Genomic DNA, 487,587 nt, shown 5'->3' with positions numbered 1-487,587 from the left:
TTCTTCTCCATTTTGCCTTCCTGGGAATTTCTTTGGAGTTCGGCTCTTCATGTAAAAAATTTAAAAAAAATATTTTGTGTGGCATTTATATGAGTTTTATAACAGGAAAGTTAGTCTGTCATAGTCTGGGAAATTAAAATTGTTATTCACGTTATTTTTAAATGGCTTTAAAATCAAACAATGATGAATTTGGACTATTTTTCAAAACCCTTCCTAAAGATTCTCATACCTACTTTGTTATGTTGAGAATCACTACTTTATGGGAACACAGAAGAAGAGGTGACTAGTTTTGACATGGTTGCTAACGAAGTCATCAAAAAGGTGACATTTAAGTCAGATCTTGGAGGATGAGAAGTTTAGTACATTTATTTACCACCAACCATAATTCTTCAAAGTATTACACACAATGAAATTTAGAGTTAGTCTTTGTCCAATTGATTTATTGCATTTTATATATTAATAGATATATATTTAAATACACATAATATCATCAAAACTATTATTAACCCCTGATTTCTAAGTCCCAGGCAAGGAAACAGGTGCTTAATCAAGAAAACGGAGACTCAGAGAGGTTAAATAACATTTTCACTTACGTAACATGTGGCATCTATGAAATGTGCCCTTCAGGGAGCTGAACTGACCAAGGGCCCCAGCAGTTGTGCTCTGAAATCCATTGCCATGTTTGCATTGAACAGCATTTCCCACTGGGCTGCCCCCAGCCAGTTACTAAATACGGCAGGGATACAGCAGGAATACTAAGGCAGGCTTGTTTCTAGGAGACCCAGGACTCTTCTGGTAGCTGACTTAGGTTCACGGACCTTCTGATGGCCTCGCTGAACCTTCCTTGGACTGAAAGGCAGCCTACAACAAGGTTTCTACCTGACCTTCCTTTTCCTCTCTTCACTCAGGTCAGACTTGCATTGTGTTCTGATTGTTTTCCCAGCATTTTCTCTCACAGTCATTTCCCTAATAAAATCCTTGCACCTTTAATTCAATCTTGCTGTCTGTTTTTCAGAAGACCCAGACTGTCACACTGAGTTTGATCTCAAAACCCATGCTTTTACGAAAATAACTAAATACGGATTAAGTATCTAAATGTAAGAATGACAACTATAAAACTTAGAAGAAAACACAGGCATAAATCTTCACGACCTTGGATTAGGCAACGGCTCCTTAGATATGACACTAAAAGCACAAACAACAAAAGAAAAAAACAGATTCATTAGACTTTGTCAAAATTAAAAACTTTTGTGTTTCAAAGGACAGGTTCAAGAAAGTGTAATGTTAACCCACAGAATGGAGAAAATATTTGTAAATCATATATCTGATAAGTGACTCCTATCTAGAATATATAAAGAATTCATAACTCAATAGTAAAAAGAGAAACGACAATTTAAAAATGGACAAAAATCTGAATAGACATTTCTCCCAAGAAGATGTCCAAATGGCCATTATGTACATGAAAAGATGCTTAACATCATTAGTCATCAGAGAAATGCAAATTAAAACCACAAGGAGATACCACTTCACACCATCTAGGATATCTGTAATCAAAAAGTTGGAAAATGACAAGTGTTAGCAAGGAGGTGGAGAAATTGGAACCCTTTTACACTGCTGGTGGGACTGTAAGATGGTGTAGCTATCAATACTTTGGAAAACAGTTGGTAGTTTATAAAAAAATTTAAACATAGAGTTATCAAATAACCCAGCAATTCTACTTCTTGGCATATGCCCAAGAGAAACCAAAACATGCGGCCACACAAAAACTTGTACATGAACGTTTAGAGAAGCATTATTCATAATAACCAAAAAGTGGAAACAACCCAAGGCCCTATCAACTGATGAATGATATACAAAATATGGTATAGCCATACAGTGGCATGTTATTTGTCCATAAAAAGGAATGAAGTACTGATACATGCTGCAACATGGATGAACCTTGAAAACATTCTGCCAAGTGAGAGAAGCCACACACAAAGGACCACACCTTGTATGATCTCATTTATATGAAATGTCCAGAACAGTCAAATTTATAGAGACAGAAAGTAGATTAGTGGTTGCCAGGGCTTGGGGGCATGCGAGGTTAGGGGGATAACTGCGACACGGCATGGGGTTTCCTTTTTGGAGGGATTAAAATGTTCCAAAATTAATGTGGTGATGGTTGTACAACTCTGAATATACTAAAAAACACTGAACTATACAGCCTAAGCGGGTGGATTGTATGGTATATGAATGATATCTTAAGAAATTTGTTACCAAAAAATCCATGCTCTTTGAATACATTAATCCCTCATTTGGCATTTACCATATATTGTCTTATAGTTTTTTTCCTGATCAAAATGTTGTTTCACACCTCCCAAATAGTGATGATGATCTCTGAAGTGTAGGGTTTCTTCCAGATTAGTTTTCTTCATTATATTTTTCAGATTTTTTCCAATAGGCATTACTTTTATATATGAAAACTAGACTATACAGAAATGAAAATTCTGTGTGTCCCTTTGTGGATTCTTCTGATGCTAGTACAATCTCTTACACATAGTAGGTGCTTAACAATGATTTGTAAATATTATTGATAATGACGCTAGGTTTGAACTCTATTATGGATTTAAGTCTTTAGGTCTTCAGTAACATGTGAATTTGTTATTGGTAGCAGAGTTCAGGAAAAGCAGATGTCACCTTGTGACTATAAACCTTAAAACACTTAAAAAGTACTGAAAGAAAAAAATATGCTTTAGTACGAATGCCAATTTTGATAGCAGATACTTCAGAGATATGGTGGATTTAACTTTTATACTTGTTTTCAAATGAATGCAGATATGTCATTTGGGTCAGCGGGCTTCCCCTACTCCTAGTCACTTCAGGCAGTGGAATCGGCCCAAAGTGGCATCTCGTGTCAGTGTGCTGCATCATTTTGTGAACTATTTTACTTTACCATGTTTCTTCATGGAGACAAGGTCATCTTCTGACTATATTTTACTAACCCTTTTCCTCTGCTTGCCTTCTTCACTCTTCTTTATAACTTCTCCTCCCTCTCATCCTTTCTGGAAGGCAGGACGGGAGGGAAGCTCAGCTGGCTTGTCCTGAGCAGTAATTATAGGCCAGGCCCAGTTTTGGTCCTTTCACATTCAGAACTCCTGTTTGCTCCTCACAGTGATTTGCTGAAATGTTGCCATTTCAACCTCATTTGAGATGAGGAAACTGAGGCACATACAGTAAGCAGCAGAGTCTGGCCTGGGACTAGTAAGGCAGCTTGGTGTGCGGTTAAGAGCAGATCTGGCGCCAGGCTGTCTGGGCTTGAATCAGGGTTTCACTGCTCACCAGCTGTGTGACACCCCTCTCAGTCCCCTGGTGTTTTCATAGGGATGGTAATAGTGTATCTTACAGGGTTGAAATAGGGAATAAGTTAGTCAATTATTTGTAATGCACTTAAAACAGTGCCTGGCACAATTCAAGTGCCATGTAAGTGTTTTAAAAGTAAATAAACTAAAGCCTGTCTGACTCCAAAGCCAGTAATAGTGGAATTTCAGGCCTGCTTTTTGTTCCATTCTCCCATTATAGCAGCAGAATTAGACAAAGGCTAAACTTGGACCCTGAACAGGAAAGAGACTTAGCTGCTGAGGCACCCATGGACTTCTCGCCCTGCCCACTGTGGTCTGGCACCCCCCATCTCGCCTGTCTCTCCCATGCTATCATTCCCACCTGATTCTTTGCTCACCACACTCCAGTAACGCTGGCTTTCTGTGGGTTCCATGAGCCCTACCAAGCTTACTTCTACCTCGAGGCCTTTGCACCCATCTGGAAATGTTTCTCCAGATTTTTGCATGATTAACATCTTCCTCATTCATGTCACCTCGTCACGTCATCTTGTCAGGAAAACCTTCCTTGATCATCATTTGGGCTCTCAGGCAAAACAGCAGGCGTGCTCACATAAAGGTGGCTGAGAAGAGTTTATTAAGAGACCGTTAGCAGGGAGTGGGCAGGCCAGAAACCAGAATAGGATGGGGAAGGCTTTACCCCCACTGGGCCTGGGGAAGTGGGGTGGCACAAGAGGAGACCGGGAACCTTCAGAGAACCCAAGGAGAGGCCCCAGACAGAGTGGCAGCCTTGGCGGAGTGGTGCCGCCAATCCCCGCAGCCTTTTGCAGAAGAGGCAGCAAAAATACCCCCACTTCCCTCTCCTCCAGCCTGCTGACCTCCTGCCTCCCTCCCATCACCAGAACCTGGACTCACAGGCCAGTCTCCCAGGTGAAGGTGGAGAGGCAGTCCGAAGTTAGCCAATACTCTCTTCCCAGGTCATAGTCGGTTTTTTCTCCTCTTTTATCTTCTTAGCATATATCACTCTCCACCATTACCTTCTTTTGTTTTACCCCATTCCCTCTAGAATGTAATTATTTTGAGGGCTGGATCTTCCAGTTCTTCCCTCCCCTTCCCTTCCCTTTTTTCATCTCTGTGTCCCCAGCGCATAGTAGGTGCACAATAAAGATGAGTTAAATCAATCAACAGACTGGGACACAGGTAGCTTGCCCTCAGAGAAAAAAGTTTATAAGGGTCGTTTATCTTTTTTTTTTTCTTACAAAAAGATCAGGTGACTGAACATCCCTGGCATCGGGTCAGAGGGCTGCGCCTCTTGCCCCCCACTTCTGCGGCCGTGAGTGGGGGACAGTAGGTGCGGGCGCCCACTGCTAGCCTGCGGCAGCGCGGGCTCCCCCGGGACGCGTGCGCCCGGCTCGCCGCGCGTCTCCCAGGTGCGGCCCGACCCGCTCGACCCTCCGCAGCCGGCGCGCCGCGGGGACGTGCGGGGCGGCTGCCCGAGTCCCTCTCCCAGTCGCGTCGTGGGCAGGGAGGGAGACACCCAGTGCTCACTCTCGGTTATTTTTAGTTGGTGGCTGACACCCCAGCCCCGGAGGGGGTGGGTGGAGCGGGCAGAGGAGGTGGGGAGGAGGGAGCTCCTGGCGCCTCGGCGCTCGCTCCCGCGGGGACTCACGGCGCGGCCGAGCCGGGCGGCGCTGGGAACAGCTGCGGCGGCGTCCTCGGCGGCAGCGCGGCTCTCCTCCGGGACCTGCTCCGCGCGGGGGAGGGGCGGGCAGGGGAGGAGAGCGGGCGGGCGGGAAGGGGCGGGGAGCGCGCTCCTGCGGCGTCGGCGGCGGCGGCGTCGGCGGCGGCCGTCCTCATCCCGGCGGCCCAGCGCTTGAGTGGACGCGGGGCTTCGCAAATGGCTTGTGCGGCTCTCGGTCTGGAAGCTCTTCAGCCCCTGCAGCCTGAGCCGCCCCCCGAGCCCGCCTTCTCCGAGGCGCAGAAGTGGATCGAGGTAGGTGCCCGCGGCTGGCGGGGGGCTTTGCAGGGGCAGCCCGGAGCCACCGACCCGCACACACACTGACGACAGGTCCGGCCTCGCCTCCCCCCACTTTCTTTTGCCAGCTGCTCCGGCACCCGTCAGGGCCTCGAGCGAGCTGCGACCCCCTGACGCTTTGGCACTGGCGTCTCGGGTGAGGGTGGGCGCGAAGGGGGGACACTGCGGTCTAGCTGTGCGTGTGGGGGGCAGGAAGCGGTCCCCTGAGCCTCCATCCCTCCTGCCCGCCAGCCGCGCAAATCTCAGCTCCTGCCGCTTCCAGGCGCTGCCAAAGGAAGCGCAGTGCGAGCAGAAGCGCCGCAAAGCCTCATTATGCGCGAGCCCCCAGAGTCCTTGCCGACGCAGCATGTCGGGGGTCCTGCTCCCAGTCCTACCTCCGCCGGTTGGCTCCCCCTCCCCGCCCTTCCGGAGCGGAGTTGTGCGTGTCTCCACGGAAGCGCATACCCACCGGAGCCTCTGGCTGTATTCCTGGCACCGGGTCAGGTGTGAGGCTGGCACAGCGCAGAGGGCCGGGGAGCCTGCAAGACCCACCTGCGAATGCGCCATCCGCAGAGACGTTGCCCAGCCATTGGCAGCTCCCACTCCATCGCAGAGGCCGTGGGACGGGCTCCCAGGTGCTGGGTACCCGGCCCCGTTGGCATATTTCACTTCTTAAATGACTCGGTGGCAGGCCAGGGAAATCACTGGAGCTCTCGGCTCAGTCCAGGAAGCGCTCGCTGGGCGATCCTGATTCTCGATGTTTATCTGTAGATGCAGCTTGGTGGCCCTGCGCTCCCGAAATGAAGTGTCTGCGGGGGTCAGGATGCTAGAAGGGTGTGAGCGGGGAAAGGTGACCCATTATGATACGTGCAGTGAGCCTCTGTTTTGCGGCTGGCGGCCTTTCTTGAGGCTTACTGGAAGGCGAATTTGACCCTCTTTTCCTCAGGGACAGGCAGCTCTCCCTCCCTGGTAGTTCAAAGGAAGAAATGTACCGCTAAGTCATGATCCAGCAATGGTGAAGCCTGTTAGTACTCAGACTGTCACTTAGTGACACCCTTGATGCTGCTGGGGTAACAGAGCTACGATGGTACAGATTTAAATCTGCTGAGATGCCTGGGGAAGCCACCCTCACTTAATGCTGCTCTAATGCTCCAGCTACAGGCCTGCACCTTACAGGGTTAACCTGCTTCATACAAGCAAGAGTGTCAGGCAGAGTTTAGAAAGATCTATTTAAAAATAGTGTTAAAGAAACAGAAGAATAAACTCGAGGCTCTATTGCTAAAAGCCCCAGTCGTGTCTCTCATAATTTGATGGCTAATGAGCAGATGAGAAAAAGACCTTGGCTTTTTATTTGTGAGATGTGGCTGGCACGCCTTGGGCTGTGACAGGTGCTTTCTCTGTGCTGCATACTTGGGCTCACAGGACATACAGGAAGCATTTGTAGTCACTGGCTTGGTTGAGAGTTGGAGAGCTGTGTTTTTCAAGTTCTTGAACTTTAAAATTCTCAGGAGAGATTTTGGATGTGGATGGTGATGAGGGGAGGGTATAAGAGCAGAGCACTTTGCGGTTCTTGAAGGCAAGCGGTTTATTCCCCATTTCCTTAATTGTAAGTAACACGGGCATACATACTATACTTTAAAAAAAATGTATTGTGGGATAAGTTACACACAGGAAAGTGCACACATCTTAAGTGCACACCTCCATGAATTTTCACCTAGGTATATAGTACTCTAGCCTCCACTTAGATTATGATCTAAAACATCTTCTTCAGCCCAGGTCACAGTCTGTTTTTAAGTGGTGGTATATTTCAAGCTAAATATTATGCAGTGCAGAATATCAGCTTTTGTCCTGGTTCCACAGGTTTAAAAACAAGAAGGGCTTCCTTAAGAAAACAGAGCCCCATTGGGCCCTATAGACAGTTGGGCATTGTTCTTGATGCTTTACCAGATCTACCAATTTGAGAATGTGAAAGCCGTAACGGGCAGTGCGTGGCTATAGGACGAAGCAGTCGTGGCGCTGTGCGTGTGCATTATTGAAGGGGCCTATCTCCTTTCAATCGCGGAGTTGGGTTTCACGGAAAGGAGAGCTTCCCCCTCCTAGGCTGTATAAAAAGGTGTTTGCTCCGGGGAGAGACAGAGACCGTCCCTCTTGCTTCCCGGAGATTCCTCTTGAAATGTAAATGCCGCGTCTGCAAACCAGGGGAACCCAGGAGCAGTAACAGATGGTTCTGCGCGCAGTTGCCCAGTGAACAAAGATTCCTCGGCTAATATAGCAATAATGTAGTACTTAGTGCGAGCCGAGTTCCCAGGGGGACTGTTATCTCAAGGCAATTGCATCTCCTTTAGGGGCCCCGTTGTCTTCGGCAACATCCTCATTGGTAGGGCTTTGTTTTTCACTTTTGTTCAGTTGGTGATTAAATTTCCCACAGACTTTTTTTTTTTTTCCTTTTTCTTTTGAGTAGTCAGGAATTTCACCCTTTCAGAAAAATGTTCCCTTGGGTGCAGCAGGTTAATAAACAAACTTTGCAGTTTTTCTCTCCTCTTCAGTCCCTGGTCTTCCTTGAGTCGTGGATTGGTGAGAAAACTGTTCATTCTTAATAAAGGCTCAGGGAACAAGCTCCAGGAGATAACTTGTTAGTGAGGAGTTTCTCTCGGCCTGCAGTCTTGGCTATTTGAGGGCTGTGTTACTGGGCAGGAAACGGTGGCCTGGGAACCGTGCCCCCATCTCACCCCACCCCCAGCTTCTGCCTTGGCTGGCAGAGGTGAAAGCCCTGACGGAGGTCACAGGCCAGGTGGGAACAGTTCCATAACACTTCCAGTGACTTTTTATAGCCGTCCGAGCAGGCTACGTGTCTTAATGTGGCTTTGGGGAGACTCCTGAAGGAAACAGCAAACTTCGTGTATTAACTCTGGCTACCAGCAGGCAGGGGCCTAATTTCCTTCCACATTCCTTCTCTAGAAGGCCTTCCAAAGCAAAGGGGCAGTGAGTGCAGCACAGCGGTTAGAGGTCAGGCTTTGGGGCTGGGCAGCCTGGGTTGGAATCCCAGGTGTATTGCCTTCTAGCTGTGTGACATTGGACAGGCTGTGTTTCCTCTCCTTTTGGTTCTAAATAGTTTCTTTGAAAGCTACCTCTAGTCGTTAACAACAACAAAAATAACAAAGAGATATTGTTCAAAGCATCTGTAAAACAGGGGTACTAATAGTAGCTTACCTACCTCGAAGGAGTGCTGTGAGAATGAAATAAGTTAATACATTTAAGATGCTTAGAATAGTACGCAGCATTTAGGAAGTGCCGCTTAAGTAGTGGTCATTATTATTATTGCCATCATATTACTACTGCTATTAATATCACTACTACCATTACTACTATAGTACTGCTACTATTACCACTGCTATCTTTATTAATACTGTTATTGCTATTATTGTTGTTGTTTCTATTGTTGTTAATAACAACTACAGCTGATTTTGGAAGAAAATCTTCAGAACCCTGAATTTCTTAGTGTGAAAAATATAATTCAGTTGTCTACTGACCTAATTCTATTGTCTTACCTTATTAGCTCCAGATACCTGGAGTAGAAGTTAAGTAGGTGTTGTGTGTTATTCTGACTTGAGTTAAAAGAGATTTAGGCATCAGAGGAAAACCAGTAATACCAACTGATAAGATAGTCCATTAAGGTTTAGAAAATTATTCCTCAGTACCGTGTTGACTATTTAAGTTTAACGCATAGTCTTTGTTAACCAAACTCCAAGCAGAATGCTCAATTCCTCTCTTCTTGCAGACAATCCGACATTAAATCGTTAAACAAATGGTGGTTGTCTGAATATACAACTCCAGTGTAGCAGTGTTTTGTTCATTGACGTTGTGTCAACTCCCCCTAGAAGAAGAATAAGTCCCCCATTTATTTTCCTTCCTCCTTCTTCCCTTCTTTTTCCTCTTTCCCTCCCCTCCCCGCCCCCCTGTGATGGTAGTTATTGAGTTACAAGACTATGTTAGCAGGTAGATGATTCTAATTTTCTTGGTCTACCCCCTCCCCTTTGCTTCTCCACCCGCAAGAGTATTTATCTGTTCTAATCTGTAGTTCTTCTCTGCAATGCCAAACACTTTCTGGAGAAACAGATGTCGCTTCAACTCAGTTTCAGTTGTGATTTGGAGCAAGTTGCCAGGCCTTTAGGGAGGGGTTGGAAATTTCAACCCAACTCAGCCTTACTTCTCAACTTGAGACGTTTCTGGACTCCTTTAACTTTAATCATACCATGCCTGTGGGGCTTGGTGCTGCATATAATCTCATTTGTGACCTAATCCATATTTCACGTGAGTGGGAACTAGTACTGGGAGGGATCAGTTCATCATTTTGGGTCATCTCCCCCTGCTCACATAGAATTGTTTTCTTATTCAACTGGGACCTGCTTTTGAAGATTAAAAGCACCGAGGGTACCTTAGCTCTCCAAGACTGAAAGCTGTTGTATAGTTTGGCAGTTGGGAGACTTTATCTGTAGCCTTTGAGAGAATGTAGCATTTGGTGGCCAGTAACATACGACATTTGCGATGTAACGATGAATGAACATATGCCGTAAGTTATATAGTCATTCTAATTCTCCTTCTCTGTCAGGACTTGATGACTCTTACATCATTTTACTACAACAAAGATTTAACTTTGCATATGGTTCTCTACTCTGCATGGAGAGCTAGGGAAGAGGAAGAAAAACTTTTCTGGCTAGCTCAAGAAAGGAGTGGTGGTCTGAATAGATATGGAAATGAGAGCAGGCAGCATCATTCTCACAATGACATTTAAATAGTCTGGCTTGTTTGTATACAAGGGCTGCTATGACACAATGCTGTCACGTGGTAGGAGAACAGTGAGGTCCCACAGATTTGGGGAAAGGGGAAGTGGAGTGGGAGGTGGAGCTGGCTCTTCTGGCCCCAGCATCTCCCTGGAAACCAAGTTTGCATCAGGCAAGCTCCAAATGAGCAGACTGAGCTCTGGCCACCAAGAGGGGGGTAGAGTGGGGTGTGTGTCCCCAGCAACTGGATCTCTGGGTCCCCGGCTCTCTATTGATGGTTGACAATGGAGCCATGATGTGGACATCTGGCCGGTGATTCTGTGAGTGGCAGTTGGTGCTAGGTGGGACCAGGCAGCTCCTGGAAATTGGCCTGGAAACTTCTCTTTTTGCTTTGGACTATCCTGAAACTTAAAAGTGTCATAGCTAGGGGTAACATGGTAATGATAAGGATGGTGATGAAACCAATGCTCATGATGATAATAGCTGATATTTATTGAGTACTTACTATGTGTCAGGCACAGGGTGAAAAACTCATTAATCCCTTATAAGTAAGTAATGTTATTATCCCCATTTACAGGTGAGAAAATATCTTCCCCAAAGTCACAAGTAAGTGGCAAAACTAGGACTTTAATCGAAAGCATCCTTGCTTAACTTCTACAAATATATGTACCCAGATATCCAAAATTTATAGCTGAAGACATTGTGGCTTCCAGGAATTAGGAGACTTGCTCAGGGTCACCTAGTCAGGAAGTACTGGTTAGAGTCAGGATTCGAAACCCAGGCTGTCTAACTTGGAAGCCCTTGTTATCTTTTTTTTTTTTTTAATTTTTATTGAAATATAGTTTGATTTACAATGTTGTATTTGTTTCAGGTGTACAGTAAAGTGATTCAGTTATACATATATATATATAAACATATATATATATATTTTTTACATCCTCTTCCATTATAGGTTTTTACAAGATATTGAGTATAGTTCCCTGTGCTATACAGTAGGTCCTTGTTGGTTATCTATTTTAAACATAGTAGTGTGTATATTTTCATCCCAAACTCGTAATTTATCCCTCTCCCCCCTTCCCTTTTGGTAACCATAAGTTTGTTTTCTATGTCTGTGAGTCTATTTCTGTTTTATAAATAAGTTCATTTGTATCCTTTTATTAGATTCCACATATAAGCAATATCATATGATATTTGTCTTTCTCTGAGTTACTTCACTTAGTATGATAATCTCTAGGTCCATCCATGTTGCTGCAAATGGCATTATTTCATTCTTTTTTATGGCTGAGTAATACTCCATTGTATATATGCACCACATCTTCTTTATCTGTTCATCTGTTGATGGACATTTAGGCTGCTTCCATGTCTTGACTATCGTAAACAGTGCTTCTATGGACATTGGGGTGCATGTATCTTTTCGAATTATGTTTTTCTCCAGATATATATCCAGGAGTGGGATTGCAGGATCATATCCCTTATAGTGCTTCCTACATTTAGGACCATGTGTGAAAATTCCTGTAAGGACTGAGCTTTCTGTCCCTCTGTGCAGAGGTCCCCCCCACCCCTGCCTTTTTTCTGAGCCATGATGTGGCTTTCAGAAGCTATGGCTCCCTAGTTTGTTTTTCTTCACAGTTTGTACCTTTCTGCTGCCAGGACTGAGGGGCTGTCCTCCCTGGGACAGACCTTACATTGGGTGGGGGAGGGGCGGGACGCCAGGTAGGTGGTGCTCGCAAGGCCCTCAGGCAAGAGGAATCAGGCTCTGCGCCTTTGCTGGCTGCCTTCACACCTCACTTTGCTAAGGCGGAACTGGGCAATGGCATTGTCTGTAGTTCAGGGTTGCTAGAATCCGGTTTCTGTCTCCTGTTGTTACAGCTCCCAGTCACTCCATTGAAGTTTTATTAGGGCAAATGGCCAATGAGTAAGTAGTTAATTTAAAAAAGTTTTTAAAAGCTTGCTGATTCCTTAACATATGGTTACTTAAGAGGACAGATATTCTAGAATATTTTATGTTTATGATATTAGGGACTGTGGCTCTCTTGTTACAGTTTTACCTCCAGTGGCTGTTCCATATGGGGATGCATAATTGCATCGTCCATGTGTGCTTTAGCATTTTCTAATGGAGAAGTTGAGTAGGTGTATTATTCCATACTTTACCTTCCCCAGAGAGTTTGAGTAAAGACCTACTACCTGTGTGATCTGACTTGTGCTCCAAAACACAAAAGGCTGTGGGTGCAAAGGGCTATCTCTTCCCCATGCTGATGTGTTTAAGCGCTGTCGGCACATCTGTCTGAGGCCTTTACCACAGCTCCTTCACTCTTACCTGAGAGTTCTCCTGTTTGGACAGGAGCTCACCTGGGAACAGTTTTGTTGTTGAGTTCAGCCAAGAGGCAGGTCCTTCCAAGAGAGGAGATTGGCGGCCTCTCCTGCAGGTATCCCGGTCCCATCCTGACGAACTGAAGGGTCTAAACAAAGTAGCTCTGTGACTTCTGGGAATCTTGGCTGTGGTCAGCATCCCTGTCACCTACATTCCAGTCTAACCCTAGTCATTTCGGCCTTTATTTTCATGGTTAAGGACTGAATCGCTTAACACTGGTTGATTTTTTTTTTTTTAATGTGTAAAGCATCCAACAGTTTTCTACTTTAATAGTGATATCGAAACTTTTTTTTTTTAACATTGGTGGATTTTTGACTAAACTACTTGCATTGGAGCTAGATTTTTTTATTTTTTTGAAGCCCAGTTCACTCTTCTGTGATTTAGAAAACTGTGCAATACAATTGTATAGTATTTCCCCTCATTTGTTCCTAAGAATGTGTGTGTATTTACTTTTGAAGCAAAGGAAAGATATCAGATAGGATCTTTTTGTGCGGGGAGGGTAGAGTGGGAAAAAGGAGGACTTCAGTGCAGTCAAATGAGGAAAGGAAAGGATAATAGAACTTTATTTTTAAGTAATTGAGAAATATAAAAATAGCCTAAATTAGAGGGTTACTAGAAGATACAGGAAAAAAAAATAGTCCTTGAAAAAAAATAGTCCTTATAAAAAGAATGATGGAATATTGGAAAGACTTCTTCCTGGACACAGGGAGATGTTATATCTCTCTTTGCAAGGAAGAATGATGTCATGGAGTTCAGCTCTGTTGTGGTAAAATTCCATGTTTGCAGTGTTGAAAACAGTATTCCCAAAGAGATGTCCTCATGTAGCTAACCCTGATGGGGTGGCCATCGAATCTCAGGGAATTATCTTTGGCATAAGGGGAAAAAAACAAGGTGACGTAGTCATAAAACATGCACCTAAGGAATATCTTGGCTGACACCTTTTCTCACTAAACTTATGCTATCAGCAAAACTGTATCCTTTTATTTATGCTGGGACCTTAAGGATAGAATATTGGTTAGGCTGAGAAAGCTCCATGTTTCCACAGCTCTGCATCCTGACTGTGACAGTTACAGCCATTGTAGGAGGCAGCTCGGCTTCCTGGTCAACCTTAGAAGTTAGGGATATACCCCACCCTTCTATCCCTAAATAGCCCATTAGGAGACCATGTAAGAATAGACCTACACTTGTTTTTGTTTTTCATAAAGGTCAAGGGCAGAAGGGCTTTTTAAAATTTTTACATCCCAATACTGTTATAAAAATGTCCTCAGCCTTATTTTTTACCAAGTGGGGCACTAAGTGAGGAATTGAAGTTATTTATTGTGGAGTAGACGGCTCTCTTTTCCTCTCCTAAGAAATATTTTAAAAAATGATATTCAAACAATTATTTTATTATAATGGGAAACTGAATGAAGGCTAGGATAGGCTCAGTCAGATGGTTTAAGATATGAAAATAATTATTTGGGATGCTTGGCTGTCACTCACTTATAAGTTCACTTCAGTGTAAACACTAAAAATAAGCATTAATGGTGAAAATAAGCATTAATGTGTGAAAGTGTTTTAAACAAACTTTAAAATTCATTTCCTGTAAAGTGTTAACTAAGCTCCAACCATATACCAGGCATAGTGCTGGGAACCAAGGTTAGGTGGTGAACAAAATAAACATGATTCCTGCCCACAGGAAATGCACAATGTAGTCGTGGTGTGTGGGGGGTAGAGCTTAAACAATAAATTCATAATAACAAATTGGGATAGTTGCTATGATGGCAAAGAATGGGGGACTTAAGAGAAAAAGACTTTAGGCAGACAAGGACTCATAGTGAAAGTAATATTTAAGCTGAGATCAGCGAAGGGTGCTGAGCAAGGGAATTAGATTGATGCTAATTTATTGAGATAAGAGCTTGTGTGTACACACAACACATGCTTTTATGCTCTTACAGTTTTCCAGGTGTGTTGAAGGTGTGTATGTAGGGGAGGGGGCGGAGAAGGGAGCTGAGTCAGAAATTCTCAAATATTCTTGCCGGCCACTCAGAGTGGGGTTTGCATGATGGTCTACATACCGCTTAGGACCAAGACACAATAAATCAAGAGACCCTCTTCTAGGAGATATGGCAGAGAGGACTTTGGGATTTACATTTGAGCTTGGACTCTGGGATTAAAATTCTTGCACAGAATAGGGGCTGTAGACGCTGCACTCCACTCTGAAGTGAGAAGGGGCTGCAAGAAACCTGCCTACTTTTCAGTGAGTAAGCAGAGCAATTTTGTGTGAGACTTCAGGTGGTGACCCACAGATGTCCTCTGATTTGGGAACTTGTCTCCCAAATTCCTCTGAAAGAAGGTGCTTTATAAACTAATAAAGTCACATGTCATCTGGGAGCCCCAGAAATTGTAAACTCTGTGACTTAGGTTTCTTTTACCACTAGATCCCCTTCCTCATGGTCCAACATAGCTGCTAGAGATTCATCATCACGTCATCTTTCCAGGAAGCAAGATAGAGGAAGGGAAAATGAAGAGTGCATCTTTTCCTTATAAGACTTTTAGAAAAGTCTTCCTGACACTTCTGGTTCCATTTTACTGCCCAGAATTTCAGTAACATAGCCGCTCCTGATTGCAGGGGAGGGTGTAATGTTTCCAGGTAATAATCTGGGTTCTATTCCTTAGGAGAAAGGGGAGAATGGTGGTTGAGGTAGGGGCACCCTGGAGTGCCCCTTCTCCACTTCTCCAGGGACAAATCCTTCCAGACAGGGCTTAAATATGACTGCCTCTGAGGCAGACTCCCTGATTCCTTTAAGCCCACTAATCCTTCTCTGTGCACACCTGACATTTAGAATTCACCTCTATTAGAACATTGTCATATTTCATTGTAATGAATATATGGTTGCTTGGGATCTGCCTACTTTGATAAACCCCACAGCTCTTGTGGCCAAGGTCTGGGTTCTTAGTGATCGTCCCAGTCCTCTTCAGTTTATTCACTTTGCTCCCCATTAGGGCCTCAGAGCCATATTCCCCACTGCCCGAGAGATTTCTCAGTGAGCTTGTGCCCAGCTACGATTGCCTGATTGGCACTTGGACTCTGCTGTGGCAGAGAAAATAGACTCTGTTGCTGCCCTGACAGGAAGCAAATTTTTTTTTTTTTTTTAAAGACTGATTTAAAAAAGCAGTTTACCCAATAGTTGCCTGGAGACAGTCAGTGATTGGACACTTGGAAAGTGATTCCACTCTTGGCTCTTAGGTAGGTGATATCAGTTGAAGGAATTATTTAGGAGGCCACCCTTGCCCTCAGGTTGGACTGGTGCAGGGCTCACTGCACTTGGCATTTCTGTCTGCAGGGCTGGAGAGCAAACATCTCCTTTCTTTAAATAAACATGCTCCCCAGCATTCTGCCCCGGGACTCTCACCTCCTCTTTCTCTCCCCACCTCAACCAATCAGTCAGGCTCCTCTCTCTCCCCTGTTGTAGGATCTAGCTAAAGAAAAAGCACGTAGGAATTTTATCGTAGTGGTCATCTGTATGAGTTCTTATTAGATAGGTATTTTTAAAAGGACAATACCCCGTAAAAACTAATGACCAGCAGCTGGTATTAATAAAGGACTATGGCTATGACCATTCATTGTCATGACCCGATGGAAACACTGAGAAACGGCATCCTCTCTGCCTTTCCTACAGAAAATTAAAAAAGGAGCTTGTGGAGCTGAATGTTATCAACCAACAGATGTGGTTGCCGCCTGTTTCCTCAGGAACCTTGCAAGATGTCATAAATGGGAGGGGTCGGTGACAAGTGGAAGCCTGATTCATCATGTTGCAAGAGTTGACGGAATGTGATAATGTAGTGATAAGGTAGCTAGTTCAGTGGCAAATAAAAATAATAATAGTTAACACACTTCTAGAGCACTTATCGTGTGGCATTGCTAGTCTAGGTGCTTGAGTTACTATATAATGTAATGTAATGTAATAACCTAGCACTGTGCCCAGCAGATAAGGTGCTTCTGAGGTAAGCACCATTTTATGCCCATTTTATCAATACATGACGGGAAAACTGGAGTACAGAGATGTTAATTGATTTGCCTGAAGTCACATAGTTAATAAGTGGCAGAGCTGGGATTTGAATCCAGGCAGTTTTGTTCCAGAGCCTGAGCTTGGGCTGGTGACTGCTATGCTCTAGAAGTAAAAGCAAAACTTCTAAAAGGATCATGACCCCAACTATCTAAGCAAGCAGGTGACCTGCCCTCCCTCTGGCTTCCTCTTTCCCTCAGCAGCTGTTTAGTGGGCATCTTCTGTGTGCATGGTACTGTTAGTTGCTAGGAAACAGTTCCATCTCTGTGATTCCTGAGCACATTCTGTGAAACTGGAGCCCTTTCATTGCTTTTAAAAAGATAAATTTTGGCAGGCGAATGGTTACGACTATGCTGAAAAACCATTACAGGAGCAGAATAAACCATAGCCGATGGGTGGAACTATTTTTACTTCCTTTCTCTTCACCAATCTCTTTCCCTCTGGTTGAGACCTGGCTCCCCATCTGTGTTCAAGTAGTCCTGGAACAGAAATTATTCTTAACAGGAGGAAGAAAAGCATGTGTAGTTAGTGTGTGTTCCTGCTGGCTGCTCTACATTTGTCATCCTATTTAGTCCTTGTGTAACACATATCTGTTGCCCACCGAACCAGTTCAAGGGTCTTTACTGTGCCTGTTCCAGTAAGTTTTAGTCATGTTAAGACTGGCAGGCAAGTTGGTCAGGACTCTGATCCGATGTGGCTCCAGGGCCGTTAAAGGATGCCCCTCGCAATGGTACTTCTCTTGGCTCACACATCAGGTACCTCCTGGTCGCAGCTCCACTCTCAGACCCCTTACCCGGCATGGACCCCTGGTGTTCTGAGCAAATACAGTTGGCTGTGCTATAATTTATGTTTCCGTAGTGTGAATTATCGCATATGCAATTGAGAAGTAGGGTGCGATGCTTTTAAGATGCAAGTTGCAGTGGTTTGTGTGAGATTTTTCTTAGCACCTTAGTATTTTGCATCACCAGTTAGCAGTAATTGAAAGCAAAGGAGGCTGTGGAAGTGAATGGGGGTGGGGGCGATGGCACCTTGTTCTTACTCTGGGCTCCATTTGGCTTTGCACTTATTAAAAAGTCTGATTTTCCCAGATCTTTGTGTGTTTTATCTTATCTCCATAACGCAGCAGCTTCAGTCTTTCCTCACATGCTTTCCATACTGCACCCTTGCCCCACCCCACCTTTTGGGTAAAATTCCCACATTTATTCTATAATAGGATATAGAAGACATCTTTTTATCTGTGCTAGTAATTCTCAGTTTCTTATTGTTTTTGTTAGTGTTCTGGTTACAAAGTTGAATGGGATTTGAGCCTTCTGCCCCAACTTTAAATTTTCCATAAGCTCTGTTATATTTTAGTGTTTGATTTTGCAAAATATGAGGTTTTTGGTTGTTTGTCTTACTTTGGGACATTATTGATTCATTTTTAGGAATGTGCGTTGTTGTTTTATAGTAGAAATACTTGGATCTTAATGTCTTGTGCAGACTTACTGCCTCTCACTCACAGGCTCACACACACACAGATGTATAAAACAACAGCTGGAAGATTCCTGATGCTGCAATTGAGGATCTTGGGTCCTAAGGAAACATTTTTAGGAACTTCACATTTCCTATCTACTGTCAGATGACCTTGGACAACATTCCTCAGAGAAGCTCCTACTGATTTTGGAGAGGTAGTGCATTTTTCTTCCTGAGGCATTTTTCTTTAGGATTTTATGCCTTGGTAGTACTTAAAGCAGCGTCCTTCTCCCCAAGGGAACCTATGAAAATTATTTGTTGTGGGTGAGAAGCTCTTGGAGATGAGGCGAGTTGGAAGTGAGGAAACTGAGACTTGAGGGTAAGTGTAGGTGGTTTGTCCGGAGGGTTGTTGGCTTCTAGGCTGTGACTCGTGTGGCCTTCCTGAGCCAGTATATACATATTGGCAACCTGTCTCAGTTTGGGACATTATTCGTTCATTCATTATATATTTACTGAGCATATCCTAAGAACTCAGGAGTAGATGAGACAAACATGGTGCCTGCCCTTGTGAAGTTACACTCTTCCAGGAGAGACAGACCCTGAACACAGAGTTGTGTGTGTGTGTGATGCATGTTCAGAAAGGGAAGAGCAGGTTGTGTGGACATGGAGAGGGTTGGGCCTCCTTTGGTCTGTGGGGCCTCAGGCAGCCTCTCTGAAGAAGTGCTGTCTAAGCTGAGGCCCAAAGGATGAGCAGGGACTGGCCAGACAAAAGAGAGCAGGAAACGGTGGTCCAGGTGGAGGCTGAGGGATGTGTGAAGACTCCAAAGAAAGAGTTGGAGGAGCCCAGTGAGGTGGGTGTGTCAGGGCGAGGGAGGTGCGGGATGAAGCTGGAGGGCGGGGTGGAGGGAGGGCTGCTCAGCCTGGTGCAGGCGGTGAAGTCCTCAGGGCTGCCTGGCCCTAGCCTGGGGCCATGGCTGGCTCTCTCTTGGACGACAGGGATCAGATTTTCTCCACACTTCCTCAAATTATCATAGTTAATGATACTAATTTATGAGGGCTTGGGACTTCCCTGGTGGCGCAGCGGTTAAGAATCCGCCTGCCAATGCAGGGGACACGGGTTCGAGCCCCGGTCCGGGAAGATCCCACATGCTGCGGAGCAACTAAGCCCGTGCGCCACAACTACTGAGCCTGCGCTCTAGAGCCCGCGAGCCACAACTACTGAGCCCACGTGCCACAACAACTGAGGCCTGCGCGCCTAGAGCCCGTGCTCTGCAACATGAGAAGCCACCGCAATGAGAAGCCCACGCACCGCAATGAAGAGTAGCCCTGGCTCGCCGCAACTAGAGAAAGCCCGCGTGCAGCAACGAAGACCCAACGCAGCCAAAAATAAATAAATTAAATAAATAAATAAATAAATAAAAATAATTTATGAGGGCGTATCGCCTATGGCCCTATTCTAAGCATTTAACTTCTCAGCCATCGTGTGAGCTAGGTGCAAACTCTTATTACTCCCATTTTACAGAGAAATAAGTAAATAGTCAAAGGTCACACAGTCATTAGGTGGTGGAGCTGATCTTCAAACCCAGGCAGTCTGGCTGCTTTACCTCTGCTAGTAACCACCACGCTGTAGGATGTGATACAGGCTCGTCACCAAGGGCAACCTTGAAGGATATTGGTGAGGGGGGGCAGTAGTGAAGTGGTGGGATGGGGTGGAGATGGGGATGATGCCCCAGGATGCTGGAGGCCCGTGTTGGCTTTAGAAATGTTTTCAGTATTTTTAAAGAAACTCCCCAAATGAATCTCTTTACCCAATACACTGCTTGACAGTTGCTGCTACCTGGAAAGGAGAGTGATTTTATCCAGGTGAGACCCTAGGCATCTCTCTAACCCTACATTCTAATGCATATGTGGTCCTGGTTCCCAAGTGGCCTGATGGACCCTGGGGTTGCTCTGACATAATAAACCACTGAATTTTAACTTGCATCAAGAGTTGTGAATTGTATAATGTGTTAAAAAATTTTTTTTCCTATTCATTTGGCTTTTATTTGAGTGTGTTTAGTAATTCTTTTCATTCAAACATTCTTTTGTGTGTTTTAGTTAGTATTCTGATGGTTGCAACAAACAGAAATCCAACCTAAACTGGCTTTAGAAAAAAGATGGTGTATTGGCCTGTTGATAGTCTGGAGGTAGATTCCTACTTCAGATGAGGCTGACTCAGCAGCTCAGTGGTATCAGTAAGGACAAGGATTCTCTCAGCCTTTCAACTGTGCTGTACATTGCATGGCTTTATGCTCTGGCTTTATGTAATGTATCCATGTCTGCCCTACACCATTCCAGAAAGTCCAGGCTTTTCCATTTGAGGACTTGGCGGGACAAGAGCAATTCCAGTCCTCATATTCTCTTTACACCCTCTGGCCAGAGAAAGGAGACACAGCCCTCTTTCATGATCACCAGGGGAGTGGATGAGTGGGTTAGCTGAAGTCAATCGGGGTCCACCCTTGTCCATCCCTACCACTGGCTGCTACCCAACAGTGAAGTGGTGAATTCCCTAAAGGAAAACCTAGGGGAAGTAGATGATGATGAGATCACCAATAAATGTTACCAGTATTTTAATTAAAATGCGATAATATATAGGAATGCATACGTGGGTGGCAAGAATATAGAGAAAAACAAGGAAATAGTTAAAAAACTGAGAACACTGGCTATTTCTTGGAGGTGAGTTTGGGATTATAATCTAAGATTGGTTAAAAAAGGCATTAATAGATTGTTTCATTCCTATTTTTACTTTTTTTTTTTTTTTTTTAATTATTTGTTTTTATTTATTTATTTATGGCTGTGTTGGGTCTTCGTTTCTGTGCGAGGGCTCTCTCCAGCTGTGGCAAGCGGGGGCCACTCTTCATCGCGGTGCGCGGGCCTCTCACTATCACGGCCTCTCTTGTTGCGGAGCACGGGCTCCAGACGCGCAGGCTCAGCAATTGTGGCTCACGGGCCTAGCCGCTCCGCGGCATGCGGGATCCTCCCAGACCAGGACTTGAACCCGTGTCCCCCGCATCGGCAGGCAGACTCTCAACCACTGCGCCACCAGGGAAGCCCATCATTCCTATTTTTAGAAGATTAGAAAAGGGTCCGAGTGTCAGGTGCCCAACCCAGCACTTAAGTGGTTCTACTAGGTGTAAAAGTGTGATTGAGTGAATCAGATTGATTTTGAAGTGTTGATTAAAAAGTAATATAACTCACACAACTTAATAGCAAAACTACAAACAATCCGATTAAAAAATAGGCAGAGGAACTAAATAGACTTTTTTCCAAAGAGGACATACAGATGGCCAACAAGTACATGAAAAGGTGCTCAACATCACTAATCATCAGGGAAATGCAAATCAAAACCACAATGAGATATCACCTCACACTTGTTAGAATGGCTATCCTCAAAAAGACAATAAATAACAAGTGTTGGTGAGGACGTGTAGAAGAGGGAACCCTTATGCACTGTGGGTGAGCATGTAAATTGGTGCAGCAACTATGGAAAACAGTATGGTGGTTCCTCAAAAAATTAAAATAGAGCTACCATATGATTCAGCAATTCCACTTCTGGGTATTTTTCCAAAGAGAACAAAAACACTAATTCAAAAAGATATATTTATCTGTATGTTCATCACAGCATTATTTACAATAGCCAAGGTATGGAAACAACGTAAGTGTCCATCAACAGGTGAATGGATAAAGAAGATGCCATATATATACACACACACAGTTGAATGCTACTTAGCCATAAGAATGGAGATCTCACCATTTGTGACAACATGAATGGATCTTGAAGGCATTATGCTAAGTGAAATAAGTCAGACAGAGAAAGACAAATATTGTATGATCTCACTTATATGTGGAATCTTTAAAAAAAAGTTGAACTTGTGAAAACAGAGAGTAGAAAAGTGGTTGCCAGGAGGTGAGGGTGGGGGAAATAGGAGGAGGTTAGCAAAAGGGTACAAACTTTCAGGCATAAGATGAATAAAGTCTGAAGATCTAATGTATAACATGGTGACTGTAGTTGATAATACTGTGTAATTGAAATTTGCTAAGAGAGTAGAACTTAATGTTCTCACCAAAAAAAAAAAAAATCACATATATATGTGTGTATGTATATACACACATATATATAAAAACAAATATATAAATAAATATGTGAGGTAACGGAATGTGTTAACTAACTAGGTGGGAGGAATCCTTTCACAATATATATACATATATGTATCAAATCATCACAACATACATTTTAAATATCTTATAATTTTATTTTGTCAATTATATTTCAATAAAACTGAAAAAAATAACATAAAAAGGTCCAAACTGGGTACTTCAATTCTCCTTTTTTCTCAATATATATTGACCTTTTTACTGAATTATAAAAGAGCAGCTTTTAAAAAATGTTAGAAATGAAAGTATCCAATACCAGAATCTGATTTGTTTTCCCCAATAAATTTCGTATTCCTCAGGTAAGGATTATTTTGTGGAGCCTGAAGCCTAGAAATAGCAAAACCACACAGTTGCTGTTTGCTGGAGAATGCTCGGCCCTGTGCCTGTGCACTCCCCAGGCATGTGGGTCTTCTAAAAGTGGGTACGGCGGCTGTCGCCCACTGATCCTCTGGCTGAGTGGCCCAGATTGGCACAGCGCAGCTGGATCCTATGCAGAGCCTGTACGGCAAAGAGGAGGGTAAAAATAAAAACCGGTTGGACAGTTTAGGCGGAGTCAGGGTACTTGAAAGCTCACTGGTCGCTTTGCTAGTCCTTGGTCAGATTTTCACTTTTTATTTTAAGGGATAGTAGTGGTTACAGGCAGTTTCCTAAGTTTCTTAAATGGTAAAATAATTTCATATAGCACAGCAAAACACAGTCTAAGGTGCTTTTTTCTATATGTAGAAAATATGTTTTTTGAGTTTAGAATATTTTGCCTATAACATGAGTTTCTTATTTATCCCACTATTCAACATTCAAGTCTTTAATAAAACTTTTTTTCCAAAGGCATCTCTTTAATGGAATTACTCTCTGAAATAAGACCTCTCTCTCTTTGATAATAGAGTGAAATGAGCTTGTCATTATAGGGTTTTTTAAAAAATAGTTTTCTTTGTTATAAAAAGAAAGAGTAACAGTGTTTAAGTATGGTGTCAATTATCTAATGAGAATAGTTTTTCAATCCTGTCATTTTTTGGATTTTGAAATTTCTGTTTTAAAGTGCGGATTTGCTAATTTTTGAAGCTCTGGTCCTTATTAATGGAAATTTTGAGATTTTTATTTTTGGCATTTGACCAATATATTTTGTTAAAGTGCAAAAGCAAATTCTGTGTCACATTTTCCTCAGTTACTGATAGCTTTGAAGCATGTGACAATTTTTTTCCTCCTGAATGCTTTGTGTCTTTTAATGTAAGCATCTCTCTGTGATCTGTAGATTGAAAATTAAATCCCCAAATGGACTTTGCCTTGCAATAGCAATATAGAAGAATATTAAATATTGATATTTAAAATATATGGAGATATATGGAGAATGTGAGTATAAATTATTTTTAAAATAAAATTAAAAAAATATCTCAAAATACCCTGTTGGAGACACATTTCTGAAAAAACATCTTTTTAATGCAATGTTTATATCATTAATGCTAGTTTGGAATAAGAGTTCTAAGAATTTTCTTACATATCATTTATTAAGTTACTCATTATTTTAAAATCTACTAAGAGACTAATAATGCCTATGGATATCTTTTGGCAGTGATAGAAATATTCTAGAATTAGATAGTGGTGATGTTTGCCCATTTATTTATAGTACTTAGTGGAAATACTAAAATATTCTGAATTATACATCTAAAAGAGTGAGTTTTATGTTAAAAAATCTATTAAGAGCTCTTAATGTTATAACTATTCTCAAGATGTGTAAAAAACACATGAAATTAAGGTATATATTAATCAACTCTTGGTACAGCAGTGCAGTGTGACACACCACCCACCAAAACTCACAGTGGCAGATAGCAATCTTTTTTGGCTCATGGTTCCAAGGGTCTGCTGGAGCAGTTCTGCTTCAAGCTCTGGGTTGGCTGCACTTGGGTCAAGACTGTGGGTTGGGTTCAGATCTGCTTCATGTGTGTTTGTTCTCCTTGGACCAGAGGCTACCTGGGAGATGTCTTCATGGCAAATGAATGACAGGTGCACCAGAGCCCAGCCAAATCATGAAATGGATTTAAATTCTCCACTTGCATCACATCTACTCACATGCCACTGCCAAAGCAAGTGATGTGGCCAAGTCAGTGGGACAGGGAAAGACATTTTGCTCACAGTAGGAGGGGAGGGGAGTGAATATTCTTCAAACAATACTCCAGTCTATCACAAAGTGTTTGTGGTTCCTCCTAGCCACAAAGGGAGAAGAGAACATTTCTCCCTGGGTAGGGATCAGTATCTTTGAGGAGATGGGCATTGGGTTGAGTCTTGATAAATGAGCAAGTGTTGTCAGTTGGATGGGGAAGGTAAGGGTGAGGAGAGATGAGAGCAAGGGTTGGAGAAGGGCCTTCTAGATCATGAGAGCAGCTTGAGCAGAGAGATGGAGATTTGCAGGAGCAGGGTATGTTTAGGAAGCAGCAGGGCCAGAGTATAGCATTTGGAAAGGCCTGCTGGGAGAAAAGACTGGGTCCTATCAACGAAGACCTTGTGCACCATGCCTTAGGGTTTGGTGTTGGAACTTAAAGGGCTGGGCTCTGGAATCAGACAGCCTGAGTTCAAAACTTCTCCCTTCCATTTACTAGCTCTGTGACTGTGGGGAACTTACTTAGCATCTCTGTGCCTCAGTTCATCGTCTGTAAAATGGTAAGAGTATTCTCAGTGTCTGCCTCATGAACTGTTAGGATCAAAAAGTGAACACACAGAAGGCCCCTATAAAAGTACTTGACATATATCAAGTGCTTAATAGGTGTTGACAGCTATTAGTATTTTTATTTTTTAAAAATTTATTTTATTTATTTATTTTTGTTGCACCAGGTCTGAGTTGCTGCAGGCAGGCTCTTTAGTTTCGGCCGGTGGGCTCCTTAGTTGCAGCTCGCAGGCCTGTATGTCCCAGGAACCTTTTCTTATCCATCATACCTTCTCACTGTTATACAATCAATGTCTCCCCTCCTCCTCTCTCAAAGCCATCTAATACGTTCAAGTCTTTCCCATCTTCAAATACAGAACAAAACAAATCCTACTGAAACCTTATGTTCCTCTCTCCCTGCTATTTACAGCTGTCTCCTTTCGTTGCTGTCAAGCACCACGAAATAATAATCTACACTCCCTCTCCCAGCTTATACACCTCCCACCAAGCCTTAAATCACTGCAATCACTCAAAGCAATTCACACTGTCCTCTTTCAGCCAAAGGACCCTGCTTCTTAAACATTCCTGAGTGTCTCATAGGCTCCTCCAATAACACACTCAAACCTGAACTCATCCTCTTTCTCCTCACATCACTCCTCTTCCTATGTTCCCTATCTCAGGAAATCAAGCCACCCAGTTGATCAAGACATAAATTTGGGAGTCACTCTCAATTTCTCTGTTTCTCTGACCTCCCCCATCCATTCAGTCACTAAATCTCATCAATGTTATATCCTTAATGTCTCTCACATTCATTCCCACTTTGCTGCCATCATCACCTCTGGCTTCCCTGCTTCAGTACTGACCACCATAATCATTCTCTTCCTTGCCACCAAGGTCATCTTCCCAAACATAATGTAATTATGTCCCTTCCTTACTTTTGGTTATTCCTCATTGTTTAAAGATAAAATCTAAACTCCATTTAAAAATACTAGTAGCTGGGACTTCCCTGGTGGCGCAGTGGTTAAGAATCTGCCTTCCAATGCAGGGGACAGGGGTTTGATCCCTGGTCAGGGAACTAGATCCCACATGCATGCCACAACTAAGCGTTCTCATGCCACAACTAAGGAACCCACGAGCCACGACCAAGAAGCCACAGACTTCACAGGATTCCATGTCTGCCACATTGTATTCCTTAAGAATGGGTCACTAAGTATAACCCACACTCAAGAGGAGGAGAATTAGATTTCACTTTTCAAAAAAAATTTTTTTATTGGAGGACAGTTGGTTTACAATGTTGTGTTAGTTTCAGGTGTACAACAAAGTGAATCAGTTATACATATACATATATCCACTTTTTAAAGATTCTTTTCCCATGTAGGCCATTACAGAGTATTGAGTAGAGTTCCCTGTGCTATACAGCAGGTTCTTACTAGTTATCTATTTTATATATAGTAGTGTGTATATGTCAGTCCCACTTTTTGAAGGGAGGAGCATCAAAGAATTTTAAACCACCACAAGTGGCTACAGAATCAACAGAAAAGCAGATTACTTTTAACTGTAATTGATCATGTATCATGCTTTATATATAAGGGATTCAGTAGTAGATATTCTGACATACAATCATTTGTACTAATCTAGTCTATTTGGATAAACGGTGAATTTAAGATGTTCTCCTAGATGTATTTTCCAAAATGGATCTAGTCTTTTAAACTGTAAAAGTGTAAACAATAACAACAACAAATAATACAGGAATAAAATAGCCTCTGAGCCCAGAATCTCACCTGATACAGATAATCACTGGTAATATGGACCATTTATACCTAAACCCATGTTGCTCAAAATTTTGCTTGATTCTGGAGCTTTTTGTTCCAACAAAATCTTACAGAGATTTGGGGTTTTCTCAGATTTTATTTTTTTAAATAATTACTGCCTCCCTGTTAGTGGAGAGCTTGAGCTCAGCAGTTCTCAGCTCTGGCTGCACATTAGAATCACTTGGGAGCTTTTGATTTAAAATGATCTGGATCAGGGCCTGGGCACTGTTATTGCAAAAAAGTTTCCCCCGAGTGATTCCAACGTGCAGCCAGGGTGGAGAGCCCAGCAGATGACAAAACAAGCGAGAGTAAGTTGCACAGGGCAACATCGGCAGATGTAAGATTTAAAACACATTTTAATGATTATTTCTTTGGGGGGGTGTGAAGGGATGTGCTCCAGGGAATATAGTTTTAGTTTCTGCCAATAACATCATTCCTAGTTCATATAATGGAATAAAATATCAGTATTTCATGGTATTTCATGGATTCTAAAGAAGAGTATGAAATTCCAGATACCTGAGCACATTTGACAACAGTTTCTTTTTGGAGAATCTTCCTGTTTTCTGCATCGAATCACAGACATCCCAGAGTGTAAGCTCATATTGTAGTTACTGTCTTTTGTGTGAATACATTCATTTATTAAATAAAACATTCTTTTTTAAAAAAATGTATTTATTATTTATTTATTTATTTTTGGCTGTGTTGGGTCTTTGTTGCTGCACGCGGGCTTTCTCTAGTTGCAGCGAGCGGGGGCTGCTCTTCATTGCAATGCGCGGGCTTCTCATTGCGGTGCCTTCTCTTGTTGTGGAGCACGGGCTCTAGGCGCGCGGGCTTCAGTAGTTGTGGCACGCAGGCTCAGTAGTTGTGGCTCACGGGCTCTAGAGCGCAGGCTCAGTAGTTGTGGCGCACGGGCTTAGTTGCTCTGCGGCATGTGGGATCTTCCCGGACCAGGGCTCGAACCCGTGTCCCCTGCATTGGCAGGCGGATTCTTAACCACTGCGCCACCAGGGAAGTCCTAAATAAAACATTCTTGAACACCTACGACGTGCCAGGTACTGCCAGGCACTGAATGCCCAAGGAAGAATAAGACAGAGATTCTTGCTTCAAATGAGTGACTCTTCATCTCAGTGTAGGAGATAAGCAGGCATACAAATACGAGGAGGCAAAGGTAAGAAAAGTTTAAGAACTGTTATTAAAACAGCACAGCAGCAACCAGTCAGAATAACCCAGTTGCAGTGGCGCCAGCCACAGGTAGTCGGTTCAGTGCATACTGGCTGCCCTGAGTGTAGGTAACACAAAATATAATATTTTAAATACCCAAAGAGAAATGTAAACACAAAACACAATATATAATATTTTAAATACCCAAAGAGAAATGTAAACAAGGTAACACAAAATATAATATTTTAAATACCCAAAGAGAAACGTAAACAAGAGGGAGCAGAGAGAAAGGAACACTTTTATAATTCCAAATTCATGTTTCCCTCATAGAGGGAAGAGAATCAGTCTGGTTGGCTGCATCCATTCTTCATGCTGTGCAATACGCACCCTTTGCCAGGTGAATGCAGTCCTTCTTACCAAAAAGGTGGCGTCTGTTTCCTTACCCGTGGATCAGGGAAGGCCTTTTGACTTGCTTTGCCAAATAGAATGTGGCAGAAGTAATGATGTGCCAGTTCCAAGCTTAGGCTGTAAAATGCCTCGAGTAACTCTGCTTGTTCTTGCTCCTCTGCCATTGCTATGACGTGATGCCCAAGACAGCCTGCAGGAGGATGAGAGACCATGGACAGAGCCAAGTTGCCCCAGTTGTCCCAGACGCGGGCAGCCTAGACGCGGCCAGCCAGCCAACACCTATATCAGGGTTCCTCAACAGAGGCACTGTTGACCTTTGGAGCTGGGTAATTCTTTGCTCTGGGGATGTCCATTTTAGGGTGTTTAACATCTTCCTGGGCCTCTACCCACTAGATTCCAGTAGCACCCAATTCCCTCCAGTTGTGACAAGCAAAAAAGTCTCCAGACACGCCAAAGAGAAAACTGCCCCTGATTGAGAACCACTGCCCTAGACTTATGAGGTGGTCCAGCCAAGATCAGCAGAACTACCTAGATGCTGACCCCAGATGCATGAGCAATAAATGCTTATTGTTGTTTGCTGTTGAAGTTTGTGGCTGTTTGTTATGTAGCATTATTGTGGACTAGGTAGCTAATACAATGAGTGAAAACGTGGAAACGTGAAAATGGGAGGTTGAACTGGACAATAGCAAGTAGTCCAGTGTGGTGCAAGCGTGAAGAATGGGTTTGTAGGTAGAATGGGCTTAGTATGAGGTACAGACAAGACTGAAAAGCTAGGTTAGGGGCTGTATCCATGGAGACTTTAGGTGCCTTGGTATGAATTGTGAACATGATTATTCATGGGCAAGGGAGAACTGTCAGAAGTTTTATGTGTGTATTTACCATTTATTTATAGCAGAGAGAACAGTATAATCAGTCTGTACTTTAGGCAGCAATAGGGAGGGGGAATTGGAGGCGGAAGGGAAGGTTTTGCTGTAGTTCAAGTGATTGGCGCAGAAGACCTGAATTAGGGAATAATCGTAGGTTTGAAAAGGAGAGGATGGTTGCCAGAGACATTTGGGTGTAAAATCGATACAGTTTGGGAATCTCTACATTTCTGCCTTTGCACATTTGGTTTCCTCAATGTGAAATATCCCCTTTCCTCTGGGCATTCTCTACTCCAGCCGTCCTCAACCTTTTTGGTACCAGGGATGGGTTTCGTGGAAGACAATTCTTCCACGGACAGTGGCGGAGGGTGGGGGCGTGGGGGATGGTTCAGGCGGTGATGCGAGCGATGGGGTAGCGGCAGATGCAGCTGTGCTCGCTGGGCTGCTGCTCACCTCCCGCTGTGCGGCCTGGTTCCTAACAGGCCGCGGGCCGGTACCGGTCCATGGGCCCGGGGTTGGGGACCCTTGCTCTAATTAATCTTCAGAACTCAGCTCAACACTCAAGAAAGTCTTTCTGGTGACGTCTTCCGTGTCTCGTGAAGGTAGCGCCCTTACAGCTCTTACCACTGTTTTTTTCCCCTCCATAAGACTGTGTTAATCTTTTTAGCATTGAATTTTCCATCTTCTAACAAATCAGTTGTAAGTCTGTCTCTTGAATATTATCAACTGCTAATTCCCTTATTAAGCACCTACTCTGTGTTTGGCTTGGTGGTGTAGGTGCTTGGGAGACAGCTTGAACTGGAGAGGTGTATGCTTTCCTGGAGCTTATGGTCTGTCTAGGGGAACAACACAGATAAACAGGCAATCACAGTACATGCTATGATGAGGGGAGTAAGAGAGGGCATGGGCGGGGGGGAACCCTTAATCTGGAACAGACGGTGCTAATGAAGGCCTCTCGGAGGAAAGAAAGCAAAGGTAGGATTTGGTAATGAGGAGTGAAAGCCAGGAAATTGTGGGTTTTATGGCCCTGGATTGAGAGGAAACACAGCACATTTGAGAGACAGAAGAAAACTCAGAAAAGCTTGATTATGAAGGGCCTTGTAAATTATGATCAGAGCTGTGCTGGGGAAAATCACACTGATTGATTTTTCATCCTGGCTGCACATCAGAACCACCTAATGGAGCTTTTAATAATACAGATACCTGAGTCTCACTTCAAAGCTACTGAATCATCATGACCAGGGTATGTGGCTTGTATGTGTATGTATATATTTAAAGCTCCATGGGTAGTGCTGGTGTCTGGCCAGGCTTGAGAACTGTAGGCCTACAGTGGAGAGGAAGGACTGGAGGGAAGGGCAAGATTGGGTCAGGGACACCAGGGAGGCATCAAGTAATCTAGGTGGGTGATAATGGTTTGAGTGGGCTTGGAGAAAACGTGTGTAGAGTAAGAGATATTTAGGAGTTAAAATCAATAGAACTTAAGATTGATTGGTTGTAGGGGGATGGAGGAGTATGGTTCAAGGAAGACTCCCAGGTCTCTGACATGATCATGGAGAGGTAGGTAATATGCTTCACTGATTTAGGAAATGTTGGAGGAACAGGTTTCACGAAGATAAGGCTTATAGTTTTAGTTGCGTTTGAGATGCTCAGTGGAACCTCCACATAGGATTGTCCACTAGATATTGGTTATAAGAGTGTGGAGTTCAGGAGAAATTACTACCCTGGAGATAAAAGAACTGTAGATCATTACTGTGTGATGATCTACATCACTGGAGCCTATGACAGTGGGTGAAATTGACCAGGGAGTGTGTGAGAAGGAAAAAGGGAACTGGGAAGAACTACAACTTTTAAGAGATGAGTAGAAGAGGAACTTACTGAAAAACTAAGATCGGGAAGACAACTTAGTTGGTGGACAACTAAGAGAGTGGAGTCTTGGAAGCTAATGGAAGGTAAGTTTTTAAGAAGGAAGGGGTGAACACAATTGTCAAATTAATTGTCAAATGCTGCCAAGAAGGCAGACGATGAACTGAAAAGTGACGGCTGGCTTTGGCTACTGAAGGCTGTTGGCAATCTTAGCTGGAGCCGGTTCAGTGGAGTGGTGGGGTAGAAACCAGACTGTAGTGGGGTGAGCAGTGAGTAGGAGATGAGAAAGTGTGAACAGTGAAAGGGCATTCACATTAGGTTCCGCTTTCTCGGTTATCATGGAATCCTCTGCACTCAAATTTTAAATAGGTGAAAGAATGGGTAATGGTGAAGGAAGGAGCTAATAAGGTGGTGCAAATTTTTAACCTGGCTGATTAGGCCTATAGTAATGGCATTTGTTGAGATTTGCAGCAAAGCAGGAAGAACAGCCTGAGTTTGTTTTTGTGTTTTAGGTGTACAAGGGAGAAGATACTAGGTGGGATTTTGGACATGTTGAATTTGATGCTCTTTTTTTCTGATTATTCTATGAGTAGAACGTTGTCTTCAACATCCAGTCTAAATACAACCAGGTATAACTTGCAGATAACCAAAGCTAAGGTTTTCCCTTAACTTTATAAGCTGGGGAATGTAACAGAACTTACATAAAAAAGAATAAGAAATCTAGGAATTTAAGACAAAAGGAATGAAAAAATATATTTCTGGGTATGAGTGAACTAGAATTGATGGGGGGGCGGAACACATCCTCTTTGGATGAGCAGGTAGGACTACTTCTTTTATGGTAGTTTCAAATTGAAAATTTGATTTTTCAGTGTATTTAACTGTTCTTTGAAATTGGGAAAATTCAGTTGTACTCTGGACCAATGGATAATTGTGAGCTGGCTCTGTTCCACTTGGGCAAGCTCTGTTTCCTTAATAAATGCACTTCCTTCATCTGTTAGTGATAAGTAGGCAAGTGAAGAATTCTTATCTGCATATATGGATTGGACATCTGTTCTATTCTACTGTTTCAGCACAGACTTCTTTGCTAGGAAATTAATGCACATAAGTAAGCCCCCTCTTATGTAAAGGCACTTTAGATTGAGAATATTTGTTATCTGAGCACCTTATTTGGATTAAACTGATAATTCAGACTTTTTTTCTGATATTTTGAGTGATGCAGAAATCATTGTCATGGGTTCCCTAAATGTTGCAACAAGTTAAAAAAATGTAATTTTGCAGATGATGACTCCCAAGCGTATCCTGTGGGTGTTCAAATTTGTCAGAGTGCTGTAACACATTTTATTCTGCCTATAAACAATGTTCTAGAGAGGAGAGCAAAAAAATCACCATGGAAACTCGGTAGAATGCTCTTATTTGTTTTTCTGGAAGGAAAGTTCTAAAACTAGATAATGAGGTATAAAAGAGCAATGCAGATTGTGTAGCCAGCTATCCAGGAAGTGAGCTCAAAAAAGAATGGATTTGGTGCCCTGTGTGGCTCAGTGTTATTTATGATCTCATTTCCCTTTTCTCATGAAGAAGGGCTCTAAAAAGGTCCAGCAAATAGCCTGATGAGTTTTTCTCTGTAGTGCAACCTTTTTGGAGATACCTGTAAGTATCAGGGCCAAGGATGAATGGAGAGTGATGGGAGTTGGTAGGGGAAGGCCCTTGAGATTCCATTAGACATCATCTTGACCACTGGAATAGTGTTACTAGAGTGACTTGATTAGAACAATTTTGAGAAGGGGGAGATAAATATCAAAAAAGATATAATACATAGTCAATGAATCACTGCACTGATCAGTAAGAACTAAAAAGTGGAATCAAGTCCAGCACCATTTTTGTGGAGGGACTGTAGGCAAGCCAGTTGTCAACAGGACATCCAGTTGTAGCACCAAACTGGTCATCTAGAACTCAGTGTCTGACCTCCAAAAGGCTGCTACAGTAGGACTTCTGTGACCCCACTTGGAGAAGCACCATCAGACTTACAGGGACACCAGTACACGTATTCAGTAGGGGAGGGATGAAGCACTCAGGCAGAGAGCCTGACTGACCTGTTGGAATTCCAGCCACAGCATTAGTAGCTGGGAGAGCTTAGGAAGGTTGCTTAATCTCTTCAAACTTCCGTTTCCTTATCTATGAAGTGGTTATGATAATAGCACCTATCTCACAGGGCTGTTTTGAAGAATAAATGAGTTAATATATAAAAGGCATTAGAAGAAATTTCTGAAACATAGAAAGCACCAGTTATAAGCTCTGATTATTCAAGAATCTATGAGCAATGCTTTTTTGGCTGTGTCTTTTTCTGAACTGGATATGTTTACAACATGACCAGCCAAGCAATTACTTTTTGTTGTTGTTCTTTAGCAATTACTTTCGATGAGTTAAAATGGGATAAATATAAATGGGGAGGGGGGATACTGAAACCCAGTTTTCAGTCATGTGGCATCATGTGGAATACTGGGAGATAATTGACAAAACATTCTGGTCTCAAGCATTTAGGAACAGTGTGGCTGTTTAGCAAAGGTATATCAAAAGGACGGCCTGGATAACCATTAGATCACTTCAAGGGTGGGGTTTCTGATGTGCACCAAACTCAGGGGTGAGTTTTCTGGTGTGCACTGCAGGAAAGTAAATTGTATACTTAATTTTTTTAGCTAAAGGAGCCATTATATCTGTGTGCTGTGGTGGACGCTGCAGCTTTTGGTCCAAAGGAGACTTCTTGATTATCTGGGGTCTCCTTTTCTCACTCTGAAGAGTGATGAAGAATTGGCTACCATAAAGTGCAAAAAGAATAAAACAGTTTTACTTCTGAGACATAAATTGTTATCCATGATAATAATTAAGTAAATACTTGTGCATGTTGTATTTTTTTAAAAATTAAGCAAAACTTTCTTTCATTTGCTTTATTACAAAGATATGGAAATACCGAAAATCAGAAAATATAAGTACAAAGAAAAATGTTCATAAGTCGTTTTGTGTGGAATCTACTTATGTGAACATTTTCTAGGTACATAAACACATTTTTATTTAAAAGGGGATCATATGATTTCTATTTTAGAATATATTGTAAACACATTTCCTTTACAATGAATATACACCTACGATATCATTGAGCAACTTATTTAAAAAGACAGATTAATAAAAAAAGTAATTATTACTCTAATCAACATGTAAGGTTTTACAACTTTTGTAAACCTGTTGTTAAATAACCAGAACTGGCCATTTGCCAGCTGTGCATGACAATGAAGGTCCTTCAACTTAAAAAATTGTTTATTTTAACAGCCAAAGAAGCAGCTGCCCTCTGCATATGTACCACAGTAGGGACCATTTCTTGATGAAGGCATTTCATTTGATGAAAAATCCGTATCAGTTTTGTGCAGGAGGTATAGTAGTGTTCAGTGAGGACCTGAGTGATGAGCAAAGGAACACTAGGTAATTACCTTAGAAATCTACATTTGGCAACTGTTTCACAATTTTCACCAATTAAAACTTGATATTCAGTTTCTTAAAAACTTAACTTACTATAGACCCACCACTTCTACTCCTAGGAATCTATATAAGAGAATTGAAAACATATATTTACAAAAACTTGTGCATGAAGGTTCATAGCAGCATTATTCATAATAGCCAATAAGTGGAAACAGCCCAAGTGTCTATGAACAGGAGAATGGATAAACAAAAGGTGGTCTATCCATACAATGGAATACTGTGCTACTTAGAAATACAAAGGAATCAATTACTGCTATATCCTACAGCATGGGTGAACCTCAAGAGCATTATGCTAAGTGAAAGAAACCAGATGCCAAAGACTATGCATTGTATTATTCAGTTTGTATGAAATATCTAGAAAAGGCAGATCTATAGAGACAGAAATCAGATTGGTGGTTGTTTGGGGCTGGAGGTGAGAGTGGGCATGAACTGCAGGTAGGCATGTGGAGGCTTTTTGAGGTGATGGAAATGTTCTAAAACTGGTTTGTAGTGATGGCTGCACAACTCTATAAATTTACTAAAAATTATTGAATTGGATATTTACAGTGGGTGAATTTTATAGTGTGTAAATCATATATCCATAAAGCTATTTAAAACAAAAAACCTTGATGCTCAGTACTTGATTGTCAAAACTTGAAAAAGGAAACTAATATGACATCTGCAGCAGAATTTCCCAACCTGTCTGCTCATCAGAATCATTTGGGAAATTAAAAAAAAGAGTCCTTGATTATCATACTAAGTGAAGTAAGTCAGAGAAAGACAAATATCATATGATATTGCTTATATGTGAAATCTAAAAAAATGATGCAAATGAACTTATTTACAAAACAGAAACAGACTCACAGACTTAGAAAATAAGCTTATGGTTACCAGGTGGGAAGTGGGGGGAGACAGACTGAGAGTTTGAGATTGACACGTACACCCTGCTATATTTAAAATAGATAACCAACAAGGACCTACTGTATAGCATAGGGAACCCTGCTCAATATTGTGTAAAAACCCAAATGGGAAAAGAATTTGAAAAACAATAGATATATGTATATGTATAACTGAATCACTTTGCTGTACACCTGAAACTAACACAACATTGTTAATCAACAATACTCCATGAGCTGTTTCTATATTTTGGAGATTAATCCTTTGTCTGTGGCTTCATTTGCAAGTATTTTCTCCCATTCTGATGGTTGTCTTTTCATCTTGTTTATGGTTTCCTTAGCTGTGCAAAAGCTTTTAAGTTTAATTAGGTCCCATTTGTTTATTTTTGTTTTTATTTTCATTGCTTTAGGAGGTGGGTCCAAAAGATCTCACTGTGGTTTATGTCAGAGGGTTTTTCCTGTGTTTTCCTCTAAGAGTTTTATAGTGTCTGGTGTTACATTTATGTCTTCAATCCATCTTGAGTTTATTTTTGTGTATGGTGTTCTGTAGTGTTCTAATTTCATTCTTTTACATGTAGCTGTCCAGTTTTCCCAGCACCACTTATTGAAGAGGCTGTCTTTTCTCCATTGTATGTTCTTGCCTCCTTAGTCATAAATTAGGTGACCATATGTGCGTGGGTTTATCTCTGGGCTTTCTATCCTGTACCATTGATCTATATTTCTGTTTTTGTGCCAGTACCATACTGTCTTGATTACTGTAGCTTTGCAGTATAGTTTGAAGTTGGGGAGCCTGATTCCTCCAGCTCCGTTTTTCTTTCTCAAGATTGCTTTGGCTATTTGAGGTCTTTTGTGTTTCCATACAAATTGTGAAATTTTTTGTTCTAATTCTGTGAAGAATGCCATTGGTAATTTGATAGGGATTGCATTGAATCTGTAGATTGCCTTGGGTAGTATAGTCATTTTCACAATATTGATTCTTCCAATCCAAGAACATGGTATATTTCTCCATCTATTTATATCATCTTTGATTTCTCTCATCAGTGTTTTATAGTTTTCTGAGTACAGGTCTTTTGCCTCCTTAGGTAGGTTTATTCCTAGCTATTTTATTCTTTTTGTTATGATGGTAAATGGGATTGTTTCCTTAATTTCTCTTTCTGATTTTTCATTGTTAGTGTATAGGGACGAATTGGGAGATTAGGATCGACATATATACACTACCACGTGTAAAATAGATAGCTAGCGGAAACATGGTATAAAGCATAGGAAGCTGCTCGGTGCTCTGTGACAACCTAGGTGGGTGGGATGGGTGGGTGGTGGCGGGAGAGAGGTCCTAGAGGGAGGGGATATAGGTATACATATAGATGATTCACTTCATTGTACAGCAGAAACTAACACAACATTGTAAAGCAATTATACTCAAAAAAAAAAAAAGGTTACTCCTATATAAAGTAAAAATTAAAAAAAAAAAGAGTCTTGGGCCTGCCCACAGCCTTGGAGTACCTGCTTTCAATGACCTTCCTACGTGGTTGTCATGGCCAGCTGGGTTGGAAACCGCTGCTCTGTGGCTTTAGATCCTGAACTGTTCTATCAGTGAAAAATACAAAGATGTGCATGGTCAATGGGTGCTGGTTTCACCTTCCCTTCCCGTCTATGTTAAATAGGTGTCAAATCTCCCCTCCCCCAGCTCCCCATGGTTTGCCTTGAAGCCTTTCTTCTTGTACTTAAAGCTAGACTTGGTGCTTCTTTGCATTCACCATAGGGAATTGACACCACAGAAGCATCAGCACCATGGTTTTTTTTTTACTGGAAAGATGAAAAGAAGCATTAGCCGCAGAGCAAACAACATGCCTCTTTTCCTTAAATCTTGGGTGCCCTCTTTCTGTGACCCTTCTGCCAACTTCCTGCCGAATTCTTCTCCCTTTACTACTTTCCAAAGCTTGGGTGTGTTCTGCTCCACCTGCTTTTCTCAGAGAGGGGAGGGTCCTCACGCTGGGCAGCCTCTCTGCCTCCCTGGATTTCTGAGGAATACAGTTTTCTTCATTCTGTTGACTAGTTGTTGCTTGTTCCTTGTCTCTGCATACATGTCCTGCTTAGTTCAACTCAGGTCATCAAATAGCTGCAGAGGGAATGCTGTGTAGGAGGGTCTGCCACATCATGGTGTGTGATGTTACCGTGCCATCGATTATCAGATGGTATCAAGGTATCAAGGCTTTGGGGTCTGACTAGGATTGCCAGATACAGCAAGCAAAAATACAAGGTGGCCAGTTAGATTTGAGTTTTGAATAAAAAACAACATTTTTAGTATCTTTATGTCCCTTTGCCTGAAATTCAAATCTAACTTTGTATCCTGTGATTTACTGGGCAACCATGAAATTTCCGCCAGACTTGCCTTCACTTTTGGCTTCTCCATTTGACTAGTTAGGAATTCAGCAGGTGACTTAATATCTCTGAACCTTGTTTTTTTAATTTGAAAATTAGGGTAAATATTACCTGTAAGTGTGGGCTCCCCTCCTTCTCAGTAGACTCTAAGCTTGTGAGGGGCTGTGGTTAGCCTTATGGGCTGAGTTTAGAACTTCTGCTTACATGTTAATGTCTGAACTTTAATCCAATGGCCACACCTAGCTCCCAGGGTGGCTTGGATATGGTCTTTATTCTGACCATGTGCCTAAACTACAAATTGAGAGTTCTATTATATGGGAAGAATTTGGGGAAATTAATAGTCTTGGCCACACATTTTGTTTTCTCTCTACAGTACTGTTAAATAAATGCTATCGATGAAACACAGTTAATAAAACAAAGGGTGTTACCCAGTTGCAGCGATGTAGAAATTGTCTGGATCATTGCCACGGATATAGCAAGGAGGATTATTCTTGGATTCAACTCATTTGTTGTTTTATCCTGTCATATTGGGATAGTATTTTAATCCTTCCATGCTCTACTTTTTCCATTTGTGTGGTCATACTCTGCCAAAAAAAGAAGGGGTCTTTGTTGATTGGGTCCACAGAAATAATCCTCTTACGTGGCTGAGTACTGATCCCATTTTTGTGAGGCCATTTTATACACTTCATCTTCTCTTGGTGACTGAGTGCACGTGGAGGTGTGTTTCTGCAGGCGTTATGTTCTAAAGTCCGCACACAAAGCAAACATCATGTGTAGTTAAAAGTACTCCTGGGGCTTCCCTGGTGGCGCAGTGGTTGAGAGTCTGCCTGCCAATGCAGGGGACACGGGTTCGAGCCCTGGTCTGGGAAGATCCCACATGCCGCGGAGCGGCTGGGCCCGTGAGCCACAATTACTGAGCTTGCGCATCTGGAGCCTGTGCTCCGTAACAAGAGAGGCCGCGATAGTGAGAGGCCCGCGCACCGCGATGAAGAGTGGTCCCCGCTTGCCACAACTAGAGAAAGCCCTCGCACAGAAACGAAGACCCAACACAGCCATAAATAAATAAATAAATAAATAAAAATTAAAAAAAAAAATCACTCTCCTAAGTAAAGCTCTTAAAAAAAAAGTACTCCTGAGTGTGGGCTGACATAGTGACTCACTTCTAACAAATAGGGTATGGAAAGGGAAGTAGCTTTACAGTGGAGGAAACTGGCAGCACCACGTTTACCAAATATTCAAGGTTAATGTCAATAATAATAATAAAAACAATGATAATAAACCTTATATGTCTTCTGATACGATGCGATGAGAAGGACGCTTCATCCCTGCGTTATTCTTCTCCACAATCCGTACCCCAGATTAGTCATAGGAAAGCATCAGACAAACCCAAACTGAGGGACATTCTACAAAATATCTGACCAAGTACTTTTCAAAAGTGTCAAGATCATGAAAATCAAGGGACGATGAAGGAGCTGTCACTGGTTGGAGGAGACTAAGGGATCATGATGATGAAACACAATAACGACATTAGTGGAAAAACAGGAGAAATCTGAACAAACTGTAGTTTAGTTAACAGTATTGTACCAATGTTAATTTCTTAGTTTGAAAACATGCACATGGTTAGGTAAGATGCTTGCATTAGGGGAAGCTGTGTGAAGGGCACATGGGAACTCTCTTTGCAACTCTTCTTAAATCTAAAGTTATTTTTTTAATGTTCTTTTTTATTTTTTGGGGGGGATAAAGTGAGAGAGTGGCATGGACATATATATACTACCAAATGTAAAACCGAAAGCTAGTGGGAAGCAGCCACATAACACAGGGAGATCAGCTCGGTGCTTTGTGACCACCTAGAGGGGTGGGATAGGGAGGGTGGGAGGGAGGGAGATGCAAGAGGGAGGGGATATGGGGATATATGTATATGTATAGTTGATTCACTTTGTTAGAAAGCAGAAACTAACACACCATTGTAAAGCAATTATACTCCAATAAAGATGTTAAAAAAAAAATGTTCTTTTTTAAAAAGTACTTCTTAAATTCTCTTGAGAATGTCCCATGTTGTGAATGAGAATCATGTGCTACCTTGAAAGAAGATTAGCATGTCTGTTTTTCTTCCAGTATTAGAGCAGATTACTGTTTTATCAATAAATATTTAACATGGGTTTTTCTGGTGCTGGAGACACAGCAGTGAACAAAACAGTAAAAAAAATCTCTGCCCTGATGGAGCTTACGTTCTAGTAGGAGGAGATAACAAATAATGCAAAATGTATAGTATGTTAAATAGTGTTAAGTGATATTGGGGAAAGTAAAGCAGAGAAAAAAGAAATAATGTATTGGAGGGTTGATAAATGTTTAGATTGAAGGATCAAAGAAGACCTCAGTGAGAAGGTGACTTTAATGTAAATATATGAAGAAAGTGAGGAAATGAGCCATGTGGACCATATAGATATTTTGGGGGGAAAGCCTCCCAGACAGTGGAAGTAGCATGTGCAAGGGTCCTGAGATATCACATGCTTGTTGGTATATTTGAAAAACAGCATGGGATGCTGTTTGCTTGTTTGAGCCTCAGGGTAGCTAGCTTTCATTTGGGGTCATGTTCTAGGAGAAACATGTATCTTTAACTCCTGGAATTGCACTCAACTTGGAATGCTTATACTATGAGCAGCATATAGGAACTCAGCCTGATTGAAGGGCCAGGTCTTCTCCCATCTTATCCAGTGTCATATGCTTCTCCAGTCAAATGGCCATGCTATTCAAAATGTTATTTTTCTCTCTTTTATTTTTGGTCAAGCACATATGGTTTGTATTGAATTTATCCAAGGCAAGTTGGATGGGACTCCACGGTACATTCATGGTCGAGACATTGAGTGTTGCCGGAAAAGGATGACTTCCTCTTTGATGGCTGCCAGTCTTCTCTGGCTTTCCTCCTTTAGCCCACTCTCCTACCGGCTTGTGAGAGAACTGGCAGGAGGCGAGTGCTCTATGTTTATTCCCTTTGGTTGAGGACGAGAATGTGGCAGCTGCTGCAGGTAGTAAATTAGGATGATTCTGCTGTGATCTCTGTGAATGTCACTGTCACGGCAATAAAGTGCACGTTAGTAGAGTATGCGGGGTTGTTGCAACTGGTTTCGGCATGTGCTTTGATAAAGGATTCCTTTATTGTAGGGTCCTAAAAGACAGCCTGTCTAAACATACCCAGTGAGAAGGACTGGGCCCATTACACAGAAGTGTGTTCTAGTTACTCACTCATATGTAGCTAGATAGTCCTATGAGGGAGGCTGAATGCCTGAAAACTCTGCTGGACATAAAAGAAATACTCTCCTATGGAATAAAGAAACATAGTTTCATTTGGAACTTTAAAACTATGTAACAAAAGGAAAAACATTTTTATCTTGACCCCTTCAACCTATAAAAATGGATCCCTTTCTTAGTCATCTAGACTTGTAGGTATGAATATAAACTAAAATTGGAAAGACCTGAAGATGCTTGTACAAAAAGAAATAAACTTTTCTTTTATTCAAAATGTATTTTTATCATCTGGCTCAGGCTTTTTCATTTTTAGGAGATGTTTAAAATGGAACCCTTTCAATTGAATTATCTCAGCAACTATTTTTACTGTGTCATTAGGAAAAATAACAACGGTTTTGGAATAACATAAAATGTCCCCGGGTCTGAAATATATGGGCTTAAGTAGAAACTTTATATCTAAGGGCAGCTTTTTATCCTTGCTTTGGGGACTGAATTCTTTGTCTATGTAAACTTAGTTCATGTAGTTTTAAAGTAACTACATAAAGAATTTTCCCTCCATTTCCGAAGTGTGCTGTGCCAGAATTGGTTCTGTCTTATGTATTATCGGCAGTTTGTGATTGAGCCCCATCGGCATGGCCAGGAGAGGATTGTTGAATGCATTAAGGAATGAACACTTTCAATAGGACCCTAGTTGTGGCAGACTGATAGAATCAGAAGTTGGATTCTTGGGTTACGTTTAAGTCGTCCCAATGAAAAGGACTCTTTTTTATTATACTATGGAACAAGAATGAAATATTCATTTGCTCAGAACCTGTTAAATTCTTAAATTTCATATAGGAGGTACAGAATAAAGACTTATTGTGTACTAAACCTAATCTGAAAATCTCTATCATACTTCTCTGCAAGCTGGGAAAGCTGGGTGGCTGTACTCTTTGTCTTGGTATTTAAAACCTTTGGATTTCCTGAGATTGGTAGTGGATGGGAGTGGAAGTGAAAATGCCAAGGAAATTACTGCTCTTCTTGATCTGGGACTGTAGGGGCCTCTGTGACCTTTAATTCAAGATTTTTTATTGTGAGTCACCTTCATGTTCCCTGGAAATCACATGTGTCGCAGAGCACCTAAATAGCTTTCTCCTTGGTTCTGTAATTGGGAAGTATTTAGGGCAATGCAGACAATTCAGAGAGCATCTTTTGTGGCTGCAGGAATCTGTGTGCTTGGAGACCTGGCAGCATGTTGTGGCATTTATATGCATTGCTCAGGGCAAGGCACTGCCTAGATCCAGGTCTGATCAGAAACTAAGGATCTAGCGTGAGTTCTCTTTAAAATCTGTACAGTCATTAAATCTAAGTTAACAGCATCCCTTCCTCCTTTGGACAAAAGGACAAGACATACTGCTGGATGTCTGAGAAACTGAATTGCAAATGCGTTTAAAGATAGTATTTGATGCTGGCAGCATAAGACAGGGAGTATCAGGAATGTATTCTTTACAGTTCTAGGACCTTTGCCATTAAACTAGTTTCCCATAAAAAAAAAATGGGGAGAGGGAAGAGAAAAAGTTTGTCTATGCTGTATGATTGTTAGGCATCAGATGTTAATTTTAGAAAAATAATTTGATTTGACTCCTGGAAGCTTACTTTGGAAAAGAATAATTTGATATACTATCTTATACATTTTTTTTTTTTAGTATTTTATACTTATAAAATGGATTTTCTTTATCAGCTGGATAAGTAGAAGTGAATATACTCAGTAGTGACATAATTATTTTTATTTTTGTGTTCAAGAAAGAAAGAAAACTATACTACTCTATGAAAATACTTCTTGGTGGCTAGGTCTCAATTTATACTTTTATAAAAGTATTAAGTGTATTGTTTTCCTATTATGCTTTCATCTTATCCCCATTCATGCATTCAGCAAATGTTTTTTTGAGCACCTATTATGTGTCAGAAACTTTTCTAACTCCTGGGGATCCCTGCCTTCAGGAAACATATTCTAGAGAGTAAAGACAAAAAAGGGGTAAATATATATATCGGGTAGTGACAGGTGCTATGGGGAAAAATAAAGCAGGGTAATAATAGGAAATATTCAGCGGGAGAATATGCTGTGTATTTAAGGTGGTCAGAGGTGGTCTCACTGGGAAGATGACATCTGAGCAGAGACCTGAAAGGCACGAGGGAGGAGGCCGTAGGAACACCTGGGAAAAGAGCCCTTCTGGCAATGGGAACAAGAAGGAAGTGGCGGAGTGGAGGGAGAGAAGGGGACAGTAATAGGAGATTCCGTCAGAGAGGTCATGGGACCAGATCTGTAGGATCTGACAGGCCAAAGGAAAGAGTTTAGATTTTCTCCTGTGTGAGTTGTATCCTAAGGTGATTTAGCTCTTTTTCTGCTCAGCCTCTTTCATCTTCTTCCTGTACTAGCCCCCGTTGTTTTTTTTAAAAAACACAAAAAACCAAATCCAAAGAACAATGTGTTAAATGCAAACAATTGAAATCTAGGTGTCTATTTAAACACTTTTCTTTATATGTGTCATTTGCTGGGGAAAGCAACGCTTGCTACTGACCTATTTAAATTTTCTGAGCTCTGAGCCCTTCCTGGTCCAACAAAATGTACTTAACCCTCTCTAGGAGTAGAAGGTTGATATCCTGTTTGTTTCGTGATTGCATCGTGTGGTCTTTGGTTGTGCGTCTGGCTTTGTTGTTCACCAGCATCAGGGTATTTTTAGAAAGTAAGCTCTGGGAAGACAGTATGTTTTTGATATAATGGTTATTGTGCCCTGTCATCCAGGCCACCCACCATGGTCACTGTGGTTGACTCCCTATGTCCAGCCCCTTCTAGTGAGCTAGGTGTGGCTTTCATGGCTCTTTGCCAGAAATTGGACAAGGAATGGGCCGGTGACTCAGTCATGGCCAAAGTTGGGGGGACCATCAGTGAAGGGTTTCCTGACTTCTAAGGACAGGAAGAGAAGGTTGCCTTTCTTCCTCTGCTCTTGCTGTGTCTATAGGTGATGGCTGGAACCACTGCAGCCATCTTGCTACCAGCCTGAGAATTAAGTCAGTACTTGCTGAGCTGTGGAGTCATCCAGCTCTGGAGCTCACCTCCAGAGGTGGATGAGATAATATAATATCCTTATTATTTGAGGCAAGTTTGTTTGTTTATTTGTTTGTTTCATTTACAGCTGAAAGTATCCTAACCAATAGAGATTTGTTAATTCCCTTCCTACAGCCCTTCTCAGAATACATTATATGGATTTACACTTAGTGTTTTCCAGTAATATTTAGCCTAATGGACTCCCAAGTTACTGAAATGATTTAGAACATTAAAATAGAAATGTGGTTATATTAAATGTTCTTGTATTATATCTGCAGTTTTGCATACATGAAAGGACTGTGATAATTTTGTGTGTTTAAAGAGCTGGAAGGACCCTTTAGACAATATTAATTTATTCTAATGATCATACCCTGCTTTTTAAATTAGCAGCATCTGAACTGACAATAGTAGAAAAGAAAAGGTAATTTTAAGATACAAACCTATACTGACAAAGGAATAATCTCCAAAATTTACAAGCAGCTCAATATCAAAAAAACAAACAACCCAATCCAAAAATGGGCAGAAGACCTAAATAGACATTTCTCCAAAGAAGACATACAGATTGCCAACAAACACATGAAAGAATGCTCAACATCACTAATCATTAGAGAAATGCAAATCAAAACTGCAATGAGGTATCACCTTACACCAGTCAGAATGGCCATCATCAAAAAACCTACAAACATTAAATGCTGGAGAGGGTGTGGAGAAAAGGGAACCCTCTTGCACTGTTGGTGGGAATGTAAATTGATACAGCCACTATGGAGAACAGTATGGAGGTTCCTTAAAAAACTTAAAATAGAACTACCATATGACCCAGCAATCCACTACTGGGCATATACCCTGAGAAAACCATAATCCAAAAAGAGTCATGTACCAAAATGTTCATTGCAGCACTATTTACAATAGCCAGGACATGGAAGCAACCTAAGTGTCCATCGACAGATGAATGGATAAAGAAGATGTGGCACATATATACAATGGAATATTACTCAGCCATAAAAAGAAATGAAATCGAGTTATTTGTAGTGAGGTAGATGGACCTAGAGTCTGTCATACAGAGTGAAGTAAGTCAGAAAGAGAAAAACAAATACCGTATGCTAGCACGTTATATATGGAATCTAAAAAAAAAAAAAAAATGGTTCTGATGAACCTAGGGGCAGGGCAGGAATAAAGACACAGACGTAGAGAATGGACTTGAGGACACGGGGAGGGAGAAGAGTAAGCTGGGATGAAGTGAGAGAGTGGCATGGACTTATATACACTAATGTATATAAGTGAAATAGATAGCTAGTGGGAAGCACCCGCATAGCACAAGGAGATCAGCTCGGTGCTTTGTGACCACCTATAGGGGTGGGATAGGGAGGGTGGGAGGGAGACGCTAGAGGAAGGAGATATGGGGATATACATGTATGTATAGCTGATTCACTTTGTTATAAAGCAGAAACTAACACAGCACTGTAAAGCAATTATACTCCAATAAAGATGTTAAAAAAAAAAAGGATACAAACCTATGCCCACATGCCAGAGTCTTTGGAGACTACTCTTGCATGTACACCCAGATACTCTAAGAACTTAAAAAATATTGTCCAAGAACTTTGGTTATCCCTTTATTCCATTCATTTACTAGATTTATTCGTAATCACAGGTGATACTAGCAAATCGTGACACCCATATACAAGGGTTTCAAGGTGGCCAGAACTGAAGTCTCAGCACTTTCTGTACTTTTCCATCATCTGACTGAGTTTAATGAATTAGGAACGTTACTGCTTTATTTGAAGAAATATTTTTGGTGTTTTGTCCTAACTCACATCTCTCTCTTAGTAATTATATAAAAGTTTGCAGTGGAACCTTGCTTCTCAATGGGGAGGGAGCAAGTAAAATGAAAAGTCTGACCAAGACCCTGGGAAAATGCTAACAGTGAGTGTCTTTTCTCCATCTGAACTGAAATCTGAGCAGTTCAGAGGTTCTGCCCAAGGCAGCTCTGTGCATATTTCTCTCATTGTTGAGCCTGCAGTGAGCTACCCGACAGGCCTCTGATGCCAAAGGACAGTGTTCTCTTTCAAAATCTTGTAGTGGAAGGCGGGCAAAAAAGTGTGAAGTAAGTGCCCCCATCCTAAGCATCGCATCGCTGCAGGATACTGACAAAGACTTAAAAATACTCATCTTTCTTGCCTCCTTCACCCCGAATACAACCCAAATGTCTATCAGGAAGAGAGTTCTTTTTTATTATTTTGGCAAAATCTAGGAAATCCTTGTGTTATGATGTTTAGAAATGTAAAAGGAGGATTCTATGAAAAGATTTCAGCTAACTAACATTTACAGGGTGCCCATTGCTGTGCCACTGTGTGATGTGTTATGTAAGCTTTGTAGAGATAAATTAAAATTTGCCTTTGTCTTCTTGCCTGCTTAAAGGGGAAAGCAGAAACAGGAGGTGTTATTATAACGTAAGGAGGTTGATTTTCATGTGAGGCTTAGTACAAATCAGCCTCAGTACTTTGTCTCATTGTTTATTCTGAAAAACTGCTGTTTCACACAATACAGACTTCTTTATTTATTTGCTTGTTTCTTATATTAAGACTGCTCAGTGGGACAAATCAGAGGAAAAAAATCCTGTAAAAATATAAAAGATGAAGAAGGTGGGCGGAGAGGGAGGAACTTAGAAGGAAAAGAAATAACATATATTTGCCTGAAGGAGGCTGGAAAGTGAGGCAATGGAGGAAGTTGAGATTGCATTCAATTAAAATAAATGAGGGCAGTTCTTGGTTGAGAGAAGTAAAATTCCCTATTACAAGATCTTGCATGTAGCTGGTCAATTATGGCAGGTTCTAGACATACTTTTCAAGAGAAGAGGTAATTATAACAAGAACATTGGCTAATGGTTTATGTGTACTTATAATATATGTACTCATACTGGTGGGAAGTAAGACTTTTTGTATGTAATTCAACTAATTTTAGTCTTAACTCTCATATGAGGTGGGTACGATTTTCATTTCCATTTTCTTTTTGATGAGAGAATTGAAGCTTAGAGAGATTAACTTTCGTAAAGCCTCAACGGATAATAAAACCAAGATTTAGACAAAGGTTGTGCCCCTAATGGCTACCCTAGACTGCATTTGAATACTTGAGGAAATAAAATATACAACTGAAATCACTTTGTATTTTTTTCAAAAAAAGCAGTAGCAATAGAAGCATAGCATTTTACAGTTTAAATGGTCTTTAGAGGTCAGTTCATAGGAGAGAAAGCTGAAGTCCAGGGAGAGTGTCTTAAAGTTCTTAACTGGTCATGTGATACCTTGGAAGAATTTCCACCCTTGTATTTCAACTTGGCAAAAAGGATAAAATGCATATTCTATCCTGTGAATTTTTTCTCCAGCTTGTTGTTCACTATTAATGTCAGGGACGATATCTATTTAAAACTGGACCCTGTCATGAATAATGGTTGAAGAATTACATGTGCTTTGTAATTCATACTGAATACAAAATTGAAACATAGGAACATTTTCTATCTGTACTGTCTCATTACACGTAGAACTGGAAGAATAAAGCTCTAATGCAGTTTATTTAGGCAGTGTAGAATGTCAACAGTAATTAAACTTATTATTATGCTATAATGCCAAGGGCTCTAGAATATAGTTTAAACATTACTTGGTGTTTTCTAGATAGATCTTAAAATAGATATCAATATAAAACAATTCGAGGAACGTACAAATTGATCCTAGAATGTTAATTCTAGGACATATTTTGGTGAGAATGTGAGAAATTAGCCAAAAATTAAACTTAGCCCTTGGAAATTTGCAACAGAAATTTCAAAGCTAAATATGTTTAAGTGTTCTTTGAGCCCACTTTTCTTGTATTATTAAAGAAAGACCTATCCAAATGCTGAAAATGAAATGAGTAGGAATTCGATGAGGATGAAATATTTCATGTTGACCATTTTATATAGTTATCATGGCTTAAATATTTTCCAAGTCCAAAAAACTAATAAGCCTAGTGAATCAAATCTAGGAAGGGAGACCAAATGTTGTAAAAATGTCCCAGTTGTCTATTAGACATTTTATTACTAAATTTTCTCCTGGGGTGAGGGTGGGAGATGGAATTTCTTACTTGATTTATAACATGAAATTTAAACTGTAAGGAACTATGTTGCTCTTTCTATTTTAAGGGACCTACCAGAGTTTTTGTGTTTTGTTCTTCTCCACTAGTAACCCTGTAATTCCCACCTAGCTCCTGCATTGATCCTGTATATTTTTCAACTCAAAATATTTCATTTGACCTACTTGTATGTTGAATTCCCATGGCAGACTTCGTTAATCTCATTAATTCCATGCCGTTGTCAAGTGCTGAGAAGAAATGTTGGAATTGAGATGGATTCTGTTGGATGAAAAGATGAAATGGTGGAGACATTATTTCCTTTCCTTTCTTCCCTCCCTTCCTCCCTTCTTTCCTCCCTCCTTCCCTTCTCTTTCTTTTTCTGCCGAAATACTTTGCTTTAAAAGAATATTATAAAAACAAATTGATTTCAGATATTTGAGATGTAATGTGTTGGTGCAACTGAGGAGTGTTTGATATGGGGTAGGTACAGGGGAAATGGGAATGGTTTTTATATGCTTAATACTGTGTACCTGAGCCAGGGTGGCTAGATTATGCTTCAGTTACAAACAACTCAAGATCTCAGAGGTTGGCACAATGGAAGTTTTTTTTTTCATTCATGGTATGTGTCCAATATTGGTTGGTACCCAGACTGACAGAGGCTTCCTCCATGCTATCTATTACCACAGTCACCCTTACAATGGGAGGGGAAAGTAACTTTTTGCTGGGAAGTGATTCGCTGGCCAGAGCAAGTCCGACAGGATGCCTGACTGTAGAGGGGGCAGATAAGAGCCATCTAATCTTGTGTCTGAACAGGAAAGCCAGAAACCAATGACAGCTAGTACTATTCCATGCCTTTCCTTGAGAAAGAGTACTATCAATAAAGGTTAAGGTGGGTGCAGTGCCAACTACTTGAGTCTGATGCTGCCGCTCTGAGAGTGTCTTATTTTTTAAAAAAATCTATGAGCAGGGCTTCCCTGGTGGCTCAGTGGCTAAGAATCTGCCTGCCAATGCAGGGGACACAGGTTCGGGCCCTGGTCCGGGAAGATCCCACATACTGCGGAACAACTAAGCCCGTGTGCCACAACTACTGAGCCTGCACTCTAGAGCCCGCGAGCCACAACTACTGAAGCCCAGGCGCCTAAAGCCTGTGCTCCGCAACAAGAGAAGCCACCACAATGAGAAGCCCAGGCACCGCAAAAAGAAGCCCACGCACCGCAACAAGAGTAGCCCCCGCTCGCCGCAACTAGAGAAAAACCCGGGTGCAGCAACAAAGACCCAACACAGCCAAAAATAAAATAAATAAAGTAAAATAAATATTAAAAAATCTATGAACAGAATTCAATAAACCAATATTGCATTGCATATGGAAGCACTGGCCAAATAAGTGACCCTAGGGCATGTTTGTCTGTTCATTCTTTTCTTCATTCCTTTGTTCCTTCATCCCTTCAATAAATATTCATTGAACTATCGTATATCAAGTACAAAATGTAAGCCTTGATTTATTTATTGTCTTGATTTTTACTTTACTTGTATAATCTTTGGTGTTTTTTTTTTTGACACATTTTTATTGCTTTGTCAGTCTTTTGTATGTGTGTTTATTTTCAATCTATTATTTTTAACTTCCTTTGGGATATGGACCTGACCTATTTTCTTTACCAGACTACCCAGATGTGTTCTTACTAAATATTTGATAACCAGGGAGTAAGCATAGTGTATTTGCTGTATTTTTCTCAATATTTCTATAAAGCAGTTTCAGTTAAAAAACCTATCTTAGTTTATTAAAATTTTATTTAATATTTTAAAATTTCATCTATAATACATTGGGATAATTTTTCCCTTGTAGTTTTATTTGAAGAGTCAAATGACTATTACACGTCATTCAGGTGACTCAAAAAACCTCTGAATAATGAGTAAAATTATTCTAGGCAAGGAATCTCATTTAGACAACGAAACATAGTGTGGTCTTTGAGTATAGCTGAACATTTTTTTTCAGTAATCACTGTACCCTTGGTTCATCTTTGCTTTGTCTTTTACATTTCCATTGCACAGCCTAACTTGCAATGTCATTCTCTAATTTTGTCTTCCTCAGAACTGGTGAGCACAGGAAGTATCTTACTTATCTTTGTAGCCTACCATCCCTCAAGCCTCACACAATACCTTGTACATAACAGCTGTTCAATAAAAGCTTGTTAAACGGATTTGACTTTCCTCGTATATAGTGGTTGAACTTTTGAAGTCATGCAGTGCTAAGAACAGAACCATAATTATTTAATACAGAAGGCAGTCACAAAACTAAGTCTGCAGGGAGATGGGACAAGAGAGACCGCATTGAAGGTTCTCTATATGGAATGTTCTAGCCTGTTTATATTGTCTTGATGTGTTTCAAAGGGAACAGTTTGTTTCACTTTGCCTTTATACAATTAATGTTCCTGAAATTGAAAAAAAAAGTGAGCTTTCTGATGTAATGAAGCCTCCATCAATCACTTGTACAGGGACTTCCCTGGTGGCGCAGTGGTTAAGAATCTGCCTGCCAATGCAGGGGACACGGGTTTGATCACTGGTCCGGGAAGATGCCACATGCCGCAGAGCAACTAAGCCCGTGTACCACAACTACTGAGCCTGCGCTCTAGAGCCCACAAACCACAACTACTGAGCCCACACACCTAGAGCCCAAGCTCTACAACAAGAGAAGCCACAGCAATGAGAAGCCTGTGCACCGCAATGAAGAGTAGCTCCCGCTCGCCGCAACTAGAGAAAGCCCATGCGCAGCAATGAAGACCCAACGCAGCCAAAGATAAATAAATAAATAAAAATAAATAAATCACTTGTACTCTCTTTGTAACTTCAGTACCTTTGTTTCAGGAGGGTGGTTGAAGTAAATTCTTCTGGGGCCAGATCCAGTGTTTCTGCCTTGAAGAAACATAATTAACTGACATTTTAAAGGTACTTTATAGGCCTGTTCTGACCCTGGGCAAAGAATATTACTTGATTTATAGTTATGAAAAGTCTACTTTCAGAATTTGGGTGTGTTTTATGGTAGCTCTTTTAGTTGATTGCTTTCATTTTTTTTTTTTTTTTTTTTTTTTTTGCTTTCATTTTTATTCAGTAAATTATTTACAACAGCTGTATGATGTCATCAGAAGCTTGACTTTTACTTCTCTGTGTTTGGAAGGCTGAAGCACAGGGAAATATTTCACTGTGAATGGGAAGGCTCAGCATATGTGCACAAGGAGAAGGTTACTGGGGACGATAGCTATTGTTACTTGATTTCCCTTTTACTATGGAAGCCAAGGGTTTGGATACTATATTGAGACAAGAATATTGAAATGTCAAGGATTTTGTTTTGTGACTAGGATTTTCTGAAGACTTGCCCTAAAAGAGTCCAACAATGGATTACAGTGTCTAAAGATGCAAACAAGACTTTTGTCATTAAATTAAAAAAATATCGCAACAAAATACTGGATGATCGTATATTCCTTTGGTGTGTATGGTAATAATTTTTATTCAAGTGAACTGAGGCAGAATATATATTCATTATAAAAGATCCCAACAAGGATAAAATTTTAAGTTTCTATGAAAGGATTCTCCCAGAGTTACCATGCTTCAGGAAATACGATTAAGAGTTGGTGACAATTGTTCACAAGCCACAGGCATTCTTGGCAGTTTGAGAACATGGACGTGTGTGATCTCTACACTTCCAGGCGTATGTGACTATCAGTGCTGGGTGTTCTAAGGTTTTCTAAAGGTCTCACGTATCAGTTCAAGTCAATGTGCCTCATGGCTTTCGGCTGCTTCAGTGGAGCCCAGCCTCGCTTTCATGACAATGGCTTTCTCCAGTTTTCTAGTAAGAGGGTTTGCATTGATCCTCCTGTTGCTTCTTGGGCTTCAGGTAAAAGAAACTCCTCTGTGAGTCCAGACTCCACACTGGTTGCTTTCCGTCATCTTCATCCTCCCTGAATGGGGTCCCAGAGGCAGCGGTCAGTGTCCATTGGTGAGCGGCGTCAGTGCTGTCATTTGGCCTACCTGTACCTTCTGGGTACAGTGCTGGAGTAAGAAAAACAAGCAAACAAATAAACAAGAAAAACAAGACAAAACCAAACATACCAAGTCTAGACTTGAATATCTGAGTATTTGAAGCTGTTTGCCAATAGCTCTCTACCTTCCCAGTTTCTCTCGATTCAAAGTCCAGGCTAGAAGTGCTCTGGATATTTCAATTTGTTGCTCAACAGATCTACTAAGTTCACATTGCTGGGCTTAGTTTTTTTTTTTTTTAAATTAATTAATTATATTTATTTATTTTTTGGCTGTGTTGGGTCTTCGTTGCTGTGCGCGGGCTTCCTCTAGTTGCGGTGAGCAGAGGCTACTCTTCATTGCAATGTGCGGGCTTCTCATTGTCGTGGCTTCTCTTGTTGCGGAGCACGGGCTCTAGGCGTGCAGGCCTCAGTTGTTGTGGCACGTGGGCTCAGTAGTTGTGGCACGTGGGCTCAGTAGTTGTGGCTCGCGGGCTCTAGAGCTCAGACTCAGTAGTTGTGGCTCATGGGCTTAGTTGCTCCACGGCATGTGGGATCTTCCCGGGCCAGGGCTCGAACCTGTGTCCCTTGCATTGGCAGGCAGATTCTTAACCACTGCGCCACCAGGGAAGCCCTGCTGGGCTTAGTTTTGTGCGTGTCATTAGAAAGAGTTCCTGGAAGCAAAATACCCAGGAACTATTTACATATACAGTTATTGGCCTCGCCTTATTTCAGACCTCACCTTGCTCAGTGCCTCATCCATAACTGGTGCTCAAAATATCAGGTTGAAGGGGTGAGGAATGAGTACCAGGCAGGTGTGTTAATACAAGGCAGTGAAGTGAACGAGAGGCAAGTGGACAGTGGCATGAGGGCTTAAAGGAGTCAAGGAAAATTAAAGGCTCTCTGGGCTGCTGAGGTCAGAGAAGGGTTGAACAAAGATGGCTGGTTGCAGCACAGAAAGAAGAATATCTGATTTTCTTAAAGCTGTCAGTCTGTGAAATGTTCTTCGGAACACAGAAATGCTTGTGGAAAGGGTAGGGTTTGGAGTTAGAGTTGGGCTCTTGTCCAAGCTCTATCACATATTGGCTGTGACCTTGAGCTGGCCCTAATATGGCTTTGAGCCTTTGGTACAAGTTTAATAATTGGGATAATGTTATGTTTTGCTCAGTGTTATTTTGAGGATTAGTAATATCTGTGAAGGTGGCCAACAACTTGCGTGTATGTATATGCACGTATGTGTGTCTAAATTTCATGTTATGATTGATCGAGTGCTGCTTGGTACAAGGCAGTGTTCTCAGCCTGTTCCAAGTATTCATAGTAACTCATTTAGTCCTGACAGCAACACATTAGGTTAGTATTAGTGTTCTTGTTTTTCAGATGAGGAAACTCAGGCATTGGCCAGTAACATATCACACCCATAGTCCAGCTAGTGAGTAGTGGAGCTGGGCCGTGGACCCCCGTGGTCTAAGATGAACCGTACTCTAGGTGCTTACAGCCACAAGACCTGTCTTTCGAGTTCCTCCCATGCACATCAATGTTCGTTAGTCTCTGCAGTGAAAAGACCATAGATAGTCACTGAGTTACTTTCATTTGAGTCAAAGTTGCCATTTCTCCTACCCCTGACCCCTTTCAAAAATAGAGCAATTTTTGGACTTCCCTGGTGGTGCAGTGGTTGAGAATATGCCTGCCAATGCAGGGGACACGGGTTCGAGCCCTGGTCTGGGAAGATCCCACATGCCGCGGGGCAACTAGGCCCATGAGCCACAACTACTGAGCCTGCGCATCTGGAGCCTGTGTTCCACAAGAGAGGCCGCGATAGTGAGAGGCCCGCGCACCGCGATGAAGAGTGGCCCCCACTTGCCGCAACTAGAGAAAGCCCTCACACAGAAACGAAGACCCAACACAGCCAAAAATTAATTTAAAAAAATAGAATCTAGGCAATAAAATAAAGTCTAACCTTTAAAAAAAAAAAAAAAAAGAGCAATTTTAGGGGTTAAATTTTTAGTATTTACTAGCTATGTTACTACATAAGTCACTTGGCCCCTTATTTCTTCAACAATAAGATAGAAACGGTACGTATCTCTGCAGATTGCTGGAACATGCAAATGAGAGAATATATATATGAAAACAGTAAACTGTAAAGCATCATAGAAATGAAGGGCACTTGTCTCAGTATTTAATGTATTGACCTTGATCAAGTGCATCTTTATTTCCATAGTGACAGAATATAAAAATAATTACTTTGGCTAATATTTATTAAGCATCTATGATGTCCTCAAGCACCTATGATATTTTAAATTCACTTTCAAGTATCATCTTACACAGAGATTAAACTTAAAGTCAGTAAATAAGGTGAAAATGTATGTATGAAAATTATCCTTAAAAATACCTTAATGTCCTTAACTCTTCCTCAGTTGAGCTTTAGAATGTTAACTCCAAGGATTTTGCTGCTTTCCTTCACTGCTGTATCCCAGGGCCTGGAAGAGTGACCAGTACATATTTGTTGAATGAATTAATAGTTGATTTGCATTGAGGGGTCAATTTTGTGAAAAGGGGATACCTTTTAATACCAGCATCCTATTCAGTGCAGTAAAAGGCCCATCCTAAGATACCCTCATGAGAACTCCCTGTGTGGAATCTGTGTAGTTGGATTTCTCTGATTTACTGCAAATATAACATGACTACTGTGCGTGTTTTTGTGCTTGCAACAAGCTGCACAACACCTATTACTATCCCATTTCATAAATGAGGAAACTGAGGCTCAGAATAGTCAAGAACTTGTCCAAATTCTCACAGCCAGTACTTCCCTGCTGGCACTCAAAATATGCACATTCTCATGTTAAAATAGTTGGGTTTTCCAACTGTATAGTGTCTATTTGCCCTGAGCAAAAGTAGAGAATGGATGAGAAATAAAAACTAAGTAGGGTTGTTTCTTGTGTGATTTTATGGGATCAAAAATAGTGGTCGAATCAACAGGTGTTGCTTTCACCTGAAATAACATCTTCACTTTGTTTAGGCCTTTTTTAAACATCTGTGAGGGTTTGAACTTTTGAGAGTTCATTCGGACTATACTGAGGGTAAGCTTCCAAGATGGAACAATTATTGACCCCAACAATTATTGCTGTGGAATCTTCTAGCACTTAAATCGGTTCTGATGTTTCTGATAAATTCCAGGGATGATCAGCAGTTCAGTCTTGGAATTAAGGCTTTTCACTTTAGCTGCAGGAACCAATGACCCAGAATAATTTGTTGGCATCTGTATCCTGATTAAAAGTATTTTATGATATTTACTAGCCCTGACCTGGTCAGTGCACGGGTTGTATAGGTCAGTGTGGGACAGTGTGCTTGCTTCCTTTGGGGCACTTTTTTTTATTACTTAGGCTTGGAAACTTGCCTTGAGATTCTATGATATGACTGCTTATTCCTATAGTGATGCCAGGGCTTGGCTTCTTTTTCATGACAAATTTAAAAAAACATTGTTTGTAAGCAATAACATGTGACTCATTATTACCCATGAGCACTTGAAGTCAGTGGCTTGAATTTTGGGTCAGTTCATTAGGAAATATTCAGCAAACAACATTCCTTGAGGCTCCCCTGGGCCTAGAGCATCAGGGGGATTAATCCAACTAGTAGACTATTCCATTACGACATTTTAAATGTGAACAGTACACCATTTAGGTAAGTCAGAAAATGTATCCAGTGATCACCAGTAATAGCTTGGTATTGGGTAAATATTAACTGATTTGATTTTTTTTTTAATTTAGGTATCCTTGATATAATTAAAAAGCTGTCATTTGTACCTAAATGAGGAAGGGTAACGATTTGATAGCTGTAAACTGGTCCAGTCTTTATTCAGAAATTGTGTTGAAATTAACTTATGGGAGGTTCCTATACATGATGTCACAATACAGTAACACTGTGTTAATTCTTTAGAAGTCCATTCTTGGCTCTTTTACTCCAATAATGTTGCCAGATTTTACAGCTGCAGTGTAATTTGAAACAGTGTGAAAGTTGCCCTGTTTACTCATTCCAAGCAAAAGGGCTGGTGCTAAATTAGTTTTCTTGTTACAAGTTGATTGAGCTGAGTAATAGCCAACTTTATTCACTCTTTTCTGGTAGTGTTCTTTTACTATTCTGAACATTATCATGTTTGTGTGCAATTGTTTATCCTGAAATTCAACACGGCTTTATACTGGATTTTACTTACTTTTTTTTTTTTTTTCTTTTTAAAATATTGAGGTATAGTTGACTAGGGACTTACGTGGTGTTCCAGTGGCTAAGACTCCATGCTCCCAATGCAAGGGGCCCGGGTTTGACCCCTGGTCAGGGAACTAGATCCCACATGCCGCAACTAAGAGCCCGCATGTCACAACTAAAAGATCCCGCATGCTGCAACGAAGATCTTGCATGCCGCAACTAAGACCCGGTGCAGCCAAATAAATAAAAAATAAATAAATATTAAAAAAAAAAATTGAAGTATAGTTGACTTACAACATTATGTTGGCTTCAGGTGTACAGCAAGTGATTAGATATTTTTTATACATTTGAAATGATTACTACCAAATCTAGTTACCATCTGTCACCATACAAAGTTATTACAATATTATTGACTGTATTCCTCATGCTGTGCATTACATCCCCAGGACTTATTTATTTTTTAACTGGAAATTCTGGTCCTTTTAATTAAAGCCTTTCCTCAAGGCTTTAATGATTCCTTAAATCATTTTGATTTAAATTCTTTAAAAATGAAAGAGTAAGAAATCTTAAAGGTGTCTCTCTAATCTGCTTTAGAATAGCTAAGAAAGAGTATTGCATTAGGAATTCCTAAAAATGGAGTCACAGAAGGGCTTTATAGCTTATGCTACCAAAATCCTTTTATGTAAACAGGGAAAAAAATCCATCAGATTCTGAATGAAAGCACAGGAAAAAAAGTCAGAGCTGATTTTAGCCGTGTAGCCTCAGAGGATGGATGCATTTTGACTGTCTTGCCTTCCATAAACAAGGGAGGTAATGATTCAAGGCCCAGTTGTTACCTTATACTTTCCCGGGAGGCTGTGCTTAGCATTCCTCGGGCCTGTAGATTGCATCTTATACAATATTTGATTCCGCTCTCCTGTCTTGATTAACTCAGTCTTCACATTCTCACTGCAGCTTCTTCTGGTTCGGTTACAATATACAGTCATCTCAGTTCACTTCTACTCTTCCATTAGGGCCTGTGCTACTGGTGCTGCAGGAAGGAAAGATTTCTTCCTGTTCCCATTACTGTTGCTTTTATCAGTGGTCCTTCTTTGCCTTCCCCTGAAGAATCCACCCTCAAAACATTACGTCTCGACCTGGTTACGATAGCTCTGCTTGGGTGCACTTAAATAAAATGTGATGAAAAATAGAACTCCTTGTGTTCCCTGCCAAACAACACTCCTCCCCCATGTTGTCAATCATGGCCAGCAGCTCCCTCCCTCATTCTTGAGATTCAGTGAGAGGTACTTGGGCCCCAGACATTTGGGGGTTAAGTTATGTGCTTCTGTTTCTGCTACATGATTGGTTCATTAGCCTGATCCGGTGTTAGCTCATCCCTGGGTTAGTGAGCAGTTCTTCTGATTTTTTTCCCATACTTAGTGCAAAACTCAAGAGAATTACTATCATCTTTTTGTTGGATCACAAGCATTTTTAAAAAATCACTGTTGATTTCTCTGTGTTATATAGGACCCTTCTTATAGCCAAGGGCTCGTAACCTATTTTTGTGCTCTGGACCCCTTGATTGTCTGGTGAAGCCTATGGATCCTCTCTCAGAATAATGTTTTAAGTGTGTCAAATAAGATAGGTACATGGTACAAAGGAAGCCAGTTCTGTTGGAATAAATTGTGAAAATATTAAATTTATGATATAGTAATATATGTCTTTTTTAAAACTAAATGATAAGATTCAGTGGTGGCTCTAAGAAGTACCTTAATTTTAAAATATTGATGATAGTTAAAGATGTTTTTGATATCTTCAGTTATAATGTGACCAAAAAAAAAAAAAAAATCCCTGATTTCCTTTGGTCACAGATTCTGCTACTGCTGTGGTTTATTAATCAAAGGAAATGTTAAATATTAAATTTCAGAAATAAAGATGTAATTTTTCTTCTCCCAAGTTCACAGTCACCTTCGGTGTGATCTCTAGACTCCCATGGATGATATATGATGCCTGCTTGACTTTTTGTTCTAGTTGACTTCCCTGTACCACAGAGCTTGTCTACTTGGGTCAGTGGTACCACCTTGTCTTTCCATCTCACTTTCCTGGTCCTTGTGCCTCCCTGGCCTGACCCGGGGTCAGGCAAACTAACTCCATTCTGCAGTCTTGCCCATTGTGTTTGTAGATGTCTATACAGCCCAAGAAACTCTTCACCATCATCAGGTGTTGGTTTTTCCTTTCTGTTAGGCTCCATTTAAGACTCTCAGTCTTCTCAAACTCAACCCTGAGTAATAGCCTACATTTGTAAAGCATTTTAATGGTGTGCATTTTCACCTAGATGTCTCACTTGGACTTAAGAGGGAAGAAAGGTATCTCATCCTTTTATCCATCCATCCATCCATTCATCCATCCATCCACCCACCCAATATTTATTGAGAGTCAACTCGGTGCCAGGTACAGATCTAGGCACTTGGGACATGGTGGAGAAATGCCATGTGACTGTGCAGCATGGAGACCTAGTTAACCTTAGGGATCAGAGAGGGCCAGAGGCTGCAAGATTTAAAATAAGATCTGTAAGATCTGGTGAAAGAAGGTTGGGTGTGAGAAAATGGAGGGAATGTTCCAGGTAGAATAAACAGTAGGTATTTTTTTATAGATGAGAAAGGAAACCGTTCCTCAAAGTTAATGACTTGTCAAAGCCACACAGCCAGGAACCTGGGAATCCTTTTCTCTTTACTCTGTGCCATCTGAGGGTTAGAAATGACGTTATTCTCTGTAGTGTTCAGCTTCTATTGACTATTTCAGTTCATAGCTACATGTGGAAATAGCCAATCTGATGTGTCTGTTTCTCATCTTTCTCTCTCAAGTAGGATATTCATTGAGGAAATGTGTGTGTGTGTGTGTTTGTGTGTGTTTTAAACTCTGGTGTCAGTTAAAATTCTGTGAACTTGATTGGTACCCAGGAAAGGTTTTACATTACATAATAATGATAACGATGATGATATGAAATGGTAATACAGCATTAGCATGTAGACTTCCCTGTACCAGGCAGTCTTCTATATACTTTACACATATTCATTCGCTTAATCCTCAGAACACTCCTCTGATATAGAGAATATTATAGAAGTACACAAGGGTGGATTGGCCTGAACTTATAAATGTATTTAGAACATACTCAGGCTGAGATTTCAACCCAGGTAGTCTGGCTCCAGAGCCCATTTTCTTAAATTACTCAGTTTTATACTTGGGATAATAGAGGTATAAGAATTTGCACACAATCCTTTATATATATAACCCATTCCTTTGCTCGCATGGCATTTTAACTCATCATGGCCAAAGTTGTCATCAAAACTTCTCAGCCCAAAATTACTGTGTTGCTGTTTTACATTTTCTCAGTGAGTTTCCTGGAAGGTTTAAGAGATCTTCAGACCTCATGTTCTCCTCTCTCTCTGGTTTGGCCCTGATGCGATTCATTGCCTGGTTGACGCTTTCACCACCCGCTTCTTTGGTCCATCACTTGTCAATGCACTCAGCTCCTACAGAAAGAAAGGATAGCACTGACACAGGTCAAAAATGCCTGCTTAAAATCAATTGCAGAGAAAAAAAGCAAACTAAAACACAACAAAAATAAACAAAAAAAAAGATTGCAGAGAATGTACATTTTTAAAAACCAAATCCATACCCTCTTGCACTCTTGGTGGGAATGTAAATTGATACAGCCACTATGGAGAACAGTATGGAGGTTCCTTAAAAAACTAAAAATAGAACTACCATATGACCCAGCCATCCCACTACTGGGCATATACCCTGAGAAAACCATAATTCAAAAAGAGTCAGGTACCAAAATGTTCATTGCAGCTCTATTTACAATAGCCAGGACATGGAAGCAGTCTAAGTGTCCATCGACAGATGAATGGATAAAGAAGATGTGGCACATATATACAATGGAATATTACTCAGCCATAAAAAGGAACAAAACTGAGTTATTTGTAGTGAGGTGGATGGACCTAGAGTCTGTCATACAGAGTGAAGTAAGTCAGAAAGAGAAAAACAAATACCGTATGCTAACACATATATATGGAATCTAAAAAAAAATGGTTCTGATGAACCTAGGGGCAGGACAGGAATAAAGACGCAGACATAGAGAATGGACTTGAGGACACGGGGAAGGGGAAGGGTAAGCTGGGACGAAGTAAGAGAGTGTCATGGACATATATACACTACCAAATGTAAAATAGATAGCTAGTGGGTAGCAGCCACATAGCACAGGGAGATCAGCTCGGTGCTTTGCAACCACCTAGAAGGGTGGGATAGGGAGGGTGGGAGGGAGACGCAAGAGGGAGGGGATATGGGGATATATGGATATGTATAGCTGATTCACTGTGTTATACAGCAGAAACCAACACACCATTGTAAAGCAATTATACTCCAATAAAGAAGTTTAAAAAAAAAACAACTCCAGTAGCAGAGGCTATTAGCTATGTCCCACTATGTCTCATTTAAATTAAGTTCTTAAAAAAAATGTTTTCTTCCTTGAGGCTGCAATCCACAGCTCTCATCCTCACAGTCATGCATTGGAGTTGGCACAGTTGAGCAGTGATTTATTACGTACAAATTGAAGAATTTATATGCAGCTTCGTTTTCTCATGCCTCATGCAGCCAAATATTTTTGTGTCTAAGAAAGGGTCCAGTTGAAAGTTAGAAGATAATTAGTAAATGAAATATAATTATGTACTGAAGATATTTGATAGCTGTTGTTTTAGGTACTGAATTTCATATCTCAACTCATATTTTTCCTTCATTTTTCATATTTGAAGACTTTTAGATGGTCCCAGTATCTATAGAGGTTAATTAAGGATACTAAGTGACCTGATGTTTTATAGTCATAGCGGGAACTAGAGGTAAAATGGGAAACTCTAAAATATTAACATTTAGGGCAGTATTAAAAAAAGAATGTGGTAATTGGGTCAGTTTATATATGTATGCATGTATATGAGAAAGACACATGCATTGGAAAGGGAAGACTTTTTTTGCATTATATTCTAATACTGTCACATACTGGAATCGTGCTTTAGAGAGGAGGAATGAGCCTTAGAAGGTTAAACGGGTTGACCAAGAGGCTAGAGGGGTAAGGACAGAGCCAGGACTGAAACACATCATTCTGGCTTCAGGTACACTTGATCTTTGCCTTCTGGCCAAACAGATGGTGAGAAGGATCCACTATGTCAAGACAAAAATAATGGAAAGAGAAGGTGTTCATCTTGGGGGCCAGTATGGTATAGTTGACTCTGGATTTTAAAAAAAGGTTTAGTACAACTCTGGGCTTACCAGCTTTGCAACCTGAGTAAGTTACTGGACCTGGCTGGAGCCTCAAGTTTGGAGAGCCCCATACCTAACCTGAAAGGTGTTGGGGGGATGAGCTTACCTACCACCTCTGAAATTAACTGAAATCATGTACATAACAGTATCTGGTACTTGATAAATGTGAAATTCCCTTTTCCTTTCTTTATATACTGATCTGTAAGTTGTCTAAATTTTTCCTTATGACATTGTTTTCTGCTGAGTCTTCTTTCTCTTATAAAACCTCATAAAGAACCATTTTATATATGCAGCATGTAGACTTAATAAGTAAAAAAAAAAAAAGCAGAGCTTTTGTATGTTTAAGGGATCTTCCTGGAGGTTATTATCTGGCCAAATGGTTTGAAACTTCGCGGGGCCCGGAGGATGCCCTCTATGATTGAACTTTTAAGAAAATAGCAAAGATGTTAACATAAACACCAGGAGAAATGATGAGACACTAACATCTTACCCCATTTATCCTGTGGCTATGAATATTTATTTAGCATGGTTGTGATTTTTGTTGTGGAGTGGTTAATGTCCAGATCAGTTCCACATAATGGAAAGCTGACCTCAAGTAGGAGGAGGATAAATGTGTTAAAAAAAAAAAAAAGACTAGCAGAGGTTGCTGTGGTTTATAAAAAGGAAGTCGTCGGGGAGGAGATGGATGACTGAGGATTAATAGACCAGGGTAGCTGGTGCAGGATTTCGATGCAGACCTTGAGAGTAAGGGGTGGTGGAGCCTTGCCTCCATACTTCCTGGTAGAATGGGAAATATCATTAGAGGATAATAAATATATTTAGTTTAAACTTTAGTTCTTTATATTTATATGAGGAAGGATTAGATTACAGATTTATTATAACTCATTCCCCCAAATATCTGGGAGTGAATACAAAACTAAATAATGCTTTGTTATTCATATTAACGGGATCGGGGAGGCAGGAAGAGGGTGTGTGTGGATGATATAGAACAATGAATAAGATGATGGCTGACGATGATAAGACTCCCACAGAATCTTCTCCTCTGTCTTCTGCCTGACCTTCTTGGCTAGACAACATTGGACATAGCTGAATTCTTACCGTGAGGAAAGGAGATGGGGCGGAAGAGACAACTCACATCCTACTGACTGTTGATGATTTAAAATTTTAAAAAAATCACCCCAACATCCCCTCCCTAAAAGCTGTTTTCCTCTCAACTTCCCACACTCAGAGAAATACAGTTATAAGCCTCAAATGCCTGACTTGATCCTCACTGTAGTGATTAGAGTCAGATGTTTAGACACACTAGGCTAATGTGCTTTGACTTGGCCACAGCCAAGCCCATAATTCCATATGACAGATACTGGGTGACTGCCATTTTTGTTATGAACATAAATTATGTTGGACCTGGAACCTGATGTAAAATTGTGCATTATGTTGCTGTGTCAACTAATCATCACGGAAGCCTCTGTTTGATGTGGGTCCTGATTGTCTAATTTCCGGAGAATGAAATGCAATAAAAGGGGCCAATTTCAAATTCAGATGTCAGCCAGCCATGATGATAAAGTTTCCTAAATTTGTTCTTTAAAACAACATAAATCTCACAGGTGGTTCTTAATATCTAAAAAATAAAATCATTCAATGCTTTTAAAGAGTGTTGTGCACATATTATACTCAAAATATTCAAAAAAGCACGTGTTATTGATAGAATGGAAAGTAAGAGTAATAGAATGATTAGGAGCATGGGATTTGAAATCAAATCTTAGTTTGAGTCTTGGTCCTGCCACTTACTAGTTGTTTAATCTCTCTCAACCTCATTTCCCCCGTGTATACAATGGGGATAGTGTAATACCTGTTTCATAGAGATGTTGTGATGAATGAGATGATGAATATAAAGGCTTTAGCCTAGCATATTGTGAGTGCTCAAGAAAGGCTAGCTTCAGTTAATAATAATGAAGAAATAAATAATAAAGTTACCACTCTTAACATCTTGGATTTATAGTACCTTCCTCAAAATGGAGAGGGATTCATGCCTGTTGTTGTTACTGATGTTGTAGAACATATTTATTTTTGTCTTAGTGCCCTTTAAAGCAATGCAGAGATGCCAGTAGTATGTCTTCACAGTTTATTATTGGGAGGTGACGTGATAATGATTTTTTTTTTTTTTTAATAAATTTATTTATTTATTTATTTATTTTTGGCTGTGTTGGGTCTTCATTGCTGTGCGCGGGCTTCTCATTGCGGTGGCTTCTCTTGTTGCGGAGCACGGGCTCTAGGCGCACGGGCTTCAGTAGCTGTGGCTCGAAGGCTTTAGGGCACAGGCCCAGTAGTTGTGGCGCACGGGCTTAGTTGCTCCGCGGCATGTGGGATCTTCCTGGACCAGGGCTCGAACCCGTGTCTCCTGCATTGGCAGGCGGATTCTTAACCACTGCGCCACCAGGGAAGCCTGATAATGATTGTTTTTAAACATCCAATTAATTATTTAAGCTTTCCATCCCCTCTCTTGTCCCCTTCCCCCCCTTGAAGAGAACTTTGGTGGCAATAATGTGCATATGATTTTTTTGCTGGCATAAATGATCTAAATGCTTTGAGTGTATGAAATAGCATGTTGCAGTAGAAAAAGAACAGGACTGGAAGTCAGAAGTCTGAAACCACCCTTGCCCATGCATCTGTCTTCAGTTTTAGAGGACAGATTTTGGAATTATCACCAGCTCTTTTGCTACTTCTGTGGCTCTAGTTAGTCATTGCTTTCTTTGTCTACGTCTGGTATTGCTATTTGTGTACATGCCACTATTATGCTTGGAATACCATATGGTTATTTAAAAAAATAGTAGTTGCCTACCCATGAGACTCTGAGTTCTTTGAGGGTGTTTTATGTATTTTTATATTCCCAGTGCCCAGAAGAGAGCCTGGCGCCGAATACTGACTTAGTAAACACATGTCGAATGATTACATGGCAAGAATCAAGGCATGACTTCAGGCTTCCTTGCTGGGTGGTCTTGAGCCACTTACTCACTTTTTTAAATCTGCAATTTTCTTGTCTCTCAAATGAGCGTCACACCTGATTTGTCTCCTACAAATCATTGATGTGAGCTCAAATGAACGAATGTGAATATTTTACATACATTGGAAAATGTTGGGCAGCAGAAGAAAATAAAAAAGTCATAATATTGAAACGTAAGCTATAATCTTTATTGGGGTAGTTTATAATAGTGAGAATTATAAACTTTTATCACTAGGGCATTTGCTAAATAACTAATGCTATTATAACATTTAATACTGGGCAGCTGATAATAATGCTTATTGGCATTTTTGTCATGTGAGGTCCTATTCTAAACATTTAACAAATATCTCATTTAATCCTTACAACGTCCCTATCAAATCTGGATGCCATTATCCTCAATTTACAGATGAGGTAGAGTTACACTGACTAGCATAGAAAGAGGTACAGAACATTTTGGACATGGATGAAAAGCAGGTCAGAGAGCAGTATGCAGAGTGTTATATATATTTATTAAGCAGAGAAGAAACACCCCTGATAGGTCATCCACCAAAAATTAACAGTGGTTGTCTCTGGGGAATGAATTTATGGGGAGGCTTTTGCTCTCTGTAGCGTACTTTTCCATTTGGTTTGAAAAAAATTTTTTTTAAGTGAGCAAGTATTATTTTATAGTCAATAAAATAAAGCAGTAAAGGATAGTTTTCAACAAAAGAAACTTTTGTTTTCTTATTCAAAACAAAAGATACCCCAGATTTCTTCCTTTTTCCTCCCCCTGCCCACCATTTTCTTCGTCTCCTGGATCTCAGCAATTCACTCGCATTTGATTCTCATTTGCCATATTTGTGAGGGTGAGTGAAGCTTTAGCTAATAAATAATATAGTATGAAACCTCAGTGACTGTGAAAAAGAATACAACCTTCTAGCCAGCAAATGCTTCTTTTCCATTAGGGAGCAAAGTCTCTAACTTTCAAAAATTTAATATACCAAACGACTCTATGCTAGATCACAGGGAAGTTGTAAAAGTTAATTAAATCTGCCTTCTCCATTCACCCAGGTATGAGAAGGTCCTCAACCTGGGTGAGCCGCTATTTGAGCAGCTGGTGTAGGAATCCTCTGGTCGCCCCCGTGCTGGTGTAGACTATGAACCCGTGCAGGGCTGCTTGAGGAGTCCATCGCCAGGTGTGTATGTGCCAGTGAAGTCGCCCGGCTTCCCGGAGCCACACTGGGGCAGGGAGTCTGCAGTCCTGTCGCCTGGTTGGCAAGCCGCGTAGGCACCTGCCCCTTGTTGCCTGTGGGATTCCAACTCTCATTGTTGCCTCAGAGACTTTTGTTACCACAGAACTTTCTCACACTCACTGGCCCAGATGTTTGCTGAATTCCAGGGCTAGTGTGTGTGGTCGTGCAGCCAAATTCCAATTTTAGAATGCTGCTTGTGACTGTGAAACTGTGTTAACTCAGGCTTTTAGGGGGCTGACAGGGCATGTGTGTGTGTGTGTGTGTGTGTGTATGTGTGTGTGTGTGTGTTGGGGAAGGGACAGTAATGAAGAGCAATCAATAAGCAATTTCCAAGCAGAGAACAAACATGTATCTTCTTCTTCTGAGGTTTTGAATGTCAGCAGTGAGAAAACGAAGGTGTCTGAAAGGTCGAATGACCCTGGAATTTAAAGTCACCGACATGTCTCAAAAGACTGCACTAACGTTTTTTTTCAGAAAGACAGTGCTTAATTCACCTCTGAATCTCCAGTTACTTCACAACTTCCTTTAGTAGTGCATCTCAGAATTTGACATCATTTCTAAGCCACAGAGTTCTTTCTCTCTAATGTCTAAGAGAAGCCTTTATCCCTTTAAAACTTATGGAGGTATTTCCTTCCTCCCTCCTTCCCTCCCTCCCTCTCTCCCTCTCTCCCTCCCTCCCTTCCATCCTTCCTTCCTTCCTCCCCCTCTCCCTCCCTCCCTCCCTTCCATTCTTCCTTCCTTCCTTCTTCCCTCCCTCCCTTCCTCCCTTCCTTCCTTCCTTCCTCTCGTTCTTAGGTGCCTATTCTTTGACAGGCATTGTTATTGGCGTTGGAAATATACCACACTTTATTATTGGCATTGGAGCTCTGAACCAGACAGACAAGTTCATTTGCTCTCAGAAACTGACATTCTACTGGGGACAGACAATAAATAAATAAGAATTTCAGATAGTATTAAGCACTGTAAATGAAACTAAACAAGATCATGTGATGAAGAGGGGGCTGAGAAGTGGAGGGCGAACTGTTGCTTTCGAATGTGTGCTCTGGGAGTGCTTCTCTGTGGAGCTGACCTTTCAGTTGAGACCTGAATGATGAGAAGTTATGGGGGGGACTGTTGGCTAGACCTGGGCTCTTCATTTTTCCCCGGTGTAAATGGTGGCAGATGGGACAGGATGATACCTATCTGTTAAGTTGGTTGGGATTAACTGAAGTAACTTGCAAGAATGCCCGGCATAGTGCTTTGGGGCATAAAAGCCTTAAATTATACTAATAGTAGGGCTTCAAAAAAATCTCCCCCCGCACCACAATTTTGTGTGTCTGTTAGTTGAATTAATCATCATGTCATCTATATAAAAATCTGTTGGCAGTAGAGGCCAGAATAAAAGGTCTACTGGAGCCATGCTTTAGATTTACAGAGTAGGACTGAAAAGGATGATGCCAGAATCTAGGCTGGCTTCTTGAGATCACTGGAGGAGTCGATTTTCTTCCATTATTTGCCAGCTTTATTTCAAGAGTTGGCTACAACTTAGTTATCTGATAGTGAGTTGGGCATAGATAGGACTTCACCATAGGAGCCACACCTTAGTTTTACTTAACTTGATTCCACCTCCCCAAGGAAGCCTTGAAGGCAGGGTCAACACGCTCGCCTCAGGAGGCCCCTGAGATGGGCTCTGCTCAACTCTTGGCAGGTCCTCCACTGAAATTCCCAAGTTCTGCAGTGCAGAGCGTGGAAGAGATGGCTTTGGCTTGGGGAGATTTGACGGCAGGTGTTACCTTGTGTGTGCCAAGCGCTAGATGACAGAGATTCCTCAGCAAGAATGCTGTAGAAAACACATTTTACTGTACGTGGGCCAATTTGAATTTATTCTTACTAGACGTAATTGTTGTAGAGTTTATGTCACAAGCTGCATTCCAGGTTTGCTGAAGTAATACAAGAATAACTAATGCTCATATTTGTATAGCATTCACATTCACACCTTGACCTGGATCTTTGGGCCTTACAACAATGACCCTGGTGGTTCTTAGGGTCAGTCCAGGAATGGTACCCCCTGTAGTGTGGCAGAGCATCAATAAAGGCTATTGATGCTGTGATTCTGGACTTCCTGGGGTTGAATCCAGGTTCGATGATTAGCTGTGAGATGTTGGTTGACTTATTTAACTACTCTGGGACTTGTTTCCTCATTGTAAAGTGAGGCTGGTAGTACACATCTCTGAGGAGTGATGTGAGGATTAAGTTAATATCTATGAGGCCCTTTGAGTAGTGCCTGGGCCTGAACCAAGACTTTATGTGGGGAGAGATGGAGATCCAGACATCACCTTGCTGGCTTGAGTAAGCACATTTGCAGGCCTGGGACCCAACGTGAATCTCTTGATTCTATGTCTAGTAATCTTTCTACTTTTTCTTGTGCTGAACTGTTATTGGTTATGATTTTAAAACATAAACTCAGAAAGTAGCATATTAGGATATTTAAGGTTATTGTAATAAAATAACACATTAGTAGTCGTGCTGTTAACTCTGATTTACATATAGGGAAACTGAGGTTCATAGTGGTTATTTTGAAATGACTCCTGATGTTACTTTGTTGATTTTTTTTAGTATGCCACTGATCTTTTCGTATCTGCCTCCTAATTTCATAATGAGGGTGAAAAGCATAACACTGAAAATGATATTTCTAATATTACAGTCAAGTAAACTTTCCCTTGAGACAAAACTATAAAAGAATACAGTTAAAAAATGAACTAGAAATGTATACATCACATGAGCATTTTCCCTTTTGAAATGAGGTTATAGACTTTTCCTGGTGCCGTCATTCACAAATATACCTGAATTTCTCCTTGGAAACTGCCTGAACAATCAGCATTACGTTGTTTTAATATTAATTTTTAAAAACAAAAAATTTGAGGACACGTTTCTTAAAAAAAATGGAGAAAATCACTGGATAGTTTTTTCAGAAACAGAAAGTGGCTTCAAAAGTAAAACAAGACAATGGTAGATGAATCATCAATTTGGAGTTAAAAAGCCAAAGGTGTGGCAAGATTGTGATTTTTTTCCCATGTGGTCCCAGCAGATTGATGGAAAATTTCAAATGGCATTCCCTGTCACCCATGTCTGCCTCAATGCAAGAAGTGAATGCCCTCCTAGGCGACTGCTCTGAAGGCTAGCATTCATGGGGTGTGATAAACATCGTCAGAAACCCTCTGTGTGATATGAAGAAGTAGACTCGGCAAATTTATGAACTGGCTTGAAGTCATTACTTTTCTTTCCAAGGGTAATTGCTTAAGGGAAAGCCTCTTGGCTTTGACTACAGCCATCCACAAATGGAAACATGTGACTTTCATGCGGCCTGGGAGAGAGTTTTGGGTGGGACGCACACCAACACGATCAAGAGGCTGTTAAAATGAATTTTGCGAATGACTTGAAAAATGCTTTGTATTAAATACAAGTCTGTTGTCTTGGGGTAAGAAAAAAATCCCACAGAGCTCTGAGGAGAGCACTAGGGTATTGATTTGGGAGTGGAGGTGGGAGGAGATGTGAGAAATTACGGCGGTGGTCTGCTGGCAGAGGCGGAGGAATGGGTAAGTTGGGGGCTTCTGGAGAATTTCCTGAAGGAGAGAGGATGTAGTTAGCCAAGCGGGGGATGTCCCTAGGGTGCCCCCAGACCAGCTTGTTGTGATTTCCTGATTTGCTCTAGGCACACCATGGACACACATGGAGATAGGCGGTGTCTGCTTGGAGTTATAGACTGGAGAATAGTAAGCTCAGGCACGTCCCTGCTTCAGCAAAACCTCTACAAAACCACCGATTTTCATCAGCCATTCAGGACTGAAAGCGATCACTTCATTCACCTGAGGCAGGACACTGTGGATGTAACAAATGTCTTGGAATGTGACACTTGTACTTTCTCCTAAAACTTTTATATCAGACATATAAAAGTCAGACGTTTGTTTTACAGCTGATTGAATCTAGGATTTCCAATTGTAGCTGTTACACTGGTTGTTAACTTTCACAACTTATTTCGCTTATATTTTAAATTGAGTCTGAGGCAGTAATTTTTGCAAACATCAATTATGTGAACGCATGATCGTGTTCAGGAAATTTAAGCATTGGGAGATGATTTTAACTTGGTTTTAGATGAGAATAAGTTTCTGTTTCAAGGCTGACATCATCATGAAGGATACAAGCCAGGAAAATGTTACACAAGCATCTAAATTAAAAAGACCCTTCCAGATACCTGTTCTGCTTGGGAAGAGAATTCTTCCATCCAGGAAAAGAAACATGCGCATTATTCTTTCTCGTTTAGACTGAAGCCTTAGCTGGGAAAGGGAAAGGAAAGCCAACAAGTACCCAATCTCTCTAAGCTTCAGTTTCCTCATGTCAAAAATAAGGTTCATAATAGTGTCTATATTACTGGATTTTTCTGAGAATTAAATAGAACATATGTAGCGCCTGGCATGTAAGTATACAGTGAATGTAAAAAAAAAGTCATGTGAAGTGCTGCTGTCAGTCAGTAAGTGGCAGTCACTCTCTTTATGCTGGGGAGGGGATGAGTCATAGAGTTCAAGTCCTGTCCTCATGGCCACATATTCATGTCATGGTGGGGCTGGGATTCAAACTGAATTCCTTCGGACTGCAGAAGTTCCTATTCTTCCCACTGCACTTACTTTTTCTGATTAACCTATGCTGTATGAATGAGTGAATAGGAAATTCATTAATTCCATTAGCTTTTAATGAATATCATGCTCTGGGTCCACTGTGTCTTAGCTGAGTAAGCTTACACACATTATTTCACCTTTCTGGACCTCAGTTTCCTGATCTGTAAAATGGGAGTAAGACTGGTATCTATATATGGAATCATATGAGCATTCAATGATTTGGAGCACATAAAGCTCTGACCACAAGGCCTGGCACACAGAATATGCTCAGGAAATGCTGGTTATTATCAATTTTATTTTTGGCACTGTCAACATTATTGGTTTAGTGTTTGTTCATGGACTATGCTTTCAGTATCAGCTTCCAGCACTGTATTTGATTTCTGCTTTGGTGGAGACGGTGAGTCTAGCACTGCCTCTCCAGGCATCCCCCTTTTCTGATATCAGGCACCAGAATTGCAGACTGTTTGTTGAGAGCAGGCCAGCATATTCACTTGTGTAATGTAGGGTATATGTACTGTGTTAACTTTTTAATATCTGGAAAATTCTGAAATAGAAAATGTATCTGACCCCAAGGCTTTCAAATAAGGCCCTGTGTGGACCTGTTTATGGTAAGATTACTTTAAACAGTCAATAAGAATCTTTGAACCAGGACTCAGGATATTTTTTTGGACACAGTTGTTGAATTAAGTATAAAATAAAAACAATATTTCGTTGAGCAATGAGTAATCAAGTTTACTGGGACACTATCTCACTTTTACTTAAGTTCTTTTATTCATTCAACCAACATTTTAATTTAAAAATTTTTTTAAAAATTGAAGTATAGTTAATTTACAGTGTTTCAGGTGTACAGCAAAGTGATTCAGTTGTACATCTATATCCATATCTATTCTTTTTCCGGTTCTTTTCCGTTATCGGTTCTTACAAGATATTGAATATAGTTCTCTGTGCTATACCATAGGTCCTTGTTGTTTATCTACTTTATATATAGTAGTGTGTATCTGTTAATCAAAAATCCCCAATTTATCCCTCCCCCCACTTTCCCCTTTGGTAGCCATAAGTTTGTTTTCTAGGTCTGTGAGTCTATTTCTGTTTTGTCAGTAAGTTCATTTGTATCATTTTTTACATCTCACGTGTAACTGGTATCATATGATATTTGTTTCTCTGTCTGACTTACTTGACTTAGTATGATGATCTCTAGGTCTATCCATGTTGCTGCAAATGGCATCATTTCATTCTTTTTTAAGGCTGAGTAGTAAGTATTCCATTATGTATCTGTACTGCATCTTCTTTATCCATTCATCTGTTGATGGACATATAGTCAACCAACATTTTTTAAAGGCCCCACTATGTATCAGACACTATGTTAGACAAATAGGTCCAAAGTTCCTACCTTCTCAAAGCTTACAGCCTCTGTGTGTGTGTGTGTGTGTGTGTGTGTGTGTGTGTGTGTGTGTGTGTCTAGGTCTTATAAACAGATACAAATTTAATATATACTGGTCTTCGCTGTGATCAGCCCAAGCTGGGAGAAGTCTTAGTTGAAGGCTGAGAGCTGAGAAGTTAAGTTTTCAGCTGAAGTGAAGGCATGGAGTTTAGGGGAAAGGAGGCATGTGGCGGAGAGAAGGTGGAGGTGGTCGGGGAGGGACTGAAGGAGCACAGTGGTATTTCCAGTTGGCAGGACCAGTCTGTGGGCTACTCTTTCCCTGCAAGTGATGTTCTGCGCCTCAGAATCATCAGGTAAGATTCTGCCAATAGTGCTGTTCTTTCTCTCTTTCCCTCCCTCCCTCCCTCGATACCATCAACTAAGACATCTTCCTTGAATTTTTTTTCCGCTCACACCCAGCCCTATGCATATGACAGGGTTCCTTCCTCTCTCTCCTCCCTCCCTTCCCTCCTTCCTCCTTCCTTCCTCCCTCCCTCCCTCCCTTCCTTCCTTCTTTCCTTCCTTCTTCCTTCCTTCCTCCTATGAACATGGAACTCTGTTAATAATTTCTGTAGCTATAGTGATTCTCATTCCTGATCTTGTTTTACATACAAGGCGAAAATAAAATTGAGGCCTTTTGGAAATAAACGCACCAATACCTAGCCCAGTTTCAGGCACATAGTGAATGCTTTAAAAATGTTGGTTGAATGAAAGAATCTCGGTAAAAATTAAAAACTGTTTCAGAAATTCTTGTTGGCAGCCTAAAGTAATCTTGCCATGTACAGATCCACAGACACGTATCTGAAATTCTTGGGGCCAAATACCTTCATATTTCAGAATTTTTCAGATTTTAAGGAGTTAATATAGTGCCTATAACACATATTATGTAACATCTCCAGTAGCAGCGCCCTGTATTCATATAATATTATATGAATGTTCACACTGGTTAAAGTTAATACATAACTTCAAGTAAATTCACGTCAGGTTTTATCAGTAATTGAGTTTTTACCAAACTTATATATTTTTGGTTTTCAGAGCTTTCGGAATTTTGGAATTGTGGATAAGGAATTGTGCACCATAGCAGTTCTTTGCAACTACTTTTGCTTATGCTGCTGCCAGATGTTGTCTAGTCTGCCTTTAAAAAATTGTATTCCTCTGGGTCAGACAGCGCGGCCATCAGTATCATTCGTCTTCTGTTTCCTGCAGGAAATCTGTATTTCTTTTATGCCCCACAGCCAAAGAGAAAATCAGAGGAAACTTGGTCTTTGGTCTTCCCTCTGGGTGTTTGTGTTGGATCTGATTAGCTCTGTTTCTCGATTATACAAATATTCCTCTTGACCACCAAGTTTCTTAGTCCCTCTCCTGGTCCCTGCTTGAAGAATATGATGACATTGTTCACTGCTTTTAACAACCTGGGTTTGGCCTGGTACAATAGATTCTTAAACCGAGAAGAGCATATTTGTTTTTCTTCTGAACATTTAAAATTATTTTGAACATGCAACAGACTGTAAAGAGTAATTTACTTGTTTTAATACAGAGAGATAATGCTTTCTAATGGCTTCATGTCTGTAAAGGGTTGGGATGCCATGAACGGTTCCAGCTTCATCAGTTGTTGCCCTATTTCTCTTCCCATCAGCACAGTTTCCACCCTCACTTTTCAGTATTCTCGGGTTCTCTTTCCTACCACCTCATCTCTATTTCTGTTACCTGCTGTCTCTGCTACCTTCTACTTTTATACCAATTATATTGACTCTTAGTTCTTTATCCCTGCAGACTGGGTGTCTGTGGGCACTGGCTTGGACAACCACTTGCCATCTCTAAAAACAGTTACCTAACAAGCATACTGCCTCTTACTCACTCTTCATGTCAGAGGCTTTTCTGGGATTCTGCTCATGTATGCAGATGCTTTAATGTCTAGTTTCAGGACTGTTTCAGTGAACTGGGGTTTCTGGACAGTTGAGAGCTGGATGTCTGAGGTACTGCTGTTTTTAGAAACATTTATTAATATGCATGTGAAGAGTTTTGATCTGAAACTGAGGCTAACTATGAAATCTGAAAGAGTGAAAATATTCCTATAAAATTCCAGGTGAGTCTTAGTTTTTCTCACGGTATGTATATAAGAAGGGTTTTTCTACATTCTTCTTTATAATGCTGAAAGATTTATTCTGTATAGATGTTTCATAGGAGACTTTAGTGAAATTTATGAATCCTAACCATATTCTGGCAATTTTACTTTAGAAATATATGCTTAGAGTAATTCAGGTGACTCAGTCTTTTGAAGATTCTCTACATATTACTGCCTTTCACATTTGAGGAGAGGTTTGGAAAGGGTTGTTCTCTGGATGTAAAGAGTCTAATATGTACTGCAGTTGGTTCCACACAGAACTGTCATTTCCTAGCAGGGACTGTCCCCTTTAGACTAAGAGTTGGCGTGGAAACATTACTTAAAAAGAGCCACCCCGGGGCTTCCCTGGTGGCGCAGTGGTTAAGAATCCGCCTGCCAATGCAGGGGACACGGGTTCGTGCCCCGGTCCAGGAAGATCCCACATGCCGCGGAGCGGCTAGGCCTGTGAGCCACAACTACTGAGCCTGCGTGTCTGGAGCCTGTGCTCCGCAACAAGAGAGGCCGCGATAGTGAGAGGCCCGCGCACCGCGATGAAGAGTGGCCCCCGCTCGCCGCAACTGGAGAAAGCCCTCGCACAGAAACGAAGACCCAACACAGCCAAAAATAAATAAAAAATAAATAAATAAAAAAAAAAAAAAAAAAAAAGAGCCACCCCATTCCTGAGTGCAGGTCTTTGTTAAACACATTTCTTCAGCCTTGTTGAAATTAGGGAAGATCTCAGATCTCACATTTACATTTCAGTTATTGAGCAATTGTTGTTGGCTTCCCTTTCATCTAAAATAATCAGTACAGGTAAGATACTAGGTAAAAAATGCATTCATTTATACTCTTGGTACATAAAAGCGCGCCTGCTTGATGTTTTCTGCGAAATTCCAGTTAACCTGCAACACCCCGCAGATGAAGGTGTGGCGTCCAGTTCGCATCGGGGAGTCAGTGAATGAATGATCACTGGTACCTCCTGATGATCAGAGAAAGTGGCCAGACCTAAGTTATTTTACATCTGAGCATTTCTTGGGTAGTTTGGAGAGAGAGAGGTTTTGAAACTGATGCCTTGAGATAATATGAATTTTTGGAGAATTTCCATTGCTCCTCCTACCCCTTTCCTCTTTCTACCGTGAGCTGTCTGGGTCTTCCTGTACGCACTATTCATTTCTGCCGACTCAAGGGAAGGCCATGTAATGTGTGTTTTAAGTACCACGTGAACTTTTTCCTCAAAGTAAAGCTTCCTTTGCCAGCTCACAAATGATGGATTTTGTTTTCCTTCTGCCTGAGGGTCAAGAGAGTGGGCAGTTTTGTATTTATCAGTCTGCGTGGCCATTTCCTCCCTCCTATCCTCCTGCCCTCTGCATGTCTTATGCCAGAAATCAGTGGGTCCGGTGCAGTGACCTCCACAGGGTCACATACAATTCTGGAAGCCTTTGTGTGTTCATTTCCTTAAATCAGTGGAAGGTAAAATGTTTGAAAGCAGGGCAGCCGTGGGCTGTTCCAAAACATCAGTGTTGGTTGTTTGTTTCTCTGGATTTTAACAAAAGAGTTTTTGCCAGAAGACCTTTGCACTCCTGCTCATACAAACCTCCCCCCCACCCCGCCCCCAAGTTACAAAAATACATAACAAAAATAAAACAGAAGCCAGACTTAGGGTTATCTTACCAAAACAGGACTCCTTCCTCCTCTAGACTATAAACAAATGAGTTCCCCAGTTAAGTTTCAATCAATCATTCCTGATGAATTCAGTGAAGGTTTTGCTTTATCTTTAACTCATACCACATTGTCTAGTCCTTGGGGCTTCGTTCTGTTTCCTCACCTTGTTTACACACCAAATGGTTAGTCCATTTGGGAAAAAAAAATGTAGTTTACTTTTTTTTCCCCTCTCCATGTGTTCAGCAATTAGAAAAGAAATTGCTCCAAAATGTGTTCTGGGGAATAATAAGTAGTTTTCCTTGGGTGGTCTTAACAACTCAACGGCTAGATTGCTCTGGAATTGAGATTCTCAAAGGTGACTTCTTTTTTTTTTTTAATTAATTAATTAATTAATTTAGTTTTGGCTGTGTTGGGTCTTCGTTTCTGTGCGAGGGCTTTCTCTAGTTGCGGCGAGCGGGGGCCACTCTTCATCGCGGTGCGCGGGCCTCTCACTATCGCGGCCTCTCTTGTTGCGGAGCGCGGGCTCCAGACGCGCAGGCTCAGTAATTGTGGCTCACGGGCCCAGTTGCTCTGCGGCATGTGGGATCTTCCCAGACCAGGGCTCGAACCCGTGTCCCCTGCATTAGCAGGCAGATTCTCAACCACTGCGCCACCAGGGAAGCCCAAAGGTGACTTCTTGATGGGGCAGCGGGAGTATTGACTTTCTAATCTTTAGGAGACAAGGGGTGCAGCAATGGAGAGAGCAGCATGGAGTAGTAGTAAAGAACAGAATTCTGAGGCCAGTCTACTTGGTTTTTTTTTTTTTTTTGGCCACATTGTGCCCGGCATGTGGGATCTTAGTTCGCTGACCAGGGATAGAACCTGTGCCCCCTGCAGTAAAAGCATGGAGTCTTAACCACTGGACTGCCAGGGAAGTCCCAGTCTACTTGGTTTTGAATCCTGGCTCTGTCTCTTTCTAGCAGTGGACCTTGGGCAAGTCACTTAACCTCTCTGGGTCTAATCTGTACAACGGGGATAATAATAGGACTTACCCCATGTTATAGTGATTAAAGAACTTAATATTTCTAAGGTACTTAGAACAAAGCCTGACGCTTAATAACTGCTATATAAGTGTTTGTGAAATAAATTAAAAAGAACTAGAGGTGGGAAAATGCCAGGAGAGATTAGAGTGTCAAGAACTCCAAGGGAGGAGGTTGATTTCAAATGAGAAGAGATAATCAGCGGGGATAAAAGTGGCGGAGAAAGCAAGTAGGTGAGGATCAAAGGGTAGACAATAAGGCGACTATTTGGAGATCTTAAGTGGCTTCTAACTATTCAGATGTGCGACCTTAAGCAAGTCACTTAACCTCCCCACAGGTGGCAAATTCAGCTCGCTAGACATTCTTCTAGGTTTGTTCCAACTCCAGAAACCTATGGACCTAGCTTCCACTTTTAGGGACGTGCTAGGAGCAGAAGCTGGGCTGTGGTTCAGCTAGGATTAAGGAAGGATGATAGTGTTCACACCTGGTAACTCAGCCATTTCCTGAGTGTGAATGAGGAAAGAGCATCACTGGGGGCAAGGCTGAGGCTGAGAGGCGTGGGTTTGAATTGCTTCATGAAGATAGCGGCTCGCTGCGGCCTTAAGGCTTTCATGCGTTTCTTGCGTGTATCTTCCTCTTTGCCTCTCAAGCATTTGGTTCCATTTCTTATTTTTTGACCTTTTCCCTTTCTAAGTTGCACGTGAAAGGGCCTTGTTGTTTGAAATCTCTCTCCTTGGGAAGGAAGAAGGTGGTGAGCTTAAGACGTTAGCAGCGGCATAAAGATCAGGTGCCAGTAACTCCAGATGAGTTCCAGCACAGGGAACATGCTTAAGTGGCTGTGCTGAATTCTTTCTGCCTAACTTGACAGCATATTTTTGATATTACAGTCCATCTGCACACCATTTTCTTATGTGTATGTGTTTTTTTTTTGGTAGGGAGTTGCTTTATTGTTCTCATTTTCCCCTTGGGCTCTTTAAATATTCCTATTTTACAAAGCAGCATTTGTTTTTTATTTGTTTGTTTGTTTTTGTTTGCTTCTGGTGCTTTGACCCTGGGTTATTTGAATATAAATTTACTGTGTTTAGCCACTGAGCGAAGGGTACTCATTTCTGAGGAACAAACCTGTTATTCTGGCTTAGGATATGCAGACTCTTCTCTACAGATTTTAGTATCTTTGAGAGGTGATGCTGACCATAGTGGCCTTTGGCAGCATGATTTGAACATAGATTTACCTTGGTTGTATTCATGTTTGTATCAGGCTGTGTGGCAAGCACAGCGTTCCCGGATTTGAACCTAGAAAGAATTATGGAAAAAGGACGATGAGTTCAATGCAAATGGTCATTCCACCTATAGTCTTCAGGTTTTCCTTTCTTGGTTTTTCTTCACTGAAGTTTCATTCGGAATATTTTTTTATCAGTCAGGTTGTGATAGATTATGCTGTAGTAACAAATGACACTCCAATCTCGGCTGCTTAAAACAACAGAGTTTTCATTATTGTTTATGTTACCTGTCAATGGAGGGCTTGCTTCTGGTGGCATGTAGGCTGATGGAGTCTTCCCCACCTGGAATGTTGCCAGTTACCAAGGTGAAGGGAAGGAAACATGGTGAATCATGCGTGCGATTTGGCCTGGAGGTGATATTATTTCCACTCACATTTTATTGGCCAGTAAATGAAAGGCAAGTCAAGGCAAGTCAAATGGCCATGCCTAACTTCAGGTGGGCAGAAAAGCATAATCTTATCATGTTCTTAGAGGGAGGAGAATCAGAAATATTTGGTAAACAGCACTAAACGCCTACCACAGATTTTACATAAGCCAGATAACCGTAATGAATGCTATGGACACAAAAATGAACGGCGTGTGTCCTAGTCTTAGAGAAATTAAATTTTGGGGAAACAGTTCCATATAGGAATTTCAAAAATATAATGATGAAGCAGAGTTGGTTTAGAAACCATCTCTTGGGACTTCCCTGGTGGCGCAGTGGTTAAGAATCCGCCTGCCAATGCAGGGGACCCAGGTTCAAGCCCTGGTGCGGGAAGATCCCACATGCCGTGGAGCAACTAAGCCCGTGCACCACAACTACTGAGCCTGCGTGCCACAACTACTGAAGCCCAAGCGCCTAGAGCCCGTGCTCTGCAACAAGAGAAGCCACTGCAATGAGAAGCCCGTGTACTGCAACAAAGAGTAGCCCCCGCTCGCCGCAACTAGAGAAAGCCCGCGCGCAGCAACGAAGACCCAACGCAGCCAAAAATAAAAATAATAAATAAATAAGTTAAAGAAAAAAACAAACCATCTCTTTATTAAAAGAGCCTGGGAATGTTTCCTTTATCATCCTATTTCTCCAGTTTTTATAATTGTTTTCCATAAGCCACAAATAGCTATGAAATAATCTTCAGAACTTAAATCTGCTTAAGAAAAATTGGCTTTACTTAATTTCACATAATTTTTAGGTCCTCCTTTGAATCATTATGAAACACACAGTTTTTGTGTTTTTGCCATGCTTTAGCAGTCTAAAAATTGAATGTGCCTAAGGAGAATAACTTCTTTATTACATGCTGGCTAAAAACTCAGACAAAATTCCATTGAAAGCCAATTGGTTTTCTATTTTTTTCCTATGTGTCCTTCAGCACGGAGATTGGAAATAAACCAGCATTATGGCTTCATAACTGAAAGTGTAGCAATTCTGCACAATATACAATATACAAGCAAATTTGCCGTTTAAAATATCAGACGTCTGTCTGAAGTTGGTGCTGACCTTCTAAACTGCAACTGAATGTCCAGATTGTTATTTCTCCATCCTCCTCGGAGGAATTTTCAGTGCTGGTTCACAGCCCCACGCTTCTTGTCTGCTTCCTTGCTGGTTATGGGTTGTTTCCTAGAGTCTAGACATGAAATGAAAAATGATTGTGTAATCCATTTCCTGTTCATCTCTGCAACATTCAGAGAAGGTCTCAAAACTTTGAGACATACCACCTCCTCCTCCTTGGTAGAAAGAACAGACGCTTGGGTCCTGTGGACACAAGTGGAAATCTTGGCCGGCCTCTTGCTACCTGGACAACCTTGGGCAAGTTGCTTAATCTCTTTAAGGCTCAGTTTCCTTTCCCATAAAATGAGGAACATAAAAACTGTTTCAGAGGGTTGTTGTGAGAGTTCAGTATATGGTGTACATAAAATGCCAGCCATGTAATAAGCACCCAATAAATATTCCCTATTGGCACAATGCTTACTGGTTTTCAAAGGATTTCATCGGATTTTATCTCATGGGAATAAATCAAGGAGGTAAAAGGCATATAGCTGAATTGGATTTCCATTAACTTGCCAAAAAAAAAAAAAAAAAAGACTTTGAATTCTCTTGGGGTCACAGTCACAGCTGACTTAGCAAAGCTCTTATTCAATTATAATGTATGTCTGCTTTCTCTGTTCACGTTTCTCCTCACTCATCATCTTGTTAGATTCCATATACACTGAATCCCTCTAACTGCTTTTCTTAACTTATAAATCTTATCTGATGCTCTTTTGAGTTCTGAGTGATTACTATAGTGAGCAATGATTAAGGGCTAAGGGGCTGGGTGCCAATACTATAGGTAAGGAAAACAAAAACTGCAATACTTTTAATGATCATAACTAACACTAATTGAATCTGTGCCCAGCTAGTAATTAAATTTTTCTTTTCTCATCTAAAATCCTAGTTAATGTTCCCTCAACCCTGTAATGTAGCTATAGATGAAGAATTTCAGTCTAGGACGTTAAATAATTCGCCCTGGGCAACATACTTAGTAAATGCTAACAAGTGCTGTTCCTGGAATTTGAATCCAGATCCCTTGATTTCAGAATAGCTTGTTTTTCCCCTCTGAGCTCTATTGTACAGACAAGTTTGAGTTCAAAATAAGGAGGTTGCGTTCCTGGCTGACGAATGCTGTGTGAACACTGCTTGAGTAGATAAATCATGGCAACTAAAAATAACAGGGTGAATTGTGGCCTTTCTGTGCAATCTAAACCTGCTTGTCTGGGTGGCTTTAAAATATGTGTGGGGCTGCTCTTGATGCCTGAGAGGGAGTTTTGAGGCCTGGAATCCTGTTCTTGGTGTGACGCTCCATTTGTAACTTCAGATTTTGTGTACCCGGGGCCCCTGGTCTGCATCCATAATGGAAGGGTTAGGAATGAGAAGAAGAAAGGTACAGATAGAAACTAGAGAAAGCAAACAGCCCGTACCTTCCTGTCTAAATGACTCCCTCATTTCCCTCACCCCTGACAACTTTCTAAGCAAAGCGGTCTAGTAAGTGAATCCAGGGGCCCTATGTCCTTGTTTTTAATAATATCATTTGGGCATGGCTTTGTGGTCAGTTTTCCATTTAAAAACATTTCCTAAAGTAAGTGTTAAGGCCTAGGTGATGGCTATTGATTGGGACTTTTACTCTGAATTAAGGGGCTTACTTGGCTGGACACCGTTCTTAAATGATAGTGATCTCTCATGACTTAAAACCTGGTTGCTAAAATGCAGGACGCTTGGGAGCTCTTAAAAGGATCAAGTTTCTATTATAATTTTTTTTTTTTAAGTAGGCAGTGGAGGCTGGTGCATAATTTTCCGATCTAGTTTCATGGTCCTTTTGATCAGCCTCAAATAAGACTGAACGTGACAGCATCTCTCAAAGGGTTAATACCCTGGAATTTCACACTTAACAATTGGCATTATGTCCTCTGCATTCTTGAGGAATTTTCTCACTGATGTCAAAAGATTTTGGTTTGTTATGCAAGACAGTGGTCCACTGACTTTGCATATCACATTCTCTTAATCAGGATGGAAATCCCTGCATGCTAATTGGGGAAGGAAAAAAGTAGTGTAAGTGGTTCTTTGGCTACAGATGAATTAACTGTGTGAGTGCATTTAGTTAGAAAAATAAAGCACAACAAAACTCTCCCAAACAAGTGGGCATTCTGTTGAAATGGCTGCTTCCCACATTTTTGTCACTTTGTATGTGTCTTTACTACTGTGTCACTGTGATTACATTTTAGGAAACCCTTTAATATATTTATATCTTATTTTTCTATTTTTCTGACTGTTTTAGTTACATATTAACTGTGTAAGAAACCATCCAAACTTATGGGCTTAAAATAACTGCAGTTTATTATTTGTCAAGATTTTCTGAGTTGACTAGCTCAGCTGGGCAGTCCTGTTCCAAGTGGTGTTGGCAGGTCATTGTTTTCAGCTGGTGTTGAGAGTCTGGGCTGAAAGGTCCAAGAAGTCTTTTCTGCCATGTCTTGTACCTCAGTGCTTCTCATAACATGGAGATCTCCGGACAGTTGTATTTCCTCAGGTAGCTGGCTTCCAAGCGACAGAAAGCAGAAGCTGTCAGTCCTCTTAAGGCTAATTCCAGAACATTACTTTCACTATATCCTATTGGTCAAAGGAAGTTAGAGTCAGTCCAGGTACAAGGGGAGGGGAATAGACCCCACCTCTTGATGGATGGAGAGGTGTATGCTTAAAGGGAGGGAAGGGATTGATGGCCAAAAGTAGATAGGTAGAGGGGGTACTGAGGGCAGAGGGCCTTGTCTTGGCTGATGGAAATGCCAAAGGCAGAGGCAAGTTTTGTCCCACTTTCCTATTCAGGATTCTGAGTGGAGGCTGGTACGTGAAGTATCCTCGTGCCAACCTGGAAGGGGTGAACAGCAACATAAGAGGACACAGTGGTGAGGTCAGGTAAAAGGAGGTCTCAGCTGCACTCACAGTCCTCTCTCAGCTCCTGTGTGGTGGCATCAAAAGTTCTTAATTTCTTCAAGAGAGGACTCAGAAAGTAGCTGCGTTAAAAGACAGTGGGCTTAGGACATGGAAACAACCTAAGTGTCCATCGACAGATGAATGGATAAAGAAGATGTGGCACATATATACAGTGGAGTATTACTCAGCCATAGAAAGAAACGAAACTGTGTTATTTGTAGTGAGGTGGATGGACCTAGAGTCTGTCATACAGAGTGAAGTAAGTCAGAAAGAGAAAAACAAATACCGTATGCTAACACATATATACGGAATCTAAAAAAAAACATGGTTCTGATGAACCTAGGGGCAGGACAGGAATAAAGATGCGGATGTAGAGAATGGACTTGAGCACACGGGGAGGGGGAAGGGTAAGCTGGGACGAAGTGAGAGAGTGGCATGGACATATATACACTACCAAATGTAAAATAGATAGCTAGTGGGAAGCAGCCACATAGCACAGGGAGATCAGCTCAGTGCTTTGTGACCACCTAGAGGGATGAGATAGGGAGGGTGGGAGAGAGATGCAAGAGGGAGGGGATATGGGGATATATGCATACGTATAGCTGATTCACTTTGTTATACAGCAGAAACTAACACAACATTGTAAAGCAATTATACTCCAGTAAAGATGTTAAAAAAAAAAAAAAAAGAGATAGTGGGCTTAGGGCAGGACCTGGGTGGAGCCTGAGACCCAGAGCTGGCTCTAGCACCACTGGAGGCTGGCTGGTGGTACCCAAGGCCCTGACCACCAGCTATGGATGTCCATAGCAGGTGCCCATGGGATATCAAGGGTGATAGATCTAGCCAATCTCACTTCTGTGGTCCCCAGGCCAGGCAGCAGCCCAGACTGGTCACTTTGCAGAAGAGGGTACCCAGGATTAAGAGGACACCGTCTGATTTGTGTTCCCCATGTCTCATGTCACTGTAATAATGGAGATATAACCCCCTCTCTCCAGGAGGAGAGCAAGAAATCTGAGCAATTGATCATGATGCCTAAAAAGACTGAACTTAATGGGAACTTTTATTTCATTGGACTAAATATTTGCCAGATTTGTCTACAATTAGGTCTCCCTTCTTCTGGTAGTCTGAATAATGGCCACCAAATATATTCATGTCCTAATCCTCAGAACCTCTGAATATGTTATCTTACATGGCAAAAGAAACTTTGTAGGTGTGATTAAGGATCTTGCGATGGAAAAGTTATCCTAGCTTATCTGAGTACATGCAATGTAATCACAAGGGTCTTTGTAAGGGTGACAGAATCAGATGTTGGAGTGATGTACTTTTAAGATGGAGGAAAGGGCCATGAGCTAAGGAATGCGGGTAGCCTCTAGAAGCTGGAAACGGCAAGGAAAGCTCCTGTGAAGCTGTGAAAAAAAAAGCAGCCTTGCCAAGACCTTAATGTGAGACTTCTGACCTCCAGAACTGTAAGAGGATAGATTTGTGTTGTTTCAATCCACTAAAAGTAATGTGGTAGTTTGTTACAGCAGCAGTAGAAAACTAAATAAAGTCACTTGGAAACATTGAAGCTACAATTTCATTGTTCATCTGGGTACAGAACAGAGCTAGAATTAGCTTTATTTCTTTCCACATTCTTTCTCCTAGTAAGATATTATTTCTGTCTATTTGATAAATAAGAACTTTGAAGGGTAGGGAGTGAAGTTCAGTAGCTTTGTCCCGATTGAATGGTTAATGATTAAACCAGGTTTAGAGCTCAGTTCTTTCTGAGCCACAGAGAAGCTCTCTGGGAACATCATGCAAGAGCATGGTCTTGTACCAAAATGTATCAAAGTAGAAAATTGTAACAATTTACTGACACGGCTTCCTAGAAATAATACGAAAACAGTTGCCACTACATGACTAAATGATCCACTCATCCTTACTTTAGAAGATTTTGACTCCTTAAGAAATAACCAGTATACCATATTTACTCTACTTTGAATGGTGTAGGCAATCTTCAGTTCATTTACAGTTTTTGACAAAGTTCATTTGTTCTAATTTCTTTTGATGGCAAAAGCCATAGAACCACAAGAAAATCTGTTTTTCTAATTAAAAAAAACCCTTCTGATTTCCAAATTAGGATGCCAGTAATCCTCGTTTCATCGTTGGAGGTGACGTTGGTGGGGGTAGTTTGAGCCTCGTGTTTCCGCATCTCCTTCTAGATTTCTGGACACCAGCCTTCTTCATTCTTTGCACTTACCCATCGTTGTGGTACCACTGGACCGTGAGTGGGCACACCTCCAGGTCACTTCTCCTTGAGCTGTTCTGACCTAGGAAAGGTGGGCTGTTGTCCCCACTGGAGGATTGGGATCACAGGCTTCATTGGACCTGCTCACCGATCTGGGTCACTCAGAAATAATATCCATATGTTGGGGACAGCTTGTGTTAAGAATAATCTTTGTGAGCCAGTTAATACCATGAGAGATTTTTCCTAACATTGTCATTGTGCTATTTGCAGCACAAGTTCCAGCAAAACAGCTTTTCCATTTTATCATCAGGATTGTAGAGGCAGCATGTAAAGTAATTAAAATAATGGTGCCAGGACAAATCTGTGTGAGAGATGCTGTCAGAACTGGAGGTGGAATTCAGACATTTCTAAATTTCTGTGCATACTCTTTGGTCACACCCAAGGAACTTCAATATGTTTTCCAGTGCTTTGTTTGCAGAGGATGGGAAACATAGATTTGGTGAGTGTCCAGGTCTATATTGGAAGTGTGGCAGTGGTAGAAAGAAGTCCACTAAGGAGACGCGTTATAAAGTGGAAAATTAGGGTAAAAAGACATGGTTTCTAGCTGGTCTTCCATATGTCCAACTGAAAGGTGAATTCTTTAAAAATGAAATCCATCTCCAGAGTCCCCTAGGTAACGTGTCAAATACTGTCAGGGAGCTCGGATCCCTTTAGTTACGCTTTGTTATTTCTAAACGTGAGCCTGACACAAAAATCTTCTCAAGAAGGATTTCCAGAAGGGCTACTGTAGCTGGGTGCATGCTTTAGAATAAAAGTAAATCTGTTTTTCACTTAAAAAAAAACAACACAAAAATCCTAGTTTGTGTCCATGAAAAATATCTTTGAATGTCTAGACAGTAGTGCTGATCACTTGTCTTTCGTAAGGAAGGGATACAGAAAAACTATTATTCTCCCCAGAAACCTTGTAAGATCCCATGTGACCCAAGTGACCTCTCACTCAACTAGTGTAATAGGAGCCAGAAGTGTGTAAGGAGCTTGATGACTGATGTTATAAAGCAGCCCTGGCATTATGGAGCTCTCCTGTTTGGAGCCTCTTAAAGACTATTGCTGATTGTCCTACAGATTGAGGGTGAAAAACTTCGGAACCATTGTGAGTAGTGTCACTGACATGTTGTTAGGTTTCCACCCAGATGGCATTTATAACTAATAGAAAGGAAACTCTGTAATGTAATTAACTTACATAAAGGAAGGAAGCATTAAAGCACGATTTTACAGGCAAAAATGGCATAGAAGGATCAAAAGGGAGCATTTATTTGCTATCTTCCCAGATATTGTGCTCGGGGTGTTGCAGATGGGCTTTGCAATAATGAGAAAGGGGCTTTGTTTTTGTTTTTCATTTACAGAGTGGCCAGAATGGCCTGATGTATGCTGGTTAGAAGGTTTCTGTGTATTTCCCTCTATTTTCCACATAAATTAAATTCTTTCCTCTTGTTCTCCCAGACATCTTTTTCCATGTTTATGACTTTAAGTCATCAAAGGCATCTGGAAAGTTGTTTTTAGGTCTTCAGCTGTTGTTGGATGGAGTTGAGAAATTTTTGCTTTCACAATGGCCCAAAGTGAATTGTCACATGTGGTTAAGTCCAAACCACAGGATCTAGTGACCACAGGATCTAGTCCTGTGCCGCCCAGTATGCACAGAATTTGTTGCCAAAATATTTTCCACGCGGGGTATGAGAAGATGCTAGGAGACTCACTATATTATTGCAGGCGAGCTGTTGCCCAAAACAGCTATCAGTTTGTTCACACAGCTGTGGAACAAACCACATCTGAAGCATATTCAGTGTGTGATTGACCCTTGTATTGAACACATATTGAAATTGTCGCCCGTTACACGACACAGGGAGTAAGTGGCTCATTTAACAGAGACACAGCTTCCTGTATCCTGATCTGCTCAGATAAGAGGATGGAGGTTCAGAGAGGTTAAGTAACTTGCTCCGGTCATGTGACCAAGTGGTAGAGCAGGGGGAGTCATTCCTGGGTCTGTCTGACGCCGGTGCCTGTGCTCTTTATCGCTTCTCAAACTTCGTTGGTGAAGGACTATTTTGCTTTGTTTTGTTTTTTAAAACTTCCAATCCATTGTAATACTGTACACACTGTATTATGTTGTGATTAGTACACAACTTGTATCACATGCAACTCACCCAGCCACTTGGCCAACACCTAAACCAACTGACATCCTGCTCAGCAAGACGCGTCGTCTGATCACGTGCTTGGATGGGGTGGCAATGCCAATTGCTGTGCAAGTTTCCAACGCTCATCCTCAAGTCCATGGTGATGTCATGGACCTGTAAGGATGAACTCACGGATGGCACTTTGAGTAGCGCTACTTTGGTGTGAGGGTGAGGGGACTGTATGTCCGGGGAAAGCCAGAGCCTGACTAAAGAGGAAACCCTGGGAGTAAAAGTGAATACATGGAAGGTGGACCCTTCAGCTGGCAGATGGTGTGGCTTTCCTTACTCTCTCCAGGACAATCCTGAATTCCAGCAGGTCGTGCTCTCATCCAGTCTACCCAGGTTATTGCTGTCAAGTCAGATGGGCACACATTGCAACCTCCTCTGCAGGAGAAACACCAAGAGATTTCGAACACCTACAACAGAATGTGTATGTGGGGGAGAGGGGCAGGGAGATTCAAAAAGGGGAGGGCAACAAAACACTCATCACTGTAGTAGTTTCTCCCAAAGTCCTTATTAATCACCTGGCAGTTCGTTCAACTCATGTATTGAGCATCTCCTGTGCACTTGCACCTTGGTAGATGTTTTGTGATTAAGGTAGTATTTCTGTACGTTGTAGTTTACTGCTGCTAGAGGAAGGGAAGAAGTAAGAAGAAGATACTTATCCTTAAATAAACTATAGTATTAATTTTGTTATTAGTTGGTCCTCTGTAAGTAACAATTTCAAGAAAATGTTTAATGCTTAATTATATCCTTTATATGTGATTAAACACGGTATTTGTAGTAATTTTATTTTTTAAGGATATTAATCAGGAAACTAGCATCTAATTAGAACAATCTTTCTATGGAAAAAATCATGTCTTGCTGAAATATTTTTTGACTTTAACACTTTCCTTAAGAATAAAGCCTGTCAGGGGCTTCCCTGGTGGCGCAGTGGTTGAGAGTCTGCCTGCCAATGCAGGGGACACGGGTTCGAGCCCTGGTCTGGGAAGATCCCACATGCCGCGGAGCAACTAGGCCCGTGAGCCACAATTACTGAGCCTGCGCGTCTGGGGAGAGGCCGCGGTAGTGAGAGGCCCGCGCACCGCGATGAAGAGTGGACCCCACTTGCCACAACTAGAGAAAGCCCTCGCACAGAAACGAAGACCCAACACAGCCATAAATAAAAAATAAAAAAAAAAATTAAACTTTAAAAAAAAAGAATAAAGCCTGTCAGACAGGAGTGTGAAAACTGCCTGTACTTAGGCAGAATAATTTGTTATGTGAGCCAGTACTGGTTAAATGGTGCAATATGGTACCATGTGGGTTTGTTGGCCCAAAATGGCATAAACAATCATCTAGAATTTTAGGGTCAACAAAATGAAGAAAAAAATACCATTGTCTGTTTTTGGTAATATGAGCAGACCTAATTCTATGGTGACCAAGTATAAAAAAAATTCGTGACACTCTCAAAAGCCTTTACAGTGACTCTGAATATGAAGTGGCAGAATAAGAAGTTTGGTCTTAAGTCTTTGACTCTCATTGTTCACAGATTCTTTCCCTTCATGTTAGATTTCACTCCCGTCTCATGGTTTGGAGGTCTGTTTCACTTGGTGCTGCATGTATAGGTGGTAATGACTTCAGTCCTTCTTTCTACCACTTCTTTGCCTTGGAAAGTCAAGGATGACATGGGTTGCTGGGGATTCTTGATTCAGCTGATCTCCTGTATTGAAATTACTTGGAGAGAATATGAAAATGCATGTCTAAATTATTATAGAAATCAGTAGAAATGAAATTTAGTTCAGTTTTAATGGAAAATGAAAATCAAATAGCTTCTTTACAAATAAAATCTATTAGTAATACCTTAAGTAAAGATCTAATGAATATATTAAAAAATGCTGGTATTTGTTGTAGCTTCCTCGGCTCGATTCTCTCTGGCTCTGTTTTTGAGGTTCTAAAGAGAAAGACTTCAGTACTCAGGGTGTGCTGTCTCTCAAATCTGTGATTTATTTTTTTCTCTCTGGTAAAGGCATCATTGTGCCTTAGTCTTAATATGAGGGAAAATGAAGGTGGGAGTGGAATTTGTATTAAATATTTAGAATATTTCTTCCTCCCCACCCCCACTGTCTAAAATATGCATGGGATTTGGAAAACAAATTTGAAACAGGATCTTTCACAGATACTTAAGAAATGCATTTCTCAGTGGTGAAGAGTTCTGATTTCTGAATAGTGCTATTTCATTTAGGAGCTTAGGTTGCTAAGTGTTATATAATAGTCTCTATTTTTCTTTTCCTTGGGTTTTACTTTGACTTCCTACAGAATGAAAGACCTTTTATAAAAAAATTAATATTAAATGTCTACTTTGCTAACATAAACTCATTTGCTTGTAGAAACTAATAATAGTATAAGCTAAAAATATATTAATTTTACATTTTTAGGAGTGGGACCTCTGCTAAGGAAATAGAGTAATTAGAATCAGGAGTAGTTTTGCTTCTTTGTCTCTCTCTGTCCCTAAACTCTTGGGTTAGTGGGAACTTGGAGACGGTACGGGAAACAAGGGTTGTGATTCCTTCTCTTAGACATTAATTTTAAAATAGAAGAGGACGGGTGGGCCAGAACAGACCACCAAAAAAGTATTTTACGAAAGATACGAGTTTGGCCATTTAGAGTCGTGTCTAAAATAGACTCACTGTTGTACACATGTTTAGCATGTTCCCTGGCACAGATGGCTCTCAGTATATATTTGTGAAGCAAATGAGTGAAATCAGGATAACTGATTTTGGTGATAGTTGAGATCTTCACTAGTGTGGGTCTCCACTGTGGGTTGAAATCACCTGTATTTTCCAAACAGACTTTCTGTGTTCATTTTGTTGACCGTCTTGATGAAGGAAGAGACTTTCTAACACTCAGAAGTCCAAATACAGCTTTTCACAAAAGCACTCATGTTATGGTGATGCAATATGGAAATAATAATGGGTTGAGTTTTAATCATATCAGCGGCACATGTCTCCTTTCCTGCCTCACTCCATTTTATCACATGTAATTACATTATTAGACATCAGTAGTTTAACCAGGATAAACAATAATTGCTGGAAAACTACGGTTTTTAATTTGAGGAAAGGAATTGCTAAGTAAATGGAAGGGAAAAATATGAATGTGTTGTGTTTGGTGATTCTTTTTGTGTAACTGTTCAGCAATTCAGGAAGTGACTTAAATTTTGCCTGTCAATGTTTGACGCTAGATTTTTATCAAAGGAAGGGTCATATCGGTTTTCATGTGTGCTTAGTTAGAGATTTGTTTAAATGGAAACATAAGCTAGCAAGCCACAGTCTCACCTTTTGGGAATGAGTTCCTGCATAAAAGCTTTGTGTCTCATGCTCCAATGTAAAGAGAAAAAAAATTACATTGGATGTCTTTTTCTTTCTGCCCTGGCAGTGCAGCAAATGTGAGCAATGTAGTGAGTTCAGACCACCTGTGAGACTCCAGATTGCTTTCCTGAATCTATGTTGAATTAAGTAACAACATTTGATTATAGTATTTAAAGCAAATCAGGGAGAATTCAGATGAATCAGTGGATAAACACATTTAATAGTAATATGGACCTTGCTCTTATTGCAAATGGATTAGTATCCAATGAAAACATTCTTTCATGTTGTAAAGCTTTCCAGATTTCAGGAAGCCAGGGCAGCTGTATTTTTCAAAACCTCACATGTGATTCAAAAGCACCAGTTCCTAGGAGAAATGAAGTTCTTTTAATATACGGTATTTGTAAGCCATGGATAAACTCTTTTCTGAAAACATCAGAAATACACCTGTTGAAGGAAAGCTCTCCTGCCAGATAAAATGGAATGTTCTCATTTAACCAAGGGAGCAGCTTGGCTGAGAGAGACTCACAGAGCAGGTGCTGCTGGGTCTCTGATTCCAGCGTGAAAATGACGTGAGGAGATTTGCCTCAACCCTTGGCCTCAGGGGTTGAGAGCTATTAATATAAGCAACTCAGCAATTTCCTTCTGTGTTGCTTGCTTTGGTTTGAAGAGCGTGCCCACATAAAACTCACTGACTCAAGGAAATGCAAGTTGACCTAGACCTAATGAAAACTGTGATTGATAGAAAAGGCTGCATCCTTCAGAGAAAGCTAATCAGAGACAATGCGGATATCTCTATCTGGATAGCTGTTAATGGGACTGAAGGGAGCCAAAGTGCATGCAGGAGATGACTTAGAGACAGAAGAGCTCTTCCAGTTTGCATGAGTCTGAATAGTTCCCAAAACTTAGACACTCATTTGGTTTGAGTTTAAGATCTGGCAGGTTTTCTTTGTACAACATTCTATTTTTGATACTCGTAAACAGCCACTTGGTGACTTTTCAGTGCCCTATGTAAATTTTTTCTCTCTGTTTTATTCAGGGTGTAGCATTAGTTTATTTTTGTAGTTCCTTTGAGAAATGATAAGGATGATATACAATTACAGAACTTGGGGGGCAATCCATGCCAATACACGAGCTTGACCTTCAAGGTAAGTCACTGGTCAAGTCACTGGTCCTAAAACTATTTGGTGGGTGTCAGGCCAGTTCATAACTTGTGCTCGTGGTGACTCTTCATTGCCCAACACAACGGCCTCTTTGCCTGGCAAACTACCTCTCTCCTCAGGCAGTCAAAATATCACAGCAGCGCTTCCCTCCCCACATAACCCTGGGAACAGAGGAGCTGACACAACCACAAACCCTTGCCAAGTACAACAACATGAGGTCCCATCTGCCCTGAGGAGGGGCGTCCCTAGAAACCTCAGTGCCCCCTGGGCTGACCCTCAGAGCAATGGGATTTTCAGTCTTGCTCAACACTGGGGATTTGAGTGTCTCTTAGGATAATCTTCCTTTCCCTAGTGGTTATGGATATAATACTCATAAAAGAAATCTTGTGGACTATATTTTGCCTAAATCTGCCCATCCAGAGTCTCTGTTGTGATGACCAGACCACTAGACTGAGGTCAAAGTGCTGGGTGATTTATTGGTGATGTTGCCAACTTCTACTGGCTAGATGGTCTTGCTCAATAACCAGTATGTGTCTTTGTAGGTACAGATTAAGAGAATCTTCACTGTTTTTCCATTCTTTATTAACCTGTAGGAAGCATCTTAGGATCTCAACCCTCTGATTGATGATCAGTTCGTTGATTGCCCGTGAAAGGTGGACTCGTCGCGTCCTGTGTTCCCCAGCACTAGTTTAGGTGGAAAATGACAGCAGTCCTCTGAAATGAGAGCCCCTGTAAAGTAACCATAAGGTGGAAAGGACCAGAGACACCTGTGGAATTTTTTGTCCTTAAATGTTTTGGCAATAAATATTGCAGTTGAAGCACTCTTAGTATTTTTAAGAAAAATAGTAAAAGTAGATTGTTACAATTAGTTCCTCCAATAGGTAATCAAGGAAAGCACACAAATATGTGAAGTTTCCCTTATCTGTTTGTCCACTGAGCTGTATCTTTCCACAATACTTTTCAAATGGAATTTATTTAGCCTAAAAATGGAAATTAATTTTGCATGATGACCTGAGTTTCTGTCCATTCTGGAGACGGGGTAGCTACTGACCTTGATATCTTGCTTTATTATCTGTTGGTCTTGGCAGTACCTTTCTCTTCCAGGGCAATTTCCCAGAATGGTTTGATAAAACAAATGCAATCTTTGGAGGACTTTGGTTCTTTGTGGCTAAGATAAATATATATCATCTTAGAGTGGGTTTTATTTCCCTCCATGAATGAATTCCTAGAGAATTGCCATTGTGGAAAGAATTAAGAGTTCAAATATGGTATAATGAAGTTTCCCTAAAGGATTATGGTTCGAAGCCTCAGTACCTCTAGTGATTGTTCTAAAAGAGGTCTTTCTTGTCAGAGGGTTTGAGGGTGGCTGCCAGTCTATTTCCAAGCTGAAGATGAGGGGCACAATTCTCAACTGCAGGTTCAGGTGCAGCGGAGTAGGGGAAAAGTCTCCATTCTGGCCGTCCTAACAGAGGGGACGTGTAAGATTGGGGCAGCGTGGCGTCGGGGTGTATAGCAGGGTCCAGAGGATTTAAACTAGCATTCCTATTCCTGTTGCACTTTTGAAACCTCTGAGTCTATGAATGCCTCATACAAATGTATGTTAAACTAGATGAAAAACTAGATCCCTAATCAATCGGGAAGGGAAGATTATCCTAAGAGATTCACAAATACAGATAGTGGAACCATAACTTTTAGAAGTGAGTATTCAGAGCGCAGCATGGAAATAGCTGGAATAAAGTGAGTTTTGAATGCTGATTGCTTTATTTTCATACCAGCTAACGAGTTAATGTGCCACACATCCTCTAACCTTTCTGGAATGGTGAACAAATGGAGAGATGTGCTGAGTAAGTGGTGGAAGACAACGTGAGCCCTAAGGCCATTAGCTGGAATTTAAAGGAATAAACCATGCGTTTATGATTTAACTAGTAAACGCCTGTATATAAATCTAATTGGTAATGCTTTATCTAAAGATAAGTGATAAAATCCCACATGTTTTTCTTGATCTTTCAAAGTTTCTTTAAAATGGAAAGTGGCTTCAGAAATTGAATTACTATGAGAGGAAAAGGAAGAATGATGTTTGTGTGTGTGTGTGTGTGTTTCTGAGTTGAAGATTCTGATGTAGATCAGTGTAATGGAAGCATCAGAGACAAATCTGAAGGTTAAATTAATTCAGTTCATTACAAGAGGAGCAAGTGTCGTGTGAGAAGGCTACAGGGCCTTGGGGTAAGTTGAGCTAAATACTGATTTTTGCTTCTTTACCAGGATCACCATTCGCGTCTACGTCTGGAAATAAGTACTATGATTGTTAGGCAGCAAAATGCTGTTTTTATTATTACTGCAGTGATGTTAATCCAAACTAGAGGACTATGGTTCATGGAATCTTCAAGGAAAACCAAATGTTCTTTTTTAAGAAAGTAATGGAGTTGCGATTTGCACATCTGCTCTTAAAAATCTGTTTTTTTATAATATGGAACATATGTCAATCACTACATCTTTTATTAAACTGAGGGAAAATTCTTGTCCAGTGGATTAATTCTAGATCCGAGGAATGTGGAACGGTGGAGAAGAGCATATCGAGACAAATGCCCGTTTGTCTCACCTCTTACCCACAGAGCAGTGATTTCTAAACTGCTGGTTGTGACCCTTTTGAGGATAATAAAATCAAGCTAGTGCGTTGTGACTAGCATCTTAAAAAATGAAATGGAATAGAAAATATCACAGTACATTGGCTCTAGTAAAAGGTCGGTACTGTTTTGCAAACTTTGTATCCGTGCTCTGCGTGTGTGTCCACAAAGGTGTGCGTGGTCAGTGAGGTAAAACATGATTTTTCCTGTATTCTAGAGCCTCAGCTTTGGAGGCTGCTTTAGGCTTGGCTAGACCAGAAAACCCCACCACAGACTGGAGAGGTGAGGCTGGCTGGTTCAGGCTAGGGCCCTGTCTGACTCACAGGGCTTGCAGGCAGCCCCAGCATCCCAGTCCCTTATTCAGAAGCTACAGCATACCTGCAGGTCCAGCTGCCGGCACTTGTCTGAGGAAGAAATGCTTTCATTCATCAGAATGCTCCTAGCTGTTTCCTGCCTTCCCCTTGGCCTGCACTGACCCAGGAACTATAATAGATACAGTGTTTGTAATGTATAAGGAAGCACAGTTCTTTAGTTCTTTTATCTTTGTAGCTTTTTTTGGATAACTTTTTGGAGAAATAGTTCACATACCATACCATACAATTCACCCACTTAAAGTATGCAAATCGTGTTTTTAGTATATTCACAGAGTTGTGCAAGCATCACCACGATCAGTTTTTGAACGTTTTCATCCATCATCTCAAAAGGGAACCCCGTACCCTTTAGCCATCGTGGTCCCCCAATCCTCCTTCTCTTGGGTTGATGGTACAGACTCAACAGAAGCCTCGAGGAAAGAGATGAACTTCCACATCCAGGCTGACACAATTTATTATATAGAAATACATTTATAAACTATATATGTCACGCTATTAATATAGTATTATATTATCAAACACACACTGATGAAGTAGGAAAGCTGATATTTGCCCCACACACCTCTCCGTGTGCCCTACACTATTTTGATGGCCTTGGTTCAGCCCACTTAGGTTAGGGCCCAGCTGACCTCTTAGTCTCTCTTTCTGCCCTCCAGCAGCTTCCAATCCCCTTCTCACAAACTCCAGGTAGTTTTCTTAGATGCCGACTTTTTTTTCCCCACCATGCCAACACTGTATCTTAGCTGTTCCCTGTGCCTGGAACGCTGTCTCAATCTTTGTCCTTCTAATTCCTAGAGACTCTTTCTAATTCCTAGAGAATATGCCCAGGTATACCTCCTCTGCTAGTCTTCTTTAATCTCCTGAGCACAGTTCGGTGTTCCTACCCTTCCCTTCTCTTAACAGTCCATACCTATTTATTATAACAATAAATTTATTTGTCAGTATCCCATGCTAGATGACAGGGGTTAAACTTGTAGATTGCTTACTTTCTTTTTTTTTTTTTTAAACTATTAGAAACAATGTTGTAAAGAATATTTTCCCTTGTACTTGAATCTCTGCACATTTCCACCTGTCTTCGTAGGATACATTCCTAGAATGTCCATGCCATTTTTTGTCATACTTAAGAAAATATCCAGAAAAATACATTGCAATCAGATTGTGGAGTGACTTGAATATCAGATTGAAGTGATTCCAAGCATTAAAGCTTGTTTATGGGGATGTTGCTTATGTCAGTTTGCTAAGGCTTCTGTAACAAAGTGCCAGCAGTTGGGTAGCTTAAACAACAGAAATTATTGTCTCACAGTTCTGGAGGCAAGAAGGCCAACATCAGGGTGTTGGCCTGGTTGGTTCCTTTTGAGGGCCTCCAGGGAAAGGTCTGTTCTGAGCCTCTCTCCTTGGCTGTCTTCATGGCATTCTCCAATATGTGTGCCTGTGTCCAAAACTTCCCCTTTGATAGGGACACCAGTCAAATTGGATTCGGGGTCTACCCTACTCTAGTATGACCTCAGCTTAACTAATCACATCTGTAATGACCTAATTTCCAAACAAGGTCACATTCTGAGGTTCTAGGGGTTAGGACTAAAACATTTGAACCAGAGAGAGGGGAACACAATTCAAGTCATACTTTGATTGATACAAAATTGAATTTAAATTTTATTTAGGGAGGTAAATATACATACAATATTGACTTTTTCTAACCAGGAACAGGATATATTTCTCTTTTTTGAAGACCTATTTAACCTATTTTATCAATTGAATTTTATAGATTTATTGGATTGGGGGCACTTAGAAAATTACAGTTTGGAAAGTAACATCAGAATAGGAATATTGGGTGAACCTGTGTTGGGAAAATTAGGTAGGTATGAGAATGGAGTGGGGTACCTGACAGGTTGTTGGCACTCCATAAATGTCTCTGGAGCAGATTTGCTGCAGGGAGTAAAATAGTAAGGGAGACAATTTAATTTTGCAATGTAAAAGTTGTAGGAAATGTTGCTGTATAATCTAGGGGTACTTACATATTTGAATTAGTCTAAAATTGTCCTTTATCAGAATAGACTTGAGTTTTAAGCTGGATAATTTACTTCGTGTGTATAGCTTATCACAGAATAAGTATAGGAGCTGAAATACGGTTCTGAGGAGAGAGTTCGCATAAAATAAACTCATTACCACTAGGGTCTCCCTTTCCTTCTCATGTTAGTCTTCAGAAATACAGACATTACATGGAAAAAAAGAAATACCCTCAAAAAGTGTTTTTAAAACATTTATTTTCATGGTCAAAAGAAAACTCAGAGCCCACCTCCTGCTATATACCCTCTTCCATTTCCAACTCCTGGGAGTTTTTCCTCCTCCTAGGTCCTCCCCTTCCCAGTCGTGTGCTGGTTCAGGAATATTTGAGGATTGGCCTGTTGTGTCAACACGTAACATTTCATCTCAAATCCTGTAGCTGAAAGCAGAAATATTTTAAGTTTTGAGCACATGAGAAACCTTTGCATTTCACAGACCTGCAGTTCCTGGTTTCAAAGAGTTGCCTTGCTATTTGCTACCTTATTACAGTGTTCAGTTTAAACTTTTACCTTTTGGGTAGCACTGCACATTCAATTATTGCACTGTTTGCTTTTCTTTCTTCTTTTTATGCTGCACAAATATTCATCTCTTTAGCTAAGCTCCACCCACCCCATCCTCTTACTTTTGGGAGCCTCTGCCAGCTTAGGGTGTGTTTCTCGAGGGAGTCTTCACTTGCCACTTTGCTTCCTCATAAGCCCTAGGACAGGCTTTCTGGGCGAACTATTTTCTTTTCACCATCAGACAACCCAGCCCCTGCCAGGCTCTTCCTATAGGCTCAAGCTCCAGTCTACAGAACCCCCATCCCTCCAGTACGGAAAGAACTGCAAAAAGGCAAAGCGTGCTTTTGCTACCATGGCAACCTGGTACTTCTTAGCTCCTTTTTGCTATCTCTTAGCTCCTTTTTGAAGATATTTCCTAATTGTGAAGGCTAATTTGCATAAAGTTATCAAATAGCGGGGCTCAGTGCTTTCACTGTTCCCAATCCTCATTTGAAGGCTTTGCCTTGTTTCCTTTCAGAACCTTTACTATAACTGTTTGGTGTATGGATTTCTTCTGCAGATAACCTAGGCTATTTCCCCTGCCTATGGCCTCTAGAGCATTTCGCTGTTGCTGGACAGACTTACAAGTCCCTCTGTGTGAGGTGGTGCGTCAGCTTGCTATGCACTCTCAGTTTGAAAATACGTCTTGGATGATGAATTGGCTGTAAATCTGAAGTAGGGTAGTATCTTCAAAAGTTCGGACTTAACACATGATAGCTCCCTTTGGGCCATTGTGAAGGCAAAAATTCTTTACTCCTCCTAACAATGGTTGACCTACAAACAGCTCTCAGGGACTGCTTTAATTCCTACCATTAGTATGGATGGAGATGTCCAGAAGATCGTGCGTGGGAAAACACAGAATCATGTGCAGGCAATGAAGGGGAGCATACAGATGGCTTCTAGTGACATGACTAGGAATTTGAGGTCACTGCTTTTTGGTGGTCATTGAAGCAAGAATCCTAAAGTCTTTGAGGTCATATGGTTCCTGAATCCCTTTTATAACTTTTGCACCAAGTAGATTTCTCACTCCACTATAAATACCTTCAGGGTCTGGAAAGTCACTCTTTTTGGGGAATCCCATTTCGTCTTTGGCCATCTCCTACTTCAGTAGCTCTTTCTTATTGAGACTGCCTTTCTAAGGGCTGCCGTTGTGTCAGCTTATTACTGAATTTTCCAATCATTTAGATTCCCTTGGAAGTATGCAAACATTTGCATCTGTTGCACAGCTAGAAAATACAGTAGAGAGGAGTGATGTGCCCAAGCAAAACCATGGCAGCAAGCATCCGACTAACACTCATACAGAATGTTGACTCATTCAACAGACTTTTGAGGACGGATAACTTGTGGGGCATAGTGTAGATGCTGAGGACTTAGAGATAATGTGTGTTGTCCTGGCTTCAAAAGCTTCCAGTCTATCCAGGGAAGGGAGTATGTATAATATATATTTGAAGCCCATTCTATACCTCTCCCCAGTTCCGCTCTCTTTGCATATTTAGAAGCAACCACTAGCCTGATTTTGGGGTTTTTATCATTCCCATGCACACTTATATATTTTTATTGTATATGTGTGTCCATAAACTACATATAATATTGTTTTGCATGTTTTTGAACTTTATAGAAATAGTAACACACTGATTGTATCATTCTGTAACTAATTTTCTTTGCCTTTGAGATTTATTCGTGTAATTCTAATTCATAATTTTTGCTACTGAATTTTATTATATGAAAAAACCATTACTTATTCATGTCATCTGTTAATAAACACTTAGGGCTTGTCAAGTTTTCACTGTAGCAAACCTTGACGGTTGGAACACTTTTGCACATGTCCTTGTACGAGTTTCTCTAAGTATATTTGTATAATTGTTGAGTCATGTGAGCTGTGTTTTCTTTGGCCTTTCTATATTTTGATCAGTTAGTTGCTTCTCAAACTGATTATGCCAACTTACTCTCCCATCAGTACTGAATTTGAGTTTCAGTTATATATATTTTCACTAACACTGGAGTTTGTTGTCTTTTTTGATGCTTGCCTTTATAATACTCTCATAGCTCCCTGAACTTTTGTCTTCTCATCACACTTGTTTAATGTCCTTGCCAAACTGTAGACTCTAAGAGGCAGGGACAGTGCCTGTTTCTTCACCCTTCCACCCCCAGGAGTTACCTAAATCCAACTCCTTCATCCCTCTCCTGTACTACAAGGCCAATTTCAGATGCCATATCTTCCCTGAGCCCTCAAAATCAGATGGTTCTTCCTTCTTTGGGGATGAGCCTGAAGCATTTTATTTGCATCTCTTTCATGCTTACCGCTGTCTGACCCATCTTATACCTAAATGTGTACCTTTCTGTTGCCCCCAGTAGATAAACTAGCTCTTCAGGATAGAGAAGACCTTACTCATCTTTGCAGCACCTACAGTACCTGTGCCTTGTACGTTTTAGGTGCTTGGTAAATATTTGTGTATATACTTCAGTGCCTGGTATGTTCTGAGAAATCATTCACACCCTTCCTACTTCATTGTATTCAGTTTGGGGATGCCGACAAAAGGTATGCACTTATTGTAGGCTGTTGATCGGTGGCCAGATGGTGTTCTAGAAAGGCTTCAGAAACAAGAGGACTTTTTACCCCACACCTGCCCCAGTGCTGAGATCACCAGTCTCTTTGTTAGTAGGACAGAGAGAAAATGGTATCTCTTGGCTTTAATTTACTTTGAACATTAGTTAAGTTGGGCATCTTATGAATATTAGCATATATATGTATTGATATATATATATTTTTTTCCTTTTGTAAGATTTCTGTTCACGTCCTTTGTTCTTTTCTCTTTTGGGGTATTTGTCTTATTGTTTGCATTACCTCTTTCTATATTAACAATTTTAATACTCTTTCATGTCCCCAATTTATTTGTTATATATAGCTTGATTCTCAGAATTAACTTCCTGCCTAAGCACCTCCACTCGTACTGTTTTTGGAAGGAACATTCTTCCTGTTTTCACTTTTCTTCTTCCACCCTTTTCTCCTTGCCCCACCCCCTTTGACCTCTTAACCTGGTCAACTCCTTCTCATCCTTCAGAGCTAAATAAGTTTAAATACCAGGAGAGGCCTATCCAATCCTGTCCTCCCAACTCATGTAAATCACCCCCGCCCCATTATCCTTTTCCATAACTGCCTTCATGACCCCTTCATGGCCTGACCACTATTTGCAATTACATGCATGCCTAATGTTTTTATCCACCACAACGATGTAAACCCCTTCAAGGGCTGCACAGAATCTGCTTGGTAAATAAGGGAGTGAGTAAATTTAGCAGCCGAGTGGTTCTCTTTGATCACCCTTTATAAAATTAAACTAAAATTTAATTTCTATTTCATCCATTGGTAGAGAAGTTTAAAGACTTCCACTGGCATTCTTAAAAAAATGTATATGTTTGCTAAACGGACGTGAATAAAAATGGAGCTTTTGCAAATGGGTGGATGATCAAGAGAGAGAGAATACACCTCTGGAAGCGAAATGGCTGCGTATCTGGGAGTAGGTGCAGCCAGCTCTTCACCCTGTGCCGAGGGTGCCACACCCCTCCCGGTGTGTTTGCCCAGTAGGCTCCGGAGAAATCTGTAGCATCTGAACAGCCTTCTGAGAGTGACGCTAGGTGGTGTGTCTAGTGGCAGTGCACATCTTACAGCTGTTTCTAAAAGATAAAGCCGAGGCATAAGCTATGCAAGGCACGTCAACATTCACAGCAGGCTATTTTCTAGGGAGCACTTGTGAATCTGATCTGATTATTAGGCTATTTTCACACATGGTAGGTGTGCCTTAAGGGCAATTCCATGCTCAGTGGTGAGAAAACGGGAGATCGAAGTCCTGACCTTCTCTGATTCTGCATCACATGCTTTGATAGCACAGAAAATGCATTTCTGAGGGTTTTACAGCTGTGTGTGTGCACGTGCATGAACGTGTACACGCGTGCACGAGTGCACGTGTAGTCAACTTTAATGCAAACGTGTTCCTTTAACTGGTTAGTCTGGGGTTATTGACATGAATACTATAGATACAGACATAAAATATACTGTATTTCTCTGGGGGCTTGACTGTTGTACATAGTTATGTGTAGTTTCTTTTCTAGAATATAGTTTTCCCAGATTAGAAGGCAAGCAATAGCTGACTATTCTGAAAGATGAAGAAAGGGGAGGCAGCTATCAATTATAGTGTTTAAACATATGGCTTTAGATAAAAGGATGACTTGTTATTTAATGTATCAAGCTATATTGTGAGCAAATTCTGGTTGACCGCATCTGGGTGTGTTCCCTTTGACCCTAAAAGGAGAGGGTGCGCCAGGAGTGATGAGGCTGGAAGCAGTCCTTGCGGGGGGCGGTGGGGGGGTCGGGGGGGAGGGCGGGGCTGCATTGCGTGGTTTGAAGAGAGATGCGGCTTGCATTGGTCCTTACAGCTGAGCCTGGGCTTTTGGGGAGGACACTGCCTTGTGCAAGGTCAGCCGTACATGATGTTTAGTTATTACTTTAAATCAGCTTCTAAGAATGTGGCTGCAACTTGCAGCTATTTCCAGTAGGTGTTTGACATCATCTACTTAGTCTTCTTTTAGATTTATTTCATTCACTGCCCCAAATGATTTATAGCAAACAAACAAACAGCCATCCTGCAGACGTGCTGATGAGGACCTCTGCATTTGGTTGCTTTGGCTCAGTGCACAGATAAATTTAATGCTCTGAGTTTGGTGAATTATTTAAGTGCTATATTGTTAACTGCTGTGGTTACTCTGTAATGTCAAGAGTTTTGTTAATCATTTTGGCTACAATAACCTGTTCCTAAGCATGGACTCTTTGGCTTCAGACAAGATATCCGATGGTAATAGTTTCTGATTTGACCCTAAAGACTTAGAAATTTCTTGTTCGTTTAGACCTAATATAATATAATTACTTATCCAGTTAGTAAGTTCGTATTTTAACATAACTTTATTTCTGATTTTATTCAGTTCCCGGATCTGAGACATCTGCCTCGTTTTTGGTTTTTTTTTTTTTTTTTGCCTGCATGGGTTTGGGTTCTTATAATATCAGTGGAACAGCTAGACCAATATCTTTTATTACAATAATGATTTTGTTAATAAGAATATTTGGTCTATTAGAGCTTATAAAACTTAGGACTCAATAGCAGCATAGCTTTATCGGCTATTATTTTGAAACATGGCTATCTTTATATTTCTCACACAGTTTATTATTAATATTTGTTTTAGGGTTCACACCATATCATTTTATTAACAGAGAAAATGAACGATCCAGCTGGATTCTCTGTTCTTGGAGATTTCAGAAATCTGTATTACTCTGATTATTATATTTATTTGATTTTTGGGGAGAGGGGTGATGTTTTCTTGTCCAAAAGAGCAACCACAAATTCCTCTGGTGCAGTAAGTAATGTACCTTGTCTTAAGCAACTAATTAAACAAATAAAAAAATTATCAGGTCTAGATTTAAAACAATACTGTGTGCCCTGGACCACCTTCTTTGACCAATGTTGCAGTTTTGAGGAAGATACACTAAGGTAGAAGCAGGTAGAAGATACTGCCTTTATCAGATAGCTTTTGCTACATAACATACTGTCTGCTCTAGTTACTGTTCCTGTTTCACAAATTACTCCAAAACTTAGTGGCTGAAAACAATGAAAGACTTTATTTCACTCACAAACCTGCAGTTTGGTCAGAGCTCTGCAGGGATAACTTGTCTCTGTTGCATTCAACATCAGCTGGGTCAGCTCAAAGGCTGGGGCCTGGAATCATCTGCAGCTTGCTTGCTCACATGTCTCATGGTTGATGCTGGAGGTCAGCTGAGACCTTGGCTAGGACTGTCACCATAGGATCTACATGTGGCCTCTCCGTGTGGCCTGGGCTTCCTCAAAATACAGGGGCTGGGTTTCAAGGACAAGAACAATATTCTGTTACTATGTAAGAAGGAGAGGCCAACGAGTACTCTGTCACTGATGCTAAGGCCATCAGAGCTAGAGCACACAGAGGGAAAGGACCACTTGGAAACTGGGCACAGCAAACCTAAAAGTCCAGAGTTCATATATTGGTTAGATACAGGGAAAACGTCTGTGTTTTCTCTGCAATAGGCACGATGTAACAAATAATAGTGGGTTTACTGTACACACAACTCTCAATTTAGATAAGTTTTCTGAAATATTTTAACTTCTCAGTGGTCAATTAATTTTATCTTGCTTTCACAGTCTTATTGACATTATTCTGCTTATAATAAATTTGATCATCTTGTTTTATAGGTATAGACTACTTGTTTTCTGGAGGCCAGAATAAGACCTAGAGGGAGATTATGGATCTGAGATGTATACTCCATGACTTAGGGAAATTATGTGCATTTTAACCAGGTCCATCATGCCGCTGGTTTGGGAGGTGATGTCATATTAATAAGAACTAACATTTATTGAGCACTTAGTATATTCCAGGCGCTGTTGTAAGCACTTGATATAAATAGCTCATTTAATCCTCCCAATAGTACTATGAGGCAAGTAGTTTTATTATTTTTATTTTATAGGTGAGAAAACAGTAGCCCTGGTAGTTAAGTAGCTCATCCCAAATTCTACAGGTGTTAAGTGCTGGAGCTGAGTTAAAGCATAGGCAGTTTGTCTCTAGAATCCATGTCCCTAACATGGTGAAGGTAAAGAATTTGGGCAAAGCCTAGGCCTTTGACTTCCATTTCTTCTGAGAAATCACATGATGCTGCATCTGTGAAGAGTTGTGTAAATGAGTTCAACAAATGTTTGCAGATCATCTAAAAGTGGTTTGTAAAAGTCACTCTTAGATGCTGATGGGAGAGTTAAAAATATCTTTAAAACACCATGACTTATCCCCAAATACTTTACACTTTTATAAAGGTATTAAAACAGGAATACAACTAGAATATAAGCCAAACAATAGCTAAATGAATGAGAACTTATGAAATGGGAAACTTCAATGAAAGGAGAGATGACTGTGCTTTGGAAACAGTAGGCAATTAATAAATATTTATTATGCTGAAATTAAATCGAATTTTGAATAGGTCTTGAGAGGTACCTGGGGGATAAAACAGGGGTGGGAAAACACTAATCACACATCTGGGGAAAACAGCATATAGTGAATCTGGATATGACTAAGGAGAAAGTAGGGCTATGACTGGAAAGGTGATTAAAGCTGGAATGCTGAGAATCTTTTTTGAAGAGCAGGCTGAGGAAGTTGAACTTTTTCCTGAGACAATGAGGAGTAATTGACAGTGTCTGAATAGTACACTAGAGAGGAAGGAATTTGCATGACCTGACACGAACTCTTGAGGCATGCTGAATCACTCACTTAGTTGCTATTTAACCTGTGTAAGTTGCTCTCTAAGCCTCATTAGACTCAGTTATAAAAATGGGGATAGAAATACTGACCTCTTAGGGTTTTATAAGGAAAAATGAGCTATGATGTGTAAAAATCCCAACGTAATGCTTGACATGCACGCACCAAATAAGTGATGACTTCTGATGTACTTTTATATCATATACTATTTTGGTGGAGAAGATGACGATTATGGCTGGTTTCATGGCAGCAATTATTCGGATGAATTAAAGTTAAAGAGGAAACTCCAGTTAAGATGGAGTATCAGTCTTCAGTAAGGAAAACAAAAACCATACTGGGTGTTTTAACAGAGGGAAATTAATAGAGGGAGTTGGTTACATGGATGGTTTAAGGGCTAAGAAACCCAACGGGACAGTGAGCCAATCAGAGATTAGTAATGGCAGAATGGCTGCTACTATTCCTAGGGCTGAAGGGACACATGGAGAAGATAGTGTTACCTGAGCCCAGACACTGAGGCTGCTCAGTGGGAACTAGAACTGTGGTGAAGGCTGCCAATGAGTGCTGGCAATGTGGAGGGAGGGGCTGACGCATGAGAGCTGGAGCTGTGGAGGAGAGATAACTACTGCTGGAGATGCCACCTGAGGCAAAGCTAGGGAGGGAGAAGCTCTCTGACCTGTCTATTCCCCCTGCCCTAGTCCTCACCAAAGCCTCTCACTGACAACTTACCTGGAAGCCAGTTGTCAATCGAGGCAGGGAATTAGAAGTCCCCTGTAATATAAAGGAGAGAGGGGGTTTGGGCAGTAGGGAATGGATCTGAGAGCAAACAAATGACTGGCACAGATGGAATTATAATTGGCTATATCTATGCTGTCCAATATGGTAGCCACTAATCTCATGTGGCGATTTAAATTAAATGAAATTTAAAATTCAGTTTCTTAGGTGCACTAGCTGCATTTCAAGTGCTCAACAATCACATGTGGCTAGTGGCTACCATACTGGACAATGCAAATATAGAACATCTCCATTATTGCAGAAAGTTCTATTGGACAGTGCTGGTCTATATGCTGTCATGAAGGTGTATTAAGGAAGTACAAATAGAAAGGTAAATTCAGATTTGAGAGGCAGTGAAGGGGTAAAATGAACAGACCTTATAAACTTGTGGAATGCTGGGGGCGTGACGGTGGGACTAAAGAGAAGACAGGTACTGAAATTTGTCTTTGTGGCAAATGCACTTGTAGTAGTTTTGGTAGTGATAGGGAAACTGCGAGAAGGATCTTCTCTGGGAGGGGAGATACTAAGCTTGTTTTGGACCATGGTAGGTTTGAGGATCCAGCAAGCTATATGTGTGAAGTTATCTTGGCCATCATATTTGGGTCTGGTTAAAGATTGGGCTGAGAATATAAATGTAAAAGTTGTTCTCATACAAGTGATAGTTGAACTTTTGGGAAGAGAGCCACCCACTAAGAATTTGTGAATTTGTTTAAGGGTACAGAGTAGACCATGTGGTCCAAGCCTTGGCAAATCAGGAGATGGTGATTCCATCCAAAATTGTCAGTCATGCAGCCTAGCTGCAAAGAAAGGTCATCGAAGCCAAAACAGAAGCAATGGGATAGTAGAATAGGGCGATTGGAGATCTTGATGGAAATGAAAAGTTGATCCAGTAGGTGTGAGGTAGTGTCAAGGGTAAATGGTTAGCAAGGAAGCAGATGCTGCCATTAGGAAACATTCTGAGTTCAATATCTGTCAGGAGATGCTGCAGAGGGTGGGGCGCAGATGAGGTTTGAGGTGAGGCAGACATGGAATGGAGGAGCCTCTCATTTGCAAAAAAAGAGATTCAAAGACTTAAGTCCTTTCTGAAGTTGAAATTACTGTGGATTCGTTCATTAAATAAATATTTTTGAGCATTTACTGTGTGACCAGCACTGCGATAGGCACTGGGCATAGCGAACGGAAGTTACAGCTCTGCCACTTCAAGGACTGCACTGTCTAAACTAGAGTAAGAGCCTCCTTGGGCTGGGGGTGGGGTGGATCTTGTTTAAAATGTTGGTGATGGGTCCACCCCTAGAGAGTCTGAGAGATTCGGTGTTTGGAAGACAGAGGAAATGGAGGGTGGGCTGAGACAGCAGAACTGAGAGAGCAAAGGTGATTCTGGTCCTGGGGGGAGGATTGTCACAAACTTGGGTCTTGGCCACAAAGGCTTCTGAGGAGGTAGGACAGAGACAGGGGCAGGTTCTTCATCCACGTTAAGGCAGGAAGAAGGCCAAAGAGGCAGGTTTTTGTTTCTGGAGGAGTTTGCAGAACTAACCAGCCCTAAAATTCTGTGAATAATTTTCCTACCCATACCTTTGAGCTAATATTTAGTAAAGTTAAATATTTCAATCTATAGGGCGGAATTAGAGTGACTTGATCATGGCATTCAGAACATGAGAAGGTTGTCACTTGAGATTTATGGTGAAGCTTGAGCTGTTCCCAGCAAACTCTGTGTTCCTCTCGGGGCGGCTGCAGCTTCCACGCCCCGGGAGCCCCCACTTTGTCAGAGCACCGCCCACCGTACACTCCACTCCAGCTCAACGCAGTCTTTGGAAAGAGTGACCTGCTTCGGTCACAAGTTCCTCTGCCCGTCAGCCCTCTCTTGGTTCACTTGCGTGCTGTTATGAGGGGCTGAGAAGTTGTGTCCTTCGGGCTTTTCCTGCTCTAGTTAAGCCTTTTATTTCAGTTTGTGTGGTTGATGTTTACACCAAAGTGCCTTGCAGGGCGGTGAGGAAATGCCTGCCCAGATGAACTTCCTGCTCTTCTGAGTTCCCCGTGGACCTGGATGTGGCAGGCGCTGCCCGCTGGCCGTTGGGAAATTGCTGGGTTTTGTTTTGTTTTTCTTCCAAACAAACAAATCATTTCTGAATGGCTCTCTTGTTCCTAATTTCTTTCCATCTGTTTGATGATCAAGATGCAATAATCTGGTTTGTTTATCGTTTCGTGGAAATAGTAATGATGCACATTTATGTGGTGGTTACTGTCTGCCAGGTCCTCTTCTAAACACTAGGACTTCCTAAGCACTTACGAATTCATTGACTTTTCACAAAGGCATTATGAACTGGGCCTTGTTGTTATCTTTAACTTACAAATGAGGAAACTGAGGCAGAAAGTGTTTCAGTATAACTTGCCCATGGGTGGGAAGTGGAGGAACAGGGTTTCAGCCCCTGGCAGTCTGGCTTCAGAATCCATGTTCTTGGCCGGGTTTCTCTCGCTCAGGGCCTAGCAATGCTAGATGCAATTTGTTTGGACTTATTTCTTTGACTGCTTAAAATGGCCAAAGAGATTTCACCTCATTTGATGCATAGTTCTATTGTGAGTTGCACAATTTTCACTGTCTTTTGCTTAAAAAAAGGAAAAAGGTAAAAAGCATAAAAGAAAATTACAGATGGTTTTTGAGAATCTGAGGGTCTGTGGTCCCACTTCATTGTATTAGTACCTAATCACATGAGCGAGAGAATATAGTCTTAGCTTGATTTACTCCCCTAGGATGTCTATGACAAACTTAGCACAAAACTAGCAGAAAGGGGAGGCAGACCTTACCGGAGTTGCTTTTAGGGCTGGTGTCTGACTTCTTTTAGGTTCTGAAAAGCTTGGCAATTCCTTAAGGGCTGGGAGGCCCTCAACATAATCTGGAATATTTTTTTTTTGAGGACTTAAATTATGAAAGCCATCAGCAAAACATTAGCCCAGGTGGCATTTTCCCCCTCACATGCTGTCCCTTTGCTTTGCATGGAAGTGATTACGTTAGCTTAAAAACATAAAGAAGTCCTCAGACCTAAGTACGATCCTAATGAAATGAATGTGTGCAGCCCATGGCACTTCATCGGGGCTGAAACCATGATTGATTGTTCTGCAGGACTGTCTAAATCAGTAGCATGTTTTTGGACAGCAGGCAGAAGACCAATCTCTTTAGCATTTCGGCCAACATTGCCAAGGGAGCTGCTGCTTCAGGTCTGCACAATTCTCTTCATGTGATGAATAATTATAAAGGAAACTGTCAGCTTGAGCATCTGGCTGATGGAAAGACTGACTTGAAAGCATGCTGAACTTTGGGTGTATGCAGTCCCCACATCTGGTGTGTGGACTTGATGGATTTGGGAGGGAGGCAGTATGTTTGGCATCTGCATATTAGGTCCTAGAGTGTTCTTTTCAAGTTGTTTATACTGGCCCCAGTTGACTAGTATCCTTTAGGAAATAAAAAGGCAACTGCAAAAACGATTGATTAGATTCCATTTCTCTGGAAAAAAATCTTTATTGGTAACTTACAGTTTGAGATGAGAGTTTCATTGGTAATGTAACTCCTCATGGATTTGACTTCCTCCTTGAGTAGATTATAATCGAGGAGATGGCTCCGGCAGAAAAAAAAGTTCTAACGTCATAAAGGTAAAAAAAGATAGAAGAAGAGAGAAGAAGCATCCCACAGGAATCACAGAGCATTTGGCATAGAAAAGCAGAAGTAATTCAAACATAAACTGAAACAGTGCTTTGAATCACTGTAGAAAAGCATAAGTAAGTCATCAGTTAGTGCTGGATGCATCCTGAAATTTTGAACTTTTGTACATAACATAAACTAAAAGGAGCACAAGTTTTATACCAGTGACCCCAAACCACAAAGTCATTTACTTTTATTAACGTTGGAGTAAATACCAGTGTTTGCTGGCTTGTGGCTTGCATATGAAACATAAAAGAGGAAAAGTCTGTTTGGTTTTTTTTTTCCCCCAAAACTAATACAGCTGGAAAAAGCAACATTTTGCCTCTCTTGTAATTGCCTGGAAATTTAAAATAAACCTTTTACTTTTTCAGAGTTTATATTGGAATTCCATCTTCATATGAAGTCAGTCAATATAGGTTTAACAGCACACATTGATCTCTCATGCGTAGTTTATATGATGTGAAAGGGCAGAGCACTTTTGAGCACCAGCATAGTAGAACTCTCAATTCTTGGGATGAGGCTGCTTAGAGAGGATCCAGGATCTCGAACCACCTGAATATTGAACAAAATATTAAATCACTCAAATATTGTCTTCTGTGCTGCTATCATCGTTTACTCGCAGGAAGGTCTCAAAGGGACTTATACACATAGAGAACCAGTTGAGTAAACTTCATGTGTTTTTTTTTTAAGCTATGAAATTCTTTTCTAAAACCCCAAAGGCCCCCTGAAGAGCTTGGACAGGGCGACCCAAGTATCAACTGTTTAAGATCTAGACACAATTGACTTCCTAAAGGACACTTTTTCTTTTTATGATAAACTCCCATTTATGTTATCAGCCATAGCCTAGAGCAGAGGCTATATTATTTGTGTTTTTTTTTAAATTAATTAATTTATTTATTTATTTATTTTTGGCTGTGTTGGGTCTTCGTTTCTGTGCGAGGGCTTTCTCTAGTTGCGGCGAGCGTGGACTCTTCATCGCGGTGCGCGGGCCTCTCACTATCACGGCCTCTCTTGTTGCGGAGCACAGGCTCCAGACGCGCAGGCTCAGCAGTTGTGGCTCACGGGCCTAGTTGCTCCGCGGCATGTGGGATCTTCCCAGACCAGGGCTCGAACCCGTGTCCCCTGCATTAGCAGGCGGATTCTCAACCACTGCGCCACCAGGGAAGCCCTATTAGCATTTGTTTTTAAGGCTCAGACAGAACAGGAGAAAATGAGAGAGGCTTCATGGTTTTACCTTTGCCAGTAAATCTGTGACAAATGTCTAGAATCCAGGACCTGGGCATTTCAAATTGGTAGAAATCTACCATTACTGGTTGATCGTGGCATGGCCTCCGGTTAGGGGTCCATAACGAAAGCATCCCAGTGTTGTTCTGCATCCACTCCCCACATGCCCTTCTCTGGATCCTCTCTCTTACAGTGAGATTTACCTGATCTGTTACCCTTTCCCCAACTCTGCTTAAATTCGTCCCATGGCTTTCCGTTGTTCCTGGGCTCAGGTGACATTTCTTTAAGTGCCCTGCAAGACTTTGCACTGGTGCTTGTCCGCCCACATCTCTAGCCAGGTGTGGGGCTCTGCTCACCTTGCTCTCTGAGCTCCTCACTGTCGCATCCTTCTCCCATCCCTCACGTGTGTCATGTTCCGTCCTTCCACTGGGCTGTGCACATGCCATTTCCTCTTCCCTCTCTCTTTCCTTCCTTACCTCCTTCTAATTCTCAGCTCAGAAGCCACTTTCTTGAGCAGATCAAGTGTTCTCATCCTAACCTCTCCTAGCACCATATGTCTCTCCTTTCTGGAACTTACAGCAGTTGTAATTTTGCATGTGTGTAATTTAATGACTATCTTCTCCCCTCTACGTACCTCCTCATTCTGTTTCTTGTATCTAACACAGTGCCTTTCTCACAGTAATACACACCAATATTTGTTGAATCAGTGAATATTCTGCAGGGTAGATCTACTCCTGGATCACTGTGGCCAGAAGCATACCCATCTACTTGCAGAACTTAGAAATTTGCAGTGGTGGTGTTCATCCCTGCAACATCACATCACTGCACCATCACGGTGGTTGTCGTCTCTTTGTGTTTCCCAGGATCCCTATCTATTGTTTAGTGCACATTCTGTGTGTTCAAAACCTCAAACTTTCAAACCTTCCTTTTGGACTAATATATATACTCCTGGCAGCCCAGAACTAAATTGAGAAGGCTACTTTAAATTTAAAGACGGGAATTCTCCAAATTGCATTTCCCACAGTCTCTCTTCTGCTCATTTCTGTTCTCATTCCCGGCAGAGTCCCCAGGCTTTCTTACCCCTGTGCTGCCATTTGTTGCTTCCTCTTCGGAACTCTACGATCTGTGAGCCAGGCTCCCGGGAGTGGTTCCCACCTGCCCTCACATTGTTCCCATCTGAGAAATACAGCTCATGGGGCTCTGAACCAGTGGTGCCCTTGGTGGTGATTCCTAAGTCCCTGCTGCCGGCATGCCAGTGAGGTCCAGAAGGTCCTTGGCCAAATGATCCTTTTCAAAGGCTTGCCTTTCCTCAACCTTTGGACTCCAGGCCTTAAGTTGGAATGATCGCCCTACTGACGTGCCTTTCAACTACCTCTTCTGCAGCCTGGGCCATAATTCCTGTTCTTCCCGTGCTCTGTGTCCATTTTTCTCTATAGTTCTCTCTTTCTTTTAAAGAAGCACACAAAATTACAACCCGCTTCTTAAGTAGCTTTGTTCCCATCTGGATCAGCATGTTTTCCTTCTTTCTATTTTCTTCCCCACAGTTTTTGTTTTTAACTCCAAAACTAGTGTTTTATATTGACCCTACTCCTCTCTGTATTTGAGATTCTCCTTCCGAAGCCCAAGTAATAATTTGTATCCACTTAGAAAATCTGAAGCCTTCTTTCCCTTAAGGAGCAGAGGTCAGCAAATTATGGCCCACCGCCTGGTTTTATAAATAAAGTTTTATTGGGACACAACTGCATCCATTCATTTATGTTTGTCTATGGCAGTTTTCATACTACAAAGGCAGAGTTGAGGAGCTGTGACAGAGACAGTATGGCTCATAAAGCCTAAAAAATTTACTTTCTTCTTCCTTGGTTACTTGATGACCCCTGCTTACTGGGCTCCCAAATTTATGATCATTATTGAGGCTTAGAAACAGTTCAGTTGCTTTGCCTCAGCTAAGAGATGGAATGAGTAGGGCAAACCTTCCGCTGCACATCATCTCAAAGCCACCAACCTGCACACCGAAGGTCACTGCAAATTTCCAAGGAGATGATTTATTCAGAGGCCAACAGTTCAGTCTTCTTTTCCTTTACTCTTCTACATAGCTTTCTGGTTCATCGCTATACTCTTTTCCTTGTAATTTTGGACTCTTTTGTTTGCTCCTTGTACAGTTCCTGTATCATCTTTCAGGTTGTTCAGTATATTTTTTCGGAGTATGCCTTCTTTTACTATTAAATTCCTTTTATTTATTATTATTATTATTTTTAGTTGTTGTAAAATACACATCAGACAGAATTTACCATCTTAACCATTTTAAGTGTACAGTTCAGGGGCATTAAGTGCATTCATATTGTTACTATCACAGCCATCTCTGGAACTCTTTTCATCTTGCAAGACTGTACCCATTAAACAATAACTCCCTATTACCCTTTTCCCCATCCCCTGGTAACCGACATTCTCCTGTCTGTCTCTATGAACTTGCCTACTCTAGGTACCTCATATTAATGGAATCATCCAGTATTTGTCCTTTTGTGACTGGCTTATTCATTTAGCATGATGTGTTCAAGGTTCTTCCATGTTGTAGTATGTATCACAATTTCCTTCCTTTTCTTTTTAAGGCTGAGTAATATTCCAGTATATATATATATATACATACACACACACACACACACACACACCACGTTTTGTTTATCTATTCATCTGTTGATGGACATTTGGATTGCTTCTATCTTTTGGCTATTGTGAATAATGCTGCTATGAAGATGAATATACAAGTATCTCTTCAAGTCTATTAAATTCCTTTTTAACTTCATATTTCTGATACTAAGAGGAATCCTGACCTGACACGTAGGAGATGATGTTCCTGGAAAGTCGGTGGTCAGAAATAAGCATTGTACATCTTGCAGCTCCACCAGAAAACAAAATATCAACCTCATGCTTATAGGTAACCCTGAACTCAGAGGTCAAGTAATATTTAGCAGTGTCCATCACAGAACAGTCAGAAGCATTGACACATGCTGTGCACCATTCATACGTCACAAATCATACTCCAAAGATGGTGCTTGCCTGGTAATTTTTCATATTTTATTATCTCTATTTTTTCTATTCTTCTTTTCAAGTGGTAACAGTGACAGCTCTTAGGGAGCCTGGTCGTCTAATATAGCAAACTTATAGGCCCAAGCTTGCATATTTCCTTGTATTTTTATAGGTCCGCAATCATTTGGGCACAATTGCAAAACCCAAAAAGGTTTGAGAAGTGGAAGTTTTCTTTTTCATTTTAGATTTTTAAAAATTTATTTTTAAAAATTTCCTTCCTTCCTTCCTTCCTCCCTCCCTCCCTCTCTCCCTTCCTTCCTTTTGTAATTCATTGAGTAACAAAACTTTGACTTGATCTTAAATGACTTCAGGCTTTTAAAAATTTTTATTTATTCCCCTTAATGTGACCATTCAAATATTTCACCACAAAAATTTTGTATTTGATTAAAGAGTACTTCCCTAGACCTCTTGGAGGTGTTACATAATAGACAGTATATACATTATAGTATCATTCTAAAATCTAAGAAATTATAAATTACTTTCAAGAGTAAGGCTTGTTGCCCTGCATTACCAGGTATCTGTTTTTCTCTCATTCAGATAAGACCAAAGTTGGTGTTCATACTCCAGCTACCTTTTCGAGTCTTGTTTACTTGTATACACTCTTACTGTCTGTTATATGTCCAGCATAGCTTGCAGGTAGCAGCTCAAATTTCTGACTCTGTGCTTTTGTCTGTTGGGATTGTGCATGAAACTCATTTGTGAAGAACTCTTATTTTTAAGAAGCTGCAAAGCTGACACATGACCCTAGGAAACCCAGGCAAGGTGTTTATATTAGTGATTTTCAAACCCTTCTTCCCAAAAGACTCAGCAGAGGATTTGTTATCATGGCGTCTCTTAAATACAGTCAAATGGGCAGCTTTCACCATGATATTTATAATGATGCCACAGGGTCATGCTATGAATCCATTGAGACTGAAGACCACAATATCTCTTAGAAAGTAGAAAGTCAGTGAGCTGTACCTCGTAGTAGTTGGACATTGATGCTTTTAACCTCCACTCCCCCCAGCCACCAACACACAATTGAAATGAAGCAACCACGTTTGAGTGACTGACACTTCTCTGTTTATCTTGCTCCTTCTTTGGGGGAAATAGGATCCCTTATATTACTCCAGAATATACAAGTGTGGTGGAAACTCAAAAATCATACCATACTGATCAATTTTATTTTCTGCCTCCTCTTTCAGTACTAGATTTCCCAAATCTCTGAAGTGTTGTTTCTCTGGAATGACCCACTCATCAGTGACTCCTGCGTACTTGTCAAAATGAGAGATGAAGGTGACTGAACGTGGCTTTAGGCCATGTGTGTAGTCCTAGGCATTTTTCATAGTGTCCAAGGCATGGCTGGTGACACATATTCCAGAAAAACTTTCCTTTTAGTTTTAACATCCTTTTTCAGGATAATATCATTGCTGGTTTGCAAAAATCTTCTGTTTCTCAAAGAAATCAGGCTCGTCTTTAAGCACATGTCTTGTGGATAATAACTGCAAAGCTGTAGAGGTTCTTGAAGGACGAGGCAGAGAAAGGGACCATCGGATGGCAGCCCACACTTATTCACTACCCATGTATCGGTTTGCTAACCCCACTCTTCACATTTTTCTTTCCTAAACTTCTAACACCATTCTCCTTTTCTCACTCTCAACTAATGGCTCCTAAAAGCAATCTCATGAGAACTTCTAATCTGTTCACCATCAAACTTATCACTGCATCTGTACCCATTTACTCTGCCTTCCTTCCCTTACAATGAATGATCTCTCTCTGCACATCTAAGGCCAGACCTTGGCCTTGTGATCAACATCCCTTCACCTATTCAAAGATTTACTCTTTGCTCCCTCAATTGTCATCCTTCTCTTTCCTGTATCATTGCCTTCTCTTTTTCTACGGCATCATTCCTTTAGCATGTGCCCTTCCTAAACTACACATCCATCTTTGCCTGCTTCTGCATATCTACTCATTCAGAATTGACTACGCTTTCCTTCTTACTCCATTGTCCTCGCATCCTCACCATTCTATAGAAATTACTCAGGTCAAGGTGACCTGTGTTCTTCACTGCCCAAGTTCGACAGACAATCTCCAGTTCTCATCTTATACAACCTTTCAGCATCATTGGACCATTATCCTCTCCTTTCTTCTTTAAACATTGTTTCTCCCTTGGCTTCCAGGACATCCTCGTCTTATAATTGTTCTCCTAACTCATTAGCCAATTCCTTCTTGTTGTCCTATGTTGGACTGTCCTCTTTTTCCTGATGTGTAATTGCTGAGTGACCCCTGGCTTCAGTCCCTGGACCTTTTGCACACTCCAGGGGTGACTTTATCTCATGATCCACATCCAAATATATAGCACTAGCTCTGTCCTTTCCTTTGAGTGCTAGTATATCTGTTTCTCACTTGGATATCACACAGTCATCTCAACCTTAATGGGAACAACATACAGCTCTTGATTTTTCTTTCCAAAGCTGCTCCTCTTCAAGTCTTCCCTATCTTAATAGCATACTGTTGTTCAAGGTCAAAATGTACAGAGATTCTCAAGTCTTCTCCTTTGCTAATATCTCACATTTGGTCAGTCCATTAGCAAATCTGTTAGCTTCTACCTTCAAAATAAACTGGGGATCCGACCACCTCTCATTCCCTCAGCTACTACCCTAGTCCAAGTTACCACCTTTCTCTCCTAGCCTACGTAGTTGTGTCCTCAATGGTTTTCCTGTCTCCGGTCTTGCCCACTTGCTCCCCCCATGTCAATTCTCCATACAGTGGCCAGAGTAATTTTTTTTAATGTTAATTAAATCACAACACTTCCCTGGTCAGAACTCTCTTTTCAGTGAGTGCTTTGAACAGCACTGAGAATAAGTTCCAAGGTCCTTATTGTTGCCTATAAGGCTTTTAGCTCCCTCTCTGTCCTCATCTTGTTGCTCTGCCACCCTTATTGCCTCTATTCTAGCCATACTTGCCTTTTTCTTTACCAGACACTACATGCTCACACCCACCTGTGGGCCCTGAACTTGCGTGTCTCTGCCTGGGATGCTTTTCCCACAGAAATGAGCACTGCTCACTACCTCCTTCTTTCAAGTCTCTGATTATGTGTCATTTTCTCAGAGAAGCCTTTTTGCTTTAAAATATCTCAAGTAGCAATACATTTTTTGCCACTTTTTATCCCCTTATTTTGCTCTATTTTTCTTCATAGCTCTTACTATTACCTGCTGTTGTATTACATGTTATATTGTTTATCGTCTGTCTACTAAACAATGACATGAATTCAGGGACCACATCCCCAGTGTCTAGAACAATGTCAGGCACATAAGATGTGCTCTGTAAATAATTATTCAATGAATGAATCTACTCAGGGACACAGGGACAAAACATACAAATATTAATGACACTTGAAGTTAAATTACATTTCGAAAGTTACATTTTTTCATTAACAGCTTTCACGTGCTCTCATATACATAACCTCATTTAATCCTTACCTGTAAGTGCTATCACTTTCCTATTTTATAGGCAAAGAAAGAGCTACAGTGCAGATGTATCCACCCCAAATCACAGAGCTAGTTAGTGGTGGAGGTGGGATTTAAGCCCAGATATTCTGATTATAAATCCTGTCTTATTTCATGTGTAAAGGACAGTAAGTGCTTTGGGAGTTGGAGACAAATTTGGTTTACACAGGGATATAGGAGTTAATGGGTGCTTTAGGGAAACCTTAGAGTATTTGTGTCTTGAGATTTGAACATGGGATTAGATATAAATAACGAGCAAAGGCATTCCAGATATGGTAATGGCATGAGCAAATGCAAAGAGACATGGATGTGTCTGGTGAATTCATATAGGAGTAGATTCACGTAGCCAATTCAAGTTACTGCTTGAGCTTGAGGCAGTAGGAAACACTTAAAAATATTTGAATCAAGACTGCCACATGCAAAGAGGTTTGCTGAGGATCCTTTAGCTTGGTGAGCGGTGCAAAGAAGAGAGAGGAGAGGAGATCAGAGGGGAGAGAGCAGGAACAAGGGCCTGGGTGGAAGGACTTGCTCAGAAAGAAAGAGAGGCAGTTCTTTGCTTAGAGGTAGAAAAAAAGGTGCCAAGGTTAGGGAAGATTCTGGTAGCTCCCAAGATTTTGGAGGGTGGTCTTTTTTTGAGTCTGTGGTTGCTAGTCTTTCCAAAACAAGACATTGTTCTGAAAATAAAGACTGAAGACTAGTTAAGTCTGGGGGTTAGGGTTTTGAGTTGTTAGTAGAAATCTTGGAAGAGTCATGATGTAAAAAAATAACAGAAATTGTAAAACAACAACAGTTAGACCTTAACTCAAATTAAGAAACGCATTTTGAGCTCCCATCACATGTTAGATCTAACTTCTTAATAAGAAAATATTTTTGTATTTTTTTTGTTTGTTTTTTAGATTGTGCTAATCACACTGTGTTGAAGTTAAACCACTATGCATCGTGACTTCAGGCAAGGTGAAGCTTTATTTTAGATGATGACTCACTTTGAACTGGTTTTTAATAAGTGTTCTAGGATGGTGGAAAGATCTGGGTGGAACCATGCTCAATATTTCAAAGTGAGCACTTGAAAATCTATTTCTGCTTCTTAGTAATAGGATCTCTGAGGTGCCAGAATTATTTTCGAACTGGTTCACTGGTTCTCAGAGGCCCTGCTATCCCAGGTCCATGGAACTGGCAAGGAATTTGATGTAATTGCTTTTGCACCTGCCATTTGATGGGAATTGTTTTGGAAATTACTTAGTCATATAACTAAGAAACATCTAGTGTTTGTCCTCTTAGAGATTGGACTTAATGGCCAAATGGCTTGATTTGACCCTATCTATGGTTCAGAGCTATTTAATTGTTAAAATTCTTGACCACTGTGTTCCTCAATTAAATTACAAATTTAAATCAAACATGTGTTTTGTATCTATCTTTTGAAGTACTCTGTGATCTGTTTTTATGACTTACTGATTCCAGCCTTGTGCTTTTGTCCTTGGCGTTCCCTTTAGCTCTGCATACATCCCTCCTTTCTTCCTACCTGTCTAAGCTCATCTCCACCTCTTGGGGAAGACTTCCCTCTTTAATACCCCATTCTCACTTGCCTTTGTTTCACTTCTCTGAACACCTATATACAGTGCACTTGTAATTTTTCTTTCGTTAACTTCACTATAAACTGGGTACATTATGTAGTTTGTTTTTAAAAATTCCTTTATGGTTTAAAATATTCTGCACAAAAAAGGCAACTCTGTGGACAAGGAGTGCCCCCTTAGTCCCCTCTTTTCTTTTCAAGAGAAGCAATAAAAAAAAAACCTTTGTTGTTGTCATTTCTTAAGTATTAGCTCTTCTGCTTTTAAATTTTGGTAGCTTATTCAAATTTTCTGAAGTACCGAGGAGTCCAATACAGTAAAGAACAAACAACTTGTATGAGGGTCTGTATGGTCCCCCTAGGCTGTGAGTTACCAGTTTGCTAGAAAGTCAGTTTCCTAATACACCTTCTACAGAGCACTGGTCCCACTCCCCAGAGACTTTTCTTGAAAAGGGGTCTTGGTACAACAAATTAGGAAACAGTATTTTATCTCCCAGAGGATCTCAGTGTACATTAGCATATTATTGGCTCTGAGAAGCTCAGAGTTGTAAAAAAAAACAACTTAGCATTCCCCAAATGTACTTGACCATGGAGCCTTTTTTCCACATCACATCTCAACATCCTGCGGAACTAGGATTCGGTGGGACATACTTTGGGAAATGCTTCTGTGAGGTGTTTCCTCTCTTAGGTAGGCCAAAGAATAAATGTGAAGGCCAATCCCCACGAAATAATAATTTAATCTCCCTAAACCCATGATGCGGAAAACAAGTATTGTCTTTGTATTTTAACTCCTCCCAATGCCATAAAATGACAACTCAGTAAATTTTGGTGTAAGTGGATTGTCTTTTTAAATACTGAGAGTGGGAAGAGGAAGCGTGTGGGCTATCAGTGCCTGTCCTTTGAGTGTTGGGTCTGTCCCTTTGTCTTTCTCAGGTCGGTCATTGTGTGCTTGGCGTGTCCCGGTCCCGTCACCATCAACATGCTGCATAATGGATGAGGCTGAAGAGACTTAGGCAGCAGGTGTTCTAGCAATTAAAAAAAGAAAGAACAGAGCTGTTGATTATTGCCAACAGCATTAGTCCTCCCTTTCTTCCTTTTACAAACAACAGCTCTCTGTGTCAATCAGCAGCAAAATGGCAACTGTTCTGCTTTACTAGTTCTACTTATTACCTTCCGGGCACTGTAGTCAAAACTCCCGTTTGGATAGTTTGTGCCCTTATGTTGGAAGTGGGCTGTATTTTTCCCTTTGTTCTCTAAAAGATTGTTACAATCTAGTTAATAGCCCACACACTTATTAAAAATTATATCACGGTACACTGGAATGGATTGGGGACAATTATTAGCTTTGCTATAATTGTTGGCTGTCCTATAAGGGGGGAAGGAAATATATTTGCAAATTCAGGACTAGAGAGTGTACAAGCTTTCAAGAACCTGAGTATACTCCACAGCTAGGAAATATTTAGGACAAAAGTAAGCTTTTTATATTTGATTTTATATGCTTGGGAAAGGCCTATTCACTGGATTATTGTTACTGCTCCAATTTTCAGGAATTTAGTGGAGACCTTTTGCTTTTGCATTCTGATCGTCTACCTATAGCCAGGAATCAGAAACAGCTCTCTGAAAGAACAATAGGTTTATATTATCATAGTAGTTGCATCTTTCTATAAGATGTTGATTGTTTATGAACAAGAGTGTATGCAAGTTTAGAAACATTCATATGGTTATACGGTTTGTTTTCAATTATTTTTTGATAATTCTCCAATGTCATGGATATTGTAATACATTTAAAACACCACATTTAAGTTTACTGTTAGCCTCATAATAAATATGTAATAGAGATTGCGAGTTTGCAGTAGTATTCTGGAGCCAGCTCATATGGCTCAAGAGAGAAGCTTGTGTGCATTTCCTCCCCACTGTGTGTTCAGTGATATCAGGCTGAGCTTGAAATCAACCACAGTGGTAATATTTACACCATGGAGATTGGCAAATGCTACACGTCAGGGCTCTTCTCCCCTCCCCACCTCATGAGAACCCATTGTTAAGCATTTAGCAGAATACCATTGGTTCTAGGCCATCTCTCAGGGTGACTTGATTATAAGGAGTTTTAAAAATATAACCAAGGAGAGACTTCCTGTGTGGTCCAGTGGCTAAGACTCCACGCTCCCAATGCAGGGGGCCCGGGTTCAATCTCTGGTCAGGGAACTAGATCCCACATGCCGCAACTAAGAGTTCGCATGCTGCAACTAAAGACCCGCACACTGCAACGAAGATCCTGCGTGTCGCAACTAAGACCCGATGCAGCCAAATAAATAAATAAATGTTAAAAATATATATATATATATAACCAAGGACCTCTTAGAACATATCTTGTATTCTAACAATAACACAGTTAACTTTTTATACCCTTTTTTCCTTCTTCCTCTCTCTAGACTTTTTGTTAATGAGGTTTTTCAAGATGATGCATGGGCAGAAGGTCCTGTTGTTGGTTTTGTTTTGTTTTTGATTAACGTGGATCTCACTTACTAGGTTTATAACAAATAGCCTTCTTGTCTTTTCTTTAATTTACCTGTGGTAGTGCAGCATTACACTGTTTCCTTATGGTTTTTTGTAGCACTCTGAAAACAGGACTCCTTCCTTATTGATGTGGACCATGTTTATGGAGGAAACATTGTGTAAGGAGAGATAAACACAGAGTCTGAGTAATGTTCACTCCAGTAGAAACCAAGATGGCGCTGCTTCCTCAGTGGGGGCAGCTGCCACATTGTGGTGTCAGTGAGGCCCAGTGATGAACAGCACTTTAGCGGGATTACCACCTACTGTCTTCATCACAGAACAGCCAAGAGAACAGATTTCCTGCCATAATACATTATTAGTAAGTCTAAAGAACCAGAGGGAGATAAGTAGGGAAATATTTTGTTCTGAAATGCCTAATGGTCTCAAGTGAGGCATCTTGTCTTCTTTCCTTCTAGTCCCCTTCACTCCCCATTAGTGGATATTTATTTTTCATTCCATAGGGGATCAAGTTGTGTATAAGATTCTTTCAAGTTGTATTCTCTGGATATGTGTGATGATTTTTTAAATACAGAGGCTAAAATCCAGTGACATCACAGAGATTGTTATGATTTCACCTCCACAGTGTTGAGTGAATTGACAGTATGTGGGCAGACATTTTGACATTTCTCTGGATTTGGGGCCTTATATTCTTTTTCCACGTTTTGAGGAAGAGGCACATTGAAGAGAGAAGACTGCAGAGGCAGTGGGAAGTCAGATCTCTATTTACAACTCAACTGACACAGGCGTGTTTGGGCAGCGTAGCCTTCTGGTTAGGGATGTGGGTCGGGAACCAGACTGCCCAGCTTAGAGTCCTGGCTCTGCCACTTACTGTGTGAAATTGGGCCAATTACTTCGTGGTCTATACTTTCATTTCTTCATCTGGAAAACAGAGATAATAATCACACTTCTATCAGGGCCCCTGAGAGCCCATTGAGCACCTTTGTATAAACTCAAAAAGACATCATGGGGTGGACTCTTTGGGCTTGAGTACAGACAGTGGCTTTATGTGAATTAGGAAGACAAGACTCTCGCCAGAAGAATTTGTGTAGTTTGACAAAGAGAGCTCAGGCTGGCTTTTAGCCCCAACTTGTCTCCTCAGCTGGGCACCACTGTTGAGGGCACAACCTGTGCAACCAGCTGCGGTAGCTCTGACAACTGCACCAGGGAACTGAGGAGTAAGTGAGTCAATTAAGGTTCCATAAAAGATGCTGTTACTATTATCATCAAAACTTCAAGGTGAGAGCCTAGGGTGGAACAGGGTTCAGAGAATCTGTAGATTTGTGCAAAGTTATCTTAGAGGAGTGGAGTGATTTGCTGGAAACCCTTGGTTATTAGAGAACTGTGGCTTGAACCCAGTTGTCTGGACTTTCAGCTTCCTACCAATCCTGACTAGGTGTCTTTAGATAACCATGTGATTCAAACCATTGATAGAAGATGGGGGGAAGGGGCACTGTGGCCATTCGTGACCCCAAGTGTCTTCCTAGAGCCATTCAAATGGTAAAATCTCAGAAGATGATGTGTCCTTTCTTTTCCAAAGCCTAGCAGTACATTGGCTCCTTTGATACTCAGATATTTGTTTTAAAATATATTATTCCTAGAGGGGTGGGATAGGGAGGGTGGGAGGGAGGGAGACGCAAGAGGGAAGAGATATGGGGATATATGTATATGTATAGCTGATTCACTTTGTTATAAAGCAGAAACTAACACACCATTATAAAGCAATTATACTCCAATAAAGATGTTAAAAAAAATACATATATATATATATATATATATATTATGCAGGGCTTCCCTGGTGGCACAGTGGTTAAGAATCTGCCTGCCCGTGCAGCGGACACAGGTTCGAGCCCTGGTCCGGGCAGATCCCACATGCTGCGGAGCAACTAAGCCCATGCACCACAACTACTGAGCCTGCGCTCTAGAGCCCACAAGCCGCAACTACTGAGCCTGGGTGCCACAACTACTGAAGCCCGCTCACCTAGAGCCTGTGCTCCGCAACAAGAAAAGCCACCCAATGAGAAGTCTACGCACCACAATGAAGAGTAGCCCCTGCTCCCCACAACAAGAGAAGCCCGCACACAACAACAAAGACCCAATGCAACCAAAAATAAATAAATAAATAAATAAAAATTTTTAAAAATATATATATATCATGCAGTAAGCATGTGTGGATCCCAGTCACCATTTTTTAAATTGAAGTATAGTTGATTTGCAATACTGTGTTATTTTCCGGTGTACAGCAAAGTGATTCAGTTTTACATATATACATATTTTTTTCTGACTCTTTTCCATTATAGGTTATTACAAGATGTTGAATATAGTTCCCTGTGCTATTCAGTAAATCCTTGTTGTTCATCTGTTTTGTATATAGTGGTGTGTATCTGTTATCTCATACTTCTAATTTATTCCTCCCCCACCTTTCCCCTTTGGTAAACGTAAGTTTGTTTTCTATGTCTGTGAGTCTGTTTCTGTTTTGTAAATAAGTTCATTTGTATTATTTTTTAGCTTCCACATATAAATGTTATCATATAATATTTGTCTTTGTCTATCTGGCTTACTTCACTCAGTATGATAATCTCTAGGTCTATCCATGTTGCCACAAATGGCAATATTTCATTCTTTTTATGGCTGATATTCCATTGTGTGTGTGTGTATGTGTGTGTGTGTGTGTGTGTGTGTGTGTGTGTGTATCACATCTTCTTTATCATTCATCTGTTGATGGACACTTGGGTTGCTTCCATGTCTTGGCTACTGTAAATAGTGCTTCTGTGAACATTGGGGAGCATGATGTATCTTTTCAAATTAGAGATTTTGTCTTTTCTGGATAAATGCCCAGGAGTAGGATTGCTGGATCATATGGTAACTCTATTTTTAGTTTTTTGTAAGGAACCTCTATACTGTTTTTCCATAGTGCCAGCCTCCATTTTAATAGACCTGAGGAATATTATTAGTTGGAGGTGTATTTCTATTACATTTGAATGAAAAACCTTTTACAAGTAGTATTTTCTCACTACAAAGACTTTCTGAGTTAAACCAAATGGAAAATGGCTTTTGTTACTAACAAAAGAAAAAAAAAAATAGAGGTTAAACCACTATGGAAGTCAACCTCTATTTCTCCAGTCCTCCCTTTAAAATCTTTTTAATTGTAAAGTATAACACAATTACAGAAAACCACATAAATTCACAGCGTAGGTAATTATTTAAGGTGGACAGTCTTGGAATCACTGTCTCAAGAAGTAGATTCAAATCAAGAAGTAGAATTTTATCACCCTGGAAGCCCGTCCTGGGCTCCCTCCCATTGATAATTCCTTCCCTCCTTCTAAAAGTCACTTTCTCATTTTATGTTGATCACTTCCTGGCTTTTCTTCATAGTTGTGTTGCCCAAGTCATACCTACGACTTTTAAAAGGACAGGCTGTTTAAAATGTGATCATCCTATCTGTATAATGAGCATTTCACCATGTTTTATTTTCCTTTGGTAATCTAATAACTTGTTTGGGTGAATTCTAGTAGTTTTCTAACTTGACTTTGATGTGTTTTAAAATACCAAGTACTGGTGAAACACAACAGTTTTGTGGTTACTTTGGATTCTTAGCCAAAAATTATTAGGTTATTAGAATATCAAATGGTGAAATTGATCAGTTCTTCAGACACTTCTACAACTGTCACAGGACTGTGTGTACTTGGCAGAGCCTCTAGTTCCCATTCTTTGCCCCAAATCAGGAAGCCAAGGGGCTTGACCCCTCTTTCCTTTCCATCCTCAGTACTAATGTCATGTTGATTTGATGACTGGCGAGAGCCATTTCTGTGTAGTGAGCAGGTGAGAGAGTGGGTTGAATATAAATGAAATGACTGATAGTGAACCATTGAAAACAAATACGAAAAAGCACTCCTAGTAACAAATGAGGAGGCACCAGACAGGTTTTTGACTTGATTTCTTTCCCTGGACTGCTGAATGACTTTCAGCTGTAGCTCCAGACAACATTTTATTATGAATATTTTGAAACATGAGAGAGACAGAGAGAGAGAGAGGAAGGAAGGAAGGTAGGTTGGTTCAAAGAGGCCATATACCCACCACCTAGTGTCAATAATTGTTAACATTTTCTATATTTACTTCTAACACAAACACATGCACACATACTCCTAATAACTTTTCAACCTTTTCAAAATAAATTACAGACATCAGACCCCTTTCCCTCTAAATACATTAGTGCGCATCTCCAAGCTATGAGGACATTCTTCTACATAACCACCGTGCCATTGTCACTCAAAGTGAAGTAATGCCCTGATACTAACAAATGACCAGTATATGTCCAGATTTCCCCAATCGTGCCCAAAATATCACCTGTAAATCTGCTTTTAAACTAGGATTTCACTAAGACGCATGCAATGAATTGGTTGTCATGTCCCTTAAGTCTCTTATTTAAGGTAACAACCCTCCACTTTTCTTCACGACATTGGCTTTTTGAAGGTCAATTTTCTTATAAAATGTGTCATTTTTCTGGATTTGCCCAATTGTTTCCTCATGGTCTCACTAAATCCGGACCATGTGTATAGGAGTCTGTCACATCGTGTGATTTTGTACCCAGCACTCACAAGCCCAGAGCCATCTGTGAAGCAGCAGATCTGCCTCAGCCATACTCACTTTCTCTTGAACGGTATTTCTGAACAGAAATTGCAACCACCTGATCTAGACACTCCAGCATGGATTTTTTTCTTCTCCTTAGATATGAAGCTCGAGGAAAGAAAGTAATAGAGCTTCCAATCAGTAGTAAATGTCCTATTAGATGGTTTCTACTTATGATTTCTAACCTCTAGCAACCTTGTAAAACAGGTTCCTACAACCATCTTTTTTTTTTTTAAAGGAATTCCTTTATTATTATTTCTTATTATTATTTATTTATTTATGGCTGTGTTGGGTCTTCGTTTCTGTGCGAGGGCTTTCTCTAGTTGCGGCAAGCGAGGGCCACTCTTCATCGCGGTGCGTGGGCCTCTCACTATCGCAGCCTCTCTTGTTGCAGAGCACAAGCTCCAGACGCGCAGGCTCAGCAGTTGTGGCTCACGGGACTAGTTGCTCCACGGCATGTGGGATCTTCCCAGACCAGGGCTCGAACCGGTGTCCCCTGCATTGGCAGGCAGATTCTCAACCACTGTGCCACCAGGGAAGCCCACAACCGTCTTTTAAAGATGATGGAGCAGCCTCAGAGAAACGAAGCCATTTGTCCAGTGTCACATAGCTCCGAAGTGTCACACCTGAAATTTGGACCCCGATTTGCCTAATTCAGAGGTTTTATATATCCCTGTGCTGAGGACTAGATGACAGTTCCACACACTGATTTGTCAAAATTAGCCATGAATGGAAGTATTTATTTAAGGAGCAACATGATACCCAGGTAAAAATCACACTGTGGCTGAAGCCTATCTCTGCTGCTTCTAGTAGAGACAGCACACATAGCCCAGAAGCACTTTACTAGCCCATTTTCTTTCGGGACTCATTCTTTTTCTTTGCTCTCAAATCAATTGCTAATACTTTATGTTGTGTTAAAGCTCATGAGTTGTTTGTCTTTCTTTGCAGTGTCTGTTCTGTCTCTTTAGAAGGTAAGAACAGCCTAAGTGTGCAAACACACTTACTGCTAAACCCACTCACATGTTCCTGGACTGACCCATTTCCTGTGTCTAGAGCACACAATGGCTAGATCAGAGGATTTAATGCTCCCAGCATGCTTTGGAGCTTTTCTTGTATTCTTAATTAGATTTTTTTTAGCAGAGTCTGTCAATCTGTGGCTATAAACAGCGCCTTCTGGGTTTCTGATGACATGATGAAAATATAAATGGATTCTGCAGATTGCATTTTATTATCCTCAACATTAAACACTCAGAGCTAGTGCTGGAGAGGATCATGGTCTGATAATGTTGATTAAATAACTTCAGGCCTGGACTTCTGTGCTGTTTCTTTGCCAACCCTAACTGAATAGATGTAAGGAGCTATTGTTATTAAAGAGAGTGTATCGATGTAATTGTCATTAGAATACGTGCCTTCAGAGGGCAGTGGGTGGGGCAATGAAGCCCTGGCCTGGGTGAAGGGAGGTCTGGTTTTAGTCTCATCCTTGCTGATAGCTAGCTTATGACATTGAGCAAGTCACTTAATTTGCAGGACATTATTTTTTCTTATCTGTAAAATGAAGAGGTTGTGGATAAAACTTGGACTTATTCTGGTGTAGTGAGAAGGGACATGGGATTGATCTATAAAAAGATTTCTGGGTCCTGTGTGGGAGATGCTTGTAGAGGGCCGGAGAGGAAGCAGGGTGACCATGAAGGTGGCTGGTGTAGTTTTTTTGCTGAGAGGCGACGGAGGCTTGGACTAGTGTGTAGTGTAGAGACAGAGGGTAAAGGACAGATCTAAAGTACATTTTGGAGAGAGGAACATTGCTCTTTTTGATGGTTTGACTGTGTCTGTATGCTCTTGGTGACGGGAGATGGTGGTGCCATTCATTGATATGGAGGAGACCAGAGGTGGAACAGGTTGATCGGAGGACAGACGTCACAAATTTTGTTTTGATCTTGTTAAGTGTGAAATATTTATTAGGTATCCAAGTGAAGATGTTGAGTAAGAAATCGGATATTTGATTCCGGACATCAGGGGAGAAGGGTCAATGCCACATATAAAAATGTGTGAGTTATCATATGCAAGATGTTTAAAGGCAAGATATTTAAACTCATAAAAATGAATGAGTTATCAGTGTGAGGTACTTAAAGACCTGGAACTACCCAGGGAAGAGGAGTGTGGGGCTATACAGAGAACAAAGGAAAAGTGAAGAAAGGAGAAAAAGAACCATGTTTTATACCTAAGAAATGAATGAGGTAGAATTACCTAAGGCAACAGAGAAAGGAGTATTTATTGAATGAGGTAGAAGGAAAATCAGGAGTGTCTGGTAGTGGGGAGGCCTAGGAGGGGCAAGCGATCTAAAAAGGAAGGAGTGATTGACTATCATGCTGCTGAGACCTTGATTCAGATTAGATGAGACAATGTCTGTTGGATCAGACAGTATGGCAAAATTAGAATTTAAGAGGAGAACCAGTAAAGCATGGCATCATTTAAGATCAGGGAGGAAAGATCTGCAAAGAGTATTGGAAAGAGAGAAATTAAGACTGAGATCTGTGGCAATTCTGGTATTGTTGCCAATATTGACAATGAAGTTTATTGAGCTCTTACTATGGATTAGGCACTATGGGAAGGGTTTGACATACACTAATTAATTTACTCGTATGCAATTCATTTACTATTGATGCATTTAGAGTAGGTACAGTTTATCACTTTGTAAGTAGGGAAGCTGAAGGTTGGTAAAAGTTCATTAATCTGCTTATGATTTAGCTTCTGCTGGTGAGGCTCAGAGTCAAATTTGCAGGTCTCAACTTTTAACCCTTTAAGAATTTTCAGCGAATTAAAAGAGGACAGGCGGCTGAGCTATGATGATAAGAGTAATGGGTACCCGATACTCGTATATGGGGATTGGACTGTGAAAGGAAGGAGAAAAACAGGATTGTGGTTGAAGGAGCTGGATTCAATGAATTAGCGTTTTTAGGAAGGGAGGGAAATCATTATGCTATCAGCAGAGAGATGAAGGATGCTATGGTCCTAGAGGTAAGGTTGAGATAAAGGTAGTACCTGGGGATGGGAAGGGATGGGATTCCGAGCTTTGATAGAGGAAAGAGAAAGTGCATTTCTGTCTTTTGAGCTGACAGGAAAAGATGAAAAGATATGTGTAGATATGGTCTATAAAGGGATGTGGGTGGGGCTAGGGGCAGTGGTCCTAAAGGAAAGTCTGGCCAGATGGTCTTGATCTCACTGTGATTCCAAAAGCAAGGTCATTGGCTATAAAATGTTGGTGGCAGAGTCCACAAGGAAGTCATGCTTGGACTATCTCTTTAGGAATGGGGAATTAGTGGGAAATGGGGAGAACGATTGCCAAAGAACCTTTCCCTTGCCCCATCTTCTGGGATGTCTCTGTTGTTTCAGGTTCAAGTACAACCCATAGTTCTGACATACAGGTCCTTTATCATGTGGGCTATGCCTACGGTGGTGCCTTGTCTCCTACCACTCTCCCCTCCCCACCTGCCTCCCCCTGTTCTCACCCTTAGGACTTTTCCTCTTTGTTCAAATAAACCTTTGTATAAGTCTTTGTGTTTGCCTGGGGTGTACTACTTCATCTCCTTCCTTTGAGGAATCCTTTCTTTTCCTTCAGGACCAACTCAAATGTCAGCCCCTCAAAGGCTTTCCTTGGCTATCTCAGGCAGAGAGAGTTCATTTCTTTGCTCAGATGCTGCACAGAATCATGTGTATGTAGGAGTGTGAACTCTGCAGTCCTCCTACCTGAGGTTAAATCTTGGCTCTGCTATTTACTAGTTTTGTGTCCTTGGGCAAGTCACTTAACCTCTCTGCGTCTAGGTTTCTTTGACTTTAAAATGGAAATAATAATAATCAGACCCACCTCTGTTATGAGGATTAAATAAATTCATATGTGGCAAACATTTAGAACAGAGAAAGCATAAGGAAATTGCTATATGAATGTGAACTATTCAGCTATCTCTTTAGTTGTGCAGTTTGTGTTGATTGCTTGCTCTGTGCTCTTGCCCATAATTCTCTTCCAACACCAACTACTGTTTTGTAATGTTTTATCTTTCCCCCTGGCTCGTGGGTCCTTACTGGGTAGGGTCCAGATCTTGTTATTTTGATCTCACTCACACCTCTTATACTGCCTGGCCATAAGTAGGTATTTGGTAGACGGTAGATGATTATTGGTTGATTGCTAATTCTGACTTAGATGAGTATGACTTGAGATGGTTTGCAAAGAGTTTCCATAGAATTTTTTTTTAATTTTTAAATTAAATTTAATTTATTTTTTTATACAGCAGGTCCTTATTAGTCATCCATTTTATACACATCAGTGTATACATGTCAATCCCAATCTCCCAATTCATCACACCACCACCTCCACCCTGCCGCTTTTCCTCCTTGGTGTCCGTACATTTGTTCTCTACATCTGTGTCTCAATTTCTGCCCTGCAAACCGGTTCATCTGTACTATTTTTCTAGGTTCCACATATATGCGTTAATATACAATATTTATTTTTCTCTTTCTGACTTACTTCACTCTGTATGACAGTCTCTAGATCAATCCACGTCTCAACAAATGACCCAATTTCGTTCCTTTTTATGGCTGAGTAATATTCCATTGTATATATGTACCACATCTTCTTTATCCATTCATCTGTCGATGGGCATTTAGGTTGACTCCATGACCTGGCTATTGTAAATAGTGCTGCAATGAACATTGGGGTGCATGTGTCTTTTTGAATTATGGTTTTCTCTGGGTATATGCCCAGTAGTGGGATTGCTGGATCATATGGTAATTCTATTTTTAGTTTTTTAAGGAACCTCCATATTGTTCTCCATAGTGGCTGTATCAATTTGCATTCCCACCAACAGTGCAAGAGGGTTCCCTTTTCTCCACACCCTCTCCAGCATTTATTGTTTGCAGATTTTCTGATGATGCCCATTCTAACTGGTGTGAGGTGATACCTCATTGTAGTTTTGATTTGCATTTCTCTAATAATTAGTGATGTTGAGCAGCTTGTCATGTGCTTCTTGGCCATCTGTATGTCTTCTCTGGAGAAATGTCTATTTACGTCTTCTGCCCATTTTTGGATTGGGTTGTTTGTTTTTTTAATATTGAGCTGCATGAGCTGTTTATATATTTTGGAGATTAATCCTTTGTCTGTTGATTCGTTGGCAAATATTTTCTCCCCTTCTGAGGGTTGTCTTTTCGTCTAGTTTATGGTTTCCTCTGCTGTGCAAAAGCTTTTAAGTTTCATTAGGTCCCATTTGTTTATTTTTGTTTTTATTTCCATTACTCTAGGAGGTGGATCAAAAAAGATCTTGCTGTGATTTATGTCAAAGAGTGTTCTTCCTATGTTTTCATCTAAGAGTTTTATAGTGTCCGGTCTTACATTTAGGTCTCTAATCCATTTTGAGTTTATTTTTGTGTATGGTGTTAGGGAGTGTTCTAATTTCATTCTTTTACATGTAGCTGTCCAGTTTTCCCAGCACCACTTATTGAAGAGACTGTCTTTTCTCCATTGTATATCCTGGCCTCCTTTGTCATAGATTAGTTGACCATAGGTGCGTGGGTTTATCTCTGGGCTTTCTATCTTGTTCCATTGATCTATGTTTCTGTTTATGTGCCAGTACCATATTGTCTTGATTACTGTAGCTTTGTAGTATAGTCTGAAGTCAGGGAGTCTGATTCCTCCAGCTCTGTTTTTTTCCCTCAAGACTGCTTTGGCTATTCGGGGTCTTTTGTGTCTCCATACAAATTTTAAGATTTTTTGTTCCAGTTCTATAAAAAATGCCATTGGTGATTTGATAGGGATTGCACTGAATCTGTAGACTGCTTTGGGTAGTATAGTCATTTTCACAATATTGATTCTTCCAATCCAAGAGCACGGTATATCTCTCCATCTGTTGGTATCATCTTTAATTTCTTTCATCAGTGTCTTATAGTTTTCTGCATACAGGTGTTTTGTCTCCCTAGGTTGGTTTATTCCTAGGTATTTTATTCTTTTTGTATCAATGGAGTGTTTCCTTAATTTCTCTTTCAGATTTTTCATCGTTAGTGTATAGGAATGCAAGAGATTTCTGTGAATTAATTTTGTATCCTGCTACTTTACCAAATTCATTGATTAGCTCTAGTAGTTTTCTGGTGGCATCTTTAGGATTCTCTATGTATAGTGTCATGTCATCTGCAAACAGTGACAGTTTTAATTCTTCTTTTCCAATTTGTATTCCTTTTATTTCTTTTTCTTCTTCAACTGCCATGGCTAGGACTTCCAAAACTATGTTGAATAATAGTGGTGAGAGTGGACACTCTTGTGTTGTTCCTGATCTTAGAGGAAATGCTTTCAGTTTTTCACCATTGAGAATGACGTTTGCTGTGGGTTTGTCGTATATGGCCTTTATTATGTTGAGGTAGGTTCCCTCTATGCCCACTTTCTGGAGAGTTTTTATCATAAATGGGTGTTGAATTTTGTCAAAAGCTTTTTCTGCATCTATTGAGATGATCATATGTTTTTTATTCTTCAATTTGTTAATATGGTGTATCACATTGATTGATTTACGTATACTGAAGAATCCTTGCATCCCTGGGATAAATTCTACTTGATCATGGTGTATGATCCTTTTAATGTGTTGTTGGATTCCGTTTGCTAGTATTTTGTTGAGAATTTTTGCATCTACATTCATCAGTGATTTGGTCTGTAATTTTCTTTTTTTGTAGTATCTTTGTCTGGTTTTCGTATCAGGGTGATGGTGGCCTCACAGAATGAGTTTGGGAGTGTTCCTTCCTCTGCAATTTTTTGGAAGGGTTTGAGAAAGATGGGTGTTAGCTCTTCTCTAAATGTTTGATAGAATTCACTTGTGAAGCCATCTGGTCCTGGACTTTTGTTTGTTGGAAGATTTTTAATCACAGTTTCAATTTCATTACTTGTGATTGGTCTGTTCATATTTTCTATTTCTTCCAGGTTCAGTCTTGGAAGCTTATACCTTTCTAAGAATTTGTCCATTTCTCCCAGGTTGTTCATTTTATTGGCATAGAGTTGCTTATAGTAGTCTCTTAGGATGCTTTGTATTTCTGCTGTGTCTGTTGTAACTTCTCCTTTTTCATTTCTAATTTTATTGGTTTGAGTCATCTCCCTCTTTTTCTTGATGACTCTGGCTAATGGCTTATCAATTTTGTTTATCTTCTCAAAGAACCAGCTTTTAGTTTTATTGATCTTTGCTATTGTTTTCTTTGTTTCTATTTCATTTATTTCCGCTCCGATCTTTATGATTTCTTTCCTTCTGCTAACTTTAGGTTTTGTTTGTTCTTCTTTCTCTAGTTCCTTTAGGTGTAAGGTTAGATTGTTTATTTGAGATTTTTCTTGTTTCTTGAGGTAGGCTTGTATAGCTATAAACTTCCCTCTTAGAACTGCTTTTGCTGCATCCCATAGGTTTTGGATCATCGTGTTTTCATTGTCATTTGTCTGTAGGTATTTTTTGATTTCCTCTTTGATTTCTTCAGTGATCTCTTGGTTATTTAGTAACATATTGTTTAGCCTCCATGTGTTTGTGTTTTTTGTGTTTTTTTCCCTGTAATTCATTTCTAATTTCATAGCGTTTTGGTCAGAAAAGATGCTTGATATGATTTCAATTTTCTTAAATTTACTGTGGCTTGATTTGTGACCCAAGATGTGATTTATCCTGGAGAATGTTCCGTGTGCACTTGAGAAGAAAGTGTAATCTGCTCTTTCTGGATGGAATGTCCTATAAATATCAATTCAATCTATCTGGTCTATTGTGTCATTTAAAGCTTCTGTTTCCTTATTTATTTTCATTTTGGATGATCTCTCCATTGGTGTAAGTGAGGTGTTAAAGCCCCCCACTATTATTGTGTTACTGTCAATTTCCTCTTTTATAGCTGTTAGCAGTTGCCTTATGTATTGAGGTGTTCCTATGTTGGGTGCATATATATTTACAATTGTTATATCTTCTTCTTGGATTGATCCCTTGATCATTATGTAGTGTCCTTCTTTGTCTCTTGTAACATTCTTTATTTTAAAGTCTATTTTATCTGATATGAGTATTGCTACTCCAGCTTTCTTTTGATTTCCATTTGCATGGAATATCTTTTTCCATCCCCTCACTTTCAGTCTGTATGTGTCCCTAGGTCTGAAGTGGGTCTCTTGTAGACAGCATATATATGGGTCTTGTTTTTGTATCCATTCAGCAAGCCTGTGTCTTTTGGTTGGAGCATTTAATCCATTCACATTTAAGGTAATTATCAATATATATGTTCCTATGACCATTTTCTTAATTGTTTTGGGTTTGTTTTTGTAGGTCCTTTTCTTCTCTTGTGTTTCCCACTTAGAGAAGTTCCTTTAGCATTTGTTGTAGAGCTGGTTTGGTGGTGCTGAATTCTCTTAGCTTTTGCTTGTCTGTAAAGCTTTTGATTTCTCCATCGAATCTGAATGAGATCCTTGCTGGGTAGAGTAATCTTGGTTGTAGGTTCTTCCCTTTCATCACTTTAAGTATATCATGCCACTCCCTTCCAGCTTGTAGAGTTTCTGCTGAGAAATCAGCTGTTAACTTTATGGGAGTTCCCTTGTATGTTATTTGTCGTTTTTCCTTTGCTGCTTTCAGTAATTTTTCTTTGTCTTTAATTTTTGCCAGTTTGATTACTATGTGTCTTGGCGTGTTTCTCCTTGGGTGTATCCTGTATGGGACTCTCTGCACTTCCTGGACTTGGGTGGCTATTTCCTTTCCCATGTTAGGGAAGTTTTCGACTATAATCTCTTCAAAGATTTTCTCGGGTCCTTTCTCTCTCTCTTCTCCTTCTGGGACCCCTATAATGCGAATGTTGTTGCGTTTAATGTTGTCCCAGAGGTCTCTTCGGCTGTCTTCATTTCTTTTCATTCTTTTTTCTTTATTCTGTTCCACAGCAGTGAATTCCACCATTCTGTCTTCCAGGTCACTTCTCCGTTCTGCTGCCTCAGTTATTCTGCTATTGATTCCTTCTAGTGTAGTTTTCATTTCAGTTAGTGTATTGTTCATCTCTGTTTGTTTGTTCTTTAATTCTTCTAGGTCTTTGTTAAGCATTTCTTGCATCTTCTCGATCTTTGCCTCCATTCTTTTTTCGAGGTCCTGGATCATCTTCACTATCATTATTCTGAATTCTTTTTCTGGAAGGTTGCCTATCTCCACTTCATTTAGTTGTTTTACTGGGGTTTTATCTTGTTCCTTCATCTGGTACCTAGCCCTCTGCCTTTTCATCTTGTCTCTCTTTCTGTGAATGTGGTTTTTGTCCCGCAGGCTGCAGGATTGTAGTTCTTCTTGCTTCTGCTGTCTGCCCTCTGGTGTGTTTGTTTTTTAAACCATTATCCTTTATGCCTGCACAGTCCAAAGCCCATCTCTGGACCCAGGTTGGAGTTGTAACAGCCTGTGCTGGCAATGGATTGGATCCTGTGGCTAATGAGCTGGTGGAAAACCGAGAAAACAGCTTTCTGGGCCAGTTGGGAAGTTCTGAATGCTGGGAAGTCCAAGATGAAGATGCCAGCTGATTGGTCTCTAGCGAGAGCACCCTTCCTAGCTTGCAGACAGCTGCCTCCTTGCTGTGTTCTTCTCCATAGAATTTTGATTTGATTTTTCTAGGAGCCCTATTAAGGAGACAGAAATAGCAGTGGATTTATTTCTCAATAAATGTGAAAAATAAGAGCAATTCTCTTCTGCTTTGTTTTACAATTTAGGTTTAAAAAGAAATACTCCTTTTGTTAAATAAGTCAAATATTATCAGAAGAGAAGTGAGCATAATGAACTACAAATAATTTTCTCTGGTGAATTAAAGAGGTGTGATTTTCATTGACTGTTGGTAGGAGGAAATCAAACCTTCTAAAATGTGTACCTGTTTTTGTACAACAATTTAGGGAAAATGTCCATGTCTTTCAAAGATTAAGTCAAAATATAGTAAATTTTGTATTTTTTCTATTTCTTGAATGCAGGGACCATTGTTTTGCCAGCCAATAGAATCACTTCTTAAGATCATTATAATAGGATTTCCAACATTTATTTTTTAATTTTTTTGAATTGTAACTTAAAAAAAAAAATATATATATATATTTATTTATTTTGGCTGTGCCAGGTCTTAGTTGTGGCATGCAGGATCTTCGTTGTGGTATGTGGGATCTTTAGTTGTGGCATGCAGACTTCCTAGTTGCGGCATGCATGTGTGATCTAATTCCCCAACCAGGGATTGAACCCAGGCCCTCTGCATTGGGAGCACAGAGTCCTACCCACTGGACCACCAGGGAAGTTCCTCCAACATTTATTTAAAATCCCTTCGGACCTGCAGTTTATTAGTGGACTGCAGTTTGTGCACCAGATTGTTTTCAAGAAACAACTGAAGATAATTGAAAATATTTCTGAAATACAATTTGTATAAATGGTAATGATCAGGCTGAAAGACTGATTCTTGGCAGTCTTTGTTCATGGCAACTATTTAGTAATGATGGTAATAAAGTAATTAACAGAATGAGGCATTAAGACATACAGTGTCCGTGTGTTACATTATAAACACATGGTAAAAATGTCACCATAAAACTGTGTGGTTTTCTTTATTAGACTGGTTTTTTAAAAAGTTCTCCATATTTCAGTTATCTGAATGTTCTAGAGCAGTGCCATTGACATGGACAAACTCAGAGACATAATTACCTTTTAGTTCTATGGGAAGGAAATCGAGTCCAGATGAGCTTATTACTCAATAATTACTTGCATAAAATAGTGTGATGATACATCATGATGTCCTCTTGCTTCTGCTTTTGGTTTGATTGCTAAGGAAGAAGGAAGCTTTTCCTTTTAAACCATAGAGGTTTTGGTAAATTACCTATTTATAGACTATTTTAATCTTACACAGGATGTTCCTGCAACAAATATTTTGGTTAGTAATGAAAGTGAATTAATCCTAAACTATAAAGTAGGAAACAAAATCTGACATTGGACTCTTCTGAAAGGCATATAGGGCATAGTTGGTGACATAATTGCCACCGTAAGTACTTCTGAGGATCACCATGAATGGGGGAGAGGTATGCAAGTTTGTTATGTCTACCCTTAAAATCATGGTGGTGTCCAATAGTTTTGTCCATACTCCTCTAGTAGGGTTTTTTCCTTGTTTGTTTTTATGTTGAATACCTTCAGAGAACTGTAAAAACTTTGGTTTTTACTGTGAGTGAGATGGGGAAGTATTGGGGTGGGTTTGAGTGGAGTACTTGACAGGATTACCCTGGCTGCTGGGTTGAGAATAGATGGAAGGAGGCAAGGGTGGAAGCAGTGAGCCAGTTAGGAGACTCTTATCTAGGTGTAAGATGATGATGGCTTGGAGTAAGGTGGTAGAGTGGAGGCCACAAGAAGTGGTTGGATTCTGGCTAAATTCTGAAGGGTGAATCAACAGGATTTGTTGGTGGATATGGTTGGGTATGAAAGAGTGGGGTCAAGTATAACTAAGCTGAACAGCTGCAAGGGTAGAGTTGCTAGGACTAATTGATCGGATGGGTGAGGACCAGCAAGGTATGCAGAGCAGGATTTGGGGGAATGATAAATTGCTCTTGACATTTCATGCTGCTCTTCCCCTGTTAGCCCCTGAATGCTTCTGAACCTGGGCTCTCTCCCCACCCACCCCACATCCCAGATCTCCATCACAGATCCTCTTTAAGGCTCCATTAATCTTCCCATCCTATTCTGTGTCCTTGGAGAGTGATCACGAGCTGATGGCTTGGTCAGTGCCTTGTCTGGAAGGTTACTGAGTCCTGCATCAGTTGGGGCCCAGGTGGGAAGGTTAGTGAAGAGTTTGGCAGTCACTTTTCATTTCCTCTGCTCATGGTCTGTTGGTAATGGCAGTTGATTCTTGGCAGCTGGTTTTTTTGTTTGTTTTCTGTTTTTATAGTAATGGCTTACGCTATTACGAAGGGAACAGTAATTAGCAGTCTTTATAGTTAAAATATACAACGTGTGACACCGTAAATACATCATAAAGATGTTGCTGAGAGGGGTCATTGAGACAAGTCATCCAAAATCCTGATTCTAACGGAGGGTCCAACCTTTCTGAGACTGAACTGCTGGCTTAGTTTAGTATGCAAGGTCAGGGCTTTGTAAAATTTACTTTGCATATGAATCACATGGGATCTTTTTTAAACGCTTGTTCTGATTACGTAGGTCTTGGAGAAAGTGGGAGGACTGAGTCTGTATATCTAACGTTAATTCCAGGTGGTGCTGCTGCTGCGGCTGCAGCTGGTTCTGGTCTAAGGACCAGACTGTTCAGTGGCTCAGTCCTTGTTGAATTTCTGGAGTCTATTCAGCTGTTGACCCTCCTAACAAAGGTCCAGGTGCCTCTACACTAAGTAACCTGGGCTTGGAAGAACAGGTGGCACTTGGATCAGTGGAGAGCCATGTGAAAGCTATGCTGGGACCTGATGGACACAGAAGAGTGGGGAAGGAGGCAGATGAGGAGGAACAGAGGTGGAAATGAGCACCTTCCTCCAAATGCGTGGTGCCTGCTCCCACCTCCACAATTAGGAGTCTAGGAAACTGAATTTAATCAGACTACATCTTGATTAGCAGGCTGACTTTGGACTATTAAATCGACTCTACTTGAAATTTTTTAGTGGCCATGCATCACATGCAAGATAATTTTAAATAGTACATGGGAATTTTAAGTGGTTCATGGGCCACCAATATTTTCTTAAAATCTTAATAGTTCTGTTACCTGCTATTTATGGTAGGAGCTTAGATATCTGCTTTCCTCCCATCTGTGAGCTTTCTGCATGCAGTGGCCATGTCTCATTTGTGTTTCTATCTCAACCCTGCTTATCATCTTCGCCCAGTAAGTGGAGAGGGACCTGGCTTAACTTAGCCAGAAATTCTGTAATAAATGTAGCTAAACGAGCTTGGGTTCTCAATGTTAGCACTATCTGCACTAGAATATAATACTTTTAACAAAAATGTAAAGATCTGAAAAAAATGTTTTTAAAACTTTCTAATCACTTCTCACTGAATGGAGGTTAGTTTTATAGAGAATATTAGTAACGTTTTGAGAATATAAATCAGGACTAATAAATTCACGAAAGAAAATGCTATGCTGTTCTAAGTCTGTGGTTAAAACTTTAGCTTTATAAAGACTTTCTTTAATTCCTTTCTTAATTTTTTATTTTGTGGAAAAAGCTAGATATTTGCAAACTGTAAGGAACTACGTTTTATCTATTTTCTCACCTTTCCTCAGATAAGAATGAGAGGATATTAACAAAGGAATTTTTTTGAGGTGGTATATTATATTGGCTTGTGGATTGCCTTTCTAGTAGGAGTGGTAATGAGAATGTCTTATAATAGAACTTGAACTCTGATTTACAAGGAAGAGTTGGGACTGCTTAGTTTCCTTGGGCTGCTCTCTAAAAAAAAAAGAAAAAGAAAAAACCTTGTTTGTTTTTTCTGATGATTAAAGTAATATGTATTAACTGGAGAAAGTTTTAGGAAAAGAGGGAAACTTTAAAAGAAGAAAATAAAGATCACATCTGATTCCCACCATTAAGAGATAAGGTGTTGGCATATTTCCTCTGTGTGTGTGTATATGTGTGTTATCTGTTTTATAATGTTTTTCATTTTGGAATCACAGTAATGCTGCCCTAATAAAATGAACTGGGAAGTATTCTTTCCTCTTCAATTGTCTGGAAGAGTTTGTGTAGAATTGCATTACTTCTTTCTTAAATATTTGCTGTAATTCACCAGGTAAGCCTTCTGGGCCTGGCGTTTTCTTTTGGGAAGGTTATCTGTTTCTTTGTTGAGTGAACTATGGATGCTTGTGTCAAAAATTTTATTCATTTCATCTAAGTTGGTGACCTTATTGTCACAGATTTATTTATATTTCTTTGCTATCCTTTTAATGTCTGTAGAATCTGTAATGATATCATGTCATTCCTTATGTTGGTAATTTGTGTCTTTCTTTTTTGGCTAAAAACCAAAGGTTATCAAATTTATTAGCTAAAGGTTTATTAATTTTGTTGATCTCAAATAAAGAGTTTTAAAAACATCTTTATTGGAGTATAAATGCTTTACAATGTTGTGTTAGTTTCTGCTGTATAACAAAGTGAATCAGCTATATGTATATATATATATCCCCATATCCCCTCCCTCTTGTGTCTCCCTCCCACCCTCCCTTTACCACCCCTCTAAGTGGTCACAAAGCACCGAGCTGATCTCCCTGTGCTATGTAACTGCTTCCCACTAGCTATCTATTTTACATTTGGTAGTGTATATATGTCAATGCTACTCTCTCATTTTGTCTCAGCTTACACTTCGCCCTCCCCGTGTCCTCAAGTCCATTCTCTACATCTACGTCTTTATTCCTGTCCTGCCTCTAGGTTCATCAGGACAATTTTTTTTTTAGATCCATATATATATGTGTTAGCATACGGTATTTGTCTTTCTCTTTCTGACTTACTTCACTCTGAATGACAGACTCTAGGTCCATTCACCTCACTACAAATAACTCAATTTTGTTTCTTTTTATGGCTGAGTAATATTCCATGTATACATGTACCACATCTTCTTTATCCATTTATCAGTAGATGGACACTTAGGTTGCTTCCATGTCCTGGCTATTGTAAATAGTGCTGCAATGAACATTGTGGTACATGACTCTTTTTGAATTATGGTTTTCTCAGGGTATATGCCCAGTAGTGGGATTGCTGGGTCATATGGTAGTTCTATTTTTAGTTTTTTAAGGAACCTCCATACTGTTCTCCATAGTGACTATATCAATTTACATTCCCACGAACAGTGCAAGAGGGTTCCCTTTTCTCCACACCCTCTCCAGCATTTATTGTTGGTAGATTTTTTGATGATGGCCATTCTGACTGGTGTGAGGTGATACCTCATTGTACTTTTGATTTGCATTTCCCTACTAATTAGTGATGTTGAGCATCCTTTCATGTATTTGTCAGCAATCTGTGTATCTTCTCTGGAGAAATGTCTATTTAGGTCTTCTGCCCATTTTTGGATGGGGTTGTTTGTTTTTGTGGTATTGAGCTGCATGAGCTGCTTATACATCTTGGAGATTAATCCTTTGTCAGTTGCTTCGTTTGCAAATATTTTCTCCCATTCTGAGGGTTGTCTTTTCGTCTTGTTTATGTTTTCCTTTGCTGTGCAAAAGCTTTTAAGTTTCATTAGGTCCCATTTGTTTATTTTTGTTTTAATTTCTATTTCTCTAGGAGGTGGGTCAAAAAGGATCTTGCTGTGATTTACGTCATAGAGTGTTCTGCCTATGTTTTCCTCTAAGAGTTTTATAGTGTCTGGCCTTACATTTAGGTCTTTTATCCATTTTGAGTTTATTTTTGTGTATGGGGTTAGGAAGTGTTCTAATTTCATACTTTCACACGTAGCTGTCCAGTTTTCCCAGCACCACTTATTGAAGAGACTGTCTTTTCTCCATTGTATATTCCTGCCTCCTTTATGAAAGATAAGGTGACCATATGTGAATGGGTTTATCTCTGGGCTTTCTATCCTGTTCCATTGATCTATATTTCTGTTTTTGTGCCAGTACCATACTGTCTTGATTACTGTAGCTTTGTAGTATAGTCTGGAATCAGGGAGCCTGATTCCTCCAGCTCCATTTTTCTTTCTCAACATTGCTTTTGCTATTCAGGGTCTTTTGTGTTTCCATACAAATTTTGGTAAATTTTCTGTTCTAGTTCTATGAAAAATGCCATTGGTAATTTGATAGGGATTGCATTGAATCTGTAGACTGCTTTGGGTAGGAAAGTCATTTTCACAATGTTGATTCTTACACTCCAAGAACATGGTATATCTCTCCATCTGTTTGTAACATCTTTAATTTCTTTCATCAGTGTCTTATAGTTTTCTGCATACAGGTCTTTTGTCTCCTTAGGTAGGCTTATTCCTAGGTATTTTATTCTTTTTGTTGCAGTGATAAATGGGAGTGTTTCCTTAAGTTCTCTTTCAGATTTTTCATCATAGTGTATAGGAATGCAAGAGATTTCTGTGCATTAATTTTGTATCCTGCTACTTTACCAAATTCATTGATTAGCTCTAGGAGTTTTCTGGTAGTATCTTTAGGATTCTCTATGTATAGTATCATGCCATCTGCAAACAGTGACAGTTTTACTTCTTCTTTTCCAATTTGGATTCCTTTTATTTCTTTTTCTTCTCTGATTGCCATGGCTAAAACTTCCAAAACTATGTTGAATAATAGTGGTGACAGTGGACAACCTTCTCTTGTTCCTGATCTTAGTGGAAATTGTTTCAGTTTTTCACCACTAAGAATGATGTTGGCTGTGGGTTTGTCATATATGGCCTTTATTATGTTGAGGTAAGTTCCCTCTATGCCTACTTTCTGGAGGGTTTTTATCATAAATGGGTATTGAATTTTGTCAAAAGCTTTTTCTGCATCTATTGAGATGATCCTATGGTTTTTCTCCTTCAATTTGTTAATATGGCTTATCACATTGATTGATACGCGTATATTGAAGAATCCTTGCATTTCTGGGTAAACCCCAGTTGATCATGGTGTATGATCCTTTTCTTATGCAGTTGGATTCTGTTTGCTAGTATTTTGTTGAGGATTTTTGCATCTCTGTTCATCAGTGATATTGGCCTGTAGTTTTCTTTTTCTGTGACATCTTTGTCTGGTTTTGGTATATGGTGGCCTCATAGAATGAGTTTAGGAGTGTTCCTCCCTCTGCTATATTTTGGAAGAGTTTGAGAAGGATAGGTGTTAGCTGTTCTCTACATGTTTAATAGAATTCACCTGTGAAGCCATCTAGTCCTGGGCTTTTGTTTGTTGGAAGATTTTTAATTACAGTTTCAATTTCGGTGCTTGTGATTGGTCTGGTTATACTTTCTATTTCTTCATGGTTCTGTCTTGGACGGTTTTGCTTTTCTAAGAATTTGTCCATTTCTTCCAGGTTGTCCATTTTATTGGCATATAGTTGCTCGTAGTAATCTCTCATGATCCTTTGTATTTATTCAGTGTCAGTTTTTACTTCTTTTTCATTTCTAATTCTGTTGATTTGAGTCTTCTCCCTTTTTTTCTTGATGAGTCTGGCTAATGGTTTATCAATTTTGTTTATCTTCTCAAAGAACCAGCTTTTAGTTTTATTGATCTTTGCTATTGTTTCTTTCACTTATTTTTCATTTATTTCTGATCTGATCTTTATGATTTCTTTCCTTCTGCTAACTTTCGGGTTTTTTTGTTCTTCATTCTCTAATTGCTTTAGGTGTAAGTTTAGGTTGTTTATTTGAGATTTTTCTTGTTTCTTGAGGTAGGATTGTATTGCTGTAACCTTCCCTTTTAGAACTGCTTTTGCTGCATCCCATAGGTTTTGGATCATCATGTTTTCATTGTCATTTGTCTCTAGGTATTTTTTGATTCCCTCTTTGATTTCTTCAGTGATCTCTTGGTTATTCAGTAGCGTATTGTTTAGCCTGCATGTGTTTGTATTTTTTACGGTATTTTTTTCCTGTAATTGATAGCTAGTCTCATAGCGTTGTGGTCGGAAAAGATACTTGATAAGATTTCAATTTTCTTAAATTTACCAAGGCTTGATTTGTGACCCAAGATACGATCTGTCCTGGAGAATGTTCCATGAGCACTTGAGAAGAAAGTGTATTCTATTGTTTTTGGATGGAATGTCCTATAAATATCTATTAAGTCCATCCTGTGTAATGTGTCATTTAAAGCTTGTGTTTCCTTATTTATTTTCATTTTGGATGATCTGTCCATAGGTGAAAGTGGGGTGTTAAAGTCCCCTACTATGATTGTGTTACTGTTGATTTCCCCTTTTATGGCTGTTATCATTTGCCTTATGTATTGAGGTGCTCCTATGTTGGGTGCCTAAATATTTACAATTATTATATCTTCTTCTTGGATTGATCCCTTGATCATTATGTAGTGTCCTTCTTTGTCTCTTGTAATAGTCTTTATTTTAAAGTCTATTTTATCTGATATGAGAATTGCTACTCCAGCTTTCTTTTGATTTCCATTTGCATGGAATATCTTTTTCCATCCCCTCACTTTCAGTCTGTATGTGTCCCTAGGTCTGAAGTGGGTCTCTTGTAGACAGCATATATATGGGTCTTGTTTTTGTATCCATTCAGCAAGCCTGTGTCTTTTGGTTGGAGCATTTAATCCATTCACGTTTAAGTTAATTATCGATATGTATGTTCCTATGACCATTTTCTTAATTGTTTTGGTTTTGATATTGTAGGTCTTTTCCTTCTCTTGTGTTTCCTGCCTAGAGAAGTTCCTTTAGCATTTTTTGTAAAGCTGGTTTGGTGGTGCTGAATTCTCTTAGCTTTTGCTTGTCTGTAAAGGTTTTAATTTCTCTGTCGAATCTGAATGAGATCCTTGCTGGGTAGAGTAATCTTGGTTGTAGGTTCTTCCCTTTCATCACTTTAAATATGTCCTGCCACTCCCTTCTGGCTTGCAGAGTTTCTGCTGAAAGATCAGCTGTTAACCTTATGGGGATTCCCTTGTATGTTATTTGTTGCTTTTCCCTTGCTGCTTTTAATATTTTTTCTTTGTATTTAATTTTTGATAGTTTGATTAATATGTGTCTTGGCATGTTTCTCCTTGGATTTATCCTGTATGGGACTCTCTATGCTTCCTGGACTTGATTGACTATTTCCTTTCCCATGTTAGGGAAGTTTTCACCTATAATCTCTTCAAATATTTTCTCAGTCCCTTTTTTTTTTTCACTTCTTCTTCTGGGACCCCTATAATTCGAATGTTGGTGTGTTTAATGTTGTCCCAGAGGTCTCTGAGACTGTCCTCAACTCTTTTCATTCTTTTTTCTTTATTCTGCTCTGTGGTAGTTATTTCCACTATTTTATCTTCCAGGTCACTTATCTGTTCTTCTGCCTCAGTTATTCTGCTATTGATTCCTTCTAGAGAATTTTTAATTTCATTTATTGTGTTGTTCATCATTGTTTGTTTGCTGTTTTGTTCTTCTAGGTCCTTGTTAAACGTTTCTTGTATTTTCTCCATTCTATTTCCAAGATTTTGGATTATCTTTACTATAATTACTCTGAATTCTTTTTCAGGTAGACTGCCTATTTCCTTTTCATTTGTTTGGTCTGGTGGATTTTTACCTTGCTCCTTCATCTGCTGCATTTCTCTGTCTTCTCATTTTGTTTAACTTACTGTGTGTGGCGTCTCCTTTTTGCAGGCTGCAGGTTCGTAGTTCCCATTGTTTTTGGTGTCTACCCCCAGTGGGTGAGGTTGGTTCAGTGGCTTGTGAGGGCTTCCTGGTGTAGGGGACTGGTGCCTGTGTTCTGGTAGGTGGGGCTGGATCTGGTCTTTCTGATGGACAGGACCACATCTAGTGGTGTGTTTTGGGGTGTCTGTGAACTTAGTATGATTTTAGGCAGCCTCTCTGCTAATGGGTTGGGTTGTGTTCTTGCTAGTTTTTTGGTGTGGGGTGTCCAGCACTGGAGCTTGCTGGCTGTTGGGTGGAGCTGGGTCTTAGTGTTGAGACAGAGATCTCTGGGAGAGCTCTCGCTGACTGATATTGTGTGAGACCATGAGGTCTCTGGTGGTCCAATGTCCTGAACTCGGCTCTCCCACCTCAGAGGCTCAGGCCTGACACTAGGCTGGAGCACCAAGACCCTGTCAGCCACACGGCTCACAGGAGTTTTCACATCCCCCTGTAGTCAGAGCCAGGGATGGCCCAGGAGCACTCCAGTTGGCTGGCACCTTCCCCATGGGCCTCAGCACCCGGGCTCTCTTGCTGACAACTCCACTCTTCCCAGGAATCAGAGGCCAGGTGGGCACCTGTGGACTCAACCAGAGCTGCTGGGGCTGGAAGGAAGATCCTACAGCCTTCACTATGGGAGCTGGCCCAGGGGCTCCACAGAGACTCCAAGAAACCCTCCCTGGGTCCCCATCAGCTCCTCATCCCTCCAGCAAAGAGCCCTGGGATCCTCTTGACAACAACTATTAACCACGGCTAAGAACTGCAGCAGTTTCCGGTCCTAAATAGCTTTTGATTTCAATGATTTTTTTTCTCTGTCACTCTTTGGTTTTCTACTTGATTGATTCCAACTCTTATAATTTCTCCTTTTTTTCTGATTAATTTGGGCTTAATTTTCTTAAGGCGGGAGCAGAAATTATTGATATGAGATCTTTTTTCTGATATATAGGTGTTTTGTGCCATATATTTCCCCCATATACTGTTTTAGCATCTTTCCATACATTTTTATATTGCCATATTCTTTCACTATGAAATACATTCTACTTTCTTTTGATTTCTTCTTTGATCAATGGGTTGTCTAGAATTGTGTTACTTGGGGTTAGGGATTTTTTTCATAGACATTTCTGTTGTTAATTTCTAATTTAATTCTGTTGTGGTCAGATAACATTCTTTTTATGTACTAAATTCTTTTAAGTTTGCGGGGACTAGTTTTCTGAACCAGAAACTGGTCTAATTTCAATAAATGTTCATTGTGAACTTAAGAAGAATAATGTTCATTCTGCTGTTGTAGAGTGGAATATTCTAGAAATGTCAATTAAGTCAATTTGGTTGATAGTGTTGTTCAAACCTTCTTTATCCTTGTTGATTTTTTATCTGCTTATTCTGTCAGTTATCAAAGAGAGATATTAAATCTCTGACTCTAGTTGTGAATTTGTCTATTTCTCCTTGCAGATCTATCTGATTTGGCTTATGTACCTTGAAGCTTTTTTAAAAAAAAACAAACAAAAAAACAAATTAGGTGTAAAAGTGTCTAGAATTATTTTCCTGATAACCTAAACCCTTTGTTTTAAGATGACTTTCTCTGTCCCTGGTATTATTCTTTATTGTAGAAGTTAATACAACCACTTTAGCTTTCTTTTGATTAGTGTTAGCACGGTATATCTTATTCTATTCTATTTTTACCTATTCATATCTTTGTATTTAAAGTGCATTGCTTGTAGGCATCATATAGTTGGGTCTTGCTTTTTTAATCCAATCTGATGATCTCTTTAGTTTAATTGGGGATGTTTACACCATTTATGTTTAATGCTCTGATTGACATGGTTAGGTTTAAGTCTATAATATTGCTATTTGCTTTCTATTTATTCCATCTATTCCATAGTCCCTTTTACTTTTTTCTTTTTTATGGTTAGAGTATCTTTTTTATAATTCCATTTAATCTCCTTTCTTGGCTTATTAGCTATATTTTAAAATTTTGCTATTTTAGAGGTTGCTTTAGGATTTATAGCATGCATATTTACCTGGCATATTGTAGATGCTCAATAAATATTTACTGAATGAAAAAATGAATGCCCTGCTGCCCAGACCAAAGGGCTGCTGAGAGCCAGAGGCATCAGGAAAGGCCATCAGTACTGTGTTTTTATCAGACACAGCACAGTTCATTCTTTGCCAGCTTTTATTTTCCTTCTTCACACCATGTTAGTATGGATATTGGCTTTTTTCCATCCAGTCTTGATGTTAGTCTCTCAAGGTTTGGAGGTCTGATACTTTACCCTTAGGTGGTGCTTTCTGCAGGCTTTTTTGAAAGTGTGGGTTAGACCCTCAGGATGAAAGAGGTTGTGGCCTTGACTTATCATGGCCAATCCCCAAAAGTAATATCCTTATCAGGAAGAACAGATATTTTTTAAGGTATTGGATAGGAAAAAAACTTCAAAGAAATGGTCTAAATTTAAGATTAGCTGATCTAAGCAAAGCTACACATGGAAAGGAAATTCAGACCTAACAGATTTTTCCCATTCTTGGAGTGCCACCAGTTATTTCAAGTCTCTTGAAATATCTTGGAAAAAAATCACTGAGCTTCCTGATTAAAAAAGAAAAATTTATGCTCTGTTTTTCTTTTTTTCTTTTCCAGCAAGTAACTGGCAGAAGTTTTGGTGATAAAGATTTTCGGACAGGGTTAGAAAATGGAATCCTTCTCTGCGAGTAAGTATAGCCTATATTCAGTTGGTTTTATTCAAGAAAAATCATTAATGCTATTCAGTTTGTCTGCAAAACTTCTAGTGTTTGTTTTGAATTTATTCACAGTTTGAATCTGAAATTCAAAAACAAATCACTTAGGTGGGTTAGGCAGTAAAGATAAGTAGTCTTGGGGCAGTAGGGAGTGGTGGGGACCTTGGCAATTTCAAATTAGTTAAAGAAGGAATATCTGGTAGCTGCTACTCAGTTCCAACCAACTTTTACAATGTAGGAGTTTGGGCCCAAGTAATTGGAAGGTTGTGGACCAAGTTGTGGTAAAAAAAGCAGCTTTTCTCCCCTTATTCCCTCTAAACAAAAACAGCTTGTGCCAAGTAAAAGCAGGGCTTCTATTTACTGACAACATCTTGAAACATGCCAGGCAATCTTCCTCACTAGGCCTAGTTCCCTGAGGTATTTTGAATATATTTAATTTGTGCTGTTGACAAAATAACTGCAGTGTTCAATTTTTATGTTTTGAACCTGGGCTTTGTCATAGAGAGCTCCTGTGATGATGGATTCAAGAGCTTTCTGTGAAGTGTTTCCAGACACAAAATAAGCTAGAGCCTTAATACTTATAGAGGGATAGACATAAACTTCAAATCAAGATTTTGTGTTTTGAATTCATTTGATAGGTTCTGTCATTTGGATACTGATTTTTGTTTTATTGAGTTGAAATGTACATGCATGAAATGCACAGCTCCTAGATATACAACCCAATGGATTTTGTAAACTGTGTACATTCATGTAACCTACACCCTGAGCAAGATATAGAACACAAAGCTCTCTCATGTCCCTTCCCAGTCAATGTCAACCACCTATAGAAAAGCACTGTTCTGATTTCTATCACCATAGCATCTATTTTGCCTTATCTTGAACTTTATGTAAATGGAATCACACAGAATGCACTCCTATCTTGGTGACTTGCAGAATATTGTTTGAGACCCACCGATGTAGTTGAAAGAGCAGGGGTTTTGGAGCCTGAGCTTTAGAGACTCAAATCCTTTCTTCACCCCTTAAATCATATAACCTCCTTGAGTCTCATTTGTCTCTCTTTAAAGGGGTAGTAAAAAATTTACAACTCCTGCCTATTTCATAAGCTTTTTGTGAATTTCAAGAGGATAATGTGGATAAGGTGCTTTAAAAAATTACATTTGCTGTACAAATGTTGATTATTATGCAGCAATTTTCAACATAGTTCATGTCAGTGTTTATTTTTTCTGCTCTCCACTGCCTTTCTTTCTTCAAAGAGAAATTTACGTCCCCTGATTTCTTTCTTTTTTTTTTTTTTTTAATAAATTTATTTATTTATTTATTTTTGGCTGTGTTAGGTCTTTGTTGCTGCATGTGGGCTTTCTCTAGTTGCAGCGAGCGGAGGCTACTCTTCGTTGTGGTGCGTGGGTTTCTCATTGTGGTGGCTTTTCTTGTTGCGGAGCACGGGCTCTAGGTGCACGGACTTCAGTAGTTGTGGTACGCGGGCTCAGTAGTTGTGGCTCACAGGTTCTAGAGAGCAGGCTTACTAGTTGTGGCGCACGGGCTTAGTTGCTTTGCGGCATGTGGGATCTTCCCAGAAGATCCCCCTGCATTGGCAGGTAGATTCTTAACCACTATGCCACCAGGGAAGCCTGTACATCCCCTGATTTCTGTTTCCATACCTTCTTTCCTGTGGAGTCTCTCCCCTCTTCTCATACTTTACTTTCCTCACCACCTCTTTTCCCTTTATTAAATCTAAATCAGAGCTCATCTCTTAGGTAAACCATAATTAGTTTAGCATCTCACGGATACAAACTCAGACAGGCTCTAAATATTTCTCTTGTGTTCTAGCACCTGCTCCTCCGATGATTCTGGGCTTAGCCCTCTCCTGATGTTAACAGATGAGCCAGAATCTGATGTAATTTATGTGCATCATGCTCTCTTAAGTCTCTTAAAGTGGGTCTTTGGTACCAACTTGTGTTTTCCCAACATTAGCTCCAAAGATTCTTATAGGCATCCACCTCTCCATCACATGAGTAAATCTGTTATAGAGTAATATCGCTTGCCTGCCTTTGGATTAGGTAGACTTGTCTGAAGACAAGGCTTTGGATCCAGAGACATCTGCACACATGGACTTTGTCTCTTACCTAGTTGATGCTGAGTTGGAGGATGGAGTCTCCCGTGTGGAGTGGCACGAACTGTTGGCCTTTTACAAACACGTTAATGAATGTTTGGGTTGTTTAGAGGTGGAGAGGTGGGGTTTAGGCCCAGGCCATGGTTAGGAAATAGTATGGTTAGACAGCATGGAGGCACAGATTATAACCAGGAACCTCTTTAAATAAATAAAGGGTTTTGACTGCTGACAGCCTGCGGGTGAGCTGAGGGAAATGGCCAACACAGAGGATGTGGAAAAATGTTACTGTCTGGGTAGGTAGGATAAAACCCAGGACAAGTGAGTTATTGTTTAACTCCTCTAACCACAGAGGATTAGACCCCCTGGCATATTTGAAGGAGTCTGAGGACCAGGGTCAAGTCCTGGCTTCCCCGTGGGACTCCATCTGGCACTCCTGGTGCAGAGTTTGTGAAGGTGGAATGAACTGCACTGGTGGCCTGAAAGCCAGCAGCATGAGTCCCAGCCGAGCCTTGGAGAGAAGGCTGGGACAGCAGCCAGACAAACAAGATGCAGACAAAGTTCTAAGTGCAGGGCCCACAGCACAATGAGAGACAGAAGTATGACTCAGGAGCTGAATGCACTGAAGGTCGGGACGATGGAGGAAGAACATCTCCCTCTCCTTTTTGTCAGGGATGGGGGCATGGCTAAGTGTGATCTGAACCGAAGCATATTGGGCTGCTGCAGACTGAGATTAGCAAGTGTATTTTGCCAGGACTTGTATCCAGAGACTAATCTGACAAGGAGGGGGACTTGCACTGTTCCAGGCATGGGATGGGTTGATGGTAGGGCCTGAAAGGCAGGAAACCCAGTTTGGAGAGTCTCAGGAAAGTGAGGGTTCTCTTTGGAGAGTAGATGAGAATACCTAAGGCTGTGCCACTCTCTAGAACCAGAGAGAGTTTTGTGGATGCTGGTGATTAAGAAGTTCTAACTCTCAACCACCACCCATGTAGCAATACTTGAAAATATAAGAACTCTCTATATTTTCAAATTTTGAAAACTTGGAGTTCACCTCTTCTGAGTTGGATTGGCTCTAAATGTTGGTTGCAATCGTGGAGAAACACCATGCTCTTTGTTCACTGAAAATGTCCTGGTTCGTAGAGAATGGACTTGAGAACACGGGGAGGGGGAAGGGTAAGCTGGGACGAAGTGAGAGAGTGGCATGGACATATATACACTACCAAATGTAAAATAGATAGCTAGTGGGAAGCCGCCGCATAGCACAGGGAGATCAGCTCGCTGCTTTGTGACCACCTAGAGGGGTGGGATAGGGAGGGTGGGAGGGAGACGCAAGAGGGAGGGGATATGGGGATATAGGTATATGTATAGCTGATTCACTTTGTTACAAAGCAGAAACTAACACACCACTGTAAAGCAATTATACCCCAATAAAGATGTTAAAAAAAAAATATCCTGGTTGTTTATGAGTCTGAAAAAAACCTCACAGTTCTTCTCAAACAGAAGGGCATCTTCTGGGCCTGGGGTCTGGTTTTCCTCTTACCAGCCTGATTCTAAACTTACCTGTGGCCTACAAGGACTATTATGATACCCATTTTTCAGAGCAAGTAACTGAGGTACAGAGGATTAAATAACTAGGCTAAGGTTGTACCAGATGAGAAAGATTTAAATTCAGAAGTCTGATTCCTTTGCTTCTGCTCTTAATCATTGTCCTGTGTCCAGAGTTGGGATTTTAATGGGAGAGAAAAGCAAGAGGTTGGGTGGTGGCGGTGGGATGGAGTTGGTGCCAGAAAGCCTAGAGTTTGAGGAGAAATGCAGTACAGAGGGTAACCACGGCATCTCAGCTGGACAGAGGAAGAAGGACTGTGTGGGGTTGGTGGTCTTGGAAAAATATAAGCATCAAGGGCCTGGTGGACCCTCTTAAGACAAGAAGGCAAGTCCAGTGAGAGGGAGGGCGTGAGAGAGCTGAGGGGGTAGGAGGCTATGGTCGGCGGACAGTGTAGGGATTTCAGTATTCTTAGGTAAGAGCTGTCAAAACTTGATGGCGACAAATGAGGCTGGTGGACCTGTACTAAAGACTACAGAGATAGGAGAGAGAAAAGACTGGCACCTCCAGGCAGCATATAAGATGGAAATTGAGTAGCCTCAGAATCGCCCTGGGAGCTCTTTTACTTCGCCTGTGAAATGCAGTACGCTTGCCCTCGCACATGTACCCCCAAAAACAGTAATACTTATGCATAAATGTATAACTAATAGCAAGAATAAAATAGAGTGCATGTGCCAGATAGAATTATAGTAGATGTATTTTTGCTCTAACCGTCTCTCTCTTCCTCTGTTGTTTTTGCCAAGTGTGTGTAGTTGAAGTTTGGAGGTTAAATGCTCAAATGATGTGAGCTCTCTGCTGAGCATTAAATAAATGGTCTAGGGTCAAAGTCTGACAAAGCTGCAGATGTGTGACAAGTGTCATGCTTTTAGAAATGTTAAATGAATACTGCATTGTGTACTTGGGGACTTCAGAGTTTAAAAGAAAGGCTACAAAGACTATTCCCTAAGGAAGCCACTCCCAGTGTGGAGCCAGTGATGACTGTCATCTAGTTCCCTGCACCCAGATCAGAGAGACTGTTGTGAAATATTCCAGAAAGGAAAGTTTCTGACTTGTTTTCCTAAGACTTTATTATATAGATAGAACGCTATGGAATTCCATCTATATCAGGAGTTGGCAAATTCTGGCCCATGTCCTGTTCTTGTGCAGGCCTTCCTTCTTGCTAAGAACGGTTTTTACATTTTAAAAGAGTTGTAAACAAAAAACAAAACAAATCGAAACAAAGCAAGAGTTTGTATGGGGCTCACAGAGCCTAAAAATGTTTACTACCTGGTCCTTTACAGAAAAAGCTTGCCAGCCCATGAGGACTACGGACTTAATTTTGGATGTGAATTGTTTACCCTCATAAAGTTAAGTAGTTTGGGCAGTGCAAAGTGCTATTTGGGGAAATCAAATACCTTTTCAAGAAAGGTTTTCTCACGAGTCTCTTTACAAGTCCACCCCACCCCCACCAACTTTTTATTTTGAAAAATTTTAAACTTATAGAGAAGTGACAAGAATAATGTAATGATAATCCATATACTCTACAACTATATGCAAATGCTTCAGGAAAAAAGAGTCATAGACAGAAAGAGATAAAGTTAGTATAGTAAAATGATAATAATAATAATTGCATCTAGTTGCAGTGTATACGCTCTCCTTTGTTCTCTGTGGTTTGGTTTTGCATCCTTGCCTCACCCTTTTCATTCTTTTTGGTTACTATCCAAGAATATATATTTAACAAAAGCCAGTTCAAATCTGTTTATGGAAAGCGTAGTGGAAAGTGAATGGATTTGGGAACTCCTAGGTTGAATCCAATGAAATTGTTGTATTGGTAAAACAAAACCAGTCAGATAATGTGATTTCATATGCTTCAACCTAGTGGCCAGTCCAGATCCTAGATTTGCCTCCTGTGTGTCCTTAGGCAAGTTACCTCACCTCCCTGAACCCCAGTTTCCTCATCTATAAAACCAGATATAATTATACCTAATTCATTGGGCTGTTCAGAGGAGTAAGTGAATTGATAATGTGTATAAACTCTTTAGTGCTTGCAACATAGCAGGCACTTAAATGTTAGCTTTTCTCCTTTTGTCCACGAAATGGGGGAAACTCATACCTCATAAGATACTTGAGAGATTCCAGTGAGAGAATATGTGAACCGCTCAGCGGTGTCTGGCGCTGGGCTGGCACCCTGGATCACTCGCCATTTCCATTATTATTGTTGGAAATAGGCCTAAAGTCAATTATAAATATGACAGAGTCAATGCAACTCTGTGTCACTGGCACCCATCAGCTCTCTCACTGGGCTGCCCACAAGCCACAGGATGGAGCAACTGGAGGCTTACTTCCTAGCTCCTTTTGCCTAGCCTGTGATCAAAAACTGGGCAAGAACATTTGGGTCCCTTACAAACTTGATCATCTGTGAATAATGAACTTTGGCTGGCAGAGCTCAAGGCTGAGAGCGATTGTTTTGAAAACAGTGGCCTTGACCTCTGTGGTGACGTCATTTCCTCCTGCTCCCTCCAGTATGTTGTGATTTCTTTCTCTGGGAAGCTGTTCCAGAACCCTCTGGGCAGAGTTAGTGGGTTCCTCCCTGGCGTCTAAGTACCTGTACAGCCTCCGCACTAGCTGTTATCACAGCGCTCGACCTCTTTATCCCACGTCTCCTTCCTGTACCAGATTGAAAGCTTCCTGAAGACCTCTTCTATTTATCTTTGGATTTCCCCCCTTGGACACTGGTCTGGCACACAATACATCTGTTACAAACAGCTGTTGGATAAATTGAATCCAGTAGTAAGAGATCTACCTAGGCAATTTAATCCTCATTAGATCATTAACTTTCTCCCAATTTTTGGCTGTCATCATCAGTATTATCCTGTTTCTCTCCTTTCTCCTCTCCTCTCCTTCCCTCCACACTCTACCCCCCCTCTCCTTCACAAACACACACACACACACAGACACACAGACACAGACACACACACACACACACACAATTTTACATAAAGAATGGACCCATCCCTGAAGACTGGGAGTTCAACAGATGGAGGTATCTGCTTTCTTTACCTATAAGATTCTCCATTATAGCTCTATCTTCTTAGGAGTCATAGAAGTGAACTTCTGGGGTTTGTTCTGCAGACACGTTTGGATGGAATGCAAAGTCTGAGTATGTTGGTCTGCAAATAAGTGACCAATAAAGAATGTCTCAGTGAATTTTTGTCTCAGTTCTTATGTTGCTGAAATAATTTTCTGAAGATAAGAAATCTGTTGGCAAATACTTGTCTATATCATTGCTGATGAATGAGCTGCTTAGTCTAAGAAGGAGATTCTTGTCCTGATTTCAACATGAGATGTGGTGTGCCATGGATATGCACTCACCTTCTAGGACAGGTTGGGAGTTGATGGCGTAGCTTTCCGTGGAGACATTTTGTCACATGGAGGACTTACTGGATACCGACTCTGTTCTGCACAGCCCCACGCTAGGCACCAAGAGGCATAAAAAGGGAATGTAAGGCTTGATCCTTGATCTTCAGGAGTTTTATAATGGGCTTGGGCGTTGACGCACACACAAAGCAGTTGTTACTGTGTAAACCAGTGTATGAGTAAATGCAAAAGTGACTAAGATTTAATCCCCAAATTTAATAGAAGTTAAACAAGGGGAGATTGTTGTAGTTTGGGAGACAGTTATTGGAGAGATGTTACGTCTTTACTCAAGGTGAGAATAGGCTGAGGGAACGAGAGGGCAGACTACACAGGAACAAGGACAGGGGAAAGGTTTGGGGACAGGAATGAGGACGATGTGTTTGGCAAACATAGGGGAGATCTGCCTGGCAGGGGGTCGGGGCAGGAGGTGTCTCTTTCTTCATCCAATTAACCTTTTTAAGAACCTGCTTACAGGTGTGGCAAGTTACTGTAGACACTAGTAAACTATGCCATAACATCGTGTAACAGGGGCACCCTGATCAGATCTGGAATCTAAACCCTGACCCCATGTGGGATGTTAACCTCAGAGTTCCTTGAGGAAGTGACACGTAGGTAGAGACCTGAATGAAGAGCAGAAATTGGCCCAGAAAGAGGGACGAGAGGTGAAAGGAGGGAGGAAACATGTTCTAGCTGAGAGAAAGCATGTTTGAGATTCTTAAGACAGAGGAGTTGCAAGAAGACTTACTTGGCGAAAATGTAGAAAACAGGGAGGACAATGATATGAGATGAGGATGGATGAAGAAGAGAAGTAGGCAGGATTAAAATATTGCACAGGGTCTTGAAACCACAAAAGGAGTTCTGGGTGTGATCTCCAGAGCAATGAAAACAAGAGGAATTTAAAAGAGAATTTAAAAGAGATCAACAGGACTTGGTAGGGTATAGGGATAGATGAATGAAAGAAAAGACTAAAAAATCACTTCAGCGTTTCAGTTGTTAATGACAAGCAGGGTGGGCCTTTGGTGCCAGTTGGAAGGGGTCCTTTATTTGGTGGGAGAGGTCATGATTTCAGTTTGGGCAGACTGAGTTTAGGGTACGGACAGTCCACTCAGGCAGAGAGTCCTGTAGGCTACTGGGGACAAAGGCAGAACTTAGGGGTGAGATGATGGATTTAACTTATTCGAATTGGACTTGCCAGCCATTGGTGGACATGAGGGTGAAGCTGTGATATATGACAGTCTCTCTAAGGGGAACACCACATCAAGAAAGAGCAGCAGAGCAAGGTCCAAGTTTGAGGAATTCTTCTCCCTGGTCAGAGATGAGAGAAAGAGAAGCTCACAAAGAGGCTATCAGAGAGACGAGAGGAAACCCAGGGAGCGTGGTGTCATGGAAACCGAGGGAGCTAAGAAGACTTCTAAGGAGCTGGAGGTCACTTGTATTGCATGGCCCTGGCAGAGGTCAGCTCCGAAAAGTCCTGTCTCACTGGTAGAGGGAGGCACTGGAGACCTTTGTCAGTTAATAGCCATCTCTGGGAACTGCCAGTCAACGGATCATGATTCGACTTAATGGTCTGAGCTCTGGCTCATGCTTTTGCATCATTTCAATAGGCTATTGTTAGAGACCTTATCTAATATAAACTATACATGGAGTATTTTCCTCAACTATTTATTTATTTATTTATTTTTGGCTGTGTTGGGTCTTCGTTTCTGTGTGAGGGCTTTCTCCAGCTGTGGCGAACGAGGGCCACTCTTCATCGCGGTGCGCGGGCCCCTCACTGTCGCGGCCTCTCCCGTTGCGGAGCACAGGCTCCAGACGCGCAGGCTCAGTAGTTGTGGCTCACGGGCTTAGTTGCTCCGCGGCGTGTGGGATCTTCCCAGACCAGGGCTCGAACCCGTGTCCCCTGCATTGGCAGGCAGATTCTTAACTGCTGCGCCACCAGGGAAGCCCTTTCCTCAACTATTGATAAGGAGATGAGATTAGTTAGACCCAGTGGCTTAGTAGTGAAGTGACCATACATCAAACAAAACGCTTTTGAGGGTGAAAGAAGTTGTTAATCAGCTGAGATGCTGGAACAACAAATGAAACCTGGGACTGTCCTCAGCTAACTGTATGTACGTAGGTACGTCTGTCTGGATGTATGCACGTGTGTATGGGGGTGTGTGTGTGTGCATGGTCACCCCAGTGGTTGGCGATTCCAGACTGGTGTCTTCCAGTCACCATTACCTTGTTCAGTATTCACAAACCCTTCCCTTATTTTATCCTCTCTGTAACTACAGTAGGTGAACAACCTGGATCAGATCGTGCCACCACCCCCTTGTTGATGATGAGATGGAGACCCCAGGTTGTAGAGCACAGTGTCTTCCAGCTCTTCATCTAGAGCGCTTTCTCTAACCCAGATGCTCACTTAAATCTCAGCGAACGTGGGTCCTTTTGCCCTTACTGATTTTGGCCTTAGTGGACTGGTTAAGAATTTGATAGGCCTCCATGTAGGGTTCTCCCTTGTCTTTCTGCCAAATCACAACTGGCCTCACTGACTTGGCCTGTCCCCAGCTCTTTGGCACCAAGACTCATTAAGCTTTTAGGTTCAAGTAAGGACATTTCAACCCGCTCTTTTAGTAAAGATCTCCAGTGAAAAGCTGCTTTTTGTTTGAAGATTGGCATGGCTTAGGTAGGGACTTAGGCAAGACCTGAGTATCCCTGACAGTCTTCTGTTAGGAAAGATGAAAACGGATGAAGGATATGGAAGGAGAATTTGTAGGATTCATGATGAGCAAAATGGACTTCCAGTATTGCCCTTTTTTTTTTTTTTTTCTTTGAATCCTCACCAAATAAACAGCCCTCGGTTTCTATTTAAAAGAGGGACTCAGCACAGTGTGTAGGGGGGGGATTCAACTGTTCCCATTCAAACTGTGCGCTAGCATCAATTACAAGAATCTACTTGTGGGAGGGGGGACTTTTGTGTGCATCTGAAACGTTCTCAAGCTCATCTACCTTTGCAAATATTTTTTCCGTTTAAAAGTATATAATCCTTGTCGCAACTTCTTTTCTCTTAATATATATGGCAAGTATGTTTTGTTTTCACGCTTTCAAAACTGTGTTTGAAACTTATTTTAGCATATTTATCGTTCAGGAACCACTTCCCTCAAAATGTGATTTCCTTCACCCTATCAATCTGTGCCTTGATAAATATTAAACTTCTGCTCATGGAAATCACAGGCTTAATCTGTTTCCTCCTGAACAAATTTATTATACATTTATTGGAATGATCAATTGACTTAAAAAATATATATATAACAACAGGTTTAAATATGGGCTGCTTGTGTGGCGGAGGAGAAACTGGCCTATCCCACTGGCTGCCTGTGGGCTTACCTGCTGGATTAGGCTTTGCTTGTATTTGAGAGGATTTAGTAGTTCCCTAATTGTATTTCCTTAATAATCCATTTTTTGATTGTCTCTACTGGGCTATCAGGCTGGGTGCGCTGGCCTCCCACAGTGAAGTGTGCAAAATTCTTGCCTCAAGCATGCCATTCTAAATGTTTCCCTTCGATTACCCACAGGAGAGGACCTTTTCTTAAGTAGCCCACCCAGGACCCAGATTATAAATGATTCCTTTCTAAAGTTAATCATGCAGAAATAGACTTCCTCTTCATATTAAGGGGAAAAAGAAAGAGGGGAGGCCTGTGGGAAAGGCAAGTCAGACAGAGGGAGCAGCAAGCTTGTGAAAGTGCTCAGCAATATGAGGGAGTTATGCATGCTCAAGGAAGGAACTGTGGCCAGAGCCTAGGATGAAATGGGGCAGGCCAGAGAGGAAAGGTAGGTATCAGGTCCATTTGCACAAGACCTGGAATAGCATGTTAAGGAGTTTAAACAGCATCCAGTGAGCAGTAGACAGCCAGCATGGTCTCTATTCAGAGGAGATTCAATGAGATTAGGTTGTTTTTTAGGAAATTACATTGTTGGCAGTGGAGACTTTTGATTACTTTCTGCTGTGCACCAAACACGAATATTTGAAAAAAATGTCATGCTTCCCGAGGAGAAGCAGAAATGCTTCCTACACTTGTCTTGCTATGTCTATCCTTAATTTACCACCCTACTATGTACATTCTATGTTTTCCAAAGTTCTTTTCCAAGTCACTCATTTAGAACTTGGAAACTATTTCCCCAAAGACTAGTGTTCTATGGGGGGAACGTCTTATGTAACCCATATCACATCTGTGTTAGTGTCGGGCCCACTGTAGAACCCAGTCTCCTGGCGGGGTTTGGGCTTAGCTTGGCACCTGGTGTGGGGTGTTTGATAACATGTGGAATGAATAGGAAATTGATTCAGAATTATAACTAGCCACATTAGGAGCTGACCTCCCCTTTCCAGGATAGCAAAGGGCCTCTTCAGCACTTGGCTTTTCCCCATCACCCTCAGGACAGCAAGTGAGATGGGGGGACAGGAGCCTTGGCAAGAGTTAAAGGCTAGCTAGGCTTTGGCGGTGAAGCAGGGCCAGAGGCAGCTGTGGACACGGCTGTAGTGCCGCTGAGATTGTCCTTGGACTTCTTACTGCCTTTGCTTTGCTGCTTCCTCCCTTCCTTCTTCCCCATCCCTGGTGTTAACGACCACGCTCTTGCAAGCCTGCCCTCCAAAAGGACTAACATTATCTCATTCCCTCACTTCTGTGCTTTCATCTTTCCCAACTCCCAACCTAGCTTTAGCCACAGACAGGGTGCTTGGGAGCAGAAGTGAGCTAATAGTTAACACATCAGATTTCCACTTGTGGGCAGGGCTGGGGTCCAAACCTGCTTGGGAGCCGGGGGGGAGGGGATGGCAGGGCAGCAGGGAAGAGATGTTAATAACCTCCATTTATGAAGTGCACACTGTACACCAGGCCTGTGCCAAATGTATTACATGCATTATTTCACACTCTCATGCCATGACCAATAAGTATTATTGTGCCCATTTTTCAGAGGAGGAAACTGAGACTCAATGTTGAATAGTTAAATAACTTGCCTAGTGAGTTGCAGAGTTGGGATTTGCACCTCAGGTCTTTCTGTCTCTGGAGGTTCCTATTTCTGTTGGAATTTTATGGGTCTCAATCCTGGAACTCTTGGTTCTGAGCACTTCTTGCTGAAGAAGTATGGAGAGCAAGGAACTGGCTGCCTTTCCGAGCTGCATCCCAGCAATTTCACATTCCAAGTTTTCTCCCACCCTCCTGACAGTAAACCCAGCAGTACCAGGTTTTAGCTGTGCAAAAGAAATACTAATTACAGTCATTTATACATAATTACTACATAGCACGATGATGATTACACGTATCATTGCCTGTGTCGGTGTAACTTCAGTCTCCATTTTATTTGGTTACACTAAAGTCTCTTCACGTATTGCCAGCTTTCACGGTTCATTGATCACATGTGCCATCTTAAACTTATAGCTTATAAAAGCAGGGAGGACCTTGAGTGGGAGGCACGGTGGGAAAGGCAGCTTGGGCGTGAAGGGGCTTGATTACCAGGTGAAGGCATTTGGAGGGCATCCTGTGGGCACTCAGGAGCCTGGGAGTCATTGGAGGAAGGAAGCAACACGGCCAAAGCCAGGGTTGAGATGGGGTCAGTTTGGGTGCATTGGGCAGATCGATTAAGATAGCAGAGACTGGTGGCTGGAGATTAGTTATTGAAATGCAAGAAGTAAAGCACTCTTCTCAGTGTAGGAACCTGAGTTTGTAATCCTATCTCTACCACTTAGGATCTCTGATCTCAGATATGTGCCTTGTGACAGTTTCCTTTCCTAGATTTTTAATTGATTTTTAGGCCTTTTCTAATCCAAAAATTCTGTAATTTCTAAACAGCAAGGATGGTATGCAAAGGTTAGACTGTGAGAGACATTGAAAATGAATCAAAAGGACTCCAAGATATTCAGATAATTGCTGGAGTTTCCCTTTCATGTTTATAGATTATTTCATTACTGTTGGGTTTTTTTGTTTGCTTTTTGGGGTTGTTTGTTTGTTTTAGTGTTAAGAGCAGAAGTGATAGGCAAGAAGACTTTTTACCCCTAGCAAATGTAGGAAAATAAAAATGGGTCCATTTGCTTACAATGGCCCAAATTTTAGCTCTTCTGCATCCTGCTGCCTCCCAACAAGACCCAGGGGAAAGGATGTGCCCAGGTGTTTAATTTTGCATTTTAGGACAGGATTTTCTTGGGTACAGTTTGGCAAAGTAAGGCCCCTTTTTATTGAGAAAAGACCTCCTGGAGAGCTTTAATAGTTAAGGTAATGCTGGCTGCTGTAACTAATAAACTTCTAACTCTCAGTGGTTTAATGCAATGAAAATGTACTTCTCACTCTCGTGCAGCTCAGTTTTGGCAGCAGGAAAGGGTGGAGATGACTGCTCCTGGTCGTTGTTCAGGGACCCCAGCTAACAGAGACTCCATCCTCAACATGTGACTTCTAAAGTCTTCCCTGGTGCTGACATCTAACTAGTGAATGGGGGGAGGCAAGAGAGGGAATGGAGAATTGCTTGGGAGAGGTTTTAGGGACAGGTGTAGGTATGACATACGTTACTCTGCCTACACTCCATTGGCCAGAACTCTGTTATATTACTACAGAAAACTTCAAAAGAGGCTGAGAGATGTAGCCTAGCTGTGTGTCTAGGGGAGAAACTCCTGTGAGTTTGAGGAGCAGCTGCTGCCTTGGGAGGTGTATTAGAAGAGTAACAGCACTGTTGAGCCCTAGAATTCACAGTTAGGCCCAATTTCTTGGAATTTCAAGTCTACAAAGACCTTCTAAAGTCCTTATGATCTCTTCTTTAGGTATGTTAAAGGCAAGTGGCTCAAATAGACCTATACTTCACACGGTCTTGACAATGCATAGCACCCCACAAACATTTGGTAGATATTAATGACGGCAATTTGCATTCCATCACTATTTTGTTCAAATGAAACTCCCCTTTGGTTCAGGTTTCACTTTCCCCCACGTTTTAGTCAATTTTTTCTTGACCTCAGAAAAGGTTTTATTAACTTGCCTGCTTTTGCCAAGGCAACTCTAAAAAGAAATCTCTAAAAATGACATCTGTAACAGGTTTATAGTCAAGGTTAAATTGATCTCATGCTTAGGTTCAAAAACAGTTGCCATGTTAGATTAAATGAAAGTGCGCACACCTTTGTCCAGGGTACATAGTCAAACCAGAAAGTGATCAAGGAAACTGCATAGGAAAACACTCTTGAGCCAAATTAAAAGGGACGCAAAGTAGGTAATTTTGTGATCATAGTTGCCTATTGCAGCTGTGCAAACCAAGCTAAATGAGATGATGATGTAATCTCTTGTTGCAAAGAATAAAGTGATTTCCCATGAGATTAAGCATGAACTTCCCAACCCTGGGTTCAAGGTCTAGATGGTGTCTCTGCTGTCCCGCAAACTCTAGGATAATTATTAGACTTGAATTTCTGAATTGAATGATGTATAGAGTAAGCTGGATTTTGCAACCCTTTACAAATTTTACCTTTAATGTTTATTACAGTCCAGTAAAAAAATAAGCTGCCCATTGGTATATTTCCTAACATTTGGATGGTCTTGTATCTTTTGTAGCAGTATTCACAGTATCATGCCCCTTGAAGAGCTATTATATCAGCTGTTGGAAGAGTCGGTATGAAACAGAACCTCTCTGTCCCACAGTAGGGATTTGAGGTTTTTTTAAAAATTGCAGATAGACACAGATTTCTTCAGTTTGTATTTTATAACCATTAAACAGTCATTGAGAGGCTACCATAAGCTGGCTATTAAGTGTTAAAAAGAATTACAAAATACAGCCTGTGGTTGAATCAGAACATCAACTTCATTCCTGGATGTCTCAACAATTGTTTCTTTAAGGAATCTAATCTTTAATCTTTTAAGAATTGGATTCCACAGAATGTGTGCAGAGTATGTCTTTAATTCACCTTCTCAAAAACTCAAGATGGCCATGCATTAGGTAGCATGACAATGAACTACACATGTGCCCAGTTTGGGTCTTCCTGTAGGTTTTAAATCTCTTAGTGAGCACGCCCCGTGAGGGATAGACCTGGGGTCTCCCCTGTCCTCCTTTGTATCCCCCGTGCCCGGCTCCGGGCCAGGACATCATGCACGCCCAATAAATATTTGTTGAGTACATAAAGGAACACATGGACAGCCTTACTTGAAATAGGTCACAGTGTGTTTTAGATTTGGAATATGAGTTTAGTAGACACCAATTCATTTCTATCATATCAGAAATCAGAAACACATGCATTTTTGCTTACCTTCAGTGTCATTAACTTTTTGTAATTGAGGATTATGCAAGATTAAAACTTTTCTTTCTGTTTTTAGTCACTTATTACCATATATATATATATATGTATATATATATATATATATATATATATATATATATAGCAAGCTATACACATCTGTTGACTTAATTCATTTATGTGAGGTTTTTTATCCAAAGGTGGCCAGAAAATAAGTGAAACCTATTTTAGTCTTTGGCAGCTGACTAATGGAAAAGTTGAAACTAAAATGCACTTACTTAGCAAAAAGAGACATGCTCAGTATACCAAATGAGTGTGAATATGTAAGTTTCCATTTACCAACATTTCCACTTAGCAGCACACGTTGTCCCGCTGGCTCCTCACCATAGTTCTGGATGGAAGGTCAGGTTTTCAAAATCCCCATTTTTATTAAGGGGAAAACTGAGACTTTGATCCAGTGACTTTCCAGTAGCTTGTAGCTAATGTGTGTTTTACCCATTAAAACCTAGACAACTTCCTCCAAATTCATTACACTCTCTTCATGATAACACTGCTGAGCGTTATAAGTTATTTATGATGTTTTATTCATCTATCTGATACCCATGATTTTTTAATAAACACAAAATTTCCATATATAGTTATAAATTTGTTTTAATACTACTTGCCTATGATGCTGTTTTTTTTTTTTTAATATTGGGATCATATTTTAGTTACTATTGATGCTGATATGCAGTCACATCTTTTTTTTTTTAAGATTTATTGATTGATTGATTGATTGATTGCTATGTTGGGTCTTCGTTTCTGTGCTAGGGCTTTCTCTAGTCGCGGCAAGCGGGGGCCACTCTTCATCACGGTGCACGGGCCTCTCACTATCGCGGCCTCTCTTGTTGAGGAGCACAGGCTCCAGACGCGCAGGCTCAGTAGTTGTGGCTCACGGGCCTAGTTGCTCCGCGGCATGTGGGATCTTCCCAGACCAGGGCTCGAACCCGTGTCCCCTGCATTAGCAGGCAGATTCTCAACCGCTGCGCCACGAGGGAAGCCCCTATGATGCTGTTTTAAAACTATAAATCAGATCATTTCAGTCTTCATCTTAAAAATCTGATGTACTTCTAATTCTAAGTACATTGTACTTAGAAAAAAATCTAGACACCTTACCTGAGCCTGGATGTTGTTTACACCTTGGCTCTCATGTCATGTGTTTCCTCCTTCCACTCACTCTGCTTGGTCACATTGGCCCTTGAATATACTAAGCCCGCTCCTGTCTCCAGGCCTTTCTACTTACTGTTCAGTCTGCCTGGAACTCTTGTCTCCAGTCTCTCTTTGGCTAATACTTTTGTCTCTTCCCATTTTTTCCCCAAATGTTACCTCCCCAAGGCAGCCTTCTCATCACCTGATTCAAGTACCACCCGCATGGGTTGCTGTGCTTGTCTTCCCAGTGCTTATGCAATCTGAAATTTTCCTCTCATTTATTTACTTGTTTATTTTCTGTTCCTCCCACTGCCCCACATACTCATTTGTTCTAAGAAGATAAGTTCTAAAGGGCAGGTCCTTCACTTGTCTTCTCCACTACTGCCTTCCCTGGGTCTAGAGCAGTGTGCAACACACGGCAGGCACTTGATAAATAATTGCTGGATAAATAAATATCTGGATATTAGTTCATCCTAATTAGCTCTCATATCTCCAGTTTTTAAATTATCTTTATTTTGTGGGTAAATTTATGCAGGAGACATGGAATGACACCAATGTTTTTTTGTTATCTAAAATTATGCCAATGTCCCAGAGAAGTCTTTAGATGAGTACAAATTTAATCTGTTACCAGACAGAGAGGGGAGACCATTCTCCTTCTAGCTATAGGTTTTGGGGCTCACAGGTGGGAAACCGGTGTGGGGTTCTGCTAGGTGGGGAGTTGCCACAAGTGAGTGACTGCCTCCTTTTCTCTGGAATTCCTCCTGAGGATGTTGTATGTCATCCATAGATGAAACGTGACCATTTCCCAGCAGACACCTGCTTCCGTTTTCCTTTTATTCCCACCTAGTGTTAATATTCTCACATTGTATTTAGATAGTTTTTTATTGGGTCTTTAGTTTTTGTTTGTTTTCTGTGGTTTGTTTGTTGTTGTTATTGTTTTGTGCTTTGATGATACATACTGAAGCTGGACTTTCTAAAGCACCAAGCTGCAGTAGGCTTTCCAAGCTGGGCTGCAAACTAGCTGTGCATGTCTCTGGGGAAGGCTTCACACCTGTTTGGGGCTCAAGCTTTTCTTCTATAAAAATGGTGGAGTGAATACATGACCTGTCTCTGCAGGACAGGACAGTGGAGGAACAATGCATTTCAGAAGGTTCATGAATAATAAAATATTAATATCATCACCATTACTTTAAAGCATGTCATCAATAAATATTTATTGAAAATATTTATATTTTAATAGATAGGAGGGCAACAGTGGTTTTTAATAAAATTTCAAGTGAATAAAATATCCTTGACTCCTGCTCATAGCTGTTTTGTTGAACTTCTTATCTGATTCTAATATATACAAAAAATGTTCTCAGTTTAATGCAGAATACAAGATAAGCCGGTGGTGGGCATTTCTACAATGTGAATTCAATGTTATCTTTTATTGTCATGTACTGTAAACTGTGTACGGAACCAGGGCAATGTTTACATGAAAAAATACAGCTGCCTTGATCTTGAAAATATCCCAAATATTTAAGAGCACTGTGGCTTTTTATCTTTTAATTTGTTGTTAAACATTTGGATAGACATCATAGTAATTTTTTTTTGGTTGCTCTTTTGATTAAGGTCTATCATTATAATTTTTTTTTACTACTTCATGTGATAGGAAAGATTTCTGCCATATAACTATAATTCTACAAAGGATGAATATAATGAAGCATTTAAAACTGTTTAAAAAGTTAAACATGTATAAAAGAGGAGTTGATGGATCCATTGTTACTAAAAATAATACAATTCTTAGATATAGAAGACAAAATGGGTACCTCTTTTAAAAAAGATTCTTTATTTATGAATTTTTTTATAGGGTATTTGTTATTTTTGTTTTACTTTGGATAATTAGAAACAAAGTTCAGGGACCTGATATAATGGTATTTTATTTCATTAGAAAAATCTAAAAGTATTAGAGAAAGTAGTTGATCTAGAATGCAGTGAATTGAATTAGTATAAATAAATACTTATACACAAATGTAGAGAACCATTTATAGAGAACTTATTATGCACCAGGCTCTGTGCTAGCGTCTCACATATTTTGTCACATTTAAGCCTCACTGACACCTATGCAATTGCTACCATTGTTTCTCTATGACAGTTGAGGAAACTGGTGTTAATGGGCTTGCCCAAAGTAACTCCCCAATGAGTGACCAAGCTGGACTTTGGATTCAGTCAGTTAGACTTCAGAGCCAATGTTGTCACTCCCCTCTCCCAGCTCCTCATCAGTTTGTCCACAGGTATTAAGAAGGACATAGGTCCACACGTATTGATAAGGCATGCTCTCCAGTGTAAATTATTTAATCTCCATTATGCATTGCTAAGTGGAAAAATAAGGTATAGGACAGTGCATATTATGCTATACATGTCTTTTTAAAAAAAATTACAAATATCTTTATACATTTTCTTTGGAAGTCTTTAAGGTTACCTTCAGGGAATAGTCTAGGGCCCCGTGGTATCCTGGTGACAGTGAAACTTAAGTTTTACTGGATATCCTTTTGGTTCCTTTTGAATTGTCAACACTGTTGTTGGTTGGCAACCTCAGGATTTCCCAGCGTGAAATTCAGATCTGGTCCCCAGACACGGAAGGCAAGGAGAGCCCGAAGAAAGAGGCAGATAGCTCCAGATTTGTAGGTGGCAGGGTTAATAAGCAAGAGAACTTACATATGATGCTTGTCTTGGGTGGCTGAAAGATGAGGAGAATCTTGCCAGAATCTTAAAAGTTTATATAGATGCTTTAACTGGGTTCAGTAGATATTCAGTCCAGATGGTCTCAACAAAACGCTACTATCTCAAGGCTGAATGCTTGACGATGGCTCCCACTGTGGGAATAGTGGGCAGAACGTACATTCCTAGGTCAGGGGAGAGGGTGAAGAGCCTCCGACTGCCTGGGGCCAGCTTGGGTTAAGCGGCAGTCATATCCACGCAAGGACCTTTTTCAACAATTGTGCACAAATACTATTTAAAACGACACTGTTAAGAACTAACAAGAAAAGTTATGTATGTTAAGAATTTTGTACATTTAAAATCTGCTTTGGAGACATCGTATCTATCTGTTTATTTTGAATCACATGCTATGGGATGTTAACGCTGCCAGAGAATGTGTTGATTCAGGGATCTTGGGAGCTGGGCCTGACTGTACCACTAATCAGCTCATCATCGTCAGGCTTCAGTTTTCTAAACTGCAAAATGAGAAGAGTTAACAAGTTGCTTTCTAACTTGAAAAACCAATAATTCCAAAATAAGCTATAAAAAAGCACTTTTTGAGAAGATTATAAATTCATGGTTAAAATTAAGTGCATTTATGAAAGGAGCACCATCTTGGCTCTCAATGGGCCAGAAGGCACTACTTCTTTGTGTCTACACTGGGTGTTACCTCTTGGCGGCAGCATTTGGAATTGCAGTGAAAGTGACCAAGGACAGGAAATTCTTAGTGCAAAACCAGAAATATCCTGTCTGTTGTAACCATTGTAGTGACATTTCTCAATATATCAATACATAGAGGTGTCAAAGTAAAATACAGGCTGAATTCAAGACTAATTATTGACCTATTTCAAAGAATCTTTTGTTACTGGTTTGAAGAAATCTATCAAGCATAGGTTCTTCAAAATTTACTATAACCTTAGATTGCATGAATGGTAACAGAGTTTGGCAAACTTTTTGGTGAAGGGCCAAATAGTAAAAATTGTTTGCTTTTTGGGCTGTAGGTTCTCTGTTGTAACGATTCAGCTCTGCTGTCATAGCACAAAAGCAGCAGTAAACAGTATGTAAGTGAATGGGCAGGGCTGTGTTCCAGTAAAACTTGTTTACAGAAGCAGGCATTGGGCCAAATTTGGTCCATGGCTCATAGTTTGCTGACCCCTGAATTATACTAAACCCCTGCCTAAGTTTCTCTTGCCATGTGTCCTGAGATAAATTACCTGATCTTCTCTCCTCTAATTCCCTAATATAAGAATAAATGCTTCCATTCGACAACCCTGTACCTTCAATAATTCCTTTATGAATAACCTAGTTGGCAAATGCTACAATTCTGCCACATCACCCTGATGCCAACCCTATTTTCGTTTTACAAATTGCCTTCCTTATTTCTTTTCACTCTGAACTGATATTTCCTGAAGACAAACAGTTATGGTTGTTTCTCTTGCATTCCTTTGCCTGTATTACCATTTTTACGTGATTTCAACCTTTACCCCAAAAACGTTTTGCTCACATATCTTTTATACCTAGGGAATTGCGGTCAGCCTTGTTTAAAATCTTCAGGATATGACTGGTTAACCTCCTGCTAAACATATTCTTTCCTTTCTTAAGTGAAGCTCACCACATTTAACAAGCCACTCTCCTCAAAGAGCAAGAGGGTCTGGAAGTAGAATTAGTCTTGGCAAATCATTTGCAAAGATAGATGTTGGTCTCTGAACTTAGTGCATCCCTGGAGAGACCCCTGCCTTAGCCAGGAGAATTGGGAACGAGCCTTGCTGTGTAGTAATACCTGGCTTCAAAACAAGACACTTCTCTCCCAGCCTCAATCCAGCTCACATTTTTGTCCTTTCCTCTGAAGCTCCTCTCAGTCTCCATCCTTTCTTTTCTCCTAACATTTCCAAATTCTAAAACTTCACCTGCCACAGACAAACTTGATGTTGGCAAAACTCTTCACTTGGTTGCATGAAGGCTCATAGATTACTGAGATTTACTACATGCTTTAAATTCGCTGCTTTTCCTATTCAGCAATTTAGTTGTAGCTTCGGATAAAGGTGATTTGTGTGATCCATCTTGCTTTATGTCTCACTTGACATTCTGCCTTTTTCATGACAGGTTGCTGAATGCTATAAAGCCAGGACTTGTTAAAAAGATCAACAGATTGCCTACCCCCATTGCAGGATTGGTGAGTATCCAGAATTGAGATTTATCTTCCAATATTCCTTTGCTCTAACCTAAGGGTCATGACAGTGCCATTTATTACAGTTTTCTCCTGCAGTATATATTCCACGTGAATGAGAACGCATTGAAGCCATTAAACTGAGAGGTCGCTTAAAAATGAAAGATTGCAGTTATGCCTAAATGGCATCTTAATCTTTGTTTGTATTTTTCCCATGAGTGATAAGGATGACATTCATTTTTAAAGAGGTAAATTTGTTTTGGGGTGAGAGGCTGGTAATTCGGCTGACCCCAGGGGAGGAAGGCAATTGTAATTACGGTTTTCTCATTTCAGTTCTTCTCTGCATTCCTTTGGAATGAAGGGGAGAAGAGGTAGAGAGAAAGAAATTTCATGTTGAACGAGCAGGACTTTCATGATCAATTGCTGTTTTCAATCTTAAAAATCTACCTGCATTTAAGTACCACATTTGTAGACCAACTTTCTAAAGACATAATGGACACAGGTGATTCTAATGTCGTCTGGAGAATTGTTTGAGCAAATCCCTGGGTCTTCTGAACCTACCCATCCAAACCCAGTAAAACTCAAATGTTCACATGTAGTCAGATGCAGGATTTTTTTCATGCCTTGATATGTTTCATAATTCTTGGCACTAATTTTAATTGCTTAATTATCATTACCTTTTGGTAGTAAGAAGAAAAAGGTGGAAGATCAAAAGACAAACAAATCTTAGTTCCGTAAGGAACAAGGTGCATGCACATGAGCTCACACATGAGCCTCCACACACACGAGCACGTGTACAGACACACGTGTGCACAGAAAGCTGAGGGCGTATGTGGCCTAGTAACAGTGCACTCTTTCCATCGTGACTGCCTTCTGTGCATGTGGTCTTCCAGAAAACGATTAGAAAAATGTCAGGAATTTAAGCAGGTTCATCCTTAGACCTTTGATGATTTGTTAAACAGTTTCGTAGTCATATCATGATGACTAATTGAAATTTGCTGCACCAACAACAAAAAAATTACGTTTGAGAACTGTGGGGGGTGACGTAATTAGGTACATGGTTTCAGTGAGTTGAATAAAATGGATTTTTTTAAATTGTAAGAATTGCTATTTCTGCGGATGCATTTTAGTTACCATGCTGGTTGGTAGTGCATTGGTGATTAGTCATTAAAAGTCTTTCTAATTTCGTTTGTCAGAATCATGTAACCAAGTAAATAATACATAGATAGATAGTTAAATTTGGAAGGAATGGATTTGAATAATTTTATTTAAAAATCTATATATGTATATTATATATTATATTTGTGAATGTGTACATATATTAGTTATTTTAAAACGTTTTATTAAAACCATCTCTTCCAAATGTTAAGGCCACGGCTTTAATGATGCTGACAAATAGCTCTTTGGCCCCAAGCCTGTGGCATCTCCAGACCTTGGAGGTCTGGGATTTATTGTTATAGGAGCAAAACCTGCAGCACGAAGTCAGGAAGGCTCCAGTGAAATCCACATGAGCAGAGACAAGCAGCTGTCAGTCCAGAAGCTAAGGAGAAAAGGGTTTTTGGAACATTAATTTAAAGTGTGAATCATAAATAATTTTAGCAAAATTAAGGGTTTGAGACACGTGCATTAACTTTATGTTGGATTCTTACAGCAGATCAAGTATTGTTCTTCACCTATTGCCTCTACTTTGGGACAGGCAGGCAATGTGATTCAAGAAAACCAGCGGATTTCTGTTGCTTTACTCCTATGTATATCCTTGACTTTTCTTTCTTCTCTTTCCTTTTTCATTTGAATTTCCTTTCCATTTTGTCCTTTCCATCGTTCCTCCTTTTTCTTGCTCTTTTCCAACTAATAGTTCCTCACTTACCCCCTCCTATATCACTTATATTTTCTTTACTTGTTTGTTATTGTGATATTGTGATTTATAATAAGCAATATATATTTGGACTTTGTCTGTTTCTGGCAGAGAGCACCTAAAACCCTTGGAATTTCCTAGGCGATAAGAACAATGGGAGCATCTTTTGTTATAATATTTGGTCTTTTGTCATCAGTTCCTGAAATAGCTCCAGTTCTATAAAGGTGAAGGAGTATCTTGTTCTTTATAACAAGCTCCTTTCAGCCCCACCTGAATGAGGCAACTTGTGGAAAGCCCCAAGGATGGGAGCTGGTTGCCAGGGGTAGCAGCCTCGTGATTAGAGAGTTGGAACTTTCAGTCCCACCCCACTGACCTCTGGGGAAGGGAGAGGGGCTGGAAGTTGAATCAATCGCCCATGGTCAATGATTTAATCAGTCATGCCTATGTAATGAAGCCTCCATAAAAAACCCAAAAGGACATGGTTTGGAGAGTTTTCAGGTTGGTGAACACATGGAGATTGCAGGAGAGTGGCACACCCAGAGAGCATGGAAGCTCTGTGCGCCTTCCCACATACCCTGCCCTCTATACCTCTTCATCTGGCTGTTCATCTGGATCCTTTGTAATATTCTTTATAAAAAACTGATAAGCATAAGTAACTGTTTCTCTGTGTTCTGTGAACCACTCTAGCAAATTAATCAAATCCAAGGAGGGGATCTTGGGAACCTCTGATTTATAGCTAGTTGGTCAGAAGCACAGCTACCAATCTGGACTTGAGACTGACATCTGAAGTGGGGGCAGTCTTAATGGGACTGAGCCCTTGACCTGGGCCCTCTCACACTGTCTCCAGGTAAATAGTGTCAGAATTGAGTTAATTTCTTGGTGATGTTGAAAAAAAACACACAACGGAGTTATCTTTAGACCAAAAAAATACTTATCTATGTATAGTTAATTGCTGCCCTTTCACTCATGATTCCTGAATCTACAGATCTGGTCAAATTCTTTTTTCCTCTCCTCCAATTACCTTCAGATCAGCATTTCCAAAATCCAGTGCACTAGTTGGGGTCCCAACAAGAAACAGGACTGCCACCCTTCTGTGCCCTTCCCCCATCCTGTTAATGTTCTTCCAGAGTTCGCTCTTCAAATCTATTGTCTGCTTCCTTTCTACGCTCATGTTCTTGTCTGTTTTCATGACCTCAACTCTTTACAGGATTGACCCAAGTCATCACTTCTCACCAAGTTTTTTCTCCTGAACTCCAGGCCTCTTGTTCTGTGTATTGGACAGCTCCATCTGGATGTCCTACCAGCACCTTGAACTGAACATATTCAAATTAGACTTAAATGACCACTCCCGCCCACCAATGTCAGTAAAGGCGTCATAAACATGCACTTGTCCTAGTTGAGCTGTCAGAGAATATGGCAACTTTCTTCATTCTGTCTACTTGTCTGCATTTCCTTGGCCACTAGGTAAGGCGTAGAGCCGGTCTTCCTCATCTCTTGCCTGGATTACAGTCAACTCATAGGTCCTCAAATGTTATTCACTGTCATGTATGAAGCCTTTTCTCATGACACTTCTTATAAATATGGTACTCTCTCTCTGCTCTTCTTAACTAAATTCTATTTATGTATCAAGACCCAATGCAAAATCACCTCCTTTGTGAAGCCTTTAGTGTTTATGGTCCATGTGATCTTTTATTATAGAATGCAGTTAGCATCTCCTGGTTTATGAGAAAATGAGTTACTATATTAGAGACATAAAAGACAGCTGCACTGAAATATAATTTGGGGAGTAAGATTTTTGAATAACTATTGTTAACAGTTGGAAATTCAGGTGTGTAAATGATGTAGTATTCACATTCAAGCATTGTAGCTTTAAGATCACACAAATAGTAAAAGTCCATGCTCACACTTACCAATGCCTATAATGGGTGCAGTGATAGCAGGTGTCCTAGTGATGTACTGGGAAGTCACAGCATCACCTTGATGGAGTGTCTGCCAAAATAATTAGCCTAATCCAATTCTGAGGAAACAATCAGACAAGTCCAAATTGACGGACATTCCCATAAAACATCTGGCTTGCATTCCCTAATTCTGTCAGTGTCATTAAAGACACATCCCCATCCCCTACAACTGTTGCAGATGAAAGGTGGCTAAGGAGATATGACAGCCAAATGCCATGTGTGATCCTTGATTGAGAAAGAATAACTATAATAGACATTATTGGGATGGTTGGGGAAATTTGAGTGGATTGAATATTAGATAATAGTGTTTTCTCTGTGTTGAATTTCTTTTACATGATAACTATTTTGTCTAAGATAGTTGTGGTAATAGGGGAATATTCTTGATGTTAGATGTACAAAAGCCGGAGTCTTTAGACATGAAGTGTCACAACATGTACAACTAATCCTCAAAATGTTCAGCAAAAAGAAGTTTGAGCATATAACGTATAATTCTATATACACATACATATAGAGAGAGGGAGGAAGGAAGGAAGAAAAGGAAGGGGGAGAGGGAGGGAGGGAAATATGGGAAAATTTTGGATCTAGATAAGGGGTATACAGTTGTCATGGTACTATTCTTGCAACTTTTTGGTAGGCTTGAAAATTTACCATACAAAATATTAGGGATTAAAATATTAATTCTCTTATCTTTTTGGAGGGGGGAGTGGGGACCTCAAATAAGCAGTAGATTTTTTTTAACATCTTAATTGGAGTATAATTGCTTTACGATGGTGTGTTAGTTTCTGCTTTATAACAAAGTGAATCAGCTATACATATACATATATCCCCATATCTCCTCCCTCTTGTGTCTCCCTCCCATCCTCCCTATCCCACCCCTCTAGGTGGTCACAAAGCACCAAGCTGATCTCCCTGTGCTATGCCGCTGCTTCCCACTAGCTATCTATTTTACATTTGGTAGTGTATATATGTCCATGCCACTCTCTCACTTCATCCCAGCTTACCCTTCCCCTCCCCGTGTCCTCAAGTCCATTCTGTACGTCTGCATCTTTATTCCTGTCCTGTCCCTAGGTTCATCAGAACTATTTTTTCTTTTTTTAGATCCATATATATGTGTTAGCATACGGTATTTGTTTTTCTCTTTCTGACTTACTTCACTCTGAATGACAGACTCTAGGTCCATCCACCTCACTACAAATAACTCAATTTCGTTTCTTTTTATGGCTGAGTAATATTCCATTGTATATATGTGCCACATCTTCTTTATCCATTTATCAGTAGATGGACACTTAGGTTGCTTCATGTCCTGGCTAATGTACATAGTGCTGCAATGAACATTCTGATACCTGACTCTTTTTGAATTATGGTTTTCTCAGGGTGTATTCCCAGTAGTGGGATTGCTGGGTCATATGGTAGTTCTATTTTTAGTTTTTTAAGGAACCTCCATACTATTCTCCATAGTGGATGTATCAATTTACATTCCCACCAACAGTGCAAGAGGGTTCCCTTTTCTCCACACCCTCTCCAGCATTTATTGTTGGTAGATTTTTTGATGATGGCCATTCTGACCGGTGTGAGGTGATACCTTATTGTAGTTTTGATTTGCATTTCTCTAACAATTAGTGATGTTGAGCATCCTTTCATGTGTTTGTTGGCAATCTGTATATCTTCATTGAAGAAATGTCTATTTAGGTCTTCTGCCCATTTTTGGATTGGGTTGTTTGTTTTTTTGATATTGAGCACATGAGCTGCTTGTAAATTTTGGAGATTAATCCTTTGTCAGTTGCTTCATTTGCAAATATTTTCTCCCATTCTGAGGGTTGTCTTTTCGTCTTTTTTATGTTCTCCTTTGCTGTGCAAAAGCTTTTAAGTTTCATTAGGTCCCATTTGTTTATTTTTGTTTATATTTCCATTTCTCTAGGAGGTGGATCAAAAAAGATCTTGTTGTGATTTATGTCATAGAGTGCTCTGCCTATGTTTTCCTCTAAGAGTTTTATAGTGTCTGGCCTCACATTTAGGTCTTTAATCCATTTTGAGTTTTTGTGTATGGTGTTATGGAGTGTTCTAATTTCATTCTTTTACATGTAGCTGTCCAGTTTTCCCAGCACCATTTATTGAAGAGGCTGTCTTTTCTCCACTGTATATTCTTGCTGCCTTTGTCATAAATTAGGTGACCATATGTGTGTGGGTTTATCTCTGGGCTTTCTATCCTGTACCATTGATCTATATTTCTGTTTTTGTGCCAGTACCATACTGTCTTGATTACTGTAGCTTTGTAGTATAGTCTGAAGTTAGGGAGCCTGCTTCCTCCAGCTCCGTTTTTCTTTCTCAAGATTGCTTTGGCTATTCGGGGTCTTTTGTGTTTCCATACAAATTGTGGTAAATTTTCTGTTCTAGTTCTATGAAAAATGCCATTGGTAATTTGGTAGGGATTGCATTGAATCTGTAGACTGCTTTGAGTAGTATAGTCATTTTCACAATGTTGATTCTTCCAATCCAAGAACATGGTATATCTCTCCATCTGTTTGTAACATCTTTAATTTCTTTCATTAGTGTCTTATAGTTTTCTGCATACAGGTCTTTTGTCTCCTTAGGTAGGTTTATTCCTAGGTATTTTATTCTTTTTGTTGCAGTGGTAAATGGGAGTGTTTCCTTAATTTCTCTTTCAGATTTTTCACCGTTAGTGTATAGGAATGCAAGAGATTTCTGTCCATTAATTTTGTATCCTGCTACTTTACCAAATTCATTGATTAGCTCTAGTAGTTTTCTGGTGGCATCTTTAGGATTCTCTATGTATAGTATCATGTCATCTGCAAACAGTGACAGTTTTACTTCTTCTTTTCCAATCTGTATTCCTTTTATTTCTTTTTCTTCTCTGATTGCCATGGCTAAAACTTCCAAAACTATGTTGAATAGTAATGGTGAGAGTGGACAACCTTGTCTTGTTCCTAATCTTAGAGGAAATGATTTCAGTTTTTCAACATTGAGAATGATGTTGGCTGTGGGTTTGTCATATATGGCCTTTATTATGCTGAGGTAAGTTCCCTCTGTGCCTACTTTCTGGAGAGTTTTTATCATAAATGGGTGTTGAATTTTGTTGAAAGCTATTTCTGTATCTATTGAGATGATCTTATGGTTTTTCTCCTTCAATTTGTTAATATGGTGTTTCACATTGATTGATTTATGTATATTGAAGAATCCTTGCATTCCTGGGATAAACCCCACTTGATCATGGTGTGTAATCCTTTTAATGTTAAGCAGTAGATTTGAAGATGTGTAGAGATGCAGCCTTTTGTGTGAGTGTATTCTTCACATAACATTTCTTCCATCCATATTTGTGACACTCAGGAAAGAACAACAGCATTCCTCAAGTGCATCTACAGACTTCTAGGTTGATTTGTACTTTGTCAGGGGGTTGACAGGTCACTGACCCTCTATTGATCAAGCAGCCCTCAGTAGCAGAGGCCATGGAGATCTAAGAAGTATGGCCAGAGGGTTTTCCATGCCTGGAACCCATGCCTGTGTGTCTTAATGGCCTGGTGTTGAGAAGAATCCATTAAGATGGCCCAGCTGCTTGACTTGAAGATAAATAGAAAAGTGTGTTTTCACATAGCAACCCCAAATTATAAACACGTGTAGATTTACAAAGGCATGAATAGGTGTATTTTAGCCCCTGAGTTGAGCTGTGGTTACAAAGAATTCAGGGGTGAAGGTGTTAAAACAAAGTAGTTGAAAATCACTTCCTGGCAAGAATGCAAAGACCCTGGATCCAGGTCTGTGTTTCTTCTGTAACGATTGCTGACATATGCAGCCGTGTGGTGACTGCCTGCAGATGCTTGCATTCTTTTTTAGGTGTTAGTGATACTGTTAGATTTTGCCAGAGAGAAAGACCTCAAATTTAGGTCTTGGCATACCAACGACTTTTAAAAATGCTGCCCTTTATTTGGCCAGTTTGACAGTATTGCATAATCAAGCCATGTCCTGAAACTCAATTTAATGGCCATTAGAGATCTTGCTAAATTCCATTTCATCCCAGAAACATCAGACTCTGTGCAAGAGACACAAATGTATGAAATCCTTGCTTACAATAGGAATTTGGGGATTAAGTCTTTTCTCACCCGGATTTTAATTGTAACAGCCACTGCGTGTGTGTGTGTGTGTGCACTCACGTGTGAAGTATAATTGGAAATAGATATTTGGGGATTCTGTCCTTGGGTGCTGAACCTTCCTAGGGCTGTCATGAAATATTTGGTTGATCTTGCATATGAATCCATGAGGATGAAAGCAATCTGAGAAAAAAAGAATTTTACAGCAGGAAGGACATCTTAGATATACTTGTTTTACAGATGAGGACATGTGGGTCCATAGAGGGGAAGATCACACAAACAGTAAAAGCTGAGATGAATCCAAAGCACAGGCCACCCTTCTCCTTGGTTGTATCACTCACAAGTGTTCCCAGTTGAAAATGGAGTACATGTAAATGACAATTATTTTACCTCTTGTGAGAAAAAGGGAAAAGCAAAGACTCACACTCACTTTTTCAGTTGATCTCTTTCTTTTCTTCCTTTTGGCCAATACCTTCAAAATATCTTTCCAAGCTCTGTGAAAGGGCTCACTTCACCTGATGCATGCTGGAAATTTGCACTAACTGAAGTTCAATAGGCTATAGCAGGAATGTACCTGGTAGAATTATCCTACCATTTTAGTTACTCTAACCCACTCAAAAACTTATTCTTTAGAAAAAAGATGTATTTTTCCTTAACCAAAAGATAAGATTTCAAATATGCTCAGAGCTGAGCTTTCTGAAATGGATAAAAATGTAACTTCCCATAAACTCTGTGGACTTTAGAAAGCTTTCAAAAGGTATCTGTTTTATTTTATGAAACTGATACCAGAACAGTTGATGTTTCATTGTTTGAGGGAGGTCAGAGAATGAGAAAGGATGAAAAGGCAGTGGAGATTTCCACATTATGTGAAGATTAAAAATATTGTTTTGGACAAAGGTAGACATATGAAGCTGTTGAAAACTGAGTAGTGTGAGTGAAAAGCCTTTACACAAACTTCATAATTTTAGGAAGATGACAACGCAGTAAATTTGAGTCCCAGGTGTTTTGGGTGTCTACCTGCCAAGAAGTGGTTTCCTGCAAGTCCTAACTGGAGATTAGCTCTTGTCTGTCTCAGCTCATCCTTATCAATGTCTTATATTTTAGGTTTATATTTTACAACTTCATTTAGACATTCTAGAGCATTTACCTTCCCTTCAACAGTTTATCATAGAGGTTCCCCCAGAAAAAGCTGGTCAGGCTTCTGTTCTCTGCCTCTGTTTCTCTTCCTGGTTGTTTTAGGCCAGGAGGGAGGCAGAGCAGGCAAAGAGGGAGGCCAGAGGTGTAAGGCACCATAATGACAACCATCGTATATTAATACCTCCCTAAGTATCAGGTGCAGTGCTTGATTATCCTTCTTAATCTTTACAATTGCCCTACGATGTAGTTATTGCTGTATTTTTACTAATCTCAGGAAACAAGTGTGCAAAGAAGTAAGTTACCAGCTTTCCAAAAAATGAGAGGCAGTATGGAGATTTGCACCCCGATTTGCCCAACTCCATGCTCTGTGCCTTTTGTACTGTGTTACACTATCTCCATCAGGTCTTATAATAGATCTTTGAACCTCAACACTCCCAAACATTCGTTCGGAGGCATCAACCTCTAAGGAGATCTCATATGTTTTTAGAAGACAACCTCTCATCCTTCTCATTTAAGATCTATTAATTTCACCAGATTGAGGCAGTGGCCTATTTTAAAAGGCACTGCAAATGTAACATTTCTACTGTCACCCATATAAAAGCAATCTCCATGTGGCCACATCTCAAGCATTCCAGTCAATGAAGCACCAGTTCAACAACGGATACTAATAGGGGAACATTAGACATCTTTACTGAAGTCTTTCCAAAAAATGTCATAGACTTATTCCATTTGTAACATGCAGTAAAACTTCCTGAAATGCCCTCCTCTCTCTCACCTCTCTGTCCTTCTGTCTTGACACACGGCACGTGCACACACACACACACACACACACCTTATACTTGCCAGCTCCCCTGCAAATCTCTCTCCGCCCCAACTACCTATAATCATTCAGACTCACACTATACTAGCTCTTGTCTCTCTTGCTTCTTACCCCTTTCTCTGCCGCTACTAACCCCCAGCCTTTTCAGGTGCAAATCAATCCAGCTAGACTTAGCTCCTTTCAGTTCCCCCCCCCAGAATCATGATTCTGATTCTGGACAACAAAGGCTCAGGAAGAGGCAGACACAATTCTCCTTCATAGGCAGGTGGGGAGGAGAGACTTGTAACAGTGTGTTCTTCCTGCCACACTCTGCTCTTCTGCAGTTGCATGGTGCAATCGGGGGAGGGGGGCCTCTGGAGGTGGTCTTGCTCTTCTTTGGGAGCCAAATGGAAAATGGTGTTTGAGAGATGTTCTGTGCAAAGGAGGTACATTTCACTGAGGGAAATGAATAGACCTTGTGAAGAATCTCAGCCAAAATTAAATTTAATGACACATGTTCCTTTATCCTCATCCCTGGCACGGGGAGAGAAACCTCAGTTGTGTTTCCACACCACACACAGAAGGAATGCTCAGTTTGCTACTCTCGAGTTCGGTGCCAAAACCGAGCCCAAGCAGGGATGGTGGTTAGCCTTTTAGTAGGTTTAGACATAAAAGAGCACAAACTGGAGGGAAAAACAACAGCAAAACCCATATGGTCTTTGGTACATTTGATCCTGCCTTTAGTTGAATGGTGGACTATGAACCTGCCAGGGGGGTGAAGGTGGTTACTTTGTTCAGTGCCTCCCAAGTGAGTATGGTTTGTATGCTGCCAGGTGTAACAGCTTCCACAGGTACCTTCTAAAAGTACAGATTATCTCAGGTCCTTATCAGATCACCTTACATAGCTGCCCACTGCATATAAGAATAAAATCCAAACAGCTCAGAAAGGCGTTTAAGGCCTTTCCTGAGCTAAAGGAATGTTCTAGGTGTATCTCCCACTACATATTATTACTCTTAAGAAACAGGACTACAGTTAATTTATGACCTAAGCCAACAGACTTGGCTCATAGTGAATACAAAAATAAAAGTATGTCAGGTGGTGAGAGCCATTCTCCACAGTGAGCTGGACCAGGGTAAAGGGGAATGCTGATGGCCACTGGAACAGGCTGGCTTTTGGTTATCTATTGAGTGCTTGGATCAGACCAATAAGTTAGTCCCCTTGTCCATCTTTTTTGAGTACTTGGCAAGACTCAATGAGGGTTTTTTTGTCCTTTCTACTCATCCTATGTCTATTATCTGTTTTCTGATTTTCTTATTTGGTGAGTGTATTAGTTATCCATTGCTGTGTAACAAATTACCCCCAAATTTAGTGGCCTAAAACATTTACTATCCCAGAGTTCCCGTGGGTCAAGAATCTGGGCTTGGCTTAGTTTGGTTAGAGTTTCAGGATGTCTCACAAGGCTGCCATCAGGTGTTGGCTGGTGTCATTTTAAGACTTGACTAGGGAAGGATCGGGTTCTAAGCTCACTCAGGTGGATGTCAACAAGATTTGGTTTGTTGCAGGATGTTGGCCAAAACCATCCTCAGTTCTTTGCCACATGGGCCTATTTACGTAGAACACCTCACAGTGTGGCAGCTTGCTTCATGAGAGTGAGCAAGCAAGAAGAACCAGAAGGAGAGAGAGAGGGAGAGAGAACAAACAAGATGGACATCACAATCATTTATAACCTAATCTCAGAAGTGACATTTCCTCACCTCTGCCATATTCTGTTAATCAAAAGCAAGTCACTAGGTCTAGCCCACACTCGCGGGGGAGGAGATTACACAAGGACCTGTGTACAGGAGGAAGGGATCACTGGAAGCTATTTGAAAGGTGCTTCCACAGTGAATGAAATGATTGTCTTAATCTGCTGAGAAAGCAGGGCATGAATTTCTTATTCTCCTGAAAATGTGTCCTTTATAGTTACAGTACTTTAGCGGTAATACAATTTTCCTTGGACCACCTCCCTTGCATGACATCTAAGGTCTGTTTCCCAGTTTTCTGCTGCACATATACACTAAAAAGAGATGGTATGTTCTCTGTTGTCTTCCAAGTGAAAATCCACTATGACTCAAGACATAATTCCTGCTTTCAAGGGATCCCCTTCTAGGAGGAAAATGTACAAATAAGGTCTAATAAAGGAGGACTGTGAAATGTTAATGAAATATGCAAGGAAGAACAAGGAAGAAATTTCTATTTGAGAGTAAGAACTTTGGAAGGCGTGGGATCTGAACATGCATTTACAATCAGTGAAGACCATTGGGGTTGGGGGAGGACAGTCTAGCCTCAGAGGATGGAATAAGAAAGGCTTTGAACCACAGGAACCTGGGTCTTGTCTGGGAGTGGCTATTATTTGTATGTGGCTGCAGCTGGAGCCCAGAATCCCTGAAAGAAATCAGTACAGTGGAAAGTGGACCAAGAATAGTAGGTAGAGACCAGAAATGCCATCTAGAGGTGTTTGGACTCATTTTACATGCAGTAAGAGCCACTGCAAACAAAGGGATCTCGTGTTCCAGATAACTCTGGTGGCCATGTGGAAAGTAGATTATGGGAAAAGACCAGCAACAAAAGTCAATTAGGAGACAAGTAATCCAAATGAGAGATACTGTCTACTACTTCACCTTAGTAGAAGCAGTGAGAATGGAGATGGGGACACAGGATTTATGGTTCTGTGTTTTTCACTGAAAGTAATATGCCATCAATTATAAGACACACCATTTTAAAAAAGTATAACTAATTTTTTAAAAGCCATCAGTTAAATTATGACACAATGTTAATATACCAGTAATGGAAAGATGCATCATTATTTTAGAGGTAAAAAATGTACAACTTGGAATTGATGAAATATGATAAATAATCTTAGGAAGATGACATCTCCATTTTGGATTTGAGCAACTTGGCGAATAGTGATGCCATTAATAGGAATCATGGGAGCAAGGGAGGAGAAATGGGTTCCAAGAGAAAAGATGAATTCTCTTTTGGACGTACTGAGTTGGCTACCTTTAAGAGATATTCATGTGCAGATGTCTGGCAGACAATTGGAAAATGTTGGTTTAGAACTCATGGAAAAAGTTATAAAAAATTGGACTAGGTTAATGAACGGCTGATTTTAAAGTTAAATCCTTATGCTTAAGTATATATGAAGACAAATTATTTGTTTTTCTATAAACGCAAACTTTGAAGCTTTTTTCCCCTCAAATTATAGTCTGATCTTTGGAGTGTTTGACTTTCACTGGCAGAGACTGGGGTAGGGGGAGAAGGGTGATGAAAGGAATTTGGGAACACAGGAGGAGTCATTAGCAATTACACTTAGGTATGAAAATCATGAGAGAGAGTGACTTAGAAAGATCTTCATATTATCGACAATTTATTGAGATATAATATCCAACCAATCTCATACTCTCTAGCCTCTCTTATACCCCTTGATTCTTCACTCTTAGTGCTAGGTAAGCATGTTAATTTGCTGTCATAAAGTATCACAGATTGGGTGCCTTAAAGGACAGAAATTTATTTTCTTACAATTCTGGAGGCTAGAAGTCTGAAATCAAGGAGTGGGCAGGGTTGGTGTCTTCTGAGGTCTCTCTCCTTGGCTTGCAGAAGGCCACCTTCTCCCTGGGTCTTCACATTGTCTTCCCTCTGCATGTGTGTTTGTATCCTAATCTCCTCTTCTTATAAGGACACCAAACATATTAGATTAGGGCCTGCTCTAAATGACCCCATTTAACATAGTCACTTCTTTAAAGACCCTACCTCCAAATACAGTCACAGTTCTGAGTTACTGGGGGTTTTGACTTCAACATATGAATTTAGGGAGGGACACAATTCAGCCCATAACTGTGGGTAAGCCAGCCAAGGACTGAAATTCTTATTCGCATGTGTTGTGAATGCCTAGACGTGCTAACTGAAGTCTAGTATCCTCTTTATCCACCGCAAACTATTTTTCAAGCTTGTTTCCTTAATTATTTTATGCTTCTGCAGAGGTGGAAGGTTATATATAGCAGTGCTGTAAAACTTTTTTTTTTCTCTTTTTCCCCCCTTCCTGTCCCTGAAAAAAAAAATACCATTCTTTAAAGAAAGAAACTACTTGTTCTCCCTTATCTTTCATTGAACAGCATTTAGCAGAAGTTTGTGACATTACATCAGTTCCTTACTTTTTTTCCCCTGAGGAACAGACCTCCAATTAGGAACTGTGAGGAAAAAATATATAATAGCAGGAAATACATATTTCAGCCTAAGTCTTCTTTTTTTCATAGTCATAGCTTACCTAAAGAAGGAATTTCTGTGCAACTAATTTTTAGCACTCCAAACCCAGGTTCATAGGGATTCTGTGGTTTGACAACAGGAAAAAAACTTCACCAAATATCTAAAAGTATTGTATGAAAGAGTGAGATCACGCTTGGTTGAAACAACTTCTCTTAAAATGTGCCATCATCCGAGATTGTTTTGTAGAAAGTTTGCCTTGGCAAGCACTTCAAAAGAACTTGCTAGACACTTCTTTTGTAATTAGCTGGCTTCCTGCTAGAATCTTAGGTCTACCCTTATCTCATAATAGACGCAAAGATTAGTTTCCCTCTCTGTCATTTTCTCCACAAGATAAAATACTGTATTTCTGAGTAAATAGTTTGGTATTTAATTTATCTTTTCTAAAATTAACTTTATTCAGTTTAAAGTTTTGACATTAATATTTTCCCTATAGGTAATAAAAGGATGATTGATAAGGTGATATGGGAATTGTATTCATCTCAGTGGTCTTCCTCCCCAAAACCCATAACCCCAGTCTAACCATGAGAAAAATATCAGACAAACCCAAATGGGGATACAGAATACCCGACCAGTACTTCTCAAAACTGTCAAGGAAAGTCGGAGAGATGAGGAAAGTCCAGAAGAAGCTTAAGAGAAACGACTGTAATATGGTATCCTGGATGGATCTTGGAACAGAAAAAGTACATTAGTGGAAAACTAATGAAACCCAAATGAAACCTGAAGTTTAGTTAGTGGTAGTGTACCAGTGTGTGTTCATTAGTTGTGATAAATGGTACTAACCACTGGTTAGTAATATAAAATACAGAATACAAGTTATACTGGAACTCTCTGGACTATCTTTGCAATTTTCTGTAAATCTAAAAACTATTTTAAAATAAAAAGTTTACTTGAAAACTAGAATGATTGATGATAAACATAAAATAGAACATAATGCAAAGATACTATAAAATAGGCAAGGAAACACAGACGTTATTAATAAATATTAAATGTCAGCCCACCATTTGAAGTATTAGTATACATAAATGGCAGGATACCAGTGAGTCAGTGGGCATATCAGTCTAATAAACTCTTATAAATGATGAATTGGCTATAAACACTGTGTTTTATAGCATTTGAAAATTCCAAACAGTAAATCCATACATGAGGTTTCTGCTCACATATTTCACGATCCCTGTTTTTAGAATCTGCACAAAGAAATATTTCATGTCCTTTAGGGAGGTTTAATAAAAGACAACAGGTGGGAAATGGGTTTTGCAGTAGCATGAATGGCCGTAACCGTAAATACTAGTACCTCAGAATTATCCCAGCAGAGGATTGTAAACACATTAATCACCCAACAGTGGAGAAATTCCATCCTCAGGTGTCATTTCAATTTCAGGTACAAAGATTAAATGCTTCCATTTAAATTCAAAACCCTGAATGGATATGATGATCCTTTATTTTCATGGGGAATCATGGAGTGAGTTCATCAGTGTCCTCATCTATAAAATGGGGTTGATAAATCTCATCTCAGTATCGTGGGATTAAATGAGATAATATGTGTAAAATGCCTAATATGGTGGATGGTACATCGTCTGTTTTCAAGAAATTGTAGCTGTGCTTATTATTTATTATATTCATGATTATTCTGATGGCCTTAAAATTTCAGAACTAGAGGCTATTTAGAGATTTTTTTAATTTTTAAAATGTTTATATTTTAATTTTATTGGAGTAGAGTTGGAGTACAGTGTTGTGTTAGTTTCAGGTGTAGAGCAAAGTGATTCAGTTATACATATACATATATTCATTCTTTTTCAGCTTCTTTTCTCATATAGGTTATCACAGAATATTGTTACAAATGAGGAAACTGAGACTCAGAGGGCAATGACTTGCCTGGGGTCACAAGGCTACTTTCTTCCAGAGTTGGGACTTGAACTCTCCTCCCTCAGGTCCTGCTGGGTCCTGTTCCAAATGCAGGTTTACTGATGGTATTGGGTGCCAACAGCAGCCGTCACAAAGCTCTCCTGCAGAATCACACTGGGCGTCTCTATGTCTTGGGGATTCTGTCCCCCTTCCTCAGTGGGAGCAGAACTCCCCGCCTCCCTTCCCAATAGGTGTGGCAATCACGCTCTCTTCCAGTTAGTTCTCTTTCACTGCATCAGCATTTCAGCTGCTGCAGCCTGCTTGGGGCAGAGCTGGGTTTGCTGTGCTGAGGACTGTTTTGGGAAAGAGGATGTAAGGGCGCTTCGGCTGCTGTGTACGGGCTGACAGTTGGAGCACCCAGGACAGATGCCCCACCCACCTCCCAAGTGTGGGTATGCTGGAGTTTATGTGGAATATGAGGCCGTGTAGGGGTAAGTAAAATCCATTATGAAAAAAATGCACGATGATGGGTGTCCATGAGTGAAGGAAGGAAGCTATTTAGATTTCATCACTTGTTTTTATTTTTAAAGGTCCTTTTTATACACTTATGGTATGGCTAAAATGCACCAAAATTACTTTTCTATGGAGTTTACCTTGTTCCTTGATATTTTTAACCACCTGTTGGTTTTAATTAAGCCTTTTTTATTCTCTAAGGAAAGCCGTTGTTTTTTCTTTTGAGGTATGTCATGGAAGGCACATAGACACCTGAGTCAAAATAAAGAGGATTTTTGATAATTTTGTGAGTTAGAAGCAACTCTGCTGCATTTAAAGATGTATTCCTCAGCAGCACATGGTGTCCTGGGGAAAATGCAACGGCATGCCTTTAGGTGCTGTTCTACCTGAGCCCCCCTCACATTCTGCGCCTTTCCACCACCCCTGTTACTTTCTAAAAATCTCCATTTCTTAAAATGAGGAGGGAAAGAACTGAGGAGAAAATTGAGGGGGGGATGGAGGGGGGGCAGTGAGTCTGGGGTCATGGGCTGCACATCCCAGCCTAGCCCACTCTTGTCCTTCAAAGCCAATATTTACTGCAGGCTAGGGATGGAATGGAGGTTATTTCTGGGCAATTCTCTAATAAAGTCCCGTTAGAACTGTCCTAATGCTAACGCTGGTTATCTAGAGGAAGGAAATCTTCCTTAGTCAAATTTATGAGGCTGGGTTGAAAACGAAGCTGAAACAGAGCCTGGCAAATCCCCATGGCAAAATGATTCATCTTCATGGAGTTGGAAAATCTATTTTTATCACCTTTATTCAGCCAACTCCTCATTTTTATTCCCTCACTGAACGACTGCTATTTCCTTCATGGTGCTGAATAGACCAAACATCTCAGGAGTCTGAGTTTCTCTTTGGGCTGTTCCCAGCAGGGCTGATTCAGCAGCCTCGGGGAGAAGGGGATTGTTCTGCATGGCATGGGTGGGTGCAGAGCAAAGTGAAGGTCAGATCACACAGAGGCTGCACACTTTCACTCAGGAATTCTGCCAGGGGTACGTGCCACTTCCACTCTCCTGCCTTTGGTGTCAGGTGTGTAGAGGGTGATTGGGTGACCATAATTCTTCTTGCCTAGAAGACCTTTCCAAGTGTGGCAAGAAGGGGCAAGAATCCAGTACCCTCCGTGTGGCTTGCCTTTTGACTGTTAAGCAAGGCGTGAAAAGGTTGCCAATACATTTGGTCTAATAATAGAGCAGAAACCCTATTTTATTCATTTCCCTGTTTCCGTTTAGGTCTCTACCTATGCCATTCCAGGCTGCTGCATATTCCCACTGGCTCTTGCTAGAGTCCCATGTAATGCTGAGAGGATTGGTGATTGTTTTCAGTAAGAAAGTTTAAAAGACTGAGATAAAGAAAAAGAACCAATTCTTACTAAATTTCCTTGTCCAACAGATTCTGCGTGCTTACTGTTTGGGAGATATGGCAAAGGGTGACTAGGAAAGAAGAAGGAATGTTGACTATATACAGACAATGTTCATGGCTGTGGCGGGTATCTTTGGCATCTGGCATGTAGTAGGCACTCAATAAATATTTTACTGAATGAATGGCATCAGTTAGCCTTCTTAACAGCTGTCCTTCAGGAGGCGGTGCAGGGGGGTCATTAGGAGCTGGCATTCTGGAGTCAGATGGCCTAAGTTCTGGATTTGCAACTTTTTAGCTGTGTGCTCTTTGGCAGGTTACTCAGTCATTTGAGGCCTTTGTTTCCTAGTCTGTAAAATGGGAATAATATAGTAACTATCCTATATGGTTTTCACGAAGAGTAAATTAGTTAATATAGGTAAAGAGCCTAGAATTTTTCCTGTAAGAAAGTTCAAGATATGAAGAGGAAAAAAAGCAGGAGGAGGCGGTGGAGGAGGACTGATTATTGGAATGAATTTGGGAACTTTTGAGATTTTGAACCTGTCTTTTTGGTTCATTCATTCCCTTAAACCATGATTCCAGTGATTTACAAATCTTCCTTTGTTCAATACAGAAAATAATTTGAAAATAAAAGAATAAAATGAAATTTAGAGACAAAATTACTTCCAATCTCTCAACAAACAGTTACTGAACTCCTACTGCGTGCCAGGTACCAAACTAAACATTGGATATTGAGTGTTGAAACTAACAGTCGTAGTTCTTGCCTTAGTGGATGCTACAGTCGAGACTCTGTTAAGCACCATGAATTTATTGATTCTGTGAACACAGCTGCTGTGTTTCTTTTTCTCTATGTTGAGTAGACGTAAAAGGATGATACTTTCAAACTTAGCTTCCAGCAGCGAGCGAGGGGTGAGGAAGTAGAGGGAGGGTAGGGTGTGTATGGAGTGGCGTACAGAGCCCAACGCTACAGTAATATAAAGGCAGTGAAAGATAAGGAGCATGGGCATTGGATTGACCCGTGAACCTGGAGGGACATCCAAAGTAGTGATGTGTATAATCAACCTCTGACACACAAAGGAGCACAGGTAAGGAGTAAAAGAATGAGGAAACCAAAGCAGTTATAAAGACGGGAGGTAAGAGTCATAGGATCCTGAGTCCCTACGCCCAACGTTGAGAGTGTAGAGTGAAAAAGGCTGGATTTCTTCGAGGTCATCTTCTCTTTTTAGCTCCTGGTACTGCCATGGCAGGTGGGCTTCTGTTTGGTCTTTTTCAGAACCTGGAGCTTCACATCTCTTGGAAATACAAGGATGTGTGTGAACTGCTGATCTCCATCTGGTTTTGCCGGTCTGTGAAATGTTCTGATATTTTAATTTGGTGGATCTCTTTTATTTTATTTATTTTTTACTTTGGGGAACAACAGTGATCTGAGACCTGCCCCTTACACCATTCACTCACTTTTGTCATATCTGTTTTTGAGGAGCAGTTTTAACCTTAGGTGCCTTATAGCCCAGAGGCAGTAAGTCACCAGTGTAAATTGTGGAATGGGATAATTAGTAATTTTTCATTCTGCCTTCATCTGTATTGCTGGATTAATTCCTGGGGTCTCTGTTTTCTGGAAGCAGTCATTTCTTCCACAACAGCCATCTATGAAGAAACCGAACTTACGAAATGACTGGGGCATGTTTTACATGGCTGTATTTAGTTCCTTCTGTTTGATTCCCATGTAAGCTTTGGCAGGGATTTCCACAAATGGTTGTGGTACCAGGGAATGATTTTGGTAAACAGCCCCCTGGCTGTTGTTGGCTGGGTCTCTGCAAATACCATAAAGGATACAACTTGAAAAGTCTCTGAGGTTTCCCTGCCCTTCCTAGAGCTGCCCCAGCCATACTGTGGTGTGAGCAGTGGTCGGGAATTGGTCTGCTTGCTGGCTTCTTCTCGTCTGCCCTGTGATGGAGTTCTGACTGCATCGAGTTTCCTCTCCTCTTATTACACATCCTGGGATTTTCACTCTAGCCCTGAATCTGCTGAAGTCATTTTGATAGAATCTCATTTCATCTTTGTCATTTCTATTTCAAGTTTTCACTCCCAGAATAACCAGCCTTGAAGTTCTCAATTTATTGATTTTATCCAGGCTGCCGCTGCTGCATTTTGCTTTTAGGAATATGCACCAGCTTAGTAAATTCCTAGATATAAATGGATATGGATATATATATTCTATAGATATAAATATGTGTGTATATATTTTTTTTTTCCGGAGAAGATTCTAATGGTAAGAGGTTTTTGCTCTCAAACTATTCAACCAAGGTAATTGAAGATTAAAATATGTGAATTAAGCAGTAAAAACTCATACAAAAAAGAAAGTCCTAAGAGAAAAATAGATTTAAATAGATTTGTTAAAAACAAAAAAGAAAGAAAGGAAGGAAGGAAGAAAAGAAAGAAAGGAAGGAAGAAAGAAAGAAAGATCTGATTGTCTGGCAACTGAGCATCCCTTTGTTTCCTGACTCTCCTTTTTTTTTTTTTTCTTTTTCTTCTTTTTTTGCTCTTAAATAGCATTTGCTACCTATTTCCTGAAGTTGACCTATTTTCCCTGTTTCTTGCTTCTTCTATTGCCGTAAAACAAGTATTTATACAGTTTATTGCCACATTGTTATTTCAGTTGTATGCAGAAATCCATCCCATCTAATACATTCTATTATACTGTGAGCAAAACTGATATAGATATTTTCTTATGTCAGAGGAGAGTCTTCCATCAGTGCAGGTATTAACAGTTAAGAGAGAAACTTACTATAGTGTGTTTATATGAATTAACTTCAACACATTGAAAATAAGGACTAAATAAATTATAAAATATTCCTCACGTTACTGTTAAAGAATTAATCTGTTTTGATGATGGAGTTGGAAAATCTATTTTTATCACCTTTATTCAGCCAACTCCTCATTTTTATTCCCTCACTGAACGACTGCTATTTCTAGCACTATTTTTTCTAGCACCTCACTGCTATTTCTTCGCTAAATATAATGGTCAAGGGATCAGTTGACTTTCAAGAAATAATTAACTGGCTTATCTTTATTGGTAAATAACACGTTGGTTCAAAGAAAGCTAATTGCAGAGAGTTTGTGATTTGTGAGGGAGAGAAGAGTTTCAGGGGTTAATTCTATTGGTGGATCCAGCACTTCCTTCCCCAGTGAGGAGTATTTGTCCCTAAGACAAGTGTTATCTTTCAAGGCACAGAATGTCTAACTCAGCTAAAAGTATTTAGTTTTTACTATATATATACATATTATGTATTTTAATAGAAATATGTTAAACTGTGTTTATAGATTTAAATATAAAAACGTAAAACACATGAAATACATTTGAGTGTGGTATTAGGGACATCTTTGAACTACTGCATAGGTAGTGTTTCATCCCTAAAAGAACTAGTATTTAAGAAACTTGGATTTTTCATGAAATTTACCCAGGCAAGACAGGCCAGGTTTAAAATATATGACAATTAAACCCTAGGTTTATTTTGTCCCAAACTGGAGCTTTCTTCTTTTTCCTTGAGCCTAGGATCAAGGCTGGCATGCTATCCAGTAGACTGAAATGTATTTTTGTGGTCACTCTGTCTGCATTATGAGCACGATTAATTGGATGGCATATAAAGGAAACGTCACAATTTTCTTTTTCTCTCCAGATCTCAGCTCCCCTGACAGGCCTCTGAGCCCCAGAGCAGTGTTCTACTCCAGGGTCCTGACATCTTTGCCAGGTTTCTCTTAAAAAACAAAGGCGTTTCACCTATTTTGTGATAGGTTTTTATCACTTGGTAGAAAGATGTTACTGTACCTTAAGTGAATGCTCACGCCATCATTTCACAGATCCTAGTGGCTGTTTTTCTTTTCCATGGGTGACAGATTTAGGAGACATGTTGACAAGACTGCCATGGAAATATTCCTTTTCCAGATGTTCACTTCTGCATTTTTATCTGAAATTCAGTCTTTTCACCTATGGGCACGCTTTCCCGCAACAAACAGCACAATGAACTCTTATTACTGTACTTCTGATTCCCCATCCTTGCCCCTCCAGCCTCCTCAGCTCCAAGCCTGTGATTATGCTGGATGCTTTCTGTTATGCTTTGGTTTGCAGTGGGCCAGCTGAAAGATAAACAGCTATTAAATAAATCTATGACCCTTTTTAGGACAAATAGAGCTGTTGAAAGAGTTTAAGAACATAGTGGCTCCTTGAAAAGATTGTCAACATTCTTGAGCCCTTTGACTGAAAGTGAATTTTCTTCTGTGTGTGTGTATATACCGAAACTTATTTAAAAAAAGAACCTGAGTAGCAAGATATTCGAAGCCTTTTGTGTTCTTAACCGTGCAGTGTTTTTCTTGGCAGGACTTGAAAAAAAACTTAGCTGTCATCTACTTTCTGCTCCTGTTGAGGGGAGAAGTTGGGACTGGGAGACTCTGGGGTGGCAGGGAGAAGCCCATGGAGGAGAGAGGAGCCCAGGAGCTGCTGGGTGCCGAGGGTTTATATCGTTATTCTACTGCATTCACCCTGCTCCCCAAGACCAAGTCTTTCTTTTCTTTTTATATTTTCTCATATGCCTCCACTGCTGTGGGGCTGGAACACTGGAGCTTACCCTGGACCACACACATCTCCTATTGTCACCAGGTTCATCTCTGACACTGGATGAGCCCTACTGCTTTTAGGATGGCGATGCTTCCTAGGGGGGCTCGTTTATCTGTGCTGGGGCAGCTGATTAGGACCCTGCACTCTTTGCTGTCATGGATTCAGCTTTGTGGGACTCCCCAACTTGCCTAAGTTACCTCTTGGGTCCTTGATCTAAACTCCAATTGCCGGGTAGTAAAGATGCAGCAATTTGAGTTGGTCTCTCTTCCCTCTTCTGTCTTTCTTGTTTCCATTCTGAAAACAACTTCTTTGAACTGGCAAATGCCTACGGGAACTTTGACGTCATAGGACAGGTTACTTTACTCCTTTGTATAACCTCAGAGTTACTGCCAATATAAGGGGGAAACAGATTTTGTTCATCATCCTGAACTGCAGTATGATGTGAGTTGGAATGCTGAGATCAACTTAGAGATATTTTTAGCAAAATGAAATATTTTGATGCATATCTCTCACCTGAAATTTTTCCCAGATTTGCTATTTCTAGCTTCTTAGCAACTTCACAAAGGGGTATTGTTTTTGAGTCGGAAGAGAAAAATATTTTTATTTCCTGCCCTTGATGACTAGTGGAATTGATAAAAAGCATCAAGGCTCTTTGAGTTCTGGGTCTCCCACCAAAAAACCAGAAAAACAAAAACAAAAAAACCCAAACCATTATGTAAGAAAGAACTTGAGTGGTTTTTTCCTGTTTGTCAGTATGAGGGGAGAGTTACTGTGGAAAGTGAGGGGCAGTTATCCGCAGGAATGGAAAACAAAGGGCTTTGCTAAGAAAATTGTAGCAAGAGGGATTGGGGAGCTACCATGTCATCTGGCTCTAAATTTAACATTGACTTTGACCGATGGCTTCAACTTTCCCTGCCCAGGTTAGTTCAAAGGCTCCTTTACTCATCTATATCCCTGAAAAGAAACTGTTGCAAATTGAGTTGACGGGTATTGGAGCTACAGTGTGTTTTATTAAATGATTATTTAATCAATAAATGAGTGACTGATAATTTCTTATGGTTGATCAGAAAATCTTAATTTAAAAAGTCACAGGTTTGGGGCTTCCCTGGTGGCGCAGTGGTTGAGAATCCGCCTGCCAATGCAGGGGACACGGGTTCGAGCCCTGGTCCCGGAAGATCCCACATGCCGCGGAGCAGCTGGGCCCGTGAGCCACAATTACTGAGCCTGCGCGTCTGGAGCCTGTGCTCCGCAACAAGAGAGGCCGCGATAGTGAGAGGCCCGCGCACTGCGATGAAGAGTGGCCCCACTTGCCACAACTGGAGAAAGCTCTCGCACAGGAACTAAGACCCAACACAGCCATAAATAAATAAATAAATAAAATATAAAAGAGATAAGCAAAACATTCTCTCTATAAATTTGATCTTTAAAAAAAAAAAAAAAGTCACAGGTTTGACTCTTCAAAAAGTTAAGTAAACACAGAGCTTATGTACATAAGCAGTTGGAAGACAAAATAATGCATTCAGTCAAGAATATCTATTTCATTTCATACTTATTTGGCATTTTAATTTTTTGGCCACAGTTTAAACGGCCCCACTGTTATGTTGGTTAAATTTGCCGACATGAAGTATTAACAATGGACTGAAAGCTTTACAAAAAATAAGGAATTATTCCTACTTGGCTTACCTTTTTATTCATTCACTTAGATTTCCCAGACTTTGTCAGTAGATTTCTATGCAGTTGTATGGTGATACGTTGTTATCAATGCATAGAAGACTGCCTGCTATGTAGAGTAGAAAGACGCCCTCACTCCTTTCTATTTTTTTAAATAAAAAATCCCTGGGAGACAGTGTTTGTGTTGTTCCGTTACACTTGTCTGTCCATGGATGAAATCAACATGTTGACTGTTATTTCTCAACTTTCTTTGTGCTTCTTCCACTAACCCTCCTCGCTCAGTTTCCTTACTCCTGAATCTTTCAGGTACTTTCAGCACACTCTTTCCTTGCCTGATTTACTGTTCCACTACATGGCATTCCAGGCAATGGACGGATTGCTTCCACTGTGAGAGATGATGGCACTGAAATAATAGTGAGCTTTAGTATAATCGGAGCAAAAATTGCTCTCCTGGGTCAGCCCCATTCTTCCTCCACTCAACAGTGTGTTCTGTTAGCCACAGAAATGCCAAGGGCTTCCCCTCCCCCTATCTATAGGAATTCCTTAAGGTCTTCACTATAGTATTTATATCTCCTTGTCATCTTGGGCCTTTAACACTGGAAGAGTCAAAGATTTGCAAATGGATTTTTATTTTTTTTTGCACTTTCTCCTTTCTATTCTTCTTTTTAAATTTTTTGAGGTAATTGACATATAACATTATGTTAGTTTCAGGTACACGACAAAATGATTCAATATTTGTATACATTGCAAAATGATCACCACAATAAGTCGAGTTAACATTCATCACCACACAGTTACAGAATTTTTTTTTCTCGTGATGAGAACTTTTAAGATCTACTCTCTCAGCAACTTTCGAATATGCTGTACAGTATTGTTAACTACAGTCACCATGTTGTATATACATCCCTATGACTTATTTATCTTAGAGCTGGAAATTTGTGCCTTTTGACCCCTTCATTCATTTTGCCCACCCCCCCCCCCACCATCCCCTGCCTCTGGCAACCACCCATGCTATTATTCTTAAAGATGTCATAGAGGCCCAGATTTATCTCCTGGTTTGGCCACTTTCCAGCTAGGTGACCTTGGGCCAGTTATTTAACCTTTTCTAAGCTTCAGCTTTCTCATCTGTAAAATGAGAATTAACTACAGTACTGACCTCATAAGACTGTTATAAGGATTAAATGAACTTATGCAGGTAAATTAGAATGTTTACCTGGAGCATGGTATATGCTCAGGAAAATGTAGCGTTGGTAATGGTTCTGATGCAAGTGCTAATGTCACTCACAGCCTTCTGGAAACCTCTACTTTCTCATCTGTAAAGTGGCATAATAATAGTACCTAACCCATTGACTTGTGAGGAATAAAGGTACATGGATCAACTCAGTGTCTTTTCTGGCATCCTATAAGCTCTCAGTGAGTGGAGGAGGAGAGTTCTGCAATTATGTAGATTCATTATACTTCTCCTGTTTACTCTTTGTTTAAGGCATATGCTTTAAGCCATAAACCCATCCACGAGGACCTGAAACTAAACTAACCAAGTCATTATGAGCAAGCCCACTTGCTCTGTTTCTAATTCCTCATCTTAAAATGACAGTGTTGAACTAAACGCTCTGAATAGTTTCTTCCTTTAAAGTATTTTAGCAATGATCCCTCCATCACTCAACTCAATTTTGAAAAATACCTGTTAATGAGAAACTCATCTGAAAGAACTTCTTTGCCTTCTACCACCAAAGACCTTACTAAATTAATCGCCTTAATCCCCTAGTAAATTTTCCCTTATTTATTTATTTATTTATTTATTTATTTATTTATTTATTTATGGCTGTGTTGGGTCTTCGTGTCTGTGCGAGGGCTTTCTCTAGTTGCGGCAAGCGGGGGCCACTCTTCATCGCGGTGCGCAGGCCTCTCACTATCGCGGCCTCTCTTGTTGTAGAGCACAGGCTCCAGACGCGCAGGCTCAGTAGTTGTGGCTCACGGGCCTAGTTGCTCCGCGGCATGTGGGATCTTCCCAGACCAGGGCTCAAACCCGTGTCCCCTGCATTGGCAGGCAGACTCTCAACCACTGCACCACCAGGGAAGCCCAGTTTTCCCTTATTTAAAAACCCAGGCTGTTTTGTTTATATGATTAATGACTTCATCAAGTGGCCCCATCCAAAAGAGTAACTGATCAGTCTATAATTCTCCAAAGCCATTCTTATTTCTCATGCTTATATTTTTAGTCTATAAACCCTTGGCCAGTTTCACCAAAAATTAAATCCTGATGCCTTGCAGATATACCTCATATTGAGGAATAGGATTCAATCTTGTCTCTTTGCCAGTGGCTGCTCTCCCTTTGCTCTACCCCCAAAATCCTCATCCAGTTTTTTCCCATTTGGAGAGTAGACATGAAAAACTGGTTTCCATTACAACCTCATCACCCCTGAGGCAGGAAGACTAAGTATGCCATGTGTTTTCAGGCTAAAAACTTTGGACTGCAAGCCCGAAGACCTGCGATGCAGTCCAGGCTCTGCCCCCAAAGCAGAGGGACTTTGGACAGTGTGCTTACTGTTGCTTTGGTCCTTAGTGTTCCCATCTGTCAGATGAAAGATAGAACAGAATGGACTTGAGGACACGGAGGCCGGGGGGTGGAGGAGAAGCTGGGACGAAGTGAGAGAGTGGCATGGACATATATACACTACCAAATGTAAAATAGATAGCTAGTGGGAAGCAGCCGCATAGCACAGGGAGATCAGCTCGGTGCTTTGTGACCACCTAGAGGGGTGGGATAGGGCGGGTAGGAGGGAGATACAAGAGGGAGGGGATATGGGGATATATGTATACATATAGCTGATTCACTTTGTTATACAGCAGAAACTAACACAGCGATGTAAAGCAATTATACTCCAATAAAGATGTTAAAAAAAAAAAAAAAGATAGAATGATTCCTAAGATTTTTCTTCCAGTGAAGCTTTATGGTCCCTATCCCTTCCCATTTGGTCCCATACTGGTTTTTTTTTGGTTTTTTTTTTTGGCTTATTTTTATTTTTTGTTGTTGAGGTATAATTGACATACAACATTATATTAGTTTCAGGTGTACAACATAGTGATTTGATTTTGTATATATTGCAACATGATCACCTCAGTAAGTCTGGTTAACATCTGTCACCACATATACTTACAGAATTTTTTTTCTTGTGATGAGAACTTTTAAGATCTACTCTTTTAGCAACTTTCAAATATGCCATACAGTATTATTAACTATAGTCACCATGTTGTACATGACATCCCCATGACTTACTTACTTATTTTAAAACTGGAAGTTTGAACCTTTTGACCCCATTCACCCATTTTGCCCCACCCCCTGCCTTTGCAACCATCAATCTGTTCGCTGTATCTGTGAGCTTTTTTAAAAAAAATTCCACATATAAGTGAGATCAAATGGTATTTGTCTTTCTCTGTCTGACTTATTTCACTTAGCCTAAAGTCCTCGAGGTCCATCCGTGTTTTCACAAATGGCATTCTTTTTTATGGCTGAGTAATATTCTGTCGTATACATATACCACATTTGCTTTATCCATTCTTCTGCTGATGAACACTTAGGTTGTATTCACATTTTGGCTGTTATAAATCATGCTGCAGTGAACATGGGGGTGCATATATCTTTTCAAGTTAGTGTTTCATTTTCTTTGGCTAAGTACCCAGAAATGGAATTGCTAGGTCACATGGTAGTTCTATTTTCATTTTTCTGAGCAACCACCATACTATTTTCCATGGTGACTACACCAATTTACAATTCCACCAGCAGTGCACGAGGGTTTCCTTTTCTCCACATCCTTGCCAACACTTGTTATTTGTTGTCTTTCTGATGATAGCCCTTTTGAGAGGTGTGAGGTGATAGCTCATTGTGGTTTTTAATATTTTTTTAAAATTTTTAAAATTTATTTATTTATTTATTTTTGGCTGCGTTGGGTCTTTGTTTCTGTGCGTGGGCTTTCTCTAGTTGTGGCAAGCGGGGGCCACTCTTCATTGTGGTGCGCGAGCCTCTCACTATCGCGGCCTCTCTTGTTGCGGAGCACAGGCTCCAGACGCGCAGGCTCAGTAGTTGTGGCTCACGGGCCTAGTTGCTCCATGGCATGTGGGAGCCTCCCAGACCAGGGCTCGAACCCGTGTCCCCTGCATTGGCAGGCAGATTCTCAACCACTGCGCCACCAGGGAAGCCCTCATTGTGGTTTCGATGTGCATTTTCCTGATGATTAGTGATGTCAAGCATAATTTTCATACTGTTAATATTAACTACCACTTATTTAGTACCTACAATATGTCAGACATTACTCTGATAACATTAATTGAGTGCTCATTGTATGCTAAGCACTTTACATCTATAAATAACATCTATAAACTTATATCTCCCCGTAGTAACCCAACAAGGTAGATGCAACTAGTATCCTCCTTTTATAGATGAGGAAACTGAGACACAGGGATGGTAAGTATGTGCTCAAGGTGAATGAGGGATCAGGTGAATGAGGGATCAAGCTTGAATTGGAACCCAGAGTCTGATGCCATATGCTTGCCCTTAGTCATTTTATTATACAACATTCCTAAGCACTTAATTTTTTTCCCTTTTCCTTCCTACAACACAGGGAAGGATAGAATAATATCCTTGTTTTACAAATGAAGAAACTAACCACAGAGAGGTTAAACATTTGGCCACAGTAACCCAGCTGGTTAGACAAAGTATCCCTGCTAGTTAGCTAGCTAGACAGAGCTGGGATTCAAATCCAAGCCTGGCTCTTAATCACCACACCCCATGGCCTGAGTGGATGTCTCACTATTCCCACAGGTACCTTTGTGATTAGTGAAAAGCTAAGTTATGGTACATTTTAAAAAGAAGGATACTTTTTTTTTTTTAACACATAAGATAGAGGCTTTTAAGCACTAAGAGATCAGATTTGCTTGAAGAATAAGGTATGAATCACTTTGTAATCAACACGTTATTTATTTGCAAATAGAGTCTTTTTATTTAGTAAGATATTACAGTTTAATCTGGTTCCTGTCTGATTTGTCTTTATTCCAAATAATGCTATCTGATTTAATAAAACCTCACCATGTACCCGAATTGCTAAAGATGGCAGACTTCACCCCCAGCATCCTCAGTGCAGCTCTGATTACTTATGTCCTCAGTTCTTCACTCTGCTGCTTAAACATCTATTTCCTGTTTATAGGAAGGTGAGACCCAAAATTTTATATAGAATCTAATTGGTTAATTTTTCTTGTATGTCTGACATGTAGTAGGAGCTCAATTAATGCCTATTGACTGACTTAATAAGGAAAAATAATTTGATACCCTTATCTTATTTTACTCTCCTAGGCGTTAAAAAAAAATGAGTCTTTAACTTTCTAAATGACCTGGAGTGAATGGCTCAAGGCATTTTCATCTCACCATCTCTGGGTGCATTGGGCTGGAATCAACCACGCACCACTTGATCTGAAATTCTAACTAGGAGTTGACAGGAAGTGGGCAGGAATTGTTACTTTGCTTTTTATTGTTTATATAAATATTAAGTGCCATGGCAACAAAAAACTAACAGCCAGATGAAGAACGGAAACATATGGAAAAGTGGAAGACCATGTTAAAAAAAGAGGATATTTGAAAGAATTGCTTCATTTGGCTTATCTTGATATGAGTGTATTGCTTCATTTGGTTTATCTTGGTATGAATGTATTGCTAACATGGTTTATTCTGTTGTGAGGAAAAACAAAGATGTCATTGGAGGGGAAAATAAAAGCTTTGATCATGGAAGATATCAATGTAACTAAAGAATAAATATCTTATTTAATTTCTATATTTGGGGCACAAACTTGATTCTGAGTTTCCTGGCAGCCACAGTAAAAAGGAAAACATGATTAATTATTAAGGTTTTCACTTCCATGAAACACAATCATATTAATTTATTTTGAGGAAACAGTCTATTCTTAACATCTAGGTTTAGAAGATAAAATTCCTTTTATAAGTCTTTCTGTAGGAGACTAACTCTTTGATTCCAAATACTCAGCGTGTTTCTTCTATCTTTCTACCTACGTGAAAGGAAATTGACAACATTCAAGATGAGAAACAAATTTTTGAAGTCATTGTTGGGTTAGTTGTACAATTAGATAAGAATACAGATGGCCTGTGGGAGAAAATGTGTGTCTTTTATCTCTTCAGCACTGTCGATAGGGTTCATGAGTTTAGTTGAACTTTGAATCATGAATATCTATAATAGCTCTACCATACATTGTCAAGCTCATTAGAAACCATGCAAAACAGTGCTTGATCCTTGAAATTTCCAAAAGGAGTCACTTGGGCCAAAGTAATCCTAGTAAGATCTACTTTTCTTTTTCTTTTTTTAAAAAATATTTTAATTTTGTTGGAGTTGATTTACAATGTTGTGTTAGTTTCAGGGGTACAGCAAAGTGATTCAGTTATACATATACATATATTCATTCTTTTTTTAGATTTTTTTTCCTGGTATAGGTTATCACAGAATATTGAGTAGAGTTCACTGTGCTATACAATAGGTCCTTGTTGGTTATCTATCTTATATATAGTAGTGTGTGTATGGTCATCCCAAGCTCCTGATTTATGCCCCCCCCAACATTTCCCCTTTGGTAACCATAAGTTTGTTTTCGATATCTGTAAGTCTGTTTCTATTTTGTAAATAAGTCCTCCAAAGAAGACATACAGATGGCCAAAAAGCACATGAAAAGCTGCTCAACATCACTAATTATCAGAGAAATGCAAATCAAAACTACAATGAGGTATCACCTCACACTGGTCAGAATGGCCATCATCAAAAAGTCTACAAACAATAAATGCTGGAGTGGGTGTGGAGAAAAGGGAACCCTCCTACACTGTTGGTGAGAATGTAAATTGGTGCAGCCACTATGGAGAACAGTATGGAGGTTCCTTCAAAAACTTTAGGATCTACTTTTCTTTATGCAACTGTATCATAAAATTAAAAGTTACTCTTATCGAATCAAAATGATCACTACTGAGAATCTTCCAGGGACAGTCTGTTTGCTAGCATTGGGCAGTAGAAGGACACAAATATGAGATAAAATTAGAGGGCAAATATGGAGCAGGGGTCGGCACACTATGGCATGTTGACCAAAACCAGCCTGCTGCCTTTTTATCATGTCCTGCAAGCTAAGAATGGTTTTTTATGTCTTTACAATGGTTGAAAGAAATTTAAAGGATAATAATATTTTGTAACACATGAAAATTAAGTGAAATTCTTATTTCAGTATCTATAAGTAAAGTTATACTGGAATACAGTCATGCTCATTCATTTACATAATATCTATGACTACATATGGCCCATAAAGCCTAAAATATGCACGTTTAATAAAAAAATTTGCTGACTCCTGTTATGGTGGAGAGAGTACTTTCCATGTGTTCATGAGCTGTGTGAAGAGTCTGGGAAAAGAAGAGCTGTCCCCTCTAAGGGCCAGGGGCCTCTGTGTGGCTCATCCCTTATATCCTCATGCACTGATCTTTAAAACATGGCATCTGTTAAGCCTGCGTCAGGATCCACCTGAGAGGAAGAATGTTCCAGAAGACTGGACTCATGAGCTTAAGGCCCAATATATTTATAAATACCATCACCTTGCCCTTGAAGCCTTTACCAGCTTTTGTTCTCTTGGAATCAGCGTCTTTTCCCTGTTCCTTGCATCTCATTCCCCTAGGCTGCTTCTCACTAATTCGTAAAAATTATAAAAATGAATATTTTAGAGTTTTGTGCCATAAAATATTCAAATTACCCTACTTCTACTTCTCAGCCTGTTCTTGATTACACCTGTTCCTTTTCTCAGCAGCTTGGAAAATAGCTTTGCTAAATATTTCTCTAAATATTTTCTAAATATTTGGTTAGATATGTGTGGCTTTTTCCACCCAGTTTCAACAATTTACCCTCTTGGATTCAGGGACTGGGGACCAGCCTTGCCATCTTCCATTCATTTTTGGTTTAACAAATATTTATTGAATACCTACTATGTGCTAGATCCTGTACCATTATCTGAATGTGTAAGGATGAAAAAACAAAACAGATAAGGTCCCTGATCTAAGTGAGTTCTCAAGCTCTTTAATATTAAGCCAGGGCAGGCCCAATGCAGCAGCCTGAGCCTGGTGAAACTGTGATGGCGTCGTTGGCTTTGCTGGTTTCCAAGCTCAAATTCAGCAAAGCCCACTCATTTGATGGATGGCTCCAATCCTTAGAAAGCTCTAAGTTTCTAAGAGCCAGAAGTTTTCTTCTTGAGAGACACTAAGCATTTAAATCATCTCTTCTATTCTCATCTTCTAAGGAAATAGAACTATTTTGCTTCCTCTTATCTAAGATAGACCTTCCACTATTTCTCTTTGTATCAGTTAGCTATTGTTGCAATTAAGCCATGTAACAAACAAGCACAAAACCTCAGGGGTATAAAACAAGTGTTTGTTGCTCACAAAACCAGGATGGTCAGCTTGGTGGGCTGCTGAGGTTGGTGGGACCCTCTTGTATGTGAGAGGGGTGGCCTGGCTATCAGCCAAGGTGATGGGGGTAATCCAGTGCTGCCCCACTTGTCTTCCTTGCTCCTGTTAGCTATCCTAAGCATGTTCTCATGCTACCCAATTCCTTCTATTACCTCTGAGACTTAGTTCCTGGACTACCACCATTACATCAGAATTTTTCTTAAAATGTGCACCCACACCTGGACAACTCTCTTCTAGATGTGGCTTGACCAGTTGGAAGTGTGGAGGAATCATTATTTCTTATCCTTCAGACACATTGCCTCTGTTAATTGTTAAGTTGGGCTCAGATGAAATGAGCTTATTTAGCAGATGAATTGCACAGTTGGCCCTCATCTCATGTCAGGCTTGAGAAAAGCAAAACCTCTCAGATCTTTTCCATATATACTGTGGCCAAGTCTCATGCATCCTGTTGAGCAAAATCTTTAGTCCTTGAACTGTGTCATTTGGGTTTTGTAAAGGGTCTTTGAAATATGGATTGAATTAACTAAGTTGATTCATTCATTCAGTTCATATTTCTCATGTGCCTATGAGGTGCCAGGCACTGTGCAGGGAGCAAAACATTGCCATGGTCCTTGCTCCTGTGTAATTTATGCTGTAATTGCAGCAGGGTAGGGTGGAGGCTGAAGATTTAGCAGTCAGGATTGAAAGACTTTATCGACTTTGTAGCATCTTTTTGCTATGGAAGCATCTCCATTCTATTTGGGAGCTCCTGTGGTTGATTAAAATTCCAGTCATTGCCATTTGATTGATATTTTGGTGAGATGTTGACACATCTGTTTGAACAAGGCATGAATAGCGGATGTGGAGCTGTTCACAAATTTCAAAAAGCAGGTTTCTGTTGGACACTGTGAACTTGATCGACATCACACTCATGGTGATGTTGATTTAGCAAGAGTTTCCTACTGTTTTCATGGAAAGCTCAAACATCTTTCCCTTGTGCCGCTTGATGGGCATAATGTGTGAAGAATTTTAGGCAAGGGAGCATGTTGTGAATCCTTAAGGCTATCTCAGAAGAGCCTCTGTCACTCACACGCCGGGTGTGCTTGCGCCAGAGCCAGTTAGACGCCTTCCTTTGGTTCTGGGCTCCCAGTTAGCGGTGCCCTCAGTCTTGCCCTGACTCTAAAGCTGATCTGTAAGGACTATGAAGAAGCATTACCCTTCTTCAATTGACCCAATATTCAAATGCAAAACAAACCTAACCACAGTTCTTCTTTCATTAATTCAACAAATACCAAGACTCTGCTAAGTGCTGGGAATGCATCAATAGGCAAAACAGACAAAACTCCTACCGTTGACGAGCTTGTATCCTAATGGGAAAACAGACACTACTACTAATAAAACTAATAAATAATAAAATTATAGTATATGTTAAGTGACCGTAAAATATTGGGAGATATGGCTGTAGGTTGTCCTGTGAAATAGAGAGAGTGGATGGTCAGCATAGGCCTTCTTGAGAAGGTAATGTCTGAGCAAAGATCTGAAATAAATAAGAAGTTAGTCATGCAGCTATTGGGAAAATATCATAACATGCAGAGATAACAGCCAGTATCGAAATCCCTGGGTCTATTTTTTTTGTCATTAACTCTGCTGCCAGCTAGCCAATAAAGTTCGCTAGCACTTTTTGAGCGCCCATGATCTACCCAGGCATTGGATACTTTACGTATATTGTTGGGAATCTGCCTAGGAGGTAGGTTGTATTATCAATCCCCATTTATAGTTGAGGAAACTGAGACTCAGATCAATTAAGCAAAGTCCAAGTCCCATATCTTAAGTATCAGCTGAAATGGGATTTGAATCCATATGACTTTGAACTTTAACTCCCAAAGCCTGAGCGTTTTCCCCCTTGCCTTGTGGTTTCCCTCATGTATGTGACCTTGGTGGGAACAGACTAGGGAATTACCCTTTGGGTCAGGCAATCTGGGGAGTGGCCTTGGAACTAAGAGATCCGGTTTCTAAGAGAGAAAATTACATCACTCATACACTGTGCAAAATCTGCCTTAGGAGCCACTTTTTCCAGGAAACCTCCCCTGAACAAGGCAAAGTATTTGGTCTGATTGTCCAGCTAGGTTAACAGAGCTCTTTGAATAACCTATTTACTATGAAGGCAGCCCTCCTGCATGGAATTCTGTTTATCTTTACTATCGTTAGTGACTATTTTTGGCATATATCTCTGGTTAGTGATGGCTTGACAACCTTGACACATAATAAACACAGAACTTCCTCGTGCTCTAATATTGCAAAGTATATCATCATGTGGGCTGTTATAAAGTGGTTCTCATTTTTTCCATAGCAACAATATGAGGATAGAGGAGTTGCCTGTGTTTATAAGGACTAGGCATCGAGTAGTCACCATGACCAACAATGTCATAAAAGCAAAAATAAATGTAAAATTATGTTCCAAGCCTATAAAAAGGGTTATACCTGGGAGTCCCATGTACTATTCAGTGTACTTGTAGCACATTAAAAAAAAAAAATACAGCTCCACTCATAACATTTAGAATTTACAAGAGTCTAGGAGACATGATTTGGAAAACTCAGGTCTCTTTTTAAAAAGATATCCAAATTTACAAGCAGCTCATGCAGCTCAATATCACAAAAACAAACAACTCAATCCAAAAATGGGTAGAAGACCTAAATAGACATTTCTCCAAAGAAGATGTGCAGATTGCCAACAAACACATGAAAGGATGCTCAACGTCACTAATCATTAGAGAAATGCAAATCAAAACTACAATGAGGTATCACCTCACACCAGTCAGAATGGCCATCATCAAAAAATCTACAAACAGTAAATGCTGGAGAGGGTGTGGAGAAAAGGGAACCCTCCTACACTGTTGGTGGGAATGTAAATTGATACAGCCACTATGGAGAACAGTATGGAGGTTCCTTAAAAAACTAGAAATAGAACTACCATATGACCCAGCAATCCCGCTACTGGGCATATACCCTGAGAAAACCACAATTCAAAAAGGGTCATATACCACAATGTTCATTGCAGCTCTATTTACAATAGCCAGGACATGGAAGCAACCTAAGTGTCCATCGACAGATGAATGGATAAAGAAGATGTGGCACATATATACAATGGAATATTACTCAGCCATAAAAAGGAACGAAATTGAGTTATTTGTAGTGAGGTGGATGGACCTAGAGTCTGTCATACAGAGTGACGTAAGTCAGAAAGAGAAAAACAAATACTGTATGTTAACACATATATGTGGAATCTAAAAAAAAAAAAAAAAGTTCTGAAGAACCTAGGGGCAGGACGGGAATAAAGACGCAGACATAGAGAATGGACTTGAGGACACGGGGAGGGAGAGGGGTAAGCTGGGACGAAGTGAGAGAGTACCACTGACATATATACACTACCAAATGTAAAATAGATAGCTAGTGGGAAGCAGCCGCATAGCACAGGGAGATCAGCTCGGTGCTTTGTGACCACCTAGAGGGGTGGGATAGGGAGGATGGGAGGGAGACGCAAGAGGGAGGAGATATGGGGATATATGTATATGTATAGCTGATTCACTTTGTTATACAGCAGAAACTAACACACCATTGTAAAGCAATTATGCTCCAATAAAGATGTTTAAAAAAATTTTTTTTAATTAAAAAATAAAATAAAAAGATATCCAAGGAAGTTTAAACTGATGCTTTTTCTTTCAATAAGTAGCCCTAAATCAAACAAAGGCATTAAAGCATATATCTTAAAAAAATTATAGCTGCTGTGTGTGTGTGTGTGTGTGTGTGTGTGTATAAATAAAATGATGGTCTGAATCCTTAATAAGGTGTGACTAGCTGGGCAGAACCAGTACAATTTTAGTCACCAAGGTGCTAAAACATCACTGGAAATTCAAAATGTTGAGGAAAACTTGATTTAGTGGAATTCTCTCCAGGCCCTGCGTGCTTGGAAGGGATCCTTGGATGTGCCCCATTGGGTGAAGGTGGCGGGCAAATTGAAGCCCCAAGGGAGGTTCTAAACTCCACTCCAATGAAGGTGAGTCCAGCGGTGTGAGGCTTTTATGGGGCTTCAGTTGTGAGCTTCAGATCTGAATAGAAATACTGAAGAGCTGAACTTGGAACCAACACATTCCCTTTTTCTAACCCTCCCCATGCTGAAGTCAACCTCCCCTAAAAATTGAGGTTCAACAGATAGGTTTTGAGGTTGCAGATTCTAACTTAACCTGACTGTGGTGTCCACACGTGCCAGCCTGGTGGTTTGAGTTCCTTAAGGACAACTCAAAGCCATCAAGTTTATTTAAAGCTTTAAGAATAGCTGCTACATACACGGGGACCAAATAAAAAGCCACCCATAAACGATATGTGCATGAAGGGCACTCTTTGACACTTTGGTGACAACTCTTACACCTTTTCACTCTTCTCTGAAGAGTCATAAAAAAATGAATACCAACATTTAAAAAAATAAAAGAGCTCCAAAACTCACCTCTCAGAGTTGTAAAGGCAGGAATGAGACAGCATTGTCCTGCCTTCAATCCTGTGGGAATTCCCTAAAGAAAGTATGAGGAGGGGCTGAGCCTTTGGCTAAGTAAATGGCTTGAAACAAATTAGGCAGTGATTTCTTTTTTTTAATTGAACCATCTTTTTCCCTTTATTTATTTATTTATTTATTTTTAATTTTATTTATTTTTATTTTTGGCTGTGTTGGGTCTTTGTTTCTGTGCGAGGGCTTTCTCTAGTTGCGGCAAGCGGGGGCCACTCTTCATCGCGGTGCGCGGGCCTCTCACTATCGCGGCCTCTCCTGTTGTGGAGCACAGGCTCCAGACGCGCAGGCTCAGTAGTTGTGGCTCACGGGCTTAGTTGCTCCGCGGCATGTGGGATCTTCCCAGACCAGGGCTCGAACCCGTGTCCCCTGCATTGGGAGGCAGATTCTCAACCACTGCGCCACCAGAGAAGCCCTAGGCAGTGATTTCTGATTATGCTCCTTCCCAGTTCAAATTCTTGTATTGGTTCCATCCCCAGCAAGATATAATCCATATTCTTTCCCACAGTCTCTTCCCATCCCCATTTCCTGCCCCCTCGTTCCTCCCCACCATCCAGCGCCCCTCTTTTTTCAGAGAAGAGGCAGGTGTGAAGCCCTCGTTGGAGATCCAGCTCACATCACTCCTCTGAAGCCCCTGCTAGGCGCTTCCGACTGGGTGCCCGCAGCCCTTTCACAGTTCTCTACAAGGACGTCAAGTACATTTTATTTAGGAAAGTTGTGTTTGTATTTCTCCTCCTTGAGACGGTAAATTCTATAGAGTTTAGGGACCATTTGCTATCAATCCCTTCAGAGTGTGACGTAATTCTAACTAATGAATGATTGAATTAATGTTATAAATGCTGTAAAGAGGCAGCTTCCTATATATAATCTCGATGCAAGCACACTTTTTTATTAAAATTACTGGATTTTTCAGTGTTAACACTCATTCCAACAAACATGTCTTCACCGTCTAGAATTATGATAAACATTGATTTACTGATGCAGAAATTTAAATTTGTCAAATGCATGTAGATTTTTTGGTTGGTTGGTTTATTTTGGATTACCCCCCAAAACATCATTTTTGTAGCTGAAGAAAGATAAATCTTTTGTCTAGTTTAGCAGGTTAGTTCTGCAGGGCAGGGGCATGGTTATGATGGAATGTGCTGGAAAGCAGGGTTTTAAAAATTTGTCTTAAATACAGTACTCTGAGAATAGTAGGTTTTAAAATAAGATACTCTTGCTGTCGTTGCCACTGAAACATAATGAAAATAAATCGCAAGTCCAGCTTCAGGTCGTCTTACAGAAGCACCTTCAATTTCCTTCCTCTCTGTCTCAAGTGTTCCTTGGAGCCTATGTCCTGTCCTTCTTCCCGCAATCCTGATTGATCCTACTTTCTTCCAGAATCTTCCTGGACCAGGCCCCACTATTGTAGCCCATCCCTCTTACATTTTCCATCCCTCATCTCACCACCACCTCCTTCCCTTCAGTCTACAAACCTACTCAGCCCCTTCTTGCTCTTAACGCCCCCTTTCCTGAACCTGGCTGCATCTTCCAACTTCCATTCTCTCCATCCTTTCTTCAGGCTATTCTGCATTCACATCATCCATGTCATCGGCATCTCCTCACAACTTAACCCTTTACTGACTTCCACCTCTAACCTGGGTTAAAGCTACTCTCGGAGTCACCAGCAGTCACCAGCTACCTTCCACACGATCAATACCATTGATCAATCCCTGCTGGAAATTACCTTTCCTCTTGGCGTCGTGACACTACAGCTCCTAGTTCTCCCTTGTATCCTTTATATGGCCCCTGACCCCGCCCAATGCAGGCATTTCCTCAGGACTGTCCTTGGTCCTTTTTGCACCTCCCTCTACCTCATTTCCCTTGACAATCCTGCTTATTCCCTTCGTGTCAACCACTGTCTACATGCTGAGGACCCAGGTCCCTATGCCAGGGGCTCCTAAGTATGGGCAGCCCCAACCTCTCTCCAGGGCTTTGTCTCCTTTTTTCCTGTGTTCCTGATAGTTCCTCAATTTCATTCCGTCAAAAGCATAACTGGTCTCCACATCAGCATACCTTATTTCCCGTAATAACCAATTTCCCTTCATGGCAGCACCCTTTTCATTCATCTTGCTCGAAGGCATTCCCAGTACTCACCCCTACACCCAGTCGTTCCAAAGTCCTGTACATTCCACCCAAGTCCTCTCTCTCACATCCATCATCTCTTCCTTTCTGTTCCTTCTGGCCTTTGTCAAAGCTCCTGTCACACAGTGGGGATTATGTTACTCTCTTGCCCCTTCAGAACAACATTGAAAGACTGCAAATTCCTTAAATTCTTTTACAAGGCTTTCAAGACCCCACGAGTCTGACTATAATTTACCTTGTATAATTATAAGGGCACAAGTGAAGGCAACACCCTGTTAATGATAAAAGTCTAGGCTTCTGAGGCATGTAGACATGAACAAAGACCTCGGTCCTCCCCTCCCTCAAATCTAGTTGCCCCCTCCCCAAGCTTCATCCTTATTACTCCCCTCTTTACTGTCTTTCCTGGGTTTGGGCACGAATCTATTCTGACTCGTTTCCCCTCCAGGATATTTCAGATCCATGAGAAGACCCAAGTGGTGAGCTGGATCTGGAGAATTTGTCAGGCTCTTCAGACCCTGAATTGCTTAATCCAGCCAACCTAAAAGCAAAAGGAAAAGAAACAATACTGTCTTAGTATGGATTTCAATCCTTTGTAAATTACTCTTTCTTCCTGTCTCTCTCTCTCTCTCTGGTTTAGAAATGCCATACTGAAATCTTGCTTCCTTGGCTGTATTTTCTTTTTTTCAGAACTGCATGGGTTTTTCTGTAGGTGTTAGAAAGTCTAGATTCCAATTAACTTTGCCACTGATTGCTTTGTAAATCTTGGTGAGTCAGGGCTGCTTCGTAAATGATGATGAAAATTTTAAAGTTCTTTGAGCATGGCAACGCGTGAGCAGAATACAGATAAACTAATTGGGATGTTTAGTCACTGCACTTGTATGTGTGGTTTTGAGAAGAAGCCTGTAAATAAATACGGGGCTTTCAAGTCTTGTTTATGGTTTTCAAGGGGGCGTTTGTGGGCTTTGTCCTGTGTGCCAAACTAGTCTATAACATTTTCTAAATCTCTCTTAATCTTAAATTCATATTCTTGGGCATTAAAATAATGAACAAGCATCATGAGAAAAAAAAAAAAAAAAGGATATTCTTCAAAAATTCCACTGACACTGACTAACTAAACTCCTACCAGAAATTTGATCAACAAGAGACGAAAGCCATAGCAGGATGGGAAAAATACCCAACAATTCTGTCCTTTATGCCTCCTAATTATACAGTGAAGAAACAGGAGGATGTCACAAGAACATGCACTTCAGTAAACATTTGCTTGAAATGGTATTTAAGAATCCTCAGAAATCTCCCCAAAGGCCTCTAAAAAGCCTTCTGTCTAGAGAAAAATTCTGATTATAAAACATTTTCTGCACGTCTCACCCGCTTTTACAGTCAGTGTCATGACTGCTGTGGGTTTGGGGTTTTACTTCACTTTTGCTTCTGTTGGGAGCCTCTGAGCAGCTTGAAAAGTCGCCAGAGCAACCTTGCCTTTTCCAGATGCTGCCAACACCAGGCCTGGGCCTGGGGATGAGGCAGAAGTCCAGTCTCACTTCTTTTGAAAAAGACGCTCTCGGACCTCCCCTCCACTTGGCATAGTGATTAATAAACCACTCCTCACTTTTTAGTCAGAACTTTCTGCAAACTCTTTGCTTCCCTTTAAAAATGTTCTTATCTTCCCATGGGTTGAGTGGTCAGCATGTACAGGGAGTTTTGCTCCTCTTCAATGTGCTGAGGGCAATCAGCCTTTCGGAGTTGTTATCTTAGCTCTCCTTTGTCCCCATTCAATAAAGTCAGAGAGAATGTCAGTTAACAAAGTTTCCACCCAGAAGTGAAAGGAAAAGAGAAAATGTCAATAAGTATGGTAGTAGGATAACAGTTCTGGTGAAATGCTTAAATAAAAAGGAAGTATTTTTTGACCTATCATGAAAATTAGTATGGGTTCAGTCATTCTGTCCTAAAAGAAATAAATTTAACTGTCAAATAAATTGTGCAATCAGATAGCAAAATCTCCAGCAAAATTTAAGATTATTACCCTAGTATCTAGACTAGGGATATTTCTCTGTGGCCATGATTATTGGCGTGGAAACATTTAAAATGGGAAAGTTCAGACTAGAGTCTGGAAATAAGTGTTGATCTCTTCTGTGGGGCTAAGGGTTTGACCAAATTACCTTCTTATTAGATAGATGTTTGAATACCTGTACCAGGGAGAATATATTGCTCTCACTGGGCCACTGGGGGGTTTTCTTGCTGTCCCTTTTACTAGAACTGAGAGCCATTTTATAGAAAAGATGTTCAAAATGACATGGGTGGTGATAAACACCGGCAGAATATTATGAAAGGGTTTAATCCCCCAACTGTAGCATTCTTAGCTAGATTAAATTGAGCAGCACCAATTCTAATGAGGATGGATCTTTTTTCCTCTCCAAATGAAAAACTGGGAAGAATTGTCTTGTAAACTTCGGTGTATTTAAATTGGGAAGGTTTATCTTCTACCTTTAGAAGTTGAAGGTCTATAGCATGAACTGTGGACAGTAGAGACCTTGGATCAAATCCAGTGCTATCACCTGTGACAATGTGCAAATCACATACCTCGCTAAACACTCAGAGTCTTTGATCTGTGAAACTTAGTGGTAATACGTTCCAGAGGTTCTTGTATCATAAAAGGTGACACACATAAAGTGGCCAGCACTATGTGGGCACACAGTAAGCCCTCGATAGCCTGGTATCCATACTCCATGTATGTAATTCTCCTCCAGAGATATACCTAGAGCACAGACAATCACAGCCCCACAAATAGCTTGTGAAGTGAAGGGAGTATCTTCCAAATGCAAGTCACCAGCCCAGATGTTTTCAGATGGATTTTAGTATTTTTTCCTATACAAAGGGGCAGAATTAAATTATTCAGAGTGATAGATACCAAGAAGCAGAGCAAATTTCTTTTCTCCATTGTCCTGAATCAATATGAGAAATTCAGGGGACATTCTGGGAAATTCAATAAGCCAATGGCTTACAAAGCAGCTATGCTTTGGAGAACAGAGTCTCCCTCTCTCCCATCCTGCAGAGATGCATGAACGCTGCTTGCGGATGTTGTGCACAGCTGTGCTCCAACTTCCCTCCCTAGAAACCGCCCACCTCCAAGTCAGGTTTAATACACAACAGCTTTCCTCACACTAGCCAGCTATCATCAGATTTTATTTCTTAAGTCACAAGATATCTATGTTAGAGATGGAGACAGAAGACCATTACATTTTGCCTACTTCCTCATTCTCGTACCAATAATCAGAAACTCTTCCATCAAGGTCCTCCTGCCGATTCCCTCCAGGTCAGGAGTGCGGGACCCCTGATCAATCCCCTTCACTCCATCCTAGAGCAGGAGGCCCTTTCCAACTGTGATCGTACTCTTTGCTTTACACGTGAGGCAACGGTGGAGCTGAGTGGCTAAGTGACTTACCCCAGGCCCTTCAACTAGCAAATAATACAATAGCTCACATTATACTGAGTGACCATTCACAGGTCAAAAGCTCTCCTTAAGTACTTTATATATTATACCTACTTCTCGTGAAAAGCCTATTATCCCTAATAATATTACAGATAATATTATTATCTCCATTTCATAGATGGGAAAAGCAGCACAGCGAGGTGAGGTAACTTCTCCAAGATGGTAGACCTCAAATTAGAACTCAGGCAGCTGACTCCAGGGGCCTCCCTCATTCATTTGTTCTGCTGGCAGAACTGGGGATAGAACTCAGATAGAGGCTATTTCCAGCTTTCTATAGAGAGGACTCCTGGTTCCTATGAAAGCCTTGTTGCTCGAGGTCAACATAATGAAAAATAAAGGCCTGCTTTTTTGCAATTCAGGAACATTTATTCAGAAAATATTTATTGAGTGCATAATATGGTTAAAGGTCTGTGCTAGGTTCTGTGGGGGAATACCACAGAGAGAGATGATCCCTGCTTTGTCCTCAAAGACATTAATGTATTGTATTCCTGAAACTTGGCAGTGACTTGAATAGAGTTAGCATGACTGATGTCAGTTTTCACTGTAAACCAGTGAGTCCTTAGGAAGTCTGAATTACTTGAAGGGTAAATTCTTTCCATTAAAGACAAATAAGAGAATAATATATAAATAAAGAATGTCCCCAAATTAGATCTTGGGACAATGGCAAAAGTGACTGGACTGTGCCTAAAAGCTCGTGTGAGTTTTCAATGATTTTGTTTTCAAGTTGTCACCGTTCTGTTCTAAGTGAAGATCAGCCATCTAAGCCAAGATTTCCTTGGTTTATGCCTAGTGGTTTGGTTGCTCTCCATCCTAAGGGCTGACATCTCAGGAAAGAAGGTTGGAAGTAACAACTCCCAAGAGGGATTTAGCTATTTCGGTAATTCTTTTTTTTTCAAGCTGGTATTTGTCTTGTGTCTGTTTTCATTGTGCCAAACAGTCTTACGGTTCTCAGAATTCCCCTTGTCTCATAGTAAAAAATACCACTTAGCTTTTATACCTTTCACTAAAAAGAATTCCATGATGTTTTACAAGGTCCACCTATCTGTTACCACTGGTATAGTTGAAGTGGTAAACAGTTAAATCTCCAAATCTCAGAGAAGCAATATTGAGAAAGGGAGAAGCAGGCGTTTTGGCTCTCATTGCTGGGAGAGGAATTGTGATGTGTGCGGGGGAGCTTAGGAATCGGCGTCTTTCCAGCACTGCCTGTGCTGTCCTGACTCTGCACCAGAGTAGGTGTCACGTTCCCATTTGTGTCCCTACACTGTCCCCACATCCAAGATGATGACGACAACAGCTACAAGCAACTCCATTTGGGGACATATACTGTGTATCAGGCACAACACTATGGTCCTGGGAATTTCTCACTTAATTCTCACAGGAATATATGTAGCTATTCTTACTCCTATTTCACAGATAAGGAAACTTGTCTAAGGCTACAGAATTAGTAAGACAGAACCAGGGTGTAAACCAATGTCTGTCTCACCCCATCCCTGAACGCTTACCCACTAAAATGGGGATCCCTGGTGGAGAGGACACTAAGGGTCATGTCCTATGGATGGAAGCAGTTGTGAGGCTTTGTGGTGAAGGGAAGCCTGAGAGACGTGAGGAAATACCAAAATGCTGCAGGACCATGGGGTAGAAGACAGCCTGAGCGTGATGTAGGCAGTTTCATGGAGGCAGAATTAGAACCAATGAGGAGAAATGGTTGGGAACACCATGTGGGCGCAACATAAGAGTTTTCTCTCACGTTCAGAGTTACCCCCAGAATGGGCTGAAATGCATCAGAAATCAGTCACTTCCTCATCACTGAAGCCTTTCAGGCTGAGGCTGGACAGCTCCCTGGTGAGGATTCAGCCATTGTCAGTCCTACAATTCTTTGATGCCAACCAGCAATGCTCTTGTAAGTGCCCCAAAGTACTCATCAGAATAGTTGCAGCACAAGAAGAATTTCACAGTCCCTTGGAATGGGGTGTCATGGAATTCGACCCATATGGACACTGAGTTTGTGTATTCAAAACTCTGGTGACATAATGTTCTACTTATTTTTAGATCTAAATTCTTCAAACACCAATGCTAGAAAAATACCCTAAAATGGATTATTTCTTCTGGCTTTCCTTCAGAAAGACTGAGTAAGAAAAATATGATGCTGCTAAAATGGGCCAAAACGTTGATGAAATGTCTATGGATGTTGTAGGATACATGATTGAATGTAAATTGTCTTCTTTGTCATAAATTAGAGCCAGGCTACAAGTCTAGGTGTTGGCATTTCCTGTAAAGAATAAGGAACTGTTGAAAGAAGACGCTTGACTTTGAAATGGATTGCAAGGATAAACATTTAAAAGTGTTTTCCCAAATTCTAGGTCTTGGAGACATGTCATTTACTTCCCTATTTAGGTTACCCTGCTTGTTTTTGCTCACTGGCAGTCTCACTAACTTTTTCTTCTCTTTTCTCTATTTGTGTTTGTATTTCCAGTTTTTCATCCTGTTGACCTTCCAGATAAGGGTGTAATGAAAATACAAACTGAATATCATAGAGAAATGTGCTAAGTAGCTAAAAAAAAAAAAAAAAAATTGTGCTTCTTAGCATTGTACTAAAAAAGAATTATCCACCAAGGGAAAGAAATAAGAATTGACTATATAAATGTCTGAACCCAAACCAGCATAGATACTGTTTAATAACTGGTTTTGTTTCTCATGACTAATAATGAGTCATATTAGTATCACCTCTTAATTTGCTTGAGAGATGCAGGAGTGAGACAGAGAAAGATCACAATGCTCACTTTCTAACTGATTAGAGCTGGGTTGAAGACTGTGACTTTGGGCCGGCAAGTGTGCTTCAGCCCTGACTACGCTAGGCTCACCCAGGCAGCCCCAGGGAGAACTCACAATGCAGATCTCCCCTGTAGGAGCTGTGCCTGTAAGACGTAGAGTCTGGAGTAGGTGAGAAAGCATGCTTCTTGCCAGCAGCTGTAGGGAGCTGGCTGAAAATGCGGTCTCTTCTCCCGTACTCAGCACTCAGATAACTCACAAGCAGGGTGGCAGTAAATGCCCAGGAGTGTTACTCTAACGGAGCTTCCCCTACCTGGAAACATGGAGCATAAAAATAAAAGGTCAGCCCTCAGTGATAAACTCTAAAATAAGATGCAGCTGAAATCTAGGACTTTTTTTTTTCAACCCTGGCTGAACACATTAACTCCAGTACATCGTGCTTACCAAGTAGTATGATTAATGTATCCTACATACCCAGATTACTAGAGATGACTTGTCAAGGTAATAAAGTCCAGAGCCACATTCAGTACTGGGGATGGTTTCAGAGATAATGCTACATAAGAAGGACTCCAAAAATGCTACTGAAAAGCGGAATCCCAATTCTGCCTGTGCATCAAATTCACCACTGAGAAAGGATCTGTTGATTAGAGCAAAGTCTTCTTCCTCCTCATCATCAGTAAAGGGTTTATGCAGAAAAGTCCCTACACTATTTAATCTATCTAGCATTTCTCTCGCTATTGTGCCTGAATTTCTCCTGAAGGAGGAAAAGAGAAAACTAAAAGGCAGCCATCATAGCACATGGCCGAGAGCACAGCACTAGCCATACGTGTGCAGAATGGTGGTGTGATGTCAGGTCCCTGCATCACTTTGAACTTTGGAAAATGGTAAGCCTGGCTGGCGCTCACGATTCTGTGGCCATTCCGTGCTTTAAACAGTAGTCCTAAAGCGAAGCTCCAACCTGAGGCATTCTGGATATAACTCTAACAGAACTTTGTCTCCCAAGGGGTTTAAGTAAATGATCTCAAAACATGCGGCCCCACCTCTGCTTACTCGCTGCAGAGATTCTGTGGTTTCAACAGGAGCTGTTGAATCTGAAGTTTAAGCCTTGCTTTTGTTCTATTCAGCCCACTTTTTCCTAGGTAATGTGGTGTGCATTAGTGTTGCGGTGGAGCAGATAGAAACCCATATTAATTTCTGTTTGCATGCATACGTTTAGGTAGAGGCAATAGTTTTGGAGACAGAATGAGTCATGATTTTGGATCTAAGCGCCACGGAAAGGAGGAAATTGTCACTTAGCACCATCCATAACAGTGTCCATTCTCTGGGCATTTTCTGGCATAAAGATGTCCTGTAGGTAGTTCGGGACAGTCCAGAAGGATTCAGGAATCATAAACGTTTAGGCAAAGGTTAAAACCAAAATGATGAATGGCATTGCCCAAGAATAGACTGAGAAGACTAATCAGTCGTGGAGTGTGACTTGAGGAAACTGTCATTTAATAAATGGTAGAGAAAGAGGAACTCAGGAAGAAGATTGAGAAAAGAGGGCAGAGAAATATTAGAAAGTGAACATTGTAGCGTCAATGGGAAGGAAAATGTCTCAAGGAAGAGAAGGTAATGAACTGTGTCAAACGCAAGTAGAGAATTAGCCTGCTGTAAGAACTGGAAAGTCTCCCTTGAATTAAAAAGCACAGGATGACTGTGCAAAGAACATTTGGACCGGATGGTGAGAACTGAAGTCAGTTGTGTAGAGGATCAAACAGGAAGAGAGAATAAAGACTGCGACTGGGGACAACTCTCGTGAGAGCTGAGAAGGAAGGGCAGAGAATGGGTGTTAACTTGAGGGAGACACGCGGTCCTTGTGGGACTTATCTGTAGGGTAGGAACATTTTTTTTTTGTTTTACTTATAGGACATAGAGAAGAAGATTGGTGAGAAAAAGAAGGGATAGGAGAGGGGGTAAAATAGGTAGGATGAAGTCTTGGAAGATAGAAAGGGATGACCTTGACAAGGAGGGGGAGACTTCTTGTGTCCCCAGACCAGGGGAAAGGAGGTGAATGTGGGTATGTAAATGAGTAATGGAGTGTACCAGTATCATTTTTGTGCAGCAGCAGGCAAAGACATCTAAAAACAAGTGAGAAGAGTCTTGCATACAAAGCACACAGAGAGAAATGGGAGGTGGGATCATTTGCTGAAAGAGATGGAAAAGGACTGGTCTCAGTGAGGACTCCGTAGAGTTTGGAAACCATGAATTTATAATGGAGCCAACATGTTCCATTGAGTGATCAAGGGGTTAGAAGTTGGTTATGAGGGCCAAGAACTAGTGCATTTTGAAAGTGAGATAGAGTTTGACGGATGATGTGTTTGACCATGGAATATGGTACTGGTTTTTCCAAGATATCACCACAGGTGATGACAAGGTTCACAGTGGATCTCCAAAGTGGAGCCTGGCCTTATAGGAGGGTGAAGTGGGCGACTCCTGTGTGGTTTGATGTCAAGGAAGCTGAAAAGCCAAGTCACCTCAAAAATTCACCTCTACCCCAAGTAGGTATTTATAGGAGCCTGAACATCTATAAGGATGCTTTATACCTGCCTTTATAGTAAAACAGAAATAGAATGAGGCTAGTGATATTTTAATCTATAATGATTTGTACCGAAGCATGAATGAAAGATGAATAGGACAGTTCTCAGAAATATTTATTGGTTGGCTTGCTGATATGGGTAGGAGCAAGTGGAGAGAATGAGTGTGAGCTCTGACAATGAGAGAAAGAGAGAAACTTTAGCTGCTGAACTGAATTCAACTTCCTCGGACTTTTCCTTTTCCAAGCACAGATCCATCTGTAAATGTAACATAATTAACAGTATCTTCACAGGTGCAGGAATATGGTCTTGCAAATGCCCCATTAAAATTATTATAAATTGTATAGAGATACATGCAGTTTTAGAATCACAAAGAAATAAAGATTTGACAATCAGCAATGCATTGGAATTAAGTAGGTTACCACTGGAGTTGGTCTTATATTAATACTACATCTCAATGCCCCAGCTTGAAAATTCCACAACTTTTTACAGCCCTAGTTTTTTACTTAAGGAGAGAAAATATGAGACATCTTAATTCCTGGAGCAAAATTAAGAGTGGAGTTTGAGTGATATAGAATTTGACAGGGAAATAAATAAAAGAGGGTCTGTGAGATAAAACAGTCTGGCAAAAGAAAGCAAGGCTCTTAATAGCAGATTTTAAATGAGCACAGTTAAGAAAAATAACATGGAACAGATTCTTTTATAAGCAAGGAAGAGAAAACAGAGACGAATAATTCAAGGTCAGACTGAAATGAACTGGAATTAGAGTTTGTGACAGTGTATAACCAGAATATTGCCACACAGATTTCGTGTTTTGATTTCAGTATCTTGACAGTTGGATAATACTTTGGCTTAGAACTGGGGAAGGACCTAGTTCATGAATCTTTGGTTGGTTAAGGACTTTGCAGTCATGAGGCATCAGGAGTGTGGAACTTGACGGAAGAGGCAGACGGGTGTTCACATAGTAGGATTCAAGTGCTTCACAGGGGCTGTTGCCATTCAGTGACATCATGGAAATTCTTAGTTGAGAGGTTCTTTCTCCCTCAGACCAAGATAGAGTTGTCTACAGTAATGGAACAATTTCTACATCAGGGGTTATACAGATAAAGGAAATCTCTAAGTAACTTTAGCCCGTGTTGGGCTTTCAAATCTTCTCCAAACAAATTTATGGCAGTCAGTCTCTCCTACAAAAAGATGGCTTTGAGTTTCACTATCGCATTCCCTCTTTCTACACCAGTGGTGATACCAGTAAGCAGTGAATTGGTCAGATTGCAGGAGGCAAGGGAGAAATAGCCCACACCGAATTGGCTTGGCTGTAACTGGAGAAGCCCCATGGCTGAGAAAGTCAACAGCATCAACAATCAATTCAAAGAATCTTTTTTAAAAAGTACTAATTTTCATCTTTTTCTGGATTTAACAATAATATATAGTCACTATATGAACATAAAAATAAAAAAATATATGGAAGGGAAGATGAAATTATGCATAACAGTCCACTCAGAGACTGTTAGCATTCTGGGTTACAGTCTTCTGGTTTTTTCTCTGTGAATGAGTATGTATACAGATGACATGGTTGAGGTTATTACTGCACATGCATTTTCTATCCTTTGTTTTCCTTTGTCCTTGATCATGAGGATTTCTATGTTGTTAAGCATTCTTTGAAAACACCATTTTGATGGCTGTATATTTTTCCCTATATGGACATACAATAAATTATTTAAGTATACTCTCTTTGTTGGGCATTTGGTTTATTTCCATTTTTAAGTTATTATAAATAAACTCGTGATGAATAATAGTGTACATAAATCTTTTTTCCTGACCTTTTTAAAGAACAAATTCCCACAGTAAAATTGTTAGATCAAAGAAAACCCACATTTTAAGGTTTTTGAGACATATTGTCAAGTCCCCCTCAAAAAGATTGATAAAGGCTGATGGCTATTCGGTCCTTAGCTCTAAGAACTATTTAAAAATTTTTGAGCCCTGGACCTTTGCTATAAGCTCCCATACATAATATAATTAAGAAGACAAATCTCTCTTATATGCCATCTGTGAGGGGATTTGTGTCAAATTAAACAAACATGCCTGTTTTTAGAAAGCAAACCCAGCAATTACCATGGGTTTCATTGGACTAGCTTTATTTATTTTATTTTATTTTTTAAAAATATATTTATTTATCTATTTTTGGCTGCTTTGGGTCTTCGTTGCGGTGCGCAGGCTTCTCATTGTGGTGGCTTCTCTTGTCACGGAGCACGGGCGCTAGGCGCGTGGGCTTCAGTAGTTGTGGCACGCGGGCTCAGTAGTTGTGGCTTGTGGGCTCTAGAGCGCAAGCTCAGTAGTTGTGGCTCACGGGCTTAGTTGCTCCACAGCATGTGGGATCTTCCCAGACCAGGGCTCGAACACGTGTCCCCTGCATCGGCAGGCGGATTCTTAACCACTGCGCCACCAGGGAAGTCCCTCATTGGCCTAGCTTTATTCCAGGTAGGTCTTAAGTACAATCACAGGTGGGATCTGGCAGGGGCCATTGAGTGAAAATTTTAAAAAGACAAAATGTGTTTAGGGTGTGTGTGGGGTCCTTCCTGGATTTCAGTAGTACCCATGAGGGTCTATCTTCATATTGCGGGATCCAGACCTGACTGGGAGACTAGTACAGGCCACAAACCTATCTATTTATCCATAACTACTGTCATTGTTTTAATTTATTAAATTTAAATTATCAAGACTTCAAGTGTTGCTTGAGATTTCTCTTATGCTATTTGTCTGGGGCTTTATGGAAAAACATCTATGAGACTGTGTAAGGGAGGGTAATGGGCATTTGAGATTAGGTTTGAGTTCCAGCTCTACCACTGTGGCTGTATGACTGTGGGGAAATCATTCCACTGCTCTGGGCCTTACTTTTAATTTCCTCATCTGTAAATTAGGAGCAACTGAGCCACCTTGTAGGGTGAGAATGAAGAGAATAATGTCTTTGAAATACTTAGCACAATTTTGCTTCTAAATTTTTTAATCTTACAGATGCACTCCCACTTGTGTGAAATCACACACACACACATTATTTATTGCAGCATATTTTGAAGTAGCAAAAGATTGGAAACGGCCTAAATGTCCATCAATAGAAGACTAATTATTCCGTGACCAGTAGTTGTTGTTACTGCTTTAAGTATGAAGACTCTGACAAAATTAGCATTTCTTTAACATCTCTGATTGTTAAACCCATCGTGATTGAAAAAGTGAAGTTTTGCCTGTTAGCTCAGCATTATGGTATAAGGTGTGGATTTACTAGGTAAATATCTGTCTCACTCCAAATGCAGTCATTCAGGAAGTAGTTTTTATATGCCAGCGTGATGCTATGGTTTCACATACTCATTAGAGGTTCAAACTTTTAAAAGTGTATTCATTTTGGCATGTAGTCTTTTGGAAATAATTTTCAAATACTGTTTCATCATGTGGATATGAAATCCTCCCTTATACATTTGAGAACACTCTGTACTTGGTCTTGTAATTTCTTGGCATACAAATTTATATGATAAATATAAAGCTCATATTGGGGATGTCTTGTGAGTAGCAGGAAGATGTTTAGGATTAAGGCCTGAATATATGAGATTATGAAAACTTATTTTGGCGAGTGTGGATTTCATTTCATAAGTGAAAGAATCTGTGGCTTTTCTCTCAGAGCCTATATACATGAAGCAAGAATGAGTCTATCCTGGAGGTAGTGGATATTTGCTTCTTGCGGTGTTGAGATGCCACAGTTTTAGCAGATACTCCCAAACCATTGGCCCTCACAGGACATTTCCCTACCACTTTTGGGTTTCAGGTCCAGCAGCTGAAACAGATACTGCTGATACTACAATAGCTGCCCCTAAGTAGTAGGACCACCTTTTTGGAACTGTTTGTTCTCTGAGGAAAGAAAGGAAAAAAAAAAAGACAGACTTCTTTCGGCCATTTGTTGTCACTTACTGACTTCAAATGAAAACTAACTTGCCTAGTTGGACAAAAAGAAGAATGTGTAAGATACAAAATCAAAGGAGGGTAGGAGGTGCACTGTTGACTTTAATAAGCATTGTATTTACAAAGTGCTTTTTAGTTTACCCTCTGACTGCATAATCTATTCTTGTGCAACATTTCCGGTAGGGTTTATGTTTGTTTTTGAAACTTCCATATAATCTAAATACACTTAACTTTATTTCCAGTCTCGTGTTTCTATATGTTTTTATGATTAAGAATACTTTAAACTTGCTAAATCTACATTTTTTCACATCACTTTTAATTTTAAAAGCAACTTATTGTTCCATCTTGATGTAAAAGCAATACCTGCTTATTTCAGAAAAAAAGTGAAAATAATTACAACCTTTCTGGACGACAATCTGGAAATATCTACCAAATAAAAACAATGCAGATATCCATTGACTAAGCAATTTCACTCTAAGTATTGTATCCTACAGATGCACTCCCACTTGTGTGAAATGACACATGTATAAAGTTTTTCATTGCAGCATGTTTTGCTCCAGGAAATGATTAGAAATAACCTTAGTTCCATCTAAAGGAGACTGGTTAATAAGTTGTGGTCATTTATGGTTAGGACAACCCTACTTCCAGGTTTGTCTGAGACAGTCCTGGTTTTTGTCTGTTGTTCCACAGTAATTAGTTATAGCATCCCTTTCAAAAGTGTCTTAATTTGGGTAATAAATTGTATGTTTATCCTAATTTTGGTCTGCTTGTGCCATGGAATACCACTTAGTCATAAAAAAAGGAATGGTGACACTCTTTATCTATTGATTAATAATAATTTTTATATTATACATATAGCTGATTCACTTTGTTATACAGCAGAAACTAACACAACATTGTAAAGCAATTATACTCCAATAAAGATGTTAAAAAAAAAAAAAAAGCAAGGTGTACCTACTTTGTGTTAAAAAAAGGTAGGAGAGGATGTAGAATATATGTACGTAGATTTGTATACACACAAAATACTTCTGGAAAAAATATATGAGAAACTGGAAATATTAGTTGTCTTGGGAGTGGGAATCTGGGTGGCTGGAGGACAGAAATAAGAAGGAAACTTCACAGTATACTCTTTTGTGTATTTTTTAACCATGTGAATAAAGCATCTACTCAAAACACTCAGAAGAATTTTAGAAGGGAGGAAAAATTATGTATCTACATAGGAAAATTGATTTAAAACTATACATCCTAATGCTAACAATGCTTATTCTGAGTAGTTTCACTGCAAATCATTTTTTTAGTCGTCTTTTAAAAATCTGTATTATTTGGATTTCAGTATTATACTGCCTAGATTCTTCAAATCATCTACATGATTAACATAGGCATATACCACAATAGTTTCCAACATGAGTACATACCACAGTTCTATTTAAGGAACCCCCTGTTGTTGAACATTTATGTTGTTTCCAGTTTTTCATTTCAATGTTCCAGTGGGCTTTCTTTTACAAAAATCTTTGTGAATGATTCATGTTTACGTCTTTAGAACATATTCTTGAAAGGTGAATTGCTGAATCCAAGAAATGCAAAATCCTAAGGCTTTTGGCTCTTATTTCTAAATTGCCCTTCTGAAAGGTAGGGGAGAACCAATTCACACTCTTGCTAGCTGGATTTAAGACTGCCAACTTCTTCATACCTTACCCAACACCGGATCTTATTGTTTGTATTCCTCTTGGCCAATCCAATGGTAAAACTGCTTTCTATGCTGTTTTAACTTGCATTAACACTTTTTAGTAGGTTAAAATTTCTCCCACATATTGGCCGTTTGTATTTCTTATAAATAAAAGCTCACAAAAGAAAAATAAACAATTTTTTAGTGGCACAAAGCCCTTAAAAGAATGCTCTGGGAGGATGGGATTTTTTTTTTCTTTTCTCCTTTTTGCTTATCCAGCTACTCAGATTTAAAGCTGCTTTTAGAAATATCCAACCTAAAATGATTGTGTAAGTCTACAGGCAGCTGCTGTGTTATAGCCAACGATGGACCTCTCAGCGTCAGGGCAGTTCACCACGTCCTGCTGCCTGTCCTGTAAGAGTCTTGCCCAGTCACAGAAAGTGACAGGCATAAACAATCTCACTTCTGATTCTTACACGGTGGCATTGACACAGGCAGGAGATGTCTTAAAAGTTAATTGTAATTTGCGGAATTTTTTAAAGTAACCATAGAACGTTGTGCCCTGAAACATGGGGTGGGAGAATCCTTTGTGTTAGGATGGTTTAACCTTAATCTGCTTTTCAAATGGCGCTGAGTCAGATGTCTCGACACAGTCACAAGGTCCATCTGGCGTACAGACGGTCACCATTAATCCAGCAGTTATCTGCATCATGTATATATGTCCAAACATCAAACAAATCAAACTCTTTTGATGTCCTTCTCAATCAGTCTTTAGTTTCAAAAAAATTCTCTACAGTGCTGAGCAGAGCAGCAAAATTGCTTTAAGTCCTCCTCCTCCCCCCACCGCACACGCTCACAGTGTTTTAAGGGAATTAAAACACTTAGCTGCTTCAAAAGACACAGGCGGGGACGGCTGCCTTTCTCTAGGATCCGCTCCGTGCAACATACAAGGCCCTGTGTAATGTACATGCAGCAGTGTCTCCATTTCTTTTTTTTTTTTTTTTGGCCGTTTCTCGAGGCTTGCGGGATACTAGTTCCCCGACCAGGGACTGAGCCCGGGCCATGGCGGTGAAAGCGCCGAGTCCTAACCACTGGACCTCCAGGGAACTCCCTGTGTGTCCATTTCTTTACACTGTGTGGTCCAGGGGGCATGACCCCACTTGGAGGCTTTTCTGTCGCCTAGCAGGGCTACAGAGAGCCGCTTCTTAAGGGCAGTATTTGATTACTAGCTGGGATTTTTAGGAAGACGTTGTGTAGGAAGGAAGAGCACACCAGGCTTATTTAATTTTCTCACTGGTAACATAGTAAAGCAGGTAAGTGTGATTTACATTTTATAGATCAGGTAACTGAGACCCAGGCCTATGAAGGGAGGAGACAGGAGTTTTAAATTCCAAGTCTCATGTTTTTTCTCATCATATCATACTAGGTGTCCTGTAGAACAATTGTTAAGTGAACAAATTTCATGTCAGTTTTCAAAGACCATAGTCAAATAGATATAAATAGACAGGTAAATGTCCCTGAATCATTTAATGCCATCTCCTTCCCCTGAATCACATACTTGACCACAAAGAAAGCCTTCAAAAACTCAAAGAGAGGAGAGAGATTTATAAGGGCATACTCCCTGATTATGGTATAATGAGAATAGAAAGAATAAGCAAGAAGGCAATTTAAAAATCCTTATCCACTTGCAAATTATAAAACACACTCATTGATAACTCTGGGATCAGAAGGAAATCAGTGAGGAAGCTAAAGTTACTGGAAAAGAAATGAAAAAAAAAGAACATTTCTTTATCAAAACTTCTAAGGATAGTAAAAGCTGTACTCAGAGGAAATGTTTTATTCTTTAGTAAAGAATAATGGAAAAACATCAATAGTTCAACTTACTACTTACAAAATAAAGAGGAACAAAAAACTCTAAAAAATTAGTAAGAGGGGATTAATAGATGAAAGCTGAAATTAAAGGGATAGAATAATGGATAAATAAATCCAAAAGCTGGTTCTTTACAAAGACCAATAAAATAGATAAACCCCTGGGAAGCCCAATTAAGGAAAAAACATGGTAGCAAAAGAATACAAAACAAATAAAAATAAAAGAAATGACAAAACAATAGATACAAGAAAAATTAAAATCATGCTGAGATGTGTATAAATAACCCTTTAGTAAGAGGTGTGAAAACCAGTGGAAAAGGAAGATTTCTTAGCAAAATGCAAACGATCAAAATTGACCCCAGGAACAGCAGAAATCCTGAAGATACTGGATTACCATGAAGGGACTAGAAAGATAATTAAAGAATTACCATTGATAAGGACTCCAGAACATGATGGTTACAGAGCTGACCCTTAAAAAAGAGATAGTAACAATATTTAAACTATTTCAAGTGAATTAAGAAAAATTTACTGAAGACATGCAGAGTACTAGTCATGGTGCTAATCCTAAAATAGTGGGTTACACACATGGGGAATTAATTCATGCCTGAGAACTCATGGCCTACATAGTGGGGAAGTAAGTCATAGACTCTAAACACGATACAGAGGGGAGTGTGCATGTTACCACCATCATGGTTCAGGCAGTGCCGAGGGAACACGGCCCAGAGTCACGGGGAGGATTTAATGGATGATGGTATCTAAGCTATCTTTAAAATAGATGTCTTCAGAAACTAGGTGTGAACTAGACTAGCTCACATCTCGTGAACTAGAATTTTGTCTAAACGTTATTTATAACCTATTGACGTTTTTGGTTTGTGAATCATCTTGAGACTAATGAGGTTTATGTCTTCATATGCTGTGTACATAAATTTACATACCAGGAGACAATGCAATAAGTGGTAAAGAACAGGGGATCTGGGATCAGACTGCCTGGATCTGATTAGCTGTGTGCCCTTGAGGACGCTATATTACCTCTCTGTACTTCACTTTCTCATTTGGAAAATAGGAATAATAATTGTATCTACCTTGCGGGGTTGTTGTGAGGACTAAGCATATAAATACATATAAGTTGCTTAGATTAGTGTCTGGCACAAAATAAGCAGTCATCAAGCCAATGATAAAAGTGAGAATGAGAATGGGGATGGTGATATTTATAACTAATTTATAATTTCCACCTCATCTATTGATATATCATTATTTTTGAGAGATATAAGGAAAGACAATGGTCTTTGAGTCAGACTGCCATACCTCTTAGCTTTGTCATGGACACACTCTGTAACCTTGGGAAACTACTAAACTTATCTTTTTTTCTTGTGGTAAAATATATATAACACAAAATCTACCACCTTAACTATTTTTTTTAAATTAATTAATTAATTTATTTTTGGCTGGTCTTCGTTTTCTGTGCAAGGGCTTTCTCTAGTTGCGGCGAGCGGGGGCCAGTCTTCATCGCGGTGCGTGGGCCTCTCACTATCACAGGCTCTCTTGATGCGTAGCACAGGCTCCAGACGCACAGGCTTAGTAGTTGTGGCTCACGGGCCTAGTTGCTCCGTGGCATGTGGGACCTTCCCAGACCAGGGCTTGAACCCGTGTCCCCTGCATTGGCAGGCAGATTCTCAACCACTGCGCCACCGGGGAAGCCCAACCACCTTAACCATTTTTAAGCATACAATTCGGTAGTATTAAATACATTCACATTATTGTGCAATCATCACCACCATTCGTCTCCAGAACTTTGATATTCCAAACTAAAACTCTGCACCCCTTAAAAAAACTGAACTGATTTTAAGCATCATCTTTCCCCACACCTATTAAGGTAGACATACTTAGAGCTAGGTTGCTCAAATTAAATATGTTATAAATTGCAAAGTCCCAGACACCTTAGAGGGCCTCAGTACTTTTTGTCCTTTGGTTCCAGCCCCATGGATACACTTTCAAAACCCTGAGTGCGTAGGAGAGGGTCCTTTGCAGATGATTGGTGGCCTCTGCATTTCTATGCTCACCCTCCCACCCGGTGATATTTTTTCTCACATATCTTGTTTTGTGAACATGAAGAGCATATGCAACATGTTAACTCTTTTCAGATGCCAAGAATGTGCTAGGTGCTATTTGCGAGAGATAACTTGCCCATTAGATTTATTGTATAAATTAGGCCAAACACTAACTTGGAAAGAGGAAACCAGTATCCATGGAAAATTTATTATTTTGAATATACTTTTTTAAAAATGTTCCTTGAAGATGAAATGTGGTTTCCACTTGTGCATGATTACAAAGTCGAGAATCTAGAGTTATTTGAAGACAATCTTTTCTCCACACCTTTTTTGAATTACAGAGAAAAAAACTGGAAGAGTAAAGGCGGCCCCAACTTGGGTTAAGAACCCAATATACTTAAAAGAATAAAAGGAGTGGCAGTGATGTTTTCACCAGATTTTTCTTTTTTTCTTCACATTCCTACTCTGCATACCTCTTCTTCCTTTTCACATATGTTTTAATATCAGCAGAACGTTTTAAGTGAACTTTTCTCCAGCCAAAAAATTAAAAATACTAAAACTCCTTCAGGCTGTGGTATATTTTGATGAGTGCAAAAGTTGCTTTTGGTTTTTTACCTTTTGGTATTTCCTTTCTCGCTGACTTTTTTGCCTTCTCAGCAGAGAGGTTGTGACCTTTAAATATGATAGGGGGAATGGTATTTGGATCTATCAATATGGCTCCTGCTTTTGCACACTCATTTGCACTCTAAAAGCCTGTTTCTTTTTCTAATGTCATCCACATGTCTGACCTAGACTGTGAAGTACTTTGTTCCTGGGGTCACCTCTAACTAGTAAATCGTTGTCTTAACTTGCAGCCCTATAAAGACAAATGTGAAATGTATCCTTGCTGTGAAGCTTTAAAGGACGCAGGGATGAAGCAGACCCTGGGTTTTTGACTCCTGCTAACCTGGCATGCCTTGGGGGTTGGCATTGCCAGCACAGGAACTAACGGGAGGGTCTAACCACAGATTGACAGTTTTAGACTGTGGGCTACAACCTAAGTGTGATGACTATTTCACTCTTACTTGTGTGTGATGTGAAAGTATAAACCATGTTTCAGTATTTCTGGCTCAGCATTTCTTAAACTATGTTTTGTGAGATATTAGTTGTACAGTAAGAAAAAGGTTCTGAAGTCCATGTGTTTAGGAAATGCTGAGTTAAAATTATGAGTTTCTTAGTAAGGAATTTCTCAGAACTGTTAGTCTAAGCTTTATGAACTCCACGTGGGGCTATTTATGTAGCATTTTCCAAGTTTTATTTGATCCAGAACCCCCTAGGACATACACTCTAGGGAAAGGATTCTCATACTATTGTGATAAAGAACAAGGTTTATTGCTGTTGAGGGAGGCAGTTGCATTTTTTATTATGGTAAAATATACATAAGATTGATCATTTTAACCATTTTTAGGTGTACAATCCAGTGGCATTAAGTGTAATAACACTGCTTTTGCAAACATCACCACTAACCATTTTCAGAACTTTTTCATCATCCCAAACTGTAACTCTGTCCTTGTTAAACAACAACTCTTCACTCCCCAGAACACCCAGCCCCTAGGAACCTCCATTATACTTTCTGTCTCTTTGAATTTTCCCATTCTAGGTACCTCATATAAGTGGAATCATATAGTATTTGTTTTCTGATGTCTGGCTTATTTCACTTAGCATAATGTCTTTGGGACTCATCCATGTTGCACCGTATGTCAGACTTTCCTTCCTTTTTAAGGCTGGATAATGTTCCATTATATGTGTATTCCACATGTTGTTTATCCATTCATTTGTTTATGAACAGATGGTTTGGTTTGTTTCTACCTTTTGGCTATTGTGAAATGAACACTGATATACAAATATCTGCTTGAGTCCCTGCTTTCAGTTCTTTCGAGTCTTTACCTAGAAGTGGAATTGCTGGTTCATATTGTAATTCTGTGTTTAACTTTTTGAGCAACTGCCAAACTGTTTTCCACAGAAGCTACACTATTTTACATTCCCACCAACAAGGCACAAGGGTTCCAGTTTCTCCACATCCTTGCCAACACTTGTTATTTTCTGTGGGTTTTTTTTTTAATAGCCATTCTACTTGGTGTAAAGTGGTGTTTCATTATGGTTTAAATTTGCCTTTTGTTGTTGTTTGTTTGTTTAATTTCTGATCCAGTTTGGGCTGATATGTGATCCTAGTGCCATTAACTAACTACACAGTGCACACAATACGCAGCTAGGACAACATCCAACATGATGTGTACCCTGTTCAGTGAGATGTGTCCAGTGATCACACCCTTGGATGTGGTTAGAATGCCAAGTTGTTATAAAGTTTCTAGGGCTTCCCTGGTGGCACAGTGGTTAAGAATCCGCCTGCCAATGCAGGGGACGTGGGTTCGAGCCCTGGTCCAGGAAGATCCCACATGCTGCAGAGCAACTAAGCCCGTGCGCCACAGCTACTGAGCCTGTGCTCTAGGGCCTGCGAGCCACAGCTACTGAGCCTGTGTGCCACAACTACTGAAGCCCGTGCTCCGCGACAAGAGAAGCCACCGCAATGAGAAGCCCGCGCACCGCAACAAAGAGTAGCCCCGCTCGCCACAACTAGAGAGAGCTGCACACAGCAACAAAGAACCAAAGCAGCCAAAAATAAATAAATTTTAAAACAAAAGTTTCTAAAGACTCTTTTCCAATTCTGCATTTATCTCTTCATGAACTAGTACCAAACCCACAGCAGTCCACAGATCACAGTTTGTCTATCACTGCTGTGAGAAATGCTGAAGTTATATTACACGTCAAATATACGAGTATTATTTAATGAGGTATGATAGATGACTTAAGCAGTTTTATTTTAACATAACTGAAAGCTATTTTTCATTCAATTCCTAAATACAGCTTGTAAATTATGCTGAAAAACAACCTGGCAATATAACATAATAATGTTATTTTGGGTGGGGGGATAGTTTGGTCATTTTTTGGAATCTAGACAGTTTCTCTGAATAGGCTGGCCTCGAGTTCTCCTGATAGAGCACTGTGGCATTGACCCTCAAGTAGGCTTGACTGTCAAGTCCTTGAAAAGAGAAGCAACTGCCTTGTAGACAATCATGAGTCTGGAATCCAGAAAGAGAGAGATAAAATCAAGGTGCTGGAACTTTTGGGTCTGGGCACTCTGTTTCTGTAAATGTTCTGAGGGAAGAAGAGCTAGGCTCCAACCGCTATATTGGCGAGTAACTGTGCTTGAAAAGGCTCTTCCAACAGAGTTAGTTAAGTAACTTGGGCTTGCTTCATTCTGTGGTTGGTCCTCTTTGGCATCAAGCCTGTTCCCTTTGGGAAACTGAGGCAGCGTTGCAGCTTAGTGCCGAGACCCTTTCAAAAGAACATCTTTAAAGGAAAACTAAATTTGATCAGTTATATTTAGAATGTGAAAGATGGCAGTGGTAATTCTGTATTCTACTCTGTAAAGACTTTGAGAGGAAAATCCAAATCTGGTCCAGTTTTGTGAAGGTAGCCAGTGTTGCTAGTTTTATCTGCCCTGGGCCCCCTTCCTAGGGAATCACATTCTCCTTCTTTTGGAAACACTTCCAGCCCCTATTCCTCCCCACTGTTGATTAAAATGATTCATGGTCTCATTCACCCCATCCCATTAGTCACTGGGGGAGGGGACCTGACCCTAGGCAGGCCAATAAGGGTCTCTTCCTTTTCCTGGGATGTTTTCAAACTGCAAGTGAAAAAGAGAGTTTGTCCTCTCGGGGGCTGACAACCTTCATGTATGAGATTGGAAACTAGGGGATCCATGTGGAGGAAACCTGGGTGCAGTGAAAGCAAGTAAGCCAACATGCAGAGAGAGTGGATAGGAGATGAAGCAATTCCAGGTTCCAAATACACAAAGGCCTGGTTTGTAGTTGCTTCAAAGGGTCAGCTGCCCCTCTACCCCCTTGTGGCAGTGATGCACTGGGCTTTGTAATCCAATATGAGCCCAGGTCCATCTGGGCCTCCCTCACTTGCAAATAAGAGTGCCAACTCTTATCATCACGCCTTCCTGCCCAAAACACTTAGCATATTGCCTTTCATACCATAAGTATTCAATTAATATGCTTGAATAAATAGAAAAATTAAACTAAAGATAATAGAGCCTAATTGCTGGCTGTTTGCTCTGCACTCTGACACAGACCCCCACTGACGAAAACATGTTAACAGATTGGCTGCAGATGCTTTGAAATATACAGCTTTATATTCTTTTTAAAAAAAGTGTTTAGATACAGAACTTGGGATGGTTGACGTGAAGGGATTTAAAACTCTTAGGGGTTAATGACATCTGTCTGTTGATGAAGAAGGTGAGGACATGGCAGAGAGATTTTAGAAAGCAGAGGAGGCTTGTAAAACCCTCCGTAAGGATGGGGAGAAGGGCTGGCCAGGGACGCCAGAAGGATGACCAAGTGGATCCAAGGGGCCCACTGAGGCGGGAGCTTGTAAATGCATAGCAGCTCCAGACCCAATAAAGCAGCATCATTTCCAGTAGCGCTAGGAGCAGAGCGTTAGGCGTTAGGGCGATCAGTAAATAGCACTCCTCTCTTCCCCTCCCAGCTGAGACATAAACACGGGAATCAGAGGTCAGAACGTCAGCTTTACTTCTCATGAGACAAATTGGAGAGTGTGGGTTTAGAGCTGCAGCCAAGTGGGTTTGCTAATCCTTGCTCCTGAATTAAACAAATTCATCCACCCATTCCCAGCACAGCTGGACAACCACAGGCCTCTCCCACCCCAGAGAGAGGCCCCTTCCCACATGGCAGAGACAGACGGGACGCATGTGTCCTACAGACAGGCCATCTTCCACAGAGAGGAAATCCCAAACTGGCTGAGCTGAGCATGCCCCGTTCCTTCTCCCAAACCAACCTAGGGGAGGAAGAGTGAGGGGCCAGGAGTGTTGTTCCTCCAGGGAGAAACATGAGGAGCGGGCATGACTGATCCCATCTCAGGTAGAGACAAGAGGTGGTGCTTAGCCGCCAAGGCTCATGTCTAAGGCTAACTGTTCCACCTCTGCTGTGTCCTTTTCCTGGTCATTGTTCCCTACTGAAAGGCGGAGAACTGGGGCTGTTGAAGGTGCAAGCAGTGGAGCAGTTGAATAGACTGGTCTGTACTGAATCAGGAAAGAAAGAAGGCAATGAGAGGAGAGGGAAATGGACTGAGAGGAAAAGGCAGAGTCTGGAGATGACAGAGCAGGTGTGTGGGCGAGAAGGAGTGAGAAACCTGGGAGGAGAGGGACTCGGGCCAAGGAGTAGGATGTTGGAAATGGTGATTCCGCAGGGCAGGTGTGGGTGATGATTATGATCGTGAAATGGAGTGTACAAGTAAAAACTCTTGGAATTGAGGATGTCAAAGAACTGTAAAGCCAGGCCGTCGAACAGGTTGCTGTGTAGAGTGTAAAGGCACCTAGAATGATGACTGTAGTCAGTGGTAAGCCTGGTGCCAGTGTCCTCCATGACTGTGACAGAAGTAGTGAGCAGGATGGAAGGTGATTATGGTGAAAACTGATGGCTCAGACCTCACACGTGGTGAGGATTCCTCATGAGGATGATAATGTCGGTGGTCTGGGCTGGCAAGGAAGCTCTAGGACAAGCAGGGAGCTGTGTTTCTCCTTACCTGCAGCTTTCCTAAAAGAAACAAGCAGCCAACCTTCCTTGGACTCACCGTACCTTTTCTCATAATCTCTTCTCTGCTAAACTTCCCAAAAGTGTCTCTTTGTGTTTTCCCTATTGTTTTTATTCTACACTGATTTCTTAAGTTCCTGAAATGATAGGTTTTCACCCTATAATTGCACTGAAGTTGTCCCCAAAGTCAATAATGTCCTTCTAATCAGAAATTCCATTCATTGATGACTTAACAGTTTTATCCTAATGATAGAAATAAGTATCACAATGGAAAACATTTATTGTGCCAAACACTGTTCTATTCTAAGCACTTGACATATATTTTCTTATTTAGCTCCAGGACAGCCCTATGACATTGTGAGTAGCCCCGTTTTTATGGTCATTCATTCATTCATTCCGTGCATATTTCTTGAATGTTTACTTACTATATACAAGAGATCATTCTAGGTCATATCTAGGTAAGAAAAAGAGCCCTGGCAGGGATCTGCTTGGTTTGGTTGAGGACCAGCAAGGAAGGAGCTGTGCCTGGCTGCAGGGGGCGAGCAGGGGTGGGGTCCGAGAGGTTGTGTACAGCGACTCCTGTAGGGCCTTGTAGGCCTTTGTAAGAACTTAGGCTTTTGAAGAGAAAGCTGAGGCAGAGACCATGTAAGCAACTTGCCCAAGGTCATTCAGCCACTAACTAGCTGACCCAGATATAAGCTCCCAATGAGCTGTGGCTATTGGAATATGGAATGTTCCAAGCTTAATTTATTATTTCTGTTTCTCACAGATCTCCCCTTCCTCTATTCTTTAAGATGGTCCTAATGACTAAAAAACTCATCATCAACCGAACCCCCTTCCTTCTCCTCACCCTCTGCTCCTAAATCCACTCAACCGCCAAGCCAACAAGGGGTGCTTCCATCCTCCCCCTTTACTGCCCTTACTGCTTCTGGATGAGTTCAGGCTTTCCACATCTCTCCCTGAGCTCTTGTAATTATCTCTTAAACGGACCCTCTCCTCCACCCAGTGGATCTCTCTGGCTGCCACCTGACATATTCTCCTAAAATAAAGGTCGGCTCCCAGGACTCTTTCTGTCCTCATCAACTGGCCTTGATTCCCCACTGTCTAGAGAACAGTCCAAATCCTTCACAAGGCTCTCACAACTCTCTCAAGCTTACCTCTTAGAACTTTCTTCCCCTCTCCAACCTTACATTCTCTCCCTGGCACCCGCTGTGCTTCTGCTCATTTCCTATCCATAAAGTGGTTTCTTCGCCTTCAAGCAACCACCCAGATGCCACCTTCTGGGTCAGGCTTCCCCAGAATTCCCCCAGGCAGAGCGAGCAGGTCTCGCCTCTCAGTGGAAGGCCTGGTATCCTCATTAAGTGCTCCTGGCAAACTCAAATGCATTGAAAGTCTGGCGAGTGGTGATTGTGGCTGGACATCGGCCAGGTTGGAACCCGTACAGGTTAGGAGAGCAACCGTGAACACACAGCAGGTACAGGAAATCCCCAAATTCTATTAATTGTAGGGTAATTTCCTAGAGATGTTTTGGTAATGTATTCCTTAAGTTCTGAAGTTCATAATTGCACTTCTGTTAAAGGGAATTTGTTCGCTTCAAATGCAGGAAACCTAACAAAAACCGTGGTTTTTTTCTTTTGTTTAAAAGCCTTATATATAGAACAGAAATGTAACGTTGGTGTTAGTTATCGATTTTCCAAAAAGTCTGGATCTTCTCTGATATGCTTGCAAATCTTTCTGAGATATCCTAATCCTTAAGATTTTTGAAGCAAGTATTTATTATAGAAAATGTATTAAAATAATAGATTCACCAGATGTAATCTCAGTTTACATTTTGCTACCTCCGCCTGGTCTTTTCATTTATAGAAACTGAAAATTATACGTTGCTTTATATATATATTGCATTTTAAATACCTGGCAATATAGGTGTCTGGGTTCATTTGAAACCCAAATGAGCACTACGTTCATTTTCTGTGAACTCCAAATTCATCATCGTGTTGCCCTTTCGCTGTTGGCTGTAAAGGAAATAAAGCCAAGGAGATTGGGTAGAGGCCCCACCCACTACCTGTCTGGTTTCCCTAGAGAACCACTAAGTGCTGGTGCCTTCCTCAGAGCCAGAAAGCTGCACGCTGCTCCACAGTGGATCAAGGAAAGGGAGAAACCCCTTGCCAGTGGGAAATGACAGCAGAGAAAGGGAAAGGTAGCCAGCAGGTCCTTGCTCACCTTCTGAAGACGGGAGGGAGAACCTAGATGAGACAGTGATGTGTCTCAGGGGGCTGCACTGGAATGAATTGCTGGCCCACCTTTCTCCCCTCTCACCCCTGCCTTTCCCTCCTGAGGTGCTGCCTTGGGCTAAGGAAGCCTTTTCTATGGCCTCTGGAATCCTCCACCCGACTACAGCCTAGAGCACGGTTGGGCATTTCTTTTTTTTTTTTTTTTCACATCTTTATTGGAGTATAATTGCTTTACAGTGGTGTGTTAGTTTCTGCTTTATAACAAAGTGAATCAGCTATCCATATACATATACCCCCATATCTCCTCCCTCTTTCCCATCCTCCCTATCCCACCCCTCTAGGTGGTCACAAAGCACCGAGCTGATCTCCCTGTGCTATGCAGCTGCTTCCCACTAGCTATCTATTTTACATTTGGTAGTATATATAAGTCCATGCCACTCTCTCACTTCGTCCCAGCTTACCCTTCCCCCTCCCCGTGTCCTCAAGTCCATTCTCTACATCTGCATCTTTATTCCTGTCCTGCCCCTAGGTTCTTCAGAACCATTTTTTTCTTTTTTTTAGATTCCACATATATATGTTAGCATACGGTATTTGTTTTTCTCTTTCTGACTTACTTCACTCTGTATGACAGACTCTAGGTCCATCCACCTCACGACAAATAACTCAATTTAGTGTCTTTTTCTGGCTGACTAATATTCCATTGTATATATGTCGGGCAGGCATTTCTGAATACGCTTTCCTACTGAAATGTTGTTCTGCAAAGCCATTAGGTCCCATAGTGTAATTAGGACTCCCCTTCAGGTACATTTTGGACTAAGTCGGCCTTTCTGGCCTGAACTGGGAACCACCATACAAAGACTATTTCTGTGAGATAATTACAAATGATGACCTACAAGCCGCCATCTTACAAATGGACTTTTGGTACATAGCTTGCACCTAAGTTTGAGGCTGCCTGTATAAAAGTGTCAAGTTGGCAATTTATAACAGTAACTAAACAACAATAATTGCAACTACCCTTTAAAAAAGAAATCTCCCATGTAACTGGCAAGGGCTATAAATACACACCATGCCTGGTTTTTTGTAGATGGATAAACTGTTCTTCATCTCACCTTTTATGGTCCCTTCTTGACCTGAGTTGACAATAATGCCATGATAATACATAACTTACATAGAATGAGTACCTGGAAGTTCCCAGACACTGGGCGTGTTCTTTATATATAGTTTCTGTAATTCTGACATCCCTGTAAGGTTGATGTCACCCCCCCCCCCCCACCTCACAGATTAGAAATTCAAGGATCGAGAAGGTTAGGAACCATGCCCAAGGCCGCGTAACTAGTACAAGGATGAGGCTGGGGTTCTAACTGGAGTCCTCCTGACCCCAAAGCTGTTATGTTACGTTATGTATTCCATGATACATTTGTTCTTCTCTCATTTCCATTGTCTAATTAGACAATTTTTCATAAACAAACCTCTGTTTATGTGTATCTTGAACAAATCCAGCTATTTGACGCATCATGAAAATTAATCCTGAAGATAAGATACTTCTAAGTCCTTATTATTTCATCTACTAGAATTTTGTGGGGTTTTTTTTTTCATTCTTCTAAGTACCTAGAATGTAGTGCTTAATTTGTTTTAAATATTTACTGAGCACCTACTATATGCCGGTAAAACTCGGGGGGTAGAGACCATCCTGGGCCTTCCTTCATCTTGCCTTTGGAGCGAGAAGGGCAGAGAAGTACCAGGACTTCTTCAGAGAAGAGGCCCGGGGGAGGGCGGAAAGCTCAAGCCTCAACCCTGGGCCCCCAGGGGATGTTCTCATAAACAGGGGGGGCCCACAAATTAGTGAAATGGGAAACCACTGGGCCAAGAACAAGGAGGAGTGAATGCATAGTAGTTAGGTAAACAGGGGTATAAATCCATATACTACTATTAGTCGAGCACAAAATGAACTCTTTTAGGAACTTTATGTTCCCCATCTGTGTTGAATTGAGGCTCATGTTACAGCACTTTCCCATTAGCCAGAAATAGTAACTTTCCATCAGTAGCCCTTGAGCATTTACCTTAGGAACTTTGCAGTAGTTGTCTCTGAGGTGACCATTATTTTTTACTTGAATTTTATGAAACTGGTTTTGCGAGTGAACTCACAATCCTATGGAATTGAATACATGTTTACAAATTTAAAAACCTTTTCTCCAAACTTTTTGTGGAAAGTTTTCAAATGTACAGATGGCATAATGAATACCCGAATACTGTTCACCTAGAACAGGACCAGTGGACTACATACAGCCTGTGGGCCCATTCCAGCCCGATGCCTGCTTGTGTAAATGAAGTGTATAGGGATGCTGACAACTTCCATTAATTTGTGTATTTCTCTGGCTACAATGAAAGAGTTAAGTCATTTTGACAGAGACTACCACAGGCCCACAAAGCCATATTTACTCTCTGGCACTTTACAGGAAAAAATTGCCAGCCTTTGAGATATAGATTCACCAATTGTTAATATTTTGCCATATTTGCTTTATTTCTTTCTCCGTAACAAGCAGATGTCATTCTCTCTCTCTCTCTCCTGTGCATGCACACACACACATTTTTTTCTTGAACCATTTGAAATTGTGTTATAGACGTGATAACTTGTCCCTAAATAATTCATATATTTGCCTAAAAATAAAGGCATTCTCTCATATAACCACAATACCATCATCATCATGCCTAAGAAAATTAACATTCATCCAATAATATTATCCAACAACAGTCCACATTTAAACTGGACTTTCATAGCCTTATTTACTTTTCCTTTTTTGGATCTAGGATCCAATCAAAGGTCATACATTACATTCGATCATCATGTCTCTTTAGCTTCTAATTTTTGTTTTAGCATGACATTGACTTTTTGAAGAGTCCTTTAAATACTTCTTTTGAAGCCTAAGTCTTAATGAGTTTGCAATACTACGCTAGTAAGAGCTAAATCGAATAGTCATTGTGGTAAATCGGTGTCTTCACTTCTTCTTTGCCAGATTTGAGAACCAGTTGTGTTGCTTGGCTTCTGAAGCTAAGACACTAAGATGTTAGTTTTGCTTGGAGTTGTGAATGTGGAAAAAACTCAGTGTGAAGAGTAAGGCAGATGGGAATTTGCAGGATGCATTTTAGGTAATTAAAGGCACAGCCTCCCCGCCAGCTGTGGTCGCTGCCCCTGTTAGCTCTTGGCTGGTGGAGGGGGTGCTTTTCTCCTGACTGGGGTCTGGCTCCCATCCAGCATCATTAGATTGCAGCACGGAGCTGGAAGGAGACCTGCCGTTATTTAAATCTCCCAGCCCAAAATGTTCAGCTTAGCTGGCGATGCAACGCTTCTGTGTTTGCAGTTTGTGTGCTGAAGATAGCGTGGCACTCGGGGCACATCCGGGAATGCACGTGGGAAGAGCACCTTCTTGCCTTTCTTGAGAATCTGACGTGCCACGGTCTTGCGCCTCTGATGGGACCACATGGTGGTCACAAGTCTGGTCCTTTTAGTGGGGTCCCAAATGATTCCTAGAGAATTCCGGGACCCATCCTTTGCTTTCTTCTGGGTGAGAAGCCCTCAGAGCTCCTAGGCGAACCAGAAAGAGAGTTGCACGCCTAGAAAAGACTCACCTGAACCTCTACAAACCTCTGGAGATGGGAGGGAAAATAGAAAAACTCCAAGGAGAATTGGATAATTTTAAAACATGCAAAGTAATTGCAGGAGAGACTGTGAAGGGTGTGGATGACTTCAGACTCTTACCAGCTCATTGTCAGTCTACAAGAGGTGTTGTGAAGGACACAGATATTGTGAATGATGGTACTTCTTACCTACTGAAAAATCCAGGGGCACAGGAAAGAAAACATTCTGGGGTTGGGCCACCCTCCATGGGGGGAAGTGAGATTCGAGTATCTCCTCATTGGTCTCCCTGTCTCCTGTCTTGTTCCTCTTAAGTCCTTCCTTCACACCCTCTACCTCCCCCCAGGCCTACCCCCAGCAATCTACATCTGCTGCAGACCTGGGCATTTACTTCTCAGATCACCACCCCTCTGTGACTTCCATAGCCTGCCTTCCATGGCCTTCAAGGACCCCATGATCAGACCCTGACTCCATAACCTCATCTTCCTTTGATACCGGCCTCAGATTTGATGCTTGAATTCCTCGTATACGCCATGTTGTTTTGCACCTCCATCCTTTGCTGGCTGTGTGGGCTTAATGATGCTTAATTGTTCTGTGCCTCATACTGCTCACCTGTAAAATGAGGATGATAATAGTACCTACCTCATAAGGCTGTGCAGGGATTAAGTGAGCTAATATATGTAAAATTCTTGGAAGAATGCTTGGCATATAATGAGGGCTATATGAACGTTAGCAATTTATTGCTATTGCTCTTGTTATTTTGAACCTGGATGTATTATTTTTTTGTTGCTGCATAAAACATTACGGTAAACTTAGCATCTTCAATCAACACCCACTGATTATCTTAGTTTCTGTAATCAGAAGTATGGACATGGCGTGACTGAATACTTTGCTCACAGTGCTGAAATCGCGGTGTTGGCAGGGGCTGAAGTCCAAGCTGAACTTCTTCCAAGCCTCTTCCAAGCTCATGTTGTTGTTGACAGAAGGCATCTCCTTGCAGCTATAGAACTCATGGCCGGCAGGAACTCTGACGTCACCTTCTTTGAAAAGCTGCCCTGATTGGGTCAGGTGCAATCAGGTCCTCTTTTTCTGGTCAACTCAAAGCCACTGGTTAATGACCTGATCGCAGAGTAATAACCCGTCTCGTGCACAGGCCCCACTGGCACTCAAGGGGAGGTGATTGTACCGGGTGTGCCCATCAGTGGGTGAGATTCTTGGGGACCGCCTTGGAATCCTACCTACACACTGGTCATTGGGAAATACTACGATTTTCGTTCGCTTTGTTAAACTGCACTTGGGTGAATATATGATTTATTGACCACCACCATTATTTCAGATGTTTGTAGCATCTTTCTTAGAGCATTTAGATGGATTCACATTGATATGCCTCCTGGAACCAGCCTTCATCATTTCTTTCCTGTAGTTTGAACTACCTGATGGGACCAGTTAGCTCATCAGAAGTCTTTTAGGATAGAGGATAGTTGGAGACTTATAACTGATGAACCTGCGGCTAACATCCTAGAGTTCCAAAAGTATGACTCACGATTTGCAATTCCTTCCAGAGCCATTCATTTATTCTTAATGACTCCCAACAGATGAAGATCAGAACCCTCCTCAGCTGTTGATTGTGTCTCCTGCTCTGCCAGGTCAAAGTAAACTTGTACCTGCTAGAGAAATTTGTCACCATGAGGAGGGTCTTTGACGTTATGTTCAAAAGATTTCCTTGCCCCCTCATTTTTCCCTTTCCAATTAAGTCTAGATTTCCCCACCCCATTTAATTCAGTTTATAAGTCCACAAAGAGGTATTATTGGTCAAAACCCATTGATAAAGGATGTATTTTAAAAAATTTTTATTGGAGTATGTTGATTTACAATGTTGTATTAGTTTCAGGTGTACAGCCAAGTGAATCAGTTATACACATACATATATCTATTCTTTTTTAGATTCTTTTCCCATATAGGCCATTACAGAGTATTGAGTAGAGTTCCCTGTGCTATACAGTAGGTCCTTATTAGTTATCTATTTTATTTTATATATAGTTGTGTGTATATGTCAATCCCAATCTCCCAATTTATCCCTCCCCCGCCCTTACCCCTGGTAACTATAAGTTTGTTTTCTACATCTGTGACTGTATTTCTGTTTTGTAGATAAGTTCATTTGTACCCTTTTTTTAGATAAGGATATATTTTTGAAGATCAATTAAAAAGAAAAACTTGTTGAAGATGACACTTGGGTAGTAAAACCTATTTAAAAATATATATATATCCATTTTGAACCAGATTCTAGGCAATAAGACATGGACAAAACTTTGAAGCAATAGGGAATTCATGGGTTTTGAGTACTATTTCCCCCAAATTGCTAATTTCCACTTTCCAATGGCATTTAACTTAGAGTTTTATACAAATGTGAAAAGATAAAGGGAAAAAAATGAATTTGACATAGCTGCGGGTTTAGAAGTTTGAAGTGTCTGTTTATTCCAGCATTTCCTAACGAGGTATGATTTTATTATCCAACAGGCCATGACTCACACCTGACTCTTGCTGCCTTAATGACTGACATCCCTCCAGTAATTTGGACTATTAAAGAAGAAAGGCTGGTTCATAAAATAATATAAAATAATATAGACTTGGATTTCTTTTCTTCCTTCCAGGACAATATCATATTATTCTTGAGAGGTTGTAAAGAGCTCGGCCTTAAAGAATCTCAACTTTTTGACCCGAGTGACCTACAGGATACGTCCAACAGAGTAACAGTCAAGTAAGTAATGCATGATTTATGTTTAAGGGAAACCCATTTATGGTTTGATTTGAAGTTTTGTGATGATGATGTAAGGTCTAAGAGGCAGAGAATTGGACATGCCTAATAAAATTAAAATGTGAAGGTAAAAACCTAGCTTTCAAAATAAACCACATCGGCCTTCCCTTGTGTATAGCTTTCATTCTGATCAAGCATAATTTTTTGAAATGCAAAAATCATGTATATAGAGTTAGAATTTTAGAGAAAGGGAAGAAAATGTTAGGTGAAACTTAACAGAGGGAGAGGCAAGGGAGAAATACGCACAAATCTGTTTGGGTTATACAAAAAGCTTTTATTGGCTCCAGTTGGGCATATGAATAGGCTCTTGGAAGACTGCAAACTCCGTAAACAGATTTGAACTCTGTTTATTATGCAAAGAAGTCAATAGATTATGGAAAAATCTCTTCCTCATTTACATTTGTAACTGTTTTCTCATATGTGTCAGTGATCACGTTCTTTGAAGGTGGATCATTGGCCATTTGGCTATTGTTGACTGTATCTACTCAGTGAGCCATGTTTGGGGCCAAAGAATTCTTGGGAAAGAATGTTATAGTAAAAGAAAAGGCAATGTGCTTCTCTGTGAAGAAATAGCTCATGAGCAGAGTAATGAGATGAAAAGTCCTTTTGAGATGGTAGAGGTAACTTTCCTGTAGTTTAAAAGTTCTTTAGACTCTACCAAATTCAGATAAAACATTTTTGAAATTAGTCAAACAGTATTTGGCATTAACATGCTTTAATAATAAGCTTAATTACATAGATAGTGTCTTTGGACTGGCTATACTTCTCCTTTTGATTACTTTTGGGTCATTTTATCATAGAAGGACAGAAAAGAGAAAGACACCAAAATTCAGAGCTGTTAATTTTTTGCTATTTGCTGATACTGGCTTTTTCTTAATGATGGGGAAAAATAATTGAAACTACTAAATGAAATCAAGTTGGAGTTCATATTGGATTTTATGATTTATGACTGGGAATAAGGGAGAGTAAGCCATGATTGATTATGTAAAAATCACTTCTCTGTTGTCAGTGTGCCTTTTCTTTTTTGAAGTACAATTAACATACACTATTATATTAGTTTCAGGTGTACAACATAATGATTCAATATTTGTATATATTGCAAAATGTTTACCACAATAAGTCTAGTTAACATCTGTCACCATATAAAGTTTATTTTTCTTGTGATGAGAACTTCTAAGATCTACTCTCTTAGCAATTTCTTAGCAACTTTCAACTATGCAATACAGTGTTATTAACTATAGTTGTCATGCTGTACATTACATCCCCATGACTTATTTATTTTATAACTGGAAGTTTGTACCTTTTGACCTCTCTTTAATATTTCTCATGGAAAATTTTTACTTAAGGATAAAAAGAACAGAATAAAAATTATGATATTTGAATATGTAAACCACCATAAACCTCATTTTAGTCCTCACATGCTCCATTTATTTCTGTACCTAAATCCAGCCTCTATAAATCATTATTCATTTTAGGAAATTGTTTCAGGTTCTGCCTCATCTCACATTCATAGTTTCACCTGGGTGGCAAGTGACCAGAAACAATAGTAACTGTGTGACATGGTAGGTAATCATTTGTTACACACACGTTGCTTAGAGTGTGAAGGAAAGTTCACTTTGACACTGTTGGCAGCTGCATTCATTTTTTTTAAAGAGTCACTTTAAATCAATATGTTACTAAACCAGGAGGCTTCTGAGACTGATTGGTTTTAGAAATTCAGAACTCGTATCACTTTATTGCTTTTCTACAAAACCGTGGGCATCAGGAAATCTCGGGTCTACCTCTACATCTGCTAGCCCCAGGTCTATAATCCTAGGCAAGCTCCCTTGCTTCAGTAGGGCTCTGTGTCTTCATCTATAAAATGGAATTGGACAGAATGTTCTTTTTTTTTTTTTTTTTTGCGTGGTATTCATCCTGAAGAATGTTCCATGTGCACTTGAAAAGAATGTGTATTCTGCTGCTTTTGGTTGTAATGTTCTGTATATATCTAATAAGTCCATCTTATATGTCATTTGAAACTAATGTTTTATTATTGATTTTCTGTCTGGATGATCTGTCCATTGATTTTAGTAGGTATTAAAGTCCCGTACTACGATTGTATTACTGTCAGTTTCTCCTTTTATTTCAGTAAATATTTACATTATGTCTTTAGGTGCTCCTTTCTCTCTCTCTTCTCCTTCCCGGACCCCTATAATGAGAATGTTAGCATGTTTGATGTTGGACAGAATGTTCTTTCAGGTATGATTCTAGCTAAAGCTTTCTCAGTGCAGATCTGGGAAGATGGTTCAACCAACTTCTAAAGAAAGCGACTTTAGTTCAAAGGCACAGAAAGCAACCTAAAGGAAAAAAAGTCACTTAGACCAGTGGCACACAGACAGTCACTTCTCAATTACTGGACAATCTTCCCCTTCTCCTCTTCTTTTCTCTGTTCTTTTTCTCTTTCTCTCTGCTTCTTTTCTCTGTCTCCTTCTCTTCCTTATGTTTCCCTTCCCTTCTTTATCATAACTTTCCATCTATCTCCCATTTTTGCATTTCTTCTCCTCATTTCTTCCCTCTTATGTTTTTCCTTCACTTGAGATTATTATTTTCATTAAGCAGTACTTGCCCATCGCCTTCCCCTATGACTGTCATTTTTCATTAATTCAACAAAGATTTACTGAGCAGCTACTATGTGTCTGATACTTTCCAGTCACTAGAGAACAGGCCCCCTGTTCACAGGGAATTTATACCCTGTGTCAAGAAATGGGAAGTAAATAAGTAAATTTTAAAAAATTGCAGGGAGTGATAAGTGCTGAGAAGAAAATAAAATAATAATAAAATAATGGTGTAAAAGATAGTGACCATGGCAATATATACATATATCAAATCACTGTGTTGCATACCTTAAACTTATATAATGTTTTATATCAATTATATCTCAGTCAAACAGGGGGGAAATAAAAAAGAAAGGTGGTCAAGAATGGTTTCTTTAAAGGCATGGCATTCCAGCTGAGGGCTGAGACATGAATGGGAAGCAAGAGCCAGACATGCTAAGATCTATAGGGTATTCAGGGCAGGGGAATCAGGTAGAAAGGCTGGGAAGAGAAACAAACTTGATGTCTAGAAAGAGAAAGAAGAGTGGCCAGCCAATGTGATAGAAGGGTAATGAGCAAGGACGAGCGTGGTGGGAGGGGTGGTCCACAAGTGTTGTAGGTTGTTGAATTTGGCATAATTATGGAGAAAACATTTTTATTTCACTGTATGAATATTTAGAAGCACATAAAGAACTTTATATTAAAATTATGCCATAAATTCATTTCTGGTACTTAGAAAATCTTTTCTAGTATTAGGGAAGATTGGGGCATGGAATGAGCTATCTGCTTCACAACTTTTCTGTAAGTGATGTTTGTTTAACTTGGCACTGTCCAGGGGACATTTGTAACATATGTAGATTTCATAGCTACGGAAGATGAAAGTAGAACTGCTATATTTGTCTGCTTTCCCCTCTGAAAGTTGAGCCAAACATTAGCAGAGATGGAGAACCCCCTACTGACACCAATTAACAGTGGAAGCAATAGGTAGAGGGGTAGATCCCAAAGAGGAAATTTTGATGCTTTTTGAAATTGTCTTTTGAAAAATACTCTTTAGACTAGCTTTCATTGTGGGTAATTTTTCTTCTTATTTTTTTTTGAGAAGTAACTTGAGTAGACTATAAAGAAAGGAAGAGGGAAAACTGCACATGATTACTCTGTGTGTAATTTCGTGAACTCTACTGTAATGGGTGCCAGACGACCTTGATGGGACATGAAAACATAATCCAGAAGGGCATGCAGCAAGTATCATCCAGCAATTGGATGAAAATGAGGAAAGCCTTTGGATTGCTCCCGAGGATGTCTCTGAAAAATGTGGGAGCATTTTCACATAATTGGTTGTTACGTGGAAGTCATTCAAACAAATATTTTGTGAGCTCCTACTGTGTGCCAAGTGTGATTATTTTTAGAACTGGATCACAATTTTAGTCAAAAAACAGTCATCGTCAGTGCAGAAAAAGTCTTATGTTCCCTGTTCTTCAGTTGTTTTTCACAAAAATTTCAAATCTTCTATAGATTTTTGTTTGTTTTCATCTGGTTTTGCTGTTGTCACTGTTGTTGTTAAATTTTTAAAAATCCTAGCAAATATCTAAGCAGATAATCACATATCTTTCTTTCTATTAATAGGGGGGAATATGAAAACATGCTCTTAATCAAATCCAAATTGGACCACTGCTTCTTACAGTCTAAGTCTCTGTTGATGGTTTATCTCCTTAGTATAGACTAGATTAGTATACACTATATAGTACATTGTTTTCTAGTCCCTCAAATCTCAATTGACTTAAAATTGTGCATCTATTCATTAATATGTACTTTGGGTCAGAGTATGCAGCAATAAGGTAACTGGGATCTAAATATCTGGAGGAATTCTTGACTAGTTTATATAATAGAATTACATTCTCCCTCCCCAACTCCCCCCCACTGAAGTTCTGTGGAAAAAAGAAATGTAGCATTTATTTTCCTAGTATTTATTTGTTGACATGTTAAAGAAACTTGGAAATAATTTGGGAGAAATTTTTATATTTCACTGTATGAATATGTAGAAAGTACCACCAAGTAGCTTTTTTTGTTTATAGTTTGAGAATAAACATTTATGTATATTTAAGAATGCATGTGTGTATATTTGAACATAGCATGCATATTTTCCTGGTTATGGCTAATTCCCCAGCACTGATTTATGTCCATAGCAGGAAAGAACAAGTATTAGAATAGCATTGCCTCTTTTACATATATTTTCAGGTCTCTTTAATTAAGGCTTTAGAACTTCTTTAAAAGTACTTGTATAAAGAAGATTTTGGAAGTGCAGTCAGATTTCAATTTGACAGTGATATACAACCAAGGCAAAATTTTACTTTTACAGTTAAACTTTGATTATACAAATATAAACAGTTGTAGTTTTAAATGGAATTCTTCATTTTCCAGATGTTACAAAGCATTCATCTTTCCATGGTGCACTATGGAACTTTAATCCCACCTTATCCTTCTGCATTTTGTTTTCTAAGTAATTTTATTTAGTACCTGAAATCACTAATCATAGACCTTAAAAATAATATATTCTGCTGATTTCATTATATATGTTAGCTTTCAAATACATCTTAAAGGTGTCGAAGGGAAGATCACAGTGAAGAAACTGATCATATTTTCTTTTCCTTTTTCCAAACTAGGAGCCTTGATTATAGCAGGAAGCTGAAAAATGTAAGTGTTTTAATTTCACTTTCCAAACTTTTTTCCTTCTAACTTTGATGGTTCAAGTATAAAATTTAGCTCATAAGTTCAATGCCTCTTGAATGCCTTGCTAGAAAGAATCTTTATTAGAAAACAATTATATGTGCCTCTGATAGAATAATTAATGACTCTGATAGAAATAAAAATGGTAGATTTTGTGGGGAAGGGTGGTCTCTTTAATTAGATAAGGGCTCAGTCCAGAAATAAATAAATGAAAGCTTGCACTCCATTTGTAATTTGGTTTCTTAAACACAGAATGATCTGTTTTAGCACTAACATTACTTCCTTGCCATTGGTAGGCACAGATGGGATTATTAAATTAAGCAGTTGGGCAAGTTGTTTTGGGGAAAAGATTAGCATAATATAAATAGTGTTGACTGTTGTGGGCCTGTACCTTTTGTGGTTTTTTTCCTATTAATCTTTTGAGTTTTTATTAGTACCTTCCAAAATCAACTTTTTAGAGTTAGATCTTATTTTCCAAGGCAAGTATGTTAGTGCTCTTTTATTTTAAGTTTAAATTGAAGAATGTAAGAAATGACCTTCTGTATATAAAATTTTAAAATTGGCTGTGACCCTCCCCTTTTAAAGAAATTTTCAGGCTGCTATTTTATTTGATTGACATTCTCATTCTTATCTTCTTTTTCTTCCTCTATAAAACCAGGGATATTTGACATTTTTCATCATACAATTTTAAACAGAAACCCCATAATCTAAAACACAACACAGTTCTATCTTCCGTTTTCCTATTACACTTTTCAAGAGAGCCTCATACTCTTAGCACACATTAGTTATTTTATGGCTCTAGTTCACGTCCTGACATTCGCAATTGTCTGTTCTCTGGAAAGTTATTTGTAAGCAATCAGTTAAAAAAGAATTTCTGGAGGTTTTGAAGTATTCCTAAAGTAACATTTTCCCACAGAGGTAGAAAACCAAATCACATCCTAGCATTGATGCACATAACCATATCTTGGGCCTGTTGCCATCCGGACGCATGTATACATATCACATTGTCCAAAGCATTTTCTGGCCTAGCAAGTAGAGGGAGGTACAATAAATACTTCCCAGCCTAGTTGAAGCAATAAGACCAAATGTGAAAACAAAATAATAGTCTTAGCTTTTCCACAGGCTTCAGATCCCAATAACTCAATTTAAAGGAGCTCATCTTCAGCTGACCCCTGCTGGGTTCTATGGGAAAGTCAATGTGAAGAGCCTTTGCTTTTGCGGACAGTTTCTTTGGAAAGACAGAACAAAATTAACTTAGGACTGTAGCTTCAGACCAGTGAATATTCATAGACATTCTTAAACATCCAAGGTTGTTAATTGGCAGTAGTCTTGTCCAGGTTAAAAATTTCCCATCTCAGATTAATAGGAATCTAACCATACCCCAGAGCTAGGTCTCTGCAGATTGCATTCTTCATTACATTGCTGTCTTCTGACTTTAATTAGATATATTTTGTTGATCTTGTGCTGGAAACCACTAATTAACCTTTATCACTCCTTTGAAAAATTTTTGCCAATGGTCTTAGCAGAACCTCTGTGCCCACAAGTAGAAATTATGGGCCTTTAAAAGCACCTCTCTCAAAGGGGATTGACAACTTGTTTCATTGCTGGTCTGGGGAAAGACTCCAGAGTTTCTGAAAAATTTTGCTTCCTGGTTTTGAAACCTTCATGACATGAAAATAATTTTGGAGAATTTATTTTTCCTTCTTGCTGTCTTATAGATCACATTCTCACAACCAAATTCTTCCTAAAACTGGAGTCTTATTTTAACTACTGAATCGTGTTTGTGTTGACCGATGCAACATTGGGTTCTTATTAAAATGATTTTACCTAGAATGGATACCTCATGGATGGTGGTTTTTGTAAATTAATGTTGCACATTCTCTCCTCCTGCTTTCCTGTTAGGGGAGCATTATTGATTCCTTAGTTTAAAGGTAATTCTTTGCACGTGGTTCTCTTTCCCAGGTACTAGTGACCATTTACTGGCTGGGCAAAGCAGCAAATAGCTGTGCATCTTACAGTGGGACAACACTAAACCTGAAGGAGTTCGAAGGCTTGCTGGCTCAGATGAGAAAGGTAACTTGACTTTTCTTCTTCATCCCATGATGTTCAGACAAGGTGGGAAAGCAACACATTTGCTTGTTTTTAAGATCTTTACAGTTTCACGTGGTAAAATTGCACAGGCCAAAGATGTCATGCACTCAAGGAAATGACCGCTTGTCTTACCAATGACATTTTTGCCTCATACACCCACGCCTACCTGAACTTTTATTCCCTTCTGAGAATGGGAGATCTGAGCTTTATCCAATTTTAATTCCAAAAGAGAAAGTTCAATCCGTCAGTATATGACTTTAGATACCAAAGAGCTCAGTGCTTATTTTCTTGGGGGAATAATGCCTGAATTAAACAATACAGCATTATACAAAAATGAAGACTTGCTCTGCACTTTCATCCTAAAGGTTATTTTGCTTACCCATCAGGGCCTTGGTGTGGGTGAAGTAACATCAGCCAAGTTCTTGCCTGGGTATCCACTCTGGATGGCCTCTGAAAAACTAGAAGCATTCTCTTCAGAGATGCATATTTTATGACCATTGCATTTGAATGACCTGGAAATTTGGAAAACATGTTTTGTAATAGTCAAAGCTTTATTTGTGTATTTAATTATGGGAAAGACTGACCTAAGGTAGGAATTTGTCCAAGAAACAGTGCAGTGTTTTGTGTGTGGCTGCCCGTGTGTTCCTTTTTAGGATTCAGCAGGTGTACATTAGCTCACCCAAAGTACTAGCATACAGTGTTCCCCGGGAGCAGCCTCACCCAGCAGGCCTTAGTGAATAGGTAAGGCTCATTTGTAATCAGTAGCATCCATGGGTTTTGTTTTTTTTTAATTAATTAATTTATTTATTTATTTATTTATTTATTTTTGGCTGTGTTGGGTGTTCGTTTCTGTGCGAGGGCTTTCTTTAGTTGCGGCGAGCGGGGGCCACTCTTCATCGCTGTGCGCGGGCCTCTCACTACCGCGGCCTCTCTTGTTGCGGAGCACAGGCTCCAGACGCGCAGGCTCAGTAATTGTGGCTCACGGACCCAGTTGCTCCGTGGCATGTGGGATCTTCCCAGACCAGGGCTCGAACCCGTGTCCCCTGCATTGGCAGGCAGATTCTCAACCACTGCGCCACCAGGGAAGCCCCATGGGTTTTGAATAAGACCCATAGTGCAGCATATGTAATTAAGGCCTTCTTCCTCTTTTCTCTAACATGCAAATTAAATGCACCAATCAGACCTCGTTGAGAGACATTCTGTATTTTACAGATTTTCTTTTAATACTGAAAGCAAGAATTTGCTCCAACTTTCTAATGATTTATTCTTCTTTCCTTAAAGCTAATAGTTCTAATAATTCTTTGCATTTGGCTAGAACCAGGCCGGCTCGTATATGTATAAATGGACAAAGCTTTCATATTGGTCATAACACATATAAACAAAGTCCTTGAAGCTAAATTCCTTGAAAAATAAAATAAACACACCACTCAATCAAACCCAACACATTGTTTCTTAGTCTTAACGCTTATTTGTCCTTTAATCTTTCATCTCTCTCAATAAAAGATACTTAGGGAAAATACAAAGGTAAGTTTCAGTCTGGATTTGTGAAATCTAAATGTTTGTTGGTCTTATGTTAAATTTGGACTTGGATAATGATAGATGGATTATCTGTTTTAAACTATTTAAAAGCTCTGCCTCATAGTTTCCCTGCTGATTTCTCTTGGAATCTGATTTCTTCTCATTATTGAGGTTTCTTATCACTAGTCCAGCTTCTCTATAATCTGAGCAGCTATTGGTCTCTGCAGCTCTCCTAAGTTCCCTTTGTAGTGAGACAGTTGGTTACCAGCAACTGCCTTGAAATGACCTGTTGTTGTGAACAGCTGTTACTTTTTTTAATGAATATAGATGACATCACAGGACATGAGGGAGTAGTTAGTATCACTGGCCAAAGCCTGACTTAACCAAAAATGGCCAGCTGTGGTGCTCCCATGTCTCTATATAAGGAGAGTAATTGACCTGAATTTCACAGGTCTATCCAATTCCTGAAAATATTAGATTTATCTAAAGTGTATACTATCTCATTTTATCAATTAAGATTGAGTTTAACTGGGAAATGCAGACAACTCTGCCAGTGGCTTAAATAAGATAGAGTTTTATATCAAACTCATATAAGGTCTGGACATGAGCAGTCCAGGGCTAGTGTGAGGGCCCCGTGACCATCAAGGGCTCAGGCTCCTTCTGTCTTTTTACTCTACTGTCCTCAACTCGTGGCCACTCACCTCCTGGTCCAAGATGGCTGCACAAGCTTTAGCCTTCACGTCCACCTTTGAGCCAGGAGAAAGGAGGGCTGAGGAGAAGAAAGGCCTATGCCTTCCTTTAAACACACTTCTGGGAAGTCATGCACTATGCTTCTGCTCACATCCTATTGACTTGAACTTGGTCACGTTTCCATACCTATCTGTAAGGAAAGACTTGGGAAAGTAGATTTTATTTCATTTAAAAACTGTGTGTATTTTCACTGGAGAAGAATTGGAAAACAGGTATTGAGAGACAACTGGAATCTCTTCTGCGCATATACAGGCTGAAGTAAATATGAAATTAAAAGCTTTTCTTTCACAAAGGAGGCTAGCCCGAAATTTTTTTATATTCATTTTTTTTCTAGTGGGAGAAATGTGCATAAAAATGATTAACTGTGGTACAACTTGTTAAGTTCTGTAGTGCAAGGAACACATGTAGAACCCTTAACATAAGTATCGGACACATAGTAGATGTTCGTAGTAGGTTGCTATTGCTATAGACAAAAAAGATCTCTGAAAGCATCATGACAATGGCCTTTCACTGGGCCTGGATACGTCAGAGAAAGTCTCCCAAAGGAAGGGACACTTAAGCTGAACCAAGGGGAATTACTACGAGAATAGTGAGATTAAAGGGAATACTGTAGGGACGAGGGTGGCCCTAGAGATCTCAGGGCCTGCAACTAGAAAGTCAGCATTCTAGGTTCTTCCTCTCTTTCTTTCACTCTTCTCTTCCGGTCTCTTCTTGAATTCATCCTCTCCTCCAGTAGGCAGACACTCTCTCATAGCAGAGACCATGGCCAACAGCATCCTCGGGATTATCTGCTCCTAGCTCCTTGCCCAGAAGGCAAGGTATTCTTCTCCCTGGCCCCAGCTTTAAAATTCCTAGGGTGTACTCTGGTCCAGTGTGGGTCCTATCCCTGAACCAGTCAGTGCGACCAGGGACAGGGGATGCCATGATTGGCCTAAGCCACTACTGTCTCAGAAGGTGAGGGGTGCTATCAGAACAAGGGGATAAAGAGTGGGGAGCTTGATGGGCAAACAAGTACAAGACCTTGGCCTAGAGCAGCAGTCATCATCAACTTCTCTTCCCTTAACCTGCTTTATTTTTTCATGATACTTACCATTCAACTTTGTATTCAATTTATGGGTTTTTCTGCTTGTTTTTTGCCTTCCCTGCTAGAGCATAAGGCCCATGAGGAGAGGGAATGTATCAAATTTGCATAACATTGTGTCCCCAGCACTGAGACAGTGCTTGGCACATAGACGATGTTCAGTCAGTATCTGTGGAATGAATTGCTTCACCAACCAGAGTGTGGTGGGTGGAGATGGCTCATCAGGCTGGAAAAGTAGAACCTAACACACTGCAGAATAGGATTTAGCCACCTTATAAATCACAAAGGAAGCAGAAAATAGTGAGTGGTAAAACAGAGGCATCTGGAGTTTCTCAGATACCATAAGTCAGTCACCAACTGTAGCTGGTTCTCATTATCTCTGACAAAGGAGGATAAGAAGAGGACAGATGAGTAAAATAATCCAAAAATATTGTGGAAGCTAGTAATTCACACCCCATTCATTAACACACTTTTACTAGAACAACCAGCAATTAGCACAATGGACAGATTTGAGTCTTATCCCCTTTCCCTGGAGTGCTCTCTGTAGAAGACAGAATGCCACTACTGGGCATCTAGATGGAAAGCGTAGACGACGTAATAGACCCCGAGTACAGAGCATTTAGACTGTGCTAGCCTTTGTGTTGGTTTATATCTTCTAACCCCTCTCCCAAAGCTTACCTTTGGGTGACTTGATGGGCTCCAATAAAATTGTTCATCCCGCGGATGTCCAAATCTTTATTTCTGGCTAAAGAGCCAGCCTCTTGCTTCACCCTGAGGTTTCTAAGGGACCAGCTTGGCCAAGGATGGCCACAGGTGGCCTGGTTTTCACTTGTCAAACTGACCCTGCCATTCAGCTTCCAGCTCTCACTTGACCCAAGGTTTAATTCTTGGCTTTCTACAAAGTCATGAACAGAACGGCCTTTTTGTTTTTCTTTCCCATAACTGGCTGTGAGAAAACAGCTGAAGCTCCAAGAAGCATGTCCACTTTCTCTTTTTTCCTTTCTGTTCTCCTGTGGTTTGTAGGGTAGGGTCGGGGAGACATTTGGGTGTTTGGAGAAACTTGCCTGATATTATTTTCTTGAAAATCCAGTTTTGTAATTCTGTGCCAAGCAGCTTGTAAAATTGTGTCATTTCTAGATGTTACCAGTGGCTCAACTTCCTGAGTGTCTGCCCTCCCTGATGGGAAATTGGGCCCAAGGCATCTAGTTATGGGATATAAATGGAGAAGGAGATAGAAGAGTATCAGTGTGTATATAAGATTATGTCCTTAACTGCATTTATAAATTTTCTATGATTTATATATTGACATTTACATGCCAAATGAATACATAGTAGTGATTATAACACAGCTAACATTTTTCGAGCACTTATGCGTCAAGCGTTTTTCTGAATGCTTTCCGTATAGTAATACATTTCACCTTCCCAGCAATACTATGAGATAAATATTATTAGCTCCATTTTACAGATGAGAAAACTGAAATTGGGCAAGGTAAAATAACTGGCCCAAGGTCAGACAGCTGACAGAGGGTGGAGCCAGGATTTAAACTGTCAGCTGAGCTTCCAAGACCATGCTTTTAACCTACTCTAAACTATCTCTCTTTTGCAGCATGTATAGGTTGGTGATCTAGGCATAAACAGTGTTTAGCGAAGGGACATTATCCAGGTTAGTGTCATCCACAGGGTAAGCAGGCAGTAAGTGTCCAGCCGCTGGGAGAGGTGATGCTGATGTTGACAGCTGTAACTATACCAAAGTTCATCCAATGTCAGGTTTTACCATTTGGTAGTTGAAGACAGAGTTCTGTGTTAGAATCACAGCTTTGCTGATTACTGTGTGACCTCAGTCAATTTACTCAACCTCTCTGATTCTTTTCTCCTCTATAAAATAGGGGCGATGCTAAATAACTCCATCATTGGGGAGCAGGTTGTGAGGATTAAAGAATAGAGCATAGAGAAAGCACCAAGCATAGCCCCAGACACATAGTAAGTGTTCAATAACATTAGCCATTTAGCCTATGCTCAGTGGATAAATAATCCAAGATAATTACTTGCATTTCCAAAGAAATTAAATACAAAACCATATCCAATTTAGGTGTATACTTTTCAGTTAGTCATGAATTCTTTTTCCTGCTAGTCAGGCCTGGCTTTTGTACAAGTCCTGGTTAATTTTGACCTACGAGTAAACTAAAATACCTTAATTTCCATAACTGGAATTTCTGCCTTCCTCGGGAGGGTCATGTCATCTGTACTCACCCAGGCTGTTTGACAACCTGTTCTTCAGGGGCACCAATCAGGTCCTCGGTGTGGCTGCAGCAGGATACCCCCCTCAACCCTGCCCTTCCCCTTTTTCCCACTCCTTCTCCTGATGCAAGACCACTGTGCGTGCCTTGTGAACTACAGCCGCTCTGTCCCCCCAAAGGGCCCCCTGCGGGGGAGTGTGTCAGAGGATCTGGTTATAATTGATAGAAGCAGCTGGCAAAGGCACTTCCTAAAAGGCTTTGGCTCCGGCGAGCATGTTAGTCAGTGTAGACAGTTTCCGAAATTGCTACCACGGAGAATATTTATTTATATTTTCTTTTCTATGGGGAATGGGGAGGGGACCTGCCTGAGCATCCCAGGAAATCTGCAGTGGGACCTTCCAGTCTTTGTGGATGTCATTCACAGCCCTGATTTTAAGCAACAGTCTGGGAGAGATTAAATTGAGGTTTATCTTTGAGTGACCGGAGTTATTTCTGTTTTCGTCAGCTTGGACTCTTGTAATTAATGCTAAGACACTGGCGGGAACAAGGCTTTTATTATAATTCGAGGGTGAGGATGGCTTTGACTGACCTTTCTTCTGCTGGAGTTTCAGTGTTTTAGTATGTGCTGCTTGCGCTGGAAAGAATTTATAATCACAGGCTGTCAAAGACAGCCATTGTTCTCACTGCTCTGAACATGTGGGTCAGCCACAAGTGCTTTCAGCTCCCCCAGTGCCAAGAGCTGGCCGAGCGCAAGAGCATGCCTGGATTCTTCCGAGGCATCAGGAAAATCATTTTGCATATTTTTCACTGCTTTTTTTTTTTTTTTTTAATTTTTTGCCCCTGAAAGACAGCTCCCTTTCAGAGCAGGAATTTCCCTTCAAGGTAGCAGAAGATGGAAGCATGCTGCTCCAGGATTCTACGGAACTGATTCTGCTACAAAAACAAATGCTGTGTGCATTAGCCAGACAGCATAAACAGAAGCAGTTGTGCAGCTAAACTAGGCGCTGGGTCCCAGAACAGACATGCAGTTATGGATCCTGAAAGATGGGTCAAGGTTAAGGTTTTAGTTTCTCATTTTTGTTTTTTATCTGTCATTATATTCTTGTGAATCCAAACTTGATGATCTTTTATTCTCAGTTCCTTGGACTTTTTTTTCCCAACATTGCGGAGTACGAGATGCTTGGGGATTTTTTTTTTTTTTTAATATGTGTGATTTTCTGATAGAAAAAGTTGCAGCAGGGAGGGGTTAAAGAATGAAGTGTTGTGTAGATGATAATCAATTTGATAACTGGTTGCCGTAGCCTTTCCAGATTGATTTTATATGCAGGATTTTTTTGGAGACCACTGGAGACTGATTTTCCTGATATTCGTAGCCTCTGTGTCTGTTGCTGTGATGTCTGTAATCCTTTCGTTTTCTTCTTGAACAGGAGACTGATGACGTTGAGAGCCCTAAACGTAGTATTCGAGACAGTGGCTACATCGACTGCTGGGATTCTGAGCGCAGCGACTCCCTCTCTCCCCCTCGACACGGCAGAGATGATTCCTTCGATAGCCTGGATTCCTTCGGCTCCCGTTCCCGGCAGACACCTTCGCCAGATGTAGTCCTCAGGGGAAGCAGTGATGGTAGGTTGGAGCCTTAATAAACTGCACATCTTAGAATCAAACATTAACAAGGGCCGCCTTGTCACCGGCCGAGGGACTGGCCCTAGGAAGGTAGACTCCATATCCACCTTGCTGGAATCTGGTAACTCTAAACTGGTAGGGAAAAAAATCTCTTAATGTTGTTTTTCGTGGTCCTTAGAATTTTGGTTGGCTTTACCAGCAGCTGGTTTGAACACTGCCTCAGTGAGCGTGTCTTCTGCTGGAAAATGTGTTACATCGTTCCTCCCTGGGTCTCAGTAAATCAAGACGCTGTGCAGACCATTAGCTCATAAAGTGTGCCGAAGGTTTATATGCTCCAGGTACGAGGAAGGGAAATGTTTGAGTGAGTACCACACCGTGTAAGTGAAAATAGATCAACTTCCAGCAAACTGGAAACACACTGCACACACCTATGAAAGCTCTGAAGCTTGGGATTGTGAAACCGTAATTGGCACAGTTTGGGCAATGCTTTTGATACCTGACCATTGACTAGAGCAATGCAGGTGGCCATTAATGTATAGAACACAACCCAGACTGCCTGTTTCTTCTGAGGCTGGGTTTGATTTAAATCCCATGCATTTTATGTCACCTGAAAGGAATGATCATTTTTCTTTACAAAAATGTATGGTCATGCAACCTGATGTAAATTTAACACATATTTTCCAAGAGCTGTTTACCTTACTTATCTTGCACCTTTGTGCTTTTAGGAAGGGAAGATAGATTGGCTCTGCATGTATAAACTTGCAGAAAGACACTAAGGCTGGTGGGGAATTTTTTTATTTGTGTCTATTTCTTTTTCATGTATTGCTTGACTGAAGCTAATGTGTCTAGAGACTTTAAGTCTTTTGTCTGAGATGAAAATTATCTTTTATAGCTAAAAGATCCCTTTCAGCTATAAAATTCTATGTTACCAAAATACTTGGGTATTTAACATGCCCAGGTCCTGAGTTCATTACTCGACCCCTGGTATCTCATTTAACCCTCAGCACATATTACAAGATACTCAGTATCTGACTTAGCCCTCTCACAGGGCTGTGAAACATTCCTTAGTCATATTTTACAGACGAATCTTAGAGAGGTTAAGTAATCATCCTAACACTGTTGTTTTTTTTTTTTTTAAGTAATTTTTATTTATTTATTTATTTAGGCTGCGTTGGGTCTTTGTTGCTGTGCGCAGGCTTCTTCTAGTTGCGGCGAGTGGGCCTCTCATTGCTGTGGCTTCTCTTGTTGTGTCACACGGGCTCAGTAGTTGTGGTGCACGGGCTTAGTTGCTCCACAGCATGTGGGATCTGCCCGGGCCAGGGCTCGAACCTGTGTCCCCTGCATTGGCAGGCGGATTCTTAACCACTGCTCTACCAGGGAAGTCCCCTAACATTGTTTTTAAGTGCCCTAAATCGCTGTAAGTAGTATAACGATGTTAGCCTCAAGAAGCGTGAGTCCAAAACTTATACCCTAAAGCTTAATTTACCCACACTTCTTTCTGTTTGCCTAATAGATTTTTCAAAGTCTAGCATGACTGAACTAATGCTTTTGTTTAGTACTTAAACTTTCCAACAAATAGATTAGCCTCAGGGCCACATCGTATGTGACTCCTAAAGAATTCCATGGTGCATTGTGAACTGCTTGAAAAACATTTCTAAAAATTTACATGACATCTTAAGTCTCACCCACAGTATTAGAAGTTACAATACCAACTGCATGATCTAATTGAGCTTTAACATAACTGAAAGGGAGATTTACTTTTATGAAACATATTTTAACCAAGCTATTTCATCCATATTATTTTGATTGTTTTAAAAATTTATTATTGTCTCATCCTAGTTTTTAATAACTGGTAATGCAGATCCTTTATTTATTCTGTCACCAGCTTCGAGGGGTTCAGTTTATAATGAGCCACATCTTGAAGGGATTTGAGATGGTAATTACTAATATTGTACTAATATGTGCTGAGGCACAATTTCGTTTGCAGCAGTTAAGATTGATAAGCCAGAGTCTTTTCATAAAAGTTTTTCCCATGTAAAGAAAAACATGAAATTGAGCTTCACAAAACACCATCCATGAAAGAGCATCTTAACACACAGATTTCACCAATCAGCCTGATACCTTCAGGCTTATGTTCTTGTAAACTAATCAAGACCTAATGAGGTTTTAAAGAAAAACAACACTTTTTTATCTGCCTTAAAAAAATGTGGTATAATTTTATCCAAATAGATGTTGTATTTTATTAGAGTTTATGGTATATATATATATTTTTTTAAGAACTCATTTTTTTAAAAAAATTATTTATTTATTTATCCTTGGCTGTGTTGGGTCTTCGTTTCTGTGTGAGGGCTTCCTCTAGTTGCAGCAAGTGGGGGCCACTCTTCATCGCAGTGCGCGGGCCTCTCACTATCGTGGCCTCTCTTGTTGCGGAGCACAGGCTCCAGACGCGCAGGCTCAGTAGTTGTGGCTCACGGGCCTAGTTGCTCCGCGGCATGTGGGATCTTCCCAGACCAGGGCTTGAACCCGTGTCCCCTGCATTAGCAGGCAGATTCTCAACCACTGTGCCACCAGGGAAGCCCTATGGTATATTTTTTAAGTGATGATAATCAAGAAGTTTGCTAGTCCTAATAAACACTTCCAAATTTAGAAGAACATTTTAATTCTTGAAAACTTATTTCCTAGGACTCACAATCAATTAGGGAAAGTCTTACCATGAAATTCTCCAACTCCATATTGGGTCAATAGAGAGAGTTTTCATTTTATTATTACTGAGGTCCACTGACCCCATTCAGTAGGGATGATCAAGAGCCACACTCGTAAGAGGTGCCATGATTCCATGGGTTGGACACGAGAGCCACCTGGTAAGGAGGCTATGGATCTCCAGGGTCAATTCAGCCAATCTGTCTTGCTAAATAGGTGCCCAGCTCCTCCCTCACCCTCACTGGCATGCTTTCTGAGGCCACTAATAAGTTTCCCTGAAGAGGAAATACACAACCTTCCACTCAGGTGCTTTTAAAATTAAGAACATATTTTATAAACATAATGCATATTGTTAAATAAATATTCTTATCTTTTATAGAAAAGATGAGTTAAGGGAGAGAAATAAGGAATGAGAGAAATTAGAGTGTTAGAGGAGATGAAAAAGCAATGGGTTGGCGGTGTGTATGGTAAAGATACATAAAAAAAGATAGACCCCTAGTTGCTGGAAGGGAGAGAAATGTAGCCCCGGTGTAAAGGAAGGATCAGACTTTGATAAAAGGATGTCATCATCATCACGTGCAATGTTGGGCATAGATGGAGATGCCACCCTAGTACATTTTCATGTTTTCAGGATGAAGTCAAGTCAAAATCTTTTGAAGTCTTGGCCTGAGATAAGAGGAGTTCTAACACTTACGGAAAGTATACCTCACCAGCCACTATCTGGGTGCTTTACATCTCTTGTAATCCTCATGACAACCTACGAGAGTTGTATTATCACCTCCTTATTTCCAGTGAGGACCCTGAGGTACAGAGGGCTTAAATTTCCCAGTCACACAGCTAGTAGATGATGGAGCTGAAATTAGACCCTGGTCTCTAGGTCCAGAAGGTTATGCTTCTTTCAACTGAGCCACTCTGCCTCAGGGCATTTGCAAATTAACTTTTCTTTTTTTTTTTTTAAATAAATGTTTGGTACTTTTCTTTCTTTTTTTTTTAAATTAATTAATTAATTTATTTATTTTTGGCTGTGTTGGGTCTTCGTTTCTGTGCGAGGGCTTTCTCTAGTTGTGGCGAGCGAGGGCCACTCTTCATCGCGGTGCACGGGCCTCTCACTATCGCGGCCTCTCTTGTTGTGGAGCACAGACTCCAGACGCGCAGGCTCAGTAGTTGTGGCTCACGGGCTTAGTTGCTCCGTGGCATGTGGGATCTTCCCAGACCAGGACTCGAACCCGTGTCCCCTGCATTGGCAGGCAGATTCTCAACCACTGCGCCACCAGGGAAGCCCAAATTAACTTTTCTTGAAGTGCCTGTTGAAGACATTCATCAAAGAGTAATTGGGAAAAAAAAAAAAAAAGGTTATCTGTTTATGTGTTAAACAACCTATTTTGAGACTCTCTCTCAGTATATTATGGATAATATGTTTTTAGATATTGTACCATACCAAAATAAGTTTCATAGATTACAGGATTTTAGAACGGAGGGAAACGAGACAGTTCTAATCCATGCTAAGCCTTCATAGTTGATTGAAGAATCATTTTCTTTCATTCATTTATTCAGCAAAATACAGTTCTTCCCCTAGTCAGGATGCTTTAAGCAAAGGACATTTTTCCAAGAGAAGTGTGTTGCAGAGGAGGGAACTATTTATTCTCTACTTGTGCCCAAAGTTAGGAAACTGCAACAGTGCACATCATGATGATGACATCCTTTTCTCAAAGTCTGATCCTTCCTTTCCCCAGGGCTATGCTTCTCTCCCTTCCAGCAGCTAGGGGTCTTTCTTGGGCTGGAATCTGGAGAACAGAAACTGGAGTCTCGAGCTGTTACTTACCAGCCATGGAGAAAGGGCTCTTTGGGTCTCTCTGGGCCTCTGTTTCCACCACTGTAAAATGGGAATAATATCAAATAGGGAAACAAATCCAAGTGCTTAGCAAGTTAAGGTAGTATTAGTGTTTGTTATAAAGCATTCGCAGGGGGCTCTAAATATTTTATTATGACACTGAGACAGATAGACTTGATAAAAGACAGGGTGAGAAGGGAGCTAAGTTATGAATCAAAAACCAACAAGTAATGAAATGGTCAAAACTTCAGAAGGGAGGCTGAAAGCAAGTGGCATGAATAATTCATAAACTGAATATTTCATCTGCAGCAATGAACAACTTGTTTATAGTTAATGCTTTAACTTTCACCATTTTTAAAAAGCCATTAAATCATTTTATCTCCAGGGCAAGTCATTTCATTCCTATTTTTACAGAAAAAGGACAGGCAAGTGTGTTAGAGGCAAGCCTAGGAGCCCACAGGTCATCAGTGGCAGATCCGGAACTATTATGGCATAAAGAGTAGTCAGTGTTTGTTAAGCACTTACTCGGGGCCAAGTACTGTACCCAAGAGTTTTACATGTATCTGATCCTCCCAGCAGCGCTATGAAGTAGGTGATATCATCATCCTCACTTTATAGATTGGGAAACTGAGGCTTGGAGTGGTGAAGTGACAAATGACAAAGTAACAAAACTAATGAGTGCCAGAGCTCAAAATGAAGTGGATCTGACTTAACCCCCTGCACTACCCACTCTGCTAGGCTGCCACATCGCTGGACTCTTAGTATAAGGTTCTTTTCACAAGGGTAAAGAGGTCAGTTTCTATTTGCTATCAGTAGACTTGAAGAACCTTTTCATAATGCTCTCAGTGATTAAGAGTTTTCAACCAGCATTCAAATGGCGGCTGCCTGTCACAGTAGTGTGTGTTTTCATGACAATTTCACTCTAATGGATCTTAGAAATCTGGTGAGATGAGACTCAGGAAACAAGGATACAATATAATTATGGGGGCTATTGACCAACAAAAGACTGATGTTGGTAACACTGAATTCCTTTGTGTTGTGTAAAACACTGTTTAAGCCAAACTAATTCATTGATTCATCTGATCATTTGCGGATACCCACTGTGGGCAAAGACACTGTGGTAAGTACTGTGATGGATATAAAGCCCTTATTTTCAAAATACAAGGTAGAAAGCATAATGTATCAGAAGAGAAATAGATCTTCGGGCCATAGTGTTCATAGGAAGCAAAGATTGCCTCCAGCTATGGGTACCAGGAAGGGCTCCGAGGTAGAGGAATATGCACTTATTATAACTCAAGCTATTTCCTGGAAGACAAACCCTTGGTATAATCCATACTGATCATTTTTCTGAATTCCTATAGTTCTTATATGTCTGTGCTCCTTGATTATAACTAATATTCTCCAGGTGTTTCATGAGTTGGTTAAAGGTACCTCAAAGACAAAGGATTATAAATCCTTCATAATTCTTATTTGTCAGAATATCTAGCGCAGTGTAAGACATGCAACAACAGGTGCTGAGTAAAAACTCCACTGGTAAATTTATGTTTCTTCTTTTGAGAGTTGCAGAATCTGAGCAGGCCTATAGTTCTATTGCAAATGTGTTGTTAATTGTAACTCTCAGATACAGCTAAGCTTTCTTCTTTTTTTTTTTTTTTTTAATTTGACTTTTTTTTTTCCTGATTAGAATGGAGAGCTTTTCCCAGAGTGGATTAATTTCGACTGATACTTTAGATTTCTTAAGTGAATAATTTAAGGAAGTAATCCCCGGAACCCACAGATGTAACCACATCCCCCATACTGCATACTTGCCATTGGGAACTTTATTGCTAGCCCAGCACACTTTCTCAGCACCCATCCTCTCTTCCCAGGGAGAGGAAGCGACTCTGAATCCGACTTGCCCCATCGGAAGCTGCCGGATGTGAAGAAGGATGACATGTCTGCGAGGCGGACTTCCCACGGTGAGCCAAAATCAGCAGTGCCTTTTAACCAGTACCTCCCCAACAAAAGCAACCAGACGGCCTACGTCCCCGCGCCTCTGAGAAAGAAGAAAGCAGAGCGAGAGGAATATCGGAAGAGCTGGAGTACTGCCACCTCCCCCCTGGGTGGGGAGAGGCCCTTCAGGTAAGACCTGGACCGCGCTGTTCCCATCCTGGCTTGTGGTACAGGAATTATGGCCCCAGGACAAGAATGAGCTCTAAGAGCCGTTTTAGAACTTTGATGTAAGATTACAGATGGAGGTGGGCAGGACAGATCTTCAGAGAGGGATCGTCATGATAGAATATAAGCTTCGTGAAGGCACCTGTTCTAGGTGTGCCTGGCACACAGTAGGTATTCAACCAATACTGGTCTAACGAGCAGATTTTTGAAACTAGCTCTATCGACAGGACATTGAGAACATCTGTCATCCATGGCCTTCTGTGGAGACTGTCTGACTCCCACTCCTGTTAGATCAGGTGCAGTAAGGCCTTTTATCTAGATGTAAGTTTATCTAGATATGAGCTCAAGCGTTATTGAAGGATTGCATGAACATGCTTGAGTCACATGTAGAAACAGTCATAATGAAATGGAAGAAGCATTGGACTTCTCACCTCTTGAGAGAAACAAGCGGTCTTTCCCCTAATCTCTGATTATGTTTTTGTATTTATTCATTCGTTTATTCAGCAAGTATGCATCTAGTGAGCTTCTACTACATGCTAGGTACTATCTTTTAGGCTTTGGGGACCCAGTGGTAGCTAAGATAGAGTCCCTGCCTTCAAGAACCGTATAGTCCAATAAAAGAAACTTACAGTCTCGTCTAATCCCTTTCAGCAAAACCACCCTGATCGTTGCATGGTTATTCCTTATGGCCCACCTTTATTATCTATGATTTCCCATTGAATAAACATTAAAAGTTTTAATTATTGAACAAAACATGAATTTTACCTTTCTAGAACAAAAGGTTTTTGCCTTTCAATATCAATTTTGAAATAGCTCTTAATCAATGTCGAGATTATGATGCATTGTATTAATTAAAAAATGGCTGCATTTAATTTTGTTCACATTACCAGGATCATATTGCATGCTATGATTTTTTTTTTAAGTGGAAGTAATATCAAAATGACCAGGAGATGACATGGGATCTGCTCCCCAGCCTAGTCTGTTAGTTTGGTCAATTCTGTTGTCCAACTCACTAGCTATCCTGAAACAATAGAGGAAGAGGGCAGTGAAGTGGGGTCTCCTTGTGAAGAGGACCCCGTCAGCCGAATGGACCCTGGTGGGAAGCCTCCTGGTGGTGGGTTAGAATTACCCACCGGCAGTGGGAAGGAGCAGCCTTCTCCAGAGGGGGCTGCGGTGGCACCAGCTCCCAAGTCTGAAGAGGAAGATGCTGCTGAAATCCGAAAGCGCAGAAGGCTAGAGCAAGCTGGAATCAAGGTCATGCCAGCAGCGCAGCGCTTTGCCAGGTTAGCTTTGCGGGCCAAGGACTGGCCTGGCTGGCTTTGTGCATGCCTGGAGGTTTGGAATCTGTCTGGTGTGATGGAGTTTCCATCTTGTTTTCCCACTTCCTGCTTTATCCGTTGCATCATTATTTCCTACTTGCAGCAAACAGGAATAGCTAATAGTCTTTGTCTTCAGGCCTGTCTCTGCTGAGTTTTTGGTTATTTTAAATGGAGGTGAAGAGGGAGCTTTGTGCTGCTTGAGTAGACCTTGTCCTGGTCAAGTATGTGTGGTCAGTCATTTGTGGGCTGCAGGGTTTATCTAGCAATAACATCTTATTTTTCAATTGTTTATGGCTTGTTAATTTTCACACTACCCCTAAATGGCTCTTATCTTACTTTACACATCACTAGAAAATAGTTCTTTGGAACGGGGAATACTCTCTTTAGAAAGAATGGCTAGCTGACAAAAATCCACTTACTTTCTTTGTCCCAAGGGAGTAGTAAGTAAGATGAGGTTTATTTGACTCATTTTCTAAAGCTCCTTGATTCAAAAACAAAGAATGGAGTAATTACTTCTCTTAATTGTAACAAAGGCACTAGTATACAGTCCTGGTGGCCTCATATTACATGTGAGATAGAGACCTTTAGCAATTGAAGTCACAGAGAACTATAGTTCTACAGTTTTGTGTAGTGTTTGGGGAAGCTGATTAATTTTTCTCATATAATAGCCACAAAGATACCAACACATAATAGTGAGACCAAAATTTATTTGACAAATTGAAATTCATAACAGTTTGACAACTGAAATTCCTTTGCCACTTGCTGTTCCATTTAATCCTAAAAGGTAGGTGATATACCCATTTTCAAGCAGAGTAAACTGAGGGTCAGTGAAAGTAAGTTACTTGACCGTCTCAGAGCTGGTTACCACTGACCTGGTGGCCAGATTCAGATGTTCTGACCATGGTACCACAGCTGCCTCACACACATTTAATGGAATGTCTTCCATTCCTCCGTACAACTCCATGTGTGGTTATTGCTGTGGTCTAGGTCTTCAGTGAAAGTTCCAGTACTGACTTATATGGATTTAATCCTAGAGTAGCTTTGTACTGATAAAACATCAAGGATGTAATCCTTTCTGTCTGTGGTATCCCACAGACAGGCTTGTCTGTCCTAAACATGTATGTGCTTCTAGAAAACTCTAACATAAAACTGTGCTAATGTTACAAGCAACTCTCTGGGTTTCTGAAATAATGAAGGGTAATGTCATAGAATCTTAAAAAGAGAAATAAATCCAGATATTCTTTAAATTTTGGTTCAGAGACCTTGTGAGACACATGCTTTTTCAACATCATTTGAGCTTCTACTTATATCAAAGACCAGGCTAGATGCTGAGAATACAAAAATGAAATATACTCCCTTACCGTTTTTCAGATTTTTCCTGCTTCTGTCTTCAAGTCTAGGGCACAGTGGAAATAGGTAATAGGTGATACAGATAAGAGTATGAATTTATAAAAAATCTTTAATCTTAATACCCTTGACACACATACCTTCATTTTTTATCACATCTGTGAAGTCTTTAACTAAAATTTACCAAAGGCACTATCATCTTTATGATGTATTTTTTTCTTGTTATCTTTAAAAATTGCCAGTCTGCTTGATTTTTTAAATCTCATTTTAAAAAATTGATTTTTCCACGATTACTAATGCTGTTGACTATTATACCATGTTTATTGGCTACTTGGGTTTCTTCTTCTATAAATTCCCTCATATCCTTTGCCATTTATTTTTTCCTTTTAAAAAAAAAATATTGTATTGTGGTAAGAACACTTGGCATGAGATCTACACTCTGAACAAATCTTCAACTGTACAATACAGTGTTGTTAACTACGGATACAATATCATACACCAAATCTCTAGAATTTATTCATCCTGCTTAACTGAAACTTTATGCCTGTTGATCAGCAATCCCTATTTCATCCTCCCTCAGCCCCTGGCAGCCACCATGCCCCTCTTTGATTCTACGTATTTCACAACTTTAGCTACTTCATATAAGTGGAATCATGCAGTATTTTTCTTTCTGTGACTGGCTTATTTCACTTAGCTTAATGTCCTCAAGATTTATCCATGTTGTCACATATTACAGAATTTACTTCTTTTTTAAGGCTGAATAATATTCCTTTGTATGTATATACAACATTACCCTTATCCATTCATCCCTTGATAGACATTTAGGTTGTTTCTACATCTTGGCTATTTTGCATAATGATGCAATGAGATGGGAGTGCTAAGATCGCTTTGGGATCCTGGTTTCATTTCTTTTGGATATATACCCAGAAGTGGGATTGCTGGATCACACGATAGTTCTGTTTTTAATTTTTTTAAGGAAACTCCGTATCATCTTTAGAGTATCCAAAAGAGCAAGGGGAGACAAATGGGCAGATACTTTAAGAGAACTCAGCACACCCAGGAATCATGAGGACGTAGAGAAGAGAAAAGAGTGGGCAAAGGCTGGGGATTCCACGAGTATACTGTGCCTCTTCAGTAACTGGGAGGTTTATTTTCTGATAAAACAGTACAATCTTTTATGACAGCTCCCATTCTGTGTACAAACCTAGAATCACGATTAGTTTACAAATGTAATTCTAATTGATGAGTAGTATATTTTTGTGGTAATTTTTGCTTCTGTCCATGTTCCTGTTATCTGCCTTAAGTTTTACATATTTTATCCAAGTTAGCTCTATTAAGCAGAAGTTTGTAGGTCAATTAATGTCTGCAAATGTCAGTTAATGTCACACCTTAGAGCTACTGACTTAGCATTTAAAACGGAGTTCAGGAAAATCATGCATATTCCCAGAGAATGTTCCCAATAGCAACACAACACAGCTGCTCCAAACACCCAGAATTCATTTGTTAGATAGATTTTTCAGCTGCTAGCTCTCTCATAAAAGTTTTATACATACCATGCCGCTAGCCTGGCCTGTCTGTGTCTTTGTCACCTACTTTTTGCAGCCCACAGCAGAGTTGACAGTTATTCTAAGTTTATCCACATTTGGGATCCTGCTTTTAATGTGGCAGAAAGTAGCTTAACTGGAATGAAATGCATATCATGAAGAAGAAAAGGATTCTTGGTGTCTGGAAAATAAGAATATAAAACATTTAAATATGCTGATGTCTCTTAAGGCATTGTAACCTCAGTCTCCTATCTTTGCAATCCAGATGAATTCTGGCCACCACATCTTGGAACCCAATAAGAGGCCCCAGATATTTCTTGAGGCCCATTTTTTTAGCTGGGAAAGTCTGTGCTTGCAGAGATGGGTAGAGGATGAGGCATAGGCAAGGAAGGAGGCATGTAGACAAGAGTAAGGCTGTACTTTTACAGATTGGTTTTTTTTTTTTTTTTTTTGGCTGTTGTTTCCCAAGTATTCTCAAACACCTCCTTAAATTATTTTTAGTATATAAAAAGGAGCAAAAGTTCATGTTACTCCATTTTCACATGAGTTTAGAAGCCTAGAAGTCCCAAGCTTCCTGTCAAAGAATATATTAGGAGGTATCTTAGCACCAAGGGACAGAAAGTAGGTCTTTCTCAATAAATATGTGGAGTTGATATTTATTAGAGTTGCCACTGAAGTCAGAAGTACATAAACTACTTTCCCTTCTCTTTTAGTTTATGATTGTTAGCCTAATTACCCCCCAAATATGAGACTCTGCTCAAGAAGCCAAGATTTCTGCATTTAAGAGGATAAAATAAGAATCAAGATTCACTTTCCCTGAATTAAAATGCCATGGAGATTTGAGTTCTCTGACTTGGTGTTTCCCATTGGAGAAGTAAACCTTTTTTTTGAACTGAATTATAGGTTTCACGTGATTGGACTTCTTTTCTAATTGTTTTCGTATGTTTCAGCACTCAGTCTTTTCTGCTAGTCTGTGGATCTTCTCAAGCACATAGTAATTAATTACAGAGGGGGGGGAAACACTCCAAGGAACAATAGACATTTTAGAAATCTTTAGAGGAAGAGCAGATGCAGCTAAGTGCCAGGAACGTATTCTCTCCATCCCTCCTTACCAGATGCCTGTGTCACTGCTTGTTGCTGCACAGATTCTTGGGAATCGGGGACCAGGCAGACACATAACTTGCATGAACCTTTGTGACTCTGGATGTAGCTGCCCTATTGGGACACTGTGTGAACAGGGAGGTCCCTGGTGTTGCCCGTGACATTCCCAGGAGGCCAAACAGGCTTTTCTGGAGAGCCCAGTTTCTTTCAATAGAACAAACTGACTGCCAATCTGAGCTGGTTGCTTGTGTGTTGCCAAGTAAAAGGGGGTGAAAGAAAATGCCAGCTCTTCCTTAGATTAAATCATTATCTCATTCACTTTGAAATATATAAGCCTTAGAAACTTTGAGACAAGAGCTTTTACTCCCCCTCACCTGCTTAGGACCCACAAGCTCTCCTACAAAGATAGCCTTACTTGTCGTAGGACAGGGTTGCCAGGTTGAAGGCAAGGCTTGGCATTTCTCATTTCACATTAGACTGTATTCCTTCTTTTTAAAAAAAAAAAATTATTTATTTGTGGCTGCTTCAGGTCTTAGTTGTGGCACACGGGATCTTCCGTTGTGGTGTACGGGCTTCTCCCTAGTTGTGGCACATGGGCTCCAGAGCACGTGGGCTCAGTAGTTGCGGCGCTCAGGCTTAGTTGCCCCGCGGCATATGGGATCTTAGTTCCCCGGCCAGGGATTGAACCCGTGTCCCCTGCAATGGAAGGCGAATTCTTAACCACTGGACCATCAGGCAAGTCCCTGTATTCCTTCTTAGTAAAGCAGTGATCTGGGTCCACCGAGCAACCCCTACTTCCCAAGGCAACTCATCTGTGAATGACTCAGACAAAATAAAAGTGCCAAACCGCCCCATGAATATCAAGCCAGACAGCCAGGGTCTGTCACTTAAATTTACTTACTTTACCTACATTCAGATGACTGGGACTGGAAACCTCAACATTCCTCTCTGCAAAGTGGGCATGATAATACTGATCTTGCAGGGTTGTCATAAAAGTTAGCGTATCTGGCATATACTAGCTCTTCAGAGCTATTATAATTATTGAAAAACAAAGTAGAATATACTGAAGCTTTACAATAGACTGACCTTCAGAAAAGAAGGGCTCATTATAAAAAGTCATTTAAATATTCTGCTAACTAGACACCTGCGAACACAATCCTACATATCTGCCTTATACACATTATTTATTACTTCATAGCCAACAGTGCCGGCCCAAAATTTATGTCATTAAATTTTTGCTCTCTCTGAGTCTGCCTGGAAGCTCTGAATTTACAGGATTCAAGCCATTAGCAGAATGTCATTATGATCGTTTTTCAAGTGGGCAGGGAGTGGCTTTAAGAGGTCAATGATATGGAAAGCTTTCTTCACCCCCTTTTTTTAAGTCCACATATCTACATTGAGATCACTTGAAATGAGTCCTGCTACACTGGGCATTTAGCTTGAAAAGAAACACCCCGGGGAATCTGTAGCCTGGCTGGACTCACGTGATGCCTAATGCACGAGATTCTCGCTTCTCAAATTGGCATCACAGATTGGCATGGCTATTTGCATAAATGCATACGTTTTATTCCATAGTATTCTGCCTGAGTTGGGGAAAATTGAAACCCAGGACCCTGGTCAAAAAAATGGAAGGAGTGTTGCTTTTGGACTTGAAAGCTTCAAGCTCAGGATCTGCTCCTTTACTGGAATTGGAGTCGGATCAGCTGAGATGAGATAATGCGTTTGAAAGGGCGCTGTAAACTGTGAAGTGCTGTGCAAGCACTGTAAGGTATGATTAGTTAGCATCCTACTGTCATTAATCCTGGCTGAACATTGCTGTCTGTAACCAGCAGTGCAAATCACGACTTCATTCTAAGCACAAGTCATACAATCCCTTTATTTAGTAACCAAAACACTTCTCTTTCTCCTACTTCCGTAGTAACGATAATGCCTTATTTTTTGTATGATGTGCTGCTTTCAAAACTGTTCCTGGCCGTGTCCTTTGTTTAATGAATAGTGCAGTGATTAAGAACAGGACCTCTGGAGCCAGACTCCCTGGGTTTGAATTTTAACTTCAGCAGTGGCACTTTGAGCTTGGGCCAATTTCTTCACCTCATCTCAGTTTCCACTCTATAAAATGGGGCTGCTAATCACACTGCCGTTGCAAGGCTAGTATTAAGGTTAAACAAATTAACACTGGAAGGAATTCCGGCACGTGGTGGGCGCTCAATAATAGTTAATCACCTTCTTTGTCATCATCAATGTGCTTTTTAAATAATGCGTTTTCGAAGAGATTCATTCAATGGCCTATCATTTCCCACTGACCATTCTTTATGGCCACAGTCAACCAATACCAGTTGGTTCTTGCCAGACTTGTTGGCTAAGGATGCAGGGAGGAGAGTGAGCACGGTCCAGGAGTGGCCAAGCAGGTGACCAAGAGCCGGAGTGCAACTCAAAGGGCAGATTTTTATATTTTAAGAAATAACTTTATTCAGAGAGCAAAGCACCACCCACCACCTCTAAATTCCACAATTTAAACTTTTACTGAGAATAGTGGTCAGCAGGGAGAAGGAGTTTTCTGGACATGACTAATGATGGTGTGATTTTTCCAAAAGTCAGGAGTGAGGGGCCTGCCGTTATGTTAGGCTGATAGGCCTCCTCTGCAGCAGTACAGGGTAAGCAACAGACAGCAGGCCACCTGGTCAGCCAGAGTAGACAGCGTTTCCTTGCTTGTATGACTCTCAGCCAGGCTAATTCCTCCTGTCTTCATTTCTGAGATGACCATGAAGAATTTACTCTTAATCCTCCTTCAGAAATCGGATACAAAGTAGGTGAACTTTCTTTAGAAGTCAAGATGCTTTATTTACTCACCACCTCTATGAACTGAGAAGATAATAAATGATATTTTTAAAGTTTTAATATTTTATTATGACTTAGAAGCAAGGCTGATCTTATGAGTAGGGGGGAGGAGTTTGTTTGAATATCAGAAAGGCGACATCGACTGTATTCCCACCCTACCCACCCCCAACAAAAACAAAAAAACAAAGCATAAAAAGTCCTAATACTCCACCATTAAACTGCATTTCTCTTTCAATTCTAAAGAATTTAATGTTTGGTGCCTTCAAGATTTCCTTGAGGGGCTTCCCTGGTGGCGCAGTGGTTAAGAATCCGCCTGCCAATGCAGGGGACACGGGTTCGAGCCCTGGTCCAGGAAGATTCCACATGCCGTGGAGCAACTAAGCCCGCGAGCCACAACTACTGAAGCCCGCGAGCCACAACTACTGAAGCCTGCGCGCCTAGAGCCTGTGCTCCGCAACAAGAGAAGCCACCGCAATGAGAAGCCCGCGCACCGTAATGAAGAGTGGCAAGCCCGTGCGCAGCAACTAAGACCCAGCGCAGCCAAAAATAATAAATAAATAAATAAATTTATTTTTAAAAAAAAAAGATTTCCTTGAAAATGAAAATAGCCCTAAGTAAACATTTTGGCAAAATGTCTTAATAGGATTTACTTGACAGCTAGCATATGACAAAGAAGAAGAGCTGGGCAGTGGAGAGTCATGGGGGTAAAAGACCGATGAAAAGGTTGCTGGTGGGAGGGTGCAGGGCATGATAAGCTTTTGTGCCTGAGTCCATCCTATCAATGCTCATAAACTATTCCAGATGTTTCAGGTTAGCTCAGCTCTGCAGAAAGACCGTCCTTACACTTTGCAGTCTGGTACACATCCTAGGTGTGCTGTCACATAGCTGCATTCATTAGCATTCCCCAAGATCAGTTTCTTGGTAGCTCAAATTTTTGCCCTGTCAGTCAAAATAAACTGAGTACCTATTGGGTACATTATTAATGTGCCAGAGAAAAAATAATAACAAAATGCTTCTTACTTTTCCCAATTTCATGAAAAGAATTTGGATTGTCACTTTCAGAGCCATTTAGGATCCTCCCTTTCTGATGCTGATGGGGCCCTGCAAGTTAAATGAGTTTTTAGTATAGCTAGTAGCTGACTAAATTCCAGGTTTTGAGACCCACCCTAACCCTGCTGCAACTCGGGACTAAAGTAGTAAACAGATGTCATCTGGACTAATGGTATTGAGAAGACCTTTCACTAACAAGACAGTTGGCTGCCTGGAGATGGGGATTTAAAAACTGTTTTGGTCTGATCACGTGTGGAGTTCCATTTAATTTTGCTTTGTCAGTCAAAAGCAATTAAGTGATGAGAAAGAAGCTGTTCGAGATATTATCCTTCGCAAAGAAAATCCTTTCCTGATCCACCAACACAGCAGAGATTCAGAATCAGAAGATGAAGTTGCATGTCGACTGCCTGATCTTGAGAAAGATGACTTTGCTGCCAGGAGAGCAAGGATGAACCAGACCAAGCCAATGGTGCCACTGAATCAACTCCTCTATGGGCCTTACCGGAAAAAAGAGGCAGAGAAATCAGATGGCAGCAAGCAACCCTCAAAGGGAATCTCAGAAAAGAAAAGTCTAGAACATAAAAGGTGTGCTCTGTGTGTGTGTGTGTGTGTGTGTGTGTGTGTGTGTGTCTATGAAGGAGAGAGAGAATATAATTCGGCAAAGGTGATTTGTATTAAAGCCCCCCATTCCTCTGTTTCCTGCCCTAATTACATATAATCAGTAATGGTGGTTTATTTTAAAGTGGAACCCCAGATATCCAGTCTCTCCTAAGTTCAGATGGCAGGGAGTAGAATGGTCCTGTCCAAAACAGGGCTGAATTCAACAAATAAATATGGAGCTCAAGTGTGCAGATGTGCTATATGTGGGCACATCACCACATATGGGTGCTGGTGTCAGAGACGGGCATTATTGGCATAAATAGACGTGTGCTATTGCTGATCAGGGAACAGGCCCCTCTCAAGGTTGCTGCAGTCCATCCATAGCAGGCAGAAATCATAGTTATTCCTTAGCTATGAGCCCTTCTATCCTATTAGCGCCTTTGAGATATGGGGGAAAAATGAGGCTTGCTGTTTCTTCCCTCGCACCAACACGATCACCTAGACATCTGATGATGGAGATTTCTCATTAAAAAGTCCTCAAATATATAATATAACACACTTCTATTTGTTCTGTCATAGAAATTATTTTTAAGTGAGTTTCCTTCTCCCAATTTTTCTCCCATCTTCTTAATTAGGGAAAGGAAAGCTTAATGAAATGGAATTTGGCCAGTGATTTTTATCCTAAGAGGGATATGAATTCATTCAAGCCATCAGCCTGCTAAATTTCAGTGTACAGAGTTCATCATTCTTATATTTTTCCTTACATCAAAATCAGAGTTCGCATCTTTATTATTTAATTGCCATATTTTTGCCTATCACTTAAAGAGGTTTGTAATCTGTTGAACTAAGAATATAAATATCTAAACTGTGTTTTACACAATTAAAGTGGTTCTTTGGGCAGAGTCATTGAGATCAGTGAAGCAGTTAGTGTTTTCTGTTGTTTTTTATTTTTTTATTTAGGAAGCACCAGGTACAAAACACATGAAAGATCTCTGGACATGGAACAGGGATTTGAGCATAGAAGACCCGGCACATTTTTTTATAGGACACATTCTAGCTTCAGGAGGCTCTTGGTCTTTGCAGTTGTTGTTGGCATGCCTTGTAACAAACCGTACTCAGAGGGCCTTGTGGGAGGGATCAGTTGTTGCCATTGAAACAAAGACTTCTGGATAACTGAGTAGCATCAAGGCATATTGATGGAGATCAGCAACTTGAGTTAGGAAAAGGAGTAGCTTTTGTACCTCCCTTTTTCCTTTCTCCTGCATGCAATTTTAATTCCTGATATTTCCAGCCCCATTTGTCTGTTGTCACCTGACTCTGTGTTTGGGGACACAGCCCATGGTCTCTCTAGAGAGCTTCAAAGAACTGATGAAAAAAAGAGGGCTCCCTGGTGGCTCTTTGCTATGCCCTCCTTGATCCCCTTCCCCAAACTAAAAGTAAATAGAAAATTCTGTCGCCTTTCTATTTGCATAGGCTCTGTAAATACACCACGTCATCCAGATAACAAAAGAATGCTTCTTGGTTTTCTGGCTTGGAAGATTTATTTTGAAAAAAAATGAATAGCCCTATTTATGTATATTTCTGAAATTTTCTATCTCAAGAAACATATTTAGTTAGAAAGTGACTTTTAATTGATATAATGTTTATGCATATAGATGCCACAGCTTTGGTTTAAATTATGATATTGTCAACATTAGCCATCTAACGTTCACTTCTTAGGAAAACAATTGAAAATATCAGATTTAGCATTAATAAAGGTGAACAGTTATTGACACAAGAAACAAATGGGTATTGCCTCTGTGGATCCAGGTAAAGAGGATACCCTCTCTGTTCTTCAAGTTTACATTAGCCAAACCTAATTAATGCTATCAAGAGGCAGAGACTGAGTTTGAACATTGAAACTTTCTACTCAGCATTGACCTAATCATACTTTCTGGCAGTATGAAGGTTTATGGTTGAGATGTTCAATATGTGAACAATGTTCCAACTATCTCCAAACTAATTCTAGAATTTGGATCATGCAGAGCTCATTACTAACACTTTACTGCTGCAGTAAAAGACGTTCCAAGAAGGCTCAGGGATTCAATCAGAAAACTTGAATTCATTACAGTAACTTGAATAGTGTGGGAATTGGGCATCATTACTGTCAAACTGAAATCTCATTACCATTCTTAATAGTCTTTCAGTGAGCCCTGGCTTCTCTTCCTAAACTAAACTAGAGTCTGTCGTCTGGTGGAAAAACTCTGTCTCTTTCCACTGTCAAAAGGGTAGCATAGACAAAAGTAATCAAGGCTGCAATTGATTCCATATTTTTGAGAAAGGGAGAGGTGCTTCCATCATTCCATTCTGTCTTCAGCCTCTGAATTTCCATGCTTGACATTCTGTTTGTCTGCTCCCCTTCCTGGAACCTGATTTTTCCAATAACGTGGGGGCCTGGATCAAATTGACAGAAACCAAGGCCAAACGGAAGAGGTGAAGTCGAGGGTGACCTGTACTGTGCGGGCTCTGGAGAGTGGACCTGCGGAAGAGGGGCTCAGGCAGGTGCCGGATCTTCATAAGGATGACCTGGCGCAGCGCAGAATTCAGGGCAGGCTTGGCCCTCAGCGCGAGGCTCCGAGCTTTGTCACGGTCGCCAATATAACAGAAGCCGACCGGGAGACGTGGGAGAGGCTGAAAGTGTCAGGAAAGACGAGGTGTGTCATGTTTTCCCCTGGTTTTCTCCTAACAGCGGTATCATTTACCTTTGAAGGAATCACTTATCCTTCTATCATTTTTTATTTTCATGGCCAGAAAAAAATGCCTCAAAACACAGAGCATATTCTGTATGAGTTGAAACTTGTTAATACTAAAAATTACAAGCCACAAGGACAGGAAACATCCTCTTTAATTCAACTGATTTATTGTGAATGCTTATTTTGATAGGCTTATTTACGTGTAAGGAATTTAAACTTGACTTTTAAATAATTTTAATTATTTCATTGTACCCAAGGTTTTCTTATGCCATCATTTATGATGTTAAGAAAGCTACAGAAACTTAAAGTGCTATTTACCTAGGCAAGACAATGATCATTTCTTCATTTGATTGATTAATGGAAAAGCAATTCTGCTTTAGCCATTGAAGTATTTTTCATACATCCAGTATTTTTTCAAAGCTCTTCATTGATTTTACTCACCTTAGAAACCTCTGGAACTTATTTCCGGTTCTGACTAGGGATGGAGATGTGGAGCACACGTGTGCCCCTGAGCCTTCACCAGAAATTAAAGCAGAAACTGCCATCCGTGATGACTTTGCCAGCCGCAAGGCAAGGGCTTATAAGAAAGCTTCCAGCCCTAGGCAAAAGTTCGTGCACTTCGGACCAGTGACAGAGATAGATCAGCAGACATGGAAGCGGCTCAGCATTGGCAGGGCTGGGCCGAAGGAGGATGCAGAGGAAGTCATCAGTCACAGCCGTGAGATTCAGACGTACTCTGTGCCCCCTGCCTTGGCGGCTATGTCCAGTTTACAGGAAGACCACAGGCTTAATCCACAAAATGACTGCAGGTATTTTTTGCCATTACACGTGCAAGGAGATTTGCATGGGAATCCCTGCTGCTTTTAAAGAGTTTGCTGAAGCACATTAAAGAAGCCGCCAGAGATGACGTAGTTTTAACAGCCTCCTTTGCTGGTTAGCAGAGAAGGAATGTCAGTAGATTTCCCCGCGGGGAAACGTGTGTGAAGTTAAATGACAGACATCCATTTTGATTCTGTTGTCACCAGAATCACTGCCTGGGAATGCCAGTAATTTTGGCAACGGATTCATCTTCCCTTGGCTGCATTAAGCAGTATTTTGTTTGTTGGCAATACTGAACAAACTAGATGGAATGTTTTAATGATACCCTTCATGTTTCTCCTGAAGATATATTGATAAAAATCTGGCTTACCTATACCCTCCCTCTTTCTTATCCCACGAGGGAGAAAAAAATTGTTACTAGTATCATTAAGTTCAGATTTTGGACATCTAAGTAGACACACAAAAAAGTAAACATCTCTCCCCCACCAGCTCCCGCCCAGTTTTTAAAATTATATAACAGAACATGAGTGGAAAAAGTCTCTTCTTTTGAGGGTTCCTATGACTCAGGAGTTTCCTTGGATGAATCACCATCCAAATTTGTGAGGCGTCACCTGGGAAAAGACCTTGTAGAGCTGTCACCGGTCCTCATCCTCACTGGAGGCCTTCCAGCTGTGAATTCCCAAGCCCTCTGTTGGGGATTTGGTTCTGCGGGCTGGTCTTTCTTCCATTAAGCAGGTATAGGGCATTTCTAAAGTTCTGGATTCTCCGTGCCGCTAGGTGTGCTTGGGGAAACTTAGACATCAGGGTCCACTCTGCACCCCACTGTCTCCGCAGGGCCCAGCAAACATTTATTTACTAAAAATTTGCTTTGCCATCTCCATGTGAACTGCCTTCCTCCCCCTTTGAGGTCCCAAACCACTACCCGCACGTCCTCTTTTGTCTTTAGCTGAAGATGGTACCTCAGGTGAGGGTTTCAGCCATTTTGGTAAGCTACTCAGCTTTCCTGGGTCTCTTCCAGGTATATATGTTATCAAAATTTGTTTGAGTTTCTGTTAAAAAATAATAATAAAGATTCTGGATTCTCCCAGGAAACTCCACTCCACCTGCATGGTGGGAGCAAAGCAGAGCCCTCCACGGCAGGAGGAAATTCTCGGGACAGTCTCCTGCATGCCTTGTTCGTGATGTCCAAAGCACACAGTGGATGGTCCGTGACACAGAGAGGGGTTTCTTTGGTTCCGGACTGTGGATGACACCCTAGAGGCCGTCAATAGAAATAACCCTGGTGCACCAGAAATGCACTGCTGGGGTCTCAGAGGCTGATGGGGACCGGGGGTGGAAGGGGTGGGACTAAGAAGTTAGTAAGGAATGCATCTTGAGTCCTTGACTACTAAGGGGCCATCACTCAGCCCCCGTGGTGGCAGAGTCAGGCTCGCCTTCTTTGACTTTCTCAGGCCCTTGCCAGGGTTCATATTCCATTATCTCATTCTGAGTATGTCATCCTTACTAACCGGCTTCTGGAATAGCAACCGAACTTTCTCTCTTAAGCTTTCAGTCTCAGTGATTTTCATTGTCTCCTTTCCTAACTCTTTTCCCTCTTCCCCCTTGCTGCCAATGCTACTTGATCATCAACAGAATAGTGACGTCTGGTATAGATGACCGTTGTAAAAGGGTCTGCCGGCTGGCTGTGGTGCCGGAGGTCCAGGAGGAGCATAGCTGCAGTTTAGGTGAGTGCCCGAGGAGGACAGAGAAAGGTGAGGACGTGAAGGCTGACAGGTGGGCCCAAGGCCCCGGGTGGGAATTCTTTCCTAGTAGTAAAGCTGTCCTGTCTGGCTTTAGTTACCTGCAAACAGCTGCCGCAGGATGGCAAAGAAGCGACTGAAGGAGTCGTTCAAAGAGGTTCTGAGACGGTGCCAGAGGCTGAAAGATCCGAGGAGAGCGGCCAGCCACTGTGAGCGCCTCGCCCGCTTTCCAGGGTGCGCTGCCTCTGCTGTTTGTGGCTGCCGGGTCCCCCAAAACAGCTTAAAGCCACAGTATGCGCTTGATGACTGATGTGGCGTGGAGCCCCTTAAAGGAATGCGCCCATCCCAGGGTCAGAGTTCTGCTTTCAGTGCCCTTCCTGGGTAGAGACTTTAGACTTTGCATGTGGTTGGGTGCTGGCCAAATTTCATTCTCAGGAATCATGAACACCAGAAAGGGAAACCCATTCCCGTGTAAGTATCAGCTGCATGATGGAGGTCCAAGGTATTAATCCTCAGTTGCTATGTGTGCTGCTGCCTCTGTGATCACTGGCTTCTTCCGTCTTGAGTTAATGCCAAGCGAGTGATGCTACTGAAAACATCTTTAGCAATAAGTGCCCTTTGACTGGCTGGACTGATGTGCCCTAGTTCATGTCCTCTGACCTCTGAATGGGAGGCTTCAGAGAGAGAAGAGAAGTCAGAGAAGATGACAGCTCCTGCCTGGCGTGGCAGTGAACTGAAAGGCCAAAGAAAATTGTATGATTCACAAAAAGATGACGTGATGGCCAGGAGAACTGGGATGTCTCTTAGACACATTGGATCCAAGCTAAACCGGTTCCGTCCAGTTCCATTTGCAAAGCAACGCATTGTGGAGGAATCTGCCAAGGGTCCACCAATAAAAGATAAGAGGTCAGAAGAGTATCCTAAGCTGTTTTGACGTTGTTTCTCCAGTCTGAGCCTTGATACATGCTTTGAATGTGTCATTAATGCTTTATGGTTTATCAATGCCACTTACCTGCTATTGCTAGCAGAAATGAAATGATTCAATGACTGGCCTAGTCTGCCAAGATTTTTTTTTCTTTTTTTGCATGTGAGCAGGTGTGGAAAGAATAGTTCAGTTGTGAATTGTCCTATTAAACATTCTTTCTGACTCTCATTTTGTGGGCAGCCTAAATGGGAAACTCTTTTATTTCTTCCTAGCTCACATAGGAGCCATTGGGTAAAGGAGTTGAACTTCTTTCTGACCTACTTGATTTCATTCTGATTCCAGGAGGGTCTTCAGGTCCAAAGAAGACATATACCACTTATAAAATTAGTTTAATTTTAACATTAGCAAATAGTGCTTTCTAGAGGTAGGATTTCCATTCCGTGCTCTGACTTGATTTTAAATGAAGGTAGGGAATATATTAAAAAGGTAATCAACAAGGACCTACTATATAGCACAGGGAACTCAATATTCTGTAATAACCTATATGGGAAAAGAATCTGAAAAAGAATGGATATATGTATATGTATAACTGAGTCACTTTGCTGTACACCTGAAACTAACACAGCATTATAAATCAACTATACTCCAATGTAAAATACAAATTTAAAAAAATAAAATGAAAGTAGGGAAATAGTAATCCTGGGGTTCATGGTCAGGTTTCAGGTCCTGTATGTTGAAGCTTCTGTTGCTATTTAGTAAGAGTGATAGACTTTTGTGAAAAGTGTGGTCTGCCTGATCAGTGCAGGGCAGAGGAGTAAGGAGTGTGTAGCGTAATTAAAGCTCCACCGTAAAACAGGAAGTGATGAAGTTCTGCTTCACAGGGGACCCTGATGGTAGTGGGACAGAGGGTAGAGTGGGGAGTAAAGAAAATCTTAAGTAATCCCCAAATTTTAAGATTAATATCCTAGCCATCGTTACCATCTGGATTTAATGCATGTTTTACATTCTTCTGAATCATAATACTACCATAGGAGAGCCTTATTGTAACACTGGTTTCAGGGAGCAGGAGTAATAGCCGTGCTCTACTTTATAACTGTTAGCCTTTCAAAGCGCTTCTGCTTCCTCCAGCGTACCTTCTCCTGGGAATTCACAGGTAGGTTGAACGGCTGTTGGCTCCAATTCACAAATGGGAAGCCTGATGTAGAGAGAAGTAACACCTGGATCACACCTGGATCCCAGCAGGTGAGGGCAGGTTAGTGAGAGAGGGACAGCCTCGCCCACCACGCTCACTCTCTCCCCAGATGCCCTGATGTGGTGCCGGACCCTGCATCCACGGGCTGCCGGAGAGCAGTCAGCATGAAAGGAGAGAAGGAAGTGAGGCCTGTAGGCTGCCTACTAGAACATTCTAGGCGGCCCGTTTACTCACTTCTCACACAGCCTTTGAGACTAAGCAGTTTCTTCTGTATTCTACACTAAGGAGCCGAGGCCCTGGTAATCGGTTCACAGCTGGTGAACACAGCTGGTAATCACAGATCCAAGATCCAAAGCTGGTAATCACAGATCCAAGATCCAAACCCACCTCTGTCTGAAGGGGGAGCCGCCGTTCCACGCCGGCGCATTACCTACCAGGTTACCAGAGGAAACTGTGGCGGTCTCACGACTTCCCTGTCACTTGTATCTGTCCCTCTATCTGTGATTCGGGAAGAGACCTCTTTATATTCACATGGGACTGAATGGCTGGTTTGAGCATAAGGAGATATAGTCAGATTAACTCTGTGACGTAATTGTGTGATTGAGCAAGCACACACCTTGGGAATTCATGTTTCCTTTCAACAAGTATTTACTGAGTAATTACTGTGTGTAAAACACTGTGCTGGGTGCTGGGGGATAATCTTAAATGAGCAGTAAATCCATTTTTCCCTCTCACTTCAAATGAAGCTTATGCTAGTTCACAATATTGCTAATCATTGATCCTGAAGTGCTTTATTAGTGCTGAAAGTTACATAAACACAATCAATAGGTGAACAGAGTATTCTTTTTGTCTTTCTAAACACCGCCACCGTCACAATTAAACTTTATTAATTGCTTTTTTTTTTTTTGTAGGATGCTTATACCAACTGTGATTTGTCTGGCCAATTTTGTACTTGATAGTCTGTTGACTGACCTACTTTGCATTTTTTTTTTAAAAATCTCTTTGTTAGTGATTTTTTTTAAACTCATCTTTACTTTTCTACTTTCCATAGGACAACTGGGAAAATCATTTGAAGCCCGAACTCTAATTATCTTCTCCCTAACAGCAAAGGCAATTCTGATGAAATTTGTGCCCTCTTAAAGCTAATAAATTAGTCTGAGGGGAAATTTCTTAAACCCATATGTATATAGTAAACAGATAAATGAAGGTCATCTTCAGAGACTGCACTATTCTTTTCAATTTCCGGAGCATCCAATAAGTACTTATTGAGGGCCTAGTCTGGTCACTGTTCGGAGAACCCCAAAAGAAAAATCCCTGCCATCATGGAGCTTATGTTGCAGTGTTAATCTATATCTGTTGGCAGAGCTGTCCACGAAATGCTGTTAAGTGTTTTGTGTAGAAGCAATTTAAATTTAAATATATCCTGCATGCAACAACATAGCTGAACCTCATAAACGAAATGTGCTAAGGAAGCCAAACTCAGAAGAGTCCATACTGTATAAGTCCATTTATATAGCACAAAACTCAACACTAATCTGTGGTTTATGAAAATCCATCAAGGTGTGTGTGTGTGTGGTCTGTGCACTTTCTGTATGTATATTTTACTTCAGTAAAACATGAATTAAAATATTCCAGTAGACACAGAAACACATACCAACTGTTAATTGATCATTCCTAGATTAGCCATCCATTAAGAATAACTTCTCTCCTCACTTCCATATATAATTTAGAAAACACTATATTTGAATGTCTATTCCAGTAGGCCTGTTAATTAACTGGGAAACATTTTACCGAGGCTTCAGAATTAACACTGTTAATTCTGGGTAGAACTAACACTGTTAATTCTGGGTAGAATTAACACTGATTATGCACTCTTTCTTGATGTGAAGGAATCCATCTGCCTCCATGCGGTGATGGTTTTAGAAAATTGAGGGTATTAATTTACCTTTAGCACCTTCTGAAACTATTCCCCAGAGAAACAGAAAATGGGTCTTACTTCTGGAAGAGAGACATTCACAAACACTTTCCTCTTCTTGATTTTGGCCATTCCAACAGAAACTTCGGGTTTTTAACTAGTGTGGTTGCCTTCACTGTGCATGAAAATAATTATTAATGAATCAGACTGTTGTAGAATGATGAAGGCATCAGAGACAAGGGTGTATGTGTGTGTACACCCATGTGCTTTGGAGTGTTTTCTCTAAGATCATTGGAAGAGATCTTTAGAAATTACTCTTTTCCCTATGAATTGTTATAAACTGAACACAGGATCAGGTAATTTTTGCTGAAAACCCGCAAATTTAATTTATTGTACTGAAAGCAGGACATTTTTTCTTTACTCAAAAAATTCTTTGTCCGCCATCAGAATGCATGAATGAACAGCCTTTCAGGGCATAGGTAAGAACCTTCTCTTAATATTCTCCTTTGCTGAAATAGTCATTTGTGGGAGCTGCTTTTTTTAAATGTGCTTAAAATATGCCCTCATAGTGTTCTAGTCTCTATTTTCTAATTTGACCTTTTTCTTTGTTTTATCAGATGCATTAAAACTTAAAATGCCTATATCGAAGAAGGTACAACTTTGTAGATCTAAATAATCAGAAGAATATAAAAGATCGTTTTAAAAAAACTTCATTTTTTTTTGAGTTGTGGAATATCATCCACGTCTGGTTTTGATTAAATCTGCCAGTTTTCTAGGAATTGTGGTTTTTGTCAAATGTATGCGGAAGGCACTGATTGGGGTTCTGGTTGGAGTTCTGGTTTGCTTTCAGAAAACTGCAGAAACACTCTTTGATGTTATTTGTGCAAAGGCATTAACACATCAGGGAAAGGGTCAGTAAGTGTGTGCTTCTATGCTGGGTGTCCATTACAGCCCATTACTCTGCACCGAAAGGCAAAGAACAGTTCAACTGTTTGTGAACCATCTTAATACATGTTTGGGTTTTTCTAAGCTGCCTTCTCTAAACATTGTGGGTTGCACCTAAGCCTTCTTGTGTTTATATTGAACAGATTCTTTCTTTGTGGGTAGCATGGGTATTTTTTTCATTGCTCCTCTGGGTTTTACTACAAATTTTGCATTCTTCAGAAATGTCAAGACTTTGCTTTCCTTTTCAGCAGTTAATGAACATTACTAATTGTATAATGACACTTCTCTTCCAGTATGATCAGCAAAAAAGGTTTGGCACACATACAATTCACTTGTAGTTTTTATTTCCAGCTTGGTTACAGCATTAACCTTCTGTCTTACCAATCCTCTAATTTTGTATTTGGTCTTATAGATACGGACTGAGAACTCCTGTGTCTGATGACGCAGAGTAAGTTGTCTTGTATTTGTAGGAATACATTAATTACTAGCCTAAACTGCATGCTTCCAGTACTCACCACTAATCGAAATGCAATTAATATAACGGTGGATTGAAGAGCTAACTGACTCTTCTCTGCAGCCTCAGAGAAGCACTTAAAGTTGGAATGCAGAACATATGTTCTGTGCAGGAGAGATGAATGAAAAAGCCACTGAAGCATGATTCTAATATGCAGCTGCTGCTCAAAAGTTAACATTTACTTTTTATAGACAGGGCATGTGAAAGTTGTTCTTGTTAGCGTTCGGACGTTGGAATCCCTTCTGAACCACAGAATTGTTAAAAGGCTTTTCTGCGCTTTGCATTGAATTCTTGATATGTAAAGGCTTAGCCATGAAGTGGTCATTCTCGTAGCTACATTTTTTTTTAAGCTAAGAAAATAAATCCTAAACCACGAATGATAGATTCAGAAGCCCAAGTTCCTTGGGCTATAATATAGCCCAATTGGAATACTTATAATATAGCCCAATTGGAATAATATAAACTGTGGGATGCTTGAGACCAAAACGTTGGGATTTCGTTCAAGTTCCGTGGCATAGTCAGGGGTCAAGATGTGCAACATGACTTGGGCTGCCTTTCCTTGGTTTCCGCTCCTCTCAGAGATGCATTTCCCATCCCCGGCCTCACATCCAAATTTGAAAAGAATCCACTCTCTCCCGTTTGTGACCACATTAACTCCATTTCAAAAATGGATTTCTCATAGGCAGAGCATTCTGAAACTGATATCCGAGGCAGAAGTTTTCTTTGCAGAATGCTCAGATTTAAGAAACATGGTTAATATCTCATTCCAACAACAGTGGCCCACTAAGCCTGATGTCTGTCCTCTGGGAGAGGGATTTTGTGGCCTCGTGGGAGTCTTGGCCATCATAAGAGTGGACCCTAGTATTCCCTCTGCCTGTCTTCCTGGCCTGATCCATAGTTTCAAGTCACCAAGTGAGGAATCTAAAGAACAGTGTAGAACAGACAAATATCATTTCCACCAGTGACAACGAGATCAGGCCACAATTTACTGTTTTTGAATTGTGCTTTTTCCACGTTTGTGTTCAAGAGGTCAGCTTAGTCTGTACTTGTAGCTCGAAGCAGTCTGACTCATGTGCCAAGGGTATCAGTTTCCGATGTGTGATGCGCAATTGCTTTGTGGCCTGACACATGGAACATTCATGTCTCAAAACCAAATTCAGCCGGAGCTTGACTGACTAAGAGCTAAGTCAAAGCTTAGCTTTGGAGCTAAGTAGTCTATAAAATAGAGCCCTGGTTGTTGCTTTTAAAATCTACAGTGGCAGTACTTAACATTCACTGAAAGGAGGATTATATAAGATTGATAGGCACAACACTTCTTTGATTTGGTTAGCAAAAACATTTTGATAGAATGGATTTACTCTTCATCATTGCAAAGCTGCTGTGCAATTTGCCTAATACAGATCTCTAAAAAACCCTAAAAGCTGAAAGAAAAGAAGCTACATTAAAGAGCTTTTGAATTTTACCTGTACCTGAATATGAAACCTCACCCTCAGGAGAAGTTAATGATTTTTTAAAAGGGGTGGGAGTACGGACTCCTCTAAATTTACCAAAAAAGCAGCCTTATGGGCCAGGGTGAGTACACAGAGTTTCTTTTCCAAGGGTCTTATCTAGGAACATCCAAAGGGCTGAATTTCTTTCTTGGAGTAGACATAATTTATATGAAACCATGTGGGGAACAAAAAGAAAAGTTTGTGTCAGGAGTTTTTTTTTTAAACAGAAATTTATAATATGTTTTGTTCATTCCCCCACTATCTCCCTTTTTCAAAATCTTTAAGGACAACTATTGGCACAGGCTCTATTTGTTCAAAATTGACACATTCTTAAAATACAGCCCAATCAAAAAAAGATGTGCCCTTTAAGGAAAATGCAGGTCAGGGGCAGACCTACCACACAGGCAAACAGAAATTTCCACCTCCTGGCAAGCCACGAATGGCTCCATGGATTTAGTTTCACCTTCTTGCCCTTTACTTCCACATGCCCCCTCTCCCAGCGGTCCCCTCCGAGGAGGCTGGACACTGTGAGAGCCAAAGGCCATTTTGTTCTTAATTCCCTTACCTTAGACTTGGGCCAGAAACAGTTTCCAGGCTCCCCTTGAGGTAATTTAATCCTGGCCCTCAGAAATGCCAACCCATCACCGAGAGAGGCTCCTGGGCCCTGCAGCCAGGGGCCCTTGTCCCAGCAGCCCAAGGGCACAGCCTGTTGTGCTGAGGAGCATAGCCTTGGTGCAAGTCCATTTAACATTCTGGAACCTAGGCTTCTGCAGGGTCCCCCACCCCATCCCTAGACATGCACTTCTTCATTTTGGAGGCTGAGCCCAACCTCTGAATTAGGGAACATTTTCTGAATGGTGACTCAGCTCATTTTCTGTCTACTGTTATCAGTTCTCAGCTTGCTTAGTTCCTTTTTTTGAAATGGTATAAAGATATTGCTCATAGTTTTATTATTTCTTTTTTGGGCCAGTTGGCTGGTGTTTCTTTAAAAAAAAAAAAAAAAACTCTAGGAAAAAATAGTACTTCCTGGTATATGAGAAGGCAGGCAAGTGTTTCTCTTTTTATTTCACTAACCAGCTTTCGGCCACATTCGGGCTGAGGTAGTTAGAACTTCATGGTGGGAGCAGAGATAGGAACCCGGGACAGAAGAAGGCAATTCTAAAGGCCTTGCTCCCATCCTCTCCATGCCAGTCGAGTGAGATAAGCAATTCTCAAATCCTGGAGAAAGCTGCCATTTTCTTCCCGGGGTCCCAGAAGAAGTCCTTGCTCTACGGCCACCCACTGTGGCCTAAACCAAAATTCTGCCCTTTAAAAACTATAGATGGCAAAGCTGAAGGAAGGGACCTCCTTCCTCTCCCACAATCTGCCAACTATTTAGTAGATTACAAGAGAGTCCCAGCTCAGAGGAGTTTATATCTTCTAAGACCTTCACAAAGCCTGTAAATTGCCTTAAAAGATGAACTGACTGAATCAGACATATTTAAAGGTAAGACTTTTTTAAACTCTGAAAGGAAGAATGGGATGAGTTTTGGTCCCTTTCTGGAAAGCTTGTTTAAGGGAATTTTGATCCATGAAGTTTAAAAACCATGGGTTAGACTTTTCTACCGAACTCTGCAAATTCCTAAATCTTCCTTAAACCACATGAATAAGTAGCATAAACTAGGTGAAAAATCGCAGCCCCTCCTCTCTTTTGAGGGCTGCAGTTTATCCTTCAGGAAGGTACAGCTGCCACCGTCAACACTGTCCCCTGAGTCTGTGCACAGCTGCTCACGGAGGTTTGTCAGATCCATGCAAATAGAAGCCTCAGATCAAAGAAAGTCCCTTGGGGCAGATTATTAGAATACTCTCAGGGAAAACAGATTACAAGTGCAGTCTTCAGTTTTGGCTCTCTTAGGTCAGACTCAAATGGTGCAACATCCAGAGGGAGGGGAGAGGCACCCGCACATCCACGCAAGATCATTTGAGTGGACCGAAATGAACGTGGGCAGCCATTGCTTTGGGGGTCATCTTCTCCTTCCAGAGAGCTGCCTGCTAAGGAACCCACTAGCATCCAGTGATGCTGTTGGTGTGCATTGTCTGGCCATGGGGGTGACTATTTTGGACATCACGGATGATGTCTGGAACGCGTTGGCGTCTCAATGCATGGCTTTTCTTTTTCTTTGTGTTAAGCTGGCTTCAAAAATGGACTATCAGTCTTCTGTTCTTAAGCAGCCCTCCACTTGATTTGAGTGCTCTATAATCCATTTGGTTCCCGGAGCTAGTCATTTCTTTGAGAGAGAAAAAGGGAAGATTTTGCTTTGGCTTTTATTTCTATTTTCATCTTGCTGCTTCAGCTTTCGTTGTAGCAAAGGTCTACATAAGCATCGCAGAAAAGGCCCTATGGTCTTGCCCAACATTTAATAAGCTCCTAGAGAATATATCAATTATATGAACAGCCTAAAGGTTTTTAAAAATTGCCTTCCCAATCCTTTTTGCTTTTAAAAGAGTAAATTCAGAGGTGTCCTGACAAAAATAAAGTGAAATCATTGTGAGACTTTTAGGATACAAAGTATATACTGATTTATATATTTTATCCTTTGATCTTACCATAAAATATTTTCTTGATTCCAAGATGCCATCAACGCACTATCAATTTACAGACAGTTTTACAGGACATAGAAACAAACCACATCAAACGTATGTATCATTAATGCATAGCTGTTGGATGCAACCAAAATTCAGAAAATACAACAGGAAAAGGTGGTGCCTTAGACTTGAAGCTGTATGATATATTTTTTTTCTTTTTGAAAATGGAGAAATTGCCTCAGTTAGCAGAGAAAGCATTTAATCCAGCTCTTTACACAAAGAAGCATTTACTGCAATTAAGTTTCACTTCAGGGGACGCCACTCTCCCTCCCTATACATTCTCCCCAAGTTATACATTTTAACTCTCTTCATTTTACTTTCTAATACAAGTGAGACGAGCCCAGAGCTTCAAATACCTTTTTCTAGCCCTTTACTTTAAACATATATTGACCCCTACATATAAAATTAGATTGGCCTGATTCTGCCATCACTGAAGACAAAGATGGTCACATTTTCGCTTTTTGCCGCAAAAGGAGAAGAGGTGAGGCTGCTAGCATGCCCGCTGCTGCCGGCCGAGGGATGAATAAACTGCAAATCACGCTGCTGCCTTAAGCTGCGGAGGGAAGGGGGCCGGTTTTCCAAACGCGGTAGCGCCCCGACGCGGCGGGACGCTGCAAGTGCGCGGAGACTTGCGGAGCTCTGATCCCTGTGCACCGTCGTCTGCTCTCTCCCCACGCAGGAGCACGAGTATGTTTGACATGCGGTGTGAGGAGGAGGCCAAGGTGCAGCCGCACAGCAGGGCCCGCCAGGAGCAGCTGCAGCTGATAAACAACCAGCTGCGGGAAGAGGATGACAAATGGCAAGACGTGAGTGCCGTCCAGGGCCGTGGGCAGCGGGGGGACTGCTCTGCCCGCTGGGCTAGAGGCCCTTTGGAGCAGACGATCAGGCGGGGCTGGAAAGTCAGACTTGGGCTGGAAAGCCATGCAGAGGAAGGGGGCCCCTCGAGGGCTTCAAACGGTGACACAGTCCTTGTGGGCATTAGGGAAAGTACCCTTGCTGAAGTTTGGCCACAAAAAAGAGGGGAGCAGAAGGGAGGCAACTGGCATGGGATGCAGAATTGAGGAGGGACTGTCTTTTGAGACTATATGTTTGGAACCGATGATAATGATGATGATGACAATGATAATTGCCAACATTGAAAGCGTACCAGTAACAGGTACTATTCTAAGTACCTTGCATGTAATCATTCTTTAATCCTCTCAGTAATTCAATGAGCTAGCAACTCTTATTGTCCTCAGTTCTACACATGAGTCCCAGAACAGCTAAGTAACTTGTCCAAAGTCACACAGCTAGTGAGCAAGAGAGCCAGGATTATAACCGGTAAGGAAGGTTCCAGGGCCTGATGGGGGCCTTGGGATCATCTGTGTGCTAAGAGCAAAGAGCCAGGGCAGGGGAGGAGCCTGAAGATAGGGATGAGAGGAGGGAGAGTGGATTACTTCATCCTCACAGAGCACTCTGAGGTGGCTACTGCAGATTTGACTCTACCTTGAGTCAAAAAAGTTAACTTTTCTAAAGCTGATAAAATGTGGTAATAATTATGTCTGTGCCTGGCACCTTATGTGCACTACCTCATTTAACCCTCACAACAGGCTTGTAAGAGTAGGTATTATTATCATTTCTATTTTAGAGATGAGGAAACTGAGGTGCAGAGAGGCTAAGAAACGTGCCTGAGTTTCCAAAACGTGGAGGAGATAGAGCTAGGATTGTTTCTCACAGCCGCACTCCCACCCGTCTGACTCCAGAATCCTAAGTCTTCAACATTATGCTCTAACTGCCCATAGGATTTGTGGTGAGGTTCAGATGACTTAACACATACAGAATTGTTGGTTCTGTAAGACCCCAAAGCCAATTTTTTTTTCTGTCTTTTCTTCCTTCCCTGAGGGAATTGTAGGTCTGTGGTTAATTCCTACTATTCTGTTGTCAGAGAGTCCATTCACATTGCAGAGGTCATAAATAACAAGAAATGAAGTTTCTTACAATACCCTCTGAGGCAATACTTTAAAATTTGGCAACTGACATGGAATTTGATCACAAATTTTACATTACCATGTTTAAATAAATGCGCTGCCCTGCTATGGATAATGTAGATATTTCTGAAGGGTTCCTGCCTTCGAGGTAGTCCTGTTCCAACCAGACTTACACTGGATGTACAGGAATGTCTTAGCCTGGCCGGTAGTCAGTGCTTACTCAACCCTGAAGAGTAGAAATGGAATTATGTGCAAGCCTGAAGAAAACTGTTCTGTCTCCCTCCCCCACCCCTGCAGGACCTGGCTCGTTGGAAGAGCCGTAGAAGAAGTGCTTCTCAGGACTTAATCAAGAAAGAGGAAGAAAGGAAAAATATGGAGAAGTTACTGGCTGGAGAGGATGGGACAAGTGAACGAAGGAAAAGCATCAAAACCTACAGAGAAATTGTCCAAGAAAAGTGGGTTCTTTCTGTGGTTGTTCTTGTTGAATGTACCGTATTATCTAGATGTGCTTTTCCTAAAAATTGTTGGTTATCACGACAGCTCTGACACCAATATTATACTTTCTGTCTGTATACTTTCCTTCAGCTCTACCAAGGTCTGCTTTGCAATTCCTGTGACTGTTGCCTTTGTTCTTGCTTCCCCTCCCATGCCCATCCTTTAGGGAGAGGAGAGAGAGGGAGTTGCATGAGGCATACAAGAATGCACGGTCCCAGGAGGAGGCGGAAGGGATCCTTCAACAGTACATCGAGAGGTTCACCATCAGCGAAGCTGTTCTTGAACGCTTGGAGATGCCAAAAATTCTGGAAAGAAGCCATTCAACAGAGCCAAACTTATCCTCCTTCCTGAATGACCCCAACCCCATGAAATACCTGCGGCAACAGTCACTGTCTCCACCCAAATTCACTGCCACTGTGGAAACCACCATCGCTCGTACCAGTGTACTGGATGCCAGCGTGTCAGCAGGCAGTGGGTCTCCAAGCAAAACTGTCACTCCCAAAGCAGTGCCTATGCTGACCCCCAAGCCTTACTCCCAGCCCAAAAACTCTCAAGAGGTCCTGAAGACCTTCAAGGTAGGAGGAGTTCCTTAAGGGTAGAACCAAAACTGAACCCCAGGTAATCACTGGAAGGAAGCATCTTGCCTCAAGAAGATGCAATTGTTTTTATCAAACAAAAGCAAAATGTGTTAACATGTACGATTGTGAAGTTTATGTGTCTCTGAGATTTGGTTTGCAAGTAGTTAAGGGATAGATGATTCCCCTCAATTCCTGTTTTTAACCCTGATGGGCTTCAGTGAGATTGGTGGTTGAGTCATCTCGGTGAGCAATGTCTGTTTCATAGTTGGATATGATGGCATGGTCTCTCTATAGTAGTCATAACAAGCCCTAATTTAGCAGCACCCTCGGTGTCTCCAGCTATCTGGAGGTATTGCAAAGTCCTCAAAACAAAATTTGGATTGCCTTTGGCTTAAATAGAAGTATATACAGCTACCTGTCTTCTAGGAAGAAACTGACATCTAAAAAGATGCTACAATACAAAAAAAATAATAATACAAGGAATACATGGGATGTACTTGGTCCTCAGATGAGACAGATTTTTTTTATTTTTTAAGTGGGAAGAAACTGTTGTTTTGGGGGCTGGAGGGGTTGCCAATGAATGTGTAAAGTGATGTACCAGAACCAAAGAATCTATGACAGTCAAACGTCGTTTTTCTTCCTCACATCCTAGTATTTTCCCTCACATCAGGAGGAAGTGCTCATCCTTTGTCTCAAGCTATGTTGACTATAAAGAAAAATCAGTTCAGATTGTCCCTGCACACCACATGGGTTCATAATAGAAGACAGGTGGAATTCATCAGTAGCAGACACGGACATGTGACTGTAAAGAAAGTTTACTAAACTAAACTAATTGAGCAGTGGGGTGCCATGTATCTTCCTATTGAATTTCAGAGGGAACCAAACCACACTTTCTGACTTTTGCTTAGATAACTCTGAATGTATCTTCGAAATCTGTGCCTTAGGTTTTGATGAAGCAAAAGAAAAATGTCCTGGCTGTCTCATCTGGGTTGAATTGAGATGTTTATCCCTCGAAGGGCAGGGGCTGTGTCTTTGTTGTTCCTAGCTTCATCCTGAGAGCCTGGCATAGGTGCCTAGGCACTCAGCAACTGTTTATTGTATTAGGCCACCTAAGTACCTCAGCAGCTGTCCTTCACCTAGGGCTACTCATCATGCAGACTCGTGCACACACAGATACACACGTGATCATATGTGCTCGGCAGGCCACCTAAGGACCTCAGCAGCTGTCCTTCACCTAGGGCCCACGGTGATGCACTGTCTGAGATTTCATGAAGGAAGGTTTGGTGTTGAGGTGGCCCAGCACAGGGATAGGGAATACACTTATTTAAGTTGGTATCTAAGGCAGCTGATCAATTAATCCAGATGTCCACTTCCTATCCTTAATATAAACAGCACAATGTGATCATTTAAACAGAAGAATTAGGATAGATGACTTCATGGCAAGACTTTGGCCCTGAGAAAAGCCAGTCCCTTGCCATTGTGGCAAGACAGTGTGGAGGCCTCAGGAGAGGTGGATTGAGGAACTGGATAGAGATCCTTTTAGAGCTGGGGCTCACCAATGAGCCCTCAACTCATCATAGGTCTTGATGGCTGTCAACCCTGTTCACAGCCCCACCATTGAGTGGGTGGACCCACGTGTATGGTAGTATGTAAATGGAACAGTTGTTGCCAGATAATGCCAGAACTGAAGCTAAGGGGTGTGTGTGTGTGCGTGTGTGGGTTTTCTTGTGGGGAGGAGGTGGGCACGGCAGACAGGGAATACAGGCTCAGTTTCTTAGTACAACAGATTTAAGAGTAAAGGAAGAGCAAGTAAAATGGTTTAAGGCAGTATTTTCAAACTGAGAGTTGCCACCTGTTGCTAGGTTATGAAATCAATTTAGTGGTTTGGAATCAGCATTCTTTTTTTAAAAAAAAAGGAGGTAGAATAGAATACAATGTTTAAAAAACAGCCTAGTGCATCACACATAAAAAAAGGTAAATATTATTTTGCAAAACTTCGTTTCAGTTATCTTTACGTGTGTGCGTTCAGTTGTGATTTCAACTTCATGGATCACAGACAATAGATATACAAGCCACTGACTTAGGGTAAATAAACTATAACTAGCATTTGCCCTTCTATTATTCCTTTTAAAAGATTTTAGAAGGTTTAGTAAGAAGAATAGCTAATATTTACGTACTTACAATGTGTCAGATACTGTCCTAAATTCTGTGCATATATTAATCAGTAAAATCACCATACAGCATCATTAAGGAATACTATTATCATAAAAGTGAGGAAACCGAGGTTGAAGATTACATGGCTGTTAAGCAATAGAGCCAGGACTCACTCTGAGGCTGTCTCACTGCAGAGCTTCTTTTCAGGACCACGCTACATACTGTCAGACCTTAAGACAGAGATTTCTAGATGCCTTTTAATAAGCCAAACTAACCACCCTCACTCCTTCTTTCTTGCTCCCACCACCCTCCCTAGACATGGGTGCAAAACAAAAATATTTTAATGTGCTTGGCCTCTTTTTCTTGAAGAAACTGGGATGGTCAGGTTAACTAGAAATACGAATTTACTGTCACATAGCATAGCACCAGGTTCCCTGCCCTCCATGATAGCTTCCAAAAAGTACCCATTGCTCCCGACCATGACAGGATAACCTGTGAAATATTCCTGATCTAAGATGAGCTCCGCCTAATTTAATATGCTAATCAGAAAAAAAAAATCTCAAAGTTGTGGATTAGCAGTCAGAAAGTAAATGAAAAATTACTGGAACCCAAATATGCCCTTGATTTTCTATACTGCAAAATAAAAACAGACCCACAGTAAGGTGAACATGATATGTATTCTAACGTGAAGCAGCAGACCACCTTTTAAAGAAGCCTTCAAAGATGGCATTTAGAGGAGCCCTAGTTTCTAGAACTGACCGAAGCATATAAAAGACCTTATTCTTTGTTAGACTATGATTATTAAATGCTAATGATTTAAGGTGATTCTGAACGTGTTGTTTTGTTATAGTCTTTTGCTGGGGAATAGCATGTTCTTGTTCATTCCGGTTTTTACAGGTAGATGGGAAAGTCACCATGAATGGAGAGACGGTTCACGTTGACGAGGAGGAAAAGGAAAGAGAGTGTCCCACGGTGGCACTTGCCCCCTCGTTGACCAAATCCCAGATGTTTGAAGGTGTGGCCAGAGTGCATGGGTCCCCCATGGAGCTGAAACAAGACAACAGTAGCATTGAGATCAACATAAAGAAGCCAAGTTCTCTTCCCCAAGAGCTGACGGTAAGAAGCAAACTTTTTTTTTTTCCTCTTCGGGATAATTTCAATGTGAAAGAATCTATTTAAAAAAAAATAAGTAGGTCTTGATAATGATCATTTCTTTCTAGGAAGGTGTATTAGTTTGCTAGGGCTGCCATAATGAAGTGACACAAACTGAGTGGCTTACACAACAGATATTAATTGTCTCATAGTCCTGCTGGCTGGAAGTCCAAAGTCAAGGTGTTGGCAGGGTTGGTTCCTTCTGGTGTCTATGAGGGAGAATCTGGTCCTGGCTTCTGGTGGTTTGCTGGCAGTCTTTGGCGTTCTCTGCCTTGTAGATGCACCACCCTGATCTCTGCCTTCATGTTCACATGACACTCTCCCTGTGTGTTGTCTGTGTCCAAATCTCCCCTTTTTATAAGGACACAAGTCATACTGGATTAGGGACCTACTCCACTCCAGTATGACCTCATCTTAATTTAATTACATCTGCAAAAATCCTGTTTCCAAATAAGGTCACATTCTGAGGTAATTGAGGTTAGGACTTCCCCATATAAATATGAGGGAGGACACAGTTCAGCCCTAACAGAGGAATATAACAGAAGTTGTCATGTGTTATGAGTAAAAACCTTTTTCTTGTCCCCCTGTGATTGGTGTCTAGTGTTATAGAAAAAGAAATAAATCTCTGAAATACCTTCATTTCTGTTTATTCAGGACCCCATCAGACTTGTTAAAATAGTTTGAAAATAACTGGTGCCACCAGAACCTGACTTTCCATCCTTGACAATATGTATAAAAGGGTATCTTTCTTATTAGTTTTAAAAAACTCATTAAAAATCAAATTAATTTTTTTATTGGTTTAGCCCCTGAAACCCAGTGTAATTAGAAGTACTATTGAATGGCCAAGCTGAAAAATGTAGGGTAATTCAAGAATAGCAGAAGAGAGAACTCAAAATAACATTAGATTTGCTTATTTGGAGTATAAAACGTCATCAAGAAGATTACACTTTTTCTTAGATCTCTCACCAGGGTTCGTGCTGGTTTTGCTGATCAAACCCCAGCTGTCAGTACCACAGATACGGGCCGGCTTTTGGGGTAGAATCGGACTCTGTTCAGCCTTATCTGTTCTCACCAGAGGCTGATTTCTGCGGTTTTAATTTATAGTGTTTGGGTTGGAATTATAAAGGATGGGGGAAACTGTCAAGATTTTTTCCCCCAGCACCTAGAAAAGTTTGGTCCAGAGGGAAACTTGTCTTCCAGCTCCAGGGCTAAGTTAAATGACCCAGCTAGCTAAACCCATCCAGAGGACTAGATATTATTTTTCTTATCTCCAGGATTTGTCTTTTGAAGAATAAAATATGTGTTCGCAGAGGAGTTGAGAGGATTTAATTCTTCCTTGCAGTGCTCAAGCCCTAGAAAGAGATTCAAAGTGGAATAGACTAAAATAACTTCCTCACCATGGTAACATGTTTGCTGGTCTCTAGGAGAAAAGTTTTGTGATCAAGGCACAGGCTGAATCCCTCAACCTGGAATTTAATTCTACATTTCGTTTGCATAAATGTTACCACCTCTGAAGAGTTCTTACGAGTTATCGTGAGATGGAAGACTGAGTTCTGCTAAGAGTGTAGGAACTTTACTGGTAGAGTCAAGATGAACTTATGCTCTTAAATTTAAATGAGAAGTTCCCCCAATTAATTAGACATTGCAGTGGTAGGATTGCTTTTCTGGGACAGTTAGTAATTCTGTTCTTATTTTTCTTTTTCCATACTTAATGATGAGTGTTTCCTAAGTTCCCTTCATAAATACCTTTCCATGATTCAATCTGGTTACTCTGTCCATCAGGCCACAGGCCCTTTGCACATACTGTTGAGCACAGTTCTTTGTCCCTGTACTTTGGAGAAGCAACAGTGTAGGAGCCACACTGGTCCCATAGCAGAGGTACACAGGGCTTAGTCAGGCCCAGTAGATTAATTCCAAGAACAAATCCTAAGGGCTCTGCTATCAGGCACGTGTCCGTTCTCTACCTTTACCGCTGCCCTCTGACCATTTTGTTGTTTGAATCTGGGGGGAACACTGCCCTTGGCGGAATAGATTTTTTTACCAACAGAAGTTAAAGGAATAAGTAAAGAGACCAGATGGTATAAGGTCTAAACTTCCCACACCAACTATTTAATCTCTCTTGTTCGAAGCTTCTAACCCTTTGGGGAAAAAGCTTTATCAATCCTATATGGAATCGTAAACAGAAGAAAAGGGGGTTTTATTTGTTTGTTTTGGGGTTTTACTAAACCTCCCTTAAAAAATACTCACTCTCAATAATTACTAATTTTCTTATTTTTACAATGAGCAACATAAAAAGAAAATAGCCTATTGTCTCTTACTGCCAGGCATTTTCCACTTTAACAGTAGTTGTACTGCTACACTCTCTAATGGCAAAGAGAAGATGGATTGAAAGATGTCACATTAGTTACATTGCCCCAAAAGTATCTTGTTTCAAGAGAGGCAAAATTAGATGATCTGAAAGAAATCATGTTATTTCAGAAGTTTATACGGTATAACAAGGAAAGCCCTAATCAAAAGGTGGCCTTGTGGACTTTTTTCTGGAAACCATCCTGATCCTGGGCAGCCTGAGGTCTAATCTCATGGAAGAGCCTGGGAGTCCCTTACTCTGGAAAAAACTGCCTAGTTAGGAGTGATTTCTAGTTCAATAATACCTAGTGGTTCTGAAGAGGTCATAGCATTTATTTACCTCATGTCTAGTACTTTAGGCTCTTGAATTAACCATGTCAGGGGCTACTACGTTATTTTCTGGGTAGATAACTACCTGTATGTATCAGACTTCGAGCCAAGTTGTTAGCTGCACTTCATGAAATTTTGGCTAAAACACTCTTCATACTCGCTTACGACTTATGACACCAAAAGTTTTCCATTTAGAATGTGTTATCCTAAGAGCCGTTTTCTTTTCATTAATTAATTAATTAATTAATTTGTTTTGGGCTGTGTTGTGTCTTCGATGCACGTGGGCTTTCTCTAGTTGTGGTGAGCGAAGTTGTGGCGCACGGGCTGAGTTGCTCCACGGCATGTGGGATCTTCCCAGACCAGGGCTCGAACCCGTGTCCCCTGAATTGGCAGGTGGATTCTTAACCACTACGCCACCAGGGAAATCTCCTAAGAGCCATTTTTAAACCTACTCCTAGTTTTACTTCCTTCTCCATGTTCCAAGAAAAGCATTTCTTGACTGTGTTTCAGCCAGTATATTCCCATTGAAACGGTAGAATTCATTGGTCATGGCAAAATATGGTGACCAGCTTAAAACAGGAGGCTGCACTCAACAGCTTCCCAGGCCTTTTTACCAGCTTGCGCTTGATCTGCTCTTTCTAATTCATTTGTCCCATTCTGTGGGGCTGTCAAAGGAATAGTGTTCTTCTTTTTAAATAGTGTCTTTCTTCCCAAAACTGCATTCCCGACAGATATACTTTTTACAAAGGAGTAGCCTCACCCACCACTAAAATGTCACAGTTCCTTCAGGGTGAGCTGGAACTATTCAAAGGGCACAGGACCAGTAGGCAGGAGCATTAATTCAGACGGAGAGGCCGAGCGGCAGAGAAGGGTGGGCACCACGCTGCAATGGGCCACGGGGTGTGAGGTTGGAGGGTCAGCCTCTTGGGTCAGCATGACCACTTTTGCTTATGACGTCATGTCTTCAGGTTCCTTCTACCTCATCTTTCTTATTAGAAACTCTTGGGACCATCGACTCTTACTTTAGAAATAGATCCTAAATTAAGTTTGGCTTGTTATTAATTTTTAATACTCTGGTTATATCTATTGAGACCAACAAGCTCCAGATCATCCTCAATTGAATCACCTTTAAGGTAATGAGATCATGATAGCAGCTGTGCCGACGGTTGTCTGTTACCTGATAAGCATGAATAAATGACCTACTCTATGGCCCATTTTTGAAATTGAAAAAGAAATGCATAAACTTGCTATGAGAACAATTTTCATAAAGCAACTAGCAAAGTATATAAAATAATATTTAATTAAGTGCTAGAAAACAGGGTTAGAAGCCTAGAGGGACATAAAATTGCAAGGAACAGGTAAGATCATTGTAGGCTGGAGTTAGTCTAGTTGGGAAGGTTTTATGTGAGACGTTGATTTTGAAACTTGTAGGATTTGCATTGGAATGGAGGGGGGAAGCAAGCTGTTCCACATGTTGCGACTAGCGGAAGCAAAGACCCCAAGAGGGGATCACAGGGCTAAGAGGTGACGAGGGTGACTAGATGCCATACACTCCAACCAGAGGGATCGGGGCTCCCACGGCCCCTCCCAGTTATCCTCGAGATATTTCCCAGTAGAAATCTAACACTCACTTTTGTTTGCATTTTAAAATATTGGCTTCTGTAAGAAAATCATATCATAGCACAAATACTAGACTTGTAGAATCCAAGATTGGAAAAGAATTTGGAAGGTCTTTTAATCTAAAGACTAATTTATCCTGTTTAGTGACCTACAGAGCAATGTCTCCCTTCAAGATAGTCTAGTGTTTTCTTTTTTTTTTTTATAAATTTTTTTTTTAATTAATTAATTTATTTATTTTTGGCTGTGTTGGGTCTTCGCCTCTGCGCGAGGGCTTTCTCCAGTTGCGGCAAGTGGGGGCCACTCCTCATCACGGTGCGCAGGCCTCTCACTATCGCGGCCTCTCTTGTTGCGGAGCACAAGCTCCAGACGCGCAGGCTCAGTTATTGTGGCTCACGGGCCTAGCTGCTCCGCGGCATGTGGGATCTTCCCAGACCAGGGCTCGAACCCGTGTACCCTGCATTGGCAGGCAGACTCTCAACCACTGCGCCACCAGGGAAGCCCCGTCTAGTGTTTTCTTGATCCACTCTGAGCTATACTTGTCTTTGAATCTCTTCCTGCCTCGTTGTTGCCAAAAATGACCCTTTCCTAAAATACCTAAAGTACCCCATGCACTAGGTCAAAGGTCAAACCCCCCCCCCCAGCCTCAGTTTGTATTTAAAATAAGGATAATGATAGTATAGGCATCTGATGGTTATCGTGAGAATTCATATGTATAGAGCATTTAGCATGATGTCACAGTGACTCATAGAGGTGCCCCTAAGTTAGTTTTAACATTGTCATTCAACCAATGGGAGAAAGAAAGTTACCATATATTTTTCAGAAGCTTGGAAGGGTGATAGGTGCAAAGTTTTTTAGGTTAAAGTAAGGTCATCAAAATCACCATCTTGAACAGATGTGAATTTCAAACAAATGAGATGAATTCCACGTCGTCTTCCAACTCAGCCCGTCAGTAGCTCCAGCTGTAATTCTCTAGGAAGCAAGCAGACATGAACAGCTTTTTCCAGAAGACGATTGCCCTTGCAGATGCTCACATGCTTCTTCCAGCAGCTCATTTTGGTTCTCCTATTATTCACTCTTTCCCAAGTCTGGCTTCCCTCTGCCACCTAAACCCCCAGGACTCTCACCCGTTGACCTCCTGTCAGCGCCCTCTTGCCAGCTCATCCCAACCGATGTCCTGCACGCCCTCCGTGCTGGCGGCACCCTCCCACCAGGTCTGTGGCAATTCTCCCTCATGGACCAACGGCCAAACTCAGCTCTGAGGTATCTAAACAACTTCATCTGCGTTTCTCAAACTAAGTAACAAGATATTTCCACCTTGACAAAGCTCTAGGCCTTCCTCTTGAAAATTCAGTACTTTACTAATTTTTCTGATCCAGGAAAACAGACAATCAGATCTTTCTTGAAACATTTCATTTTGCAGTGAGAGCAGGGTGAAGGCATTTGAGTAGGTGCTGTTTTCCTTACAGCTGTGACCAACTGCAGATTCCTTTTAGATGTCAAATGTCAACAGACATTTCTCTAGAAACTGTTTTACTCCATCCAGAAGTAGTTGCAAGAGCATTAGATTTAATACTCTTACTAAGTCATTAAAGATATTTAGATACGAAAACGTTTACAGACTTCAAGATAGTATACATGAGGAACAATAAAAAAATCGAACGTAGCCCATCTGACCTGGGTCAGACCCACACATTGTTGGCTGGAGAAGTTTAAGGCAAAAAGAAAAAGTTTAAGGAATGGAAAGGCTGATTCGCCACGTAGATCCTCTTTCATCCAGTGAAAATAGATATTTGGTGATATAAAAGCAAAAAGGGAAACACATGCATGGCATATGTGGCACCTGGGTCCTGGTGCCAAGACATAAATAGACTGATTTTCCAGGCTTGCGTCCAGATAAGTTCTTCAGGACTGGAGCCGGAAAATCAGTCAGAGTCACCGAATAGCAGCTTAGGTAAGGACCTTGGACATCACACCTTCCAACCCGTAGAGGTTAAATGATCAGTCCAAGCCTTCATACCTCCTCTGTCCTAGAAACAGGGCCACTCAGACCCTGGGTCTCAGGACCATTTCTCCTCTCCTGCTTCATATTTCCAATTCATTCCACAGAGACGCTCTCTGGGCTGGTTCATCAGTAAGGTTCTTGTTAAAATGAGCAGCCCAGAGCCAGGTAGATCTGTGGCTAGACCATGTCCTTCTCAAGCCAGGAAACTGCCACCTCCCACCTGTGGCCTCAGGGCTCGGTCTGGCACCAGGGCCAGTTTGGATGGTGTTCTTAGTCAAGGGGACGCCAACTCCCGGCTTAGGCCCCTGTAACCTTTCTGTGCTCTCATTCATTCATGTCCAGGGATCTGTTTTTATTTTCATTCTTGAGACAGTATTACCAGTTGGAGAAGGGAAGGCTTCTCCTCTTTTCAGCTGTAACCAAAGGAAAGTGTGGGCCATAAAGCACATTTTCCAGCAAGACAGGTTTGTTTCAGGCAAATCTCTGAGTCCATCAGCACTGGTTAAAACTGCCAATTTTGAACTCATTTCCTTTGAAGTAATGATGTGAGTACAAAAGTAACAAGACTTCAGAATGGAGTATCAGGCAGAAGTTAATTAAACTGGCTTTGGGATTTCCCTTGATTATATATAATCTATATATATATAGCAGAATATAGAAAACCATAAAAAAATATAAACTAGTTATTACTCCAGCTACTCAAAAATTAAGATTTTTTTAAATGTGCATCCTTCTCTTTTTCTCAGTGTATATAAAATATTTTGGGGGGGCTCATGTTATTCAAATTGTGTTGTAACTTGCTTTTTCTCTTAATTTATCCTGAATATTTTGTTAGTAATAGCTTGATTTTGATGACTAGTATGCATTTAAACTAAGCTTGACAGTATAAATTTCATAAATAATGCATCTAACATTTGCTTCCCTATCATGGGTTACATGTTGGTTCTATGTCATATACCATGCTGGGTCCCTGCCCCCCTCAGAACCTGGACTGGATCAAAAGCCCCAAGATGGGGTGATGGCTGGGGGTGGTCTGGTCTCAAGCTGCCCTGGGAATTGGAGACTTGGCTAACTTGCCCCCTGTCCCGAGAGATCCCGGAGAGTTCTCATCTTTTGCATGATAAATGGATGAGAGGTAGAATGGAAAGGATGAGGTAGAATGGATGAGAAGGAAAGGACATGGAAATGGCAGTTTGAATCATTTCAGCAATAAACTTGGGACACTCAGGTTCTGGATTGCATCTTATGGGTCAAAACCTTTAAATACCTGGGGAGAAGTTGGCAGTGGGTGTGACTCCAAGTCCAGATGATGGAGCATTGAGGTTACCAGCACAGGTCAGGGTTCCTACCTTCCCTACCTACTAGCAATGTGACTCTGGGTAAGTCACTTAGCCTCCTGGGCCTCAGCTTCCTCACCTGTATAAAGGGAATCATATTGGTGCATACTTTACAAGCTTGCTCTGAGGACTAAGGAAGATAATCCACATCAAGTGCTGACCTGTGGGAAATCTAGTAAATATTGACCATGGCTACAGTGACAACAGTGTATAACCTTTAAAACATAATTTTAAGGGAAGATAAATTGGGTCATCTGGGAGTTCAGTATTTGAGTGTTAAGCCACATAGAAATGCATCCAGAAACATGAGTATTCTTGAAAATCGAAGTTCTGCATTAGTCATGCATAAGTAAAATATTACTGAAATGAGGTGTGCCAGTAAAATCATCCTTATTGAAGTAGTGCTTGAGGACTTCGTCTCTTCTGCATTATAAATTTTGTCTAGGGCTTCCCTGGTGGCTCAGTGGTTAAGAATCCGCCTGCCAATGCAGGGGACACGGGTTCGAGCCCTGGTCCGGGAAGATCCCACACGCCGCGGAGCCTAAGCCCGTGCGCCACAACTACTGAGCCTGCGCTCTAGAGCCCGTGAGCCACAACCACTGAGCCCACGTGCCACAACTACTGAAGCCTGCGCACCTAGAGCCCGTGCTCTGCAACAAGAGAAGACAGGGCAATGAGAAGCCCACGCACTGCAACAAAGAGTAGCCTCTGCTCGCCACAACTAGGGAAAGCCTGCGCACAGCAACGAAGACCCAATGAAGCCAAAAATAAATAAATAAAATAAATTTTTTAAAAGATTATGTCTAAAGGACTTCATGAATTATCTTATTTCATTGATTCCAAGGGGCACACTTGCCATATTTGAGCATCTCTAAATCAGGACATGTCTTTTTCTTTTCAGGATATGTCTTATAATCAATAGTGTGTCCTATTTAACAGGCAGTTTGTTTTCTTTCTTAGTAGTACCTAAAATAATACAACTTAAACTTGATGGCATCTAAGATTTAATAAACTATGTCCATTTCTTTGTTCATGTTTGGGCTGGGAGGGCTTTGGCTCAGTTTTTGTAGTTATTTATTTCCAGTCACTGGAAACACCAGTGTTCTCAAGACCATCATTCATCAATATTTAACTGCAGATTTGTTTCCCAGCCTCAGATAGTTTTCCATAATCTAATCCATTTGGGGAGAAAACCGAAAAATCAGTATTTCAGACAGTATTTTATATATTAAAAATCAGTATCTCTGACAGTATTTATATATTAACATCATAAAACAAAAAATACTATGTATTAATATTTCTATGTGTGTGGGGGGCAGTTTAAATTATTAAACCCAGCTTATTCTGTTGTAATACTAGGCTGGTGGGTCTTCAAAGGCTACTCTCATGTCAGTTGTTCATATAACAGTGTATACACACACACACACACACACACACACACACACACATACAGAGAACATATATATGTAACTTCACTATAATAAAAGAGACTTTGGTTTATTTAACCATTTCCACTCATTAAGTCTCTTAAACGGCTTCAATTCAGGCTTCTGATGTATTAAAAAGTTACAAAATCCATTAAGTAATATAAATATGATGCTTATTTCCTTCCTAGGGTTTTAAAGGTGCATGTTAATTTAATATTATGTTCTTCCAGAATTGATACACGGTTATCCATCATTAGAAAGTGCTCATCTAGTTATGAAGATGTCAAAACCACCCCATCCTCCAAAAGAAAAAGCATATCTTTGCCACTAGATGCTATTATAAAATTCTTTAGCAGCTTGAAAGGCTAGTGGCTTAAAGTTTCCTTGTATCTTTTTTTTTAACTTTGAAAATTTGCAAATAATTTTTTTACAAATTTTTTTCCATTTTTTTATTGTGGTAAAGTAAAGCATAAAATTTACTATCTTAACCATTTTTAAGTGTACAGTTTAGTAGTATTTAGTACATTCATATTGTTGTGCAACCATTTCCACCATCCATCTCCAGAACTCTTTTCATCTTGCTAAACTGAAACTCTGTACCCATTAAACAATAGTTCCCCATGGCCCCCTCCCCTCAGACCCAGGCAACAATCATTTTACTTTTTTTTTCCCCTTCACGTTTCCCCCATGCCCCAGCCTCTAGTAGCTACCATTCTACTCTCTGTTACTACAGGTCTGGCATTTTTTAATTTTAATTTTTTAGATTCCAGATATAACTGAGATCATGCAATATTTGTCTTTCTGTGTCTGGCTTATTTCACTCAGCATAATGTTCTCCAGGTTCAGGCATATTGTCGCAAATGACAGGATTTTTTTCTTTTTAAAGGCTCAATAATATTCCATTGTATATGTGTGTATAATATTGATATTTGTGCATATAATAGTAATATTTATATATCAGAATATATGAATAATATATACATATATACATGTTTTCTTTAGTCATCCATCAACATTTAGGTTGTTTCCATATCTTAGCTATTGTGAATAATGCTGCAATGAACATGGGAGTACAGATATCTCTTCGAGATACTGATTTCATTTCCTTTGGATATATATACCTAGAACTGGAATTGCTGGATCATATAATAGTTCTATTTTAAAGTTTTGGTGAAACTCCATACTATTTTCCATAATGGCTGTACCAATTTACATTCCCACCATCAGTATACAGTGGTCCACTTTTCTCCACATTCTCAACGACATTTGTCATCTTTTGACTTTTTTTTTTTAATTTATTTTTTGGCTGCGTTGGGTCTTCATTGCTGCATGCAGGCTTTCTCTAGTTGCAGCGAGCGGGGTCTACTCTTCGTTGCAGTGCACAGGCTTCTCATTGCGGTGCCTTCTCTTGTTGCGGAGCACAGGCTCTAGGTGCGTGGGCTTCAGTAGTTGTGGTGCACGGGCTTAGTTGCTCTGTGGCATGTGGGATCTTCCCAGACCAGGGCTTGAACCCATGTCCCCTGCATTGGGGACCACTGCACCACCAGGGAAGTCCCTCTTTTGACTTTTTGATAATAACCATCCCTAAAAGATATAAGGTGATATCTCACTGTAATTTTGATTTCCCTGGTGATTAGTGATGTTGAGCATCTTTTCATATACATGACTTCAGTTGGCCATTTGTATATCTTCTTTGGGAAAATGTCTATTCAGGTCCTTTTCCCATTTTTAAGTTGGTTTATTTGATGTTTTTTGCTATTTAGTTGTAAGAGTTCCTTTTATATTTTGGATATCAATCCCTTATTGGATGTATGATTTGCAGATATTTTCTCTCATTCTGTAGATTGCCCTCTCATTTTGTTATTTGTTTCCTTTGCTGTGCAGAAACATTTCAGTTTGATGTAGTCCCACTTGTTTATTTTTGCTTTTGTTGCCTGAGCTTTTGGTGCCAAATCCAAGAAATCATTGCTAAGACCAATGCCTAGGAGATTTCCCCCTGTTTTCTTCTAGGAGTTTTATGGTTTGCAGTCATACTTTTAAGTCTTTTATCCATTTAGACATTGATTTTGGTGTATGGTGTAAGATAAGAGTCCAATTTCATTCTTTTGCATGTCGATATCCAGTTTTCCCAACAACATTTACTGAAAAACCTATCCTTTACCCATTTTGTATTCTTGGTGCCTTTGTCAAAAATTAGTTGACCATAAAAGTATGGGTTGATTTCTGGATGTTCTGTTCCATTGATTTGTGTGTCTGTTTTTATGCCAGTACCAAAGTGTTTTGATTAATGTAGCTTGGTAACATAGTTTGAAATAAGGAAATGTGATGCTTCCAGTTTTGTTCTTCTGCTCAAGATTGCTTTAGCTATTTGGGGTCCTTCGTATTTCCATATGAATTTTAGGGTTGTTTTTTTCTATTTCTGTGAAAAATGCCATTGGAATTTTTATAGGGATTGCATTGAATCTGTAGGTTCCTTTGGGTAATGGGGATATTTTAACAATATTAATTCTTCCAATCCATGAATACAAGATATCTTTCCATTTCTTTGTGTCTTCTTCAGTTTCTTTCAGAAATTATGGGGTGGGGGGGTGGAATATGAGAAGTTGGGTAACAGAAAGTTGTTGAGAGCCCAGAAAGGGAGAGAACTTCAAGAATAAAATGCACAATACTAAGAGCCACCAGCATCTGTGCTGAAGACAAGCTACTGAGAGGTTAATTGCAACTTGAAAAAATTAATTTTTTCACTGGTGATATGACCCTAAGCCAACTGTAATGGCATTTGGGAGCAAGAGAGTGGTAACTATGATTTTGAAAAATTGATAGTGAAAGGAAGGAAAAAGAGGCAGTCAGAGGAGGTGGGGAGGTAGTGGGGTTGTGTGCCCTCGTAACATGGTTCTACTTCAGCACTTATGTTCTCCTTCACGGAACGTCTCCTGCCAACAAACCCAGCCTTTCACCACTGGAAATAGAAAAGAGTGAATTCATATAGGCAGCTCACCTCGTTGGCCTAAAAATTACTACTGGAAAAAAGAGAAAGAAATCCTTTACCTTCTAGAACCTTCAAAGGGATAATGTATTCAAGGTGGAAAAATATCTTTCTTTTAGGCAACCACTGAAGAAACTGAAGCAAACAGTCAAGAAGATGAGAATGATGGTGAAAAAACAGAAAAAGGGAATACAGAAGTTGCCTCATCAGGTTTGTTTTTATAACAGACTAGTTTTAAGATAAAGCGTCATAACTCTTAAGATAATGAAAATAGAAAACGTAGTGAATGAGGCTCTGTAACTGGTGTGGTTGTGCTGCCACCTAGTGACTTCCTGGGGGAAATTCTGACCAAGTGATTTATCTTGCTGTAAAAAAAACAGGAACCCATGCATTTTTGCTACCTTGTTTCGTTTTGGTTTTTTTGAAAGTTTATCTCTATCATCATAAAAGAGTTATATTTCGCCAAATCAATAATGCTAAAAACTGAGGGTTATATTTAACACACAGTAACAACAATAGATAAGACAGATTAAAAATATATCATAAAAATAGATGCTGAAGTGGTAAACCCAATGAATAGTTTGAAAGAATAAAGTAATGCCACAAATATGAACAGTGAGTATGAATAGAAGCCCACTCTTCCCTAAAGTAATATTTCTCGATATTTTTAACACATTTTTTTCTTTTGATAAACATGAAAACCTGTCACCCTCTTCTAATACCATGCTATTTTTAAATGGCATTGTAAAGTAAATTAAAAGTCATTACTAAAAATTTTAGCGTATACTTTTTCAAATTAGACTGTACCTCCACATTCTGATATGCCCCCTCAGGTGGTGACTTTTCCACCCACTTTAGACCGTACCAAATCGTTCTTTGTATATCCGAGAACACTTAATTTTCATTGCATTATATTGATTTTAACCACACAATCCTTAACACATTCCAATTATGAAAACATGATGTTAAAAAGGAGCATTGAAATACAAAAGGAAGAGTCAGGCTGCCCCTCATTTGGAAAGAAATTTGGATAGAAATTATCTATAAATGTTCACCCATCCAACCCACCTCTCGTCATATTTCCTGTCAGCATTTTGTTTCATGTAGTGTTATTCGTATGTAAGCTGGGACTCTTATTCGGAACTTAAGTTTTTCATAGTGGGGTTCTTCGATGTGTTTTATGTTGCTTGATTTTTTAATAATATCATGAAAGAGCCTAGAGAATTCTAGTACCTGAAGCTCTTTTGTACCTCTCATCACACTGTAATCCAGCTCCGTGTTGCCCGGGGCAAGATATGTACTCAGTGTACTTCCTGGCGTGGCAGGACCAACGAGCCTTTATATCGTTTTCATCTTGTTCTTTATGTTTCTGAATGTGACTGCATTTCAGAGCCACAGTATTTTACATCAACTGTGACTCGATCCAGCCCGACCGTGGCCTTTGTGGAGCTTTCCTCCAGCCCCCAGGTGAAGAACGAGGTGCCAGAAGAGAAAGACCAGAAGAAACCGGAAAATGAAATGAGTGGAAAGGTGGAACTGGTGCTGTCACAAAAGGTGAGGTGGACTAAAGCCGTTAAGTCCACGATTCGCGTGGCTTCATGTTGCTGCCGACTGCTATGGTGGCACCATTTTGTAATGAAGATTTATTTTCTCTCCTGATCTTGTTTCCTACCTTTGATCTGTATTTTTTTTCTTAATACAAATATAATACATGTTCATTGTAAAAAAAAAAAAAATGTAACTACCTATAGAAAGATGTCTGTGTTAGTCCACTTGGGCTGCTATAACAGAAAACCATAGACTTGGTGGCTTCATAAACAACAGAAATTTATTTCTGTCAGTTATGGCGGCTGGGAGGTGCAAGAGCAAGGCGCTGACAGTCAGCGTCTGGTGAGAACCCACTTCCTGACTCACAGACGGCTGTCTTCTCGCTGTGCCCTCGCTTGGCAGAAGGGCCGAGGGAGCTCTCCTGAGTCTCTTTTATACCATCACTAGTCCCATTCATGAGATCTCCACCCCCATGACCTAATCACCTCCCAAAAGACCCAGCTCCCAATACCATTACCTTGGGGGGTTAGGGTTTCAGCATATGAATTTTGGGGGGACACAAACATTCAGCCTATAGCTATTTATTTTTAATGTCTATTCACAGGGATATGCATATAAATATGTAACAAATCTATCAAATAATATGTGTAAATATACATAAAAATATATAAATAAAAAATAGAGAAATAGAGCAAGAGAGAGAAAAAGGCACTGAAACCTACCTCTCTGTTAATAATAAGTGGTATATATAGTCTTTCAACATCTTTTAAAATTTATTTTAAATGGCTCATTTTTAATTATGAAGAATTATATACACTTAAAAGAAAAATGTAGTATAGATATCTGTTATAAAGCTTTGCAGTTAGGTTTTAGTTTGCCGTGCATGAGCTTGCTTATTTGTAACTTACTCCATGTTCTCTTTCCGATATTTACCTGTTTTACAGTAATGGTACTTCTGATGCCTCTGAACTTGAATAACAAGGAAACTAGAAAATTATTGTTCTGATATAATGGGTTTTAACATCTTGTTTCTATTAAATTTCTTCTTTGTTTGGAGTCTCATCTCTTTCATATTAATTTAGTTTGTTTTCAGGCACAGTCTAGAAGTCATCTTTTGTACCTGTTGTCCTCAACCTCGGTTACCCTTTAGAATTTAATACATACCAGGTCATATAAATCTCAGTCTCTGGGAACAGGGCTCAGGCATCTGTATTTTCAAAAGCTCCCCAGGTGATTCTGATGGGTCACCAAGATAGAGAACAACTGACTTGCGTACTGGATACTTTATGTGATGATATTCCAACTTTAAACCTAAATTTGGATTTGACTTTAGAGTGAAAAATTTACCACTTCTAGTTCTGGTTCATCTATCATCTACTCAACCAATAGTGGCTGTGCACCTACTATGTGCCAGGCACTCTGGAGACACTGAATATTCAACAGTGAATAAGACACAGCCCCCGGCCTTAAGATGCTGAGAGTGCTTTATGCCTGGTGGAGCCCAAAAATGCCTGCTTCCCTGATGCCTTTTGGGGATTTCAGACTCTAGCTACTCCCCCATTTTTATACACAGAGAATTAGAAAATGGTCTGGAGGTCTGAACAGAAGAACCTAACTATAGGAAAAGCGTTGGGGGCAGACAGGATTTCCTGCCTTTGCAGGTTGTGCCTGATCCACATTACACTTGTAATCTATTTATTTATTCTTCTTGCAAATTGACCTTTTTTCCTATGTAAATATAAAATGAAAGGAAAAGTCTATAACATTGCTAGAAAAAATATTTTTAAAATCAAATGAAATGAATACCATAACATAAAAAATATTCATCTGCATTCCTCATCTGTGTAACCTCGTCTATGTGATCCATCTTTGGGCCCTCAGTGTCATGGCTACCCTACTATGGAAAAAATTGTTTTCAGGGGTTCTTAACTCTGTGTGTATGTGTGTGTGTGCACACGCGCACGCTGCACGTGTGCCCACATGTGTACATGTACCATGGACCCTTTGTCTATCTGGTAAACGTTATTCTCAGAATAATATTGTTTAAACCATAAAATACACAGCATTACCAAGTTTTCCTTGGTATCAAGTAGTACGAAATATGTATAACCACATGACTTCTTTTCTGTGGACTCCAGCTAATCATCTGCTAGATGATTAGCAAATGAAATAATGGTCTTTGAACCCAATGCTTTTCACACCATGTGAATTTCTCCTTTTCTCCTTTGGCTACTTTACAGTTAACTTTTAGAGAAAGAAAGAAAGATGATGACAGTGGTTGCAACAGCTTTTATTTTCTGACTTCACTTGAGAGTGTTACCTTTATAAAACAAAGTACCAATGCACACAGGCTGACCTTTTACATAGTGGGTATTTTGAGCATTTCTGCTGAGATTAACTTTTTCATTTACAACCAGGCATTATCTGAAACATATTTTTGTCAATTCCACTGTGGAGGAAATGGTATGAGCTTAAGATTTGAGGGTTGTCAACTTTGGTAAATCTAGGCCTTAGGTTTTGCTGCATGTTTAACACCGAAGTTCATTTGGACATCTGGTTGACCTCTGTAATGCAGAACAATTAACTGTATTTTCTTCAAGATTCCATTAGGGTTGAATATAGTATTCATCAAGAAAAATAAAATCTTACTGAGGAGAAATTCTAGACATTAAATCATCCTGAGGACCAAATAAGAGATCAGCTTATGATGAAACAAGTGCTCTGGAGCCTCTCTCGCCCACTGGCCATAAAATTAATCTCTTCATGGCCACCAGCCAGTGAATCAGAGAAGATTCTGTAAGCAGCTAAAAGGACATCGGAACTGATACAACCACACTCCTCATTCCGATCTCTGCTCAGAGTCTGTTGACTCTTTATTTTGGTCGTTAGTTTGGTTATCCGGTCTTTCAGCAATCAGTTGATTAGAAGCAACAAATCGGAAGGAGGGTGTTCTACCAAAGGCCCTTCCGATTGGGGAGAAACAAAATAAAATTAAATAGCAATAACAAGAAAAATCTGTTTTTACAAAGCAAACATAAGAATTTTTAAAGCCTGTAATTTTGGATCTGTTTACCATAAGGTCATGTGGTCTAACATGCCTCAAAAATCCCTTAAGGGCATCATCACTATGGCACTGTTTGATATAATGGTTATTTACAATAATGCTTCTTTGTCAACAAGCACAGTATATTGTCTTTAATGTACTTTGCGTAAATTTGTGTAGGGGGGTATGTAGTGTCTCAAGAATAATGCCCATTAGAAGGTAATATTACTTTAATATTTAATACTTACATAGTAAGATTTTTTAAAAAATCTTATGTGGAACATCTCACTTCCTGACATTACAAATTCAGTATTATGTAGTACCAAGAAGAGAAACTGTGATTGATCCCAATAAGAAAATGAGACAGAGTGATGTATTATCTCAAAGACGGAATATTGTCCTCTGAGTTTGAAGAAACATGATCATCAAATTTTTATGCTCTAGTTTGATTTCTCTGAAAAATTGACCTCTATATTAATGTAGAAAAGCATGAAGGGGTTTGGAGAAGGGGCAAAATTTTCCATTTACAATTTAAATGTTTGGGCTTATTGACTTATTGTAGCCATGGATCCTTAAATTTTATTTCACCTGTGCATTTATTAATGGACAATACTTGTAATATTTATGTCTGTTGCCCATGATCCAGGTGGTAAAGCCAAAATCTCCAGAACCAGAAGCAACCCTGACGTTTCCATTTCTGGACAAAATGCCTGAAAGCAGCCAATTACCTTTGCCAAATCTCAGTTCTCAAGGTAAAAAGATAGAAATGTTTTGTTTCAGTTCTATGTGTTCTGCTGGGCCCATTTGTAGTGAAATATTCTTCATTTTCAAGGCAGATTACTTCCTTTACGTTGATGTACCTTTAGCCATTGGGTTTGCCAGAGTCCATGATGGCTGAATTAATCACTTCAGAATGGAGGTCTGGAGCTACAGTCTCTATTTGGCTTAGCCAGGAACCCCAGCTGCCAAGACCGTTTTGTCAGCCAGGCACAGTAGGCACAGTAGGACCTATACAAGGATTTGATACCCAAAAATAATTTTGATTGGCTCTGAAATATTTTAAAAATTACAAAATAAAAAATCAATAACTTTAATAAAGAGTTTATGATCTTAATATTATGTCAACTTCATTAACTGTTAATTGTCTAGCCTTCCTAAAATATTCATTTAATTTGACGGTGATTTTGGAAGAAAGTCAGATTTTCTTGCCCCATAATAGTTCCTGGCTGTGCATGATGATTACCAAGAAACATTCATGATCGTAGATTAAACGTGTTACTCATAGCCAAAAACTTTAATCTTCCCAAAAATTCTTTACAGTTAGAATATATAGATATATGGAACACATATATATAGGCTGAGGATAAACCTTAATATATTTCATATGTTTGATACATTTTATTTTATTTTTTTAACAACTTTATTGGAGTATAACTGCTTTACAATGGTGTGTTACTTTCTGCTTTATAACAAAGTGAATCAGCTATATGTATACACATATCCCCATATCTCTTCACTTTTGCGTCTCCCTCCCACCCTCCCTATCCCACCCCTCTAGGTGGTCACAAAGCACCGAGCTGATCTCCCTGTGCTATGCGGCTGCTTCCCACTAGCTATCTATTTTACATGTTGTAGTGTATATATGTCCATGCCACTCTCTCACTTTGTCCCATGTTTGATACATTTTAACATGTTTGGTATAATGTAGGGAGGGATGGCCTCGAAAAATATGGGAGTTTAGGGCCTATGAAGGTCTTAAAATGGCAATGGCCACTGCAAACTCCCCAAGTACCTTTAGGCCATGTATAGGTTGTGAATTCACCCCTTTCCTCTTTAAGAGCCCAACTTGAATCCCTTTATCTTGGTAAGAACGCCAGGCCCCCACAACCACCAGAAACGAGCCTGAGGGATGTGAACGGTGGGGGGATGGGTCCTGAGGAGTCCATGATCCGCAGAGACTGTGCTTCACAAGAGACAGACCACCGGGCTTTACTCGTATGAGTTCTCTCTCTTTACTGAGGTGATGTGAAAACGGCTAGAGTCCAGGAGGCAAGAACTATAAGGTTTCTTGTTTTTCTTTTTCAATGTGCTTTCCCCAGTACACTTTATAGATCTATCAGTCCAGGCAAAGAGAGGATGTACAGGGTCATTGTGGCTGGGGATTTATTGTTACTTTTCTTTTCAAGAATGGGCAGCTCTTTGGCAGAATGCTATTTGGCTTCCATTAGTCTTTGTTGATGGCTGGGAGATAAGTTGGGCTCTATCTACATAACAGGAAGTACTCGGGAGGGAATTAATTGGTACAGGTACTGATGATCACTAGCTTCTTAATGTGGAAACAAGTTCAATACTGTCATCAAAGCATTTGATTTAAATTCGTCAGCCCTACTGTCCTGAAGGGAAGTGACAAAAGTAAATTCTCCTAACTGGGCCAGCAATTGGTCACATTTAGATTTTAATTCTGCCCTATTTCTAGCACTTTTTAATTGTGTATATAAGTAATATAGAGAAGAAATAGATATTTTAAGCCATATTAATTAGTTTTATTGTCTTAGGTATTTTTACATCTAATTATCTGTTGTAAGGCATTTCGGTTTTGTAAAATGTGCTGTTGAATTAAGGGACTTTACTTCATGCTTTATCTAAGGTGAATGAAAAATAAAATTCAGTGGCACTAGAGCATTTCCAAAATCATTCTTCAAGGTGGGATTATATTTGTCATACACCCATTCCATACTCTAGTCTGGCTCATGGAAGCTGTAATTACAGCTGCAGGCTCTGGAGACAGAAGGCCTGGCTTCAAATTCTGGCTCTTCGAGTTCTAATCTGCATGATCTTACCCATCAAGTTCTCGCTAATCTCTAACTGTCACCTGTAAACTGGAAATAATAACAGTACCAACCTCATAGGGCTGTTGGAAGAATTAAATGAGATAAACCAAAAAAAAAAAAAGCATTTAGCTCAACACCTGACCTAGAATAAGCACTACAGTATAATCTAGTAGCTGCAGAATAGTTGCAGTAAGAGTGGAAGTATAAAGCAAGGTGCCAGGCAGGAATAAAGCATTCTTAAATGCTCTCCTTAAAATAGGAGTGTTTATATTGTAGAGACATAGCAGTAATTTTCAAACCTGAGATGTGGCAGGGTCTCCTGCAGGATTAATTAAAACACCACTCTCTGAGGGTGTGGAGAAAAGGGAACACTCTTGCACTGTTGGTGGGAATGTAAATTGATACAGCCACTATGGAGAACAGTATGGAGGTTCCTTAAAAAACTAAAAATAGAACTACCATACGACCCAGAATCCTACTACTGGGCATATACCCTGAGAAAACCATAATTCAAAAAGAGCCATGTACCAAAATGTTCATTGCAGCTCTGTTTACAATAGCCAGGACATGGAAGCAACCTAAGTGTCCATCATCGGATGAATGGATAAAGAAGACGTGGCACATATATACAATGGAATATTACTCAGCCATAAAAAGAAATGAAATGGAGTTATTTGTAGTGAGGTGGGTGGAGTTACAGTCTGTCATACAGAGTGAAGTAAGTCAGAAAGAGAAAAACAAATACAGTATGCTAACACATATATATGGAATCTAAGGGAAAAAAAAATGGTTCTGAAGAACCTAGTGGCAAGATGGGAATAAAGACACAGACCTACTAGAGAATGGACTTGAGGATATGGGGAGGGGGAAGGGAAAGATGTGACAAAGTGAGAGAGTGGCATGGACATATATACACTACCAAATGTAAAATAGCTAGCTAGTGGGAAGCAGCCGCATAGCACAGGGAGATCAGCTCGGTGCTTTGTGACCACCTAGAGGGGTGGGGTAGGGAGGGTGGGAGGGAGGAAGATGCAAGAGGGAAGAGATATGGGAGCATATGTATATGTATAACTGATTCACTTTGTTATAAAGCAGAAACTAACACACCATTGTAAAGCAATTATGCTCCAATAAAGATGTTAAAAAATAAATAAATAAATAAATTTAAAAAATTTTTAAAACACCACTCTCTGGACCCCACCCGTACAGCGTCTGATTGTGTAGGTCTGGGCTGGGGCCACAGTATTTACATTTCTAACAAGTTCCCAAAGGTGATGGTGATGCTGCAGATCCAGGGACCACACTCTGGAAACCACTGGCTTGAAGTATGTGTTTAAACTGTGCACCAAAAACATCGCTGGTAGATGTAAAAATAACATTAATACTTGTTTGGAGTGTATAAAGTTCCTATCTTTCAAGAAGCAAAAGGCCTCTAATAAATGTAGTCTTAAGAGACATGATTTGTCTTTAATTGGGGGTTGGCGGGGGAGTATAGGGCTTTGCCCAGCTATAAAAAGTCAGCATACATTTAAGTGACTAGTCAGAGGCTGCACATCAAGTCCAAAGAAGCTGTAGGTTCAGGATCAGGAATCCTGGAGCCATACCTAATATTCTCTCCCCAGGACAGTGAGGACGCCATCATCTCCACCAAGTCGTCTGTTTCTCGACTGCTCAGACAGGCTACTGCAGACGTGCTGGGGGCCCTAGTGGTGCTCCACAGATTTCCCTCAAACATACGCATGTGCATAAATAGTCTGAATACTCTGAAAACGTTCATAAAATAACATTTAAAGAGGACAGATTTCCTTTTCTCAACTGTCTCGCAATAGTAGAAAGATATCTTGAATTGATGTTTCAGGAAAATATGTGCACGTTTTAAAAACCGATGTCTTTATTTGCATTGAGAATGATGACAGATGAGCATATCATATAGGTTAAGGATGCAAATGCTTGCCTTCAGCTTCTGTCTGCTTGATGCCACCCCATGACAGATACACACATACACATCTTTTTTACTACACACGTATATAACTGCCACCACAGACTTCCATAATAACATTTATAAAGGGTGTAAGAATAGTTGAACTCATCTCTGCTGTCTTTTGTACTTTTCTAGTGCTTTCCAAAAGCAATGTAAACTGTGCATTTTGCCCTTACATCACACATCATCCCATCATTTTGAGATTCAGCATCTTAACAATATCACCTTTAAGTATGAGCTCCTAAACTCCCCCCCAACACCAAACAATAGCATAAACTGGCCCATCTATGGACTTTTGTCCACATCTTCAGGTTTTGTGTGCATTTTATTGAGATATTTTGTACTTTGGAGTCTTTCACTCTCAATCCTTGTTCTGATGACAGCCGAACCTCCATTAGTACTTGGGAGTGTGGTTCTGTTCAAGTCTCAGCCCTGTTTTCATGGTTTTCTGTTTGTTCTGTTCTGCCATCTGATCTAGAGTCGCCTGGCACTGCCAGCGTTCTGCTGAGAGTTCAGAACTCTTGGCGACGTTCCCAGTTTTTCTCCCAGTCAGGTAAAATGCATACTGGGGAGCTCTGTTTCTTTTTTGCAAAATCCATGTTGTGGGCAACCAACTATATCTGGTACTTTTCTTCATTTCTGATTCCAGGGGCACACAGTTAGCAAAGAGCTGGTTCATTGATATCAGTACCAGTTATCAGTACCAAAACTGGGGGAAATTCGCAGAATTTTACTTTGATTTTGAAAACCCAAAGAAATAATATTCACCTCTTTCTTTATGGTCTTCTTCTTCTTCTTTTTTGTTTTTAAACAAAGATTAGAAGCATTTACCCGGAACTGGTAACGGTCCTCTTGTTAACTGTGTCACCTTCTCTACTTCCTGGATGACATCTGGCCTCTCTCTGTGTGATCCTTCTCTGTGTCAGACAGTGAGGGAACTGGTCAGTCAAGCCAGAGTGCAAGGTGCCTTAAAACGAGCACTCACAGGAATAGATTTCGCTTCCTATAATCTAGTACCTGGTGCTAATTGATGTGATCAGTCATATTACACTGGCCATAACTTCTCTTGGTGATGGGTACAAGCTGCTTCAGGGGTCTGCTTTATCATGATTTTCTAATGCTCTTGGCTAACCAAAAAAAGTTGGTTTGAAGCTGACATAGGAACCACGCTCCACTGAGACGATCAAAAAAGAAAGACAATTAGAAACTACTCACATTGTGATCTTTTTTCCTTTCTTTCTGTACAGTGGATACTCCAAGCAGTGAAAAGTCGCCTGTAACTACGCCTGTAAGTAATTCCTATTGAGGAATATGATCATGCATTTAGTGTGATTTTAGTTTATAAGGTATTTGATTCACTTAAAGGGGATTCAATCAAAAACGGTCTCCAAACTTTTGACTGTAAAAGAATATTTTTGTCGGATATAATGCTGTCAGTTGAATCATGGAGAAAGAGATGGATTAGCATTTTGCAGAGTTGTTATCATGCCTGGAAGCAAAATGGTGAGTCAGGAAAGTAAAATCTAAAAGAAACAACCAAAATGAATGTGACATAAGGAAGTAGTAATAAAATATGCAACTTCTGTAGACATTCAAAATCAGCTTTTTAAATGAAGACAATACTTTAGCACAGTGTACCATGGGCAGACAGGGCCCAGCCTGGACTTTATCTGGGAGACCCATGCTGTCTGGGTTACATTCCTTCTCACAATCAGTATCTTGAATAATATATATTTTTTAACATCTTTATTGGAGTATAACTGCTTTACAATGGTGTGTTAGTTTCTGCTGTATAACAAAGTGAATCAGCTATACGTATACACGTATCCCCATATCTCTTCCCCTTTGCGTCTCCCTCCCACCCTCCCTATCCCACCCCTCTAGGTGGTCACAAAGCACCAAGCTGATCTCCCTGTGCTATGCAGCTGCTTCCCACTAGCTATCTATTTTACGTTTGGTAGTCTATATAAGTCCATGCCACTCTCTCACTTCGTCCCAGCTTACCCTTCCCCCACCCCGTGTCCTCAAGTCTATCTCTACGTCTGTGTCTTTATTCCTGTCCTGCCCTGAGGTTCTTCAGAACATTTTTTTTTTTAGATTCCATATATATGTGTTAGAATACGGTATTTGTTTTTCTCTTTCTGACTTACTTCACTCTGTATGACAGTCTCTAGGTCCATCCACCTCACTACAAATAACTCTATTTCATTTCTTTTTATGGCTCAGTAATATTCCATTGTATATATGTGCCACATCTTCTTTATCCATTCATCTGTCGATGGACACTTAGGTTGCTTCCATGTCCTGGCTATTGTAAATAGAGCTACAATGAACATTGTGGTACATGACTCTTTTTGAATTACGGTTTTCTCAGGGTATATGCCCAGTAGTGGGATTGCTGGGTCGTATGGTAGTTCTATTTTTAGTTTTTTGAGGAACCTCCATACAGTTCTCCATAGTGGCTGTATCAGTTTACATTCCCACCAACAGTGCAAGAGGGTTCCCTTTTCTCCACACCCTCTCCAGCATTTATTGTTTGTAGATTTTTTGATGATGGCCATTCTGACTGGTGTGAGGTGATACCTCATTGTAGTTTTGATTTGCATTTCTCTAATGATTAGTGATGTTAAGCATCCTTTCATGTGTTTGTTGGCAGTCTGTATATCTTCTTTGGAGAAATGTCTATTTAGGTCTTCTGCCCATTTTTGGATTGTGTTGTTTGTTTTTTGATATTGAGCTGCATGAGCTGCTTGTATATTTTGGAGATTAATCCTTTGTCAGTTGGTTCGTTTGCAAATATTTTCTCCCATTCGGAGGGTTGTCTTTTCGACTTGTTTATGGTTTCCTTTGCTGTGCAAAAGCTTTTAAGTTTCATTAGGTCCCATCTGTTTATTTTTATTTTTATTTCCATTTCTCTAGGAGGTGGGTCAAAAAGAATCTTGCTGTGATTTATGTCATGGAGTGTTCTGCCTATGTTTTCCTTTAAGAGTTTTCTAGTGTCTGACCTTACATTTAGGTCCTTAATCCATTTTGAGTTTATTTATGTGTATAGTGTTAGGGAGTGTTCTAATTTCATTCTTTTACATGTAGCTGTCCAGTTTTCCCAGCACCACTTACTGAAGAGGCTGTCTTTTCTCCCTTGTATATTCTTGCCTCCTTTATCAAAGATAAGGTGACCATATGTGCGTGGGTTTATCTCTGGGCTTTCTATCCTGTTCCATTGATCTATATTTCTGTTTTTGTGCCAGTACCATACTGTCTTGATTACTGTAGCTTTGTAGTGTAGTCTGAAGTCAGGGAGCCTGATTCCTCCATCTCCATTTTTCTTTCTCAAGATTGCTTTGGCTATTCGGGGTCTTTTGTGTTTCCATACAAATTGTGAAATTTTTTGTTCTAGTTCTGTGAAAAATGCCATTGGTAGTTTGATAGGGATTGCACTGAATCTGTAGATTGCTTTGGGTAGGATAGTCATTTTCACAATGTTGATTCTTCCAATCCAAGAACATGGTATATCTCTCCATCTGTTTGTATCATCTTTAATTTCTTTCATCAGTGTCTTATAGTTTTCTGCATACAGGTCTTTTGTCTCCTTAGGTAGGTTTATTCCTAGGTATTTTATTCTTTTTGTTGCAATGGTAAATGGGAGTGTTTCCTTAATTTCTCTTTCAGATTTTTCATCATTAGTGTATAGGAATGCAAGAGGTTTCTGTTCATTAATTTTGTATCCTGCTGCTTTACCATATTCATTGATTAGCTCTAGTAGTTTTCTGGTGGCATCTTTAGGATTTTCTGTGTATAGTATCATGTCATCTGCAAACAGTGACAGTTTTACTTCTTCTTTTGCGATTTGGATTCCTTTTTCTTTTCTGATTGCTGTGGCTAAAACTTCCAAAACTATGTTGAAAAACAGTGGTGAGAGTGGACAACCTTGTCTTGTTCCTGATTTTAGTGGAAATATTTTCAGTTTTTCACCATTGAGAACGATGTTGGCTGTGGGTTTGTCATGTATAGCCTTTATTATGTTGAGGTACGTTCCCTCTATGCCTACTTTCTGGAGGGTTTTTATCATAAATGGATGTTGAATTTTGTCAAAAGCTTTTTCTGCATCTATTGAGGTGATCATGTGGTTTTTCTCCTTCAGTTTGTTAATATGGTTTATCACATTGATTGATTTGGGTATGTTGAAGAAACCTTGCATTCCTGGGATAAACCCCAGTTGATCATGGTGTATAATCCTTTTCATGTGCTGTTGGATTCTGTTTGCTAGTATTTTGTTGAGGATTTTTGCATCTCTGTTCATCAATGATATTGGCCTGTAGTTTTCTTTGTTTGTGGCATCTTTGTCTGGTTTTGGTATCAGGGTGATGGTGGCCTTGTAGAATGAGTTTGGGAGTGTTCCTCCCTCTGCTATATTTTGGAAGAGTTTGAGAAGGATGGGTGTTAGCTCTTCTCTAAATGTTTGATAGAATTCACCTCTGAAGCCATCTAGTCCTGGGCTTTTGTTTGTTGGAAGATTTTTAATCACAGTCTCAATTTCAGTCCTTGTGATTGGTCTGTTTATATTTTCTGTTTCTTCCTGGTTCAGTCTCAGAAGGTTGTGCTTTTCTAAGAATTTGTCCATTTGTTCCAGGTTGTCCATTTTATTGGCATATAGTTGCTTGTAGTAATCTCTCATGATCCTTTGTATTTCTTCAGTGTCAGTTGTTACTTCTCCTTTTTCATTTCTAATTCTATTGATTTGAGTCTTCTCCCTTTTTTTCTTGATGAGTCTGGCTAATGGTTTATCAATTTTGTTTATCTTCTCAAAGAACCAGCTTTTAGTTTTATTCATCTTTGATATCATTTCCTTCATTTCTTTTTCTGTTATTTGTGATCTGATCTTTATGATTTCTTTCCTTCTGATAACTTTGAGGTTTTTTTGTTCTTCTTTCTCTAATTGCTTTAGGTGTAAGGTTAGGTTGTTTATTTGAGATGTTTTTGTTTCTTGAGGTAGGATTGTATTGCTATAAGCTTCCCTCTTAGAACTGCTTTTGCTGCATGCCATAGGTTTTGGGTTGTCGTGTTTTCACTGTCATTTGTTTCCAGGTATTTTTTAATTTCCTCTTTGCTTTCTTCAGTGGTCTCTTGGTTATTTAATAGTGTATTGTTTAGCCTCCATGTGCTTGTGTTTTTTTACAGATTTTTTTCCTGTAATTGATAGCTAGTCTCATAGCGTTGTGGTCGGAAAAGATACTCGATAAGATTTCAATTTTCTTAAATTTACCAAGGCTTGATTTGTGACCCAAGATATGATCTATCCTGGAAAATGTTCCATGAACACTTGAGAAGAAAATGTAATATCCTGTTTTTGGATGGAATGTCCTATAAATATCAATTAAGTCCATCTTGTTTAATGTATCATTTAAAGCTTGTGTTTCCTTATTTATTTTCATTTTGGATGATCTCTCCATAGGTGAAAGTGGGGTGTTAAAGTCCCCTACTATTATTGTGTTACTATCGATTTCCCCTTTTACGGCTGTTAGCATTTGCCTTATGTATTGAGGTGCTCCTATGTTGGGTGCATAAATATTTACAATTGTTATATCTTCTTCTTGGATTGATCCTTTGATCATTATGTAGTGTCCTTCTTTGTCTCTTGTAATAGTCTTTATTTTAAAGTCTATTTTGTCTGATATGAGAATTGCTACTCCAGCTTTCTTTTGATTTCCATTTGCATGGAATATCTTTTTCTATCCTCTCATTTCAGTCTGTATGTGTCCCTACGTCTGAAATGGGTCTCTTGTAGACAGCATATGTATGGGTCTTGTTTTCGTATCCATTCAACCAATCTATGTCTTTTGGTTGGAGCATTTAGTCCATTTACATTTAAGGTAGTTATCAATATGTATGTTCCTATTACCATTTTCTTAACTGTTTTGAGTTTGTTATTGTAGGTCTTTTCCTTCTCTTGTGTTTCCTGCCTAGAGGAGTTCCTTTAGCATTTGCTGTAAAGCTGGTTTGGTGGTGCTGAATTCTCTTAGCTTTTGCTTGTCTGTAAAGGTTTTAATTTCTCTGTCGAATCTGAATGAGATCCTTGCTGGGTAGAGTAATCTTGGTTGTAGGTTTTTCCCTTTCATCCCTTTAAATATGTCCTGCCACTCCCTTCTGGTTTGCAAAGTTTCTGCTGAAAGATCAGCTGTTAACCTTATGGGGATTCCCTTGTATGTTATTTGTTGCTTTTCCCTTGCTGCTTTTAATATTTTTTCTTTGTATTTAATTTTTGATAGTTTGATTAATATGTGTCTTGGTGTGTTTCTCCTTGGATTTATCCTGTATGGGACTCTCTGTGCTTCCTGGACTTGATTGACTATTTCCTTTCCCATGTTAGGGAAGTTTTCAACTATAATCTCTTCAAATATTTTCTCAGACCCTTTCTTTTTCTCTTCTTCTTCTAGGACCCCTATAATTCGAATGTTGGTGTGTTTAATGTTGTCCCAGAGGTCTCTGAGACTGTCCTCAAGTCTTTTCATTCTTTTTTCTTTATTCTGCTCTGCGGTAGTTATTTCCACTATTTTATCTTCCAGGTCACTTATCTGTTCTTCTGCCTCAGTTATTCTGCTATTGATCCCTTCTAGAGAATTTTTAATTTCATTTATTGTGTTGTTCATCATTGTTTGTTTGCTCTTTAGTTCTTCTAGGTCCTTGTTAAATGTTTCTTGTATTTTCTCCATTCTATTTCCAAGATTTTAGATCATCTTTACTATCATTATTCTGAATTCTTTTTCAGTTAGACTGCCTATTTCCTCTTCATTTGTTAGCTCTGGTGGGTTTTTACCTTGCTCCTTCATCTGCTGTGTATTTCTGTGTCTTCTCATTTTGCTTAACTTACTGTGTTTGGGGTCTCCGTTTCACAGGCTGCAGGTTCGTAGTTCCCGTTGTTTTTGGTGTCTGCCCCCAGTGGGTAAGCTTGGCTCAGTGGGTTGTGTAGGCTTCCTGGTGGAAGGGACTAGTGCCTGTGTTCTGGTGGATGAGGCTGGGTCTTGTCTTTCTGGTGGGCAGGACCAAGTCGGGTGGTGTGTTTTGGGGTGTCTGTGAACTTCTTATGATTTTAGGCAACCTCTTTGCTAATGGATGGGTTTGTGTTCCCGTCTTGCTAGTTGTTTGGCATGGGGTGTCCAGCACTGTAGCTTGCTGGTCGTTGAGTGGAGCTGGGTCTTAGCGTTGAGATGGAGATCTCTGGGAGAGCTTTCGCCGTTTGATATTACATGGGGCTGAGAGGTCTCTGGTGGACCAATGTCCTGAACTCGGCTCTCCCACCTCAGAGGCTCAGGCCTGACACCCGGCCAGAGCACCAAGGCCTGTTTTTTAGGAATTCTGGGGTATTTTGTTCTTTGTTTTCTTTCTTTCAGGTATTTTTTTTTCTTACTTAGTTGCAATGAAATTTCCAGGAATGAAACAATAGGCAGGTGAATGGTCTCCAATTCAAAGCCAGGCATTTGTCAAGCTCTTGCTCGTTCTTGTTTCCCTGGTTTCCCTGAAAGGGAGAACCAGGAGGTGGTGCCGGGCTCTGTCCCTACTGCTTCCCCGTGCAGACCAGTGCACACACGTCCTCTCACTGCCTCTGCTCTTGGAGGCGCAGCCTGTGAACACACGTCCCAGTCCGGGACATGTAGGGCTGTGGTACGGACCGTCTGTGTATTTCTCACCTGTCCCGTCTGCCACAGATCAGCTGCTTCACCCTCTTCTGAGAGCCTCAAATGCTTCCCTTCCAGTTATGAAGGAATCTTTATCGTCCTTTCTGGTGTCCAAGGTCTTCTGCTAGTTTTCAGCCGGTGTTCTATGAGAACTGTTGCATCTGTAGATGTATTCCTAATGCATATGTGGAGAGAGATGAACTCCACATCCACCTACTCCTCCGCCATCTTGAATATCAGTATCTTGAATAATATTAACTGTACATTTAGTTTTCAATTCTTTATTTTGATGAAATAAAAAGAGCACTTGCTAATTAAAATGTCAAGACACATGACACTGTAGAAATTCCTTGCTGCTGAATTATACCTGGACATTCTCCGTAGACCTGACTCTTCTCTGAACTGAGTGTTTCCAATGCTGGGCCTGGAATACTCACCCTCTGAAATTTGCATTGGTTTGGAGCCTTCCTCTCCAATCAACTGTAGCACAATCAACTGTAGCATTTCCTGAGGCTCCCAGGTGTAGCCGCATAATCACTGCTGCACCTTTGATTACAGATTTGCTAACCATATGACCCTGAAGGTGCTGTATAATTTCTCTCAACCTTGTCTTCCTTGGTTGTACAATGAGATAATAATACTTTCAGAGTGTTGTGGGCTTTATTTGAAATAATTACACAGAAGCCTGTAGCACAGTGCCCAGTACATGAATGAATCCTCCCCAGTGGCTAATCCAAGAGGCCCACCATAGCCAACACCAATTCTTATCTATAGGTAAATTGTCTCACTTTGGGAATTCCTAAGTACCTGTGCAGAATGGAGAAGGGACCCATCACCTGTCACAAAACCCCCCCAATATCTCCAGCCATGTTCCAGAACTACCAGCTATTTGTGGAGGTTCAGTCTTAAGCCAGTACTGGGAATCCTAAGTTTGTTGGGAAGCTGAGTACATCCACAGAGGATCGGACTCCCAGAAGGCCCCCAAGGCTGGCATTCATGGCACAGATCTGAAGAGTAGTATAACATAACCCATTGAGTTCCATTTTAAATGACACGGGAACAACCATGTCAAATTGTTCTAGTCCCCCCTGGCAGGGATGGAGAGGAAGGGCGTCCTACAGAGATACATTCTTATTTCTGTGTATGGAAAATAGAATAAGAAAGAGAGAAATTACTGACCTATATAAGTGAATTCTCGAAAATACCCACCTAAATTTGATGTTCTTTTGATGATAAATAGCTCTTCATAGAATGGAAAATTAAAAGAAATTGGAAAATAAGAGAAGGTTGAGGGGAAGTAAGCATTCGATTAGTCTGAACTCAATAGACTTGGAGCAGTTTTGCCCAGACGTGAAGTGGCCCAAAGCTATAGGGTCTACGAAGGGGAGAGAAGAGGATGCATTACCCAGCATGAAGTTATTCCATTTATTTGTTCAATGAACATTTCCTGAAGACCTAAAAATTCAAGGTCTTGAGATACTTAGGGGGGATAAAGGGCCCTCTTTGCCCTCAAGGAACCCCTAGGCCAGAGAAAGATCCAGATCTGTAAACAAATAAATTATAGAACAAAGTGTGCCAAATGCTCTGCATTCTTTCTCTGGACACTTTTCTATCTCTGTTATGGTAATTATCCCACTGTCTCCTGGGGATCGTTTATATATGGGTCACTCCCTCACAACACCACCCCCATCCCCACTCTCAGCTGTAAGCTCCATGAGGCTGGGGCTCTTGGCCGCCTGCTACGCCACCTGGTCATAAGTAAGTGCTCAGCAAATAGTCACCGAAAAAGGAGCATGACCACTTCTCTTGCCCTCCTGTTTATCACAATGGTCTCTTCCTCTTTATCTTCCTCTGAAAATGTTCATTGTTTTTCTCTCTTGCTTTTTAACAAATATTCCATATTTTCTTCTGTGCTCAATCCCCATATCCCACACTTCTCCCTCCTGTTTCTGCTTACTCCTGACTTACTCTTGCCATTACAACCTAGGGAAACCTGAAAATTAACTAAATAATTTCTAATTGTTGCTCTTATTTTCCTGCTGTTGGACTTTCCCCACTGGGCTCCCTATAGCTTTATTCACATTACCACACCCTTTTCCTCAAAAGTCAAAGAAGGGCCATGCCCCTGAGAGAGGGTCTGAACATTTAAACTGCTTCCAAGTCTTAGGAAAATGCCAAGTGGAGCCAACCTCCAACTCCATTAATTCCAGGAGAATGTTCCACCTGGGACCCATGACATTTTATGGTCATCCAAGGAAATTTGGGAAACTCTGGATTTTATACAATAAAATAGTTTTTCTCCTGCATAACTTGTCAGAGGCTTTCATATGCAGATATGCAGCATGAATCCCAAGAGTGGCATATAGGAAATACATTTCCCTCCCTGATTTGCCCACCTTTCTCTGACTTTTTGTGACCATCCCTACCATTTGCAGGAACCACAGCAAGAGTATCCACCGAGGCCCACATTTCACATGTCTAAATACATTAAAGCTATAGATACTTATAATGTTAAAAATTGAGCAACAGCCATGGCCTGGCTCATATTCTCAGTCTGGCGACTTCCCTGGATGGGCCAGCCATTGTGCATCTGAGTGGTAGCCTGGATCACTGGGGGCAGGGCAGGGGAGGTGGGCTGGCCCAGCTATCTTGGGCAGTAACTAGACCCATCTAAACCTTGGATGGGACTGACTCTGTCCAGCTTTGCAGGCAGCCAGAGTAGGTAGAGTCTGCCTGCCCCGCACCCTGCCCCAGACTCTCCCCCTCCTCCCCAATTCCTTCACCCTCACCCTGCTCTTTCCCTCAGGATTCCCAGACAGTTCTAAGTGCCTGCCAAAACTATCCCATCAGAACAGAGAGAAGGGAAGAAGCACAGTTATCGGGGAGCCTGAATTGCCTCAGCACCTACTCTGGGTGACAAGGGAGGCCAACTTTAAACACATCAACCTCCCCACTTTTGCTGGTTTCCCAGGGACCAGCTGTGATTTCTCTTCCCCCTTGGACCCTCTCAATCTCATTCATATTCCGTGGCCTGGGTGCCCACTTTGGTTCATGCATCCTTCTCCCATTATTCCCGTTTACTTACTTGGTTCTCAAAATCACAAAAACCTTTTTTAAAAGACCAAAAAAACCAAAGTCTGTGGGTTTGAATGTTTGTTTTGTGGGCCCTGATCAGGAACTCCCCTTGCCTGGATCTCTGGTGATGCGGGTGAACACTGGTGAGTTAAATGATCCCACTTTAGAGAAAGCTGGGATGGAAAAGCAATAATAGCAGTATAAAAGATTAGTTCTATAGCACAGCAAACACCACTTCTCACAAAATGCAGTTCTGCTGAAATAAACATTCCTATTTTCTTGGACCCAGGATCAACATGCAGAATGAGTATCTTATGCTTAGGAGCGTGAATACATTTAAGAAATCACTTCTAAGAGAAACAGAGCAAAAGCCTTCCCATGCCAGTGGCTGATTACTTTGCGTTTTCATTAGCTCCGAAAAGGTTCACAGAATCATACCAGCATATTGGAAGTAAACCAAAGAGGGACTAAGATTAAAAAAGTGGTTTCTGCCAACAAAGAGCACCTTTAGATACGGGAAGGTTTCTGCTTCTGTGTGTCCGTCTGGGTGTCAAACCGTGAGCTAATTGTGCCCCTTGTCCTGGCCTGGCCTTGAGGACACGGCTCAGTTCTGATCATGGTTTTATATTCTAAACAGTTGAAGTTGTGGGCATGGGACCCGGAAGAGGAACGCAGGCGACAGGAAAAATGGCAACAGGAGCAGGAACGTTTGCTCCAGGTAGGACTGGGTTTGCTGCTTTTTTTTTTTTTTTTCTTCTTTTTGGTGATGCTCTCTTAATTTCTGCTGTATTAAATAGATGTTTAGCCCAGGAAATACATGGAATCAGCTTCTCCTCAGAAGTCATTGAGTCTAAGTCTGTTCCTTTGGTGTCCATGAGACAGAATTCTCTGAGTCTAATTCCTGCCACCAGAGGTTACACTGATGAACATAAGGAGAAAGTATTTCACTTAGAAAAAAAATCCAAGTATTGATTAAGGGACAACCCACCCACTCATCACCTTGTTCGCTGCCAATCAAATTCCAGTCCAACTAGGGGTGGGAAGGGATTATCAGAAAGTTATTTGATAGCATACATGTGAAATAAAAGTTGACCTAGGTCTTCTTCCTTAAGTAGAAATGTTTGCTCCATCTTTGAGCAAAAGCTCCTAACTTTCAATTCTAGAAAAATTCTGGGAGTAAACTTATCATGCTCCTACTTGTTTCATCCCAGTTTTGTGGAGCAACAGAGCTTCAAAAAGTAATCTAGTAACCTTAGAAACTAACCTATGCTGAGCATTTGGGGTGTGCCAGAACTGGCATATTTGTAGGTGCTTGACATATTTTACCTAACTTCATTCTCATAAAACTCATCAAAGTATGTCTTATTGGTCTCAGTTTGCAATTGAAGAAATTAAGGCTCAAAATAAGTTAAATAATTGCCCAAGGTCATACCTCTAATAAATGTTGAGCCTCGTTTCAAATCCAAGCTTGGGTGACTCTAAAACTCATGTTCTTTCCCCTATACTCCCAATGGTATTGATTTTACCAAAAGTCATAAAGAAAAAGAATGTTAAATCTCATTTATTTTTGTGACTTTTCTGCTGATGTGTAGAAAGCAATGCTTAATGCAAGTTTATTTTACTTTTTTTTCTTATCTTTTTGTTCTAATCCTTTGGCTTAATTCCCAGGGGTGGGGAGCAAGGGTCAGCTAGATAATTAATTGTAGTGTGGCTCTAGGTCTGCCCGTTAAGTTTGACACTTTTCAAAATTACATAGGAGTAAACCTTCAATACCAAAATCTAGTTCTTAGTAAGAACTAGGTTCAGCAAAGTCCCAGAGCTGTTGGGACATTTAGGTCCATTGGGAGGCCACAGACCAGCCCTGGTCATCTGCTATTCTCTTGGAAGTCAGATGCCCATTCCACCAGGAGTCAGAAATTCCACAGAGTAAAGAAGACGGCCTGTGTTTCCCATGGTGGTGCTGTGTCTGTTATACTTTGAAAGGTGGCCGTGGTTTTAGGTGTGGGTTGTGGGCTTAGGGGGCAAGGTGTTTATGGAGAAGGAAAGGTGTCTCTGTGTGTGTGTGTGTGTGTGTGTGTGTGTGTGGACAGATATACCACATCTTTGGCCCCTGTATCATCAGTTCATCCTCTTGGTGAGGGAAACATGTGATATAAGCTCCTAGAACCAATAAATGTAAGAAGCTTTGCTTGTTTTTCATCTTCTGTAAAGTTTTAAGGTCTGTTCCCTCTATTCTGAAGGCCCTTGGAGTCTCTTTCTAAAACTTTACAATATTAGGTTTTATAACAAAATTTTTAGCTGAAGTTTAAAAGCCTACCATGAGTTGACCAACAGTGGTTTGGCCAGAGTATTAATAGGAACATTAGGCTTGAGACAATCCCATAAAGCCCTTTTGCTCCTAAGATAATAACATAACAGGTAATACCTGGAGGAATTCTCAGTGCCTTCCCCAAGAAGATGGAAGCACAGACTCATGTTAGCCTCAGAGAGAGGACTGACAGTAATCAACCTAAAATATTTGACTGTGCGTAGTATGTTCCAGCAATTCCTTTGTCTCTGTCATGTCAGGGATGCCATTCTCAAGGCATCCAGGGGTGTCAGTTCTCATCTTAAGCATTCGTTTTAATTTCCATGTATTCATTTCTTCTAGTCAGCTGTCAGGGACTCCAGTCACATTTTTAAAGCTCTCTTTATCCTTACATCCTTATCCTATTCAGAGTATTTTTATTTTTTTCTCCGGAAGTGGTGACTAGTGTCATATTTTTTTCTGAAAACAATAATAGCAGTTCTGATATCAAAGCCTTCTAATGGGCTGTTTAAAAGCTACTCTTAATTCAGGGGGACTTAAAGTTAGGAAGATTCCATTTTAGTAGAATGGCCACAAGCAAAGAGTAATTCAGCCACTCAGCTAATTATCGTCTTGTCCACTTTGGACCTTTCTCCATCATCTATCTTGTAAACCTGCGAGGTTTGTTTTTTTTTTAATCTTTTATTAAACTCTCCCAGCAGCAACATATTTCTATTAGTGGAATGGCAAAACTCATCTCTGAAGGGCCCAGTAAAAGCAAGCTATTGGTTTAACCTACCTCTAAGGACAAAACCCAAGTTAAGAAAGAGTTTAGAATCTTTCCATCTTTTCTCTTTCCATAAGCAAATGCCTACTCATATATCTGAAGAACAATTCTATGAAACACCCACAGCAGAAAAGATTGTTCTCTGTTGGATTTTTATGTCCCTAACATGTCTGAGTACCACAAAATGGTATTCCCCTTTTGGTGCACGAATGGGTTAGCTTCAGAACGTTACGGCAAGAAGAGAGTCTTGCAACACATTGTACGTGATGGTTTAGCGGGGGGAAAAGTCCCAATGATGTATGCACTGGTCCGTTCAGAACAATCTATGGAAATTCCATAACAGGAGAGATACCAGAAGGAGCAGGACAAGCTGAAAGAAGAGTGGGAAAAGGCCCAAAAGGAGGTGGAAGAGGAAGAACGCAGATACTATGAGGAGGTAGGAAATTCCCCGGAAGGAATTTGACCCTGAAGCCCTGATTCCTCAAAGTCTATCAGCACTTTCTCTGTCTGTGCTATGTGTACCCATGGGGCATGTCTGATTCTCTTTACTCACAACAGAGCCCTATCAACCTTTTAAAAGAGTCCTATCCTATAGGCTGTAAAAGACCACTACTCTTCCAAGTTTAGCTTGTGGTGAGGGTGTGTTGAGTCATGGTCAAGGGGGAGAATAGAATTGTATCTCTTCTTTAGTCACAAAAGTCAGATTCTTGATTTGTCTTAGATGACATGAAAGTATCAATTTGTTTATTTGTGTGTTTGTTTGAGGCAAGCATGTTTGGTAGTAGTGAATTAATATTAATTTTTATGAGGATAATTTTGATATCAAGGCTAAGTGAATCCTTACTACTGCATTCACTGTATGGTACTAAAGAGATTTAGAAGGGAGGAGAATTTGGTTTTGTTTGTTTCATTTTTAGATGAACAAACCAGACCACATTCGAGAATTTGAAACTACACTTTATGTATATTATCCAAAATCTGTTTATGATTAATATTGTTGTGAATTTTTTCTTCAACAATAATTTTTGTGCATAATACTTTCCCTAATAGCATTTCTAATTGGGCCTCTTAAATCACACTAACTAATTAACTTGCAAAGACTCTGTTTTTCTAAATTAAATGCTAATTTCTAAATCATTGCCCATAGAGCATGTTATCTGATTTACATGCTTTTTAAAAGTAAGACCTTTTTTTATGCCCTGCTTGTTTGCACGTAATTCTGATGTTTGTCCCTAAATTTCTTTAATGACACTTTTCTCTTGACAAATATGATTTATCCTTTCTCCCCCTTTCATTAATTCCTGTCCTTCCCCTAGGAGCGCAAAATAATTGAGGACACTGTGGTTCCATTTACTATTTCTTCAAGTTCTGCAGACCAGCTGTCTACATCCTCCTCTGTGACTGAAGGCAGTGGGACAATGGTAAGACCATAGATTAAAAGGAATTCGTGAAATAAGAAAACTAAAATAGAAGTACTAAACCACAAGGCCAAGTTTTCCACCAGTCTAAATCCAGGGCTAGCTGTTTCTCTAGAATCATGTCAGCTACTACGTGGCCATTGTACCCCATCATACTGTCATTGACGTAGTGAAACCCTAGAGTCAATCCCTGAGAGCAGTAAACATATTACTGAGGCCAGCCCTGCCCCTGCAGGCTGGAAACCAAAGTCTCTGCACTGGTTGGCAAGACCCTGGTTAGTGATGCCATGTGCTGGAATGTCTTTCTAAATGCCCATCATTCATTCATTTAGCAGACGTATGTTTCTCCCTGCCAGACCATACATCCCTTTGCACTGGATGTTAGCAGCAGGATGCCAACAGTACACTCTCACCGGCCTCCATGAAAGTTTCTTCTGAATCCCTCTTAAAATTCCATATGAATATATATATATGTGTGTCTTCAGGGTCTGGAGAGAGTCCAGAAAGGCTGGTCAACCTCCATATCCCCCAAATAAGGTCATGGAGGTAGTGGACAGAGGTCATACCAACACCTGGACAGTCCATAATCTGCATTTTAGTTTTTGATGGTATAATAACAGAATAAATTCATTTTGCAATAAACATAATATCACTTGGGTATATGTCATATTAGTCATTTCTGTAGTCAATTAATACATGATGCAATACACTAAAATTTTTAAATTATCCAATTTTAACTTAATACAAATGAAGATTGTACAAAAGTAATTCACCAAATTTGATATTGCATGGTCACTCAGGAAGCTCAAATTATTGCTTATCTTTGCTGTTATATACAAAGATTATCACAAAAGCCAAATCTTTCATGTCTCTTTCATATATTGCAATGATAATTATGAAGGATTTTCTAGACTTTAAAATAAGTTATTTATGTATTATCATCAAAGGAATTCTACACTGTCCAAAAATTTTTCGATGTTTACCAGCCATTTTCAAATATCAAAATTTGAAGTGTATTGTTTTTTATTTCTATTTTATTTTTTTAACATCTTTATTGGAGTATAATTGCTTTACAATGGTGTGTTAGTTTCTGCTTGTTTTTTATTTACATTTTTTAAATTTAAATTAAACATTAAAATTTTTAAAATTTTTTTTATACAATTTTTAAAGGTTACACTACATAATCTGCATTTTGAAATAACCCACGGGCACTCAAATGCCACTTGTCCTGAAATAAGCAATCCTATGACTTTGTTTTATTTTGAAAGATGGGTTTTCTAGCCAGTTAGTTCCCTTTTATGATAACTTTTGAGAGAGAGCCAGGTTACATGTTCATTTCAAATCATTGGAAATCAGTTACTAGTCAGTTAATTTGAACGAACGACTGTTCTTTAAATTGTAGTCAATGTGATTGAGAAAATGCTTCAGATATTCCATGGCCAGACATGAGTATTGTCCAGTGTGTTTAAAAATTATATTCAAGATTATCCTTGTTTTCCCCATTAGAATAAGATGGACTTGGAAAACTGTCAAGAGGAAGAACAAAAGACAAGACAGAAGAAACCATTCCAGGGGGATAACAGTGGCTCATTGCTTAAGACTAAGGAAGGTGACCCACTGGAGGAAAAGGGCAGGTATGAACCGTTCCAGGCTGTCACCCATATGCGCAAAGCCGGGCTGTGCCCCTTCACTCCCAGGAAGGGCACCCATCACTAAGGCAAATCATATTCAGCTTTGAAATTATCATTCCAATGATACATTATACATATATTATCTCTTGAAGACATTCTAATAGCTCTAAAGTCAGTGTCCTTATACTATTGAATATAAATAGCCTTATTTTTAAATAGGTGAAACCTTTTTTTAAATGAGGGGAGACAGTATAGATCACCAACGGAGCATGTTGTCAATTCAAAGTCCCAAACCTAAACACCACTCACCTGAAATGGTTAATGTGTCTGGAGGGATAGAGTTTAAAATGGGGCTGTGGTGTAGATATAGAGAACAGACTGGTGGTTGCCAAGGGGAAGGGGGTTGGGGGAGGGATGGAGTGGGAAGCTGAGGTTAGCAGATGTAAGCTATTATATATAGAATGGGCAAACAACAAGGTCCTACTGTACAGCACAGAGAACCTATGGTAAACCATAGTGGAAAAGAATATTTTAAAAAAGAATGTATATGTGTGTGTGTGTGTGTGTGTGTGTGTGTGTGTGTATATATATATATATATATATATATATATATATATATATATATATATATATAAAACTGAACCACTTTGCTGTAAAACAGAAATTAACACAACATTGTGAATCAACTATACTTAAATTAAAAAAAAAATTAAAACTAAAAAAAAAGAAAAAAAAATATTATATCAATACTGATTCATTAACTGTAACCAAAGTACTATACTCACAGAAAACAACAGGGGAAACTGCGTGCAGGGTAGATGGGAAGTCTCTGTACTATCTTTGCAATTTTTTTAAATGACTCTAAGATTGGTCCACAGAAATAAAGTTTATTTAAAAGAAGAAAAAAAAAATGAGGCCGTGGTGTCCTACTCACGGTGGTTTGACTATGGACCTGAACTTTGCCATTAGTATCCTCTGACCTGTGAGAAGCCATGTTTACTCTGGGTGATAATATAAAGGATAGCCAACAAACCCTTTGGTCATGGGTAATCCCCCTACCCCATGGGTTCCAGTATGTTCCATGGGAGATCAGAACAGGATACCCAGAAACTCCTGGAGCATTCAGAGCTAGCTCAGACTGGAGCAGAATCTGGTTGTAGGTACAGACTGTAGTGAGTTTATTGATGCGACCCCATGCCTGACCTAAAAGGGACCTGCAGAAACCCAAGAGGCTGGCAGTGCTCTGCCACCAGCAAGTTCTTTATGATACAGATGTTTGCCTCTGGGGCTCCGATATATCAGATAGATGTTGGAAAGTGTGCATGCATGTGTGTGTGTGCATACACACGTGGGTACCCACACAGCATCCTCAGAGGGACCCAAAGACACAAAAGGCTATCTAAGTATCATTTTCAAAGACTGGCCAATTTGAAAGGTTGTCTGGGAGCTGAGCTCTTCTGGTGGGATTTGCACTGAGAATTCTCCTATGCTCATCAGCTAGGAGACTCGGTGAATTGTAAGATATTAGAGCTTGGGGCCCATGTCCAGAGCCTGCAGAGCCCTTGGAACAGCACACCTGTTTCCAGTTAACACTATTTAAAGAGACTTTCCAGTTTTTGAAATGAAAGCCACTAGTCAGGAATATTTGAAGGATGCTAATAAGCATTTTCCATGAATTACTGCTCGTTCTCCAGACAGTCCCTGTTGTCGCCAGAAACCTTGAAAAAATCTCCTCCATCTCTCCTTTCTTTGCACATAGAAGCTACTAAAGGACCAGTGAATTACCATAGGCTGCCGAAGCCCCATGTGGCCCAAATATTTTCCACAATAAGTCCTCTCTTGTGAAAATCTGGGAGATTGCATTTAGCTCTGGCACCCCTTGAAATGATTAGAATGAAGAATTTTGTGGACAAGGAGGTAGAGGGGACATCAGAAATGATGGTTTGTTAAATTGCTGGATAATGAAAATGCGTAGCATCTTACAGTATTCTAAATCCATTTTAAATCTAGTTTTAAAAGAATAAATATTTATTTAGCCCCATTTCTTTTTTCGTATTGTAATCGGTCCTGAGGGATAAGATCAATAATTTTAGTTCAGTTGCTTTTATTCCTGTTCTGAAATATATTTGTTATTTTAACAGCCTAACTCAAGGAGTCTTGACTCATTCTGAGAACCCTGCATTGAAAGGAATCTATCAGGACCTCCAGCTGGATGCAGAAGCTGGGGCCTCACCCTGTGGGATGAACCCACAGCTAGCTCAGGGTAAGAATGGAGAAAACCAACCCCCATGTTTCAATTATTGTAAGACCCCTTCCCCACCCCATCATCCAGACAGATATGACCTCTGCTGGCTGCAAGTTTCTCTTCCAGCTTATGCTAAACAGCACGGTCCGGAGGCTCCATGAAATCACTGTGAGCCCTCAGCAGGCATTAGCACTTTAAAGAAATGTGATCACTAAGCACTAAGGTGGCAACTTTACTGAGCACTAAGTGTATGTTCTTTACTTGGCCTCAGATCCATCCCGAAATCAGCAGGTATCAAACCCACCAATGCACATTTTGGAAGATGTGAAGCCAAAAACCCTCCCATTGGACAAAAGCATTAACCATCAGATTGAGTCTCCGAGTGAAAGGCGGAAGTGAGTAACCAAATAAGATGGGTGTGGAATTTCTTTTTTTTTTTTAATTGACTAAGAAGGGGGAAAAGTGAAAAAGTGTGAGATGGCAGGATGTTAGCAGCATTTTTGTGCTTTCTCTCCATTGACTGTCATTGACAAGGTAACAAATATTTATGGAAGTTTGGAACAATCTTCCTGGCAAGTAAATACTTAGTCTGAATTTGGCAACTTAAAAAAGAGACAAAGTAATGTTTTTAACCCACAAATCTAAACATTGGAAAGAATGTGCAGGTCTGTTGTATTAGCAATTTATTTAAGTGACTTAAATTGTCTCAGAGCCTATGGACAAATGTTCTTTCAAGGAAAAAATGTTTCCTCTCCTCATCATTCTCTCCCCTTAAATAACTACCCCAGGCTCTCTTCTAATTTTGTAACAATTGTATTTTTTTATAGTAATAATAGTTCGCATCATTTTTGAAACATGTCAATATAATAGGCACTGTGTTGAAGGGTTTACATATATCTTTCTCTTCTTCTTTTCATATATTAACTCACTGAACTCTCCCAATAACATTATTGGGTTATTGTTCCCATTTTACAGATGAGGAAATTGAGGCTCAGAGAAATTAAATAACTTATCCAAAGTACTTGTCTGGCTGAGTGGTAGAGGGATTCAGAGTGAACCCACAGTTCCATGATAAGATCATATTTGAGCCAGAGGTTCCTTGTAATCAGTTTTTAAAAGATAATATTCATTATACTTTAACCAATCATTCTCCCTGGAGCCAGACCACCTGGATTCAAAGTATTGACTCTGACACTTGCCTGCATGGAGCTTTGAGCAAGATACTTAATCTTTCTCTGTTCCAGTTTCTTCATGTATAAAATGGGAATAATAGTAGTGCCTACTTCATAGGGTTTTGTGCCTGGCAAGTAATAAGTACTATACATTGTAGGCAGTGGTGTTGATAATGACAGTGATGGTGATGATGATGATGATAACTTGTTTTATAAGTTCATCCTTTTATCTTATTTTTCTTGTTACATTTTTTCTCAATACACTTTTGAACTATTTTCCCCTTTTCTCTTATGTCTATCCAGTTTCTTTTCTCTATGTCTAGATGACATGCAGAATTAATAGAAGGTAAAATCACATAGAAGGAGTCGTTATTTTTATTGATTATTGTGGTGATTTTCAACCATTTTTCAAGGTGATGGTCCTTATACTTTAGGATAGTCCATGAAAAGCTGATATTTTGGAGAAGACAAGCTCTGTCTGAGGAGGGAGGTTTGGGGGAACAGGGGCTCAGGGAGTTATTCTGAAAGCAGTTACAAGACAGATGGCCTCACACTCTGTTCATGTCTATGCTGGCATTTCTCTTTTCCTTGTTCTTTACTGTCCCTTTCTTTACCAATGAAATTAACTTTTAAAATCAAGAGCCCGGAACTGACAGCTTAATCACAGGCAGGGCTCATGTGTAACCAACAGCACCCGTAAAACCATTCTGGGGGCTTCTGGCTGGGAACCATTCTGCTTTGTAGATGCCCAATGACATAGCGGTCATTAGATGTTTTGAACATTATCCCTAGTCACGTAACGAATTTATGAATAGGGGTGGAAGGCACCTCACTGAAAAATACCTCCTTTAAGCGCTGCCCTTTATTTCTGGGCTCTCCTTAAGAACTTTTCCCTACACCCCCGTTCATCTCTCCCCTCCCACCCCATCCATAATTTTTATATCTAACTTGGCGTGCAACTTTAACTAGCAAAGAGCCTGACCAAAATAAAGAATAGAAAACTATTCTGTTTTTCTGTTCAACAATGCCAACCTGGTTTTGATATCATGCATCTGTACAGTCTGCTAGATGGAAATTTTCTTGTCCTTTGTAAAAAAAAAAAAAAATGACCCCTAGGACACACTGTGGTCTTTTATTTGGTTGCCAAGGAAGTGGGGTGTTTTTTTTTTTTTCCTTATCTAAAAAGCCTTTCCTTGTGGGATTGGGCTTCTCTTTACTTGTCATGATGTTTGGCTCCTTTCCCATGTTACAGGCAAAGCCCTCGAGAGAACTTCCAGGCTGGGCACTTGTCCCCTTGCTCCTCCACCCCTCCTGGCCAGTCACCAAACAGGTACAAGAGGTCAGCAAGCCTTTCTGAGGCTGCTTTGTTTTGGCTAGAGCCTGCTGAGCACAATCGCAACCAAATTAGTGCTTGCCAGAGGGTTGTGAGGGATTTGTCCGTCCATGTCTCTTCCTACACACACACATAGGCAGGAGGAAAGAACACATCCCCATCTGCCTAAAGATTTTATCAGCCCACAGTCGAAAGAGCCAAGTGTGTGACGTTGGCGCGGCTGTGGCCATAGGGCTTTAATTACATTGTGCAGAACCTGCAATCTAATAAGAAAATCCACCAGACAATTGCCGGGCTCCTAAGTCGGCGCCTTTCCCTCCAAGACGGCTCGGTCCTTCTAGGCGGGATCCGCTGATGGCTCTTACAGTGAACCAGGCGGGCGCTGAGAAATGAAACTTCATCCTTCCTTTTACTCTCCGCGAGCTCTCTAATGATTGCTTCTGGACATTAATTAGGCCCCATGATATTCTTAAAAGCTGCCTGAGCTCCCAGTCCCTGGAGAGACAAATGACTGAGTACTCCAAGGTTTTCTTTGATTTAGAAATTTCATTTAACTACTGGATAAGAGGGAAATCCTAATAAATAGAGTTTGCTAAGGGCGACTCTTCCTTTTTTCTCTTGTCTTTCTGTTTCTTCTGTCCCTCTCTTTGCTTCCAAATGATATTGCATATTTTAAAATTTCTTGTGTAACTCCAAGAGCTTTCCCGACAATCGGCATCATTGCAATCCGATCTTAGCTGTGGGAAAGCTGCCTTACAGCACAGCCATCCTGTCTGAGCCAGGTGGAATGCAAACCCAATGTGAGTTCTTCATACCGGATCACAGAACTTGGTATCAGAGCAGGGATTTGATCCCATATCTGCCTGATACCTGTTAGGCTGTATCACAATTTCCTCTTTATTTTTAAACAACAACAACAAAATTTTTAACAGGTAAAAAGAAATGCCCTAGTGGGCCAATGCACCAATTATAGAAAAATTTAACACAACATTAAAACCTTAGTAAAGCTAAACTTGATTGTCTTTTAGGACGTAAGAAAACATATGATAAATACATTAAATCATTTCAAGGCACTTGATCACTGTGGTTGAATAGACTACAACGCAAACTTTTTATAACAACTAACACACACACCTACACCCGCACCCACACCCACACCCACACCCACACAGAGAATTCCATGCCACAGTGGAGGCCTGTTGTATTTAATCTATCAATTGTCTGCATCTTATATCTAATGCTTAATTCCTGCTCATTATCAGTTCAGTAATTGTTTCACTTATGGTATAAACATTTTAAAAACTCATGTTTTATTTATTTATTTATTTTTGCGTGAGGCTCCATATTAGTGTGTGTGACCAACGATTCTAAACGGAACATTTTATTATGACGTATATTTTGCAACTTAGGTCTATAAGTGGGAAGAAGCTGTGCTCTTCGTGTGGGCTTCCATTGGGTAAAGGAGCTGCCATGATCATCGAGACCCTCGATCTCTATTTTCACATCCAGTGCTTTAGGGTATGTATTCATCTCTCTTCTGCCTGAGTACAGTCTCATAATGTCTTTTGGCCTCGTTCTGTGCTGAGTGACTACCTCCTGGAAATCCTGACAGCCTTTGCTTGTGAGGGCCCCCTGACTCTAGGTTGTACAGAAGTGTGCGTGGAGTCCATCCTTCAGGGTGAAACTCTCCTATCACGCATCCCTCTGGGATGTCGGGTTAGAGGAGGCAAAACAGATTTGTGCGACGTGTCTTTATAAAACCATTCTTCGTTGCTAAAGAGCATATACTTTAGCAGGAAGCTGAGAAAGCCACCCTGGAGGGCGATGATGCTTCTGAGTCTTTTAAGGCCAGATGGATTTATTTGGAATGTAACATCTTTGCTGCTTCTCAAACTCTTGAGACTCAATTCAAAGATTTTTGGTCTTTGACATAATGGAAGATTGTCAATTAAGTGGTTACAGCTAGTTGCTAACTTGTAGGTCTCCAAACGAGTATGTCTGCAGTCACAGACTGAATATCACTCCCTCTGAGAAGCTGACCTGCTTACCACACTAAGTCAAGTTGCCTTATAGAATCTTTCGTGGTCCTTATCGCTCACTGTTGAATTGTTTAATTATCATCTGCTCTCTAGAAGCTCCATAAGGGCAGGGACCACGTCTGTCTGGCTCACCACTATATCCTCTGTACCCAGTGGACATGGTATCAATAAATATTTTTAGATGAATGAATTAATAAATAACTGAAAATGAGGAGGACTAAATTCTAGTCCCAAATCTCCTGCCAACAGGCAGGTGAACGAACCACTTATGCCTGATTTATTATAATATTTACAAGTCAGACTATATCAGCATTTCCTTTTTTCACCCATGGACATGTTTCAGATAATATATAATTTTGAAGCCAAACCTCTATCTCTGAAAAAGAATCATTTCTTTCTCTTTATAACCCTAACATGCTTTCTGTGTCCTTCTTGGATTTGTCCTGTTTCTCATTAGTAGCCCCCTCAGCTATAAAGTAAACTTGCATGGGTTTAAAATAACTTCCACTTTACCTATAAGCTAAGAGAAAGTGAGTGAGGTTGTCCCAAAGTTATTAATTTAATAATGTCAGTAATCACTGGAAAGCAAAACTGATGGACAAAATGCAATATGGATACTTAATTAGACTCCATTTATCAATATTCTTATTATAAAATTAACATAGGTAATGTATATCCTAAATTGTCTGGGAATGTTTGGAGGCTACATACTATTTTTTTTTTTTTTTGGCCACGCTGTGTGTCATGTGGGATCTTAGTTCCCCGACCAGGGATCGAACCCCTGCCCCGTGCATTGGAAGCATGGAGTCTTAACCGCTGGACCGCCAGGGAAGTCCCTGGAGGCTTCATACTTTTAAAAAAATCATACTAATACCAAGATAATATGTTCCAACACCACAGTTTATTCTCAGAAACTTTACCAGAACTCAGAATAATCAAGGTGGCAAAGAGTGTTTGCAGACTCTCAACAGATAGGGGACTTGTCTTCTTAGCTGTCAAGGCCTTTATTCTCTCTAGTCATTCACTTCCTGGAGCTGACCTGATGCTCTAAGGTACATCACCTCTTAGATTTATCCCCTACCCTTCTGCGTAGATGCAGCTTGTAACATAATTTGGATGAAGGCTCCCTCTGCCTGAGATGACCTTAGAGCATCAGTCTGGGGCTGGCCCTTGTTTCCTGGGCTGGGTCAAGATCCCCCCACAGTAGGCTGGCATGAACCAACATGCCAGAGAACTGGCATGTTCTCTGATTCATCCAGGACAGTGTACCCCACAGTCTCCTTCTGCACTCAGGCTGACTTGGTATCACTGCCTTTAACGTGGAAACATAAAGTGGAATAGTTATTTCCCAGTCATTTTGGTCGGGTAGAACTTACCAACAACGCTAAAAAGCATTTGAAGATTATTCAGAGACAAGTTTCAATATATATTGATCATTCCTTGGCCATGTGTTCATTTAAAACCACTAGGATTTAATCTGTTTAAAACGGTTCTTCCATCTTGATTGAGAATCGGTGTGCCTAGGCTTTGGGATCAACCCGATACCACTTACCAAGTTCACAACCTTGGACGAGTCAGCTAACCTCTCTGAACTGGTGTCCTTCTCTGAAAAATGCCAGGAGTTAGGATAAAACGCTAGAAGTATATTGTTGCTGGAAGTCAAGTCGTGGTGCAGCACCTAATACATAGTAGATATGCAACAAACGTGGAGGTTGGAGAAGTGATTACTGTACTATTCATGTGAACAATAACTAAGCATTATAAGGGAACAATTCCTCTTGCACCTTATAACTTCTGTTCTTTCTACCCTATAGTGTGGAATTTGTAAAGGACAGCTTGGAGATGCAGTGAGTGGGACGGATGTTAGGATTCGAAATGGTCTTCTAAACTGTAATGACTGCTACGTGCGATCCAGAAGTAAGTCCTGAGGGGAAATACCTTGAGATGAATGAGTGCAACCATATATGCCTTTCATAGACCTAGCTTAGGAATTCAACTACTCCCCATCAGTTGATACTCCTACACTGAAGGAAAGATATATTAGCATCCAGGTAAAAGAAATGATAACGAAATAATCCCGTATTTACCGCTTGTTTCTTACTGGAAGTTACTGCTCTAACATGGACTAATTCTTTTTATCCAGAAATGCATTAATACACCAGCAGGTAAAAAATGTAAACCAAGTTTGAGACATTGCCTGAGCTCACCGTAGAGATTTCAGTGAGATGCAGGGATGCTATAAATTCTGAAACCCTATTTATTTGTTGAGGCATCTCTTTAGAAGACCAGTAGCATTTGGAGGGTGTTTCACCTCTGAAGAATAGCTCTCCACTCCTCATCAAATCAAGCACCAACTCCTCAATATCTACATGCCTCCATTCAGGAGTTTCATGGCATAATGTGGGCTTGTTCCCAACTAAATTGAAAATTCTTTGAGAGACAGATGGTGGGTTCTACTTCTCTGTGAATCCCTGCCCCCTCCAAAATACCTTAGTACATACTAATCAGAGAAGCCCCCTTGAGGAGCCCGCCCTCCCATCTCATGTCTGGGTCTCCTGCCACGGAAAGTTAATGTTATTTTGGGGGGGCCACCAGGGGGTGCTGTTGCCCAGCTGCTGTTTAGAAAATCTGAAACTAGCCAGTGGCTAGCCTCTGAATCCTTCCTCACTCTCCATCCTAAGTATAGTCCTTCTGGTGCATGACCTAGACAGCAGGTGATTCTTCTATGCAAATTCGTCAGTCAAAAACTCTTTTTAAAAAAAAAAATATGAGCAAAGATCTGGAGTTTGAAATTCAAGAATTTTTTATTATTTCTCAAAGTAAGTGAAGTGGCATTTTTACAGTCTTTTTATGTGGGTTTCTAAATCTGCAAGACTGAAGATTTTAAGAGTGAAAATTGAAATTAAGTTGTTTTATAGCTATAGATTTCATAAATTCAGAGAAATATATGCCTCTTTTAACAAAATGATGGGAAATAAAAATTAAACCCAGGTGGTTTTGATCCATGATAAACATTTGACTTGAGGTCAAAACGGTTCCAACTTAGAGCTGCTGCCATCAACCTGGACTATTTTATATGTATTTTATATGTATATACAAAATATTGATATTAATTTTTATACTATGTATTATACATATAAAATATGGGGTAATAGTATACCATATATATACCATAAATATATATACAGGTATATACAAATACATATCTACATGTATAATATATAATAATTATATTTTGCTTAAACTATATTTGTGTTTGTTTTGTTTTTTTGTTTGTTTGGGATTTTTTCTTCTTTATCCCTCCCACCCTCCCTATCCCACCCCTCTAGGTGGTCACAAAGCACCGAGCTGATCTCCCTGTGCTATGTGGCTGCTTTGCACTAGCTATCTATTTTATTTATTTATTTATTTATTTATTTATTTTATTTTTAAATTTATTGGAATATAGTTGATTTACAACGTTGTGTTAGTTTCAGGTGTACAGCAAAGTGAATCAGTTATAGATATACATGTATCCAACATTTATGGCAAATTAAAAAAAAACGATAATGTTAGGAGAAATTGGGGGCTTCCTCCTTTTTCTTTTTCTTTTTTTTTTTTTTTTACTTTTGAAGAATATTCTTTTATTTTCTCTTCTTGTGCCAATGCTCTTCTCTTTTTTTTATTTAATTTTTGAATTTTATTTTATTTATTTTTTTATACATCAGGTTCTTATTAGTCATTAAAAAGGAAAACTACACCCTTTTGTCTCAGGATTCAAAGTGATTTTTTTTCTATCATCTAACATAAATTGGATTTTTTCCTGCAACCTCAATGACCTGCTGAATGTGAGTCACGGAACCAGAAGAGGGCGCTGTTAGGTTGATGGCCTCTTGAACCAGATTTGAAAAGTGCTGTAAATCTGAATTTCTTTCATAATTTGAAGTGCTTGAAGAATGCCAGCAGAGAACAAACCTGAACTCACCTCTGGATAACAGTGACCTGCTTTCATCCAGATTTTCATTTTAATTGAGAAGCTGGGTGTTTCGTTGTCATTTCTTTTGGAAATTAGCTTTTCAGTTCTAGGTCAGCAATTTTTCTGTTGTGTATACAAATATAAAGGCCACTAACTGCTTTTGATTCCAAATCTAAAGACAAGAACCATAGAGTTCCTGTAATTATCCTGTAAGATGAAAAATAAGGTGATTGGAGGTAGATTAAAGATATGATTTTTTCTTTAACATTTTTGATGCGATATTTTACTAGGATGTTTTTTAGAATACTAAGGTACTAAGAAAGCAAAAAGGCTCATTATCTCTCTGCCTAGATAACCAATATCAATATTCAAAAGAATAAATAAATAGAAGTTATAAGTGGTAAAAGGTTAGAAAAATTAGATTGTTTAGAAAGATACCAAATTAAAAGTGAACCTCTTCAAATTTAACCACATAATCACTTTCTAATAATGTCTTGGGGAGAGGAGCAGAATGTATGTATACACGCACATGCGTGTGCACACACACACACACAGATGCATATGTGTGTGACTCACCTACCTGTATTGGTTTTTATTTCACAAAGGTAATGACATAGCCACAGTGGCACTTAGTTTTTGTTGCTGTTGTTTTTCATTTAATAATATATCTTGGGAATTTTTCCATATAGCATTTTCTTTCTCCTCATTCTTTTTAATGGCTCTTTAATAGCTGCATACAATCCCATTGTGTGGACTTAACATAATTGAAAACTAATGCTCTATGAATGAGTGCTCCAGTTATTTCTAGTTTTTGAATATTATTTTTTAAATGCTCCAGTGAACATCCTTGTATGTATGTCTTGATGAACATTTGAAAGCATTTCCACAGGGTAGATTCTGAGCTGTGGGACTGCTGAATAAAAAGACATGTGCTTTTGAAATTTTCAGGCAACTTGCCTAATTATCTTCCAGAAAAGTGTATGCCCCCTGCAAAGTATATAAGAGAGCCTCTTTCTCTCTCCATGCCTATGTCAGCTCTGGATATCATCAAACTTTTAAAATTTCCACTCTGCTAAGTGGGGAGAAAAAAAAAAAGAAAAAAAACCTCTTTGCTTTGATCTGTAGTCTTTAACTATAAATGAGTTTAAACATCTTTTCATATGTTTGTTCACCATTTATATTTCTTTTTCTATTGACGTTTATATTTCTTTATCTTTTGCCCATTGTTCTATTGGCAGTTGATTTTTACAAGTTCTTTGTAAATTAAATAAATTTTCCCTTTATTTTATATTTGCTGCTTTGGGCAGTTATCACTGGTCTTTCTACTTTGTGATTTTTTTTCATAGAAAAGATTTTCATTTTAAATAGTTAAACATATCTCTTCTTTTCCTTTTTGGATTCTGGGTTTTGTGTCCTACTTAGAAAAACTCTCACTATTCCAAGGGCATAAATAAATTTAGCTGAGATTTCTCCTAGAATTATTTTCTGTTTTCTTTTTGGCATGTAAACATGTGATAATCAGAAATGTATTTGGGGACAAGAAATAAGATAGATACTAGCTTTATTGTTTTTTCCAATTAGCCAATTGTATGACTATAACTTAATGAATAATCCCATTTTTTCTTGTTAATTTGAAATACCAGCTTTCTCTTAAACTAAGTTCCCATATATATTTGGGTCTTTTTCTGGATACTTTATTATGTTTTATTAACCTATTTATTCTCTAGTATCAGTTTTAATTATTATAGCTTCATATTATGTTTCAATATTGAAACAGAGAATGGCTACCTTCTCTCCAATTATTTTTTCCAAGTTTTCCTAACTCTCACGTTTATTTTTCCAGATAGATGTTAATATCATTTTAGGCTAAACTTTAATTAAGTCAACACATGACAGGGAGAATGACCAGTACATCTGAGAGTACCGCTCATTTTTCTTGGTGTCATAAGGAAAAACTATATCTTCAGAGTGAATAGGCAGAAAGGCTAATAATTGGCTAGAGAAATACACTTGAATTGGTTGAATATACCCCAAATGCATTAAAAGAGTCAGAATGGGGAAAATGGCTAAAATTTTTTTTCTTTTTTTTTTTTCTTTTGATCTAAGTTGAGAAGAGGGGAGATGGATAGATGTGAGGGGTGGTTTACATCATAAGCATTCTAAGTGAAACAAAATAATTTCATTGTGTAGAATAATAAAACCTGAATATATAAGCCTATTTTCTTTAAGTAAGTAGCCACGTTTAAATGAAATTTTTCTCTTGGAGGGGAAAAAGTGCATAACAGCATGTTAAAATGCAATTCCTAAAAGCAATGTAAACCGTTTTTAAGTTCGTATGTAAATGGGAATAGAAGTGCAAAACAAATTACCTGTCATGGATCAAGCCGTCACATGTTTAACTGGTGCCATTTGTGCTTGGGTGTTAGATGACCATGTCTTTGTGTCTGTTCCATCATTCACTCTTGTGAGATGCATTTAACGCAAAATCCCTTGGGTCTTTTCCAATGTTGCGATTGTCTCATCACAACGCTAGTGCCTAAAATGAAGGAGAAACTTTGTGAAGGTTTCAGCAGGAAATATGGGACCCAAACCATCCTTCCTAGATAGGTTTGCCAGATAAAATACAAGATGCCCAGTTAAATGTTTTTGAATTTCAGATAACAGTGAATTTTTTTTAGTATGCTTGTTCCAAACATAACCTGCTCAGGATGTAGCACAAGTGTATCCCAAATATTCCATGGGATATATACTAAAAAATGTATCTGTTGTTTATCTAAAATTCAAATTTTATTGGGTGTTCTGTATTTTATTTGCTAAATCTAGCAATCCTTATATCTAGAGCATATGTCAAATTCCTCCTCTTGCAATGTATTTATTCTTAGAGAAACCACAACCTAGAGAAACTGAAAGAAGAGAGATTATTTTCTTGCTTATTTGCCCCAGAAGACAAGGTAGAAAACTTGGTGGAGATCATTTGGTTTAGGGTGGAATCCAGAGGACTTCAACCAAACTTGACAGGGCATATGAATCACCTTGTTCAGTTCTGAGATGGGGCTCAAAAGTCTGCATTTCTAACAAGCTCCAGGTGATGCCAATATGGCTGGTCCCCGGACCACACTTCGAGTAGCATAGTGGGACAAGTTTCCACTCCCTAGAGGGAAGAGACTTTGGCAAAGGGCAGTGCTAATTTTGGAAATGTTTAAACATCTGAAGCCAGAATGGTTGACTACTTTAACCAAATGTTGCTCTGTGTTCTTTGTCCCAGGTGCTGGCCAACCCACAACATTGTGACGTGGTTTTCGAGCTTCCAGATCACTCACCATTTCCTTACTGAGGGTGTCCCCTGGCAATCGTTTAACAAAACCCTAAGTGCAGGGGCTCCTCAGCATTCATCTAATTTCTGAAAGGCTATTCTAAAAGATGGTATCTGTTCTTTTGTAGCACAGTGTTTGTGTTTTTCCTGCTTTCCTTTTTTTTTTTTTTTTTTTGGCATTTGCACAGTATATACAAAAGAATATTGAATTGTAATGATCCTGAATAGTTCCAAAAAATGGTCTTAGCATGGTCAAACAGGCTTACAGTTTAAAATGTGTTATTCTCTTCTTTGGGAGTTAATGAGATAAATGATGCAATAAACCTGTTTTTTTTTTTTTTAGCATTTCTAGGAATTAAACACTTTATGTTTACAGAATTGAGCTGCAGACAATGCAGGACATGCCAATTTGAGACATGTGGTCTTCTGAGACAGGAGCATACAATTAATGCATTTCAGAAACTAAAAATCACACCATCTAGCTCTGAGCTATAACTTGTTTTTAATGCAAAGATGCTAGTCTGATAATATATACTGTAATCCTGAAACATTTGTGTTACTTACTTTTTGAGGTGGAAGTCATACCAATAAATTATTGCACCGTTAGTGTTAGATTCTGTGTCCTTTGGAAGTTACGCCATTGCTGTAGGCTGACCCATCAAGTAGAGAGAACCCTTGCTATACAGGCTAGGCTTACACTCTGGGACATTGCCCAAGGGTAGGAAGAAACCAGAGGGACATAATTCAGTCATCATTTCCAAAGTTATTACCAAAATCTGTGAGAAGTTTAATCTTCCAAAGAGTGGTGGGTCAATGATAGCCAGGAGGGCTTTGTTGCTTACTTCTCTTCAGGCTCTAGATTCAATAAGAGGCTCAGTATGGGACATATGGAAGCTCTTATTGAGATCAGCCCATCATTAGGTGTGACCACTGCTCACCCTTGCCTGCAAGTTCTCCTTGGGGGTCTGAAGCCCAAGTGGCTAAAGTAAAGCATTAAGTCCATCTTAATAGAATCTGAATGACATATGATGTGAGAAGCCACTAGCATGTGATCAACAAGAACCTACTGTTCACATCATGCCCTGTCCACCCTCCTGGATACCTACCCGCTCTCCTCACGCCCTACATCACCAACTCTCTTTGCTACCAAGAATTCTGGACCTTGCTCATGGAGAAGTTTAGCGAGAAACTCTTGTGGAGAGCTGGTTTATTTTTTGCCCTGTGTGATGAGTTTCATCTGGCCAAGAAAGGAATCAAGTTACTAAAAAGCATCACATTTTAGATCTCCAGGCTGTTTTCTTTAAGACTGGGGAAAGGGGGACTATTTATTCTGCCTTAAAATGATGGCAAATAAGTGATGATGACAGATGACATTTTGTGAATGTAGACTCTGGATATACTCCTAATAGGTTAATGTAGTCGTAAAAGGAAATCAAGTAGATGTTTTTCTGTTATGTAAGCAATAATTTTTTTTCTGTGTCTTATTGAGTATGACTAGCAATTATTTATTTACATGCTAGACGGTTCTCTGCATGCGGGTTCCATGTAAGTACAGAAATTTCCTCGGCCACTGGAGGTATTTTGACCATTTTGTCATTTGGATAAGCTGTTGTTAGATTGAAATTTACACATCATTTCATTTAAAATTGTGCCTTAGAAAATGCAAAGCTGTTGCACATAGTCCGTGATGAATTAAGGATGCAGTACATTGAAGAGAGATGAAGTCACCTCCAAGTTCTCAAGACTTCTCATGGAGGTGTTCGCTGTTTTACAGGGGGAAAAAAATTTTTAAAAAGAAAAAGAAAAATAGAAAAATTTAAAAAAAGAAAGTTTTGAAAATGTACAGATTAAGTCCAATATTTTGATTAACCACCTGCATGTTTTATTAAATATTTTGATAATGTGGATGTTTACACTTTGCATGATATTAGCAGAGTACTTTACCACCAGTAATGCACAAACATGTACAATATGATTATTCATAACCGATTTTTATAGAATACTTTTTACATGTGGAACTCCATCTGTTATGTAAGGATTATGTGAATATTGCACATTCTCTTCTGGTTTCACAAACTCATTTATACATATTTCTTAGTGAGCCTCATTGTACATGTATTGAAGCTAGAATCAAGTCAAGAAAAATAAAGCCCCATTCTCCAACTGCGAAATGTGCTTTTCCATAATGAACAATAGTCACCAGCACAGAATAATCTCCAACATTTTCTAAATTCTAATTGCCAACTGTTTCTATTTATATTTGATTTATATTTCATTTGGAGTCTGTTACATGGCAGCTCGGGCAGACTAGATCTTGTTTTTTCCAATGCAGCATAATGAGTATGATCTATTTCTTTTCAAATAATCTTTGAGATCCCAGGGAAAAAAAAAAGTGCTCTGCTCTGTTGAGCTACAATGTAAATGTGTTTGTTTAAAAAACAGATGAGGCAAGTGAGTGATTTATTGTTCCTGAGGAAGTATATCTTTTTTTTTTTTTTTTTTCCTTATACTTCAAAAGCTTGTCCCTTCTCTTTCTTAAGGAAAAAAATGGGTAACTCTTTGTTTTTCACTTGCAAACTTTCATGACATGTGTTCATTCTTTCTGTGTAGTGTTACTAATGCAATACATATTATAGTTATCTATACACAGTGTAAGACTTAACAGGCTGAAATGATCCACCTCATATGTGAGTCCGTCCAAAAGATGTTACTGTTCTGGGTAGGCCAATGTTCTACATCAGTTACACTAACCTTCATTTAAAATATTTATTCTAAAATGCCTCTGAGAAATAGTAAACAATAAACATAAAAAAGTTGTCTAAAATGCAACAGCTTTTATAGTAAATGTACATTTATAAATAAAATACTCAAATCAACTTTGTATTTCATTGATTTTTTTTTGAGGGGTCGGGGGAGCCAGTTTTCTTACTTGGGGAAGAGAGAATCAGGCTTTCTCTCTCTTGCAGCTTTTGGTCCAGAGTTACAGGGTCAGTTGATGGCAATGATGCATATTTGCATATGTATATTGATGCATCTTGAGGTCAGCTATTTAAGGCAAATCAAACTTACCAGCTGATTGTAGGAGTCACCAAGGAATTGCCTGCCACTGAAGGATTCAAACTCCTTGAGATGAGACTCACAATAACCAGGAGAGACCATGCAAATACCAGAGGAAATTGTCTAAAACAACCAAATGATGGTTTACTTCCAGTACTGGCTAGAGAAAACCATGTCAAACCCTTTAAAGCCGCTGTATTCTGCCACTTTTTCCAGTGCTGACCCAATGCTCCCTCTCACTGTATACATACAGTCTGTTCACTGAGGACCTTTCTCTCCATTGTTGAATCTGGGAATATCCTTGGAAAAGGTGGCATCCTGCTGATACTGTATCAGCAAAATACACATGTATCTTGCCTGGCACTGTGTCTCAAATTTGTAGGCGGTCCCAATAGCAATCAAATTCCTTGAAAGTTTCCATCATTTTAAGACGCAATATTCTAATTGCTATTGCAAGTTGTATTCTGCTTCTTTTTTGCAAAGTTTGGTATGCAGTTAGTAGTTGCTGCTGTTTCCATATAAAAGCGAATTCTTTGCCTTTTGTAAGAGAATTTTAGCAACTATTGGAGTAGTTTAATATATCCATTGTTAAGTGAAAGTTTATTCAACTACAATGCATTTCAAAACAAAGAAAAGATTGTTATTCTAACGTGATCTATGAAGAATGTCTTTATTAAAAGAAGAACATTTTACCTGGGATAATGTTGAACTAGCTTTTTTCCATTGACTTTCTTCAAGACCTAAGGACTCCTTTTTAAGGTCTGAATCTGGACCACAAAGGATCTCTCTCCATCCTTTGGCATTATCTAGGTCAGGGGTTACAAACTCAAATGACTGGAGGGACCAGCTAGGTATTGTAAATGAGAACCAGAAGAGGACAGTATTAAGAGAGTGGTATAGACTATGGCAAACTGAAAAAAGAACAGTTTTGTCTAACAAATGGACATATCTACGAAACAGAAACAGATTCACAGACGTAGAGAACAGACTTGTGGTTGCCAAGGGGGAGGAGGGGAGGGAGAGGGAAGGATTGGGAGTTTGGGATTAGCAGATGCAAACTAGTATATATAGGATGGATAAACAACAAGGTCCTACTGGGTAGCACAGGGAACCATATTCAATATCCTGTGATGAACCGTAATGGAAAAGAATATGAAAAAGAATATGTATAACTGAGTCACTTTGCTGTACACCAGAAATTAACACAATACTGTAAATCAACTATACTTCAATAAAATTTTAAATAATAATAATGAACATTGGCACTGGTGCACAGCAAAGAAAAAAAAAAAAAAAAGCAGTCCTGTCTAAAGAAGGAGGCAGCTACCCAGCTCTAACCAATTGTTTTCATACGAAATCCCCAGCTTTTTAAATATTGACAATTCAAAGCATTTTCCAGCACAGTGCCAACCAAAATTGTGAGGCTCCACAAAATATACCCACAAGTCCAATTTTGTTCTCAGGCCACAACCTGTAACTATCTTTTCTATCAGCTGCTACTAACTTGCTGTGAGTCCTTTCATTTGACAAGTACGTCGAGATTTGCCATCCAAATTTTTGCTTTTGGAGTGTCTTGGGTCATTCAGAGAAAGAAGCTGATAAAGCCGTTAATCAGCAGGTGGTATCGCTACAATTCATGCCACTTTTCAGCCTTATTTGTGTATTGTCATCAAAAATTGCTCTTTTACAAGCACCCATGTTCAGCATTTTGCAGAACCATGCCTTTCCCCTTCCTTCTTTCTTCTGAATGACTCAAAAGGACAGAAAAGTGTCTAAATATACAAGGCAGAATTTTTTCTGAACTTGTTTAGCACCATTTTATCAACTGTACTTTTGCAAGCATTGTTTTATTTGTCAAAAAGCATTTCTGGCACATGAGAAGATAAATGTGTGCCTCCGCATTTTATAGATGAGGAATAGAGGTAGAAGAGGAATAAGTGACTTATTCTGAATGAGTGTAAAATTTTACGTAATTGTGTATTTCAACTGGCTCCAGGCAGGAGGGATTAGGTGAAGCTCATATTCAGCTGTGCCTGGTCCTCGTGTCTGGGACCCCACATGAGACCAACTAGGGGGACCCCTGAGCATAGCTGGACTTCGCAGGATTTAATCTGCACTCAAACGGAGACTAGAACACTCTTTTTATAGTAAACTTACACTTAGAAAATACTCAGATTTAGTATCCCATTTTTACCCCTTTGGCGTGACCTTGGACACTTTGGTGTTTGCTGGAGAGGAGGCCGAGGAGTGTCTTCACACCATCCACACCTCTGGCCAGAGCCGCAGGGACCTCTCTCCCGACACACACCGCCTGCAAAGCCTTCCCCGCCCAACCCCAAGTCTGCTCTCCAGAACTGGGGAATACCAGTCCTGCCTGATAGATAACCCAACTTTTGTGTTGCTAAACGGGTCCTCCACTTTCTCAAACTCAACAGCCAAGGCCTGAACAAAGGAAAGGCCTCTCTCGAACCACTCTGTTGGGGAGAAGACACTGAGGGTCCAGCTCATTGATGTCTATAGTACAGTATCATTTCACCACAAACGAATTCATTCATACCGGAATCAAGGCGTTTCATTTTTGCAGCAGGAATAATGACATTGTCCATGAAAGCCTGTTTTCTTCATTGTCCATCACGGAGAGAGAGAATAATCATAACAGGCCCTGTTGGTTTAGAAAATACCTTGGCTGGGGAGTTCCCCGACAGTCCAGTGGTTAGAATGTGGCACTTTCATTGCTGTGGGCCCGGGTTCGATCCCTGGCCGGGGAATTAAGATCCCTGCAAGCCGTGCTTGGGGCACGGGCAAAAAAAAAAGAAGAAGAAAAGAAAATACCTTGGCTGAAACTGACTGAAGTATAACTATAGGAAGCCCCTGTCAAACATCGTGTCAAGTGTTACACCCTCACTCTCAATGGTACAGCATTAATTACTGTCCCAAGCTCTGACCTTGGAACATTCAACAGTTCCTCCTGAATTCATGAAAAGTTATGATGAAAGTATTTCTCGTTTTCTCACACTTTGAAAATTGAGAAGCTGCGTCTTGTTTATATGCTAACACTCTGGGAAACAAGTGAAATATTTGATTAGAGAAATGGAGAATGCCTATTCTGAGATGATCCAAGAAAGTTTGAAAAGAGCAAAGGAATTTGCCTTACCAAATGGTATACTTTACTAGAAAGAGAACAATAAACAAAGTAGGTATCTTGGGCAAGAATGGATAAACTAATTATAATTAACACAACAAAGTATATGGCCCAGAAACAGACCCAAGTAAACATAAAAATGTTAGTGCTTAATAATGATAACACAAATCAGTGGATAAAGGAGGGACAGTTGATTAATGTCATCTCTTCATCACAAAATTAATTCCAGATGAGTTAATTTTTGTCAAGTGTGAAAAACAAACACAAACAGGAAAAGGAAGAATTAGGATTTAAATATGCTTAAAAACATACTCAATAAAGAGAATTTTAAGCAAAATTTAAAAGAAACTAGGGGAAATATTCCCAACAAATATGACAAAGGGTTAATATCCTTCACATATGAAGTCCTTTACAAATCAACAGAAAATGAGCAAAAGGACATAAAAAAGCTGACAAAAAATAAATATAAATGGCCAATAAACATGAAAAAAAGTTCAGCCTTACTTGTGATCAAAGAAATGCAAATTTTAAAAGTAAGATAAGGCTATCTCTACCCGTAAAAAAACAGAAAGTCCTCAAGTATATTAAGAATTTTAAAACTTCTATATAGCAAAAAGAAAGTTTTTTAAAAAGCTATAAACCAAGAGAAGTTATCTGTCACACATACATCCAACAAAGAATTAGCATACAAACTATATAAAGAACTGCAAAATATCAATAAGAACAGGTCAATAGAAAAATGGACAAAAGACATGAAAAGGCACTTCACAGAAAACATGAATAACAAAAAATATATATATATATTCAATTTTATTAGGAATGAAATGCAAATTAAAAACATTATGAAACGCCATCGTATACCCATGAGATTGATAAAAACTTAAACTTTGATGATATCAAGCGTCAGTGAGGATGTGGAGAATGGGAACTCACACATTGCTGATGAGAATGTATATTGGTAAACAACTGTGCATTATCTAGTGAAGCTGATGAAGCTCATACCCCTTGATGGAGCAATTTCTACTTCTAGAACATAAACACCTTAGCCTAAACTCTAGAGAAGCTCAAGAAACTCTCACAGATGTCCATGGGACAGGTTCAAGGATGTCCCTCACAGCGCTGCTTTATATAAATTACAGTACTCCGCTTTAGCAGGGAAAAATGAGTGAGGCACTGAGTGCACACATACACTTGGACGAATCTCGGAAAACATAACATTAGGTTAAAATAGCAAGACACCAGAGATTACATACAGTATGATACCCATTGATATGAAGTCCAAAGGCAGTAGAAAACTAAGCATTATAGTCTCTGTGGGTACCATAATATGTGGTAAAAGAGCAAAGCAAAGCAAAGAAATAATATAAACAAAATTCAGGATTTGTGGTTGAAGGAAGCGAATGTTGTCAGGGAGGGCACACGGGAAGTATCAACTTGACTGTCTTTTTATCTTTTATCATCCACTCATAAGTTCTGTTTTGTTATGAGTACCTTCAGCCTTACCAGATATTGCCAAACTGCTTTCAAAGGTGATTGTTCCAAGTAGCCTGACAGTGTGTGGAAGATCCTATTTCCCCCATCACACCCAAAACTTGGTAAGTCAGGCTTGTTAATTTTTACCTCTCTGGTGGAAAGGAAATGGTATTTCATTGCCTTCATTTGCATCCTCCTGACTACTGATGAAGCTGGGCATATTTTCATATCTTTATTGGACAGCCCAGTTTCACTTCCCTGAATTACCTGTTCATTTCCTTCACAAATTTCTTTGTTGAATTTCTTTTCTTTTGTTTTTATTGCTTTTTAAGGATTTTGTAAGTATTCTAGATCCTATATCCTTTATCAGTCACACACATTGCAAATGTTTCTTCTCAATCTGTGGTTTGTCTTGTAAACTTTATTTTGTCTTTCAACAATTTTAAATTTTAACATAGTAAGTATATGAACATCTGTGTAAATTTTGTGCTTCTAGAGTCTCATTTAAGAAATCCTTCCCTACTCCAATTCTATAAAGGTATTCTGCTCCATACTCTCTTAAAATTTTTTAAAGTTTTGAAATTCACATTTAGATCTTTATCAAGTGAACTACAGATCTAATGTTTTTTTTTCCCCTTTGGATAGTCTGTTTCCCCAGATCCACTTATTAAATACCTCATCCTTTTCCTGCTGATTTGTAAGTCACTTCTGTGAGAGACTGTCTTGCAATATCTGAGAGTCTGTTTCTGGGCAATTATTCCATCTCTTTGATCTATTTGTCTATCCCTACACCAGTATCACATTGTTTTAATTACTATATATCAAGCCTTGATATCTGGAAGGGCAAATTTCCTCCTTTCTCAAAATTGTCTTGGCCATTTTTTTGACCTTTACCCTTCCATATGAATTTTAGGAATAGCTGTAAAATGCCTGTTGGGATTTTAATCAAAATTGAACTTACAGACTATAGTTTTCTAATTGGTATTGTTAGTATACGAGAATACCACTGATTTTTTTAAATGTTAATTTTGGGCACAGCAACTTTGCTGGACACTCTTATTAGTTCTAATAAATACATTGTTTATCATTTCTCTTTGATTTTCTGTGTAATCATCATCTACAAAAAAAACTTCGTCTCCTTCCAATTATGTCCTCATTTTTTCATGTCTTATTTTATTGTTAAGATGTCTAGTAAGTGATGGTAATGGGCATTCTTATCTCACACTGCTATTAATATAGGCAAAAAAATTGGAAAACATCCTAGATGTCTAACAATAGGGAAATAGTTGTGAATATTATGGTACTTCCTTATAATGACATTTCTGCCATTGAAAAATAGCATTTTCAAAAATTTTAATTTAAATTATTAAAATACCCACAATAAAATGGTACATAAAAAGCCGTGTATCAAATTAAATATGATTCAAGTTTTATAAGTAAAATATATTATATAACATACGCTTTGTATTGTATATGTCACTCAAGTGTCCCCAGTTTTCAAGGCCTACAGGATTGAGCTTCCCCATAATATCCAAATATAAATCCATGCCCCATCCCACAGGACTATAAGAAGTCTGGTCCTCTCTGCAGTTATTTATGGTGATCTTCAGCATGTCCTGGTTTTTGTTTTCCACCTTCCATGCTTGACTACTGCCCCAGGCTGCTGCTTTTGGCAGTTTTGCCCGTTTCATCATTCCTTCTATAATTAAGCCCCAAACATGAGTACAAGCCATCACTCCTTTATTCTTCAGAGACCAGCTAAGAGAGGACTTCTGTGGTTTAATAAACTTAAATAACTTTAATAAAGTTGACAATAGCACATCCAAATTACGAGGCAAGAAAGAAAAACATCAAATTGGAATTCATGTACCGTTGCACTTAAAATCCATTGGCCACGCCTGTTCACAGGGAGCCATGTCTTCCTTCCTCCCTAGCTCCCGGCCTCTGGCCTGCTGCCGTGTTCAGAGACACATTCGTCTCAACTAGACTTTGCCTTTTCATGTTCTCTCACTCTCTCCTCCCCTCACCCACCACCCCTGCCCCTTGGAGTGCACCATTGTATTCCAACATGCTAGAGGAATAAGAATCAAATCAGCTAATATCACGATGATTTCTCAGGGCTACACTCAGCCCACAGTGAAGGCAGCCTTTACCTCAGTTAACATCTCAGTCTGAAGAAGGAAGACAGACTCTGGAGGTGCAATGTTCAAACCCCAGCTCCACCACTTAATACTTGTGACTTTGGGCACGTTGTTTATCCTCTCCGTGCCTTGGTTTCCTCACCTGCACAACGGGGATAATAATAGAATGTAACACATAGTGTTATTGTAAGGACTAAATAGGATACTGCATTTAAAACAGGACATATTCTAACATATAGAAAATGTTAGCAGTTTCCATTAGTATTGGGATTACCATGTGTTAGTAGGAATACAGTACAAGCTGTAGGAGTGGAATTACTCTACCGATATTCAGGGCTACAGTAGGAAAAAAAAAACAACTCTTGCTGAACTTGTATCTCTATAGCTAGACAGTCTCACGAGTGCAGCTCTTCTGAGAAAAGAGAGTCTGCCCCCAAAATAAGTTCCAGCATACGGCATTAGGGCCACAAAGAGTTCAGAAATAGTCTCAAAGCATCCTACAAAGGAACTATGTAACAACTCAAAAAGAAATAAAATATTGAAATAGATAAACCAGAATATCAATAGCAGTTATTTTTGATTTGTGGGATTATGAATGATTTTTATCCTATCTGCACGCTTCTGTGTGTTTTGCCAACACTGGCCATCTATTACCGCTTTTATAACATGAAAAAGTAAGAACAGTAGAAAATATAGAAAGAAAGCCATCCACACCAGATAAGAGTTCATTAGAATTTATTTGAATACCAAAATTCTACAATGAAATGTAGTCTAGGCTTGAATAAAGAGAGAATTCATCTGGATATTGAGTCTTGGCAAAGCCTGGCCATCACCGTGTGACCAATTGCTGCTCTGGGAGTGGCCTGTGAGCTTTTCAGCTGCAGCCCCTTAACTCAGATAATTAGAGTTCTGTTCCCCTGGGGCATACTCAGATCTGAACATGAACTTGTAGCGGACACCAGATCCTCATCCCCATTTGCAGTTTACATGTGGAGAATTCACCCTATCCTTAAAAGTGGGTTACAAAAAATGCTTCCATAAAACTTACGTCAGTTGCCTAAAACCATTGCGTTGGCACTTTCCAAGTTTAGTATGACCTTGTATTTACATAGCAGAATGTACTTTAAGATAGGAAAAAGGATCCTGTTAGAAGTTAATGGCAAATGTCCTCTGCCCTCAGAAATACAACAATTAAGATGAATCAGAGGCTCCTGATTTTGAATCAGATCTGCTCTCCTTGAGAAAATAGATTTTGGGCCTTTTCCCATCCTACTTCTCCTTGAAAAATAATGGCAAAGCTTTCCTTACTGGATTTTGTCATGGAATAGAATCCTAGGAACATCTAATAACAAAAGCCAACAAAGGGCAAGCAGATAACAGACTCCCAGAAAACATGGTAACTTGACATAAATGAGCATTTTGCAAAGTGTGTTCCTCAGATGTGTTATATGAAATGTTCTTCAGGAAAAGGATTCCATGGTCAAACATGAGTAGAAAGGACCAGATATCCTTTTTCTTGGAGGTAAAGAATGCATATTAAAGGCCTGAACAATTCTGCAGTAATCCATTTGAATTTGTTAAACCCACATTTTCCTAAATATATTTCATCAAGAAACTATTCCACACTCTTCTCAACATTCTCTGGCACTTTGGAAAGTACTGATTGAACAATTAATACATTTGGGAAATCACACAAGTATCTTGATAGTATACAGACATTTTTTTTTTTAATCCTTAGACCATTTTAAATTTCGTGATGCCCAACTACAAGAATGGCAACATTAAAAACAAATGGGAAACATCTGGAACTATGAAAGTAGGAAGTGGAGGCTCGTGAGAGGTAAGGACCAAGGCAGCTGTGGGAATGGCTGTAATTCATTAGCACTCTTTATTCAAGGTTTTCTCCTAAGAAATTTCTAATGGAAAGTAATGCTGTCATTAGGAACCCTGTCAAGAATATGGTTGAGGTACTCATTTCTCAGGGCAGGACAAATAAAACTTTTGTAGGGTGTCAAGAGACTGAATATTAAAGGAAAGTATAATGTCCATATCTAACATGTCTTTCTCTCTCCTACCTTCTCCCAGCACTCAGGAGGGAAAGCTCTAAAACTAGTATCCAAAGATCTCAAGCATTGCACCACGAGCAAAGATTCCAGAGGGCTGCTGAAATCTTAGAAAGTGTATAAACACCTTAAGCTGAATTCAGGAGACTAGGCAACTAACATGAGTTAGTATTGACCTTTTGTGGTTTTCTGTTTTGTTTTGTTTTGTTTTTTTCACTGTGCCACACAACATGTGGGATCCTAGGTCCCTGACCAGGGATCGAACCTGTGCCCCCTGCAGTGGAGATGTGGAATCCCAACCACTGGACTGCCGGGGAAGTCCCAGTATTGAAAAAGCATATCACTGCTGTATAGCACAAGGAACTCTACTTCACTTCTCTGTACGGTAGAAACTAACACAACATTGTAAAAAACTATACCCTTTTAAAAAAAAAAAAAGAAAGAAAAAGCGTATCAGACAATCTATTCTGATAGACTAAGAATGTACTGCCTTTCAGAAAGGTGGTAAAAGGATGCTTGTAATTTCTGATATTGGTTGTCTATTTGACCAGCTAAACCAGATTCCCTTCTGGACCCAAAGATGATATTGTTTGGTGATTCAAGAGTATGCAACATATACCATCGTTTCTTCTGTTTGGGTAATCTTTTGAATGGGATAAACATGCCCTTGTCTAACTTCTTAGTCTATCTTTGTAAAAAAGGGGAAAAAAAATAAGGTAAGGAAATATCTTTTGCTTTAATGAATCATTTAATACAACATTTTTGTAGTTTGGGTAAAACATTTGTGGTAGTTCCCAGTTTCAGTGTCATTGATCTTCATCCTTTGGCGTAGAACTGAAGAATTCTCTGACTCTTTGACTTGAACCAGTATGTGATCAGTATATTTCTATGTGATTCATAGAAGGAAAGCGTGAGTAACATAAGCGAGAAGACTCTTAGGAGCAACCTCGCAATCTTACTTTCTCTAATAGCTTCTCAGAAATGGGGCTCAATAAAAACACCAAGGTTTCTGATAGCTTTAAATTTACCATTGTATCCTTTACTGCCTATCATAAAAGACAATTCAAGGATGGGGAACCTTGACTTCACTGTTCCCCAGAGTATATAGAATAGAAAATCTGTCACCTTCCCAACATCTATTCTACAGCAGTCATGTTTTTAGGTGGGATGAACCCCTCCATCAGCTTCAGGGGTAAAGTCTTACTGTTATAATCCATCAGGATAATCCCACCCCTTCACCACAGATATTGGTTAAAGTGACCTAGGTTTAAACCAATTAAAGGTCCAATCAACAGGAATCTCAGAATTTTTGTTAGAGAGCTAAGGAAAGACTCTATCTTTCTCTGGATAAAAAAGAGGAAGCATGTGGACCTAATTATACTGACAGCTCTCTTCTAACATCAAAGGGCCCAGCCTCCGGGTGAAGCCCACACTGTAGACGGCAGATGTAGAGAAAAAATAAAAACAGAAGAAACAGAGTCCACAGTGACATTACTGAGCTCTAGACTAACCAGTTCTGGAACTCACACCACTGCATTTTCATAATACCTGTAAATTCCTTTATTTATTTTTTAAAATTTATTTATTTATTTGGCTGCGTAGGGTCTCAGTTGCCGCACGCGGGATCTTCTTTGTGGTGCGCAGGCTTCTCTCTAGTTGTGGCGCGGGGGTCCAGATCGTGTGGGATCTGTAGTTTGTGGCACGCAGGCTCTCTAGTTGAGGCACGCAGGCTCAGTAGTTGTGGCGTGTGGGCTTAGTTGCCCCGCGGTATGTGGTTAGTTCCCCAATCGGGGATCGAACCCGCGTACTCTGCATTGGAAGGCAGATTCTTAACCACTAGACCACTAGGGAAGTTCCTCCTTTATTATTTAATCCAGTGTGAGTTGATTTTTCTGTCCCTTGGAATGGAAAGCTTCCTAACACAGGCAGACATATTAGGCCGTGACATAGCAATAAAATCACATTGAAATGAGCATAGGTGCTTATAGTTCTATCCCTGGTAGTACTTGGGGTTTAAAAAATTATTATGATGCTTATTTTAAGGTCAAAATTTAATAGGTTCCATAGTTTTTCCTAGTAACAACTTCCCTGATTTTAATATCATTGATTTGCCTTTCTTCTTATTTACTCTTCTTCAACACCAATCTCCTGACTTTCCCATTTGGGGGAAAAAAAACAAGTAGAAGAAGTTTGATATCTCTTTTTAAGTCAATGCAGTTTCTATCATCTCATAAAAATTCTAGAAAGTTGGCTTAATTCACAGGGTTCAGCAGCTCTCCTGTTTATAAGGGGCCTACATACACAATGAAGTCCAGTTACTGCTCAGGTTAACAAAGTAAAAGGAAACATACGTGTCCCAGCACAATTCTGTTAAAAAGCAAACAAATAAACAAACAAGAAGTGTCCAGGTACAGTCAAATCCAAATCCCCCACAAATTTAACACTGTATTTCTTTGATTTTCTAAAAGCCATATCACCTCATCAGTTGGCCTTTCCTAGATGGAAGACTGATTGCTATGGAAAAAGATTACAATATTTAATATTCAAATCTTGAAGCCTGGGGGTGAGGGGCCTCTATAGACAGGGTCCTTTGGAAAGCACACTACAGTTTTCCTTCTTCAAGCCACAAGGCAAACTTCCAGCTGACAGTATTTGAACCAAGCACCAGAAAAATGAATTGTGTGTATAAGAGGACACATAAGTACTTAATCCAGAGGATATTCGTACTATTTATTTCAGAGCCAAGGTGATTCCCTTCAGCAACCTGGGCTGGAGTCGGTGGGTAGGCTAAAGGGCAGACTTAGCACGAGGTTCAAAGAGTTACTTCTACTTGGTGACTAACCCCATTTGATTGTCTTAAGTGTTTCTGGCTTCTAGGGTGTGCTTTTATTTCAGATGATTATGAACGTTCCAAGAGAACTCACTGCAGCCACCTGGCTTAAAGACTGTAAGGCACTTGGGAAATCAAATTTCAGGAGAGAAGATTGGTTTGACAAACAATGAACAAGGAGAAATCTTCTCTTTGCAGAGCTGCTGTGTGTCAGAGTTTATCCTCATTATATTATGGTAGGAAGAAAAGGACAAATTAAGACATTTAACTGCTTAAAATTTGAGACCCAATTGCATTTAACACAGCAAATCTTGTTACTGGACCTGTGCGTTTACCTTTTGCCTGTGTGAAGTCTGGTATGTGTTAGCAAATAACATTTTTTTTAAACCATAGAATGGATCTGGGCTAAGTGAATAATCACAGCTACACATTCTCTGCTATATAAGAGAAGATCCTGTAAGATCCAAAAAGTTTTAAAATTAGATCGGAAGTGCTTAAAAAGAAGAAAACCTCAAAATAACCTTACCTGCCCACCGTTGCTAGCACCAGCATGCTTTAAACTAATAGCAATTATGTAACTCAAAAGTTTTAATTTTTAATATAGGGAGTCATTCAAACACTTTTATTCAAATGCTCCAATAGAACCATGAATACTCCAAGTTCAAATACTGATGCCAGACATGTTTATCTTTAGTGATGAGCCAATTTGTCATGTTTGGGGTGGAGGAAAAAGATAAAACAGTATGTCCAGAAAGCCAAAGTTCTCCTCTATTCTTGCGGATAGAGCTATCATTGACATTTAATTGAAAATACTGAACAAAACCTCACGAGTGGCTAATGTTTGCATATCTCATCAGGAATCAAGTAAATCACGTCTTCTGTGAGTGGCATCTTCCTCAGGTGTATAATGACAGGCTTAGACAAAATAATTATTAAGTTCTCTTCTACCTCTGTGGCCTATTAATTATTATACTGTCACTTCTTATTGCAAAATAATATTCTCAATGCAAAACAAATATCAGAAACCTTAAAAAAATAAAGCTCAAACGTATTTCCAGCACCCAGAGAAACCACTCTTTGGAATATAGCCTGCATCTTAATTCAATAAACAACTGATACACGAAATGTTTATTTGCATTCAACGTACTTTCAGAAAGGACTTGAGGTGGCTTCGCATAAATGCCTAATATTCAAAAGGGCTCCTGAAATTAGGCTAAAAGTAGAAGGGCTTTGTAATGAACGCAAGGACCTCTTTGACCAGAGACGGTGACACTAACAAGAAAGACTGAGGGTGATCACCAGTAAGTATTCCAAGATAGCGGGACGTTGCCTGTTTGTGTGCCTCTATATCCTTTGGTGGCTACTCCAGGTTTCTTGCAGAAATTTCCCTAAAATGGGACCAAGAGCCAGAGGCAGTTATTTGAAGACCTTTGAAGATGATAAGCTATTTGAGGAAACTGGTCTACCTAGCATTTTCCAGGCTTCCTAGGGCAGTCAACCAAGGGCAGTCATTGCTGGGGGTGACCACAGTTATAAGGTCTGAGAACCCTGGAAACCACTCAGCTCTGAGGCATCGTAGGCCTTCCAGGATAGGTGAGGGTATTCCTAGCACCATGTCTCTTTGAAGCAAATATATTCAAGCTGTTTTCAGAGTACTCAGCCACTACTAGCAACTCTCTGTGAAATCAGTGATGTAGTGACTTCTGGGGGTTAGCTTTCCTATTCAGCCTGATGTTTGCAACTGTTCAGAATCAAAGCTGCTGGCTTAATGCTAAATGATTTCTACTATGGCCCTCCAATTTGTGGATAACTATGACTTCAGAAAATCAAACTGGACTTGAATTTTGATCATAATTTGTCATGGAAAATTGTGCTTTGTCTCCAATAAACCACGAACTTTTTTCTCTTGCCAAACATTTACTAAAATGCTAAGTGGTATGTTTATCAGGACTGAGTATCTAGTGAATAATGATTTCCTTCCATTGGTTATACCACCTATAAAGGCTAAGTTTAGTTTCATCCATTCATTACGTATGTATTGAGTATTATGTGCTAAACACTGGAGATACAAAGTGAAATGAGATAAACATGGTCCTTTTCCTTGAAGAGCCTACAGGCTAGGGACAAAGCTAGGCAAACAAATAATTACAGAGGAGTATGATGAGGTTATTATAGCCGAAGGGTGACAGTGTCTGACTCATAATATAAGCTCACTAAAAATTTGATGAATGAAAGAATTAATGAATTGCACAGTAACACTTGGCAAGGATAACTAATCCAGGCTTGGAGGATCAGAGAAGTTTTCCAGGAGGAAATTATATTTAAACTGAGACCCAAAGGATGAGTAGAAATTTGAAAAAGGAGAAAGAGAAGGAATGACCATTTCTACCATTTTAGGTAGAAAGAAGAACAAATAAAAAAGCAGGGAGTCAAGAGACAACAGTGGCACCCTGGAGAAATTGAAAAAAATCTAGGATGATTGAAATGTAGAGTTGCATAAGTCTGGAAAATAGGCAAGGACCAGAGCCTGCACAGATTTGGAAGCAATGTCAAGAAGATTGAATTTTATCCTAAAAACAGCAGGGATCCACGGAGTGTTTTAGGTGGCTGGCCAAGATCATAACCAAATTTGCATTTAAATGATCCCTCTTGCTACAGGAGGAATCCAATAGTAAAAGGATGATAGTAATCTGGACTGGAAAATGGCATATGGAAAAAAGAGTACTACTCACAAAATATTTAGGAGGTATAATCAAAGAGGCTGGGAACTAGATGTGGAGGATGAGGGAGAGAAATGAAAGATCATCTCCAGGTTTCTGGGGATCCGCTGTTTCAGTTATATACACTGCTGTATTCTAAACCACTTGACATTTTTTTTAACATCTTTATTGGAGTATAATTGCTTTACAATGGTGTGTTAGTTTCTGCTTTATAGCAAAGTGAATCAGCTATACATATACATATATCCCCATATCTCCTCCCTCTTGCATCTCCCTCCCACCCCCCTATCCCACCCCTCTAGGTGGACACAAAGCACCGAGCTGATCTCTCTGTGCTATGCGGCTGCTTCCCACTAGCTATATCCATTTTACATTTGGTGGTGTATATGTGTCCGTGCCACTCTCTCACTTCATTCCAGCTTACCCTTCCCCTTCTCCCTGTCCTCAAGTCCATTCTCTATGTCTGCGTCTTTATTCCTGTCCTGCCCCTAGGTTCTTCAGAACCTTTTTTTTTTTTTTTAGATTGCATATATATGTGTTAGCATATGGTATTTGTTTTTCTCTTTCTTACTTCACTCTGTATGACAGTCTCTAGGGCCATCCACCTCACTACAAATAACTCAATTTCATTTCTTTTTATGGCTGAGTAATATTCTATTGTATATATGTGCCACATCTTCTTTATCCATTCATCTGTCAATGGACACAGGTTGCTTCCATGTCCTGGCTATTGTAAGTAGAGCTGCAAAAGAACAAAAAATTTCACAATTTGTATGGAAACACAAAGGACCCTGAATAGCCAAAGCAATCTTGGGAAAGAAAAATGGAGCTGGAGGAATCAGGCTCCCAGGCTTCAGACTACACTACAAAGCTACTGTAATCAAGACAGTATGGTACTGGCACAAAAACAGAAATATAGATCAATGGAACAGGATAGAAAGCCCAGAGATAAATCCACGCACATATGGTCACCTTATTTTTGATAAAGGAGTCAAGAATATACAATGCAGAAAAGACAGCCTCTTCAATAAGTGGTGCTGGGAAAACTGGACAGCTACATGTAAAAGAATCAAATTAGAACACTCCATAACACCACACACAAAAATAAACTCAAAATGGATTAAAGACCTAAATGTTAGGCCAGACACTATAAAACTCTTAGAGGAAAACATAGGCAGAACACTCTATGACATAAATCACAGCAAGATCCTTTTCAACCCACCTCCTAGAGAAATGGAAATAAAAACAAAAATAAACAAATGGGACCTAATGAAACTTAAAAGCTTTTGCACAGCAAAGGAAACCATAAACAAGATGAAAAGACAGCCCTCAGAATGGGAGAAAGTATTTGCAAATGAAGCAACTGACAAAGGATTAAGCTCCAAAATTTACAAGCAGCTCATGCAGCTCAATATAAAAAAACAAAGAACCCAATCCAAAAATGGGCAGAAGACCTAAATGGACATTTCTCCAAAGAAGATATACAGATTGCTAACAAACACATGAAAGGATGCTCAACGTCACTAATCATTAGAGAAATGCAAATCAAAACCAGAATGAGGTATCACCTCACACCGGTCGGAATGGCCATCATCAAACCACTTAACATTTAATGGCTAAACAAACGACTGCTTTCTTATTTCTCATAATTCTGTCAGTTGACGGTGCTCAGCTGGGCAGTCCTTCTACTGCTGCTGCTTGTGCTCTCACGTGTTCTCAGTCAGAGGGCAGCTGGGGCTAGAACATCCAAGGTGCCTTCAATCACATGTCTGGGGCCTCGGTGCAGATGGCTGGGAAACTGGCTCATCTGGAATGTTAGGAGAGTTGGGCCTCTCCCTTCTTTCCATGTAGACTCAGGGCCTCTCTGTCTTCATAGGGACCCTCCAGAAGAGTAGCTGGACATCTCAGGTGGTAGCTCAAGGCTCCCAAAAATGCAAAGGTGGGGCTTCCCTGGTGGCGCAGTGGTTGAGAATCTGCCTGCCAATGCAGGGGACACGGGTTCGAGCCCTGGTCTGGGAAGATCCCACATGCCGCGGAGCGACTAGGCCCGTGAGCCACAACTACTGAGCCTGCGCGTCTGGAGCCTGTGCTCCGCAACAAGAGAGGCCACGATAGTGAGAGGCCCGCGCACCGCGATGAAGAGTGGCCCCCGCTTGCCACAACTGGAGAAAGCCCTCGCACAGAAACGAAGACCCAACACAGCCAAAAATAAAATATAAATAAAAAAAAAAAAAAAAAAAGAAAGTCTTCTTCTATGGAATGAGAAGCAGGACTTTTTAAAAAAAAAAAAAAAAAAATGCAAAGGTGGAAGCTGCCATTGCCATGTCTCACTTCTGCCACATTCTACTGGTTAAAATGGGTCACAGAGCCAGGCAGATTCAGTGTGGGAGAGTCTAAATACAAGTATGAATATGGGAAGGTATGGTTCATCAGGGCCATCTTTGGTAAACAGCTACAACATATGGTGATACCATTCACTGAGGATAGAAAAACTGGAGGAGGAACAGCTTTGAGGGAAGGAGAACTTTTAAGTTAAATTTTGGATAGATTGAGCTTGAGATGCATATAAGACACCCAGTAGGTTGATAGATATGTATAGGGATCTATAACTTAGGAGGGAAGACTGGGCTAGAGATACAACTTTGAGAGTCCTCATCGTATGGTAATTGAGACAGGAAGACTGCATACATTGAGAGGAGGAGAGCCCAGGTTAGAAAACCAAGAAACTCCAACATTTAAAGACTGAGACTGGGAAGAAGAACCTTAAAGGCAGTCTGAGATGGTGAAGTCAAAGGAGTAGCAGGAAAATCAGGAGAGCTTTGAGTGGCATAATCCAAGTAAGGTTGGGGGCGTCAGATGCCTCCAAAGAGGCTGTCAGTCAGAATAAGCTAGGTGATGTTGCAGTAACAAACGAACCCTCCAAACCACAGTGGCTTTACACTACACATTTATTTCCTTCTCACACTCAATCTGCTGCAGGACTCGGAGGAAGCCCACCCCGAAGAGTGACCCAAGGGTCCAGGCTGGTTCCATCCTGAGTCTCTGTCACCTGAAGGTAAGTCCTCAAAATAGAGTAAGAGAGAACATGGAGGGCTCACACACACTCTTCTGTGTCTTGGCACAGAAGTGACACACATCACTTTCCTGTAGAGGTTTTGTCCCGAAGTAGGTTTCAAACTACAGGGGAGACTAGAAAAAGCAGTCCTCCTGTGCATCCAAGAAGAAGAAAATAAAATAGAACCCAGTGAATACGTAATATTGTCTTTGCCACAAAGATCAAGTAGGGTGAGGACTGAGAAGTGTCTTGGATATAGTAACAAAATTATCTTTGTATCCTAAGGAGCTCACCATAATGAGTCCTCCAAAAAGATGTTTATTGACAGGCTTAAGCACCTACTGCCTGTTTAAATGTGCCTAAACCCATTCTGAAATAATCCCTAATAACTCTTATAGACCTGAGGACCTTGGCTTTCAATAATTAGCTCTCTCAGTCTATATAATAACACCCATCAAAAATATAAAACATCTGTAAGACGTCATCCATCATGGTAAAAGTCAATTTGGATGAGTGTATGGTCCATCTCTCTGACTTTGCCTTTTCAGACAGTCAAAAACATGAATCAGTGGAGACAGTGGCTGTGTGGAGGCTCTAGTCTAAGCCAGAACCTTTAATTGCATTGTATTCTCTTAGGACAAGTAATTAGAAATGACTGTTTCCTACCAGTCTGAATTACAAGATGATTATTTCCCTTTAACATTCATTGGTTGCTTGGCATTGCAAGACGGTGGTATTATTAAAAATACACTAATTATTGGAGAAAGTGGCCAAAAAGGAGCAATTTTCCAGATTTCAGGGTAACTTTTTGTCAAAAGGAAGAGGCTAAGTGGGAGGGACTAAGGGTTCCATGAAAACCCCTCTTCTCGGTTTTTCAGAGGGTAGTCCTGGGAATGTTGGATTGCCACTGACCAAAAAGCTCCTTTTTAAACCAGCTCTCCTCCTTATGACTTAACTAACAAAGAATATAAAACTAATACAAGGTGAGGTAGTGATGAACAAGAAAGAATATTCTGCTTCCAACAAGAAGAAATGATCACTTAGTACCAACTGAGGGTGGAACCACCCCCTTCACCAGGGAGGAAGAATTTCGATATTCAGTAAATGAAAAGGAAAGAGGCCTGGAGAAAATCAGTCCAAGGAAGTATTTTAGGGTGGTGGATAAATATCACATTGTCCTGTAGGCACCATTTCAAAACCCTAATGACGGGAAAGAATCAATTATTTTAAAAAACATTAATGTAGAGAGTAAAAGATGCCTTCAAATTATAGTTTTGCTCTCCCTCTGGCGAAAATCAATCTAAGTTAGAGAAACAGTAATGTCCAAGTCATAGGAGCACACAATGCAGAGAAACTTTTCACAGGACAAATTCTTCATCGTTGCAGCTAGGAATTATTGCCAATAACAATATAATCCCTTCTGCTGCCTTTGTTACATATCTTCAAAGAAGAAACTTGAGTTAAAAGCTTAAAATTCCAACGTTTTTGTTTAATGCCCTGTAAAATATATTCAAGTTTCAAAAGACAGTGTGGTTCCACAAACATGGCAATTTCTTTGATATAAGTATATGAGCAGGCGAAGACTAAGAGAGGTGGGTCCGCACAGTAAAAGTGGTTGATCTCTTTGGGTCACAGAAAGACAGATGAAACATCAGGATGCTCTGTGCAGACTATTTGCAAAGCTCCCTCTCTCTCCCTCTCTCTCTCTCTCTCTCTCTCTCTCTCTCTATATATATATATATATATATGGAAGACCAACCAGGGAGAGGCAGGCACATCTGGACCCTTTGTTACCATATAACAAGGGCTTGCAGATGGCCATGCAGTGGTAATCAATCATCACTGTAAGCATATAATAATTTGTGATTACCAGGACAATGAAAAAGTGGAATTGTAAAAAGCAGCCAATGCCGGAAATGGTTTTTCTCTTGGGTAAGAAATGAGCCAGCATCTTAGGAGTGACCTCGGTGGTATAACAGAGATCTACAAAGGCGGGGTGACTGAGGAAGAAGAACATTGGAGTTATGAGTCACTTCTGATTAACAAAATCATGCTCACATTGTCGGTTTCTGTAATAAGGTAGATGACTAAGAATACAACAAAGAAGTCAGGTCACAACTCAGCTCCCTCTGTCAGTCCCAGGAAAATAAACTCAGTCACAGCTGTGCAGTTTTTCTTTAACGTTGTATTTTCTTGGCTTCCAACGAGGTCTAAAAAAAAGAAAAGAAAAATGCATTTGTCTTTGTCATTTATGCATAAAAAAGACTGTATAGCTAACTTTAGTTATCTATAGTCTCAATTGTTTCTAGACCCCATGAATGAGATAACATTTAATATAAAGAGGTGTCAAAATAAAATCTGGAGAGCTCTACTTGATATGAATATTTTACTGTGTAAGAAACAAACTATGATCAAGGAGACTTCAAAACCAAAAGTGGTAAGAAACTGGCTCTCAGCAGTGGCAGCTCAGTTTATAAAGATGAATGAGGAAGTGCATTTTTAAAAAAATTGTGATTGGTTACTAGAAACTCACCTTCCTTGTGGGGTAGTAGCACTACATGAGCTTACCTGTTTGAGCTGATTGAATAGGAATCTGCAAGATCACACTAACAGAAAGAAAGCTTAAGTTTTATTTGTAGGTCAGAATCAGCATTTGAGGGAAATAAGGAGAGTTTACATTTTGGTTATGTGGCTATGGGTGTTTGGCTTAGGGACATAAACTGTGACCTCTACTTTGGTCTTTCTCTAAGAGAAGTGCAAGCATGTGGGCTTGCAAAGTGTGAAAATACATTCTGAGGATGCAGAAGGATAAGTCACAGTACACATGAAAATGTGCATTTATAACTTAGATTCTAATCATGGTTGACTATGTTCTTTAAAAAAAGGAAGTACTTTTTAAAATTTTATTTTATTGACATATAGTTGATTTACAATGCTGTGTTAATTTCTACCATACAGCAAAGTGATTCAGTTATATATATATATATATATATATATATATATATATATATATATATTCTTTTTCATATTCTTTTCCATTATGGTTTATCACAGGATATTGAATATAGTTCCCTGTGCTATACAGTAGAACCTTCTTTTTAACCCATTCTATATATAATAGTTCGCATCTGCTAATCCCAAACTCCCAATCCATTTCTCCCCCAGACCCCCTCCCCCTTGGCAACCACAAGTCTGTTCTCTATGTCTGTGAGTCTGTTTCTGTTAAAAGGAAGTACTTTTTAAAAGAAGATGTTACTCCTTTAAAGTTTAGTGGAAACTACCTTCCAATTTCACAGTATTCTTTGAACCATGAATGAAAATTATTTCTTCTGATTCTTTCTTCTGCTCTAGACAAGTGAATTCTTGCATGCAGAGGTAAACAAACTTTCCTTTCATCCACCCTCCCGCTTTCTGATCTCAGAGGGACTGGTATCATATGTATCTTCTATTTTTTTTAGCAGAAATAATTGTTTAAGTAGTTAACAGGAAGGAAAGATTTCAAATTTTTTCATTGTATCTATACACCAAAAGATGGCCATAATGAGTAGAAAAAAAAGTTACTAGATAGATAGATAGATAATTGATGGATAGATAGATAAGAGATAGATAGATTCCCTCTCTGCAAAAAAGAAAAGTATGCTTGGGCTTCCCTGGTGGCACAGTGGTTGGGAATCTGCCTGCCAATGCAGGGGACACGGGTTCGAGCCCTGGTCCGGGAAGATCCCACGTGCCGTGGAGCAGCTGAGCCCGTGCGCCACGACTGCTGAGCCCGCGTGCCTGGAGCCCGCGAGCCACAACTGCTGAACCCGCAAGCCACAACTACTGACCCCGCGTGCCTGGATCCCGTGCTCTGCAATGGGAGAGGCCACCACAGTGAGAGGCCCGTGCACCGCGACGAGGAGTAGCCCCTGCTCGCCGCAGCTGGAGAGGGCCCATGCACAGCAGCTGGGACCCAATGCAGCCAAAGATAAATAAATAATTAAAAATAATAATAATAAAAAAACATAAAAATAAAAAAAAAAGAAAAGTATGCTTGTGGCGGCATAGAAAAAAAATTTCTAAAGGGAATACTTCAAACTCTTGACTATTTCTGATGAGAGATGGAGAAGGGTACAAGGGATGGGACTTTCATTTTTTATTTTATTCGTTTTGTTTTGCCTTTTCCTTATGAATAATTACTACTTTGATAATTGCTTAAGCACAACTTAATTTTTTAAAATACAAATACTTAACCATGGTAGTTGAGGCCAGGGGAATTGTGAAGAAGTATCTCTAAAAGACAAACTAAACCTGCAACCAGTAGATAAAAAGTCCTGGAGATCTAATGCACAGTATAGTCATTATAGTCAACAATACTGTATTATAAACTTCAAAGTTGCTAAGAGTTTAGACCTTAATTGTTCCCACCACAAAAAAGAAATGATAATTATGTGACATGATAGAGGTGTTAGCTAGAACTCTGATGGTAGTCATATTGCAATGTATAAATGTATCAAATCAACACGTTGTACACCTTAAACTTACACAATGTTATATGTCAATTGTGTCTCAGTATAAATAGATAAATAAATAAATAAGAAAAACTAATTATTTCAATAGATGTCTTTAACTTCCAGAATGTTGTGACTAAAAAGTTAGTTCTCTGTAACCTACAGCACAGATAGAAATAATGTTAACCTATTTAATGTAGCTGAGCTACCATATATTGGGGAATAAATGAGAAGAAATTATTCATTTTAAAATTAATGAGCCAACAGGAAGAAATACTGAATGTGAAAGAAATATAACTTTAAATGGCATACTTAGAAGCAGGTAAGCCTAGGATTTATTGTAGAGATTCTGAAAGAAACTTAGTGCAAAGTGCCTGGTTACACTGATTCCTTATTGTGTTATCTACAATTCCAATGTTGGACTTTTGTTTTCCTTATTACTACCAACACTATTCTTACATATATTAGACAGGATAAAGTTGTTTGGTTTTTTTGTTTTGTTTTGTTTTTTGCCACGCGGTGGAGAAAAAGAGAGAGGAGGTGGAGAAAGTTATGTGGAAGGGCAGGTGGGAATCGCTCAGGAAAGAAAAAGATTCCTGAGGTAACTGACAACAAAGAGGAATGTGTGTAAAGAACATCTGTGTGTAGATCTGAGGGGGGAAATTATCTCAATAGAAATAACTGAGCTATAGCTATAGAAAAACGAGCATCAGGAGGCAGTGTACACCTGTATGGTCACTCTTCAAGAAACATAGTTGGGTGAGACATGGGTTCAAACAATTCCATAGTTTTGCCAGAAGGTGGAGCAATTGTCTTAATGTGGCTTGGTTGCTGATCGTGAACCTTTGAGCGGGTGGGGAAATGTAAAAACAAAAAACGAAAAACACAAAAGTGCATCCATCTGTTTGCATTATGCAATTCTGTAAGTAAGGATTTGGTACTCTGAGGAGTCCTTATAGCTGATTCTTTAATAGTGTCAACCATTTTGCATATGACTATAGAAAATCTCTATTAATCATCTCAAATTGAAAAGATGTCAGAGAAGTTGACTTATCCTAAAATCAGAAAGAAAAGCCTCTCAACACACCCAAAAGTTGTAACAAGGAAAAACATTTCACCCAGTAATTAAAATCACTTTGGACAGTGCCTGTTGCTTCAAGAATCTTCAAATATGACCTGAGGTTGGTTATTCATCCAGTAGGTTTAGCTTCTAATATGACTTTAAAACTTTACAGACCATAGCCTTTAAAATTCATCCTAATTGATGGATACTCAACATTGATTCTACCATATTAGACTGAGTGGCTTATTGTAAACTACAGTGCAGAGAGCAGTAGTTGGCTTGAAAACAATAAAATAATAATGATAATCATTTTTCCTCTCCCCTTCTTTTAGGCTTTGACCAAGAGAGAATAACTGCAAGAAACTACTAATTTACAAAACGTGCAGATGACCTAGTTTATTCATAACCATAGGAGTTTTAATTTATTAAGCAGCAATTTAATATAAGCAGTGCCTAGTAATTCTAGTGCGCTATGTGTTTTGTAGGAGAATAATGTATTACTTAATGGGGAAGATAAATCTATCATTGGAAAATTTTAATAATGAGCAAAATTATGTTTGGGTATTTTCCTGGGAAGTAATTAGTTGCAAACTGTCCTTCCCTGAAGGGTGGCGGTATTGGTTGCAATAGTTATTTAGTGGTGAATGACCTACTAGACAACCGACCCATGTCTTACTGCAGAGGAGTGGAGGGAGGACCAGCATGGGAGGACCAGAACCTGGAAGAGAGCTCATCAAAATAAACTCCTGACATCCATTAGCTCCAACCCCTGCCCCCAGCTACCTCAGAGGGGATCTAGAGATGGGGCAGAGGTTGCAGGTGAAGGACTCAGCTTCATGGCCTCAGATGACTTGAGAGTCTGCAGACAGCCCAGGTGCCCTCAGCAAATCTCTCTCCCTTTGGCTCGCTAAACTGCCTAAAACCTGTTCCCTCCTTGGGTGAAACATAATTGGGTGAGACATGGGTTTAAACATGCATCAAAGCATCAAAGCATTCGTTCTAAAGCAAATGTTAAACCAGATGAGGAACAAAATAATTCATGTGGATCTGTGAGTGCTTGGGCATTAAGTAGTAATTTTGTTATAATTAAGCTTTGGGAACTGACCGTGTCTTATTAGAACACTGCAAGTATCAAAAGCTCAATCCAAACCAGCTTAAGCAAATAAGGAACTCATTGGTTCATAGAGCTGAGAAGGAACCTGAGGTGGCTCATGCGATTAAGGGGAGAGCTTCAGGAATAAGGCCACGTGGTCTGGAACCAACAACTCAGACAGCACCAGAATTTGCTCAACTCATCTCGCAGTTCGGTTTCTCTCTGGGTGTTGATACAATATTCGATTACTGAAGATGAGCTTTCTCCATACAGCCGAGGAAGATTAATATGGACAGATCTACATTTATGTTACCCTAGCTTAGCAACACCAACAAAAGAGAGATTCCTTCTTTCTTCTAGCATCCATGTATCAATCCCAGGAAAGTCCATGAGTGGCCCAAAGAGTCACATACCCACCTCTTGGACCAACCACTATTGTCGGGAGGAGGTGGCACTAGGATCGGTTCAATCTGGGACATGTGCCTGTCCCTGTGGCTAGAGAAGGACGCCATGATTAAATCCCAAGGAGAGTCCCACAAGGTGGAATAAGAATGCTTGCACTACAAAGGGGAACCATTACTAGACATAGAAGAGACCTAAAACTCTTATTCCTTACTGTGGAGGAAAAAAGTCCAGAATCCATGGCAACCCAGAGCCCTAGGAGTAAAAAGGTTAGTAATGAACACTCTCCAAGGTTCAGTATTTCAAAACATTTAGCAGGATCCCACATGCACCTGACTTCCAGCAACACAGACTCTCTAAAATGTCCCATTTCCCCCGTTTTACTTGAATGAATTCAACTGTGGCAATGATATTGTGAATCCAAAGCTCTGATTGGCTTTTGAGCAATTCCAAGGCATTTCTGAAGTGGGTGGGCGGTACCAGCTGCCTCATCTGATACCTGTGGTTTCTGATGTGAATGGTGGTATCTGGCTTACAATTGGCCTTGGAAATGGGCCAAAGCCACTTTAAAGTGATGGACACAGGTAACGTGTGGGAAAAAATGTTTCAAAATTTGGGGTACATATGGGGTTGACTCAAAGGAGTCCTTAGTGAAAAGACTGGAAAACCACTTCTGAAAGGCACGTCTGGAAAAGGGCAGAAATAGATAGGATCCACAGCCAGGACCATGGGGAAGAAGTGAGTGAAGGACAGAGGGTATAAGATGAATGGAAAGGGACAGCGGGAGACACTGCGGGCTAGCTTTATCAATTTCTATTGTTTGCCAGGATGCCCTCTTCAGAACACTGCAAACCACCACACAAACTGGAAACCTGGCGTCATCCTAAACTCCTTCTCTCCCCTACCAACCCACCCCCATCATTTACCTCCAATCTCAAGGATTCCACTTCCTAATGTCTCTCCTTTTGCCTACTTTTCTCTTGTTTAGTTTAGCCCGTCATTATTTCTCACCCAGTTTACCACCACGGTCTCATACCTGGTGTCCCACTCTCTAATTTTGCCTCCCCACCGCCAACCTCACAACCCCAATCCATTCTCCACACTCCAGGGCAGTCTTTCTAAAATAGACATTGGATCGTGTTACTTTCTTACTCAAAACTTCAGTGAGTCTGCCTGGACTCAAAATAAAGTCACCGAACATGGCCTCTAAGTCTAATCTCTGCAACCTCTTCTCTTGACAGTTTCCCCATACGATCCATCCTTTGTCCACAGAATGTCTTTCAGTTCTCTTAAGGCAATTTGCATTTTTTTTTTTTTTTTACCTTACAGCCTTAATATCAGTATAATGCTGTGCCTTTTTTACCCACTCTCCCCCTCCTCTGTTTTCAAAGGTAGTAAGTTATGGAAACCCAACCAACTAATGATACAACCAATGAGCAGTATTTGTTAGGGTAGAGTCTGAGCTGCTAAAACAAAGATCCCCCAATATATTGTAGCTTAAACAAGAAGAGCTTAACATTTCTTGCCCGTGTAATGGTCCAGAGCCCAGGAGTCCTGGCTAGCAGAGCAGATCTGCCGTCCTCAAGTGCAGCTCCTCTCTTGCTACTTTCTCTTTTGCATGCATCCCAGCCATTAGAAAGAACAAAGGGAAAAGAAGAGTTCACTCATTTCTTTTATTTTTTTTAAATTAATTAATTAATTTATTTATTTTTGGCTGTGTTGGGTCTTTGTTGCTGTGCACGGGCTTTCTCTAGTTGTGGCGAGCAAGGGCTACTCTTCATTGCAGTGCACAGGCTTCTCATTGCGGTGGCTTCTCTTGCTGCAGAGCACAGTCTCTAGGTGCGCGGGCTTCGGTGGTTGTGGCATGTGGGCTCAGTAGTTGTGGCACATGGGCTCAGTAGTTGTGGCGCACAGGCTTAGCTGTTCCGCGGCATGTGGGACCTTCCTGGACCAGGGCTCAAACCCGTGTCCCCTGCATTGGCAGGCGGATTCTTAACCACTGTGCCAGCAGGGAAGCCCTCACTCATTTCTTTTGAAGGCATATTTTGAAAGTAGTACAATTCTATTGGCTACAACAGACAAATGATCACACTGAGGTTCAAGGAAGTGTGGGAAATGTAGTGTGAAGCTGGGCAGACATGTACCCAGCTAAAACCCAAGTTGGGCTATTGTAGGAAGAGAAGAATGAATATTGACAAATGGCAGCAGTCACTGCCGTAAGCCATTATTCCCCAAGGCATGCAGATGGGCTAGGAGGCCAAAAAAAGACTGAACAACTTTTAAAGTTGTAACCCCTTTTTCCCCCCCTTCTTTAGAAGCAACAGCAGCCCAGTATAGGGAAGTCACCTGCTGAGGACAGTGGGGTCAGGAGCTCTGAGGTTGGGAAGAGGGCCAGAAGCAGGGCCAATACTCAGTCAGTAAGCACCAATATGGCTGCCCTGGTTGTTAAGATATTAAAATATAGCCGCAACGCTTGGGAATCACTCCTCTAAGATCTCGTAAATGCCTGCCTGCAAGCCTGGCCGCCCCAACTCCTCTCCTGGCATCCTCAGACGTCTTCCATGATCCAGAAGCTAAAGGATTAATGCCTGGCACAGAGAGAGACCCAAGAGGTTGAACCCTCTCTGCTGGATAACCCATTTAATTGATGCTGATTGTTGATAATTTGGATATCACCCCTGGCCAGAAGTCTAACATCCAGTGGCCTTCCTCAGCCACTGAATCCACTCCAAAATAAAGACAAAAGTGCAATGGACAGAAGTTACTGAACCTCATCTTTATTTTCCTTTTGAAATCTTGCTTGTGATGAATTGGGAGATTGGGATTGACATATATACACTAATATGTATAAAATGGATAACTAATAAGAACCTGCTGTATAAAAAAATAAATAAAATAAAATTCAAAAAAAAAAGAAATCTTGCTTTAGATACAGAAAACCTGAGATTGAGTCAGATTTCCAAGACCTCTAACATCAGTGACTATGACCCCTGTGGGCGATGTTTACTTTGCTACAGGAGAAAAAGGCTGGGCTCATGAAGAAGAGAGGTTAAAGTTATGTGTCCAAAACAATGCAAACAAGACTTTAGGAAATCAACATGTGGGAAAGCCAGAATTCATCTAATAGATAACCACCCAAGGGCATCTTCAGACCACCGAATCCTTCTTCCAGCTGGGATACGAGTGTGATGGAGTGGAAAGAACACTGCACTTGGGGCCAGAAGGCCCTGGAACTAGCTTGGAAAAGTGGAAACAACAGGTTTGTAGACTGGTTCCCTGATTACAATCTGTACAACCAGTCTCTACAGCTGTAAAACGAGAGAGAATAATATTTACCACAAAGCGCTGTGAGGGCCGAATGGACTAGGGTGTGTTGGGTGCCGGGCATGCAGTAGGCACTCAATAAAAGTAAGTCCATGTTTCTTGTAACTTCATTCTCCTCTCTTGTTCTCCATCTTCACCCTCCTCTTACTCCTACCCATCCCCATGCCCCACCCTGAACTCACACTTGCACAGGAATTTGTAGTCGGACCACAAACAGGTCACTTAATATATATGTCTCAGTTTTCCCACATGAAAAGCAGGGATTATGCAGGATTTCTTGTGTGATGAAATTTTTAATGTGAAGCAGGATACAGATGTGGAGGGCTGCTATTTGTGGTCAAGAGGAGCAAAAGGAGGTGATAGATTTACATAATTTACCATGCATATTCCCATCGTTTCTATAAAATAACTTGCAAAACTACCTACAGTAAACATTTCAGATTACCTCTGGATTAAAGCAAAGATCTGTGATACTAGATATGCCAACGATTTGTGTCAAATAATCCCATCTTTCGGAATGTGCCTGGCCCAGAGTAGACACTCCGTGTTTGCTGAGTAGAAGAATGGATTTATAATGAATCCACTGACTCTGTAAGGCAAGGCAGCATAAAGTAGAATGTACTTAAGGTACGTGTGGGCTGATTGCATACCAAACCCAGACTAATGCTTGAAGAAAGAAAAATGAACCAGCTCGTGAATTATGCTGAAGTTTACACTTCTCCTCAAACTGGTAATTGCTCTAAGAATAGCCTTCTGCTTCAGTCATTGTCAGCGAATAGATGAAAATGTATGCTTTCCTAAATGTATATTTGAATTTCTAAAGTCTTGCATTTCATACCAAGAACCAAATTTCACTCAACATTTTCACTTACTAAAAGGAAGTAACCGATGAATAAACTTTGTTTTTAAAGAATTACCTTTTGGAAGGGAAGTAGAAATCTATAAATAATTCATGACTCTGCAAATGATTTTTCTGTGTTTCTTTAGCATTGCTCACATTAAAACACCTGGCCCAGAGGTGTAAACTACCCCTCTTCTCTACAGATCCATCAGCAAGTTATTTGTTGAGTGTCTTCTGGACTCTGTCAGAGAAGTTTAAGGCGGTGGCAAAAAACCGTTAGAGAAAAGGGAGGGATATAATCAAGCATTAAGTTCTAATGTTACAAATAAACCATATCCCTTTAAATTAGATGCTTTGGGGGGCAATGCTTAGAAGGTTAGGGAAAAAAGAGATGTATGTAAGTATTGCCTCAAGAAGGGCCTTGTGGGATTTAGGAATTTAGACTTGATTCTATAGCAACAGGGAGCCACTAAATACGTTCAGTGCGGTGTGGAGTGATGGAGATCTGTATCTTGGAAAGATGATGCAGGCAACTTGTGGAGGATGAATTGGAAGGGATTAGCCTGGAAGGGAGGCACCGAATGAGGAGGCCATTACAGTAGCGCAGGTCAACAATAGGGGATGAGGATGAGGCGGGCTACTGAGCTCAGACCACTTCAGTGAGGATGTTAGTTAAAGGCAGGTCCAGGTAAAGCGAGGGGAGGGGATTGATACATTTTGAGGACAGGCAGTGGAGAACACTTAGGAGTCGGGACTGACCATAGGATGTAAATGGGTCTTAAACAAATTTAAATGATAAATTAATCTCCGGGGTGAAGTTAGACATTTTTCCATTTAATCCTTGCTTCTTCTCCTGATAGTTTAATTAGAAGGGTAGTTAATTCCTGTTCTGTACGCATAGGACACCGATCTGATTTTTATTTGTTTAAATAGTAAAATTTGGAATTTTTCATCTCTATTCTCCGGGTTTCAGGAAACCCATCTTGGTTTACCCTTTCCAGCACCTCCATTCCCCTGGGCCAGTACCAGGGGTGAGGCCTCTGGAAGCGAGAGAGGAGACGAAACTTCTTTTATTTGCCCTAAAACCCTAAATCCTTTATTATTGTTGAGATAAAGTGAATCTTGTTCTATCGATTTTGGCAAAAAAAATAACACAGCTCACTTAAACAGAGTTCACGTTTTAGGACCTCAGAACTTAAAATTACTACATTCTTATTCCTCATAAAGGTCTGCAGTATAATATTGTGTTCACAGAGTGTGGTCTGTGAAGGTGAAGACACAGGCAGACATGGTTTTTTCCTTTCAAAGATCATGCAGTTTTTTATGATTTCTACTTACAGTTAATCATACTGTTTTCATTTATAATCGTAACAGGAAATTTCCTTTTAACATCAATTTATTTAGGTAAAGAAAACTAGGTTAATGAAAAGAAAAAGAAAAATTACACAGGAGGTTCTCTGATGTATGCAAAATTGTGAAGGTGGTAAAAAGTGAATGAAGTTTGGGGAACACTAGGCAAGGAGGCAGAACATGGGGTTCCAAGGCAGAAGATTCAAATCTCAGCTTGGTTAGAAATAATCATGACTTTAAACCAGTTGGGCAGTTCAGTTTTACTGAATCTCATCTGTGAAATGGGGACAGTAACATCCCCCTTGTAGGGTCTTAATCAAAAGAGACAAAGTATGTGACGGCACCTTGAAACCTGCCGAGTGCATTGAGAACGTTAGCTCTTATTGTTGTGACAGGTGTGGCAGGCTCTGATGTTCAGCCGCTGATTTACAATTGCTTTTCCAGAGGCAGAACCGTAGCACAGGGACCTCACCTCCCTGGCACTGTGTACGGTGCCCTAAAATGCATCTGTTGCTTCCTGATGATGTTATCAATCTTTAGGGGAAGGAACTTATTGATTTGTTTCTCTTAGAAGTGCTTCTGCGAATTGATCTGGCCGTTTTGATGTTGCAGGCTTGCTAATGCCTCGGCCGTCCCTGGCTGTGGTTGGAAATGATCCTGCTGCAGGGAAAAGAACGGATCATTCTGACACTCTGGGGTCTGGCCTGGCTCCTCCAGGTCTGAGTGGCCTCAGAGCTGATGCTTAACTCCCGAAGGGCTCTTGTTCAATAACAACCAGTGGTCTCAGAATGCGCTTCTGCACCCAGCTGTAGTTGGGGCTGGAGGCCATGGGTATTTTCATGTGTATTTTCCTTGTTTAAAATAGCCAAAGGGGTGATGAAGAGTGGCCCCCGCTTGCTGCAACTAGAGAAAATCCTCACACAGAAATGAAGACCCAACACAGCCCAAAATAAATAAATAAATAAATAAATTAGCATATATATATATCCACATATACACATATAAATATTAAAAAAAAATAGCCAAAGGGACTGGGGCAAAGAATGTCATGTGTTCCCCGAATGTGTAACTCATTCCTATAATTTTTTCCATTCCAAACATAGGTTCAATGGAGGCAGCAGAAACATTGAATAAAGTGCATAGGGTTTTAAATGCAAGTTTCCACCACTTATTCCTGCAGCAATCTCTTGCAAGTTTTGCATCCCCCTCTAAGCCTCAGTTTATACATCTGGAAAATGGGAGTAATAATACCTATCTATAAGATTGCTGTGAGAACTAAATGAAATAACTCATTCTCTGATTCAGTTGGGCCGCACAGCAGGTTGTGGACCTATCAGTTAGTTTCTTGGGACATTGTTGGGCTTTGGTTAAGTACAATCCATTTATCACCTGCAACAGATGTCTCCAGGCTCAGATTGGAAAGTGTTAGCAACCCTGGATCAGCCTACTGTAATATTTACCAAAATGAGATGGTGACGTGGGCACTGAGCTGGGGAAGAGGCATTGACCCTCCGCTCCTAGGAGAAAGTCACAAAGAGGGAAGACCTAATGATGTAGTCCTTGTCATTTGGGGGCCACCTCCTAAACTCAAGCCCTTATGGCTGCTTCTGGTGATGCCCTTGTGAACTGGACTCTGAAGAAGGCTACCTGCAAGAGAAGTGATGGACAGGGAGAGAGGCATCCAAAGTAGACCCCATGCGATCTCCCCCACTTCCAGAGCACCATGGAATCCTTCCTGTTCCAACTCCTCTGGTCCAGTAGGCACCTGGCACAGGTAAACACTAAGTAAGCATTCTCTGGCAGAAGGGTGTGGTTTAGAATGCACACAGCAACAAAGTGCTCTTGAATATTTAATCACACACAAAACTGTGCACAAATACTGCCTTGTGCCCCATCATGACCCTTACAGGGAGAGGGTCCTTCATGAGGAAGCTTTTATGCTCTAAAAGCATGAGTAAGCACAAGAGTGCTGTGTATAACCAGGTACAGTAGAGCAGAGTGGTCTCTGGAATCAGGCTGACTTGAGTTCAAATCAAATTCCAGTTCTGCTGCTTACCAACTGTGGGAACTTGAATAAGCTATTTAATCTCTTTTAAATCCTGGTTTCCTTATCTCTAAAATGGAATAATCATAGTACCCATGTCATAAGGTAGTCGCCAAGATAAAATGAGATAACACATGTAAAGTGCTTAGCACAGTTTCTAGCACATGATAAATCCTGAATAGAAGTGAAGTGTTCTTATTATTATTGGCTGTTAGGAGTGGGTTTCCTTTGTCATGACGTAAAACATGTTTCTAGACCTGCTGCAAGGAGGTTATTTACTGGGCACTTAATCAGTCTTTGGGAAGGCTGCTTCATGTTTCCTTGTAAGGTGTTTTGAGAAGTATAGATGATGCTTGTATATATGTTTTTGCAAGAAGACACAAGTTGCATTTTGAGGAATTGATTTTTTGGCGTTCAGACAATTGGGTCTTTTTGTTAACCAGGATTCTCCTGCTCAGAACGTTTCTACATAGAAGGAGAGAACCACATCTAGATGATAACCCTGTGCTTACTTTCTCTTTGAGGGACTGTCCTTCAGCATTGTTAGCACTAAGATTGGTTAGGACTGGTTTTCATGTCATTCTACTGGAAAAACCTGCTCTGGGATTTCCCAGTGAATCACAAACAAATTAGGCAATTCATATGGGTAATACCCAAGCCCATCAATATATTCCAGGGGAAAATAAAAACCTTAAATGAATATCATACTAATGGTGTTGTGAAATGATTATGGACTTTGATGACAACAGACCTGAATTATCTAATCCATCTGCCACTTACTGGCTCTTTTAAAAAAGGATTTAAGTCTCTCCAACCCTGTACATGTAACAGCCTGGAATGTCATTCTCACACCCCCATCCATCTGGTGAGTCCTACTCCACATTCAGCACAAATATCAAGGACAACTCTTATTTATCAAGATAGTGGTTCAGTTGTTTAACACAGACCAAACAATTGCTGGTGGAATAGTTTATTATTTCTCCATAAAAATTGATAGAGGATAATAGGGTGGGTTCTACTCTAAGAAGGGGTCCATGGGCTCAGGAACCTTCTATTTCACCACCACATCTACATTCTATCACATAGCAAAAGGAAAAGAGGTTGACAGCAAACAGCTTTCTTTAAAGGGCATGACCTAGAAGTGGCACAGATCACTTCAGCTCTCATCCCGTTGGCTAGAACTTAGGCATATGGCCATGTCTAGGTTCAAGGGAGGCTGGGAAATGTAACCTCTATCTGGATGCCCACGTCGCAGCCAGTCAAAAAGTCAAGGGGTTCTTTCACTAACTGGAAGAAGAGGAGAATACTTATTAGCAAGAATTAGCAGTCTCTTGTCACGTTCTTCCTTTCCATTCAAGGAGCCATTAGGAGCGTAGGAACTGTGTTGCATTCCTTTTTGGAAACCAAATACTACGAAGCCAATAAAAATAAGGCAGATCAACAGATTTTGATAGGGAGTGACCTTTGGGATATATGTTGAATTTTTTTTAAAAGTACAGAAATTAGGTAAGCCGTTCCATTATACTTAAGAAAGATACAAAAGAAACTACTAAGTCTGGTTACTTTGAGGGGACAGAGGTAGGAAGAAGATATACTTTTCATTGACCCTGTTAACTCATTTGAACTTCTACCTTGTGCGTGTATTACCTATGAAATTTTTTAAAACTTTGAAATCACTGAATTATTCAGATATGGTTCTATTACTTATCACAAACTACTTTTCCAGCAAGTAGGTGTGAATTACATGGAAACTAGTCCTAGCCAATCCTAGTCCTAACAGCGCTGAAGGACGTCCCACCAAAAAGAAAGTAACCACAGGGCTATCATCTAGAGGTGGTTCTCTCCTTCTAAGTAGAAACTTTATGAGCAGGAGAATCCTGGGTTAACAAAAAGGCCCAATTGTCTTAAGGCCAGAAAATCAACTCCTAAAATGCAACTTTTGTCTTCTCGCAAACTCATATTCTAACATCATCTATACGTCTCAAAAGACCTTACAACAAAACATGAAACAACCTTTCAGGTGGGATACCCTAATTTCTGCTAGTAAACGTGCACTGAAATTTTAGCCTTTTGAGAATTTTCAAGAAATGACTTGTTTAAAATGTTTCAATGAACATTCAATGAACATTCAATGTTTCAATGAACTTAAAGAAAATTTCAGCATAAGTGAAAGAATGCCCACAGACATTTTCAAATATCCTTTAAATTTGACTTATTTTCCTTCAATAGAAGGCAAGAGTGCCCCTAGAATATCATACTAATGGTGTTGTGAAATTTCCATGTGAAGTTTCCATGCATGACTTTTTGAATATATGGTCAGGTATAGGGATGGTTAAATATCTGATTATTTTAACAGCTCTCTGGACTTTCAATGATTAGATTGAAAAAATTACTACAGTATAAGGTTTCAGCTTAAGAATTTTTTGCCCCTTCTGTTTTAAAATCAATACTGGAGAACATACATTCAGCAGACTTAAAAAAAAAAAAAGGATAATTGCTTAAGAAAATGGTAATATTTTTCACTCTCTCCCCACTTTGTTAATTTATGTTGCTCTGACTTAAGACTAAGATGAAGGTGTATATGAATTATACCTGCAAGAAATCAAGGATATCATAGAGGAAGACAAGACATGGGTTTCCTGTATTAGTCTCTGCTTTAAAAAAAAATTTTTTTTTTTTGGCTGCTTTGGGTCTTTGTTGCTACATGTGGGCTTTCTCTAGTTGCGGTGAGTGGGGGCTACTCTTGGTTGTGGTGCGCAGGCTTCTCATTGTGGGGACTTCCCTTGTTGCAGAGCACGGGCTCCAGTAATTGTGGCTCGAGGGCTTAGTAGTTGTGGCTCACGGGTTCTAGAGCGCAGGCTCTGTAGTTGTGGCGCACGGGCTTAGTTGCCCTGCGGCATGTGGGATCTTCCCTGACCGGGGCTTGAACCCTTGTCCCCTGCATTGGCAGGTGGATTCTTAACCACTGCGCCACCAGGGGAGCCCTGCAATGGAATATTATTCAGCCATGAGAAAGCAGGGCATCCTGCCATTTGTGACAACATGGTTGGACCTTGAACACGTTAAGCTAAACAAGATGTCAGACAGAGAAAGGCAAGTACCATATGATATCACTTAATGTGGAATCTAAAAAAGTGAAACCTGTTAAAACAGAGTAAAATGGTGGTTACCAGGGAATCGGCAGGGAGGGCGTTAAGAGCGATGGTGTTTAAGGGTACAAACTTGTAAAGAATAGTAAATGAACCATAGAGATCTAATGCACAGTGTAATGAATATAGATAATAATACTGTACTATAACTATATAATGTGATAAATATCACTATATCAGCAATCATATTACAATATATAAATGTATCAAAGTAACACAGCTGTACACCTTAAATTTATACATTACATGTCAAATTTATTCAATTAAAAAATCGAGATGTGATTCACATAACATAAAATTCGCTCTTTTAAAGTGTACAATTTGGTGGGTTTTAGTATATTCACAAAGTTGTATAGCCATCATCACTATAAATTCCAGAACATTTTCATAACGCTCTCTATCTTTTTTAACATTGGCTTAAGGCGTCAGCAGGCAGGCTAAGGGCAGTGCTGGGTTTTAGGCTATTGCCTCAGTAATTCCTCTGGACTCTAGGACCTCTCGGAGATTGATCAGGGCTTTGGAATCAAAGGGACATTGATTTGGAGCTCAGCTCTGGCACTTACCAGCTCTGGGATCTTAAGCAAGTTGCTCGGCCTCTCTGTTACTTGGATTTTTAAAAATGAGAACAATATTATCTACCTTAGGAATTTTGAAAGGTCGTAATACATAACAAATGCTAAACAGTTAGCCAAGTACCTAACACATAATAAATACTCCAAAAGCACAATATCTTATGCTTCAGACAAACCAGGTTTACACTTCACTTTTGCCCGAGGTAGCCATGCCTCTGGGGCCTTAAAGAAATTAAATTTTACACTCAGGCTCTTCCTGTTCTGAAAATCGCCGCTTAAATCATTGGATAGCAAATAGCAAACAGTCATCCACTTGGTTCCCTAATGAAATTATGTCCAGGTAAGAAGACTTTATTTCCCCCTTGATGTCTGACTTTCCCCAGAGGGAGGTCTTTGACATCAAATGCAAGGCTAAAGTAACATCGTTGTTCAATCACTTGGCCTTGGGGTATTTTAACAAACTAAATAGCTTCAGGTTCAGACAAAAGATAAAGTGAGTGACAGCCCAGAAGATGAAGAATTCCTTTTCTCATTTTTTTAAAGCTTTTTAGCATATTGGCTAAGACTCAGGGCTGTGGGTTGCATCCTGGCTCTACCATTATTAGTGGTGTGACTTGGACATGTGACTCAATGGCTTTGGATTTCAGTAGTGTAATAGAAGGAAAGCACCACCTTCATCGTAGGGGCTGCTCTGTGGTGCACCCAGCACAGTGCCCGGCCCATGCAGATACTCAGCAAATATGATGAGGATATTCAAATCCTGTTGAAACCTTTTAATCACCTCCTGCTCTCCTGTGCTGTCTGTCACCTCCACGCAGCAGTGGTCTTTAAAATCCTGGAATTTTCTTTGTTCAGCTTTGGGGGCTTGTTTTATTTTATTTTGTCCTTTAAAGGAGCATGTTATAGGACTTGGCTAATATTTCTTCCACCTGTAGAGTAAAATGATTTCATGCTCTGGTCTTGATGAGAGATTCTTAAAGTGAGAGCTTTGCAGCGGGGTGGAATACCTTGCTCTCATCAATTAGCCAGGAGCTCCTAGCTTGTGTGTGTATGTGTGTGTGTGTGTGTGCGCGCGAGCACGCGTGTGCACGCACCACAGAACCCTTGGCAGCCGGTGATGCCCATGAACCCCTCTCAAGATAATGTTTTTAAATGTAAAAAAATAAAATGCATAGGATTACAAAAGAAGCCAAGTAAAATAAAATTATGAAAAATGTTTTAAAACAAATTGGTGCTGTAATCATGTATGTGCGTCTTTATTAACGTATTAAATAACAAGATCTAGTAGCTGGTTTAATAATTACCATAATTTCAAATTAATGATGAATGCAAATGACATATTGAGATAGTTTCAAAACCTCTAGCATGAAACGAAAGTATCTGTGATTTCACTGGTGACAGTCATAGGTACTAATACTACTACTGTGGCTTTGTTGCTTACATTCATCACTGAAAAAATGCCAAATTTCAGGAAGAGATTAGTGAAAATATATATGTATTTTTTTCTCTCCTCCTTGAATTCAATCCATGAACCCAAGGTTAAGAACTCCTGAGTTAAGCCAAGACTAGCACTACCCAAGATGTCTACTGTGGTGATGGGGACATAGTCATAGATCATCTTCAGATAACCTGCCTATTGGTCTGAGGAGGTCACAGGTCTTTGCACTGTACTTTGCTTTCCAAATGGAAGTACTAGTAAGTGAAGGCATTTGGTTTTATTATCCACAGAGAGCTGTGAGCGGCCACTCTGAAATTAAGGCTGGAACAATTAAGGATTCAGGTGGGCTTTGTCATTTGCGCCATTTGATTGGTCTGTCATGGTGGTGATAAATGAGCCTAGAGGTTGACATCTATTCCTGACATCCATTCCTGTCTACCTACCAACGTTCCACAGTTCATCAGTGTAACTGTTCTTTCCCCTTTCATGTGCCACGCCTCCGGCCACTCCTTGCCTTGTTCACTTACCAGAGTGGGACTATGAACTGTAGATGTGTTGCCTTGCAGAAAACATTCTCCCTCCTTGTGGGGACCCCAAAGCCTGCTCCCTTTCAGGCCCTGGACTTCATTCGGAATCTGGTTGGGATTCTCATCCAGTCCTGCTCCTCCTGATGCCCTTTCTAACTCTCACCTACCTCTCAAAGTCCTTTTGCAAGGGGACATCTCTTCCCAGGTCTGGCAGTATAGGACCTCATGGGCTAAAATGAATTCATCCCTTTGCAGAGACTGTAAAGAACAGTTGTTAAGGTGCATGGGCTTGGGAGACAAACCAGTTGGGATTAGATTCTTGCTGCGTTACTACCAGCTGTGTGACCTGGGCATGTTACCTTACCTCTCTATGCCTCAGTTTCCTCCTAAGAAAAAAAAAAAAAGGTGGGAATAGCACTTTTCCAGTAGGGTAGTTGTGAGGATTGAATGCTTTAAAGCTTGTCAGCTTAAAAGTGCCTGGCATATAATAAGCACTCAATAAATATTAGTAGTTATTACTTGTCAGCCTTTGGCTGATTCTAGGCTGTTAACTGTCACCCTCAGCAAAGTTCTCTAACGCCACTTTGCATATTCTCTCACACTCTGTGTTCCTGGGCCATTGACATAAGTGACAAGTGAGGGATCTTTTTAATCTTCTGAGGCTTAAGCTAGGGAGATTAAGACAATCTAGGAGTTACATAATAAAATAATGTTAAAAATAATATTTGACATTTGCTGAAAACTCCCTGCTCTGCCAGGTATTTACTGGACATCTTATGTAATCCCCCCAACAACCTCACAAGTCTGTACTATTATTCACATTTATGGTTGATGAATCAGGCTCAGAGAGATTAATTATTTGCTGTCCAAGGTCACAGAGTTCCTTTCCCTGAATTGAGGGCCATCTCTATCTAGCCAGAGGCCATCTTTCTAAGGACATGAGGTGGCCACAGAGAAGCATCTGAGGTGAGTAGCAGACAGCTACTGTTTGCTGGGTTATGGGCTGCCCTCTGAAACCACTCTCTGGTTCCCTGTACTCGACCATGGTGAAGGAGACTGGGCCTAGAGACAGCTGTTTGGCAGTAACTCATGCAGGTTTTGTGAAGTCACATGTGGTCCCAGAGTTGCCAGGAAAAGGGATGCCTTGATGAGCCAAAATGCAAATTCCTTAGGAGAGGAAAAGTGAAAGTGAGCTTGTTCACACTGTGCAGGGCTCCAAGGAAATGACACATTACAAGAGACATAGTGTCCTGCCACTAGATTCCATCATATTTCAGGAGCATTATTCTGCATTTGATCATAAACTTGCCTCCCGACAGCTCGCTTTTTGACCAGAGGCAGAGGTGACCCAAAGTAAAAAGACGTTGATATTTGAAATACTAGAGCTGGATGCCTCCAGATATTTAAAATACAGTCTTCTGGGAAGCTGGTGGGGAGGGGGGGGGGTGGAGAGAGTGAAGCATGTTTTCCTCACCATATTCCAAAGTTTCCCTTGTCCTGGAGATAAGTTGCTCAAAGCAGGTCAAGGCCAGGAGAAGGGAATTTGGGGAAGCTTATCGAGTTTATCCAAATCTGAAAGGATTTCTAGGACCCTCCCTGGGGTTTCCAAAAACTCTTCTTTGGCTATTTGTTTTTCCTCTTCTTTCTCTATCTCTCTTCTTCCCTCTCTCTCCTTATTGTTTTCTTTCTCTCTCCTGGTCTTGCCTTCTCCAGAATGCCTGTCCCACTGGCCTGCTATCAGCTCGCAGAGGCTTACTTGGCGGCCCTCAATGCCTAGAGGAAGGCTAATTTTCCTCCAGCCAAGTCCAGGACTGGGTTACCTGGGCCTTGAATGCCCTTTATGTCAATACATTCCTGCCCTTCTTTTTGCCTCTTCCAGACCTTCTAAGTTATATTTACAACTGAAGACTGAGGTCTCAGGGATCTGGCAATTGCTGGCATTTTAGACCAGCACAATTAATGCCATTGTTTATGGAATGCTGTCTTGGAGAATTTACTGAAGGCCATTTAGAGACAGATTTTTTAAAGACTATTTAAAAGCTTTTTAGAAAAACGATTGGAAGTTTGATATGACCCAAAGTTTTCAAATTTTTTAATGAAACCTGCCTAATCTGATGCACACTCTATTTGGATTCTCAAAGTGAGAAGCCCTGATAAATTCAAACCAGATCAGCTGCTAATCCTCAGACCAGAGTTGGCAGACTGTGGCCTCCACTCAAATGAGGGAAGCTGGCTCCTCCATTGATAAAGCCCAACCAGAAAGGTACCAAGGTAAGTACCAAAAGTCCACATGGGCAACTGCTTGAAGAAGTTGACCCAGCCAAACAGTCCAAGGAAGAGGCAGAATTCCACCTTGGGTCTGTGGTGATGATTCTTTCCTTCCAAAATGGTGTCATTGAAGCTTCCAGAACTGCCCCCACCCCCATCATGCACAAACCCACCTGTTCCCAATGCAGTTCTAATGCTAGAACCTTCCCATTTGGGTTTATTATAGTGTAGTTCAGCGGTTCTCATATCCTCTATAGGGCTTGTGAAACACAGATGGCTGGGCCTCACTCCCAGAGTTTCTGATTCAGTAGGTCTCAGATGGGGTCTAAGAATTTGTGGGTCTAACAAGTTCCCAGGTGACGCTGAGGCCGCTGGTCTAGGGACCACACTTTGGGAACCACCGGTGTAGTTAAAGGGCAGGCTCTGGAATCAGATTTCCTGGGCTCAAAGGCTGGCACCATCCCTCACACACCAGAACCTCTCGAGCAAGTTAACCTCTCTGTTGCCTCAGCTTCCTCATCTGTTTAAAAGAAAATAGGGATAGGAATTGCACCTGCTTCCTCATGTTGTTTTGAGGGGTAGATGAGATAATGTATGGAAAACACAACCTGGTGCAGGTAAGTGCTCGCTAATTCCAGTTGTTGTAGATGTTATTTCTCCAAACACACCAACATGGCAGAGCTGCTCTCCGGCTGGTGCCTTCCAGATGCACCCGTCCACGCAAAGACCCCCACCCACCCACCCACCCCGGTGTCTCTGGGTGCCAGCAGTCTTTGGGGCTTAAGGAGGCTGGACCGCCTGGCCCTCCCCAGATGCCATCGGTCCTGAAGGCGCCTGCACACTGCACTTTCGAGTGCTTCTCAAAGCTGGGAATTAGAAGGCTGCCTAACCCTGCTTCCTCGGCTACCGAGTCCGCGGAGCCGCAGCCTAGGCACGGAATCGAACACTTTTATCAACGCCCTCGTCTTCTTCTGTGCTCTGTGACTGGGAAAGAAATAAAAATGGACCAGAAGAATCCTGCCTGCTGTCCCAAGCACTAAATTTTATATTGGCTGGATTTAGTCGCATGAACCCACCTAGGTTTCCCCAACCCACCTAGGTTTCCAGAGCCGCAGCGGCTTCTAGATATTCTGTACAATTTCCTCTGTCCTCCCTTATCGTTTTAAAATTAATTTATTTTAAAAAATCAAACAAAAATGAGTCAAGAAAAAGTCGGAATAGTTCAGTTGCTAGACTTGCTTTTTGTTTTTATTATCAACAATCAAGTTAATGGTACACTCTTGGAAAACTATATGCACATGTAGAAATATTTCCCTTTTAAATAGAAGCATTCATTATAACACATATAAATAAATTCGAAAATCTGAAACATAACTTATGACGCTTATGTTCACAAACATAGTCCAACGAGAAGGAAAAAATAAAAAAGAAATCAGACAGACATGCACCTGATAACAAAAATATATACCATTGTCTGAACCGTGGTCTCTCTAAACACAAAGGAATTGAACCCGTGAGAACCTTATTATTCCATAAAGACACACCATAGAGACTACAAGAAGAGAAAAACATTATACGGTCACGTAGAGGAGACGGTCTGTACTGATATTAACACGATACAATTGAGTCACAGAACACAGTTGTAGAAAGACACCAAAAAAGTTAAAGCCTCAACATTCAACTAATATCTATAGTTTGTGCCTTTTAAAATAAAAAACAAATAAACAAAAAATCCCAACAGAGACGTCTAAACTGCGAGAAGAATGGAATCATCAATATACAGTCCATCCACCATACAGGATGTGCGTCCATTTCGGATCAAACAGAAATGCAGAGACACTTCTGCAAACTTGTGTGCGCCTCTTTTCCTTGCTGGGTAGATTTCTCTGCAGCCATTTGCGTGGACTGCAATTGACTCCAATCCAAAGCAGTGCCAAAAAGTTCAGTAAAAGCTGGTGGAAGAAAATGCCGGTTGGGGTGTCAGGAGAGAAAAAAAGGGAAGAGTTGCGAGATATGTGACATCGTTTGCAGAGTTTGAGGATGAAAAGGCATTTCATGTATAGGGCATCTTTCAGGGCCGAGTGGCTGCACAAATTCAGGTTGCCGGCTGCAACTGTGCGCGGTTCGGATGCGCAGATGGCGGGATGCTGTTCGACGAGGTGGGGCTGGCAAGCGGGCGCGAGGAAGTCACCTTGGCCGCGGGGACCATCTGCACGAATCGTCGCCGCAGCGGCCCGAATCCAAGGACAAGAGGGGAAGCGGGGCATCTGGAAAGCCTTCCTACTCTCCCTGAAGAGGAGCCCCAAGGGAGTCTGTGCTGTCCGGTGGGGGGGAGGGGGGATGCGGATGAATTTAGGGATTCGCAAGATAGAGCCCTCAGACAGTGCCAGCCGCAGCTTCCCTCTTCCCCCCTTTACTTTGTTTTATTTATTTTTCTTAGATTTTAAAAACTTTCGAGTTTTTTTTTAAAATTGTTACTTCCTTCCTTTTTTTTTTTTTTTTTAATTTGGGGGAGTTTTGATTCCTTTTTTCTTTTTCTAAGCAAGTCACTGAGTTGGTTGTGGCCTCCCACCCCTCTCTCCCTGTCACCCTCCTCGGGCCACAGACACACATTCCCCGAGACAGACGTACACCGACACGCAGACACAGCCCCCTGAGATTCCCCCCGAGTCCACGCCGCGCCGCTCACACCTCCCCGGCGGCAAGCGGAGCCCTGGCCCGCCTGCGCGGCCCTGAGGCAGGTGCGAAGCCAGGGAGGTGTGTGGTTTGGTTTGGTTTGGTTTGGGGGTTAAGGAAGGGGGTAGGAGTGGGGTTGAAATGGAGGCGACGCCGTTTTCTCTTTATTCGTATCGCGATCACTTTAGGGTCTCAAGGAAAAAGCCGCGGCAGCAGCGACAACAGCCTTGGGCCTACCCGCTCGCCCACTCGCCCGCCAGGCCCCGGCTCGCCCGCCGCCGCCGCCGCCGCCGCCGCAGGATCCCAGATCAGAACATACTGCTCTTCACTAAGGCGGCTTTGGCACCGTTGGGTCTTTGGAGCGAAGATAGGACGCTGGCGAAGGGGCCCCCGAGCGAATCCGGGATGGAGGTGATGGGCCCGGGGCCGGGAGCCCAGCCTTGTCCAGGGCCCCCGGCCGCAGCCAGGCCTCCGGCCGCCGCCGCCGCCGCCGCCGCTGCCGCCGCCGCCGCCGCCGCCGCCGCCGCCGCCGCGCCGCTCTTGCCGGGTTCGCCTCCCGGGCCCCCCGGCCCCGCCGCCCCCGGGGCTCCTGCGGGGCTGGGCCCGCCGCCGCCGCCGCCAGTCGCCCCGCAGCTGGGAGTGGGGTTGGGGTTGGGGCCCGGGCCCCCAGTGCTGTCCGGATCGGTGCTCTTGGCCTCTTTGCTCTCGTCGTCCCGGGAGGAGTCGGACTTCTTTCCCGAAGAGCCGTTCTTGGCCGCGGCCGCTGCAGCCGCGGCCGCGCGCTCCTGCTTGCGGAACTTGGCGCGGCGGTTCTGGAACCACACCTGGCCCGAGAGGAGAAGAGAGGCGGCGAAGCAGCAAGAGAAAGAAGCCAACGGGAAAGAAAAGCGGTTAGGGCAGCCCACGTTCCATTTCAGCTTGTTTTAAACTCCACGCGCCGCGGATACTCCCGCGCCTACGGCTGGTGCATCTTTTGAGAAACTTTCCTAGGGCCACTTGAGCATGTCCCGGAAATGGTGGCTTGCAGGAGAGGTGAAAAGGCTGCAGGTCCCAGAAAGGCCCTAAAATGGAAGCCCTTATTTGGGCGGACCTTTGCTCAGTCTACTTCCTGAGCCACTCCAAACTCGCCATCGCCTCTAGGCCTCAGGTCTCAAGTTAAACTCTGAGTGGTAGACAGAAGTGGGGGGTGGTCTCTGGGCTCGGGGCCTGCTGCCCATCCTGGCCTTTGGGCCTGGAAGAGCTAGCGTTGGTGCGTGCCGCCCCTCCACTGGGGGTTCACGGGGAGAGCCGCCACGGCCAGCTCTTGAGCGCACCTGTGTCCCTGAAAGGTTAGAGTACCGCGCGGATCTTGACCTACATAGAATCCCAGACCCTTTGCAAATCTGCTGCAAGTCACAGTTCCCGAGAAAATGCACCTGTACCTCTACGCCATTAGCTCCGAGTTAAAAGCTCTTGAGTTAGGAGAGATTTGGCAAAACTACTTATAATACGGAGGCAGAGTCTGCACTCCTCCCCCAGGGCACTCCCTGTCCCCGAAATGGCTCTCCCATGGCCCCTGAATGCCTCTGCGGCGCTAGCTGGGGTGGGAGCACTTTGCAGCTGTGAATTTATAGCCAAGAACGCGCTCCCTAACCCTTCCTCGCGCGCACGGCCCCTCCGGACCTGGCCTCTCAGGAGAGGCCGGAGAGCTCGGACCTTCAGCAGAATCTCCCGCACCCCCGCACTGCACCCCTGCCCCGCGCGATGCTGCAAAGCCGGATCGGCTTCCGGGCGCGCGTACCTGGACTCGCGCCTCGGTGAGGTCGATCTTCAGGGCCAGCTCCTCCCGGGTGTAGATGTCGGGGTAGTGCGTCTCCGCGAAGACCCTCTCCAGCTCTTTCAGCTGCGCGCTAGTGAAAGTGGTGCGGATGCGCCGCTGCTTGCGCTTCTCGTTGAGGCCGCCGTGATCCGTGAAGAGCTTGTAAGGAACTGGAGGACAACAGAGGGGACAGCGTATGAGCAAAATGGTCTGGAGCGCGCGAGCCGCAGAGCCGGAATGTGGGGACTCCAGAGGTCAGGTGGCGCCGGAGCCGCCGCCGCCGACACCGGCGCGGGAGAGTGGCCGAGAGGAGCTGGCGAGAAAAACCCGAGCAAATTAGTTATACACGGAAACAGGGGCGCGGACTTCGGGCTGTGGTGGGGTCCCTCCGGGCACAAGCGCCTTTGGGTGGGTTGAAATAGCGCGTTGGAGACGGCTGAAGGCCGGGGACACGGGAATGCTTTGATGAGGAAAAGCGAGAGAGGAAAAGAGTCCGAAAACCTCAGTCGGAATATCAGGAAGCCAGGGATGAAGTTACCAAACCCTCCCACAGTTGAAACTTTTTAATTCTCAGAAGTTGACCCGGCCCAAAAGTTGGGGGATAGCGCTGCAAAAAGAAAAGAAAAGAAAAGAAAAGAAAGAAATAATCAGAAAAATGACCCGCCAAAGAGGTGTGAGCCGCTGTCGGTTCTTAAAAAAAGAGACACTGCCAGTAATGAGCTTTACTCTTTGTTATTTAATTATTTTCTAAGCTTTACGTCTCATCGCAAAGTAAATAAATTATGCCTATCATTTTGGCAGCTTAAGATAATTTTGTTGGCGGTTCGGGTGTGACTAGGATAGTGTAACCCTGTAAGTGAATTACCCCTCCCTGCAATCGCTTCTAACGTGATAAATTCTTTCATTTGTGTAAGCAAATTTCGTTTGGTAAATACTAAACACATTTCCATTTTCAAATGCAATCAAGGCTTCCTATATACGAGCGGAAAGGCGGCTTCCTCAGCTGAGAAAGCTGGCGGTCCTTACCTGCGGCGTACGGACTGCTCTGGTGGTCCCTGAGGGTGCCGAGGCTGCAGGATCCTGGCGTGAGGGACGGGCAGCCGGACGTGGCCCCAAAAGTGGTCCTTATCGGGTTATACTGGAAGCCACTGGCCTGGCTGCAGGAACTGAAGTCAGCATAGGCTGAAGCCAGGCTCGAGGTGTCCATCCCGGCCATACAGGACTCGTAGGCAGAGGAATTGAGGTAAGAATATTCCATTTTATACATTGAAAAGGCTCTGGATGGCTCAGCCAAGTGGAAAAAGGAAATAAAAGATGGGTATGGAGAAGGTGGCTGGAGTGGGGAGATGTGCACAGCTCAACGCCTGCCTCCAAACTGGCCTCCTTACTACCAGCAGAGCCTAGTTTTATGAAAAAGCCTCCTATGAGATGCCTTGTCTGCGGTCTCTAGAGCATATAGTCCTCATAATAAACTTGGCTCTTTCCACTTGGACAATAGCAAAGCGGTTGGTCTTATTGCTGGCGCTTTTTACATGACAATAACTCATCCGTCTATTGGGCTGGCACTGGGGAACTGAGCTGTCCAACCTCCCTATCATTGATTCCTGCATCTCTAATTAGAATTTAATACCACACCATTACGCACTGAGCCCCTGATCCTCCCTTCTAACCAGCTCCCTGCCCTTTAATTCAATCACACTACTTGGAAATAATGAAAGTTGGGTGACGATTCTCCCTGATCCAATTTCCCTGAGCTTTTAAGCCTTTTTAACTGATCATATACCTTAGGCATAAATTGAGATAGTGTGTGTGTTTTCCCCCTTCTTCTTTCTCTCTCTCTCTCTCTCTCTCTCACTCTTTTTCTCAGTTAGGGAGAACAAACCTTGATGTCATAGAAAACCTGTTTTGTAAGAGCGTTACACGCTCAATTTAACAACAAGCCTACCCCCTGAAGTGCATGAAATGTTATAAAGGACTGGGGCATTGGCAAGACTCAGGCGCCCTGTAACATAGAGTAAGTGGGCCAAGTATGTGAACGATAAGTGGATTTCTTTAAAATACACCTGGTAGAGGGTTTTTTTTTTAAAAAAAGCATCTTATAAATTGCATTTCTTGTCTTGGCTTAATGTGCTTTTCTAGAGACTCCGCTTACCCAGCCATTTAAAAAATAAAGGAACAGCCAAGTAAAAGCTCTTGAATATAAAACATCTGGATTCTCAACCAATGGCTTCTTTGCGCTCAGTTCTGGGTTTTTCTGCATTAGTGTGAGGTTTGCATTTTGTTGGTTTGTGTGGTTGTTGCTTTTAATTACTCTGTTTAACTGGCAAGCGGGCACGAAGTGTCCCCAAATGTGCCTCCTCTTCCATCCCTCTCGGGTGCTTTCCTTTCTTTTTTTTTTTTTTTTTTTCCGCCTCCAGTTTTTCAGGTACCCACAATTCTCCAAAGACCCGAACCTTCGAAAGAGGATTGCTGTCTGCTTGCCCTTTAGGTTTGCTGACTGCAGTGAACGAAATCCTTGCTCTTTAAATGCCCAGGCTCCAGGTCGGGGACTTTTCTTGTCCAACACCCCAGGCTCTTGGGTGCTGGCAGCGAGGCACAGACAAAGAAACGAGCGGTGATTTGTGGACCTCGGTGGCCCCATGATTTAAGCGGAGGGTAATTTTCATTTGGTTCGTTAGGCTCTAGCAGAATAAGGGAAACTATTTCATTAAATCCTTCCTCTCGGTGGACAAGAGGAGGAATGCTTAGTTGAATCGCCGTGTGGTGTAAACAAACCCTGGATATTTTATATGAATTAAATGTGTAGATAATTAGTTTTATTGCATTCATTACCCCCTTTATGTGCTCTGTAACAAGTCAGTAATTAAAGTAACAAACTCATAAAGTCTTTATAGGGGCATTTAGGCGTTCAGTGTTTGCCAAACTAAGTGGTTTAATTCGATGCTAGTGCCGGGGAGTGGATGGGCGCCCGCTCTCCACTGCCACTGTGTTTTATTGCGCACTAAACTGCAGCGGACGCCGTAATGGATTAAACAGGGACAGCGGCCCCCCAACCTCGTGCTTCTCCGCTGGGTGAGTTTCAGGCTGATTTCAGGTGATGGCGCGTCCTCTGGACATGAGAAAGCACTAAAGTCGGGAGCGCAGGCGGTGGGACCCGCCGAGGAGCTTGGTGATAGTTTTATGGGGAGGGCTGATAGTTTTATTGCAGTTGTATGTTGTACAATGCGTATTTGATAAAGAAGGGCCCTTGGTGACCACTGTGCACTTTTTTGTGCACGGGGTGAAATGAAAATAAATGTGTACAAGGTTTTACTGCGGCGGGAAACAAATTGCAGCGCTCTAAATGGTTTTTCTTTATGGTCACCAGACAAGAGGAGAAAAGAGATGCAAACATCTGTCTTCAGTCCCCTAAACCTAAAGGCCAGCAAAGACGGATGCGAATCCAAGTGTTATTACTGTGGGGATTTGTCTTTATTTATCCCGCTCTCATGAATATGAATCTGCCTTTGGATCTGGAAGCGGCTGTGCCCCTTCGGACGCTGCACATAGACTTTCCCCACCCTGACTTACCCGCCCCCCCGCGCCCCCCCCCCGCCCCCCGCCCCGGGAGGTGGGGGATAGGTTGTCAAGCACAAGGCTGCAATTGTCCAGGTTTCTCTTGGACTTTTCAGGGGAGCTTCCTGGCTCTCCCAACGCGACACCGCCGCCCCAGGCGCACACTCGGGGGATGTGGGTGCTGGGAGCACAGGCCTGCGTGGCACCCCGCTAGCCCGCTCCTCCCGCTTATATGGGGTTTAAGCGCTTCTGCAGAGAAGAGAAAGACATGAGGTGTTCTGGAGGGGATGCGTTTTGGCTCCAAGGCCCACGCTTGCCAATAACCAGGCTCACACCCCTCTTGGCGCCCGCGCCTGGGCGCACCGGGGTTGTGTCTCAGCTGGGTATAGAGCGCACGCGCCCCGCGCCACTGCTCCGCGCCCGGGCCCGGCCCTACACCCGAAATGAGTGCCGGACAATCCCCCTTCGGGTCCTAATTTGCAGACAGTCCTCAGATCCCATTGGGGCGGAGGCGGAGCGCGAACCTGGAGTGTGCGGGGAGCTGGGAGGAGCGGGGTTTATTTCGGCCTCTTCTGAGGATGAGTCTTCGGTGAAGATGTAGAACTTTGGGATTTAGTCGGTGCCTGGAGGCAGTTCCTGTGCGCAGGCGACGTTGGCGTGGGGAGTGAGGTGCGCAGCTCAGGGGAGCTGGGAGTTGAAGAGGCGTCGGAGGGTGACTCCTGGAGAAGACGAGGACCGGGGGCAGGAGCCCGCCAAGGGGCGAGGGCGAGGGAAGCGCGAGGCCGCGGGGGCGCCCGGGGGAGCCGCCGAGGGGCAGGCCCAGCAGCTGCCAGTGCAGGGCACCGGCTCGCGCTCTCCGCTGCCCCCGGGCCCGCCCGGGGCCGGGTCTCTCCCCGCCCTGCTGTCCGAGGCTCCCACCGGCCTCGAATCCCAGCCTCCTCCGACCCACCGCGCCAACCCTCTCCCAGGTGCCGGGCGCGGCCCCGGCCTCTCTGCAGGCGCCCCCTGGTGCCGGGCCTCGCTGGGTCAGGGTGCTGTGCACCTCCTTCTCTTTGTACCACGAGACCTTTCGGCACCGGCACCGCACGGTCCGATGAACAAACGCGCTTGACTTCATTTCCCCCTTTGTAGGCCTTGTAGGTTTAGTTTGTTCCGTGTTACTGTCCCTCTCTTCGCCCCACCCCCCCCCATCATCCCTGGCCCATCGTCCCCTGTGTGGGTCTTTTGTGCCCCGTGGTCCTGATTCTGCCCCGAAGATGAAAGGCGTGAGGGGCTGGGCCAGGCCGGAGCCCCAGACCCAGCGCCCTGTTTTGTTCCGAGTTGTGCTTTCTACACGCGAGCTCTCCCCTAAAAGTTGTACCAAATGGTTAATTTAATTATTCCAACTATAGACCAACTGCTTCAGCAGCCTCCACCACGCGTCTGGGAGGAAAAAAGAAACCATCTATAAGAAATAATCTAATAAAAGTGAAGTGTAGAAAAACCCCTCCTGATTTTCAACCGGCACAAATAGAATTAGAGCTTCAGCATCCTTTTCCCAAACAGACCTTTTGTCCAGATCACAACTTCAGCCAACCAGCAATGTGTACAGTGCCCGCTATTTATTTTAATAGAGGCGGTGGGTAGCGAGATGGATTGATAGATAAATGGCCACATGGATAGATGGATGGTTTGATCCATCTTCCTCTGACTTCTCTTTCTTAATATGTGTACACGGTTGATTTTTTTTTTTTCCCCTGCTGATTTTCTGAATCAATAATGGAAAGGCAATGCTATGTGGTAAAAAGGGGTGGGGGGGAAAGGCCATTTAGAGCACAAAAAAGAGAAGAGACTACCAGCATATATACCATGAGAAAAAAAATGTTTACATGCTACCCAGTACCAAATGAAAAAGGTTGAAAGTTTAAAAGAAACTTTTCTTTCCTTTTCTTTGCCATTCATAGGAGGGTTTCTTTTTCTTCTTCTTTTTTTCCTTGAAAGTCAGAAAGAATGTTAGAAGACAAGGAAACAAAACAGCAAACAAAATGCCATTGTATTGTAGTAGCAATTCATGGGAAAACGCTTGTCAGCCTCCTAATGCCTCACTCCTTGGAGGCTGTTTTGAGGCTGTTTTACCACAGGCAAAGCACAATAACATGGGAATGAATAAAATATTAAATACCAGTGAGAGTTGCAGAGGAATTTTCTTTTTGATTGCTTTATTTAATGCTGCATCCAAATTATCCCAGCACAGTAAAGCCGCTGTCCACCAAAGGCTCAACTCAGAACCACCAGTTCTCTCAACCAGAGAATTAAAAAACAAATTTGTCCTTGGGCTTCTCCAAAAGATTGCTGCAGGCAGCGGTCTTTCCCACTCACCTGCACTAAGAAAATAACACAGACAGGATTTACTTCCCCGGAACATAGAAGGAAACCAGCCACAGCATCCCCAAGTGTGAAGATCCACTGATACAGACATTCTCCTAGCATTTTAGAATTTTAACCATATTTTCCACATTTTAATACACATGTTTCATAATAGAAACTCTTTGTATTTCTGGCACTGTGAGACAACTATTAACTAATAAACAATAGCATGTGCAAAGCAATTAACACAGTGCTTGGCACCTGGAAAGAATCCAGTGAATGTTAACCACCAGTACTGTGATGATGGTGATGATGATGATTATGATGGTGATGATGATGGTGATGGTGATTATGATGATGTTGGTAGAGTCTCCTTGAATTGCATATTAAACACTTGGCTTTGCGATTTGGATGGTGCATGGACAATGTCTTTTCCATTGTATATTTATAATGCATGTGGAAGAGGGTGGACAAATCACAGAGCATGTTCCAGGACATCAGATGGGAGAAAATAAGGCAACCAGGCAGAAAGCTTCCATCGTTTAGGAATTCACCAGAAAGCATGTATGTATATAAATTAATTCTATGTTTTATCTTACATTAGGCACAGTATTTATGCATGATTAAGGTGGTGCTGTACTCCCATATGTAAACATTGTGTGTTCAGGGTCATGTCACTTTAAAAGGCACTTGCCCTGGGTTAGCTGTGTGAGTTTGGGTTAAAGCTTTATGAGTAAGTCATAGATGGTGTCTCTGTATTTGAATGAACTTTGGAGGCACTCCATGTGTAAGTGCTGTTCTCTAAATAGGCAGTGGGGTACAGATCCCCAGTATCCATCCTTTTAAGGACATCATGGAAGAGGCCAGCTCTGCTCCTCTCCTCCACTCCTCTACACCCCCCGCATGCTATGATTAGCAGAAGCGGCTGCCTGTTACCTTTTTAGCTGGAGTTTAGCTAATAGTAGTAACATCTGCTGGGCTGGTGGTGGAGGAGACATGGGGTATTTGATCAGAGTCACAGATGTAAAAGTGACATCTGCTTGCAACAAAGAAAGGAGAAACAAAATTAACTTAGGCAGGGAGGCCTCTCTGAACTCCCCCCCCCAAATCTATTTGAAAAAGGAGGAAAAAAAATAATCATGAGCCCTGACCAAGCTCGCAGGGTGCAGAAGAGCACTTGCAGAGAGGATCATGAGTTTCTGGATCAGCAGCTGCAAGAATAACTGGAGTAGCAACATCCAAATGTAGCAATGTCCTGAAACCTTAAAGGCATCTTTTTATGCTCCAAAGAAGAGTCAGGTAAGATCATCCTTCTCAGCTGAGAATGTCTTGACCTGTGTCAGTATAGTATGGGTTGAGAAATCAGTTTCAGGTTGAAGACAGGAAGAAGGTAAAGACAAAGCCTCTTGGGGTGATAATAGCACATAATATTTTGAGATGAGTTTGGACAGAAACAGATTTTTATTTCATAGCTACGTTAAAACTCCTACTGCCAACACTAAGAATGAGCCACTTTTTACTGGGCTTAGAGGATTGTATTTGGCAGTTAAAACCTACATGCCTGGGCTTCCCTGGTGGCGCAGTGGTTGAGAATCTGCCTGCCAATGCAGGGGACACGGGTTCGAGCCCTGGTCTGGGAAGATCCCACATGTCGCGGAGCGACTAGGCCCGTGAGCCACAATTACTGAGCCTGCCCGTCTGGAGCCTGTGCTCCGCAACAAGAGAGGCCGCGATAGTGAGAGGCCCGCACACCGCGATGAAGAGTGGCCCCCACTTGCCGCAACTAGAGAAAGCCCTCGCACAGAAACGAAGACCCAACACAGCCATAAATAAATAAATAAATAAATAATAAAAATAAAATAAAAATAAAACCGACATGCCTGAAATAAGGCTCAATTAGAAGGGGAGGGTGGTATAGAAAGAGAATGTTCAACACCCTCCCAACCATTGTGCTAGTAAACCACAGCGATACAAAGGGGCATCCCTCCCCCCACCATAATGATCTCCTAAATTTCTCCAAGTGGAACAGATTATGATAGCTTTATATAAATGAATTTCACAGTGACAACAGAAACCGCTGGACAAGATTCCCTCAACTTTCTACTTCCCAGTCCATAACCAGTTGACATCTGCACCCACTTGCTCCTTTCTTGTCCCTGCTAGAAATGCAGGAGGAAATCCTATTCCAGTCTAAAGCCAATCCCTCCACGGTGCTTTGGAGTCCAATCTCTTCCACTGGCTCAGGACCTTACCCAGTTCTTCCTTTCATGGATCTTCAAACTCTCATGCTCATCTGGATATATCCTGTTGTCATCTAACCATGCTCAAACTACACTCATACTAATAACCAAACAATGAACACCATTTTCTTCCTTGGCTGCACTCCCCCACCCCACCACTTATCTCCCTTCTCCCCTTGACCGCCAAACATCTTGAAGGAGTTGTCTCTTCTCATTGTCTCTATTTCTTTACTTCTCCATCACTCCATAGCCTCCTCTAATATGGCTCACACACTCTCACACAAATTAAACATTTCTCATTAAGGTCACCAAATCCACTGGGGATTTGCTGGGCTTTAACTTCCTTGAATGTTTAAGTTGCTAGCGCTGTTGAACAAATACTTCCAGTTCTACCCATTTCTAGGCACACAGTAGGACTTCACTTCCTGTCCCCTAGAAGTTAGATATGGCCATGTGACTTTGACCAATGAAGACTGAATGGAAGTTTAAAGTGTGACTTCCAGGTGAGCCTTAAGGGCTGGTGTCCAAGTCTCTACCCTCTCCCTTTTGCCCTGTTTAATAGTAGCTGACAGAGCTCCAGATGTGGCTGCTTTGTCAGCCTGAGTTCTGATGTGAGGATGACCTGGAGAAGAGGTCCCAGGAGACCCATAATGGACATGTAGTTTCTTAGAGCATCAGAGAAGGATTCTGGAAGAGGCGGCATCCTCTGTCCTCCCCTAGGAGGTGACTGATTCTCCTACTAAAGGGTGAATAGGAGGGAGCAAAGAAAATGGTGGTGGTGCGGAACAGGAGGAAGTTGCAGGTAGAGGAATCAGTGCTGGTCAGACTCCAAAGCCAGAGAGAGCATGGAGTGTTTGGGAATCTAGAAATATTTCATTTCAGTTTTCTGTTAGAACAGGAGAGATGGGGGAGGGGCACACAAAAAGGGGTGTGATGAGAGAAGATAGGAGAGATAGACTGGAATCAGGTCCTGCAGGACTGGGGATGCAGTGAAGTATGATTTGGGAGGGAGGGAATGAGGGAGCAGGGGAGCCGAGAGACAAATTAGGAGGCTGTAGCCCTACTCTAGGCAAGAAATGATGGGTATCTAAGCCAAGAGAATAGCAACGTAGGACAAAGAGAAGTAAGGGAATTCAAGAGAGGTTACAGAAGTGGAGTCTTAGGGCAGGCAGAGGACATTATTCTGCCCTGTGCTAGGATCTCAGAGGGTCCAAGAGGACACCTCAGAACAAAAACTCTCCCCCATATCTGCTAGCAAGATTTCACTTCTGTAACTTGGGCCTAGAGATCCTCATTAGCACACTGACTTCTCTGGGTTTGGTAGCACGTGGTACTGTCAAGCATTCATTCATTCACTCATTCAACCCGTATTTATCAAATACCTACTATATTCTGGAAATCAGCACTTTAGAGTAGAAGTGGTTCAGATAGTGTCTGAAAAGCTAACTTTTGAGATGGAGCAAACCCGAGGTCTGCAGGTTTCTGAGTGGAGGTGGGGGTCAGTGGACTGAAGGTGGAGACCCCCATGGTGCAGTGTGGCACAACGCGGGCCCTGAGTTTGCAGGGTCGACACTGCACGCTGGACTGTCACTGCTCAATCCGGAGAAAGACCTTAGCTCACCTCAGGAATTGGGATAAGAATTTGCGTGGTCCTTTTAAGTCCCAACATTCTGCTTTTGTTCTGGTTTGGTTTGGTTCTTTTGCCTGAGAACCTCCCCCTCGAGTATTTCTCTATGACAGAGAGAACACAAGGGGCAGTGTGTTTAGTGGGAAATCAAAGGAGTTTAGGGAAGAGCACAACGTGGAAACCAGGAGAGAGGAAGGTGATTGTCCTCCGTTCCTCATCCTTTCTGTTAAGGTCTTAGGATTTTGTGTGTATTTCCCTTCTGGGAGTATTTTCAAATGAAGATGCCAAGAGCCAAGTATCACAGAGGAAAGAAGCACGGATGGCGGAATAACAGGCATTCTAGAAGTGCAGGGAGCTCTTTTAGGTGGCGCCTCCCAGAGTGACTCCTGTCACACCTAATAGGTATCCATATCCTCCGCCCACAAGGAAAGCTTGCCTGATTCCTGGTAGCTGAGGGCTCTATGCTGCCTCTGGCATACACAGAATTCGTGTCAATAACACCATCTTGTATCTGAGTCAGCCCAGGGAGCCAAGTGAGAGCCGCGTCAGGAGCTCTGGAGTCATTCAGTGACTTAAACTGCTCAGCCTTGAAATACATATAAAAATGTTTGAGAATCCTGAAACTTCTAAAACATAGTCTTCTTTCTGGGTTTTCAAAAGATCCTATTGGTGTTGTTTGTTTGTTTATATTACTTTGTTTTATTTAGGAAGTTTGTGGAGTTTGCCAGTAATATGCTGCAGCGTCATGCATTTTAATGTGAATTTCAGCTGATTCAGAATTTAGAAGCAAATGTAATCCAGTACTCAGGGACAGGCACCACGTGTCCTAGACCTCAGGAGCCAGAAGACAATAAAATGCTTGCAGTGATGCATGTTTGTAGTATTTCCCCAGTTAGATATAATGGAGAATATTAATTTTCTTTTTAAACACACAACATTTCTCCCTCTCTCTCTCTCTCTCTCTCTCTCCCTTGTTTACTGGGGTAAGTTAAACTGCTGCCTAGAGAATTATGAGTTGAGGGTTACAATCACAAGCTCACTGCTAACTCTGTTGCTTGTGATAAACCTTCACCATTTGAGATTGGACTTGGGGGAAAGGAGGAGGAAGAGAGATTTTTAAAGAAGAGGCAGGGAGGCTGCTAGCAGGGAAATGGGACATAATAATGGACAAAACAGCACAGTGAGTCACACAAGAGACTACAGAGCAGAGGCCAACAGCTTTAACCCAAACCCCAGGGAAACCTCTTGAATGAACAGTGCTAACCGCTGAGAGGTGAGCCACAAAGCACCAAACAACCCCAGGGTGGAGCCAGACTGTGCCCTTCCGGAGATTGAGCTGAAGTCAGAAGGGGTTTCTCGGGTTTGCCTTGGCCGGGCCTGCGTTCCTGGGGCAGACGCCTTATTTAGCAGCTATTGCACAACAAGCCTCGAACCAGCTGCTGAAGCTCCCTTATATCCGAGGGAGTAATTGATTCTGCCCCCTCTTCTCTGTGCACCAGGAGGGGACGGCAAAAACCCTTCAAGGGAGGTTCACGACTGTTCTTGGGGGACGGTCAGGCCAGAGCACACTGCACCCCACAAAGGAAGCACTGCGTAGTGGTCAGAGCTGGCCCTGGGTGCCCTCTTCCTATTTTTATTGTTAATTACTTTTTTCTTATTTCAAAGTAATTAGTATCCATTATAGAAAATGTTGTGGCATGTATTCCTTAAAAAGTGATAAATATCAATACTTTAACTTTTTAATATAACTTTTCAGTCTTTTTGTTCCATGTGTAAACATAAATTTTTTTAAATGGGAAGCATTCTCTACGTACTGCTTTGTAATCTCCTTTCCCCCCTAAATCATGTGTCATGAACATCTTCCCATTTCATGAAATATTCTTCTAACACAGTTTTATGGCTATGTGGTATTACACTGCATGATAAGCCTTAGTTTATTTAGTCGACTCTGTTCTGTTGGACATTTAGCTTGCTTCTAATTATTAAAATATATTAAAAGCACTGCTCTGGACACCATATTAGCTAAATCTCTGTGCATATCCACATGATATTCTTGCTTAGAATTAAACCCTAAAAGTGGATTTCCTGGATCAAAGAGTATACATTGTTTAAAAAGCTTTGGACACATGTTGCAAAACTGCCTTCCAGGGAGGTAGTACTGGTTTCTATTTGCAGAGCAGAATATGATAGTATCTGCCTTCCAATACTCACCAGCATTGTGTAGTACCAGTTAAAAAGTTTTGCCCACCCTCTTCTTACTGTGCTATTTTCTACACAAAAGAAGGAAAGCAGAAATAGGTAAATTCCAAGGATAACAGGGACCTGTAAGAATAGAGTCAAAATGCCAAAGTCCAGCTTTATTTTAAAAAATAAATATCTAATGATGGACAAAGGGGCCTTCTTCTTATCTTTAGAACTAGATGATAAAAAAAGATAAATTCACTACTTGGGACTGGTTTTATTTTAACGTTGAGACCAAATTATAAAGAAAACTCCAATTTTAATTCTGTCTTTTCTGTCAAAGAGAACAAGCTTCGGAACGGAAAGGATTAGTGTGAACACTAGTGACAGGGACCAGAGCCCCATGTGGTTAGAGTGATTGTGAAGGGTCCTGCCCACTTTAATGCGTTCTGCAAGGTCTCTGTCCCAGGGGCCAGAGAGAACACACCAGTGAGATCACCAAACGATGGTTGGTGGTTTCCGTGGAATCGTGAAGGATGAAAGAGAAATGAAAAGACTGCTCTTCTGGCAAATCCGTAAATTTTCAGGAAAGGAAAGAACATGGGTTCTGAAGATAACAGACTGATGAACTCAACAACAAATTCATGTAAAATTCTAGATTGAATTTTAAAAGTATTATGAAAATTTCCCACATATGAGGGAAAGAGAACAATATAAAGAAAGCATCATGAACCTTCATCCAGACACAACAATTACCCACTCATGGCCAACCTTGTTTCTCCATCCCCACCCCGCCTCCACCCTGCCATTCTGACCCCCACTGCCTCCCTGACTTGGTGGTTTTGAGCCAATTCTGTGACATCATATGATTTCCTCCTTAAATATTTCAGTATTATCCCTAAAAGAGAAGGAATTTTTTCCCCTAAAAATACATCACCACAGTGCCATCATCACACCAAAAATATCAACTATAATTTCTTAATATCTTCAAATATCTGGTGTTCCATTTTCCTGATGGTGTCACAAAAAAGTATTTTTTGAGTTGCTTTGTTTGAATCAGAATCCAAACAAGTTCTGCCCATTGCATTTGTTTTCATGTCTCCGAAGTCTCTTCTGATCTACAGGTCCTCCCCCCCTCCCCTTTTTTTCCTCCTCACAATTTATTTTAAAGGAAAATGGGTCATAGGTACTGTAGAATTACCCACATTCTGGATTTGGCTGATGGCCTCCCCGTGGCGTTGTTTAATCCTAACCCTTTTTATTTCTGTGAACTGGGAGTTGAATTTAGAGGCTTCATCAGGTTCAGGTTCGATTTTTCAACAAGGATACTTCACAGGTGGTGCTGTGTACTTCCTCTTGCACCATATCCTTGTCTCTCTCTTTACGATGTCAGGTTTGATCTGCAAGGTTGGGGTATCATCAGCTGGAACTATCCATTATAAAGTTCCCCATGAGCTTTTTACCTAATGATTTTAGGAGTTATTGATTAGCATTGCCTAGATTAAATGATTTTATTCATTTAGGGTATGCAAATGGTAATATTCTAATTATATCATTTTTGTTATTTTATTAGCTAGAATACTTCTATAAAGAGAAAAAAACCCTTCCCTTATCAATTACTGGATATCTAAGATATGGTAAGGTATGACAAGTTAAGGAAAATGCTGAAATCTTTCTCTTTATGTACCAGTTTTCAGAATAGTGAGTTTGTTCCCTGGTGTCCTTCAAAGACCATCAGTGGATTTTTTGTGTTTTGTTTTGTTTTGCAGCATTATGTACTCATGGGTCTAAATATATTTTATGTATTTTCTTTTATTGCAGTATTTATTCTTATTTATGCTCAAATTATCCAAACTGTGACCAGTGGAAGCCTCTTCCATTTGGCTTCTCAGTTCTTCTGACAGTACACTAATTGTCTTTGATAGCATCCTTGTAGCTGGTACAAGATGGCCCAGGTTCCTCTTTTATACTTTTTGCCTAGACCTGGAATCAACCATTTCTCCAAGGAGCCCTGGTTCTTTTTAGTGGGAATTGGTATTTAGAGACCACATTGTGGGTCTTAGATTGGATTTTGGCATGAGTGATATACGAGTATTTTGGAAAGGAAGTGGTGGTCACTAGACACCAGGGACTAGTTAAAGTCATCATACATTTATTAAATAAGACATAGTTCATTCTAGATGAGAGAGAAGAGAATAGGCATAAACAAACAACTGGGACATGGTACTGTGTATAAAGAGCTTTGGGGAAATAATTATGCCCGGAGTTAAAGAACAAAGCTACAGCAAGGAGGTGATATCTGAGCAATGGAAATAGGCAGGCAGGTGAGGTGGAATGGAAGAAAACCTGGACAGAGAAAAGAACACGAGCAAAGCCCTGGAATCATCAAAGTGCGTGGTGTGTTTGAAGAAGAGTCAGATTTGCTTCATTTCCTCTGACAGGGATAGTGGATGTAGAGAACAGCCAATTGCAGTCGACATAATGTATCTGGACTTCAGCAGGGCATTTGTCCAGGCCTATCATGGTATTATTTTGGACAAGATGGAGAAATATGGACTAAACGATAGGACGATTAGATGAATTAACAACAGTCAGGTGAATAAATGAACCCAAAGGATGCTGATCAGTAGATTGACATCAGCATAGAGGATGGTCTCTAGTGGAGTGACATAGGGCTCTGTCTAGTTCAACATTTTTATCAATGATTTAGATAAAAGTATAGAAAAAATACTTAACAAATCTGCAGATTATATGAAGCTAAATGAGACAATGAGTAGTCTTAGTGATAGAGTCTGGATCCAAAAAGATACTGTCAAGTTGGACTTATTGAGATAAAATTTCTAGGGATAAATGTAAATTTCCACAGCTGAGTTAAAAAAAACAAAAACAAAAACAAGCACACACAGACACACACATGCACACAACCACCTGGGAGAAGCACCGTTAGTAAAGCATACATGAAAAAATTTAGGAATTTAGCTCTGCATCACATATTATTAATGTGCACGGATAATGGCAGGGTACACAGTGTGTGATGGCGGTGCTTGTCGACAGTGGGCTGTTCAGCTCCCTCTTGGGGAATACTTTGAAAGAGCAATTGGCAAACTGGGGTAGCTTATAGGAGAGTGTCCTGACTGGTAGGGGAATTTTTAAATTTATAATGAAGAGTCAGAAACCTGGAATCAAAGAATTCACAGGGACTATAAGAGCTACCATAGCTGTAGAGCTGCATGTAGAAGCCTTTCGCAATATTACCTTAAGCCAATATAAGCGTACAACTGGAACCACTGGGTAGAAGTTAGAGGGAAACAGATTTCTGCTCTGTGGGAAAACGTTGTAATAATCAGAGCGTCCCAGAGGCAGAGTAGGCGGCCCCGCAAATCAAACCTACCATTAAAAACACGGAGACAACTAGCGGGGAAGTCGTTGAGGAGGAGAGTCAGCCATCATAAGAAAGAATTAAGTTCTCTTCTGTATCAGAGAGTCCCTGACCCCTGTTCCCCTTAAGCAGCCTCCCTTTCAGGCTCCCAAATACACATGCTACTCACACGACTGCTTAGACTGCACCCTGAAACGTTCTTCATTCACACAGTGCCCTCACACTTTGGTCTTTCCTTTTCATCCTCCTCCTATGCACCACTGTCAACGTTGCCATACTGCACAAAGACTCGAGAGAGATGGATTCTAGTTTCAGTTCTTCTAATAGTATTTCTAGGACCTCAGGTGTGGTAGGTTAAAGATGGCCGAAAAGTCTTTGATGTTCCTGCCGCTGAGAGATGGAGTCTAAATTTCCTCCCCTTGAATCTGGGCTGGTCTCAGTGACTTGCTTAACCAGTAGAATGTGGTGGGAGCTATGGGGCTTCCGAGGCTCGGTCACGGGAAGCCTTGCTGTTGCCACCCCAGCTGCTTGGAATGCTCACTGTGTGAGGAAGCCCCAGTAGCCGCTAGCGAAGACCAGGGAGAGAGAGAGAGAGAGATGCCTAGTGAGCCCCAGTCGCTGCACCCCAGCTGAAGCCCCAGACATCACGTGGGGCAGAGATGTCATCCCTCTAAGCCCAGTCCAAATTTCATATTTGAGAGAAAAAGGAATGATTATTGTATTTTCAAACACTATGTTTTGGCGTGGTGTATAGCACAACGATAGGTAACCAGAATATCAGGTAAGTCGTCCTAACTCTTTGGGACTCAATTCTCAGTGTGTAAATGGGGTGAAAGAATCTAATACTTTCTAAGGTCCTCTTCCACTTTGACACTCTCTACGGCTAACATTTGTGGTCCCAGCATTCCTTTACACACCTTTTTAATAACCACTTATTTATTTTTCTTCCAGTTTTATTGAGATATAATTGACATACCCTTTGTACTCTTTAAAATCATTGAGGATCTCAAAGAACTTTTGTGTATGTGGGTTAAATCTGTTGGTATTTGCCATATTGGAAATTAAAACTGAGAAAAATACAAAATATTTACTCATTATTTTACACAATAATAAAAACCTATTAAATATTAACACAAACAAAATATTTTTGATGAAAATGTTTTCCAAAACAAAAAAATTATTAGAAGAGTGGCATGGTTTAACATTTTTGTGATTTTTTTTTTTTTAAATACCTAGCTTGATAGAAGACAACCGGATTCTCGTACGTGCTTCTGCACTGAGATGTTGCAATATCACATGTTATGTAACCTCTAGAAAACTTCACTGCACACTTGAGGGAGAATGAGCCTGCTCGAGGTAAACAATGTATTTATATTTCTATGAGAAGAGTTTTGACCTCACAGACACTCCCCTGAATGAATGTTGGGGATTTCCAGGGGTCACCAGACCATACTTTGAGACACACTGCTCTAAAGAAATGATGTGGAAAATTAATCCGTATTCATTCACTTGTGGCTGATAACACTTAACAGTTTCAAATTTTTAGAGGAATTTGTATTTTAACAAGCAATGAAGTCTTCCTCAGAAGGATCAATCTCTAATGGCTGCATTTCAAAAACACAGGGAGATCTTTGGTTAAGGGTCCTCTGTTCCAGTCCACGTCACTGGTCTCTGCCCTCTCAGCCTCCACTGAGTCTGGCCCTGGCCAGAAGCTGTGGCCACAAGACTAGACCCATCAGAGACAAGAAGAGAGCAAACACGCAGTCATGTTCAGGTCATCCATGGCATCTTCACTTTTAGATACTATCTTTCTTGTTTTATAGACAGAGAAGGGTTAATGAGTGATTAGCAAAGAATTGAAGATTACTAACTCTCATTGCCCCCACTTTAAGCAATTAGACTGAGTTCTTCATCACGTTGGAAACTATGCTGAGAGACAGTGGTAACATGGAGGTAATATGCCTGTTTATTTAATTAAATTATTGAAAATCAGAAATGATATCATATCTAGACTTTCCTAGCAATGGAGACGTTTCCCAGAACTTTTAGCTGCAGGTTTTTAGTAATTGCATTGTGCTAATCAACTAAAATGGCCCAGTGTAAATGTTAATAAGTAAACATAATCATAATCATAATCCTGGACATATTCTGTTGCCAAGGACTTCAAGGAGTCACATCCAACCCATCCCTCTGCCTTCAAGCATGGGTTATCATTCCGTTGATTCTCAGCAGAAATAATGTCAAAAAATGTGTTCTGCATTGGATTACTTCTTCCCACCTTCTTTATATCTTTTCAGATATCCTAGTCCAGAAAAAAAAAGGTAATTAATTCAAGTTATTTTAGAAAACATTCCAAAAGATCAAGATACTGAGAAACTTGTTCGAAGGAAGATATTTCATGGATCTCTTTTTTTTCTATAAATGAGACAATGAGTATACTTTACATGTAAGACCTACTGAGTCTACACATATTGAATATGATTTAAGTTGTTTGAGGGCTGGGTTAAAGGATTTTATTTTTTTATTTTGGTAACAACCAAATTGTAATAAATGATTAATTGGGCATTTTCCTCCTAGTTCCACTAGGAGTTAAATATGTTTTGATGCATTTAACAGTTCGGGGATTTGAAAAGACTGTATAAGCTAGCTAATACTTATCTGGGAAATTACTAGAATGATCAAAGATTTATGTAGGGTTGAAGAATATCTTGTTACCCTTAGGATTAAATGATTTATGAGAGAAAGTCAAATGACAGCATGTCAGATGATGTCCTTGAATTTTGGTTTTAGGAGATTTTTCTTAAAACGTGGTTCCTGTGTTATCAAGGACTCTCAAAATAATAAAATAATCCTTTGGTGAGCTCTCCACCTGCCCTGAGACCTACAGAATAATTCCTTCTTTGATAGTCTATAAATTAAGCTCTGGCTCAAAAGCCACAAACAAAGGCAAAGTGTTTCTGTTTTCAGAGCTCTGCCACCATCAAAGATGGAAATATATCCCTTCTCTCCCTTAGCATGACAAAGATCTTTGTCCAGGCCCTGGGTACTCAGGGACTATCTCCTTCCAACCCGCATTCTCCCTCACTATGGTCAATTTTGAATGTTGCAGCTAAACCTTCACTGTCTGGAAATTAGCCCTCAAACCCAGCATCAGCTATCGTGTTCAATATGAACAGTACACTTTTGAGGCCTTATTCTTCAGTCTTGAGTACTGAGAGAGAATTCTATGACAGGGCTGGAATAGAAGAGCATGCTAATTTAAAGCACCAATTTTGAAGTCTGATTCTAAGCCTGCTTCACCACTAACTAGTTATGTAACCTTGGACAAATTATTTAGCTTCCATTAAGTTTAAGAATTTTCATGTATAAAATGGGATGGTGTTAGTCTTTTGATTGTAAGAAACAGAAAACCGAAATCAAGCTGGCATATTAAACACACATGCATGCATGCATGCACACACTGGATTTATAAGCTACTGCAACAGAATAACTGCAGGAGCAGAGACAGACAGCTGAAGGGCTTGTTTCAGATGTGGCCGGTTCGAGGTTCTCAAATTCTGACATAGGAACTGTTTCTCCATGTCTGAATTCTGCTTTCCTCTGTGTTGGCCATATTCTCAGCCAGGATCTCCCCAGAAAGGGGCAAAATGGCTACAACAGCTCCCAGTTTCCAACAAAACAGCTTTAACAAACCCAGTAGAAGAAATGTCTCTTTGCCAAGAGTCCCAGCAGAAGTCCCAGAGTAGCTGTCATTGCCTTTGATTGGTCCAGCTTGGGTCCAAGCCCAACTTTAAACCAATTGATGTGGCCAGGAAGATGCTTGCTTTCTTTGGCAAGGCTTGGGTCATATGCTTTCTGCTGGAGTTGGGGATGGGATCAATCTCACTTGACCACATAGACTGAGATAGTTCCTGGACGGTTCTTGGAAGAAAAATTGAGTTGCTGCTTGTAGATGAAGGGACAGTAAGTACAAACAAGACCACAAACAGAACAAAACTAATCTATAACTGTCAACTACCATGGATAATAACATCTACCTGTACCTCATTGGGTTTTTATGAGAATTAAATAATAATGCAAGGAGAGCACTTGGAGCAGTGCCTGGCACATTGCAAGCACTCCATAGCATTAACTATTATATTAGCTATTATATTCCTCAACACATCTTTGTGGAATGAATGTTGAATATTAGCAAAGGTTCAATAGTAGCCACTCTAAGTGGATGGCATTTCACATATTCAGTGAAAAACCTTAGAAGAGGGCTGGCAGCTCACATGCCAAGTCCAATAGTGAGTGCTTGGAGTGCTGTGTCGAGAAGGATTCTGAGGCTAAGTCTCAGCCCATCAGGAGTTAGTGACATGCTCATTAGGAATGCCGTTAGGCCCTCGAGTTCTCTCTTCTATAATAAAACCTAGTACATAAGGCTACTTAGAAAGCTCTTTCACTTAACTTTGGGTTGGAGAGTTATTAAAATATAGAAGTACATATAGGTTTCCAATCCATATTAGAGAGGTTAATAAGGACTCTATCATGTGTAGTTTGAGCAAAGAGAGGGCAGGCATCAGCCTTTTGCACACTTGTAGATTCAGTGCCGAGCACATAGTCGAAGCTCAGCCAATATTTTTTTGCATCAAACTGAAAATAATTATGTTATGCTGAAATTCTTCCCATGGAACCCAGAGTCTATTGGTAAAGTTAAACTTGAGTAGTGTTAATGTTTTGTTCATAGGTTTCATGTATTTTTGCATATATTTCATGGCATTTACATTGAATTCATAAATAAAATATTCCTCTGTTGGTATGAACTCAATAAAGCATTTAAAAATAACAATAAAAATGTCCTCCTGCCCTCTTCTATGTTTATCGGTAATTTCCCTGATTTCTCAGCTCTTTAAGACTTAATGAAAGAACAATGCAGGGTGGCAAGTTGGTGACAGCAGATGTGGTCTGGCCAGTCAGAAGCAGAAAAGGCCTTAGATGACCCGTGTGCAAGGATCACATAGCTTCAAACAAAACTGCCCTTCTGGCATGGGCCATCGACCACTTCCTATCTGACAGGATGCTCCGTCACGACATCATGAAACGCATGCTGTATTTTCACTACACGCTTTGGGAAATGTATATGAAAAACGCCTGCATCACTGAACATTGAAGGACTCAGGTACGGCTAACAGAGGGAGTCGAGGACACTGGTTATGGGACCACAGGAGGGTAACATCCTGAGCAGTGTCAAGAACATGGTTTTAAAGCCAGACTCAGGTTCAAACTCCAGTCCCACCAGGAATTTTTGTAAGTTACTATCCCTCTAAGCCTCAGTTTCTTCACTTGCAAAATGGAGCTAAAAATATATTAAAAATAAAGAAATGGCCTCGTAGATTACTGTGAGAATAAACAAGATACAAGTCATCAAGGCCTTAGCATATGGTAAGTGCTTAATAAATAGTAGCTGTTTGTTATTGTTGTTGTTTTGATTTTAAGCCCCTGCTCAGAGGATGTTAGTGGGTAAAACTATAAATGGAATTTAATCTTGTAGATTAAATTAAATGTATGCACAAGCATGTTTGCACACATAATACTGTGGACTACTTATGGCTACATTTTATTGTTGTAATAGTCTCCAAAGTCTCATGCCAAGAATTTCTGAAATTTTACGCCCAGTAGGGCATGATATAAAAATAGTCCATTTCATTCTCTTCAGAATGCTTTTTGAGGATGTATTCCCTCTTAGATGTCCTTAGGAGTCCTCTTATATGCACTGGGTCAGGATTGAGCAAAAATTCAACCCCATAATAGTATCTTGTAAAAGGAGATAAAAACATCTAATCATACCACTACTAGTACTACTACTACTACTACTACTACTTTGGACTACTCTGTACAAAGAATGTTACTAAACCCAAGGGATGTCAATATAATTAAACTACTAAAACCCTGCTTTGTTCCCACTTTCCCTCTTTTATATATTAGGTGTATGATGACATAGTGTAAGGAGAATTCATGCTCCCATCACCTGACTGCTGAGGCCATAAGCATATCTTGCCCATGGCCAGCAGCTGACAAAGAAAGATGATATATAAGAACAAAAAAAGAAAAGGAAATATTAGAAGCAGCTCCCCAGAGAGTAGAAAATGCCCTATCCTGGAAGTGAACAAAAGCAGGGTACCCACAACAAGCTGCACGCCCTGGACCAGTCATTTCTAATAGCTCTCCTTTGTAAGACATGAATTGGTTCAGGAAACCTTCTTACAATGGGAAACTTACAACATCTACACACAAATGAATCCCTGAGACTTCTTGTTGCAATATTTAGCAATCTGATTTTGAATTGGCCAATTATTTCATCATCAGGTACATGCAGAAGTCAATTACAGAGCCCAGCATTCAACTGATGTCCACTTTGCTGTAAGAATTGAGATCATACTCAGGCTCCCTAAGGGTTTGAGGCTGAAATAGTTCACATAAATAGGAAGCTGCACTTCCACTCCTGAAAGCTCAGCAGTCCTCAAGCAAATTAAAAACAGGATCTGAGATTTTAACTCTGGAAGACACTTGGTCAAACTGAGATAAAAAGTGAGGTCAGTATAGATGCAAACTGAAATGATTCCTCAAGCAGCTGACATTTATGTCTTCTAATACATCCTCATAGTGACACAGGGAAAAAGTGAGGGAGATTGGGCCAGATTTTTGCTGGTACATTTATTTTTGGAATCGATAAGACCTACCGTTTAGAGAGTATTTCCTTTGTGCCAGGCTTATTTCATTTAATCCTTGTGACAACCCTATGCCTATGGTTGTCCCCAGTTAACAAAAAAAGAAACTGAGGCTCAGAAGACTATATAATATGCCCAAAGTCATATGGGGGGGCATTTAATACCCTTGTACTTCACTACTACATCTTACTATACAAAGCAGAGTAAAATATTTTCCATTTTCATTAACCTATTAATCACCTTTTGAGATAAACAAAAAAGAGAAATTCTAAATATATTTTGAACTATATTTTTAATATTGTGCCACTAATATGTATTTTTACCAGACTCCTAATTCTGATTTTTAAAAATACAAGAATGACTAATAATTATCACAATAATAGGCAATTTATTAAATATACACTATGTACTGCGGTTGGCTAAAAAAATGGCCTTTGCTCTATGGGAAAAGAATCTAAAAAAGAGTGGATAAATGTATATGTATAACTGATTCACTTTGCTGTACTCCTGAAACTAACACAACATTGTAAATCAACTATACTCCAATAAAAACTATTAAAAACTAAATTAAAATAAATAAAATAAAATAAAATAATGGCCTTTGAAGATATCAGATCTTAATCCCTGCAACCTGTAAATTTTAATTTATATGGAAAAAGGATCTTTGAAGATATGATTAAGATAAAAATCTTGAGATGGGGAAATTATATTGAATTATCCAGACGGGCCCTAAATTCAATCACATAGATTCTTTTTTTTTTTTATTATAGTAGAGTTGATGTACAATATTATATAAGTTACATGAGTACAATATAGTAATTCACAATTTTTAAAGGTTATACTCCATTTATAGTTATTGTAAAATATTTGCTATATCCCCCATGTTGTACAATATATCCATGTAGCTTATTTTATACCTAATAGTTTGTGCTGTTTAAGTCCCTACCCCTATATTGCCCCTCCCCCCTGCCCTCTCCCCACTGGTAACCGCTAGTTTGCTCTCTATGTCTGAATCACATGGATTCCTATAAGAGGGAGGCAGGGGAGGTTAGGCAGAAGAGAAGGCGACATGATTGTGTAGGGAGAGATTAGGGTGACGTGGCCACAAGCCAGCGAGAATGCTGGCAGCCACAAGGAGCTGGAAAAGGCAAGGAACTGATTCTCCTCCAGAGCCTCTAGAAATAGTGCAACCCTGCCGTCACCTTGATTTTGACCCACTGTTAATGGTTTCCAACTTCTGGCCTCCAGAACCGAGAGAGATTTCTGTTGTTTTAAGTCACCAAGTTTGTGATAGTTTGTTACAGCAGCCCTAAGAAACTAACTCATGTGTCATGCCCTGTGCATAGTGTGTGTGTGTGTGTGTGTGTGTATTCTCTGGTCCTCACACTAATGCTATGAAGTAAGTATTTTATGTTTACAGATGAAGGAAGAGAAGCTTAAAGAGGTTGCCTATGGAGATTAAAATCACACAGCAATTATATGGCAGAACTGGGGTTTGAGTCCTGCTCTATACTCCTTCTCCCTCCCTGATTAGTCATTAATACACTTAAAGTGAGTTTAGGTAAGCATCTCGGAATAAACACAGGAGGATTGTTGGAGTTTTATTTATAAAGGAATTTCAAAACACTAGTAAGTATATTCTTTAAGATCCCAAATTATCTGAGAAGTTAGTCTACAGTGTATCACATACACCTACACTCCTATACCAAAGGCCATTGTAAGAAATGTTCTATAACAATTAGCCCTCCTGGCCAAGTAAAACCCACCCCTGATGGTGGGAAATTTCTACAACCTCCTAAAGGAAATGAACACGAAAGCTCAGCCTAGATCCATCAGCAGTGTTACTGAACGTAGAATATTTTGAAAAATCGTCACTTGGCATAGCCTAAATTGTAAAACAGTCCCAAATGAAGAAAGAAAGAATAATATTAACATTGAACAGTGTTGGTTTCAGGTGCGTATTAAAAGCTTATATGCTAGTGGTCCTTGTTAAATGCTGCTTCAGCCTGAACCCTCCTTGCAGATAGTTTCTTTCAGTCAGTAAGAAGTCAAAGCACAGAAAAGAAGATACCAAATAAAGAATCTATGCCTCAGTTATAAACATCCCATCACTGGTGTTTATAAAAAATGTATCAGTCTTTCATCTATGACTAGATTCAATACACATATTTTGAGAGCCTATTATTGCAAAGCAGTGTGCAAGTTGCTGCTTTAACGCAAAGACAAGAAATCTTAAAGGATCTTACAGGCTAGTTATGATAATCACAAGAATTAACCCCTACATGGCACTTGCTATGTACTGGTGTTGTTCTAAATGCTTTCCATGGATGCATCATTTAATCCTCACAACAACCCTATAAGGTATGTTCTATTATTACCACTCCCATTTTACAACTCAAGGAAAAAATGTTTAGAGTGATTACAACTTGTCCATGGTCTTCCAGCTACTAAGCAATTTAGCCAGGATTTCAGCCAGACAATCTAATTAAGAAACCCAAGCTCTTAACTTTCTCCTATACTGGAACCAGACGAGGGTACAGTTGACCAGAACATAAAGTGGGGAGAGATAATAGTTATAAGAAATATACATGAAAGTTACCTGAATGTTCATAGAGAACTGCATCTTGCCATCTTCCTTCAGCTTGGATTAGCCTTCTTCCAGTTCTTCAAGCACTCTGAACACAAAAACCGACCTCTTGTGGCTCAGGACCTTTGCATTACTGTTTCCTCTGCCTGGAATTATTTTTAAGTATATTAGAATTAATTTAATTACTTATTTAATTAAAAGTATTGATTTTGTTAATCATAATACTTAACACATTTATTATTTATTAATTAAAATTATTTTACGTGCTTGTTTAGTAGTTTACTTGTTCATTTTCGCCATTAGATTCCAGATCCATGAAGGCGGGGCTCACCTCTGTCATGTACAGCACTGAGTCCTGATGACTGACACACTGCAGGCCCTCAATTCGTGTTTGTTATTGTTGCACGGTTGCAGGAAACTTAGAAAGCATTCCTGCAAGTGGTCATTTTGAGGCTGGCTTTGAAAGTTGGCTACTTTTAAACTGCGGAGTTGAGGGGGAAGGAGATTCAGGTTGGAGGAAGCAGCATCAAATCTCCCTAACATGGTTACCATCACGCTTAAATCATGTATATGAAACACTTTGTAAAGAGTTGTGCATTTTTTAAAAATTATTTATTCATTCATTTATTTATTTATGGCTGTGTTGGGTCTTCGTTTCTGTGCGAGGGCTTTCTCTAGTTGTGGCAAGCGGGGGCCACTCTTCATCGCGGTGCGCGGGCCTCTCACTATCGCAGCCTCTCTTGTTGCGGAGCACAGGCTCCAGACGCACAGGCTCAGCAGTTGTGGCTCATGGGCCCAGTTGCTCCGCGGCATGTGGGATCTTCCCAGACCAGGGCTCGAACCCGTGTCCCCTGCATTGGCAGGCGGATTCTCAACCACTGCGCCACCAGGGAAGCCCGAGTTGTGCATTTTTGTAACAGTGGACTGGTAAGACTGGAAAAATAGGATGACGCCTTCTGTAAACATTATTTAATCCTCATTTACAGATGAGGAAACTAAGAGGCAAAGGGTGAAGTCACTTACCCAAGCTGGCCACAGCTGGAGAGCAGCAGAGCCAGGTTTTGTACTTAGCACTGGCTAGCTCAAAGCCCACCAAGTTCATCACAAAACCATACTACCTCCCCAAAGTCAAAAATCCTAAAATGCCAGGCTGAGGAATTTGTGCTTGATTTGATGAACCACAGGGCAAGGCTGAGACTAGGGTGAGGCTAGCAGAGCACTCACCTTGGGCTCAAAATTTAAGGGGGTGCCAAAAAACTTGGTAATCAAGATAAATAATATTATAATGCAATATTTAAAAAACATAAAATCAGCAAAATTGGCGCCCAGCTCCTTTTTTTGCTCTTTTTGTAAGTAAAGCTTGATTGAAGCCACGGACAGGATTAGGGGGAGGCAGGGTTATGCAAGCACAGGGTTGAATCCTGTTCTTTATTTTAAATTTTGGTATTTTGCTCCTCATGGATTTCTTTGGGATTAATTTTGATTTTTTAAAAAATATTGCATTAAAATAATATTTATCTTAATTACTGAGGGTTTTGGCATCCCCTTAAATTTTATACCCGAGGTGAGCACTTTGCCTGTCTTACCCTAGTCCCAGCCCAGCCTGACTTTGCTTTCAGTAAGAGTCATCTGGCCCTAACACATGATGATTCAGAGTGGGGAGCTGAGAAGAGCAGGCTAGAGCAAAAATCTAGACAAGAATGAATCGAACGCTGTCAAATTACTGTTTTAAAGTTTTTTGAAACAGTTCCCTTCTGTGTGCTTATGTCATCAAGCCAATACATACTTAGATCCATTTGGTTAATTTTGCTTTTGAATCTTAGTTTTCTTTTTAAACTTGTTTTATAATTATGTAAACTATTTATATGGTTTCAAAGTCAAATCTGTACAACAATATATAGTTGGAGAAATCTAGCTTCTAATTCTGTATCTTCCAACCTGGGTCTTTACCCACTGCTATAAGTAACCATGAAGAAAACTATTTGAATTATCCCCTCCCCCAACAAACAAACAAACAAAAATCAAGACCCAAATGAGGGAACTGGGAGTGAAGCTAGAAAACATGGCGAGAATTTTCAGAGTTAGTCTATATGACTTGGCGATTGACTGCATGGTGAGGAGAAGAACAAGGGCCAGGACCCCAAGACAGTGCCACAATGTAGAGGAGTTGCAGATAACTCTGAATTATCAGAACTGTGCCTCTTCAGTCAGCACTGGGAGGTCTAGGGAAAATCCTGGTTTGGGAGGGATGATGGCAGTCTCAAGTTAGGGGTATGTGACAGCCAACGAGCTTTGGAGTTTTTTGTCCTATTGTTAGGCTATTGACATTGTTGTGTTGCGTTAGAGTATAAAACATTTGAAATAATTGGGCCGATGATGGAACTTGAAAATAGTTTTGTTTTAGATTTTTCATGACATATTTTTGTTATTTTGGTAATAAGGCTTTGGCTTTTGAAGATAAAATGGCCATAATTTCAGTTTCTCCTCCCTTCTGTTGAGGAAAATAAAGACAGGATTTATTTATTTGCTTAATATCTAGATTTTCCTCTTTTGATCTCACATCAGGCATCTTAAATGCTAAATGTCTTTTCTCTCTCTGGGGGGTTTTCTGCCTTCATAAACACTCGCCCAGCTACTATATTAGCTAATTTTTCTTTCTTGAAATCCACTCTTACCTGAATTATTTAAACGGATCTTTTCTGAGCTCATTCTAAGTATTTTGCTATTTCATAAAGCAAAGCATTTTAGAATGTGTCCATTTACTAGAAATGTCTTTGGAAGCCCTTTCAACCCACTGTGTGATACAATACCCTATTGTGTGTGTGTAACCCAAACTAGTTTCAGGCTATTTTTACCACACACGCTCACACTGGTTTGAGCATTTTAATTAAATCAGACGAACAACCAATCACTAAGTTAGTCAGTAACCATTCCCTGAAAACAGTCAGACAGATTGTGTCTGTAGATATAGCCTCAGTCTTTTTGTTAACACAGCCATTTTGGTTTTCTTCACTTAATCTCATTAAGGGCATCTGCCTCCCTCCACCTGACTTAGACTTTCTAGGTTTCCTGAGCCAATGAATGTTTAGGTTTCCAATTACGTGTCTCCAGACGCATTTGTTCTGCCTTCATTCTTTTTGTTCTTTCCTTTCCAGGTATTTAATATATTTTGATGCACTGCATTTTTCATTTGTTAAAACTAGTTTTTATACTGGTTTCCAGTTTAGGGTCTTATCATTTTAGTATTAGTGTGTCAGCGTGTGTGTGTGTGTGTGTGTGTGTGTGTGTAGTATCTGTGTGTGTTAGGGCATTATAACATCCTTATCTTGGCTTCCTTTCATCTTTCCCTGATCCCGGGGCTGGACGAAGGCCTTGTGTCTAATAAGTCATTTGCATCAGCATGTCCCAAATGACCAAGAGAGGAGGATAGGAGAGATTAGCATGGTAATCTCATTCTGATGGATAAAATTAGCAAAGATATTCCCCACAAATGGAGAGCTGCCATTGGCGAACTGCTGTGCTTAGAATCAATTACTAAATTACTTTGAGCTCTAAGTTGACATTAACAGAAAAAAATTGCCATCGACCAGAGGGAAATAAGATAAAAAATATGCGATCATTAAATCTCTCGCTACTATTCACGAATGTGACTCACAAGAATGGTACACAAAATAGGGCAGAATTTAATTTCTAACAGTGCCCCCTGTCAACATTTCATCCTCAGCTTCTCCGTGGCCTGTGAGTCGGCAGTGGCCTTTCCCACTCCGTCTTTGCAGAGGAAAGAGAAGCAGGACGGGAAAAAGAGAACAGGTGAGGAAAAGAGGTCTGGTTCAGCTCCTTCACTTTCCTCTAAGGCTCAGCAGCGAGCTGAGGAGACCCAGGGACGATTTCTGATTTCTCAGCCACCCGATCACACCAAGCAGGGATTGACAGGCTACCCCTTCATGTCCAAAGGAGAGCCACACCAGAGAAGGCCTGTTGACACTCGGAACGCTCTCTGATCCGCGTCAACAGTAAGTAACAATGTGAAGCTAGCTCTCTCCCCAGTCCTGCTAGCCCAGTCTGCCAGGGAAACAGTGACTAGAAACACTTCCTCACACCATCACCTACACTATCAGTTTGTCCAGAAGTTGTTTAACTCCCACAGAATTTCTTAGAAATACAAGACACCTACATTAAGAAAAGCCTTTCCCCATTCAGAAACACATCCTTGTCTTAATGGGGAGACGGTGCTGATGTTGGGTATAAACAAGGAAATCAGTTCATATTAGGGAAGAAGCTTTAAAATCGCTGAAGTCAGAGCCTGGGGAATCCCAGTGGCAGAGTAATTGTTAATATTATTAGCACAGTATACATATCAGCTGTCGAGATATTATGAGGATTTGAATTCAATCTCTGTTGGGGGAGTCAGGGTCAACATCATTAACTATAGATCTTGTCTCGGTTTCCATATAGATGCCTCAGGGCAAGTGTCTGCCAGATACATCTCTATAGATGGGCAGAACCATAGGACATACAAGGGGCCCATCACACACATCAGTAATAGACAACAAGCTTTTGTTTATCTGAAGGTTTACTGGAATTAACTGATTAGTGTCAACTTGACACAATAACTTTTGTCTACAATGCAGTACATCATTTTGATGGTTTTATTGATGGAGTGTGCTGTCTAATGTAAATTATAGGGGGAAGTCGAATTTAGATAAAGTCTGCCACATTTTTCTTAAGAGGAAACTGGACAAGCTGTTTGTAAAGGCACCCATGACAGGACACCTTCTGCAGTCTTATGGATATTACGATGGTAATTGTGATATTAATAATAATAATTATGAGGGAGAGCTGTAATTGAAATGTATGCACTTCAGGGGTTGGCAAATGCATCTTTAAGGGGACACATTTTGTGCTCTTACAGATATTACAACAAAATTGTGATATTAATAACAGCGATTAGAAGGGAGATTTGTAAGTGAAATGTAAGCAATCCATTCTTAAATGAAACTCGGAACCCAAAACCATTAAAGGGAAATGAGGAAATAAGTCTAGGTTGTTAAGGATGACATGATTTTCATGTAAAAATTGCCTGTGAAAATGGCAGAGAAATTAAATGAGAGCAAGTTGGAGTTTATATATTTACATGGAATTTTAAGTAACTGTAAAGAAGTTTTGTTCAAAATCTAAATTCTAATTTGGGGTAAAAATTAAAAACGGATCCTGAGCTTTGAGGGATTATTTGTGGTAAACAGCATCAACATGTCAATCCAAGCAAATATGCATGATTAATTTTGAGATTTGGGTAAATGCAATCGCTTCTAGAATAATCAACTGTGACTATTCCTGGTGATTTTAAATCCCCTAAATTGAGTAGTTTCTAGAAACAATCCAGCACTTAAATTTTTTTTCAGTTTTGTCCTAAGATTCAATGCTAAAATTGTTAACAATTGCAGTTTTCTGAACCCACATTCTAGAAAGAGAAATGATGACTTGCTATAGTCATAGGAGAAATGACAATGTTTACCCTTGAAAGCAGAAATAGGGTGACTGCCTCGGAACTGAGGAACTGCTTAGAGGAATATAAAGATGAAGCAGACGCTTAGCAAACTGGCACCATTTAACCCTAAAATCCCTTCCTACTATTGGGACGTAAGTTTTCTTCTTCTTGTTTTACTAAAATATGAGACTCTTCCTTCCTTTCTTTCTCTCTTTCCCCCTTTCTTTCTTTCCTCCTTTCTTTCCTCCTTTCTTTCTTCCTTTCTTTCTTTCTTTCTTTCTTTCTTTCTTTCTTTCTTTCTTTCTTTCTTTCTTTCTTTCTTTCTTTCTTTCTTTCTTTCTTCTTTCTTTCTTTCTTTCTTTCTATCTTTCTCTCTCTCTCTCTTTCTTTCTTCCTTCCTTCCTTCCTTTCTTTCTTTCTTCTCATTGTTCTAAACCCCCTGCAACCACACTGTATTACTAATGTCAACCACACAGATCACAGAGTAGTGTTAATTCCCATCAGCAATTATTGGTCACAGTTTTCTCCCAGGCCACAGTTTCCTCTCAGGGTCACACACTTTCTTCTTCTGTGTTCCCAAGACTTAAAAAAAAAAAAAAGAAAAAGATAATGCCAACAGAATGTCTTGTCCTGAGAAAGGAATATTTCACTCTCTCACCTGCAAATGTGAGGATAGCTTCTGTACACACCCTACAAAGAATAACACATGCCTTTAAATACTCCTGAACAAAAAAAACACAGATGGTTCCTGTGCCTCCTGCACACTTCTCTCCAGCTAGATTCTCTGACAAGAACAGAAGGTCACCTGAGGGTCGCCTCAGGCCCCAGTATCCTTCAAACAAAAAGGACCTACACCTCCTTTCTCCAAGCCATGAACATAGAAGAACAAAAACTTTGGGGGAGGGAAGGGAAAGTTAGTAAATTAATTCACCCAGGCATAAATGAACCAGTTTAACTAAGTAGACGATTACACCAAAATAGGACTGTCTTCAAAATAGAAGAAAGTAGTTCCTCAGGCTCAAGGCTGACAACATGAGTATCAGTGAACGTGTATGGTTCAGCAAGCACAATCCTTCAATTTTATTTAATCCTTTCAGCAATTCTGTAAGTTAGGAACTATCATCACCATTTTATAGATAGAAAAACTGAGGTTCTGCCAGGTGAAGTAACACAAATCAAAGTTACATAGATAAATGGCAGAGCTGGGATTTTAACCCGGCATTCAAAAAATCTCTGATTTTAACCGTGCCCTTCTACCTCCCTCTCTTTTGCCCTCCTGCACTGGGGTCCACTCAATCGCCCACCCCCACCCCACCAGGGGTGGCCCCAAGACAGCTGGGGGAGAAGCTGAAGGGTCTTCATTGTGTGGAAGGCAGGGCTGGGCTGGGGGTCCAGCAATCTGCCCCCGGGCAGTGTCTGAAGCAGCAGCAACCCTCTCAGCCTTGCTGACAATCACAGACAGAGCCAAGGTTTCTGAGGACAGAAAGACCCAGCCCCCAGAGGGGGGAGGGCGGGGGAGAGGAAGAGGAGCCTCTTTTACCCCTTGCTAGTCATCCTCCAGATTCTTCAGATGAGAGAGAGAGAGATCGTAGCAGCAGATCTGCATTTGACAGTATTTCTCACCTATGCCCTCCAGACCTCTGATGGTCAAACCCTCGTAATATGCCATGTAATCTGGGTAATAAGAGGAGTTCAGCCCAATGAAAAATAGGACCGATAGGCAAAAAACAGATATAGGAAAATGTAAAAATCTAGAACCTCCCTTTCCCCCTTCTGTAGCCCCCTTGTTCAGTGTTCCTATCATTTCCCGAGAGCCAAATGTTGAATCTGCCAAGCTGCAGGTCTCCTAGCACCTGGTCCCTTTATGCTAGCAGGCTTTTAGTTTGATCCCATCTCACTCCCGGGGCTCCACAACAGGATGCTCTCCTTGACTCTCTGAATTTCCTATGTTGGTCATTTCTGCTCTGACATTCTACTCAGAATACTATTTCGACATTTCGAATGATGCTGCTGAAGGTAATAGAATAGTTTGGGTAAATGCCCATCAAATAAAGCTAAATACAAAGAACAATATGCAAAATTACACATAAACTCTGATGACAGCAATCAAGGTGGTTGAAGCATGGAATTCAGAGTCAGACAGACCTTGACTAGAATCTCCCGCTTACAAGCTGTGTGACTTTGGGAAAGTCATTTCACCTTCCTAAGTCTCTAATTCTTTCAGCTATAAAATAAAAGTGGTGATGACCAACGCAAAGCGTTGTTATGAGAATCAAATGAGATAATACCTGTTTGAGGCTTAGCATAGGACCATGCCTATTGTAAGTATTTAATAAGTGGTATCTATTATAATTAGAAGGAATGCTGAATTGGGATGGGGGAGGAAATCCTCTAAAATGTTTGCAAAAATTCTCCAAATAATTGAAAGTGCAATTTAAAAAATCTCAGGAGGAAAGATTTCTGGGTGAGGCCAGCCTAAAGAACCAACTGACCCTTGGAGCCTAGAGAGGAGAAGCCAAGTCAGAGTCCATTCACTTAAGATCAGCAAACTCAGCCTTCAGGATCCATTCATATGAGCACTTCTTGGGTGGATCAACAGATGGGCAAAACAGGAGGCTGTGATTCTTGACTCATTTAGGATCAACTTATACTCACTGCTGGCTTTAAATTCAATATTTCAGAGGGCCCAATTAAGTGAAAGAAACATGAAAAGAAATCTACCTGACAATTATGATCCCCAGCGGGGACAGAAATATATTTATGCACCTGATTATATGTCATTCATCCAACAACTTATTGCCAAGGACTCTTCTGTACCAGGCGCTGTACCTGCGAGGGTCTTGGAAGTGGACCAGACAGACTCACCCTGCCTTATGCTGCTTACCCACCTGGTGTGCTGTGCAGAAAACTTCTGAGCAGTGGAAATAAACATGGTTTGCTTCCCTGGGTTATTCTATGCTTTCCTATATTTCTACTATAAAAATGTATTATTTTTGTTTTCAGGAAAGAAAGTGTTGTTAAAAAATCTACCTGCCCAATATAAAAAATGAAACAAACTAGTGAATACAACAAAAAAGAAACTGACTCAGATATAGAGAACAAACTAGTGGTTACCAGTGGGGAGAAGGAAAGGGGGAGGGGCAAGATAGGGGCAGGGGATTAAGAGATACAAACTACTATGTATAAAGTAAATAAGCTACAAAGATATATTGTAAAGCATGGGGAATATAGCCAATATTTTATAATAACTATAAATGGAGTATAATCGACATAAATTTTGAATCTCTATGTTGCACACCTGAAATTAATATAATATTATAAATCAACAATACCTCAAATATATATATATGTATCTCCTACCCCCCAAAAAACTACCGGCTACCAAACAACCAGTTCAAGCAAATTTCTAATTTTTAGTTGCTGGGTGGGTATCAGTCAGGTAAGCTGACTTCAGAGTCTCCTGCAGTTCTTTGATGGTGAGGTCAGCTCCACGAGGTTCCAATCATGAACCTCCGTGAGCCCTGGGAGCCTACACTTGGCAGGAAGGTAGGAGCAGCAAGTCTTGATTTTCCTGTCTTCCTCTCTACATAAAATGCCCTAAGAAGCCCAGAGAATGTAGTTTTGGTTACTTTCAAACACGGTCATTTTTTAAGAATTGACTTCATTCTTAGAAATTTATTTCTAGAACTTAAAATTATTGCTAGTATTTCTGGATCAGCTAGATTGTGCTAAGCACTTTATATGCATTGTCTCCTTTAATCTTCACAGCAAACCTAAGGAATATGTAGTGTTATTATAATTATCACTAAATAAGTTGTCCATGATTATAGAATAAGAAATGCCGGAGCCAGATTCAAATGCCCAAAATCAGAGTCTAAAACCTAGTCTAACACCATTTCACTGCATCCTGAAAAACTGCTTCCTAAGTGAAATGGGGTTTGGGAATCAATATTTGAGATGGAGTCAACCTCTAAATGCTGGAGACCCAACAGCAGGTTTCTTGCTACTTGAACCTCAAACCAGTAAAGAGTAAATCCCCTTTCCTTGCTGCCCCCCAAGGCAAACCCAGGCCCTTTGCTTTTGTAAGATTTCATTGATAGTTGCTATCAGGAATCATGTGGGGTTACACACCTTAATGAGAATTGGTAAATGACAGGGAAAGTATAGCTTCTTGAGATCTGTGTTCACATATGGAACCGGTTCTCACATTCATATCAATATGCAGGATAAATCATTATAGTTACCCTTTTTGGGCACTTAATCTGTATCGTGTCCTCTTATAAGTGCTTTAGATTTGCTACCTTGTTGATAAGGAAACTGAGACACAGATGAGCTAGGTAACTTGCTCAAGTTCACAAAGAACTTGAATTCTGACCTAGACCGTCTGGCTCCAGAGCCCATGCTCTTAACCAATACAGCTGTATTGTCTCTCCTTGGCCAGCATAGCTCCAGAGGGCAGAAGGGTAGAAAAGAGAAGGATTTCAATCCTGTCCAAGAAGAAACTTCCAGAAGCTTGGAAGTGTCCAACAGAATGGTGAATGCCCTTGAAATAATGAGAACTCTGCCAGGAAGTGTAGTCACAGTCAGGTTTACATGCTCTGGGATGCTGGGCCAGGACCCCCTGCATTGTGTGAGAGGTTAGAATAGACACTCTCAGAGGAGAATTTGGTGAGATTGGGAGCTTTCAGATCGTGTGCTTTCTTACAATAGGATCCAGCCTCCACCTTTAGTTTACTAGTGTGGGACCACTGTGAATTTCAGATAAACCAACGTTTATTATGAGGCATCAATCTCATTCTTACCCACCTCCATCAAAATCCGAGACTCCACAACGTGAAGACCAAACCAAGTATCTCTGTTCTCTCTTTTTCCACTAGATGTCCTGCCTCTAAGAGCCCTTCCAATGCTGAGGTTCTGCCATACCTTCGGTAGGATATTGATTGGTGAAATAGACCTGGTGTGCAAGAAAGGGCCTCTCATCACTTTGCACAAGAAGCCAGTGGATCTCAGGAATCACATGAAAGGCTTCTCCCAAAAACATATCCAGAATTAATAGTCTCTACTACTTCCACTGTCACCACCTTGGGCCACACCATCGTCTTCTTTCACCTGGAGAATTGCAATAACCTCATCATTATCTTCTGGTACTCTTGTCCCCAGTAGCAGATCTCCATATTTCCGAGTGATTCATAAAATATGTAAATCAGGTCACAGCCCTCCTTAGTTCAGAGCTCTCCAGCTGCTTTCTGTTTCCATTAAAATGAAAGACAAAGGCCCTCCAGTGGTCTCCCAAGCCCTCTGTGATCTGCCCTCCTCCACCCCAGCCTCACCTCCTACCACCTGCCCGTTACTCCCCCTGCTCCAGCCACTGGCCTTGTGACCCTGACCCACCAAGAAGCCCCTGCTTCAGGGCCTCACCTTTGCTGTTCATCTGCCCGACACCTGTGTGACTCACTCCCTCCCTTCCTCCAGGTCTCTGCTAAAATGTCACCTTATCAAGCCCCAGCATTAGTCCAAATGGACAAATCAGAAGAAAGTTCCTCTCTTTCTCAATTTGATCCCATCTGCCAGAATATTTTCATAACCACATGGATGTATAATAGCCATGAGGAGAAAGGCACCACCTGGAGTTGTGTGAAACCCACCCCTCAGGAGTAGCCCTGGATGTGGTGTCCGCCGTCCATTCCTTGCACAAGAGCACCACCCCACGTCCCCTGCTGTACTCCCATCCTCCTGACCTTATACATTCTCCTCCCTAGGACTCATTACCATCTAACGTAGCACTTACCTATTTGGTTCTGTGTTTGTTGACTGGCTCTCCGCCCCGCCACTAGAACGAAAGGAGCCAGGGCTTTGTTTTGGTCAGTGTGGTACCCCAGTACCTACAACTGTGGCTGCCATGTAGGAGGCACTCCAAAAATATTTGTTCCACGACTGAAAGACTGAACGACCCGATGCCCTCGGGAGCAGAGAGTGCAGAGTCAGATGTAACAAGGCAGTTGTAGAGACTAGAAAGAAGCAGGGGCGTGTGGGGGAGTGGAGGGGGAAATTATGACTTTAGAGAACTAAGATCCCGCGAGTCGCCCGCAACTCGGCCAAATACACATACTGGGCTGGTCAAAGTTTCGTTCAGGTTTTTCCACAAGCTGTTACGGAACACATATACCTATATACACGTATATGAGAGAGAGAGGAAGACAGTTATAAGGTTAAATGCCCAAACTGTATATAAAAGGAATGAGTGTGTAAATCTGTGCAAGTGACTGAGCAAATTAAAGGAAAGGAGGCAAGGAGGGACATTTTAAACAGACCGTTGCCTGTGAGCTGTGGTTCTCCACCAGCAGCCAAGTCCAAGGTGTGGAGACCTGAGGAGCCGGGATGGTGTCTAGAGGTGTGTGTATGGCCCCCACTGGAGGTTGTGAACACGGGGGCTGCAGAGGCAGAAGAATACAACCGGCCCGCTTTCGTTGTCCCTCTCCTGTGCTTCCCTCCACCAGCCCCCGCATACCCATATCAAAGAAAAAGAGAGGGAAGCACACCCAAGATGTAACGGGGCAATTTCCATCCACGTGAAGACAAAGGAGCAGCACCAGCGTTTTCTGAAGACCTGGAGCGGGGTGTGCTGGGCTGAGAAACCACCTGTGCTGGTGATGAGTCAATCAACAGCTCCCCTCACCAGCATGGCACAGTCTGAAGGGGCATCTGAGGACATCAGATCAAAAGGAACACTTAGGAGCAGCTGGTTCTTCAAAACAAAAACACGACGGACAGTTGAACAGAGGCAGACTCCTAGGTAAGGGAAGACTGCGCAATCTGTCTATTCCAATTCCCTATTCCTCCTTTGTGGAGATGCAAAGAAATCTGGAGCATCGTTTGGGCTACTTCTGTGTTGATGACCTGTCAGGAAAAAAGTGTTTTCTATTTGAGTCCAAAGCCCCTGAAAGAGGAGGGTTTTTTTGGTGCTCAGTGACAATTCAATCATCCACACTTGATTCTCCTCTTCAGGGAAAGGGATGTGAGCTCTCCCAGGGTCACAACTGATGCAATCTGGGGAACAACAACATCTTATCCATTTCTGAGGCACGTATATTTTGTTCTTCAATAATTAAAACATTTCATCCCAGAATTCCTCTTCTGCCCCTAAATGTGTCATCTCACTAACCAGGGCTGTGTGAACAATAGCAGTTCACTGAATTGCGTTCACAACCGTTATTGTAAAACAACATCAAAACCGTTATGTGATTTAGCATAATCCATTTCCTGTCAGGCATTTGACTTAATGATATTTCCTCTTCTACTTACTTATGTACTTCATTATCTGTTTTTGTGTCTTCAGAAACACCATAAACGACAACCAACAGGAAAAGACTGGTACATTTTTCAGAGCATATTTCATTTTTCATCTTTAATGGGTCTTTTTGTAGGGTTCTTGCAACCAGTTGAAAGAGAATGAAACATTTCCTTGCCTCGCGCCAAAAGTACCGCTTACACCTGGAGCAACCTTTGGAAGGGAAACGCCTGACTGCTCTAAAGTTCAGCAAAGAGAGTGATGGAAGAAAAGGCAAGTGCTGGTACTTTGAAGAAGAGTAGTTCCCCTCCAGCCACAGACACTGTAATTGCCACCCCGCTCCTTATTTCCTTTACTTCCTCCCATCTGCCTTCCTTTCCTAGGTACGCTGATGTTTTGGTTCAATTCTAATCGCATTTGTGTTGCACACTAAAGCTCACAGGATTCTTTCTCAACAGACATTATTTTTGCGGATATAAAGTGCAATTTGCTTCCTCTACTCCCTTTAAAATATTTTTTTCCTCTGTCTCTCTTTAGAAATGCCCTAAAGGTAAAGAAAACTTAGGTACAGTCACCCGGGACCTTGCTACTTAAAATGTGGGCCTCCAGCAGCACCCGGAGCTTGTTAGAAATGCAGAATCTCAGGCTCCACCCCAGATCTACTGAACCAGAACCTGCTTTTGTAACAAGATCGCCAAGGTGATTCATTGACACATTCAAGTTTAAAAAGCACTGACTTAGAAAAAGACAAATACTGGATGATATCACTTACATGCGGAATCTAAAAAATACAACAAACTAGTGAATATAACAAAAAAGAAGCAGACTCATAGATAAAGAGAACAAACTAGTAGTTACCAGTTGGGGGGAGGCACATAGAGATGGGGGAGTGGGAGGTCAAACTATTGGGTATAAGACATGCTCAGGGATGTATTGTATAACACGGGGAATATAGCCAGTATTTTGCAGTGACTGTAAATGTAAAGTAACCTTTTAAAATTGTCACATGTCAGGAAGGGTCCCCTTACTCTTGGATAATTACAAAATAAACAGATCTCCAGGAGAGAAGCCCCTCCCCACTTTCAGATGACCCCCTTTCAATCTGTACCCCGCTAAGATTTTAAACGCAGAAACTCAGAATTTATTACATTTCTACACTTTCAAACTCAGCAGGACATCTTGACTCGTTGGAAGGCAAAGGACTTGGTATAGTGACAAACCATCCCAGTTTGTCCAGGAATGAGGGATTTTCCCAGGATGTGGGGTTTTCAGTTTTAAAACAAGGACAGTCTCAGGATAACTGGGATGGTTGGTCATCTTATTCTAATGTCATTTATGAAACCCAGTTGGCCTAATGAAATTGGCACATGAAAACTAACTTGTTAGAAGCAAACAACTTTCATAGAAATAATTTACTGTAACTGCAAGCTAATCCTCTGAGCCCTCACACTTGAAAGCCACAGAATCGAATAGATCATCAGAGCAGATTTCTTTAAATTGGCTGGAAGTGCACAGCTCTTGTTTCAGCATCAATAGATGTGTTCAGTTTCAACTAAGCTGTTCACTAACTGCATTGATTTTTAAGGCTAGGCTAAAGGTATTGAGAAAATATCCAGCGGACACAGAAACTGGGGTGTTGGGAGACTGACCGGCAGAGGAGATATTTTGCTCTTGTAGATCCTTCCTGGGAGTGCCACTGGCTGGGTGCAGATATCCCAGGGGCCATTAGTAGTTTTAACCTTTGGCCACTTGATGATTGAACCGTTCTAGTCCATCCCTGCGCCTGGGGCTCTCAGAAGACGCCACGGGTACAAGTTCTTGCTCAAGGTCCAACAGCTGTCAGGGCAGATGGCTGGGGATTTGTTTACCGTGGTCCTAAGTATCGCCCTTTAGCTCTAAGGCACTGGGAACAATTTGACAAATTTGATTAACTGAGAACAATATGATGCTGGTCTGGGAAGCTCACTCTACACTTTCACAGAGTTCCTTATGTTCTTTTCATGGTCTGAGGATACAGGGTGATATTAGCTATCTCCTCAGTCCAATGAGACTCTCGGAGAAAACAAAGAGAGTCACCCTTGGCTACCCCTTTCGTCTTACAGCTGAAGGTTTCTGTCCGTGGGGTCTGTGATTCACACGTGCAGCCAGCTGTGCTATCAGAGAGAGGCTGGACAACATCCCTAGTGCCGCCTCCAATAGATGGAAATGTGGCTTCTCGTTCTAAACCATTCCATCGTTTCCTCGTCATTGACATACTGTATCTGCTTTGAGAAACTAACAAGAAGCAGTCGATCTGCTGGAAAATCTTATCCGCCCTCTACCCTCCCAACTTGCCTCTGCTTCCTCTCAACTTCCCAGAGTCTCCTTGATGAACCCCCAATGGCTGGTTTGCAAAGCACTTTGTGCTTTGAGATGGCGTGTGTCCTTGGGTCTGTGAGAGGCCCCGCTGCTGCTGGCTGGCGAGACAATAGTCAGCTCTGGGCAGTCAGTCTGTGGGAATTCCTGAGCGAGCTGCAAGCTGCTATGAATAGCCTGGCATTTGGAAGAGAAGATTCGCAGAGGAGTCTCCTGCTGTGCCCTCTAGCTCTCAACTTGATGAAGGAGGCAAGCCCAGAGCCCAAGAGGGTGGGAAGGGCTCGGGGAGGAGGCCCATTAGGGGACAGGCTCTCTTGTGTCCAGATTCCACTTGGGTGACCCTGGGGAGAGAGACTCTTTTCCAGGGCCACAATGCTCCATTTATAAGCTGCAATTAGTCGCAAACAAAATTTGTGCATCCACGACTAACTGTCAGCTCAAGAGGTTGAAAGTTCAGTCCTGGGGAGGTCAGGGCGTCTTCTAAGGGGCTGATGACTTTGCTCACAACCTCCCCTCCTCCGCATGGTGCCTGGGGACCCTTTCCTGGGGAGAGAACCACATTCCAGATCAGGCTGCCCGCAAAGCTGAACGAGCAGCGTCCGAGGGCCTCTGGCTCTGGAAGTATTAGCGCTGCAGACTGATGGTCCCGTTAGACTGACCTTTCTGTGGCAGAATGTTGACTTGGTTTATAATAAATATAGCCATTTGAGAAGCGCTAGGCAAGGAACTCTGTAGTGATTATTAGGATTTAGCTGATGTTTGAAAGTTCAGCCAGTTTTGCTTGCATATTCCATATGGAATAAAAAAGCCAGAAGGGCCCAGAAGAAAATGAGCTGTTCTTTGCCAAATCAAAATGTGTAAATAGTTCTTCTGAGAGCATAACAAAGGGCCTATTTTGCCTTTAAACACCAGAGCCAAAAACAGGAAAAGGCTACAATTAACTACCGGCACCACAATGTGAAGTTAATCAATAATGGAATGATTATTACAAAGCTGTCATGCATTAACCATACCTAGTGCGTGAGTGCTTCTTTCAGAGTATGAACATCCTTTCCAATTCCAGATACATTTTTTTTTTCCTTTGTGATGACACATTTTCATTTTCCATTGTGTCCTTAATTCTCATCTGCAGTCCTCTGACCCTCAGTGCAAACTGTGACTAAATTCCTCCTTCCCCCACGTGTGGGGTGTGATGTTGGAATCCCAGGATGGCACTGCACTTCAGAGAAATGGGAGACTCTTCCATCTGGAGCCTGGGCTGGCAAAGATTGCATCCTTTATTTCCTTAATGAGCTCAGAGCGGCTGCTCACTAGATAATGTTGACTTCCTCAGATGAAAGTAAAATTAACGGTTCCATTTGCATTGAGTAAATCACTTCAGGTCTTCCCAAGTTTTCATTCAGGTCACCCAAACACCAGCATCAGGTCTAAACTAGAGAAATGCTGATGATTTTATAACCTTTCGGGCAGTATCATAGCAGATCTACCCAACAAGCCTACCTAACTAGCCCATCAGCGGGAGATAGAATATGGCCCTGGGTGGGAAAGAAGTTAGCTGGCTACTCCATCTCTGGCACCCTCGCAGGAGCCACACAGCATAGAGGCAGACTTCTCTTCCAGGCTCTCGTTTGGACCAAACCCAGCTTTCCAAATGTAACGCCATCAGTGGTAGTGGACATAGTGTAACTAAGTCAGACACTCAGAGAACTCCTCCCACCCCCAGCAGAAACTCTGCTTCCTTCCCTCCCCTCTCCTTTTGAAATCACCAAAGTCATGGGCACTGCTCCCACTTAGAGGAAGTTGCAGTGGCTCTCTTTTCCAAAGATGGTGTTCTGGGGGACTGTTTTTCCTTTCACTCTTCTTATCACCTCCCTCCCCTCCCTCACGCCCCCCACAACACACATCTGGATTCAGCCATTGACAGCACACGAGTAACTGTTCCTCAGCGGGCAGAGATCTTGAAGCCAGACTATGACAGCCAATGATAAATTAATGAGAAACCTCCCGTCACCTGGTGGGTAATTTTTTTCTAATTAAGTTAATTGGATTTTTTTTTATTATAAAAGGAATGCATGTTCATTATTAAACATTTGTAAAATGCAGAAAAGTAGAAAGTTGGAGGAAAAATAGAAAGCCTACAGGCGGGTAATTATAGTCTCAGAATTATTAGTTATTTTGACTGGGCACCAGTTAATCCATAAATTAGATTTTTAGAGTCAACCGCAGTTCCACTTTCTAGTTTAACTGCCAGTGTCTCCCCTAAGTCAATGCCATGGTTATTTACCACAATTCCCTGGGAGAAGGCAAAATCCTTTCTGTCTGAACTGCAGGCCCACTTAAAATTCTAAGGCAAACCTGCCCTCCTCAGAGTCACCTGAGAATCACTCCCTGGAACCCTTCTGTTTGGGCCCCAGGGCTTCTCCCTCTAGACCTTCTTCTCCAGGCCAGCTCCCTGGTCACCAGCTTTCATGGAGCACAGAACTCTTATTCTTTCCCCACAATAAAACCTCTTCAAATTTCTCCAAAATCTGTTTTTATTAAAAGTCCAATGGCTAACAGAGCTTCTGGCAATTAATCTCTTTATTTCCCTCTTGCAAAATGTGAACGTTTCTACAAAAGGACAAAAGCAGAATTATGAAGCAAACATCAGGCAAAATTTTGGCTCAGGTACAAAAATCAAATATCCATCGACCACAGCTACCTACAACTCAGCAAGGAAGCGACAAATGATCAGGAAAGTTTCTAGCAGTCAAAGCTGCATTGCAAAACCAAGGTTCCAGTGGCCTTGTGCCCTCTCACATCGTCCCTCTTATTAGAACCCTATTCGAGAAAACTAGAGTTCTCAGTTCTCTTAGCTACAACGAGCAAATTGCAAGGTGAAACTGGATTCTGGTGGGAGAGTAAAAACAACCCAACTGGAATAAAGGAAATAGAAAAACTGTCAAAGGTAGATGTGAGAATTCAAAAGGCATAGCAATCTGAGACCATGTTGTATAGGCAAATTGTTCTCTGCACTTCATTGGCCCTTGACTTACTGCTACATTACTGCATAATGCAGTTATAATGAGGTAAAACTGTGTTCTGTACCTTGAGTCTAGAAAAAAATGGAAATTTGTGGCCCATTTTAGAAATAATTTTTTTTAAACTTTCAGTGGGATATCTCCATTATATGGTAAACTCAATTATCAGTACAAGTTTATTGTCTGCGTGGGGCTCTGGACTGCAGTGATAGTTACTGTGGCTGACCAAGGGACCGCCTGAGGCCACTAGCTTCCCCTAAGCTGCGTGAGGACAGGGCTTTCTCTGTTTTGTTCACTGCTTTTCAGCGATGCCTGTAACATTGGTGGTACATAATTGGTGCCCAAAGTGGTATTTGTTTAATAAATAACCAAAGACCGATGGGAAGTCTATGGGCAGAGATGAGGATGGGTATAAAGAGAACCATCAAGGCATATTCTGAAGATAGTTTAGGGCCTGAGACACATAGGACATTATGGATATCATCTTAGTATTGAAGACGTCTCAACAGATAGAAGAGAATTTAGTTCTTTTTTGTAGCCAGTAGAATAGCATTAAAATATTTTGAAGCATCTTGAAAAACACAGTAAAACCTATGTATGATACACTAATTACTGTAACAAATAGACCAGCCAATATATAATTATATTATATATATAATGATATTATATATAATTATACATATATATAATGACTCAAACACAATGAAGTTCATTTATTATAGTAATGGGTGGGCGAACAGGTCAGCCCTTCCCCACCGGTCACCCAGGGACTCATGCTGATGGAGGCTCTGCCATCTTCCAGAAATGGGGGGCTCTCTCTATCCAGCCTACTGAAAGGGGAAAAGGGTATACAGTACTTTTACTCTCTTCGGTGAGAGCACAGTCTCAAGGCAACAGCTAACTGCAAGGGAGGCTGAGAAATGCAGCTCTGCTGTGTGTCTAGTAAGATAAGAAAAAGGGCTTTGGAGAACACCAGGCAGTCTCTGCTATGAACAGATTAGCTGAACTTAACAATTACCCTCCTTCAACTGTATAACAAATGTTCTATACCTTCATTCCAAAAGGAATAACATAATCATTCCACAACGTATACAGCTATTCAATCAGTATGTTGTACACCTGAAACAAATATAATGTTATACGTCAATTATACCTCAATTTAAAAATAATAATAAACTTAAAAAAAAAAGAGTACATTCTGTATGGTTCCATTTATAGGAAGCTTAAAAACAAGCAAAACTAATTCAGATGTTAGAATGTTTGTTATTCTCGGGGAAGAGAGGGCAGTGACTTGGGATGGATACGTGAGGGGGCTCCTGGACAGTTGGTAATGTTCTATTCTTTGTATGTTCTGTTTATCAGGTGAGCTCCCTTTGGATAATTCATTAAGCTATCTATATACTTAAGATATTCATACTTTTATGTATGCTATGCTTCAACACACAAATCCAGTCAGTTGGATCCAGAACTTTGTATTCTGGTTAGTTTCATGGCCAGATGGCATAGTGTTTGGATCAATACTCTGGAATTACAGGGTCTAGATTGACATCCAAGATCTAACCACTTCCTCTCTGAGAGATCTTGACCAAGTTACAGACTGTCTGAGCTTCAGCTTCTTCATCTGTAAAATGGGCTAACAGTGATACCTCACTCAATGTCATTGAGAGAATTAAATCATCTCAATAAACATTAGCTCTTGGGGTGGTTCTTGTTGCTCTTCCTTTAAGGCCATGGAGAAGATGAAAATGTCCTGGGGAAGAGGGAGGGGAAGGACGAAGTTTGAGTTAAGATAAATTTTGAAGGTGAAGAATGAGGGGTAAATTATGATGTTGAGGTGAAGGAAAAAGAGACCAAAGGCTTGGCTTTTCTCCTTCCATTCTATTTCTGGTTTCCTGTCCATCTCTAAACATGGAAGATCGACTAACTAGGTGATCTTTAGCTGGTTAGTCTTTCCAGCTATAAAAGCATAGAAATGGGAGGGCAATGCAAATGTCAACCAAAAGCCAAACACAAATTACCATGTTTGATCTAACATCAAATACAAAGGCCCAGAAACTTGGGAGTTAAGGGAGGTAAATTCTCAGTGGTGGAGTTATGGGTTATATTTTTTAAAAGAAAGAAAAGAAAAAAATAACAATCACAAGCAAACACAAGTTCATACAAGAAATTTATGCATAGCGGGTATGACTTGAATTTATTACAGATGTAGTCTAACCTCCTGTACTTTTTAAATGAAACTATGAAATCATAGTGTCTCAGAGCTGGAAATGAAAATAGAAATCATGTAACTCTATCTCTTCATTTTGTGGATGAGAAAACAAACACCAGGAGACTTCCCTGGGGGCACAGTGGTTAAGAATCTGCCTGCCAATGCAGGAGACAAGGGTTCGATCCCTGGTCCAGGAAGATCCCACATGCCGCGGAGCAACTAAGCCCATGTGCCACAACTGCTGAGCCTGCGTGCCACAGCTACTGAAGCCCATGCACTCTAGGGCTCATGCTCTGCAACAAGAGAAGCCACAGCAATGAGAAGCCCACACACAGCAATGAAGACCCAACGCAGTCAAAAAATTTTAAAAGTTTTAAAAAGAGAAAAAAAAGAAAAAGAAAACAAACACCAAAATCCTCTGTGATATTCCCAAGATAGCAAAATTAGGTAGCTTGTGACAGAGCTGGGGCTAGGACCCAAACTTGACAATAATGGGAATGACCCTGAGTTTCTGAAAGACTTTTAATCATTGAGGAGACTATGTCCATTATAATCTACTTGCAGGACTAATGTATTTTTAGAAACATTTTCATCAACAAAGACTGAAATCAAAATGATTGCCTTTCTGAGTTGATTAAAGATGATGGGTTGAAGACAGTCATAAATTCCTTCCTACTCCCCCATTGGGAGGCAAAGTCGTATCTTCTCCCTTTGATTCTGGTGTGGCCCTGTGACTGACTTCGAGTGACACAGTACAACTTCCAAAGCTGGGTGTCAAGCAATCTGCAGCTTCTGAGTTTACAGGCTCAGAACACTGCCTCTTAGAAGCCAGCCACCAAGCCATGAAAAACCTGATCCACGTGAAGAGGCCAGTGGAGGAGAACCAAGGCACTCTTGCTGACAGCCCTAGCTGAGCTCCCAGCTTATAATCACACCCACTGCCAGCCCCTCAGAGGAGCCCTCAGAGCGCTCAGTCCAGACTGTAGAATCATGAGAAAATAAATTGTTGTTTTAAACCCTTACGTTTTGGGGCAGCTTGTTACAGAGCAGTAAAAGCTCACTCAAGCATTCAGTTTAAAGAGGACTTACAGTAATTAACAACTTCATCAATTTAGTGAAAAAAAGCAGTCCAATATTTTAAGAGGAGGAGAAAATGGAGATGAATTATTTCCCCGAATCTCTAGAAATGAATGACAGAGGGATCTTTTTGATTAAGAGTGGTCAGGGTAGGCCTCTCTGATAAGGTGACATTTGAGCAGACATCTGAGGAAAGGAGAGAGTCAAGTATGTGAAGTCAGAAAATGAAAAGGCCAAGAGACAAGTGAGGGCTTGGTAAAGCTGAGTTCAAGCTTGGTAAAGCTACCTTGAGTTCAGATGGTGATGGAAAAGTAGATCAGGATTTTTCTTCTTTGTCAGATCATTTATTTATTCATGCATGCATACATTCCACAGTTATTTATCAAATACCTGCAATGTGCCAGGTATTGTGATAGGGGCTGAGGATACATATGGTAATGAATAAGAGAGATGAGGGTTAGGATTAAGGTTAGAGTCAAGGTGTCCAGAAGACTGAAAATAAATAAGTAAACGAATAAATGGACAAGATACTTTCAGATAGGCAAGTGCTATGAAGAAAACCAAAAAGGATGAAATGACAAGAAGTGACCGGAAGGAGACTTAGAACTCAGGGAAGGGCTCTCCGAGAAAATGACATTTGTATGAGACCAAAATGACAAGAAGGTTATAACCACGCAGATATCTGAAAAAGAGTATTCCAGGCAGAGGGAACAACGAATGCAAATGTCTTAATCCAGGAATGAATTTAGCATCATCAAGAAACAGAGAGAAGGTCAGAGTGACTGAGGAAAAATAAAGCAGGCGAGTAGTATCAGATGAAGTCAGAGATAGACAGGGGCCAACTTCATGTAGGAACTTGTTAGCCCTGACAAGCCTGGATTTGATTTTGACTGCGACGGAAAGTCTTTGAAGGGTTTTAAGAGTAAGAGCTTCTCAATCTGATTTGTGTTCTTTGAATATCACTCTGGCTACAGTGGGGGAGAAGGAGGACAAGTGAAAAATGATGATAGCTTCAAGTAGGGTGGTATCCGCGGCCATAGCAGGAAATATACATGTTTGGAATATGTTTTGGACGTAGAATCAGTCAGACTTGCTGAAGGTGAGGGTTGAAGGAAAGAGAGAAATCAAGAATGACCCCTCTACTTTTGCTTGAACAACTGGGATGGTGGTGGTTCCACTCACTGAGATGGAGACCATTGTCATGAGAGTAGGGCTGGTGCAGGAAATCAAGAGTTCTGTTTTGGTCATGATAAAATTGAGAACTCGTTAGAGAGAGACATGGAAATGTCAAGAAGCAAGGGGATCTTTGAGTCTGGAATTCAATGGGAAGGACACAACCGGAGGAATAGAAATCACTGGTCATATGGATGGTATTTAAAGTCTTTACAGAGGATGAGAATTCCCAGTGAGACACTAAACAGAAAAGAGAATAAAACCAGAAATCCAGCCCTGGTTTACTCCAACATCAAGGGCTTGAGTAGAGGACACGTCAGCAAAGAATGAAAAGGATCAGTCGGTGACATAGAAGGAAAACCAGAGCCAGAGTGTGGTGTCACGGAAGCCAGGATAAAATATTCTTCTAAGGAGGGAAAGACTGAATGTGTTGAATAGTTTTAAGAGCTCAAGTGGGAGCTGACCTTCCCATTTTTCAGGATGAAAGCCCGACTCTTCCTTCTCTCACTCACCGTATCCTGACTGCAAAGCTATTTTTCACCACTTCTAAGTCACCTCCTCATGTGCATAACGGAAGCAGCCCCTTAACTGGACTCCTGACTTCTGCCCTTGCTCCCTGTATTACTTACCTATTGCTGCAGAGCAAATTATCCCCAAAGTTAGCAGCTTAAAATAAGCATTTATTACCTCACAGTTTCTGTGGGTCAGGAACCCAGGGGAGGCTTAGCAGGGTGCTTCTGGCTCAGCGTCTCTCATGAGGTGAGCATTGAGGTGTTCTCCAGGGGCTTGACTGGAGGGTCCAAGATGCCCCACCGGCACGGCTGTCCACACTGGACCTCAGCTCCTCTCTGGCCACTGGCAGGCGTTCTCGGTTCCTCACCACATGGGCTGTCCATAGGCTGCTTGAGTGAACCGAGAGAGAATGAGAGGGCGACGAGGAGGCTGCATTTCTCCTTATGTTTAATCTCTAAAGTCCCGCACCCCTCTTCCACCATCTCTATTTGTGAGAAGTGAGTCACCGAATGCAGTCCACACTCAAGGAGAGGAAATCAGCCTCCCCTCTTTGAAGACAGGAGTACTGAAGCATCTGTGGGTACATATTTTAAAACCCTCACACTCCTCTATAATCTTTTCTCAATACAGAAGCCAGAGTGATCATTTATGTCAATTCTCCGCCCAGTGGCTTTTCATCTCACTCAAACAGCAGCCAAATCCTTACAGAGGCCTTCAGGGTCCTACGTGCTCTGGTGCCCCTGCAACCTCTCTGACCTCACCTCCTACCCCTCTCCACATTATTCTCTCCACCCTAGCTCCTCCAGCCTTCTTGCTGTTCCTGCTACCTGCTTGGGCCTTTGCACTTGCTGTTCCTCTACCTGGAATGCAGATCCTCCCAGATATCCAAATGGCTCTTTATCTTACTTTCCTTAGGTTTTTACTCAATGAAACCATCCCTGAACACTCTATTTCAAATTGCCACCTCACCTGCACTCCCTAACTCTTTTCCCTACTGTATTTTTCTCCGTAGCATGTATCCCATCTGTCATCCTATATATTTTACTTATTATCTTTTGTGTCTATCTCTCCCCACTAACAGGCAAGTTCCATATAGGCAGGGGAATTTTTTGTTTTGTTCACTGCTATAAACCCAGTGTCTAGAACAGTGTCTGGCACAAAGGAGGTGCTCAATAAATATGTCCTGAATATTGGTAGCCAGAGGTAGAAACACCTGAGGAATCATGCTTCCAAAATGAGAGTCTGCTCTGGACCTCAGAAATTGATCTCAATGGAATAATCAATAAGGACTATGAACCTATCTGTGAAGCAGAAACAGACTCATGGACACAGAGAACAGACTGGTGGTTGCCAAAGGGGAGGGAGTTGGAAGAGGGATGGAGTGGGAAGCTGGGGTTAGCAGATGTAAGCTATTATATACAGAATGGATAAACAACAAGGTTCTACTGTATAGCAGAGGAAACTAAATTCAGTATCCTGTGATAAACCACAATGAGAAAGAATATAAAAAAAGAATGTATATATGTATAACCGAATCACTTTGCTGTATAGCAGACATGAACACAACATTGTAAATCAACTATACTTCAATTAAAAAAATAAAATAAACAAGAACAATGAGATCTTCTTCCTATTTGGGATGGGGTACCATGTTCTCATGGGCACCACGCACCCACCCGTCATCCCTGCATCTTCTGCCAGGGCAAGTTGATAAAGTAGTGTGCTGATAATGCAGGAAGCAAAAATACATGCCAACCAAAGCCACAGTGGGGCTGCCCAGATTGAACTCAAGAAGACTGGCAAAGGGCTACATGACAATGAGGAGATCTGCCTTGCAGAGTGAAATACAGTAAGTCGATGTCAGAGTTTTATTTTGGCTCTTGGGCAAGTTTTATCTAGAACTAAAAACAGCCTTCAGGATGATTCTAGCCAGGCTCATCTCTTTCTCTAAGAGCCTTTTCTGCAAACAAAACTAAACTCCTCGCAACACCAGGATCATGCTTGCCTCCTACAAGCATTTCCCACAGAAAGGCCAACCATGGCAGGTAGATTGTGTAAGGCTGCGGAAGTGATCTAAGCCAGAGAGAAAGTCATTACCAAAAGTCAGCAACAGTGTCTACCTTCTCTGGGGAGGTTTCAGAATGTAGTGGCATGAGCAAGAACTCTCCAAGGAAGTAATGGTGGGGAGTTGGGGAACAGAGGACTGGTACAGTTGGCAGTGAGGTAGGACAAAGAACTACACTGAATCCCAGCGCCTGAAAAATGCCAGCCATGAAGATGAAGACTGTCTGCTCATTAATCTTATCCCTCCACATCCTCTTGGGCCCATTGGTCTAGAGCAGTACCGTCCAACAGAACTTTCTGTGGTGATGGAAAGTTATATCCACACTGTCTGATATGGTAGTCACTAATCACAGGCTGCTGTTGAACAGTTGAAATGTAACTACTCTAACTGAATTTTTTAATTTAATTTAATTTAAATAGCCACATATGGCTAATATCTACCATATTGGATGTGCAAATCTAGAGCAAAAGAGGGTCTTTGGAGTCAGATAAACCTGGGTTTGAATCCTGGCTCTACCATTCACTAGCTGTATGACCTTGGACAAGTCAATCTCCAGAAGCCCCAGTTTCCCCATATATAAAGCATCACTAATGATACTTCCTTCATCAGATCATTGTGAAGATTAAATAAGCTGGTATATGAAAAGCACTTGACACATGGCTGCTTGATATATGCAGCTAACCTCCCAATCAAATTTGAATTAAATGTTGATTAAACTTCTTTCCCATGATGAGCTTTTTAAAGTAAAGAAATTCCAAACACTTGCTCCACCAATATATAGACCAGTGGTTTTGAACTGGGCATGATTTTGCTCCCTAGAGGACATTTGGCAATGTCTGGAGACATTCTGGATAGCTACGAATGGGGAATATTACTGGAACCAAGTGGGTAGAGACCAAGGATTTTCCTAAACATTTTGCAGTGTCCTGGACAACTTCCCGCCACCCACCCTTAACAATGAATGATCGGCCCAAAATATCAACAGTGCAAAGATTAAGAAACTCTGATGTAGACACACCCTAGGAATGAGATCAGTGAGATACAGAGCCATTTAAAGATCTCATCTTATCATTCCCTTAAGCCTTCCCCCCACTCCTCCAGACTCTCCCCCCACCTTTCACCAGCTATCTTCCAAATTTCTGCTTTTATTGAAAGACCCATCAACATGGCAAATTCACTAAGGAATATATACACAGCCATGTTCACAGAGGCAAATTTCACTTCAGCAAATAGAGTCACCGTCAAGAACCAACCCCCCATCATGTCTGCTGATTTCCCTGCCTGCAACACTCCTCCCCACGATGTCTTCATGGATTGCATCATCACTCCCTAATGCTCATAGACCCCATCTCTTCAACTGTAACTTCCCAAAGAGGCCTTTCCCGATTGTCTTTTCAAAAAGAGCCTGGCCCTGCCACTCTCTAGTCCCTGCTCTATTTGTTTTCTCAGAGCACCTGACATCACACTCCATGCTTATTTGTTTAGAATGGAAGATTCTCAGAGCAAGGATTTGGGTCTTCAAAACTGTATCGCCAGGGCCCAGAACTGTGTCTGACACATAGTCACTGCTTAGGAAATATTTGTCCAATAAATGAAAAGAAATGTTTCTAGCCAGGTACAATGACACCTATATTTCAAGTAATATTCAATGCAACGATTTCAAGTGTAAAAAAGTATTTAATCTCTTGGAGTTCTTAATAATAGGATCTGATCTTTGTCAGAGAATAACATGAAAAGAAAGAGACAGAGAGAACTGACCCAGGTTTTCCAGCCCCAGGTCTAGTTCTGGCACTTACATTCACCATATGAGTATGTGTCTGTGAATGCACGTAAGAGAGGAAGGGAGATTTTTGAAAAATCCAGATTTTAGGCTTGTTTACGTATTAACAATAACAACAACAACAATAATAATAGCTACATTTCATTGAGCATTACTAGCTTCCCGACAATATGTTATGAGTTTCAGCAAGCTCAATTATTATTATTTTTTAATTAATTAATTTATTTATATTTATTTTTGGCTGTGTTGGGTCTTCGTTTCTGTGCGAGGGCTTTCTCCAGTTGCGGTGAGCGGGATCCACTCTTCATCGCGGTGCGCGGGCCTCTCACTATCGCGGCCTCTCTTGTTGTGGAGCACAGGCTCCAGTCGTGCAGGCTCAGCAGCTGTGGCTCACGGGCTTAGTCGCTCCGCGGCATGTGGGATCTTCCCAGACCAGGGCTCGAACCCGTGTCCCCTGCATTGGCAGGCAGATTCTTAACCACTGCACCACCGGAGAAGCCCAAGCTCAATTACTTAATTCAATCCTCTTTACAGCCTTTTATGGTAGGTGCCATTGCCCCATTTTACACATGAGGTCAGGGCCTTAAGAAGTAAAGAAACTTGCTCCAAGGCACACAGCTAGCAAGTTTTGGGACTGGTGTCAGAACCCAGGCCCATGACTCTAAATCTTGTCTTAAATATTTTATTGTTATGCAGACACCAGCTCCAGCACGTACCTGAACTGGGGAAGAATTTGCAAATTACAAAGAACGATTCCCGTGGTAGCAAAATGGGCTTTTTCCTCTTGTTCCTTTTTTTTTTTTTTTTTTGGTTTTGTTTTGAAGTACAAAATGTTCTCTTATAATTAATTCTTCTAACCATCCCAATTTTACAGAATCATACAAAGAAGTTTGGAGTATTTTATCAAAATTAGTTTTTAAATAGTACAATGTACATTTTTAAACTAACCATTTTACAGACTGCTTCCAATGTGGGAGAAGCTTTGCCAAATAAATGGGATCTGCTCCCAGTCGGGAATTGCTCCCTGGAAGGAGGGACCATCTTATTCCCTTTGGGCTCCCACGGGTAGCCCAGGCCCTGACACAAGCAAGATCTCAGCCAGTGCCTGCTTCTCCCCTCCAGTTCCTCCCTCCCTTTCATCTACAAAATGAGAGGTCTGGTCTTGAAGGTCTCCTTCCTGGGCACATGGTCCCTGACCCTGCAGTGAGCATTTGCTGTGCGCACAACGGTGCTTGGTCCTGACCTCCGATTTCTCCACTCCTCCATCCATTCAGAGACCAGGCTGCTGGTCACCGGCCTCTTAGCTCCTTGACCCTCCCAAATGCTTGGTTCAAACTGAGCTTCCCTTCAAAACATAGATGCTTCTGCTAGGTCACCACTCTGCCACCATTTCTTGGCAATTGTGAGTGATTTAAGCTTCCCTTGAGGCCTTGTTTGACTGTTTCTTCTGCCCTACTTCTTCCTGGCGTGATTTCCCAATAGCACTGACCAAGGAAAAGTTGTTTAAAATCTAACCTCTCCTTTTACTACCAAGACAAAGATTGGTCGATACACAAATCTCTCTGCAGAGCTCCTTTGGTTATGTACATTTCAGGGGATCCCGACTTGAACTTCTTTTCCCAGAAATTACAATTTTTATAGACTTCATAGCTTTCCTTTTTACCCTCTGGTATAACACCAATGCCATTTCAAAGTCACTTAATTGGTCACAATTATTGGACTGATTGCATTGCATGGTTTTCTTCCCACACGAGGACTCCAAATATCTCTAACTCTCCTCTGGAAATCAGAGCAGGTCTTCTTTCCACTTGGAAATTATATTCATATTATTCTTTGTATTGTTAAGGTCTTTGTACTTTTCAAAACTGTTTCTTATACTGATCTCAATAATAAGGCAGAAAAAGACTGTAAGCTTCTCAAGGGCAGGGACCATCTCTGTTTTATTCATCACAAAGTAGGTACTTCAGATATGTTGGTTGAATGAATGATTCATCTTGGAATAGAAGCCAAGAGTCTTGGTTTTAGTGCTTGCTTGTGTATAGTCTAAGTCAGCACTGTCCAATAGAAATAGAATGCAAGGGAATTCCCTGGCTGTCCAGTGCTTAGAACTCCATGCTTCCACTGTAGGGGGCATAGGTTCGATCCCTGGTCGGGGAACTAAGATCCTGCAAGCTGCACGGCCAAAAATAATTTTTTTAATTTAAAATTAAAAATAAAATAAAAATGGAATGCAAGCCACATACTATTTTAAACTCTCTTGTAGCCACATTTTTTAAGTAAAAAAAAAGTAAATACATTTTAATAATACCTTTTACTTAATATATCCCAAATATTATTTTCCTATCAGGTAATCAATAAAATTATTAAAATATTTCCTCCTTTTCTTCATACAAGTCTTTGTAATTTGGGGTCTATTTTATAGTTACAGCACATCTCAATTTGGACTAACCACATTTTTTAAAAATAGACTTTAGGGAATTCCCTGGTGGCACAGTGGTTAGGAATCCACCTGCCAATGCAGGGGACACGGGTTCGAGCCCTGGTCCAGGAAGATCCCACATGCCGCAGAGCAACTAAGCCCGTGTGCCACAACTACTGAGCCTGTGCTCTAGAGCCTGCGAGCCACAACTACTGAAGCCTGCGTGCCTAGAGCCCATGCTCCGCAACAAGAGAAGCCACTGCCATAAGCCTGTGGGCAGCAACAAAGACCCAACGCAGTCATAAATAAATAAATAAATAAATTTTTAAAAATAAATAATTAAAAATAGACTTTATTTTTAGAGCAGTTTTAGGTTCACAGCAAAATCAAGCAGAAGGTATGGAGATGTCTCGTATAACTCTTGCCCCTCCCTCCCCCAGCTTCCCCTACTATCAACATCCCTCATCAGACTGGTACATTTGTTAGAATTGATGAACCGACAATGACATATCATTACCATCCAAAGTCCATAGTTTACATTGGGGTTGTACATTCTATGGATTTTGACAAATATGTAATGACATCCACCATTATGGTATCATACAGAGTGGTTTCACTACCTTAAAAATCCTCTGTGCTCTGCCTACTCATCCCTGGTAACCCCTGGCAACCACTGATCCATTTACTGTCTCCATACTTTTGCCTTTCCCAGAATGTCATATGGTTGGAATAATACAGTATGAAGACTTTTCAGATTGGCTTTTTCACTTAGTAATATGCATTTAAGTTTTTTCCACATCTTTTCATGGCTTAATAGCTCATTTCTTTTTAGCCATGAATAATATTCCATTGTCTGGACATACCACCATTTATATATCCACTCACCTAATGAAGGACATCTTGGTTGCTTCCATGTTTGGGCAATTATGACTATCACTGCTATAAACATTTGTACAGGTGTTTGTGTGGACATAAGTTTTCAACTCATCTGGGTAAATACCAAGAAGCACAATTGCTGGATAATATGGGTTTGTTTTGAAGAAACTACCAAACTGTCTTCCCAAAGTGTCTTACCATTTTTCATTCCCACCAGTAATGAATGAGAGCTCCTGTTGCCCCACATCCTCGTCAGCATTTGCTGTTGTCAGTGTTTTGAATTTTAGCCATTTTAATAGATATGTACTGGTATATCGTTGTTTTAATTTACAATTCCCTAATGACATACGATGTTAAGCAACTATTCATATGCTTATTTGTCTCTGTATATCTTCTTTGGTGAGGTGTCTGTTCATGTCTTTTGCTCATTTTTTAGTTGAATTTTTCATCTTCTTACTGTTGAGTTTTAAGTGTTCTCTGTATGTTTTGAATAATAGTCCTTTATCCAGATGTGCCTTTTGCAGATATTTTCTCCTGGTCTGTGGCTCGTCTTCTCATTTTCTTGATGGACTAACCACATTTCCAGTTCTCAATAGCACTCAGTAGAAATAGTACTCAATAGTCTTAACTGTTACTGTACCGTATTAGACAAGCACAGCTTTCAATAGATTACCCTAGTAATGGGATGCAGTCACTTAAACTCTGAGATGGGATATCCAAGAAGGAATACCTAATGGGTGGTTGGATCCAGAAAGTTGGAGCTCAGAAGAGAGGTTCAGACAGAATTTAAAGACTTGAGAATTATCAGCAGTTAGATAGCAGCTGATGTGTGTGAGCATATGAAACTAGTCAAGAAGAGAGTATTATTGCCTGGGACGAGAACTACTTTCAAAAAACTGCCTACCAAACATCTTCACTTGGGATGATGGGGAATATTCTCAAATTCATAATATCCTCTACTTAATTCATTATTTCCCTTCTCCCCTAAATCTTGCTCATTTACAAACTTGCACAAGTTGGAAATCTAGAAGTCATCCTCAATCTCTCCCTCAGGTTCCAGTGGCCAACTTCTCCTGTTGATTCTATATCCTAAATTGCTCTTGCATCTGTCCCCTATTGTCATCCCCATTTCATCATCTCTCACCTGGACCACTGCCATATTTCCCTAACTGGTCCCTCTGTCTCCAGTCAGGCCTTGCTCCAATATATTCTGCACACTGATGTCACAGTGATCATTTAAAAGGTAAATCTGATCATGTCACTCTGACTTAAGTCCTTCAGTGACTCTCCATTACATTCATAATAAAGTCTAACTTCATCATGGCAGTCAAGGCTTTCATGCTTACCTCTCCAGCTGCATGCACATGCGTCCTGGGCTCCAACAATACCAAGTGCCTACCAATTCCCCGGTTGTTTCTCTCACTCTCTTGTTATTGCTCTCACATCTTTACCTTTGTACGTGTGCTCTGCACTGAATGTTCATGTCCCCCTCAAATTCATATGTTGAAGCCCTAATCCCTGATGTCATGGTATTTGGAGATGGGACCTTTGGGAGGCAGAGTTAGATGAGGTCATGAGGGTAGCCCCCATGATGGGATTAGTGCCCTTATAAGAAGAGGAAAGACCAGAGACTTCTCTCTCTCCCCAACATGAGGATACTGGAAGATGGCAGCTGTGTTCAAACCAGGAAGACACTGAATCTCTGGCACCTTCATCTTGGACTTCTTAGCCTCCAGAACCATGAGAAATAAATGTTTGTTGTTTAGGCCACCCAATTACTGATGTTTATTATGGCAGCCCAAATGGACTAAAACATGTTTCCCTCTGCCTTCCCTCCACATGCCCTCTCTCTGTCCTCCTTTTCCACCTGGGTAACTCCAGCCGTTTCCTTTAAGATTCAGTACAGTGTCTCCTGTTGCAAGTGTCCGTCCCTGGTTTCCCACACTAAGCTGGGCATGCCTCCTCTCTTCTCCCACCCCACTGTGTACCTGCCTTTAATATTATTTGGTAAGTGTTGTATATTCATCTGTCTTGCCACCTAGATTGTGAATTTCCTGAGGTCAGTGATTGTATCATCTTCATATCCCCGGAACTTTGCCCAGGGTTTGGTAGAAAGTTCTTGATTAATTTTATGAAATAAAAGAGCATCAGAAGTGCTAACCCAGTATCCTGAGAAGGATTAGGCAAGGCTATCTCATAATCTTACCCAGAGAAGTTCTTCAGGGTTAAACTGTTGGGTAAAAGAAGGAAGTAGCCCCAGAAGTATTGGAGGAGTGAAATATTTAAGGCTAAGTGGTAATGGTTAGAATTTTTTATGGCTTTATTATGACTTAATGACCATACTAGAAAGGTCATAGTTAAGGAGTTAACACCCACCATCAAACAAACCCTGAAAAATTCCTTGCTTGTTCCTGTATACATTTCCACTTCCTGTTGTCTGTTTATCTGTCTTTCCAGAGTGGAGAAACACATACTGCTAGTGGGTCTTCTGTCCCATTTGGTGAACCCTGTATTTTGAGGTAGGGCATGCCGTCAATGAACACTTGAGTCCACAATAAATTCCCTCCCAAGGCTTCAGAGACAGAATGTCTTACTTTAGTGGGAACCTAGAAAATTCTCCAGAACGGAAGGAGCCCTTCCTGTGGAGAATTCATCTCAGTCCACCCTGGACAACAGGGTGGGAGAATCAAAGCAAATATTTTGGACTGACTGGGTAGGGATTTGGCTTTCAGCCAGCATCAGAGGAAATTAAAGAATGAAGTTAGTGGGTTGAAATGGGCAGACAGGACTCTATCAGGTGTGCCACTCAGTGTGGTCCCATCTCACACAGTGTTTCCTGGTTGCCACTAGGTAATGACCTCTGTCCAGGGAAGCCTTCCTCTCCCTGCAACTTCCAGACACCCACCTCCTTCCATTGTAGACTTAACAATATCAGCACTGATTCTGCCTACTTTCCAGAGCAGGAATCTTGTTCCCTCTGGAGAGGAAGCAAAGTATTGAGAACTTGGGCATTGACATCAGACAGAACTGAGTTTTAATCCTGACTCTGCCACTTATTAACTAGGACCTTTGGCAAATTATTTGAGCTTCGTGAACCTCAGTTTCCTTGTATTCATTTCCCGTGGGTGTTGTAACAGATTACCACAAACCTGGTGGCTTGAAACAATGAACGTTCATTCTCTCACAATTCTGGAGGGCAGAAGCTGGAAATCAGTGTCCAGAGGCTGAAATCAAGGTGTCAGCAGGTCCCCACTCCCTCTGGAGGCTCCACGGGAGAATTTTCTCCTCGCCTCTTCCAGCTTCTGGTGGCTGCAGTCATTCTTTGACTGGTGATCACATCATTCCAATCTCTGCCGCTGTGGTCACATTGCTTCCTCCTATTCTGTGTGTATCAGCTCTCCCTGTACCTCATCACATGAATAATATCTGATGACAAAGATGAGGGGCCCATCCGATAATCCAGGATAATCTCTCATCTAAACATCCTTAACTTAATCACAACTGCAAAGACCTTTTCCCAAATAAGGTACTGTTTACAGGTTCTAGGGATTAGGACTTAACATCTTTGGGGTCACCGATACATTCCCAAGTCTTGAAATGTGAATACTAGTTGTTTTTGTTTGATTTCCCTCCTGGAAAGCAGGACTGAGACCAGGGACTTATGCAAGTGGTCTTTTGGGGGATGTGATCTCAGGGAACAAGAGGAGGAACTAGGAAGAGTGAAACAGGGCAAGAGCGAAAATCAGTATATACACACAGTATTGAGCCGGTCACTCTGTCCGCTGGGGCTCCATCTTGCTGGGACCCTCTGAGGAACCGTGTAGACCTCAGAACTGTCCTTTTGAGAGATAGAAGAGGGAGCACTTATCCACCACTGTCTATCTCCTGTTAGCCCCGTTGGTGACTCCCTCACACTCTCATTTCTGAGCTCACATCAGAACGGCTGAGCAGTTCCACAGGTAGAGTTCTTGGCGGCAGCAGTGAAGCCCTAGAGCAGAAAGTGAGAGGTAAGTGGTATAGCTGAAGCAAGGTATTGCCAGGTTATACCTGTAGGAAACTGGTTGTCATGGCAGCAGCTGGAATTAAAAAGACGAGTCAAGAAGATACGAGGTGAGGCATACAATGGTCCTGCACATTAGAGGTTGTTGGAAGGATTAAATGCAGCAATGTGCATATCTATCACATGGTAATCACTCAAAAACACACTAGCTACTTTTTTCATTGCTGCTATTACTAATACCTGTTCTTATATCACTTGCCTAGCATAGTGCCTAGCATATGGGCAGCTCTCAATATATCTTTGCTGGCTGGCTAAAAGGATGGAAGGAAGGAAGGGAGGGAGGGAGGGAGGGAGTGAGGGTGGGAGGAAGGGAGGGAGGGAGGGAGGCAAGAAGGAAGGAACAGAGGGAGGGAGGGAGAGAGGCAAGGGAGGGAGGGAGGGAGGGAAGGGAGAGAGGGAGGGAGGAGGGAAGGAAGGGAGGGAGGGAGGGAGGAAGGAAGGAACAGAGGGAGGGAGGGAGAGAGGGAAGGGAGGGAGGGAGGGAGGGAAGGGAGAGAGGGAAGGGAGGGAGGGAGGGAGGGAAGGGAGAGAGGGAGGGAGGAGGGAAGGAAGGGAGGGAGGAAGGAAGGAAGAAAAGGAGGGACGGAGGTAAGAGAGAGAGGGAGGGAGGGAGGGAAAGAAGGAAGGAAGCATGGATGAATGGACAGACAAAAGCAAAAAAAACATAATTCATATCTTGAAAAAATACTTTGGTATTTTCTCAGAAAAGAAACAATAAGTTTCTCTCTGATGAATAAATCAGGTAGTCAGATGTGGGTGGCTTTTCGATACCAGGTGAATATAACAAAACACAGGGCTAGCACCCAAGATTAGTGCCCTTCTAACCTAACTAACTTTTTCATTTTTTTTTTCTCTTACTACAACCAAAGTTAAAAGAGACTTCTTCAATTCATTTAGAGTTTTCATTGCCCTGGGCAATTTTGAGATTCAGATCTCAGCTATTTCACTCTGGCCTGAGTAAATTAGAGCACTCATGATGTGTTGTGCTGGAAGGGACTTGACTTTCAATCCTGGAGTGAAATATTTTCTCAAGACCCATGTGCACTAATTCTGGCCTTATTCTGAGGTACAGGATTACAGGTTAGCAACAGCCTTTTGGGAGGAAATATACACTTCCTTATGTCATCATCACCATCACCACCATCATCATCATCACTGTCCTAAACAAACACTTCATGCTTCACTAGCTGCTTACTAGGAAGCACCCCCTATACTGGGTACTAAGAAAAAAGATTCATATTGCTGTCCTCCAAGAATTTATATTCTATGTGGGGAGATAGTATAGTTACATAAAAACAAATAACGTTGCTACGCAATTTATCATAGAAGCCTACTGAATGCTCCTGACACAACTCCTGAAGTCTGGGGTAGTGGGAGAGTACTCACAAGTTAGCGTAGCTGATCAAGTCTTCCTGAAGGAGACAGAACAAGCTGGCTTTGAAGGGAGTGTAGGACCTGGATTCTTTGGAAGGGGGAAACATATTGAATAAGAGCACATGACTTTTTTTTTTTTCAAGATTTTTTTTTTTTTTTAATGTGGACCATTTTTTAAAGTCTCTATTGAATGTATTACAACACTGTTTCTGTTCCATATCTTGGTTTCTTGGCCCCGAGGCATGTGGGATCTTAGCTCCCTGGCCAGGGATCGAACCCGCACCCCCTGCGTTGGAAGGCGAAGTCCCAACCACTGGACCACCAGGGAAGTCCCAAGAGCACATGACTTTTTAGGGGAGCTCAGACCAGGAACCTTTCGGCACATGAGCCTGCAAACAGGAGAGGGAAGAGGAAGTACTAGTGCTCTCTCACAGCTCGAGGAAGAAATGCTGCACCCCAGAGCTGAGCTGGCCCACTTATCTGTGATCTGGTGGTTAGAGTGCCAAAAAAACTTAATTTGAGGCTGAGGCTAGTGAGATCACACTTGGCTAACTTTCCTCTAGCCAAACCATGGTTGGCTGATGCTCTCTGGCCAAAGCGCTAAGAAATAAAGTCCCTCTTTGCCATATGGTTTCCATCTTCCCTGCCTCTTCCTGGTGCTGCAATGGAAGGGAAAGACTACCCATTTGGCTCACTCATTTATTCATCTGTTCATTCAGTAAATATTTACTGAGCTCCTACTACACGCTTGACGGTCTGCTGGGCACTGGGGAGTCAGTGGTGAGGAAAAGCAGCCACAGGCCTTGCTCTTGTGTAGCAAAGAGTCTTGTGATATAGACAACTGCTAATTAAACAATCACCCCCAATAACTACAAAATTACAACTGTGATAAATGTGGAGCGTTTCAGGATGTATAATATGGGGGTTACCTAGTCAGAGAGGTCAGGGGAGACCTGAGGAAGTGACAACCAAGTTGAGATCTGAAGACCAGCAGGACGACTTAGGGTTAACTGGGTGAAAACATGGGGCAAGATCATTCCAGACGGAAGGAACAGCCCATACAATTGCCCTGTGTTGGAAGAGAATGAGGCTCCTTTGAGAGTCCTGCTCATAGGACCTGAAAGCAACTTCCACTCTGCAAATGACTAAATATTTAACACTTTATACTTATTCTCCTACTACTGTGTATAAACACTGGTAGGTTCCTGGGGGTACCTTGTGTCTTTTGAAGAGCACTGCACAGCAAGAGCACCAACCAAATAGAATGGAGGTCAAGTAGATTCCCTGCTGTGCTCAGCTTTAACCCTTTAGTTGCTAAAACATTGAAAGGTGGAAGGGGAGTCCTAAGGTTTGGACTGAGAAGGCCAGGTTAGCAGAGATGCACTCTGGGGGCTCAGATATTTTAGTAAAGGATGTGACCTTACAGTTGCATGCAGCTTTGTCCTGGGCAAGGTGCCCCATGGAGCATCAGAAAGCCAGCTATTACTCCAGTCACATGCAGGATATGTCAAGTTGAGGGGAGGGAGGCCGCCGACAAAATAGAGATAAGGCAAAGGGCCAGGATGGCAAGATGGCAAGATGGAACACTCAAGTATTAGGGGAGTGAGGGAAGGAATCCTTATGAGGGAATGTAGGGTGAGAGTAAGGGAAGAAAGGAAGAACGTGAGGATGTCAGGGGGCAAGACAGAGGCTTATGAATGCTGTAGCCTGAAGCTCCTGGTGTCAGATCATTTGAAGATGTTTCTCTGCAGCCCCTTGGGTCCTTTCCAGTCTTTGACCCAGGCTGAGTTTTTGCAAAATGACAAGAACCAAACTTCCGGTATGGCTGGAGTTTTCTAGCTCAATCCCTGATTACTCGGAGAGGAGAGAAGCGAAGCAAGGAATGTGCCAAACACGGCTGTCACCCATGAATGCTCACAGCTGGCCCAGGAGAGGAAGGTCTAGGAAAGAGCTACTTATCAGGCTTGGCTGTGGCCCCTTATCCAAAATAAAAAGTGGACAAAAGGAGGCCATTGTGCATCCAATCAACTCTCAATTATCCAGGGGCAGCTCCTCTACTCTGTGGGTCCCCCCTACTCCCTTTGAGTTCCCTCCAGCTGTCTGCCCTTTGACCGTTTTCCTGCCCATCAGGGCCACAGTCAGAGGGTGGGCAGGTGGAGGACGGGCGAGGAAGTAAAATTCAGATCAGTCATTTTATAGCTGTTCCTTAGACGCTTTTGCACAAGGGGGAGAATCACTGGTTAAACCAACATTCGGTTTATTTGGGGTTTTAATTTATCAAGGCTCTGTCTCATCCTTCATTAGCATGGATAATTGGTAATTGGTTAAGTGATATTTATTCAATCTGTGGCGCCTCTGCTATTGTATCTGCCGTGTTTCATTTAAAAAATCGTCTGCATTAGTAAAAGCTCTATTGAAATGATTTTCTTAATGCACTTAGAGCTCTGCTATTTTAGCAGAAAACCTACATCTGCATTCCCTATGTAGGGGAGGGGGAGTTTGGAAGTGGTTGGAGTAACCACAGATATTGGGGGGGGGGAGTCATATCCATTGGAATATTTAAGTAAATGCTTTAAAGTTACACTTATCTCACTTTCCAATACAAGCAGTCCAAATCTGAAACAGATTTGTAGGAGTGTTTTTAAAACTCTCCCCCAAGTTTTTTATATTGTCAAGGTGAAGGCAGAGAGTAGATTTCTGATTCCTCTCCTATCACTGCCTCCTCCCTTTGGACATCTTAGTTTACTCACCTGCATGGAACAAAGGTCATTCTTTGCCTTATTGCAGTTTAAAGAGTTGAACTAACTTATATCTGTACAGAAAAAAATATATTAAGTTTGGAGGCACCATTCGGGTTTACAGTAGCATTTAAAATGAAATCCTATAGGGACTTCCCTGGTGGTCCAGTGGCTAAGACTCCACGCTCCCAGTGCAGGGGGCCCTGGTTTGATCCCTGGTTGGGGAACTAGATCCCGTCTGCATGCCGCAACTAAGAATTCGCGGGCCGCAAAGAAGATCCTGCCTGCTGCAGCTAAGACCCAGTGCAACCAAATAAATAAATTAATTTTTTTTTAAAAAAGCACTTAAAAAAATAAATAAAATGAAATGCAATCTTAGAACTAGGAGAACTAGGGCAGGATAGGTGACTCAGCTTTATTACTAGGCTACAGTATGAGAGGAGCAGAATTTACATGCTAGAATTAGAAATAAAGTTTCCATCATGGTTTTTTTGGTACTTTATTATGGGTATTCCACAATCGTGTTGAATTGTTTAGAGTTATCTGTATTTTTAAAGGAGTAGGACCAGCCACCATTAGCCACAAAAGAGTTAGGCTGTGACGTGGACAGGTTATGTGCTCGAGCTTTGGATTCAGAATAGAGCAGCCTGGGTGTGAACAGGGCTGAGGAGTTACTTATGAGCACAGATCTGCCCTCTGAGGGGGGGGGGTGGTTTTTTGCAGGGGCCCTGATCTGCTGCGAGAAGCTCTAGGCTTGACCCTTAACTTTGTCACTTATTTGCCAGCTGTTGGTAACAGTCTCTAAACCTCCGTTTCATCATCTAACAAATGGCAGCGATAATGCATGAGAGTGGTTGGCAAGTTGCCTGGCACATAATAAGCACTCAATAAACGTTCAGTGTATTCAAGACTTGCATTTATGGCAGAGTCTTGGCACCCTGAAACTCATCAGCAGTTGTGAAAAGAAAGTATGTGAGAAGTCTCGAAGAAAGTTGTGAGAAGAAAGGATTTCAATCACATAAAACCATCTCCTCCAAGATTACGTACTTACTTATCCGTTCATTATTTAATAAATAGTTAGATCACAAGCCTACCAGGTACACAGCTTTATTTTTACCTTCAAGCAGAGACGTCCTGGGTTAAGTTAGCATGGAAAAGTATATGCAGTTTACAGACAGATTTTGAGGGGGTTCCTGAAATGGTTGTTGAAACCTTAAAATATTCCCATTTCTCAGCAAGAACAGTCTGCTAGATGTAGCCAAAAATGCAAACCGCCTGGTAATCGGTCTGAAGAGACATTTGCCTGGTCTCTCACGATGTATGGAACTGCCACCTCCTGTTTGGGCATTTCAGAAAACATTTGGATTGCTTTAGATGTCTTACCATGCTAATTAAATAAAATATGACTAATTAAATGTCATAAAGCATGATGTAAACTTGTTAATGTCAGGGGAGATCTTTAAAAACAACTATCAAGATGGGCAAATTTGTCACATGTCAACATTTTGAGTTAATTTTCGGTGGTAAATAAGCAAATTTTATTTAAGAAATGCGAAAACTGTCTGGCGATGTGATTAGGGCATCCTATATTTTGTGCCTGATTAGACTGTGGCTTATATGGGGGGCTGGAGAATCTCTTCTGAACAGTTAACTACCCATTTTTTCAATTAAACATAATGTTATGTTAACATCCTTAAAGAGGTAAATGATGGCACAGTAAATCCAATTAGAATACATACTTACAACTGGATTCTCCTGCAATTTTCCAAAAGCTGATTGTATTTTACATCTTCCCTGCTATTGTCGGAGCAGCTCTAGCACAAGTTGCTGCACCCCCCGTCTGGTGCCTGTGTCTTTTCGTGGTGACCTTTGCTGGAAGAGCTGCTGCAGACATCACAAACTCTCACATCAATTTGCCACAATTGGATGTGGCATCTTGCAGCTAATTTGATTTGGGGAGAAATGCACCTGGCTCTGTTTTTTCCCTATAGAATGTGGAGGGAGTTCTGAGTCCTCCCAGATGCCATCTACCCGAGGAGCCCATGTGTTTTTCAAGGTCTAAGCAGTTTGTCTTCATCTCCCCAAATCCAACCCGTTACAAAAGGAAAGGAGCTGAATAATTTAATGCAAAAATAAATTAGATTGGAGTCAGGGAGGGAGAATGAGAAACAAAGTGAACTGAAAAATACAACTGTTGATCTAACTTCCAGACTTCTTTCGTTCAAAAAAAAGCCAACCTTTTTTCTTTGGCTATTCAAGTCTATGTTACTTCCCTTTGTTTTTATCACATCAATTAAACACAATTTCCCCCATATCGAATTCTAAAGCAATGCCAACCTGTCAAGTTCATACTGTGTGAGAGACATACAAACATACAAATATAGTTTTACTTTTTTTTTAAGTTTCAAACCAATTTGAGGTTGTAGAAAATAGATAAAATGGTAATGTGCTTAATCTATTATTGATGAATTTAAATAGATCAAAAGGCTGCTTGTTGAAGGAAAAATACAAGTCCCAGACCTTTTATTCAGTGACCTACATTTTATCTCAATTATACTCCAGATATTGAAAAACAAAATAATCAACAACAACAAAACCTACCTTGTAAATATGATTTACATTGAGTAGGTAAGGATGTTCTGAAGGTAAGTGGAAGAAAAAGGATTACTGAGTATTTGCACATTAAGTTTAATTTTTATGAGAGGAGGGAGTAGTTTCCTGGAGAGGTAAATAAATGTTAATTGTATAGCACTCTCCTAGGGAAGATCACATCTATGCCATATTGCCGTAAGAATACATATACCATGACTCATGTAAAATGGGGGGTGGGGTGGGATTCTTTGGAAAAAGAAATCTGAATGAGTCTACACTGGGTCAAAGGTTGAATTGAAGCAGTTTTACACATGACTCCAGTTTAAAGGGACTAATTCCACACAATACATGCATGTTTGGAGGAATGATGGGTGGGAACTTGAAAATTTTTTGTCAGGAAAAGGAAGAGAGCTGTCGAAGATTCTAAGAAGCAAGAGGGCAAGGACGATTCTGATTTTGCGGCTCACCCCCATCTCTGGTGCCAAGTCTGCAGCTGATACTCAATAAATATTTATTGAATGAGTACCTGAAGCTTTAGAACTTCAACACTCAGTTTCCTTTTGCATAGATAGACCTAACCTAAATATGTCTACTAATAGCAGCCTGACCTGTCAAGAGATAACTAAAGGATTTATGTGCCTTGTGGACCATGTGGAAATTTTTAAAGATGGAGAGTGTATGATTAGTGTTATCACAATTCCCTCATATGCTTTCGTATCTGCTTCCCCTGCATCTTAAAAATAGAAGGCTTTACAGGAACATTCGTAGTTGCAGAGATAAAGGACAACTCATTTCAGGCTGGTGAGAGTGAGAGATGATGTCATTTCCAACCAAAGATGGAAGCAGGGAAGAATTCAGAGCCCAGGAGCAGGAAGCAAAATCAAAACAAGTTTCCAGAACTCTCTGAATCCCACAATTACCAAGGTCTTTTTAGTGCAGATTCATTCTTTTCTTTGAACTTGTGTGAATTTGCAGATCATTAAACAGCTCCATTTTCAAAAACAGGACAATACTCTAACACACAGTCATTTTGTACAATTTTCCATTTGGTTTTATTGGAGCCATAACTCATTTCCATGAGACCCAGTAACCTGGGGAAGGAAATATTCCAAGCGGTTGTTTAAACTCTTCAGGGCCTACCACAGAGTAGGACTCAATAAATGTGTAAATGAATAAAGAATCAGTTAGTGAATGAATGAATATAGCAACTAGCAGTTATGAGTCAGGAGAGGTTGACTGCCAATAGCTGATATCAAACAAGCAAAATTATGATGGCTTAACCAAGAAAAAGTTGATTTCACTATTACATTAAAGAATTCTGGAGTCAAACCATACAAGGCTGATATAGATAACAATTCTATGCCATCTACAGAGGCACGGGCTCCTCTCTCTCTGCAGCTATTCATAGAGTGTGGCTTGTACCTTCACGATTTAGGATGGCTGCTGGAGTTGCCACCATCACATCCTAATTAAAGTCTAGAAGATAGGAAGGCAGAAGGATGAAAAGGGAGCCCCTGTAAGGTGGGGCAGCTACATTTCAGCAGATTGGAAGCTTATCATCTAAAATGTAGTCATAAAGCCATACATAGCTGCAAGAGAGACTTGGAAATGTGGTCTTTTGTCCACTCCTGGAATTCAAGTTCCAGCACTAAGAAAACAAGGGCGAATGGATATCGGCTTAGGCAATAGCAATATCTGCCACATTAGCAAACACTCTGCAATAGAGTTTGGAAAGGAAAATGCATTGATCCTTCCATCTAGCCTCCATAGACCTGCAGAAGAGGAAGAGGCAAATGGTTTCCTTAAGCACAAATGTCAAGGCATTGAATAAAAAAAGTATTACTGTGTGCCAGACACTGTTCTAAATACTTTATCCATATTAATTCATTTAATCTTCACAACAACCCTACATGGGAGGTGCTTTTATTATCATCATGATACAGATAACACTTTAAGACACAGAGGGGTTAAGTGACTTTCCCAGGGTCACACAGCAAATGTTTGGCAGAGCCCACACAAACCCAGGCAGCCTGACTCTTAATCTACTGGTCAAAAGTTGTCAAATAAAGACAGCACAGTTTTTCATAAAGTTAGAGACCAAATTCTTAGAGTTTCATTAAAAAGCAACTTCTTAAAAGCACTGTCCTTTGGACCATGTGACCTGGCAGACCACATGCTAGAGGTTTCTTGTGTTGAGAGACAATTCTCCATGAGTCTTTTCTGCATGTTCTATGATTGAGGGACTGTCTGTCCTTTGTTCTGAACTATGATTTCAAGGATGTTTGTATAGCAAATAGACTCGGAAGATATAGTGTCTTCCCCGAAAGCTTAGGGCGGGTTTTCTTACAGCCATGGAAGATGGAGGTAGTACCTCCTTCTGGAGGGAAGGGCAGGCATACTTACTGCCCATTATAAAAGATTTGGATTCCCTAAACTCAGGGTCCCTCTATTGTAATGCAGTCCACTGTGGGCGCAGGTGTGATATGATCCTCCTTATGGGCATTGGGGCTCAGGGAATCAGTATAAAAATGCTGATACTCTGGCTATGGCTATAGCTGTGAGTAATAAACTGACCCAGGAGCCTCATGTCTTCTACCAGTATCCATGAAATGGTGGCAAGCTAACTTGCTAGCTTGCAAGTAGAATAAAATCTCAGACCCTTCACAGTTCTTGACACTGTGGTGGCAGCTGATGCCACATGCAATTTATGGCAAACCCCAATAGAAGGGTCATAACATAGACCCCTAGGGTTTACCCTCTAGGCTAAGAAATTGACTCACATGATTGTGGGGGGCTGTCAAGTCTGAAATCTGCAGGGAAGACTGGAAATTCAGGTGAGAGTTGATAATGCAGTCCTGAGGCCAAATTTCCAGCAGAATGGAAAGAAACTCAGGCAGGGTTTTTACATTGCAGTCTTAAGGAGAATTCCTTCTCTTTCAAGAAACCCGTCTTGGCTCTTTGAAGAGCAAAGGTAAATTAGAAGACTTATTCCTCTAATAGTAGAGGAATTGCCCAACTGGAATACATTGGATCTACTAAAAGCGGTCTTTTGAAAAAGAAGGCCATTCTTTTCCATTTGATCTTTCATTGGTACCATTATTATTATTATTATTAATTGACATATTCTTAGTACCAACTACAGAGCTTAAAAATATAATTGTTTAATATTTTTGTATGAGGCCCACCCGCATTATGGAGGGTAATCTGTTTCACTGAAAGCGTACTGATTTAAGTGTTACTCACATCTAACAACAACAACAAAAAATACAACAAAAAATACCTTCACAGCAACATCTAGCCTGGTGTTTGACCAAACAAATGGGCACCAAGTTGACAAATAAAATTAATTGCCACACCATCCAAGCTCTAAAGCGCTCCCCATAGGAATGCACGAGGCCTCTGTTGTCACCGCGTCTCATTCCAGCTTCTCCTCCTGCCCAGTCCTACTTCCCTCACTCTCTCATGCAAATTGTTCCTAAGAGCACCAGCCAGTAGACCTCCTGCCCATACAGCCCCTTCTGAGAGTCTGTTTTCTCAGAATCCTGCCATAAGACAGATACTGCAATAAACAAAACATGCTACTCAGAATTATTACCAGGTCTAAGTTAGCAGCTAACTCTCAAAGGTTTTGTTGTTGCTTTTTAAAATATTTGAAATCACGCAGTCTGCTGTCTTTGAGAGAGATGTGCCATTTGACTCTAAGAAAAAAGCAACTGGTCAATTAAACAGAAAGAAAATGATGGTTAAAAAAAAAGAACTCTCAAAAAAACCTCACTTACTGGTTTATTCTTTGTCGCTTTTATGTCTAAGCAGCAACTGCTCAGAGTTTCAGAGCTGCAAGCTGTCGGTCTGTTACTCTTATCCAGGCGTGTGTTTTGGGAGTGCGTGCCCACAGACATTCAGCAGATGGTCTTGGGCTGGACATCTGGAAGTCGCATCAGATTATGGGGCACAAATTTGTGATAATAGGTTTAATTCAGTTTTTGCTCAACATTTTTTGGCTGGTTTAAAGACCCTGGGGTCAGTATGTAACTTGGCAAGGGTTTTACAAAAATTGTTCTGAATTTACCGTCAATGGGCTGATCTTATACAATATTTTGTTTGTGCAACTCAGACCAGCTGGGTAAAAGCTAATGAAAGGAATGCAATTATAGGGGGGTGAGAGGTACATGTAAGCCTTATTAATACATTAGTCATTCTCTGTGTACCCCTGACCATCCCACATGTGCCGCTGCATAATGAGGGCAAGATAACCTTGGGGGAGCATGGCCATCTTCCTTCATTTTCTGATTCTGGAGTCTAGAATGGATGCTTTATTTGGACAATTAAGGGCAATACAGCAATATTTGTAACCTCATCATTTTTTATTTTTGTCAGGAATAGTCTGAAATAAACCTTAAGAACAAAATATAAATGAAGTAAAGATTAATCCTAATACAACACTTATATAATATGTTGAAGAAGAGTGTCCTCTTCTTACCATCAAAAATAGTATAAACTGAGTATCTGCGTGTAAAAGACTACTTTTTTCATAATCCTGTCACAGCATCTAACAGCCAATTTTCACTAAAAAAAAAAAAAATGCTGAATGGATAGGTGGATGGATTTCTTTTTCTTATTTTTTTAAAGCTGAGAATAAACCAAACAGGGAAAGGCTAAAAACCCATTAAGAAAGTGATCAACAGACATAGAGAATACTTGTGGTTGCCAAGGGGGAGGAGGGGTGGAGAAGGGATGGATTTGGTGTTTGGATTTAGCAGACGCAAACTATTACATATAGAATAGATAACAACAAGGTCCTACTGTATAGCACGGGGAACTATATTCAATATCCTGTGATGAACCATAATAGAAAAGAATATTTTTTTAAAAGTGATCAACATATATAAAAAGTCGCTAAGAAGAAAAAAAAAAACTGATGGCCAAATAATGTATGGAAGGATGGTCAGCCTCAGGATTAATTAGGGAAATCAAATGACACTGAGAAATCATTTCACAGTCTTCAGATTGGCAAAAATTTAAAGAATGGCAATTCCAAACATTGGCAAGAAACTTCATACACTTATGGTGGGACTGTAAGCTGGTATAATCACCTGGAAGAGCCATTGGCTATACCTAGTTAGGCAGAAGATACACTTAGCCTATGATCCAGTAATCCCACTTCTAAGGTATACATGCTAGACAGGGATACAAGTTCACAAATGTTCACTGTTGCATTGTTGGAAATAGCAAAAACAAAAACAAAATTGTAAACAACCTAAGTGTCTGTCAATGGAAGAATGGATAAATATATTGTTGCACATTTCTACAGTGGATTACTATACAGCAGTCAAAATGAATAAATTAGAGTGACATCTTTCAACACAGATAAATCTCAGCAACAACAACAAGAACCAAAAAGAAGCAAATTGGAGGAGTCTAGGAAAAATACCCAAAAGAAGTTTAGCAAAAGTTTAGGAAAAAAAAGTTTAGATGTTTATTGATGCAAAATATGTAGAAAAATTATTGAAACATGCATAGGAATGATGAGCACTGAAATAATAAGTGTGGTTAACTCTAAGGAGAAAGGTAGGGAAATGGGATTGGGCAGAGGGTTCAGAGATGGCTTCATTGTATCTATAATATTTATAGTGGGAGGAGGAGAAAAATGTCAAGAAAATAAGCCAATTTTAAAAACTGTGTTCTTCCTATAATTTCCTATTTTTTCAAGTATGTTTAAAATATATAACAATTTTTAATACAGTGTTTAAAAGAATCAACTCTTTTTCCATTATAGTTTATTATAAGATATTAAATATCAATATTGAATACAGTTCCATGTGCTATACAGTAGGACCTTGTTGTTTACCTGATTTATATATAGTAGTTTGCATCTGCTAATTCTGAACTCCTAATTCATTGCTCCCTTTCCCCTTTGTAACCATAAATTTGTTTTCTGAGTCTGTTTCTGTTTTGTAAATAAGTTCATTTGTATCACTTTTTTAGATTCCACATATAAATGATATCATATGATATTTGTCTTTCTCTGTCTGACTTACTTCACTTAGTATGATAATCTCTAGATCAATCCATGTTGCTGCAAATGGCATCATTTCATTCTTTTTTATGGCTGAGTAATGCTCCATTGTATATATGTACCACATCTTCTTTATCCATTCATCTGTTGATGGTTGGTTGTTTCCATGTCTTGGCTATTGTAAATAGTGCTGCTGTGAACATTGGGGTGCATGTATCTTTTCAAATTAGAGTTTTCTCTGGATATATGCCCAGGAGTAAAATTCCTGGATCATATGGTAGCTTAAAAGAATCAACTTTTATTTAAAAACCTGAAATGAGAAATCAGCACTCTTGAGCTCCATAAATTCAACAACTTAAGTGCGAGGAGGCATGCAGTAACTCTAACACCAACCCTTACTCAGGCCTAGCTCTGGGTAGTGCTCCAGCAAGCAGTTCTCCCAGCTACCTTTTTTCCAGATTTCCAATGAAAAATCGCCAAAGATGGCTTGATTTGTCTAAGAGAGCTGCTGCATCTTCTCCTTGTAAGTGTGCTAAATTTTCATTAATTTCATTGCTTACACACACAGAAACAAAACAAACAAACCAAAAAACTAAAGGTGCCTCTTCCACAGGCCTAGCTGGAAAATTCTACGTTGGTAGAAATCCCACCAGCTACCTAAGCTCATGTTTTTAATTCTGCCACATAAGGTAAATGTTTTTACTTGGAATCATTTTTCCCCTGGAGCTGACATGACCCGATCCAGACTTTTTTGATTCTTAAAAAACACAACAAACAAAAATCCCCAATCCTCCCCAACCTGCTCTGATTATGCTAGTAATATGTGTTCTTTGTAGAAAATTCAAAAAGTGCTGAAAAACACTCCTCAAATTAAAAATCACTTGGGGGGTTTCCCTGGTGGCGCCGTGGTTAAGAATCCGCCTGCCAATGCAGGGGACACTGGTTCGAGCCCTGGTCTGGGAAGATCCCACAGGCCGCGGAACAACTAAGCCCGTGCACCACAACTACTGAGCCTGCGCTCTGGAACCCACGAGCCACAACTACTGAAGCCCGTGTGCCTAGAGCCCGTGCTCCACAACAAAAGAAGCCACCGTGATGAGAAGCCCACGCACCACAACGAAAAGTGGAGCCCCCGCTCACCACAACTAGAGAAAGCCCGGGCAGAGCAACGAAGACCCAATACAGCCAAAAATTAATTAATTAATTAATTCAGCCAAAAATAAATAAATTTTTTTAAAAATCACTTGGAATCTCAAGACTCAGAAATAACCACCTTTAACATATCAGCATTATCTTTTTCCAAGTTTTCTTTATGCATGTACTCACACACACACACACACACATAATTGGAATCATACTGTGTCTACTGTTTTGTATTTTTCTTGTTCAAAAACATATTCCATTTCATTATTCATCTGAGCATCATTTTTATGGTTCACATAGTATTCCCTTGTGCAATGTTCTGTAATTTATTTAAAGAATCTCCCTCCCATTGTAGGGCATTTACATATGGCCAGATTGCCATTCCTGAAAGCATGAACCAATTTAGACCCCTCTCAGGCCTATCAACAGTACATGAGAATGGCCATTTCCCTGTTCCCTTAGCAACATTGCTGGCTAAGTCTTTTTTCTTCCTCCACAGAAAGAGAATAGGAAATTCTCATTATGACACACAAGTTTGGAGAGAGAGATGGACTTCATTAAAAATACTTTTCATATGTGTATCTAAAGTACTGTTTAATTACCAGAGAATGTTCATGCCGTTTTTTTTTTTCTCTTCTGTATAAGATATTAGAGGAGTCATAGTTAACACTGTGATGAAATTTCAAAATAATCTTTATTTCCATTAATGCTCTATTCCCACTATGGAAGTTTCTTGAGGCCAGAAACTATGCCTTATTCATTATAGTATCTCCAGAATCTCACACATAAAAGGCTTTCAATAAATGTCTGTTGAAGTAATGAATAAAGGGTTAAATCAGTGTCAAAGAAACCAACGATCATGCCATGGAAATCACTTTGGATAAAGCTGAGTTTTCAAAATAACATGAAAATTGGATCCAACTTTATTTTTAGAACTTCAGTTCTCAATGTTAATCTTCTCAACTGTTTTATTTGTCTTAGGACACTAGACCCTGACTGCACCTGTGCTGGGTAGTGGGGAAACATAAGACTAAAATAATAGGAAAACATCTCTGTGCACAAAAGCCACATGCTTTGCCTAGCAGTATCACTAGCTAAAGATTAGCAACATGTTCCAGTGACTTAAGCTGTTGCCCTCAGTTTTTGGTCTACACTGAGAATACTCATGTTTATGGTAGTAAGAGGAGACTATCTCACATCTCAGCAGCAAGGAGCAATTCCAATCTAGAGAGAACCAGAACACTGGCTTCCCACTCTCAGATGGTGAGAAGCTCCAACTCAGAGCCACTGCAAGTCAGCCTTGACCACATGCCAGACCAAGAATGGCGCTGTGTCTTCCCAGCAATTCACAGACGAGCACAATTCCAGGAATTTCTTTTGGGGTAGATTTGTAATAAGCTACCCCAAATGACTATAGAAACAGCCACAATTGATGTTCTATAGTAAGACATATTTTTAGATTCAACTTTCAACTCTGGTCACACAGAGCATGGGCTCTGGTCATTGTCTTCCGCATCCTCTTTCCCAGGATTTCTCAAATTGCTGGGGGCTGGGGGTGGGGTGAGGTCATGACCCCCACAGGGTCACAGAGAGGAAAACAGCAAAGCATCAAGTAGAGTTTTCTCGAAACTGCTGGGGGTGGCGGGCATAATTCTCTTATGTCAGTGGTTCCTGCTGAGGCCTCATTGCCATCAAACTGCTGCCTCAGTCTCTGCTCCAACCATCAGTCACGACAGCTGCTTCTGGTTTAAAACTTACCGAGTGCCAGGCACTATCTAGGTGCTTTCCTTTCCAGTGTCTTCTAATATTTTTCATATCATGGCACACAGAAAATGATACTGTTTGTGCAGCCAACATACAGGCATGGCTGTTTGTGGCAGGAGGCCACTGGCCGAGAATCTGGAAGCCCCAGGTCTCACCCAGCTGGTCTGTGGACTGAAAAATACGCTATCATGCCACACACTTAATCCATTTGTGGCATGCCACTGGGAAACTCTGCTTTAAAGGGATTATATCATTTAACAAGTACGCTCTTATCGGCTATCCGTATTATCCTTATTTATAAATGAGGCTCAGGAAGGTTAAGAGCCTTGCTCCTGATCACACAGCTAGTTGGGAATTCAAACTCAGGGGTTTTAGACTATATTATTTGTTCACAATTATTTATTCCTTTCCTGCCCTTGCCATGCTTACTTGTAAGATGGAAAATACTTCTCCATGCTATTGACTTTCGTCTTAGCCATATGACATGCTTTAGTCAATGGAATGTGAGTGGATATGCCAGATCCAAACAGAGGCTTCAATCTCATAGAGATATCTGTACTCCCATGTTCATTGCAGCATTACTCACAATAGTCAAGATATGGAAATAACGTGTCCATTAATGGATGAATGGATAAAGAAGATGCAGTACATATATATACAATGTAATATTATTCAGCCATGAGAATGAAGGAACCCCTGTCATTTGTGACAACTTGGATGAAACTTGAGGGCATTATGCTAAGTGAAGTAAATCAGACAGAGAAAGACAAATACTATATCACTTATATATGGAGTATAAAAATGTCAAACTCGGAGAAACATAGGGGAGTGGTGGTTACCAGGGGTTGGAAAAATGACGAGATAGGAAATGACAAGATATTGTCAAAGGGTACAAACTTCCAGTTATAAGATTAACAAATTTGAGAATCTAATGTACAGCATGGTTATTATAGCTAATAATACTGTGTCATATACTTGAATGTTGCTAAGAGAATATATCTTAAATGTTCTCACCACAAAAAGAAATGATAACTATGTGACAGGATGGAGGTAGTAGGTAATGTTATGGTGGTAATCATTGTGCAGTATGTAAGTGTAGCAAACCATCACATTTGTACACCTTAAACTTACACAATTTTAAGTGTCAATTATATCTCAGTAAAGCTGGGGAGAAAAAATAGAGGCACCAAGTGCACTTGCATGATATAGCTTGACTTCCTAAGCTCCTGCCATCTGCCACAAAAACATGCCCTACACAGAGGTGCCAGAATGAAAAGATATAGGGAGCAAACCCAAGAAGAGCCTGGCAGACGCAAGCAAAGCTGTTTTCAACCCGTAGATCTGGGAGTAAGAAATATTGTTGTAAAACACTGACTTGAGGAGATCTTACAGCCTAAGTTGTCTAATACACGAGATCGTCTCGATCCACACTCCAGGCCTTTTCCACTTTGCTCTATTGCTTCTCATCCCCAGTCTTTCAAGGAGATTCTCCCATCAGCTAATTTTTCCTAGTATTTTTATTTTTTATATTCTCTGCAAAAATAGTAGAAAATTTCTTTTTATCCTTTTTCTAGCTGTGATACAAGGCCCGCAGAAGATCCCAACGTGAGAGTAAGAAGAATGATCCCTTGCAAGTGAAAGATACATTGATAGATAGATAGATAGATGATGTAGTTTTCAAAGTCCGTCCACTTCTGTTACTATTGGTTTGATACTTACTACCTAGTGGGATAGGCAGGACACTCTTGCCATATTAAGATCAGTACTCAATGCCTGTTTACCAAATGAAACAGTCAATCAATATTCACTTTGCTTAAGAGAAAACAAAAGACTTAGAGACTGAATAATGATAATAGTTATCTTTGGGTTTGTAGTAGAGCCACAGGCCCTGGTTCTATGCTAAATGGTGTCATTTAATCCCTATCCTATTCCTGTCTTCCTTTAGTAATAGAAACCTGGAGCTAGGCACCTGGTCACCAGGAAATACTACACTTTCCATGCTCCTTTGCAGTTAGCTGTGGCCATGTGCCTAAGGCCTGGCCAATGGGATTTAAAACACTTCCAAGTCAGAATCTTAAAAGAAAAGTAGTGTGTGCCTTCCCTTTCCTTTTCCTCCTTCCTTCTTGCTGGAATCAGACATAATGGCAGTAACCGAAAGACCCATTTAATCATGAGACAGGAGACCAGTGTACATGAACTTTTACATGTAAAAGAAATAAAATTGCATCTTTGTAAGCCACTGTATTTTGAGCTATCCCTCCTGTGTGTTTTTTTCACAGCAACCTAACATATGCCTACCTAATGCAGTAGATATTATCACTTTTTTCAGATGGGGAAATTGAGTTTCAGATTGATTAACTTACGTCAAGTTCACACAATTAGTAAGCAGTAGAGCCAGGACTTGGATCAAGGGCTGACTGATGCCCGAGGCCAGGTTGTGTGTCCCTACAATCACCAGCCTCCCAAGGGCAGGCTTTACACCGTCTGCTCAGTTTTCTCTTGCTCTATTGCTAAGGTTTCAGTTACAAGTACTATATTACAGAAGGTAGAATTCTCTTTCCCATTAAGAAAGAAACCTTCAGATCTGCCTGAGATGGAAAGGTAATATTCTTTGGCATGGAAGAAAAATATTCAACGACAAGAGAATGAATCAGGGCAGCCTACACCATGTGCAGACAAGAGTGAGGTGAGGGCCGCATGTGATCCTTTGGATGCGCAGGAAGAAAACATTACAACTTCTGCTTGTATTTATAGTTTTAGCTTTAAAAGTCCGACATGTAACTTAAGTAATATGTAAAATAGGTACAGTATGGACATTGCTGCCTTCATTCAGTAACTCCAACAGAGATTCACGTGTCCAATAGTCTCTCCCAGAGAAGGGCAGGCGCACCCTTAGGGTTCTTAACAGAACTGTTTGCTGGTGGCATAGTGAAACATATTATAATCTAGAGTGTGCCCAGTTTAGTGGATTGAGAGTTATATTTTCTAGTTTTAACCAAACTAGGAAAGTGGAAATGTAGCTTAAAAGGAGAAACTGTGAACTGAAGATCATTCTAATAAAGCAAGCATAAACAATTTGAAAATGGCAGAATTTATACTTCTAGAAAGATTCTTCATCAGCTACAATGAGTTTAAAAAAAAAAAGAAGATGATCTAATTGGATCTGGCATAAGTCAGATAAACAATTTTGAAATTATTAAGAAATTATCTTATTTGAAATAGGTTAACATACACTGTCATTAACAATGGAACCCACCCCAAATATATAGTGAGCCTTGAGGTATTGGCTAATGATCGCATTAAGTCATCACAATTAGGAATATGTTTTAAACTATAGGTAATGTCCTTTATTCCATCATGCTAAAATTTTTGCTTTTGTGTATTATAGTGATGTATAGTATATAAATATGTATGCTCATGTATATGAATACTAAGTGTATGTCATTTATAAGTGAATATATAATACTAATTTTGAGAGTGCATGCTTTAAAACCTTTTACTAATAAAGGAGACTATCAGAAAGGAAAGTTTAGCCCAGCTGAAAGATGATTCCATAAATTTTCTCAGCTAAGGGGACAAGCACGTCTGGCCTTAATCTTAAGAGTTTGGTGCACAGGGCTTGATGTCCAGCTAAATATGAGGAGGGAAACGTGATACAGAAGCCCGCAACTCTTGGTCTTAGAGAAGACAGATTTCTTTCTATATGCTCTATTTTTTCTCAGTGCAATAACCTGTTAAATCATGGAATTAAATTATTTCTCATCGGATACCAGCACATATTGGATAAATTGAAACGGGTTAAAATGAAGTTTCTGGACAATAGGGTATTGTGCATATAGAAGGTATCAAACCAAGATTCTGTCATTTTTATGTACAAACAAGTGTTGCCAAACATCTTTGAATAGTGCATTATTGCCATCTCATGAGTGTCTACAATGTGGGTGAATTTTTGTCCAGATTCTAGTGAATCTTTGCAACAATAACAGTAAAATAAACATTTACATACATCTTGGTGGCAGGCACTATTCTAAGCACTCTGCGTGAATTGACTCACTTCATTCTCATATTAATTCCCCAACGTCTATACCATCATCCCCACTTTCCAGATGAAGACACAGAGCACAGGGAACTTAAGCATCTCACCCAAGCCAGTGATGGCAGAGCCAGGATTCAATTCTGGGTAGCCTAACCCCAATTTCATGCTTTTAGCCACTCTGTTTTACTGCTAACAGCCTAACTAGGTGTATATTATTAGCTTCATTGTCTAGATGAGAAAAGTGAAGCCCTGGGTAGTAAAATCAGGACTTGAACTCAGCCTGACTGAATCCTCAGTCTCCACCATCTCCACCATACCCTGCTGCCTTCCTAATGCTAATGCTAATGCTAATGCTAATATTGTAGTGATTGGTCCAGTCCCTGGAGAATATTGAGAGGGCAATACTTTATCTTGTTAGGAAAACTCTTCTTTATAAAAAAAATATATTATTAGTAGGAGAAATGTCAGCTCTGCTATTTTCTTATTATTTGCTTTGCTTGCAGAAAGTTAAAGCATTTTTTCTTTTTAGAAAAACTTTAATATACATTCAGAAAAATGCAGGTATCTTAAGTATACAGCTCAATGAATTTTCACATACTGAGAATTAGCATTCTCTTCGATCTGCAGTTTCTCTGTTTAAGAAACATTTTGTGAGGGTTTGTTTAGTTAAATATGCATTAATAGTTGTCAACTCAAACCATGTAATCGAACAAATACTAGATATCTATTTCCTGTTCATGGAAAGACCAAAACAGGTGTTCCTGATTATCAGCAGCTCTCCTCCAAGTGATAATTCAGGGCCAGAATCCCTTCACCTTGTGGCCCTGCCATCTTCTATGTGTGGCTTCTAATGCTGTGGCCTAAGGGAAGGCTGGGACGATCCTGGGTCAGAGGTGTTATTGGGCCAGGCCTGGAAGAGACGTGTATCACTTCTGCTAATGCTGCATCGGCCAGAACACATGACCACGGCTCACTGTGAAGGAGAGAACTAGAGTCTAGCTATGTGCCCAGGAAGAAGAGGAAACAGGCTCAGTCCCTGAGGCCACTGGGGCCAGTCCCTGCCACGGTGGTACTTAGCAAAATGCAGAGAAAACTCTAGACAATGAATACTCCAACTACTCTTTAATACTTAATCAAGCCCCGTTAAAAGACCTCCACTAAACAACATGAAATTTATTTTAAATCATACTGTATTTTGTTACTTTAAACAAAACCACCTTTCCTTTTTAATGATTTATAATTCATATGTTTAAAGTAATTGAAGTCAATGTTTCCTACCATTAGATGAAATTACGCAATTACAGAATTTTAGTTTTGAAAGAAACCTAGTGCTTGTTTCTCATTTTGCAAATGAGAAGACTGGAAACAGAGAAGGCTGGGAGGCTTGGTCAAGGTCACACAGCTACTTACTGAGGTTTCCCTGCAGAGCTATAACATTTTTCTGTTATAAGTTTTAACTTCCTCAAGTAAAATGTCCTTCACATCTAAATATAATTTAAACTTTTCTAAAGACTTTTGTTTCCCGTTTCTACCCATTAGGGAAATTACTTTTACTCTTTGTTCAAGGAATTGATATCTCAAAGGGCAAAACATCCAAAATAAAAAGAACTCACTTAAGAATTCCTTTGATCCATACATGAATCCTCAGATCACTCTGTTCTCTTTTAAACTGAGAAACATTTTGAGCCTCCCTCACTAATAGCTTTCTGGGAGTGAATGAACTAGTATAATCTGTTCAGCCCACATTTTTTAGAGTAAGGTGACTGTATTACTAAAGGTATATATCAGTTATTTCCTGGTTGGTTTGTTTGGTTGGTTGATTTTTTTTTTTTAATTTATTTTATTTATTATTTATTTTTGGCTGTGTTGGGTCTTCGTTGCTGCGCGCGGGCTTTTCTCTAGTTGCAGCGAGCGGGGGCTACTCTTCGTTGCGGTGCGCGGGCTTCTCACTGCGGTGGTTTCCCTTGTTGCGGAGCACGGGCTCTAGGCGCGTGGGCTTCAGTAGTTGTGGCACACGGGCTCAGTAGTTGTGGCTCGCGGGCTCTAGAGCGCAGGCTCAGTAGTTGTGGCGCATGGGCCCAGCTGCTCCGCGGCATGTGGGATCCTCCCGGACCAGGGCTCGAACCCGCGTCCCCTGCGTTGGCAGATGGATTCGCAACCACTGCGCCACCAGGGAGGCCCTGGTTGGTTGATTTTTAATGAAGAAAACTGGTCAGTTGGTAATTGTGTGTTTTTTAAAAATTAGATTCCAAATGTATGGCACCTACAAATATTTATTGAGCCCTTACTCTGGGCCAAATACAGTGCTAGATGCTAGAGGTATAACGGCAAGCCCAACAAGCACTGCCTTCTTTCCTTTCCTACGGCATGGCAGACCACCTACTCTGACCACTCCTCACGAGAAAGAATTCAAAAGGATGCAGAAAGTACTTTTTCCCTTTTTTAGAAAAGCATATATTCGGAAAAATGCAGATATCTCAGGTGTACAGCTCAACGAATTTTCACACACTGGACAGACCTGTGGAACCAGTACCCAGAATAAGAAATAACAAATGATCAGCTCCGTGGAGGCCTCTCTGTGCTTCATCCCAATTACTAATCCTCCAAGAGTAATCATCACCCTACTTCTTTACTCTTTTTTTTTTTAAACTTTGTTGAAGTATAGTCGATTTACAATGTTGTGTTAATTTCTGCTGTACAGCAAAGTGATTCAGTTGTACATATATATATTCTTTTTCATATTCTTTTCCATTATGGTTTATCACAGGATATTGAATATAGTTCCCTGTGCTATACAGTGGGACCTTGTTGTTTATGTATTCTATATATAATAGTTGGCATCTGCTAACCCCAGACTCCCATTCCATCCCTCCCCCATCCCCATCCCCCTTGGTAACCACACGCCTGTTCTCTATATCTATGAATCTCTGTTTCATAGATATGGTCCTTTGTGTCATATTTTAGATTTCACATATAAGTGATATCATATGATATTTGTCTTTCTCTGTCTGACTGACTTTACTTAGTATGATAATCTGTAGGTCTGTCCATGTTGCTGCAAATGGCATTATTTCATTCTTTTTCATGGCTGAGTAGTATTCCATTGTATATATGTACCACATCTTCTTTATCCATTCGTCTGTCATTTCCATGTCTTGGCTATTGTAAATAGTGCCACTATGAACGTAGGGGTGCATGTATCTTTTCAAATTATAGTTTTGTCCAAATATATGCCCAGGGGTGGAATTGCTGGATCATATGGCAGCTCTATTTCTTTGTTTTTTGAGGAACCTCCATACTGTTTTCCATAGTGGCTATACCAATTTACATTCCCACCAACAGTGTCACCCCAAATTCTTTGTTTTTAATTTTTTAAAAATTTTAAGAAAGTTTTTAATTAAAAAAAATTTTTTTATTAATTGATATTGGAGTATAGTTGCTTTACAATGTTGTGTTAGTTTCTGCTGTACAGCAAAGTGGATCAGTCGTACGTATACATATATCCCCTCCTTTTTAGATTCCCTTCCCAGCTAGGTCACCACAGAGCACTGAGTAGAGTTCTCTGTGTTAAACAGTAGGTTCTCATTAGTTATCCATTTTATATATAGTAGTGTATATATATCAATCCCAAATCACCCTAACTTCTAACAGCACAGATTAGTTTGCTGATTTTGAATTAATTTATATAAATGAAATCACATAATATGTTCTCTTTTGTATCTGGAGTCTTTAGTTATGCTTGTGAAATACATTCATATTGTTGCATATAATTGCCATTTGTCCATTCCCAGTCTCTCTATAGTAGCGTATATACTATGCATGGTATAAATATGCCACAATTTATATAGTCATTCTATTGATGTGAATTTGTATATTTCTAGTTTTTTAGACCACTGTGAACAGGCTGCTATGAACATTCCTATAAGTGTCTTTTGGAGAATTTGTATATGTATTTCTGTTTGCTATATAGTTAAGAAAACCATTATTACGTCATACAAAAGTTGCACATAGGTTTAGCCTTAGTATAGGCTGCCAAACAGTTTTCCAGAGTGGTTATGCCAATTTTCATTCCTCCAACCATCTATGAGAGTTCTTGTATCAAGTAATTTTTTAACACATCAATAAGTAATTGAAATGAATAAGGAATATTCAGAGGCCAAAAATTAACAAATAAAGCAGAAATCCAGGAAAGTGCTTAGGGCCTTGAAATCAACCTCCCCCAGGAAACATCTACTTGAAATATTTGGGACTTGAAAATTTTATGGCTTTAAGGGACATGGGGGATAAGAGAGAAAGTGCCCAAGTAAGGGTGAGCCAGAAATAAACTTATTCCTGAAGCAGATAACAAGAAAATTGCCTTTCTTGAACCTTGGCATTGAGTGGCAGAGGGAAAAGAGGAATCCGCCCTGATAATTCATAACCAAAAGCCGGCCCTCACAAAGGTTTGTAGCCCAAATTCATATCACCTTAGAGGTCCAAAGAATCTCAAGCCTAGGGACTTCCCTGGTGGTGCAGTGGATAAGACTCTGCGCTCCCAATGCAGGGGGCCCGGGTTCGATCCCTGGTCAGGGAACTAGATCCCACATGCATGCCACAACTAAGAGTTCACATGCCGCAACTAAGGAGCTGGGCTGCCGCAACTAAGACACAGCATGACCAAATAAATAAATAAATATTAAAAAAACAAAAAACCAAAAAAACCCCAGCACCTCAAGCCTAGAATTTAAAGTAGTTCTGAATGGCTAGTTCACCCAAGAAACGTTGAGAAAGAAAAAAAATCATCCTTCAAACAATACCTCAAAGAAATTCCCAAAGAGTAAGAGCACACAGTTAAATAAAAAAAGCACAGACCACACAAGGAATCAAGACACCATGAGCAAAAGAGAGCAGAAACAATGGACGGCAACGGTGGAATTATCACACAAAGATAAATAGAATATCCTTAATATCATTGGAATTTCCGTAGCAAATTATTTCCATTTCTATCACTTAAGGTCACTGTTATTTTGTGATTTTATTTTTCAGTCACTTGAAATGCGAGGAAAGCTCACTAAATGATTTTGTATTTCTTTAGCAAAAATTAATCTATCCAAAGTTTCCTAATTTCAGTGATGGACAACCTTCCATGATTTCTTCCATATTGTGTTACCATTATACGATTATAGACTCAATATTTAATTTAAATTGACTTATTTTGAGAAAATGCATATTTCTACCTTAGCCTAACCCTAAGCAATAATATCCCAGAATCACAACTGTGATACCCTGAGAAAACCATAATTCAAAAAGGGTCATGTACCATAATGTTCACTGCAACATTATTTACAGGACGTGGAAGCAACCTAAGTGTCCATCGACAGATGAATGGATAAAGAAGATGTGGCACATATATACAATGGAATATTACTCAGCCATAAAAAGAAACAAAATTGAGTTATTTGTAGTGAGGTGGATGGACCTAGAGTCTGTCATACAGAGTGAAGTAAGTCAGAAAGAGAAAAACAAATACCGTATGCCAACACATATATATGGAATCTAAAAAAAAAGAAAATGGTTCTGAAGAACCTAGGGGCAAGACAGGAATAAAGACGCAGATGTAGAGAATGGACTTGAGGACAGGGGGAGGGGGAAGGGTAAGCTGGGATGAAGGGAGAGAGTGGACATATATACACTACCAAATGTAAAATAGATAGCTAGTGGGAAGCAGCCGCATAGCACAGGGAGATCAGCTCCGTGCTGTGTGTCCACCTAGAGGGGTGGGATAGGGAGGATGGGAGGGAGACGCAAGAGGGAGGGGATATGGGGATATATGTATACGTATAGCTGATTCACTTTGTTATACAGCAGAAACTAACACAACAATGTAAAGCAATGATACTCCAACAAAAATGTTAAAAAATAATAATAATAATGACCATAGCTTTGCAAAAATAAATAAATAAATACTTAACTATTACACTGCAAACATTTGTGTAGATACTGTCCAAAATAATCTTGAGCACTACCAGGGTTACATGAACAACACCTTACAAAACTGGGCTGGAGTAGACCACTTGGAATTGGTTGATTTCATTTTGAGGAAAGAAAAAGGCAAGGGCAAAGTGAGGGCTGAGGGTAGAGACAGAAGAGAGAGCATAGATATAATGTGGAAAGGGCAGATAAAATGCCAAAAAAGCAAAAAGCAGAGAAATACCAAAGATGAATTTACCTAATTTACAGGTGCATCTAGGAATGGAACCATGCTCACTAACTGTCACAGATGGAAGCTCTTGATAGGTCTCCTGGTTCAGCAGTTAACTCTGTCTTAGCAGATGATACTCTCACTGCTGACACACTTCCATTCCCAGGATATTGACTGTAAAGACCATTATGTCTCCCTCACTCAAAAAAATCATAGTTGAGAGTATATGAATGCAAAATTGTTCTAATTTATTTTTAAGATAAGATTAAAATTCACAAACTTCTGTACTTTATTATTTATTTCCAATTACTTTCCACATATTTCACAACTGAAGACATAATCTAATCCAGTCACTCCATTTTACAGGTGAGGAAAGTGCAGGCCAAGAAGGTTGATTCTTTTTATCTGCCTCCTATGCTCCTTGCCCTATGGCCTCTTTTCTCAACCAAAGATTTAAACATAATGGATTTGGGTTTTAAACCAGTTGTCACATTCCCTTAAGTAGCGATCTTTTCAAATAATGAACTAATTCTATCAGCAATCCAAATCTCCATGATAAGAACTAGATTTTCCTGACCTGACTATGTCTCTCTAAGAGTAAGAAAGCCTACATTTGACTCCCAAAGAGCCACCTTGAAAGGATACATTTGGGTCAATTTGGCTTCTGGATCTCATTTCTAATGCAGTGCTGCCACTCAGACTCATGGAGAGATGCCTGTCTGATTTAGCAACCTGAGGTTCTCTGACTCTGTGAAAGAGGTCAAAATGAGAGAGAACTTCAGAATGCAGCCAGGCTAAGCTTCCATTCTCCCACTCCTTCATTTAGGCAGATCTGAACCTGTAATAAGTTCCTCTTCGTAGTTGTTTGGAAAAGTCTACATGGAGTGGAAAGAAAATTAGGGGTTGTGCTTGTGGTGAGGGAGGGAAGAAATGGAACGCAATGGTCCTTTCCTCTCTTTCCATTTCTGTCTTCTCTCCTTTGCAGAAAGAAACCTAACAGAGGCCATTCAATAATGGCTTTCACAGGAGCCTCTGAGTTCCACCACACTAGGGGGCACAGTTCCCACTGTATTTTATGACAATGACCCCCAAGAGCACAACTCCATAGCAAATAATATAAATGGCGTCCCTGGAGTTACACAATGCAGGCAACATAGCAGCCTCTAAATTATGGGAGCAGAAGATTAAAGTTTTTAACTGAAAGCTAGAATGCTCCTACTTTGGGAGAATGGCCCACCATAATAAGACTTTAATTTTTCTTCTTGATAGCAACAAAATCCTTGCTCTATTAAAAAAGATGAGTGTAGACACTTCTACAGTGTAGACACAAAATGAATTGCATTTCTTCCAGAGTTCAGCTTACAAAGTTTGAAGTGGTTAGGCTACTCCCCAGCAACAGACGCCAAAACTCTGCTGCCAAAGGCACCCGGCTATATGAACACTCCCACAGGTCTCCATCCTTGTTTGAAACTACCTTGATGATAGCGCACAGGAGCCTCTTGCTTTGATCATAAATTATACATTTCTAGGAATGCTGCTTTTCTCTTCATTGACTGCCATTTCCAGGAAAGGGTTTTCCTTTTTTCTTTTACTGCACTCAGTGGAAGTTTTTCTGCTGACATGGTCCATAATTAAAAATCAAAGTAATAAAGTGACATTCTCAAATTTGAATACTGGGTACAAAAAGCTTAATTGCCAGTTCTCCATGCCAAACGGCACAGTGGCTCCAACATTAAGTCACAGAGATTATCAAGAGAGTAATTAGATAGGACTTTAAAAGTGCATGCCTTTAATTTTATTAGAACAAGTTTTAGAATCTTAAGACAAGCTGCAAATACCGAACTACAATTTTTTTCCTTTTCATATTTTATTTATTGGAAAGTTATTTAACAACTGCCACTATATCCAAGTGGATATATAACTGTTCAAAGGACCCAACTAATAGGGAATGTCATTAAGGTTTTCTGGGTTTAAGGTGCTGGTTTCCATGATGACATATAAAAGTGAAAACACCACGGAAGCTTTTAGCACCCCTAGTGACCAATGCCTTGTGTCTGACTTCATATGACAGAGCAAGGGGTCACTAAGCAAATTATGACTCTTCACAGAATGAAGTTGCCTCAAGTCAGTTTAGTTTACAATGTCATTCCTTTCCCAGAGGATCAAGTCAGTTAAACAAGTAGGGGGAAAAAATAACAATCAACACGTTCAATTTTTTTTCTCTTGACCCCCAACATCTCCAAAACTAGAGGAAATAAACACGATCTACTGCTTCAAAACATGTATCCATAATATATTAGATTTTGTTAAGTCCTTGTCCCCTTTTTCCTAGGATATTACTGATAGAATATAATGGGGTTCTAAATATGGATGATTTAGCCACATATGCCATTGAAATTGATTTTAAGAATTGAGACTGTTATATAACCTCTGTTAGAACATGGACAGCAAAAAAGGTTCAGAATTTTCATAATCTGGGAAGTCAATTATTTATCAAGTGTGATGTCTTTTTAGTAAGTTATTTTGATGTAGAAAAAAGATTTAGGTGTGTTTCTAATGTATTTTTTTAACTTCAGCGCTGGAAAAATGATTTTATTGAACCATGTGAAATAGTGGTTAGAACTGTTTTTATTTCAAGCATGGAATCTGCATTAAAAACAACACAGTTTCGTGTCCTTCTTTCTGTATTTTCTCCTAGCACAAGGAAAAAAACACATTCCCTAATATATTTTCTGGGTGCACTCTCTTTGTAATATTTCCTTTGCAAAAGGTCCTGTTCATATTTGTATCTTATTACTTTTCTTATACTGGATTTATTGATAGTTTCTAACAAAAATATGATTTCAGTATATTTACTGAACAAAATTCAATATAACAGACCCCAATTCAATTTTTTTCATCGAAATGGAGAACAATAAAGAATTGAAAGTCCTCAGTTCAGACACATAGCATCAAAAAAACTTATATTGTTTAAAGAAATAACTCAATAAGGAGGAAGTGATAGATATTACTTAAAGAACAACATTAGCTTTGTTTATTTATCTATGTTTCTAATAATCTTGCCTCTAACTTAGTAAGTGACAAACATTTTTGGTGTTCCTGGGTTATTGAATCTCATATAAGTACAGTCATTTTCTAAAAATAAGGAAAAAATTGTGATTATGCATTTTGAGGTAACCATAGTCCATATTTACTGTTAATCATCATTTCATGTATTCAAATTCAATTTAAGAGAATATTTTAAAACCTTTCTTAGTCTGTTTCCCATATTATTTTGCTATCGTGCCACTATTTTTCGTAAGTTAATCATGTTTATGGTTTTGCATGTTTACAAGATTTTGTATTCTGAATCTCTAATGTCCTGCTTTTGAAGACCGATTACAGAGGGTTTTCCTCATTGACCATTAGGTAAAGGGTTGAAAAATAACTTTGGTTTACAATAGATTTTTACTTTAATGGATGGGTGTATTCATTATTTACCTGTTTTCAGTCTCTTGTGTATCACCTAGTGATGATTATAGTTGTTTTAAAGATGATCCTCATTTCTGGTCTATTGCATCATCCTGAGATTTAGTAATGATTTTAGATTTTCCACCTAAATTACAGGGCACTTTCCACTGAAAATGGTAAACAATATTACAAACCAAAAAAAAAAAAAGAAGTAATCTGATTTCTGGGAAGAGGGAGCCCAGTGAAAGATGTGTGCTTTTATAAGGATGGACAATGGAAAGCAAAATAATAACTCCTAACTTTGATTGTTCAAATATATTCTGCAATACAGAGAGCTGCATGCAGGCTGGAGCAGGCATGGGGCAGGAAGGTTAAGTAGAAGAGAAGGCACAATACTTCAGATTGGCAGTAGACTGCAGCAAGAATAATCTAATCAAAATGAAATTAAATTATCTAGTCCCAGGGCAGGCTCCTGGGACTGCTGCATTGAATGCTAGCAGAACTCCTCCTAGACATTTTTCCCCAGTCAAACTCACATGATGAATGCAGATGAAATTTGAAATATGAAAATCTGAAATAATTTATGGAAGTTGTCAGAAATTTGGCCTGCTTGTGGTGTAATTTCCTCTGAGACGAGGCAGGCCAGCTCACTGCTGCAAGACTCGGAGCGGCTGCTGGCCTTCCAGTGGATGGATCAACCCCTTTAAAATGCTCTTCCAGACAAATTACAGCTCATTACACACAGCCTTGCACCATGCCATTATGTCAGAGGAAATCTTTTTTCATTTGCACAAATTTGCTTGGAATTCTCATATTTATTTGAGCATCCATTATCGAATCTGAACATTGAATTATCCACAATTATTTTCTGGGTACGCGGATGTTTGTGTATACGGAATAGATGGTGACTGCGGGGCTATAAAAATATTACCGTGTGGCGGAAAACCCCACGTACTTTGCAGCTATGTAAGCAAGAGCATTGTTTGACTGTTGAAAGAGAATTGACTTTTGCGAAGATATTTACAAGATTCCTTTTCTTTTTGAACATCCTCGGAAGGAGGCTAAGTCTGCTTTCAGTGACTCTTCCTCTGCTCTGTGATGGATACGAACTACAAATTATTTGTTACACCTGGGTTAGGATCCTGTTCTCCCTCCCCATGCAATTCGGTTTTTGATGGTCATTTTCCTATTAATCCTATCCTGACGTATGTTCTTGAACAAGGCATTTCTTCTGATTGCTAAAAAAACACCGCTCTCTTGAAACTCATTCCTTTCTTTGTCATTTTTCTCATCATGTTGCATAGCAAAAGTGAGCTCTATTGCTCAGAAACATTGCAATATAATCACACAATTCAATAATTGTCTAAAAAAAATTAAATAGTTTCATACAAATCCTAATTACAAGAGTATTTGTATCACAGCTTTTAAATTGTTACTATTGTTTAGCCTAATAAATCTCTGCTTGAGGTAATATTTCTAAATTGAGTGCAGTACTTCTCAATATTATTTTACCCAGTCATTCAGGCTTCTGTCTAAATGCCTCGCCAACCTTTCCAATGACTAAATAATTAAATGTTCTCCATTGACTTGTTGACATTTCACTCCTTATAGCAGGTATAGATTCAAAAGAAAAATGCAATCATTCTCCAAAGCCAACTTTTATTTTCTTGAAGGCTTTGATACATGGATAAAACAACTTGAAAAAACTCTAAGGCGAGTATACCTTTAATCTCTCACTATGATTTTGTATGTACGATTCAGTTCAAGAAAATAAGATGTACTTTTCCATATAGGATTCGTTTGGTCGAAGAATCGGTAGTACTTAAACATCAAGGTGAGTAAATAACCTATTATTTTGCTAGCCATCCATAAATATTAGCATAATATACTTTTTTAAGTAAAAAAAGAAAACAGATTCTACATAAGTCGTGACTACCAGAATTTAGGAAGACAAAGCGGGTTATCAAAGCAATGGAAAAGCTGGATTCTTGCGTAACACCAAAGCAACTGCATTCTGTACTTCAGCCCTCCAGAGCCTCCACTCCTCTAAGATCCACTGCGGGGCTGGAACATGTCACGGCCTCCCCAGCTTCTCCTTACTGCAGGAAACTTTGTAATAGCACTCAAATAAATAAAGAAGCTGGGTTGGAGATTATTGCTTTCATTGTGCTATTGTATATGTGTATTATATAGTCCCTCCATAGTTTGACACAATCAGTTGAATGTGGGACAAGACAAATGTTGTATATGACAGTGGGGTAGTATTGAAAGATGACCCCATATCTAGAGGGCTAAGAGTTATGGATGCATTGATAGTTGCTACTAACGTTTTGAAGCGTGGCTGTTAAATTTTGCCTGCTGGCTTCTGGCTGGAGGCCGGCCTGCCTGGGCAACGGGGCAATTGAAAGGAACTGCAGGCAGCTTTTTTTTCAGTTACACATCAAGGAACTTTGTTCTTCCTTTATTATAACTGACCACTGACAGGAGTGGCTTCTGAAAAAAGCAAGGCAAACAAGGCACATTGAACACTTCCCAGCTAATCTTTGTTGTGCATTTTATTCACTTCCAGTGGGCTTTTATTTTTTCCCTTAAAAACTGTTTAAAAATTTAAAAAACCCATTCCTAAACCAGAATATATAATGAAAATCACAGGAAAGACTGAGAATATACAAACATTTTTCGTTGATAGAGTAGGACCTATTAAGAAAACATATTTTACGGAAAAAATGAGGTAAATAGCGTTTCTTATAACGACCTGTGGAGAAATTATATAATAAAAAGAGTCTCACAAAAGGGTATCTAGAATGTTTGGAAGCTAGATTGTGAGTGACATTTATTTTCAAAACAATAAATAGATGGATGGTCTTTGAAAATATGGGGTATGTTCTCTATGTGCAAAGGAAGATGAATCTCGTGAACATTAAGCTTCCAAGTTTGAATGAATGATATATTTAAACAATTGCATAGCTGAGGTCTTTGTGAAACATTACGAATCACCAACCTCTTTTATAAATTAATTTGAAAATACATTGTAAAAGCTGGGAAGATATCTTGTTATTAACAATATGGATAAAGATATTTGACTCTAAGAGCCAAAATTTTATATCTTCCTGCTGTGTTTAACTTAGTGACCTTAAAGCTTTATCAAGAGGTCCAAGGAATTTGGACTTGAGTTAAGGCCGTGAAGTCCCTTTGTTTTGATTTGCTTTTACCATAGAAGATAGAAGAAATAAAAATCAAACGACTATGCATTCAGCCTCATTTAAATACACAAACAAAATCCACCCACATCACTATCAAACAAATGTACTAAAACTATAGCCATGTAAGTATCAAACATCAATACTTCCTGCTTATGAAACTCTATAGTCATATAAATAGTTATGTAAATTCCAATGTTTATGAAATTCCATCCTACACTTGAACAAATGCAATTTTTCAGTCACTATAGCTAGTTATTTTGTCATTTCTCTCCAGATTTCCCTAGAGATCCAGTGAGGCCTAAGCACATAAAAAGTTTCATCATTTTTATTCCACAATCAGCCAGTTTTCAGAGGAAGAGCAAAATTTTTCACCCTGCACTTTTAAGCAAATAAAATATTTCTGGAAAACTGTAAGCGTAAAGAAATAGCTATGCAAATATGTGCATAGCCTTAGTAATGATACTTGGACAAGCTAATAAAATAATATTTATCATGAAAAGAAAATTAAGTAAAAATTCAGCCCCTGCAAAATTTAAATGCAATTTTAGTCTCATTTCCTTGACCTTCCTTAAAAGAAAGTAAATGAGGAGGTAATAATCAACTATTTTCTTTTTTAATGAAAAAACAAAACTTGAATTAAAGTGGGAGAGGAAAGGGAATAGAAAGAGACATTTTACAATGTCTAGTAGAGGGTTTTTTTTAACTCACTTTCAGGAAATTTTTCTCATAATTAACGTCTTTATTACGACTACAAAAATATTCCCTAAATACAAATAATCATATCTACTTATGTTAATGCTGGGATCTTTTCCCGTATCTTTTAGTATAAAACCATTTCACTCTTTAATGTTTAAGGTACAAAAGTGCTGATTCACTCATCTGCACAAACCTCCTTTACAACTTTTCTTAAAATCCAGTTAAACAATAGGAACTTAAAACTATTAAGAAGACAACAAGAGCTTTTCCTATATAGCAGCTAATTAAAGTCTACCTTGCAGGTGCATTTATCTCCAATACATATTAGAAAATAATTGCATAAAAAGTTCACTGTGTTTTGTCTTGAGTAGTTTCTGTAAGCACCCTGCCTGCAGGGTTCCCATTACAGCTGTAGAAGTTCCTGGGACCCTCAATCAGAAATTCAGGCCAACTTTGGGGGAAATGGATTTGCTCTATCTTTAAAGTAACAATACTAGATACTTCTACTTAATATTAGGGACCCAGAGACACAAAGCAGCCTTCGTTTCCAAAAACCTTGCAGTTTATTTTGTTCACAGACAAGAAGTTGAGAGCTAAGCAGTTAATCAACAAAATCAATCTACTTGAATAAATGAGAGAGTTTGGGATCAAAATCTCTTTTTTTTCTCAATAATGTGCATGCAGATATATACTTTACAATATCTAGTCATTATAAATATGCTTTTAGGGAAAAGTTTTTACATTCACCAAATGTCCATTCAGCCAAATTATATAGAGAATTATCTCGATTCTACAACCCAGTTTGGCAAATGATGTGGCCACAAAGATTTTATGTAGATGATATGGACTGTAGTTAAATGTTGTTTTTAAAAGATTATGATTTCCCTCTAATCTCAAACAAGCCCTTAGTTGTGTTCAAGATTAAATTTTCAGGCCTGGTCTCATCTTCTTCCTTGAAAGATTTCTGTAAACATATAATATTTAGGAGCTCCAGAAAGAAAGAATAGGATTCACTTTAATACAATAAATTGAGGAATGTTTTCAAGGGAATGTTGTTAAGAAACGTTGTGATCATAAAATTTTCTTTTCTAAAGAATAATATATATTGCTTTGCAATCAGAGATAAAGATTATTTTTAAAATACCTTTCCGCATCTGAAGGTGCTAGAAGATAATTTTCCATCTTTTCTCTTTTAAATGATAAGCTCATATGATTTGTTTATTAAGTTCTACTTGCTTGTAGTGCAATACACAATCATTCAATAGACAGGATACCTATACTCCAGGAGCTTGCCTTCTAAGTTAAAAACTCAGGGACCAAAGAAGAAGAATGACCTGCAGTTGATAGGCGTGAAGAGTAAAAATGGACAGAATAAATCATTATATTATACAAATGCTGTTCGAAAGAGTAGAAGGCTAATGTCCAGGCAAGTTCCTTTTAAAAAATCAGAAGTTGCAGAGGGGGAGGGTTCTTACCACCTCATTCATCTACAGAGCTCTCAAATCTTCATGGGTACCAGCAACATTATCATACCTGCCCTTTGAAACATAGAACATAAGATATAGCTTCTACATCCATGAAAGAGAAACTGAAGACGAGTCCTAGTCAATGACTAAAACTTACAGGTGGAAGTTATATATAATGGACTGTGTAAAAAAATATACCCCTACTAAAACCCAAAACTTCCCTTCCATGGATGGAAATGTTCCTTAATCCTTCCATACCTGTAAGTAAGTACTTACAAATTGACTTTGGATTGTGGGGAAAAAAAGAGACTGTGTTTATCCACCAGGCCCTGAGGCCCAGGAGGAAAAAAAGGTAACATTTTGCCTTATTCTCACTCGATTTCTTAGGGAGCTGAAGCAGCTTAACTGTAGGGTGTCACCTGCTATATTTATGTTCATTTGGCAATTACTGCTTTCCCAGTCACTGAGCACTCTAATTCCAGAATTATTTCTGGGCAAATGACTGTTATCTTCTTTATTTATTTGTTGTAAGAACTATAGTACACCAACCTTTCAAAAACAATATGTATAGAAAAAATTAGGGTTGTTTTTTTTTTTACCTTAAGCTAATGAATCTTGTTTTATTTCTTTGTTTTTAACAGAGAAATAGAAAAAATTTTTTCATTAAAATCCCTGAGTGGGTTTGGGACCTCCCCCCCACCCCTTCACAGACTAGAATCTTTTGTTGTAATCATTACTTTCTAATACCTAGGAAGGGAACCAGGAGGTGCCCTAACACTGAGTAAGGCCTGCCAAGCTACTTCTGCTCTTCTGGGACCTTTGCTCCCTCTCTCTGTGACCGGGGGAAGGTCCCACGCTGAGTACCTGGACATCTGTGGAGGCTGAGGCTGATCTGGTCTTGGCTAAGCCAGAAGGGAGAAAGAGTGAGAGGCAGCTGTGTGTGTGTGTGTGTGTGTGTGTGTGTGTGTGTGTGTGTGAGACAGAGAGAGAGAGACAGAGAGAGAGAGAGAGACAGTGCACCAGCA

General features: G+C 40.6%; 2 protein-coding genes and 1 long non-coding RNA gene across 28 annotated transcripts; 2 read left to right on the top strand and 1 right to left on the bottom strand.

Moving 5' to 3' along the window:
* Window positions 1-487: 487 nt before the first annotated feature.
* Window positions 488-348,315, top strand: LIMCH1 (LIM and calponin homology domains 1). 26 transcript variants are annotated; one of them, XM_082464129.1, is made up of 35 exons: window positions 490-5,307; window positions 147,167-147,237; window positions 168,637-168,706; window positions 240,571-240,677; window positions 245,968-245,998; window positions 247,994-248,104; window positions 255,136-255,331; window positions 261,731-261,983; window positions 263,036-263,302; window positions 271,501-271,803; window positions 274,269-274,511; window positions 274,997-275,359; window positions 277,002-277,093; window positions 277,206-277,317; window positions 277,754-278,014; window positions 282,498-282,533; window positions 287,394-287,520; window positions 288,979-289,136; window positions 289,343-289,751; window positions 292,806-293,024; window positions 305,228-305,318; window positions 306,499-306,662; window positions 310,346-310,451; window positions 314,990-315,064; window positions 315,759-315,799; window positions 325,897-325,977; window positions 328,677-328,769; window positions 329,650-329,754; window positions 331,258-331,385; window positions 333,524-333,645; window positions 333,899-334,022; window positions 336,052-336,129; window positions 337,542-337,650; window positions 339,986-340,088; window positions 345,392-348,315. In XM_082464129.1, the coding sequence occupies exons 1-35, from the start codon at window positions 5,212-5,214 to the stop codon at window positions 345,415-345,417; spliced, it is 4,971 nt and encodes a 1,656-aa protein (XP_082320255.1). In that variant the 5' UTR covers window positions 490-5,211; the 3' UTR covers window positions 345,418-348,315. The 26 variants fall into 26 exon arrangements, with proteins under 26 accessions (XP_082320267.1, XP_082320255.1, XP_082320244.1 ...); XM_082464118.1 differs by having other exon boundaries at window positions 336,052-336,138; XM_082464137.1 differs by having other exon boundaries at window positions 491-5,307; window positions 275,030-275,359; window positions 336,052-336,138.
* Window positions 348,316-363,880: 15,565 nt separating this feature from the next.
* On the top strand, window positions 363,881-367,406 carry LOC309662018. The gene is made up of 2 exons (XR_014264429.1): window positions 363,881-364,804; window positions 365,170-367,406. It is a non-coding gene; the product is annotated as an uncharacterized lncRNA (long non-coding RNA).
* Window positions 367,407-391,465: 24,059 nt separating this feature from the next.
* PHOX2B (paired like homeobox 2B) lies at window positions 391,466-396,519 on the bottom strand (the record flags this gene model as incomplete). Its single annotated transcript, XM_082461629.1, has 3 exons — window positions 393,982-396,519; window positions 392,938-393,125; window positions 391,466-391,981 (listed from the first exon to the last, which is right to left on the bottom strand). Exons 1-3 carry the CDS (start codon window positions 394,220-394,222, stop codon window positions 391,466-391,468), a joined length of 945 nt encoding a protein of 314 aa, XP_082317755.1. The 5' UTR covers window positions 394,223-396,519.
* Window positions 396,520-487,587: the final 91,068 nt, after the last annotated feature.

This window comes from Balaenoptera physalus (assembly GCF_965194825.1).
Source record: "Balaenoptera physalus genome assembly, chromosome: 5".
Taxonomy (NCBI): Eukaryota; Metazoa; Chordata; class Mammalia; order Artiodactyla; family Balaenopteridae; genus Balaenoptera; species Balaenoptera physalus.
This window is presented reverse-complemented; position numbering and strand designations above follow the sequence as displayed.

Bases quoted from the DNA above. Each gene is read 5' to 3' on its own strand.
- LIMCH1 (XM_082464118.1), top strand. From the start codon at position 5,212: ATGGCTTGTGCGGCTCTCGGTCTGGAAGCTCTTCAGCCCCTGCAGCCT. The intron at 240,678-245,967 runs GTAAGTAATGCA...TTTCCAAACTAG, and splicing joins TCCAACAGAGTAACAGTCAA to GAGCCTTGATTATAGCAGGA. The intron at 277,094-277,205 runs GTGAGTGCCCGA...GTCTGGCTTTAG, and splicing joins GGAGCATAGCTGCAGTTTAG to TTACCTGCAAACAGCTGCCG.